The sequence below is a fragment of the Thamnophis elegans genome, chromosome 12, assembly GCF_009769535.1.
Source record: "Thamnophis elegans isolate rThaEle1 chromosome 12, rThaEle1.pri, whole genome shotgun sequence".
In the NCBI taxonomy this organism is placed as follows: Eukaryota; Metazoa; Chordata; class Lepidosauria; order Squamata; family Colubridae; genus Thamnophis; species Thamnophis elegans.
Genome location: NC_045552.1, coordinates 11,253,553 through 11,713,410, shown reverse-complemented (window position 1 = coordinate 11,713,410; position 459,858 = coordinate 11,253,553). Strand labels below are relative to the sequence as shown.

At 45.8% G+C, this 459,858-nt stretch overlaps 9 protein-coding genes and 1 long non-coding RNA gene across 16 annotated transcripts in view; 5 read left to right on the top strand and 5 right to left on the bottom strand.

Annotated features, from left to right (window-relative positions):
* The first annotated feature begins 4,150 nt into the window (after positions 1 to 4,150).
* HSPB6 (heat shock protein family B (small) member 6) lies at positions 4,151 to 8,405 on the top strand. Its single transcript, XM_032227992.1, has 3 exons — positions 4,151 to 4,420; positions 6,598 to 6,720; positions 7,862 to 8,405. Exons 1-3 carry the CDS (start codon positions 4,226 to 4,228, stop codon positions 8,051 to 8,053), a joined length of 510 nt encoding a protein of 169 aa, XP_032083883.1. The 5' UTR covers positions 4,151 to 4,225; the 3' UTR covers positions 8,054 to 8,405.
* A 7,019-nt stretch (positions 8,406 to 15,424) lies between these two features.
* LIN37 (lin-37 DREAM MuvB core complex component) lies at positions 15,425 to 28,885 on the bottom strand. 3 transcript variants are annotated; one of them, XM_032228646.1, is made up of 10 exons: positions 28,852 to 28,885; positions 26,700 to 26,753; positions 25,243 to 25,318; positions 24,565 to 24,615; positions 23,855 to 23,884; positions 20,322 to 20,407; positions 19,538 to 19,704; positions 17,355 to 17,504; positions 15,761 to 15,834; positions 15,425 to 15,605 (listed from the first exon to the last, which is right to left on the bottom strand). In XM_032228646.1, the coding sequence occupies exons 2-10, from the start codon at positions 26,731 to 26,733 to the stop codon at positions 15,524 to 15,526; spliced, it is 750 nt and encodes a 249-aa protein (XP_032084537.1). In that variant the 5' UTR covers positions 26,734 to 26,753; positions 28,852 to 28,885; the 3' UTR covers positions 15,425 to 15,523. The 3 variants fall into 3 exon arrangements, with proteins under 3 accessions (XP_032084537.1, XP_032084536.1, XP_032084538.1); XM_032228645.1 differs by having other exon boundaries at positions 28,652 to 28,854; XM_032228647.1 differs by lacking the exons at positions 23,855 to 23,884; positions 28,852 to 28,885 and adding an exon at positions 28,652 to 28,845.
* Positions 28,886 to 32,169: 3,284 nt separating this feature from the next.
* On the top strand, positions 32,170 to 52,233 carry PROSER3 (proline and serine rich 3). Of its 2 annotated transcripts, none has more exons than XM_032227096.1 (13): positions 32,170 to 32,349; positions 41,018 to 41,131; positions 42,105 to 42,213; positions 42,779 to 43,059; positions 43,696 to 43,841; positions 44,679 to 44,740; positions 45,573 to 45,652; positions 45,804 to 45,928; positions 47,168 to 47,355; positions 48,060 to 48,563; positions 49,291 to 49,462; positions 50,317 to 50,398; positions 51,118 to 52,233. In XM_032227096.1, the coding sequence occupies exons 2-13, from the start codon at positions 41,121 to 41,123 to the stop codon at positions 51,182 to 51,184; spliced, it is 1,827 nt and encodes a 608-aa protein (XP_032082987.1). In that variant the 5' UTR covers positions 32,170 to 32,349; positions 41,018 to 41,120; the 3' UTR covers positions 51,185 to 52,233. The 2 variants fall into 2 exon arrangements, with proteins under 2 accessions (XP_032082987.1, XP_032082988.1); XM_032227097.1 differs by having other exon boundaries at positions 41,018 to 41,178; positions 42,105 to 42,297.
* A 3,150-nt stretch (positions 52,234 to 55,383) lies between these two features.
* ARHGAP33 (Rho GTPase activating protein 33) lies at positions 55,384 to 100,207 on the top strand. Of its 3 annotated transcripts, XM_032228435.1 has the most exons (22): positions 55,384 to 55,697; positions 68,602 to 68,696; positions 70,028 to 70,112; positions 70,422 to 70,505; positions 71,256 to 71,393; positions 72,663 to 72,755; positions 74,082 to 74,204; positions 75,711 to 75,788; positions 77,419 to 77,485; positions 78,431 to 78,490; positions 78,626 to 78,775; positions 79,966 to 80,068; positions 81,103 to 81,247; positions 83,776 to 83,858; positions 84,011 to 84,118; positions 85,903 to 86,048; positions 87,635 to 87,824; positions 90,341 to 90,486; positions 91,294 to 91,368; positions 92,365 to 92,916; positions 96,879 to 97,237; positions 97,619 to 100,207. In XM_032228435.1, the coding sequence occupies exons 1-22, from the start codon at positions 55,692 to 55,694 to the stop codon at positions 98,729 to 98,731; spliced, it is 3,999 nt and encodes a 1,332-aa protein (XP_032084326.1). In that variant the 5' UTR covers positions 55,384 to 55,691; the 3' UTR covers positions 98,732 to 100,207. The 3 variants fall into 3 exon arrangements, with proteins under 3 accessions (XP_032084326.1, XP_032084327.1, XP_032084328.1); XM_032228436.1 differs by lacking the exon at positions 84,011 to 84,118; XM_032228437.1 differs by lacking the exons at positions 55,384 to 55,697; positions 68,602 to 68,696; positions 70,028 to 70,112 and adding an exon at positions 70,205 to 70,267.
* Positions 100,208 to 105,375: 5,168 nt separating this feature from the next.
* On the bottom strand, positions 105,376 to 122,822 carry UPK1A (uroplakin 1A). The gene is made up of 8 exons (XM_032228306.1): positions 122,352 to 122,822; positions 113,802 to 113,905; positions 112,352 to 112,552; positions 110,803 to 110,877; positions 109,561 to 109,668; positions 107,893 to 108,072; positions 106,966 to 107,049; positions 105,376 to 105,684 (listed from the first exon to the last, which is right to left on the bottom strand). The coding sequence occupies exons 1-8, from the start codon at positions 122,533 to 122,535 to the stop codon at positions 105,640 to 105,642; spliced, it is 981 nt and encodes a 326-aa protein (XP_032084197.1). The 5' UTR covers positions 122,536 to 122,822; the 3' UTR covers positions 105,376 to 105,639.
* Positions 122,823 to 129,626: 6,804 nt separating this feature from the next.
* On the bottom strand, positions 129,627 to 188,256 carry APLP1 (amyloid beta precursor like protein 1). Of its 2 annotated transcripts, XM_032228214.1 has the most exons (17): positions 187,890 to 188,256; positions 177,688 to 177,855; positions 173,395 to 173,524; positions 171,642 to 171,754; positions 170,534 to 170,712; positions 168,989 to 169,281; positions 165,146 to 165,276; positions 163,112 to 163,186; positions 159,726 to 159,884; positions 155,794 to 155,922; positions 155,520 to 155,619; positions 154,346 to 154,480; positions 150,008 to 150,031; positions 149,797 to 149,864; positions 146,042 to 146,110; positions 133,646 to 133,789; positions 129,627 to 132,470 (listed from the first exon to the last, which is right to left on the bottom strand). In XM_032228214.1, exons 1-17 carry the CDS (start codon positions 188,004 to 188,006, stop codon positions 132,372 to 132,374), a joined length of 2,133 nt encoding a protein of 710 aa, XP_032084105.1. In that variant the 5' UTR covers positions 188,007 to 188,256; the 3' UTR covers positions 129,627 to 132,371. The 2 variants fall into 2 exon arrangements, with proteins under 2 accessions (XP_032084105.1, XP_032084106.1); XM_032228215.1 differs by lacking the exon at positions 150,008 to 150,031.
* An 18,342-nt stretch (positions 188,257 to 206,598) lies between these two features.
* KIRREL2 (kirre like nephrin family adhesion molecule 2) lies at positions 206,599 to 237,982 on the bottom strand. Its single transcript, XM_032228517.1, has 15 exons — positions 237,963 to 237,982; positions 235,541 to 235,725; positions 234,343 to 234,492; positions 233,246 to 233,403; positions 231,128 to 231,278; positions 227,998 to 228,103; positions 226,824 to 226,972; positions 225,892 to 226,019; positions 224,394 to 224,520; positions 222,002 to 222,102; positions 214,722 to 214,920; positions 212,871 to 212,981; positions 211,152 to 211,261; positions 207,978 to 208,076; positions 206,599 to 207,096 (listed from the first exon to the last, which is right to left on the bottom strand). Exons 1-15 carry the CDS (start codon positions 237,980 to 237,982, stop codon positions 206,599 to 206,601), a joined length of 2,292 nt encoding a protein of 763 aa, XP_032084408.1.
* A 98,961-nt stretch (positions 237,983 to 336,943) lies between these two features.
* NPHS1 (NPHS1 adhesion molecule, nephrin) lies at positions 336,944 to 390,611 on the top strand. Its single transcript, XM_032227730.1, has 30 exons — positions 336,944 to 337,004; positions 339,285 to 339,488; positions 341,504 to 341,626; positions 345,795 to 345,926; positions 349,106 to 349,187; positions 351,511 to 351,614; positions 352,504 to 352,622; positions 356,395 to 356,566; positions 357,083 to 357,240; positions 358,074 to 358,215; positions 358,318 to 358,442; positions 360,170 to 360,256; positions 361,386 to 361,557; positions 363,653 to 363,782; positions 364,962 to 365,134; positions 367,764 to 367,904; positions 370,803 to 370,943; positions 372,159 to 372,274; positions 373,375 to 373,546; positions 374,446 to 374,602; positions 377,764 to 377,915; positions 378,024 to 378,135; positions 379,970 to 380,151; positions 382,508 to 382,591; positions 385,422 to 385,544; positions 385,724 to 385,748; positions 385,972 to 386,062; positions 389,407 to 389,467; positions 389,596 to 389,738; positions 390,340 to 390,611. The coding sequence occupies exons 1-30, from the start codon at positions 336,944 to 336,946 to the stop codon at positions 390,466 to 390,468; spliced, it is 3,813 nt and encodes a 1,270-aa protein (XP_032083621.1). The 3' UTR covers positions 390,469 to 390,611.
* A 4,304-nt stretch (positions 390,612 to 394,915) lies between these two features.
* NFKBID (NFKB inhibitor delta) lies at positions 394,916 to 410,285 on the bottom strand. Its single transcript, XM_032227729.1, has 11 exons — positions 410,232 to 410,285; positions 409,876 to 409,909; positions 408,058 to 408,356; positions 406,747 to 406,952; positions 404,555 to 404,660; positions 402,164 to 402,310; positions 400,516 to 400,567; positions 398,195 to 398,340; positions 397,102 to 397,218; positions 395,228 to 395,392; positions 394,916 to 395,124 (listed from the first exon to the last, which is right to left on the bottom strand). Exons 1-11 carry the CDS (start codon positions 410,283 to 410,285, stop codon positions 395,059 to 395,061), a joined length of 1,392 nt encoding a protein of 463 aa, XP_032083620.1. The 3' UTR covers positions 394,916 to 395,058.
* A 49,050-nt stretch (positions 410,286 to 459,335) lies between these two features.
* Positions 459,336 to 459,858, top strand: part of LOC116516182 — a 21,198-nt gene continuing 20,675 nt past the window's right edge. Inside the window, exon 1 of the long non-coding RNA XR_004256315.1 lies at positions 459,336 to 459,444. This is a non-coding gene — a long non-coding RNA (uncharacterized LOC116516182). The remainder of the gene's footprint in view (positions 459,445 to 459,858) is intronic.

Here is a 459,858-nt window from a genome sequence, read left to right as displayed (position 1 = left end):
TAGGTCACATTATTAGAAGTGAGGTATAATAGAAAGAAAATGTTTTTTTAACGAAGGATGACATGATTAAAAGTTAGAATGAAAGAAAAAAGAGAAATATTAGTGTACAGACTTTTATATAATAAAGTAAGAGCAATAAAACATGAAATAATCAAATAATGACAGATTGCAACTTTATATCAATATGTATTAGAAATATATATACGTTGGTGGAAAGTAATAGCTGTGACTAACGCTATTAGTTTTATTTGTATAAGAACGTATGACGCCCAGGTGCCACACTGTTCACCCATTAATATGTTTGTAAAAAAAATTAAAATAAATACACTTTTTTTTTTACAAAAAGAGGCAACTGAGCTTTCTGGTTTTTCTTTGAAGATATTTCATTTCTCATCCAAAGAAGCTTGAGAAGCAAAATGTCTTTAAAGAAAAAAACCAGAAAGCCCAGTTGCCTCTTGAAAAAGCACCTTTGGGACAACCATGATCTGGATGACTGAGACTATCCATAGACATATGGCAAACATGCTTACAACATGTTTCCAGCAAGCCTCCCCAGATTCATCTCCCAGGTGGCCCCTGGCAGGGCCGGTTTTCCGATCCTACCTCCAAGGGTGTCTACATCACCACCCTCCACACAGAAACTGCTGAAGTTGCTAATCACACGGGGCTGTGAGATCTCTTTGATCAAGCAAAAAGATGTGTAAGCAAGTATCTTCCCTTGCTAGCGAAACACACTTTGTATAGTTTGGGCTTCATCTTAACCTAGCACAATTATTCTTATTTTGATCCTCCGGTCCTACCATCCAGGATCAAGGGTCACTCTGACTGGGGCAAGGGGACAACACGTCTGGAACACATCAAGTTTGGGAGTGAGTGTACTCCCTGACAGCCATCTGGTTCTTGTATTTTTGATGGAGGAGTTAGGTTTTGGGAAAATGTGACCTTCTTATCATTACGCTGTGTTTTCTAAAGTAAATGCAAACTCTTATATTTTGGGGGGCAATTTGTTTTTATTTTTAAACATAAAAAAACAACATAAAAAAATTCTCATCCATTACATACAGCATGTTGTTCGGTTACAAGTGTTTTTGCATCCATATTCTCAATTACATTTACAATCATAGATTTTTCACCTAATGTAACTAAATACCTCACTTTCATTGTACAATGTATATTCAATTACAATTAATATTTTTTTTCAATAAACCTAATTCCCTTACATTCTTGATTGTTTAATAACGATATACCTTTATATAATCACATATCCTGATATATAATCCCACCAATCAACTATCGAGTATGCTTATGTTCATCAAACTCTCATGTTTTAAGGAGGAATCTTTCCGTGGTGACTTTGTTTCTTAATTTAATTTAATTTAATTTATTAGATTTATAGGCCGCCCAATCCCGAAGGACTCCGGGCGGCTTACACAGAACAATGTTTGTCAGTGTGGATCAAGCTGTTACTTAGTTGTAGGAAGCACACTTTTTTTTGGTAACAGAATAACAGATGGAAGGGACCTTGGAGGTCTTCTAGTCCAACCCCCTGCTCAAGCAAGTCTTGAACATGTTCCTGTTTTGTTCCCTTTTGTGGTTTGTGTTGTTATACAAAGCTTAATCTGTAGCAGGGATGTCCAACCTTGGCTACTTTTAAGATTTGTGGATGTCAACTCCCAGATTTCCCCAACTGCCAAGGTTGGATAATTCTGCTGTAAAATGTTTCATCAGTAAAAACCTAGAATAAAAACACATCCCATACCAAAATAATTTATTACACAACTCTAGCCTTTTTGCATTACAAGTGCTGGTTGGGTACACATAATACTCTTAACCTAGTCCTGTTCCAGAATTACCCACTGTATTGGGACATGCTAAACCTGGCCAATGTTAACCATGGTTAGTTTGGGTGTGGATGAATATGCCACATGAACCAAGACCTCTGGGGCTAGTTTAATTATGAGGTTTATAATTTAGACATGTGACTCTGGGTGGTGCACACAGTTAATAACAAAAAACCAAACAATCAAAATAATTGAAAAACAAAACCATAAAAAATGCAATTAGGAACTATAAATAGAAGGGGGGGAAAAAAACACAGGATTCGCAGGAAAATTCCAAAACTTATGAACAATGGTATCACTTGGCAACCTCTACTGTACAGTCCATGGGAACGCTGGCTTGATGACAAAAATGTATTTTAGGGACTTTCTGGAAGGTCAGTCAATCCGGCCAATTGGAGGGGGGGGGGAGGGAATGATGTTCCACAGGGAAAGTACCACAGCATAAAAACTTCTCTTTTCTAGAATTGCCAGATGCCAGATTGCCTTAGTCCCGTTATGCAAACCCCAGAAAGTCTTAGGAGATACTTCACTAGAGGAGTACTCTACTCCTCTACTCACAATAGAGTAGAGGTCATGCCTGCAGACTTGAAATTTTGAGCTTGGACAATCTGGAACTGTGCGGCCTGCGGTATGATCTAAGCACAGTACACAAAATTGTCTCCTATAACGTCTTACCTGTAGATCAGTGGTTCCCAAACTTGGCAACTTTAAGACATGTGGATTTCAACTCCCAGAACAGAGCTGGCTGGAGAATTCTGGGAGTTGAAGTCCACAAGTCTTAAAGTTGCCAAGTTTGGGAACCACTGCTGTAGATGACTACTTCAGCTTCAACCACAATAATACACAGGCAAACAATTGATACAAACTCAAGGTTAACCACTTCAAACTTGATTGCGGGAAATACAACTTTAACAACAGAGTGGTCAACTCCTAGAATGCTCTACCCGATTCTCTGGTTACATCCTCAAACCTCCATAAGCTTCAACCTTAAACTGTCTACTGGGAACTTCATCCCATTCCTAAGAGGTCCGTAAGGGGGCGTGCATAAGCACACCAGCGTGCCTACCGTCCCTGTCCTACTGTCCCCCTTTATTTGTACTCATTTCCTTTGTTCATGTCCATACTTATACCTGCTATCTTGCACATGTTTGACAAACTAATAAATACAAATACAAGTAGCCAGAGCTGGCCATCTGCAGATGCTCTCCTGCCTTCTGAGATAGACCCTTTCAGAAAAGCTGTTTTAAAGAAACGATGAAATCACCATGCCAAAAAAAAAAGGCTGTCACTTGTGGAAGAGCAACTTAGTACAATAGATCAAATTACGGCTGCTACAACTATTATCGAATTTGTGTTGCAATACCCCGGATGGCTTCATAACCCCCTGCTGCCCTCTAGTGGCCGTCCCGTCCTCGCAATCTGGAACATTAACAGTCCTCGCGCTTCCCTTTCATATCTATCTAAAAGGGCGGGGCTCGCTCTTTTTCGCGCGTGTTTAGTTCCCCTACCCGTGTACAAAGCAAAGTCTGAAATTTGCTCGCTCTTTTTCGCGCGTGTTTAGTTCCCCTACCCGTGTACAAAGCAAAGTCTGAAATAAGCTCGCTCTTTTTCACGCGTTTAGTTCCCTACCCATGTATAAAGTAACGTCTGAAATAAGCTCGCTCTTTTTCGCGCGTGTTTAGTTCCCCTACCCGTGTATAAAGCAACGTCTGAAATAAGCTCGCTCTTTTTCGCGCGTGTTTAGTTCCCCTACACGTGTATAAAGCAACGTCTGAAATTAGCTCGCTCTTTTTCACGCGTTTAGTTCCCCTACCCGTGTATAAAGCAAAGTCTGAAATTAGCTCGCTCTTTTTCGCGCGTGTTTAGTTCCCCTACCCGTGTATAAAGTAACGTCTGAAATAAGCTCGCTCTTTTTCGCGCGTTTAGTTCCCCTACCCGTGTATAAAGTAACGTCTGAAATTAGCTGGGGGGGGGAAGAACGACCCCTTTTCCTGACTCAAATCCAGGCTGGCAAACAGCAGCACCCCCCATGGATCGACCAATTTCCCCCGGGACCACTTGCGATCCCCCGACCCAACTCTCAAAGGCAAGGAAACAGCTGGAACAGCTGCCCCCCCCCCCCACTCTCCTTTTTAAAGACTTCCAGTGTCCCCGCTGCCGCTTCCAGACGAGCGGCTGTCCCGAGGAGGCGTGCTAACCTCCAGGGACCGAAGCGACGTGCTGGGTCGGGAAGAGCCGAAAAGCTTCTAGCGGGTTCCAGAGCCGGAGTGGGCGGACCGGCGGCGGCTCTAGCTATAAAAGGGACCGCCCAGGCCCGGCGCTCCGTCTGCGTCTCCGCTGTGCAGTGGGAACTTTGCAGAGCCGCCGCCTTCCCTTCCTGCGCCATGGACATCGCTATCCAGCACCCCTGGTTCCGCCGCCCCATGGGCTTCCCTTCGCTCTTCCCGCCTCGCCTCTTCGACCAGCGGTTCGGAGAGGGGCTGATGGAGAGCGACCTGCTGTCGGGCTCCCTCTGCCCCTATTACATGCGCTTCCCCCCCATGCATATGCCCAGCATGCCGGAGACGGGGCTGTCTGAGGTAGGCGCAGCGCCCGAGTGGAGAGGGCAACTTTAGGGGGGTCTTTCCCTGACCTCCCTCTCCCCCCTCTCTTTCTCCCTCTCTCTTCCCCTCCTCTCTCTTCCCTCTCTCTCTCTCTCTTTCCCCTCCTCTCTTCCCCCCTTCCCTCTCCTTCCCTCTCTTTTCCCCGTCTTTTCCTCCCTCTCTCTTCCCTCTCTCTCTCTCCCCCCCCATCTCTCTATTCGGGGCTGGGAGGGTCTTGGGGAACCGGCTGTCCATTTGGCCGCCCTGGGAAAGGACTTGCGTCGGATCTTGGGTGGGTTTGTTCTGGGCTTTCCCCCTCCTCCGCCGTGGACTCGCGTGCTGAGGGCGCCGTGGGAACGGGGCTGCGCGCATCTAGCGGGCAAAGGGGTGAAAAGGGCCGGGGCCGTGAGTGAAAGGAAGCGGGGCAGGCACGGAAGGGGGTGCCAGGCGGAATGACAGAGCCCGCTGCCTATTATGGTAACGTTCTTTCTCCCTGGCCGAGCCGAAAGGACAATGCCAACCGAATTGCCCTCCAGGCCGGCGGACTGGCACAGGGCAGTCCTAAAGGCGTAGAAGTAACACTATCTGTTGGATGGCTGCCTGTCCTTCCCCTTGGCTCCCTTGACTAGAAAGCCAGCAACAGAAGAAGCTGCTCCTTGGCCGGATTGCAACTTGGCTTGTGAAGGCAGTAAGGAGCTACTTTGGCTCCTGTTAAGTAAACCCACCTATGAAGGCTTGTCAATCATTGCTTAAGCTTGATGGATCACATGAACTTGGCCAGCTGCAGTTTCTTCTGTAGATTGTGGCTTAGGGGACTCTCCGAACTCACCTGTTAATTAAATTCACAATACTTTTCTCTGGAGCAGGATAGATGATGTTCCTGTTAAACTACTATCTCTCCCCCTCCCCTGCCAAAAAATCCTACCCTGGGGAGCTTTTGGGGTGCAGAGCACCTCGTCTTTCCCTGGATTTTGACTTCTTGCCTTCTTTCCATTATTGAACATGAAGATTTGGGCAGTGAGGAGGCTGTTAGTTTAGTTGCAAGCAACTAAACTTTTAAACCCAGAAAGCAACAGAGGAAACCATTCAAATAACATGGTTCCTTGTTTCTGCAGGTTGAATTAACAAATACGTGCTCCAATTTATGCAGACAAACGGGGTGCTCCGATTTATGCAGATCTTACAAAGAGTCCGTTTGCAAATCATTTTCTAAATACAAAGACTTGGAACTTAACATCTGGATTGTAGCAAGAGAGGCTGGGCATTGGACCAATAGTTTTTTGATGGATGACTGTTGCCTGGTAACATAGGCAATGGTCCCATCCTATGTAACTTAGCGGATGGTTTCTGATGGGTTGTTATAGAAACACAGATGCCCTACAGCTATGGCACGCTTGTAATCTGTGTGCCTATGAGATACTTGCACGCTCAGTTCTATTGCTGGATTTCCTTGAGAGATGGGTGGTGGGGTGGTGGTGGAAATCTTGCATTCTACCTGCTGCCGAGGATAATAGCACTTAGACTTATATACCGCTTTGCAGTGCTTTTATAACCCTCTCAAAGTAGTTTACAGAATCTGCATATTGGCCCCCAACTGTTTGGGTCCTCATTTTACCTACCTTCAAGGGCTGAGTCAATCTTGAACCTGGTGAGATTTGAACTCCCAAATTGCCGGCAGGCAGCAGAAGTAGCCTCCAGTACTGCACCCTAAGCCCTGCGGCATTGTGGCTCAATGAGAAAGGTGTTCAAAGATGATTTATGGAAGTCTGAGCTCAAACCAGTCCTGGTAACCTCCAGGTGTTAAAGAGCCATGGATTTAAAAATATGAAAACATGGGCTATGTGTGCATTGTATAGACATAAAGCTGTTTCTGGTCGGGGATTAAATTACGGGTGGAATCTGTTTCCAGTGGGAATGGCTTAAACCAGGGGTATCCAAACTTGGCAACTTTAAGACCTATGGACTACAACTTCCAGAATTCCCCAGCCAGCCATGAGGAATTCTGGGAGTTGAAGTCCACAGGTCTTAACGTTGCCAAGGTTGAACACCTATGGCTTAAAAACCAATACAGTTGATGTGTGTGTGTCTGCAGAACTACCCAAGCAAATGTTCTCTGCTAGATTCAGAAAGGCCGGCAGTTTCTCACCCACTTTTTTCCCCATCCTTGTTTCCAGATGAAGCTGGACAAAGATAAGTTCTCTGTCTTGCTGGATGTGAAGCACTTTTCACCCGAAGAGATAAATGTGAAGGTGGTAGGCGACTACATCGAAGTACACGCTAAACACGAGGAACGTCCGGTATGTAGCTTGATACACCTTCTGCTGTTTTACCTTGTAAAAACACCAGACAGGCGTGGGTGAAACCGTATTTTAAAGCCGCATTTTTAAACCTGTGTTTAGCTTGGAACGCAAGTTGAATTTGCACTCCTCAGCATTTTCACACAAAGATGCATTTCGAGTGTGATATGAAAAGGTTGATCTTACACAAAGTGCTTAATCCTACCCTTGGGTTAATATGCTACAATTATAGGTTCACCGACAAATGCGCGCACGACAAAAGCACGCCGAGAAAACCGCTACGTCGAAATCACGCCCACAACAGCGCGCCGACAAAAGTGCGCCTTCAACAAACAACACTAAAACAACGTACTATACCTAAACCTAACCCTGAACCTAACCCTTACCTTAACCCTAATCGCGCTTTTGTTGGTGCGCTGATGTTGGCGCGCTGTTGTGGGCGCGATTTTGATGTAGCGGTTTTCTCGCTGCCATTTTGTCGGCACGCTTTTGTCATGCGCGCATTTGTCTGGTCACACAATTTATATACTAGTAGTCTTCAACATGAGGGGACATGGTGGTTCAGTGGCTAAGACGCTGAGCTTGCTGATCAGAAAGGTCAGCAGTTGGGCCATTCGAATCCCTAGCACCGCGTAACAAAGTGAGCTCCCGTAACTTGTCCCAGCTTCTGCCAACCTAGCAGTTCGAAAGCATGTAAAAAGGCAAGTAGAAAAAATTCTCTGAACCAAGAGTGAACGAACGCAGATAGTCCTTGACTTACAAGTTTGTTTAGTGACCATAATGACCATTGCAGCATCCCCATGGTCACATGATCAAAATTTGGATGCTTGGCAACTGCTTCGTATTCATGATGGTTACTGTGTCCCAGGCTCATGTGTTCACCTTTTGTGACCGTCGGATCAGGAAAGTGAATGGGGAAGCCAGGTTCTCTTTAACAACCAACATGTTACTAACTTAACAACTGCAATGATTCACTTAACAACCGTGACGAGGAAGCTGGCAAAATTCATTTAATGGTCTCACGTAGCAAACTTAAAATTTGGGCTCAGTTGTGGTGTAAGGCGAGGACTACCTGTAGTATCGGGTGACATCGCTTCCCTATTTCGCCATTCATTCCTCTTGTCCCATTCTGTTCTTCCAGGACGAACACGGCTACGTCTCCAGGGAGTTCCACCGTCGCTACATGATCCCCAAGGGGGTTGATCCGGCAGCTATCACCTCCGCCTTGTCTCCCGAGGGAGTGCTCTCCATCACTGCCCCCACTAAAACCCCCGCACTGGAACGGAGCATTCCCATCACTTGCCAAGAAAAGCCGGCTGTCACTGGAAAATAAAGAGAAGAGCAGCCTGGCCCAGAATTTTTCATATTTTGCCCCCTATTAGATACCGTGAGATATTGTGAGCTTGGACTCCCCTTGCTTGTTAGGTACAAGGTTTGTTCACTCTTAAGCCTTTAAGGAAGTGACGTTCCTTTCCTACCCTGCTAATGGCTGCTGGGATGCTGACAGCGAAGATATTGTTGGCTTAAAAATTTCAGTCCATCTACTGGAGAAGAAGGTGTTGTTTTTCTGCCTCTGGCTAGAAACCTCTCTCTTCCTTTGCAGGCTTACTCTGTACCACATTTCATATTGAACTGACTTCCTTGTATAAATGCCCATTTGCAATAAAGTGCTTTTTTGCTTAAGAGCCAAATGTTGCCCGTGGGATACTTGCTCATAAACCTGAAGTTATTATCCTTGCTTTAGGGGAATGGGAAGGATGCAATTAGCTTGAAGGGAAGGAGCTGTGGGGGGTGGACATGGTTGGATCTTCTAGAAATGTGTGGGATATTACAGAGAAAGTAAATTTTCTGAAGGGCTGGGGACGTTTGCTTCCTTGTTGCTAGAAATTGAGCTGTGCAATGAGTTGCCCCTTGATTAAATTAGTTTTGCCTCGACTTCAAGTTAGTGTGAGAAATGAACTGCGTTGCTATACAGTTTGTTTGGATCAAACATATAATCTCTCTCTATATATAAAAACGGCTGTGTGTGTGTGTATGTTCCAGCATAACTCTGGAATGCCTTGAGCAGTTTCAACCAAACTTGGTACACAGATGACTTACTCTCTGGAAACAAACACTGTGGGGGTAAGACACCTCTAACACCCCTCAGTGGATGTGTTCTGTTAAGATTTAAGATACAGCCTGTTGTGCCTTAAAATGGCTTCTACTGTACAGCACAGTGAAGTTGCCATGGTAATGACTTCACGGTACTCCACAAGGGGGCTCCCTCTGGTAAGGGGGAACATCCAACATTAGAAATTACATTTGATCTGGACATTTTCCCCCTATACATAAATACCCGGACAATGCCAGGTTATCGGCTAGTTGCCAATAAAGGTCTCTTGACACTAAAACGGTAGATCCTAAATGTTGGTGTTTATCAGCTGTTTCAATACCTAAGGCTGGTTGATGCATCTGTTGTCATTAGCTTGGCCTTGATGTTTAATCTGTCCAAGTTTTCCATGTGCTCCTTGGTTTTTATTTTTACAATATCTGGCATATCATTTGCATTTTCGTCGATCGTGCCCATGTTGCAAAGTTGGGGAGGGCGAAATGAAATCTGTGCTTTGTGAAAACAGCTGAAATTTCTAAAGAATGGGGACAGATGCGCAAAACAAATCTCGTGAATGATCAACTAGAGCATCACATAAAAGGTTTCCCTGCTAATGAACTTAAGGAGAAGGAATTAAGTTATGGGCTCTTCTGCAGAAAGGGGGCAGGAGCAGGGAATGGGATAGGTGTACATCAATAACCATCCTTTAGAGGCAATAATTCCTAGCTCCCAGGTTGAAAGAAAAAGAAAATGCTTTTAGTTAACGAGATGGAGAATAAAAGACTTTTGAATTGTGCCAAGGAGAATCTTGCAGCCAGGTTGGATGCACATCATACAACCAGATACACAATGTCCATGAAAGGAATTGCTTCTCAAATCTGTTGCTACTTGCCTATATTACGTTTAATGAGGACATTAAAAAAAAAGGCTAATCTCCACCCAGAATTAGGAGTAGAGATGGCTTTCAACTGCATTCTTCCCTGAATGGATTGTGAAGGAGGTGGGTGGCATTGACGCAAGATACCTTAGGTGTGGCAAATCCAATGGAAAGCTACCAAAGTTATTTTAAACATTTAGCCAACAGTGAAAGCATATATTTTCAAGATGCAGTTCTGGAGCAACTGTTGGGTTGATGCCACACAGCTTTAAAAAAAGCCTGCCCTTTGCAAAGATTTAACATGCAATTTGGGATATTGTTTTCCTGGGAGTTGGACACATTGCCTTTTCTACATTTGGCTTTGCTCTAAATGTGATTTCCCCTCCTCTTTACAACTATTCCTATTTGGCTTTTGGTGTATAGATATAGCACTGCCCTATATATTTATAGATTCTATATTGAATCTCTAGATCGGGATGTCTATAACCTTGGCAACATTAAGACTTGTGGATTTTAACCCCCGGAATTCTGGCTGGGGAATTCTGGGAGTTGAAGTCCACAACTCTTAACATTGCCAAGGTTCGACACCCCTGATCTAGATTCTTCTATAGGTTTTAGGTTCTTCTGTATTCTAGTTATCTATAGCTATCTATAACATCTTAAATCATACCTCTGTCCAAATTACTTCCTAAACATTTAAATGGAGATTTTGCAGTATCCTTTTCCCAGGAGCAGGGAGAGAATGGGGATCGGCTGGGTCTTCTTTTGTTGCCCTGCACAGGAGAACTGAGCTGGAAAGCAGGTTAGTGGGGTGGGGTGGGAATGGGGATTTTGCAGTATCCTTCCCCTGGAGTGGGGAGGGAATGGAGATTTTACAGTATCCTTCCCCTGGAGTGGGGTGGGAATGGAGATTTTACAGTATCCTTCCCCTGGAGTGGGGTGGGAATGGGGATTTTGCAGTATCCTTCCCCTGGAGTGGGGTGGGAATGGGGATTTTGCAGTATCCTTCCCCTGGAGTGGGGAGGGAATGGGGATTTTGCAGTATCCTTCCCCTGTAGTAGTGAGGTATGGGGATTTTGCAGTTTCCTTCCCCTGGAGTTGGGAGGGAATGGGGATTTTGTAATATCCCTCCCCTGCCATGCCCACCAAGCCATGCCCACAGAACCGGTAGTAAATTTTTTTGAATCCCACCACTGAACACAACTGTCTAGCATAAGGATTAAAACACAACCAAAATGTCCCTTTTCAGCCTTGCGGTCTCCAAATTCATTTCAACATATCACACCATATTTTTAACATTGCATATTATCTAACATTGCACTGGGATCGTAAACCCTGTTTTATAGCTTGTCTACCTATGATTTGTCAGTATGATGTTTTAGGAGTTCAACCACAGCAGAAGAACAGAACATTCAGATGCAGCCACAATTGAAAGCTGATGTCACGGAAGGATTTTTAGATGTTGGCTCTTCACCTTGTACCTTAGGGAACAACTGAGTCATGTGTGCACGCGTGATTGATGTACCAGCTGCACAGGATCATCTTAAACCAGGCTGCTCCTTAGAGTTGAAGCATATGCCATCTTAACAATGATTCTCCCCTTAAAATGCATCTCTGAATGGCTAGAAAACCTGCCTACTTAGCAGGACTCCCAAGAATTATTGACGGGTGCTGAAGCATCGTATTCCTTTGCATGTGAGGGGGGAGGCAGGAATAACAAAATTTCCAATATTTGCCGAGTCACAATGATCCTTGGCTCTCAGCCCAGCTGCAAAGAGTAAGTTGAGAATGCTCTCTGGAACCTATCATGAACTTTGTGGAGGAAAATACATGTTTGCATAATAGGCTATAGATAGGCCTACGTCACCGCACTATAAAAAAAGACGTGGAGACTTTAGGAAAAGTGCAGGGATGAGTAACCAAGATGATGAGGCGACTAAAAGCTAAAACATACAATGAAGGGTTGCAGGAGCTGGGTGTGGCTAGTCTAGTGAAAAGAAGGACCAGGGGAGACGGGATAGCAGTCTTCCAATATTTGGGTGGTTGCCACAGAGGGGAGGGGGAATAAAACTATTTTCCAAAGCACCCGAAGGCCAGGCAAGGAATAATGGATGGAAACTGAACAAGAAGAGATTCAACCTAGAAATAAGGAGGAACCTTCTGACAGTGAGAACAGTCAACCACTGGAACAGACGTTGCCTTTGGAAATTGTGGGAGCTTCGTCACCGGAAGCTTTCAAGAAGAGATTGGACTACCATCTGTCGGAAATGGTGTAGGGTCTCCTGCTTGAGCGGGAGGTTGGACTAGATGACCTATAAGGTCCCTTCCGACTCTGTTAATCTGTTACATGAAGTTGCTTCCTTGGCTCTTACGCATTCTCTAAACCCAGGATGGCTTAGCATACGTGAAGCCAGATAGCTTATAATAGGTAAATCCAACTCATCTAAGGCAAAAGAAATGTTAGGAGGAGGTTTTGTTTCTCTTCTTCCCAGTAAGGCCGGAGGTACGTGTAGTCCCTTATCAAAATGGGGAGCGGAATTTCTATTGCTAAGCGAGGCAGCTGCTAAGTGAGTCACAACCAACTTTACAACTTTTGCCCTGGTTGTTAAATGAATCATTGCAGTTAAGTCAAGGGTGTCAAACTCAATTTCATTGAAGGCTGCATCAGGGTTGTGTTTGACGGTTCCACCACAAAACCGCGCTCGACTAAAGGGCGCTTGACGAAACCGCGTAGCTGACATCATCACAGGGCGACAACAGCGCGGAGACAGAAGTACGCTGTAAACGCTAAACCTAAAATTAACCCCTAAACCTAAACCTAACCCTAAACCTAATCCTAAACCTAACCCTTAACCTAACCCTAAACCTAATCCTAACCCTTAACCTGACCCTAAACCTAAACCTAACCCTTATCCTAACCCTAACCCTTAACCTAACCCTAAACCTAACCCTAAACCTAACCCTTACCTTAACTTGAATCGGCTTGCTTTCAAAGCGCTATTTAAAGCGCCCTTTCTCCACGCTCGCTGTTGTCGCCCTGTTGATGACATCAGCGACACGGTTTAATCGGGCGCGCTTTAGTCGAGCGCGGTTTTGTCGTGCCACGGTGTTTGACCTCAGGGGCCCAGGGTGGATGTGGTCAGAGGGGCCGTGGCCTGCTCAATGTTGGCCTGTGGTGGCCCAAGTGCTCTGCCAGCAAGTCGAGATGTCCACCTTTCCTGGTAAAATACACGAGAAAATCCCATTGGGGGGAAAACCCACTTAGGGTTATGGTTCCGACTGACACACCCAATCCAGCAAGCATTGATGAGACGATCCAATCTCTTTATGCAAAACTTTATTGAGTACATCTTTTTGGCACAGAATGAAAGCAAAACCAGATTTAATTAATCCCATGCAGACGGACATAGTTAAAGTTCAAGTTCTCTGTCCCCTTATTAGACTAGGCCACATTGTTTCTTGGTATTAGAATAGAATAGAATAACTGTGTTGGAAGGGACCTTGGAGGTCTTCTAGTCCAACCCCCTGCTTAGGCAGGAAACCCTACATCATTTCAGACAAATGGTTATCCAGTCTCTTATTTAAAACATCCGATGTTGGAGCATTCACAACTTCTGGAGGCAAGTTGTTCCACTGATAATGGTTCTCACTGTCAGGAAATTTCTCCTTAGTTCTAGGTTGCTTCTCTCCTTGATTAGTTTCCACCCATTGCTTCTTGTTCCGTCTTCAAATGCTTTGGAGAATAGCTTGACTCTCTCTTTTTTGTGGCAGCCTCTGAGATATTGGAACACTGCTATCATGTCTCCCCCAGTCCTTCTTTTCGTCAAACCAGACATACCCAGTTACAGCAACTGTTGTTTGCAAGTTTGAGCCTCCAGTCCCCTAATCATCTTAGTTGCTCTTCTCTGCACTCTTTCTAGAGTCTCCACATCTTTTCTATATCGTGGCAACCAAAACAATGCTGTATTCCAAGTGTAGCTTTACCAAGACATTATAAAGTGGTATTAACACTTCCCGTGATCTTGATTCTATCCCTCTGTTGATGCAGCCTAGAATTGTGTTGGCTTTTTTGGCAGCTGTAGCACACAGTATTGTTATGAGAACGTCTGGTGACATCCTGGTAAACACCTGGTGAAGTGTCCTTGGTTCCCACAGCTGGCATCTTGATGTCTGGAACTTGTTTACTTTCTATCTACCCTTTCGAGGGATAGGTAGATAGAAAGTAAACAATGAAACATGGTTTCATTGGCAAGCTGAATTGCAATAGAAAAATAGTCTTTTGAAGCTTGACACGAGGATTACTTGTATTCAACCAACTGAGCTTTCATCTCCTTTACTTCCTCCTTTAAGAATACCTACTATACAAAGCACATTATCAAGGTGCATTGTGGGAAACGTTAGGCTTGCTAACAAGTTCTAACTGTTCCTAATAGGGGAGAACTTTTTGTCCCACAATACGATCTCGGTTCCTATTTGGGCAATCTAGGTAGGTCCAGAAAGTCTTTACCACGGCCCATTGAGTCAGCAGCTGCTATGCCTCAGCTGGTTAATTAATGTATTCCAATGCCAAGCTAATTTACACAGATGATTTATTATAATACGTGGCAATTTACAAGATCGATTTATTACACTGAAACCTCTACGGGGAGGAGGAGAGGAAAAGCATGGATGTCACAGACTGTTCCCTTGAGGAAGATGCCTACGTCCTCAAGGATGGCAATACTGAATTTGAAACCATATTGGGTGAGGTCCAAGCTGCATAGTTGTTCAGAAGTTCTATGACCATGTCTGCATAATATATTTCCTTATGGCTAGCCCAAAGAACTAGGTAAATTTCCTAGGACTGGACAACACACTGAACCATTAACTAACCATATGAATTGTACATGGAGATTCTCAGTCATCCAGGTCATGGTTGTGCCAAAGGTGCTTTTTTCAAGAGGCAACTGGACTTTCTGGTTTTTTTCTTTGAAGACATTTTGCTTCTCATCCAAGAAGCTTCTTCAGCTCTGACTGGATGCTGGGGGATGGAAAGATTTATACTCCTTGCAGACAGCTGGTCATTTGCATTCTTTTTAGAGAGTCGTTGAGGCCACTTGGAGGTTTATCTGTGTTCTCAGGGTCACCTGAGTGGTGCAAATGGATCTGGAGCCTTCTTGGAACTGTTGAAAGGACTGTATTGTAGACTGGAGATAGATGATGTTGTATCCCCCCTCTCTGTTGAGAGAGGGCTGTTCAATTTTGACATTGCAGTTATAGCAGTTAGACTTATATACCGCTTCATAGGGCTTTCAGCCCTCTCTAAGCGGTTTACAGAGTCAGCATATCGCCCCCACAGTCTGGGTCCTCATTTCACCCACCTCGGAAGGATGGAAGGCTGAGTCAACCTTGAGCCGGTGAGATTAGAACCGCTGAACTGCAGATAACAGTCAGCTGAAGTGGCCTGCAGTACTGCACCCTAACCACTGCGCCACCTCGGCTCATAAACATATGAATCGTATTTGCACAATATACAGGTTGAAGTCAGCTGGTGGCCAATGTGGCAGGAACCTAGCCAGTGTCATTAACCTATGGTTGAGCATGTTGTGTGAACCAAGGCCACAGCTCAGCTAATCATGGATAACTAGGTTGGGAAAGGCATGGATCACAGCATGCACGATGCATGCATTTATAGGGCTCCTGGTATGTCTTCTGGTGAAGTCCCAACCTCACAAAATCTACAGACTCACAACATCTGCAAACAAAAGCCGCATTTATTGATAGACAAACTCAGGAGCAGTCACGTCAGCTGAGAAGACAAGGGATCCCAGGACGACATGGGCCGCCCTCCCTCTTCATTGCCGTTCATACATCTCCTTAAGGATCTTCATGCTCTCGGCATAGCGCAACTGGTTCTTCTGCGAAGCTTCTTTCCACCTGGAAACAGGCTGCACGTCAACCACTGCACATGGATTTTTGCACTACCCTTTCCACAAACTGTTTCCCGCTACACGGCGATTCACGCACGGGGCCAATAGCTGGAACGCCCCGCCTCTGGCCCACAGTTTGGCTTTCTCTTACACAAACCCTACCTTTGTCGGATCTTCTTCCATCTCTCCATGTTCTTGTAGATGAGGGTGGACATTGAAGGGGCCGCTTCAGAGGTCTGGGAGGGTTTATGGGAGAGGAGAAAGATAAGACAAGACCACTTATTTGCTATGAAGCTAAGATACTGTACAAATGTCGTAACAAGCATCTTCAATTGAACAAGACTATCTGATACGGTTGCTAAATTAATAGGAAACTTATCTGTCTGTGAAACATGCAATCCTATTTTCCTTTTTGGTTTATTTTTACTTATGTTGATTTAGTGGGTGGCACATCTTCAGTTTTTAGCTGCATTTTTAAGTTTATACTTACTGTACACTAGCTGATAAAATGGCGCTGCCCAGATATTTATTTATCCCAACCCTCCTTCCATGAATGTCGCCACAGTTTCTAATGATGAATTTTCCCCCTTACCAGAGGGAGCCCCCTTGTGGAGTATTGTGAAGCCGTTACCATGGAAACTCCACATGCTGTACAGTAGAAGCCATTTTAAGGCAGTACGGTAGAAGCCGTTTTAAGACAGAACAGACTCTTAACAGAACACCAAGGGGTATTAGGTGTGTCTTACCCACACAATATTTGTTTCCAGAGGGTAAGTAATCTGTGTACCAAGTTTGGTTGAAATTACTCGAGGTGTTCCAGAGTTATGCTAGACACACACAACCATTTATATACATTAAGATTATTCTGACTCATTCAGCTTCCTGTTTTCTGTTCCTCCCGTTCTTTTAAATCAAAACTTCTTCTAAGTATTCTTTCCTCATTTGAACTGAGACAAGCGTTCCAAAATAATCCTCCCCTCCAACATCTTGACACAAAAGCTACTCTGTCCACACAACACAATCAGATCAGTTGAAAATACGGTGGCTTGATTCATGCCACAAACCAAGCTTTGGTTGGTGGGATTGTTATTCTGTTATTGTGCTTGTATACGGCTGCATAATTTATTGCATTACCTGAATCCAGGATGTTTAGTTTATGGCATTGTGAAAACCCAGAAAAAGGGGAGATAATTTAGCAAAATTATTTCGTATGTGATATAGCAACATACAGTTTGTTTGTTTTTAGCTTCGATTTAGGTTTTGACATGTTGTGTGAATCTAGGAGTGGTGCGGTGGCCTAGAGTTGGAGCTCTTGCCTCACAATCAGGAGGCTGTGAGTTCGATCCTGGGTAGAGGCAGAGATTTATCTCTCTAGGTACACAGAGAATATATCTGCTGAACAAAACTCCACATTGGCGACAGGAAGGGCATCTGGCCATTAAAACACTCTGCTAGCTCCATTCAGTGGCCTAGACTCCGCCCCGCAAGGGATTATGGGGTCAAGAAGATGATGGTGTGTGAATCCAGCCAGACAATTGAAAATACATTTCAAATTCAAAATGCTAGTGTTCTCTTAAGAGTTTGATGCACACTGGCCCATGTCGTGCTGATAGTGAGAGGGGATTCAGATGAGGAAAGGTCATTAAAATCCCTACCGTTTGCTATTTTACCATCCAACCTGTTTATTCTCATCCCCATTACCCCCCCTCCACCTCCCCCCCCCCCCCCCAATCCTTAATTTTCAGGATGCTCTGACCGTTTCAGCAGCCACTTTTGTTTCCTCTTCGGATGCTGGTGGGAAGGGGATACGCAGGTTAACGGGTTCCCCCGCAGGATTCGTCTGGCAAGGGAGAGGCGACGGTAGCTTGTAGACATCCTGGATCTTCCCATTTAAGACTTCGACACCCTGGGATCCCAGAGTTCAAGAGAGAGGAGAGGAAGATGAGTTGAGGACCGAACAATAAACAAATAAATAATGGCTTCAACTTTCGCAGCCTTCATCAGACTTGTTCTTGAAATACAGGGTTCCACCACAAAACCGCGCTCGACGAAACCGCGTAGCTGACGTCATCAACAGCGCGACAACAGCGTGGAGACAGAAGCACGCTGTAAACGCTAAACCTAAAATTAACACCTACACCTAAACCTAACCCCCCTAAACCTAATCATAAACCTAACCCTAACCCTAAACCTAACCCTAACCCTTAACCTAAACCTAATCCTAATCCTAACCCTTAACCTAACCCTAAACCTAACCCTAAACCTAACCCTTATCTTAAGTTGAATCGCTTGCTTTCAAAGCGCTATTTAAAGCGCCCTTCTTTCTCCGCACTCGCTGTTGTCGCCCTGTTGATGACGTCAGTGACGCGGTTTAATCGGGCGCGGCTTAGTCGAGCGCGGTTTTGTCGTGCCACGGAAATACAGTACAAAAGTTGATTTTATTTTAGTTTACTTCATTGTCATTGCACCTCGTGCAACAAAATTAAAGGCCATCTTCAGTGTGCATTATACATAAAAAAATAAATAAAACACAAACAAACATCCTTCACATTCTATACAACTGAACTGAAAACCCCTAATACTGCATTAACATTGCACTATATAGCAGAATTCAATACAGTTACTGCTCTGGGATAGAGGCTGTTTTTCAGCCTATTTGTCCTTGTTTTTGTTGTTCTGTACCGTCTGCCAGATGGTAATATGGCTGCGAAAGTTGGACCCATAAGAAAGGCTGAATGGAGACCTTTAAACTATATTGCTGGAGAAGACTCCTGCGAGTCCCTTGGACTGCAAGGCGATCAAACCGGTCAGTCCTAGAGGAGATCAGTCCTGACTGCTCTTCTGAAGGCCAGATTCTGAAGAGGAAACTCAAATGCTTTGGCCACCTAATGAGAAGGAAGGACTCCCCGGAGAAGAGCCTCGTGCTGGGAAAGATTGAGGGGAAAAGAAGAATGGGACACTCTTAAAAAGTGCCCTCTATAGGAGGAGGCGGGAGAACGATGTACCTCATCTAGTCTGGTGTTTTAGGGTTACTCGAGCAGAGTTAAGCAAGAGTTAAAAGCCGAAAAATTCCTGACATAGATGGGGCACGTCGTTCTCCTGCCTCCTCCGGTAGAGGGTGCTTTTTTAGAGGCTTTTTTAAACAGTTAAGCAGAGTCATCCACACGGTGACTCTGGCAGCAACTAGCTCAGCCTGATCTCAGCTCTTGCCTTTTTCCTTTTACATTTTTTTTTCTTTTCATGATGGCAGGCAAGAGCAGAGTTGAAATCCTCTCTGAAACAGCTGGAAAAGGTACGTGTGTGGGTCGGAGGGAGGGGGAGGAATTCAAACTTCATCCTCAAGTGTAGATCCCTCCCCAAGTGTAGTTTGATTGCATGCAGAGCTACGTTGCCTTCTCTCTCTCCCCCCTCTCTCTCTCTCTCACACACACACACCTGGTTAAATGTATATAAGCCCAGCTTCACTTATTACAAGTTTGAAAAGGCAATGTGGCTCCACCTGCAATCAAAGGCTCAGATTGGAAGGCAGCAGGGGAATGGGGGGGTATGGCAGAGGAGCTGCTTTCAAGGCATTGGAAAATATATCCAATCCAACTTCTGTGTTTGTGTTTGTTTGAGATTGAGTGAGTGAGAGAGGGATGTTTGTGTCTGTTTGAGAGGGGGGGGGGAGGGAGAGAGGGAGGAAGGAGGGGGAGGGAGAAGAAAAAGAATGAAGGAAAACTTTTTCGCAAAGAAGAAAAACAAATGCTGTCGCTTTAAATCGGAACTGAGCATGCCTGGCTGTGGAATTCTGGGAGTTGAAGTCCACAAGTCTAAAAAAAATTGAAACCCCTGTGTCAGTGCCTCACCAGCCATAAACCTCACCACCTCAGCTATTGTTTGACTGGTGAGAAAAGACTTTTCCCACTAGAAACTGGATTAGAGAATCCTGCTCTATACCTCTTCATCCTCGATCAGGGTAGGGAGATTGGGACTGGGAGATCGCTCTTGTTCCCGCACCATGGGACTATTCCGCATCCAGGCTCGGCAGATAGGGTACAGTGGAGTGTTCTCGGAGAACTGGGCCAGGTCTACACTTCGATCAAACAGCTTAATGATGTAGGTGTCTGCAAGGATAAAGATGCATTAAAAAAAAAAGAGAGACAAAAATTAAGAGACAGATCTTAAATCAGAGCTGGATGATGCCTTCCTCCCTCCAGAAATCGAGTTTTTATGAGATAACTAGCCAAAAACCTTGCGTTACCCATATATTTATTTATAGGGGGGAAATGTCCGGACCAAACATAATTTCTAATGTTGGATTTTCCCCCTTAGCAGAGGGAGACCCCTTGTGGAGTACTGTGAAGCCATTACCATGGCAACTCCACTGCACCATTTTATGGCAGTACAGTAGAAGCCATTTTAAGGCACAACAGGCTGTATCCTAACAGAACACACACCCTGAGGGGTGTCTTACCCCCATAGTATTTGTTTCTAGAGAGTAACTCATCTGTATACCAAGTTTGGTTGAAATTACTCGAGGCGTTCCAGAGTTATGCCGGAACATACACACCCACTGGCCTTTATATATGTATGTATATAGATTTTATGAAAAATTGTGGCTCGAGTCATAATTCAGCAGCAAAACCTAAGCTTTGCCTCCCTAAGGTCAGCGATTTATCTCTCCCCAGAATCAATGACTTGGCTCAGGAGTCACCAAGGTAGCTCTGATGTTTCCACTCACTCTGCTTTTGTGGACCTCCTTCAGTGAGTCCGTCGTCCATCTCTTTCCTCTTCTTTCGACGGTGATGGGAGAATCGGGTGGAAGGCCTGAGAACACAAAAGCATTAGAGGGTGATGCAAGTAACCGGATATTTTGCACTGAGCAGAGGGGACAGTGAGACTTCTGAGAATGTCTTCCAATTCTGTTATGACTCGTTCCATGGGCTCTGAAGAACCTGATCTCATAGGTGTTCTGGGACAAGATACCTGGAACACCCAGAATGAATGGAGAAGACATTCCAGCTTTTTAAATTTTATTTTAAGAAGGCTAGGTAGCCTTTTGTGAAGGAGGCTTAATTGGGATTCCTGCACTGGGCAGGACGTTGGACTTAACCGTCCCTTCCTGCACTAGGATTCCATGAATCTGAACACTGGCAGATGTAAAAGTAGTACGTAGCACATAAACTAATATACCACTTCACAATGCTTTCCAGCCCTCTCTAAGCGGTTTACAGGGTCAGCCTATTGCCCCCAACAATCTGGGTCCTCATTTTACCCACCTCGGAAGGATGGAAGGCTGAGTTCAACCTTGAGCCTGTCTAGACTCGAACTGCCAGCAGTCAACAGTATTAGCTGCAGTACTTCATTCTAACCACTGGGAGGGAGGGAGGGAAGGAAGGGCAATAGCACTAGCACAGACTTATCTACCGCTTCACAGTGCTTTTACAGCCCTCTCTATGCAGTTTACAGAGTATCAGACTCTTGCCCCCAACAATCTGGGTCCTCATTTTACCCACCTCGGAAGGATGGAAGGCTGAGTCAACCTTGAGCTGGTTAGGATCAAACTCCTGGCAGTGGGCAGAATTAGAAATAGCAGTAGCACTTAGATTTATATATTGCTTCACAGTGCTTTATAACCCTCTCTAAGAGATTCACAGAGTCAGCCTCTTGCTCCCAACAATCTGGGTCCTCATTTTACCCACCTCGGAAGGATGGAAGGCTGAGTCAACCTTGAGCTGGTTAGGATCAAACTCCTGGCAGTGGGCAGAATTAGAAATAGCAGTAGCACTTAGATTTATATATTGCTTCACAGTGCTTTATAACCCTCTCTAAGAGATTTACAGTCAGCCTCTTGCTCCCAACAATCTGGGTCCTCATTTTACCCACCTTGGAAGGATGGAAGGCTGAGTCAACCTTGAGCCTGTCTAGAATCGAACTGCCAAGTTGCAGGCAGCCGGCAGAAGTAGCTTGCAGTACTAAATTCTAAGCACTGCACCTCCGTGGCTATCATATATGATGATTGGAAACAACAAGCAGTCATATACGATGATTGGAAACCAAGTCATAGTGTATCCACAAAGTGTACAAATGTGAAACTTCTTAGTTTTTTTTGCGTGCTGTTCTCTTCAGCTTGGCTCTGAAGAAAAAATGGTTTTCTTTACACCAGCCATGTCCAACCTTTTGGCTTACCTCGGTCTTATATACACTAAATATTTTAGTTAATGTATATCAACACATATTATATTAAAAATTTACAATTTTGTGGGGCCACGTTACTAGCTGCCCAGGGCTGCATGTGGGCTGTGCGCTATGGGTTGGACACACCTGTTTTAGACAGGTGGTGGAATTTGCACTCCAATGGGAAAAGCAAACATACTAGGGTAATTGATGGGAAGTGCGGATCCAGCGCAGATCATAGCAGGGCAGTGGTGGGTTTCAAAAATTTTTAGAACCTCTTCTGTAGGTGTTGCCTGCTTTGTGGGAGTGGCTTGCCGGCCGTGTGACCGGGTGGGCATGGCTTGTCAGCCATGTGACTGGGTGGGCATGGCCAACTTAACTCACTTAACAATGCTCCTGCTTAGCAACCAAAATGTTGGCTCAGAAACTCTGGCATTTGAAGCACGCAAGTCTTAAAGCTGTCAAGTTACAAGACCCTTGCATCCCTAACCCTTTAGAAACACACCCCCCCCAGGGATGTTCAAACTTGACAGCTTTAAGACTTGTGGACTTCAACTCCCAGAATTCCTCCTCTCGCTCTTCATCTTGATGATGTGCAGACAGGTGGGGGGAGGGAGCTGGAACCGGTTCTAAACGGCACTGTAGATTTGTGGAACCTCTTCTATAGAAGAGGTTAGAACAGGCAGGAACCCATCCCGGTAGCAGGGGCAAAAGTTTAAAGCTAGTTTCTGTCCTGCCATCATTCTGGGCTGGCTTGATGTCCACCTACCAATATGCCTTAATCGTGCAAGGGCAATTATACAATAGGCCTTGGGCCTATTTTGCTCCAGCCTATTTATTACTTCATCTCGCTATATTAAAATGGATATGTGTTTGTGTATGTTTCTGCATAACTCTGGAACTCCTCAAGCAATTTCAACCAAACTTGGTACACAGATGACTTACTCTCTTGAGACAAATACTAATGGGGTAAGGCACCCCTAACACCTCTCGGGGTGTGTTCTGTTAAGATACAGCCTGTTGTACCTTAAAATGGCTTCTGCTGTACTGCCATAAAATGGCTTCTGCTGTACAGCGTGCGGTGGAGTTGCCATAGTAATGGCTTCACAGTACTCTACAAGGGGTCTCCCTCTGGTAAGGTGGAAAATCCAACATTAGAAATTACATTTGGTCCGGACATTTTCCCCCTATAAATAAATACCCAGGCAACACTGGGTTATCGGCTAGTAGAGTATAAAACAGGGGTCTCCAACCTTGGCAACTTTAAGACTTGTGGACTTCAACTCCCAGAGTTCCTCTGGCTGAGGGATTCTGGGAGATGAAGTCCACAAGTTGCCAAGGTTGGAGATCCCTGGTATAAAACATCTACATTTTGAATAAATAACACAATCAACCTAAGGGGCCACAGGGAAATGGATCATTGACCATCCAAATTGCTCTCCTTCCTGTCGATTTTGCGATCAGCTTTTCAAAACCCAGCCGCAGCAAGAACGACAAGTCATTGGCCTGGTTTGCATAGGAATTAACAGTATTTCTAGGCCACGGCCATTCCAAACTATTCCGGGCTGCAAAGAGCAAAACTGAAAATCCAGGAAACGGATAGTACGAAATGATAAAACTTTTTTTTTAGGGGGGGGTGGTAGTGTCTCCCATCACAGTTGCAACTGGAGATGCCTTGAAATTGAGAAAAGACGGGGTGTTGCTTTTGAGAAGGCCGTTCTCAAGAAAGCACTGCATCCGAAATGCTGTTGCAAGGAAGGGAGCAGGATGCATTGGCTGCCCTCATTCCCACAACTGAACAAGCAAGTCACCCCTTTGCTTGTCTCTCTGGCTGCGAGACCCTGCCAGGGAGCAATCCCAAAACAAAACCCGCAGGCCAAGTTCACACCCAGCATTGGAAACAACGTTGAGAACCGGACCCTGATGGCATTTGACACAATGGCGTGTGAACCAGGCTGCAGAATTCTGTGCCCCACATGGTGTGATTTTTTTGTTTTTGTTTTCCTTTAGATCTTCAGTTGAACTCAGTAAGAAAACTTTCTAGTCTCCCACTCTGTGGTCATCAGTAGGCAAGAAGGACAGGGCTAAGAACCATACCTCTTTCCTGTAGCAATAGGAGAAGGGTCCCTGCAACCGCAAAGCAAGAGAGGTTAGGAAATACCTAGCAGGCAACAGCCCCACCAGAAAGAAAATTGCTTTTCTAGGAAGTTGGTTCTTAGCAGGGTTAGCAAGTCTATAGACTGGAGCAGGGATGGAAAGCTGTAGCTTCCAGATATTGCTGGACTATGACTCCCAGAAGCCATAGTCAGCATGGCCAACAGTGAATTCTGGGAGTTGTAGTCCAGTTACACCCGGAAGGATATAAATTCCTCAGCTCTTTGGGGCCTGCTGTCCCAGACCACTAGTAAACTTTTTGAAAGTTTGGTAATCATGAATATTATAAATATCTGTAAAAATATTGTAAATACTTTTTTAACGCATCATTTTTGAAAAAGCTTTTCAAAAAGCAAGCAAGCAGAAAGAAGGATAATTAGGTAGATAAATTGCTGGTTGTTTGTACGGGATATTCTAAAAATTGGAGGTTGCTTGGGGAAGAGAAAAGATTTGGGGACCCATTCCTCAAATTCCTCTTGGGTACTTCTGAAAGAAGAGCGAAGCAAAGGATTTCAAAGATGCTGCAGGAGACACAAGCCAATCATCTCAATGCCTGACTGCCAACTGAACCTCTCTAAAAAAATCCTTTCTCTGCCTGAATTCAGCTAATGGCTTGAGGCAGGAGAAAGCTGAACATTATGGCTGCTCCTTACTTGCTAAGCGCATCTGATGATGTCTTTCCAGGGTCCTCTTCCATTTGATCCCTGAGATGAATCAGGAAAAAAAAAGAAAAGGGGAAAATGTAAACGGCTTTGTCCAAAACATGAATGCTCCCTTCAAGGTTCTCCCTGACAACCACTGTATTTTTCGGAGTATAAGACGCACCCCCCCCAAAAGAGGGTCAAAATTTAGATGCGTCTTATACACTGAATGTCGCCCCGCCCACCCGCCGGCCCCCACACTTTGGCCTCTGCCTCCCAGCAATTTGCCTCCTTGCAGCAAAGAGTCAACAGCCTATTTCAGCTTCAGCCCAGCCTGATTAGCACAAGGACAAACAGCTGATTGTTGGTTGGATCGGCCTCCCGACCATCAGCTGTTTCAGGCTGCAGGGATTGCCATTGGCTATTGCCGCCTCCACGCACCCCATTTTCGGCCTCCGCATCCCATTTTTGGCTTCTTGTGCCCCATTTTCTACCCATTCCGATCCCTGCCGCCCAGAACGAGCAGAAAATGGGGCATGCGGAGGCTGAAAATGGGATGCAGAGGCCGAAAGTAGGGCGCCTGGAACGTCAAAGGCGCATGGAATGCTGTTACCTTCCCGCCAAAGGTGGTCCCTATTTTTCTACTTGCATTTTTAGGTGTTTTCCAACTGCTGACTTGCTGATTCTTACCTGTCAGCATCCGTTTTCTCCAGCAGACACTGTAGGACGGCATCAAGACGGTTTCGAGCATTGGCCGTCTCAAGATCTGAGGATGGATTGGCGAGAGATTGTTACTCCAGCATAAAGTAATGAGAGGAATTCATGGTTTATCTTTTTTAAGCTAACAATTCTATAATATATGTGGCTATAGACATAATTTTGTATTTATTTATTTAGTCATGTTTATATAGTGTATATTGGAGTGGGTGAACCTTTGAGAGCTGAATGCAACAAAATTTCATTTTAATGTATGTCGATTAGTGTACATTCAAATTGTCAATAAAGTTATTCTATCTATCATCTATCTATCTATCTATCTATCATCTATCTATCTATCTATCTATCTATCTATCTATCTATCTTTCCTCCCTCTGCTACCTCCCCTTCCTTCCTTCCTTCCTTCCTCCCTCCCTCCCTCCCTCCCTTCAATATATGTTGGTATACAGCATAATTTTGTATTATAAATTTTCTATTTATTTATTTATTTTGTCATGTTTATGTAGTGTATATTGGAACCTGTGAGAGCTGAATGCAACGAAATTTCATTTTAATATATGCCAATTAGTGTACATTCAAAGGGACAATAGTTATTCATTCATTCCATTCATTCCATTCATTCCATTCTATCTATCTATCATCTATCTATCTATCTATCTATCTATCTATCTATCTATCTATCTATCATCTATCTATCTATCTATCTATCTATCTATCTATCTATCTATCTTCTTCCCTCTGCTACCTTCCACTCCTTCCTTCCATCCCTCCTTCAATATATGTGAGTACACAGCATAATTTTGTATTATAAATTTTGTATTTATTTATTTAGTCATGTTTATAAAGTGTATATTGGAGCGGGTCAACCTGAGAGCTGAATGCAACAAAATTTCATTTTAATGTATGCCAATTAGTGTACATTCAAAGGGACAATAAAGTCATTCTATCTAACTATCTATCTATCTATCTATCTATCTATCTATCTATCCATCCATCCATCCATCCATCCATCCATCCATCCATCCATCTTCCCTCTGCTACTTCCTTCCTTCCATCCCTCCTTCAATATATGTGGGTATACAGCATAATTTTGTATTATAAATTTTGTATTTATTTATTTATTTAATCGTGTTTATACTGTGTATATTGGAGGGGGTGAACCTTTGAGAGCTGCATGCAATGACATTTCATTTCAATGTATCCCAATTAGTGTACATTCAAAGGGACAATAAAGTTATTCTAAGTCTAAGGTGCCTGGTTTTTTTTCAGGTTTCGGGAAAACCCCAAAGGCCTGTGGATTGCTCTCTTAAAAAGCTAAAAAAGTTTACTTTTAATGCAGTCCAAGCTGAAGAATAGGAATGGGAGAGAAGAGGTTGGATAACATTCAAAGCCTTGGATTTTTACCACAGACCGTTCCTGAGGCATCTTACCTGGTTTTTCGGTTTTGACTTTGGTATGTAACATGTTGGTTGAGAAGCAATTCCCTGCAGGAGTAAGAGAGTGAGGGGAAAAAAATATCTCAAACTCACTTTTTGACTTTGGGGAGGGCATCACGCAGCCACAAAAGATGATAAGAGTTCAAAAATAAAGGAAAGAAAGACAAAGAAACTGAATCCAACTTTGATATTGCTTAATATAAGAAGGAACCGACTTGGACCAGTTTTCAAGATCCTGTTTTTACAGGTAGTCTTTGACTTACGACCAAATTGAGACCAAAGATTGTAGTTATTAAATGAGTTTTGCCCAATTTTTCAACTTTTTTGCCTCAGTTGTTAAGCAAATCACTGCAGTTGTTAAGTGAATCATATGGTCATTAAGCGAATCTGACTCCCCCATTGACTTTGCTTGTGAGAAGCCAGCTTTGAAGGTTACAACATGGGGATCACATGGCCCCTGGATAATGCAACCATCTTATATAACATGCCAGTTGCCAAGCACCAAGCACAAATTTTGATTACCTGACCATGGGGATGCTGCAATGGTCGTAAGTGTGAATAATGGGCATAAGTTACTTTTTCCAGTGCTGTTCTAACGTCACATGGTCTCTAAGGGAACAAGTTGTAAGTTGCGGACTACCTGTATACTTTACTAACAGTGTATCTTAACCTCGGCAATTGCTGGATGTGTGGACTTCAATTCCCAGAATTCCCCAGCCAGCATGGAAAGTCTGGCTGAGATATTCTGGGAGTTGAAGTCCAGACATCTGAAAAGGCCAAAGTTGAAAAAAAATTGCTATATAAGAGGAAGGGGAGGAAAAGCACAATCAGCCTTGCAAAATGATTGTAATCTATCTCAATAAAATACTACTGTATATACTAGTGTCCCTGTAAAATTAGTATACTGGTCTGATTTACCTTAAAGGGCTGAGACATATGAGAAAAATAGTACGGAAAATTAAACCTAATGGATTCAAGAAAGGACAAAATCAACCCCCTAAATGTGTTAGATTACAAGCCCCTGCTTCAACAAGAATGGAATATGCCATCAAATTCACTTGGAGAATGTCAGCTTGGAAGCAATTTCCTTAAAGTAACAACAACAACAACAACAACAACAACGAGATGGAATTCCTTCAGTCTATTGCTGAAACAGAGGCATAGGAAATGTCAAAGCAGAGAAACTGTAAAGTTTTGGAGTTTTTTTCTTTTCTTTTCCTAAAGTTGGGACTCTTAAAGGCAGCTCCGGGTCAGATTTGCAGGTGGTTTGAGCTCAGGATTGTTTCGGGAAGTCTTACATAATAACAGAGTGGGAAGGGACCTTGGAAGGTCATCTAGGCCAACCCTCTGCCCAAGCAGGAGACCCTACGCCATTTCTGACAGATGGCAGCCCAGTCTCTTCTTGAAAGCCTCCAGGGATGAAGCTCCCACAACTTCCGAAGGCAACTTTTTCCCCGTCGGTTAATGGTTCTCACGGTCAGAAAGTTCCTCCTTATTTCTAGGTTGAATCTCTCCTTGGCCAGTTTCATCCGTCAGTCCTGCCCTCCCTGCTTTTAGTCTGAATCAAAGCCATCCCGTCCCTCCACCTTTATGGACTCTTTGCATTACGAGATCTCAAAGCCACGGCGATCTCTGGATGGAGGTTTAGCGTGTTGTGTGAATCCAGCTGGTGGAAGACTTAAAGAACTCTGGGCATAGACAAGACTGAGCTCGTATAACCCTCCATGCAATCGGAATTGATTGCATCCCGATCAATTCTCCACCCTCCAATATTTTCACCGCCCTCCTCCCTTTTTTTTTGGGGGGGGGGATGTCTTCTTCGCTGCTCGGATTAAGCAGCGGGGATCGGTTGCACCTCTACAGCAGACCCCGATCTCCCTCCTGCCCGATCCCGCAATCACAGCCCACGAGCGGGCAACAAACCCCCGCCCCCTGCACCCTCTTACTTTTGGTGGAAAGGAGCGATTCCAGCTCTTCCAAAGGATCAGATCCAAGGCAAAACCTTTCGGGAGGGGGAGATCGCTGTTGCTAGCCTTGCTGGCTGGCTCGGTTCCTTTTCTTAGCTTTGCACCCCCGCTCGCGCGCAACTCCACAGATCCCCACCTCCCCACCTCCAACGAAAATCTGCTTCTTCTGGATCGCTTACCCGTTCGCACGAATGCAGAAAAACCGCCTCTGGTGCATTGCATGCTGGGAATTGTAGGCAGGGCGATTCCACCCAGGCTTGGTTTTCCTCCCCCTCCCCTTCTCCCCTTCCCCCCACTCCTTTGCGAATAGAAACAGCGCCTCTTGTGCAAGGATGGCGCTCATCTGAGCCAGAGACAACCGCTATTATTATTTTTTTTAATTTTGTTTCAGGAAGTTGTCGTCTGGACAGAATAGCAGAATAGCAGAGTTGGAAGGGACCTTGGAGGTCTTCGAGTGCAGGGGTCTCCAACCTTGGCAACTTTAAGCCTGGAGGACTTCAACTCCCAGAAGTCCTCCCGGCTTAAAGTTGCCAAGGTTGGAGACCCCTGTTCTAGTGCAAGCCCCCTGCTCAAGCAGTCGCCTTTATATCATTTCAGACAAGTAGTTGTCCAAACTTTTCTTAAAAACCTCCAGTGTTGGAGCAGCACCCACAATTCTGGAGGCAAGGCGTTCCACTGATTAGTTGTTCTAACAGGCAAGAAATAAGTCCTCCTTAGTTCTCGGTTGCTTCTCTCCTTGATTGGTTTCCATCCATTGCTTCTTTTCCTGCCTTCAGAGGCTTTGGAGAATTGGTTGAGCCCCTCTTCTTTGTGGCAGCTCCTTAGTCTCAAAGGGTTTTTTCCCCCCAGAGGCAACTGGACTTTCTGGTTGTTCTTTGAAGACGAAAAGAAAAGCTTCTTCAGCTCTGGCTGGGTCCTTCCATTCCCTTCCATCCGATCAGAGTTGAAGAGGCTCCTTGGATGAGAAGCGAAACATCTTCAAAGAAAAACCAGCAAGTCCAGTTGCCTCTTGAAAAAGCAACTTTGGGACAACTGTGGGAAGTTATCATCCAGCCCTCTCCCAGAAAAAATGAAATATCCTAGGAAATATTGAAAAGGCAGAATATTTCTCTGGATGTGAAAAGAAATAAACATGTTTTAAGAGACAGAATAGTTGCCTGTAGCTTCCTGCCCATCCTCACTTTGTCAATGGGCCATTGAGAAGGCCAGGCTAGTCACTTTACATAATAAAGACTTCTTCACTGCAGCCCCAGGGGGGATGGGAGTAAAGGCATGATAATGTTGGAACTTTACTCAACTGGCCACATGGCATCTGAGAATTCATCCATGCCTGGATTCAGAACACAGCCTAGAGAGTAGCCTCTGCATGGCCCCATGGGAGTCTGACAATGAATCACAATACATTTCTTACACAGGAACAGGAAACAGAAAGGTGGGACTAAACAGGGTATAAAAAGCCTAGCAAGCCCCTCCCTCAGCCCTTCTCTTCTTCTCCACCAACATTGAAACATGTGATCACCTTTTCTGTTCAGGGCTCAAGCCATGTGGCCCTGTCCAACAATAAACCATCTTTCCAAGCAGCCTCCATGTCTCCAGTGTCTTTTTCCCCACTTGGAGCTGAACCCAGAAGGACATTTCTTTCAACACAACCATGACTTGGATGACTGAAAATCTCTATAGACAGGCTGATGGGCTGGCTGCTAAAGCAAGATCATGGCACACACTTGAAAGTAAATCAAGAAGACTGTAATTGGGGTGCGTGGGTCTGCCTGTCTCACAAGAACTAAGAATGCTTATCAACAGGAAATATGCATGTGTAAAGCTTGTAGCAATTGTGGGTAGTTAGAAAGCTGATAAAAATAACAAGGATTAGGCAACTTGCAGACCTCAGCCAAAAGTTAGCAATGGAGATGGTCTGCAGCAAATGAAATATCTATTAGATAACTCCTGGAGCATTCATTAGCCAAGGCTTAGGAATGGGACAGCTATAGACCAATAGAACACATTGTAGAATTATTGCTAAAATGTTTATTAGAGGATATTTCTTATTATTTCACCTTATCCCACCTTCTCCTTTAGTGAAAATGTATAAAGCTTTCTTAATCGTTTGTTCTTGGTTCTTGGCCTTTAGACCAGGAACCCTTTTTCTTGCAGTACTCCAATAAAAACCAATCAGAAAATCTGCACCTCGTGTCTGGCGTCCATCATTGGCTTCGGCCCCAGGCTCAGACCCGAATTGGGGACAACAGGGCAGCCCCTTAGATTCCCCGCTTCTCCTTCCCCTGGTGTTGTTACACGTGGTGCTGAATCAAACTCTTGCAGAAGTTGGTCATATTGCATTGAGAACCCTTCAGAGTCCAACTACAGATTGGGCTTTGTGCTGTTGGAAGAAATGTCCATCTGGGTTCAGTTCCAAGTGGGAAGAAAGACACTGGAAACATGGAGACTGCTTGGAAATATGGCTTTTAATGGTGGATAGGACCACATGGTTTGAGACCTGCATATATATATGCAGGTCTTGGCTTATTCGGGTCTTTTCCCATGTAAAATTGAGAGTATCCTGGTGACGTTTTGACGAGGTCTCACTCTCCATCTTCAGGCTGATGTCTTTGACTTCGTGCTTGTGTGAGCAAAGCGTGATCGGAGCTGCTGTCTTTCTATAAATATTGGTGGGGGATGTGTGGAGTGCTGGCTTTGTTGCTGTAGATGCTGTTACATCTAATCAAGATGTAACAACACAGCCAACCAACCCTCTTACAGCAACAAGGCCAGCACTCCATAGCCCTCCACCAATATTTATAGAAAGACGGCAGCTCTGATCACGCTTTGCTCGCACAAGCATGAAGCCGAAGACACCAGCCTGAAGATGGCGAGTGGGACCTCGTCGAAACGTCGCCAAGATACTCTCAATCTTACACAGGAAAAGACCCGAATACGCCAAGACCTGCATACCTCTACCCGTGAAAATCTATGAAAACATACACTCTCTATTGAGCTTTGAATTTGAGCTTGTATTCTGATCGGTTGTCAGACTCCTATGGGGCCATGCAGGGGCAACTCTGTAGGCTGTCCTGAGTCCCAAGCTTGGTTGATTCTTGCTGGGTGATGATGTAATGAAAGGGCTTTGGGCAATTCCTATTATGGCTCTGCCTGAAGGAGATAGATCTTTGTTATGTAGAATAGACTGACCCAGGCCTTAATCGTCCATTGACAAAGGGGGTGGCTGATTTTCTGCCTCCCTTTTAAGGGAAATATTCTGCCCTTTTAATATTTACTAAAGTATTATCTCATTTTCCTTGGAGAGGGGCGGGTGCTGACTTCCTACAGTGCATTTTTAAAACCACCCAGTATGAACAACAACTTCTTCAAAACTTTGATTCAGCATCACGATAACAACATGGGGAGGGGAAGGGACAACTTCCTCAAACCCCCACCCTAGCCTTTAGCTCACACAAGCGTCATCCTTGCACAAGAGGCGCTGTTTCCATTTGCAAAAGTCCCTTTGTCCTGCAGCTGATTCGGAAAACTTTTCTTTTGTTTAAACCGAAAATCATCCGGAAGACGTTAGTCACAGCTTCTGCACTAAAACTCGAACCTCAGTTGGTTTTTGCTCGCTTAGATCTCAACTCGGATCAAATGTTCCTTCGGGTCCCTCTCACCACACAAGCGGTGCCAAGGTAAAACGTTCACACAAGATCGGTAACCCAAAAAGGGCTGTAGTGTGTTTGCAAAAAAAAGAAAGAAAAAAAAAAAGAAAGAGAAAAGTCTAATGGTCACTTGCAATGTTTTAATATTTTGTAGTCTTTGAACTTCACTCCTTGTCACTTAAAAATAAAAAAAATAAAAAAAATACCCGACGAGGATGCACAGGTTGGATTTGGAATGCCCGTGTAGTTTTGTAGAATTGTTCAGCCCCGGTGAAAACATGCGGTTTTTTTTCATGCCTCTATTTTATTCACTTTAATAATTGCTCCGATCTACTCTCGTACTTCCTTAGTACACTCAACGCTTTTAAAAGGCTGGCCCAGAGCATGGCGGGATGTGTAGTTCGTACGCCAGGAGAGGTCTCCTACCGTAGCTCCTACCGCACGGCACGCAATGCTTTCTGGGAATTGTAGTCCTGGAACCTGCCCTGTAATGGGGGGGGCGGGAAATGAGGCGCTGTTTTACACTACATCCTTTGCGCGCAGGGACCGCCTTTTCCCTCCTGTTGCTAAGCGACCGGAAAGGCGGTAAGTTTATTCTGTGGTGAGCGGGAAGAACTTCGGGGAGGGGGGGTCGAACGTGAAAGTTGTGGGGATTTGAGTCTGGGGCGAGAAGGGTTGGGGAGGTGTGTTACTGCACCGAAGGTTGGCAGTTCGAATCCCTAGCGCTGCATAACGGAGTGAGCTCCCGTTACTTGTCCCAGCTTCTGCCAACCTAGCAGTTTGAAAGCATGTAAAAATGCAAGTGGAAAAATAGGAACCACCTTTGGTGGGAAGGTATCAGCATTCTGTGCGCCTTTGGCATTTAGTCATGCCGGCCACATGACTACGGAGACGTCTTCGGAGAGCGCTGGCTCTTTGGCTTTGAAACAGATGAGCAGCGCCCCCTAGAGTCAGGAACGACTAGCACATATATGCAAGGGGGGCCTTTTCCTTTACTCTTTACTCCAAACGCTACCTACACCTTTTAAGTGTTCACTGGGATGATGCTAGATTGGACCACTTATCTCTTCTTTGCCTCTCTTAATTCCTTTCCTTGGTATTTTGAATGATTTGTTGGTTTTTGTATCTCAGCCAATGTTTGAAAGCTAAGCAGGATTGGAGCTGACTGGTACTACTTGGATGGGAAACCTCCAACAAATACTAGGGCCATAAATGGAGACATAGGGGAAACATACTGGAGGTAGCAATAGCTTCCATCTTATTGTCTATATGAATGTGCCTATGAAGCTTTCTTGGGCTTCTTGAAAAGTTTCATCTATTAGACATAAGTATTTTGATTTTGTTTTAATATGGAGAAAACATTCACCTGTAATCTTCGTAGATAAAAGTTGCTATGAAAATAAGCCAAGCACTGGGGTTTGTGGGGTTTTTTGGTCAATCTTGTCTCAAGTTGGGACTTGCTAACCCCAACTCTTAACACCCTGTCTAGGAATATTGTAAAAATCTTGATTAAGCCTGTTGCTGGCCTGAAGAATTTAAATATTAGAAGAATTTAAAATGATGGCATGTTTAGTCTTCTTTAACTTGATCTGAATTTTAAAACTGGTAAAACATTAGACTAATGGTGGTATGTTGAATTTATTGTAAAATTTATTGGCCACCCATCTTACCCCGAAGTAGCTCTGGATATTACTTTTAACAAGGTCCATATAAAGTTTTCTTTGTATTTAAAGTTTTGAATTCCTCACAGCAGGAACTCTGAACTATATAGATTAAATTTGCAACAAGCTGATTTCTCTCGGGTTGCTACCCCCCCTTTTTTTGGGGGTGGTGGTGGTGGAGGGGAGGAGAGCATTTGTTTTAGTAAGTTTAGATCGTATTCAACTCTGAGAATAATATAATTGAGCAGCTTGTTGTGACTTTCCCAGTTATTCAGAAATCATAAATGAAATAACATGGAGATGCAGTGATTAAATTTTTTTCACTGGATGATTTTTTTTAAAAAATAACCCTGATAATAACATCCAAGATCAAGTTATTTGACAAAAGAATCTAAGTCTGTTCCCTTTGCTAAGGATTACTAGCTTTTCTGTGTGTAAGAAGTACAGGTAGCCGCTAATTCACAACCACATTTGAGCCCAACATTTCTGTTGTGAAATGAGCTTTGCCCCTACTACAACTTTTTTTTTGCCACAGTTGTTAAGTGAATCACTGCTGTTGATACGTTAGTAACCTGTTAAAGTGAGTCCAGCTTCCCCATTGACTTTGCTTGTTGAAAGGTTGCAAAAGGGGATCATGTGACCCCAAGACACAGTAACGGTCATAAATATGAACCAGTTGCCAAGCGTCTGAATTTTGATGATCTGACCGTGGGGATGCTGCAAAAGTCATAACTATGAAAGATGGTCATAAGTCACATTTTTCACTGCCGTTGTAAGTTAAGGACTACCTATGTTTATACACACAAGCAGTGCAGATTTCAGTTGCTTTGGAGTTCAGCTTGGACTAGAGATGACCTCTGAACTGGGCATCCAGTAGAAGGTATTCTGATGTTACATGCATAATACAAATTATATAAAGTTTGCTCATTCCCATCGTGGCTCAAATGCCATGCAGTATGTGCATATGATGTCTTGCCCTTTGCTTCCCCTTGCAGATGCTCTGAAATCACATTGTGCTAATTACAATGTTGTTTATATTCTCACTAGCCTGTATAGGACAACTGTCTTCAAGCTTTTTTGCAACAGTAGTTCATTTTTGCATTCAGAATAGCTGTCACTTGAACATTTAGTAATAATTCTGAACCTTTGTGGACATTTGGCCTTTTAAAAGGTCAGGTAGATGAAGTGGAAATTCTGTTCTTGGGTACAAATTGCTAATTGAAGCCATCTTGGAAGTACTGTAGTCATATTCTATTGGTAAATTGGAGTTGTTTCCTTTCAGGATATTTTATTTACAAATATATGGCCCAAGAAAGCTACTTTTGAGACCTTACTTGCTAGGTTGAGCTAACCCCCCCTTCTCCTCCCTTGTCAATCCTTCTCATCATTTTTGGGAATACACAAATGCCTCTTTCTCTCATCAATGCAGCCGCTTTAAATGAGCCTAGCGGATGTAGATTTTATATGATGCCCTATATAACTGCTTTTGTATCTGCTGCATCATTAATGCTAATTTACTAGGCTGAATTCTTTGGACTATAGTAAACAACTCTTGGATTTATTGAAATGGAAATACAGCTTGTATGTCTTTGAAGCATCCAACTAACCATGTGGCTTTCAAGTGGAAGAAAGCAGCATAGCATTATCTCCCTGATTCATTAAGCTTGTCTATAAAATTGAAAAATTCAAGCCGATTTAGTGCTGCTCGTACATTTAATTGTCAAGGAAATTTTAAAATTCTGACCGCACTATTTTTTTGTTCCTCTTTCCCCAATTTGTTTAATATAATTTCATGTTACTGTTGAGGTGATTATAAATTGTGCTTATACTTAAGGACTAAAACCAGAGGTGGTATTCAGCAGGTTGTGGCCAGTTCTGAGAACCGGTAGAGGAAATTTTGAGTAGTTTGAAGAACCTGTAAATACCACCTCTGAGTGGCCCCATCTATTCGCTGTCTCCTGAGTCCCAGCTGATCAGGAGGGAATGGAGATTTTACAGTATCCTTCCTCTGCCACGCCCACCAAGCCACGCCCACCGAACCGGTAGTAAAAAAAATTGAATCCCACCACTGGCTAAAATACTTAAATACTCATAATACAGCTCATAATACAGCTATGGAGGTGCTTCAGAAATAAAATGTTTAGGTAATCTTCCCTAAATCTGCATCCCATTAATGTAACCACTAGAAATGAACATTCTAGAAATTAAAAGTAATTGTCTGGCTAAAAGGAACAATGATCTGTACAGAGCACTTGAAAAAAGCAAGTTAGTTATTACCTAGGTCTTGCATAAAGTGACAGTAGGGTAGTTAATCTGGAAGATTTCCCATATCTTACCATCACTGGTGAAATACGATTAATTTAAGGAAAAGATTGGTCTAGATTAGATTTCACACAATGGAGTATTGAATTTGGCTACTGGCTTGAATAGTGTGTGATGTACTGCTGCGTTTATAAGCCTTTACCTAGAATGATCATACAAGAGGAGAAAGCAGATCTAAGGATTTTTTTCCTTTTCTGTTCCATAAATGCTGATAATTGGAATTTCTGGCACCAAAAAGGAGAAGCCAAAAAAGAAAGAAAAAAAATGAAACAGATGACCCTGTCAAGCGAAGGGTTGTTCTAGCCTGAGCAGGTGCCATGAAATAAACCACAAGCTATTACTTGAAGGCCCATCTGGATTGAAGAGTTTTTCTTCTTTGTGCCACCATATTAAAATGCAAAGCCAGTCTGCTTTGAGTGCCAAGGCACAGAGGAATTCTTTAAACCTGCCAACCTAAAGGCACCACTTTGAAACCCAGTGTAAAAACCCTGAGGCAGCCCAAACTCTTTAGCAACACATGACAAGGCCCACGTTTTCCTACAATTCTGTCGGTTGGGTGAAAATAATAGGCAGCTCTCAAGAAATGCAAGATGAGTGATAGGTTTGGAAAGGAACTGAGGCTGCCATCCTTAGTTCATCAGGCCTGTAACTTATAAAATGCCAGTATTCCCTGTGCAAATGATGGATTTTCCATTTCCATCTTGTAGAGTTGGAGGGGGCAGGTCAGTGGCCTGTTTTTCAAAGAACGTGTCATACTTATCGGCTCTGCTTTTTTCACACTGAAAAAGCCTATGGGAATTCCTGCCCTCATGCTGTGCTTAATATTGTGCTTGCTTTTATTCTCCAGCTTTGATGTGCAGTAGCACCGTGCAGATGCCCTTGTACCTGGTCCGTTCATCAGTATTTGATCAGACACCGCTGGTGGCAAGAACTGGCACTAAACAGGAGCGGTGGGAGGAATGATGCAAGAAAATGCGTGTGTTTTGTAGAGTGATCTCCGAGGAGTTTGTAGCTTGGGAATTGTGTAATTCCTGCTGTCTGCATGGATGTTAATCTTGCTGAATTCACACGTCTGGCACATTTAAAAAAAAAATGTACTGAGAATGTATTGAAAATCCGATTGCATTTCTCCCCAGCATTTTAGGAGAAAACATTCTGGAGCTTAGAAAGGTTTGTGTTCTGCTCTCCTCTAAGCTGGGAGAAAGGGGGCAATGCCTTTATCTAGCAATCGGAATAAGGAGAAACTTCCTAACAGTGAGGACAATTAACCAGCGGAACAGCTTGCCTTTAGAAGTTGTGGTTTGCGTCATCACTGGAGGTTTTCAAGAAGAGACTGGAGAGACACTTATCTGAAATAGTATAGGGTCTCTTGCTTGAACAGGCGGTTGGATTAGAAGACCTCCAAGGTCCTTTCCAGTTTTGTTCTGAATTAAGTTGCTTGCTTCTCTTCTTTTAAAAATGTAGAGAAAGAGGAGAACAAAGGCATTGGCTGGATTGGATTGGATTTATTTCATTTATATGCCGCCCTTTTCCCCGAAGGGGACTCAGGGCGGCTCACAATTCAGTCAGGGAAGGGGTACAGACAGGGGGATAAAAGACGAACATAACAGTACACAATTTAAAAACACATAACAACCATACCATTCGAGGAGGGGGGCAGAAGCTCTTTAGCCCCAGGCCTGTCGGAATAGCCAGGTTTTAAGGGCTTTGCGGAAGGCCTGGAGGGTGGTGAGGGTTCGAATCTCCACGGGGAGCTCGTTCCAGAGGGTCGGAGCAGCCACAGAGAAGGCTCTCCTCCGGGTAGTCGCCAGTCGGCATTGGCTGGTGGATGGAATTCGGAGGAGGCCTAATCTGTGGGATCTGATCGGTCTATTGGAGGTAATTGGCAGCAGGCGGTCTCTCAAGTACCCAGGTCCAATACCATGAAGGGCTTTATAAGTGACGACTAGCGCCTTGAAGCGTATCCGAAGACCAATAGGCAGCCAGTGCAGCTCGTGGAGGATAGGGCAGCCCTTTTACCTCTTCCTCTAAGACACTGTGTGAGGCAGGATATGGTCTCAGAAGCACAAATCACTCCAAAGGATCCAAGAATTGCTGCAGCATGAGAACCATATTGCTCCAGCCATGACTTGGTTTCCCAAACAGCGGGCAATCTCTACCCACCCCTAGGATCACAGGCTGCTGTAGGTAGAACTGGCGTCTCAGATGCAAGAAACAGCCTCCTAATCAGTAAACGTCAGCTGCTGTGACAAACCATCTTGGAACAATTGGTGCATAAAGGTTGGGTTAGGAAAGAGCTGGATCCCGCTGGTAGCTTCATTAGAAGGGGAATTCCTCTCTTCCATGCTGAGATTGTAGGAACTAAGCTTTCCTGTCGGTATGCAGCATATATGGGTAATTAGGAACTACAGTTAGCTCCTGGCATGCCCTGAATTCTTGCAACGCGGTTTCATTTCTGCAGTCAACAGAACAGCCTATTCCTCTGAGCCCTGGGGGGGAGGGGGTATTTCCTGCCCTGACTCTGGACCATTCTCCTCCCTCATGATTCTTAAGCCATATTAGGGATCCTGACTAGCAAAGCAGTGGCTTGCATTACCCTGTCAAAAGCTGCTGCTTTTCAGTCTCTAGGACCAGGAGTGGAGCTTAAAAACACACACACACACACATATTGGGATGCTACACTAGGAACTACGCCACCTTTGATCACTTGGGCTCATACAGTTTTCCTCCAGAGCAAAGGATTCTGTGCTGTTTGTTGCATCATGCTGTTCACTGCGCCGGGCTATAGTAGGGTCAGTGAATGAGGCGCATTCACGGGAGATGGAGGGGGGGGGGGAAAAGGACAAAAACCTGTTGCCTTGGCAACTGCATATGAGGGGGGGGGTGCCACAGCACCATGGAAATTTCCTTCCCAACTGCCCAAGAGGTGGCTGCAAAGAATTCCTTGCTTGGAAGCCCAGAGACCGGAAAGACCATTGAGCAGCAAGACAGCTGATGGGAACAAGCTGGGATTATTCCCATAGTTTTGGAATTGCATTGGATTTCAAGTATGGGTTGAGCTAACCAGGAAATTCCTTTGGATGTGGATCAGTCTCTGGACCACCTGTGGTTGACCTGCGTGCTGAATACTCAGGTGCAGCTCCAGAGCACTCGAGTGGGCATCAAAAAAGGCTATGTCATGGCAATTCTGGAGGGGATTTTTAACATTTTGCAAGAGTGGGGGAGCTTGAAAGCAAAATACCTCAAGCATGACTTATATATTTTACCCACTGATGATGGTATCTGTTCAATTGTATCTGATTCTCAGTGGCTCTATGGGCCAGGCTCTAGGTCTGATTGTTTGTTTATTTTGTGTTTACTATTTATTCCACTTACAGCCACCTATATTTACAGGCTGTGGACAATAAATCATAATTTATTAACTGCTTTCACCAAGGGATGGTACAAATGAGAATGGCACACAGCAATTACAATGAATTCAATAAAGTTTAGTCATGACTTAATACTAAAAGTCAAGTCAGTAAGCAGCTATTAACCAATAAAACAAAACAGACACAACTATGCATAATTGCATATTGGGATTCAGGATGGCATTGGTGAGATTCCTAGGAAACTCCTTATGGGGCAAACCTATCAAATGTCCTTAATTTGAACAAGGCTGCTGCATCATTTGCTGCTTAGCAAATTTGTAGCCTTGGGATATTTGTGCTGGCATAATTTAAAGGTTGGCTTTGAAAGGATTATTAATTTGCTATACAGGGGAGTGTTTCTGTTTACTTGTCCCCCACCCCCACCGTACCCCGTTTGTAATGATTAAAGGACTTGTTTCTTGGCACTTTCTTTTACTGATTTCACATGTGGCAAATTTGTATTTTAAACAGAGTTTGATGAATAAGTGGTCACGGCCAGGTTCCCATATAATGCTAAGCCATAAATTAACCAGTCATGTTGAGGCTTCCTTTGATATATGAATTCATCATCTGTGCTTTCCAATTTATTTAGGTTAGATTTTAACCTGTTCATATGTATTCTTCAGATTATGGGGTTGGCCTGAGGAACATGTTTTTTTTAAATAATGTTCATTGTTGAGCAGAAACTCCAACTGCCAAGATGGTGGTTTGGAGGGAGCACTGAAAGCAGAAACTTTGTGGCAGGTAACCCTTGTTCCCCCCCCCCCCCCCCTTATAACAATGGTAAGAATCCTGCAGGAGAGACTGCTAGACCTGGGTCAGCCTTGCAGGACAAACCAGCAGTGAGCCACAGTGGCACAGTGGTTAAAGTGCAGTACTGCAGGCTACTTCTGCTGACTGCTGACTATCTGCAATTTGGTAGTTCAAATCTCACCAGGCTCAAGATTGACTCAGCCTTCCATCCTTCCGAGGTGGGTAAAATGAGAAGCCAAATTGTTAGGGGCAATAGGCTGACCCTGTAAACCACTTAGAGAGGGCTGTAAAGCACTGTAAAGCGGTATATAAATCTAAGAGGGGTGTGGGTGTTCACACACACCATATTTCCTCTATAGTGGATAGTCTTTAGCAGAACAAAAGAGTCTGCATCTTTGCATTAAGCATCATCGTTACCAAGACCTAACTAAAGAGAAATTGAAAATCCACAAAAGGCAAGACTAGGCAAAAGAATTAAATTGTCTTATGCCCCAAGTATTTATTATTATTTATTATTATTTACTGGGTCCTCTTCTGTTTGTTTGCTCATAGAACACACATTGGAAAACCTCACATCATTTTCATGAGGACAGCAGGCAATTATATTTCCAGCATGGTTTAAACCAGCTCTCTGCAAATATCGTCGTGGAAAACAATGGATTCTAGGTACAAGAGTGGGCACCTACTTTTTGTCTTGGAATACTGTGGCAAAGGTGAACAGAATAAATACCTGTATAATAAGTTCAGTTAGCTGCATCTAAGAAACGAGGTGATGCCGTAATATGACTTTCTCTGTAAATCCAACTACTGTACACAGATTGAAGTTAATAGAGCTCTGAGTATACCAAAGGAATATAATTTTAAGGTTCCTGCTGTTAAAATTTTTTTGTATATTGGAAACAAGAAGGAGAAGACATTTCTAAATCTTTCTCTGCATGCCATGTTGCTAAATGCACCGAGGACAGGAACAACTTTGAATTATATCACTTTATTCTTGGCAGCCTCATTTCCCATAGTGTGTAAAGTACAGCTATAGATATGCTGGAGTTTACCCACAATCCATCTAATCCAGTCAAAACCCTATGAAAAGCTGGGCACAGATGTGCTTGGATCCACTCATTCAGCTTTCCCAGAGATTGTCACTGAGTGGCACACTATGATGCTATTGCTTCCATTGACACATTTATTTTTGGCAATATTGTCTAGTCTCCTTTGGGAGAAGCTTAGTGTCTTTTCAGTTAACTGAGAAAGACACAAAAGTTAGGGATTAAAAATGGAAATTTGGATGCTCTTAGAAACCTAAACAACAGTATATAAAACCTGTCTATTTGATAGCACATCCCAGAGAGAAAGGTTTAGAGACATCCTTCTCCTGATGTTCTGGTTTTCTAGACGTGTGTGTTTTCTAACACTCTGGACCCTGTCAATTTCATTTGTCTGGTGCACCCACAGTTCTACCATTTCAGTCTGCGCAATATGTAATTCAGTCTCACCAAAAGGTCCATATTATCATGTCCACGCCATTTTTTTCCCTCCTAGATTCCAAAAAATTAGATTCCTCCCCCGCCCACTCCCCCAGAGTTGTGGTTAATGGTAAATGTAGAAACTTGTCTAATTGACATTTCTTGTTTACTCACAGTCTAGCTGTATTCTCCACTCTTGGGAGCCCCTTTTCGGAGGCATCCAGTTCCCGAAGCCATTATCATCCCTCCCAGGCCCAGCCGTTGAGGCAGAAGAAGCAACAGACGGTGAGAAGAGGATAAAGTCATGCCATGTGGTCTCTAAGGAAAAGCAAACAGCAACTGAAATCGGACTGTTCTTTTGGATATCCGGTGATCCATCCTTATGGAATTAGATGATAAGAATTGGGAATCTAGCTAATAGGAATAAAGACTTTTCTCCCCTTTTTTGCTCTGATCTGGAGGCTGAAACAGAATAGCCACCTTCCTGCAGGAGGTAGACATTCAAAGAGCTGATGGGTATAGCCAAATCATTAGCCTTTTCCTAGAGAGAGCAGGTTGAAATCAACTCAGCAACAAAGATCTTTTTGAGGCAGCAAAGCTGGCTGGGGAATTCTGGGAGTTGAAGTCCTCCAGGCTTAAATTTGCCAAGGTTGGAGACCCCTGCTCTAGCCTTCTTTCCAGAAATGTAAAGATAAAGCAGGTGTCTTAAAGCACAAGGCTCTGGTGGATAATTCTAAAGATGTCATCTACAGGAATCTGGGACGTATAAAGTCTCATGGAATGAAGCTATGGTCTCTGAAGTTTGGATCAGAGGGGGAATCATGTCTTCTTTATTTTGTTTACTTCTTAGGTTCTGAGCCCGTCTCGTTTGCAACATAAGAATTGCTCTGTCCTTTCTGGGCAGCCAGAAAGTGCTTCATACCCTCTTTTACTGCCTGACTCCACCTCCCATGAGGGAAGGCCCTCTAAATCGAATTCTACAAGCCCTTTCAATGAGTCATGGCCCTCAACTGAACGCAGTTCTTCCTCCCTGACTCCAGAAGGAAAAAAGGATCTTCCAGCAGAGACTAAGACCCTGGATGCACAAAGGCTCCCGGATTCTGCCTCAGACGGTGAATCCATTGTTGCCAAGTGAGTACAATTGTAAGAGTCACCTTTGAAATGGCAGATGAAGTTGAGGGACACATGAATGGGCTTTGTAGTTGAACATTGAATGGGTTCCACCACAAAACCGCGCTCGACTAAACCGCGCTCGACTAAACCGCGTAGCTGACGTCATCAACAGTGCGACAATAGCGTGGAGACAGAAGCACGCTGTAAACGCTAAACCTAAAATTAACCCCTAAACCTAAACCTAACCCCCCTAAACCTAATCCTAAACCTAACCTAAACCTAACCCTTAACCTAACCCTAAACCTAACCCTTAACCTAACCCTAATCCTAACCCTAAACCTAACCCTAACCCTTAACCTAACCCTAAAGCTAACCCTAAAGCTAACCCTTACCTTAAGTTGAATCGGCTTGCTTTCAAAGCGCTATTTAAAGCGCCCTTCTTTCTCTGCGCTTGCTGTTGTCGCCCTGTTGATGACGTCAGCGACGCGGTTTAATCGGGCGCGGCTTAGTCAAGCGCGGTTTTGTCGTGCCACGCATTGAATGATGGCCTTGGTTGCTTTTCTATTTACCCTTTTTCCTTAGAGTCCTGATTTCAGGTCCACCTGAAGGTGATGATTGCCTACCAGCCAAACTTCCTTTTCTTTCCTTTGGCAGGTATATTGAACGGTTCCGCCACGGGAAGCCCACTGATCGTAAAGAGCGCTCGGCGTCTAGTGGCGGTTCAACTGAGTTTTGGTGGCTTAGCCACTCATTTCTCCCAGATGTAGAAAGCTCTAAGAAGGCGGCATCGCCATCTTCAGGTACTTAAATCCAAAAGAATAGAAATCTGGCTAGGTTCATGCATTGTACTGAGTCATCGTTTGTCTTATCATGTTTTATTTGGTGCAGTGGCTGAGTTCGTAACACTTTGCTATGCCAAAATAACCAAACCACATTGTGACTTTAACATGTGAATATAGTTCTTGGAGGCACAGAGCTTTTGTCAGACCAAGACAAAGCCCGAGTTCTCTTGTGGGAATAAAGCTGCATTAGGTACAGGTAAAATGGAAAATAGATGGGAAGAACTTTTCATTTGGAAGTTTGTAAATATGGCGGTAGGCACCCACGGGGGTCATGTTATCCTTGGGCAACCTCTACTTTCCTGTTCCCAGTTGGGAGACATGAAGTGTTGTTAGCAATTCGTAGCAAGTGTGGATAATGAACAGCCTTGTCAAGAGGACAACAAGTATTGCATTGTCTTCATCCGCTTTGTAACTATTGGGCACGTAGTATACGTTTGTTTGTTTTAAAATAAAAGTAATAGTGAAGGGATCCTGAGAATGGCAGAGACTTAGATAATCTCCTTGGCTCCTAAATGCTTTGTGCATCCCTAGCATTTCCTGCAAGTGGTCCATTCATAGAGTTTTTGTTGACTTGCTGGAAAGGCATTTAGGGGATAACGGGGGTTCAGAAGGCAACTCAGCAGCTCCATGGAGATACGTTTGATGCAAATATCAAGGATTTCCTAACCCATTGAAGCATCCTGTGATTTGTTTTCTTCTTCTTTGTATGTAAAATATTTTGAAAAGCTATTCCTTTAGAAAGATGATTGCTTTATATAAACCCTTCACTTTTAATGGAGACCCCTCTCTCTGCAGATAACAGCCAAAGTGAAGTGGGGTTATCTCTTTTCAGTCCCATCCTGGCTCAAACTGCCTTGGTGAGTAACAAGATATTGTCCTAGACAAGAGGCAGAAAGTAAAATCTCGGCTGGCTTCTTTCTTTTCCAGCTCACAGATAGTCTCGGGCCCATCGAGTTGAGAAACCTGTATTTGACAGTGGGGATCAATCCTTATCCGCCACAGAAGCTCAGCCTGCATGAATGACCTTGAGTTGAGGGGGCTTCCGAGCTTTGCCTCCTTCAGACTGTGAGAATAAAAGAGAATGTGCCCATCTTTGTGGCCCTGAGCTGCTTTCAGGGAGGCCAGAATAGAACTGCAGTAGATACATAGGAAGGTCATCTGATGAAATGTGGCTGCATAGGCTTTGTCAAATACATACTCGGAGTAATTGCTCTGGCTCTAGGTAGAGAAAAATGTAAGATGTGTTACACTGTTTCAGTAGATTTCTTGAGTTTGGTTCCCCCGGTCACTTCCTTGTTGTTTTATCAAGGACTTAACGTTTAGAAATTCCGAATTTCCAGAGGAGGGAAATCTTGCTTTTAAAATGTTCACCTAAAATGAGCAGCAGACAACTTTTCATTGCTTCCATCTCTGGAGCTTTCTGTTACTGAAGACCTTATCTCCTCCCCACACTCCCCCTTTCTGCCTTTAGCTTTCGCCTTCATGAGAGTTACTTTCCATGGACACATTGCATAGTACTGACTTCACCATCAAGAACCCCCCCCCCCTTTCCATAACTTACATATTTTGCATTGGTGTGCATTTCCAGAGGTGTCGAAAATTCCACTCTTCTCCAGCTGGCAGAATCTTGGCACGCTTTTCCCCCATAGAGCTTTCCCGCTTCACACTTTCTTTACGTGCTCTTTGCAGGGAGAAATGCAAGCTGCTTCTGCATTTGATGCTGAGACCGTGAGCCTGCAGGAAAGAGCAGCTAGGATCATAAGCAGAAGGTACTGGCCTGACTTACATTTTGTCCTTCACCCGATAGACCAATGCCATTTTTTAGTGATGTGCCTCTGTTTGGGGGGTCTCAGGAAACTGATATCCCCCCCCCTTTCCTTTCTAACAAGATGCCTTTCTCAATCTGTCTTCTGCTTATAGCGTCTCACCACCAAATAGTTTCCGGTCCGGGGGGCTTGATTCTACTGCTACATCCACCAACCCAAATAGCACCCCAGACTTGCCTCAACATGCTCTACGACACCCTGCAGCACACCAAGTGAAAGGTAGGGCAAGATCTGTGATCTAGAATGATTCCACCCTCCATCCCCCCTCGGTATTTATAAATTTGGTCTAAGTGAAAGAAATGGCTACTGAGAGTGAAAGGGGAATTGGAGAACCTGTTGTAGCTCGCCAGCGGCCAGCAGAGCTGACAGCAGATTCAGACAGTGAAGAGGTTGGGGAGGAACATGGGCCAGTCCTGGAGTCTGGGGAAGGCTCTGATGAGTGCTCTGCATCGGAGGCAGCGAGGGTGGCCAGAGCCGTCTGACAATTATCAGCTGCCTTCAGAGTCAGACATCAGTGAGACAGACAAACAGCTGAAGCCTGTTCTCAGTGTGCGCATGCACAGAGTTGCCAGATGAAGGGAACAGCTAAAGAACAAGGGCCAACTTGGGAGTAAGGCCACAGAGGGGCGATGGATGGCCCCTCCCAGAGGGAATAAAAGAGGAGCGAAAAGGAAGTGGAGTTTGCAGGAGACAATTAGTTTGCTTAATTGGTTCGTGACTCTCTGAGACTCCTTGCCAAGTTTGGGAGATATGGGCTTGTCAGCTCCCCAAGCCAGATAAGGTCTGTGAAATCCTCCCTTGAAAGACTTTGCTGGATGTGAACGAGCAGAATTCAGAGTAAATTAATAAAAGGGTTTTTTGTTGGGACAAGGAGTTTGCTTCATGCTCTTGGGAAGCCTCGGTCAGAACAGAACCCATGTTCAGTCAGAAAAGATAATCTATGTAAGTTTATTTATGAAAATTAATCTGTTGCGGAGAAAAAAATGCAGGACACAGATAAAAGATGGGGGATTCAGGGCCTGGAAATCTTTAATTTGAGAAGGATTTGAATGTGGTCATTGGTAAGTTGAACTTGAAACAGCTGCTAGAAGAGGTATTGCATTTCTGGGCTGCATTAGAAACAGCATGAAACCTGAGATCTCCGAATAATTATTCCTTTCTACTTGGCATTGATGAAACTACACCTGGAGTTGTATCTAGTTCTGGGTCCACCTTTCCAGGAGATGTTGCCTGATTAAGCAGAGTTCACAAGAGGCAAGTGACATGTCTTGGTAAAGATAGGCTGAAGGAACTTGGCATGTTCAATCCCAAGGGGAAATATAACCTTGTAGAGGATAGACTAGATGGATCTATTGCCACCTTTTAACGCTACAATTTTATGAGACGTTAATGAATCACTTATATATCTCTTTTGCACTGATGAGTTCCAATTCATAACAATGTCTTTTTGTTTTCCAGAAAGCTTAGTTCTTCCTTATCATACCAGTCCAAGTTCTAATGTAGCCCACTCTTTAAAACCAGAAGATGACATCCTATTCCAGTGGCGCCTGCGCCGGAAGATGGAGGAAGCAAGCAAAGCCGCTGCTGCAATGCCTCCTGAGGTTTGGAGGAATCCGTGCTTCCAACCAACCTGCGCCTCTGGAAAAGTAAGGATTTGAAATCAATTAGTGGAATACGTGTAGATTTGGAACTGAGATGATGGAATGAAGAGATGCTTTCTTTCCAGTGGCCGTTTCATTCCATTGAATTGAAGACTTTGAATTGACTGCTGTACAAGCATTTGCAAAAAAGAAACAACTTTGTAAAATACCTATTTTTGCAAACCACACATAAGCATCCACCTCCACATATACTCTCCAGCTCAAGAACGCTTCATTTTCATGAATGTTTTAGCAAGCAGCCTAAGTTATTTTTTTATCTGAAAGTCAGCAGCAGAATTTAGCCCTGTGTTGCATGTCAAGAAAATTGACAGGGTAAATACAGAATGCCCCATTAAGGGAAAGAACATCGTGTTATGGCTCCTGATAACTTGTGGACTGCTTTCTTTCATTTTTGTGTAACTTCGTGGCAAAAGAGGCATATAAGATATCTGTGGCTTTGGTTCAAAATTAACCAGATGTTTATTTCAAGTAATGCATACGTTGGTAAAATGACTTCTGTATGAGCCAGCGAAGACATTTATTAGTTAAAATGGCTTACGGCTATTACATCACAGTAGTATTTAGCTTTCTTGTGTAGTAAAATTCAGTATCAATGTAACGTAGGAGACAACAGCTGTGCTGCTTCTTCATTTCGTGCTAGGAACAGAAGGCCAGAAATGCTCTTAAATATTTTTTATTCCTCCTTGCAGATGGAAAGAGAAGTTCTGAAGTCAGCTGAGCCAACCCCTCGGAGGGACGAAGACCAAAAAGTGTTGTCAACTTCCGAGCCCCACTTAGATATTAAATGTACCCAGAGTCAGTGCCATCCTTGCTCCTGTGCAGGCATGCCGAGGACTGGAGTCACTTCTGGGCAGCTTATTTTAACTATTCCCTCCGGGAATGGGATAGTGGTAACTAGAGGCCCTGAATGCAGAGATGAGCCCATTGTGAAGGATCCAACCCCACAAAAAGATCGCCTTCCTGATTACCTGGAAACTTCTCCTTCAAGACCTGCAAAAGCTAATGAGTCTTTGGGCCAAACAACTTCACGTCATGTTCAACAGGCAGCTCCATCTGACCAGGGAAGGCACCTGGAACTCAGCAGCAGACCAGGGCTGTGCAGAGTCAAGCAGAGACAAGCAAAACCAATTCCCGACCCCAGACAGCCAACACGCAGCCCCACAAAGCATCCAGTTCAACACGTACTATCAGAGGTACAAGCGCTAATCCATCCATCTGCCTGACAGTTCAGTGTCATTAACAAGAGCAATAGCGTTTAGATTTACCGGTATATCTCGCCCCATAGTGCTTCATAGCACTCTCTGTGTGGTTTACAATGTCAGCCTCTTGCCCCCAACAATCTGGGTCCTCATTTTACTCACCTCGGAAGGATGGAAGGCTGAGTCAACCTTGAGCCAGTTAGGATCGAACTCCTGGCTGTAGGCCGAGTTTCCCTGCAACACTGCATTCTAACCACTGTGCCACCTCCTAAATAGAACTATAGTGCTTCAATTTCAAAAGATATTTTGGAATCCACAGGCCTTCGTGATGCACTATTTTTAAAGTAGCCGGGTCTTCTTGGGATCATCAGGATGGCCAACTGAACAATACTGAATTGTAAAGATCCCATGTCATTGGATTTTCTTTTGGGAACAATGACTTAAAATTATATTCCGAGGAAAGAAGTTAACTTCCCCTCTTCTCCAATCTTGGGGCCTTAAATTCATTAGATTCATTAGACACAAGAGCACTGGACTCATCTAGCTGGTCTCTTGGCCTGATCCCGCAGAAACACAGTTGTTTACCTTTGAGAGGAAGGCACAGGATTCATAAGAGCATTAAGCAGGTCGGCTTTAGCCTCTTGCGTGTCTACTTTCCTACTAAGGTCCTGAGAACAGAAGGCAGTTTGAATGGCCTTTCTTTTTTCCTGTCTTTGCCCAGGTAGTTGCCGAAAGGCTTTTCTCCCCACCTGACTCTCCAGCTGTTCCTCAGGACAAACCAAAGAGAAGCTCAAGGACTTTGGGTCCAGAGGAGGCTATTCCAAAGAACGTTGTCACCCCCTCCCATCCCCAACTCCTGAACATGGCTGCTCAACTGCTGGAGCAGGCTGAAGGTAGTAGAATCCACGGGGACAAGACAGGTGGCTTGAATATCATGGGGATCTTCATCACAGCAGCAATTTTGAGAAGGGGGATCACACTGCATTTTGCTGTGCATTTCTTAGTGCAAAGTTATTCTTCCCACTTGGGGAGTTTTTTTCCATGAAGCTGGGATGTGGGTCAATGTTCTGATTGTTGGTTGTCCCCGAGCATGGGACTAGTGTGTGATCCCTCTGCAGTGCTTCTCTTGGGCAAGGGGTGAATTTAATTTGAATTCCACAACTTTAAGTTCATCATACTTGGAAAGAAATAAGAATCTAGTTGGAGATGAGATGATGAACACATGAAAGAGACATGATACAAACGAACTGTGTCATGTTGTATAGCTGTAGCATGTAAGTTTTATTTTGCTGGCTTGCTCTGCAACCTGACTGCATTACTAGTTGGCATAGGCCTGATCCAAGCGGGAAGCACTTGAAAGCTCCAATCGTAGTGGCTGGATGCTGCTCCATGGTTATTTTAATAGGAACCCTTTCAGCATGTGTCATTCCCTTGCTTTCCAGCGCAGATGGGAACAGAGCCAAAGGCACCGGTCAAGTTCAATTAAGAAAGGTTTCTGAGATCTGGACAGAGGGAGGGGAGGGGGAGAAGGAAGTCAAGACGAAGGCTACATCAGTTGAAGAGTTCTGTATTTGTGAGCGAGTGAAAAAAAGATCCTAAGAAATTGGGTGTAAAGGATACAATGGGAGTCCTAGGAATAGAAATATGGCTTGGCTTTAATTGGGACAATGAGTGGTGGAATTTAACAGAAGTGGCTTAAAATAAAAGAGATGGTTAAATAACGGAGATGCTATTTTTCTTTTTGTAGACTCAGATGGCTTGGAATTTGAAGACGACCCTCTGTTACAAGTGTTGAGAAGTCAGAGGGAATCATTGCGCAATGAGCTTCGGTAAGTAGCCATCCTTCCCCAAATGCTTGGAGGTCCTCTCTTTGGGACGGTGATTTCTTCAGATGTGGTTCTTGCAACTGTTTAGTCATTAAATTGAATCTGCCTCTCCTTAGTTTGATCAGACCTTCTAATATTGTAACACACAGTGATCATTATCCATTCCTCTTAAGTGCATTTCTGGGTATAAACAGGAAGGTGTGTATTTAGTCCTGAAAAATCTGCAAGAAGAATGTAGAATTCAGCTTGATCATCTGACTGTAGGGTGGGGTTTTTTGTTTTTTGGTAGTGCTGTTTAAGATTCAAATTCCTAGGGCTCCTGTATAAAATGGAAACCATGCGCTTGAGTGCCAGAGTACAGTATTTAAAAATTCAGAGTTTTAGGTTCCAGCTTATTTTTAAAATGTTCAGTAAAGTTTGTCACCTTGCTTGTTCTGGAAAAGCAGAACAAATTTTTGCAAAGCATGTAAATTTGTCTAGTGTACATCCATCTCTTGCTTAAATATCTGTTGGTTTTTCTCCAGAACCCAGGGTGGGAATGCTCATTGCTTTCTTGTGGGTTCAGTTGCATTGCTCCCTGCTTCTCAACCGTGGCTCCATTCAAGATCTATCAGATTCTGCTGGCCATTGTTTTCGCTGTTAACTCTGGTTTCATGTTTTATGTTGCTCTGGTGCCCTCTGGCCCTGAAAGTGGCGTGCATTTACGTTTCATTTTCTTGCAGAGCTGTGGATTTCCAGATCATTCAGCTGGAAAGTAACTCCTTTGATCAGGGCGTCTCTCACCAGTGACTACCTCCTGTGCTCGCTTTGTTGAACCTTGGGTGGTTTAAGGTCCCTCCCTCAAGGCATTGCTTGAGTCCAGCTTTATCAGGCACTTCAGGATGAATTCAGTCGAAGGGTTTTGAAGGTGCTTTTTTATTTATTTTTTTATTAACCGTAGTGGTTTTCCGATGTCTGCCTGCCTTTAGCAGGCCAGCCTTTTCCTAGAAGATAGCTGGGATTGCAGAATAGCCAAGCGATGATGTGTAGGGATGCCTCCACTTTATATCTGGTGTGCTGTTTCCATGGTTTCGGTGTATATTTTGTGTTGCATTTAAAATAAATGTGTATTTTTGGATCAAAACAAATTGTGGTAATTTGCAGTGTACACTCTATCCAGATACATCGCGTCTAATGAAAAGTGGATCAATGGAGTCCAAACTCATCTGTCTTGGAGAAATGGGAATGAATATTTCCCTGTGCAAAGAACAAAGGGAACCTTTTGGGGAAGGGGGGGAAAAAGAGTATTTCTTTTGGAACATAAAAGAAGGCTAAAGATCTCACCCTCCAACCCAAATTAAGTTTAGCTTGTTCCTTTTTTTTATTCCACCTTTTCAGTTGATAGTCCAAACATCAAAATGTTTTCAAAAATCCACAAAACCCGTTAATGACATTTTTTAGCAAAACAATTAGATCTGCTGGGAAACCCATACGAGATCAAAAACAGGACCAGAATTCAAGCTGGAGAAGACAGGAAAATAAACAGATGAACAGAGCCTACAAAAGAAAATAAACACAGGCCAGCTTTAGTCTGAGAAGGATGTCTCACAGTGATGGGTCTTTTAGTGAGGGGGTCATGATTCTTGCCTGCCTAACTTATTTATATGTAAAGAAATTGTTAATTGTCTTGAGCGTTGGGTGGGAAACGAAGTTCCAAAGTGCAGGTTCAAAATTCTTTTGCAACTACTGATTTACTGAACATACCTTACCCAACAGCATGTAAATTAACTTCAGTTGCATTCAAGTGTGAACTGCTTGCATTGTTTTTCTAGGCTTTCTCCTTTTTTTAGCTCACCCAACTGTCCTCATATGATTGTTTTTTTAAATTGTTTTATTGCAAATAAACCCATTTTAAACAGTTGGATCCGTGTTTGGAGATTATGTCGGCAGCCGAAAAGTGACTTACAACTGTAACAGTACTTCTCCCCAGTACAGGTAGACCTCCGCTTACAAACAGTTCACTTAATGACCTTTTGAAGTTGTAACAGCAACAAAATAACGCTTTTCACGCTTGCGACCAACATCATCCATTTGATTTTGTATTCAAATGAGGACTTGAAGTTAGATCTCTCAATGCCTCCTGGACTATGTTGCATTCTTGCAAAAGGATCCCGTCAGTATCAAGCAGATTTGGAAAGGAAGGAAGAAACGTGCTGAAAGATGAGTTCCAGTTGTGCCCTGTTTCACTTTTGTGTGTGTGTGCAAAGTTCAGGCCACTCCCTTCATTCATCATCTTCCCTTCTGTTCAATCGTGTCTGATTTTCGAGGACTGCCTGGATAAGTCCCTGCAATTTTCTTGGCAAGGTTTTTCAGAAGTGGTTGGCCATTGTTTCCTTCCTAGGACTGAGAGAAAGTGCCTGGCTCAAGGTCACACCAGATGGCTTCATGCCCAATCACCCACAATATGCCAAATTCCAATTTATAGAATCTACCGCTACAGGATGATTTATAGACCAGAACCTTCGGAAAGTAACATTCTTGGTACTCTTGTTGAGAGTAAATGACAACATTGTCCTTTTTGCAAACCAAGCACTTTGTCACTGGATACAGAGAATCTGGAAAATAGCTTTGATAGGAAAAATTGATTGACCATAGAAGAGCATTAAAAGAACCCAGAGAGGCTAAGATGGTTCCAGTGCATTAGCCACAGCAACAGAAAGTCGCTCATGTGTATCCCACAGATGAAATTCTGGGAGAGCGTTTTTGATGATCTTAGAGAACATAACAGGATAAGACAGACCTTCTGAGACAGCAAGAAATTCTGTTTGGTTCCTTGGGATGGAGGGTGGGGCCATTTCTGAGCAGAACTTGGACGTTGATCATTTCCTGAGTGTAATGCTGCGATATGAATGAAGCCTAATTTTGTTGGAATAAAAAGGTAGAAAAAACAGTGTAGGAGAGACAGGTGAATGGGGATTCTAGGATGGTACAGGTGGGTCCTTGGCTTCTAACCATTCATTTAGTGACTGAAGTGACAACTGTGCTGAAAAAAGTGACTTATGACAATTTTTCACACTTATGACCCCATGATCATGTGATCAAAATTCAGGCAGTTGGCAAATTGACTCATATTTATGACGGTTGCAATGTTCCGGGCTCATATGATCACATTTTCTGCTCTCCGGACAAGCAAAGTCAACGAGGAAGCCCAATTCATTTACTAATTTAACAAATGCAGTGATTCCCTTAACCACTGTGGCGAGAAAGGTCGTAAAATGGGGCAAAACTCGCTTAACTGTCTAGCTTAGCCACAGAAGTGTGCTCTATTGTGGTTGTTAAATCGAGGACTTTACCTGTACCAATATCTATAGCTCAAGATTAATCTGGGGGGGGGGGGATCTCTGGTGCTCTCTGAGCTTGGTGGTTTTCTTGCAGACATTTCATTTTCAATGTAGGTATTATCAGTGCTAGTAGTGATGCTCCCTTCTAGCACTGATGCTGATACTTGTTATTTTGCACTGACTACATCAGAAACAGTGGGAGAGGTGACGGCTGATTAATTGGACTCCCTCAGTGCATTCCTGAATTGTCAGCACGAATCTCAACTGACCTCCCTGTGAGCTACCTGGGGGGATCCACGCTTCAGACGATACAGCTGGGACCTGTATTGAGAAATAATTTAATTCCGTTAGGTACTGGAATCTCACTATATCATTCTACCTTGGCTTGACCCACTTGTGATGACAGAGCCATGTCAGCTTGCGTTAAGGCAGGATTACACCAATGCACAAAAACATTCATTCATGGATATTAAAGATTTGGAAAACAATGAGCATCTGTACGAACTATGGTCCTTCTTCTGGCCTTTGTAGGATATTTTTTGGTGTGTACGAAAGAAGACAGGGGAGAAGGGCCTTTGGGTTCAAATCAGCAGCTTGATCCCAGTTAGCATGTTCCTCTCCAGTTCCTTCAATAGTTAGCAAGGAAAGTTTTTCAATCCCTCCCTTCCTGAATTCCAGACTTTGTTCCCCATAATCCTCAACTAGCTATGAGGCTTTTGGGAGTTCCTGCCCATCACATCTGGAGAGTGACCTTTGGGCGTGAGAGGGGTGAGGGCTTCTGTGCCTCTTCAATACCTCTGAATTGTTTTGTCTTATCCCTGGGCAATCATCCAGGCTTGGTTTTTTTTTTTTTTGACGTTTTGCCTCCCAAATGAAGATTTTGGAGGCAGGGGTGGGTTTGGATAAGGGGGCCTGCCTCCATCCAGGTGACAACCCATCTGGGGAGCAACCCAAGTGCTTTCAGCCCTTTCCTAACACAGCCACTACCAGCCCTAGAAAAGGGAGGTGGCTGATTTACACAAGGACCGGGGAATGTGGGAGAAAGAATAAATAATATTTTTTTATGTAGTAAAAAGGAGGAGGAAAGTGAGTTCTCCCCAAACGCTGGGGTTTCTACGGGGCGGGGTGGTGGTGGTGGCGGCGAATGAACTGGACCGAGGACCTGGCAGATATCGGTGTCTCGGGGGCTGGAGGGGGGGGGGCAAGAGAGAAAGTATCCATATAACGAAGGCTTGGAAGGAGGGAAAGTGTTCAAGGTTGCTTCTGGGAGCGGCGGAGGTGGAGGGGGGGGGGGAGATACAGAGTTGCCGGCTGCGCTAACAGAAGCTCCTTTGTGCAGCGCCTTCCAGCTGCTTCGCCGGGCGCCCCTTTTGTTTTTTACATTTTATGTATACATCTATCGATCCATAGATTTATATCGATACTTTGCAAAAAAAAAAAAAAAAAACCCTTCCCCCTCCCCCGATTGCACTAAGAAAGAGCCCGTGAGAGAAGGAACGATCTGCTTCTCCACTACCGCCGCCTTTCCCGGCCGCGCTTTCTCGTGGCCTCGGCTCGCATCCCCTTTTGTTGCAAGCGACCGATCGATCCCCGCTACTCCTACTCCTCCGCCTCCGCTCCTTCTCCAAAGGCTGAGCCCGCCCCCGCAGCCAGCCAGCCAGCGAGGAAGCGAAGGCAACGAGCGAGCGAAGCAGGCGCGAGTGCGCCATCCCACGCCACCTCGCCTCCGCTCGCCCCGGCTGCTGCCTCGCCTCCAGGGCCGGCTGGAGACCAGGAAGGAGGAGGAGGAGGAGGAGGAGGAGGACGGACCGGCAGCAGCGGCAGCAGCAGCAGCCGAGGGGCCGGGCCGGAGCGGGTCGGCTGGTGGCGTCGTCGGAGTCGGGCGGCTGCGCTGCGCCCTCCCCTATTGTCTCCGCTCCGGCTCGGGACTGGCTCGGGCGGCCGTCGGCGCGGCAGCACAGCGGGCTCGCGGCGCCATGGTGGTGAGTGAAGGCTCGGGGTGGGCAGGGCAGGAGGGGTCTCTCGTCTGTCCGTCTGTCTGTCTGGCTCGGGCGGGGGGAGGGAGAGGGGGCGTCGGCGGAGGGTGGGCATTGGGCAAGCCCTGCTCTCCGGCTGCCGCGACATGCACCTGTTACCATCGAAACCCAGAAGGGGCGCCCCGCGCGACCCAGCCCCGCCGCCGCGCTGGTTCGGCTCCCCACGCCGCGCGCGTGGTTGCATAAGCGGCCAGAGATGAAAGTCTCCGCGAACCTCCTCGACCTCAGCCCCGGCCTCCTCCGGACCCCCCCTCAGGTCAGGAGTCCCGGGAGGGGCATTGGGGGGGGGAGGAAGGACTCATCCCGAGGGGATTCCCCCTACCCCCTCCCCGCATCGCCCCTTTTCCCCGATGCTTTCCCTCTCCCCAGCTCCAGAGAACCAGGCGTGAGGAAAAGTCTTTGAACTCAGGGCAGTGAACGGTTTGGATGTCCTCAGCAGACCCCCAACCCCCACAAGGCTAAAATGCCTCTGCCCAGATCTTCATTATCATTATCATATTTGGTGAAAATCAGATTATTATTAATAATAATTTTATTGTTATTATTATTCAATTATTTTATTATTAGCAATTTTTAAAAATTATTTCTGTGTTTCCCTGAAAATAAGCCAGGGTCTTATTTTCTTTTGACCCCGAAATAAGCACTTGGCACTTATTATTTGGGGGGAGGTCTTATTATTTTTGAGGTGCAAGTGGCCAGCACCTCATGGCTGCTGCTGTGTTGCAATATTTTTTGGGGAGGCCTTATTTTCAGGGGAGGGCTTATTTTAGGACACGCACTCAAAAGCCCCATTGGGCTTATTATCTGGGTAGGTCTTATTTTGGGGGAAACGGGGTATTTTTTAAAAAAGGATCCCTCAGGGACATCTCCAAGCCTTCCTTACCCTGGCTATGGTCCATATTAGATCGGATCTACATATGGTAAAATATTAGATACTATCCTCACTCCCCCATTATTACCTTTCTCCACTTTACATAAGCTCAGTTCTTGGGAAGCTGTTGAGATGAGTTCCCAGGCCTAGTCAGCTGGATTGCACTCTTAAGAAGCAAGAAAGGCAGAAGTAGGCCATTAAGAGGAGGAATAGAAATGTCAGTGATGCCAAGTAGAATATTATCCTCTTTCCTGGCTCCAGACTTTCTTCCAGTGTGTTATTTTCATAACCAACAGGCAAATTTTCCTGATATTTGGGGTTGAAAGAAACACCTAATATAAAAAAGGCAGTTCCTTCCATCATCCTTAACCCAATCAGGTCCAAAGGCCATGTTTTTGTGGCCTCCCATTCTGGTGCATCACCTCCCATCGTCCACAGCTGAGTGGTAATGGCTTATGAGAGTTGGAATCTAATACTTAAAAGAAATCCGACATAATGCACATCCTATTGAGTGCTATTTTGCTTTAGTTATGGTTGTTGAATAAGCCTCAGTATCTTCAACATATGGGCTAAAGTTAAAGCCATAAACCATGGTTTGTAAATATCAGTAGCTGGATAGATGTAGCCTACGTTAAACCGGTCATATAATGGTTTTAGAGTGATGGATGAATCTATTCATATCTCGTCCTATGTATACTTTGGCTGAGTGGACAGGAATAATAGTTTTTTTTTTAATCTGTCCAAAAAGAAAGTAAAACATGGATTAAGATGGGCTTGGTTTCACAAGCTGTCCTCCTGCTATTCAACCAATCAAACAGGTTTTTCAGGTTTTTTTTTTTGAAACAGATCCAAAAATCTGTAAAGCTTCCCCTCCCCCCCAGCTATGATGCATGTATATACCATAAGGAAGGGTCATTTTCTTGATTTTTTTTCCAGAACTGTCCACCCTCGTAACTACTTCACGTTATTCTTTTGAGCAAAATAATATTCTCAGCTATCCTTAACGATTGTTCCTATGCTTGCTCAATCCCCTTAGAGATAATGGTTTCCTTCCACACTGCACAACTGTGAAACCACATAAAAGTAAATAAGTCATGTTTCATATTTATTCTAAAGCAGGAACAACATCCTCTATTCCTACGTATATATGCACAGTAAAAATGCAAATGTTGTAAAATGAACACAAACAAATCCTCGCTTAAGATCTAGGTCAGTGTTTCTCAATCTTGACAACTTGAAAATGTGAGAACTTCAATTCCCAGAATTCCCTAGCCAGCATAGCGAGAATTCTGGGTGTTGAAATCCACACATCTTCAAATTATTGAGTGTTTGGTGTTAAGAGACACTGGTCTAGGCGCAGAAGACAATGGCAATGAGGTTCAATGATAACTGGGATTATTCTTAAGGTAAAGGTAAAGGTTCCCCTCACACATATATGCTAGTCGTTCCCAACTCTAGGGGGTGGTGCTCATCTCCGTTTCTAAGCTCCGGCCCTTTGGAATGAGCTCCCCGTGGAGATTCGGACCCTCACCTCCCTTCAGGCTTTCCGTAAGGCCATTAAAACCTGGCTGTTCCGACAGGCCTGGGGTTGACGAGTTCCCTTCCCCACTCGAATTGTGTGACTGTTGATGGTTTTAATTTAATTTTAAATTAAATTTTAATTTAATTTTCTCTGTATTTCCCCCCCCCCCCCTTGTCTGTATTACTCCCCTCCTGGGTTTGTTAGCCGCCCTGAGTCCCTCCGGGAATAGGGCGGCATATAAATGCAATAAACCTATAAACCTAAGCTGAAGAGTCAGCACTGTCCAAAGATATCTTCATGGTCATGTGGCCGGCATGACTAAATGCCGAAGGCACACGGAACGCTGTTCCCTTCCCACCAAAGGTGGTTCCTATTTTTCTACTTGCATTTTTACATGCTTTTGAAGTGTCGGGTTTGCAGAAGCTGGGACACGTAACGAGAGCTCACTCTGTTACTCTGTGCTAGGAATTCAAACCACTGAACTCCCGATCTTTCTGATCAACAAGCTCAGCATCTTAACCACCGAGCCACCACGTCCCTTGGGATTATTCCTAGGAGACCCTTATCATGGGGTAGATTGAGTGGCTTGGATAGCAGCTCATCCCCAACTCATTATATGTGGATACATCTGTACTCCTTATGTTGGAGCCAAGCAACCAAACCTACGTTCATTAAGTTAACATTAATCTTCCCCTCCACCACCACCCCAAACGTAATGGACAATTCTGGCCTACTTCCATTAAAGTAAGAGCCATTGGCCAGTAAAGTCAGTATGAAACATAGGCCTATGAGCCACTTCTAGTGAGATGGGCACTATGTAAATGTAATAAATAAACAAATAAACTTGGCTAAAAGATAAACAAGCTCTTATACTCGGAGGAGAGGAGGGAAGAAAGGCCGAGGAAAGAGGAGAAGGAAGGAGACAAGAAGAGGGAAGGAGGGAAGGAAGTGGAGGGGAGGAATAGGAGGAAGTGAAGGAGAGGGAAGAAGAGAAGGAGAGAAAAAGGGAAGAGAGGGAAGGAGGGAAGTGGAGAAGAGGAGAGGGGAGAGAAAGAGAGAAAGAGGGAAGAGAGGGAAGGAGAGGAAAGGAGAGGAAGAGGAAGAGAGGGAAGCAGAGGGGAGAAGAGAAGGGAGGGAAAGAGAAGGAAAGAGACGGACTGTCATTGTAAAATTGAAAATGTGATGTATTGTAAAGGAAAATGTATAATAAAAACATTTTAAAAAAAGATAAGCAAGCTCTTATACGTGGAGAGGAGGAGAGAAAGGCTGAGGGAAGAGGAGAAGGAAGGAAACAGAAGAAGAGGGAAGGAGAGAGGGAAGTGGTGGGGAGGAATAGGAGAAAGTGAAGGAGAGGGAAGTGGAGAAGAGGAGAGGGGAGAGAAGGAGAGGAAAGTAGAGAGGGGAGAGGAGAAGGAGAGAGGGAAGGAGAAGGAAAGAGACAGAAAGAGATGGATTGTTGTAAAATTGAAAATGTGATGTATTAGAAAGGAAAATGTATAATAAAAACATTTTTAAAAGATAGCAAGCTCTTCTTGGTTAACCTTGGCTGTTGTAGTTACATGTTGAAGGCCAACAACCAGTGCTGCTCAAATCTTAGACCATCAGGAAGGTGCAAAGAAGAAATGGAAGTCCTGGCCTGAACAATTAGGATAGGAAAAAAAAAAACGGTGCCCCTTCTTTTATCATTGCACAGTGTCCCATTTTGCCAGCTTTCCTAGAAAGCTGCACCTGATAGTTACATTTATTTGAAATGACAGGGTTTTTTAGATAGTGTAGAAAGACCATAAATACTTTCTTTCCCAACTGTGAGAAACGGAGAAAGATGTTCAAGTGATAAATCTTGCTCTGCTTTTTAGAAATCAGAAATGTCTTGGTTGAAAAATTCAGCTTCTTAGTTTGGGTGGAAAGGATGATGATCATATCAGAAAATCATTGTCTCTTGCCCACTTGAGAGAAAGTTAACCTAGTACTAATGACAGAAGAGAATATTTGTAGCTCAGGGTTGAATTATGGAGTTCTTCGTGTTCTCTGAGCTGGTTTTTTTTTTCTTGCAGACATTTCATTACCAAACTAGGTAATGTCATCAGTCCAACGTTACTTACTACTCTTCACTCCTTATTGTTTTGGTTAGTTCATCATTGACTTGTGCAGCATCTAATGGGCATTTATTTTCAACATAATGGATGCTTTGGTTTGTGGTGTCCTTTGGGTTATGTTGCGCCAAATAAACCTAATAATTCTGCTATCTTTTGGATGGTGAGCTTTTTATTAAGTGTTGTGAATGCTAATGACAGCACAAGTGGGAGCCGCAATAAAATCTTCTAGTGCTCGGTATACTAGCCAGGTAGCCAATTAAGTGTGATCTTTTTGTTGTGGTGTTATTACTTCCTATATTCCTTGGTTTTCTATTCCATTGTCGGAAACATTATTCTGTGGTCACCAAAAACAATGCTTCAACTGGATTGAATTGTTCTGTTGGGTTCTCTCTCAATCTCTCTCTCTCTCTCTCTTCCCACAATTGTTACCATTCTCCACACCTATGTTAAGCTCTATTATAGCAGAGTACTTTTTATTTTGCTTTCATACAGATTGATCCTTTGGGAATTAAGTAGAATTGGGCAACTTCCAGATTTCCAGATTTGAGGACAGCTTAACCATTCACTCTACCGATTGACTTAGATGGAGAACTAAAATTTACCTGCCAAAATATGTTCTAAATAAATGCAGAGTTTGGAAAAAGAAAGGAGCCCTGGATGGTTTAAATGGTTTAAAGAGGAGCCGAGGTGGCGCAGTGGTTAGAGTGCAAGCACTGCAGGCTACTTCAGCTGACTGCAGTTCAGCAGTTCGGCTGTTCAAATCTCACCGGCTCAGGGTTGACTCAGCTTTCCATCCTTCCGAGGTGGGTAAAATGAGGACCTGGATTGTTGTTGGGGGCAATATGCTGACTCTGTAAACCGCTTAGAGAGGGCTGAAAGCCCTATGAAGCGGTATATAAGTCTAACTGCTATTGCTATTGAAATGATTTCAAAGACATCATTGAGTGTAGAGTGAATATTTGCAATGACTTTATATAATGCTTTAAAAAAAAAGAAAATTACACCTGTTATGGAGAGTATCCAGAACGTGATGAATGTTGACAGCCCCAGTTGGTTCTTCTACATACGGTAAATACTCGCAGCCTCAGCTATATATGTCACATGTGAGCATTGACAGCCGGAGGTGGTATTCAGCCAGTTCGGACTGGTTTGCCCAAATCAGTAGTGGAAATCGCGGGTGGCTCTATGCTGTTCCATTTAGACACGTTTTTGAGGCCGGGCGCATGCACTGAAGGGGCATATGCGCCTGTGAAGCGAGTGTGCACGTGTGCGGCGAACCAGTGGTAACAAAACATAAAAAACCACCTCTGTTGACAGTCCTCTATAGCTTTCCAGATAACAATTTTTATTGCCAGCTTCAACTAAGACTTGACTTACTTCAACCTGATTTCTAGTTGAAGGGAGAAACCAGGTGTTGATGTTAGGTGCAATCAGTTTTTTAGCTTTTCACGCTCTGTAATGAAAAGCTCCATGTGGGTTTGAGATATTGCTTTCGAAAATTGATGATGGAGCAAGATTAGATATTAAATGCAGAACAAGCCAGAGAGGTACTTTCTGTGAAAACGCACACAGTAGGGAAAAACAATTTTTGGAAGAAAAGATTGCTTTTTTGAAGATCGATAGTGGCCTCGCTTATCAGTTTGGGGCATAATTTTATGGGTAGCAGCAAATAAAGGGAAGTTGCCACATGATACGCAACTGTGGCATTTAAGAGGCAGTTCCTTTTTCAATATCCACACCAGATTTCCAAATAGTACACAACATTTGTTGCAATGCCTGAGGAAATCAGCTAATTGTTGAGGAGTTTTCTTGTAACAACATGGCTTGCGAAGAATTGAGCCAAAGAAACTCAAGAATTTTGATCAGTGGTGGGATTCATTTTTTTTTTACTACCGGCTTTGTGGGCGTGGCTTTGTGGGCGTGGCAAGGGAAGGATACTGCAAAATCCCCATTCCCTCCCCACCCCACTAACCTGCTTTCAAGCTCTGTTCTCCTGTTCAGGGCAATAAAAGAAGATCAGCTGGGAGGCAGCGGGGGCGGGGCCAGCCTGTTTGCCGGTTCTCCAAACTACTCAAAATTTCCGCTACAGATTCTCCAGAACCTGTCAGAACTGGCTGAATACCGCCTCCTGAGAGACTGCCTCCTGCCGATCACCTCCCATAGACCGATTAGATCACACAGGTTAGGTCTTCTCCGGATTCCATCTGCCAGCCAATGTCGGCTGGCGACTCCCTGGGGGAGAGCCTTCTCTGTCGCAGCTCCAGCCCTCTGGAACGATCTCCCCGTGGAGATCCGGACCCTTACTACCCTCCCGGCCTTCCGCAAAGCCGTTAAGTCCTGGCTGCTCCAGTAGGACGGGGGGGCTTTCGAAATATCCAGCCCCTCGGAAATTGTGACTGTTGTGTATTTTAATATGTTGTTTTGTGTATTATCCCCTTCCCTTGTTTTATTGTAAGCCGCCCGGAGTCCTTCGGGAGTGGGCGGCATACAAGATCAATAAAACTAAACTAAAACTAAACTAAACTAAGCCTCTGGTTTTGATGAATGGTATTTGTTAGCAAAAAAGTTGAGAATATAACTCAAGAATTCCAGCAAGAATTCTTATTTTCAGATGAAAAATCTGTATCTAGATAGTCCTCAACTTACAATGATTCATTTAGTTGTTCCGTTCAAAGTTACAATAGCCCTGAAAAAAGTGATTTATGACCATTTTTCACACTTATGACCATTGTAGTGTCCCTGTGATTATGGGGGTCAAAATTCAGATGCTTGGCAACTCGTTCATACTTATGACCATTGCTGTGTTCCAAAGCTGCATGATCACCTTTTGCAACTTTTTGACAAAACAAAATCAATGGGAAGCCAGATTCACTTAACAACTGTGTTACTAACAATAACTGCAGTGATTCACTTAACAAATAAGCAAATAAGGCCGCAAAATAGGACAAAACTCACTTAGCAAATGTCTCACTTAATGACAAATTTTGGGCTCAATTGTGGTTGTAAATCGAGGACTACCTGTACAGGCAATTTAAAGTGGCAAGATTCTGGTTCTTTTTCTGAAATTTTTTTTGGGATGTGTAAGGGTTGAATCCTTAGGAAAGATGGTAAAAGATATCAAGCATCTTGTTTTATATTTACTAGATATTTTAACAATTTGCATTTTACGCTTATGAACCAATGTAGACTTCTAAGTGCAAATCAGGTTTTTGTAAATGGAAACTCTCAGGGATTTATTTAAAATCCTTGAATGAATTGCATTGCATTAATGCATTGATTTGACTAAGTTTACAGAGATTTGGGCTCGATTGCTCATTAGTTATAGTAGGGGTGGGCTGCTGGCGGTCCGGAGGGGTTCGGGAGAACCTCTAGCTAAGATTCTGTGCAGTTCAGAGAACCCGCAAATCCCACTCCTGGCTGGCCCCACCCACCCCTCCCAGGAGTCCCCACGCAGCCCGTTTTGCATGCAGGTAAATGCAGGGCACACGCGGACGCTCGGGGAGGGCAACCCCCCCCCCATGGTGCAGGAGGCCGACTGGGCCACACCCACCATGACCATGCTCACCGGGCAGAGAACTGCTTGCTAAAATTTTTGAAGACCATCTCAGGAACGTATAGCACTTATTGGTTGATCTTGGCCAGACAGCCAAGATCTCAGCGTATTTCCATGCTCTGTCAATGTATTTGTTTATTTTCTGTTTAATATCTTGCAAACGTGTGTGAGCAAGATACCAACATTCTCCAGTTCTATTTTCAGCAGCTCCTATGGAAACCTGATTGCTATTTAAAAGTCTTCTCCTCAAATATTTTAGCTTGCTCTTCGGTCCCAATGGATTCTTAGCATGGCTTATGAGGCAAATTAAATTAGTGTAAACATTTTTTTAAAAAATTACTGTTACGAAGTAATTAGCTGACTTGAACAAATCCAATTTTTACCTGTTGCTCCAAAGATGTCAAACACCATCAGATGGATTTGAGGATAGAATTCCAGACCGGGCTATTTCCTTCCAAACAATCCTAAAGATACACTAAATTCATGCATTCATACTAAATGATAATGTGCATTTTGTAGTTCTGACTTCAGGTAGATATTTAACATGTAGTGTGTCTTATAAACGATGGGGATTATAAACCAATTGCAGTTGTTCAATAAACTATGTATAGCAACACCCTTCCCCTTTTTTTCTCTTGTGGGGGAGATGAACTTTTGCCTGCTTGATTGGAAACTGGGATGATGTGGAGGGATTTGATGGTTCTTTTCTTTCCAAGTTCCATTCTCTTTGTCAGCTAACAGGGCCCTGTAGACACATCTGCCTAAGACAGGGAGCACCAACCTTAAACACTCAAAGAGCCACAAAGGTCCTAACTGGAAGCCCCCTGTTCAGTTCTGGAGCTGACCGGAAGTCCGGTTCCTCCACCATAGAGTCTCTCCTCCTAGCGCGGCATCCTTTTTCCTCTACCTGTCCTAACTGAAAGCTCTATCAATTGTGGAGCTGATCGGCGACAGGGAGCCGCAGCAGAGAGGATGAAAGAGCCACATGCGGCTCCAGAGCCGCAGGTTGCCAACCCCTGGCCTAGGGTTTGAAGGCCAAGTTGGAGGATGGCTTTTGTTCTCCAACCATGCTCCCAGGAAAGGAAAATTAGAGGGAGAAGGAAAAAAAAAATTATTCCATTACATTGCAGGTTCTTTTTCATAACAATAACGTCGAGCAGCTTAATTAATTGTGACCCACTGAAAATTTCAAAGCCACTTTGAGTCAGAAACCCTACATCATCCAACAGGTCTGCTGGCTCATGTCATGGCCTCCGGGGTGGTGGATATTTTGCCCTACTTTTGGAGAAGGTTTCCACCCAAACACAATTCCTTGTGCTCCCTCTTCGCTCAGGTGCTTCTCTCCAACAGAAGTCAATGTGCAGTTCCATAGGATAGATAGTAATTCTTCATCTTTTCTAGTCCTGGCCTTTTACAGCAGTATTCTTCAGCTTTATCCTATCAGGTGTCTTGAGTCACAATTCCTATGGATTACCCCTAGCGGTGGGTTTCATTTATTTCTCCCACTGGTTAGCACCTTCCGTAAATGCACCTGCCTTCTACACATGTGCCCAGCCTAAAAATGTCACTAAATAGGACCGCATAGCGCCGGGACGGGTGGGCGGTCCCACCCACGATCTCCACTACCGGTTTGCCCAAACCAGCTAAATACCACTTCTGATCACCTGCCCAAATTGGGCATGATATGAGTTGTAACTCAATATGTCCTAAGAATGCTCAGGAGCAGGAAACCAGTTTAAGGTTGTAAGATCAAAAGCGGCTCCTGAAGCACCGCGTGGCTTGAAGATGACATAGATTTGGGGTCTGTGGCTTAAACATCCTAAAATGTTTAGGAGCCAGATGGTGGCTTCGGAAAGCGTTCTTTTTCTCCAGAAATGCGTAGTAAATACAACACAGGAGATGACATCACCGCACTCCACCACAGACCAACTAACAGCCTGGAAGGAGGAGCTGGGGAATGGCAATACCAATAGACCTCTGATTTTGCAACCTATGATTTTGAAAGAAAAAAGGAAGTGTTGGTTTGAAGTTTGCACAGTGATGCACAGTGTCCGGTTATGTTGTGGTTTTAGATTAACAGCAACATAGTTTTTGTATCGTGAAAGGAATGGCTGTGCTCTGCTTCGATCGCACTTTAAACGGCGGGCTTTCTTCAGTTATTAATACTTTAGCAGTTCATCAGATTTCGCAAAGTGGGAGGAGATGGCGAGAAACTTGGAGACAAGCTGTGCACGGAGGAATTGGAGGATAGAGTTAAGCATCAATGTGATAGATGATTTCAGCCATATGTTGGTTACCATCATTCATTGTATTCGGTTTTACTTCAGGATAAGCATGGTTTTAAGATAGCGTGTTTTGATTTAAGATGTAGTGCAGTTTATGGATTATGCAATGTATTTGATTGTAGAGCAAAATATTTCACAGCATTGTTTCTCAACCTTGGCAACTTGTAAGATATGTGGACTTCAACTCCCAGAATTCCCCAGCCAGTATGGAATTCTGGGTGTGTGGAATTCTGGGAGTATTTTAAAGTTGTCAAGGTCGAGAAACACTGTTTTACAAGGTAGTAGACTAATAGAATGACAGGAGGACAGTTGGAAGGGACCTTGGAGGTCTTCTTGCCCAACCTCCCCCCACTCTGCTTAAGCAGGAATCCCTAGACGATTTCAGACAAACAGTTATCCAATCTCTTCTTAAAAACCTCCAGTGTTGGAGCACCCACAACTTCTGGAGGCAAGACTCACCACAAGAATCTCAAAGCAGGAATTGCAAAAGTTGGATTTTAAAGGAGTCGATCTCCTGCAGTTCAAGATCACCTTCCAACTCTTATGCTTCCGTCCAAGGCAAATTGTGAGCTCATCCATTGGAATCCAAATGATACTGTTGTAGCATTGTATTTCTCTTGCTGGTTCTCTTCCATTTATAGTTTATTGGAGGATACCTATATATTTTCTTTTATGCTATGCAGAAGTCAACAAGGAAATCAGCTACTATCGGTATAATTATGGGCACAGTGGTTAGACTGCAGTACTGCAGGCTACTTCTGCTGACTGCCGACTGCCTCCAATTTGGCAGTTCGAATCTCTCCAGGCTCAAGGTCGACTCGGCCTCCCATCCTTCCGAGGTGGGTAAAAGGAGGACCCAAATATTGGGGGCAAGAGGCTGACTGTGTAAACCTCTTAGAGCTGTGAAGCACTGTAAAGCGGTAAATAAGTGCTGTTGCTACACTGGGAAAAAGTACCAGCATTAGAAACCATCCTTGGGTTGCAAAACTCACTGCATTTTGAGCCACCCACTTTCCTTCAACCTCACCTACCTCACAGAGTTCTTCCAGGGACAAAAGGAGGGCTATCCCTATTTTTCATGCCATCGAGTTCTTTGGAGGATGGTTGAGATAACAGAGATGATAGTAATTTTAGTAGTTAGCTTTCGATGGAGGTATATTCTCTTTAATTAAATATACATTCTTGAAACACTTGAATTGGACGCTGCGCCACACAGCGTAAACATTTTTTTGCTGTAACGCACGGACTCTTCAAGGGGTTAAAATAACTTTTTTCCTATTTGCAGCAGTTTGTGACCAGATATATCTTTTCCTTGATCTTCCCTGAAGCAGATTTTTGACATTAAAAAAAAAATCCCAATAATATATGATCTACTTGTTTTTGATGCAGGATGGCAAAATTGGATTAATATATTTTTTGTTTTTGTTTTTATTTATTTATACAAACATATCGTGGTGTGGACAATGTGGCACCTTGGGGTCATGCATTTTAATGCTAATAAAACTAATAGCATTAGTCCTAGTTATTACTTTCAACCAACTTATATATTTCTAATAGTAATACATATTTATATAAAGTTGCAATCTGTCACCATTCGATTATTCCATGTTTTCTCTTATTATTGCGCTTATTTTATTATATAAAACGTACGCGCCAATTTCCCCCCTTTCTCTTATTTCTTTCTCTTATTCCAACTTTTAATCATATCATATCCTTTGTTAAAAAACATTTTCTTTCTATCCTACCTCACTTCTTATCATGTCACCTACCCACAAAAAGAAAAAAGAAAAGAAAGGAGAGAGAGAGAGAGAGAGAGGAAAAGAGAAGCAAATCAAAACAACACCAAAAATGAAAAATCATCTATCCATCATCTCTTGCCTGCTTCAATACTTTAATTGCTATGCTTTTTTTTTCTTTTTTGACCTGTCTCCGATATTCCTCTCTAAGATCATTATCTCCTTCTACATCTGCTTCTTGGCTGTTCAATCTGAGTATTTTTCATACCTCTACTCTCTCTGCTGCCTAGTTTCCAGGATTTCTGCCCGTGCCCCTATCTCCTTTTCAAAGGTATCTTCCAGTATTTCCAATTCTCTTTTTGACTCTCTAAATACATTTTTGGAGGCTGTTTGGAAGAGAGAGAGAGAGGGAGGGAGGGAGGGAGGGAGGGAGGGAGGGAGGGGGGAGAGGATGTGTCAGATAAATCTATTTCTTCCTGTGCAGCCACTCAAGACTTTCTGGAACATATTTGAGGAGTGGAGCAGGGGAAAGAGGGGGAAGGGAAGAAGGGGAAATTCTGTTGCATAAGCGGAAGTCTACTCATACCACATCTGATAACAATCCCTGGGATTAGCTTCTTGAGCCCCCATGAAATTTCTCTGACAGCTATTTCTTCTCTTGGTTGGTGTGTGGAAATAGAGCACAACAATTGAGTGAAGACAAGTGACCTCCGGAGAACCTTTCTGAACTACACAGCATGTGATAAGTTAAATTTGTGCATACTTTGCTTGTTTTTAAACCATGCAGGCTCGGAGCACAGACAGCATTGATGCAACAGGCGAGGGACAAGTCCGTACTTTGGGAAATGCCACCAGTAACCTCAAGGGAAAACCAATCAAGAGGTAACTCAGCGGCAGAGGAAGTGTTGGGGAGCATGGGCTTGTGTTGTGCGGGCAAACCTGAGTTTTGTCAGCTCCTCCCAGCTGGAGGGCCTTTAACATCTCACTCCAAAGATAATCTGCAGTTATTTTCTCTTTCTGTTCTTAATGGATTTGCCACAGTAGGAAGAAAAATAGAAGTGTTAGCAAAATATAGAAGGGACCCAAATTTACTTTACTTTACTTTATTGTCATGTCACCTTGTACAATGAAATTAAATGCCATCTTCAGTGTACATTATACATAAAAATAAAAATAAAACAAAAAACACATCCTTCACATTCTATACAATTGAATTGAAAAACCCCTGATATTGCATTAATTACATTATTACAGTAGAATTCAGTATAGTTTCTGCTCTGGGATAAAAGCTGTTTTTCAGCCTATTTCTCCTTGTTTTTATTGCCCTGTACCGTCTGCCAGATGGTAATGGTTCAAAAAAAGGGTGCTCAGGATGAGATGGGTCTTTAAGAATGTTTTGAAGTTTCTTAAGGCAGCGGAAGCTAAAAAAGCTCTTCCAAAGAGGGGAGAGGGCAACCAATGATCCTCTGGGCAATAATGTTAACCCACTGGAGGGCTGCCCTATCTGCCAGTGTGCAATTGGCAAACCAAACACAGGTACAGTAAGTTAAAATACTCTCTATGGTACAGAGGTAGAAGGTCACCAGCAGTTCTTCATTCAGTTGTTGTTTCCTGAGAAGTCTCGGGTAGTATAATCTCCAGTATAATAAATGAAGGGTGCAATCTTGCTTCTATTTAGTACAAGATATGAATGTGTCTTTGTGACCACAAAGTAAAGTCTGAAAGCATTTTGATGCTGAAGAAGGCTTCTCCGGGCATCCAGCATTCTCAAACTTGGGGGCTTCCAGATGTCTTGGGACTTCTTTAGAATTCCAGATGTCTTGGGACTTCTTTCAGAATTCCTAGCCAGCAAGTTAGGACTTCTGGGTCTTGCAGCCTCATCTGGAGGTTTCAGGGGGCAGAAGTCTGGTCCACATCAAGCAGTGGAATTAAAATGGAGACAAACACAAAGCAATTAAGGAGAGAGAGAGGCTCAAAAGCTCACAGTAAGAGTGATTACTTTTAATATTTCCCCCTAAGATAGAGATGAAGAGGTCATGCTTTCCAGAACCCTAACCAGCATGGTCAGTGATGAAGGATGCTGATAGTTGCACAATTTCACAGTTTCTTCACCTTGGCCACAGATCACAATGCTTTGGCTTCCTGATAAGATCGAAAACTTGGAATTTTCAATTTCCTTGATTCACTCCCAGCATCTTTTTCTTGCCCCGCAGGCTTTCCATCACACGTGGCCATTTTCCCAAGCTGACCGAATGTGCCCATTTCCACTATGAGGCCGTGGACTTCGGACACATCCAGGTGTGAATGCATTCTCCCCCCTTACTTTTCCAAGGACATGAATATTCCTTGGCTCTTGGATGTCTTTTACAAAAAGGTAATTTAGCGGCCATTTTCCCAAGCTGACCGAATGTGCCCATTTCCACTATGAGGCCGTGGACTTTGGACACATCCAGGTGTGAATGCATTCTCCCCCCTTCCTTTTCCAAGGACATGAATATTCCTTGGCTCTTGGATGTCTTTGACAAAAAGGTAATTTAGCGGATAGGTGTAATGATGTTCAAATTGAAATATATCCTATAACTGTTTTTTTTTTTTTGCTCTTTCCAGCTTCAGTTTGCCCCTGATCAAAATGAAAACCTCAACAATTTGGAAGAGGGCAGCCTTTTATTCCCTGTTCAGGTTACCTGTCAGGTGAGAGACAAAAACGGTAGGCAAAACCTGTTGAGTTAGTTTCTTAAGAGTTACACTCTCCTCATCTAATGCAGGGCTTTCGACTGATTAGTCGAAACTAAACTTAGTTTAGAAACTTACTAATCCAAGAAGGAAAGATTACACATATAATTAACCACTCTGCAAATTACCGAAACTCTGCTATAGATATAAGGGCCTTGTCCAGTGTAAGGCTATTTATTTATTTGTGAGGTTACTATGCCACTGTTTCTGTAGAAGATCAAAGCTGCTTACAAAGGGCTCCTCCCTCTTATTTCCTTCAGCCATTTGTTCACCATAAGATATCTGCGAGATACGTTGGGCTGAGAGAGAATGGCTAACTCAAAAGGCAACTGAGACTTTGTTTTTTCTTGAAGACGTTTCGCTTCGCATCCAAGAAGCTTCCTCAGTTCTGACTGACAGAACTGAAGAAGCTTCTTGGATGCGAAGCGAAACGTCTTCAAGGAAAAACAAAGTCTCGTTGCCTTTTGAAAAGCAATCTTTGGGACAGCCATGACCCAGATGACTGAGAATCTCCATAGACATTTGACTAACTCAAAGCTTTCCTGGCTGAAGCTGGACTCAAACCTCGGTCTCATGATCTGTAATCACCTACCCCACGTTGTTCTCATAAGAACTAAATACATTTATGACATACAAATAGGCGTGGTGTTGATGGGCTTCCGTCTCACTGATAAAGCCACTTAACGACGTTTCCTTATTTTGGTCCAGGGGAAAAGCTGGCAGGTGCATCGCAGCTATGAGGAATTCCGCACCTTGGATGCTCACCTGCATTGCTGTATCTTTGACCGGCGTTTCTCTCAGCTCCCTGAATTGCCACCCCTCAGTCAGGTGCAAGCTCATCCCGAGGTGACTGTCTGGTTTGTGTGTGTAAGGGAGCACTTTTTGTGTTGCCAGCTAATACTTCCCAATCATTGGGTTGACCTTTTAAGTTCGGCAAAGATGAAGGTTGCTCAACATCTTCAAGTTTCTTGTTTGGGAGCAACCTGTTCTGACCCAAAACAAGAAGCTAAGTCTTGGTCCTGGCAAACCCCCTTTTATTTACACGTCTGTGAATTCCTTTCATTCACAGTCAGCAAGGCTTAGCAAACAGCCTTTCAGAGGAATGTTTATCCACACGAACCTTATCTCGCTTGGAGCGCTGCCAAATAACTAGTTTCCAAATGCAGGGCAAGGCAAAACCTGGCACAGAGTCTCTTATAGTCACAAACAGAACTTTCCAGTCTTGAAACGACTGAATGAACAAATTGCTTCCTGTAAAAACCCACTCCCCGTTCACTCCTCTTTTGTTTCCTATGGGAGGGGCCAATCACCTCAAGATGTGGCTTTATTCCCAAGTCGACCCCGCTTTCTTAGTTATTCTTGTCTTCTGGCAGTTCTGAGCACGGGCACACTAGGAACAGGCTCCAACTGTTCCTCTGCCTCACTGCTGTCTAGTTTCCTCTCTGCCTCCAACGTAGAGTCCTCGTCTGAGTTTTCCTCAGCTCCCAGGACTGGCCCATGTTCCTCCCCAACCTCCTCACTGTCCGACTCTGCTGCCAGCTCCGCTGGCCACCGGCAGGCTACAGCACAACCATAATATGCCACGTTGTATGATGAATAATGGAAGAATAATCAGAGGGGTCTCCTGTTACACAAGAGCATCAAATTTTCAAATTTTGGAGGAGCAAAAACCTCACCTGAAATACAGGAATGGGTTGTAGCTTAGAAGTTGCATAAATTGCAGCCAGGAGCTTCTTGATATTGTCATTTGAGAGGTTCAAATGGAAGGTCAATTGAAAGCCATCTAGAAGATTCTAGACTGTTATTTCTCAGCTTCAGGAATATTAAGATGTATGGATTTCAATTCCCAGAACCCCTTGCACTTCATGCTCTCTGAGGAATTCTGGGAATTGAAGTCCTCACTTCTTAAAGTTTGTGATCTTGAGAAATAACTGCTCTAGAAAACAATTGCTGTTCAGAATAAACATTCCTGGATAAGATGAACTGCTGTGAAGATTTTTTTTTCCAAATGTGGAAGTTTCCCAACCTCTCTCTCAAACTGTTGTTGGTTCTTCTTGAGGCTTGAATTTGGAAAAGACTATCGCTATTTATATTGTTTATTTCTCTCCCTTGCAGCTCCTGGTTCCCATGCTTTCCCAGTACCTCGAGAAGCTCTCTGCTATCGTGGATAGCAATATCAATTGCAGCCCAGTTCTCACCTGGATGGAGGTGAGACTCCCGAGCATGTTTTGCGGACCGGAAGCCATCAAATTAAAGACATGGGGAGGAGGGGTGGGAGATAGAAAACACGGTAACGTTTATTTTACTAAATTTATACGGCTACCCAATTCTATCGCAACTGTGGTGGTAACACCATCTAAGTCAGGGGTGTCAAAACTCAATTTCATTGAGGGCTGCATCAGGGTTGTGTTTGAACTTGGGAAGGGCGATCAGGGGCATGGCCAGGGTGGGTGTGGCCAGTTTGACGTCACTCATGTTGGGGGCGCCTGTGGCGGCTCAAGTACTCGGCCAGCGAAAACAGGCTCCCGAGCTCTGTTTTCGGCTACAACGGCCTCCTGTAACCCCTTTGCCAACAAAAATGGAGTTCTGGCTAGTTGTTGAGCATCGCTATTGCTCCATACCTAATGCTGCCTTTCAGTTTCACTCCAATCTTTTCCCTATCGTCAAAGTTCCCAATCACTAAATGTCTATGGAGATTCTCAGTCATCCAGGTCCTTGTTATTCCCAAAGGTGCTTTTTTCAAGAAGCAACTGGACTTCCTTGTTTTTTCTTGAAAGACGTTTCACTTCTCATCCAAGGAGCTTCTTCAGCTCTGACTGGATGGTAGTGGGGAATGAAAGGATTTTATTATACTCTTTGCAGACGGCTGGTCATTTTCATCCTTTTAGCGAGTCATTAAGGCCACTTGGAAGTTTATCTACGTCATCTGAGTTGGGTACCAATGGGTATGGAGCAGGGGTGGGTTCCTGCCAGTTCTAGCCTCTTCTATAAAAGAGGTTCCACAAATCTACAGTGCCGTTTAGAACCAGTTCCAGCTCCCTCCCCCTGCCCGTCTGCACATCATCAAGATGAAGAGCGAGAGGAGGAATTCTGGGAGTTGAAGTCCACAAGTCTTAAAGCTGTCAAGTTTGAACACCCCTGGGTTTTTTTTTTCTAAAGGGTTAGGGGTACAAGGGTCTTGTAATTTGACAGCTTTAAGACTTGCGTGCTTCAAATGCCAGAGTTTCTGAGCGAACATTTTGGTTGCTAAGCAAGAGCGTTGTTAAGTGAGTTTCATCACATTTTACAAGTTGGCCATGCCCACCCAGTCACATGATTGACAAGCCACTCCCACCCAGTCACATGGCCGGCAAGCCACTCCCACACAGTCACATGGCTGGCAAGCCACTCCTACCCGGTCACATGGCCGGCAAGCCATTCCCGCAAAGCAGGCCACCCCTACAGAAGAGGTTTTAAAAAATTTTGAAACCCACCACTGGTGTGGAGAATCTCCACAGACATTTAAGTTGCCCGCTTCTGGTTGTTTCATTTCAGATTGACAATCATGGCAACCGACTCTTGGTCAATGAAGAAGCTTCCATCAATGTTCCTGCCATTGCAGCTGCTCATGTGGTTAAACGTTACACGGCACAGGCCTGTGATGAGCTCTCTTTCGAGGTGAGCCCTGCCAGCAACGCACATTACTTTTACCAACTTATCTTTGTCGGTTCATGGCTCTCTAAGCTTGTTAGGCAAACTACAGTTCCATCTCTAACGTAAGGGTAAAGGTTCCCCTCGCACCTATGTGTTAGTCATTCCCGATTTTGGGGTGCGGTGCTCATCTCTGTCTCCGAGGTGGGGTGTGGGAGGAGTTACTGAATGGGGTATTGTTACGGCCCAATTGCCTGGAGACTGAGGTAAACCTGAGGACACTCCCTCTGTTCCTCCTTCTGACTCCCAGATTAACCTCAGTCTTCGGCCTAACAGGAGCTATTCAGTGACACTCCGGATTTTTTGTTTTCTTTTTCTTTTTTATTGCGAATTTTGCCTTTTATTTTTACCTTCGTCGTTACCTCCTGCCTCCTTCTGCTGTGCCCCTTTCCTGCCGAAGCACGAGCTACGCTCGCTGCTGCCTTGCGGGCCACGGGCCACCGGCACCCCGTGGAGGGGGTGGTGGTGTCATCCAGACCTCGTGCGCCGCAGCCATTCGAACCTCAGGGAGAGATGGTTCCAGGAGGACCTTGCAGCATCGCGGGGATGACTAAACACCGAAGGAACACGGAACGCTGTTTCCTTCCCACCAATGGCGGTTCCTATTTTTCTACTTGCATTTTTACATGCTTTCGAGCTGCTAGGTTGGCATCAGCTGGGATAAGTAACAGGAGCTCACTCCGTTACGTGGTGTAGGGATTCAAACCGTCCAACTGCTGAGCTTTCTGATCGACAAGCTCAGAGTCTTAGCCACCAAGTCCATTCCTATTCCTAGATAAAAGAACTATTTTTAAATTTGTTTTCTGTTCTTTAGCAAAAAGAAAGCAACACCCTAGGGCAGTGTCTCTCGACCTTAGCAGTTTTAAGACATGTGAACTTCAACTCCCAGAATTCTAGGAGTTGAAGCCCACATATCGTATCTTAAAATTGCTAGGAATGAGAAACTGCTCGCGTGCATTGCACTTTTCAAAAGATGCATCGGTAGTCCTCAACCTAAGACCATAATTGACCACATAATCGGACCTGATTTTATTACCTTTTTTTTTGCAGTGGTTTTTAATTGAATGGTGTGGTTTTTAAGCCAATCCATCTTACTGAATGGGTGTTTTTGCTGGAAACTGGAAGTAAATAACCAGAAACTGGCAAAAAATGTCAAAAAAATACATGACTGTGGAAACTGCAAAATGGCCATAAAGGTGAGCCGGTTTTCAAGTGCCCCAAAATGCAATCATGTAACCACAGTGAATCTGTGGCTGTCGTCACTTCAAAATCAGGCCTGCGAGTAGCTTTTGGCAGATCCTTTGTAACTTCAAATGGCCACTAAGTGACCAGTTGTAAAACAAGGTCTATCTGTAAATGATTTTCCTTTTCTTGATGTGTTGGCAATCAACTGGCTTCCATCCATGTGATGTTGAATCTCTCAGCATGGTATCTATAATCTTTTTTTTTTTTTTTTAAATCTGTTTATCACAGGTTGGAGACATCATTTCCGTGATTGACATGCCCCCCAAAGAGGACAGGAGCTGGTGGCGTGGGAAGCATGCGTTCCAGGTTAGACTTGATGAACAATGCATTTCACAGCCACTTGGGCTTAAATCATGGTTCCCAACATGGTTAATTTCCAGGGGTGTCGATTTCGGATACTGAATTCTGCAACCAGTGTGGTTATATTGGAAAACATTGGACAAGAACTGTTGTGTTCACATTTTATCTGAAAAATGGACAAGGCCACACATAGGGCAATTGTATGTATGCATGTATGTATGTATGTATGTTCCAGCATAATTCTGGAATGCCTTGAACAATTTCAACCAAACTTGGTACACAGATTACTTACTCTCTGGAAACAAGTACTGTGGGGGGTAAGATACAATCTCTTGGGCTTCAACCGTACTGCTGTAAAATGGCTTCTACTGTACAGCGTTGTGGAGTTGCCATGGTAACGGCTTCACTCTATTCCACAAGAGGGCTCCCTCTGGTAAAGGGGAAAATACAACATTAGAAATTGGGGCAACATTCATGGAATGAGGGTTGGGATAAATAAATATCTGGACAGCTAGTGACATATAATCAACAGATTCTGAGCCTTTTCTCCTACCCATCGCTTCCCCTTGGAGCTTTCTCCTGCTTGCTGTTATATGAATTCCTTTGGAAGGAAGGAATCAGTGGGGAACAATTGATAACTGTTGTCTAAAATATTTCAGCACAAATGAAACAGATTTTTTTTTGAAAGTGCAATTGGCTCCCTTTCCAGTTTAGCACTCTGCTATTTTCCCAGTCTTTTAATTAATGCTGAACCTGTTTTAGTCTCCAGTCTCTTAGTTAACGTGAAACATGTTTTAGTCTCCTTTAAAAACATCATCATTTAACGAGCCCATAATCCCTCGGGGTTGGAATTTGGGCAACTGAATGGAGCTAGCAGAGTGTTTTAATGGCCGGATGCCCGTCCTGTCACCAATGCGGAGTTTTGTTCAGCAGATATATTCTCATTGCGCCCAGAGAGAGAAATACGTGCCGCTACCTAGAATCGAACTCACAATCTTTTGATTGTGAGGCAAGAGCTCCACCTCTAGGCCATTGCAATGTTTTTCTCATTTAAAAAAAACAATGATTAAATTAATTGTTAAGCAATTGTGAAGGTGTGGAAAAAAGTATTGATCAGTGCATAATCAATACAATCGATGTTTAAAATCTGTCTGGATTTACCCCTTCTGAAAACTCTTCCTTATTCACAAAGAATGAGTTTAAATAGGGGCAGAGTGAGTTAATTCCCACATAGGTAATCCTCAACTTATGGCCGCAGTTGTGACCAGAGCGCCCATTGCTAAGAGGTGCTGTTGTTAAGTGAATCCTGCCCAATTTTACAACCTTTTTTTAAAAACCATGGGTTGTTAAGCAAATCTGGCTTCACCCATTGACATTGTTTGGACAATGTCCAAACATTGTTAGGACATTGCGACTATCATAAATACATGCCAGTTGCCAAGCACTTGAATTGTGATTGTGTGACTGTGGGTACACTGCAGCAGTGGTCATAAGTATGAGAACTGATCGTCAGTCGCAGCTTATTCGGCAGTTGTAAGTTTGTTAACAGCTGTTAAGCGAATGGTTAAAGGTTGAGGACTTCCTGTAACGGTGGGGCTTTGTACCTAGAGGGATTTTGTATTTTTTTCCCCCCCAGGTGGGTTTCTTTCCCAGCGAATGTGTGGAACTGTTCTCAGAACGCCCTAGTCCAGGAGTCAAACCAGGTGAGTGCCTCATTGTGCTCGGGACCTCCTGCATCAATCTAAGGCAAGGGTGTCCAACTCAATTTCATTGGGGGCTGGAAACTGGAAGAGCTGGTCTCTGATTTCTGGGGTGAGCATGGGCGCCGGCCAGCTGATCATCATGCGTGCATGTGCGCCAGTTAGCAGAAGACTTAGCTGGAATCCAGAAGTTCATTTTCCGGCGCTCACATGTCCCCTCCTCTTCTGAATGGCAACACTGATGAGCACGCATGCACACTCCCTTTTCGGCGCTCAGTGCCGAAAAGGTTTGCCATTACTGAACTAGGTGGGCGTTGCCAGCTTGACGCCACTCACTGGGCATGGCCGACTGGGTGGGCGTGGCCAACTGGACGCCACTCCCTAAACTACTGGCATGTTTCCTCTTCGCACTGGTAGACTGGGCCAAAGCCATGCTGGTTTGATGTTTCCTCTTCACGTTGGGTAGACTGGGCCGAAGCAAACGCGGGCCGATGGGCCAGATCCAACCACATTACGGGCTGCCTGCAGGCTCCAGGCCTTGTGTTTGACACCCCCGATCTAAGGGAATGAACTAAATGGTCTACAGTCCCTTTTCATCCCCCCTATCTAGCAATGGGGTGATTTGTAGCTGGCCCTTGATAAAGCAAATGAACGTATGGAGAACACTACATAAAGCAGTTGCCATTGTGGAAAAGTTCTCCCCTAGTTTGAGGTGGTGGAAAGATCTGCAGAAGAACATAGGATCAAGGAATTCAAGAGTCCATAAGTGGTCATTGAGATCTACCCTCTGATTAGTGTCTCTGGAGATTCTCAGTCATCCAGGTCATGGTTGTCCCCAAAGGTGCTTTTTTTTGGTTTTCTTATCCTCTTTCCCCCACAACCTGGTCCATGTGGATTTTTGTCTTCTCTCTGAATTTTTTGCAACTTTCTTCGTGTCTCCCTGTGTAGATGCAGAGGGGACAAGCTGTGTCCTCCCCAGGACTCCCGGCCTCCTGTCCCCAACCTCAGGTAAAGTATAACCTCAATGGAATAAGGGAAGACAGGAGCTAATGGTCAGCTGGGAGGAAAGCTGATTGAAAAGTTTGTCTCCCTGGTCCAAAGGTCAGTTCCACTCCATCCTCCCTGTTTTTCCTTCTCTTCCAGTGTCTAAGAAACATGGCAAGCTCATTGGGTTCCTTCGTACGTTTATGAAGTCTAGGCCCAGCAAACAGCGCCTGAAGCAGCGGGGGATCCTCAGGGAGAGGGTTTTTGGCTGTGATTTAGGAGAACACCTCAAAAACTCAGGCAGTGATGGTAAGTTGGCTCTTCTGTAGTACATGGAAGAGTGGCTGGTCTGCTATTCAATTTTATTTTTCATTGCCTGCTTCCAAGAAGATGTAGTTTCCTGCCTCACCCCACCCCACCTCATCCCCATTCCTAATCGCAAAATTATGGCAGTGTTCACCCTACACCAGTGACCCCCAACCTTTTTGTAATTATGGACCAGTTCAGTGGAGAGGGGTTTTTCTGTGGACCATGTTTGTGTGTGGGGGCGGGCGGGGGGCATCGTTTCATGCACTGCCTGAATCCTGTGCATGTGAAAATAGGCTTTGCTTGCTTACGTGGCCCGGTTCCTGGCAGGCCGCTGACCGATGCTGGTCCATGGACCAGGTGTTGGAGATCCCTGCCCAGAGGTGGGTTTGGACCTTTTCGGCCAAGTACATAGTAACTTGGCTGGCCATGCCCCCGAACCTGTTCTATCGCGTCCCTGAGCAAACCGGCAGTAACAGAAGCCGGAATTCACTTCTAGCCCTACAGGATGAGTACAACTCTAGAGGGGACACCAGCCTTAACTAGGATGATTACAAATCTAGAGGCTGCATCCATACCCCATGCATGGCTACTTTTAACCATTGGTTCATGTTATTTTGTGACTTAGCATATGTTGCATGAATCCAGTCTGTTGATAGTTAGTTAATGGCTATTAATGGTGTATTGTGAAAATCCAGGGGATCAACTAATCATCAAGAACATGTGTGTTGTTTCTGTTTCTGTTTCTGTTTCTTCTTCTTCTTCTTCTTCTTCTTCTTCTTCTTCTTCTCCTTCTCCTTCTCCTTCTCCTTCTCCTTCTCCTTCTCCTTCTCCTTCTCCTTCTCCTTCTCCTTCTCCTTCTCCTTCTCCTTCTCCTTCTCCTTCTCCTCCTCCTCCTCCTCCTCCTCCTCCTCCTCCTCCTCCTCCTCCTCCTCCTCCTCCTCAATGTCATCATCAATCATCACCCTGAGTCAATCCATTGCAGGATGAAACCCTCTTCACAGAAGGTTAGTTAGAAGTGTGTGGGCGTATGATTAAACATTTTGAAAGGTAGCCATATGTTTGTGCACGTACTCTCCCTCTCAACCCCCTGCCATATTCCTAAATGATGTAATGTCAGCAGGAAACATTACTCTTCTGTTGTCTGTTTTTTTCTAAGAATTATGAAGACATGACATTTTTTATTATGTCAGTCCCCCAGGTATTACGTTCTTGTTCTGATTTCATTGAAAAACATGGCATCGTGGATGGCATTTACCGCCTCTCCGGAGTCTCCTCCAACATCCAGCGTTTGCGGTGAGTGTAGACCATGGGAGGAACAATAGATAACATGTAAAAAGTAAGGCAAAGAATAAGTAATAATGCAAATATCGGGGTTCCAAGTAACACCCCTAACGAAATAAGGCTCTGAAGCTTGAGTTTCCTCAAAGTTCCATTCTAATAGAGATGTCATATTGGTACGTCTGGGAAAACCCGAATCTGAAAGTTTCCAGGTTTTTCCCCACCCAAGTGAAAATTCAAGTCCCTGCCCAGCACCCACATGTGCATCCCATGGTCCAATCAGGCACCGTCCCAACTGGAGATGCCTCCCAGTCACACCATTCCAGGTGCAGGGCAAGATGTCCTTGACTCTCTGAGAAAAGAAAGTTATTTAGACTACATATCTCCGGAATACAGTGAGTTCTGGTTCCCCCCTTCGGCCTGAAAGCTGGTTGGATAACTTTGGGCCAGTCATTCTCTCTCAACCCAAATCATCTCACAGGATTGTTGTTAATGGGGAAAATAGGAGGAGGAAGGAATAATAGGTATATCCACCGCCTTGAGTTATTCATAAAACAATAATAAAGGCAGGATAAAAAACAAATAAATAAAAACTAGGAAAATCCTAATAGCATAGACCATGAGTGTCAAACTCGATTTCATTCAGGGTTGTGTTTGACCGTGAGTGGGTGTGGCCAGGGTGGGCATGGCCAGCTCGACGTCACTCATATCGGGGGTGCCTGTGATTGCCCAAGCATTCTCCCAGCAAAAACAGAACACAGGATGGCCGCCTGCTTTGCTGGCAGAGGCACCATGGGCTGGTCCTTTGCTGTATTTAGGGCGGCCCCGCGGCCCAGATCTAAGCACCCGGCGGGCCAGATTTGGCCCCCGGGCCGTGAGTTTGACACCCCTGGCACAAACGATAGTCCCACCTGCTTTGCATTCTTGAGCTGTCTGCTGTTGTCTTTCTACCAGACAAGTTTCTCCACTGGAGGCCTCACTGAACGTGACAATGAACTCCTGCAATCTATCCTGCCCCCTGATGAATTCTCTTTTGTCTCTGTCCCCAGGCATGAATTTGATAGCGAGCGGGTACCTGAGCTCTCCAAAGATGTTTACTTGCAAGACATCCATTCGGTCAGCTCTCTCTGCAAGCTCTACTTCCGGGAATTACCAAACCCTCTGCTCACCTATCAGCTCTACAACAAATTTGCGGTAGGTTTAAAAAAAAAACCATTAGAGAAGATTCCCTTTCTTGCAACTCTCGTCTCCAGTGTGCTGTACCTTAGCAGCTCACCTTCCTGTGCGTCCAGTTGAGGGGAAGCTGCTTCCTCATTGCTTTGAGTTTCATGAGCCTTCTGTTGAGGGTTCAGTTGTGTGAAAATATGTCTTTTTTAAAAAAATACAGGAACATTTTGCATGTGCCTTTGAGTTTACTTACTCAGTTTAGACTTTAGAACATCTTATTTATTCTAATTGTTGATTTTCCTCTTTCTTCTTTCTTTCTTTCTTTCTTTCTTTCTTTCTTTCTTTCTTTCTTTCTTTCTTTCTTTCTTTCTTTCTTTCTTTCCTCCCTTCCTTCCTTCCTTCCTTCCTTCCTTCCCTTCCTTCCTTCCTTCCTTCTTTTTCTCTCTTTCTTTTTTCTTTCTTTTTTCTTCCTGTTTTCTTTCTCCTCCCCCTCCCCCTCCTCCTCCGCCTCCTTCCCCCCTCCCCTCTCCTCGTTCCCATCCATCCATCCATCCATCCATCCATCCATCCATCCATCCATCCATCCATCCATCCATCCTATATTACTCTGAAAGAATTGGTAACAATAGAGACCTTTCTTAAAAACTACCCAAATGATAACAAGAAATGCAAGATGGGTCCTTTAGGAGTCGTGACATAATCTTGGTGCCACAAACTGAAAAGATACATTCCTTTCTCAATAAGGGAACCCGGAACAAAGCGCAAATTAAATTGGTTAACAACACCTTAATATTATGCCGCATTTAACGTTAATAAGAAGATTCCCCCCCCCTCCACTACTCATGTGACTTTTATTACCTATCTTGAGGATCCTGTCATTTCTTCACACCTTCTAGTGACTCCTGGGTGCGCCTGCTGGAGATGCACGTGATGAAGGGAGCGTTGGCACCACACACTCCACAGCCTTCTGAGCTGCACACCCTTTTCCTTGGTAGAACAGTGGAATTGGGGGTTGTAGAACAAAGAGAGGGAGGAGGTGGGAAGGCAGGAGTACAGTTACATTGCCCTCCCACATAATAAGCAGCAATTTCTCCTGCTGTATTATTCTTTTGTGTTACCTGTTCTTTGTGTGGTGCTATTTTAAGCTGAGTTAACTCCCAACTGCCCTCCCCTTTTCCTCCCCCCCCCACCCCCGGCATTCCTTTCCATTCTCTTTGAACTGTTATTTGTTTTAGCTTGGTGGCATTTCTTATTCATAAGAGGCCATCTTGCAAAACCCAGAAGTTCAACTTTATTGCTCAAGGATAGACTTCGGACCTTCTCCTTCTCGTCATGCTTCAGAGCCCTTTTCTGAACTTCCACTTTTATTGATACAAAGCCGTTATTCCCCTTCATGGCGCCATTAAACATAGCAGCTGGAAGTTACAGGCGGGAAGAACCTTAGTTAGGCTTTAGGGCAGTGTTTCTCAACCTTGGTGACTTGAAGTCCTGTGGACTTCAACTCCCAGAATCCCCCAGCCAGCTATGGGATTCTGGGAGTTGAAGTCTACAGGACTTCAAGTCACCAAGGTTGAGAAACACTGCTTTAGGGAAAAGTGAAGACTCTGTTGAGTTGGCCTCAATTCTTTGTGAGTCCATGGATGTGTCCATATTGATTTCTTTTTAACTGTAATTAGAGTTGGAAAAGTGTTGCCATTTTGTTCTTCTGGATAGTTTTTGACTGCCCCATCCAGGTTTTAATCCTAGTAATTTTTGGTAGCCTCCTAGCCAACTTTGCTTAGCGTTGAGGGATCCACCATGGTTTGCTAACTACTGCCACCTACTGTTGACAATCAGGCTTTCATCCTATTGATGTCAACAGGACAAATAGTACAATACTGGTAGTCCTCAACATATGACCACAATTGAGCTCAAAATTTATGTTGCTAAGTGAGGTATTTTTTAGTGAGTTTTGCCGCATTTTGTGACTTTTCTTGCCACATTTTTAAGCAAATCACTGCAGTTGTTACATTAGCAACCTGGCTGTTAAGTGAAACTGAAAGCTGAAACTCAGGAAAAAAAACTAGTTTTTTTAGTCTCGTGGTAAAGGTGTTGGCCTAAGAACCAGGAGACGGTGACTTCTAGTCCCACATTAGGTATGAGAGCTGGCAGGTTGACTTGGCTCAATCACCAGGAGACACTGATGTTTAGTCCTGCCTTAGTCATGAAAGCTGGTTGGATGACCTTGGGCCAGTCACTAGCAATAGCAGTTAGCAGTTAGATTTATATACTGCTTCATAGGGCTTTCAGCCCTCTCTAAGCGGTTTACAGAGTCAGCATATTGCCCCCAACAATCCGGGTCCTCATTTTACCCACCTCGGAAGGATGGAAGGCTGAGTCAACCTTGAGCCGGTGAGATTTGAACAGCCGAACTGCAGAACTGCAGTCAGCTGAAGTAGCCTGCAGTGCTGCACTCTAACCACTGCGCCACCTCGGCTCTGTCTCACTGGGATACAGTGAGTTCTAGTCCCCCTCCTTCAATTCTCTTTTTCTTTTTTTCCCTCCCCTTCTTACAGGAGGCTGTCTCAGTTTCTGGCAGCGAAGAGCGCTTAGTGAGAGTACATGATGTGATCCAGCAATTGCCCCCACCGCACTACCGGTAGGTATTGTTGGGGACATGGATAAATGCACAGAGAACGGGGTGAAATGATTCGGGGAGGCGTTGGATGGGGAGAAAGCCACTGAAGGGGAAGAGGGCTCAGTGTGTTGAAACAGATTCTCCCTGTAGCAGCTTCTGCTCTATCCCAACAGGACTCTGGAATTCCTGCTACGGCATCTGGCACGCATGGCTATGCACAGTCAAAACACCAGCATGCACATCCGCAACTTAGCCATCGTTTGGGCACCCAACCTGCTGCGGTGAGACGCCCAGACCAATGGCCTTCCCCTGGCACTCCCTGTTCTGACCTAGGCTTCCCAAGATCATGAAGCAGACTCTTCGTCCCGATAAAACCTCTTTTATTTAGGTTAAAGGGAATTCCTCTCCAGCAAAGTCCCGGCCAACAGTCTTTCAAGAGATTTCACAACTACAGACCTTTATCAGGCTTGGAGAGTTGCCAGGCCGATATCTTCCAAACACCACGCTGTAGCAGCCATTACTTGGCAAGAAGTCAGGAGCAGGTCTTCACCCTAATGAATTGAACTAATTATCTCCTGCAAACTCCACTCCCCTTTCGCTCCTCTTTATTCCCTATGGGAGGGGCCATTCACTGTCCACCTGTGCCTTTACTCCCTAGTCTGCCATTGTTCCTTAGCTGTTCCCTTCTCCTGTCAGCTCCGTGCATGTGCACATTGGGAACAGGCTCCAACTCTTCTTCTGCTCCACTGATGTCCGACTCCGAAGGCAACTGATAACTGTCGGACGGCCCTGGCTCCATCTCTGCCTCTGACACAGAGCACTCATCAGAGCCTTCCCCAGACTCCAGGACTGGCCCATGTTCCTCCCCAACCTTCTCACTGTCTGAGTCTGCCACCAGCTCCACTCCCTCTGCAACTCTGCCTTGCATCATCTCCACTGGCTTCTGCACCGCTCTCCAAATAGTTTTGGAGTCACTGGCCATTCTTCCCTATGCTAACCCTTACCGTCAGTGCTAACGCGGTAATGTGTAACTCGGCCTTTCTGCTGGAGAGATGAATGTCTTGAGTGTCCCTTGGGTGTCCCTCTGCTTTGTTCCCACCATCTGGTGGTACTTTGAGCTGAAGGGATGGCGGAGGGCTTTGCTTCCCCCATTGCAATTTTGCCAGCCAGCCATTTTGGAAGAGACCTTTTAGCAGGCGTCAAAGGATTGTTTTGCAACTCTCTCCAGCATCCAAATGGTTGAAAATCAGTGGAGTGGTTTCCTGCCATTTTTAGAATGTGTTTGATTTATAATAAGCTTAGGGTGACTTAACCCCCCCCCCCCCCCCAGTATTCCCCCCCCCAAAAAAAAACCTTGAAAAATGTTTCAGAAAACCTTGGTTCCTCTGATTTTTATAATGTGATAATAGCCACATTATTATCATTTGCTGCTTCCCCTGTAACATCGATCACTCTCCCCGAAAGTTGTCTGTTTTAACGAATCTTGAAACGCTGCTCTGGCTTTTACTAGCATTTTATTTTCCCCATCTGCCTGTCTTATTCTGCCCCTACTATTTTTTACCCATAATTTCCCTTCATCCTCATTTTCTCATAATCCCCCATGGTGTACTGCTCTGTCTGCGCACATGAAGTTATTCCGTCATGATGCTTTTTGGATATGGGCTGCCCCAGGGGTGAAATCCAGCAAGTTCTGAGGTTCTGGAGAAGCAGTAGCGGAAATTTTGAGTAGTTCGGAGAACCGGTAGCGGAAATTTTGAGTAGTTCAGAGAGCTGGCAAATGCCACCTCTGGCTGGCCCCAGAGTGGGGTGGGAATCGAGATTTTGCAGTATCTTTCCCTTGCCATGCCCACCCAGCCACAACATGCCCACTAAGCCACACCCATAGAACCGGTAGTAAAAAATGTTGAATTTCACCACTGGGCTGCCCTTCCCGCTGTCATGGGGCTACGTTGTGTCTCCATTATGGCATTAACATGGCTTCCTGAGCCTTGGCTATCGTATTTTTCCTATCTGGGTCTTTCTGTTGTTGGATGGGGCTAATCATCCGTTCCCCTTTTAATGCCAGGTCGATGGCTCTGGAGTCCGTCGCCCAGTGTGGAGCCGATGCCTTTCAGGAAGTCCGAGTTCAGTCCCTTGTGGTTGAATTCCTCCTCACCAACGTTCAGGTTCTCTTCAGTGACACCTTCACCTCCATCGGCAAGGACAGCACAGGTACCTCAAGACATGGCGAATTCTTCCAAGGTTGCTCAGAGGTCTCATAGCAACCCCATTGCGCAGTTTTTCCTCAACCTTGGCAAAGGTGGACTTCCCTTCCCAGAGTTCCCCACTGCCAGCATGCTGCTCAGGGGATTCTGGGAATTGAAGTCCACACATCTCAATATCGCTAAGGTGGAGAAACGCTCTTCCGGAGTTTTGCGAAAGCCTTTCAAACGATCCTCCACTTAAACCTTTCAAACGACAATACTAAGGATATTCTGGTTGCAATTCATGCAGCTTCTAAGCTGCAACCTACGATTAAACAAATGCATCTGGCCCGGTGTGGGGTCAGGAGTGAAAGCAGGAGTGAAATTCAGCAGGTTCTGACCAGTTCTGGAGAACCGGTAGCGGATATTTTGAGTAGTTCGGAGAACCGGCAAATATCACCTCTGGCTGGCCCCAGAGTGGGGAGGGAATGGAGATTTTGCAGTATCCTTCCCCCAGGAGTGGGGAGGGAATGGGGATTTTGCAATATCCTTTCCCTGCCATACCCACCACGCCCACCAAGCTACGCCCACAGAACCAATAGTAAAAAATAAATAAATTTCACCACTAGTTTTCATTCTCCTCTTAGGAAACAAGACAGGTTCTCTTTTAAATCAGGAAGATGCATACTCATTTCTGTGGGTTTCACTTTTCTGTTTTTAAACCCATGAAACTTTTAAGAAATACTTGGCAAATGATTCAATATTTTTTTTAAGGGAGAGGGGGTTATGTGTTAGTGACAGCATATGAATCAGCCAATTATTTCACAAGTAGTCTTTCCATCACCCCAATTAGCACTGTGACTTATATGCCGCTTCACAGTGCTTTACAACCCCCTTTAACCGGTTTACAGAGTTAGCCTCTTGCCCCCAACAATCTGGGTCCTCATTTGACCCACCACGGAAGGATGGAAGGCTGAGTCAACCTTGAGCCTGCTGAGATTCGAACTGCCAAATTGAAGGCAGCCAGCAGGCAGCAGAAGTAGCCTGCAGTACTGCACTCTAACCACTGCGCCACCATGGCTCAATTAAAACAGGATACAGGCAGTCCTCGACTTATAATCACACTTGAGCCCCAAATTTCTATAGTTAAGCGAGACCTTGGTTAAGTGAGCTGTTGTGCCCCATTTTACAACCTTTCTTGCCACAGTTGTTAAGGGAACCACTGCCGTTGATAAGTTGTTAAGTGAATCTGGCTCCCCTCATTGGCTTTACCTGTCAGGAGGTCGCAAAAGGGGATTACATGACCTTGGGACACAGCAACGGTCATAAGTATGAACCAGTTTGCCAAGCATCTGAATTTTAATCCTATGATCATGGGGATGCTACAAAGGTTGTAACGGTGAAAAATGGGCATAAGTCTCTTCAGTGTCATTGTAACGTGGAACTATTACGAGTCGAGGACTATTTGAGCCAAACTGCAGAGCTTGAGGAATCCCTGCCTCTGAAATAAAATCAATAAGCATCGCCTGATGTCTCTTTGGAGACTTCCTCCCAATCCTGATGGTGCAACATGATTTTTAACATCGTTATATTATCCCCTGTCTCCTCTAACAGGGCGGTGCTTCCTTTCTCGGCCCAAATCCCAGTTGGTCAGCTGCCCTTCCACCCGCTTGTTATCTCTCGAAGAAGCACAAGCACGCACCCAGGCCCTCTGTAAGATCACCAAGCTGGAAGCCAGACGTGGATCTCCAGATCCACAGGATCAAGGGAAGCTCTCTGCTGTTTTGGGATCACCTAATACCAGGTAAGTGTGGTATGACCCTTGTATGCCTTGTGGACTTCAACTCCCAGAATTCCTGAGGCAGCCATTTTTAATATGTAAGACTCGGGTTCTAAGGCAGAGGTGTGGAGCTATATCCCCTGTATGACTTATGGACTTCAACTCCCATGCTGGCTCAGGAATTCTGGGAGTTGAAGTCCACAAGTCATACAGGGGCCATAGTTCCCCATAGAGAAGGTTTTAAAGATTAAAGTACAATTGAAACCAGAGATGCTTCTTTGGAGACTAATGAATAGGCAGTTAGAAAAATAAATGGAACTTTGTTCTTGTCCATGACAACTGCAGTGAGATTATTGTATCCTCCAAAGTGGGGAAGTTTGACCACAATAGAGGAATGGTTGGTGAAGATGATAGAGCTTGCAGAGATGGCTCAATGGATGTCTTTGTTTAGAGCAAGAACAATATCTACATTTATGGCTGACTGGAAACCCTTCATAGACTTTTTTGCATGAAGGGGAAAAATGCACTTATGATTTGTGGTTTTGAACTTTTGATGATTAGAAAAAATATATGTAACAGAAAAAGTGAGTTAAGAATAAGAGATAATTTTATAATCAGAACTTACTGCATATTTGCTGTAAAGAAAACCAGAAGCCTTTTTCTAGTGTTATCTTTTCTTTCTTTTTCTTCCTTTCTTTTCCTCATGTCCTCATTAGTTTTTAATGTAACTTGTAATAAAATTTATTACTAAAAAGTAGAAACCAGCTCCCAGGAACTAATTGCAGTTCATTGTTTATTAATATTTGCTGTTGAAAGATTATGGTGATTTAGGGACCCAATCCTCATGTTTTCATGAAAGACTATTATCGGATTGTTATATACAATGAATTTGTAATACAGAGAGTCCTCAACCTACAACAATTCATTTAGTGACTGTTTGAAGTTACTACAGCACTGAAAAAAGCAATTTATGACCATTTTTCATGCTTAACGACCATTGCAACATCCCGTTGATTACATCATCAAAATTCAGATGCTTGGCAACTGACTCATATTTATGATGGTATCGTGCAGTATCCTGGGGTCATGTGATCCCCTTTGTTGACTTTCTAACGAACAAACTCAATGGGGAATTCATTTAACAACTATATTATTAATTTAACAGCTGCAGTGATTTGCTTAACTGTGTCAAGAAAGATTGTAAAATGGAGTAAAAATCCATTTCTCACTTAACAATGGAAATCTGGAGCTCAATTGTGTTTGTAAATCGAGGACTACCTGTGGTGGGGGATCCCTCCCTTCCTCCCTCACCTAGAATCATAGGGAAAAATTTCAGCCCCTTCTGAGAATTAGACTTGATTGATTTTATTTGATTTTATTATATTTCTATGCCGCCCTATTCCCAGAGGGACTCAGGGCGGCTCACAAACCAAGTAAGGGGGGGGGGGGGATACAAACAGGAAGAAAGACAACGGACAAACAACAACTACAATTTAAAAACAATCAACAGCCACACAATTCGAGCGGGGATGGGAACTCATCAGCCCCAGGCCTGTCGGAACAGCCAGGTTTTAAGGGCTTTGCGGAAAGCCTGAAGGGTGGTGAGGGTCCGAATCTCCACGGGGAGCTCGTTCCAGAGGGCCGGAGCAGCCACAGAGAAGGCCCTCCTCCGGGTGGTAGCCAATCGGCATTGGCCGGTGGATGGAATTCGGAGGAGGCCTAATCTGTGGGATCTAATCGGTCTGTTGGAGGTAATTGGCAGCAGGCGGTCTCTCAAGTACACGTCAGTTGTCCGATTCGGAACAGGATCTGAGCCGCTTAGTGGTTGGTGCTGATTGCTCTAAGACACGGGTGTCAACCAGAGGTGGTATTCAGCCGGTTCTGATCAGTTCTGGCAAACTGGTAGTGGAAATTTTGAGTAGTTCAGAGAACCAGCAAATACCACCTGTGGCTGGCCCTGCCCCATCTATTTTCTGCCTCTCACAGCTGATTGGCTGGGTCTTCTTCTGTTGTCCTGCACAGGAAAACAGAGCTGGAAAGCAGGTTGGTGGGGTGGTGAGGGAATGGGGATTTTGCAATATCCTTCCCCTGCCACGCCCACCAAGCCATGCCACGCCCACACAACCAATAGTAAAAATTTTGAATCCCACCACTGGTGTCGACTCAAGGCCTGGAGGACAGATCTGGCCTGCAGTGTGCTTAGATCTGGCCCACAGGGCTGCCCTGGAAACAGCGAAGGACCGGCCTGCAGTGCCTCTGCCAGTGAAAAGTAAGCTCAGGAGGGTTGCCGGCAGCCCTCACGAGCCCTATTTCCGCTGGCAGAGGGTTGCAGGAGGCCGACGCAGCCGAAAACGGAGCTCGGAGCCCGTTTTCCCCGGTGGAGAGCTTGGGCTACCACTGGCGCCCCTGACACAAGTGATGTTGAGCTGGCCATGCCCACCCTGGCCATGCGCACTGCAGCCCCCTAAGGTCAAACACAACCCTGATGCGGCCCTCAATGAAATCGTATTTTACACCCCTGCTCCAAAATGACTTTGTAGGCAAAAGACAGAAAACAATGGGAAGCTGCGGAAAACATCTGGACCAAGTTGGAAGACGTTCTTTGCCATCGGCAAGGCCCCCGTCCCGTTCCGCAAAAAATCACATCGTTTGGGAGAGCTTTTTGGACTTGGAGAATCTTTACCAGGTAGGAAAACTACACATCATTTATTTTATCACTCTTAACCTCACAAGCACATACGTACTTCCAAGTTTCTCATAAGCTGGAGCAAATATGGGAATTTATGGCTTACTAAGTGTGGCTGGACTACGACTCTCAGCTTCCCTGTCAATAGCTATTGGTATTGGTTTTTTTTAAACCTATGGGTTTTACATGTCGTGTCAATTTGCTCATTGTGACAGAATTTTGATATGAGCAGAATGCGTTGGAACCAGATAAGGCAGTATATCCCGTTATCTTTTTCCATATATTAAATGGGCAAAACTTGAGTTCCATAGATTCAAGGCCAAGGAGAGATTGCTAATGTTTAAGAGGGCTGACGCTCAGTGGTGGCCTTCAAAAATTTCAGCAATGGGTTCTCTGCTCAGTTGCTGGGTGGGCGTGGCCTAGTCCGCCCCCTGCACCACACAGAGGGGAGGGGGCTGTTTCCGCCTTCCTTAGGCTCTGGAGGCTTTCTTTGAGCCTCCGGGAAGGCGAAAACTGCCTCACCTGGGCTCCAGAGGCCTTCCAGAGGCCTGTTTTTCCCCCTCCTCGAGGCTCCGCATAGGCCCTGCATTTACTTCGCATCCAAAATGGGCTGCGTGGAGACTCCTGGGAGGTGTGTGGTGGGGTGGCAGCGGAGTGGTAGGGTGGGCGAGGCCAGCCAGGGGTGGGATTTGGAGGGTCTCCAAACCGGCTATAATGTTAGCTATGGGTTCTCCTGAACCTGGGCAAAGCCGTAGCAGTCCACCCCCTGATAACGCTCATCTGTTCCTTGGTCCTCTTTCTCTGCAGGGACCCGTGGTGAGACGGTCACCTTGAGATCCGCCAAAAGTGAAGAATCTCTAACCTCTCAGGCTAGTCTAACAGGTAATAATGGCCCCTCTGTCTGCTGAAACCCCCGTGATTTTGCTCCATCAAAATGGACTGCATGAACTGAAGGTGACCCTCCCAAATATTTCTTCAAAGCGCTTTTTTCCCCAAGTGTAGCAACTTCTAGACAAGCAGGACTTCGATTCCCACCATTTCATAGCCAGCAAGGTCATTGCTGACAGTTCCAGGAGTTGATGTCCAGCTAGCTGGAACTTGCCAAGGCTTTAGCACAACTGCAGCTTTTCTGAATCAGGAGCTGGTTTCATCCCTCAAGCAAATGTGACTATCGATCTGTAGGACATTTTCTTACTGCTCTCAATTACCTGGGTTTGGCATGAAAGCAGATGTGTAAAGTAGCGCCAGATGTTAGGAGTGTTTGGTCTGTTGAGTGTCCCAGAGGGACCTTCACCTGCTGTCCAAACCAGGGGCTGATCATCTTCTGATTTGATTGGCAGCTGCTCTCCATGTTTTGGCAAAGGCTTTTTCATCACATGTTACCTGATCATGTTAGGCATTAACCTTAAGACCCTCTGAATGTGAAGGATGTTCTTCATTGAGTTATAACTCCTGCAGTGGGAATGCAGATACTACCATCTTTTATTGAAGCTCCTGTAGGATAGGATAGGATAATAGAGTAGAGTAGAGTAGTGTAGAGTAGAGTAGAGTAGGGTAGAAAATAGAAGAGAAGAGAAAATAGAATAGAATAGAATAGAATAGAGCTGGAAGAGACCTTGGAGGTCTTTTAGTCCAGCCCCCTGCTCAAGCAGGAGAACCTATACCATTTCAGATAAGTGAATGCATGCAGTTAGGTGAGAATCTGCTAAGCATCGACTGCCTTCTACCAAAATCTGTGTCCATGCAAGCAACCTGTTCTTCAGAGATAGAACTATTCTTCTTCACAATGTTGACTCTTGGACATCTAGCCTGTTGAATAAACAGATTGGAGAGCTTTGATCCATGTCGTTTCTTTCTTTTTGGGGTCTTGGCCCTTAGGTCTCCCCAAGTTGCCTTCCCTGAGACGTCCACATTCCAGCAGTGATGCTTTCCCTACCCTCAAACAATGCCATTCGTGTTCTTCTCTGGGTTCTTCTGTGTCCGGCCATGGTGAAGGCTTGGTCACTGGGGCAGACGACGTGGCCTCCCGTCGGCGTTCCTCTTGGCTGGAAGGTGACTCGGAGCTGGACTCGGAGTTGGAATTAAGTCCTCCTGGACTTCGTGGGCTGGACTTTGATCCGCTAACGTACCAGTGTAGCCCGCCTGTGCAGCAGCCCTCCCTCTCGGACGACTCCGGCTCAGCGAGTCCCGTTGCAGCGCTCTCCCCCTGTTCACATCCCAACGTCAGCCAAGATGCATCAGAAACGTTGTCTGTTTCCTTGCCCGACAAAGTGCTGGAAATGTTTGCTGGTGGGGAATCCAGAGGGCTGAGCTCCCCTCCTCATATGATCTCCATGCTCCTGAGCACAGCAAGTGGACAACTCAGCAGCTCTTGTGAACGGGAAGTCCGTGGCAAGATTGCTCAAGCCCAAGATCGTTTGTCTCCTCCCAGTAAGTACTTTTTGACGTTCTTCACTCTTATTACCGCCATTGCTATGCTTAACACAAAGAGTGAGTAGAATAATAGCAATAGCACTTAGACTTATATACTGCTTCACAGTGCTTTACAGCCCTCTCCTAGCGGTGTACAGAGTCAGCCTATGGCCCCCAACAGTCTGGGTCCTCATTTTACCCACCTTGGAAGGATGGAAGGCTGAGTCAAGCTTGAGCTGCTCAGGATCAAGCTCCTGGCAGTGGGCACAGTTAGAAATAGCAGTAGCACTTAGATTTATATACCGCTTCCCAGTGCTTTATAACTCTCTCTAAGCAGTTTACAGAGTCAGCCTATCACCCCCAACAATCTGGGTCCTCATTTTACCCACCTCGGAAGGATGGAGGGCTGAGCCATCCTTGAGCTGGTCAGAATCAAACTCCTGGCAGTGGGCACAGTTAGAAATAGCAGTAGCACTTAGACTTATATACCGCTTCCCAGTGCTTTATAACTCTCTCTAAGCAGCTTACAGAGTCAGCGTATCACCCCCAACAATCTGGATCCTCATTTTACCCATCTCGGAAGAAGGGAAGGCTGAGTCAACCTTGAGCCTGGTGAGATTCAAACTGCCAAATTGCAGGCAGCCAGCAGGCAGCAGAAGTAACCTGCAGTACTGCACTCTAACCACTGTGCCACCGGGACTCCATAAAACATAACCTCTGCCTATAGGCAGACTGCACTTCCCAAAAGTTTGTTTCCCGTCCCGATTTCCAGATGTCGTAAAATTTTCACTCAGGAAAAAAAATCTTTTGAAATGATGTGGCCAGGGTGGGCGTGGCCAGCTCAACATCACTCATGTCGGGGGCACCTGTGGTTGACCGAGCACACTCCCAGCAAAAACGGAGCTCAGGAGGGCCGTCTGCTTTGCTGGCAGAGGGACCGCGGGCTGCTGCTTATAGGGCGGCCCCATGGGCCAGATTTAAACACCCGGCGGCATGGATCTGGCCTCTAGGCTTTAAGTTTGACACCCCTACAGCACATAATCCCTTTTCCCCTGTCATCAATATCTTCCCAAATTTTAGTTTGCTATTTTCAGGATGCCCTGTAGAATCGGGGGATTCTATGGCCTCAAGATTTTGCTGGACTAATAGAAAATGATAGAAAAACATATTGACTTTAAACCAGAAACATTTTTATTGGGGATTTTACCGGAAACATATAATGGAGAATTGAAATATTTGATTGCGAATGTGTTGACAGCGGCTAGAATTGTGTTTGCTAAAAACTGGAAAAATGAGAAAATACCAACGCAGGAGGAAGTTATTCATAAAAAATAATGGAATGTGCTGAAATGAGTAAATTGACAATTGAAATTAGAGAACAAGAAGATAAACAATTTTAGAAGATATGGGATTTATTTTACCAATAGTTAGACAAAAAAAATATGGAAATGAAATATGACCGAGAATTTTACAATACAAGGACAATGGAACGACACAGAATATAATATAAAGATGTACTATTATTGGATGGATTTAGGAGGATGTAATGAATTGTTATAATATAAATTAATTCCAAATTTAGACTATCTCGTATAAAATGAAGGAATAATAGTTATAGTCAAATAAAAGATTAATAATGATAATAATGTATACATATATATTAGATTGATAATATGAGACTTTATATAAACTGTAAATGAGGACTATGGAGAGGATACCCAAAGGTTTTGTAACCAATCGACACGCTAGATGTAACTGGAAAATGTTTTTATGTTTTCTGTTTTGTTTGTGTAAGTTTATAGCAATAGCAATAACAATAGCAGTTAGACTTATATACCGCTTCATAGGGCTTTCAGCCCTCTCTAAGCGGTTTACAGAGTCAGCATATCGCCCCCACAGTCTGGGTCCTCATTTTACCCACCTCGGAAGGATGGAAGGCTGAGTCAACCTTGAGCCGGTGAGATTAGAACCGCTGAACTGCAGATAACAGTCAGCTGAAGTGGCCTGCAGTACTGCACCCTAATCACTGCGCCACCTCGGCTCTTATCATTAAAAAATAAACATTCCTTATATATATATAAAAGATTTTGCTGAACTGAAACATCCACCAGTGTGTTGGGGAGGGCTGCTGGGAATTTAACATCTGGAGCCTCATCCATTCCCCAACTCAATGAAGTTCCCAGCATTCCAGCCCTCATTAATACTTTATTAAGTAATTAAAAAAAACCTTTATTATTACTTTATGAAGTAATAAAAAAGTGTGACATCTGGAGAGCTGTCGTTTTCCTGACTGTGATAATGCTCCCGGCCTTCCAATCTAGATTAACAATATTTATTAAGTAATGATAATTAAAAAAAAACCCACTAGATTAAGCTTGCACTGAGTTCTCCTTCCTGCAAAGCTGGTGTTCTCTTTTCCTAATGCAAGGGGTGGGGTTGGGGGCACGATTGCTCAGCAGTTGAAGATGCTGAGCTTGTCAGCTGGAATGCTTGTAGCTGGAAAGCTGACAGCCAGGTTCAAGACCTGAGCGCCACGTGAAGGGTGAGTCCCCGTTGTTGCTCTTGCCCACCTACCAGTTGGAAAACATGCAAATTAATGTGCCAACAGCAGCGAGAATTTTTTTTGGCACAACAGTGAAAAAATGAAGAGATCCCTAAAGGAGAAAGTTTACTAAAAAAAAAAAAAATTAGAATGCGCAGAGATGGATAGACTAATACTCAGAATAAAGGAGAAGGAAGAAACAGAATCCTTTTTAACATGGGACTTGTTTTACCAATGGTTAGTTAACAGAAACAGAACTTAGAAACTTAAAAATGTAAAAGAATGATTAACTATACAATGAAGGTTTATTAGTATGGACAAGCAAATATTCTTATTACCATGTGATTATTATCAATGATATGAATATTATTATTACTACTATTATTTTCAAAACGGACTGTACTCAGATAACACACTGTTCATGTAGATCAGTGGGTCTCAACCTTCCTAATGCCGTGACCCTTTAATACAGTTCCTCATGTTGTGGTGACCCCCAACCATAAAATTATTATTATATGTTTTCCGTATTTTTTCAAAAATATGTGTTTTCCGATGGTCTTAGGCGACCCCTGTGAAAGAGATCACGACCTACAGGTTGAGAACCACTGATGTAGATATTGAGTTTTTATGTTTACTAAAGAAAAATGTGCAAATGTATACATATGTGTGTATATATATGTGTGTGTGTTTGTGTGTTTGTGTGTGTGTGTATGTGTGTGTGTGTGTATATCAGTGGTGGGTTTCAAATATTTTTAGAACCTCTTCTGTAGGTGTGGCCTGCTTTGTGGGAGTGGCCTGCCGGTCATATGACCGGGTGGGAGTGGCTTGCCAGCCATATGACCAGATGGGAGTGGCTTGCCAGTGACTGGGTGGCCATGGCCAACTTGTAAAATGTGGTGAAACTCACTTAACAACGCTCTTGCTTAGCAACCAAAATGTTGGCTCAGGAACTCTGGCATTTGAAGCACGTAAGTCTTAAAGCTGTCAAGTTAGAAGACCCTTGCACCCCTAATCCTTTAGAAAAAAAAACCCAGGGGTATTCACACTTGACAGCTTTAAGACTTGTGGACTTCAACTCCCAGAATTCCTCCTCTCGCTCTTCATCTTGATGATGTGCGGACGGATGGGGGGAGGGAGCTGGAACCGGTTCCAAATGGAACTGTAGATTTGTGGAACCTCTTCTATAGAAGAGGTTAGAACTGGCAGGAACCCACCCCTGATTAGGTACCACTTTGGTTGGAAACTAACAGTGTTCATTGTGCCTCGGCATATAGTCCTGCTGGCCACATGACCACAGAAGGGTGTTCGGACAATGCTGGCTGAGAAACAGAGTTGAGCACCGCCCCCTAGAGTGGGAGACAACTGAACAGGGGAAACCTTTGCCTTTCTTTTTCCCTAATGCAATCCTTACGCTGCCCTCTTTCTTTTCCCAATTCAGGTCCGAAGTCTGAAGCCGCTCCCGTGTCTCCCGGTGCATTGTCCCTGCTGCGGCATATCCCGCCTCCTCCTCCACCCAAGAACCCGGCTCGCCTGATGGCGCTGGCGCTGGCTGAGAGTGCGCACCAGGCAGCCTTGCAGCAAAAGCGACAGGCCAGCCTGAAGCAGCGGGAACCCCGGACGCATTTCCGGCGCTCTCTGTCGCTGGAGTGCAAGGCAGGGGAGCTGACGAGCGGCGCACAAGCGCTCTACTCCATGGTGCGCCCGAGCCCCAAGGCGCCTGGCCTCTCCCCTCTCCAGGCGCAGGCCAGGGGCAGGAGCATCGGCAGTCAAAGCCGCAACTTGAAGGGAGGCAGCCAGGTGAGGGATCAGCTCACAAAGGGCTGGGACCGAGCTGGGATAACTTTGCCATTAGGCAGGGTGCAGATTTTGGAATATTTCTAGAAGGATATATTTTTTTTCCTCCTGGTTATTTCTTGCTGCAATTTTCCCACCATGTTGCAATCTGGGCGAAAAGATAGAGAGTATGGTAAAGAGCCCCCGCTTGTCCTGAGCTTCCTCGTGATCCGGAGGAAACCCGTGCTGGCTTTTCTGGCCAACGTGATGGAGATTTTAGCTCCAGGAGGAGGATGGGGTGGAGTAGAAGAGGAAGAGGGCGAAGGAAGGGGCGAGGGTGGGGAGGTGTTTGCCTGCTTGAAATGCCTTCTTGCTGCTCATTCAGTTTGCCTTGTTTCTCTGCAGGTGCCTCTCAGCCAATCTTCTCCCTTGTGTAGCTCGGATTCCTTTTCCTCTTACAGGAGGGTCCTCGCTGAGCTAGACCAGAGGGACCCTCAGGCACTTCCTTTCTCGGACCCCTACTATCTGTCCTCCCCGTCTCCCGCCTACGGTTTACATCCCCCACCCCTGTCGGTCCCCTATCCAGCTTTCCACCAGCTTCAAGACGCCTTCCCTTCGTCCAGCCCCTCGGCTGCCCCGCCTAAACCTCCGCCCCCTCCCCACTTTCCCCTAATGACCAGTCATTTGCCCCTCAAAACGAGGTCCTCCACTTTTCAGCCCTGCCCCACGGACCACCCTCTCCGGCATCACAGCCACTTCTCGGCCTCCTCTCGACTGGGGGTCAATGGGAGCCCCCCTTCTCAGTTGGAGCACGAGAACCTCTATTACGAGATTGTGGGGGAGCCTCCTGCCTATCCCGGCCTGGCACGCCCCTGGCCCTCTTGTCCGCCCCCCGAGTATCTGGCCACTTTCAACGCCTCCTACGGGGTCTTTGAGAGGCCCTGGCGCCAGACCCATCTCCCCCCGGCTGCCTCCTCTCTTCAGCCCATCTTAAAGAATTCCCAGCTGCAGATCCAGTCGATGCCGCCCGCGGTCACACGCCAGGAGCCCATCTACGTCAACGTGCCCTTCCCCGAGCCCTCGTTGGCCAGCCCCACGCCGTCCCCTCCCCCTGAAGCATCCCATTCCCGTAGCCATTCTGACCCGGGCGCTCCTCAGGCTTTGCTCCAGCCCAGCAGACCTCCCCTGCCTCAGAAGCAGAAGCTGGCCTGGGGTTACACGCCCTCGGGGCAACACCGCCAACTGATGGACGTTTTGCCTTGCAGTCGCGCCTTGTGGCAGTTCTACCGCCCGCCCTCTGCGTGTTGGGGTCATCCCTCTTACGGTCCGGAACCCATTATTACCTACGACGGGCCCACCCCCCGCGTGGGGAGCCAGGCCTCTGCACCTTTGCAGAAGCTGGATGAATCTTCCCCACAGTACGGCAATGTGGAAAGGAGAGAGGGCTCTCCATCCGGGTGCTACCTCGGACCCAGCTGGACAGTGTATGCTGAGGGCCAGACGCACAGCTACTGCTGAAGGACAGGCGGTGTGACCAGATGCACAGTGTGGATCCTCGGGGCTGGGCTCCAGGTTTCTGTCCTCTCCTCTTCCTTGCCAGTATTCATGGAATTACACGGTACGGATTGCTGTGAACAAAAAATTAAAGATTTCAGAAGGATCTATCCTACTAGGTTAATGCAGAGGTCGCATCTTCGGCTCCCGCGTCGGGCAATTTTTGCCTGCCTCATTTGGAGGACCTCTGCAAGGTTTGGAGAGCACACGAATCTTTCAAGGCAGGTCCTATCCCTGCAGGAGGTTTTCTCCAGAAAATCAGCATGGACATCACACCGAAGAACATTCGACAGCGTCATTTCAGCCTTTGGGGCTCCGTAACACTCCTGCCAGTTCCATTTGTGTGTCTCATCTTCCTGTTTCGGGTCCGCCCTGTGTTGCTTTGTTCCACCTTGCCCTCTTTCCATCCAGGGACATCTAACCTCAGAGGAAAGTGTTTGCTTCCAATGGGATGACTGCAGCTGATTCCTTCCAGGTGACATCATCTCGACCGTTTTGGCAACGTGAATCACACAATAGGATGCTTGGAAATCCAGCCAGGGTTGCTAACCGTGCACCGAACTGACACAAGGAGGCGCTGTTGACCGTGTTTTGCTCACCGCTGGGGAAGACTGCAGGCGTTGGAGGGGAGAGAGAGAGAGAGAGTCAGCCGTTAACAGCTACCCGAGCCCGTCTTCCTCTTCTCTTCCAGCATTCAAACCAAAATAGTCCTAACTTGTAATAAGCATCCCCTTTAACTCAATTAAAATATTAACCACTTTCCCCTGCTGGTTTTCCCAGAGATTAAGCCAATTCCCGGAAGAAAGCCATCCCCTTCGCTGGGACATTGATGTCCAAGGATATGTCTAAGATGCCACCAAGGAAGGCAGTTGGGCACGCTCGCCACCTCCTCTTGCAAGAGCCTACGCCCCTTGGGAGTTTGCAGCTTAGGCAGAGTGGCAGGTTGAGAAAAAAGCCAGGGGGAGCATGTTGGTCTCGTGCGTTTCTGTATTTATTTAGGATTTCGGAATGGGTGTGTGTGTGTGTGTTTTACAAAAGGACCAGGGAGGGGCGGGTTGGTGGGGAAGAAAGAAGATGCATACAGTACGTGCCTAGCATGGGAGGGCTCTGTGTGACTGAGCTGCAGGCTTTGAGGTGTGCTTGAGAGCGGGATTCACGTCTAGTTGATATGTACATTCATGTCTGGAGTTGGCGCATGTGTGAGTGTGTCTGTGAAAGTGGTTATGCATGTTCCACAAGACAGTATTTTAGATATAAGGGGAAGGAGGAAGGGAGAGGGGCCTTTATGCCTTTCTTCCTCTGAAGCAGTTGTTGGGGACCAGATGGGGTGGAGTTTCTCAACTTTGATGATTTTAAGATAGGAGCAATAGCCCTTAGGCTTATATACCGCTTCACAGTGCTTTACAACCCTCTCTAAGTGGTTTACAGAGTCAGCCTATTCTCCCCCCCCCCCAACTATTTGGGTCCTCATTTTACCCATCTTGGAAGGAGAGAAGGCTGACTCAACCTTGAGCCGGGTGAGATTTGAACTGCCAAATTGCAGGCAGCCGGCAGTCAGCAGAAGCAGCCTGCAGTACTGCACTCTAACCACTGTGCCACCATGGCTCATGATGTTAGAGTCTTCCATTCTAACAATGGCTCATGTTTAAGATCCATCTGTTGGTTGGGGGAATTCATGAGAGTTGAAGTCCACACCTTTTAAAAGTTGCCTAAGGCTGAGAAACATTGGACTGGGGAGAAAAAAGAAAATCCTTCCCCCCCACTTCCCCAAAGCATTTTCCTAGGCTCCTTTTCAAATTATTATATTGTCAGATTTCATTTGGGAAAAATAAAAGGAGGAAGCAAAATAAGCAACAATGGGAATGCATCACGGAGATATATATATATATATCGGGTCTTTTCCCATGTAAGACTGAGATTGTCTTGGCAACGTTTCGGCGAGGTCTCACTCACCATCCTCAGGCTGGTGTTTTCGGCTTAAAGCAGCTCCCACCACGCTTAAAGCCCAAAACCCAGCCTCAAGATGGCAAGTGAGACCTCGCCGAAACGTTATATATAGATAAATTATAGACATATTTCAAGCTATTTAGCTCTCATCAGCTAGCCATATCCTGAGTGACATCTCTCACACACACAAACACATATAATCAGCTAGCCATACTCTTAGTGACATAATACACACACACACATATATACAATCATATGCATATATACATACTACACACACACACATTCTTGAATGCACTCCAAATTTTAATTCAAGCACTTTGGGATCCTATTGCTTTCAGAGAGAGCCAAGCACAAGTTCTAAGTCTCCTTCCCCCTGAAATCCATCGCCTGCTCCTGGGCACGCTCGCTTGGAAGTCAACCCCACAGAGGAATGCAAGACTGATGCCCAGGTTTATGCACAACAGGACAACAGCCTTAATTGCGTTATTTTGAAGCCACCCGTTGGGATCTTTTTTTCGGGTGGGTGGGTGGGATGGGTAAAGGGGGCTGAGTTCCTCCAGAGTTTGGGATCTTGGCCACCCCAGCTGGCTGGCACTCTTGTGTGGCAAGATCTGGAGGATCTCACTGCAGACGTTCCCCGCTGATCCACAACTTCATTCGTCTCTACGTTCAGAAGGATATGCAATTGAATCCGACATCTTCAACTAAACAGCTTTTGGCGTAGGATGTCTCGGACCTGCGCTAAGAGTTTTAGATCTGGGATTGATTCCCTCCTCCAGTTCCACATCTGGGTTTAACACAGAAATTGCACTAGCTTTACCACTTTTTTGTAATGAAACGAAACACCCCCCCCCCCCGGTAAAAAAAAAAAACACTTCCTGGTTGTCCCACATTCTCCATGGCTTCTATTCCTTGTTTTTCCAGGAACTTGAAAAACATTGGAAGCTGTTTCTCTTGTAGTTTTGCAAAGACACGGGGGCGGGGAGGGAAAGGGGCTTAATGATCCATGAAAGAAGATAATGTTGGAACTTAATCCACGTGGTGGGTTGTATCGGGCTGGGGAGACGGAGCAACCTTGGGGATGGTTTTAACTATTGTTAGTTCTACCTAAGGTTGAATGTCCCAAGATCTCGAGAGTATCCAGGTTCAGAAATAAATCCTGGCCAGGTTAAACGAAACCTTGAAATGTCCTGAAAATGAAAATAGATGTAAGGGTCTACAATCTTCTATGGTGCAATGTAATGATTATGGGTGTGCTAAAGTGATTGCCAAGCACTTTTTCTTTCAATTCCATGAATTTCTGGCACTTGGCTGGGTGGGCAGTGACTATTTCCACCTGAATATCACTAAACGTTGGATAGTTGCAAAATCGTTCTATCAATACTTATTTGGTCAGAGAGCTTCAGATACATATTGCAGTTCCGAAATGACGCTTAAATTTGAAGCTTAAATGCAGCTTAAATGGGAGGATCTTTTAATGCCTTTACCTACAGAGGCTAGTCTTCGAGTTACAACCACAATTGGAACCAGAGTTTTGGCCGCTAATGATGATTAAGTGAATCATCATGCGACTGGACCCAAATTGACAACCATTTTTTTTGCTATGGTGGTTAAGCAAATCAGAAAGTTGTTAATGTGAATCATACAAGCCAGGAGCTAGCTGGGAAGGTAAAGGTTAAAATTGCAATCATATGACTACAGGATGCTGTAACCATTGTAAATGTGAGCTGGTTGCCAAGCAACCAGATCACAATCATAATGTTACCCTTGCAGGGATGATGTACAAGTAGTCCTCCACTTACAGCAGTTCATTTAGTGACTGTCCAAAGTTACAACAGCACTGAAAAGAAGTGACGTAGGACCATTTTTTCACTCTTAACGACCGTGGCGCCGTGACTCATATGTATGACAGTTGCAGTGTCTCCAATGTCGATGTGGGAAGCCTGATTCACTTAACAACCCCTGTGACTAAATTAACCACAGACGCGATTCGCTTAACAAACGAGGCAAGAAAGGTCACGAAATGGGGCAAGATTCACTTAAGCGCGTGTCTCGCTGAGCAACAGAAACTTGCTTTGCTCATTTGTGGCAGTAAGTCAAGGTATATAACAAGGACTACTGATCATTGATGGAATGGTCGTAACTTTGAGGATGGGTCGTCAATTACCTTGATCATGTCGATTGTAACTTTCAAACCATCGTTAAACGGATGGCTGTAAGCCGAGGACTACGTGTAAAACACGGTGCAGACTCTGACCTGGGAATCTGCAGGGAATTGGTTCCATGGCTGATCATCCCCCCCGCCCCCCCTGGCAGGTTGGCTCTGTCTCTACCCTTTGCACAAAATTGGGTGTTAGATTTCTGAGATGGAAGATGGGGTCCTCCTTGCAGCCTGCGGTTGATTTTTGAATCCTTGACGTGTGCAGATTGCGATGCTTTGTTCTTAACCCGGTTTGTTGTCCCATCTTGCAATGTATGCAGGAGCACCAAAGCATCCTAGTTGCAGCTGTAGTTAAGTGGCCACGGCTGCCCTCCCTCTCCCACCGTGGCTTTCCTGCCACCTTATTCCGCTGCATGTGGGCCAGCCACGGCTTGACGGTCCCAAGGAAATGGCTCCCTGCTCTTTCCTCTGTACGATGCCTCCGTGAGCGAGGCAGCACTTCGAACGGGAAGCAGACGACGTGACCGTCCCCTGTTCCCCCCCGATACTGTGAAGCGACCACTGCCATACTGGCCTGTCTATATGTGCCTGTGTTTTTAACAGCCCATGTTTCCTTGTTGCCTCTGATGTGCTGCAGTTCTTCTTTTTTTTGGATATAAGTTGACTTCCCTTTTTTTCTGGGATTCTTGTACTAAATGGCTTAATTCAAACCAATTAACAAATAAAGGCAAACTGGTAAGCTTGGTCTCACTGTGGTCTCACTGTCTGCAGAGGTGAAACAGGATGAAAATGTATGCATGTATACATCATATTTGGGATGTGGTGGCTCAGTGGCTAAGACGCTGAGCTTGTCGATCGAAAGGTCGGCAGTTTGGCGGTTCAAATCCCTAGCGCTGCGTAACGGAGTGAGCTCCCGTTACTTGTCCCAGCTTCTGCCAACCTAGCAGTTCGAAAGCATGTAAAAATGCAAGTAGAAAAATAGGAACCCACTTTGGTGGGAAGGTAACAGCGCTCCGTGCGCCTTCGGTGGTTAGTCATGCCGGCCACATGACCACGGAGATGTCTTTGGACAGCGCTGGCTCTTCGGCTTTGAAATGGAGATGAGCATCGCCCCCCTAGAGTCAGGAATGACTAGCACATATGTGTGAGGGGAACCTTTACTGTTACATCATATTTAAAAAAGGTCAATGGGCCACTTGGTTCTTCGTTTAGTATCTGCAGCGAGAAATTCTTGGATCTCTCATCTGTTTAGGAGTTGAGCCAAATGGCCTTTATAGCGGAGATTAGTTGCTGTCCTGGAGTAGGCACACCAGCAAGGAAGGTAAACTGGTTTTCTTGCTAGCAAGTGCTAAGAAACTGCTGTACTAGTTATAAATTCCTTATGTGTCCAATCACACTTGGCCAATAAAGAATCTCTTCCTATTCCATCTCCATCCCAACCCATCACGTCCCTTCTTTATTTCTATTCCATTCTATTCTATTTTTACTCTGTGCAAGTCATTGATCCATTGGAGACTAAATGCTTTAATGAGACTTCTCTACACGGTTGGCTACGTGATCGGTAACACCCATGAGTTTTAGCCATGGTTAAAAAGATAGGTGGACAGACCAATAGATGGACAGACAGGACAGAAAGATGGATGAATAAACAGGACAGAAAGATGGATGGATAGATGCAGTGACGGGATTCAAATATTTTACCAACCAGTTCTCTGCCCTAATGACCAGCTGGGTAGGCGGGGCTCGGTGGTCATGTGATCATGTGGGCGTGACCAAGTCAATGTCACTCAGGTTAATGGGCACTTTGCCTTAGTTGTTACAATGGTAATAAGGGTTAAATGGATAGGCAGTTTCTGTAAGCAGGGCAATAAAGATTAGGCTAGAAACCACCCCAGAATGTTTCCTTCCTGCCTTCTTTACAGGATCAGCCCTGTAAAGTGGGGAAAAACAAAAGATTTCTTCCAACAACCAGTTCTCTGAACTGCTTAGAAAGTTACCTACCGGTTCTCCCGAATAGTGCGAACTGGCTGAATCCCACCACTGGATAGATGGATAGGACAGAATGATAGATGGATGGACTGATCCACCTTGAGCACCAGCCCGACCTCTCCTTGCCAATCCATTCCAATCTGTTTTGACTGGGAGTGGGACTATTCCCAGTACAGTATTGGGAGTTATCTAGCTTATGACAAATGTTCCATGTCTGAATAATTTTCTAGGTCAATGCAGGGTGAGTTTTCATGCCATTTAAAAGCTTTGTAAATCCCACTGGCTTAGTTATATACATAGAGAGAGGGGAGGAGAAAGGAGAAAAAGAGAGAGGGAGATTATAGGATTTTGCTTTTTATCACTGTGATCCTATTTTTAGAAACCCAAATTGAATTGTCAGATCAAGTTGATTTGAATTCCTGGGGCGTTCTCTGTGAATACGCATAGCTCAGTTGCACATCAAGTTCCTTACAGAATTTCCCAAAGCATTTTTTTTTAATCTCTTCACACCTACCAAAGAACATTTATTATACATATTCTTATTTTTAAAAAAGGCTTTACTAAAGTAGTTGGGATGATTTTTCCAGAGATGCTCAATAACCTTTACACCCAAAGTGATCTTAGGGAGTAGTCAGGCCTTGGAGAACATGTTATAGTACAGAGGGAATCCATGGAGATTCCCCCCCCCCCCCCCACTCAAGGAAGGGCTTCATCCCTTTGTTCATCATCTTCCTCTTCTTAGGAAAAATTCCGTTTACTCAGCTGGAATTGTTCACATTGTGGTGTAATGGTATATAGCCAGAAGAACGACAGGACACTGTGGGAAAAACAACAATAATACTCATTTACTGCAAGCCCCTTGTCAACACGCAAAGCATCCCTGGCCTGTTCTCGAATTGCCATAGGCAAGGGGGATGGGAAACTGCCGAAGCAGCTTGGCAGCCACAAACAGAAGCATATTACAGGCATATCTTTCTCAAGGCTGTCTCCCCAGTTACCCACAGCAGCCTGATGGAAGTGATCTCTACAGCCCACGAAAGTGCTCCATTGGAAAATGTGATTTATGACATACCCTGCGGGGAGGGGGGAAACAGGGTCATAATTGGGCTGTAAATTACATGGGGTCAGAGTTGGCTTCACTTGGGTATGTGCTGACATGTTGCTCCTAATAGTTAACTGGATTTCTTTTGAAGCTTGGCTTGAGGCTCTTGATTTGATTAGGGCATCCGTAGGAACCCTGACACCCCTATTTAATTTTTTGTAATGGTGTGGTCCCTTTTCTCATCCTGAGTACCTCAAGCTGAATTTTATGTCCCATCCCACCACCACCTCTTCTTCAATTTTATCCTCACACACTCATGCAGCAGAAGGACTCGAAGGAACCTCAGAGATCAACCAAGCCAATCCCTTGCCAAGCAACCACAATCTAAATTAAATTGGTTTTGAAATGGAAAACACCAATTGTGGGAAAGACTACTAGAAGCATTGCTTATTTGATGGCCTACAGATGAATTGGGATGATATTCTATCAATTTGTAGGCACCATGAAGAATTGTAGGCCAAATATGTCTAAGGAGCACTAGGTTGAGAAAGCTTGGCTCGAAGGCACGTCAACTAGATGTTATCTAAAAGCAGAAATATGTGCTACATATCAGTTCTTGAGGTTCTGCATCATCAGACATACTGATAATGCTACTGAGTTGGGTAATGAAATGTCGGCAAGCAAATAACCAAGCTCGGAGAGCATCAAGGACTCCACAATTCAATCTCAAAACTACATATATTGTCTTCTATTGAAGTTCTTGAAGAGTAGCACGAGGAAAGGACTATTGTCCTCTAGCACTGCTGGTGAGTTTCCTTGGCTGGTCCTTGTGAAAACTGTAGTGCTGTAGATGTTTTTGAGGACAGATAGAGTGGAGTACATTCAGGATAAGCTTCATGGATAAGCAGAACTTCAGAAAAGTGGCCTCTCAATTCTCAAGTTATAACTTTTCCTCAATCTCTTGAGTTCTTAAGCCATCGCTCCTATAGTTCCCACCAGAGAATTTTGGAATTGCAACCCCAACACATCAAAATAAGCATTTCTGCTAGGACTTACCGTGAACATAAGAATGGCAAAACCAAACCAGGAGGCGCCCCAGGCATAGCTCTGTACTGCGTGCTTAATGTGTTCAAAGCAGCCCTGAGAAGGGAAAGACAAACCAGTGAGATTGCTTTGAAGAGGAGCTGCCGACAGTACCAATATCCCCAAGAATCAGAGATGGTTATTCAACCAGTTCTGATTGGTTCTAGCTAACCGGTAGCGGAAAATTTGAGTAGTTTGGAGAACCAGAAAATACCACCTTTGATTGGCCCCACCCCCCATCTCTTCCCTGCCTCCCGAGTCCCAGCTAATCAGAGTCCCAGTTGATTGGCTGGGTCTTCTTTTGTTGCCTTGCACAGGAGAATGGAGCAGGTCGGGTGGAAAGGGAGATTTTGCAGTATCTTTCCCCCGGAAGTGGGATGGAAATGGGGATTTTACAGTATCCTTCCCCCTGGAGTGGGATGGAAAGGGAGATGTTGCAGTATCCTTCCCCCAGAAGTATTTATTGTATTGTATTTATTTGTCTTGTATGCCGCCCACTCCCGAAGGACTCCGGGCGGCTCACAATAGACAAGGGAAGGGGAAATAACTAGACAAAGACAACACTTTAAAAAAAAACACAACATTCACAGTTTCCGTGGGGCTGGATGTTTCACAAGCCCCCCGGCCTGCTGGAGCAGCCAGGACTTGGTGGCTTTGCGGAAGGCTGGGAGGGTAGTAAGGGTCCGGATCTCCACGGGGAGGTCATTCCAGAGGGCTGGAGCTGCAACAGAGAAGGCTCTCCCCCGGGGGAGGGAATGGGGATTTTGCAGTATCATTCCCCTACCATGCCCACCAAGCCACGCCCACAGAACCGTTAGTAAAAAAAATTGAATCACCACCACTGCCAAGAATGCCAAAATGATAGGTAAACATCAGGACGAAGATGGAAGACCTTGGTACCTCAGTGTTGATATAATCAGTGTGGCCCAATCTGCAGCCCTCCTCATTGACCATGATAAAGTTCCGATCACGTTTGCAGCAGTAGAATGGCCAAGGTGCCACGGCTTCAGGGAATCTACTTCGAAAGACGGAGGTATAGTTTACCCAATCCAATGGATCATTGGCACCACAGCACTGTTGCTAAAAGTGAACCGGTGAAAAGAAAGATCATATACATATATTTATTGCAAAGAGCCACATTATAAAGGACATTTTGCTGCCTTTGGCGGGGTGCGGGTGGGGTAATTTCTCTTGACTAGACTTTCTGCCATCCAACTTTTCTCTTAGAAAGTTAAGACTGTTTTGAGTTGTTTTGAATTTTGCAGCTTTATCCATTTTTGCAAAGAACGGAGAGCTGATGAGAACTATTTTCTTTTCCTGGCTAGTTGTTGAGCATAGCTATTGCTCCATACCTAATGCTGCCTTTCAGTTTCACTCCAATCTTTTCCCTATCTTCAAAGTTCCCAATCACTAAATCTCTATGGAGATTCTCAGTCATCCAAGTCCTGGTTGTCCCAAAGGTGCTTTTTCAAGACGCAACTGGATTTCCTTGTTTTTTCTTTGAAGATGTTTCACTTCTCATCCAAGAAGCTTCTTCAGCTTTGACATTATTATTATAATTCCTTCCATAAAAATATAAATACATCTTCTTATATACTGAATTATAATAAGCTTAAGCTGTCTACCGTGGGCCTTATGCATTTCTTAAGAGCTCCCTAAGGGGGCATGCATCAGCGCACCAGCGTGCCTACTGTCCAGTGGTGGGTTTCAAAATTTTTTAGAACCTCTTCTGTAGGTGTGGCCTGCTTTGTGGGAGTGGCTTGTCGGCCATGTGACTGGGTGGGAGTGGCTTGTTGGCCATGTGACCGGGTGGGAGTGGCTTGCCAGACATGTGATTGGATGGGCATGGCCAACTTGTAAAATGTGGTGAAACTCACTTAACAACACTCTTGCTTAGCAACCAAAATGTTGGCTCAGGAACTCTGGCATTGAAGTGTGCAAGTCTTAAAGCTGTCAAGTTACAAGACCCTTGTACCCCTAGCCCTTTAGAAAAAAACCCCAGGGGTGTTCAAACTTGACAGCTTTAAGACTTGTGGACTTCAACTCCCAGAATTCCTCCTCTTGCTCTTCATCTTGATGATGTGCGGACGGGCAGAGGGAGGGAGCTGGAACCGGTTCTAAACGGCAGTGTAGATTTGTTGATTTCTATAGAAGTGGTTAGAACTGGCAGGAACCCACCCCTGCTACCGTCCCTATCCTACTGTCTCATTTATATGTACTCTTTTTATGTGTTTATGGCTATGTTTTGCTTATTTATATCCATTTATTTGTGCCATTTTTCATGTGTTTTCATACTTGTTTCCTTGTACTTGTTGACAAATAAAAAATGAATGAATAAATTAAAGGCTGGTGGTGGGCTATGGAAGTCAGAGCTGAAGAAGCTTCTTGGATGAGAAGCGTAACATCTTCAAAGAAAAAAACAAGAAAGTCCAGTTTCCAATCCCTAGCATTTTGACCCAGCCTGCCAGCAAAGTTGCATTGCTTTCACAGTCCCTCCATGTATGCATTCTGGATCTACACCTGGATGAAGGACGCGATTCTCACAGGCTGGACAATGATGGTATGTACCTCCATCATGAAACGGTCCCACATCCGGGTGAGTTCCCGCCCTTGGTCTGTGTCAGATCCGTAGAAGCCCAGCATCTGTTTGGTTACCAGTCTGGAATTTGATACTACCTGGGGTGAGGAAGAAGGAGAGAATGTTGGTCAACTACATTCCCCAAGCCCAGGTACACAAACATTTCACTTCCAAAGTTTCAGTTTACATAAAGTATATGCAAACAGATTTCTACATTTCCAAATGCATTTCTCTTTGCACTGCAATTCTGGTTTTTCTTTTTTAATCTGCAATCTATGAGAAAAAATAGTATTCAAAAAAGAGAAGAAAAACCCCAAATGTTTCTAGATTGTCTTGGTCTTTTAGAATGAGACAAAATGATTTTTGTCCCCCTTCAGAAATGATTTTAGTACCATCTTATGCCAATTCTGCAAGAGATGCCGAGCTTGTTGATCAGAAAGTTCGGCAGCTCGGCAGTTTGAATCCCTATCGCCGTGTAACGGAGTGAACTCCTGTTATTTGTCCCAGCTTCTGCCAAACTACCAGTTTGAAAGCGCGTAAAAAATGCAAGTAGAAAAATAGGAACCACCTTTGGTGGGAAGGAAAAAGCATTCCGTGCACCTTTGGTGCTTAGTCTTGCCAGCCACATCACCCTGAAGAAGTCTTTGGACAGTGCTGGCTCTTCAGCTTTGAAACAGAGATGAGCACCATCCCCTAGAGTCAGGAATGACTAGTTTAGTTTAGTTGAGTTTAGTTTAATGAAATTTGTATGCTGCCCACTCCCATTGGGACTCTGGGTGGCTCACAGGCAATAAAAAAGCATTTTTTTAAATTTTAAAATAAGAAATACAATAATAAAACTAGCACATATGTGCGAGGGGAACCTTAATTTTACCTTTATAGGATCAAAGGATCCATATCCTCATACAATAAGCAATCATGGCCTTTCTTGTCTATTTGTGGACAAAAATGTACAAGCTTTCTCCAAGCTTTGGTTCTCATGAAAGTTTTTGAAGAGCCAACAGTTCAAAGAAATTCACCAACATCCCCATATTATGTACTATACAAGACAGTCATAAAGTTGATCGGAGTAATGGGGCTGACAAAGGAAGGAAAAGGAAGCTTCATTAAAATTCCCAGACTGAATTATGTTTTGGGTGGCTCATTCACCACGATAAAAGCAGACATTGGGAAAGAGTGAGCCAAAATCTTTTAGAAGACCAAGTTGAGAAGAATTTGCACCCTGTACTTACAAAATCACGATGTGTGTAGGAGGTGATGCAAGAGGCACATTCAAACAAGTAGACAACCAGGATCAGGACCAGGTACTGAAAAGTAAGAAAATAGAGATTAAAGTTCAATGTCAAAGGAAAAAAAAATCACACCGGGAAACATTTCCTCCCCAGGATATTCACTATGGATTAGAGATAATTATTGTATCCCTTGATCTGTAGATGATGCAGATTGGTTGCTATTGTCGTTGTTCTCCCATACTTTAGTTGGACATGATGATGGCTTGACTTTCAAAAAGGGATAAGCAAATCCATATAGAAGAGATTTTGATGAATGTTCATTATTTACACCATTTTTGAACTGATCTGGTGACAGTATGTTGATTCCATATGCTGGAGAGGAACAGCTGAGACGGAAATGTCTTGTCTTTAACGCTGGATTACAAGCTAAATTTCTAATGAGCTTTCAGTGTTTTTGCTCTGATCAGGTAGATTCTTAGAAAAATACAAGTACTTTTTTGACCAGAGACAACAATGGAATTGCATTCCAGGAACTATTAACAGAGTTGGAGGGGACCTTGTAGGTCATCTAGTCTAAACCCCCACCCCGCCCAAGCAGACCCTGCCTACACCATATTTGACAGATGGCAGTCCAGTCTCTTCTTGAAAGCTTCTGGTGATGAAGCTCCCACAACTTCTGAAGGCAACTTTTATTCCATTGGTTGATTATTCTCTCTGTCAGAAAAAGTCTCCTTATTTCAAGATTGAATCTCTCCTTGTCCAGTTTCCATCCATTATTCCTTGTCTGGCCTTCGGGTGCTTTGGAAAATAGCTTGACCTCCTTCTCTCTGTGGCAGCCCCTCAAATATTGGAACACTGCTCTCCTGTCTCCCCTGATCCTTCTCATCACTAGACTAGCCATGCCCGGTTCCTGCAACCGTTCTTTGTAAGTTTTAGCCTCCATTCCCCTAATCATCTTTGTTGCTCTTCTCTGCACTCTTTCTAGAGTCTCAACATCTTTTTTTTATAGCGTGCGGACCAAAACTGGATGCAGTACTCTAAGTGTGATCTTACTAAGGCTATAGAGTGGTATTAGTACCTCCCTTGATCTTGATTGTATCCCTCCCTCCCTCCCTCCCTCCCTCCCTCCCTTCCTTCCTTCTTTCCTTCCTTCTTTCTTTCTTACCTACCTACCTACCTACCTACCGCCTGCCTGCCTGCCTGCCTGCCTGCCTGCCTGCCTGCCTGCCTGCCTGCCTACCTACCTACCTACCTACCTACCTACCTACCTACCTATCTATCTATCTATCTATCTATCTATCTATCTATCTATCTATCTATCTATCTATCTATTTATCTATCATCCCTCTGTCATCTATCAGCTATCTATCTGTCTGTCTGTCTGTTGGTGTCTGTCTGTCTGTCTGTCCACCCGTCCATCCGTCCATCCATCCATCCATCCATCCATCCATCCATCCATCCATCTATCTATCTATCTATCTATCTATCTTCCACAGTTACGTTGAGAAAATGTAGAGTATAGAGAAGTCCGATTCTTGTTGTTACTCACCAACAGCACCATGAAGCGGTTGCCATTCACAAGGCTGATGATGCCGAAGACGCAAACGCAGAAGAAGCAAAACCCAGTGAAAATGGAGATCCAGGCGCCTGCATAGACATCGTCTTTGCCGGTGACTCCCAGGATGGGATAGACTTTATAGGGATCAGCTGTTACCCAAATAGACTCAGCACAAAGTGCCAGCCCTGAAAGCTGTAGAAACAGAGGAAGGTTGTTAGCCACCAAACTACCAGAAATCAAACCAGGTTCTTTGTCATCTAGCATGTCCAGGTGTGTGTGTGTGTGTGTGATGCAGTGGGTTGTTTAGTTTAGTTCAGCTTCCTTTTGTAATCTCCTGGTGTTACACCCACACCGGTAGAGGGTCCTGTGTAATTCTGGGAGGCCCTCAAATTGTGCATTTGTATTCCATGTGTTATAGGAACCCCACCATGGTGGTTTATGGGAATGTGGCCAATGATGATTCATTCAACAAAATATAGGGAATAATGTTTAAGTCAGGGGTATCAAACGCAAAGCCCAGGGCCCGGATTCGGTCTGTTGGGTGCTTAGATCTGGCCTGCAGGGCTGCCCTGGAAACAGCGAAGGACCGGCCCGCAGTGCTTCTGTCAGCGAAAATGGAGTTCGGGAGGGCCCCATGCACACCCTTGAGCTCTGTTTTCACTGGAAGAAGGTTGCAGGAGGCTGTCGCAGCTGGAAACAGAGCTCGTGAAGACTATGTGTGGCCATGCTGAGCTCCATTTTTGCAGGCAGAGAGTTGCAGGAGGCTGTCGCAGCTGAAAATGGAGCTCAGGAGCCTGTTCTCGCCGGCAGAGTGATCGGGCCACCACAGGTGCCCCCAACACGAGTGACGTTGAGTTGGCCACGCCCACCCTGGCCACACTTACCACGGCCTCCAAAGTCAAACACAACCCTGATGCGGCCCTCAATGAAATCAAGTTTGACACCCCTGGATTAAGACAATTCCGTCCACCAGCCAATGCCATCTGGCTACTACCCGGGGGAGGGCCTTCTCTGTAGCAGCTCCAGCCCTTTGGAATGAACTCCCCGCGGAGATCCGGACCCTCACCTCTCTCCAGGCCTTCCGGAAAGCCGTGAAACCTGGCTGTGCCGGCAGGCCTGGGGTTGATGCGTTCCCCTCCCCTCTCGACTGGTATGGCTGTGTGATTTTTGTGTATTTTAATTATGTGTACTGTTGTTTATGTTCCCTCTCCCCCCTGAGTTGTTTGCCGCCCTGAGTCCCTCCTGGAGAAGGGCGGCATACAAATAAACCAAATACAATACAATACAATACAATACAACATTTCAAAACATTTTTTTAAAAAAAATCAAAAACACGAGCTAGGTCATTCTATCCCCATCTCATTTGTCAGATACCAGAGTCAATACTCAGGAATTTTCCCATTGCTGAGATACAGCACTGCATTGCTTGTAGGTCTCTTACCATAATAATAACATTGCCCATCACTAATAGCCCCACAACAAGGGGAGATCTCTTTTCTTCCATGTTTTTCCAGAAAAGGTTCCTTGGATACCAGTCCTCAAATTCTGCAGAAGGGAGACAAACAAACAAAAAAAAACAATTCGCTAAGTGAAAGAAAAATTAGGTTCATTGCTTTTCTCAATTCTTTAGAGTAAAGGGCATTTGCACAAGTTAGCTTCTTTCGTACCTTCCACATCTGCACTTCATAAAATGTTAATATGTTCTGGTTTGCCAGTTAGCTAACAAGCTGGTTATTTGTGGGCCAGGTGCTCCATGGCATGAACATTTGTATCAACATATACATTTTTGTGTTTTCTATGGTACACCAGGTAGCCCTGTTGATATGCTTAACTACTTTTTTGAAAACATGTATTTGAACCCGGCAACTTCCTAAATACTCCCAGTCTTTTTACTCCATTGCTTTAAATGCTTCAAAGTTTGCACAAGTGAGAAGTGTAAGGTGGAGGCATCAGCATACAAATGAAAAAGAATGTATTTTGAAAATGCATTTGGTTCCCAGGCCAACAGATGCATTGACATAACTAGCCCTTCAGATAGTCCCTCACGCCCTCGTCACCTCAAGACTGGATTACTGTAACGCAATCTACATGGGGCTGCCCTTGAAGAGTGTTCAAAGACTTCAGCTAGTCCAGAATGCAGCCGCGCGAGCGATTGTGGGTGCACTTAGGTACACCCACGTTACACCTATCCTCCGCGAGTTGCACTGGCTTCCCATTGGTCTCCGGATACGCTTCAAGGTGCTAGTCGTTACTTTTAAAGCCCTACATGGTATCGGACCTGGCTACCTGAGAGACCGCCTCCTGCCAATTACCTCCCAGAGACCTATTAGATCGCACAGACTAGGCCTCCTCCGGATTCCATCTGCCAGTCAATGTCGGCTGGCGACTCCCCGGGGGAGGGCCTTCTCTGCTCCGGCCCTATGGAATTATCTCCCCGTTGAGATCTGGACCCTTACTACCCTTCCGGCTTTCCGCAAAGCGACCAAGACCTGGCTGTTCCGGCAGGCCTGGGGCTGTTGATTTATCCAGCCCCATCCTAAGTCATGAATGTTGTTGAATTTTTTAATTGTTGTTTTTTATTGTTTGTATCCCCCCTTCCCTTTTTTTATTTTATTTTTTTCTAGATGTCTTACTGATTGAGGAATGATGAAACTTTAATCAGTAAGACATCGAAGTACAAATGTTTGTATGTCAAAATAATTCTAGTTTACCACCAAATTCTTGTCTAGCTTAATATATACCCCTCCCTCCCTCCACCCTCCCCCCAACCCCCTCCTCCTTCCCCCCCCCGACTTCCCAGAACCCGTACACGGTATAGATTTCTAACAAACACAGTCTAAAATCTATTGAGAAAAAAAGAAATAAAGAAATTAATAACATTCTACATTGACCTTAGCTTCTTCTTGCTGAACTAACTTTAAACAATTTAAATCATTTCTGATTTTTATTTGTAAGCCGGCCTGAGTCTTCCGAGAGTGGGCGGCATACAAACTAACTAACTAACTAACTAACTAACTAACTAACTAACTAACTAACTAACTAACTAACTAACTAACTAATAAATAAATAATAACTACTGCTTTTGACCTCTCCAAAACATTCCTGAAAGATAGAAGGAATTTAATACTGAATCCTTGGGAAAAATAGAGATGCAACAATATATTGTTTATCATGTATCTTATCTGACCTGCAGAAGGAATCCGCAAGCAATTTAGGTAATCCCATTACCTCTTTTCCAATCCCCAGATTTTCAAGGAAAGTTCTGCTTGCCGTTTCTGAAGTTTAGAGGAAAATGTTCCATGTGGTCCAAAGGTGGACAAAGCTCAGTGGTGGGATTCAAATAATTTAACAACCGGTTCTCTGCCCTAATGACCAGCTGGGTAGGTGTGACTCAGTGGTCATGTGACCACTGATGGGCGCTTCTCCTTAGCTGTTACAATGTAACCGGAGAGGCAGTTTCTGTAAGCAGGGCAATAAAGATTAGGCTAGAAACAACACCAGAATGTTTCCTTCCTGCCTTCCTTACAGGATTAGCCCTGTAAAGTGGAACAAAACAAAATGAGATTTCTTCCAACAACCAGTTCTCCCGAATAGGTGCGAACTGGTTGAATCCCACCATTGATAAAGCGGATGTTGACATTCAGGTGTCAGAAGTCCTTGCTACTGACTGAGTTAGCTGACTATGGTGAAGTACCATCTGGAATGCCAGAGGTATTTATGGTCTGAAATCATTCATGATAAGGAGCAATCAACATATTTATTGTTAAGTGAGTTGAGAGAAGGAGAAGGAACAGTAAAAGCAGAAGGGAGAAGAGAAGAAAGAAGAGGAGGAGGAGGAGATGGAAGAGAAGGAGGAAAAGGAAAAAAAGAAGGAGGAGGAGGGGGAGAAAGAAGCTTCAGAAAAGATTGAATTCAGAACAAGAAATAGTCTGCACCATGGACGTCCAACCTTTTGGCTTGCCTGGGCCGCACGGAGTGAAGAGGAATTGCCTTGGGCCATATATAAAATGTATAATGTAGTTAATATATGTATATCCCACAATGTTAAAAATTTTACGATCTTGTGAGGCCACATTACTAGCTACCCAGGGCCTCAAGCAGCCCATGGACTGTGTTTTGGACACGCTTGGCCTTCACTGTGCCTGACAAACACATCCAGCCATTTGATTCCGTCTTTTTTGCTTTCCAAACTGGACATGGAATGGTTGAATTAAAACATTTTGCAATGTCTTTGTGCCTCGGAACAGAGCAAGGGACAGATGGAAAGAATCAAACAACTGAAACTCTACTGGGGAAGTATCTCTGATCAGGGAGTGGCTGCCCCTGAGTCCTGTTTCTTGCCCTGTTGAATCCACAAAGGGCAGGTTTAACTTGTCAGGTTGGACATAAGGCTGAAGAAGCAGCATAGCAGAGATTCCTGGATGCCCCGCATTGCTCCATCCAGGATAGCTCTGCGAGGAGAAGGAAAGGAAAACAAGAGCCAGTTTTCTACACCTTAAACCAGTCCTGCCTGGTATGCTTTGCCCCGCCTTTCTGAGAAAATACCAAGTTTTCTTCCAGGAGGTGAGCACCTGCCTATCTACTGATCAGAGTCTTAGAGAAATGAATGTGGATTTAGAAATTCAACTCGCTTCCTTACTAGCGTTTTCCCAAACGGGAATTGGCCTTTGAAGCCAATTAGCAAAGAACCTTGGGTATAGCTGCAATTGCTTTATAGCAGGGGTGTCAAACTCGGGGGGGGGGCGGATCCGGCCCATGGGGTGCTTAGATCTGATCTGTGGGGCCACCCTGGAAACAGTGAAGGAATGGCTCGCGGTGCTTCTGCCAGTGAAAACAGAACTTCGGAGTGCCGTGGCAGAGGGTTGTAGGAGGATATTGCAGCCAAAAATGGAGCTCGGGAGCCCATTTTCGTTGGCAGAGGCACCAATAGAACTAGTAGTGGTGGCGGTGTGAGGGTCCACCCACCCACCCTGACATCATCACGTGCATCAACAGAAACACCCCTCCACATACTGCTGGCAAGATATGAATTTTATTGGGTAAACACACCACCCATCCCACTCCAAAGATTTCTACCTTGCTTTTTCAATGCACGTGCTTCGTTCAAGAGCAATGACAACATTTAAAAAGATGATTGAAAAGAAAAGTCTCCTTTAAGTTAAATGATCCTTGCTTTAAGATGGGATCCATCCTCTGTACAATGGTTTTTCCTTTTTCTTTTCTTTTTTTCTTTGGCAATGGTACAAAAGGGGCTTTCTTCTGTCTTCTTCCAGGATGTTTTGATTTCCTGACCTAGTTTATCTCTCCAGGAATTTTGCAATGCCTGACTCTGTTTCATTTCAGAGTTCAGGGACAATTAATCAAGCATATCCAGTTGCCAAAGCTAGAAAATGGTACTGAGTTTTAAAATACTTAAAAGACAAAGAGCTCCCCCCCCCCACAAAACACATTTCTAAAAATGCAAAGGAGAGTTCCAAAAACATCTTTAAACAGGCAAAAGAGAACAAAGGTTCCTTCTAAAAGATTTTTTATTGTCTATGGCAGGGGTGTCAAACTCAAGGTCCGTGGGATGGATGTGGCCAGCAGGGTGGCCGTAAGTAGCCCTCCAGAGCTTCAGGAAGCCGTGGCAGCTGAAAACGGAGCTTGGGACCCTGTTATCCCTGGCAGAGTGCTAGGGCCATCACAGGAATAGCAATAGCAATAGCAGTTAGACTTATATACCGCTTCATAGGGCTTTCCGCCCTCTCTAAGCGGTTTACAGTGTCAGCATATCACCCCCACAGTCTGGGTCCTCATTTCACCCACCTCGGAAGGATGGAAGGCTGAGTCAACCTTTGAGCCGGTGAGATTTGAACAGCCGAACTGCAGAACTGCAGTCAGCTGAAGTAGCCTGCAGTGCTGCATTTAACCACTGCGCCACCTCGGCTCTGACACGAGTGACATTGAGCTGGCCATGCCCACCCTGGCCATGCCCATTCCGTCCCTGCGTGGTCAAACACAACCCTGATGTGATCCTCAATGAAATTGAGTTTGACACCCCTGGTTTACTGCATGAACGGTGCCTTAAAAAGGCATGTCTCAAGCCACAGAATCAACAGAGAGTACATCAACTTGGCCTTCTGAATTAAAGTGTAGGTGAAGCGACCAAGAAGGCCCCTATCACCGCTAGCTATCTTGTATATTATATATTGGAAAGGTAAGAGGATAAAGTTGGGGAATAAGCTAACAACGCATATCTTGGCTAAATCAAGATATTTTGTTGCTTGAAGCAAAGGGCACCGCCCCATCCTGATTCTGATTTAAAAGCCGCAAAGGAGCTCAAACATCAATGTCTTTCCCTGGGGCACCACCTTATTCTGATGGGAGGGCCATCCCTCCAGAGAGAGATGGGTGTGGAGGAGTGAAACAGTTCACAATTCTGGCAGCGTCTCCTGGTTTGAACAGCTGCCAGACTAGACAAGGAACCTTGTTCTGTGGTGATGTTGCTCTTGTCTCAGGAATTAGCAAGAAAGTAAGACCACACTTAGAATAATGCATCGAGTTTTGGTCATAACAAAAAAGATGTTGCGACTTTGGAAAAAGTGTAGAGAAGAGCAACTAAGATAATTAAAGGTCTGAAGACTACAAAGACTACTTGAGAGACCGCCTGCTGCCAATTACCTCCCAAAGACCCATTAGATCACACAGATTAGGCCTCCTCCGGGTTCCGTCTACTAGCCAATGCCATCTGGCTACTACCTGGGGGAGGGCCTTCTCTGTGGCGGCTCCGGCCCTTTGGAACGAGCTCCCTGCAGAGATTCGGACCCTCACCTCTCTCCAGGCCTTCCGAAAAGCCGTTAAAACCTGGCTGTGTCGGCAGGCCTGGGGTCGATGAGTTCCCTTCCCCTCTCGAATCGTGTGGCTGTTGGTTGTTTTAAATGCCCTGGACTTTTTGTTGTAGTTCTTGTGTTTCCCTTCCCCTCCTTTGGGTTTGTGCGCCGCCCTGAGTCCCACTGGGAATAGGCCGGCATATAAATAAAATGAACCTCGAACCTCGAAATGAACCAAAGTATGAAGAATGGTTGCAGGATTTGGGTATGGCTAGTATACAGAAAAGAAGGACTAGGACATGACACCAGTGTTCCAGTATTTGAGGGGCTGTCCAGGGGTGGTTTTCACAAATGTGAGCATGTGACCACCCACGATTTCCACTACTGGTTCAGGCGAACCGGTCTGAACCGTCTCCGTTTTTACTGGCAGAGGGTTGCATGAGACTGTGGCAGCCAAAAACAGAGCTCAGGAGCCCGTTTTCACTGGCAGAGCACTTGGGACACCACAGGCGCCTCTGGCACGAGTGATGTTGAGCTGGCCATGCCCATTTTGGCCCCACCCACCCCGCCCCCCAGAGGTCAAACACAACCCTGATGTGGCCCTCAATGCAATCAAGTTTGACACTCCTGCTATAAGCCTTCTAACTGTGATAGCCACGGCATAGGAGACAATCTGCCCTTCCACTAGATTACAGGGTTAAATGGATCATAGCACCCGGCCTTCCGATATTTGATATAAATGCATGCATATCTGCACTTGGATATATCCAGGTTGCTGCAAGGAATGATTCATTTATTTTTATGCATTTGCATTTCAATAATGTATTCTGGATGCTCAAGGCTCTTTTAATTTAATAAACAGAAGCTATTCGTTGACATACATTTTGCTAAGAGAGTGAACAAGTAGGGACTTGAACATGTATTGCTTTCTAGTCCCAATATTTTAATCACTGTTTCATATTGGTTTGCATATTGTTTCACAGGAAGCAGTGGATAATCGATTCTGCATCCCAGTTAAACTTGGGAGGCGCCAAGATTTTAGTACCCATCCTCCACTCAGATTTCTGGAAACCTAAAACCTTCTTTTCTCTTCACAAATATCCACGATTCAATCCACCCAACAAAGTTTCTTGGATATACTGAACTATACGGGTTAGATCTGTTTAAAGTGCTAAGCTTGTTGAGGATCTAACAATTCAACACAAAGTCATATTTTCCAGCTATCCATGCTATTAATACATTATTAATCAACATAGGTTGTAAACATCCCCTGTGGGAACTGGTAGAACATCCAAGGCACAACCCATCGCCATAATAAGTCAGGGGTTTATAAGTGCACTAAAAGATGACGATGAGATCCTTTTTATCACAAGCATCTGAAGTCCCCAAAGCTTTCACTGCAATGGACTCATTAGACTGTGAGATGGCATTAAGGCTCCAGTTGGCTTTTGCTACAGCTGATTATTCTGGTTATGGAAGAATATCACCATTAAGAACTTTGATGAAGTACAGCTCCGATTCTACTATTCTAATCTAGCATTTATTAGAGTAAGATTTGGAGCAATGGGTTTGAAGGACAACAATTGCTCCCTCAACTTTCTTGAAGGAGATCCCACCTTACAAGCCCCACTTACCTGTTGTGTGCCAGGCAACTCTTAACCTGTTCTGCAAGATACAATCGTCTCAGCATTGGCCTTTATACATTTGTGAAGGGGGTGGGAGCAAAAGGGTCAGGGACCTGGACTGGATTTTCCGGCTGAGAAGCTGGATGGACCAGCAACCAAGTTTGGTGTCCTGTTTCTGCCTTTTCAGTTATTCCTGCCCCACCCAGGAATAGCTGTTTGATTGACTGTCCACTATCATTTCCAGAAAAAAGAATGGAGGCCTTTGAACTATGGTGCTGGAGAAGACTCCTGTCTTGGACTGCCAGGCGATCAAACTGGTCAGTCCTGGAGGAGATCAACCCTGACTGCTCTTTAGAAGGCCAGATCCTGAAGATGAAACTCAATACTTTGGCCACCTAATGAGAAGGAAGGACTCACTGGAGAAGAGCCTAATGCTGGGAATGATTAAGGGCAGAAGAAGAAGGGACGACAGAGAATTAGGTGGCTGGATGGAGTCACTGAAGCAGTCAGCATGAGGTTAAATGGACTCGATGGTAGAGGACAGGAAGTCCTTGAGGAACGTTGTCCATGGGGTTGCGATGGGTTGGATGTGATTTTGCAACTAACAGCAACACCACCATTTCCAGCAAAGGGAGATTCAATAGAAGAGAAAGAATGATCCCTTAAAGATTTTTTTTGGATGTCTACAAGGCAGATAGATGAGGAAACGGGGGCTCATTTCGTACATTGTGTTAAGAATTTGCATGATTTGTGGTGTTGCAAACTAGCTAACTACAGTTTAATCTAGTGTATTATGCAAAACCATTGTGTGAAATTATGATTTGGTTTGCGGTGGAACTTTCCAAATGGGTTAATTAAAACATAATTCAGTTAACCAAGGGTAAATGAGTGGCACTAAAATAGTCTTTTTCTTTGATTTAAAGGCAAATTTTGAGCCAGGTTATTGTGGTTTGTGAAGCACCGCTATAATTAATGGTTTAGCACATGTTTCAGCAATCTTAAACACTCAAAAAGCCACAAAGATCCTAACTGGAGCCCCCCACTCTCCAGTTCAATTCTGGAGCTGACCAGAAGTCCTGTTCCCCCACCATAGAGTCTCCTCCTAGTGCGGCATCCTTTTTCCTTTGCTGATTGGAAGTCCAGTTCCCCCACCATAGAGTCTCCTCCTAGCGTGGCATCCTTTTTCCTCTACCTGTCCTAACCGAAAGCCCTATCAATTGTAGAGCCAACCAGCAACAGGGAGCCGCAGCAGAGGGATGAAAGAGCCACATGCGGCTCCAGAGCTGTGGGTTGCTGACCCCTGGTTTATGTGTAAACCTAGTTTCTATGGTTGCTTGAAAATGGGATTAAACAATAGCTTGGCACAATGTGTGAACCCAGAAACTTCCTGGGAAAGAATTCTAAGAGATAATTAATAGCTGAGATAGAAAATGGTTGACAAGAAATGCAACACGTTAAATTTGCCAGCATTTGCTAACATTTCCTTATCTTTCTCTAGTTTGCATTATTAGCTTTCATACTGTCAAAGGAAAAGTTCTCAAAAAGAAATTTTATTACCTGTTTTCCATTCCCAGAAATCTTTGCTAGCATTTCTGTTAGGAAGAGAGGCTGTGAGTTGTAGACCAGCAACATCTGTACAGCTGTTGGTTTCCTTCCTTAAAAAGTGAGGCAGTTCATTATTTTTAATCAATAGATATTTGTCCATTTCAGTTTTTGAATATGTGAGAATGATAGATAACATGTTAATTTTCCCCTGTATTTGTTATCTCAAGTTATTTTTTTTTAATGTGGAAAGACAGCTAAACACATGCTATTAAAAATTCAAATGCATAGTTTTATTATGTATTAACAGTATTTTTATACTGTATCATCAACTTCTGGGCAACATACAAGAATGAGTTCTCTATATAATAAAATATCATAAACTCTCTACCAGCACCAAGTAAATTAACTCTCCCCCCCACTACACTAGTGACTGCATAGTGACATTATCCTATTGTTCTTTTGTAAGGCAATTTAAGAAATATTTTAAAAAAGAACTTTGGAGGGGGTGTGCTGAGAGTGGGGATTTTTCAAACATAATTTAATATTCATCAACTCAAAATTCTTTCCAGGTTTTTTGGCGAACAGCTAAATTTTTACATTTAGTTGGAACAATATATTGAGATTTTGTGAACATATTTCATGGCCAAATAACATGCTCCCCTCAAGAGATTAACATTTAATTTATTTACAGTATTTGTTTCCTGTCTTTTTGAAAGTGAAAATCAAAATAATAAAGCGCAGACTCACTTTAAAGTGAATAGATTTATTGGAGGAAAAAAAAATAAGGGTCTCATGTGTAAGAGGCGGAAATATAGTCAATAACCTCAGACAAGACTCTTTTCCTTTCCTTTAATTTATTCAAGAATTAGAACTAGTAAAATATAAGGAGTAGACCTATAGGAATCAAGATTTTAAAGCAGGTGTATCCATCCTTGGCAACTTTAAGACCTGTGAACTTCAACTCCCAGAATTCCCCATACTAACTAGGGAATTCTGGGAGTTGAAGTCCAGAAGACTTAAAGTTGCCTTGGCCCCATTGAGGTGAACTTCCCACATGTCCCAACAATTTGGAAAACAGCAGGATGGAAAATACTGTCTTGGAGAAGCAGATCTTTCATAATTTTATGTAATAGACGAGTATTTTTCAATTTGACTTGAAGATGTGTGGACTTTAACTCTCAGATTTGAAGTCCATGTATCTTCAAGCCACCAAGATTGAGAACACTGTAATAGACCATCTTGGTTCCTCAGAATACTGAATGTTTGTCCTCTGCAAACACATATAGAGTTTTGCCAGCCTTGTTGTTAGTTGCGAAGTCATGTCTGACCCATTGCGACCCCAAGGACAATGTTCCTTCAGGCCTTCCTGTCCTCTATCATCCTCTGGAGTCCATTTAAACTCTAAAACCAGCCTTAGTGTGACATGTTTGTTCAGACATTCATTTCTCCGCAAACAGGCTTTTCTTGCCTATGGATGAATCATGAAGCATATGATGCAAAGGTTTGTATGTTTCCTTTCATTTAGGAAAATCCGTTTTTACAAATATTGGCAGGAATGATCTGTATAATTTGATACCTTGATGTTATGATCAAGTTAGTAGACTGCCTTGGAGAATCCCAGGTACAATCCACTCATTCACAAATTATATATACAATCTCAATCTTACATGGGAAAAGACCCGAATACAACAAGACCAGCATACCTACACCCGTGAAAATCTCATCTACACACACACACACACACACACACACACACACACACACACACACACACACACATATATACATACATACATACATACATACATACATACATACATACATACATACATACACCGTATATACTCGAGTATAGGCCGACCCGAATATAAGCCGAGGCACCTAATTTTACCACAAAAAAACTGGAAAAGTTATTGACTCGAGTATAAGCCTAGGGTGGGAAATGCAGCAGCTACCGGTAAATTTCAAAAATAAAAATAGATACCAATAATGTTTTTGAATATTTATTTCAAAGAAAAACAGTAAACTAGCGGTGTATTCAATGAAATACTTCACTCACCTCATGATGCTGATGTCCCGCTGTGATGATGATGTCCCGTGCAGCCGCGGGAGCGATGTCCCGCCTCCTATGACACACGGCACAGTGATTCCTATCATTGGATCACTGTACCAGAGGAGGTGGGACATCGCTATGTGGCTGCTTGCCATAACAAGGAGGAGGTGGGACATCGTTGCAGAGCGGCAGGAGGGGGAGGAAGGGGAATCGTAAGACAGCCCTGCATTACATTAGAACGTGAGGAGGGGGGATGGTGCGGTGCGCGCTGCGCGGCAAACTGACACAGAGGGAGGGGAAACTCACAGGGGCACTGGGCCATTCACGAGTGTCACCCAGCGGCATGGCCCCGCCCCTTTTTCTCCTCCATTTTGGGCAAATTTTTCACTGACTCGAGTATAAGCCGAGGCGGCTTTTTTCAGCCCAAAAAGTGGGCTGAAAAACTAGGCTTATACTCGAGTATATACAGTATATATATATATATATATATATATATATATATATATATATATATATATATATATATATATATATATATATATATATATATATATATATATATATATATATATTTGTGTAACAAAAAATGGCTTTCTGCCTGGATGGCTCCCAGAGTGAATCGATAGACAGAAAAGGGAAGCAGTATGCTCCCTCCCATATTTGGGCATACCAGGGGTTGTGACACAATACCTACCTACCTACCTACCTACCTACCTACCTACCTACATAGAGAGAGAGAGAGAGAGAGATATGTACATACATATACATACATATACATACATACATACATACATACATACATACACACACACACACACACATACACATACATACATATATAGTACACACACACAGACAGACACACACACAGAGAGTCACACATATTAGCTAAATTGTCTGAAATTATAACGGAAGATCAAGCCAATGTTGGAAATATGAAAAGAAGGGATTTATTTTCATACGTTTATCCTGCTTTTATTATTTATACAAATAACTCAAGGTGGAGAACCTATCCAACTTACCTCCTTCCTCCTGTTTTTTCACATAACAACAACCCTGTGAAGTGGGTTGGGCTGAGAGAGAGTGACTGGCCCAAAGTTATCCAGATGTTTTTCATGGCTGAGGTGCGATTTGAACTCATGGTCTCTTGTTTTTTTAGCCTGGAGCCTTAACCACTAGACCAAATTGGCTTAAAAAAAAAATCACACATGGTTTCTACCAGTTCGGACTGGTTCAGCTGAACCGGTAGTGGTTTGGCGGCCTGGGTCAATGGAACCAGCAGCGACCCAGGCCTGCCACACTCCCAAACCGGTTCTCCAGGTGGCGCCGTAACTGCCGCCATCTTGTTTTTTGCTTCTGAGCATGCACAAAACAATTTTTATTGCACTGTGCATGCCCGCACAGTGCGCATCAAGCGCACAGTGCGCATCAAGCACACACACATGAAGCACACATGAGCGAATCAGCAGTGGTGCCTGCCGCAACCCTCCCCTGATATTGACCCCAACAATCTGGGTCACGGTGGCTCTTGAGGAAATTAGAAACGAAATACAGGAAATTAATAGTGTATTTGATAATTCCTTTGGTAGCCTATCCCAAAATCTGTTCTAAACAGTGGGAGCGGCAGGAATGGAGAAATAATTCCTATTGGGCAAAGTTGAATTTCGTTCCATGGACTGATGGCTGTTTAGGTGGTAATGGGTACTTACTTCAAATGCATCAAGCTTTTAGGTCGTCTCTATTTCCGAGGTCTGAATGGGTCCCTAGGCACCTTTTCTCTGTTCCTATCCTTCTGGTGCCACTAATAATCCTGATTCTTTCAACTATCTCCTATCTCTAGCACCCTAAGGAATATTGCACTCAGCTGGAATACAAGTCCTTCACACAACATGTGGAGGTCAAGCCAACCAAACTAGTTTAGAGATCTGGTTTCCAGGCTAGGGTACTGTGTGAAGGACAGTCCAGATGAGTTAATTTAGACAATCATGATTTCACCAACTCCAGTTTAGCTTTTGGGTGGAGTCTGGTGGTGGGATTCAGCCAGTTCGCACCTATTCGGAATAACCGGTTGTTAACTTTCTAAGCAGTTTGTAGAACTGGTTGTTGGAAGAAATTTCCCTATGTTTTTTTCCACTTTAGCAATAGCAATAGCAGTTAAGACTTATATACCGCTTCATAGGGCTTTCAGCCCTCTCTAAGCGGTTTACAGAGTTAGCATATTGCCCCCAACAACAATCCGGGTCCTCATTTTACCCACCTCGGAAGGATGGAAGGCTGAGTCAACCCTGAGCTGGTGAGATTTGAACAGCTGAACTGCAGAACTGCAGTCAGCTGAAGTAGCCTGCAGTCAGGGGTGGGTTTCTCGCCCCATTCCAACCAGTTCGGTTGGAATGAGGCCGGCGGTGTCCTCGTGCACGCGCGCGGCGCGCACATGCGTACTAGCATCTGTGCGATGTTCCAGCTGCTCCTGGAGGATCGCGCAGGCGCTGTATGCATCCTGCGCATGCGTGGAAGCGCAGAATTCGGTAAAACCGGGTAAGGAGCGGGCGCGGGCGCGCGCGGGCGCGCAGGCGCAGGAGGGGGCCTTCGCCGTTCCCGGAAGTTACTTACTTCCGGGTTCGGCGACCAACCGGATCGCAGGGACCGCCGCGAACCGGTTGAAACCCACCCCTGCCTGCAGTGCTGCATTTAACCACTGCGCCACCTTGGCTCTACAGGGCTAATCCTGTAAGGAAGGCAGGAAGGAAACATTCTGGTGTTGTTTCTAGCCTAATCTTTATTGCCCTGCTTACAGAAACTGCCTCTCCGGTTAACCTTTATTACATTGTAACAGCTAAGGAGAAGTGCCCATCGACATGCGTGATGGTGAATTGGCCACACCTACCCAATCACATGATCACCAAGCCCGCCTACCCAGCTGGTCATTAAGGCAGAGAACTGGTTGTTAAATTATTTGAATCCCACCACTGGTGGAGTCAGTCGTGTCTTTGGCTTTAAGTGTTCAAACTTGGTCCATATATTTCAGAAGCAGTGATTCAGATTTGATTTTCGGCTGTGGGAAAGTGGTAGGTTTACGTATTATGTTTAGAACTGAACAACTGTAATTGCATTTGTGAGCAATCGTTTTGAAGTGCAATTTATGTTTAACCATAAGGTCCATTATTGGCTCCTGAGGGGGCGGGGAAGGACATTGCAAAATCTCCATTCCCAACTCACTCTGGAGCCAGCCAGAGGTGGTATTTGCCGGTTCTCTGAACTACTCAAAATGTCTGCTACCGGTTTTCCAGAACCTGCTGAATTTCACCCCTGCTTAGAATCCTCTGAGAGCTTGCCTAGGTGTGCCATACAGCTAGACTATAATCTATTGGGCATCACTTTCCTTGGCAGGAACATGCCTCTGGTGTCCCTTTTGAAAAATGCAAGGATTTGCTATTTTTCAAATGTCCAGCATTTGGATTTGAACATATGACCTACCTTCACCAATTAGCATGTCCCCCTTGATTTTGAAAGCACTAATTGCTTGGTGCTTGATAAGGATGGGTGTATCATATACATCATGACTGGATGGTAATAATTCCAAAGCTTAAAGGTTGCTTATGATGATGTCCAGAATATAATTTAACCGAAATATGCTGATTTCAATTTCAAGACTTTTAAGTCATCTGTTTAGATGGCCAAACCATAAATTGCCATGGGTTCCAAATTAGGTTTACACAAGCTCTGGTTATGGCAATCACAGTTTATACTAACGAATAAGTGTGAAAGGAAAACCAGAGAACTATCAATCATGCTAAGGAAATAGGAATTAAATGTCTAAAGAATAGGGGGTGGCAAAACAATTTTCTTAGTTTTTCTTGGTGCTGGTGACGTATTTCTATTAAAAACTCTTGCAAATATGGCACTCAATCAGTGAAAAGTGTGCTGTTTCATGTCTTTTCTCCAGATAAGGGTTAAAGTAAAAGTTCCCCTCACACATATGTGCTAGTTGTTCCCAACTCTAGGGGGCAGTGCTCATCTCCATTTCAAAGCCGAAGAGCCAGTGCTGTCCGAAGACGTCTCCATGGTCATGTGGCCGGCATGACTAAACGGCGAAGGGGCATGGAACACTGTAACCTTCCCATCAAAGATGGTTCCTATTTTTCTACTTGCATTTTTATGTGCTTTCGAACTGCTAGGTTGGTAGAAGCTGGGAGAAGTAATGGGAGCTCACTCAGTTACGCTGCGCTAAGGATTCGAACTGTTGAACTGCTGACCTTTCTGATTGACAAGCTCAGTGTCTTAGTTACTGAGCCACTGTGCCCCTTTCTCCAGATACACTCATTTTAAACCATTTTCCCCCCAAACCTCCACGCTTTTTGCTGCAAAATCATCCAAACCATTTTTTCCCTTAATAATGTATTCAGGTTTTTCTCAATGAAGGGATCATTACATCTATATATAGGAAAGCGAAATTGTGTAGGTGCAAAAGCTGTAGATGGCTCAGGTTTCCTTGAAGCAGGGGTCAACAAACTGCGGCTCTGGAGCCACATGTGGCTCTTTTCTCCCTCTGCTGCAGCTCCGTCACTGGTCAGCGCCACAATTTTAGCAATAGCAATAGCAGTTAGACTTATATACCGCTTCATAGGGCTTTCAGCCCTCTCTAAGCGGTTTACAGAGTCAGCATATTGCCCCCAACAACAATCCGGGTCCTCATTTTACCCACCTCGGAAGGATGGAAGGCTGAGTCAACCCTGAGCCGGTGAGATTTGAACAGCTGAACTGCAGAACTGCAATTTTGAGATGGGGTGGGGGGCAAAGAAGCACAGTGCGCTAGGAGAAGACTCTATGGCAAGGGGAGGATTTTCCAGTTGTCTCCACAATTGATAGGGCTTTCAGTTATGACAGATAGAGGAAAAAGTACGCCGCACTAGGAAGAGACTCTCTGGTGGGGGAACTGAACTTTCAGTCAGCTCCAGAATTGAACAGGGGGCTTCCGGTTAGGACCTTTGTGGCTCCCGGTGTTTTCTTTTCTATGGGAAACGGATCCAAAAGTCGTGACAGAAACATACTGTTTAGGTAGAAAGAGATCTCACGTATTTGTGAGTTGGTCTTTTAAAGTTTTCCTTCAAACTTCTTCTGCATCCTTCTAGCAAATAGGCAAATATCTCTCCCCTCCACAATTTATTTCCAATTCCCAGCCACCTCCAGCCCCCCAATATTCTCATTTCACTGAAAAGTCCAGGTCCAGTACCATGCTTAGAGAAGTGACAATATTTTATTAGTTTGGTGGGAGGGCTGGCAATTGAATTCCATCTCCTGCCTTGTCTCTCTGATGTTGCCTTTTGATTTTCGAAAAACCTCAGCTTAAAAACGAACAAGATTTAAATGGTGAACAGGACAGGGCATGACAAGGGAACTATGAAACACAGAAGGAGACATTCAAGGCAGAAATCCTGACATTCTTCCCCCCTCCCCCCTTCAAAGATGGGGTAGGCCGGTTGTGAGGGGGTGAGGTCCTTCCCACACCTGCAGATTTTTGAGTCTGGAAATAACTTTGAACGTGGAAGAAAAAAAAGAATGGATCCCTTTTATCTCTCCAATGTGGTTCTTAGCCCAAGTGATTTCTATGCCTGTCCAAACTAATTACCCCGGCTTCACCAAATAGGTGCTATGTTCGCACCTGTTGGATGTAGTTAAGCATAGGTTTTATCATCATCATCATCATCATCATCATCATCATCATCATCATCATCATCTGTTAGGGATGCTTCGGTGTGAGTGTTTTGCCCACAGCAAAGTTTGGAATGGTCCTTTCTAAATTTTGATGGTTCTCCAATTTGGTCATCCTCTAGATGTGTGGATTTCAACTCCCAGAGTTCTTGGCTAGGGGATTCTGGGGCACCCAGATTGGAGAAGGCTGAATTATGGCTTAAGGGGAACCAAGATAAAAACATCTCCAAGTTTACCTCTTCTAAGTGATCTCAGGAGCTTAATGATAAAGGTATCTTCCTTGGTCCAACTCCCTTGCCTCTCAAAAACAGCAAAATGGTTCGGTCCAAAGGCAGCAATAGGACTATTACTCCACACACCATTCTGTCTAGTACAGAGGTCTTCAAACTTAAGACACTTTAAGATTTGTGGACTTCAACTCCCAGAATTCTCCAGCCAGCTATGCCCAAATTTGGGGACTAGTAGTTGCTAGGAATTACAGATCATTCGGCAGAGATTGCACCAGAGATGATCCAATTGGCCCCCTACCTTCCCCCATTTGGGATTGCTGAGATGGTTGGTCTCAGAAGATACTTCTGCAAAGTGATCAAGACATGTGGCAAAAATTGCTACTGGAAGAAAAACTTCCCAATGTAAGAAACAAAACAACAACAAATAAGCATATATGCTTATGAGCTTAGCCCTACAAAGGAACTTAATTTCCCAGCTTCAGAATTTCTGGGCCGCGGGAGAAGGATCAGCCTTATGGGCTGTGCTCACTCGAGAAGCTTAATTTTGTTCCTGAATTAACCTAGGGTTATTGGGGGGAGGGGGCTTGCGCAAATCACCAAACCGTAAAGCCATGAGTCACACAACTTGTTAAGCTACCCAAAAGAAATATAAAGCCACAACTTAAATTCAGCTTAGCGTATTGTGTGAATTCAGCTGCTGTTAGGTTTGTAACTGGACTGGTTAACTGAAGGTGTGAACGTAGCCAAAATCTGTTTCAGCAAACCTGTTTTTTATACTCTACGTAGTGCGAGGGGGCGGGGGGGGGGAGAGTGGAAGGAACAGATGTGTCTGTGTAGAAAAAAGAGCCTCAATCTTTGAATCTCCCCTCTCCAAACTAGTCAAGTAAAGTGCTGATGGATGCTATCTTATCCCAATCTACTCAGCCTTTAGCTGGCTTTCCAATAAATTAGGTGCAAGGAGTGAAGAGTTCAGTGTAGTAAAGAAGCAGAAGACAAACAGAGATAGAAAAAGGCAAGCAAGTGAAGGTGGAATCAGGTTTCTATGCCAGAGGCAAGCTAGGTTAGCAATGGGCAATTCTAGCGATGGTAACCCTTGTCTGACAGGTATGCTGGAAGTGTTCCATTTTTCAACAGAATCCTGCAAAGCGGAGTCACAAATGTGTGCCGTGGAATATGTAGGGTCTGGTGCTTTGTGGAAAACCACGTGATGAGTGTCTCTAAGGGGCTTGGTGGTGATGTGTTTTTTTTGTGGGGATACTGAGTTATGGGCTGTCATTTTAACATGAGATTTGGCCCCAGGTGAGTTAGGAAGATGCACAATGAGCATTGGTTACTGATTGGAACATAGAGGTTTTAAGGGTGCACGGTGTGACATTTGGTGGCCCCATAACTGCATGATAGATTCTGTAGATTCAACTGTTTCTCTCCACAACGTGCAGTTTACCCATTGAGATGAGTTGGCTTAAAATACAAGAGTTGAAACCTGATGCTGGCAGCTTGGTGGGAATGCCTCGGTTCACACAACATGCTGAACTAGACGGCGGGATTAACCAACGCGGGTGGTTTCCCACAGGACATCCCATCTGAAAACGAACCAAATCGGATCTGTTTGCCCAACATGCTAAGCCATAAAAAAAAATAACACAACACAAGATTAAGATGAATCAAGCCGAGTGCTTCAGCAAAGGCAGGTTTGTAAGAAAGCTGGTTAAGCATGTTGTGTGAACGCGACCATGGTGCGCGTGTCGATACAGGCATTTAGACCTTGAGAAGTTGAAATGGAAGAAGTGGGATAAATGGCAAGGAGTCGGCTAGTAGCAGTAGCTAGAAAGCCCAGGAAGTATGAAGCAGGAATGGCAAATGGAAGAACAAAATAGAAGGCGGATGAGGTGGTAAGAGCGAAGCTCAGACGGGGCACAGAAAAAGAGAAGGGCTCTTGGGTGGAAAAACACCCTTCTCCCGTTCTACATGCCAACCCCTCCATCCACATGGTCATGCCCACCACCCCCGGTCATGCCACAAGCCCCAGCCCCAAGGAACTCAGTTCATCTCTTCAAAGAATTTGTACGTGGGGTTTTCGTAGCCGTGGTTTTGCATTTTGTTCAACTGCCGCTCCTCGGGGCTAACCATGGGATCCACCTGCCAGGAAGGGGAACAAAAGGGGAAAAAAAAGAAAAAGAAAAGAGAGTTAATTAAAATCAAGCAATGAGGCTCCATCGAGCTTCTACCAACATGCCTGGAGCTCGGAATGTTGATCAGTAGATTTCTTAAGGATATGAATTGAATTGAGTATTTTCTTTGGCCATGGAATTTGTCTCCCATGCAAAAGCTCTCATTGTATATGCAAAGCAATGGAATAATGATCATCATCATCATCATCATCATCATCATCATCATCATCATCATCATCATCTCCTCCTCTTCCTCTTCCTCCTCCTCCTCCTGCTGCTGCTGCTGCTGAGTGGTGCAGTGGCCTAGAGGTGGCGCTCTCACCTCACAATCAGAAGGCTGTAAGTTCGATCCTAGGTAGAGGCAGATATTGCACTCTCTGGGCATACTGAGAATACATCTGCTACACAAAACTCCGCATTGGTGACAGGAAGGGCATCTGGCCATTAAAACACTGCTAGTTCCATTCAGTTGCCCAGACTCCACCCCACTCGGGACTATTGTGTTATTAAAAGATGATGATAATCATCATCATCATCATATGCCAATACTATTTGCCAGGCACAAACAACCAGACCCACATGCATAGGCTTCAAGCTAACTACTTTATTATACTCTGCCTATAATACAGGAATTTCCCCAGACTGCCAGCCTTTGCCTTAAGGGGAAGTCAGTTCTGGATCTCTTACACCTGTGTGAGGATTGAAGGCTAATTCCTTGCTTGAGACCTCCTTGCTGCCTGGCTAGGTGTTCCCCAAAACCATCCCAGACAATTTCCCCGATTCTCAGAAATGCTTTTCATAGGGTCCTATCTAAGCTTGTGTTCCTTTCTCGTTGATATTACTTAATGGAATCTCTTCTCCTGTGTGTCTGCAGAACAATGCACCAAGAAGGAAGCTACCATAGCCACAGCTCTTAAGGAAGCCACCATGTGCTTTCTATCGCCGCAATGCATCAGAACAGCAGGCAATGCTCTCCTCCACATGACGCTGCCCCCTCGCGATAGATAAACAGAGTGGAGAAAACCTGGTGTGAGCGAAAGCTTTCAAAAACTTTTATGAAGTCTCGAATACTTCTCAAAACCTGCAATCCCTAAAATTTGTCCAGACCCCCAAAAGCAGAGAGCTTATTTTTCCCAAAGGTACCTCAACAATGCCGTGACTGATGGTCCCATATGGCTTTCGGCGAACCATCAGGAGGCTGATGATAATCACCATGGCAACCGCCACTGCTACGATGAGGAGACCAATCAGGGCCCCTCGGTTGATGGTTACCAAGGTGTCAGGTTCCTGTGGAAAAACAGAGTGAATGTGATTTCAGGACAATCTTCATGTGTGCTAAAGAAGACACCTTGTATATATCTACAATGGGGAAGGATGATGGAAGAAAAGGCTACCTTAAAAGAACAGACTTTTGAGAAAAGATGCATATGCGGTAACGGATGCTCCCCCTGTTTGATATAGCTGACTGCACCAGAGATATTAAAACTTGAGCTCAAACCCCAATGCAGAGGTTGAAAGAATTCTGTCCAATGTTATCATACAGGTTGTCTAAATTAGGGGTGTCAGGCATGCTGGCTGGGGAATTCTGGGAGTTGAAGTCCACACGCCTTAACGTTGCCAAGGTTGGACACCTCTAGCCTAAACCATGACCATCGTTGGTCCCTCTAGAATGTCTAAACACCTGCAACTAAATACATTTGGCAGATAATCCAGTTTTCCCCCCCCTAACATTTGCCTTGGTAACAAAATATTGCTTTTGGAGCACAGGATGGGAAGGGGTGCAATGGGATGGGGTGACCTGGTCTTGTAATATGATGGGAAGATGTCTGAATCCCTTGAAAGAAATAAAAGAACAGATGTGTGCTTCTGGCTAGAGTGTTCAATCGACCACAAAGGACCCACAAAGGCTGATTTAGTGACAAAGTGGACTATCTGAAGCTGGAAGTGGGACACAAAATGATATTGAAGTGAAAAGTTAGGTAAAGAAAATATTTTTTTCTTCTGGATGAAGACCAACTGTTATGTATAAGTTGGGTTGATAAAGTCAGAAATGAGGACAGAATAAGCCGCCTAGGAAAGCCGAGGGAAATCCTCAAAATCATAAAAAAAGGAAAAGTAAGAATATTTTGGACATGTGACGCAGGGGTGGGTTTCTCGTCCCGTTCCAACCGGTTCGGTTGGAATGGGGCCGGCGGCGTCCTCGTGCACGCGGGCAGTGCACGCATGCATACTAGTGCCTGTGCGATGCTCCAGCTGCTCCTGGAGGATCGCGCAGGCGCTGTATGCATTCTGCGCATGCGTGGAAGCGCAGAACTCGTCAAAACCAGGTAAGAAACGCGGGCGGGCGGGTGGATCCTTCGGCGTTCCCGGAAGTTACTTACTTCCGGGTTCGCTGACCAACTGGTTCACGGGGACCGCCGCGAACCGCCTGAAACCCACCCCTGATGTGACGCGACATCCTTCACTTAATCCTCCAGGGAAAAATTGAAGGCAAATGAGGTCCAGGCAGAAGAAGAACATCATGGCTTCAAAATCTGGTTTGGGCAAAACTCAACAGTACTATTTGTGTGTGACTGTGGATAAAAATAGGATCCGATGACCAATATGGCACAAGAAGAAGACCAAGTGCATTCCAATGGCTCTACCTTAATTTTTCTGCTTAAACCCAGAGATTAGAAGCAGAATATCAAGTCAGAACCATCTTTCTCCCATACCAATTTATTAACAACTGATGGAGGGAATTATTCATCATACCTTGCCAGGAACACAGGTGATCCTTGATTTTTAACTGTTCATTCAGTGACTTCTACAGTTACAACTGCACTGAAAAAATTTTGACTTATGGCCACTTTCACACTTACAACCACTGCAGCATCCTCCACAGTCCTGTGATCAAAATTCAGACGCTTGGCCACTGGCATGTACTTATGACAGTTGCAGTGTCCCGGGGTCATGTGATCACCTTTTGCAAATCCCTGACATGTAGGAAAGCCAGATTCACTTAACAACAAACTCACTTTACATCTGTTAGCAATGGAAGTTTTGGGCTCAGCTGGCCATAAGTCACCTGTACCACATGTGGTTTAGGGACAATGCTCCTTGTTGCTGTGCCTATTGAATATCTTAGAGCAGCCGTCACCAACTGGTGGTCCACAAGAAAAGTTTGATGATCCACAGAAAAATTATTTGCATTTTTTATATTGCACTAAATTGGGGGCCCTCAAACTACGCCCCCTGGGATGGATGCATGCAATGAACACTTGTGTTGCTGCAGAGAGTTTCCCCCTTGGGGGTCTTTTTGTGCGGGTTGGAGGGCGGAAGAAATTCTGACTTGGGGTCTGCTTCAGATTCCTGGTGCGAAACTTTGGGGGAAGGCTGGAGGGAAGGGTCGTTGGTGGCGAAGAGCAGGAGAGCCTCATTCCAGTGGGATTGCACCATAGCCTGGAACTGGCTGACCATCTCAGCCCACAGGCCGGCACCTGGCCTTGCACTCCCATAGGTCTTCCCTCTGTTTGGAAAGCCTATGCGTGTAGTCCTCAGTGAGGTGCTTCTGCTGAGCCTCCTTCTCGGTCAGATACAATTTGAACTGAACTGTTTTGTCAACTCTTTCTCCGGATGGCTACTTAGCTCCAACAACTGCTTCCTGTTGGGGCCCTAAGGAGCCCCGGGGGGGGCAGGCGAAGAGTGGCTGGGAGGGGAGGATGTCGAGGCGCCCTTCGATGTGAGTGACATTGAGTTGGCAACACCCACCCAGTCACATGACCACCCAGCCACGACCCCCAGCTGGCCATTAGGCAGATCGTATTAGTGGTACGTGGAATTCAAAATTATGAATTTAGTGGTCCCTGAGATCCAAAGGATTGGTGACTCCTATCTTAGAGCATCTCTATTTTGCTTGCTAAGTCACACACACGAAAAATGTCACTGGGTCAGTGGTGGGATTCAAATAATTTAACAACCGGTTCTCTGTCCTAATGACCAAGTGGATAAGCGGGACTTAATGGTCATGTGACCATGTGGGCGAGGCCAACTCAACATTACTCAGGTCGATGGGCGCTTCGCCTTAGCTGTTACAACGTAATAAGGGTTAACCGGAGAGGCAGTTTCTGTAAGCAGGGCAATAAAGATTAAGCTAGAAACAACACCAGAATGTTTCCTTCCTGCCTTCCTTACAGGATTAGCCCTGTAAAGCGGAAAAAAACCAAAAGAAGATTTCTTCCAACAACTGGTTCTCTGAACCTCTTAGAAAGTTAAGAACCGGTTCTCCCAAATAGGTACGAAGTAGCTGAATCCCACCACTGCACTGGGCAGAGGTCCGTCCAAGCACAACCACACAACATTTGAAAGGCGCTATCTTGTCAGATTTTACCTGCTTGCTCCTGAAATTTTTTCCCCAATTTTTTTTTTTTTTAATCGCATGCAGTTGAATTGTTATTACAAACTGCCTGGGGGAACTGAATGCAACTGTAGACCTGTGCTAAAATGAAAAAAAACAAACAAAACAAACCAGAAACTGGTTTTATATTGGGTGGAGGCCCCATGCTGAGCTTGCATTTAATCTTTGGGGAGACGGGATGTGGGGAATTTCTTTCAACTGCCACGTCAAACTCCCAGGAGTTCTACAATTTTACTTTCGGGTGGTCTTGATTTGCCTCGAAACTTGGCATGGCTCAACCACTATCAAGGCTAGAGAAGAAGGGAGGAAAGGTTACAAATGGGATTTCTTCAATCTGGTAACTTCCATATATTCCAACCTCAGTCCCAAAAGTGCTTTTTCTTTCAGGAGGCAACTGGACTTTCTTGTTTTACTTTAGAAGACGTTTCGCTTCTCATCCAAGAAGCTTCTTCAGATGAGAAGCGAAACATCTTCGAAAGAAAAAAAAATCAAAGCAAGTCCAGTTGCCTCCTGAAAAAGCACCTTCGGGACAACCATGGCTTGGATGACTGAGAATCTTTACAGACTCAAAACCTCAGTCAACATGGTCACTGCCTGCGAGGACCAGGAGTCCTGTCCAAAAGTATGAAATACAGAATGCTTTGGAGGCTTTGGAGAATTCATACAGATTAATCACCAGGGAATGGAGTAAGTTACACTAAACCATTGTTTCCCAACCTTGGCAAGGGAATTCTTACTATGCTGGCTGGGGAATTCCACACATCTTCAAACTGCCAAGATTGGGAAGCCCTGCTCTAAAATATAGAATGTCTTTTGTCTATAGCAGTGGTTCCCAAACTTGGCAACTTTAAGAATTGTGGACTTCAACTCCCAGAATTCTCCAGCCAGCTCTTCAACTCCCGCTCTGGCTGGAGAATTCTGGGGGTTGAAGTCCACAAGTCTTAAAGTTGCCAAGTTTGGGAACCACTGGTCTATAGCAGTGTTCCTCAACTTTAAGGTGTGTGGACCAACTCCCAGAATTGAATTCTAGGATCTGAAGTCCACACAATCTTAAAGCTGCTGAAGTTGAGAACTATTGATCTATAGCAAAGGTAGATAGCGTTTTTTTCGCCCAGGGCTGCCTGGCCTGTGGGAACCAAGCATCCATTACCCATTCCTGTCGAAATAATTAACTCCATTTGGAGTCCCCCCTCCAAAAAAAGTGGTTCTAGGGATGCTTTAAGGTTCTCCAAGACCCAAATCACTTATTTTGCTCTGAAAATCCCAATCCTACAATGAATTATAAACAGAAATGCGACATTTCAGTGTTACTGCATCCTGCTTGATAGTTTCAGCTGGCTTTAATCTATAATACTTGGTAGTTACAGTTCAATGTTGAATATTGAATTCATCAACATTGAACCACTTTATAAAACCCTAGTAAGACCACACCTGGAATACTGCAACCAATTTTGATCACCATACTACAAAGAAGATAGTGAGACTTTGGAAAAAGTGCAGAGAAGAGCAACTAATAGGATCAAAGGCTTGGAGGCTAAAATATATGAAGAACAGTTGCAGGATTTGGGGTTTGGCTAGTCTAGAGAAAAGAAGAATTAGGGGTGAAATGATGACAGTATTCCAGTATTTGAGGAGCTGCCACAAGGAATAGAGGGTCAAATTATTCTCCAAAGCACCAGAGGGCAGGACAAGAAACAATGGTTGGAAACTAATCAAAGACAGAAGCAAACTGGAATTAAGGAGAAATTTCCTAACAGTGAGAACAATTAACCAGCGGAACAGCTTGCCTTCAGAAATCGTGAGCGCTCCACCACTGGAGGTTTTTAAGAAAAGACTAGAAAGTCACATCTGAAAATGGTATAGGTTTCCTTGCTTAAGCTGGGGGCTGGACTAGAAGACCTCCAAGATCCCTTCCAGCTGTATTCTATTCTTCTATTGCTGTTTTACAAACATTTACACTGGTATGTTTCCATCAATATGGAGAAATTGCTACTTTACAGGAGCAGCTTGGCTCACATTTAAATCTGCTCCTTAACCATTTATGAATTCTGAAATGACTACTAAGGGTTGCTTTGTTACATCAGTTCTCACCTGTGACAAGAACTTATGATTTATTCATAAAGCTGTGGTCGGGATAAAGCCCAAGGAATCTGCGCACAAAAGGCACTGCTTATTTTTAAGGAGTAAGGGATTAGCAACTATTACGACAAGCATTGCCAAGTTCAGGAGTAATTGAAGTAAGCTTTTGATCCCTGCAGCATTTGTTAAATATTCACAGCAGATAGAGAATGGGTTTCTTCTTACGCCCCAGGACACTGTTACAAACAATCTGCCTTCATCTTCTCAGTTGTGTACAATTTTCAGAGACTTTAGAGATTACAAATAATGCTTACGTTAATATTTCCACTTGAGGCATCTGTAATTCAGATGTAAAATGCTGCGTGGGTCTGAAGGCCTATTGGAGTTCTAAAAACACTGTTTTTCATGCCAATTTGTTGTGTTTGGCATTTTAGCTTGTTGAAAGCAACCGCCAGATCTCACAAGCACTCACCAAAGTAGCAAAGCTTGGAGTTTGTTGTTGTCTCTCTGGATTTTGCAGAGAACAAAGCTGTGATTACGAGCTTCTAATGTTTGTTTTTCATAGAGACAAGTGGTTTCTAGCTCTTATTTCTTCTCCCAATTCCCTATCGTCCTTTACAGGTCGACAAATCAGAAGAATTACTTATTCTTCTGACACAATTAAAAGAAAATCATAAGCAATGAAGTGGAATGGGATATGAAGCAGAGATGATCTCAGGCAGAGAAAGAATAATGGTTTGGTTTTTTTTTTTTTTTTTAAAAGATGAAATCTCCCTAGGATAAATTTCCTTGTGCAGGGAATTTTAAGATGCAAACCAGTTTTCTCTCCTTCCGGTTGAATAATCCAATGCCAGTAATTATTGGGGGGGGGGGGGAGATGAATTAACCACCAGAAGACCAAGTAGAGACAGTTTTATGTTACAACAGATGTACGCAGGGCACAAAATCAACTGACACTAATGGGGATCTGGAATTAAGCATGCAACCGAGGGAATAGTAAAGATATTAGACAAAGCACACATAACAATTTGATGAGGCAAAGATCTCTTTTCTTTTCCACGATTTTTAAACCCAGATGAAGGAAAGATGATCTGTTCAGAACATGATTTCAAGAATCAGTCCCTGGTAAATAAGAGGCAATTATGAAAAGGCTAATGGGTAGCAGGATGTACTTAATTCCTTGCGTTCAAATGAATAACTCCCTTGACATCTATGGAAGAGGCCCATGGCTTTCTATAGGGATGAGGCATATTTTGTCACTACTGCCTGGTATGTATGTATGTATGTGTGTGTGTGTGTGTATGTGTGTGTGTGTGTGTGTGTGTGTGTGTGTGTGTGTATCCCCTGTTTCCCTGAAAATAAAACCTCCCCAGATAATAAGCCCAATCAGGCTTTTGAGCGCATGCGCTAAAATAAGCCCTCCTTGAAAATATTGCAACACAGCAGCAGCCATGAGGTGACCACGCTTAATGCCTCCTGCACCTCAAAAATAATAAGACCTCCCCAAAAATAAGACCAAGTGTTTATTTCAGAGATCAAAAGAAAATAAGACCCTATCTTATTTTCAGGGAAATATGGTATATAGTATGTCTAGTCTAGAGAAAAGAAGGACTAGGGGTGACATGATAGCAATGTTCAAATATTAGAGGCTGCCTCAATGCAGAGGAGGTCAAGTTATTCTCCAAAGCACCAGAAGGCCAGACAAGAAACAATGGATGGAAATTAATCAAGAAGAGAACTAGCTTAGAACTGAGGAGAAATTTGAACCGGTGGAACAGGTTGCCTTCAGAAGTTGTGAATGTTCCCTCACTGAAGGCTTTTAAGAAGAGATGGACGGCCACTTGTCTGGAATGATATAGTGTCCCCTGCTCAAATGGGGCTGGATTAGAAGACCTCCAAGGTCCCTTCCAACTCTGTTATTCTATTTACTCTACGTTTTCAGTATCATAAGTTGGAGGGCCACCCACAACTACTGATGGAAATCAAGACATCCTTGACAAGATAAGATACAACTACTACTGATTGAAGGGATGTGGTGGCTCAGTGGCTAAGATACTGAGCTTGTCAGTCAGAAAGGTTGTCAGTTCAGCGGTTTGAATCCCTAGTGCTGCGTAACAAAGTGACCTCCCATTACTTGTCCCAGCTTCTGCCAACCTAGCAGTTCGAAAGCATGTCAAAATGCAAGTAGAAAAATAGGAACGACCTTTGGTGGGAAGGTTACAGCGTTCCGTGCGCCTTCGGTGTTGAGTCATGGCAGCCACATGATCACAGAGACGTCTTCGGACAGCACTGGCTCTTCGGCTTTGAAACAGAGATGAGCACCGCCCCCCTAGAGCCAGAAAGGACTAGCACGAATGTGCGGGGGGAAACTTTACCTTTACTACTGATCGTATATTTACTCTGGTTTTAGAAAGAGTATCTTTTTCAATTTCAGTTGATGAGAACAAAACACAGCCATGCTTATATCTTTACTGGGTGACTTTCTTCTGCCATGAGCAGAACAAGGATGGGATGTTAAGTAAGCATTTGATCGTATCCATCTGGCTTTTCCTTTATTCTCAGGTTTTCCCCGAAGCTGCTCCTGCCTTTTCTGCTCCTGTAATTAATTCTCCGTTTAAAACCGACTTTGTCACTTGATTGATTACAACCTCTCCAAATCTCATGCCCTCCAGACATATGGGTCTTCAGCTTCACAAAACAAAGCCAACTGGGAATTTCTAGGCTCTGGATGTTCAACATTGCTGGAGGGCACCAAAGCCGGGGAAGCCTGATTTAATATATTTGCGAGCTGTTTTGAGAAAACTCCAAATGTGCATATGGATATGAAAACCTATTTTCTCTGCATTTTGCAACTCAGCTTTGAATAGCCTTGAAGCTTTTCCTTTATCCTGGAGCTATTAACTCCCCAGTTCTACTCTAGCTATGCTTTCTATAATGGCTGAGCAAGCTAGATTTTGAAGCCTTATATATTTACTAGATTTAAGCATCGCCTTTCTACTGTAAGCACTCAAGATAATTAAAACTGATGGCTCCAAACTGCTCCTGTTTACTTCCAATTCAGTCAAGTGTACTGTAGAGCTTGACATGAAAGTCACAAATATTTGTAGCTCCCAACACCTACAATTGTTGTTTAGATGTAAGAACCCCTGCAAACTGTGTGAGTTCTGCGAGTCCCTTGGACTGCAAGGCGATCAAACTGGTCAGTCCTAGAGGAGATCAACCCTAATTGCTCTTTAGAAGGCCAAATCCTGAAGATGCAACTCAAATACTTTGGCCACCTAATGAGAAGGAAGGACTCCCTGGAGAAGAGCCTCATGCTGGGAAAGATTGAGGGCAAAAGAAGAAGGGGACGACAGAGAATGAGTGGCTGGATGGTGTCACCGAAGATGTAGGCATGATCTTAAATGGACTCCAGAGGATGGTAGAGGACAGGAAGGCCTGGAGGAATGTTTTCCAAGGCATTACCATGGATCGGACACGACTTCGCAACTAACAACAAGATGTAAGAACAATTATAAATCGTTCCATTAGGATATATGTAAGAAAAACCCTGTGAATGAATGTAGCCACAACTTGACAAATTTCAGCTTGCATGACTTCTTCAAAGACAGTTTTAAAGAGAACATTGGAGCGACTAAATAGAATTTTAAAAAATGTGTCCCTTGGGGGAAAAAAATTAAAGCTATTGCCCGTGTGGGGAAAAAATCCTCAAAGAATTGAAATACTAACAGTTGAAACATAATAAAATGCCTAATAAGGTTAGGCCAAGAAAGAAAAAAAAGAAAATATAATCTAGATAAGAGGTATATAAGACAAGGAGAAGAATGTTAAAAGGATTGCATTAGAAGCAGGAAGTTTGCCAGACATAATGGTTTGGGGCATTAGCCCATCAAGATGTAAAAAGAGCACTTAGGGAAGGCAGAAATATTATTGAGAAGTTAAATGACTGCTTTGCATCTGCCCAAGACAAAGGCAAGGTTGGCAAAATAGATCCAAATTGTTCTCCACCAAGGCAATAAATCTGAAGAAGTGACACAAACGGAATCATCTTTAGAGGACACTTTAGAACAAACAGATAGATTAAACTCATAAATCACCGGCAGCAGATGGAATTCTCCCAAGAGTCCCGAAGTAACAGATAATATGAGCTCGCTGTAACAATAACACCCAATTCAAGAAAAGTGGTTGTGCTTTGCTGTCTGAGAAAAGGAAGACGCAAAAAACATAAAATAACCAACAACACTACACCTCAGAATTATTACACAGTTGAATGGGGATCACACAAGAACCTACCAAAGAGATGCAAGACACTGGCATTCGGTGGTGGGATTCAGCCAGTTCGCACCTATTCGGGAGAACCGGTTGTTAACTTTCTAAGCAGAGAACTGGTTGTTGAAAGAAATCTCCTTTTGGTTTTTTTCCACTTTACAGGGCTAATCCTGTAAGGAAGGCAGGAAGGAAACATTCTGGTGTTGTTTCTAGCCTAATCTTTATTGCCCTGCTTATAGAAACTGCCTCTCCAGTTAACCCTTATCACATTAGATCATCTAAGGCGAAGCGCCCATCGATGTGAGTGACATTGAGTTGGCCACGCCCACACAGTCACATGACCACCAAGCCACGCCTACCCAGATGGTCATTAGGGCAGAGAACCGCTTGTTAAATTATTTGAATCCTACCACTGTTGCCGTTCAATCTATTTTCAGAGAGAGAGGGAGGGAGGGAGGGAGGGAGGGAAGAGAAGAAGAAGAAGAAGAAGAAGAAGAAGAAGAAGAAGAAGAAGAAGAAGAAGAAGAAGAAGAAGAAGAAGAAGAAGAAGAAGAAGATATGAAATAAACCGAAGTAGCAAATTCTCAGCCAAAAGCTGGTCAAATATCTGTTTTCATTTTGTCATTTTATTAAAGCTTATAGGCCGCCCTTTTCCCTGAGGGGACTCAGGGCGGCTTACAAATCATGGGAAGGGGAGTGCAAGACAAAAAAACATAAAACTGTGCGTGAGTAATAAAAAAGAAAATAACAATAAAACACAACTTTCATTCAACATTCGGGTGGGGCGGATTAGAATCTTATCCCCAGGCCTGACGGGATAGCCAGATCTTAAGGGCTGTGCGGAAGGTCTGGACGGTGGTGAGGGTACGAATCTCCACGGGGAGATCGTTCCAAATGGTCGGAGCTGCTACTGAGAAGGCTCTCCTCCGCGTAGTCGCCAGTCGGCACTGACTGGCGGATGGAACTCGGAGGAGGCCTAATCTGTGCGATCTGATAGGTCGAAGGGAGGTAATCGGCAGGAGGCAGTCTCTCAAGTACGCAGATCCACTACCATGGAGAGACATTTGGCCTGTAACTCTGCACAGATCCTTTTGGCATTTTCCAGATGCTACAAGCTCGCTTAAATCCACTTTGCCACCCACCTTCTAATTGGTGTGCTTTCGAAAACCCCAGGCACCTGAAGCCAATGTCATTGATGAAGACTGGCAGCAGTGGGATTTACTACGTGATCTCTCTCATCTGTATAGGATACTACTATGAACACTGACGCAGCAACAAACACAAAGGAAATGATGCGTGGGGCTAGTGGCCAAAAGGGACTAAGTTGGGGCCTGGTTATTTAAAATATACAGCTGTAAGCAAAGCAGTTCCTTCAAGCCACCACCTATGGGTACAGCAAGTTGTAGCCAAGTCTTTTTCAAGGCAAGCTGGATTCCTGGAGAATTCATGGATGTGTCTGTATAGTTCTGTATAGTTCATCAACAGCACTGATGATGTTACCTAGTTTGGTAATGGAATATGTGCAAGAAAGCCACCAAGCTCAGAGCGCATCAAGAATCCCACAGTTCAATCCTGAGTTACAAATATTCTCTTCTATCTGTACAGTTCTCTTGACAATAATATAGAAGAGGCTGGCACTGCCTTTTTCTAGGATGTTTTCTCAATCCTCAGGTTAGTCCTCAGGGATGGTGTTTTCTCGTGGCCTCCACCCAAGCATGAACCAGATCCCATTCCGAGTAGTTTCCAAGATCAGCTAGGACTGCTTAGATTAGTAGTAGTCAACCTAGTCCCTACCGCCCATTAGCGGGCGTTCCAGCTTTCATGGTGGGTGGTAGGGGTTTGCTATAACTCTGCTTTATAAATTTTATAAAGTGAAGTTACTTCCCTACTTTATAAATCACCATTAATATGGAACCGGTGGGCGGTTAGAAAATTTTACTACTAACAGAGATACAAAAGTGGGCGGTAGGTATAAAAAGGTTGACTACCCCTGGTTTAGACACTGCAGTCAAACGACTATTTGCAGGTTTTGTTTTGAAGTCTAAACAGATATGAATGAATGTGTGAGATATGTCTCCATGCAGAATGATTCCCGGGATGGAGGTTCTGAATCTAAACATCCTCTTTTTCCTCCATAATGTGAGGATACTGCTTATGTAAATCAGCCAATTATGTTGACTGGGGAATTTTGAGAATTTATTTATTTATTTATTTATTTATTTATTTATTTATTTATTTATTTATTTATTTATTTATTTATTTATTTATTTATTAGACTTATATACCGCTTCATAGGGCTTTCAGCCCTCTCTAAGCGGTTTACAGATTTTTTTTAGCAAATTGAGCAGCAAGTTGCCCCCACAGTCTGGGTCCTCATTTCACCCACCTCGGAAGGTTGGAAGGCTGAGTCGACCTTGAGCCGGTGAGATTTGAACCGCTGAACTGCAGATCACAGTCAGCTGAAGTGGCCTGCAGTACTGTACCCTAACCACTGCGCCACCTCAGATTTGAAGTCCTCAGATCTTAAAGTTTGGGAAACCTTAGCGTAGACCAGGGGGTCGTCAACCTTAAACACTCAAAGAGCCATTTGGACACATTTCCCACGGAAAAAGAAAACACCGGGAGCCACAAAACTATGTCCTGACCGGCCACAGAACTAGCATATGTAGTTGAGTTCAATGCAGCCTAGAACTGTGTTGGCTTTTTCGGCAGGGCAGACATGAGTCACAAGGAAAGTTAGGGGAGTTGAAGCCTGCTTGATAGGTGGAAGGGAAGGTGCCTTGAAAGCTACTTACCAGTTCATCCCGTTGAATTTCTTGGGACTTGTAGACCATGCCTTTGACATCGGAGGCAGACACATTGACCTATGGGATGGATGGGGAGGATGGTTTTCGATTTAAGTTATACAGTCCGGGGGAATGCAAAGCTGGATGGGTAATCTAGCAACATTATCTTCCCTCTTAGTGCAAAATCTTTCCAGCCACATGAGACAATTGCAATCTCATCCTTTACCGAATGCATATAGCTCCTTTACTCCGATATATATATATATAACCTAAATAGAGATGCATTTTCTCTCCTTCAAGGTGGAACACAGGGAAACATGCCCTGGTCCTCCACATAATGGGATAATGGCAATGCATCAACCTTCACAAGATAGCAATTATTCATTTGAAAGCACACGCATCTCAAACGTCTCCTCGGGCATAGCAAAGTTAATACATGGAAAAGAGATGGGCTCGGCACATATCACTGCATATTTTTAAAAAATGTGCCAGGCTTTGAACTACCACATCAACAATGGACAATCCTGAAGAGGAGTCACACCTCACACGGCAACTATCAGGACCCCATGTATAAATGGGGCATAATGTCCTCCCCTCAGTTTGACTGCGGGGTCCCACGTCAAACTGTAGATCGCGCTGTGATCAGCTGTGGACATTTATTAACCCAGTAGCTGCACTTCAAATGGTTAGCTGGCCTAGACGTTGGCATTTGAAGAGTGATCTTTTAAACCAGTGTTTCTCAACCTTGGCCACTTGAAGATGTCCGGACTTCAGCTCCCAGAATTCCCCAGCCAGCAAATGCTGGCTGGGGAATTCTGGGAGTTGAAGTCCAGACATCTTCAAGTGGCCAAGGTTGAGAAACACTGGTTTAAACATTTATATTTTACTAGCTGATAACCCAGAGTTGCCCGGATATTTATTTTTCCTAATCTTGTATTAGACAGGAAAAGGAATGAATATCTATAGTGTTGCGCCTCCTGCTCCTGTGCTCCCCCCCCCATCCCCGGGTGTGTGGACATGACACCACCACTCCCGCGGCCTGTTTTGGGCCTAATAGGCCTCCCTGCAGCCTCCTCAGAGCAAAAATGGGCCACGGGGGGGGGGATCATGCTGTACTCCCCTGTGCTTCTCTCCCCCTCCTCTGCATGCATGGCAGAGACCTGAAAATAAGCTGGCTGGTGGGAGGTGCGCGCGCATGCACGGTGGAGCTTAGCTGGGCTGTGCATGCTACACACACACACACACCGAGGAGGTGTTAGGAGTGTCTTACCCCCACAGTATTTCTTTCCAGAGAGTAAGTCATCTGTGTACCAAATTTGGTTGAAATTGCTCGAGGCATTGCAGAGTTATGCTGGAACACACCCACACCCACACAGAGGAGGTGTTAGGGGTGTCTTACCCCCACAGTATTTCTTTCCAGAGAGTAAGTCATCTGTGTACCAAATTTGGTGGAAATTGCTCGAGGCATTGCAGAGTTATGCTGGAACACACACACACACACACACACACACACACACACACACAAACCTACTAATCCAAATGAAATGTTAATATGTATTGCTAATCCATGTATGATATGCCATATGCTAAATAAATAAGTGAACTACATATAAGAAGCCTGTTGCCATTTTTCCATGTTGAATCAATGACCTAAAACATTATTCCACCCCCCACCCCATCCCCCCTGCCACCTAAATGGCTTTAAGATGTGTGAGAATTCCCCAGCCAGCACATTTCAGCCAGTTGGAGTCCATCCATCTTAAAGCCACCAAAGGTTGAAAAACACTGATCCAGAACACCAAATGATAAAGAGAGTTGGTACAGGCTTTGGCCGCCAATCTCAAGCAACGTTGATGGCGCCTTCTTCTAATCTGACCTCATTCTGAGCGATGTTATGAGATTAACCCTCAATATTAAGTAATCAGCTTAAAAGCAAAAACCTCCATTATGCAACAAATAATTTGAGGTTACAGAAACATTGCTGCCTTTGAATAATGTACCACATCAGGATTCGTAAGAACGTAATAAAAAGGAGGGTGGGGAAAACACCACATATATTGCTCTGAATTCCTTAGGGCAAGGTAAGATTAAGAGATGGCTCCATCAATTTTGCTTGATACCAATGACCAAAGTCTATATAATATATGTGGGTATATGCATATTTGTTTGTTTGTTTGTTCATTTATTTATATTTTTGTCATGTTTATATAGTGTAGAGTGGAGGTGGTGACCCTTTGAGAGCTGCATGCAACGAAATTCCATTTTAACGCGTGCTGATTAGTGTACATTCAAAGTGACAATAAAGTTATTCTCAGTCTAAGCCTGACCTTGAAAGACCATTCTTAAATTTTACTTCACCCAACGTTATAGCAATCGCAGTTAGACTTGTATACCACTTCATAGGGCTTTCAGCCCTCTCTAAGCGGTTTATTTTTTTATTTTTTTATTTAATTTGTATGCCGCCCACTCTCAAAGAGACTCAGGGCGGTTTACAATAAAAAATGGGGAGGGAGAGACATACAAAAATGAGACAACATTAAAAGAACACAACATTCACAACTGAAGGTGGGGCTGGACAATTCAACAGCCCCAGGCCTGCCGGAACAGCCAGGTCTTGGTCGCTTTGCAGAAGGCCAGAAGGGTAGTGAGGGTCCAGATCTCAACCGGGAGATCGTTCCAGAGGGCCGGAACAGCAACAGAGAAGGCCCTCCCCCAGGAAGTTGCCAGCCGACATTGACCGGCAGATGGAATCCGGAGGAGGCCTAATCTGTGCGATCTTATAGGCCTTAGGGAGGTAATTGGCCGGAGGCGGTCTCTCAAGTAGCCAGGTCCGATACCATGTAGGGCTTTAAAAGTAACGACTAGCACTTTGAAGCATGTCCGGAGACCAATGGGAAGCCAGTGCAGCTCGCGGAGGATAGGTGTGACGTGGGTGTACCTAGGTACACCCGCAATCGCTCGCGCGGCTGCATTCTGGACTAACCTTGAGCCAGTGAGATTTGAACTGCTGAACTGCAGATAACAGTCAGCTGAAGTGACCTGAAGTACTGCATCCTAACCATTGCGCCACCTCGGCTCTCAAACGTTGTGTTTGAGCATTTAAGGAGAGTGACATACAATAAGGAAAAACTTACTTTAGGTCTCTCATATAATAACCCCATGTGTCAAGGATTACACGATACAATTCAGAGACTTTGCTGAAGGTTGAAGAAATGTTTTGCCTGAAGAACACAGATTCTACGATGGGTTATATTTCTGAACAGCGCGAAAGCAGGAGTGTCAAACTGGTGGACCACGGGCCAGGTGTGTCACTCACACACACACACACACCCAGAGGCCACACCCACCCCAGCTCTACGAAGGGGGAAGACGTCGTAAAACATCACGTGACGGCAACATGACACCGTGAGTTTGACACACCCGTGATTTAAAGCGACAATAAAGTTATGCTAAGTCTACACTGACTCTCTTTATCATCCAGATGTTGCTGAACTCTAAGTCTAAATTGCCATTAGCCCAAGGATTGTGGAAACTGTAGTGCTTCTCAACCTTGGAAACTTGAAGATACGTGGACTTCAAGAACTTTCCAGCTAGCTAGGGAATGGTGGCTAGGGAATTCTGGGAGCTGAAGTCCATGTATCTTCAAAGATCCACGGTTGAGAAGCAATGTCCTACAGGGCCTCATATAATTCTCTCTCCATTTTGGAAGAAATTGTAATAAACAGCCATAAAAACAAAGGCCAGAAGACCTCCTCTGCACCTACCTTATGTTCATACTCATACAGCAGGGCTTTGTCACTAGTTGGATAGTCATATTCTGCCAGCCCTGAAGCTGAAGAGAAGAGAATCAGGTGAGGGGAGAATTAGAGAGGCCTTGGTTGGTAACAATCCACACGCCCATTTCCTTTGGTCCCAGTCATTGCTACTAAAGCCTACAGAGAAGGACTCCATGAAGAATTAGAGCTAAGAACTTACCTTTCTTGTCGGCCGCTTCAGAATCTGCCCATTCCCCACACAGCATCAGAAGCAGAGGAGGAGAGCATGGCAGAAAGGAAAAAAGAGAACAGAAAAAGAAAGATAATTTTGAGAAGAAGAGGCGAGAGACACGCAAAACGATGCTGAGACAAGGGAGACAAAGTCCCAGGAGCAGGAAGAAGGGTCCTCGCTCCTCCAACAACAAGAGATAATAAGTTGGGTGGCGAAAGAAGGCTTGCTTAAAGCATTTCCCTTAACTACTTACTGAATGAACTCCTTTTCTAACTTCATACAATACAGGGAACCAAAATCTAATATGGGAAGTCCTCAGGTTGTGATGGAATTTGGGATCGGAATTTCCATTGGTAAATAATGCTGTCATAAAGCAGGACGCAAGGCACGCACAACGCTTAGAGACAGCAATCCTGGCAGTTCCAGTTGTAACCCGTGACCCATCAAATGCGCGCCCGACAAAAGCGCGCCGACAAAACCATGGCGAGAAACCCATGATGTCGAAAGCGCTCCCACAAAAGAGCGCCGACAAAACTGCGCCCACAAAAGCACAATTAGGGTTAGGTAAGGGTTAGGGTTAGGGTTAGGTTTAAGTTTAGGGTTAGGGTTATTACGTTGTTTTCGTTGTTTTTTGATGGTGCGCTTTCGTCGGCGCGCATTTGTCAGAGCGCCTCTGTGCGCTTCTGCGTGCATTCGTCAGCACGATTTTGACCTCGCGGTTTTCTCACCGCGCTTTTGTCAGCGTGCTTTTGTCGAGCGAGCATTTGTGAACCGTTGTAACCCAGGGGCAGGGGTCATTAAAAGAGGACCTCATATGACTGAGTCCTGAGTGGTGTGGTGGAACTCTCGCCTGACAATCAGGAGATTGTGAGTTTGATCCTAGGTAGAGGCAGGTATTTCTCTCTCTGGGCACGTTAAGATTATGTCTGCTGAATAGAACTCCGCATTGGCAACAGGAGGGGCAACCAGCCAGTAAATACTTAGTTCCATTCAGCCGTGGCGCAGGAGGCTGACTAGATCTCACCCACCATGGCCACGCTCACCCAGCAACGGGGCAGTGAACCCATTGCTGCAATTTTTGAAGCCCATCCTGGTCATAAGTCTTTTTTTTAGTGCCGTTGTAGTGCCGTTGTATCTTCGAACTGTCACTAAACAAGCTATTGTAAGTCATTTACTCCTTCTACTTCTTTTGTACTTCTGTACTTCTTTTGATTAAACCAGCAAGGCAGTGCTTATGGGCTCTTAAGCTGCCAATTCCACAGACTACTAAATCTTTCCAATCATGGCCCTGTGGATTTGATTTTTTTAAAAAATGGATCTCATTATTTCATTCCATCAGAGCAAAAAAAGAAAAAGAAAGAAAGAAAGAAAAGAGTTTACCAGCCACATTTACGAGCATATTATTTTTTTGTTCTCCGCCAGGGACCAAGATCAAAACCGGCAATGAGTTTCAGAGCACGGCTTCGCCTTGAATTCTGCTGACTATTTTTCTACTTGTGCCGGAGGCAAAACTGTGGCCGTTACTCTTTGCCATATCTTTGTGCTAAGGGGAAGCTATTGCTAGTGTAACTTTGACATCAGCAGGATGGTAAAAAAACTGGGAAATGGGGGAGGCAGAACGGAAACTGGACTTTTGGAATGCTTAGACCTGCATTTTTCTAATAGCCAGTTTATCAAGGCAAAAGATGTCGGGCAGATTATCTTTGGAAATAGTATCTTGCTGGGCCCTGTATATCTAGAACACTTTGCCCTATATGAGGACAATCAGATCCCATTCCTAATAGCGTTTTCAAAACCTGAAACGTTTGTTCTAAACTTTAATTGTTCCCCATATTTTTTTAACACTTGTGGTATAGCAATAGCAATAGCAATAGCAGTTAGACTTATATACCGCTTCATAGGGCTTTCAGCCCTCTCTAAGCGGTTTACAGAGTCAGCATATCGCCCCCACAGTCTGGGTCCTCATTTCACCCACCTCGGAAGGATGGAAGGCTGAGTCAACCTTGAGCCGGTGAGATTAGAACCGCTAACAGTCAGCTAAAGTGGCCTGCAGTACTGCACCCTAACCACTGCGCCACCTCGGCTCATACCCTAATAGCAATAGCACTTAGACTTATATACCGCTTCACAGTGCTTTTACAGCCCTCTCTAAGCGGTTTACAGAGTCAGCCTATTGGCCCCAACAATCTGGGTCCTCTTTTGACTCACCTCGGAAGGATGGAAGGCTGAGTCAACCTTGAGCCTGGCGAGATTCTAATTGCCAAATTGCAGCTATCTGGCAGCCAGCAAAAGTAGCCTGCAGTACTGCACTCTAACCACTGCGCCACCGAGGCTTTTCATGCTGATTTCATAGGATTATTTTGTTATTTCTGCCTACTGAAAGAAAGGATATCGCTTGTATTGTTTAGATCTATATTTCTCAACTTTGGCAGATTTGAGATGGGCTTCAGAATTCCCCAGCCAGCATCAAGGAAAGCATGCTCTTCTAATGCTGAGTTTATAGTCCTCTCCTTCCCTATCACGTTACAGAATTTCTACATTTTTTCCCCTGCATCTTTGGCTTTAGATAATTTCGCTACCTGTCCTTCTCAACCTGCTTGTATGCTCATTATTATTTTCCTTTAGCGGACACAATCTATCACCTGAACCCAGCCATTTTTACAACAGGAATATGTTTTTTCTATGTTATGGATATCGTTGATACTTTTGGCCTCTTTGAGTGGTTTGAACTGTTTTTCAATTGCAATTCAATTCAATTCAATTCAATCAATTGCAAGCAGAAACTGCCCATCCTTAACATTGTTTGAGGTTACATTGTTCAACTGTTCTCTAGATATAACAACAACAACCACAGTGTAGGCATCTTGGGTGCAGTTCCAAAACAACTGGCGCTTCAACTGAACACCCTCGGCATTGACAAACTCACTACCAGTCAATTGCACAAAGCACTTTTGCTTGGAATAGCTTACATCCTGTGACAGCTAGCTTAACACCATCTAACACCACCATCTGCTCAACCTAGGTCCTTGGGAAGGACTCGATAGGTGGATAAAAAACTCTGGCTGACTACGCAAAGAACCACAATCAGACCCCAAAGGCAGACACCCAGACGGCAGTGAGTTCCAGAAACAAAAATGAATCAACAGACCGTTTTCCTTCTGCTGATTTTAAAAACCTTCCTTCAGTGTCATTTCCCAAAGATTCTGATTATTTCCTGTTTCAAACTGGGAATATACTTTGCACGTACTGCAAACTAAGACCTAGTGAGATGTTTCAGAACTAGGTGGCTTTCTCCTTCTACCTTTCTGACCTTTGGCAAGGACCAGGCATGAAATCCTCTCACCTTCACTACCGGTTTGGAACCGGGAGCTCCAGGGATAAAATTCAGCAGGTTCTGGAGAGCCAGAAGTGGAAATTTTGAGTAGTTTGGAGAACCAGCAAATGCTACCCCTGGTGGCCCCAGTGGGCGGAGAATGGAGATTTTGCAATACCATTTCCCCAGGAGTGGGGAGGGAATGGGGATTTTGCAGTATCCTTCCCTCAGGAGTGGGGAGGGAATGGAGATTTTGCAGTATCCTTCCCTCAGGAGTAGGGAGGGAATGGAGATTTTACAGTATCCTTCCCTCAGGAGTGGGGAGGGAATGGGGATTTTGCAGTATCCTTCCCTCAGGAGTGGGGAGGGAATGGAGATTTTGCAGTATCCTTCCCTCAGGAGTAGGGAGGGAATGGAGATTTTGCAGTATCCTTCCCCCAGGAGTGGGGAGGGAATGGGGATTTTGCAGTATCCTTCCCTCAGGAGTGGGGAGGGAATGCAGATTTTGCAGTATCCTTCCCCCAGGAGTGGGGAGGGAATGGGGATTTTGCAGTATCCTTCCCTCAGGAGTGGGGAGAGAATGGGGATTTTGCAGTATCCTTCCCTCAGGAGTGGGGAGGGAATGGGGATTTTGCAGTATCCTTCCCCAGAAGTGGGGAGGGAATAGAGATATTGCAGTGTCCTTCCCCCGGAGTGGAAATGGAGATTTTGCAGTATCCTTCTCCTGGAGTGGGGGTGGGAATGGAGATATTGCAATATCCTTCCCCCAGGAGTGAGGAGGGTATAGAGATTTTGCAGTATCCTTCCCCTGCCACGTCCACAGAATCGGTTGTAAACAAAATTGATTTTCACCACTGGGGAGCTCGTGCGTGGTGCTTCTGCGCATCCGCAGAGCGCCCATGATGACATCTCACCGCCATTACCATCCGTTCTCCCGAACTGGGGCAAACTGGCAGAACACTACCTCTGGCAAGGACTCAAGAAAGCAGTGAGGAGCAACTCATCTGACCCACCTTCTCCATCACGGCTCTCAGCAGCTAGATCCTCGCCACTGTCCATGGGTAAGAACTCTTCTGTGGTGCGGGTCTCGGAGATGGAGGTAGTAAGAAGGTCATTGGTGGACACCCGTTCAGTTCGCAGGAGCTCCTCTGGAAGGTAGAGAAACGGGAAGTAAGTTATTTGGAGCCCTCTCTTGGAGATTTGAGGGTCTACTTTGTGCGCTACAACAGATCCCATTTTTTTTTTGCAAAGGTTTTTTTTTTATTTCAAGAGATGCTCAGATTAGGGAGCTGAGGTGGCGCAGTGGTTAAAGGCAGCACTGCAGGCTACTTCAGCTGACTGCAGTTCTGCAGTTCGGCTGTTCAAATCTCACCGGCTCAGGGTTGACTCAGCCTTCCATCCTTCCGAGGTGGGTAAAATGAGGACCCGGATTGTTGTTGGGGGCAATATGCTGACTCTGTAAACCGCTTAGAGAGGGCTGAAAGCCCTATGAAGCGGTATATAAGTCTAACTGCTATTGCTATTGCTATAGATTCATTCATTCTTTATAGGAGGACTTTCCTTCTGATAAAAGTCTAGCCCTTCATCCAGTAGGACCGATGCACTTTGCAGATGGACATCTGGCTAGACCAAGGTATTTTACAATTTAAGAAGAAATAATAATTCCAGGTCCTTGGGAAGAACTCAATAGGTGGATACAAATGCCAAATTCAGCCTAAACATCTGGCTGAGTGTGTGACCCACCTATAGGTTCCCTTTACACTGACACTTTTTCTCCTAGTAGGACATTCTACAAAGTCTATGGAGGTTCTCCATCATCCAGATCAAAAGGCAGCTGAACTTCCTTGTTTTTTTTTCCCCTTGAAAACATTTTGCTTTTCCTCCAAGAAGCTTCTTCAGTTCTTCAGAACTGTAAAATTTGGGGCATTCTACAGTGCCTCTTCCTTCCTCTGGATACATATAAAAGTATCTTGAAAATTACTTCCCTTGGGCTGTAGAAATGATACTATGAGAAAATCAATTTAAGTAACCAATCAAACTAACTACTGAACTAACCACTGTATAGTACTTAAGAGCAGGCTGACCTAATTGGGAAGACATCTTAGTCTACAAGCAACAGGGTGAGTGGCAAATGGAAGACTTAATTTAAGAGTTGAGGAGGGATGATATCTGGGATATGAAGGGTACCTATGTCTCCTCGGAGCTCCTGGGTTAGCTGGGGATTCTTGTACAGCAACGCAAGACTTTGGTTCATCCGTTCCTCAATGACATGGAGATGAGTATACACCTGGGAAAAGACACAATAATGGAAAATGGTTTCTTCTAGAGCAGTGCTTCTCAACCGTGGCCATTTGAAGAGGTGTGGACTTCAACCCCCAGAATTCCACAGCCAGCATGAAACGCTCTTCTACAGTCATTGCAAAGGCGCAAGATGGCAGCAATAGGCCGAAGAAAACCATACCTGGAACTTCATTTGTTCAGCCTTTTCAGGATCAGCTGCTGCCACGTGCTGGTAATGGCGGAGAGTGTGGCGCTGATCTTTCTGTTCAGCCCGTACGTATCTCTTCAGAGCGGTCAGGATGCGGTCAGGCTGTGTCAAAAGAGGAGTGTGACATAAATTAGTTGAATCTTGGCTGATTGTCTGCCGTTCCTTCCCCGATTCCCAATAGTTGGTCTTTGATCTGATGGGATCCTCTTACTTGCCTCTCTTGGTTCCAGAGGTGGGTTGCTATCGGTTTGCACCAGTTCGATCGAACTGGTAGTGGAAATTGGGATGCAGTTACCGAACCAGTAGGGGCAGCAGGCTGGCCACATCCCCGAACTGGTCCCCCGGTCCCCCATATCCTTGCCGGCATGTTTTTTAGTCATTTTATAATGTTCTGCACATGTGCAGAACAATCTACAGCAGAGGTGGGTTCCTACCAGTTCGCACCTATTTGGTAGAACCGGTTCGTCAAATCTACCGAACCAGTTAGAAGAGGTTCCATCAGTGGACCCGGAAAGCAGGCCACACCTACAGAAGAGGTTCCAAAATTTTTTGAAACCCACCACTGGCAAGAATCTTGTAACCTGACAGCTTTAAGAATTGCATGCTTCAAGGCCAGAGTTTCTGAATAGCTACTTGGACCAACCTAAGTACTAATTCATAATTTCATATCTGGTCACATGGGCAGCAAGCCACTCCCATCTGGTCACATGGGTGGCAAGCCACTCCCACAAAGGAGGCCACACCCACAGAGTAGGTTCCAACAATTTTTGAAACCCACCACTGATCTACAGGCACCTGCGCCTGCAGAAGCAACGTGCGGTGGGCGCAAGTGAAGGGCATACGAAGAGAACCAGTAGTTACGCTGGCAGCAACCCACCCCTGCTTCGTGTCTTCCATTTTCAGCACAGATAAATACAGGTGGAAGCACAACCAAAAACCAATCAAAGCTAAACAGAATGAGACTTGGAAGGACTGTGCACTAGAATGGAAAGCTGAAAAAGACTGGGGAAGCCAGGCAGTGGTAACCTTCTGTGGTATTGCCACCCTGGAGACAACATGGATCATGGACATCTACGTGGCCATCAGGAGCTGAGCAAAAGTGAGGGGAGACTTGGCTTTGCACGATGTTTACAGGGGCCGTAAGAAAAATAAAAATTGTGAGTGGTTTCCCTACGGACCCTGGCATATTTAACATGCTAAGATCCCCATTTTGGCATACTGTACCATTAGGAAGTAACAGCACTTAGACTTATATACTGCTTCATGATGCTTTATAGTCCCCTCTAAGGGGTTTGCAGAGTCAGCCTCTTGCCCCCAACAATCTGGCTTCTCATTTTACCCACCATGGAAGGATGGAAGGCTGAGTCAACCTTGAGCCCGATGAGATTTGAACTGCCAAATTGCAGGCAGCCAGCAGGCAGCAGAATTAGCCTGCAGTACTGCACTCTCACCACTGCGCCACCATGGCTCAAGGACAAGAAAATGAATATTCAAATCAATAAATGTTAATAAATTATTTTTTAGTAAATATTAATAAAATTAATGTTAACAATTTAAATGCAATAATTTAAATAGTAAAGGAGACTATTTGTAGCTCAGTCTGGAAATGAGAGGTCCTTGGTGCTCTCATCGCTTGATTGTTTTCTTGCAGAAATTTCATTACCCAATCTAGGTAACATCATCAGAGCTAGCACAGATGATGTTACCTCGTTTGCGTAATGAACCGTCTGCAAGAAAACAACCAGACTCAGAGAGGACAAGAAAACTGTATTTTACCCAAGAGAATTTCGCTGAAAAATTCTTTGGAAAAAAAGAAAGAAAGAAAGAAATCAAACTGAGCGAGAAAAGGAAAGAAAAAACACAGACAATTTTTTTGGCAGAGCGCTTGAAAAAAAACCCCCGACATTATCCTACCCCCCAATTTAGAGTTAGGAACACAGCACAGAAGAAAGAAAGTGGGAGGAATCAAACTCTGCTTTATTTCTGGATGTCATTGCCTAGATGTGACTTCTGGGATTTTAGCCGGAAACCAGTACAGAGAACGATGGCTGAGGGGGGAGGAGTAAATGAAGCTCCCCACTTGCCATTCTGCAGTTACCTTGTCTGCATCAGCGTTCTTCAATGCTGCTTTCCAGATGTGCTGGATGACCTAAATCCTCATCTAGATATGGCCTGCGGCTATTCTGGCTGAGGATTTCAGGAGCTGGAGTATATAGCATACCCGGAAAGCAAAGAGACTTCGGAAAGTTGTTCATACAAGGCAGGGTTGGGTCCCTGCCAGTTCTAACCTTTTCTATAGAAGAGGTTCCACAAATCTACCGTGCTGTTTAGAACCGGTTCCAGCTCTCTCCCCCTGCCCGTTCGCACATCATCAAGATGAAGAGGGAGAGGAGGAATTCTGGGAGTTGAAGTCCACAAGTCTTAAAGCTGTCAAGTTTGAACACCCCTGGGGTTTTTTTTCCTAAAGGGTTAGGGGTGCAAGGGTCTTGTAACTTGACAGCTTTAAGACTTGCATGCTTCAAATGCCAGAGTTTCTGAGCCAACATTTTGGTTGCTAAGCAAGAGCGTTGTTAAGTGAGTTTCACCACATTTTACAAGTTGGCCACGCCCACCCAGTCACATGGCTGCCAAGCCACTCTCACCTGGTCACATGGCCGGCAAGCCACTCCCAAAAAGCAGGCCACATCTACAGAAGAGGTTCTAAATTTTTTTGAAACCCACTATTGATACAAGGGAGCTGATAATTCCTAACTTCATTTATTAAGAGCACGACTAAATGCCACATGCAGGATGAATTTTGCCTCACTTTCCTGCCCCATAATTCTGTTCTTTGCCAGTTTCAGGGCATCCTATGGTGATGACATCACTAACTGCTTCTTCACTGCATGACTACACTTCATGTCAGGGGTCCCTAACGCCCGGTCCGTGGCCTGGTATTGGTCTGTGGCCCATTGGGGACTGTCTGTGCAAGCAGCGGGCAAGTGTGCAAACATGCAAAGCTGTATTTGTGTGAACAGTGTGTGCAGTGGTGGGATTCCAAATCTTTTCCTACCGCAAAGGTGGTATTCAACAGGTTCTGACCGGTTCTGGAGGACTGATAGTGGAAATTTTGAGTAGTTCGGAGAACCGGTAAATACCACCTCTGGCTGGCCCCGCCCCCATCTATTCTCTGGCTCCCGAGTCCCAGCTGATTGGGAGGGAATGGAGATTTTGCAGTATCCTTCCCCTGCCACGCCCACCAAGCCACGCCCACAGAATTGGTAGTAAAAAAGTTTTGAATCCCACCACTGTCCTACTGGTTCTATGACAGCATGCTTCATACAGGCACATAGCACTCAAAGACCACACTCGGTATCAGCGCTGGTGAACTGAGCTGTTTTTTATCTCAGCTGAGGCGCAGCAATTTGCTTTGTTGCGCGGATCAGCTGAGGTAAAAAACAAGGGAATATAGGACAGGGAACGATGGGATGGGGTGGGGTGAGAGGGCGGGGCCAACCAGAGGTGGTTTTTGCCGGTTCTCTGAACTACTCAAAATTTCCCCTATCGGTTCACTTGAACCGGTCTGAACCAGCTGAGTACCACCTCTGGGTGTGTGTGTACAAAACCATCTCCTCCCCCTCCCTGTTGCCGCTGCTGATCCGCATAGCTGGGAAGGTTGGAGAACACTGCTTTACATGGTCTTGAACTCTATTGCTTAAATAATGTCTCTCTTGCATACAAGAAACAAAAAGCTAGGGAAAAGCATCTTTCGCTTTGGTGAATAGGTGCTATTCCAAGCTCACGGTTTAACTTTGTTTGCGGTCCACATGCAGAGTCTGTTTCTCGCTCCCCCAGCTTAGCTTATGTACAAATCTCAGGTTCTGTTCTCCAGGCTAACATTTGTCTTCCTCTACCCTTTGACCTACCTGGGCGTGGTCATTCTGTACCGCAGTCAAGTAGTTCTCCAGTGCCGCACGGCGGTTATCATTCAGCAGTGCTACTACACGGGCCAGGTGGGTCTCCACCAGCCGCTGGCGCTCTCCAGCCACCTGCTCTTCCAGTGTCTGGAGGACAGATTGGAAGTGCTAGAAAGCAAGAAGAAGAGAGAAGCCATTCAGGGTATTTCAGAATAAGAGTTAGGAGGGACCTTGGAGGTCTTCTAGTCCAACCCTTGACTCAAGCAGGAGACCTTATATCATTTCAGACAAATGGATGTCTGATCTCTTCTTTAAAACCTCCAGTGTTGGCGTACCCACAACCTTCAAAGACAACCTGTTCCAGTGATTAATAGATCTAACTGTCAGCAAATTTCTCCTTAGTTCTAGGTTGCTTCTCTCCTTGATTAGCTTCCATCCATTCCTTCTTGTTCTGCCTTCAAATGCTTTGGAGAATAAGTTGACTCCCTCTTCTTTGTGGCAGCCCCTCAAATATCGGAATACTGCTATCATATTATCAACCCTAGTCCTTCTTTTCACTAGATTAGACATATTCAATTCCCACAGTCATTCTTCATATATTTTAGAAGCCCCCTAATCATTTTAGTTGCTCTTCTCTGTACTCTTTCCAGAATCTCAACATCTTTTTTATATCGTGGTGACCAAAACTGGATGCAGTATTCTAAGTGTGGTCTTACCAAGGCATTATGAAATGGTACTAACACTTCACATGATTTTGATGCACTAATACTGTATCAGGGGTCAGCTTTGAAAATTTCAGCAACGGGTTCTCTGCCTGGTTGCTTGGTAGGCGTGGCCATGGTGGGAGTGGCCTAGTCAGTCTCCTGCACTATGGTAGGGGGGTGTTTTCACCTTCCCCAGGCTCCGGAGGCTTTCCTTGAGCCTCTGGGAGAGCGAAAACTTCCTCTCCTGGGCTCCAGAGGCCTTCTGGGATGCCTGTCCCCTGAGCCTCTGCATGGGCCCTGCACTTACTTTGCATTCAAAATGGGCCGTGTGGAGACTCCTGGGAGGGGAGGGATGGGATGGGCGAGGCCAGCCAGGGGTAGGATTTGGAAGTTCTCTGAATCAGCCATAACATTGGCTACGAGTTCTCCTGAACCTGTAGCAGCCCACCCCTGATTAAAAGGCAGGTGAATATGGACCTGGCAAAAAACTTGGGTGAAAGCCCTTCATGGTATTGGACCTGGGTACTTGAGAGACCGCCTGCTGCCAATCACCTCCACTAGACCGATTAGATCCCACAGATTAGGCCTCCTCCGAATTCCATCCGCCGGCCAGTGCCGGCTGGCGACTACTTGGAGGAGAGCCTTCTCTGTGGCTGCTCCGACCCTCTGGAACGAACTCCCCGTGGAGATTCGAACCCTCACCACCCTCCAGGCCTTCCGCAAAGCCCTTAAAACCTGGCTGTTCCGACAGGCCTGGGGCTAAAGAGCTGTTGCCCCCGTCTCGAATGGTATGACTGTTGTGTGTTTTTAAATTATGTATTGTTATGTTTTGTCTTTATTTTCTGTCTGTACCCCCCTTCCCTGATTTGAATTGTGAGCCGCCCTGAGTCCCCTTCGGGGGAAAAGGGCGGCATATAAATATAATAAAATCAATCAAATCAATCAATCAATCAAAGACCCTGGGAACTTTATTACAGCAAAATGTAAAATTATATTCCTGAACATGCGTGCAGACATAGTTTTTCCTCCCGAAGGCTCAGGATAGATCAATAGCAAAGTGACAACATCCAATTCCTTGAAACCCAATAAAATTATCATTAAAAAGCTTAAGATTACTCAAGCCACCTACAGAGACAATGACACTCAAACACAACAAAGCCTTCCATGCAGAGCTTATTCTCCTAGAAGCAGGTGTTTAATTAATTACCTGAATGTGTTTCGGGAGTTTATATCGTGGCTGTCAAATAAAAACCCAGGATGGCTTAAAACACTTTGTCAAAAAAGACAATTAATCGATTGCCACACATTTTAACACCTCTTCTGTATGAAAAATGGTAGATTCTAAAATTTTTGAAAAAGAGCAACACGAGCAGCTTTTAAAGACCCCTAACTTTAAGGTTTTCAAGGAGAGAACCCAAAAAAATCATTGGGGGAGTTGACAAGACTTATTTATTTATTTATTTATTTATTTATTTATTTATTTATTTATTTACTTACTTACTTACTTACTTACTTACTTACTTACTTATTTATTTATTTATTTATTTATTAGACTTATATACTGCTTCATAGGGCTTTCAGCCCTCTCTAAGCGGTTTACAGAGTCAGCATATTGCCCCCAACAATCCGGGTCCTCATTTTACCCACCTCGGAAGGATGGAAGGCTGAGTCAACCTTGAGCCGGTGAGATTTGAACAGCCGAACTGCAGAACTGCAGTCAGCTGAAGTAGACTGCAGTGCTGCATTTAACCACTGCGCCACCTTGGCTCTCACCATGCCGGGGACAGAGGTGTTTTTGCCTTCCCCAGGCTCCAGAGACCGTAAATGGGCCTATTTCTGGCCTTCCGGAACTCCAGGACCGGGAGGCCCATTTTTCACCCTCCCCGAGCCTCCACATGGGCCCTGCACTCACCTCGCATTCAAAACAGGCCACGTGGAGACATAGGGAGGGGTGGGGAGGGTGGGAGGGAGGGACCCACCAAATGTGGGATTTGTAGATTCTCTGAACTGGCTGTAACGTTAGCTACAGATTCTCCCAAACTGGGAGAACCGTAGCAGCCCAGCCCTGGAGGTTAGTCTACAATATTTGAAGATTTATTACAAATTACTTTAAAAAAAAACCAATGTTTGGAAACTGTCAGCTATCAATGGATATGCGCTAAGGACAAACGACAACATCCGCTCACGGATAGGCTAAAAGAAACAGATAGGAGGCCATTGGGTGGATTTAACTTTTGTTTTGTTTTTGGTAAAACCATGTTTGGGCTTTCTCTCAGAGTAGGAACCCATTCAAGTTGTTTTCCAATAGCGAAGAAGAGAAAGAATGCCACTATTATGCACACAGAATAGAATCAAGCAACAGATAGAGACGACAGAGGGGCATTGTAATTCCAGCTCAGCTAAACTGTTTATAACAATTTCCTGAAACTAAGTTGAACTTGTAAATCACACGGAACCCAAAATGTCAGGCATGGAAATCAAAAGATAATGCCAACAGCTGAATGGAATGGAAAGGACAATGGTGTTGCCCTGGGTCAAGAAACCCACCAGTGAGGAGTCTCTTGGTTAATCTACTAGTTCACCTAATCTTGACATGGATTTATCGCTGTTAAAATATCTTTATTAAATTTCCCCAAACAAACATTAAAATACAAAGGGAAGGGAGTTCCATGGATGGTTGGCCAACCTCACCTCATTCAGTGCTTGCCGGTCTGTTTTAGGCAGGTTTTTGGCTTCGTTGTCAGCTTCAGCCCATTCCTTCATCACCTGTGAAATCATAACAGGAGAACAGTGGTGTTTGTTATGTTATCATAACAAAAGGACAGGGAGGGGTTTCTGCTGTAGAAATTGCTTCCGGAAAAGCAGTTTCTGTTGTCTGGGGAGATTCTCAATCATCCAGGTCATAGTTGTCTCAAAGGTGCTTTTCTTCCTTGAGGAAGAAAACGTTTCGCTTCTCATCCAAGAAGCTTCATTAGTTCTGATGGTCATACTAACCAAGGGGTGGGTTCCTGTACAGGTTGGTACCGCTTCGCTTCGCTCACGTGTGCAGCCTCCGTGCGTTGCTTGTGCATGCTCAGTGGACTGAAAATTGTTCTGTGCATGCACAGAAACATGCCGGCAACAGCAGAAAGACCGGGGAACCAGTTCGGGGGCATGGCCAGCCTGAATCACTGCTGGTTCTGCGACCCAGGCCAGATAAATCACCACTACTGGTTCGGCCGAACCAGGAGCAACCCACCTCTAGTACTGACTATCCTTCCATCCCCCTGCCATTGAGCCATTGTCTCTAACCTAGGTCATGGTTGTCCTAAAAGTGCTTTTTTCAACAGGCAACTGGACTTTCTAGTTCTTCTTTGAAGACGTTTCACTTCTCATCCAAGAAGCATCTTCAGCTCTGACTGGATGGTGGGAGCTGAAGATGCTTCTTGGATGAGAAGCAAAACGTCTTCAAAGAAGAACCAGAAAGTCCAGTTGCCTGTTGAAAAAGCACCTTTGGGACATTAAGCATGGTCTTCTCCTTGTTGCACATTGATTACTGCTCTGCATAGTGACCCAACTTTACTAAGCCATCAGAGCCTGACTCCCAATCTCTCAAAGCTAGAGAGAACTATCTGCCTGAACAAGGAAGAGGAAGCTGTTTTCATGGACTTATAGAACTGTGGAGCTGATCATTTGTTCAACTATTTATGATATGCAGGAAACTATCAACTATGATGTGTAGGAAAACCAAATAAGCTATCCATGGGAGGCGGTCGCTCCACTCCCTTCTTAGAAACCTCCAGAGTAGAAAAATACCAATTTCACTGCTGACACTGTTAACTTGTAATAGTGGTTCAACGTTGATCTCTTTTGATATGAACTTTAAGTTAAAAAATAACAACTGATCCCTGATCTGCAAAACATGGAAACTATTTCCCCATGGAATAATTCTTTAGGAAGCAACAAAAAAGTAAAAGAGAGAAAGAAAGAAAGAAAGAAAGAAAGAAAGAAAGAAAGAAAGAGGGAAAGAGAGAAAGAAAAGAAAAAGAAAGAAGGAAGGAAGGAAGGAAAGAGGAAAGGAAAGAAGAAAATAAAAAAGAGAAAAAAACAAGGAAAAAAGGAAGGAAAGAAAAAGGGAAGGAAAGAAGAAAATAAAAAAGAGACAAAAACAAGGAAAAAAGAAGGAAAGAAAAGAAAGAAGGAAGGAAAGAAAGAAGGAATGAAGGAAAGAAAAGAAATAGAGAAGGAAGGAAGGAAAGAAAAGAAAGAAAGAAAGAGAAGGAAGGGAGGAGGGAAGGAAGGAAATAAATTAAGAAAGAAAAAAAGGAAAAAAGGAAGGAAAGAAAGAAAGAAGGAATGAAGGAAAGAAAAGAAATAGAGAAAGAAGGAAGGAAGGAAGGAAAGAAAGAAAAAAGAAAGAAAGAGAAGAAAGGAAGGAGGAAAGGAAGGAAAGAAAGAAATTAAAAAAGAGAAAAAAACAAGGAAAAAAGGAAAGAAAGAAAGAAGGAAAGAAGGAAGGAAGGAAGACTTAGACATGGCTCCTACAAATCAATATGATTTATATTGCACATCCATCATTTCTAAAGGAAATAGATCGTCCCCATCATTGTAAGGGTGCAATCTGTCGAGAGAGATTCTTTGATGGCCCCGTGAGTGTGGTCTGAAGTCATCCAACTGAACCATACAAGGAAAGCTTGTGTATCTGCAAGCTGAGCAAATCCTCCTTCCTGTCTGTCCAGCCATTACCTCATTAATCTGTTTCATGCGCCGCTCCTCCAGGTCCATCTTGGCTCGCAGGAAGTTGGCATGTTCATTCCCATCTCCAGGCATTTCGAAATAAACATCCACCCCATCCGTTGGGCGAGGGGTTGGGGTCACTGTATAGACAGCAGCAGACATGTTACACAAGGCCATGCCTTATCGGTCTTAAAGCAGAGATAACATAATCTGCTGCCTTTAAAATGTTTTGGACAACAACAACAAATGGAAAGGATTATATAAGAGCCATGACGGCACAGTGGTTAGAGTGCAGCATTGCAGGCTAATTCTGCCGACTGCCAGCAGTTCGATTCTCACTGGCTCGGGATTGACTCAGCCTTCCGTCCTTCCAAGGTCAGCAAACTGAGAACCCAGATTATTGGGGACAATAGGCTGACTATAAACCGCTTAGAGAGGGCTGTAAAACAATGCCCCCCAACCTTTTGGGCCCCAGGGACTGATTCGGTGGAGAGAGACCGGCGGGATGTGGTTTTGCATGCTGCTTGCATCCCGTGGATGGGGCTTCGCTTGTTTGTGTGGCCTGGTTTCTGGTATGCTGTGGTCTGATGCTAGTCCACGGATGGGTGGGTAGGTTGGAGACTCCTGCTATAAAGCACTATGACGCAGTGTAGCAATAGCAGTTAGACTTATATACCACTTCACTGTGCTTTACAGCCCCTCTAAGCGGTTTACAGAGTCAGCCTCTTGCCCCCAACAATCTGGATCCTCATTTTACTGACCTCAGAAGGATGGAAGGCTGAGTCAACCTTGATATAAGTCTAAGTGCTACTGCTATATACCAGGGCTCAGTTAGTGGGTGAATCCAGCCTAAAAAAACCATGGACTTATCTAAAAAGGGAGCCTAGGAATGCAGAGAATGTAAACACTCATCCATTATTGACGGACACGATGAGGGCTCGGTATAAGAGACAATCCAATTTCTCCTTGAGAGAGGACAGAACTGCAAGCATTTGCGAAAGGTTTGAGATCTGGCTCAGTGTAATTACGAACAGGATTCTCCCTTGCTCAGAAATTCAACTGCAATCCCTACTCTTCCTGGAATATAATTAAGATTCAATTACTCTCCTCGGTGGGTCCCCAATTTCTGCAGCAGCCTGACATCCGATGGATTTGCATTCCGGAGCACGCAAAGCACACTCAATCTGCTTCCTCTGTTTAAAATACTCCTGACCCTGCAGAAGTCACCTATCTCGAATATTTAAAACCGTCCAGGCGTGCAAATCTATTTGGGCACAGCATCCCGCAGTGATTAGTTTCAGGATGGAAGGAAAGCACGCGAGCCCCCTCATTTCCCCCTCTGAACGAGGCTTTGATTCTAAGCATCATCTACCCCTTAGTGTCAGGGAGAGCCAGGTTCAGTGCTCTCTGCAAAACAGACTTCCCATTGTGAAGAGGAGGAGGTGATGGGCACTCAGAGAAGCAGCTGAACAGCTTAGCATTTCCTTCTTTCTCAACCTAGTCGTAGCTGGCATCCTGCCTCTCTACTTTCTGTGCCCCAGAGGTCCTTATTTTTCAGGATCTGTATTCCTCTCTCTTTTGATCTGTCTTTGATTTTGCCCTGGCTGCCATTGTCTCAAAGTTCCGAGAAGGCCTTGAGAAAAATGCCAAAGGTCTTCTTTCATCATTAATAGTCTTCATAGGGTGGTCTTTTTTCTTCTTCTAGATCAGAGGTGTCAAACTCAAGGCCTGGGGTCCAGAACTGGCCGATGGGGTGCTTAGATATGGCCTGCGGGGCTGCCCTGGAAATAGTGAAGGACCTGATCGCAGTGCCTCTGCCAGTGAAAACGGAGCTCGTGAGGGCCACGTGAGACCCTCCCTAGCTCTGTTTTTGCTGGCAGAAGGTTGCAGGAGGCTGTCCCAGCCAAAAACGGAGCTCATGAGGACCACGTGTGGTTCCCCCCTAGCTCCATTTTCAGTGGCAGAGGATTGCAGGAGGCCGTCCCAGCTGAAAACGGAGCTCGGGAGCCTGTTTTCACTGGCAGAGTGCTCAGGCCACTACAGCTGCCCTCCCAAGTGATGTCATGATGCCATGCCCCTCCCCAGGTCAAACACAACCCTAAAGCGGCCCTCAATGAAATCAAGTTTCTGGATGCACAGGTAGTGCTCTACTTACAGCCACAAGTAAGCCTGAAATTTCTGTTGCTAAGCAAGACAGTAAGTGAGTTTCACCCCGTGTTATGACACTTCTTGCCACAGTTGTTAAGTGAATCACCGCAGTTGTTAAGTTAGCAACAGGGTTGTTGCTGCCCCCATTGACTAAAGTTGTCAGAAGGTCACAAAAGATGATCCCATGATCTTGGCACATTACTTTCTATCATGAATACATAGCAGTTCTCAATGTCTGAATTTTCACCGCATGACCATGGGAATGCTGTTATGGTCATAAGCATGAAAAACGGACATAAATCCCTTTTTTTCCAGTGCTGTTGTAACTTCAAATGGCCACTAAATAAATGGTTGTAAATCAAGGACTGCCTGTAATCCACAGATTTGTAACCGTTGCCTATGGCAGGGATGTTAAACTTGACTTCATTGAGGGCTGCATCAGGGTTGTGTTTGACTTGCGGACAGGCAGAGTGGGCGTGGCCAGCTTGACGTCACTCGTGTCGGGGGCACCTGTGGTAGCCCGAGTGCTCTGCCAGAGAAAACAGGCTCCTGACCTCTGTTTTCAGCTGCGACGGCCTCCTGCAACCCTCTACTAGCGAAAATAGAGCTCGGGAGGGCCGTCCATCTGCAAGCTTCGTTTTCATTGGCAGAGCAGTGGTGGGATTCAGCCAGTTCGCACCACTTCAGGAGAACCGGTTGTTAACTTTCTGAGCACTTTGGTGAACTGGCTGTTGGAAAAAATCATTAGGGCAGAGAACCGGTTGTTCAATTATTTGAATCCCAGAGGCACCACGGGCTAGTCCAGGGTGGCCCCATGAGCCAGATCTAAGCACCCTGTGGGCCAGATCCAGTCCCCAGCCCTTGAGTTTGATACTGTCAGCCTCCGCTTTGCTACTGCTTCAGCTGCCATTGAAATGGGGGGGGGCATGGTATTTGGGAGGGGAATCGTTGTGCTGGAGGAAGATTCTAGATTTTGAACTGACCACCTTACTGCGCATGTGGAGGAGGAGTGTTTCCCGCCAAGGCCAACGGCCCAGCATTCCATCTTGGTGATGCCTTTCGATGTTATCTCACACCTGACACTTGGGAGAATTATAATTGGACTGTATACGGGATGCCAAGGGGAGGGGAATGAATTATACAATATATTATTCGCTTTCGCGCCTAAATAATCAGATTTAGCTTAGCTTCGCTTCTTTTCATTTATAATTAGTAAAAGTACACTTGATTTCAACAAATGGAGTCCGGTGGTTTTCTTTCCTGATTTGTGAATGAAGAAGGGCTGACAAATACCCCTGTCCTATGGCCTTCAGATACTCTGCCCTCCTCTTTTGAAGTCCCAGAGCATACAGGTTTTTTTTTAGTTTAGGGAGACATTTGAGGATAACCTAACGTCAAATCCATCAAAACAAAACAAACCTTTTTTTTTGGTTGCTTCTGGGGACCATGAAATCACCAGCAACACCCTCTGCGGCTCTCAAGAGGCCAAAACGGTTTTAGAAAATGATGTTTCCCCTGTTTACCCATTTAATCTAACCATGTGGTCCTCCAGAGAAGCATTAGAGGCTGCCCTTCTCTCTCTGTGTTGATACGGTCTCTCCCTTGGGAGGTTGAGACGGTAATGAAGAGCAAGAAAGGACATGGACCTTGGAAGGTGCTCTGTGAGGTTGACTCTAAAGATGGATCTTTCCCTCCACTGCTTACCTTTGACATCTTCTTCTGTGGTCTGAGTTGTAGTGGTGATGGTGGTTTGAGTGATGCTGTCATCGTAGTATCCTGGCTCCACGTAATAGTCATCCCAGGCAGTACGGAAACGGTTAGAGTCAGGAGCACTCTCTCCAGGAATCTCTTCTTCTTCCTCCTCTTCCTCCTCCTCCTCCTCCTCCTCCTCCTCTTCTTCCTCCACTTCCTCTTCCTCTTCTTCATCCACATTCCTGTCTTCCTCCAATTCCAAGCTTTCTTCCTCTGTTGGAATACGCCCTGTCGGGACTTTGTTGCTGAAGAAAAGATCCATCGAGTTTAAGATTGCAAACAAGTCCATCAAGCAAGAAGATGCATTTGAGGAACAGGGGAAAGGGACCAGAGAGACTTTTCCCCCCTGGGAAAAGGAAAATATTCCTATTCAACTATATATTCCTGTAGGAGCAGTGTCGTCAATTGTGCGCTATTATTTTGTCTTTTAATGATCCCGTAATCCCTTACATTGGGGTGGAGTCGGAACAACTAAAAGGGAGCTGAGTGTTTACTCGCTGGATGCCCTTCCTGATGCCAATGCAGAGTTCTCAGCAGATAATTTCTCATTGTGCCCAGAGAGAGAAACATCTGCCGCTACCTAGGATCGAATTCACAGCCTCCTGATCATGAGGCGAGAGCTCCACCGCTAGGTCCCAACACCACTCTTCAATTTTGTGCTAATTAAGTGATAAACCGTATGCGTACACACCAGTGGTGGGTTACGACCGGTATGCCCCAGTATGGGCATACCAGTGCCTGCCGGGAGCATTAGGTACCGTTCTGGTACAGTGCTCTGGAGGGGCCATCTGCCCACCCACGCTCTTTACCAGTATTTGAGCTGTTTGGGGCTTCCGCGCACCCGCATGGAGTGTACGACGCATGCACAACGCTCCGCCGAGCAGCTGGAGCATCATGGGCGGTAAGTAGGCATGCATGCTTTGCACGTGTGCGCCAGGGGTGGGTTTCTCGCCCTGTTCCAACCGGTTCGGTTGAAACGGGGCCGGCGGCGTCCTCGTGCACGCGCGCAGTGCACACATGCATACTAGCGTCTGTGCAATGCTCCAGCTGCTCCTGGAGGATCGCGCAGGCACTGTATGTGTCCTGCGCATGCGTGGAAGTGCAGAACTCGTCAAAACCGTGTAAGGAGCACGGGCAGGCGGGTGGGCCCTTCGCCGTTCCCGGAAGTTACTTACTTCCGGGTTCACCGACCAACCGGTTTGCGGGGACCGCCGCTAACCGGTTGAAACCCACCCCTGGTGTGCGCCCACGCATTCATGTGATGGCTGCCTGGCCCCGTTGCACCGTACCGTTTGCACCGGTATCCGGGAACCCACCACTCATACATACATATATGCACACATATGTATCTAAACATTTCCTTGCAGATTTCCCCTTTAAGATCCAGGTCCAGGAACATTCTCTATTAAATACGCTTTGCAAGGGGTAAGATTTGGCCTCGGTGTAATCTTAACCACCTTCCTAGGCAGCTGGATCTGCTCAAACTCATCCGCTCACCTGCGCAGGGCTTCCTCCCTTAAATGGGCAAGCACCGGGGGACTCTCTGTAGTTTGCTCCACCCTGATGGCTGGCGGGCGTGAGGGGCAGCACACATACTCCACACCTCGGAAACGGTCGGCTCCACAAGGCAGTAGCATGCCGTAGCTGTGTAGCTCAAGATGTTCACCACTGCAGGCCTGGAAGTGGGGGGGATATGAACAAGGTTAAAATGTGCTGCAGTGCAACACCCAGAGACTGTTTCACACGACTCGGTGAACTTGCCCAGAGTGCCATGTAAACCTAGGCCATACGTTTGAGTTTTATCATTTGAACTTGGGTAACCGACGTGAGAGTAAAGTGTTGTTCACTTAACACAGTTGCATGCTGTGAAAACTTGTCAAGTCTACCTAGGTAGACCAGACTGGAGACCTGACCAGATGATCTAATTCTACTTTACTATAAAGCTATATTAACAGCATCTTTCATGTCTGAAAATTCTACCCCTGTCTCCTTGCCTCCCCCACCCTTTTCATGAACCTGTAATCTCTTGCATCGGGGTGGAGTCAGGATGACTGGATGGAGCTGAGTGTTTACTGGCCCGATGCCCTTCCTGATGCCTACATGGAGTTTGCAGCAGATATTTTCTCTTGGAGCCCACAAATATAAATATCTGCCACTGCCTAGGATGGATCTCACAGCCTCCTGATTATGAGACAAGGGCTCCACCTCTAGGCCACCACACCACTCCTACCCCCATCTCCATCTCCAGGTGCCCCTGGCATGAGTGGTGTCAGGCTGGCCACGCCCACCCCGGCCGTACCCCCTTCCCCATTGAGACTGCCCTCAATGAAATCGAGTTTGACACCCCTGTTCTGTGGTTCCTCCTAGACTGTGGCATGATCACCAAACTTGCTTATCTCACGGTGATACCTTCTTAAGATCTTTAATAAGAAGGCAACGAAGCAACCCGTTATCAACCCATGCTTGAAAGAAGGGCTCAACAATTCAGAACGATCTTGATAAATAATCTCCTTATCCCTTTGGATTTCTTGCCAGCCCTTTTAACTTCCATGGGCTCAAGTAGAAATGCTGGAATGCGGTTGATAAGGAGTCCATAGTTACTCACCTCTTTAGCCACACTATGCCAATACAAGTAGGTCTCGCAGGAGTCCATTTTCTCTTGGTGTAGGAATTTGCACTTGTCTGGTACAAGAAGTGCTTCGCTCACAAACTCGCCCACTGGGGGAAGAGAAGAGCAAGTAGGTACTGGTGTCAAGGGTTTATTACTTTGTCCTATCAAGGAGCTATTTATTGTAGCTACGCCTGGCAATAGAGGCTACAACTGTTAAGATTATAATGATTCCTCTGTTCTCCCATGTTTTGTGTCACTAATGGAGGGTCTGAACCAGAGATGGTATTCAGCTGGTTCTCTCCGGTTTGGGTGAACCGGTAGCGGTGGCTAGGCTCCGCCCACCCATCCTGACATAATGCGTGAGCATTGCACATGCCTAGAAGGCGGTGTGCATGCCCAGATTGTCTTCTATGCAGGCCGCCTTCTATGCATGCAAGAATGCGCTCATATTTGCGAACCGAGAGTGAAGGTAAGTGAATCCCAACTCTTGGGATTCTTTAGATTTTTATTGACCACAACTCTCAGCACCCTTGACCATGCTAACCAGCAATGATCCAGGATCTAGGATCCAGTAGTTTTTAAGTTTGGAAAGCTGCAAGTTCCTCTACTTGATCACTCTGATTCTTCCCAGAGAGACATGAGTAGCTTAGCACCAGTTTTGAAGGCAGGAGGTTTTGTAGATCAGATTTGGTCTGATCATGACTATAATACCATAATGCCCAGTCAAAATGGCCAGGAATTATGGGACCCAACGCCTGACAAGCATGGAAAGTATTAATTTGCCAAAGGTTCATCGGGATGGACGAAAGTTTAATTTGACAAAAGGCAAAATTCCCTTCAAAGCATGTGTAAAGTAGGCAAGACCAAAATATCTATAGCAACAAGCTTCACTCTAAAATCTCTGCCTGGAAAATTGGTAAGTTAAAGAATTATCTGCAACCCCAAATTGGAAAAACTCCAAGAACTGCAAGATAATGTTAATGACAGAGATAAACAATTTGGGGTTTTCTGCGCCAAAGTTTGGATTGCAACTCCTAATTCCTTGTCACTGGTCATTTTGCCTTGCCCCCCACCCCCGCCCCCCGATACTGAGACCCTAAACTATTGAAGGATTTCAAGTGGCTTCCTTTCTAATTGTAATGCAATAAGCATTTAGTGGGGAAAGTGCCACCATAGCAATTTTTCCTGGAAAAGAATGACACAGACGCCTTGTCCATAACCAATTTCTGCACCAATAGCCGCTTCTTCATTTCTGCTCAAAAATAAAGTCCCACTGAATTGGACTAAATGCATATAACTTTGATTTCTACTGAATCAGAGTTAAGTGTACATAACACTGTAGCATGGACCAACACCAGCGTTTCTCAACTTAGCAGCTGTAGGATGGGTGGACTCCAATTTCAGCATGCTGGCTGGGGAATTCTGGGAGTTGAAGTCCGTCTATCCTAAGCCTGCTGAGGGCGAGAAACACTGGCCTACACTACACATTTTTAATCTTTCTTGAGCCCCCATCTGCCAAAAGGTTCCCGAGGGAGACAGGAGGGGGGCTTGCAATTATCAGTAGCAAGACCTTCCTTGCGTTCAAGCTGGTGCTTTCAAATGCACAACCCCCCACCCCACCCCCAAAGCAACAGAAGGAACAAGGAAAATGACAACGGCACGTGATTTCATTCCCAATTTTAAAGTCAGTCCTTATCATCCCTAACTGGAGATGCAAACAAGTCAGGCGGCTGGACAATGCGCTTACCAAGACACTGGTAGGGTACCACGATGTGCATTTGGCTTTTGCATGATGAACGTCCTTTCTTGCACCATTTGTCTATGGTAACTGGCTGCGTGCCTTCCACCGCATTTGTGATCTGCAGCTCTGGATATACCTGCAGGGCAAATGGCCGTTAGTAGGGCATCAAATAGAGGGCAGAGAGAAACAGATGTGGAAGACTTGAAAGTCATCTTTTACCTGTGGGATTTCAGGCCTGCCACATTTGCTACTGTGGGAAACTGGGAGGTGGGGGGCATTATACAGAGCATGGATCAGAGGCGGGTTCCTGCCAGCATTAACTGATGGTTTGGTGTGCGTGCGATTTTGCACCAAACTGGTGCGAACCGGTAGGAACCCACCTCTGGTGTGGATGATATGTAGCCCTGCCAAAAGGTTAAGGCATTCTGGATAAAAATATGGTGGGTTATGCAAAATATTTTTAAAAGAAGAATAAAGTTTATTCCTCAGTTATTTTTACTAGGTATATGTACTGACTTTACAGTGGTAGAGACTAACTTGATTCTGCACCTAATAACTGCAGCAAGACTGTTGGTGGCACAATACTGGAAGAAGGAAGACTTGCCTACAACTCAAGAATGGACATTGAAAGTCACAAACTTAGCCGAGATGGCTAAAATATCGGCATATCTTAAAGATCACTCAAATGAGAGATATAAACGAGACTGGAAAAAATGGATTGACTATATACAAAATAAATACGGGACCAAGAAATTCCAGTTAGCCTATGCTTAAGATCAGAAATGATTTAAACTGTTAAAAGTTAGTTCAGAAGCTAAGGTCAATGTAGAATGTCATTAATCTCTTTGTTTCTTTTTTCTGAATAGATTTTAGACTGTGTTAGTTAAAAATCCATACCGTGTACGGGTTCTGGGAAGTCGGGGGGGAGGGAAGGAGGAGGGGGGCTGGGGGGGTGGAGGGAGGGAGTGGCATACAAAAAAAATTGTACTTCAATGTTTTAATGATTGACGAATGATGAAATATTTGTGTTTTTTTAAAAGAAATAAAACCTTTTTTTCAGATATGTAGCCATAATAACATTCTTTCTTTGAAAGTCAAGGCTGTGTTGCCCAGCAGCTGCGATGAGGTGACTGGGAGGCATCTCCAGTTTGGATGGTGCCTGATTGGATCATGTGATGGACATGTGGGTGCCGGGCAGGGACTTGGACTTTCATTTGGGTGGGGAAACCCTGGAAGCTTTCAGATTTGGGTTTTCCCAGATGTGCCAATATGACATCTCTAATAAAATGGAACTTTGAGGAAACTCAACCCTAGGACTCTTCTTTTGTTAGGGGTGTTACTTGGAATCCTGACATTAGGAAGCCATTCTCCCTTGAGACACTTCAAAGGGTGATGGATAGATACACGCTATATTGCTCCTCTGAATGGCAAACCTGGAGTTCCTGACTCCCCCTTTCCTAACAAGGAAGTCCTTGGAAAAAGCACTCCGATTCTACGAGATGTGTAAACCTAACCTGAAGATCAGAGCTATGCAAGCAATAGTTTTGACACTCTAGTCTGGTCTATGCAAGCAAGAGTCGGACTCTGAAGAAGCAGGATGGAAAGAGTATCAACGCTTCTGAATTTTGGTGCTGGAGCATACTCCCAAGAATACCATAAATAGCCAGGAAAGCAAACAAAGGGATCATGGGATGTATTAATCCAGAGCTCTTACCTAAGGTATTAATTATCAGTTACAAATATTCATATTTTGGATAAATCATGCAAGGTAGAAGGACCGAGAAGACGTAGTAAGGTGGGTGGACCTTAGACGTAGTAAGGTGGGTGAGAAGAGCCAAGGTGGCGCAGTGGTTCAATGCAGCACTGCAGGCTACTTCAACTGACTGCAGTTCAGTAGTTTGGCTGTTCAAATCCCACCAGGCTCAAGGTTGACTCAGCCTTCCATCCTTCCGAGGTGGGTAAAATGAGGACCCGGATTGTTGTTGGGGGCAATATGCTGACTCTGTAAACCGCTTAGAGAGGGCTGAAAGCCCTATGAAGCGGTATATAAGTCTAACTATTGCTAATGTGGACTTGATTATAGTGGTGGTGGGTGGGCTGTTGAAGGACTTGAAGGACCAGTTTTGTCAAAGTTCATCCTAGAAGGTCTATCCATGTATAAGGTTTTGCCAACGTTGGCATCTGTAAGATGCGCGGACTTCAACTTCCAGAATTTCCCAACTTTAAGACGCGCGGACTTCAATTCTTGAAGTTGAAGTCCCCACGTCTTAAAGTTGCCAACGTTGGCAAATCGTGACCTATATGATTGCTTAGAGTCAACCCCAGCTGGATAATAATTGTCAAATATGTAGCTCAGTTCTTGTTGGGTCTTTCTTTGCACTGAGCAATAAGTGTGAGATGTCACAATCAGTGTCGTTGAGGGCACAATACTTGGCCTCTTCAGGACAGGAGTCCAGGTAGTTCTTTGAATGCAACCATTCGAAGTCTGACGTGGTTTTGAAGTTACGAAGGGTGGGCCATCCCCACAGTGGTTGGTGCTTGGATTCAAATAATTTAACAACGGTTCTCTGCCCTAATGACCGGCTGGGTAGGTGTGTCTGGGTGGTCATGTGACTGGGTGGGCATGGCCAACTCAACGTCACTCACGTTGAGGGGCACCTCTCCTCGCCATGCCTGGCTATGCCTGATCCCTCCTTTCCTAGCGACTCCTTGTCCCCACCCCAGCTACTGGTCCTGCCTCCCAGCCGGGTGAGTAGCTGGGTAGCTGGGTGAGGGGCCTGGGTAGGAAGGTGAGGAGTGGCTGGGAGAGGAAGGGCAAGGTGGGGCCAGGCCAGAGATGGGTTGCTAATTTTTTTACTACTTGTTTGGGCACGCTCCCACGTGTGCTTGCATGTGTTCACAATGTTCTGCGCATGCGCAGAGGCGTCCGGGCGGGAAGGCGGAGCCTTCTGCCACCACTACTATTGGTTCAGCTGATCTGGGTCAAACCGGCAGCAACCCACCTCAGGCCAGGCGTGGGAAGGAACGCTATTCGCCGAACTGTACAAAAAGTTAGTTACCGGTTCTACCAAACCTACTCGAACCGTCTGAATCTCACCACTGCATGTGACCATATTTTCACTCACCGGGCCACATTTATGACTATTTGCAGCATCTCACAATTATGGGTGACATTTTACAGCCATTTCATTGAAAATCAACAATTTTGGGGGTTTTGGGGGCAAAACTACCGTCCGCCACAAAAGAACAATCATAAAATCAGGTCAGCCATAGGACCGCTTTATGACCCTCACGGCTTACAACATGGAGCCCATTGTGGTTGTAACTCAAGGACTACCTACAGAACATGTGAATTTTCTTTCCCTCAGTTCATCCCAGTTGGAGATACTGTCAGAGAGTTTGAGTAGAAATGAAGATGAACTGTTTCCTGAGTCCCTGGGACTGTCAACGGGAGAGGTGTTGGTTGATTAGGCAAGAACAGGCCTGGTGGAAGCACTAACGAAGAGGAGGCTGATTTTTTTTTAAAAAATGGGTTAGATGCAGTGGTGGGATTCAGCCAGTTCGCACCTATTCGGGAGAACCGGTTGTTAACTTTCTAAGCAGTTCGGAGAACCGGTTGTTGGAACCCCCCCCCAAAAAGAGGCTTCCGACTGTTTTGTACACTTACGATCATTGCAATCACGTGATCAAAATTCAGATGCTTGGCAACTGGCATGTACTTACGACAGTGGCAGTATCCTGGCGTCCTTTGCGACCTTCCCAGCTGACTTCCAACGAGCAAGGTCAACCGAGGAGGCAGGGAGGGGGGAGGAGGGGTAAGGCAGATTCTCTGAACAAACTGCCATACCAACTTGACAACCGCAGGGATGACTTTAACAGGAAGGTTGCAAAATGGGACAAAGTGCACTTAACAGCTATCTCGCTTAGCCACGGGGAGATTTTTGTCCCGCTCAATTGTCGAGAACGTACTTAGCAATAGCAGTTAGACTTATATACCGCTTCATAGGGCTTTCAGCCCTCTCTAAGCGGTTTATAGAGTCAGCATATCGCCCCCCACAGTCTGGGTCCTCATTTCACCCACCTCGGAAGGATGGAAGGCTGAGTCAACCTTGAGCCGGTGAGATTAGAACCGCTGAACTGCAGATAACAGTCAGCTGAAGTGGCCTGCAGTACTAACCACTGAGCCACCTCGGCTCTATAGAGGACCAGAAAAATGATCTTTGGAAGGAGATGGGAGGAAGATGAGAGAGGACATGCTTATGACTGTGTGTGTGTGTGTGTGTGTGTGTGTGTGTGTACCTCCTGGCAGTAGCTCCTGATCTCCTCAGTGGTACGAAAGCAGGTGTGAGTGCCGATGGCATCAGGCTCCCAGCGGCCTGTCTGGACGTTGAGATGGAGGACCAGTCTCCCACAAAACATGGCCACTTGTGGGGTCCCGAGGGTGGGCCCAAGGGCTGCTCCCATCCCCTGAAAGCACAAAGAGAGAGAGAGAGAGAGGGATAGGGGGGGGAAAGATTAATCAACAGGTCCGGCCAAAAGCGCCAAGCGGAAGCGCCAGTCACGCCTGGTGGCTGCGATGATGATCGGACTGCAGCCAAGGTGACATCCGAAGGGCATCGTCTGTCACGCGAGACTCTTCCACTTCAGCAAATTCCCTCCCGCTCCTTTCTTTAATTTTTTTTTTCCACCTCGACCTGCTCTTTCGCTCCTGGCGGCCTTTCTCCCCCCCCACCCCTCCCATCTGTGTTTGCACCATCTTTCTTTCTGGCTTCTCCTCCTCCAGTAACCACCAGGATGTTGTTGCTGTGGCAACCGCTCCCAATGGAGTTCCCAGATCTTCTCTGTTGCCATGGAGACCAGCTCCCAGATGGAAATGAATACTGCATCAACCAGCCCCTTCCCTCTACTGTTTCTCTTCACAGGGTCCACCCCCACTTGCCGGCCCTTCCTTCTCCACCTCCTCTCCTCCTTTCTTCCTCACCTCACCTTCCACCCTCTTCCTCTCTCTCCTCCTCCTTCCGCAAGGCTCCCACTCCTCTTATTTGCCCCTCCAGCAAGAGCTGCTTGCAGCATCTCAGCCCCGATGCTGGCAATGACCTGTGGTTGGATTTGGTTAGGACCTTTGATCCTGGTACCTGAGCTGGCAAAACGCAAGGGCTGCATTCCCACAACATCGGATTCCCAGGCAGGTAGCATTCTAAGCTATGGAAGACTAGTGAAGGTAAAAAGTAAAGGTTCCACTCACACATACGTGCTAATCGTTCCCGACTCTAGAGGGCAGTGCTCATCTCCTTTTCAAAACCGAAGAGCCAGCGATGTCCGAAGACATCTCCGTGGTCATGTGGCCGGCATGACTAGATGCCGAAGGTCCACGAACGCTGTTCCCTTCCCATCAAATTGTGGTCCCTATTTTTCTACTTGCATTTTTACGTGCTTTCGAACTGCTAGGTTGGCAGAAGCTGGGAGAAGTAACAGGAGCTCACTCCATTATGCGGCACTGGGGATTCGAACCACAGAACTGCCAACCTTTATGATCGACAAGCTCGGCACCTTAGCCACTGAGCCACCACATCCCTCTTTATGGCAGACTATTGAAACCTGATTTAGCCTATTATCATGGGTTGTGCAAAATCATGTGCAGCAGAAGCCGTTGGGGTCCTTGTCTTCTCAGCTCTATCTGCTCCTCCTTCTCACAGGAGCCTGAACTTGAGCATCAGAGCTGTTTCTTCCATAACTGCACCCTACTTTCCAAAGCAAGAAACAAGCCATTCCATGCCAATCAAGGAGAACATTTGTAGCTCCAGGTTGACATGAGGGCTCCTTGGTGCCCTCTGAGGTTGGTTGTTTCCCTGCAGACGTTTCATTACCCAAACTAGGTAACATGATCAGTGCTAGGAGGGAATGGGGATTGTGGAGTGGAGGAGGAGGAGAGAAGGAGAGGAGGGAGAGGAGGACTGTGTGGGTCTTTGGTGCCCTCTGAGTTTGCTTGTTTTCTTGCAGACGTTTCATTATCCCAACTAGTTAGTATCATCAGTGTTAGAAGAGAACGGGGATTGTGGAGTGGCTAAGGAGGACGGGAAATGGGAGAAGAGAACTGTGGGGTCTTTGGTGCCCAGAGTTTGTTTGTTGGGAGGAGGAGGAGGAGGGAGGAAGAGGAGGGGAGAGGAGGAGGGGAGAGGAGGAGGGGAGCAGGGGAAGAGGATTGTGGTGCCCTCTGAGTTTGCTTGTTTTCTTACAGATGTTTCATTATTCCAACTAGGTAGTATCATCAGTGCTAGAAGAGAATGGGGATTGTGGAGTGGAGAAGGAGGAGGGGGGGAGGAAGAGGAGGAGGAAGGGGAGGAGGAGGAAGGGGAGGAGGGTGGAGGAAGAGGAGGGGAGGGGAAGGGGGGAGGAGGGGAGTGGGGGAAGAGTACTGTGGGGTCTTTGGTGCCCTCTGAGCTTGCTTGATTTCTTGCAGACGTTTCATTACCCAAACAAGGTAACATCCTCAGTGCTAGTAAGGAAGGGCCGTTGGACAACGACTGACAAGGACTTCCCAAGCATCCATTTCACACAACCTCAACCAGCCAGCTAGCCAAATCTAGGAAAAGCTTCCGGCTGAAATCCTGGATGCAGTAAAAGAGATCCTGGCTATGGGTTGGAAAAGGCCGTCAATTGCAGAGTCTTTGAAGATGCAGGGGGGAAGATGCATCCTTTGTTTTTAAGGATGGATGCTTGGAGAACCCTTGGGAAGAACCTGGAGGTCGGTCCCCACGGAAAGGGGATTTTGAGGGCTGCCGGTGACCCAGAAAGAAGCAGTGATGTAGCTGGCCGATTTCTCTTTCCCGCGCCCTGCCACTCCCACCTCTGGGCTGAATTCCACCCAGGACATCCATTTCTTTTTTTTCTGGAAAGCGACAATTTAGTTTAAAAATCAGTAAATCCCCCTCCCCTCCCCTCCTCGGTTCCTCATCCTTAAAAGAGAAGTGGGAAGCATCCAAGGGAGAATTGGTGGGCTGCATCCAGGTTACGAGAATAGTCTAACCTGGCTTTTTTTCCCCCCTGGGGAGGGGCAGGAAGGATGGAGGAGAAAAGAGGGCGGGGCCCACCACCTAATGGAAGTCTTTTTTTTTTTAAACGGAGGGGCAAAGGAGAAATCAGGCCTGGATTAAACTGGATCTCAGGGCTAAGCCGATGCTTTAAGTGATTAAGCAGCTGCTGTGGTTTGATGGAAAACTGACCACTGGACCCTACATCAAATGCAGGGCTGGGGAAGGGAGGGAGGGAGAGAAAGAGAAAGGGAAGAGAAAAGAAAAGAGCGGAGTGGATTTCCAATCGAGGGTCGGGTTGTCTGCCTGGCTCTGAAAATCACCCAGGGATGGCAGGAAGGTGGGAGTTGGACTTGGGTAGGAAGTAGTTAATGGAGATAGGATTAATAAATGAGCTTTAATCCCTGCTTCTGTTTCTCACTCCCCCATTCCCCATCCCCTCCCCCCCCAACCTGGCATTTGGTGAGCTGGGAAGGGAGGAAGGATCAACCCTGCTTTCTCCCAATCTTTCTCCCAATCTTTTACAACAGGGCCCAACGTGGACTCTTCCAAAGTGGGGGGTGGGGGTGGGAGAAAGAGGAAGCTTTCCAAAAGCATAAAAGCCTCTAAGAAGGCTTCTCTCATCCTTCCCCGCCCTCCACTCCACGTGCCACTGGGAACTGTTTTCTCTCGCTCTCCCACCCCTCTCTTCCCTTCTCCAAAGGGTGGAAGTTCCCAGGTGCTGCTTCCAGAAGACCAGTTAAGATGGCGAAGGCTGGGCTTCCGGCCAACCCAGCGGCAGGGCAGGCGTGCCAGGGTGGGGGGGATGAGATCAAAGGAAGAGACAGCCCTCCCGTGCGGGGCCTGAAGGATTGGAAAGGGGCGAGCGGGTGGCGAGGGAGGTTGAGGGTCTCTTGGCACACAGAAGGAGCCGGGTGGGGAAACAAGGGTCATTGCGGTTGAATGACGTCCCTTTTGGCAGTGGGAGAATTTTCCCAACCTTTCCCAGGGCTAGGGTCTCCCATTGAGGACCTGTACACTGCACAAGTCAAAAAGAGGACTGTGAAAATATCTACAGACTCCTCGCATCCTGGACATAAATTGTTTCAACTCCTACCCTCAAAACGATGCTATAAAGCACTGCACACCAGAACAACTAGACACAAGTTGTTTTCCCCCTGAAGGCCATCATTCTGCTAAACAACTAATGCCCCAAACCCTGTCAAATTATCTACTAAGTCTGTACTACTATTATTTTTCTCTTCCTTCCTAGTATCGACCTCTTGCCACTTATGACTATAACCATGTTGCTTGTATCTTTAAGATTTCTATTGCTTTATTTGTTTCCTACTATGATTTGATTGCTTATTAATAACCTTTGACTATCACTAAGTGTTGCATCTTATGATTCTTGATGAATGTATTATATATTTTTATGTACACTGAAAGCATATGCACCAAAGACAAATTCCTTGTGTGTCCAATCACACTTGGGCAATAAAGAATTCTATTCTATTCTATTCCATTCCTTATTCTAAATTCTATGTTTATTCTATTCCTTATTAGATATTCTATTCTATTCTATTCTATTCCTTATTCTAAATTCTATATTTATTCTATTCCTTATTAGATATTCTATTCTATTCCTTATTCTAAATTCTATATATATGCTATTCCTTATTAGATATTCTATTCTATTCTATTCTATTCTATTCTATTCTATTCTATTCTATTCTATTCTATTCCTTATTCTAAATTCTATATTTATTCTATTCCTTATTAGATATTCTATTCCTTATTCTAAATTCTATGTATATGCTATTCCTTATTAGATATTCTATTCTATTCTATTCTATTCCTTATTCTAAATTATATATTTATTCTATTCCTTATTAGATATTCTATTCTATTCTATTCTTTTCTATTCTATTCCTTATTCTAAATTCTATATTTATTCTATTCCTTATTAGATATTCTATTCTATTCTATTCTATTCTATTCTATTCTATTCTATTCTATTCTATTCTACTTAAGGGAGCTCCCCTTCCCTCTCAGTTGGAAGCTGGGATGGAAAAATGGTCTGGGATGAAGGCTGGGGATGAAGTGACCACAAGGTGGACACTCCCTTTGAACTTCTATGTAGCAGGACCCTCCCCGGCCTCTTTTTGGATAAGAACGAGAGAAATTCCTCCCACTCTGTTAAGGCAGATATGGGGAATGTTAGCATTCATCAAGCTAGAAGATGCTTCAAAGGTTCCTCCAGAGGCTTTAAAGGTCATCTAGTCTCACCCCATTGCTGCTGCACTAAAAATTCTCTCTCCTCCCGGCCTTTAAATGTTCTTCCAGCTATATTCCAATCATGAAGGTAAAATCACATGATTGCACTTAATACAGATACATATTAATAGAGTCATCTAGTCCAACCCCCCCACCCACCCACGCAGGAGACCCTACACCATTTCTGACAGATGGCAATCCAATCTCTTCTTGAAAGCCTCCCATTGATGAAGCTCTCACAACTTCCAAAGGCAACTTCTGTTCCATTGGTTGATTGTTCTCACTGTCAGAAAATTTCTCCTTATTTCCAGGTTGAATCTCTCCTTGTTCAGTTTCCATTCATTATTCCTTGTCTGGCCCTTGGGTGCTTTGGAAAATAGCTTGACCCCCTTCCTCTCTGGGGCAGCACCTCAAATATTGCAACTCTACTGCCATATCTCTCCAGTCCTTCTCTTCACTAGACTAGCCATGCCCAGTTCCTGCAAATGTTCTTCATATGTTTTAGCCTCCAGTCTCTTCATCATCCTGGTTGCTCTTCTCTGCACGCTTTCTAGAATCTCAACATCTTTTTTATAGTGTGGTGACCAAAACTGGATGCAGTACTCAGGGTGTGGTCTTACTAGGGCTTTATAGAGTGGTATTAGTACCTCCCTTGATCTTAAAGTTCCTTTACTTACAACAGTTATTGTCCCTTTTTAAAAAGGATTGAATGGGCCTGAGGTTCCAGCTGTTGTTTGTAACCCCCCTAAGGGAAACAAAGGTGAAGTCACACAGGCTTCCCAAACACTAGTAAAAGTCAAGCAGAGACACGTAAGGGCGGCATCGTGGGTGTAGGTACAACCTCGGTTGACTTTGTCTCCTACAAGAGGAAAAGGTTGGGTTGGGATCTTCTTGGATATCTGCCCAATAAAAAGATGACTAGAATTGCGTGGTTGAATACAGTTCGAGGTCTTTGAACTTCGCGCCTGCATTCACAGCCCTGGGCCTTTGATGCTCAGGCACACGAAGGCCAGAGCCCTTTTGCTAACAGGGTGCATGGATGCATTGGGGTTCAACTAAGCTTTCCCCAAAGCAATGTTTTATTCAACCAAGCTGCAACTGCCTGGGTTCACACACATACCACGGAACCAGAAAGCACAGCTTTCAAACGACAAAGGTGGAGTTCCTGTGGCATACAGTATGACACCAAAATGAAGCAAACCACCTGATGGCTAATCGCGGCATATACTAAACCTAGTCTTAGGGTCCCTCCCCATCCTCTAGAACTTTTGACTCCACTGATGAAGAGACAGAAGGTGCTAACATTAAATGTTCTTCTTTAGGATTCTGTTCAGCTATGCCCTCTTCCAGCATGCTTCTCTCTAGACAGGCATTTTCTGGCCATCCATCAAACCTCTTCACTGAGTATTTCAGCAGTTTCCCTCCCTCCCTTCCTTCCCCCTTCCTTCCTTCCTTCCTTCCTTCCTTCCTTCCTTCCTTCCTTCCTTCCTTCCTTCCTTCCTCCCTTCCCCTTTCCTTTCTTCCTTTTCTCCCTCCCCCTTTCTTTTTCCTCACTCTCACTTTTCCTTCATTCCTTCCCCCTCCCTCCCTCCCCCTTTCCTTTCTTCCTTTTCTCCCTCCTTCCCTTCCTTTATCCTCACTCCCTCTTTTTCTTCCTTCCTTCCTTCCCTCCTTCCCCCCTTTCCTTCCTTCCTTTTCTCCCTCCCACCTTCCTCCCCCTTTCTTTCTTTTCTCCCTCCCTCACTTTATTCTCCCTCCCTCTTTTTCTTCCTTCCTTCCTTCCCTCCTTCCTCCCACCACCCTCCCTTTCCTTTCTTCCTTTTCTCCCTCCCTTCCTTTTCCTCACTCCCTCTTTTCCTTCCTTCCTTCCACTTTTTCTTCCTTCTTTTCTTCCTTCCTTTCTCCCTCCTACCTCCCTCCCCTTTTCCTTTCTTTCTTTTCTCCCTCCCTCACTTTATTCTCCCTCCCTCTTTTTCTTCCTTCCTTCCTTCCCTCCTTCCTCCCACCTCCCTCCCCTTTCCTTTCTTCCTTTTCTCCCTCCCTTCCTTTTTCCTCACTCCCTCTTTTCCTTCCTTCCTTCCTTCCTTCCATCCATTCTTCCACCTCCCCTTTCCTTTCTTCCTTTTCTCCCTCCCTTCCTTTATCCTCACTCCCTCTTTTCCTTCCTTCCTTCCTTCCTTCCTTCCTTCCTTCCTTCCTCCCACCTCCCTCCCCCTTTCCTTCCTTTTCTCCCTTCCCTCTTTCCTTTCCCCCCACTTCCTCTTTTTTCTTCCTCCCTCTGGCTTCCTTCCTCCTTTCCTTCCAGCCTCCTTGCCTTCCTGCCAACCCGTTCAGATCTCCTGGGAGTGGACCGCATCTCTTTGGATCCCTGAGAGCAAGCCCAGGTGCAGCCACTCACCTCGTGGCTTTCCCTATCGGCGGAATGTGCTGGCATTCAACCGGCCTCCTTGTGCGGTTGAAAGGAAGAAACGGTGCAGGTGTTGCCAACCACAAAGGAAGCAGCCTTTAGTTCCAGAACACTGAGCCATCAGCGGTGGGTGGGGGAGGCTCCCTTACGCCCAGCTCAAGAAACACGTTGCCTACTGGGTTATTGTTCAAGCCAGATTTTCTACCGTCCCATCTAGGGAGACTGCAGGAGAAATTCCACCCAGCAGCCAGGTTTCTCCCCACCCCATCCCCTTGGATGCCGACATAGTTTTGCAAGGGAGCAAAGCCCCCTTCCTCACAAAAGAGGATGGGGGAGAAAAACACCCTCTCCCCATCGATAAAATTCGAATGTACAAAACCAAAGGAGTTAACTCTTTGGTGCAGACTTTGATCATAACCTGTGAGATGGAGAGAGAGAAAGAGGCCTTCGTATCATGGGCCAGCGTGGGATTTTTCTAAAGAGAGAGTCAGCCTTGAAAGACAGGCAGCTCCCGTCTTGCTTAATGTTCTTGCTTAACATTTCTGAAGGAGGCCTTTTAATGACCCCGGCTGGAGGAGGGGATTGACTGGTCCTATCACACAGGGCTTGGGGAAGAGGAGAGAAGGGGTGTGTGTGTGTGTGTGTGCAACTATGACCAGCGTCACACGCAGCCTGGGATATTTGTGAATGAGAACCGCCGATGCCCATTTGCCTCCTATTCCAACTGTAGTACGTATACGAGGTCTCCAGATTTTGGAGCAGAAGGGCTAAAAATGAGATATGTTCCAAGTGGATTCTGCTTCAGAAGGTTCAAAATGCTGACGGAAGGACTCAACGATGGCTACGGGAGACCCTATACAAGCCCATTTATGTCCCTGCAAATGTCGAGACCGGATTTTCTGGGTTGTTCCCCAATGAGAGTGGCAGGCTGTGAGCACATTTGACAGGAGTTGGCTACAGAGTACCCACCAAACCAGTGTTTCCCAACCTTGGCAACTGGAAGATATCCGGACTTCAACTCCCAGAATTCCCCAGCCAGCATTCGCTGCTTGGGGAATTCTGGGAGTTGAAGTACGGACATCTTCTAGTTGCCAAGGTTGGAAAGCACTGCACTAGACTGTTGGACAATTGAGACCAATCCTGTGGCTCGAGGTCATCTAGCCTTACCTCGAACCCATCTGCTGGCTATTTCCCCCCCCTACAAGTAGGACAGCATCTCCTTCCCTCTACAACAGAGGTCACCAACTGATGGTCCGTGGACCACTGGTGGAGTGGTCCACGAGAACATTTTGGTGGTTGGCCCAAAAACTATCTGCATTTTTTTCTATTGCACTAAATACTATTGATCTTTTTTTTTTTAAATCATCTTAGTGGTCCATGAGATTTAAAATTATGAATTTAGTGGTCCCTGAAGTCCGAAAGGTTGGCGGCTCCCTGCTCTACAAGGCCTGCAGAAGACGTGGGTCTCTCTGACCATCTCGGCTGAGGACATCCCGTTCCAGAAAGCAGGAGAGAGTAAGATGGTCAAATAGGATTCTCCACGTTAAAATAAAATAAAATTAAAAGTAGGGGCGTGCATAAGCGCACCAGCGTGTCTACCGTCCCTGTGCTACTGTCCCCATTTATTTGTACCCATTACCTGTGTTCTTATTCTTGTTATCTCATACATGAGTGACAAACTAGCTGATAAAGGAGGAGAGCCTGTGTGGCTTAATGGCTAACACAATTGCCTAATATGTAATACAGCCCAGGTTCAAATCCCAGTAAGGGTATGGCTAGCTGATGAGAGCTAAATAGCTTGAAATAGATCTATACTAGTCTCCCTTTATTTATTTATCAGCACAAATGCAACACACACACACACACACACACACACACACACACACACACATATGCATGCCAATCTGGGCTTCCCGCACTGATCCCTACGTGAAGACGGAGGGAATTTGCAAAAGATTGTGGGTTTCCTCGCAACCGCCTACCCAGCCAAGAGTAAGTCCATGGGGCTCATTTGTAGCAATAAGCCTCCAGCGGATGTGACTTGGAAATCTGCCACCACCAGCTTACGAAATGAGAGGATGGCCATCGGCTCCAAAATGTTAATCACCGTCACCCAGTCTTGAGGAGAAGGTTGCAATGGTTTGGGGAGGTGGGTGGGAGGAAAGGAAGGGATTTGAACGAGGACAGGGCACCAGCCAGCGCCAGATCACTTCCCACTCCGAAGCATCTGGTTGGATGGGTGGAGTGGATCTCCTTCTCATAAACCAGAGGGGGGGAAAAAACCACACAAAGCAAATGGCAGCTTTTCCTTAAGGTTGGGCGCTGGGCCAAAGGCAAGTCCAAGAACGCAACGATTCAGCACCTTTTGGCCATGAAGTCCCTGGTCTATGGGTGGCCTTCCTCCCCCCCCCCCAACCAGGCGCACATCAAGATTCGAAGGCTGGGGATGATAGAAAGTGGAGTCCCACCGAGCTGGAGGGCAGCGGGGTGTGGAAGGCAGATGGGCGCTTTCCTGTCTCTTCCCCCCACCCCAAACCCCATTTTCCCCCCTTCTTGGGATTTCCCGGCAACGCGCTTCCTTTCTCGCCTTCCCTTGGAAGGAAACCCAGAACGGGAAGCGTCTCCGCCGGGCAGCTCCCTTCTGCTCGGTGACCTTGGGCAGCTGCCTTCTCCTCCTTCTCCTTCCAACCCAACCTTGCGCACCGATTGCCACCCACCCGCCGCTCCCACGCGCGACCTCCGGAGGACGCGGTCCAGTTCAAGCCGCCCCACCTCCGCCCCCGGGGAGGGGGAGGAAGGGGTCTCACCTGGGTGTTGGCTGCGCCTCCGGGTCCGGGGAAAGAGCCCAGCAAGAGCAGGGGCGCCAGGAGCCATCGCGCCGCAGCAGCCCAGCCCGCCGGGGCGCATCCCGTCGAGCCAGCCATGAGCTCGCCCCGTCCGCCGAGGGCTCGGTTCTTCGTCCCTGTTGTACGGCGTTCGATCGCTCGATCCCTCGGGGCGGGGATCCTCCTGAAGCGGGAGAGGCGGCCAAGTCAAGAGGCTGCTGCAAATGGAGTCGGCTGCCGGGGCTGGGATGGGGCTGCGCTAAGCCTGGAGCGCTGCTGCCGCTGCCTCTGCTCCCAGCTGGGTTGTGACAGGAGGAGCTGGCCCCGCCGCCGCCGCTGCCGATCGCCTTCCCCGCTGCTGCGGCTGCAGGCTCTGGCCGGCCCCGCCCCACTTCGCCTGCCTGGCCCCGCCCGTCCGCTCTGCCTGCAGCCGCGGAACGCCCAGGAGGGAGGAGGGGACGCCGGAGCCGCCGCCGCCACCGGGAGGCGGAGCGCGATGGAGGGCAGAGCGCGGCTGGAGATGCAGAGACGGGGATGCTGCTGCTGCTGCTGCTCCCGGGTCTATAGAGGAGACGGCGGGGAGCCCCTTTCGGACGTCCCGCCCCCGCCCCAGGCGGCGACGCGGGGACTCCGCCAACGGGGAAGGCGCCGTCTCTCTGCGGGCGAAGCCGTCCGGTCCTCGGGGAACCTGAAGTCGGACCGCGCGGGGCTGGGAAGAGCCGAAGGGCGGATTTTGCGCGTTTCGGTTGAGCAAGTCAAAGGAGGGGGGGGGGTCGATAGATCAGCCGCCCATCCTGGGACTGGATATGGCCAGCCGAAGAGAGAAAACTGGCTTTCCAGTTTTCCTCCCCCCCCCCCCACACCCCGTATAACACTATTAAGGTTTTAATAAATAAAGATTTTAAAAATGTCAGCAACTAAGACTTAGAGTAATGAAAGAAGAAAAGTGAAGGGCAAGGCCAAAAATACAAAAGAAATGGGAGAAAATGGAAAGAAGGCGATTTCCTATTTTCTTTACAAATTGTAGGATAGGATAGGATAGAATAGAATAATAGAATAGGATAGGATAGGATAGGAAGAATAGAATAGAATAAACAGAATAGAATAGAATAAATAGAATAGAATAGAAAGAATAGAATAGAATTATAGAATAGAATAATAGAATAGAAAGAATAGAATAGAAAGAATAGAATAGAATAATAGAATAGAATAGAAAGTATAGAATAGAATAATAGAATAGAATAGAAAGAATAGAATAATAGAATAGAATAGAGAGAATAGAATAGAAGAGAGAGAATAGAATAGCATAGAATAGAATAATAGAATAGAATAGAAAGAATAGAATAATAGAATAGAATAGAATAGAATATACAATATAATACAGTGTATATACACACCATACAGTGTATAAATCTACTCTAGATACAGTATGACGTTCATTTTTTCCTGTAATCCGGTTTTTTATCAGTATCAAAACCATATATCAAAAGTTCAATCCCCCCCACCCCTTGTTTCATGCAAAAAGTCTACAAGGGGATTTCCAGTCAGCCATAAAGTTAGACAACGTCTGTTCTTTGATCAAAGATGTCAATTTTGGCCAAAACTAATGCAGAGTAATAAAAGAGGTGAGGGGGAAAGGGGATTGTTATGTTGAAGGGGGGGGGGGAACAGCCTCCCATCAAAAGTATTGCCTCCTTTGAATTCATGTCTGGGGGGGGGGCAAGGAAAAACTACTTCAATCGCTAGTAAGTGGAAGTGATTGCAAGGCTTAATCTTGTTTTTCCTCTGCTTTAAAGTGGATTATTTGTCAGGTGTGAAAACCAGAATGGAATATTTTCTAATGGGTCTTCTGATGGGATCTGGGCTGATCTCCCCTCTTCCTGGTTTTCTGATGGATTTTCTGCCCATTGGTGTAGATTGGCAATCTCTTCCTTCTAAGTGAGGCACAATATTAAAAAAAAACTTCCAACTTAAAAAAAGGGGGGCAACCAAGATTCTGGTCCCAGCATGGGTAACCTTTGACTTATAACTGTTCATTTTGTGACCGTTCCAAGTTACAACGGCATTGAAAAAAGTGACTTGCAACTGGTCCTCACACTTACAACCATCATAGCACCCTCAGGTTGCAGGATTCAAAATTGCAGCCTGTATATTGCACCATCCCAGATTCATGTGTAGTCATAGCTGAGTATTTGACTGCTTCAAAACCTGTCGAATTTGGTACTCAAAGTCTTTTGAAGCAAAAAACCCAAAAACTACTCTTGTCCCAGTATTCATCTCTCTCCTGGTACTCATTGTAGAATTTCATCTTCTTTTATTGACCCCATAATCCCTTGCAGGGTGGGGTCTGGGCAACTGAATGGAGCCGAGTGTTTACTGGCTGGATGCCCTTCTTGTCACCAATGCAGAATTTTGTTCAGGAGATCTACTCTCATTGTGCCCAGAGAGAGAAATATCTGCCTCTCCTTAGGATCGAACTCGCAGCCTCCAGAAGATTCTGTTCCTTAACCCTCTAAGAAAAATAGTTTTAGTAGTTATAACTTTGGCATTCAACTTCTGCAGGGATGGCAAGTGTGAGTTACAACCCAGGCTTCCTTTAATTTTCAGAAGACAGGTGTTTCCTAATTATCTCCTGCATTATTGGTCAAAAATAATAAAGGCAGGATACAAATAATAAATAAATACACAAATACATGCATACATAAAATGTAAACATCTTTATTGTTTTTTCCTCTATTCTCATACACGACTAGGCAAAAAGATTTTCTTGGGATTTGCTAAGCCAAAACTGTGTGTTATGGGTGACTGCAGTAAATTATATATGCATTTCTTTTTGGAATGGATCCAGAAGGTTCAGCTGGTGGAACAGGATAGCAAAATTAGGGGATCACATAATGCAGCAGGATTTTCCCATCTGTCTTGGCTTCCAAACTGCCTCCATCTTTATTTCGAAGTTTCTCTATCTGTTGAAACCTTGAGATTGTTTTTCTTGAGTGCCATTGCTAGTGGAGGCCTGTGCATTTTGAGGGTGGCTAGGGAGAAATACTTTCCCCCATATTCTATTCTATTCTATTCTATTCTATTAATTATATTATATTATATTATATTATAAAAATATTATATTATATTATATTATACAAATATTATTTTTATATAATATTTCTGGTAAGACCCAACTTGGTATAGTGGTTAAGGCAATAGTAGAAAAACCAGGAGGGTGTGAGTTCTAGTACTGCTTTAGCCACAAAGCCAGCAAGGCAGTGGTGGGATTCAATTTTTTTTACTACTGGTTCTGTGAGCGTGGCTTGATAGGTGTGGCATGGTTTGGTGGGTGTGGCATGGTTTGGTGGGTGTGGTTTGGTGGGCATGGCAGGGGAAGGATACTGCAAAATCTCTATTCCCTCCCCATTCCAGGGGAAGGATACTGCAAAATCCCCATTCCCTCCCCACTCCAGGGGAAGGATACTGCAAAATCCCCATTCCCACCCCACTCCAGGGGAAGGATACTGCAAAATCCCCATTCCCTCCCCACTCCAGGGGAAGGATACTGCAAAATCCCCATTCCCTCCCCACTCCAGGGGAAGGATACTGCAAAATCTCCATTCCCTCCCCACCCCAGTGGAAGATTACTGCAAAATCTCCCTCCCCATTCCAGGGGAAGGTTTACTGCAAAGTCTCCATTTTGCATGGTTTGGTGGGTGTGGTTTGGTGGGCATGGCAGGGGAAGGATACTGCAAAATCTCCATTCCCTCCCCATTCCAGGGGAAGGATATTGCAAAATCCCCATTCCCTCCCCACTCCAGGGGAAGGATACTGCAAAATCTCCATTCCCTCCCCACTCCAGGGGAAGGTTACTGCAAAGTCTCCATTTTCTTCCCACCCCAGGGGAAGGTTACTGCAAAATCTCCATTTCCTTCCCACTCCAGGGGAAGGTTACTGCAAAATCTCCCTTCCCATTCCAGGTGAAGGTTTACTGCAAAATCTCCATTCCCTTCCCACTCCAGGGGAAGGTTACTGCAAAATTCCATTCCCTCATGATCAGCTGGGACTCAGGAGGCAGAGAAAAGATGGGGGTGGTATTTACTGGTTCTCCGAACTACTCAAAATTTCCGCTACCAGTTCTCCAGAACTGGTCAGAACCTGCTGAATACCACCTCTGCAGCTGGGTGATCTTGAATCTGTCACCTTCTCTCAGCTCTAGGAAGAAGGCAATGGTAAACTACTTCTGAAAACTCTTGCTAGGAAAACTGCAGAGACTTGTCAATCTCCAAAAATCAGACAAGTTTTAATGGGGGGGGGGGGGGAATAACTTTTAACCTTCTGGAAGGCTGTGAAGACCTGGCTGTTTTCCAGGCATTGAGACTGGTGGGAAATTGAAACCAATATGCGTGTATTATTATGTGTAGATTATTATGGTGCCTTGGCTGAGTTGATGGTTCTAATTCGGGGTGGTAGTGGTGTTGCTTAATTCTTCAAATATGTTTATAAAAGGTGATGCTCAATATATTAGCACCCGTGAGCTGCTCAAGGTGATGCACAGTCATACAAACTTTCTAAATAAAGGAAGACAAGAAGCAATGGGTGGAAACTAACCAAGGAGAGAAGCAACCTAGAACTAAGGAGAAATTTCCTGACAGTTAAAACAATTAATCAGTGGAACAACTTGCCTCCAGAACTTGTGAATGCACCAACATTGGCAGTTTTTAAGAAGATGTTGGATAACCATTTGTCTGAAGTGGTGTACGGTTTCCTGTCTAAGCAGGAGGTTGGACTAGAACACTTCCAGGGTCCCTTCCATATAAATCGAATAAACCTAAACCTAATTATTCCATTCCATTCCATCCCATCCCATCCCATCCCATCCTACCCTACCCTATCCTATCCTATGAAATTTGGTTTTTGGCATTCAAGATCATTGGATATGATTATTCTACACTATCATGCTCATATTTATAAAACTCAGTGCCTCTGTGAAAGGTAAGGATGACTGCTGCGTTTGTGGTGCAATCAGAACATTGCATGTGTTGAAGTTGTTTTAACGCAAACCAAAGATGCCTTTTAAAAAACAAGTTTACATCATATTCTTATGCATGCCAGTGCTGTGTGTGAGATAATTTAAGGTGGTTCTGACAAGTGTCGTCGGCATCTTCATATCCGGTCACATGGGCGGCAAGCCACTCCCATCCGGTCACATGGGCGGCAAGCCACTCCCATCCGGTCACATGGGCGGCAAGCCACTCCCACAAAGGAGGCCACACCCACAGAGTAGGTTCGAACAATTTTTGAAACCCACCGCTAAAGATCAAGATTAAGAAGGCTTCAGATGGATTGCTGGGGATTGTATAGTTGGTTTCCTGCCTATCTCCCATTGAGAGAAAAATGCAATTTTAATGCACTAGACTTTGGGCATTGCTGCCTGCTTGTTTTATCTTGGCTCTTGAACTCATTTAGCATGTTGGGCTCACTTTGTGTTTGCGTGTGTTTATTGTGTTTTTGTTTGCTGCAGAGGCCTCCGAGCAGAGAGTGTGTTGTCAGTCGGGCTGTTAACAAACAAAAACAAACAAACAATAAATGGTGGTGTGATGCGTTTTGCAAATAAGGACGTGAAAACCAACAGTTGACCCAGAATACAAACCCCTTATACAACAAAATTATCCAGCTTGTGGATTAAATATCAACAGCTCAGGAAATGCATACTCAACAGCCAACTAGCTTTATCCCTGCACTTTGTTGCTTTAGTGCACTGCTAATGCGCTATATGAACAAACTCATGGCACGACAAAACCGCGGTCCACTAAAGCGCGCTCGACGAAAGCGCGTACGTGACATCATCAGCAGCGCGACAAATACGAGTGCGGAGAAAAAAGGGCGCTTTAAAAAGCACTTTTAAAGCAAGCCGATTCATGTAAAGGTAAGGGTTAGGTTTAGGGTTAGGGTTAGGGTTAGGTTAAGGGTTAGGGTTAGGGTTAGGGTTAGGGTTAGGGTTAGGTTAAGGGTTAGGGTTAGGGTTAGGTTTAGGGTTACGTTAAGCGTTAGGGTTAGGTTTAGGGTTAGGTTAAGGGTTACCGTTAGGTTTAGCATTAGGTTAAGGGTTAGGGTTAGGGTTAGGTTTAGGGTTAGGTTAAGGGTTAGGTTTGGGGGGGTTAGGTTTAGATTTACGCGTTAATTTTAACTTTACCGCTCACAGCGTGCTGTTTTCGTCACGCTGTGATGACGTCACGTACGCGCTTTCGTCGAGCGCGCTTTAGTCTACCGCGGTTTTGTGGTGGAACCGAACAAACTATCATAAAGCCAGGATGCAGCTGATGGAAGATGGAAGCAGAAGATGGTGCCTGGCTGTTCTCCTAGCAGAAGCTAGGATTTTCTTCCTTGCTAGGCTAGAGCTCCAGTGAGAGTTTCTGGGAGCAGGGATCCCCCAACTCCCAAGCAACATACCAGTACTGGCTTTTGGCCTGCTAGGACAGTGGTCACCAACTGGTGGTCCATGAGAAAATTTTGATGGTCCGCAGAAAAATTATTTACATTTTTTATATTGCACTAAATCAGGGGTCCTCAAACTACGACCCCTGGGATGGATACGTGCAATGAACGCTTGTGTTGCTGCAGAGAGTCTCCCCCTTCGGGGTCTTTTTGTGTGTTGGAGGGGGGCAGAAATTCTGACTTGGGGTCTGCTTCAGCCTCCTGGTGTGGGGCTTTGGGCAAAGACTGGAGGGAAGTGCCACTGGTGGCAAAGAGCCAGAGGGCCTCGTTCCAGTGGGACGGCATCATGGCCTAGAACTGGCTGACCATCTCAGCCCACTGAGCCTCCAGGTGCCGGCACCTGGCTTTGCACTCCTGCAGGTCTTCCCTCTGCTTGGAAAGCCTCTGCTCGTAGTCCTCAGTGAGCTGCTTCTGCTGAGCCTCCTTCTCAGTCAGATCCAATTTGAACTGAGCCAGCTGTTTTGAAACAAAATTGGCTGGGTTGGATTCCCACAACACTTTATTTTAAACCAGGTTAAAAAAACACACTCAGGTTCACATCCATGAAGCCCAAACAAGCCATTCATCAACTTCATTTAAGGATCCCATAACCCCTTGCAGAGTGGAGTCTGGGCAACTAAATGGAGCGGAGTGTTTACTGGCCCAGATGCCCTTCCTGTTGCCAATGCAGAGTTATATTCAGCGGACCCATTCTCATCGTGCCCATAGAGAGAGAAATATCTTCCTCTACCTAGGATCTAACTCACGGCCCCCCGAATGTGAGGTGAAAGCTCTACCTCTAGGCCACTGCACCGCTCCAAGCACAAACATCAGTTCGATCCTGACTGGCTCAAGGTTGACTCAGCCTTCCATCCTTTTGAGGTGGGTAAAATGAGAACCCAGATTGTTGGGGGCAAGAGGCTGATTCTGTAAACTGCTTAGAGAGGGCTGTAAAAGCACTGTGAAGCGATATATAAGTCTAGGTGCTATTGCTATTGCTATTGCAGTCTGACTCTGCCCACTGCTAGGAGTTTGATCCTGATCAGCTCAAGGTTGACTCAGCCTTCCATCCTTCCCGAGGTTGGTAAAACGAGGACCCAGACTGTTGGGGGCAGGAGGCTGACTCTGTAAACTGCTTAGAGAGGGCTGTAAAAGCACTGTGAAGCGGTATATAAGTCTAAGTTAGATTATAGCTTTATTGGTTAGCCTATAGGCCACATCAAAGCACAAGGTTCAAACGCAATAAAGCTATAAGTAAGTGCTGTTGCTATTAGCAAGGGAAATACTGACCCCGATTGTAGTTGCAAGGGAAGGATGCCTGTTTTTGACCCCAAGAAGATTTAATTTGTGTTTTAAAAGAGCACAACCACCTGGATGATGGGCTCAAGACCTATTTCAGGGTTTGAAACCCCGGATCGCTTTTCTAGCATTTTCCTCGGAGTGTGCGAGCATGTTGCCCTCCCTCTCTTAGCTGGAGATATAACTCTGCCTGTCTCTTGGCTCCCTCATCCCAAAATCTACATACGTTCCCGGGTTTCAGGCAAGTTACCAAGCAGATGGTGAGATGCTTCCGTTGAAACGAGGAGTATTGATCGTCTTTGGGAAGGGGGAAGGGGCCGAGGATGTTACAACAGAATCCAGGCAATTTATTCTCCCCTTAAAAGAGGCAATCCTGGTGACTCAAGCAATTTTTCTGCCTGCAAGAGTCTTAACCATCCACGGAGGACGCCGCCGAGGTCACAGAATCTGCTTACTGCAAATATAAGGTCTGCTATCTGGTGCTGGCATATCTGTGCTGCAAAACTGCAGACAGCCACTAGATGCCAGCAAAGAGAAGCCTGCATGGCTTATATTGGCTGCTTTACTGTATGTGTGGACTGCAACTTTCCAAGAATTCCCCAATAAGGTGGCATGGAGTTGAAATCCACACATCTTAAAAGTTGCCAAGAAACGGTGCTGTACAAAATATGCCAATTGTATTGTTCGGACTGGGGAAGGGGAAAGGCTCCAAACAGTTGGATCAGGGGTGCGGCATGCAGGGAACACACAAGACCCACAATTTGCTCATCCTAACTTTGCCCCAAGGGACACCCTCCGAATTGCAAGTTGTGGTTGCTCTTAGTTTTGCACACTCCAAAGAGAGAAGGCAGGGAAAACCGTCCTTCTATGCACATGGACTCCTGATCTCTAGATCTCTGAGGAACCTTGATCTCTAGATCTCTGTTGATTCATGCTCTTTAGATCTATGGAGTCCTGTTCTCTAGATCTCTGGTGACTCCTGTTCTCTAGAACTCTGTGGACCCCTGATCTCTAGATCTCTATGCACCCATGATCTCTAGATCTCTGTTGATTCATGCTCTTTAGATCTGGGGACTCCTGTTCTCTAGATCTCTGGGGACCCCTGATCTCTAGATCTCTGTGCACCCCTGATCTCTAGATTTCGGTGGACCCTTGATCTCTAGATCTCTGTTGATTCATGCTCTGTAGATCTGTGGACCCCTGTTCTCTAGATCTCTGGTGACTCCTGTTCTCTAGAACTCTGTGGACCCCTGATCTCTAGATCTCTATGCACCCCTGATCTCTAGATCTCTGTTGATTCATGCTCTTTAGATCTGGGGAATCCTGTTCTCTAGATCTCTGGGGACTCCTGATCTCTAGATCTCTGTGGACCCCTGATCTCTAGATCTCTGTGCACCCCTGATCTCTAGATCTCTGTGCACCCTTGATCTCTAGATCTCTGTTGATCCATGCTCTTTAGATCTGTGGAGTCCTGTTCTCTAGATCTCTGGTGACTCCTGTTCTCTAGATCTCAGTGGACCCTTGATCTCTAGATCTCTGTTGATTCATGCTCTTTAGATCTCTGTTGATTCGTGCTCTTTAGATCTGGGGAATCCTGTTCTCTAGATCTCTGTGCACCCCTGATCTCTAGATCTCTGGGGACCCCTGATCTCTAGATCTCTGTGGTCTTATTGTAAGCACTGGGCTGCTTCAAATGCTTAATCCAGTCTTTAAATCCAATGAAAACCTGATCCAACGACTGACCTCATTCTCCTGCAGCCCTGGTGATAGATTGATCTTTTTATCAATCCCCCTCGTGGGTGATTCCCTATTGGCAATGACTTAATCGTGCATGACGTTGCCCCACTCGGCTGAATTAAGTCACCGTCTGCAGCTGTTGGGGGGGGGGAGAAGTCCTGCAGGGCTGGAATTATTCAATCCGCCATGCAGCATTTGCGGCTGCCTGGAGCAGGAAAACTATTGTTTCCATTGCGTGGATTCAAGTCCCGGGAAGGGAGCAAAGGCACCCAAAGAGAGAAAGAATGAAAATGGGGCTTGCGTTGAAGGAAGGGAATGTGGGGCTCTTCACGGATTCCTCCCCTGTGGAAATTTAGGAATCTCTCTCCCCCCCCACCCCCAGCCCAGTTTGGAGATATGAAAGAAAGGAAAGGCTAAAGAAAGCCCTTGGGACATAGGACCACTACGGAGCCCAGAATGTAAGTTGCTAAGTGAGAAATTTGTGAAGTGAGATTCGTCCCATTTTACGACTTTGCTTTGCCGCATTTGTTAAGCGAATCACTGCGATTGTTAAATTAATAACACCGTTGTCAAGAGGAATCTCACTTCGCCATTGACTTTGCTGATCAGAAAAAGAGGATCCTGTGACCCCGGGACACCGCGACCGTCATAAATATGAACCAGTTGTCAAGCATCTGAATGTAAGTCATATGGCCACGGAGATGCAGCAACGGTGATAAGTGTGAAAAATGGTCATCAGTCCTGTGCCGTTGTAACTTCGAACAGTCACTAAATGAACTGTTGCAAATTCAGGACTACCTGTAGTCAAATCTGGATGTTGATGCTTCCACTTGGGGCGGGGGGGGGGAACCTGGGAAACCATCAGTGGATAGGTAGGAGGAGAAACAGCGGCAGTTTCAAAGAAATAAATAAGTAAGTTAAAAACAACAACACTCAAAGAACTATCCACAAATGGGAAAAGGCTTCTGCTACTTTCAGGGGATGCGGTGGCTCAGTGGCTAAGATGCTGGGTTTGTCGATCAGAAAGGTGGGCCGTTCAGCAGTTCTAATCCCTAGCGCCATGTAACAGAGGGAGCTCCCGTTGCTTGCCCCAGCTTCTGCCAACCTAGCAGTTTGAAAGGATGTAAAAATGCAAGTAGAAAAATAGGAACCACCTTTGGTGGGAAGGTAACAGCATTCTGTGCTCCTTCAGCATTTAGTCATGCCGGGCACATGACCACGGAGATGTCTTCGGACAGCGCTGGCTTTTCGGCTTTGAAACGGAGATGGGTACCGGCCTCTAGATCTGGGAACAACTAGCACGTATGCGCGAAACAGTGGTGGGATTCAGCCAGCTTGCACCTATTCGGGAAAACCGGTTGTTAACTTTCTAAGCAGTTCGGAGAACTGGTTGTTAGAAGAAATTTCCTTTTGTTTTTTCCCCCACTTTACAGGGCTAATCCTGTAAGGAAGGCAGGAAGGAAACATTCTGGTGTTGTTTCTAGCCTAATCTTTATTGCCCTGCTTACAGAAACTGCCTCTCCGGTTAACCTTTATGACATTGTAACAGCTAAGGCGAAGCGCCCATTGACCTGAGTGACATTGAGTTGGCCATGCCCACACGTCACATGACCACTGAGCCCCACCTACCCAGCTGGTTATTAGGGCAGAGAACCGGTTGTTAAATTATTTGAATCCCACCACTGGCGCGAAAGGAACCTTGACCTTGATCTTATACTTGAACAATGTGGCACAATATACATTGCTTCTCAAAGCATGTAAATAAAGAATAAAGTGGAGCTCTCAACTGATGGTTACGCATGGACACATACAGGTGTAAAAGTTGAAGCTGGCACACCAAGAACCAATCTTCTCAAGACAGAATCCCCTGAACAAGGGGTTGGGTTAGGTGATTTCTAAAGTCCCTTTCAACTTTATTGTTTTCAAGTTTCATATATTCTACGCGGATATATCTGAATTTCACTTGCCCCTCAAACCTGGTCGAAAGCTTTATGAATCTAGGGGAAAAAGCTCTGAATCCATATTTGCAAGGCCAGGCTGTAGTCAAGTCATTGGTTGCCAAGGAAAAATAGTACTGAATATTTGACTTTCTTGATAGCTATCATAAGGCAACTTCTCCAATTGTCTCAGTCTGTGAAGCTTCTGCCTTATTGGATTCAAGACTGCGTTTCCAGGGATTAGAGAGTTATTGCTTTATCTGGTGAAGCATAACATCACATAGTTTTCTTGAAAACAATATAAAGATTGGTTTACCACTATCTTGTCGCCACCCCCACCCCCCAAAACTAACCAGTCTGGACTACAAGCCTAGAGTTTCTTAGTGGTCTCCCATTCAACAACTAACCATGTTGGAGCCTGTTTAGCTCTGTCAAGACCAGTCAATGCCATCTGGGTCGGGGCAGTGGTGGGTTTCAAAAATTGTTCAAACCTACTCTGTGGGTGTGGCCTCCTTTGTGGGAGTGGCTTGCTGCCCATGTGACCGGATGGGAGTGGCTTGCCACCCATGTGACCGGATATGAAGATGCCGACGACACTTGTCAGAACCACCTTAAATTACCTCACACACAGCACTGGCATGCATAAGAATATGATGTAAACTTGTTTTTTAAAAGGCATCTTTGGTTTGCGTTAAAAAAACTTCAACACACGCAATGTTCTGATTGCACCACAAACACAGTAGTCATCCTTACCTTTCACAGAGGCACTGAGTTTTATAAATATGAGCATGATAGTGTAGAATAATCACATCCAAGGACCAGTGGTGGGTTTCAAAAAATTTTGGAACCTCTTCTGTAGGCCTGCTTTCTGGGTCCACTGGTGGAACCTCTTCTAACCGGTTCGGTAGATTTGACGAACCGGTTCTACCGAATAGGTGCAAACTGGTAGGAACCCACCTCTGGTCAGGGGTGAAATCTACTTTGCGACCGCACTCACGCACCACCTACATGCATGCGAGTGATCAAAAACGGACATGATGATGTCCGCATGGGTGGGCGGAGCGTGCTATCGAGCGTGCCTGCAAAGGTAAGTAGAACAGCAAGGGGTGTGTGGGGAAATCCATTGTGGCACATGATTTAGATTAGCTAGAAAGCATGAAATCCTGCTTCCTAGCTAATATAAATTGCGTGTCATAGCTGATCGTTGAAAATACTGGTTCGTCCGAACCGGTAGCATTTCACCCCTGATCTGGGTCCTCGAAACTTAATTCACAATCCAACCTCAAGCATGGAAGAATAATCTGATATGGATCAATGACGCATCTCCAAATTTAAAACAAAGCAGGCTGTGAGTCCATTGTTATTGGAAAGTCCTTTGTCCTGTCCTGTCCTTTATAAAGCATATATAAAAATGTGTAAACTGCCACTTTTAGCCAAGTAGATTTCTTCATGCTGTGCATTTTGTTTTCCTAGTGTTGCACTGATATATGCAAGGAAGATAATCTAGTTCTAATTTTCTGGATTTATATTACCTGTTCACTTTCAGTTCCATCTGGGATATTTCTCTTGGCAGTTTAAACTTAAACAGGGTTATTTTTTTTATTTTCACTAGAATATAAAACTCTACATACATATTTGAGACCCACACTTTATGATAGTAATGGATGGAGTTTGAAGCAAAAGTGGGCAGAGACAATTATTTCTTCTCTTCTCCCTTTTCTTTCTTTTTCTTTCTTTCTTTCTTTCTTTCTTTCCTTCCTTCCTTCCTTCTTTCTATCTTTCTGTACTTCCCTTTTCCTTCCTTCCTCCCCTTTTCCTTTCCTTCTTCCCTTCCCTTCCTCCTTTTCTCTCCTTTCTCCTACTCTCTCCTTCCTCCCTTCTCCATTTGATTCTCTTTCTTCTGCCCTTCAACCCACATCCCAGGGACAACTTGCTTTCCGAGTTGAGGCTTTGCAGAGATTTGAAATGAGGCTGAAAATCAACTGCCCCTTTGTCTGTGGTAATCCATTGTCATTTATATCTTTGTCTCCAAACCCATCATGGGAAGCATTCACAAGCTCTTGGTATGCAGCCGTGATGAAAAAAAATATATTTGGCTAACAACAACAATAACAAGATCACAATGAAGCCATTTAGATCATTTAAGCATGGCCGATTATGCTGGTGAGAAGCAGAGAGAGTCAGCAATATCTCATTCTCTCTTCTATTCCCCCACCCCGCGGCATTAAGATAGTGTGACATCAGCCCCATCTGCTATTAAAAGCAGTGGCACATCAGAGTTGTTGTGAAATACGTGCACATGTACATATGTGCTGAGAAGTCCTAAGAAGAATACAAACCATGTAGCAATGTGTATATTGCTGAATGATATAATTTATTTTGATTTCCTGCTATATAATAGAAAAACCATTGTCTGCCTCATATATTAAGGGTGCTCTCCAGATGCATTAGGACTTCACTTCCCAGAATTCTTAGGCCAGGTTGGCTTGGCATGTTGGGGACTGAAGTGCTAAAACATCTAAAAACATCACAAAGCTCTACCTTTCTCCAAAAATGATGAAACTCAGTAATGACATAGCTTTTAAATGAGATTAGATAACCCATGCCCCAATGGATCGTTGTTTCAGAGGTACCGTACTCCCTTATTTAAACAGAGAAAGAGAATGTACAAGGACAGGCAAAGAAGCAGCGGGAGCAGAACTGACTTCCAACTTCCTGCCAGCTTCACCACTGAGCTTACTTGTAGGAATTTGGCAGGGAGCCTTGGAAAATTTCCTTCCTTCCTTCCTTCCTTCCTTCCTTCCTTCCTTCCTTCCTTCCTTCCTTCCTTCCTTCCTTCCTTCCTTCCTTCCTTCCTCCCTCCCCTTCCCAGCAGGAAGGTAAATGGCTGCTGTTGGGTAGGGAGGCAGCAAGGGATTGCTAGAGTGGCTGGGAAACTGTCACAGAACGTTGAAAATTAAGATCATGTGAATGCCGCAGCAGTCCAGCAGCGCACTTGGCAGTACTAGTACTGAGGCAACCACAACTTTCTCAAATGTCACATTGTGAGTCCTGGATTTTGGAGACATTCTTTATGTTAGCCCTTTAAAAGTACATTGCTACAAAAATGGTTGAGTTTTGACCAGTTAAAGGTTATGACAATGAGAATTTTAGTAGTACAGTGGTACCTCGGTACTCGACTGCTTCAAAACAAATTTGATACTCGATGCATTTTGATATGAAGAAGCTGTTCCAGTACTCGGCATTTGTTTAGTACTTGAGCTGCGATAGGAAGGAGATGGCTGCAGAAAACGGACAGGACGTCAGCCATATTGGGAAGGTAAACGTGTACTGAAGTACGACTTGTGCATGCTTCCTACCTTTGGAAGCTACTTGGGCGATGTGGAAAAACACAGCTTTTATAAGTGGCAAGTTTGGAGGTGATACCCTGTTTCCCTGAAAATAAGACCTCCCTGGATAATAAGCCCAATTGGCTTTTGAGTGCATGCACTAAAATAAGCCCTCCTCCGAAAATAACCCCTCCCCACAAATATTGCAACATAGCAGCAGCCATGAGATGACCATACTCACTGCCTCCTGCACCTCAAAAATAATAAGACCTCCCCGAAAATAAGGCCAAGTGCTTATTTGGGGAGGTCAAAAGAAAATAAGACCCTGTCTTATTTTTGGGGAAAGGTGGGAGGAGTTTCTCTGAAATGGCACACTTTCAGAATCAGGATTTGGGTGGAAGACATTTTAAGGGAAGACCATGGATTCCCTCGACCTCCGTTGCCAGATATGCTTCCTAACAAATCACGTACTCAACCTTTGGTTCGCTGAACAAACCACAGCGCCCTGCAGCTTCCCAACGAGGAGCCATCAATGTAATTGAGACACTGCGGTGGTCGCACATCATGCTGAGCAATATGCAAATGCATTACATTGGGATTCATCCGGGTCTATCACAACCTGCCAGTGAGATTTTAAGGTGCAGATGTTATCTCTACTCTGCGATTTTTAAACGGACAGGGTTTGAAGCTGAAACCTTAAGGCACGCAAAGCCCATGTGATCCCACGGCTGGAGGAAATTCCTGCCACTCAGCAGGAGAGCTCAGTTTATGCCCAAAGGGAAGGAAGGTCAAAGGTGTGAATTTTTACGAAAGGAAAACATACAAGTTAGAAGTAATATTTTTTGTTCTAAGAAAAATATCAAGCGGCATAAGGCTGCCCTCTTGTGGAAGACCATGGATATAACGTGAATAGTTCAGGGTTGCGGTAGGGTTTGAGAATGCAAAACAGGGCAATGTATACAGTAGTATCCAAAGAGGATCTGCCTTTCATTGTCTAAAGTTAAAGATTCTAGTCCTCATGCATTGCCAAGACAATTCTGAAAGGTACAGGTAGATTTTGACTTACAACCATTTGCTTCGGAGATACGATGGTCTACGAAAAAGTGATTTATAACCCATGTGTAAAGTTATGACTGTTGCATTTATCGATGGTTGCAGCCTCTGTAGTCACATGATCGCGATCTGTAACCTTCCTAGCTGGCTTCGGACAAGCAAAGTCCGAAGCCAGCTAGGATTTGTTTAATGACTGTGTGATTCACTTAAGGACCCTGGTGAAAAATGATTGTAAAATTGGGTGTGGTCTCAAAATGACCCGTTTAAAACAACCACATCACTTAGCAAGCCAAATTCCGCTACCAATTGTGGCCGTTAAGCCGAGGCCTACCCGTAATGGATAATAGACCATCAGAAATACCAAAAGCCGAAGATGGCAAAGCAGAAGCTACCAGTAAATACAAGTGCTTTGTCCTTTAGAAGAGGACTCAGTGAGTGGCGCAGTGGTTAGAATGCAGTACTGCAGGCTATTTCTGCTGCCTGCTGGCTGCCTGCAATTTGACAGTACTAATCTCACCAGGATCAAGGTTGACTCAGCCTTCCATCCTCCTGAGGTGGGTAAAATGAGGACTTAGATTACTGGGGACAATAGGCTGACTCTGTAATCCGCTTAGAGAGGGCTGTAAAGCACTGTGAAGCGGCATATAAGTCTAAGCGCTATTGCTGCATCAGAAATGGCTGGGGGAAAAAATGTAAAATGGTCTCCATAATTCATATGATCTAAACCTATTTAAGAATTCAGATTCTTGGCGAAGAATCCTAATGTGTTTTCTTTTTTCTCTTTCTCTTGTAGCAGCACAGAGTACCTGTTAGCTTTTTTAAGGGCATCTAGGCTACAATGGGGGGACATTGGGTGATACCTGTGTAAAACATTGCACGGGAGAAGTGGAGAACAAACAGCATCGGACCAGATCATCTCCAGGAGTGGGCTGCTGGGAGTTCGGGAGAACCTCTAACTAAGATTCTGTGCACTTCGGAGAACCTCCAAATCCCACTCCTGGCTTGCTCAGCCCGCCCCTCCCAGGAGTCCCCACGCGGCCCGTTTTGGCTGCAGGTAAGTGCAAGGTGCGCGTGGAGGCTGGGGGAGGATGGAAAACCTGCCTACTGGCGGCCATTTCCAGCCGCCAGAGGGCCTTTGGAGCATGGGGAGGCCATTTTTGCCCTCCTGAAGGCTGAAGGAAACCCTCCGGAGCCTGGGGAGGATAAAAACAACCCCCCTGCTGTGGTGACGGAGGCTGACTAGGCCACGCCCACCATGGCCACGCCCACCGAGCAGTCGGGGAGAGAACCCCTTGCTAAAACTTTTGAAGCCCAGCCCTGGATCGGTCATTGCGAAAAGGCAGTTTTCAATTTCCTAAAATGACCCCTTTGAACGGTGGTGTCTGCCGTTCCCTTTGCTGCTGCCGAATGAACAGAGAGAAAAACAATCCAGCCTCGCTCTTTGTCTCATGTTTTTAAAAATTAAATATAAATATTTCAAGTGTCCGTACATTTCTCCCTCTTTTGTCTCTGGAGCAACCACGGGGTTCAAGCAGGCACGGCCCCAAACGGCCTCTTGAGAGATCTTGCTTGAAAAAGGCGGGGAAAAGAAAGAAAAAAGGAACCAAAAAAAATTGAACCAAAACTTTGTTGGTTCCGAAGACACGAAAGCAACCATGTCCTCCCCTTGTAAATGCCCTACGGGAGCATAGAAATACACTTAAGGCATAAAAAAAAAGAATAAAAAGGAAAAGGAACGGGAGGAATAACTTAACTCGAAAGAAAACCGACAGCTTTATCCATTCCCCCACAGATGCACAAACAAGATCAATAGACCTTGCTCGTTTTTGGCTTCTTGCTCTCTTCCATGCTCTGCTTTTCTTTTCTTGCCCTCCCTTAAATTAGATTTTATTCATTTCAACCTTATTGTCCGTTCAAGTTTTTCTTTTGGCGTTGGGATTAAACACCACTGCCACCTGCTGGCACGTCTCAGGTGCTGCAAGTGCTTGGAAATAGCGCACCTTTTCCCCCCATTAAAACATGGCACTGCCATTACCTAAGGAAGGGGAAGGAATTCCGTTGCCTTTATATATCCATCCAGGGTGCCCACCCTCTGCTTGCTAAAGAGAGGGAAGATGGGAGTTATTTAAACCAGTGTTTCTCAACCTCAGCCACTTCTAAGGGCATGGTGGACTTCGACTCCTCCGGTTCCTCCAGCCAGCCATGCTGTTGGGAGAATTCTGGGAGTTGAAGTCAACACACACACAAACACACCCTCTTCAACTCGCTGAGGTTTGAGAAACACGGGTGTAAACCACAGCATCGAACCAGGAAAATGAAAATACAAGCACTAGTGCCCATGCGTAAAGATTTCCCAGAATCATGCGACTGCAGGGACGGGGGAAGGGGGAGCCAAGGTGGCGCATCAGTCAGTCCCACTGCTGAGGCAGCTCGATCATCAATGGATTTGTAAGCTACACTTATGGCTGATCTCCCATGAAAGCTTGGCCACCATGTGAAATCTGGATTCTTACAGACTGAGTCACCCCCCTGTAAGTCAGGTCCAGACCCAAAAGGGGGAAACACGTTGCATCCTGGGTCCATTTTCTTGTCCTGACCCCCAAAAGAGTCTGTTTATTGATTGCTTCACAGTTCTAGGTTCCGGTCGGTAGAAGGCAAGCAGGATGGCGGCCATCTTGGTTGCCGGAGTAGCCTCCCTAGGCCAGTCCCCTGTTGAGGTGCCATCCCTCCAGAGGGTGAGGCTAGTTTGGGGCCCTCGGGAAGAAATGTGAGGTCCTCAAGAGTGTCCCCTCTGGAACCGTTTTCCCCCGAAGCGAGTGTCCACTTCCGTTTCTTTCTCACGGAAGATGGGAGGAGTCCGGAAGGGGTGGGGTTCTGTCATACGTGGGTCTGCATGCGCTGTTGAGCAGGGCGCCCGTAGTCAGACTGCTGAGACAAGGAAGTGTAGGAGAAACGGGAGCAGCCCGAAGCTTTGCTGGCTTGGTCGGACTGCTCATAACCGCTCTCGGCTTTCTCATAGCTACTCGGCTTGACGTAGCTGGTGAAAGCCCGGCTGTAGGGAGCTGTGAGGTAAGTCGCACCACTGTATATGTTCTCTGGAGGGAAAAGCCGCTCCTGGGTGGTGTCGTAGGCTGAGCGGGAACTGGGAGTGCCCAAGGTGTAGCGGTGGGTGTAGTCAAAGAGTTTGGGTTGCACCGGCCCCGCGGAGGGGTACAAGGACGTCGGCCCGAACAAAGGTCGGGGGGCCGGCGTGTATTCTGAAAAGCTGCTCCCCAAGCAGGGCTCCTCGTGGGCACGCACCTTGTAGTAGCCATTGGTGGGGTCCTGCGGAGAAAAAGATGGCCATGAGGTTAGAGGTGGACTCACTGCTTGGTTCTAAGTCACCAGCTAGGAGCTGTGCCATTTTATAGGATACGGTGCTGCAGAACAGTTTTCCATGTTTAGGAATGATCGTATTTTTCAGAGTGTAAGATGTACCTTTCCCCCCTCAAAATAGAGGGCGACAGTCTGGGTGCATCTTATACACCGAATACAGAATTTTTGACCTCCCGAAACCCCGCCCCTTTTGCAAAAAATGGACGTGCAGAGGGTTTGGGAGGCTTGCAAAGTGCTCCTGGGGAGGGCAAAAAAAGAGCAAAAAACAGGCCGTTTTTGCCCCCCAGCCCCCAGTTGCACTCTACAAGCATCCAAAGTCTCTGCATGCCTTTTTTTTTTTTGCAAAAAACAGCCCATTTTTTGCTCATTTTTACCCCCCCCCGTCCCAGCCCATAAGAGCACTTTAAGAGCCTCCCAAAGCTCATCATGCCCCCCCTTTTTTTTGCAAAAAATGCGGCGTGCAAAGGGTTCGGGAGGCCTGCATAATGCAAAACCTTTTTCCCCCAAAAAATACCTCTTCAAAATCATGCTGCGCCTTATACTCCGGTGCATCTTATACTCCAAAAATACGGTATCGGTCGCAGGTAAACCTAAATCTCATCTATCATAGGAATCTTCTCCCCCCACAACTTCCTTTCCCCTCATTTGGTTATTCATTGGAGACATCTCCATCCCACCTAAGAGCTGGAGCCTCCTGGTGAAGGTCTTCTCCCGTTCATCTCCACCAACACATCTTGGGAAAGGTGGCGGCTTGAAAGACAGCGAGTGGTCTACAATTCCCCAGGCAGACCCAGAACCAAAAGGGAGGGGGAACCTGAATGCAAATTCCTCTGCAACTGCACTGGCTGGGTTAGATATGTGGGAAAATCCTGCACAGCAGCGGCTGCCGAGCTCACCTTTAGCTCCTGACTCCCTTCGTCATCCTCCAGGATTTCACTGTGTTCAGTGTGCGACGTGGCTGGAGACTCGCTGCTTGTAGCCTGGAGGCAGAGGAAGGGGGAAAGGTGAGCATTGCTATCCAAGAGGGCTTGGCATAGCTTGGGGCCCAGAATTGAAACTGCCCACCTGGCTTAGGACCTTAAAATAGAGCAATAATGGCAGTGTATGGGAGGAGGAGGAGGCAGAGGAGAATGGAAGGAGAAGGAGAAGGGGAGGAGGAGGAGAAGGACAAGAAGAAAACAAGAAGAAGAGGAGGAGGAGGAGGAGAAGAAGGGGAATGGAAGGAGAAGGGGAAGAGGAGGAGGAGGGACAAGACGAAAAGAAGAAGAGGAGGAGGAGAAGAGGAGGAGGAGGAGGAGAAGGAGGAGGAGGAGGAGGAGAAAAGAAGAAGAGGAGGAGGAGAAGAAAAGAAGATGAAGAAGAGGAGGAAGAAAAGAAGAGGAAGAGGAGGAAGAGAAGGAGGAGGAGGAGAAGAGGAGGAGGAGGAGAAGGAGGAGGAGGAGGAGGAGAAAAGAAGAAGAAGAGGAGGAGGAGGAGAAGAAGAAAAGAAGATGAAGAAGAGGAGGAAGAAAAGAAGAGGAAGAGGAGGAAGAGAAGAAGAAGAGGAAGAGGAGGAGGTGAAGAAGAGGAAGGGGAATGGAAGGAGACGGGGAAGGGGAGGAGGAGGATAAGGAAAAGAAGAAGAAAAGAAGACAAAGAAAAAGAGGAGGAGGAGGAGAAGAGGAGGAGGAGAAAAAGAAGAAAAGAAGAGGAAGAGGAGAAGGAGGAGAAGACGAAGAAGAAGAGAATAAAGGCAAATTTAAAACAATAACACATCACTTGGTGGCTGCCAGACCATTGGGAGCTGCCTCTCAAAACTGTAGGCCCAAATATGAGCCAATCATGGACAGGGACATTGAAATGTCACCAAACAAGAACTTGGAGGCCATGTGGACCTCCCTGGTGGCCCATTCTATGTTCTAGGGGTGTCAGGTTCCCTCAGGGTCCCAAAGCAATAGGGCAGCCACCAAGGGCTGAGCAGGGACAGCCAAAGGGCCGGATGTGGCCCCTGGGCCATAGAATGCCAGGGCCTGACCTACACACAGTACTCTAGTGAGCCACTTTCTTAACTAACTTCCTCCCAACCACATTTTCCATGCTTTGCTGCCCCTTTGGCCTCTGGAATGCAGCCCCTTCCTCCTGGGAATCCAGATTACATTCCACCACAGAGGCCAAGTGCGATATGTGTTTATGCCATACCCTCAAATGGAGTGACTGCATTTCTTTTTTTTTTTTTAAATTTTTAAAAAAGATTTTATTGGTAAAAAGAAAATACAACATCCATAACTTGTAAAAAACAATACAACTACATTTCGAGATATTCCCATACTATCAAATCATTATAAACATCAAAGGTTAGGTATCTTATTCCTTCCCTCCCTCTTCTCTTCCCTCATTTCTTCTTTTCCATACCCTTTTCTTCCCTCCCCCCCTTACTTCCTTCTCCCCTGCCTTCCCTCCTTTCTTTTCTCCTTTCCTCCTTTCCTTCCTCCTCCTTTCCCTCCCCCGGTCCCCCCCTCCTTCTCACATACCTTCCCTCCTTCCCTTCCTCTTTCCCTCCTCCTTCCTTTTCTCTTAATCTCCCTCCTTTCCTCCCTCCTTCCTTCCTTCCTTTCAACTCTCCTTCTCTCTTTCTTTCCCTCCCTCTTTCCCTCTTTACTACCCTCTCCTCTTCCCTCCCTCCTTCCTCCCCCAGTTTCTTTTCCTTCTTCTCTCCTTCTTTCTTCCCACCTTCTTTCCCTTTTCTTCTTTCTCTTCCTCCTCTTTATCCTTCCCCCCTTCTTCTGCCTTTCCTGTTCCTCTCCTTTCTCCTCTCCATCCTGACTTCCCTACTGGGAGTGACTGCATTTCTATGACATGCTAGACTTGATTAGTTTTAATCTGAATTATTTTGGGGGAGAGGGGGGGAAGGTAGTGTGTTGTGTGAACGATATCCATTTAATCAGGTAGAGTGCAAAGAATTGAAACAAGATTTATTCACTAACCAGACTGAATGGGCTGCATGAACATAGCCAATAAAGATTTAGCATTAGATGGTTTGTGTTCAATAGCAACTCACTCCTTTCATTTCAAACATTCATGTGACAGGATTAGGGCTAAAAGAATGGCTGAAATAGTGCCCTCTATGGCCGTGAAGGTGCATCTATGGCACGCAGAGCCCACTATGTGGGCAACGCGAGCCGTTGCCCCAGCTCAGCTCCACTGCGCATGCGCACGCGTCTCCTGCTGGCCATCTGGTTTTCGGGTCTCTGATGTGCATGTGAAGGGGGCACATGTGGGAGCATGCATGCATTTGTGGGGTGGGGTACACGGGGCCCACACTATTCTACAACATTTAGCTGCAGCTCCTTCTCTGCCCCTCACCAGGGGTGGGCTACGATGGGTTTGGAAGAATCTGTAGCTAATGTTATGGCTGGTTCGGAGAACCTCCAAATCCCAACTCTGGCTGGCCACGCCCCTCCCTCCCTTCCCCTCCCAGGAGTCTCCACGCGGCCCGTTTTGAATGCCAGGTAAGTTTAGGGCCCACACAGAGGCTCGAGGAAGGGGAAACACAGGCCTACTGCAAATTCCGGGCCACGGGGCCTCCGGAGCCCAGGGGAGCAATTTTCCCCTTCCCAGAAGCTCAAGGAAAGCCTCTGGAGCCTGCGGAGGGTGAAAGTGAGCCCCTCACCATGGTGCAGGAGGCCGACTAGGCCACACCCACCCAGCAACTGAGCAGAGAACCCTTTGCTGAAATTTTTGAAGCCCACGCCTGCAAAGCACCCACACACAGTGTGCAATTTTGAATTCTACCTGTGCCTCATTTGCTTGTGGCTACAATGATAAAAGGAGAAGTACTTTCTCTCTCTCCCCTCCCTCTTTCCCTCTCTTCCTCCTCCCTCTTCCCTCTCCCTCCCTCTGTCTCTCTTCCTCTTCCTTCTCTCCCTCCCCCCTCTCCCTCTTCCCTCTCTTCCTCCCTCTCTCCCTCTCCCTCCCTCTCCTCCAAAGCAGGCAGGCTTGGCTAGCTGGGACTGGATGCTGCAGAAAGAGGGGCTTCAGAGAAACAGGGGCTCCCGTGTGCGCCCATCTTGGCTTACCATGGGTTCCTTGGCGTCATCTTCCACCTCGCTGGGCCTGCTGGGGCTGCTCTCGCTTGTGGTGATCTGCACGAGGATATCGGCCTTAGACAGCTGCGTTCCCCGCTTGGCTGTGGAAAAGACAGATAGCGAGAGTTTGCAGAGTGCAAAACCTTTTTTTAAAATTTGCCTCTTCAAAAATCTTGGTGCGTCTTATACTCCGAAAAATACAGTAGCTATAGATTCAACCATAGTTTCAGCTGAGAAACTGGCCGTGCCAGACCAAATCTAGTCCAAAAATGCTAAGGAATTCATGGAAGCTTGGCATTCATGATGGCACAGTGGTTAGACTGCAGTACTGCAGGCTGCTTCTGCTGACTGCCGGCTGCCTGCAATTTGGCAGTTCGACTCTCACCAGGCTCAAGGTTGACTCAGCCTTCCCTCCTTCTGAGGTGGGTCAAATGAGGACCCAGATTGTTGGGGGCAAGAGGCTGACTCTGTAAACTGCTTAGAGAGGGCTGTGAGGCACTGTGAGGTGGTATATAAGTCTAAGTGCTATTGCCATTGCTAACTCTGCCCACTGCCAGGAGTTTGATCCTGACTGGCTCAAGGTTGACTCAGCCTTCCATCTTTCCGAGGTCGGTAAATATGAGGACCCAGATTGTTGAGGGGAAATAGGCTGGCTCTATAATCTGCTCAGAGTGTTGTAAAACACTATGGGGAGGGGGCATATAAGTCTAAGTGTGATTGCTAGGTATGTGTGTCTAAAAGAAGGGAATGACAAGTTCATTATTCCAAAGTGCCCATTAAACTGGAGCGTGTTTCATCCCAATCATTTACATTGTCTGCATGATGATGCTACTATGCAAAGCAAGCCCATTATGTCAGCTGCGTAATGAGATCACTGCCCCAATAATGGAAATGAGATCATTGGCTCAATGGCATCAGCAGAGCAATGACAGAGATGTTGTCATTATGCAGAGAACCACAAATGCATTCCTTGGACACAAGATGAAGCTGTATCAAGGACTGATCAACTGAGATTGTTTTTCCCCTTCTTCGGTGAAGCCAGAAAGGGCCCTACTTGGGGTTCCACCCCTTGCCTAACTATCCCACTGGGCTACTCAAAGTGGCCCGACAACCACTGTTGAATGCCATTGTGTTTCTGCCAAGGATTTTGCTTAGCTCTGTGTTTCTCCGCGCTCCTAAGTTGCTAAGTTTAAGAAACATTGGCTTTGCTTTAGGGAATTTCACTCAAGAAAGTGCCATCTTTTCTTTTGGATCTTTGGCCTGCCACACTTTCTATTATTCCACTATGCATTTTCTGTGGTGGGAAAATGGGAGGGGGGATTGTACGGAGTTAGATGACATGTAGCCATAACAACATTCTTTCTAGAAAGCCAAGGTCATCCTTTGTCTTTGCACCTCTGCACCGGACCGGATCTGGATGGGTGGAACTGCCAGTGTGGCAGTGGGAGATTGGACCGTGTGATGGACTTGTGGGTGTGGGGGCAAGATCTTGAACTTTCAACTGGGTGGGGAAAACCAGGAAGCTTTCAGATTCAGGTTTTCCCAGATGTGCCAACATGTCTCTCTTAATACATTGGAACTTTGAGCAATTCTTTGCCTTGGATTCTGATTTACTTCTGGATGCTTCTTTGGGACCCTGACAGAAAGGACTGCAAAGCCCAGGGAGAGACGAAGAGGAAGGGAGTGAGAGAAAGTTGCAGAAATCCTCACCTTTTCCGCAGCGTTTGCGTCGATAGCAGAGGGAGACAAAGACCACCAAGAGCAAGAGAGCCACGACGCCCGAGGCAGCCAAAGCCCCCAGCATCAGGACCGACAGGACCTCTTGGTAGAAAAAAAAGGAGATTCAAATTAGAAAGGGGTGACCAGCTGCATCTGATGAAGAGAACCACTGTTCCCACTCAGCTCCCTTTTAATAAGAATCTAGGAGTCTCAAAAAGGTGCTTGCAAGCAGACTCTTACTGAAATTTGATTACGCGCTAAGTGATATTTTAATGTATTGGTCTAATGTCTATAGTTTCTAAAACACACTGAACTGCAAATGATCCCTTCCTCCCTCGGTTCCTCCCTCCCACTCCCTCATTTTATTTCCTTCTCCCTCCCTCCCTCATTTCACTTTCCTTCTTTCCTACCTTTTCCTCCATCCCTCCCTCCTTTTATTTCCTTCTCGTTCCCTCCCTCATCTTACCTTCCTTCCTTTTCCTCCCTCCCTTTATTTCCTTCTCCCTCCCTCCCTCTCTCCCTCATCTTCCCTTCCTTCCTTCCTTTTCCTTCTTCCCTTCCTTCTTCCCTCCCTTCCTCCTTTTATTTCCTTCTCCTTCCCTCCATCTTACCTTCCTTCTTTCCTTCCTTTTCCTCCATCCTTTCCTCCTTTTATTTCCTTCTCCCTCCCCCATCTTACCTTCTTTCCTTTTCCTCCCTCCCTTTATTTCCTTCTCCCTTCCTCATCTTCCCTTCCTTTCTTCCTTTTCCTTCTTCCCTCCCTCCCTCCTTTTATTTCCTCCCCCTCCTTCATCTTACCTTCCTTCCTTTTCCTCCCTCCTTTTATTTCCTGCTCCCTCCCTCTCTCCCTCATCTTCCCTTCCTTCTTTTCCTTCTTCCCTTCCTTCTTCCCTCCCTCTTTTTATTTCCTTCTCCCTCCCTCCATCTTACCTTCCTTCTTTCCTTTCTTTTACTCCATCCCTCCCTCCTTTTATTTCCTTCCCCCTCCCTCATCTTACCTTCCTTCCTTTTACTCCCTCCCTTTATTTCCTTCTCCCTCCCTCCCCCATCTTTCCTTCCTTTTCCTTCTTCCCTCCCTCCCTCCTTTTATTTCCTTCCCCTCCCTCATCTTACCTTCCTTCCTTTTACTCCCTCCTTTTATTTCCTTCTCCCTCCCTCCTTCATCTTACCTTCCTTCTTTCCTTCCTTTCCTCCCTCCTTTTATTTCCTTCTCCTTCCCTCCCGCCCTCATCTTCCCTTCCTTCCTTTTCCTTCTTCCCTTCTTCCCTCCTTTTATTTCATTCTCCCTCCATCATATTACCTTCCTCCCTTCCTTTTCCTTCCTTCCTTCCTTCCTTCCTTCCTTCCTTCCTTCCATCCATCCACCCAACCAAGTCTCAATTTGCAACTCTGGTTGGCTAACATCAAGGTAAAACAAATAGCATCCAATACCCTCCAATTGAACACACAACAACAATCCAAGTACATGCAAGGCCAAACACAACCGTAATCCTTTCAGAAGGGGCTCATCTCTAACATCCTGTCTGAAGGTCTGGGGGGGGGGGGGAAGCCAGGTTTTCACAGCTTTACAAAAGACCGAGAAAGAACCTCAGCAGGAATGCTGATCCACGCAGCCCCAAGGAAGGCATCCTCCCTGTGTCCCACCAAGTATCATGTTCTACAAAAGGATCTCGGAAAATTGCCATCCTTTGACTGATTGGCGATAAGCGGTCCTGCCCATAACCAGGTTCTGTGCCGCGAAGATGGATTGTGTGTTGCGCGAACCCAGCCGATGAGCTACAACAGGCTACAGAATCCAGGCAGCCATGGCCAAGCTTAGTCCAGCAAAAGGAGGAGACGCACCTTGGCGGCGTAAGCTGACTGCCACGGAGCGCGCCCCAAAGCGGTTCCAGGCCGTGCAGTTGTAGGGAAGCGCGAAGTCATCGTCGTGAGTTGGGTCGATCAGCAGAGCTGAGAGCATCCCTTGCTCAGTCACTACGGTGTCCACCGTGAAGCGATCCAGGGAGCCTGTATCCAGAATCCGTTCGCCCCACACCCAGGCCTAGCGCAGAAGAGAAAGGTGAGACAATACAATACAATACAATAGCAGAGTTGGAAGGGACCTTGGAGGTCTTCTAGTCCAACCCCCTGCCCAGGCAGGAAACCCTATATCGTTTCAGACAAATGGTTACCCAACATCTTCTTAAAGACTTCCAGTGTTGGGGCACTCAAAACTTCTGGAGGCAACTTCTGTTCCACTGATTCATTGTTCTAACTGTCAGGAAATTTCTCCTCAGTTCTAAGTTGCTTCTCTCCTTGATTAGTTTCCACCCATTGCTTCTTGTCCTGCCCTCAGGTGCCTTGGAGAATAGTTTGACTCCCTCTTCTTTGTGGCAACCCCTGAGAAATTGGAACACTGCTATCATGTCTCCCCTAGTCCTTCTTTCTATTAAACTAGACATATCCAGTTCCTGCAACCGTTCTTCATATGTTTTAGCCTCCAGTCCCCTAATCATCTTTGTTGCTCTTCTCTGCACTCTTTCTAGAGTCTCCACATCTTTTCTACATTGTGGCGACCAAAACTGAATGCAATATTCCAAGTGTGGCCTTACCAAGGTATTATAAAATGGTATTAACAGTTCACGTGATCTTGATTCTATCCCTCTGTTTATGCAGCCTAGAACTGTGTTGGCTTTTTTGGCAGCTGCTGCACACGGCTGGCTCATATTTAAATGGTTGTCCACTGGGACTCCAAGATCCCTTTCACAGTTACTGTTATTGAGCAAGGTACCACCTATGCTGTACCTGTGCATTTCGTTTTTGTTGCCTAAATGTAGAACCTTACTCTTTTCACCATTGAATTTCATTTTATTAGATAGTGCCCAATGTTCAAGTTTGTCAAGATCCTTCTGTATCTTAAGCCTGCCTTCTGGAGTGTTGGCTATTCCTGCCAGCTTGGTGTCATCTGCAAATTTGATGAGTTCCCCATTTATTCCCTCATTCAAATCATTGATGAAGATGTTGAAGAGTACTAGACCTAAACCAAGACCTAGACCAAGGAGCAACAGGCAAAAACTACAGGTAGTCCTTGACTTACGACCACAATGCTCAAAATTTCTGTTGTTAAGGGAGACATTTGTTGAGTAGGTTTTGCCCCATTTTACGACCTTTCTTGCCTCGGTTTTAAGTGAATCACTGCAGTTGATAAATTAATAACCCGGTTGTTAAGTGAATCTGGCTTCCCCCATGCACTTTGCCCATCAAAAGGTTGCAAAAGGGGATCACATAACCTTTGGGACACAGCAAAGGTCATAAATATGAGTCAGTTGCCAAGCGGTCGAATTATGACCCCATGACCATGGGAATGCTGTAAAGGTCATAACTTTGAAAATCGGTCATAAGTCACTAAGAGTTGCATCTTTTTATTCTTGATGAAAGTATTTTTATTCTCCTTAGGTACGCGGAGAGCATTTGCACCAGAGACAAATTCCTTGTGTGCCCAATCACAGTTGCCCAATTAAGAATGCTATTCCATTTTTATTTAATTTATTTCTACATTTCGGACTCAATTGTGGTCGTTCAGCCACGGACTCCCTGTGTACAGAGAGAGCATCTAGGTAGCAGCTACCCTCTGGAAGTCCTTTTCGCAAAAATAAACCTCTTGGCTGACTTTTTTCACTCGTGGCTCATACCATAATTGGGCATCAGCAGCTCTGTTGTGGGAAAATGGGAGTGGGGATTGTACGGAGTTAGATGCTATGTAGCCATAACAACATTCCTTCTAGAAAGTCAAGGTCATCCTTTGTCTTTGCACCTCTGCACCTGACCGGATCTGGATGGGTGGAACTGCCAGCATGGCAGCGGAATATTGGACCATGTGGTGGACTTGTGGATGTGGGGACAAGATCTTGAACTTTCAACTGGGTGGGGGAAACCGGGAAGCTTTCAGATTCGAGTTTTCCCAGATGTGCCAACATGTCTCTCTTAATACATTGGAACTTTGAGCAATTCCTTGCCTTGGACTCTGATTTACTTCTGGATGCTGTTTGGAACCCTGACAGAAAGGACTGCAAAGCCCAGGGAGAGAGGAAAAGGAAGGGAGTGAGAGAAAGCGGGCATAATTGGGCATCACCAGCTCAGAAAAGCTATTTATTACCTGCCTACATTTGCAAATCTCATTTGTCTTGCTTGTTTGCAGACTCATTGGAGGGGGAAAAAAACCAACCTCTCACCAGGGTTTGAAAACGAAGCTCCCTGGGAAAGTGGAGTTACAAACTCTGTGTTTATTTGTTCTTGGCTATTTACAGATTAACAGAGTTGGAAGGGACCTTATAGGTCATCTAGTCCAACCCCCCCTTGCCCAAGCAGGAGACCCTACACCACTCCTGACAAATGGCAGTCCAATCTCTTCTTGAACGCCTCCAGTGATGAAGCTCCCACAACTTCCGAAGTCAACTTCTGTTCCATGGGTTGATTGTCCTCATTGTCAGGAAATTTCTCCTAATTTTTAATTTGAATCTCTCCTTAATCAGTTTCCATCCATTATTCCTTGTCTGGTCTTTGGGTGCCTTGGAAAATAGCTTGACCCCCTCCTCTCTGTGGCAGCCCCTCAAATATTGAAACACAGCTATTATGTCTCCCCTAGTCCTTCTTTCTATTAAACTAGACATACCCAGTTCCTGCAACCGTTCTTCATATATTTTAGCCTCCAGTCCCCTAATCATCTTGGTTGCTCTTCTCTGCACTTTTTCTAGAGTCTCAACATCTTTTTAATAGTGTGGTGACCAAAACTGGATGCAGTACTCTAGGTGTGGTCTTATTAGGGCTTTATAGAGTGGTATTAGTACCTCCCTTGATCTTGATTGTATCCCTCTGTTAATGCAACTTAGGATTGCATTGCATCTAAGTCATTTATTTGGTAGGGTGGAAGCAAAGCTTGCTCCCTTCCCTCTCCCCTTCCTCCCCTCCCCAGGGATTCTACTTCTATTTTTAAAAAAATCTTTTTAGCCTAACATTGTATTAGTGGCTGGCTGGTGATACAGCTTTCCTTTTTTACAGGAGAGAAAGAAAGAAAGAAAGAAAGAAAGAAAGAAAGAAAGAAAGAAAGAAAGAAAGAAAGAAAATGCACAGAGAGAAAAATGTGAATTGCGGAGAGCAGCACTGTGGCGAGCTGCATCGGGGACTTCTGGTTGCATCGGCTACTTGGAAAACTGAGCACATGAGGCAGGCGCAACAGCCAGCAATGTGCTGTCTCATCTCCTTGTTCAGGGAGAAATCAAAGGCAGAAAAAAACCCCTCTGTATTCCCTGCAGTTGAGAGCATCGGCGTTCCAGGCCGTAGGAATCTGGATTCGGTGACCTGTATGTGATCTGCAAATAAAGCAGCTATACCCAGACAGCTGGCTTTCGATTTTGCAAAATTCATCCTGCTTTAGCTTGGCAGTGCAAGAAAATGCTGACGGTTGAGATCATGCACTCAGACTGTTCACTCCCTAAACGTTGGGGGAGATTCTCAGCCATCCAGGATGTGGTTATTAAAGGTGCTATTTTCCCTCCGCAAGAAGCAACTGGACTTTCTGTTTTTTTTTCTTTGAAGACATTTTGCTTCTCATCCAAGAAGCTTCTTCAGTTCTGACTGTATGGTGGTGGGGAATGGAAGGATTTATATTCCTTGCGGACGGGTGGTCATTTGCATTCTTTTAAACCAGGGGTGTCAAACTCAAAGCCCGCGGGCCGGATACAGCCCACGGGGTGCTTAGATCTGGACTGTGGGGCTGCCCTGGAAACTGAGAAGGACTGGCCTGGGATGCCTCTGCCAGCAAAAACGGAGCTCAAAAGGAATGCGTAAGGCTCTCCCGAGCTCCGTTTTTGGTGTCAGAGGGTTGCAGGAGGCCGTCGCAGCCAAAAACAGAGCTGGCGAGTCTGTTTTCGCTGGCAGAGCGCTCAGGCTCTCTCGACACGAGTGACGTTGAGCTGGCCACACCCTCAGCTCCCCTGAGGTCAAACAGAACCCTGATGTGGCCCTCAATGAAATTGAGTTTGACACCCCTGTTTTAGACAGTCGTTGAGGCCACTTGGAGGTTTATCTGTGTCCTCAGGGTTGCAGTGCAAGTGGGTGTGGAGAATGGGTTGTCACTACTCACTACTCTGAGGACTCAGATAAACCTTCCAGTGGCCTCAACGACTCTCTAAAAGGATGCAAATGACCAGCTGTCTGCAAGTAATATAAATCCTTCCATTCCCCACCACTATCCAGTCAGAGCTGAAGGAGCTTCTTGGATGAGAAGCGAAATGTGTCTTCAAAGAGTGCTGTTATTTTCCCGCCAAAGTGGTACCTATTTATCTACTCTCATTCGCATGCTTCCCTAGTTCTCTTTCAGCTAAAGGGAAGGAGGATGGGAGGAGGCCCATTCAGACTTGCAAGATTCTGTTCCTTAACTTTCAAATAAAAAGAGTTTTAGTAGCTATAACTTTGATATTCAACTTCTGCAGAGCTGGCAAATTCTAGACAGGAAACACAATACTGGAACCCATTTATTTGGCTTATAAAAGAGGTCCCTGATGTGATGCAGTTGGATACCCTGGGCTCCCTCTCTCTGGTTGGACAATGCTGGTGTCAGGTCTTCAGCCATCTTTTCTTGGAGATCTTTGGCCTGCCACACTTTCTATTATTCTACTATGCATTTTCTATTGTGGGAAAATGGGAGGAGGGGATTGCACGGAGTTAGATGATATGTAGCCATAACAAAATTCTTTCTAGAAAGCCAAGGTCATCCTTTGTCTTTCCACCTCTACACCTGACACCAGAGACAAATTCCTTGTGTGTCCAATCACAGTTGGCCAGTAAAGAATGCTATTCTATTTTTATTTAATTTATTTTTACATTTCGGACTCAATTGGAGTCATTCAGCCGTGGACTCCCTGTGTACAGAGAGAGCATCTAGGTAGCAGCTTCCCTCTGGAAGTCCTTTTCGCAAAACTAAACCTCTTGGCTGACTTTTTTCACTCGTGGCTCATACCATAATTGGGCATCAGCAGCTCTGTTGTGGGAAAATGGGAGTGGGGATTGTACGGAGTTAGATGCTATGTAGCCATAACAACATTCTTTCTAGAAAGTCAAGGTCATCCTTTATCTTATCAAAGGATTACTTACTTATCACCTATAAAGCCCTTCATGGTAGTGGGCCTGGGTATTTGAGAGACCGCCTACTGCCAATTACCTCCACTAGACCGATACGATCACATCGATTAGGCCTCCTCCGAATTCCATCTACTAGCCAGTGCAAACTGGCAACTACCCGGAGGAGAGCCTTCTCGGTGGCTGCTCCGACCCTCTGGAACGAACTCCCCGTGGAGATTCGGACCCTCACCACCCTTCAATCCTTCCGCGCCGCTTTAAAGATCTGGCTGTCCCGGCTGGCCTGGGGTTAAGATTTCAACCCCACTCGAATTGTGTGACTGTTGTGCTCTCTTTTAATATGTTGTATTGTTTCCATATTGGAATACTGTTTGTCTTTCCCCCCCTCCCTTTTTGAATTGTGAGCCGCCCTGAGTCCCCCCAGGGAAAAGGGCGGCATACAAATAAAGGAAATTCAATTCAATTCTTTGCACCTCTGCACCTGACTGGATCTGGATGGGTGGAACTGCCAGCATGGCAGTGGAATATTGGACCATGTGGTGGACTTGTGGATGTGCGGGCAAGATCTTGAACTTTCAACTGGGTGGAGAAAACCGGGAAGCTTTCAGATTCGGGTTTTCCCAAATGTGCCAACATGGCTCTCTTAATAAATTGGAACTTTGAGCAATACTTTGCCTTGGACTCTGATTTAATTTTGGATGCTATTTGGAACCTTGACAGCTGGTTTGCATCCTCAAATGAAGCCTTGCTCTGTGCAAATTATGGTCTGCAGCTTTTTCTGGGGTTGATTTAACAGTCTTGCATAGCTTTGATTTTTTGGAGAAGAGCGATAACAGGACCGCGCATCTCTGCACATCTACACTGAAAGAAGTCTCCACGGAGACAAGCAGGTAAGCCCGAGTATTTTAGCAACCTAAGCCTGCTGAGCTTTGGGGGAAGATGAGAAATTGGATTTTAGACTTATTGTTTCATTAATAATTCCACTCCAGCCTTCTTGCTGTTTTTAACTGTTTGTACACCCATCAATTACACTTCTTCTTTTTTTTTTTTAAAGGTAGCACTTCATTGTTTGCTAGTGGCCTGGAGCCTCTCTGAAGCACACATGACAAAGATATGAATGGGCAGAAAATAAAACAGTTGCCATAGTTTTCCTGCTCAGCAAGGCAGTTAACTGGAGCAGCAGCCATGCAAATGAACTCACTGCCTATATGTAATAGACCCTCCTCTTCTAAATCCCTGGGGGCTAAAAAATGTCCTTTCATCTAGCTTAGTGGAAGATTTGCCCATGTTATCTGAATCTACCGGGTTCAGACTGGTACGATACGAAGATGTGAATCAACACTGGCCTCAGTGTCAGGGTCTTTTTGGTGTTGGCCCCTCACCTTCTGCAGAAATGTACTATGTTGATGATCCAAAGGGTTTTGATGAAGGCAAAATACAGGTAGTTCTTTAACACAAGTGAACAGAGTGGGAAGAGACCTTGTAGGTCATCTAGTCCAACCCCTCTTCCCAAGCAGGAGACCCTACACCATTTCTGACAGATGGCTGTCCAGTCTCTTCTTGAAGGCTTCCAGTGATGAAGCTCCCACAACTTCTGAAGGCAACTTCAGAGAGTGATTGTTCTCACTGTCAGAAAATTTCTCCTTATTTCCAGGTTGAACCTCTCCTCGTTCAGTTTCCATCCATTGTTCCTTGTCTGGCACACAGGTGCTTTGGAAAATAGCTTGACCTCCTCCTCTCTGTGGCAGACCCTCAAATATTGGAAGACTGCTATCCTGTCTCCCCTGGTCCTTCTCTTCACTAGACTAGCCATGCCCAGTTCCTGCAACCGTTCTTCATATATTTTAGCTTCCAGTCCCCTAATCATCCTGGCTGCTCTTCTCTGTACTTTTTTCTAGAGTCTCAACATCTTTTTTTATAGTGTGGGGATCAAAACTGGATGCTGTACTCTGGGTGTGATCGAACGTCAGGCCAATGGAAGCTCACTAAAAGATTGAAATACTTACGATCCTGTCCGGCCGCGGCACGCTTTCCACCAAGCATTCCAGACGGGCCTTAGCCCCCACTGCTGTCTGCTGGCTCGATTCAGCGCTGATAATGGGTGGACCTGGAAACGAAGGCCCAACCTGAGCAAATTAGAGGTTTTGGGAGTTCTCGGCGTTTTCTGAGCTTGGTTGCTTAGTTGCAGACATTTCATTATGAAACTACCGTCGGCAACATCATCAGTAGCTTGTGAGTGTGGGGTTTTGCTCCCTGTTTATATACAGTAGCTCGCCCTGCCAATGTTGCTGGCGGGGTGTGTGTGTGTGTGACTTTATTCTTGGGAGTTCCTTGATTAGGCATTGTTTTCTGCTTGATTGTTTGCATGGTGTTAATCTCTGCTTATCTGGTGTTAGCCGCTGGGGGGAAAAAAACTGGTCTTTTCCCTTTAATTGGCAGCTTTTTTATTGTCTTCTTTGAATGCCGTTTAAATGTGCTTTATCTCTATGTGTATACTGATAGCTGATTTGCCTGAACAGCAATAGCACTTAGACTTATATACCGCTTTACAGTCCTTCACAGCCCTCTCTAAGCGGCTTTACAGAGTCAACCTATATGTTTACAGCATATTTCCCCCAACAATCTGGCTCCTCATTTGACCCATCTCAGAAGGATGGAAGGCTGAGTCAACCTTGAGCCTGGTGAGATTCGAACTGCCAAATTGCAGGCAGCCGGCAATCAGCAGAAATAGCCTGCAGTACTGCACTCTAACCACTGTGGGCACCATGAATGCCAAGCTTCCACGAATTCCTTAGCATTTTTGGACTAGATTTGGTCTAGCACGCTCAGTTTCTCAGCTGAAACTATGGTTGAATCTATAGCTACCGCATTTTTCGGAGTATAAGACGCACCAAGGTTTTGAAGAGGCAAATTAAAAAAAAAGTTTTGCATTCTGCAAACCTCCCCAAAACGGCCCTTTTTTTTGCAAAAACGGGCCTGTTTTTTTTCTTCTTCAAAAAAGGGAGTATGAATAGCCCTTAGGAGGCTTGTAGAGTGTTCCGGGGGGGGAGGGGGGAAAAACAAGCAAAACATGGGCCGTTTTTCAAAAAACAGGGGCGTTTTTTGGTCAAAGAAGGTCATTAGGAAGCTTATAGAGTGCTCCTGGAGGCTGGGGGGGGGGAATTGAGCAAAAACCAGGCTGTTTTTCGCTCATTTCTGCCCTCCCCAGCCCCCAGGAGCTCTCTGAAAGCCTCCTACAAGCTATGCATGGCCATTTTGGTGAAGAGGGCGGGGTTTCAGGAGGCAAAAATTGCTGTATTCAGTGTATAAGACACGCCCAGATTTTCAGCCTCTTTTTTGAGGGGAAAAAGGTGCGTCTTCTACTCCAGAAAATATGCTATGTGTTGTGAGATTTAGAAGTTGTCATTGTATCTTCTAACTACTAGTTGGTGTGCATGAATGCGCTCTGCTAGGCTTTTGCCTGCCTTGCCCTACATGGTGGCTCATTAACACTATTTAACACCGTATCTTGTACATACAATGCTTAACGTTGTAGATGTATTTTTTCGAGTATAAGATGCACCCCCCCCCAAAAGTGGATGGAAATATCTGTGCGTCTTAGACTCCGAATATGGAGGAGGGAGGGGGTTGGTGTGGCACCAAACAGCTGTTCTAAAATGGGTGGTGGCGGCTGTGCCGAATGGTCGGCGACTGGGAGGCAGAGGCATTCTTCCCCTTGTTTTCCTCCCCAAAAGCTAGGTGCGTCTTATAGTCTGAAAAATACAGTCTGCTACAGATATACATACGAATGTTGTGGATGAATATGCATATATTGCAGATGCACAGTGCATTTACAATACTGTAGATTGTTGCATGTTGCAGACACAAGTTCAAAGATCACCAAGGAGAGAGCTCCATATATTCTTTTCTATTGGAAATTAGACCTCTTAGCTCCTCATTCAGAAGCTCCTGAAGACCCAGATATGGTCTTAGGCCCGGAGCTGCCCAGGCAACTGGAGACTAGCTTAGATGGCTTCATCAACAAGGTTGCCATTTTTATCCCCTCTCACCTGGGGGTTTGCATTTCTAGATTTTATGATGTTTTGTGATATGCATTCATACTTTAAATTTTTGCTTGATTTGCTGCTTATAATCTGACTGCTGTTCATTGCCAAGCCATCTACACTGAGATGAAGCCCATATAAACTTGAACGAACGAACGAATGAATTGAACTTGATAGAGAATCGTGATTTGACTACAATGGGATGGCTGATGAATAAATGAGGATGGGAAAGTCATAACTCTCCTCTTTCCTCACAGCAATTCCCCCCTCTCCCTCCATTTGGGAAATGGTTTGAACCATCTACCCCCTCCACCCCACTTTGGCAGATTCGCCCTTCCGAGCCTTGAACCCTCACCATTCACAGCCAGGGTCACTTCTTTCTCGGCCACTCCAATGCGCGGCACGATGGCTTTGCACACGTACACCCCGGCGTCCTCTTGGGTCACTGCCTTGAGATGCAGTGTGTTGCCGTTACTCAGCACCTGTGAATACAAGTTGGCTCAGTTGACCGTGTCTTCCTTAATCAACAAGCAGGGATGGGCTTCAAAATTTTTAGCCAGGGGTTCTCTGCCCAGTTGCTGGGTGGGCGTGGCCATGGTGGGCGTGGCCATGTCAGCCTCCTGCACCATGGGGGGGGGGCGTTTTTGTCCTCCCCAGGTTCTGGAGGCTTTTCTTGAGCCTCCGGGAGAACGGAAACGGCTTCCTGAATTTCCAGTAGGCCCGTTTTTCACCCTGCCCAAGCCTTCACGCATGCCCTGCACTTACCTGCATCCAAAACGGGCTGCGTGGGGACTCCTGGGAGGGGACGTGTGGGCATGGCCAGCCAGGAGTGGGATTTGGGGGCTCTCCAAATTGCACAGAGTCTTAGCTAGAGGTTCTCCCGAACCCCTGCAAACTCTCAGCAGCTCACCCCTACAGAGAGGCCACGTGTTGCCCATCCCCATTTGAAAGGGATGAGTTGGAAGGAGCCTGATAGCATCTCCCCCCCACCCTGTTGGTATTCCCCCCCTTACTTTGGTTTGTAAGCCGCCCTGAGTCCCTCTGGGAATAGGGCGGCATAGAAATGCAATAAATCAAATCAAATCAAACCCTCCACTTTTTACTAAAAGGCGTAAGTTTTCCTGAGTTGCAGCCTCCCTTCATCAATTGCGCGGCATCTTTTGATTAAATTGATAAGTTACCACACCTCTCTCAGTTTGGGGCTACTGCTGATTAACATGGCATTTCTCCTACAATGTCCCTTTATGAAGGCAGTGAGGGATTGGTGGGAAGAGACCTTTTTGTTAGTGGTGGGCCCAGTTTGGGTATTGTTTACCAGTTGCAAAGATAGAAATCAGAAAGATAGAAATCAGAGCCAACTTGGGGAGGCCCTAATATATGGGAAGAGGCATCACAGATCTGTTATACTTCCTCTACAACTCTCGCCAAGTTCAACTGTTCCACAGCCTCCTTCTTTGTTAGCACTTGCCAAATATTTCTCTACATCAGTGTTTCACAATCTTGGCCACTTTAAAGATGCATGGGCTTCAACTCCCAGAATTACAGGGGGTTCTGGGAATTGAAGTCTATGCCTCTTAAAGTGGCTAAATTATTGGCTAGTCAAGTATATTTGTCAGAAAAGATGCTACCGGACTCTTCCTATTGAAGTTGTAACTGTAATAAATGAAAAACCATCTGAAATTTGGAGAGGCCCCTTTAGGCTGTGGAACTCGGAACTAATGCCAGCGTTAGGCTCTATGGTTCAAACTTTGGCGCGAGTCTCTCATTTCTCTCCTCTACCTTCTGATGTTGAGCTTGTGCTCGCTATCAAAACAGTAGAGAAAACGGAAATGGACTGTCAAAGCTCAACTCACCACAGTGGATCCTTTCTTTGTCCAGGCCAAGGTAAGAGGTGGGTTGCCTGTCCAGGTGCAGGTAAAAGAGGCATCTGAGCCGATGTCCACTGTCAGGGGCTTGGGCTGGGAGACAAGGTGAGGCCCAACTACAGGAGCAAAAAAAGAGAGAGGAAAGAGTTGGTTGAGCATCAATGAGCCAATAAGTTGGTAGAGGCCTCAGGACCCAACTTCATAGTCAACCTCTTATCTCTTTGTCTGAGTGTCGATGGAGATTCTCCATCATCCAGGTCATGGTTGTCCCAAAGGGGCTTTTTCAAGAGGCAACTGGACTTTCTTGTTTTTCCTTGAAAAACGTTTCGCTTCTCATCCAAGAGGTTTCTTCCGTTCTGACTGATGTTCTTCAGTTCAGCCCAGAACTGAAGAGGTTTCTTGGATGAGAAGTGAAATGTCTTCAAGGAAAAAAACCAAGGAAGTCCAGTCGCCTCTTGAAAAAGCACCTTCGGGTCTATCTCGGAGTGTTTCACAACCTCAGCAACTTTAAAGGTGTGTTGACTTCAACCTCCCCAAATGGGCCATCCATTCATTGTTTCTGTATCCCTGGTTTACCTATAGAAATTACACGTTCAGTCTCCAGGGAAATAGCAATAACACTTAAGACTTATATACCGCTCCACAGTGCTTTTACAGCCCTCTCTAAGCGGTTTACAGAGTCAGCCTCTTGCCCGCAACAATCTGGGTCCTCATTTGACCCACCTCGGAAGGATGGAAGGCTGTCAACCTTGAGCCTGCTGAGATTCGAACTGCCAAATTGCAGGCAGCCGGCAGTGAGCAGAAGTAGCCTGCAGTACTCCACTCTAGCCACTGCGCCACCGTGGCTCATAAATGCTAGAAAAAAAATGCTTGCTGAAACCCCCAACCTTCTTAATTCCTTCTTGAAAGTTTCGACTCACAATGGACGTCCACCAGAGTGCTAACATTGGTGCTGCCCACAGCATTGGACACTTCGCAGGACACAGGCTCTGTGAAGAAAGACTGGTCAACTGTGGCTTCGTAGCTGTCACCGTTGGCCTCTGGGATGGGGACACCTCCTTTAGCCCACCTGTCAAGGGAAATACAGTCTTAGGAGACTTTGACTCAACATGTTATACTCTTAAGACTGGGTTGGGGTCATGGGCACTGCAACGGGCTGTGAGAATAACTTGGGAGTAGGAGGAAGAGCCACAGATTAGACAAGGGTCTGACAATCAATGTCTCAGTCCACAAAGGAATGGAGGTCAAGAAAGCATCGGTTGTGGCCCCGCCAGCAGCAGAGTTAGACAGTGAGGAGGTTGGGGAGGTCAAAAGAAAATAAGACCCTGTCTTATTTTTGGAGAAACACGGTCATGTCACTTTTGAACTGATCCATGATAGCTAATTCTTACATGGCTAATTTTTACATATCAGCCAGTCAGTAGAAAGAGTCCTCACTTATCAACTGTTAGTTCAGTGATTTCGGTGCTCGGCAACCAGCACACATTTATTAGTTACACCAGAGGTGGTATTCAGCCGGTTCGGACCGGTTCACCTGAGCCAGTAGTGGAACTTGTGGGTGGGCTTTCCCCCCCTGCCCCGGATCTATGTTGTCTTCTTTAGGCACATTTTCAAGCTGCATGCATGAATGCAAGCCACACATGTGAGCAAAGCGCATGTGCGGACGGCCATACACTTGTGTCGAGGGGCGCATGCACTCACTTTTGTGAATACCACCCGAGTTACACCATCCCATGATGATCATTTGTGCCCTTCACAGCCAGCTTCTGACAAATTCAATGGGGAAGCCAGTAGGAAGTCAGGAGTCACAATCACATGACATCATGCTAAACAACTGGGGGGGGGGTTGGTTGCTGACTGGAGTGCTGGAACTGACGATTCTAAGTCTGGTGAAGTCACCTGATGTTTCATTTTACAACTATGTCGCTTAGCGATAAAAGAGGTGCAGACCCCAATTGCGGTCAGTAAGCAAGGACTTCATCTGTATATAACTGAGCATGCAATCCTCCACGTGACCATTAGGAGGCACCGCCACCACACAATTGCTCTATTTGAACTCTAGCGTCTGCAGCTTTATCGTATTCTAATTCTTACCGGTAACCTGTCACTTCAGGATTGGACGTTGCGGTGCAGAGGAAACCCACTTTGCCACCCTCAGGCACAGTTTGTGGCTGGACTGCCAGGATCACGACGGGTGGATCTGTAAGGTGGAGAAGAGGGACGGGGAAAAAAAAAATCCCAATTGTTTTATTTTTCCATTGTACAGTTTTTCATAGGACAATGCTATTGTCGGCGTTCCAAACATCATCCAGAATTAAATCAGAGTTCAAGGCGTAGTTTTCATCAAAGTTCCAATTTAATAAGAGAGACACATTGGTACATCTGTAGAATAAGGTGACGAAGGGTCTTACCAATGGGGAGGCCTCGGAGGAGGAAAATGCTGAAGATGACCCAATGGTGAGTGTACCCATCTGTCCCTTCGCCTTCCAAGCCAAGCTCCAAGTACCCGAAACGGGGGTGGAAGGGGAAGCTGAAGCAGTTGTGGACACCGGTTGCACTCGATGCTTAATCAGCATGTTGATTGTAAAGCAACTAGGTATACACACCAGACCTCTAGCTTGTCCCATTCGGGTTGAGCAGGTAGATACCTAGCTATATACCTAGTTTTGTACATAATACAATACGGTGACCCCCGCCCCCCAAAGATCATTAGCATCACAATTCTCTCATGCCCTAATCTTCATCAAACAAGTTTTGGAAACCAATTCTGCAAACTATTATGGGATGTGCTGCCTAGCTCTGCCAGCAGCGACGTGGCTCCCTCACTGCCTCTTTGCAGATCTAATTGGATCCCTTGCTCTCTGTCTTGAGTGTTAGCTGCTCCATCTAAGTCAGGGGTGTCAAACTCGATTTCATTAAGGGCCGCATCAGGGTTGTGTTTGAGGGCCAGGGTGGACATGGCCAGCTCGATGTCACAGGTGTCAGGGATGCATGTGGTGGCCCAAGCGCTCTGCCAGCGAAAACGGGCTCCCGAGCTCCATTTTCAGCTGCAATGGCCTCTTGCAACCCCGTCAGCGAAACAGAACTTGGGAGGGCCATGGGCGGCCCTCCAGAGCTCCACTTTCATTGGCAGAGGCACCGCAGGCCGGTCCTTTGCCCGTTTCCAGGGTGGCCCCTTAGGCCAGATCTAAGCACCCTGTGGGCCAGATCTGGTCCCCGAGCCTAGAGTTTGACACCCCTGATCTAAGTAGAATTAGATCTTCTTGGAGGCTACTCCAAAACCAGGGAGCTACAATCCCAATTCATCGCTGCTTTAGGTTTCCTGGCCTTCTCTCAAGGATCAGCTATCTGGTTTTCCGGACCTGCTGCATTAAATATTTGTCTCCAACTTAATTGTTTGCCGGTGTTCCTTTGTGCTCAGGGCTTCTAATAAAGAGAATGCTGAGGTCAGCTCCTATAGGCAAACTCATATGTATAAAATTGTACAGAATCCTAAAATTGGAAGAAATTACTTTTAACCTTCAGGTCCAACCCAGGGGTGAAATGCTCTGAAGTTCGTGACCCGTCAAAAGCGCGAAGGACAAAATTGCGCTCGACGAAAGCGCGCATGTGACGTCATCACAGCGCGACGAAAAAAAATTAAAAATTGAAATAAAATTAAAATTAAAGCAAGCCGATTGACATAAAGGTAAGGGTTAGGTTTAGGTTTAGGGTTAGGGTTAGGTTAAGGGTTAGGGTTAGGTTTAGAGCGTTAGCATTAGGTTTAGCGTTAGGTTAAGGGTTAGCGTTAGGTTTAGCGTTACGTTAACGGTTAGGTTTAGGGTTAGATTTAGGGTTAGGTTAAGGGTTAGGTTTAGGGTTAGGTTTACGGTTAGGTTTGGGGGGTTAGGGTAAGGTTTTAGCTTTATTTTTTCATTTTTCAATAACAGCGCGATGTTTTCGTCGTGCTGTGATGACGTCAAATGCGCACTTTCGTCGAGCGCGATTTTGTCCTCTGCGATTTTGTGGTGGAACCCTGAAGTTTGCTACTGGTTCGCTTTGCTACTGGTTTGCTTCATGTGGCCATTGTGCCGATCGCCCAAACCAGTAGTAAAAAAATGCTACCGGTTCAAGCAAACCGGTAGTTCTGACAATCAGCTGTGCTGTGCGATTTCTAATTGCGTGGCACAGCTGAATGTTGCACAGCTGATCGTCGAAGCTACCAGTTTGCCTGAACCGGTAGCAATTTTTTTTACTACTGGTTCGGGTGAACCGGTCCGAACCAGTAGCATTTCACCCCTGGTCCAACCCCACAGTTCAGTAGAGGAATCCAAATTAAAGCATTCAGACAGGCTGTCCTTCTCTCCTTGTACCACTTCCGATGAAGATCAACCTACTCCGCCCCCAGATCACTGGCTCCATTACTAAACGGCTCTTGCACCTCGGAAGCTTTTCCTAACATTCAGACAGAGAATCTGCGCATCCCATAATTCAAGTTATTATTTTTTCCTGTCCTGCACTTTAGAAATGAGAGACAACATCTCGGGCATTCTTTCTGGTATCCGAAGAATGCTATTGTATTTGTGTGTGTCTTCTCAAAGTTAAGCATTCTCAACGCCTTCTTCACTTAAGAGTTTCCAGGTCACTTGTGGTAAAAGAATGTTCCCCCTTCACAAAGAAAATTATAATCTGGGAATTCATTTGACCTTAGTCCACATCTTGGATTGACACTCTTGATCTTTGGTTAGCGATAGGGAGAACGATACTCCGCGAAGGTTTCCTGCAATTACTGGGGGGGGGAGAAAGGGGCAGGACACAAATGTAATAAATACATCTGTGGCTCGGGATTAGCTCAGTTGTCTTCAGCGAATCATTACATTATGAGCCACGGTGGCACAGTGGCTAGAGTGCAGTACTGCAGCCTTCTCAGCACTTCTGCTGAGTGCCGGCTGCCTGCAATTTGGCAGTTCGAATCTCACCAGGCTCAAGGTTGACTCAGCCTTCCATCCTTCTCAGGTCGGTCAAATGAGAAGCCAGATTGTTGGGGACAAGAGGCTGACTCTGTAAACTCCTTAGAGAGGGCTGTACAGCACCGTGAAGCGGTGTACAAGTCTAAGTGCTATTGCTATTAAGAATCCTTCCAAACTCAGTGGTGTACCTGGGCCATTCCTTGGCCACAAATCCAAGCACAGGTATCTCTAACTCATCCCACCCTTCATCCCTCCCTCCTGTCTGGGATACTCACACTGAACATTAAGGGTGACCGAAGTCTGTTTGCCAGCCGGGGCTGCCGGGTTGCTGACACGACAGGTGAAGGTGCTGCTCATGTCTCGGCTGCTTGGAATTAAGAGGAAGGTGCTGACAGCCACTTCCCGCTTGCCATCATCCATCAGGGACTGGAGGAGAATAAAGAAGAAGCATTTTTTTCATAGCCAAACTTCTAGCAACTCTAGGAAGACAGGGCCAGAGGTTATAGATCTAGAATGCCATAGACTGCTCACAATTGTTTGGAGATGGGCCTCCTCTCTTTCTTACACACAGGCCCACATCATGTATTTTGAGACTTCATCTAAACTTTCCCATTGGTCATAGAATTGTAGAGTTGGGAGGGACCTTGGAGGCCACCAACTGGTGGTCCGTGAGAAAATTTTAGTGATCTGCAGAAAAATTATTTGCATTTGCATGGCTGCTTAGCTCCAGCAACTGCTTCCTGTTGAGGCCCTAAGGAGCCCGGGTAAGCAGGTGAGGAGTGGCGAGGAGAGGCTGGCAAGGCGCCCCTCGACATGAGTGACATCACATTGGCCATGCCCAACCAGGCACATGACCACCTTGCCACGTCCATCCAGATGGTCATTAGGCAGGTCGTATTAGTGGTCTGCGGGATTTAAAATTATGAATTTATTGGTCCCTGAGGTCCGAAAGGTTGTGACCCCTGTTCTGATCCATGCCCCTGTACAATTAAGGGTCCATAAATCATCCCCCCAAAATAGTTGCTTTTGTGGCCCAGCAGGATCTGTTGGAGCTGCCACCAGACTCCAATAGCGAGGGGTCCTATGAGTTGGCTCTGGAGGATGTGGAGGACCCTGAACAGCGTTCCGACTCTGAGCAGGGCACAGAGAGGCTGGTTGGCCACCAGGAGGTTCCAGAGCCTTGGACCAGTGGGGTGGAGACAAGGGAGAGTGAGCCGGACGCCAGCAGTGAGTTGTTCCTGGATGCCCGGCACTGAAGAGCTAATAGGTGTCAGGAACAGTTGCGCAAGTACAGGAGGTAATTGCACTCAGCTGGTGGTCATCTCCAGACTATAAAAAGGACTGCTTGTGCACATGCCCCTCTTGCAGAAGTCAATGCAGGAATTAATGTCGGAGAATATTATTGTGAGCTTGGTAGGCTGGATTGCTGCCAAGCCTTATCTGTGCTGGATTGCTGCCCAAGCTTGTCTGTGCCGGTTTGCTGCCAAGGACCTGTCTGTCTGTTAATTAAATGCCGTAACTTATCTTTGGCTCGGAGTGTGTGTTGGTGTGGGACGAGGGGGGTCAGAACAGTTGTCCTAACTTTTCTTGAAAACCTCCAGTGAAGAAGCATCCACAATTCCAGGAGGAGAGCTCTTCCACTGCTTGTCTATGAAGATTCTCAATCATCCAGGTCATGGCTTGCCCCACAGTGTTTTTTCCCCGAAAGGCAGCTGGACTTCCTTGTTTTTCTTGTTTAAAAACATTTTGCTTCTCATCCAAGAAGCTTCTTCAGAACTCCAAATGAGATGATGAGAAAAGTAAAAGGTTTTCAAAGGGAAAAAAAAAACATGACAAGTCCAGTGGCCTTTTCGAAAAAGCACTTTTGAGTCTTCCACTGTTTCTCATTTCTATGTAAGGTAAAGGTTCCCCTCACCCATATGTGCCAGTCGTTCCCGACTCTAGGGGGCGGTGCTCATCTCTGTTTCAAAGCCAAAGAGACAGTGCTGTCTGAAGACCTCTCCATGGTCACGTGGCCATCATGACTCAATCCCCAAGATGCACGGAATGCTGTTACCTTCCCACCAAAAGTGGTTCCTATTTTTCTACTTGCATTTTTATGTGCTTTCAAACAGCTAGGTTGGCAGAAGCTGGGAAAAGGAACATGAGCTCACTTCATTACGCAGCGTTAGGGTTTCGAACCACTGACCTTTCTGATCGACAAGCTCAGCATCTTTGCCCCTGAGCCACCGCATCCCAGTTCTACATAATCCCTACTTGTTTCCATACTGGGTCTCCCTTTGATGTTGCCCAATGGGCAATTCTGACAACTAGTGATTGAAAACGGTCAGGCTTACAATTCCCAGGTTGCTCCCACACTCTGTGGGAACCGGAGCTCAACCTCACCAACTCACCTTGGAGTAAACAGTTGACTCTTGTCGCTGCCCATCACGATACCAGGTGATTTCAGCTGCTGGCTTGGCTCCAGCTGCGCGGCAGGAAAGGTTGTAAGGGATGTTGGAGATGACATGGACAATGGGACCGCTGTGAATCTCAGGGTCATTGGGGGGGACTGCAAGAACAGAGGCAGAGAGTTAGGGTTGGTTACCTTGTCTTGGAAAGAGGCTATAGACCAGCAAGCCAGGGAATGACCACCTGTTGAGACTACAATTCATTCACTAATAGAAGAAAATATTTGTAGCTCGGGGTTGAACTATGGTGATCTTACGCGCCGAGCCATATCCCTTTCCTCGTAGCGCAATTTAGGCTTTCACGATACTCTCATGGAAAAATCCACCAGAACAGGGATGTCAAACTAGATTTCATTGAGGTCCACATAAGGGTTCTGTTTGACCTCGGGTGTCAGACCTGCAAGCCATCTTTTCTTTTTTAGGTTTCAGGTCTGCCACACTTTCTAGTGTGGGAATATGGGAGGGGGGATGATATGGAGTTTGGTGATGTGTAGCCATAACAACATTCTTCTTAGAAAGTTAAGGTCTGGTTTGCACACCTGACATTGGGGGGGGGGGGAGGGCAGGGTCAGCGTGGCCAGGGTGGTCATGGCAGAAGGTTGCAGGAGGCTGTCCCAACCGAAAATGGAGCTCACAGGGGGTGCCTGTAGTGCCCCAAGTGCTCTACCAGTGAAAATAGGTTCCTAAGTTCCATTTTTGGCTGGAACGGCCTCCTGCAATCCTCTGCCAGCGAAAACAAAGCTTGGGAGGGCCACGAGCAGCCCCTGCAAGCTCCATTTCCTCTGGCAGAGGCACTGTGGGCCAGTCCTCTGTTGTTTCCAGGGCAGCCCCCACAGGCCAGATCTAAGCACCCTGCGGGTCCGGTCATTGAGTTTGATACCCCTGAACCAGAAGAATCAACAAGAGACCTTGGCAGACAATATTAGATGTTTGACTTTCTCTTGGTGTATATTAATTGGGGTAGCTTTTCAGGAGACCCAAATTGAGATTTTGAAACACTGGGATCGTCTGATCAACACAAAAACAGGACAGGAACTCACTAAGTACAGTAAGTTTGGCTCGCTGGGAGCGCAGGGCCGCTTGTGTGGCTTGGCACTCGTAAACAGCATCGTCGTCTAGTTCAGCATAGTCGATGCGTAAGTTGTGTTGACCGGCAGACGCATCTCCTACAATAGAGTAGCGGGACCAACCTGTGGAGAAAGCCATAGGATAATATGTCAGCTGTTACCGGGTAGACCAGATTGGAAACTATGACCAGATAAACTAACTCTACTTATTCTAAAGTTAGATTAATAGAATCTTGCAAGTCTGAAAATAAGACACCTCCCGCCATTATTTTTGGCAGCCAAGAATTTAGGGATGGTCTCTTCTTAGTCTCTTGCTATGCCTGCTATACAGCTGTAGGCTACGTTCCCTCTTATCCGATCATTCTCTAGGCAGCATCTCTTTTTTTCCCTGGTCTCCCAAGGTCTTTCCCGCACATCATTACAAGGATGAAACTGGGATTGAAAAATCCAGTTCTGTGTTGCTCAGGATGAGATTGACTTATGAACAACACCTATTGCAGTTTGTGGTAAGCCACTATTTCTCCCAATAAGGTTCTATGAGTGTCCTTTCCCCAATCAACTACCATGTCACTCTTCTGCCCTAGGCTTCCTTAACAAGCATGAAGCAGAGTCTTGGTCCCGGCAAAACCTCTTTTATTAACACGACTGTGTATTCCTTTCATTCACAGTCAACAAGGCATGGCAAAAACAAAGTCAAGTCTTTCAGAGGAATATTTATCAACACGAACCTTATCTTGCTTGGAGAGCTGCCAGATAACTACTTTCCAAAGGCAGGGCAAGGCAACACTTGGCACAGAGTCTCTTATAATCACAAACAGAACTTTCCACTCTTGAAACGACTGAAGGAATGAATTGTTTCCTGCAAAAGCCCCCTCCCCATTCGCTCCTCTTTTGTTTCCTATGGGAGGGGCCAATCACCTGCAAGATGTGGCTTTACTCCCAAATCGACCCCACTTTCTTAGTTCTTCCTGTTTTCTGGCAGCTCTGCGCATGCGCACACTGGGAACAGGCTCCAGCTGTTCCTCTGCCTCACTGCTGTTTAGCTCCCTCTTTGCCTCCAATGCAGAGCCCTCGTCTGAGCTTTCCTCAACCCCAGGACTGGCCCATGTTCCTCCCGAACCTCCTCACTGTCTGTCTCCAGGCCACAACAATACAGTCATGATAGACCTACCGGGTAAGTCTCTCTCTCCCCCTAAGGCTAGTCCATCTTTGGTCCATTGAACCATGCCACGGTAGCCCATGATCACACATGCTAATGTCACCGACTGACCGGACACAATCACTTGATCCATAGGCTGTTGAAAGAAATAGGCGGCCAACCCTGTGAAAACAAAACAAAGATTTAAAGTCAGACTGCTTAGTGATCCTAATAGAGAAATCAGGACTTCTTGGCTGGAGCTTCAGAGGAGATATGCTTGAACCGATTTGCTGAATTCAGACTGATCGTCTGCCAAGACCAGCATTTCGCTTCTGCCAGTGGCCCATTTATCTTGGAAAGTTTACAGGAAGGGAGAAAACACAGGCTTATCCAATATTGTCTTCAGAGCCTGCTACTACTGTGTTTTCCCAAAAATAAGACAGGGTCTTATTTTCTTTTGATCCACAAAATAAACACTTGGCCTTATTTTTGGGGAGGTCTTATTATTTTTGAGGTGCAGGAGGCAGTGAGCATGGTCACCTCATGGCTGCTTCTGTGTTGCAATATTTTCGGGGAGGGCTTAATTTGTGGGGGAGGGCTTATTTTAGAGCATGAGCTCAAAAGCCCGATTCTGCTTATTATCCAGGGAGGTCTTATTTTTGGGGAAATAGCGTAGTGGCACACCACTTTTCTATACACGGAGGATCGACATCGTTATTTTATCTAAAAGCAGTCCCCCCCACCCGGCCTCACACACGTAAGGTGTTTTTTGTGATTAGCGGTTCTGAATTAGTACATCTTATTTTTTTAGGTAAAATTATGCCACCTGTAAGCCAATCCACCCATTTTCTGAAAAGCTGCAGTGTTGATGGCAGACAACAATATGGGGAAAATTTTCGATGCTCCTATCAATATGCTAATGGGATATTTGCTTTGCATGCAAAACATTTCAGGTTTCAGAAAGACTAAGAGAGATCTTCGTTTGAAATTTAACTAGAGGCATTGCAGGACATGAGAGTGGTGCCTGATATAGGCCACTGCCAAGGATCTGCCAGGCGACATTTGGAATTTCTCTCAAGTGGGTCCTGGAGATCTTGCACTTTGCTTTGTTGTGAAGAGACCAGGGGAGGTGCTGAGTGAGTGGGGATTATCCATTGCACTATCGACTTCTCAGCACTCTGGTGCCACCCTGGTTTTCCATTACAGTCCAAGCGAAGGTGCCAAAAGAGAATTCCACCAGTGGGCCTTTTTGCGATGGGGAGGTAGAGCAGGAAAGTACAGCCACAGCTCCCCATCCCTCGCATTGCAATTCGGAGTAACACTCTCAAATCCTGCCCGGATAGCCAGTAAGAAAGGCCAAGCGTTAGGCGTAAGGTAATAACATGGAAAGCCCTTTTTCACTCTTTATAGAAACAATAAAATAAATATTCTTCCAATTTGCAGGTTCTGTGTTTTGCCACCACCAACACACGCTAATAATCAGAATGTGTTTCTTGCATTTTCCCAGTGTAATTTTTCTTCCAGTGGCCAAGCCATTTCCCACTTCAATTCAAAGCTTGCTTACTCAGAAACAATTCCTACTGAATTAATTCAACGGGGCTTACTCTAGAGTAAGGGCTGCATTCTCCCTCTCTTTTGTGAGAGCTGAAAAAGGCAAAAATGTGGAGGCGAAGAAAAGGGAGATAGAGCGTGCCTTGTTTTATTACTTTTAAAGATGACACCGTTGCCCTCAGGTCCCTGCCGTAGCCTTATCTCTCCACACAGATGCTCAGGTGCAGCCTGGTGCGCTGTGAGTTTGCTCTTCACCAAGGAAACTTCTGCCTGGCTCCACAGTACTCCTACAAAACTACTTTCTTTCCTGCCTTCCTGCTTCGCTCTTGGCGAATGCATTTAAAGGTAGCTCAGAGTTGGCAGGCATCCAGGACTGTACACAGACAGGTGTGCGCATACCAATGTACCATTGGAGGACTAGATTCCTAGACCTCAGACTTTGCTTTCTACTAAATGTATTTTTCGGAGTATAAGACGCACCTTTTTCCCTCAAAAAAGAGGGTGAAAATCTGGGTGCGTCTTATACACTGAATACAGCATTTTTGGCCTCCCAAAGTTCTACCCCCTTTGCAAAAATGGCTGTGCATAGCCTTTAGGAGCCTTCCAGAGTGCTCCTGGGGGCTGGAGAGGGCAAAAATGAGCGAAAAAGGGGGCATTTTGTGCTCGTTTTTGCCCCCTCAGCCCCCAGGAGCACTCCAGAAGCCTCCTAAAGGCTATGCATGCCCCCTTTTTTGACAAAAAACAGGCCCATTTTCACAAAAAACAGGTCGTTTTTGGAAGGTCTGCAGAGTGCAAAAATCTTTTTTAAAAAATTTGCCTCTTCAAAATCTTGGTGCATCTTATACTCCGGTGCATCTTATACTCTGAAAAACATGGTAAATCAAAGCAGGAGCAGACAGTCAACATGATCACAGTGACACGCATGTGAACAGATCAGCAGATCCTGTAACATCGATCTTATTCCATCTGTTTATGGACGGCTTTAAACTTTTGAATTCCATTCTTTAACGAAAGAGTGAAATAGATTTATAAAGGAACAAAAAAAGAGGCTTTAGAAAGAGCGCAGAGAAGAGCAGCAAAGATAATTAGGGTGATGGAGGCTAAAACATAGGAACTGGGTATGGCTAGGAGTCTAATGAAGAGTAGGATCGGGGTGATGTGGTAACAGTCATAGTCAATATTTCAGGGGTTGACACCAAGAAGAAGGGGACAACCTATTCTCCAAAGCACCTGTGGGCAGGGAGAAGACGTAACGGATGGAAAAAGACAGATCCAACCTACAACTAGGGGGAAGTTGCCTGACAGTGAGAATGGCTTGCCTTCAAAAGTTGGAGGTGCTCCATCACTGGAGGTTTTTAAGAAAGAGACTGGACATCGATTTCTCCAGAATGGCACAAGGTCTCCTGCTTGAGCAGAGGGCTGTACTAGAAGACCTTCAAAGTCCCTTCTAACCTTGTTATAGCAATAGCACTTAAGACTTATATACAGCTTTACAGTGTTCTACAGCCCTCTCTAAGCAGTTTACAGCATATTTCCCCCAACAATCTGTGTCCTCATTTCACCCACCTCAGAAGGATGGAAGGCTGAGTCAACCTTGAGCCCGGTGAGATTTGAACTGCCAAATTGCAGGCAGCTGGCAGGCAGGCAGAAGTAGCCTGCAGTACCGCACTCTAACCACTGCGCCACCCTGGCTCCTTTGATACCTTGATTTTGTTAACTGATGCTTCTCATGTAGGCAGACTCTTGAAATGAGCGCTGTTGCTATTCAAGAGGTGTCTTACACACACGAATGTCATAGTTGCTCCATATTGATTGCTGATTGGACCCAGCATAGTCCAATCACAACTACATAAATGTTCGTAAATGATAATACAGATCCATATCCTTCAAATATGGGTTCCTTGGCACCTTGAGGGTAAACAGTGGTTCCACGCAGGTGTCCTCCAGGTATCTGTAGGTCTTCCAAATCCCATTAGGTTGACTTATGTTAGGGAAAATGGGAATTGTAGTTCAATGCACCCAGAAGATTTAAGTTAGGGTATTGTTTCCCAGCTGAAATAAACCCAGTTACCCATGAAAAGCTGTTTGCCCTTGACGGATCTACTCCTTGGTCTTTTGACCACCAGGAAGCTCTTAAGATTCAAGGAGCTGAACAGAGCCTGTTTTGCTGCACAGATTCCTCCAACGTAAAGCCTGCTTAACTGCAATCCAATAAGGGCTGGCCTTTTGTTCTATTGTTGAGAAGTTTACTCACTCCATCAGGATCTGAATAGTGGGATAATCCCTTCAAGAGGGTCAAGAAGATTGCGGCACAGAATCAGCTAAAGACAAAGGCCTCAATGGCAGTCAAGAAAGGCATTTTTTCTTGACCTAAGCACAGTACACAAAATTGTCTGCTACAACGTCCTACCTGTCAACGACTTCTTCAGCTTCAACCTCAATAGTACACGGGAAAATCATCAATACAAATTAGCAATAGCAATAGCAGTTAGACTTATATACCGCTTCATAGGGCTTTCAGCCCTCTCTAAGCAGTTTACAGAGTCAGCATATTGCCCCCAACAACAATCCGGGTCCTCATTTTACCCACCACGGAAGGATGGAAGGCTGAGTCAACCCTGAGCCGGTGAGATTTGAACAGCCGAACTGCAGAACTGCAGTCAGCTGAAGTAGCCTGCAGTGCTGCATTTAACCACTGTGCCACCTCGGCTCAAGGTAAACTGCTCCAAACTTGATGGCAGAAAATACGACTTCAGCAAGAGGGTGATCAACCCCTGGAATGCTCTACCCAACTCTGTTATTACATCCTCAAACCCTCACAGCTTCAATCTCAAACTGTCTACAGTGAACCTCGCCCCATTCCTAAGAGGTCCATAAAGGGGGTGTGCATAAGCGCACCAGCGTGCCTACCATCCCTGTCCGACTGTCCCCCTTTATTTGTACTCATTTCGTTTGTTCATGTCCATGTCCATACTTATACCTGCTATCTTGCACATGTTTGACAAACTAATAAACAAAATAAATAAAATAGAATAAGCCACTTCTCTTGGGCTTTAGATACTCCAGAGAAGCAGGACCAAGTTCAGCTGACCAATCTTCTGAGAAAGGTTGAAGTGAACCCTGCTTGCGACTGGTATGAATTCTTAAGCCTATCATCGTGAGCATCAAGAAATGGGTCAAAATGGCTTTTAAGGTTGGTGACTCCTGTCCTAGGTAATTTGTCTACATTTCTATCATTTACAAATACGCCCACAGACACACTCTTATGACCAACCAAACACCATCTGGGGGTTTCCTCTGGAGACTTTCAAGAGCATTCTACCACTCACAAGAGCACCACACACTGCAGTGTTACTTAAAAGCTGTAAGTCAGCTCACCACCTATGACCCCGGAAGCCATTCTTGGCTCTAGGAAATTCATGCTGGTTGCTTTAGAGAAGTTACTGTCTTCCAATTCTGGCCAATGCAACTCCGATGTAAGAGACCACAGACAGCTGTGCCAGCAAGAGCCTCTACAAATAGCAGAAGACAAATGGAAGAGGCATGGCCATGCAAAGGGATTGAACTAGGAACTCTGGAAGAGTAGGGGTGCAGTGGCTGAAAGTCCAGGCAGCAGGGCGGGGTAGAAATGATTGAGAGATGATTGAGCTCTTTCTTTCTAACCACAGTACATTTGTTTCTCTCTTCTTCATAGCTGAAATGGACAAGGAAAAGTGGAGTCTTTCAAGTGACTCCAAGCCTTTGAGAAACACGCCACTGTTCCATCTCAAAAATAATGATGACAGCCTGTCACTCACAGAATGAATAGCTGAGTAATTATGTGAACTTGGGATGGGCGTGCATGCGTGTCACATTCTCCAAAGTGGCGTCTGCTCGATTTGGTGAATTGAGGAGAGAGAGAGAGAGAGGTTTTGATGTTTCAATTATTGTTATGTTTCACCTTCTCCTAGGAACCATTAGGAACACATCTGACGGGTGTTTAGTTTTAAATTGTGGAGTGAACATCCCACGAAGGACCTCCAGTCTGGAGCACAAAGCCATATTTGGGCCTACATTTCTGAGGCTGGTGAAAAGTTAGCAGATCTGGCTTCTGTTGACAGCTTGGGAGGGCAGGACTCACAAGAAGTGTCTGAACATAATGACTTATCGGTAGAACAGGAATAGACTGTGAGAAGAGGCAGAAGCAGTTATCATCTATCTGGAGCAAGTTCTTTTGGTATGAGAACCAGCCGTCTGCGCAAGACAAGTTAAGATTAGAAACAAAGGAATCTAGATTAGCTCAAGGAGGTGGGCAGTCCCCACACATCTGAAGTAGACGAATGACTTTCAACGAACTCAGATCAACAGGAGGCACCAGGAATGCAGATATCAAAATAGACATTAAGAGGCAGCCAGGATCTCCAAGGTTGTATTCCTATAACAAAAACTTAAAAAGTCTTTGAATTAACTTTACTTTGAATTAACTTTTTCTTTTACTGATTTGTAGAGTTATACAAATTGGGTGTTTTGCAGGGGCTCAGTGGCTAAGATACTGAGCTTGCCGATCAGAAAGGTTGGCAGATCGGCGGTTCGAATCCCTAGCGCTGCCTAACGGAGTGAGCTCCCGTTACTTGTCCCAGCTTCTGCCAACCTAGCAGTTCGCTTGCACATAAAAATGCAAATAGAAAAAATAGGAGCCACCTTTGGTGGGAAGTAACAGCGCTCCGGGTGCCTTCGGTGTTTAGTCATGCCGGCCACATGACCACGGAGACGTCTTCGGACAGCGCTGGCTCTTCGGCTTTGAAACGGAGATGAGCAACGCCCCCTAGAGTCGGCAACGACTAGCACATATATGCGAGGGGAACCTTTACCTTTAGCTTTTTACAGTTGTATTGGCTTGTAAATTAACGGTCTGGGCTCAGGCAACATGGGAAGCCATAAAAAAAACCTAACCAAGATTGCAACCAATCTGAATTAGCATCTGGGGTGAATGGAGCCACCAGATACGGAAGTGGGTAAACCACATTGTGCGAAAATCCCCTAGAGTGACAATGGGCCCCCTCCTCTTTACATACTTTGGTGCAAGAGCTGTTGTGTTAAACCGCAACAGGCAGAGTTTCTTGCCACTGGCCAGGCTGCCTGGAGTTGATATGGATATATAAACCCAAAAACATCTGGAAGGCATTTGGTGGTTTTGCCAAGAAAGAAGCAACGGCCCAATGGTTACTGCAAGGGAGGCCTGCTGAGAACCAAGTATTCCCCTTTCCAAAACACTTACACTCCCTCCTCCCTCCACTGGTTCTCTCCCACTCTCCCACCCTACATCCCTCAGGCTCCAGGACGCCCTTGCCTCATATTTCCATGCTTCACAGCAAATCCCTTTTGAAGCGGCACAGAGGCTAAACTGAACTGCTGAATTTCTTCCTGGTAATAGGCGTGAAATCTGCAGCCCATTGTGCCAAAACTGCAGGGGAAAAAAAAAAGGGGGGGGACACGAAAGCACACATAACTCTTGTCCACCCCACATAACTAGAGCGGGTATTGGAAGGGGAGATGGGCCGATCCTCCACCTAGGCAAAAGTTAGCCCAGAGGGTTCAGGAAGAAATTCACCTTTGGGAATTAATTAGAATCGTGAGCGCGAGATATTGTGGCCTGCCAAAGGCAGTGAATTCTCTACCTCAGCCATTTCTGGATAATCCCTTGTTCCTCAGCTCTGGAAAAAAAAAGAGCAGGACATCTACTTCTTCTCCCCGATGGTAAAAGTGTGAATGTGCCCCCCCCCCCAAAAGTCCACCCGGATCTTTTAAGTTGTCGGTATACACGTTTCTCTATCCCTCCTGCCCATTTCTCTCCCTCCCTCCATCTCTGCTATGGCTCTGCAGTCACAAAACTGATTCCCTGCCAGGCAACCTAATTAAGGAAAAAAATTCCTATGATGAAGATCGGAGGGGAAAAAAAAAAGGGGTTGAGGCTGAGACACATTTTGTTAAAAAGTGGCTATCAAAAAGAGAAAACGAAAGGAGGAACAATAGGAGCAGTCCATCAATGGCAAAAAAAGCATGTGTGTGTGGGGGGAAGTGGGTGTGGATGCAAATGGTATGTCGCGGACAAATAAATCCATGGATGCTTCTCACCAGATCTCAAATCTTCTTGAACGGTTACGAGACCGATAGAAATATCAGAATAAAGTTGCTTCTCACATTCATTCAAGACAAATTTTATTTATTTATTTATTTTGCCCAGCATGAATTAGACAACAGATAAAAGTATAAACATGATTATGAATACATGAAATGAATAAGAATACAAAGGAACATTAGGACAAGGATGGTAGGCACGCTGGTGCGCTTATACACGCCCCTTACGGACCTCTTAGGGATGGGGTGAGGTTGACAGTAGACAGTCTAAGGTTAAAGTTGTGGGGGTTTGAGGATGCAACAACAGAATCAGGTAGAGCATTCCAGGCATTGACCACTCTGTTGTTGAAGTCGTATTTTCTGCAATCGAGTTTGGAGCAGTTTACCGTAAGCTTGTATTTATTGTGTGCTCGGGGGTTGTTGTGGTTGAAGCTGAAGTATTCATTGACAGGTAGGACATTGTAGTAGATAGTTGTATGTACTACGCATAGGTCGGATCGAAGATGGTGAAGTTCTAAGTTGTCTAAGCCCAAAATTTCAAGTCTATTTCAAGATATTCTGTTGCGAGCAGAGGAGTGGAGGACTCTTCTCGTGAAATATCCCTGGACTCGTTCGATTGTCTTAATGTCTGATATGCGGGGTTCCAGACAGATGAGTTGTATTCAAGAATTGGCCTAGCAAAAGTTTTGTATCCCCTAGTTTGCAGTTCAATATTACTGGAGAAGAATGTCCATAATAAAGTAATAATCCGAGGCAAGAGGTTCCTCAAAATTCCAATTTATTAAAAGAGACATGTTGGCACATCTGGGAAAACCCGAATTTGAAAGCTTCCAGGTTTTCCCACCCAGTTGAAAGTTCAAGATCCTGCCCCAACACCCACAATCCATTGCATGGTCCAATCTTTCACTGCCACGAAGGCAGGTTCCTCCCATCCACATCTAGCCAGGCGCAGGAACAAAAGTGACCTTGACTTTCAAGAAAGAATGTGATTATGGCTACGCATCACCCAACTCCATATAATCCCCCCTCCCATTCTCTCACGGTAGATAGTGTGGCAGGCCTGAAATCCAAAAGGCAAAAGATAAGCTTCCAGGCCTGATAAAGAAGCTTTTCCAGGTGTTTCTGAACATCTTTCTGGACTCTTGCTTACTCAGATGGAGCACCTCTTCCAGCATGGACAAGCAGGGTATAGATCTCAGCTTCCATTCAAACATACCATCCGTTTCAGTGATTCTCGGAAAAGCCATCCCTTGACTTGGTGTTGGACAGTGTCTTTTCTCTGCTGGACACCAAAAACGCCTCAATATGTGACCTTCGGGGCTTCGTAGAACCGAGGTGTGGCTCAATCTCCAAACTGATTCTCTTTGGCCCAGAAAATCTTCCAGAAGTGAGCCAGGAAAGAGAGAAAGATGACAAGGGAGCCATGAGAAAAAGACACAGAGAGAGTGAGAGAGTGGCCATATTGTCACTTTGTAAGCTGGGAGGGAGAATTGCCAGAGCTGGCAGCTTGAGAAGGCCCGAGTTGGGGGCTGGACAATAGACCCCTTTGTATCCAGGGCTCATTCAATTGCCATCAGTTCCGCCTGCCCTCCTGTCTGGTTGACATACCTCTCCCACTCAGTGCCTCTGCCACTGCTTCTGACCCACACATGCCCCTCGCCTGGGCAACCACCCCACCGAATCCTTTGTTTTCACCCATAAGTTGGAAACGTTCCACCAAGCTGCAGAGGAGGGAATCTGGGGTTCGAAGAATATTCTGGGGGAACTCATGGGGGGCCCTTTTCAACTCCCACTCCCACTTTTGCAGATAATAGTTTACAGTGAAAAAGCCCCATAAAAAATGCTGTATATAAGATTCAGAATACATACATGAAGATAGTCGTTGACGTACAACCAGTTGGGATGAGAACTTCCATCATTAAGAAATGTGGTCAGTGAGCCATACTTGATTTTGCAGCAGTATTTTTTTTCTGCTGTGGTCATTAATAGCAGTGGCACTTAGACTTATATATCACTTTACAGTGCCTTACAGTCCTCTCTAAGTAGTTTACAGAGTCAGCCTCCTGCCCTCAACAATCTGGCTCCCCATTTTACAGACCTGGGAAGGATGGAAGGCTGAGTCAACCTTGAGGCTGGTGAGATTTGAACTGCCAAGTTGCAGGCAGCCGGCAGTCAGCAGAAGTAGCCTGCAGTACTGGACTCTAACCACTGCGCCACCGTGGCTCATCGTAGGATGCTAGTCTATTATTGAGTAATGATTCACTCTGTAGGTTTGGCCCTATAAAGGTATCTTCCGTAAGTGCAGGTAGTCCTCGACCTAGGACCAAAAACTGAGCCCCAAAGTTCTATTGCTAAGCGAGATCTTTGTTAAGTGAAATTTTTTTCACCTTTCTTGCCAGTGGTTAAGTGAATCACTGCAGTTGTTAAGTGAACCTTGGCTTCCCCATTGACTTTGCTTGTTAAGATGGTCGCAAAAGGTGCTCACATGACCCTGGGACACTGCAACCGTCATAAATACGAGTCAGTTGCCAAGCCTCTGAATTTTGATCACATGACCACAGGGGATGCTGCAATGGTCGTAAGTGTGAAAACTGGCCATAACTCACTTTTCCCCCCGGTGCTGTTGTCATTCGGAATGGTCATTAAATGAATAGTTGTAAGTCGAGGACCACTTCTCTATTCAAAATTGAGAGGAGGGATAAAGGCATACTGACCAACCCGGGTGTGGCAAAAATGTTAAGACAGATCCCCCCCTTCTTCCCAATCTCCTTTCTGCTCTTATGGGAGATCAACTGGATCTCCTCCAAGTCCTTCACCACCTGATTTGGCAACAAAAACCAACATGGCCTTTGCGTCATTGCCCTGATACGCACCAATCCTGGCCACAAGGACCCACCTTTGCTATTTATGAGTCCTTTGTACTCACAGGCTTTGCAGACCCCTGCAGTATATGTTGCCATAGCTTCCTGGCATCAGCCCAGACCTGAAATTAGGTCATTCCCAGAAGCCAACAGATGTTAATTTTGTGCATTTGTCCCCCGTAAAGCTGGCTACTCCTTCCCCTCTGCCCTGAATTACATGGCCTATGAAAATCCTCTAAGCACTTATGCCCAGCCCCTTTGTCCAGCTGTTAGACAAAGCGTGGTTTCTGTCAAAATACCAACGATATATTAGTTTATGCCTCCGAAAACGGAGTGAAGCAGATATCTATGGTATATCCTGGCGCACTTCTAGATGGGCTGGTACTGCAACTCCAGCAGAGGTGATATTCAGCAGGTTCTGACTGGTTCTGGAGAACCGGTAGTGGAATTTTTGAGTAGTTCTGAGAACTGGTGAATATCACCTTTGGCTGGCCCCGCCCCCATCTATTCTCAGTCTCCCGAGTCCCAGCTGATCAGGAGGGAATGAGGATTTTGAAGTAACCTTCCCCTGGAATGTGGTGGAAATGGAGATTTTGCAGTAACTTTGCCCTGAAGTGTGGTGGGAATGGAGATTTTGCAGTAACCTTTCCCTGGAGTGGAATGGGAATGGAGATTTTGCAGTAACTTTCCCCTGAAGTGTGGTGGGAATGGAGATTTTGCAGTAACCTTTCCCTGGAGTGGAATGGGAATGGAGATTTTGCAGTAACTTACCCCTGGAGTATGGCGGGAATGGAGATTTTGCAGTGACCTTCCCCTGGAGTGGGGTGGGAATGGAGATTTTACAGTATCTTTCCCCTGTCATGGCCACCAAGTCATGCCCACCAAGCCACACCACGCCCACCACGCCATGCCCACAGAACTGGTAGTAAAAATGTTTGAATTCCACCACTGAACTCCAGATGCTTCAGCCAACACGATGTTGGGATTGCGGAAGGGAAAATCAAAAATTTAGAGCAGCAACCGAAAAGGCAAATGAGTGGAGGGATTACAGATTCCTTTTATGGTCTCCTTGAAGCTTAGGTTCCTCACGAACTCATGAGGATAATGGCTTGTTTTATTTTAATGTCACCTTCGATACAACTAAAAGCGATCTTCAATTTGAAAGGCTAACCATGTCTAGTTGAATCATAGAGAATCCTCAGGATGGAGAACAGCAAGTAGGCAGGCACTGACCATCAAGCTGTTGGTAACCAGGTAGTGGAATTAACAATTACAACTCCCTTGTTCTCCATGGTAGCAATGTATATTGGATATTTCTATTGAAACACTAGCATTATCTTAAGGGGATATATGCATATATATGCTGGTTGTCACTTTTAAAGTCCTTGGCGCAGTGGTTAAATGCAGCACTGCAGGCTACTTCAGCTGACTGCAGTTCTGCAGTTCGGCTGTTCAAATCTTACCGGCTCAGGGTTGACTTAGCCTTCCATCCTTCTGAGGTGGGTAAAATGAGGACCCAGACTGTGGGGGCGCTATGCTGACTCTGTAAACTGCTTAGAGAGGGCTGAAAGCCCTATGAAGCGGTATATAAGTCTAACTGCTATTGCTATTGCTATTCAGGTTATCCTGCTGGTCACATCTACCCAACTCATCAGAGCAGGGAGGCAGGGAATGTGGCAGATCCCATTCCCAAGGGAGATACACCTGGTGAGACACAGAAGAAGGGCCTTCTCCGTGGTGGCTCCCTCTTTCTGAAAACATCATCCCCGCAGAGATTAGAATGCCCCCCCCCCCTAACACCTTTCCGGAAGGCGCCAAAGACCTGGTTCTGCCAGTGGGCCTGGGGAACCCAGAGTGGGATATGGCTCATGTGATCTGCTGTCGCCGGGCAGGGGGTTGATTCTGTTATATTGTACTATATTAATTTATTTGATTCTTTTTGTTAGTTTTAAACGTTTTAAATGTCATTTTATATTCTGTAAATCGCCTTGAGTCGCCATGGGCGAATAGATGGCAATATAAAATGAATGAATGAATAAATAAATGAACAAATAAATGAATGAGTGAATAAATATGCAAGTTACATTAAAATCCCACGCAGATTTGAAAACGTTTTAGGAATGAGATGTAAAAAGTCTATCTTCTTGGCATTGTTAGGGTTAAAGTTTAAACCTACATTAATGGAGCCCGCTGTTACCCCTTCAGACGTAAAGCATAACTCTCAGCATCCTCCTCTGTTCTCCAGCAGCTGTGTTTGAATGTTGCTCTAGGATGGTGTTTTTCAACCAAAGCAACTTTCAGATGTTAATGTATTTCAACTCCCAGAATTCCCCATGCTGGCTGGGGGATTCTGGGAGTTGCAGTCCACGCCTCTGAAAGGTGCTGCGGTTGAGAAATGCTGACCTAGCATTCATAGCATTTCCTACAAAGCTTACATCGTGCTCTGAAAAAAAAAAAATAGAATACGGCAGAATTTCCCCTCTCCTCAAATCTTCCCCAAATATCCAGGTCAGAGAATGAAAATTCACCCCGAATGAAATAACTGTTAAGAAATGCCAAGGCGGATGGTTAGTTTCCCATCTTTCATTTTGCTTTCATTTATTCCAAATTCATATTCTTGGTTCCTGCCCAAACTACCAGTTCTGCCTTTTAAGTACATTAGGACACTGATTGATTGATGTCCCAATTCATAACATGTAGCAATAGCACTTAGACTTATATACCGCTTCACAGAGCTTTACAGCCCTCTCTAGAGTCAACCTCTTGACCCCCAACAATCTGGGTCCTCATTTTAACCCCCTTGGAAGGATGAAAAGCTGAGTCAATCTTGAGCCTCTCAGGATCAAACTCCTGGCTGTGGGCAGAGTTAACCTGCAGTACTGCATTCTAATCACTGCGCCACCACGGTTCTTATATCCATGCGTTCTACTCAACAAGCCTCAAATTCCAGTGTCCGAGACATAACAAGCTTAACATTGAGTAATGGGGACTGGGGGACCATTTTTCCTTTGAAAAGTGATTTCTTAGATCCTCACAAGTCCTATGCCATCCATAGGCAGAGCCAAAACCAATAGTAGGTAAGGCCATTTCAGTCTCCCGCCTTTATACCTCTGTAATTAGCAAAGAAATCAAGCCACAGGTAGAGGAAGCATACATAACCACCGATCTCTCCACCTTCTGCTTGCTCTTTCTATTGTACAGTGTTCCATTCATTAAGATAAATGTAAAGGTTCCCCTCGCACATATGTGCTAGTCGTTCTCGACTCTAGGGGGCGATGCTCCTCTCCGTTTCAAAGCCGAAATGCCAGCACTGTCCAAAGACCTCTCCGTGGTCATGTGGCCGGCATGACTAAACGCCAAAGGTGCACGGAACACTGTTACCTTCCACAAAAAGGCGCTTTCTATTTTTTCTACTTGCATTTTTACGTGCTTTCGAACTGCTAGGTCGGCAGAAGCTGGGACAAGTAACGGGAGCTCACTCCTTTACGCGGCGCTAGAGATTCGAACCACTGAACTGCCGACCTTCTGATTGATAAGCTCAGTGTCTTAGCCACTGAGTTCCTGCGTCCCACTAACCATGTTCATTCATTCCCGAATGCAATTTCTGGTCATCTAAGGCTACCGGGATATGTAACGCTATTGTAAGATTCTGCAAAAATTCTGATTTGCCAATAGAGCTATATTCCCAATCTGAACTCCTGCCAAGACATCAAACCCATCCTTTGTGGAGCGGTACCAAAGGTCTGGAACCATCTGTGCCAGAGGTGGGTTCCTACCAGTTTGCATCACTTCGGTAGAACCGGTTCATCAAATCTACCGAACTGTTTAGAAGAGGTTCCACCAGTGGACCCGGAAAGCAGGCCACACCTACAGAAGTTCCAAAATTTTTTGAAACCCACCACTGACACAGACAGACAGACAGACAGAGAGAGAGAGAGAGAGATAGATAGAAAGAAAGAGAAAGAAAGGAAGAAAGAAAGAAATAAAAAAAGAAAAAAGAAAGAAAAAATGAGAGAGAAAAAGAAAGAAAGAAAAAAAAGGAAAAAGAGACAGAGAGACAAAAGGAAGGAAAGAGAGAGAGAGAAAACACATGGCCGGCAAGCCACTCCCACCAGGTCACATGGCTGGCAAGCCACTCCCACAAAGGAGGCCACACCCACAGAGTAGTGGGTGTTGTAGTAGTAGTAGTTCGAAATTTTTTTGAAACCCACCACTGATCTGTGCCATGCACAAGGCGACAACTATCGTGCCCTAACAACATGACCTATCTTTAAAAACGACATTACAACCATTTGGTTAGTGATCGTTCAAGACACTGAAAAAGTGACTTACGACAGGTCCTCACACTTACAACTGTTATAGCGTCTCTAGAGTTGCGTGATCAAAATCCAGGCTCATGAAACGGACATGTATTTATGCTAGCTGCAGTGTTCCAGGGGTCACCTCATCCCAATTTTACGACCTCCCCAGCTGACTTTCAACGAGCAAAGTTGAAGCCAGCTTCACTTAACGACTCCGTGATTCATTCAACTGCAGTGATTCGCTTAACATGTATGGCGAAAAAAGGTGATAAAACCACTTAAAATCACTGTCTGGTTTAGGAACGGAAATTCTGGCTTCTATTGTGGTCATAAGTTGAGGACTACCTAGAAATGCCACTGTCCTAATAATATGATCCACTGGTGGGATTGAGCCACTTCGCATGTATTCGGGAGAACCGGTTGGTAACTTTCTAAGCAGTTCGGAGAACCGGTTGTTGGAATAAATCTCCTTTTGTTTTTTCCCACTTTACAGGGCTAATCCTGTAAGGAAGGCAGGAAGGAGACATTCTGGTGTTGTTTCTAGCCTGATCTTTATTGCCCTGCTTACAGAAACTGCCTCTCCGGTTAACCCTTATTACATTGTCGCAGCTAGGGCGAAGCGCCCATCAACCTGAGTGACGTTGAGTTGGCCACGCCCACCCGGTCACATGACCAACGAGCCTCACCCACCCAGCTGGTCATTAGGGCAGAGAACCGGTTGTTAAATTATTTGAATCCCACCACTGGTAAATCCCTTTCTTTGTCCTGGATCTGCCTATTTTTTCAACTCAATGTTTCTCAACCTTGACAACTTTCAGATGCTGCTAACTCCCAGAATTCCCCAGCCAGCTCTGGGAGTTGGTCCACGCATCTTAAAGTGGGCAAGGTTGTGAAACATTGCTCTAATAATGGTTTGCCCCGGGATAAACCATGTTTTGGGAGCAAGAGCCTCCCCTTATGTCAAATGCTGTCATTAATCCAGTTTGTGTTATTGGGCAGAGCTGGGCTGGGCTTTTGGCCATTAAACAGGTTTGGAGGCTTCTATTGGTTTGTCTAACCAAGGATTTGGAAAAAGGGGGTACTCTGAGGCGCGACCCAACCTTTTGAATCCTTCACTCCCTGTAAAATTATGCTCAGCAATCATCCCATCTTTTGGGCTCCTGCCCATCGATCTAGCGGCCATTAAGCATATAATAACTGCAGTTTTTGAAGTCTTCGGTATCTCCCTCCCCCCCCTCTTGGGAAAATTCAATCTTTCTGTTTCCTGCAACAATTTTACTTGGTAATAATCAATGGCTATCTTAAAGCATCTCACCAGACGTGTTTAAAAATCAATCCAAATGTTTACCGCCGCAGGAAATTAAGGGGGCAGGCAATTACTTTGTGACAGAGAAGGAGGCTTGGAAAACACACACTTCACACAACATGTGAAATAAAGGCTTTATTTGATCCAGCAGCAACATCTGCTTTATGGAGTGTAAATGGACTTAGAAGAGCTCCGGGAGAGGAGACAGGTGCTCTATATTTTCACCCCAAGACTTAAGAGTTCATTAGCTTGGGCATCGGCTCCTCTCTGCTGTATTGCTGCCCTTCCTGTGCCAGCTGTGGTGAAGGAACAAGATCTGAGGATGCAAACACCCAGTTCTACAACCCGTCACATAAGAAAATGTTTGAGGAGGACACGGCAGCCAAATCTTGGGCTGAGTGGGAGAAACTCCAATCAGCTCCCCTTTTGCCTCCATCCTAAGATGACCAAGGTCAGCTTCTATAGCCCATTGCCTTCTATAGCCACTGCAAACTGTATTCTCAGATTAACACATTTATATAGGGACAGATTCTATAGCGTTCCCTCTCCAAAGCACTTATATACCAATGTGGAAAGAATGATAGATTTGTTTTCCGTTTGAAAAAGCCAGGGATCATGTTGTATTATCATCATGGCTTCAACATCTAAGGGACCGGTTTGGACAAAACTCAGCAGCACTTTTTCGTGCGGCTGTTGACAAAAATAGGATTGCCAACATGATTTCCAATGTCCGATGAGGGTTATAGGAGGAAAAGGAGGAGGAGAAGGAGAAGAAAGAAGAAGAAGAAAGAAGAAAGAAGAAGAAGATGACCAATAGCACTTAGACTTACATCCCGCTTCATAGTGCTTTTACAGCCCTCTCTAACCAGTTTACAGAGTCAGCTTCTTGCCACAAACAATCTGGATCCTCCTTTTAGCCACCTTGGAAGGATGGAAGGCTGAGTCAACCTTGAGCCTGGTGGGATTCGAACTGCTGAACAGCAGCTAGCAGTCAGCTGAAGTAGCCAGCAGTACTGCACTCTAACCACCTTGGCTCAAAGAAGGAGGAGGAGGAGGGGAAGAAGAAGAAAGGGAAGAAGGAGAAGGAGAAGGAGAAGGAGAAGGAGAAGAAGAAGAAGAAGAAGAAGAAGAAGAAGAAGAAGAAGAAGAAGAAGAAGAGGAGGAGGAGGAGGAGGGGGAGGAGGAGCAGGAGGAGGAGAAGAAGAAGAAGAAGAAGGAGGAGGAGGAGAAGAAGAAGAAGGAGGAGGAGGAGGAGCAGGAGGAGGAGGAGAAGAAGAAGGAGGAGGAGGAGGAGAAGAAGAAGAAGGAGGAGGAGGAGGAGGAGGAGGAGGAGGGATTATAGGTAGTCCTCAACTTAAAACTGTTCATTTAATAACCGTTCAAAATTAGAGTAGCACTAAAATAAACCCAATCCTCACATTTACAACTGCTGTAGCATCCCCACAGCCACACAATCAAAATTCAGGCAGTTGGCCTGTATTTATGATGGTTGTAGAGTCTTGGGGTCATGTGATCATCATTTGCGACCTTGCAAATGATTTCTGTTGATTTCTTGTTGATTTCCAACAAGCAAAGTCGACGGGCAAAGCTAGATTTATTTAAGGACTGCATGACTTAGTTAGCTGCAGAGATTCACTTAAAGATCAATCATAAAATCACATGTGACACACTTAACGACTGCCTTGCTTAGCCTGGCCTTAATTATGGTTGTAAGCCGAGAACCTCCTGCATTCCAATTCATGTGTAGAAGTCAGAGCTTTAACTTTTGAACCTCAGGTAAGAAGCAGTAGGGTGGTTTCTAGTTTACGTCATAAGAAACAAATGGTGGCTGCTTTCAGGTATAGTTTGATTTGTTTGGATATAGTATGTTATATGAATATAGTAGTTATACAATCTTAGTTCAGATTTAGGGTTAAGCATGCTCTACAGCAGGGGTCACCAACTTTTCGGACCTCAGGGACCACTAAATTCATAATTTTAAATCCCGTGGACCACTAATATGATCTGCCTAATGACCAGCTGGATGGGCGTGGCTAAGTGGTCATGTGCCTGGATGGGTGTGGCCAACTCAATGTCACTCACGCCAAGGGGTGTCTCACTAGCCTCTCCTGTGCCAGGCACTCCTCCCCTGCCTGCCTGGGCTTCTTAGGGCCCCAACAGGAAGCAGTTGTTGGAGTTAAGCAGCCACCCGGAGAAAGAGTTGGCAAAGCAGCTCAGTTCAAATTGGATCTGACCGAGAAGGGGGCTCAGCAGAAGCACCTCAATGAGGACCACGAACATAGGCTTTCCAAGCAGAGAAAAGACCTGCGGGAGTCCAAGGCCAGGTACTGGCGCCTGGAGGCTCAGTGGGCTGAGATGGTCAGCCAATTCCAGGCCGTGATGCCGTCCCACTGGAACGAGGCCCTCTTGCTCTTTGCTACCAGTGGCAAAGTCTTTGCCCAAAGCCCCCCACCAGGAGGCTGAAGTAGATCCCAGGTTGGAATTTCTGCCCCCCACCGACCCACCCAAAAAGACCCCGAAGGGGGAGACTCTCTGCAGCAACACAAACGTTCATTGCATGAACGATCCCAGGGGTCGTAGTTTGAGGACCCCCGATATAAAAACTGCAAATAATTTTTCTGCAGAGCACCAAAATTTAGTTGGTGACCACTGCTCTAACGTCTACCTGTACTGCCAAATCCTGAATGACTATTGTAGAAAGTCATCGTTGTAATTTTTTTTTGCTGACATCTAATGACTATTTGGATGTTTCCATCCTAGCTTTAATAGGAAATAATTCCTATGTCTTACTTCACAAGTTTGCCAATAACAGAGGGAAGACAAACCTGTAGGCTCTCCTTTGGACAACTATTATCCTGGAGCCCCTGACCAGAGCTAGTTTAAAAGAAGGCCTTGGCACCGGCAGGAACACAAATACAAAAGGGAAGAAGGTTATCTCAGAGGACATCCTTAATTCAAGAAGTTGCTTTGAGTGCAAGAATTGAAAGTCAGTGCAATGCAATGGCTAGAGTATATCAAGGTAATCTTTACCCTACAGATTTAAAGCATTTCCCCCCCCCCCCAAATTTCCCTATCATTACTCTGCCAAACTTAGCAGTAATGTGGACAGCTTCTCTATCGCTTCAACAATGCTTGGGTGATGCAACGGAGATGCTCTAAATCAGTACTGCAGAAGCAGGGGTGAAATCCAGCAAGTTCTGGAGAAGCGGTAGCGGAAATTTTGAGTAGTTCAGAGAACTGGCAAATAATACCTCTGGTTGGCCCCAGAGTGGGGAGGGAATGGGGATTTTGCAGTATCCTTCCCCTGGAGTGGGGAGGGAATGGGGATTTTGCAGTATCCTTCCCCTGGAGTGGGAAGGGAATGGAGATTTTGAAGTAACCTTCCCCTGGAGTGGGAAGGGAATGGGGATTTTACAGTATCCTTCCCCTAGAGTGGAGAGGGAATGGAGATTTTGCAGTAACCTTCCCCTGGAGTGGGGAGGGAATGGAGATTTTGAAGTAACCTTCCCTTGGAGTGGGAAGGGAATGGGGATTTTACAGTATCCTTCCCTTGGAGTGGGGAGGGAATGGGGATTTTGCAGTATCCTTCCCCTGGAGTGGGGAGGGAATGGGGATTTTGCAGTAACCTTCCCCTGGAGTGGGAAGGTAATGGAGATTTTGCAGTAACCTTCCCCTGGAGTGGGGAGGGAATGGGGATTTTGCAGTAACCTTCCCCTGCCACAGCCACCAAGCCACACCCACAGAACCGGCAGTAAAAAAAATTGAATTTTACCACTGTGCAGAAGTGATCTAGGACTGGGGGACAACGAGGAAATGTTAATTTAGCCTAGGGAACATTGAATCGGCCACCATCTTTCTGTCCTCACCAGTTTGCAGTGACCATAAAAGAGAGGTGGGTGAGAGGAACCACATCTAGGTGGATAAAAGATAAAGATTCCCCTCGCTAGTTGTTCCCGACTCTAAGTGGCGGTGCTCATCTCCGTTTCAAAGCGAAAGAGCCAGCGCTGTCCGAAGACATCTCTGTGGTCATGTGGCCGGTATGACTAAACACCAAAGGCGCACGGAGCGCTGTTATCTTCCCACCAAAGGTGGCTCCTATTTTTCTACTTGCATTTTTACCTGCTTTCAAAATGCTACGTTGGCAGAAGCTGGGACAAGTAACGGGAGCTCACTCCATTACGCGGTGCTAGGGATTCGAACCGCCGACCTGCCGATCTTTCTGATTGACAAGCTCAGGGTCTTAGCCACTGAGCCACCACGTCTCTGACGGAGAAAAGATGGGGCCCCAAATTTAGAGATAAATAAACCAATCCACTCTTGGACCTCTATTCTTTCTTTCTTTCTTTCTTTCTTTCTTTCTTTCTTTCTTTCTTTCTTTCTTTCTTTCTTTCTTTCTCTCTCTCTCTCTCTCTCTCTCTCTCTCTCTCTTTCTAGTTTAGTTTCATCTCCGCAGCCTAATTTGAGAGGGGAGGGGGGTGCACGCTCAGTGTTGTGAAGTTGTTAAACACTTGGGAGTAAAATTCCTCCAATGATCTGCTCTGCATGTCACATGGAGATCTAACAATAGAGCTTGATCAACCTTCTGGCCATCCCTGGCGAACACATATCTTGGAACTCCCTGGAGAAAGGCAAGGACATAAAATGTAATTAATAAGTACTCTGGTTTCAGGAAAAAAACAACAGGATAAGATGAAGCTAATTTGTTCTGATCCAGCAGGGGCTTCTCTGAGGTTTGTCCATTGATTTCCAACTTGATTCATTAGAAACATCTCTTGTAACAGGATTCCAATACTTCTGGCAGGGTAATATAAGGGCGATCTATGGATTACCCTCTCACTAAATCTTCCACCAGATATCTGGAGATCCCAACTCCCAGAGAAGGTTAGGGTTAGTGCTCATCTCCGTTTCAAAGCCGAAGGGCCAGCGCTGTCCGAAGACGTCTCTGTGGTCATGTGGCCGGCATGACTAAATGTCGAAGGCGCACGGAATGCTGTTACCTTCCCACCAAAGTGGTTCCTATTTTTCTACTTGCATTTTTAATGTGCTTTCGACTGCTAGGTTGGCACAAGCTGGAACAAGTCACGGGAGCTCACCCTGTTACGCGGCGCTAGGGATTTGAACCGACGAACTGCCGACTTTTCGATCGACAAGCCACTGCGTCCCTTTGCCATCCCCTTAGTGGACGTCAAAGGGACCCAGGGTCCTTGTGGCAACCCTCCCTCAACCTCCCTCCGCGAGGGCTGTGCCAGCTTAGGAGGCTGGTAATTGTGTGCAGTGCCACATCCGGAAAGCATGAATTTCTCATTCTCAAAAAAGCTGAGGTGGGCCAAGTTGGTGAATAGTTTCTCTCTGCCACTCAATAATTTGTTGTTTGTTTCAGATGAAATGATGTACGTGTGTGTGTGTGTGTGTGTGTGTGTGTGTGTGTGTGTGTGAGAGAGAGAGAGAGAGAGAGAACGGGGAAATGACGCACCCATCATCCCAACATAAGCTTCCAGACAGGGGTTCAAAAGATCACCTTGAGTTACGGCAATGCTTATGGCTTATTTTTACTTCACCGGTGCACCGATGATCATTTTTGTCCACTTCCTACAAGGAGCCTTTTGCTGGGGGGTGGAGGTGGGGGTGAAGGAACGGGGAGGGCCCTCCCCTCCCCTTTCTCCATCATCCCTGGTGTTGCTGTGGCCGACTCTCCCCTCTCCTCCCCCTTCCCCCTCCCAAGCCTGTGTCAGCGATAGGCAATGGGGAGAGTCATTTGCATAGCTTAATACAGGCAAGGCAGGGCATTAGTATTCAGATAAATGCACTCCTTGCAACTTTGCCAACTTGAGATCACTGCAAATTTGAGTGGATTTCCACCGAGACAACAGAAGGCACATCCCTTAGGCCAGCTTTTGCTCCTGCCAAATTTCAGTCACACAGCTTCTCAATGAGATGGCTGCATTTAAAATTATTTTTATATATGTGGAGAGAGAAAGAGAGAAAGAGAGAGAGAGAGAGAGACAGAGAGAAAGGAAAATAATCCTTTTTTTTTATCATTTGTAGAGCCAGTTGGATTTTGCCGGGAAAAGTGGAGGGGGTGGGTGGGAAGAGGTTGCTCTGCTTTATTTATCTCTCTATCTATCATGGTCTGCACTGAGCAAACTGAAGCAAAGGGGGAGGGCAGCCTCCTAGAGGATGGGAAGGTGGGGGGGAATGGTAATGGTTCGACAACAAAACGCTCAGTGTATCTGTTTTGTATTTATACCGCATGAACAGATTGGGGGGAATTGTAGGCACAAACTTAGGGGTATCCGTGGGGAGAAGGAAAAATGCCAAGATGGCAAGGCCCAATCCATGCTTACCAAAGGACCATTCCTTTCCCCCCACCCACCCTCTTTCATGTGTACCGTAACACATGGTAACAAGGGATAAAGCTTATATCACATGGCTGTGTGGTTGCCATTTGGCTTGGCCCCCTTCCTGCGACAGCTTTGCACAAGATCTTTTGCAGTTGAGGAGAACTTGATGATATGGGGGTGAGGTGGGGGTGGGGGGGAGGCGTATGGGGAAAATAAAACACAAGAGGGGAGGAACCAACGTGCCTTATTCTAGGTTTACCCAAAGAGCCCAGTTTTGTGAAATAGCTTTTGTGTCCATGTTGCCATTTCGTTCGGTTCAGGTGAAAATCCACCAGATGCAATTATACAACAGCTGGATTAGGGCTTAACTTGATCTGTTGGGTGGTCGTGGCTTATGTGACAACCCAACCCCACTGCTTTCCTCGCCGTCTATTTTATGGTAAAGGTTCCCCTCGCACATATATGCTAGCTGTTCCTGACTCTAGAGGGTGGTGCTCATCTCTGTTTCAAAGCTGAAGAGCCAGCGCTGTCCGAAGACGTCTCCGTGGTCATGTGGCCGGCATGATTCAACGCCGAAGGCGCTTCCCACCAAAGGTGGTTCCTATTTTTCTACTTGCATTTTTTAACGTGCTTTCGAACTGCTAGGTTGGCAGAAGCTGGGACAAGTCACGGGAGCTCACTCTGTTACGCGGCGCTAGGGATTCGAACCGCCGACCTTCTGATCGACAAGCTCAGTGTCTTGGCCACTGAGCCACTGCATCCTTTTTTTTAAAATTGTGGGTGAACCCAAATAACTCTGCGTACACCAGAGCAGCCATTCATGTTTTCAGGGTATCTTGCAAAAAACTCCACAGCTGCATCATAATAGTGGATGGGTGGGTTTTGCTCCGCTCAGAGGAAATGTGTCCTCTGTTATAGGTCTCCCCCGAAAAGCATGCAGATGTCCTACGTCATTATTCTCTGTCTTGGCACCATGACAGATACCTTGACCTACAATTCTGACCCTCTCCGATTCAGTGGCCAAAGTAACCGGAAGCCCGCAGTTCCGCAGATCAACCTTTCCTAACCTGGTTTCTCCAAGCCCTGATGATATTGTCAAGACTAGAGTTATGAGAATTCCCAAGCATTGGAATGGCAAACCCCGGCACTTCTGAAGGGCAGCAGAGAAATGCTGGGACACGCCCCATCACCGAGTAAGCCTTATTGTGAAACCTATTCAAACTTCTGAGTAAACAAGCATAATAAAATATATCGGGTGAGATAGGGAAAATACAGCCGACAATGTGGCTAAATTAAAACCATTACGCTAAATTATAGATCATTTTAATCAAGGCTTTTTTCCCCCAGACAAATCTGGCTGAGCCTACCTTTAACGCATTAAGTTATGAACTGTGGCTCGATTCACACCACATGCTAAGACAAGACCAAGCAAATGAACTAATTACTGGTTGATGAGATCTTCTTAGGTTGAATGTAGGCATATCCCTCTACATATGTGGATCTAAGAAGATCATTATAGCTACTTCAAGAAATCCACCAAGGCGAACCAAGAATAACCTACTAGGCTTCCTTTGACCAATCCCTGCTCCAGAATATTTTTCTGAATCTTTGCCGAACAGAAAAATTCAGAGACCCAAATATACCAGTGCCACGTTCACACCATAGACGTTAAAAATGGGGGTGCTCTGTTTGCACAGCGCCCCAAACTTTAGATTTGTTTGCGCGTTGGTGTTGATTGGCTTAGTGTGATACACGAACACAGCCCGTTTAGGGCGATGATGGCCGTTCAACTTATTGTGCAAATTCAGAAAACGGATTAGAGTTTAGAGTTTAGAGTTTATTAACATTTATAGGCCGCCCTTTTCCCTGAGGGGACTCAGGGCGGCTCACATAAAATCAGGAAGGGGAATACAAACAATAACGTAGACACACATAAGTAAAAATAATAGGCAACATTCATTCATCATTCGGGAGGGGCGGCTATCTTTGTCCCCAGGCCTGACGGGCTAGCCAGGTCTTAAGGGCTATGCGGAAGGCCTGGACGGTGGTGAGAGTACGAATCTCCACGGGGAGCTCGTTCCAAAGGGTCGGAGCTACTACTGAAAAGGCCCTCCTCCTTGTAGTTGCCAGCCGGCACTGGCTGGCAGATGGAATTCGGAGGAGGCCCAATCTATGAGATCTAATTGGTCGCAGGGAGGTAATTGGCAGAAGGTGGTCTCTCAAGTACGCAGATCCACTACCATGAAGGGCTTTATGGGTGACTAATAGTACCTTGAAGCGCACCCGGAGATCGACAGGTATCAACGCAGCGCAGGAATTAGATTTAATGTATTATGGGAACACAGTACGGCGGCTGTGTGTGTGTGTCTGTGTGTGTGTCATGCTGGCAAGAAGTCTGAAGAATCGCCACTAGAGAAGAACCAGAGTGACAAAGTGGATCTTGCGGCACAGATCCAACTGGCAGGTGATCCCAGCCACCAAAGCAGACCACCCCATTCATTCGTGGCCTTTTTCGGGCTCCTGACAAACCTGAAGTTAATTCTGGGAAAGCGGGTACGGCAAACACATCAACAGCATCGTGTTTAACAACGAAGTTAACGTAGGCAAGCTTTTGGATGACACAGAGCTCTTCATGGGTCCAAAAAAGCACACCTCCAACTGCAAAAATAATCCACTTGGCAACCGCGGGACTCCGAAGAGGTGACATCCTTTGGAAATCCAACTTCTCTCCCTCCCCTTGTCCTCCCCCTCCCCACCGGTGCCCCGTTAGGCTCCCATATTCCGGATGCTGCCTCTAGCTGTTGCTCAAGAGATATGATCATTGAAGAATCGCGCCCTCCCCCCCTTTTGCTGCTTCTCCCCCTCCCTCTCTCCCCCTTGTTCCAGCGAGGCGCAGGCACTCCAGGATAAGAGCACCACGGCCACTCAGCAACCATTAGTGTTACTGAAAAGGAACTTGTAGCCATAGGGCAGCCAGAGGAAGCCAGGCATGTAAGTGTGAACTCTGTCCTCCTCTCCCCACACATCCTGACCCCCTTAACTCTTCCCCCGGGGGCCATTTTTTCTACGCTCCCATCTCTCCTGTCACTAAGGCATCTGACAGCAAGAGTTGCCGGGATGCCCAGTCTAGGGAACAGGAAAAAAACAACGCTCGGCTTTCTCTCTCTCCCTCCCTCCCCGCCCCCGCCTCTCCATTCTGCTGCTTTCTCTGTCCCGCTTAAAAGGGCCGCTGCGCCTTTAAGAGTTGCAGTCCGCATGACAGGGATAAGTTTAGCAGGTGCACCTTTGGTGGTGGCTGCACTGCGACTGGACAAGCCCCTTTTGGAGGTCTCTTGTTCTTAGGTGAGGCATCTTCGTCCACCCACCCCGGCGCCTCCCTGTGCTCCTCTGCCAGGCTGACCCTGCCCAGGGGCAGCCTTGGCATTCTGGCTGCGGGCAAGGGGAGAAGGCAGCCTTGTCTGCATAGGAGGAAGAAGGCAGCTCTCTGACCCCCACACCCACCCATCCGCCGGGGCCCCTCCGGCTGCAGTTCAAGAGTCACTATTGTTCTCTCTTTAACCCAGTTGCAATTCTCCCCATCGAGAGGAGAGGGAGAGCTTTCCCCAAAGGAGCCCATTGTGAGTCCGTAGCCAAAAAAAGGGCTGGACCGATTTGCATTCTCCTCTACCGCCGCCGGGAGAGCAACTCAGGCAAGATCTATTCCTAGGTTGCATCCAGCCCATCTACGGGACTCACTCATCCCGAGTCAAGGCACACTAATTACCGGGAATTGGCATACCGAGGGAGGCTGTCCGTCCCCTCCCCTTCCTCCCCATGGGTCTGGTTTGGCTCAGCGGAAGAGTATATAAAAAAGTATGGCATCTGGGCATGTGCAGAGTGCACTTCACCTAGGGGTGGTGCAATGGCAAACAAAGGGCTAATTTCCCCCCCCCCAAGGGTCGGAAGGGGAGGCTGACCAATGGCTAAGAACATTGTTTGGCCCCCTAGGGAGACCCGGGGACTCCCAGGCTGAAGGCAACGTGGACAGGGAGGTTGTGGTGTGTGTGTGTGTGTGTGTGTGTATCCCAACACATCTAGAGGGAACTAGGTAGGTTGCTCCACATCTTTATGCCTTGGATTTCAAATTGGTGTGTGTGTGTTTGTGTGTGTGTGTGTTTAAGGCCTTTTAAGCAGAGTGGTGGGGAGGGGAGGAGGAGGAAAGAGTTATGGGACACTGTCCTCCAATGTCAAAATCTCCCCTCAAAAGAAAGAGGAAGGTCTCACCGGCTGTTTCAGCAGAGCCCCCCCCTCCTCCACGCCCCCCCTCCACATTTCTAAGGGGAGGGGGAAAGCCCCAGGCAAACGCTTTCAAACGGCCCCGGAATGCCAACGCGGTGGGAAAACTACAGATGGGGTGGGGGCTGGCAGAGGCGGCTGGGGAAGGGCGCGCCGGAGCTGCGACTGCCTTGGAGGGGAGCGTCTCAAGGTTAACCGCGAGGGGGAGTCCGTCCGAGAAGGAGGGAGGCCACGAGCTCAACCCTGACCCATGCACGCCCCCTCCCCAACACTCTTCTTTAACGGCGACCTGAGTTGGACCCCCCGCCTCTCCTCTCACCTGCAGGAGGCTAATTCTGCGCCCCCCCTCCGTTACCCCAAGACCCTCTTCTGTGGAGATCCTGAAACTCCCATCTATGGGGAGATGGGTGGATGGAGGGTGGGTGGGTGGGAGAAGGGAGGAGAAGACCCCCTTTCTCCGGGATGCGGGAGAAAAGCTCCTCTCTCTCTCTCTCTCTCTCTCTTGCAGTGGCTTGCGCGGAAAGCCCACCGCGTCCTCCCTCCCCTCCACGCTTCGCGAGGGAGGGAGGCACGCCGTACCTCGAGCGAGTTTTCCTCAAGGTCATACGTACAGTACATGCATACTCCTCAAGGCTGGCAGGCGTAATTCGGATGAAACCCCCCACCCACTCACTCTTCCATCCGATCCCCACCCTCGGTCGGTCCATCCTTCCCCCCTCCCCAAAAAGGCAGGATGCCAGATTCTCCTGCCTCCCCGATGCCTCCTTTGGCTCTAACCACTGAACCGCACCGTTCTGAAGCCTTAGACAGCGTTTCCCTCCCCTTTGGGAGGCTCTTGCGCCCCCCTCCCCCATCTCCCATGCAGCGGACCCTCCCCTGCGATCCTCCCTCCTTCCCTCCCTCTCTCCTTTAAAGTCCTTGCAACCTAGCCATAAAAAAAACACCCTACCAACTATTCCTTTCCTAGAATAAGTTGCACAGTGCTGGATACTTTCAGGTAACCAGCAAAACCCAGGGAGGAGGAAGGAGGAGGAGGAGGAGGAAGGGGTGTGTGGGGTCTCCTCCATGGCTTCTTCTAACCCACCGAATTGGGGGGGGGTGTCACCCCACCCACTCTTCCCGGCTGCCTGCCTGCCTCCCCCCCACATCCAACTTCTCCGATCGCCCCCCAAAGCCACAAGAAGCCATGCAAACAGCCCCGTACAGTACCTGCGTGCGCAAAGTAGCTCAGGGCAATGGTCCAAGGGAGCCAGGTCGCCGGCTTCATGGTGGGGAGGAAAGGAGGGCGAGTGAAAAGGCGCCGGTCGGAGAGGGCGTGCGCTCGGGCTGGGACGGGGCTCGCTGCGGGAGCCTCCGCTTCCACCGGGCCGCCTCGCCCTTCTCCTTCCCAAAGGCTGGCTTCCCGAATTCCACTGCCCGGCGGCAGGCTGGCTGGCTGGGTGGGTGGCTGTGCTGAGTGGATTGATTCCAGCGATCCTTGCAGTTCCCAACGCGGGGCCGAGATCCCGCTTCGGTCTTGACCTTGATTCCTTATGGGTGGGCAAAGCGAAAAAGTGAACCGAGGCAGCAGCAGCAGCAGAAAAAAAAGGGGGGGGGGAAGACAGCCCGGCAAAAAAAAAAGGGGGCTAAAAGCGGCCCGGAGGCCAAGAACTAATCCCGGGCTTGGCACCTTCTCTCTCTTCCCACCCCCCCTTCCCCTCACTTCGATGCCCGGGACCCTCCAAGCGGCTCCCCAGCTACTTGGCACACTGTCGCCGTCCACCTCCAGGGAGCTCGTGCTCATTCAGCAGGGCAGAGGCTGACCACGCCCATCCCGGCTCCGGATTGGCTGCCGGGGAGGCTGCACTCATTGCGGGCTGCGGGAGGCGGCGGGAGAGGGGCGGGGGCCAGGGGTGGTGGTGGTGGAAGGGATGGGATGGCATCGCACGCTCGCCGCCGCCGAAAGCCGCCGGTGGCTGGCCGGCAGGCAGGGCGACCCCGCTGGCTGCCGCGGACGGAGCGGGATCATCCGCTTCGCCGGAGCCGGGGATCGCGGGAGTCCGTGATCCGTGGAGGGGTGGGGGCGTGGAAGGGGGATGTTAGGAGAAAGCAGTACTCGTTGCTTGCCTAAGAGCGTGCGTGGCGGCCTGGGTCTGCGCTTGCAAGGCTGTTGGGGAGGAAGATAGAGTAGAGTAGAGTAGAGTAGAGTAGAGTAGAGTAGAGTAGAGTAGAGTAGAGTTAGAGTAGACCCCCGGCGGGCATGTGAGCTGGGGTACTTGCCGTATAATCCCCTCGCCCGGATCCGCTTCCTAAAAAAAAAAAACCCGGTCCGATTTGCAAAACGCACAAACTTGCTTGAGCAGGGGGTTGGACTAGATGACCCTTCCAACTCCGTTAATCTATTAACTAAAATCCCGGGCCGGCCCATCCCCCTAACAAGCACGAGATTGCAACTTTGGGTGTGTGTGTGCTCTGGGTCGCGAAAAGGCAGCGAACGATTGCATTGAATGCATTGGGGAGGGGGGGGGGAGAGAAAAAAATCAGAAAAGGTGGCATGTATAGGATTTGCAACCATTAGTGGCTTAAGCGCCCTTGGGGGAACTCTTATTAATGGGGGAAGGAGGGGGGGGTTTGCTGCTTGCCCTCAGCCTTGCCGGATCTCTTGGAGGGAGGAGGGGGAATAGAATATATCTTTATTGGTCATAGACCAGCAATAGGCATCACTTTTTACAATATATATATATATATATATATATAAACCAGTACTGAGATTAATAGTGGCTAATAACATCCCTGTTAAGAAAATGCATGTTCTCAAACTGTTAGGGTCACTCCCTAGTTTAGGTGGGTGAGAAGCCGATTAAGTATGTGAATAAATATAATGTTCCAAAAATGGTTAGAGATAACTCCAAAAAATGGGTATAAGTTGACAGCTATAATTCTCGAACCATTTTTTTTCTTGTGGATATTGCAGCAACACAGTGGAGGGAGGGGGGGGTGTTTGGCCCAAATCTTAATACCCCGTTGAGCGGAGAATCCACCCTTCCACCTCACTACCTTTTTTGACTTGCTTCCGCCTCAACGGCTCTTTTGTTGAAATCCGCTGTGTGTCGTCCCCCCCCCCCCGCCGCCGCCCCCCAGCCGCCAGGCTTCCGCTCCCTACGGTAGTTCCTAGCGCCGGACTCTGTGCGCTGCAAAGTGTGGAAGTTGCATTATTTATTTGGGGCACTGGAGCTGGGAGACTCTTCTCTGACCCGCTTCGCTGGGAAAGGAGAGCAAGAAAAAAAAAAAGAAAGAATAGATTCCCTATGAGAATCGGATTCACAACAACCTGATGCAACAACTGCCTGGCTCAGCAGGGCGATTTCCTGACCCTGGGAGGGGTTGCTTGCTTCCCCTCCATTTGCATGCATCTGCATTTCGCCCCCTCCTTTACTACACAGGTATCCTGTGTGAGAAAGCAGAGACTCAATTACCTGCAAAGCCAGTTCGAGTTGCTACTTTGCTTGCCTAATTAATACAACTATAGGCACATCTCTGTGAATCGCCTAAGGATGGAGAAGTCCATGCCCCAGATGAAATGCTGCTACGTCCTTCTGGTGGAATGCATTAGGACTCCTCTGTTTAATGGGCAGCTGCTGGATCTCCTGGTGGCTCCCCTTTGAAGTATTAGGTTTGATTTTCCTTAACTTTCCAAGATCAGTCAAGGTCAAGGCCAGGGGTGGGCAATCTTAAACACTCAAAGAGCCACAAAGGTCCTAACCAGAACACCCCCCCCCCCCGGTTCAATTCTGGAGCCGACCAGAAGTAGGGTTCCTCCAGCATAGAGTCTCCTGCAGAGGTGGGTCCCTACCAGTTCGCACCAGTTTGGTAGAACCGCTTTGTCAAATCTACCGAACCGGTTAGAAGAGGTTTCACCAGTGGACCCGGAAAGCAGGCCACACCTACAGAAGAGGTTCCAAATTTTTTGGAAACCCACCACTGACACACACACACACACACACACGCACACACACACACACAGAGAGACAGACAGACAGACAGACAAACAGACTCACACAGAGAGAGAAAGAGAAAGGAAGGAAGAAAGAAAAAGAAAAAAAGAAAAAAGTGAGAGAGATGAAAGGAAAAAAGGAAAAAGGGACAGAGAGACAAAAGGAAGGAGAGAGAGAGAGAGAGAGAGAGAGAGAGAGAGAACACATGGCCGGCAAGCCACTCCCACAAAGGAGGCCACACCCACAGTAGATTTGAAAATTTTTTGAAATCCACCACTGGTCTCCTGGCATGCCATGCTTCCCCCTCCTCTCAACCAGAAGCTCCTCTCAAAATTGTGGCGCCGACCAGCGACAGGGAGCCGCAGTAGAGAGATGAAAAGAGCCACATGCAGCTCCGGAGCCATGGGTTGCCTACCCCAGGTGAAGGCTGAGATTTAACTCAAGTCATCTCTTCCACCTGTGGTTCTATTTATCCTTATGTACCAAGTGAATTTAGCCAGCAACTGCAATCTATCCCTGATCTCGGGGGATTTGAGAAAAGGAGCATTCTGGGAAGGGAAGCACATGCTCTCTAAACCGGATTTATTTAGGGCTTACCTAAGGGCTTTAAAGTGTTCACAGCAGCACATACACCTTGTTCTAGCCATCCTTGGGGATACTATTAAGTTTATACCCATACTACAGGCAGGGATGATGAAAAACTGAGGCCGGGAAATTCCCTTTGTAGGTGGAATTACAGATGCGCTCAGGTGATGAAAGGATTCTATTATTATTCCTGGGCTCCATCTGAGATTGGACATTGGGGGTTGACTGCTGATTCCTGGTAAGCCGTACGAAATATTTTCTATAATGAAAATGCAACAAAGCGAACAGTGGCTCGGAAAGAGGAGAAAGTCATCCTTTCTTCCCCCCCCCCCCCGTTTCCTTTTTTTTTTTTTAAAATGACAGTTACCCTTTTTTTTTGCATTTCCTGTGCCTGGAATTTGAACGGAGAGCCTATCTGATGATCATCTTTCTTCGATCTTAAAATAGCTCTCTTTCTGCCTTTTCTTTTTTTGCCTGCGCTAGCAAGCGTTCGCACATGCGAAGCAAACCACGTGGGGCATTTTCCAGGCCTTGCTCCTGTGGAGAATGAATGGACCTACCTCTGCGGAGGGTTTGCGCTGATGTGTGGGAGCGTTTTGTTTGGGATGGGGGGGGGAACCCAGGCACACACCCTACCGCTGCCAACAGGAGTTTTTGTAGGGGCGTGCATAAGCGCAGCAGCGTGCCTAACGTCCCTGTCATACTGTCCCCATTTATTTGTACCCATTTCCTGTGTTTTTATTCATGTTTATTCTTATTCCTGTTTCCTTGTACATGAGTGACAAACTAAAGAAAGAAATAAAATAAAAATAAAGGGAGCAGGCCGTTCCCTTTAGCCCAGAGAGATGCTTTGCAAAGCCAGTCCTGTGGCTCTGGGTCCAAAGCAGTAGTGGGTTTCAAAATTTTTTGGAAGCTCTTCTGTAGGTGTGGCCTGCTTTCTGGGTCCACTGGTGGAACCTCTTCTAACCTGTTCGGTAGATTTGACGAACCGGTTCTACCGAATAGGTGCGAACTAGTAGGAACCCACCTCTGGTCCAAACTGACAACTTCCTTCAACAATTTCCTTCTTTGGGAAGGCAGGTTAATATACTCCTTGCTGTCTGCTCCCTGGTCCTATTTCCTTAACTCCCTCAGTTGCTTTCTCGGTTAGGCACAGCCCTTTAGGTGATTGGCATGCAGGAATGTGGGAAGTACAATTAGCATCCTGCATACATCCCTGATTCTATATTAGATTCACTGCTGTGTCTGGAATTGGATCTACCAGATTTCTCTCCCCCCCCCCAAAACGACTACTTGCATTCCAGGAAAGCTGGAAGGGGGCTGCAGAAAGGGGTCTGTGGGGATCTCTGGAGTGTTTTAGGCCAGGGCTGCCCCCTCCCCACTTGTCCTCCCCTTTCTGTCTTCAATCCTTTTCTGTTTAACAGCACCAAATCGAGGCTGCCCCTGAGCTGACCTCCTTCCTGGTTCCCGGGTGGCATAACCTTCTGAAACACCCAGCCGAAATGCTGTTGGGCTTCAGAGTCCCCAGCCCCCTTTTCTTACCATACGCCGATCCCACTAGCATCTGTTCCCAATTATCTCTTGGAAGTGTGTGCAATAAGCAGCTGAGGGGTGTGTCTGTGTGTATATGTGTGTGTGTGTGTGTGTAGTGTAGGGAGACTCTTCCCAGTCTCAATGGGTGGAAACTAATCAAGGAGAGAAGCAATTTAGAACTGAGGAGAAATTTCCTGACGGAACAATGAATCAGTGGAACAGAAGTTGCCTCCAGAAGTTGTGAATGCCCCAACACTGGAAGTCTTTAAGAAGATGTTGGATAGTCATTTGTCTGAAATGGTATAGGGTTTCCTGCCTAGGCAGGGGGTTGGACTAGAAGACCTCCAAGGTCCCTTCCAACTCTGCTATTGTATTGTATTGTATTGTATTGTATTGTATTGTAAGAAGCAATGGATGGGAATTAATCATGGAGAGAAGCAACTTAGAACTGAGGAGAAATTTCCTGACAGAACAATTAATCAGTCGAACAGAAGTTGCCTCCAGAAGTTGTGAATGCCCCAACACCAGAGATTTCACCGTCTTAACATCTTGCATAAATGGGACCCAGATCATCATTATCATCATCTTGTTTCATATCCATCATTGGACGTTGGCAATCATGTTGGCGATCCTATTTTGATCAACAGCCATACACATAAAAAAAAGTGCTGTTGAGTTTTGTCCAAACCAGATCTTCCACCTAGTAGTCCATAATCAAAACGACTGAGTCTCCAGCCTGGTCTTTCTCAACCTTGGCTACTTGAAGACGTGTGGACTTCAACTCCCAGCATTCTCCAGCCAGCATGGCCTTAAGTCCTAGCTTCTCAGAATGCAGAAGAGTTTTTAATCTCCTCGCTGAGAAATGCAGTTGTGTTAGAAAGGACCAATTTGGTGTAGTGATTAAAGTACTGGTCTAGGAACCAGGAGACAGTGAGTTCTAGTCCTGTCTTAGGGATGAAAGCCAGTTGGGTGACTGGACAAATCACCAGGAGACAATGAGTTCTAGTCCTGTCTTAGGGATGAAAGCCAGTTAGGCGACTGGACCAATCACCAGGAGACAGTGAGTTCTAGTCCTGTTTTAGGAATGAAAGCCAATTGGGCGACTGGACCAATCACCAGGAGACAGTGAGTTCTAGTCCTGTCTTAGGGATGAAAGCCAATTGGGCGACTGGACCAATCACCAGGAGACAGTGAGTTCTAGTCCTGTTTTAGGAATGAAAGCCAATTGGGCGACTGGACCAATCACCAGGAGACAGTGAGTTCTAGTCCTGTCTTAGGGATGAAAGCCAATTGGGCGACTGGACCAATCACCAGGAGACAGTGAGTTCTAGTCCTGTCTTAGGGATGAAAGCCAGTTGGGTGACTGGACCAATCACCAGGAGACAGTGAGTTCTAGTCCTGTCTTAGGGATGAAAGCCAATTGGGCGACTGGACCAATCACCAGGAGACAGTGAGTTCTAGTCCTGTTTTAGGAATGAAAGCCAATTGGGCGACTGGACCAATCACCAGGAGACAGTGAGTTCTAGTCCTGTCTTAGGGATGAAAGCCAATTGGGCGACTGGACCAATCACCAGGAGACAGTGAGTTCTAGTCCTGTCTTAGGGATGAAAGCCAGTTGGGTGACTGGACAAATCACCAGGAGACAGTAAGTTCTAGTCCTGTCTTAGGGATGAAAGCCAGTTGGGCGACTGGACCAATCACCAGGAGACAGTGAGTTCTAGTCGTGGCTTAGGCATGAAGCCTAGTTGGGTGACCTTGGGCCATCCCTCTTTCTCAGTTCAACCCACCTCTCAGGGTTGTTGTTTTGGGGTGGGTGGGAAGAAGAGGATGAAGGAGTACCATGTACGTTCACCACCTTGAGTTACCCATGAAGAAATAAAGGCAGAATAAAAAATAAATAAATAACACTTATTCTTACCAAGGGCCACTGGGAACCCGACACCGTGGGAATTAGGTCCACGGCACAAGCCCTCTAAATAGATTGCAGATTGCCGATGAAAGGGTGGGAGGAAGACATTTAAAGAGATTGCTGGCACTTTTGTTTTCCTTTTGTGCGATGGGAGATTAAGCTGACCAGGAATATTGGCTGAAAGCTTCAACATCTTTACCTCTTAAATCGCCCACATGTGTTAGTAAAGCCTTCCTCTGACTGAGCAGCATTTACATTTGCCATTGGCAGATGGCAGGTAAAGCAGGCTGCACGCACACCTGCAGGTCCTATATTTATAAATGTGTGCATGTGTGTGTTTGCAAACGCAGGGATCTTTTTTTTAAAAAAACGTATGTAAGTAAGAATTCAAAGTGTGCATTGCATCTGGCAGTGGGGAGTGGCAGTAGTGAGGAAGCGTCAAGACATGAAACAAAACAGACACCAGATCCAGCCCAAGAGGATTTGAAAAGAATATCCTGAAGATTTAGAGATTAAAGTATGTGTGTGTGTGCAAAAGGACACTAGCGTGTGCACTGAGCAGTCAGGGTTATCCTCTGCCAGACCCGGAGCATGAATACAGGCAAGGAATGAAATCCTGAATTCAAGCCTTTGTTGAAGAAGGTATTTCTGTGAGTTTGATCCTAGGTAGAGGCAGATATTTCTCCCTCTGGGCACACCGAGAATATATCTGCTGAACAAAAATCCGCATTGGGGACAGGAAGGGCATCTGGCCATTAAAACCCTCTGCTAACTCCCATTCAGTTGCCCAGACTCTGCCCCGCAAGGGATTAAGAGCCGAGGTGGCGCAGTGGTTAGGGTGCAGTACTGCAGGCCACTTCAGCTGACTGTTATCTGCAGTTCAGCGGTTCTAATCTCCCCAGCTCAAGGTTGACTCAGCCTTCCATGAAATGTGAACCCAGACTGTGAGGGCCATATGCTGACTCTGTAAACCGCTTAGAGAGGGCTGAAAGCCCTATGAAGCGGTATATAAGTCTAACTGCTATTGCTATTGCTATTGCTATTATGGGGTCATTTAATGATGATTGAAGACGGTACTTCCAAGTAGGAGGACTTCCGCTCCCAGAATTCTCAGCAATAGCCAGGCTGGTTGGTAAATACCAATGCGTCTGGAAGTTATCAAGGTTGGGAAACATGGGCTTATAGCCGTGATGGCAAACCTATGGCAGACCTGCCAGAGATGGCGCAAAGAGTCGTCTCTGTGGGCAGGCACGCCGCCGCTAGCTGCTCTTCTGATTTTTGGTGCTAGTCTTCATGGGTGCTGGAGCACCAGAAAATTGCCAGAAAACCACTGGAAAACCGCCCCCAAAACCGGCTGTTTTTCAGGCCATTTTCAAGCCATTTTCGGGTTGTTTGGGGGGCCACAAATGACCTGAAAAAAGGCCTTTAAGCGGCCCAAAAAGTAGCCTGAAACAGCCAAAAAGAATGTTGCAGTCATTTGGCCCTGAGTTGCTGCAAATAGCCAAAAAGATGAGCCAGTTGCCCAAAATGCAACCACGTGATTGTGGATGGGTGTATGCGCAGCCACCATAACTTTGAAAATAGGTAGTGAGTAACTTTTGGGGGTCCATTATAACTTGAGGGATTGGTGGGAAGTCAAGGATTGATTACTTGTAATATAAATATGAACAAGAAGACTTTGCTTCTGGATCTAGTTTGACAAAGATTAGAGTCCTGTATGTGTTCAGTTCAAATCCTGGCTATTTTAAGGACATAAAGGTAAAGGTTCCCCTTGCACACACATGTGCTAGTCGTTGCCGACTCTAGGGGGCGTTGCTCATCTCCATTTAAAAGCCGAAGACCCAGCGCTGTCCGAAGACGTCTCCATGGTCATGTGGCTGGCATGACTAAATGCCAAAGGCGCACGGAACGCTGTAACCTTCCCACCAAAGGTGGTTCCTATTTTTCTACTTGCATTTTTACTCGCTTTTGAACTGTTAGGTTGGCAGAAGCTGGGACAAGTAACGGGAGCTCACCCCGTTACTCGGTGCTAGGGATTCGAGCTACCAAACTTTCTGACCAACAAGCTCAGCATCTTAGCCACTGAGCCACCACGTCTCATCTATTTTCTTGGTTTACAGTATGGAAAAAAAACCCCAACAATTATATTTGCCTTTTCTACTGAGATTAGTTTCAAGCTGAGCATCAGATTGACCTTTCATCTTCCCCTTTCTTCGTATTGATTGCATGTTGCATTTATTTAAATCGGGGTTTCTCTAAAACGTGGCAATTCTAAGCTGTGTGGACTTCAGTTCCCAGGGATCCCCAGCCAGCACGAGGGCTGGGGAATTCTGGGGGTTGAAGTCCTCACACCTTAAAAATAGCCAGGTTTGAGAAACGCAGATTTTAAGTACTCTGTAAGTGGTTCCCACGTTGCCTTTGGAGGCAGTGTGCATTCATAAATGTATTTGCTTCCCTTGAAAAGAAAGCCAGCCATAGAAGGGTTTCTTCCAGAGTCTGTAACAAGCAATTCTATTCACACAGTGCACTTTACCAGGTCAGTTACTAATCTGGCAGCTGCATTTATGCACGATGTCAAGTTTAGTCTCATAATAGATGTGGGTATATTTATAGTGACAGCCAGAGCCATGCATCAATGTTCAGCTTCTGGAGAGGTAGCTGTGTGCATAGCTGTGTGCACCCAAGCAAGGTGTATTTGCAGGTGCCCATCCACCGAAGGGCAGAAACCAAAGCCAGAAATGTAATCTCTATAAACTTCCCCAAAGGCAGGACCGAATCCAAATGAACGGCAGTGCACCTGGGTACATATTGATGTTTCAGGAAAGCATTGCCCACTTTGTTTTCCCAGGGCTCTGCTGCTTGCAAGGCCAAGTCATTCGATTCCCTTCCCTTTTGATCTCTGACTTGTGGCGTAAGGTGCTGAGAAGCACAGCAGCTGTGCAAATCCCTGCCGCGGTTCTCCTTTAGCAGGGACAAAACCCTTGGCTCATCCTTTCGCTCGGCTCTAAAGAGAACTCTTGAGTTGTTACCCCCTCCTGCTTCTCCCCCATCTCCCCAATATAGGACCATAAGGGAAGATCTTGCACCTGGTCAGCGGGGACAGTTTTGGGCCTCCCTTCCCCAGGTGCTGGGATTCTCAAACCTCCCCCAGAACCTTCTGCCTACGCAGGACCAGCTCCCACCTCCCTACGCCTTTGATGTCCCAACTCCAGCCACCATGTCGGATGGCTGTAGCGGCTGTTTGACGGCAGCTGGACTGCGGAGCATTCAGCCTGGGTTCTGGTGGGAGAAAAGCCACATGTTTCCAAGGCTGGCTGGTGGCAGGACGCAGCTCTCAGCTTCCTCTTCTCCTCCTCTGACGGGTTGCAAAAAGAGATGCCTTCAAACAAAGTTGGCAGGGAGGGTGGAGTTTGGGCCTTTTTTCACGCATCCCTTTCTGGTTTTGTCTCCTTTTCTCCCCCTCCTCCTCTCCCCCCACCCCATTCTGTATTCTCTCAATAGAAGCCCAGCAGGAGAGAGCAGGCTTGGGCCCAGCAGTTTGCAACGGCTGGCCTGGGAATTCCAACAGATTTTTCAGATGGGTTTTTTAAAATTGCTGGGCTGGATCCCTTCTTACCAAATGGTGTGACGAGAGCAGAATGGGGTGTAGGGGGTGGTTTTGGGGATGGTTTTTTTTTGTTTTTATTTGTCAAGATCAAGGTTGCTGGGAGCAGGGATGGATGGATTGGAAATCCAGCTCTAGTTCCACTAGAAACACCTGGACTTAACTGTATTTTTCAGAGTATAAGACGCACCAAGATTTTGAAGAGGCAAATTAAAAAAAAAGTTTTTGTACTCTGCAGATCTCCCCAAAATGGCCTTTTTTTTTTTTTTTTTTGCAAAAACAGCTTTGTTTTTTTATCACAAAAAGGACATGCATAGCCTTTAGGAAGCTTGTAGAGTGCTCCTGGGAGCTGGGGGGGAGGGAAATGAGCAAAAAACAGCCCATTTTCTATTCATTTTTGCCCTCCACAGCCCCCCAGAGCACTCTGGAAGCCTCCTAAAGGCTATGCATGGCCATTTTTATAAAGGGAGCAGGGTTTCAGGACACACCCAGATTTTCACCCTCTTTTTTGAGGGAAAAAGGTGCGTCTTATACTTGGAAAAATACGGTAAGTCAGATTGATGCCCTGGTCTTGGCACCTGGCAGCCTGCCTGCACCTCGACACTCCCAATTCGGCATTTCCAAATCACCCTGTAGTGAGAAAAGAGTGGAGGGAGGCACGGTCTGGGAAAACGGAACAGCCTTTTTGACGATTCCCCCGGGAACGGAGAAGAATGTGTGGTCTGCAGAGGAGCGAGCTCAGAATATTATTATGAATACGATTAATTATTTATTTCCCGGGGACTCGTCCTTCCCGCAAAGCCCCGGAGGGGTTTATAAGCGAACAAGAAAAACTTCTAGAAATCAAGAGATTTATGATCCGGGGAAGATTGTTCTCAAATTCTCCTGTGTCAACAAGTTGCTGTGTTTGTCCCCAAAGGATGCATCAAACCCTGTCCAGCCAGCCGAGTGTTTTTTTTTAGTTTCGTATAGCAGCTTGATGGTTTTTAAAGATGGGATAGTGAAAGGCTAGGCTGGACGTGGCATATGGTTGTGTCTTTCTCTCTTCTGCCAATTCCATCTGGCCAAGAAACCTACCTGAGAGGACTCATCTTCTGGGCTTAAGCTTAAATGCCATGAGACCGATGCCATACGACGAACGGTTGCAGGAACTGGGCATGGCTAGTCTAGTGAAGAGAAGGACCAAGGGAGACATGATAGCAGTCTTCCAATATTTGAGGGTCTGCCCCAAGAGAGGTCAAGCTATTTTCCAAGGCACTCAAAGGTCAGACAAGGAATAATGGATGGAAACTGATCAAGGAGAGATTCAACCTAGAAATAAGGAGAAATTTTCTGTCAGTGAGAACAATCAACCACCTTGCAGATGAACAGAAGCTGGTTGTAGTTGCTCAAGATAGAAATAGACACCCGTGGATGTGTGTTACATCAGGAATAAGTATCCTGATGTGCTGGACATTAGCCCATCCCATGTGCATCATTGCGAGGGAGTTTAGTTCAAAACATCTGGAGATGATCAAGGCAACTAGCTTTCTATATATATGGTGAATTATATTTTCAAAGCCATATGCTAAATAAATAAATTGGATTGGATTGGATTGGATTGGACTGGATTGGATTGGACTGGAATGGATTGGACTGGATTGGACTGGAATGGATTGGACTGGATTGGAGTGGATCCCGCAATAAATATATTTTAAGGTATCTCAGTAATGACAAAGCTTTTGATCTTGGCATGTTACAAGTTGAGGAAAATGTCTAACTTGATCCTATTCTCATGTCAACCCACCCAAGCAATGAAGAATTATTGGTCTCCTCCACATCTGGAAAGCTGCACTTGGTGGCAGTGCCAAGGCTGCCTGAAGGAGAGGTCCAGGCCTTGCCTTCAACCCTAATGTTACTGCTGCCACTCAAAAAGGCTACCTCATGCCGTTCCCCAAGGTGCATGAGCCTTGGGGAACGGCATGATTGCATTTAAAAACTTTGGGAGATTCACACAACACATTGAACCATTACTTAACCAAACGGGCTGATTTTTCTCATCCACTAAGCTTCAAACTAAAGCACCTTAATCGAGATTAAAATAAATGAAGCTATGCATTGTTAGGCTACTGTGTGTGTCTGGCCACAAATCTCTTCTTCGTATCATCATAATAACTTGCTGGGCTAAGTTAAGATAGACTGCTAGTAGTTGGCCTATCATAAACCAGAGAGCTTCTTGGTTGTGTAGGGATAGAAACCTAAGTCTTGCTATGTTGAGTCTAATGCTCAATTGTCATAGCACAAAAATAATATCGCAATCTGGTTTGAGCCTTCATAAAAAAAATTTCTGAGGTTTTAAGCCATGCTGAATCTTGGCACATGTACCAATGATCTTCCTAAATTGGATTTGAAGCCTCTCTAGCCATCATTACACACACAATCACTCTCTTTCTTTTTTAAAAGAAACTGGTGCATTTAAAAGAAATTGAAATGCATGCACAACCCTTTTGGAATCACACTTTAAGAGTCAAAAACAGGGAGGCAGGGAGGAAGATGTGTCCTGGGGAAAGGACCAGAGGTGGGTTCCGACCGGTTCAGCCGAACTGGTAGTGGTTTGGCAGCCTAGATTGCTGGAACCGGTAGCGACCCAGGCCTGTCACCCCCACCCCAAACTGGTTCTCCTATGGGACTGCCATTTTGATTTTCAGTTCTGCGTATGCACACAACAATTGTAATTTCACAAATGTATTCCCCCCACCCTTTTAAAAACATTTTGCACATGCACAGACCTAACTTTGTGCAAATTCACTCTGCGTGTGTCTGGCATGTGTGTGTGTGAGAAGCATGCGGGTGTGAAATTTTTGTGTGTGCACCGAACTGGCAGTAATGCCGAGAGCAACCCACCCCTGGAAAGGACGTCATGTTTCATGCCAATAGCCAAAAACTACATGTATTACTTAATAAAAAATAGTTGTATCTTGTCCATTTAGGGGTCAGACTTAGTTTTCTTGGTATTCTATAGGTCAGGGGTGTCAAACTCAAGGCCCGGGGGCTGGATCCGGCCTGTGGGGGCCCAGGGGAAGGATACTGCAAAATCTCCATTTCCTCCCCACTCCAGGGGAAGGATACTGCAAATCTCCATTTCCTCCCCGCTCCAGGGGAAGGATATTGCAAAATCCCCATTCCCTCCCCACTCCAGGGGAAGGATATTGCAAAATCCATTCCCTCCCCACTCCAGGGGAAGGATACTGCAAAATCTCCATTCCATCCCCACTCCAGGCGAAGGATACTGCAAAATCTCCATTCCCTCCCCACTCCAGGGGAAGGATACTGCAAAATCTCCAGTCCGTCCCCACTCCAAGGAAAGGGTACTGCAAAATCCATTCCCTCCCCACTCCAGGGGAAGGATACTGCAAATCTCCATTTCCTCCCCACTCCAAGGAAAGGGTACTGCAAAATCCATTCCCTCCCCACTCCAGGCGAAGGATACTGCAAAATCTCCAGTCCGTCCCCACTCCTTGGGGAAGGATACTGCAAAATCTCCATTCCCACCCCACTCCAGGGGAAGGATACTGCAAAATCTCCATTCCCTCCCCACTCCAGGCGAAGGATACTGCAAAATCTCCATTCCCTCTCCACTCCAGGGGAAGGATACTGCAAAATCTCCATTCCCTCTCCACTCCAGGGGAAGGATACTGCAAAATCTCCAGTCCGTCCCCACTCCTCGGGGAAGGATACTGAAAAATCTCCATTCCCACCCCACTCCAGGGGGCAAGCCAGAGGTGGCATTTGCCGGTTCTCCGAACTATTCAAAATCCCCGCTACCGGTTCTCCAGAACCTGTCAGACCCTGCTGGATTTCACCCCTGAAGCAGTCCCCAGGTTCTCCTTAACAAACCCTGAGAGTTTCTGACCTATGTCTCATCTCCTGGGCAATGTTCGCAATCACATCAAACATGACACGGCGGCGGTTGTGTTTAACTGTTAAAAGAAAACAGGAGCCCAGCTGGTTTTGCAAGCCAGAGCTATCCCAGGTTTTGAGAAACCAGCCCCTGTTTCTGAGTGAAACTAATCTTGTTTGCTTTTTCTTTGAGCCTGGAAATTCCAACCCACCTCTGACCTTTATCGCTCGCCTCTCACTTCTCACAAGCCCATGACACAGACTCATTCTGGTAAATCAATTGTTTGAAGTTTGATAATCCCGCCCTGATCTTCAAAATGTGTCAAAACGTTTGCAACATTTGTAGAATTCTTCCCCTGCTTTCCTTCAGTTTTTTTTTGATCCCAGGGAGAGGGAATCTGCTGCGGAGGAGACCCATTTTAGTTCATCTTGTTGACCTTGAGAAAACTCAAGGCAATCATTTCAAAAGGCAATACCTTCATTTATTTTAATTTTAATTTTTTTTAAAAAAGGATGAACGTTTGGGGACTTAGAAAAAGTGCGTCGGGCCCCATGGCTGAAAACCGAAAAGAAGGCGAAGAGGAGGGGTTCGATTTTGTAGCGTTTTCGTGCTGCTTGCCGTGTTGCGTGCAGCGATAGAGATCCTAAGGCATCTTTTTTTCTCCTTCGCCAAATCTTTGAAGCTGGAACTCTCTGTACACTTATTAAAAAGAAGCCCCCTTGAAGAGGAGAGTGACAAACGCTGCACTTCCACCGAAGCGAAGCCTGTCCCATCCGCTGCCCCCAGCCAACCGCCTCGCTATTTTTTTTTTTTTCCAGGCCAATTCAAAGTAGGTGAATGTCAGCCATGGAGTGGAAGCAACACAACGGTAAAACCAGTGTAAGAGGGTAATTATACACCGTGCATATATTTAGCAGGGAAAGCATGCAAAGTGACAGCATGAATAGGGGAATTCACACATTGCCAAATTAATATGCACAGCTTTCGCTTTTTAAGTGATGTTGGAATCGGCACAAGCAAATAATGACAATGTCAATCACGGATTTTGTAAGCTGACTGGTCTACATGCTCTTCCTTTCGGAGAAGTGGGTCTTTGGCCTGGTAACTCATGAAATGTACGTGTCAGCAAGCAAGAACACAGCATGTGCGCCAGATAAAACTGTAGAGAACATCCAATTATATTCTGGAATGTCATCGAGTGATTGTCCAAATTTACTGGGTGGAATTATCATCATCATCATCATCATTTATTACTGTTAATTGGTTAGGGTTGCACCATCTGTTTTCATGCTTTTATTCTAGATTTTTACTCTGCCGTGTTAAATTGTTGATGGCATATGTTTGATTATTGAAGATTATTGCAAACTGGTGGTGAGATTGCATTTTGGCTAAGTGCTAAAGACAAAAGAAGGAATGGGGGGAGGGAAAGGGAAGGGGAGTGGCTGGGAGGGGAGGAAGGAAGGGAAGAAGGGAAGAAGGAATGAAGGGAAGGCAGGGAGGAGAGAGAGGGAGGGAGGGAGGAGAAGGGAAGGAGGAAGGAAGGGAGAAGAAATGAAGGAAAGGCAGGGAGGAGAGAGGGAACGAGGAGGAAAAAGGAAGGAGGAAGGCAGGGAGGGATGAAGGGAAGGCAGGGAGGGATGGAGTGAAAGGGAGGAAGAAAGGAAGGGAGGGAGGAGGGAGGAAGGGAGGGAGGGAGGAAGGGAAGGGGAGGGAGGAAGGAAGGAAGGGAGGGAGGGAAGAAGGAAAGGAGGAATGAAGGGAAGGCAGAAAGAGAGAGGGAGAGAGGGTGGGAGGAAGGAAGGGGAAGGGAAGGAGGAAGGAAGGAAAGAAGGGATGAAGGGGAGGGAGGGAAGGAGGGAAAGATGGAGGGACAGAACAATGAATAAATGAAATAATGAATGAATGAATAAAGGAAGGAAGGAAGGAAGGAAAAGAAAGGGCAGGGGGGGGACATCAGTTTTATCCTAAATTCCTGGTAATTTTGACACATCTGTCACATTTTGGTGTGAAAGTCAACGTTTATTTTTCACAACACAAAAGCAACATAGTTCAGAAAGTGCTCATCTGGAGTGCAATGCGCTAGTGATAATTTGCCTTGCATGAAAACAAACCACTGGACAACAGCATTATCCAAAGTTTGAACATTGGGCAGGAAAATCACTGGATCTGGATGATGTACAGACCGAGTCAAGGAGCTGATGAGCCAACGGGGTGCTCTGTGACTTCAGTGGCGTGCAGGTGTTCCATTGCGACTGCCCACCTTCACTTGCCAGCTTTGTACAAAGCTCAGGGGAATTGTAGGGTGAGCTCATGGAAGGAAGCAGGTAAAGCCAAAGCCCTAATTATCTCCGGTGGGATATAATCTTAGTGCCATGAATGAAGTTGAAGTTCTGGGCCGGACGGCAGCTGTAGAAGGAAGAGAGAAGCACGAGCAATGGAAAAATAAACAGCACGTTAACGATTTGCTAATTAAAGCTCAATTTTCCAGACAATAATAACTTGCGCATCTCACGGGAGAGAAGATTTTTCCATTGCAAAGGATGCTATTGTGCTTCTTGCATGCGTGTTGAACAGACTGGCTGCTCAAACACACACAACTAAAGGGGTAGTCCTCCACTTACGACCACAGTGGAGCCCCAAAATTTCTGTTGCTAAACGGAACCTTTTTGTTTGGTAAATTTGGCCTCATTTTACGACATTTTCTTGCTTAAGTGAATCTGACCTCCTCATTGACTCTGCAGGTCAGAAGGTCACAAAATATGATCCTGGGACACTACAACCATTATGAATATGAGCCAGTGGCCAAGCGACTGAATTTTGATCAGGTGGCCACGAGGAGGCTGCAACAGTCATAAGCGCCAAAAATGGCTGTAAGTCACTTTCTCACTTCGAATGGTCACTAAATGAAACTGTTGTAAATTGAGGACTACCTCTAGTTTGGCCGTTGATACTTTTTAAGTAGCCAAGGCACTAGCAGCAGGTTCTGAGCAGTTCTGGAGAACCGGTAGCAGGAATTTTGAGTACCATATTTTTCGGAGTATAAGACGCACTAACGTTTTGAAGAGGCAAATTTTAAAAAAAGTTTTTGCACTCTGCAGACCTCCCCAAAACGGCCCATTTTTTTGTCCAAAAAATTGCATGCATAGCCTTTACGAGGCTTGTAGAGCGCTCCTGGAAGCGGGGGGGGGGGGGGAATTGAGCAAAAAAGGCCTGATTTTCGCTCATTTCTGCCCTCCCCAGCCCACAGGAGCACTCTGGAAACCTCCTAAAGGCTATGCATGGCCATTTTGGTGAAGGGGTTTCAGGAGGCAAAAAATGCCGCATTCAGTGTATAAGACGCACCCAGATTTTCAGCCTCTTGTTTGAGGGAAAAAGATGCATTCTTATACTCCGAAAATGCCCCCATCTATTCTCTGCCTCCCAAGTCCCAGTTGATCGGGAAGGAATGGGGATTTTGCAGTAACCTTCCCCTGCCATGCCCACCAAGCCACGCCCACAGAACTGGTAGTAAAAAAAATTTGAATCCCACCACTGCCTCTAAGACACCCAAATCTTCCAGTGTCATTTGTTCATCCATTTCTTTAATCTTTTAATTAGGAGGAATGTTGATTGAGGATTTGAAAAGATATCAAGAGAAGAGAAAGGGGTAGCCAGTCTAATTAAACAAGGATAAAGAACAGACCACATGGCAAGCTGTTTCATTGACAGATGCACACGTGTTAAACGGCTAAAAAAGTGGTAAGGGACATTCATCAAAGGCGCTGCGGTGATTGAACGATCATAAATGTTTTATGTTGTCAAATGCTTGACATCTCCCATAGTTTCTGGCATGGGTAAAGATCATTCGGCATGTGCTGAGGATTTAAACGACAGCAAGGAAATCAGCGGTAGGATTCAATTTTTTTTTTTACTGCAGCCTCTGTGGGCGTAGCTTGGTGGGCGTGGCATGACTTGGTGGGCATGGTTTGATGGGCATGGCACGGTTACTACAAAATCCCCATTTCTTCCTGATCAGCGGGGACTCGGGAGGCAGGGAATAGATGGGGGCGGGGCCAGCCAGAGGTGGTATTTACCGGTTCTCCGAACTACTCAAATTTTCCGCTACCGGTTCTCCAGAACCTGCTGAATACCAACGTCTGGAGCAAATCTGCAGCAATGGCAATGGGAACAATAAAGTTTTGCAGCAACATGACGGGTTTTTAAAAAAATTTCAGCAGCATGATTTTGGGTTAGTTTTGCCAAAATAAGTTTGGAATGGAAATGAGAGACAAATGGTTGTCAGCCCTCAAATTTCACAGTGTCCCTCCCCAGGAGTGTGATGAAATCATGTCAGTGGAATGTGCCCACTTCGTTTCTAGATTTTGGTGGGGTGTGATTTTAACCATCTGGGCATTGGTGAACAATCTTCCTACAACCTTTCCCAGTCTTTAAAAAACCCCCACCATATTTATATATTTATTTGAATAAAATAACACCGCACACAAAAGGTCTAAAAATGATCTGGCCTCAACTTGTATAGGTAGTCCTCGACTTACAACAGTTTGTTTAGTGACCGATCCAAGTTATAACGGCATTGAAAAAAATCGAGTTTGACACCCCTGCTATAGGTAGTCCTTGACTTACAATAGTTCATTTAGTGACTGTTCAAGGCTACAACAGCACTGACAAAAGTGACTCGGGACCCTTTTTCACCCTCCAAATTTAGACGCTTGGCAACTGGCTCACATTTCTGACGGTGGCGGTGTCCCCGGGGTGTGTGTGTGTGGGTCATGTGATCCCCTTCGGCAACCTTCTGAAAGCAAAAGTCCACGGGGAGGTCAGATTCACTTAACAACGGTGCTACTAACTTAACGACGGCAGCAAGGAAAGTTGTCAAACGGGGGCGAAATTCAACTGAACAACCGTCTTGATTAGCCACAGAGTAATTTGGTGTTCGATTGGGGTTGTCAGTCCAGGACTACCTGTATGGATGTCACTGATGATATTGTGGATGTCACTGATGATATTGTGCACTTGAGAGACCGCCTGCTGCCAATTACCTCCCAAAGACCCGTTAGATCACACAGGGTTGGCCTCCTCCGGGTTCCGTCCACCAGCCAATGCCACCTGGCTACTACCCGGGGGGAGGGCCTTCTCTGTGGCAGCTCCGGCCCTTTGGAACGAACTCCCCGTGGAGATTCGGACCCTCACCTCTCTCCAGGCCTTCCAGAAAGCCGTCAAAACCTGGCTGTGCCGGCAGGCCTGGGGTTGATGAGTTCCCCTCCCCTCTCAACTTGTATGGTTGTATGATTCTTGTTTATTTTAATCACATGTATTGTGTTTTATGTTCCCTTTTTCCCCCTTTGACTTGTTCGCCGCCCTGAGTCCCTCCCGGAGAAGGGCGGCATACAAATAAACTAAATCTTAATCTTAATCAAGTGTCGCCCGTCAGTCCTGCAGCCAACAAACCAAGCAGTTCAGTGAAAAAAGTGATTTGTGACCATTTTTCACACTTACAACTGTTGCAGCATTCCCACGGTCAGGTGATCAAAATTCAGACGCATGGCCACTGACTCATATTCATGACAGTTGCAGTATCCCGGTCGACCCCTGTTCTTTAGCTGTTCCCTTCGACTGGCAACTCTGTGCATGCGCACACTGGGAACAGGCTCCAGCTGTTCATCTGTCGCACTGATGTCTGGCTCTGAAGGCAGCTGATAATTGGCATATGGCTCTGGCCCCCTCTCTGCCTCCAATGCAGAGCCCTCGTCATAGCCTTCCCCAGACTTCAGGACTGGCCCATTTTCCTCCCCAACCTCCTCACTGTTTGAATCTGCTGCCAATTCTGCTGGCCACTGGCGGGCCACATCTCTTTTGGGTGACCCAAGTGGCTTGCTAATTACAACATCTCATCCAAGATGCAAAAACTGCCAAATTGGGCAAGATATTGTGGAATATGACACCCACCCGCCCACCCACACACACCCTATCAGGATTTTTCTAATGCTTCCCAACCTGCAATAACGACCACAAATAACCAGCATAGCTGGCCTACTGGTAGGACTTTTTCCTACTCACACACGGGAGGACATTTTTAAAAGTGGAGAAAGGGCGCAGGCATATGAGTTCAATTCAATGCAGGCCACTCTGTTGCCAGATTCATTCTTGAAAGGATTGTCGGGGCAGAAAAACCTGTGTGTGACACAGATTTGGACAAGGCCACTTATTTTATATGTCTCAGCATGCTTTCCATTCATGCCAGGTGGAATTCATTCTCTTGCATTTTCCTTCCCCCCTTGAATGTTCTCATGTGAAGAAAGCAAATTGCTTTCCAAAAATGTCTTTGGTAGGAGGGGGATGGAGTGCGGTGCTTACATACTAAGCAGGTGGCTCAAGGGTGTGTGGGAATGTCCTGCTTTTTCACGGCGGCCTTTATTTTCTTCCTACGCTTCTCTTAGATCACAGAAGAAGACATCCCGAGGGATCTTTTCTTTGGAGACTTTTTCTGATCACAAACGGTGAGCAACTCAGGAGGCTCAGATCAGCATTCCTCAACATCGGCGACTTTTTAAGGGGTACGGATTTCAGCTCCCAGAGTTCTTCACTCAGCGGTACTGACTGGGGAATTCTGGGAGATGAAGTCAGTGGTGGGATTCTAATTTTTTTTACTACCAATTCTGTGGGCGTGGCTTGGTGGGCATGGCTTGGTGGGCGTGGCTGTAAAATCTCCATTCCCTCCTGATCAGCTGGGACTCGGGAGGCAGAGCATAGATGGGGGCGCGGCCAGTCAGAGATGGTATTTATTCGTTCTCTGACCTACTTAAAATTTCCACTAACGGTTCTCCAGAACTGGTCAGAACCTGTTGAATACCACCTCTGGTTGAAATCCATACCTCTTAAAGTTGCCAAAATTGAGGAACAGTTGTTCTAGATCAGGGATTCAAACTCAAGGCCCAGGGAGTGCTTAGATCTGGCTGGCAAGGCTGCCCTGGAAACAGCGAAGGACCGGCCCACTGTGCCTCTGTCAACAAAAATGGATCTCCATTTTTTCTAGCAGAGGGTTGAAGCAACCCCGAAGCTGACCTGGCTGTGGCCATTTTGGGTCTTCAGTGCTGCCACAGCTGGAGCTATGGGAGAGGAAAGAGGGAAGTAGAGATAGCTGGGGTGCTGTAGCCAAAATAAAATACTTTCTCTTGGGAACCAAGGACATTTCCTCCAGCTGTCCAGAAGGAGAGGACTGGAGTCATCTAGCAACTGGACTGTATCCTGATTGGACCGTGCGACTGATTGTTTGGAGAAAGTGAAAGAACTTTTACTTTTAACTGGTGAAAACTGCGGGAATATTTAGAGATGGTTTTTACCAGGTCGTGCCAGTATGACATCCAATAAATCTATTCTTTGTGGAATCCACCTGCTTTGGAGTTTTGATTGCTATGGGTGTGTTATTTGGAACCCTGACAGCAGGAGGCTATCCCAGCCAAAAACAGAGCTCGCTAGGGCCCCCACCCCCAAGCTCCATTTTTGCTGGAAGAGGGTTGCAGGAGGCCATCACAACCAAAAATGGAGCCCAGGAGCCCATTTTCGCTGGCAGAGTGCTTGGGCCATTATAGATGCCCCCCCAACACAAGTGATGTCATGCTGGCCATGCCCACCCCATTCATGCCCATCCTGGCCCTCCAAGGTCAAACATAACCCTGATGAAATTGAGTTTGACACCCCTGTTCTAGATTGTGAAAGTTAGGGAAAGGTGTTGAGGATAATGACTTACTCATGAATTTGCTCTGGGTCTCATGACCAGAACATGGGAAATATACATAGGATTGAGTTGTGAGCATCATTTTGGATGCTTGTGCACTGTAGGGATGCACTGGGAGGATTTGGGCCATGTGAATTCTGGTCCATTTTCCAACGTCTGTAGTTGTTTTGCTGCCTTCTCCCTGCACACCACATTGGGCCATGTTCTGCTCGGTCTGAAGAATGCTAGCCTTCTGATGGACAAGTGGGCCAACAGGGAAATGGACAGGCCTTGCTCCTTCAAGATCGCTTCATTCTGAGTTTCAATGGACTTAAGTAAAAAAAAAAAGGAGGAGTCATAGAAAGAGAAGAAGGAGGAAAAAAAGGAGAAGAAAGGAGTACACTAGAAGGGGAATAAGAAAGAGAACCAGAAGGAAAGGAAGGAGGAGGAGAAGGAGGAGTGGAGGAGGAAGAAACATAAATGTTACGATAATGCCTTGATCCTTCAATATGACTTCATTCCAAGTTTCGATTGACAAGTAAATAAAGGAGTCTTAGAAAGAGAAGAAAGAGGAAAAAAGGAGAAGAAAGGAGCACTGTAGAAGTATAAGAGAAGCAGAAGGAGAAGGAGGAAGAGGAAAAGGGAGGAGGAAGAGACATAAATGCTGCAATAATGCCTTGATCCTTCAATATGACTTCATTCCAAGTTTCAATTGACTTAAGTAAAAAGGGAGGAGTCATAGAAAGAGAAGAAGGAGAAAAAAAGGAGCAGACAGGAGTACAGTAGAAGGAGAATAAGAAAGAGAAGCAGAAGGAGAGGAAGGAGGAGGAGAAGGAGGAGGGAGAGGAGGGAGAGCCATAAATGTGACGATAAAGCCGAATCTGAATTTCACCTCACTTGCTTTAAACTTATTAATTATGTATCACCAAGGCATAATTACTGTCTCCTAACCAGTTCCAGGTTCTTAGATAATTCAATTAAACAAGATTACATGTAATAAAAAAAAAATGGAATCTGCTCGCTTTCAGATAAAGGAGGATCAAAAAACACCGCTCAGAGAAAAGAGGAAAAGAAATCCTCAATCCTTCGGAGAAGAATAGACAAAGGAATGCTTTTCTGGAAGAGAAAGAAACTCCCGGAGAAACTGTAGGGCACACACCCCAGGCTCCCCTTGTCTTCCCTCCTTTGGCTCTGCTCTGGCATTCAGGTGGTTTATTCCCTCCCTCGTCCGCTTTGCTGGTGGCCTGCTCCCTGTCGAATGCCTCCATAGACGGATGACAGCAGGCGTGATGGACGGTGTGTGCCCGCCTGGTCCCCCATCTGCTTCCCATGCTGGAGCAGCATGGCCGAGAACTGTCCTCGCTGTGGGGAAGACAGGGAACAGGACTGCTCCAGATGGGGTGTCCCCTCCTCCACGGGCCTCGCAGCCATCGCTGCTGGCGATACATGCGGTGGGGAGGAGGGGGAGGAGAAACAGGAAAAATTAAAAAGAAAAAGAAGGAATCCTGATTTGTATGTGTACGTCAGAGGTGGGTTCCTACCGGTTTGGCCCAGTTCGGATGAGTAGGTAGTAATTCGGCTGGCCACGCTCCCGAACCGATTCTATCGGCACCGCTGTAGGAACCGCCATCTTGTTTTTTGCTTCTGTGCGTGCAGAAGCTTTTTTTTATACTACTTTTTAGTCAATTATTTTACTACTGCACATGCGGACATAGCGTGCATCAAGCGTGCACGAAGCATGTCCTTGAGCGCACCGGCAGTAACAGAAGCTGGAACCCACCCCTGTTGTGCGTGTGTGCGTGCATGCGTGTGTGTGCGAGAGAATGGGGCTACTGTATGGAACGTGCCTTTCTTGAGAAACATTACAGGTCGGCCTCCACTTACAACGGTTCAAGAAGTGACCATTCAAAGCAATGGTGGGTTTCAAAATTTTTTGGAACCTCTTCTGTAGGTGTGGCCTACTTTCCAGGTCCACTGGTGGAACCTCTTCCAACCGGTTTGGTAAATTTGATGAACTGGTTCTACCCAATAGGTGCGAACTGGTAGGAACCCACCTCTGGTTCAAAGTTATGACGGCACCGAAAGAAAAGTGACGTAAGGCAGTTTTTCCACGCTCTTCACCGTCGCAGCATCCCCACAGCCACGTTATTGACATTCAGATGCTTTGACAACTGACTCACATTTATGTTCATTTCATTGTCCCGGAGTCACCTGATCATCTTTTGTGACGTTCTGACAATTGGGAAACCAGACTCGCTTAAGAACCATGTTACTAATATAACAACAGCAGGCAGACACTTAACAATGGTGGCAAGAAAGGTACAGATACCAATTAGCAGAGTTGGAAGGGAGATTGTAAGCCATCGAATCCAGCCCCCACCCAAGCAGACCCTACACTGTTTCTGACAGGTGGCAGCCCAGTCTCTTCTTGAAAGCTTCCAGGGATGAAACTCTCACAACTTCCGAAGGCAACTTCTGTTCCTTTAGTTGATTGCTCTCACTGTCAAAACTTTTCTCCTTATTTCCAGGTTGAATCTCTCCTTGTTCAGTTTCCATCCATTGTTCCTTGTCTGGCACACAGGTATTTTGGAAAAGGGCTCGACTCCTTCCTCTCTGTGGCAGCCCCTCAAATATTGGAAGACTGCTATCATGTCTCCCCTAGTTCTTCTTTTCATTAAACTAGACATATCCAGTTCCTGCAACCGTTCATCGTATGTTATAGCTTCCAGTCCCTGAATCATCCTGGTTGCTCTTCTCTGCATTCTTTCTAGAGTCTCAACATCTTTTTTTAGAGTGTGGTGACCAAAAATGAATGCAGTACTCTAGGTGTGGCCTTTAAGTTAGTCAGTTACTTGAGAAGTTGGGTGCGACCCATTGCAACCCCATGGACAACGTTCCTCCAGGCCTTCCTCTCCTCTACCATCCTCTGGAGTTCATTTAAGCTCATGCCGACTGATTTGGTGACTCCATCCAGCCACCTCATTCTCTGCTGTCCCCTTCTTCTTTTGCCCTCAATTCTTTTCCAGCATGAGGCTCTTCTCCAGGGAGTCCTTCCTCCTTCTCATTATTAGTTGGCCAAAGTATTTGAGTTTCATCTTCAGGATCTGGCCTTTTAGAGAGCAGCCAGGGTTGATCTTCTCTAGAACTGACCATGTGGTCTCACTATAAGTGCAGTCCTACCATAGGTCATAAAATGGGGGCAAATCTCTCACTTAGTGACAGAAATGTTGGGCTCAATTGTGGCTGTAAATTGAGGGCTACGTGCAGTAGAGGGCTGCGACCAAGAATGGGACGAGGGTGCAGATTGGTGTTGGTGGGGCAAAAACTTTGAGGTTGGTTCTGAGCTTCATCCCTGGAGGGTTTCAAGAAGAGACTGGACTGCCATCTGTCAGAAATGGTGTAGGATCTCCTGCTTGGGCAGCGGGTTGGACTAGATGACCTACAAGGTCCCTTCCAACTCTGTTAATCTGTATCTTTCTCTCATGGAAGGCCAAGAAGAGAAATCTAGGGAAAAGTTTCTGACATGTGTGCAAAAAGTCACTCCGTCCAGTGACGGATGGCTCTCCTGCTGAATCAACCCTGCTCTGGGTCAGTTAAGGGAGTGAGCCAGGATGATTTTTTTTTAAAAAAAATATCTTCCCCCAACTTTCCTTTTCTTTTCAATTTACAACCCAACCTTTTGGTTCAAGTGGGCCCTGAGGGTAGCTTTGCAATCATCTTTATGGTTATTGTTATAGCTGCACATAATGCGGTGCAGGACGCTGTGGGATACGAAAGTGACAGGCGCTTGCTTATGGTTTACCATCCGGAGAGAAGGCAAGACTGCCCCCTCTCTCCCCCCCAGCCACTCACACCCAATCGAGACGGTGCTGTCTATCGTAAAAACGATGTAAAAATAACGGTAATATATTGCCAGGTGTTAAAGCGAGGAGGGTTAGGAGAAAAATGGATATTGCAGGAGAGGGCGGGCAAGAGTGAAGCGAAGGTCTCCTGGCAGGGTTCTAGTCCTCGTGACACTTTGACTGCGTGCTCCACCTAGCAGGCTCTTTCTCTGCACGAAACTTCATCATGCCTCGTTTTACTGATGTTTCCAGGGGTTCACAGCTTTGCATGCTGACCTGCTCGCTTGATGGATTCTCTGGCCAATGTGGATTAAGGGGTTGGGGTTGGTGGGGGAGAGGGAAAGTAATCGAGGCGAGAGGAGTGGGATCGGTTCAGAGCATTTCTAGATCTCATCTGGTGTTTAGAATGGACTCCAAACATTCTCAGCAGAATTGAGCCAGTTTGTTCTAGCACAATGGTTCTCTACCCAAAAACCTTAGGGCAGGACAAGAAGGAATGGGTGGAAACTAGGAGAGAAGCAACTTAGAACTAAGGAGAAATTTCCTGACAGAATAATTAATCAGTGGAACAGAAGTTGCCTCCAGAAGTTGTGAATGCTCCAACACTTGAAGTTTTTAAGAAGAGATTGGATAACCATTTGTCTGAAGTGGTGTAGGGTTTCCTGCCTGAGCATGGGGTTGGACTAGAAGATCTCTGAGGTCTCTTCCAACTATTCTATTCTATTCTATTCTATTCTATTCTATTCTATTCTATTCTATTCTATTCTATTCTATTCTATTCTACTCTACCCTACCCTACTCTACTCTTCTCCTATTCCTATTCCTATTCCTATTCCTATTCCTATTCCTATTCCTATTCCTATTCCTATTCCTATTCCTATTCCTATTCCTATTCCTATTCCATTCTATTCTCCTTGGTAAATTTAAAATGTGTGGATTCAACTCCCTCGTCCTCAAATTGCCATGGTTGAGAAACACGGGTGTAATGATTAAAGAACTGGACTAGAAACCAGTAAACTGTGAACCCCAATCCTTCTCTAGGCATGGAAACTGGCTGGGTGATTCTGGCCCAATCCTTCCATCTCAGTGAGCCCACCTGTTGTTGTTGTTGTTGTTGTTGTTGTTGTTGTTGAGAAAATACGAGGCAGGAACTACCTGAGGTTGTATAAAGGGAAGTTGGGATAATAATAAACGAAATAAACTAAGTTACTTTGGGAATGAGTCAAGTGGCTGATAGTTTGTTGTTCATAACATGTTTCACCAGGACTCTTATAAATCTGGGGATTGTGTGTGTTCACACAATGTCCTACACTTGGTTAGTTTTAACTTTGGGATTTTTAAAAGATCGTATATATGCTGGCCATGCAATTAGCAGAAAGTACCATGTCAACCCAGAAAAAGGAGAGCCACAGGTTAAGGGTATTAAGGGAGAAACATGACTGAGTGACTGACTGTCACTCAAAAGGTGACATTCGGTGCGCTCTGAAGAATCTTTGGATCCCCCTTTTTAAAACTAAAATTAGGTGATGGCATAAAAAGTGAAAGTAAATATTTTCTCTTGCACCCTTTTTTTCTATCTAAAAAAATCCCTCCCCCTTAACAAAATTTTCTGTTTTCCTCTGAAATTACAATTTATTTCAGTAAGAATTTTTAAAAAATGCTCTTAGAATTTGAGGACAAAATTTAACCACGGAATACCTTGCCTTCCTTTTGATGGGGTAACTTGACAATTTCACTATGTTTTTCATTTTTAAGAAGACGCCAGATCCAATTTGTCAAACCTGAGTATTTTTTTTTTAGAGGTTTACATTGAAACGTGCATGTATTTTGCTGCCCATTGCAAAATTTGCTTGCACCTTTGCGGAACATTCGTTTTTTTTTGCAAACAGTTCTTTCTAATATGACAAACATTACATTATTTTCATGAATATATGCATTTCTGTACAGATCTTTTCCTATTAATATTTCCAAGAAATTCTTGGCGAGCTGCATTGTAACATTTGGAAAAGTATGAATTTCAAACAATAGCTAGGTTTTGATTCATGTATCAAATGGGAAATGAACTTTGCAGTCAAACTCCTCTGGCCTTTGTATAAATTAACTACTAGTCCTGATGCTGAGTAGTGTTGATCCAAAGAGGAAGGCAGGGCTTCATAAGATTAGTACAGAAGAAGCAAGGTCCAATTCACTGTTGTTTAGTGAAGTCTGTCTTTCTTTCTTTCTTTCTTTCTTTCTTTCTTTCTTTCTTTCTTTCTTTCTCTTTCCTCCCTTCCTCTCTCACTCCTTCCTCCATCCCCCTCACTCCCTCTCCTTCTCTCTTCCTTTTCCTCCCTCCCTTCTTCTCTCCCATTTCTTCATTCCTGCTTTCATTTTCTCTCCCTTTCTTTTCCTTCCTCCCTCCCACTCTCTTTCTTTTCCTTCCTTTCTTCCCTCTCTTTCTTTTACTTTCTTGCTTCCCTCTCTTTCTTTTCCTTCCTTTTCCCCCTCTCTTTTCCTTCCATCTCTCTCTCTCTCTCTTTTCCTTCCTTCCTTCCCTCTCTTTCTTTTCCTTCCTTGCTTCCCCCCTTTTTCTTTTCCTTGCTTCCCCCCTCTCTTTTCCTTCCATCTCTCTCTTTCTTTTCCTCCCTCCCTTCTCTCCCATTTCTCCATTCCTGCCTTCATTCTCTCTCTCTTTCTTTTCCTTCCTTCTTTCCCTCCCTTTCTTTTCCTTCCTTGCTTCCCCCTTTCTCTTTCTTTTCCTTGCTTCCCCCCTCTCTTTTCCTTCCATCTCTCTCTCTTTCTTTTCCTTCCTTCCCTCTCTTTCTTTTCCTTTCTTCCACTCTCTCTTTCTCTTCCTTCCCTCTCTTTCTTTTCCTTTCTTCCCCTCTCTCTTTCTTTTCCTTCCTTCCCCTCTCTCTTTCTCTTCCTCCCCTCTCTTTCTTTTCCTTCCTCCCCCCCTCTTTCTTATCCTTGCTTCCCCCTCTCTTTCTTTTCCTTCCTCCCCTCTCCCTCTCTCTTTCTTTTCCTTCCTCCCTTCTCTCTCTCTCTTTCTTTTCCTTCCTTCCTTCCTCTTTCCCACTCTCACCTTCTCTCTCTCTGTCTCTCTCTCTCTCTCTGTCTTTTTCTTTCCCCTCCCTCCCTCCCTCCCTCCACTTTTGGACTGTAGCCCTACATCAGCCTTGTAGGGTGCTGCATGTAACTGGGACAGCTTGAGAGAAGGTGAGCTTTGAAGATGCTTTACACCCTAGAAAATGCACAGCTGGAAAAGAGAAGCAGAGGAGAATGGGCAGATTCAATTTAGAAAGGCAAATGGAAAGGAGGAGGAAGGTTGGCTGGCAGTTTTGCAATATTTTAAAGGAATGTCTGAAAGAAAGGAGAGAAATAGCTACTTTTATTTAGGACAGGTCCCCATTTCTGGCTAGGGATGTACAGAACTAAGCACATACAGCATTTTTGAGTGGTTGCTGGGGATGGGGTGGGAGGTGCTCACCAAAATGAGTAGGTGCTGGATGAAGAAGTTGGCAGGGTCAAGGCGAAAGCAGATCTGGGTTTTAGTTGAGCTTTAATTAAATCCAACCATATGGATGAAGAAAGAGAACAGGACGAACCTTCGTATATTTAATCTCCGCTCCTCCTTTTTTTTTTAAAAAAACAACAACCTGCAATTTGATGGTAAGTTTTGAGTGCTATAGAAAGCTTCGGTGGTCCCCATGGCCTCAGATTGCGAAAGCCTGATTGAAACTACAGAAAGGTTTAGAAATCAGAAGTATGGATCTGCTTTGTTTTTGACTGATGTCAGCTTGAGTCAAGGATAGGGGAGGCAGCCCATGGTTGACCTTTGGTGGCTTTGCAAAGAGATAGTCAAGGATATCCAATTCACAAGTACATAGCAACAGCAGCAAAACCATGAGTGAGCCCCCACTCTTTACTGAAACAATAGAAACTCGTGATCATCAGGAATGACATTTTAGTTCCTATGATCAGGATGAGCTTCTGGTCCGTCCATGCATCCATCCATCCATCCATCCATCCATCCATCCATCCATCCATCCATCTATCTATCAATCATCCAATCAATCAATCTACCATCTATCTATCTATCTATCTATCTATCTATCTATCTATCTATCTATCTATCTATCTATCTATCTATCTATCATCTATCTATCATCTATCAATCCATCCATCTATCATCTAATCAATTTATCTTCTGTCTGTCTGTCTGTCTGTCTCTATCTACCTACCTACCTACCTACCTACCTACCTACCTACCTACCTACCTACCTACCTACCTACCTATCTATCTATCTATCTATCTATCTATCTATCTATCTATCTATCTATTGTATGTATATTCCAGAATAACTTTGGAGCGCCTCAAGCAATTTCAACCAAACTTGGTACACAGATGACTTAACCTCTGGAAACAAATACTGGGCCGAGGGGGGAAGACACCCCTGGTGTGTGTGTGTGTGTGTGTTCCAGCATAACTCTGTAACGCCTGGCCTGTTAAAGAGAGCAAGTGGGGCATCCTAGAGTGGCAATTGTTTGTGATGTCAGTTCCTTCACAGCTTCCCTTGAAAAGCCAGTCGTGACATTTGTCCTCCAGTGGACCTATGCGGAAGTGCCTGATGGATTTGGGACAAAGTACCAGGATCGTAGACAGAGCAGGAAAGAGAAGCGCATGGGAGGGGGAAGGGGGAGGCCAGGGATGATGCCCCCCTGGAGTAGGGGAAAGAAAGGCCCCTCTCAATGGTTCCCTGTCAGACAAACGCTTCAACGTCTATAGATACTGGGGCAACACCAGGTTATCGGCTAGTATATATTAAAAAAACTAAACACGTGACTTGAGAATTCTCTAATCATATGTCCTTTTGCGTCAATCTTTGCAAGATTGAGAGGAGGGAGGGGGGAAGAGGAAGACAACAAGGAATGCATTTTGGAGGCGCAGTCGGAGATTACTGGAATGTCCTTGGAAATCTTCCAAGTTATTAGCAGAGATAGCTCGAGATGAATCTTTTCCCAAGCAGTTACAAGGAGTAGTTGAGCCTGGCTTGATGTCACTTAACCAAATAACCAGCTTATGAAGCTTGCAATTTTACTAATGACTGATTGAATGAAAAAAAAAGTCTAAAGAAGGACCATTTGTGGGACAAGAGAGTTACCCTGAGGGATAGATATTTCCAGCACAGGTGCTTTCCAGATGTGGAATTCCACAGGCAAAATTCCCTAGTTGGCAACTGCTGAGGATTCAGAGAACTGAAATTCACATTATCTAGAGGACACATGCATTTGGGGAAGAGGCAGAGTGCCCAAGGGTGATAGAAGAGTCGAAGGGACTGGGATTGTAAACTAGGTTGCGGAGACGCAAGAGAGAAAATATTACTTACTGCTGTGAAATATTTGTGCAGAATTCGTTATGAACATTCTTGATGCTTGTGAGGGAAGGGGGGAAAATCAATTGGAGTCTTAAATAGAGAATAATTGGAGATATACGCATTATAGGGTGTATTGATTATGGCTAGAATAAATTTCAGGAAAGGAAGGAAGGAAGGAAGAAAAAGAAGAAAATGAAAAAAACAAAAGAAAGAAGGGAAACACACCATTTATATTGTTGACTCTAATCTATCTCTCTTTCATTGTCATCCAAAGGATTGTTGTGAAGATAAAATGGATTGTAAGAATCTTCTGCCACCATACGGAGGCATGCATATTTAATAACGTTTAATAGCTAATGAGCAAAGGGAGGTTATGGAACTTCAAACAAGGAATAATATATGGTGGTCGAAGGAGAAACATTTGTTTACTTTCCCCTCCATTACATCCTTCACGATTCAAATGACTCTCCCCTCCAATTTTGAAATATATTTCTAAAATTAGATCTCTAGTCCATATTTCCTCCAGTATTTAAGACCACGTTCTAAAGTTTCCCCCTTTTTACCCCTTTCGTGAAAAACAGGACCGAGGCGCTTTCCCCCCCTAAAGGACTCAGTCTGGGGATTAAGGTCACAGCCACTGACATGTTTTTACCAGGGCATTTCCACTGGTTTAGAATGGTTTATAAAGTAATATTCGACATCTACTTGTTAAGGAATTGTTTAGAAGGAGGGCTTTGAAAGCCAGGTTTTCCTTTGTGCATTGTGATAACTGGTTTGGCTCTTCAACCCAACAAGACAGACACAGACTTCAACGGATAATTAGAAGTGCAGAAAAAAACAATTGCTACCTACCTGCCTTCCATTGAGGACCTGTATATTGCACAAGTCAAAAAGAGGGCTGTGGAAATATCTACACACCCCTCACATCCTGGACATAAATTGTTTTAACTTCTGCCCTCAAAACGACGTTATAGGGCACTACAGACCAGAACAACTAGACACAAGGACAGCCCCCCCCCCCCGAATGCCATCAGTCTGCTAAACAACTAATTCCCACAACACTATCAAATTATCTACTAAGATTGTATTACTATTGCTCTTCTCTTCCTTCCTAGTACCTATCTCTTTCCACTTATGACTATAACCATGTTGCTTGTATCTTTACAATTTCTATTGTTTTATTTAGTCTCCTAGTATGATTTGATTGCACTATCACTAAGTGTTGTATCTTTTTATTCTTGATGAATTTATTTTATTCTCCTTATGTACACTGAGAGCCTATGCACCAAAGACAAATTCATTGTGTGTCCAATCACACTTAGCCAATAAACTGCATAACAGCAGAATCTTGCAAGTCTGATTCAGCTAGATCTCCTCCCTCTTCTTTATAATGTTGTGAATTAGGGAAGTGTCTGTCTGAACAACTAGACACAACTACACAAGAATAGTTTTTCCCCAAATGCCATCACTCTGCTTCACAACTAATTCCCACAACACTGCTAATAATTTACCAAGAATGTATTACTATTATTCTTCTCTTCCTTCCCAGTATCTATCTCTCCCCACTTATGACTATAACCATGTTGCTTGTATCTTTACAATTTATATTGTTTTTATTGTTTCCTAGTATGATTTGATAGCTTATTAGTAATTGTGACTAAGTGTTGTATCTTTTTATTCTTGACGAATGTCCAATTACACTTGGTCAATAAAGAATTCTATTCTATTCTATTCTACTCTACTCTACTCTACTCTACTCTACTCTACTCTACTCTACTCTATTCTATTCTATTCTATTGTTCTTGATGAATGTATTTTATTCTCCTTATGTCCACTGAGAGCATAAGCACCAAAGACACTCCTTGTGTGTCCAATTACACTTGGTCAATAAAGAATTCTATTCTATTCTATTCTATTCCATTCCATTCCATTCCATTCCATTCCATTCTATTCCATTCCATTCCATTCTATAAGACTGCCACTGAAATCCCATCTTTTTCACCCCAATTGAAGAGCGAGGAAGGCCTCCGTTGCATTGTCTCTCATTCTTTACATCTGCACACAACCTTGACCTGACTGAATCTTTGTTTCTTTCAGGTGCTTATGCTCTACTTGTTCAGAATAGCCTCAATACCTTAGGGATGTTCCTCCCCCCCCCCCCGCTTGCTCAGGAGACTGTGAAGCAAGAGAAAACCGGGGCTTCCGTAGGGAGAAGATTTATGTTTTCGGTTTTTTTTTCCCCCCAGCCTGCTTTGAAATGCATCTGTTAAAAAAAAAAACAACCCTTTGCTTTCCACAGATATGCACATTGTTGGCATTTTACGCATGAAAATTTAGTTTCATGATGGTGAACCTATGGCACGGGTGCCAGAGGTGGCATGCAGAGCGCTCTCTGTGGGCACACGGGCCATCGCCAGCTGCTCAAGCTGGTCTTCGTGGCTGCCGGACTGCCAGAAAACAGCTGGAAAATTCCCTGAAAAATGGCCAAAAAAGCCTGGCTGTTTTCTGGGCTGTTTCTGGGTCATTTTTGGCCTGGAAATGGCCTGAACACACCCTTGAAAACAGCCAAAAAACCCGCCCCTAAAACAGGCATGTGAGTGCCAGCCAGCTGGTCTTCAGATTTCCAGTGCTTTGGCATGTGCAAAGACCAGCTGGCTGATGCACAAGCTTGTGCTGGAAGCCCAAAGACCAGCTGAATGGCACCCACATGAACTCCAGCCAGCTGGTCTTCGGCTATCCGATGCTCCAGTGTTGCAGAAAATGACAGGCGTTAGACTTCTCAGGATACAGGAAAAGTTTATTTGGCAGCCAGGTTCAGAAAGCTAGCCCATGGCTAGCAATGCAAGTTCTGAACAACCTTAATTATCGAAGCACGCATTCTTATACATTCTCAAAAGCATTGCAACACGGAAATACTCAACACATTTCTTAGTGGTTACCTTGAGGAGAAAGCCTTATAAGGAGATGAGGGTCTTACTTCTCCTTTTGTTTCAGGTATGGCTTACATGTTATTAATGAACTTTAATTGAACTTTGTGGTTTGGACTTTTAACACAAGTTTTGACATAGGGATGTTGGTGAGAACATCCTGTGGTTACTGAATGGGGACACTTCCTTTATGTAACTTCTAACCGTGGCACGACAAAACTGCACTCGACTAAGCCGCGCCCGATTAAACCGCGTCGCTGACATCATCAACAGGGCGACAACAGCGAGGGTTAGGTTAAGGGTTAGGATTAGGTTTAGGGTTAGGTTAAGGGTTAGGTTTAGGTTTAGGTTTCCAACTCTTGTCTATGTGACTTTTAATATAGAAGTAAAGGGGTTCTAAGAGGCTGTCCAGCCTGACCCAGTAGATTTCACACTTAATGTCCAAATCTCACTTTACGGCTGCTTTACCAGCATGCATGCACGCACGCACATTCCAGTTTGGGCACTCGATGCCGAAAAGGTCCAACATCAGTACTTTAGTTGCTTCTTGTGCCCAAATGTTAGAGGAGAGCAGGACCCCTCTGGAATATTGATTGTGGTCTGGCTCAAATCCCTGCCAACCAAGTTTTCAAATAAACTCATGTTTGGCTATGGACAATACCCTGAACCACAAACAAGCCAACTAATGCTTAGTGAGCCCTGGGCAAACCTGCTAACTTGGACATGGGTGGAGAAGGAAACCACTGGCTCTGAATGCTGAAGAGCAGCTTACTCATTACAAATGCAGGTTTCCTGAGATCTGGTAAAATGCAGCTTTGGGTGTTGCTAGCCTGGGAAGCTGTAATGTTGACCGGGAGAAGCTGTAAATTGCCTGAAGGATGGTTCCAGGTTCCATTCGCTGGCATACATGAATCTGAGATTAGAAAGGAGCAGGAAGAGGGAGGAGTAAAATGCAAATGTAAAAATTAAGCTGGCCTCTGGTGACCCCCACAGCCCCATCGTACTGTTTGTTATTTATACAGTTAGTCCTGGACTTACAATCATTCATTCAGCAACCATTTGAAGTTGCCATGGTGCTGAAAAAGTGACTTACAACCAGTCCTTGCACGTAAGATTATTGCAGCATTTCCAGGGTCAAAATTTAGGCATAGATTTACGATGTGGCAGCATCCTGCAGTTATGTGGTGGCACAGTGGTTAGAATGCAGTATTGCGGGCTAATTCTGCCGACTGCCAGCAGTTCGATTTTCACCAGCTCAAGGTAGACTCAGCCTTCCATCCTTCTGAGGTGGGTAAAATGAGGACCCCGATTGTTGGGGGCAATAGGCTGACTCCATAAACCGCTTAGAGATGGCTGTAAGAGCCCTCTGAAGCCGTATATGTCTTAAGTGCTGTTGTGATGTGATTGCCATTTGCGTTCTTCCCAGCTGGTTTCTGATAAGCAAAGTCAATGGGATAAGCCAGGTTCGCTTAATCGCTGTGTGATTCGCTTAACAACAGTGGCAAAAAAGACTGAGAAATCAGATCCAATTCATTCAACAGCCTCCTTGCTTAGCAACAGGAATTCTGTTCCCAGGTGTGGTTGCAAATCAAGGATGACCTGCAGAACAGATTTGTTTTTTACTTTGTTTTCTTTCAGGGTTTTTTCTTTTTCAGTTTCTCAATCCAACCTCCTGTCCTGAGATTAGTGATTTCCCATTCCAGCACTAACCTGGCCCAACCTTATTTATCTCTTTTCCAGAGCAGCAAAGGTTCCGAGCGTTACTTCCAGTGGTGGGTTTCAAAAATTGTTCGAACCTACTCTGTGGGTGTGGCCTCCTTTGTGGGAGTGGCTTGCTGCCCATGTGACTGGATGGGAGTGGCTTGCCGCCCATGTGACCGGATATGAAGATGCCGACGACACTTGTCAGAACCACCTTAAAGCACCATCTTTGGTTTGCGTTAAAACAACTTCAACACACGCAATGTTCTGATTGCACCACAAATGCAGTAGTCATCCTTACCTTTCACAGAAGCACTGAGTTTTATAAATATGAGCTTGATAGTGTAGAATAATCATATCCAAGGACCAGTGGTGGGTTTCAAAATTTTTTGGAACCTCTTCTGTAGGTGTGGCCTGCTTTCCGTGTCCACTGGTGGAACCTCTTCTAACCGGTTTGGTAGATTTGACAAACCGGTTCTACCGAATAGGTGCAAACTGGTAGGAACCCACCTCTGGTTACTTCCCTCATTCTGCCAACTAAAATCTCCCCTTGAGCTGAACTCTACGCTATTCTGACCAAGGCTTCCCAAGAGCATGAAGTAAACTCCTTGTCCCGACAAAAACCCCTTTTATTAATTTACTGTGAATTCTGCTCATTCATATCCAGCAAAGTCTTTCAAGGGAGGATTTACAGTCACAGACCTTATCTGGCTTGGAGAGCTGCCAGGCCAATATCTGCAAAACTTGGCTAGGAATCTTGGAGAGTCACAAACAAATTAAGTGAACTAATTGTCTCCTGCAAACTCCACTCCCCTTTCGCTCCTCTTTTATTTCCTCTGGGATGGGCCATTCATCATCCACCTGTGGTCTTACTCCCAAGTTGACCCCTATTCTTTAGCTGTTCCCTTCGTCTGGCAACTCTGCGCATGCGCACACTGGGAACAGGCTCCAGCTGTTTGTCTGCCTCACTGATGTCTGAAGGCAGCTGATAACTGGCATATGGCTCTGCCCCCCTCTCTGCCTCCGACATAGAGCCCTCATCAGAGCCTTCCCCAGACTCCAGGACTGGCCCATGTTCCTCCCCAACCTTCTCACTGTCCGAATCTGCGGCCTCTGGCTGCTGGCAGGCCACAATAGACTCTCAGTGACCAAGTCAACACATCAATGTAGTTTTCTGTGTGGTAGGATGATTTATCGCTGCCTTGTCACAGAATGTGGTTTTGAGTTCTCAGTCTTGCTTACAGCTCTTGCCAGATTGGATCCCACTTTGCTGTTTGAGGCCGAGGGATCTATTAATAAGAGACTCAAACTGTGGCAGCCGAAAGCGGAACGGGAGCCATGGTTTTCTACAAAAACGAGTGGTGTTTTTAAACACAAACCGCTAGGCCTGGCTGCATTTTGACATCTCCAGGGAAGGGAAGTTGCTGTCACACGTATGCGAGGCAGATGCATATTTTCTCACATGTAAATTTGAGTTTGTTGAAAGAGGCTTATCCCCAGGTAAGTGACTGCAGAAGGAGTTAATCAATGCAGAATAACTGACACTATCTGCCAATTCCACATGTACAGCTCCTGATGCAAATGAGCGTCCCAAGTGATTTCCCCCCCCCTCCTACATATGCCTCCACCGGGCAAGACAGAAATATCACTGGTTGCTTCAGCCAGATCCTCATTCCAAATCCTAAGGATAAAGAGGTGAATTCACAGCAGGTAGGTTTAAATCCGTGACCTTCCGTAGTTTCCTCTCCGAAACACAGTTTTCCCTAAGCGAATGCGCCCGCTGCTGAGTTATGTAGCACTTTTCAGTCAGGTCATGAGGGAAAAAAAATATCAAGACATAGTTTTGATAGCTTTAAAAATGGAATATGGATCATTCCTGTTATCCGATGGGACTCTGCAGGGATTCATCCTGGTCCAACAGATAATGCTGAAATCAGTTTGGATTATGCCCCGATTTAACTATTCCATTCTTCTTCTTCTTCTTCTTCTTCTTCTTCTTCTTCTTCTTCTTCTTCTTCTTCTTCTTCTTCTTCTTCTTCTTCTTCTTCTTCTTCTTCTTCTTCTTCTTCTCCTCCTCCTCCTCCTCCTCCTCCTCCTCCTCCTCCTCCTCCTCCTCCTCCTCCTCCTCCTCTCTGGCTCTCTGGCTCTGTCTGTCTGTCTGTCTGTCTCTCCTTTCATAAACGACTAAAAAGGATGACAACTAAGGACCATTTTTAACTATTTCTTTCTCTCAACAGTATTTGAGAGCCATTTTCTTCCACACGCAACCCCTCCTCCCCCTTTCCTCTCCAAATCTCTGGCAGTTGGTTTAATCTATAACCAAGTATGGGGCCTTCCCTTCGGGCTTTGTGTATCTCTACTGAGGCGGGAGGGTGCGCCTTTCTCCATAGAGACCCGGTTCCCCCCCACTTGAGGTCAGGGACCCATATTGTCGCTCTGTGTTTTGCTTCATTAAATCTTTATCGGAGTTCATTAAAAGTGTGGTTTGGACATTCCTGCATAGTCTATTAATCCTGCCTGATGCTCTTCCCCTCCCCCGCTCTCCCAGTGGCCCCCACTGTGGGCACAAAAGAACCATCTGTTTCTGCTGTGTTTATTCCCTCCTGACATGCTGGCAGGGCAGGGGGAAGCGATGGCAGCCCCCCCCCCTTCCTTCCCCCTCGGTCTCCATCAGGCTTTACCTCTCCGGGAAAGTCGGTTCTCATTCACTGGAAACATCCCCTCATGGAAAAATAACAAAAATGCTATGCAGGAATGTGCTCATCTGTTAGGCCCTTCCATTATTTTGCTTCTTCAGTTCTAGCTCCTTGTTTCTCCCTCTGGCCTGAAGGGAGCTTATGGCTGTAGAAAGTTAGCACTAGGGGTGAAATTCAACAGGTTCTGGAGAACCGGTAGCGGAGATTTTGAGTAGTTCAGAGAACCAGCAAATACCAATGGCCCCCAGAGTGTGAATAGGGATTTTGCAATATCCTTCCCCCTGAAATGGGGAGGGAATGGAGATTTTACAGTATCCTTCTCCTGGAGTGGGGAGGGAATGGAGATTTTGCAGTATCCTACCCCTGGAGTGGGGTGGGAATGGAGATTTTGCAGTATCCTCCCCCTGGAGTGGGTGGGAATGGAGATTTTGCAGTATCCTTCCCCTGGAGTGGGTGGGAATGGAGATTTTGCAGTATCCTTCCCCTGGAGTGGGGAGGAAATGGAGATTCTGCTGTATCCTTTCCCTGGAGTGGGGTGGGAATGGAGATTTTGCAGTATCCTTCCCCTGGAGTGGGGTGGGAATGGAGATTTTGCAGTATCCTTCCCCTAGAGTGGGCAGGAAATGGAGATTTTGCAGTAACCTTCCCCTGGAGTGGGGAGGGAATGGAGATTTTGCAGTATCCTTCCCCTGGAGTGGGGTGGGAATGGAGATTTTGCAGTATCCTTCCCCTAGAGTGGGGAGGAAATGGAGATTTTGCAGTAACCTTCCCCTGGAGTGGGGAGGGAATGGAGATTTTGCAGTATCCTTCCCCTGGAGTGGGGAGGGAATGGAGATTTTGCAGTATCCTTCACCTGGAGTGGGGTGGGAATGGAGATTTTGCAGTATCCTTCCCCCAGGAGTGAGGAGGGAATGGAGATTTTGCAATATCCTTCCCCTGGAGTGGGGTGGGAATGGAGATTTTGCAATATCCTTTCCCTGGATTGGGGAGGAAATGGAGATTTTGCAGTATCCTTCCCCTGAAGTCGGGAGGGAATGGGGATTTCAGAGTATCCTTCCCCTGGAGTGGAGAGGGAATGGAGATTTTGCAGGATCCTTCCCCTGCCACGCCCACCAAACCATGTCCACATAACTGGTATTAAAAATGTTTGAACTACACCACTGACCTGTTGTCCTGTTTAGTGGTACAGCTGACCTCTGTCATGGTACAGTGGTCTAGATAGCCTGACAAAAAGAATTGTTTAGGTCATCTATAGGCAATATTTCATTTATTGCCCTCTATTTTTCTCCCACCCCCCCTCAATTTTCCCCAACCATTGCTTGTGAAGCTAGCGTTTTCAAATTTGTTTCTTTTTTATTCTTTCATTCTGCCTAGAAAAAGCATTAAGTGTCGTCAACTTGTTATGATATTGTGATTTAAAACTGGTTTCTGTTTTATACATGCCGTCAAGAAATCACAGCTACATAAATATTGCTTTGATTCTATTCCAGTAAATTACTTCCCACTGAAATCAATGAGGCTTAAATTAAGTCATGATTGCCTTAGTTTCAGCGAGATCTTAGTTCAGCTGACGTAGTTTGGATCGGACTGGAAGTAAATAAATACAAGAATGCAATTTGTATTAGTATCATTATACGTTTCTCTCCCCCCGCCATCCCGGTTCTGGTTTGTTTCGACTGCATCATTTCTAGTTGGCATTGATTAGATGGTGAGATTAGCTTCTTCAGGATATATGTAAAAATAAGAGAGAGAGTCTCTATTTGGGACATGAGGAAAAACACTTAAATTACGTGGGGTCTGAAAAATGGGCAAGGACCATGGGTGAAAATTCTCTTCATGTGGTGCCTGCAAACTGAATTTGGAAGGCTGGAGACCCAGAACAATGTAGAGATTATGGGGTCAGATAAAAAGTAGGGTAACATGGGTTCAAATTCTGCTCCCAGCCATGAAACCTCAAGTAAATGACTTTGGGCCATTTCTCTCTCAGCCCATCCTATACCACAAGGTTCTGAGGAGAAAATGGAGGAGAAAGTGCTGTGTATACAGGTAGTACACCGAGGGCTGATGCACCAGAGACAAACTCCTTGCGTGTCTAATCACACTTGGCCAATAAAGAATTCTAATAATTTTAAGCGAAACTGGTTTCTCCATTGACTTTGCTTGTCAGAAAGTCACAGAAGGGGATCACATGAACTTCTGAACATGGCAACCGTCATAAATATGAGACAGTTGTCAAGAATCCAAATCAGAGGTGGTATTCAGCAGGTTCTGACCAGTTCTGGAGAACCGGTAGCGGAAATTTTGAGTAGTTTGGAGAACCAGTAAATACCACCTCCAGCTGGCCCTGCCCACATCTATTCTCTGCCTCCCAAGTCCCAGCTGATCGGGAGGGAATGGGGATTTTGCAGTATCCTTTCCTTGGAGTGGGGAGGGAATGGAGATTTTGCAGTATCCTTCCCCTGGAGTGGGGAGGAAATAGAGATTTCGCAGTATCCTTCCCCTGCCATGCCTACCAAGCCACGCCCTCCAAGCCACGCCCACAGAACCGATAGTAAATTTTTTTGAATCCCACCACTAATCCAAATGTAAATTCTGTGAACATGGGGAGGCCGCAATGGTCATAAGTGTGAAAAATGGTTATAAGTCACTATTTTCAGTGCCGTTGCAACGTTGAATCGTCAGTAAATGAACTGTTGTAAGCCGAGGACTATTTGTATATAAAAACTGAACAGAATCAACATGAGCAGGCCTGCCATGAATGATTTGACAAAGAAGCTAGGATTTGCTAGCAGAGAACATTCATTTTCTGGGCCAAAATGCCAGTTTTCTTCCCTGCTGTCTCCCCCCTCAAAACAGCGGGATACTCCTTAGAGTCCCCCCAGAGCTCCTCTCTATTTCACTCCCCCCCAAAAGCTTTAGGAGAGATGCAAAACCCCTTCCTGAAACAGTTGCAGTTTTAATGTGACAGAAGGAGAAACGATTAAATATATCCATATGCAATTAATTTAATTCTAATTAAATTTAAATGAAAAGAAATCAAATTAGATCCTTACCCAGGCCCTTCAGCTCCAGTCGAAAGTGGGTCTTTGCGCTAAGCCATACGCAGCAAATTGTGCAAACTCAGCTGTTGGGCTTTCAAACCATAGCTTACGACTTTGCATAATTTACACACCCAGCAGGGGGTGGCTTCTTCAACAAACCGTGATTTAACATGTTGTGGGAATCCAACGGTAATCTTGAGCCTGGCATCCTTGCTTGTTTCTCCTCAATGTAAAAAACTGACTTTGCCCCATTTCCTTATTTCCCAATCCTAATATTCATTTCAGGGTGGCTCAGTGGCTAAGACGTTGAGCTTGTCGATCAGAAAGGTCGACAGTTTGGCAGTTCGAATCCCTAGCGCTGCATAACGGAGTGAGCTCCCGTTACTTGTCCCAGCTTCCGCCAACCTAGCAGTTTGAAAGCACGTAAAAATGCAAATAGAAAAAATAGGGACCACCTTTGGTGGGAAGGGAACAGCATTCTGTGCGCCTTTGGTGTTGAGCCATGCCGGCCACATGACCACGGAGACGACTTCGGAGTGCGCTGGCTCTTCGGCTTTGAAACAGAGATGAGCACTGCCCCCTAGAGTTGGGAACGACTAGCACATATGTGCAAGGGAAACCTTTACCTTTACCTTATATTCATTTCAGCCTGTTTTATGGTAGCAATTTGTTTTTTTTTTTTAAATCCAAAATATGCCTTACTTCATGCAAACAGGTTGGGTATGCCTCCATAGACAGGTAGTCCTCAATTTACGACTACAATGGAGTCCAATTGCTTCTGTTGCTAAGCAAGACATGTGTTAACTGAGTTTTGCCCCACTTTACAACCTTTCTTGCCACGCTTGTTAAGCGAATCACTGCAGCTGTTAAGTCCGTAACTCGGTTGTTAAGCGAATCTGGCTTCCACGTTGACTTTGCTTGTCAGAAAGTCACAAAAAGGGATGAACATGAACCCTGGGATGCTGTGGCTGTCATAAATACGAGTCAGTGGCCAAGCCTCTAAATTAGGATCAGTGACCATGGGGTTGCTGCAATGTCGTGACTTGAACAACGGCCACAAGTCGCTTTCTTTTCAGGGCCGTTGTAACTTTGAACTGTCACTAAATGAACTGTTGTTAAGCCGAGGAATATCTGCAGAAAGAGAAAATAATTCTTCCGCTTGGCTAATTTTGCCAAATTTGTTGTTGTTAGTAGCAAAGTCGTGTGCGACCCATTGTGACCCCATGGACAATGTTCCTCCAGGCCTTCCTGCCTTCTACCGTCCTCTGGAGTCCATTGAAGCTCACGCCGACCGACTGCTTCGGTGACTCCATCCAACCACCTCATTCTCTGTCGTCCCCTCCTTCTTTTGCCCTCCATCGTTCCCAGCATGAGGCTCTTCTCCAGGGAGTCCTTCCTTCTCATTAGGTGGCCAAAGTCTTTGAGTTTCCTCTTCAGGATCTGGCCTTCTAAAGAGCAGTCAGGGTTGATCTCCTCTAGGACTGACTGGTTGGATCACCTTGTAGTCCAAGCGACTCGCAGGAGTCGTCTCCAGCACCAGAGTTCAAAAGCCTCCATTCTTTGGTGCTCAGCCTTTCTTATGGTCCAACTTTCACAGCCATGCATTGCAACTGGGAAAACCTATAGATGTGACTATAGGCACTTTTGTTGGCAGGGTGATGTCTCTGCGTTTTAGTATGCTGTCTAGATTTGCCATAGCTTTCCTCCTCAGGAGCAAGTGTCTTTTCATTTCTTGGCTGCCATCCCCATCTGCGGTGATCTTGGAGCCCAGGAAAATAAAGTCTGCCACTACCTCAAAGAATTTGTGCCAATGTTTTGGTCTCAAAAAGTTTTAAGGCAGCAGGTACTAACTGACCTCCACCTGTATAAAAGAAATGTTTGATTGCATTTGAGGACCTAATGGCTACTTGCAATGTGTGATCCAGGTGTGGCTTCCATGTCCCTAGCGAGTGGAAAACCACACCAAGGTATCTAAATGTTCTAACCTGTTCCAAACTATATCCTTCCAATTTCCATGAGTATTGGCTTGGTCTTTTAGCAAAAACTAAATTTTTTGATTTATCGAAGTTAAGGACCAGCTTGTTTTGCCTGCAATAGCCGAGTGTTGCCCTAATTGCTCTCTTCAATCCTATGGGGGTTTGTGAAATGATAGCCGCGTCATCAACGTATAAGAGAATTGGCACTTTGCGTTGTGCCACTACCTCCGTTTCTTCCCCATCCATTTGCCAGGAATTGAGAGGGCTGGATGCCATGACTGAGAGGGCTGGATGCCATGCCAAAGTTAGAACCCTACAAAATGGCATGGGGAATCTTAACCAACACTGTGTGGTCTGTGATTTCCTCCTTGTTCCATGACCCTGAGGTAGGATTTGCAAAACATGGCCAGTGGCTTTCCTGAGCTATGAGTCCTTTTGCAGAGCCAACATTTTTGGCACTGTCTCTCTTGCCTAGATGGGGCCAGCTTCTTGAATTCAGACAATGCTCAAGGGCTCCTTCAGCCATTCACTGCCTGTGTCCTGAATCCAGGAAGTCTTTAATGCTGATCCTAGGGAATAGCTAATCCCCTAGAATTGACTGCAAGTAAAAGACAACACATTTTATTGCTCGTTACATAAGCCTGGCTCTTTGGAGAGATTTTTCTGGCTCAAATAACACCTCAATTTCTCCTCAGGAGAGAAGTGAGGGGGGGGAACAGCCTTGAATGGTGGGACTCCCCCTGAATACGTTCATCTAGGGATTATCTAGGGCAGTGTTTCTCAAAGTCAGCAATTTTAAGATGGGTGGACTCTTAACTCCCAGAATTCCCCAGCATGCTGACTAGGGAATTCTGGGAGTTGGAGTCCACCCATCTTAAAATTGCTGAGTTTAAGCCACTCTGATCTAGAGCTTCAGGGCACTGTTGATTCATATAAAGTTGGCTGTCACCATGTTTCTCAACCTTGGCAATTTTAAGATGTATAGACTTCAACTCCCAGGATTCACCAGCCAGCATGCTGGCTAGGAAATTGTGGGCATTGGAGTCTACAAATCTTAAACTTGCCAAGATTAAGAAATGCTGGGCCAGATGAAAATGTTGTTATCTATCTTCACCCATTAGTTGTAGCATAAGGGGAAAAATATTCTGAAAGATGAAATAAGTCAAAATGTTTGTCTATTCTTGCATAGGAAAATCAAGCTCAGGGCAGCGGATCACTCAATGTGAGAAATTGTAATGCCAGCTTTGATGAGACAGGTAATGAGTTCAGAACAGAGGTGGGTTCCTACTAGTTTGCACCTATTCGATAGAACTGGTTCGTCAAATCTACCAACTGGTTAGAAGAGGTTCCACCAGTAGACCCGGAAAGCAGGCCACACCTACAGAGAGGTTCCAAAATTTTTTGAAACCCACCACTGGTCCTTGGATATGATTATTCTCCACTATCATGCTCATATTTATAAAACTCAGTGCCTCTATGAAAGGTGAGGATAACTACTGCATTTGTGGTGCAATCAGAACATTGTGTGTGTTGAAGTTGTTTTAATGCAAACCAAAGATGCCTTTTAAAAAACAAGTTTACATCATATTCTTATGCATGCCAGTGCTGTGTGTGAGGTAATTTAAGGTGGTTCTGACAAGTGTCGTCGGCATCTTCATATCCGGTCACATGGGTGGCAAGCCACTCCCACAATGGAGGCCACACCCACAGAGTAGGTTCGAACAATTTTTGAAACCCACCACTGGTTCAGAAGTACAGCAGCTTTCCATCCATTAAAAAGTAAAAATCTGGAAAAACGTAATGAATAAAATCTGGCTATATCTCAGATTCAACTCTATGCATTATTCCTCTTCCTCCTTTGCTACTCTTGCTCCAATTTTTGGCTTAAAGTGCTCAGGACAAACTGTATGGAGTTTCTTTCTCCCAGCTCCCACATTCCTACCAGTATCCCAAAGGTGCTTGGGATTTCTACAGATTTCTACCAGTAGTTTCAAAGCAGTAATTGAAGTTGGTTATTGCTTTCAAAAGAAACATATGATCCATTTTATAGCTCAAAACAGATTAGTCCTTTATATATGAAAACAAGTCCAGTCTTTGCATGGATGCCAAAAATCTAAACATAAAACTCAAAGGATACAGTTGAAAAGACAGCACCACCAACAAAAAAACCCCCCTAAATTAATTCAGAAGAAATCCCATTTTCCTCGGTGTTCTAGATTAGGTACGTCCACCAGATGTTCAAGATTATGGATTGCATCACCCCTAGCCAGTGCAGGAAGTGAGAGCTGTAGACCAACATATCTGAAAATGGTTGAAGGTTTCTTTACTGGAGATACACTTGGGCAGGATTGGTTCACAGATCTCATTTTGTTTTAACCATGGTTTCATTAAGCAAATAACAATCGACTGGTTCATCTATCCAAAGCACCGGAAGACTAGACAAGGAATAATGGATGGAAACTGACCAAGGAGAGATTCAACATAGAAATAAGGAGAAGTTTTCTGACAGGGAGAGCAATCAACCCATGGAACAGAAGTTGCCTTCAGAAGTTGTGGGAGCTTCTCATCACTTGAGATTTTCAAGAAGAGATTGGACTGCCATTTGTCAGAAATGGTATAGGGTCCCTTGCTTGAGTGGGGGGTTGGACTAGATGACCTATAAGTCCCTTCCAACTCTGTTAATCTGCTTCTCATTCAGCCTGGATGTTTTCATGACATGCCATTGTAGATAACTGTGGAGAACTTAATCACTTCTCCCTAAAGCTTTTCTTAACGAAACAGGAGGGCAGAAACTTCTACCCGCCCTAATGTTTTTCAAGTACTTAGTGCAGTTATTTCAATTGACTTCGATTCCCACAATTCTTAGCCGGCTCAGAATCTTGTAGGTTCACTGCTTGTTAGCAAGTCTACATACCACTGGGAATAATCCTGCTGCTTTGAGAATGTACAATTAACAACTTTCCACAACACTCTGGATTAATCTCTGGAGTATTGTGGGAAATTAAGAGGGCAGTGAGACTCAGCTTCTTCTACTGCAGGTATGGTTGGGGAAGTGGGCAATTAAAAGGAATCTCCATGTAGGTCAGATGTGTCCAACCTGCGCTCCACAGGCCATATGCAGCCCAGGACATCTAGCAATGCAGCTCCACAAAATCATATACTTTTAACATTATTTATCCACAAGAGTTCGCTGTAGCGCAGTGGTTAGAATGCAGTCCTGCAGTTCATTCTGCTGATTGCCAGCTGTCAGTAGTTTGGCAGTTCGAGTCTCACCGGCTCAAGGTTGACTCAGCCTTCCATCCTTCCAGATTGTTGGGGGCAAGAGGCTGACTCTGTCGGCTCCGGTGGTATGGACAGATCTTTTGGTATGGACATGTCCTGAGAGCAGCACCTGCCAAGACTGGCAGGTCTTGGCAACTAGAAGTCAATGGCTGGCGATCTCGCGGGGAATCCAAAACAGAGATGCCAAGAGACACCATCAACAAAGACATGGAAGCCATTGATCTGCACCCCAGAGATGCTGCTGGCCAGAGGTGGGTTCCCACCAGTTTGCACCTATTCGGTAGAACTGGTTCGTCAAATCTACCGAACCGGTTAGAAGAGGTTCCCCCAGTGGACCCGGAAAGCAGGCCACACCTACAGAAGAGGTTCCAAATTTTTTTGAAACCCACCACTGGTCCTTGGATATGATTATTCTACACTATCATGCTCATATTTATAAAACTCAGGGCCTCTGTGAAAGGTAAGGATGACTACTGCGTTTGTGGTGCAATCAGAACATTGCGTGTGTTGAAGTTGTTTTAACACAAACCAAAGATGCCTTTTAAAAAACAAGTTTACATCATAATCTTATGCATGCCAGTGCTGTGCGTGAGGTAATTTAAGGTGGTTCTGACAAGTGTCATCGGCATCTTCATATCCGGTCACATGGGCAGCAAGCCACTCCCATCCGGTCACATGGGTGGCAAGCCACTCCCACAAAGGAGGCCACACCCACAGAGTAGGTTCAAACAATTTTTGAAACCCACCACTGCTGCTGACCTTGCAAAGTGGCGTTCAATGATCCGAAAATGTAACCTTGCACTTGCGGATATACGCTAGGAAGAAGATGCTGGGTCTGTAAACCACTTAGAGACGGCTACAGAATACTGTGAAGTGGTATGTAAGTCCAAGCGCTCATTTTGACTTAGGCTTCCTGAGAAAGCATAAATCACAATCTTTGTCCCCAACAACCCTCTTTTATTTAAACAGCTGTGAATTATGGTCATTCACAGCCCATAATGATTCACAAACGGTCTGTGCATTGCCCCCAACAATCTGGCTCCTCGTTGTACCCACCACGGAAGGATGGATGGTTGAGTCAACCTGGATCCGGTGAGAATTGAACTACTGGCAGCCGGCAATCAGCAGAAGTAGCCTGCAGTCCTGCATTCTAACCATTGCGCCGCCACGGCTCTTATCGTCATAAATCTAGAACTGCTTGTCGTGTGAAACCTTTTCTTTGGCAGCGTCCTATGCTATAGAGTTCCACCCTTCCTGAATGCTTGTCTGCTTTGTCTGGGTTGAAGAGGACCATCAATGGAAAGGTCTCATCTTCAAAGGGACCTGCCTCGTATGATCACTGAAACGATACGCTGGCTGGATGAAAACCTAAAGGGTCCTTATTAAAAGCAGGTCCAGGAATGTGAGATTGAAATCTTCAGGAGCTCTGGTCTTCATTAACTCTGGGATGGGGAGCCTGAGGGTCTTATGAAGCCCCTTAGAGCAGAAGTGCCCAAACTTGGAAACTTTTAGACTTGTGGACTTCAACTCCCAGAATTCCCCAGCCAGCATGGACACCCCTGCCTTAGAGCTTTCAATTGGTCCCCAGAGCATCTCCTAACTCGCTGCTCACCTTTTTTAGGGGGTGATGGTGGATTTGCTGTTTAGCACAAGCTGCACTGTCCGTCTCGTCACTGCAAGATTTCTCATAAGCTTTACACTTATTCCTGTTTCCCCCGAAAATAAGACCTCACTGGATAATAAGCACAACTGGGCTTTTGAGGGCATGCGCTAAAATAAGCCAACCCCCCAAAATAAACCCTCCCCTAAAATATCTAACCGCATGCGCAGCCAGTCTCCACCATTTCCTGGGGGGGGGAAGGGAGAGGAACTTGCCCCACTTGCCCTGCATGCACCTGGCATACAGGAGGAACAGCCTCACAGAGGCTGCTCCTGCAAACTCTAGCTCCCGTGCCCCTTCACTTAGTCGCGGCCGCAAAAAAGGGCAATGGGCCCAGCAACGTTAGGGCTGGCAAGAGTGCGCCAGAAACAGAGACAGAACTTCCAGCCCTCTGTGGCTCAGCTGATCAGTGGGCCGAGGTTAAGGGGCTTCTTGCACCTGAAAAATAATAAGACCTCCCCAAAAATAAGGCCAAGCATTTATTTCGGGGTAGTGGTTAAAAGAAAATAAGACCCTGTCTTATTTTGGGGGAAACACGGTACTAATTCCCCACTGTAAATTAAAAAAAAAATTGTTCACAACCCAGCAGAAAGAGCACCATGGGGGATCATGTGTGCGTGGGAAGGCTGATCGTTTGCTCCCGTAGCCTCATCTTGGCCAAGATCCCAGCGGATTTGAAGCTGGAACCCTTTTGCTGGTTTCTTTTCTTTTCTTTCTTTTTTTTTTTTGCCCCGATCTTGGCAGATGCAAACCCTTGGCCCGGTTTTTGCCAAGGGTGGCTGAGGAGAGGGTATGTTCTTCCGCAGTTAATCCTGTTATCTCATTAAGAGCCCTTTAATGGACCAACTCCCCTTCCGTTAATTCGGAAAGGAGACGAGGAACAGGAGCAGCGTGTGCGAAAGAAGAAAGGGACAATGTTAAGTCAACATAGACTGAAGCATTGTTTCAAGAGCCTGTCGGTGAGGGAGGGAGAGAGGGAATTGGGGATAGTGGAAAGGACCAAGCAGAATAAACACAGGGCAGCTCTTGAGTAGCTGAACCTTTTGAGCATCGATTGGAAAAAAAAATCACACGTTTTTTTAAAAAGCTTTTTGTTTATTTTTGTTACATAATAAAACTTCTTTTGCAAACAGAGTGTTGTCTGAATTCCTCCTTTAACATCCCCACCAAAAAGCATAATTCATTTGACATTATATTTCCATTATTTCCAATTTTAGCCGTATTTTCTTCTCATATTTTCCAGTTTCTAGTTTTTAACATGCACAAGCAGTATACTTTTTCTTTCTCTTTAAAAATAAACAATTTATCATTTCTTTTCCATCTATTTTCCATTAACCATATGAATCTTCAAATTTCAACATAACATTAAGTTGTACATAATCAACATAACATAATTATTTAACAGCTTTAAGGTTCTTAATATAATCCCTACACGTTCTAATTAGACCATATTTTTACCTTGTTTACAATATTTCTCTCTACTGGATCATGTCATTCTACTCTTCTCCTATTTCTAAATTTTCTTTCCTCTTTTTCTTCTTTTTATGTGTCTTTTCTTCTGCATTTTCCCTCTCACTTTTCGATAGATTTGAAAAAAAAAATCGCATATGTTTTTGTGTGTATTCGAAACATCCCCAAACAATTAGCACCCTATTCCTGAGAGAAGGATTTATGGCTATGTGAATACAGTTCAGCTATTGATCCGGTTTCCCTTTAAGGCAAAACAGATGTTTTATTGCTGCTTTTATAGACGTGGCTTTGACTATTGAAGGGGGAGAGAGAGAGAGAGAGGGAGAGGAAGAGAGAGAGAGAGGGAGGGAGGGATGAACAGGAGTTGAGACTGGTTGCAACCTTAGTGGTGCAACCTTAGTGGAATGTGACCTCCTGGTGCAACACGGATGCACTGGCTGCCTTCACCGCGATGCCCATCTGTGGCTGAGTGGGATTTTCACACAGTCGGAAGGTTTAAACTGGCAAGGCTTTAAACCTTTCTCTCTTTGCGGATTAGACCCTCCGCGGCTTGCGAGGGCATATGCCACTCCATTATGCTCAGCGGGGCACGCGCACACAGCTGCCAGCAGGTTGGGCAGCCTGTTGCTCGCTTGCTACCCTCTGCCGGGTGGTGCCTGGCACAGCGCAACATCCACTGTGCAAGCAAGAGGCAGGATTTGTTTTCTCAGGCTGAGACTAGGAGGACGGTGGGCTCTGGGGTAATGTGTATCTCCACTCCAGATGCACAAATCTTGGAAGTTCTGGTCCTCTTCAAATACACACACACACACGCACACACACATGCACACGCACACACACACACGCACACACACACGCACACACACACAAACACCATGAACCAAAGGACAATAATGACTGGATGGAGACCTTCCAAGTGAGGAAGAAGGTGACTATTAAGAGAGATGAGCCTGTGAGTTTCCCCCCCCATCCAGAACATAGAACAATAGAATTGGAAGGGACCATTGAGGTCATCTAGACTAACACCCTCCCCGCAACCATCCAGAACATAGAACCACAGAGTTGGAAGTGATCTTGGAGGTCATCTAATCTAACCCCCCGCACAACCATCCAGAACACCAAGTAACAGAATTGGAAGGGATCTTTGAGGTCATCTAGTCTAACCCCCTGCACAACCATCCAGAACACCAAGTAACAGAATTGGAAGGGATCTTCGAGGTCATCTAGTCTAACCTCCTGCACAACCGTCCAGAATACAGAACAGCAGAATTGGAAGGTACCTTGGAGGTCATCTAGCCTAACCCCCTGCACAAGCAGGAGAGTCTACACCCTTTCTGACAAGTGGCCGTCTAGAAGGATGGGAGTATGAAATGTTTCTCTGGCCAGAGACAGGAGACAGCCTCTGTGTCTTAAAATTCAGCTTCTACCAGTTTGCAGAGGTTATACTGATATGGTGATGCACGTGGAGCAATGGATTTGCAAGTTTAGATCCTTTCTTGAGGTGGGGGTTGGTTGGAGGTGGAGACTGGGGGAGATTTAAGTAAAAGGATCACCTAAATCGGATTGGAGAGTTAACACTCCCAGGCTGAGTTTACAACTCCTGTTTGAGTCAATTAAGTCAGTCAGATATATAACAACTGCTTTTGTAATGCATATAGTTCATTTTAAAATCACACTTGGACTACTGCATCCAGTTTTGGTCACCACGATGTAGAAAAGATGTGGAGACTCTAGAAAGAGTGCAGACAAGAGCAACAAAGATGATTAGGGGACTGGGGTCTAAAACATATGAAGAACTGGGTATGTCTACTCCTGTGATGGCAAACCTATTGGCACGCATGCCACAGGTGGAACGTGGAGCCATATTTGGTGGCACGCCAGCTGTAAGCTCCGGCACTCATATGTGTGCTGGCCAGCTGATTTTTTGCCCTCCCAGAGGTCCAGGGGATGCTGTTTTCGCCCTCCCCAGGCTTCAGGAAAGCCTCAGGAGGCTGGAGAGGGCAAAAAACAGCCTCAGCGGGCCAACTGGAAGCTGAAACTTCCAGTTGGCCCATTGAGGCCATTTTTCACCCTCCCCAGCCTCCGGAGGTTCTCCTGAAGCCTGGGGAGGGCAAAAACGGCTTCCCCCAGCCTCCCTAGAAGGTCTCCTGAAGCTGGAAACATTTTTTGCCTCCCCTGTACCTGTGGAAGGGCGAAAAATCAGCTGGCTGGTGTGCGGATGTGGTTCAGCTGAACTGGTAGGAACTCACCTCTGCTGGCAGGGGAGGGGTGAGCAGAGGCTGGCGAGGCGCCTCTTGACGTGAGTGACATCGAGTTGGCCATGCCCACCCAGTCACATGATCATCTAGCCACGCCCACCCAGCTGGTCATTAGGCAGATCATATTAGCGGTCCGCGGAATTTAAAATTATGAATCTAGTGATCCTTGAGGTCCAAAAGTTTGGTGACCCCTGGGCTAGAAACACTTCCAAGGTCCCCTCCAACTCTGTCATTCTATTATTTTAATCTTGGTTACCCTACTGGTCTGAGACCATAAAGAAAAGCCTACAAGCCTGAACTGACCAGTTTAATTTGATTAGTATGGTTTAGTTAGTCTGATTTGCAAACCAAGGCTGTTTGGTTACTTTAGCACCCAATGAGTGTTTTCATACAACCAGGGGTGGGTTTCAACCGGATCGCGGCGGTCCCTGCGAACCGGTTGGTCGCCAAACCTGGAAGTAAGTAACTTCCGGGAACGGCGAAGGGCCCGCCCGCCCGCCCGCGGTCCTTACCCGGTTTTGACGAGTTCTGCGCTTCCACGCATGCGCAGGACGCATACAGCGCCTGCACGATCGTCCAGGAGCAGCTGGAGCGTCGCGCAGATGCTAGTACGCATGCGTGCACCGCACGGGTGCACGAGGACGCCGCCGGCCCCGTTCCAACCGAACCGGTTGGAACGGGGTGAGAAACCCACCCCTGCATACAACGTTCGTAACGAGGTCAGTTAGATTCCACAGCAGATGCATTTCACTCAACTTGCTAACATCGTAAAACTTCATGCAGGCATTTTGCAGCCTTAGAATATTGTGCACAATCAGCTTGTTTACTTCCTTTAACACTCAGTTTCTTGTGAACCCAGAAAGTAGCCTAATTCAAAGTAAGCCTGTCACCCAGACCAGCTCCGTGATGCTTCTTATTGCTGTCACAAGGAAAGAAAGAAAATCTGCCAGAAATGTCCTGCCAAATTTCAGTGATGCATTTGAAACCAGAGGGTGAATGTGGCTTGCGGTTACCCAAGTTTGCAATAGGGTGTTGCAACATGCATTTGGCAACAATTGGATAAAGCAAAGCTCCTTTATCTGTTGATCTTAGCAAGCCACAGAGGGTTGTCTATTGTAGAAAGTTAGCACCCACCCGTCTCCTAGGAAAATGATATATTTTGAGAAATATTAAAAAGGCAGAATATTATATTTCCCTGGATGAGAAATGGAGAAACATGCTCTTGAAAGGCAGCCCCCCATCTTTCTTAATAGCCCCCAGCAGATATTTGGTGCCCATTGAGAAAGATTGGACCAGCCTATCTACAAAACGAAAGACCTCCAGCTCCAGGATGGTGGGATTAAGACATGACCCTTCAGGACATAATAGGATTAACTCTCTAGCATCTAACTCACCACATTGCACAAACTGGGGACATTGCATCACTTTCTAGGCTTCAACCAAACTTAGCTCAGACAACCTACAGAGCCAGCTATGACCCCCTACAACAGCCAATAGAATACATGTTCTTGCACAGGAACAGGAAGCTCAAGTGTCTTTCTCCCGGCTTGGAACTGAACCAGATGGATATTTCTTCCCACACTAGATTAGCCAACAACCAGTTTTAAAGATGATTTATCAACTCTTTCCCACTCACTCTCTTTTCCACCTCCAGTTCCAAGGTCTGAAGACTTGCTGTAGTTCTTATTGTATCACCTTCCCTCAATTCCACAGTTTGCTACTGTATGTACATCCCCTCCCTCCATAACTCCATAGAAGTACAATTCCTCCAACTCATACAGTAGCCTGGTATCTCACTGTCTTGAAAAAGTAGATTAAGCCAGGATTGCAATGTTCTGGTTGATTTGAGCGAACGTATATTGGCATCAGAGGTGGGATGCAGCCGGTTCTCTCTGGTTCAAGCAAATTGGTAGTGGCAGCTGCAGGAGGCTCTGCCCACCCACCCTGACATAATGCATGAGCACTGCACATGTGCAGAAGCCGGTGCACATGCGCAGATGAGGCGCATGTGCTTACATTTGCAAACCAGTAGGGAAGGTAAGAGAATCCCACTTCTAATGGACATGGTTGCCAAATCTGCCATGATATTTTTCAGGAAGAAGCTGGAGAAGAGAAGAATTCACCATGGCCCTAACGGATGAGCAGAGAGGGTTCAAATCAAAGGCAGACCCAGAGATGGGCATATGTTCTAGGCAGTGGTGGGTTTCAAAAATTGTTCGAACCTACTCTGTGGGTGTGGCCTCCTTTGTGGGAGTGGCTTGCCGCCCATGTGACCGGATGGGAGTGGCTTGCCGCCCATGTGACTGGATATGAAGATGCCGACGACACTTGTCAGAACCACCTTAAATTACCTCACACACAGCACTGGCCTGCATAAGAATAGGATGTAAACTTTTTTTTTTAAAAGGCATCTTTGGTTTGCGTTAAAACAACTTCAACACACGTAATGTTCTGATTGCACCACAAATGCAGTAGTCATCCTTACCTTCCACAGAGGCACTGAGTTTTATAAATAGGAGCATGATAGTGTAGAATAATCATATCCAAGGACCAGTGGTGGGTTTCAAAAAATTTTGGAGCCTCTTCTGTAGGTGTGGCCTGCTTTCCGGGTCCACTGGTGTAACCTCTTCTAACCGGTTTGGTAGATTTGATGAACTGGTTCTACTGAATAGGTGCGAACTGGTAGGAACCCACCTCTGGTTCTAGGGCAGTATTTCTCAACTGTAGCAACTTTTAAGGTGTTTGGAGTTCAACTCACCCCAAATTCCCCAGCCAGCTATTCAGGGAGTTGATTCACACATCTTTAAAAACTGACAAAGTTGAGAAACATTGTTCTATGGCAGGGGTGTCAAACTTGATTTCATTGAGGGCCACATCAGGGTTGTGTTTGACCTTGGGGCCCCCAAGGTGGGCATGGACAGCTTGCCGTCACTTGTGTCGGGGCGCCTGTGGTGACCCGAGCACTCTGTCAGCGAAAACATGCTCCTGAGCTCCGTTTTCGGCTGCGACAGCCTCCTGCAACCCTCTGCCAGCAAAAAAGGAGCTTGGGAGGGCCCCGTGCAGCGGTGTTGGGATTCAAACATTTTTACTACTGATTCTGTGGGCATGGCTTGGTGGGTGTAACATGGCTTGGTGGGGGTGGCTTGGTGGGCTAGGTTACTGCAAAATCCCCATTTCCTCCCCATCAGCTGGGACTCAGGAGACAGAGAATAGATAGGGGCGGGGCCAGCCAGAGGTGGTATTTGCCAGTTCTCCAAACTACTCAAAATTTCTGCTACTGGTTCTCCAGAACTGGTTAGAACCTGCCAAATGCCATCTCTGATGTGCAGCCCTCTCAAGCTCTGTTTTTGTTGGCAGAGGCACTGTGGGCCAGTTGAGGGCAGCCCCATGGGCCAGATCTAAGCACCCCAAAGGCCGGATCTGGCCCCTGGGCTTTGAGTGATGCCCCTGTCCTATGGGATTGGTGAAAGTGTGTTTTCCCTCTAGTTGAATCCACATGGCATACTTAATCTGGTTACTGAATTAACCTATTTTCTGAATTCATGTACTAAATCAACTTGTGAGCTAACCAACTGGGTTTGATTTGCAAGACATACCAAGCCACCAAAAAGAAAAAAAATGCACACAAGGTTAGGTCTAGCTAAAGTTGGTAAGCCTAACAGACTCAATTAAATGTGTTGTATAAACACAGCTTCTCTCTTATTTCTCTCTCCCAGGCTCCCCGGGCAGTTCTCAGAACAGAGATGAGAGGCAAATGGTTTAGAAGTAGAAATAGAAGACATATAGAAGTGCAAGAAATTAATAATCACCCATTAATTCTGTGAAGAAACACCTGCTGTGGTCTACATTTTCTTTCATTGCATCCACTCGAGAAAATGAACAAATAATCTGGATTTTTCCATCAAAAGTTTTCTTTTTGAGTGACAGGAAGGAGCCATTTCTGCTCTACAATCACATCTCTGTAAATCAATCTCCCCCCCCTCATCTCTCTCTCTCTCTCCCTCTCCCTCTGTGCTTTGTTTTAAGCAGAACGCAGCTTACCAACCATGACAATGGCTCACTTGAGGTTAATAAACTGCTGAGTTTTGGTGCTTGGTGGGACTGCAAAAACTGCAGCAGGGGATGGGGAGTAATTGCCACGCATCTGGCAGACCACAAAAAACAATTAAAAGCTTGGGTGTATCTTGATGGGTCAGAAATCCTTCCGAAAGAGGTGGTATTCAGCAGGTTCTGACCAGTTCTGGAGAACCGGTAGTAATTTGGACGGGCTTCTACCTGCACTGATCACCAAACAGAAGGTGACATCAGCATGCATGGAAACTGATCAAGGAGACATTCAACCTGGAAATAAGGAGACATTTTCTGACAGTGAGGACAATCAACCAATGGAACAGAAGTTGCTTTCAGAAGGTGTTGGAACTTCATTACCGGAGGCTTTCAAGAAGAGACTGTACTGCCATCTGTCAAAAATGGCGTAGGGTCTCCTGCTTGGGGCAGGGGGTTGGACTAGATGACCTGCAAGGTACCTTCCAACTTCCAAAAAAGAGAGTGGTAAACACATCCAAGCTTGCAAGATTCTGTTACTATAGCTTTAAAATAAAAGTAATCCTGGCCTAAAAGATTAACAGATCTGTTAATCTGTTAGGTGAGGATTACTTTTATTGTAAAGCTACAGTAACAGAATCTTGGAAGCATGGGCGTGTTTACCACTCTCTTATTTTATCTTCGGGAGAACTAAGGGGAGGATTGTTTACTCACATTACATTCTTGGCCTGGGCTCAGATCCCTCTTATCTGCCCCTTGCAGATAATGTAGTAGCTCTTTTCCTGTCCTTCAAGGCCATTCCCTCTGTCCTCTTCTTTCTGTGGATTGACCAACCCGTCTTCCAACTTCTGCTCACTCCCAAAGATAATTATCTGTTCAGCTCCTCCAGCCAAGACTTGGCAGAATTCGCAAGTGGACTCTCAGCTAGTTAGGAATTTGGATTGCAAATTTGATCAAAGGCCAATCTGTGAAGGAAGGCGTATCAAAAGAACCCCACCAAATAAAAAAAACCAAGAAGGTTACTGGGACCATGCGATTGAAGCTCAACTATCTTTAAACAGTTTGCCTTGAAGTCAAGAGGTTGTTAAACATACTTATAATTGCTATTTCTGACCTGGCAGTGGGGAGGGAATGGGGATTTTGCAGTATCCTTCCCCCAGGACTGGGGTGGAAATGGAGATTTTGCAGTATCCTTGCCTTGGAGTGGGGAGGGAATGGGGATTTGGCAGTATCCTTCCCCTGTCACGCCCACCAAGCTACGCCACCCCCACAGAACCTGTAGTAAACATTTTTTGAATCCCATCACTGAAATACAACCTTGGTATAAAGCAGAGGCAGGTCACATTTGGGTAGCTGGTCCCGTCACATGGACCTTACACATTTTGGGGAAAGCCAGGGCCCGGATGAGTAAGATTAGATTATGAGCTTGAGCAAAGCTCAGGATTTTCTGACATTGTTTCCCCCTGGAATATCTGGATAGGATGGGATTCTGGGTTTGGTGGGGTTTTTTTTAATGTCCTCTTTCTCTGAAGCGATAACCATCAATAGCAGGGAAGTGGTTTAGCTTCTATTTGCTAAATATCCCAGGGCGCACCACTTGAATTTCTCCCATATGATCTGTGAAGGGCTGTTGTTTCGTTGCACATATTGGAAGGTGGAGTAAATCACGTCCCCTTTGCTTGGGAGACTGGAGTGGGAATAAAACTTTCCCCTTTGCTTGACACTGAGAGAGCCTCTGGGTTCTTGCAATAATAGATTGGCACTCTCCTACCGTCCTTCCGCGTCACAGTGACGGACAATTTGCCAGAGAGCTGCATACAGATCCATCTTGCAAGCCAGCAAGTGATTTGAACAGAGTGGAATAGCTGGCGCACGCGGCTAAGGAGCATTAAAACGGGACATCGAGCCAGCTCTTCTCCTGTGTAGGATTCGCATGCGCTACCAGGTCATCTTGGGTTGGGAACTGGCAGCCTCACAAGCCTCTTGTGGCTCTTGCGGCTCCATTAAGCACCCTGCCCTGCCAACCGCGCTCTGGCTTGGCTTGAAAATAAAGCCTCCGACCAGCGGGAGCCATTCTGCGAACGGGAACGATAGCCTTGAGTGTCGTGATTATTTTAATTCTTTTCTCCATGATTGTATTTTGAACGATTGAATGCCACCCACGGTCCAAATGAATTGGGGCGGCTTATAAATATGGTTAAATAACAAACCAATAAATAGCTAGCCGGCAAGCAGCCAGCCTGGGTGAAAAATGGGCATCCCAATTCTATTTTCACAGCACACACACACACACACACACACACACAAACACACCACCCCTACATAAAAAGAGAGGCTGAGTTCACACCTTATTCTAAACAAGTGATGATGAACCCATGAGACACATGCCAAATAGGACAAGCCACATTTTGGGTGACACTCCAGCATTCACCAACACCCAACTCTTCTCAAAAGCCCGCTCCGTTCTCATGTAATTTTAGCAAGCCGTGCGAGAATGGGGTATGTTCTAACACGGGCTTTGGAGCCTCTGAAAATCCCACAAGGTCCTGCTTTTGCTGGTTTTGGAGGACTGCAGAAGGGCAATCGCTGAGCTCACTTCGAGAACGAAGGCCTCGTGCAGCCTGGAGCACCTCAGGTGGGCTGCAAGGGCCTTTCAACAAGGAGAGAACATTGCCTGAAGGTAAGTGGAGTGTGGTAGATCTTGTGGAAGGGGCGCAATGGCTCAGTGGTTAAGGATACTGAGCTTGTCAGCTGGAGAGCTGGCAGCCTGGGTTCAAAACCCGAGCTCCGTTCGATGGGGTGAGCTCCCGTTACTTGCTGCAGCTCCTGCCAATCTAGCAGTCTGAAAGCATGCAAATGTGAGTAGATAAATAGGTACCACTTCAGTGGGAAGGTAACAGCATTCCGTGGGCTCCATGGTGACTCCATGACCACAGAAACTGTTGTCGGATACCGCTGGTTCCCTCGACCAAGAAACGGAAATGAACACTGTGCCCTAGAGTTGGACATGACTGGCAGGGAAATATTTACCTTTATCTTAGATCAGTGATGGCGAACCTTTTCAGCACCGAGTGCCCAAACTGGAATGTGTGTGCATGTGCATGTGCTGGAGTGCCAGAAGCCCGAAGACCAGATGGCCAGTGTGAGCATGTCTGTTTTTTGGCTGGGTTTTGGGGCAGGCTGTTTTGGGGGGCTGAAAAACAGCCTGAAAACAGTCTGGAAAATGGCCTGAAAAACAGCCCATTTTGGGGCTGTTCTTGGCTCCAGCAGCCATGAAGACCAGCTGGCCACCACGAATATGATCCAGAGGAGCAGCTGGTGATGGTGTGTGTGCCCACAGAGAGGGCTCTGCATGCCACCTCTGGCATAGCAATAGCAGTTAGACTTATATACCGCTTCATAGGGCTTTCAGCCCTCTCTAAGCGGTTTACAGAGTCAGCATATTGCCCCCAACAATCCGGATCCTCATTTCATCCACCTCGGAAGGATGGAAGGCTGAGTCAACCCTGAGCCGGTGAGATTTGAACAGCCGAACTGCAGAACTGCAGTCAGCTGAAGTAGCCTGCAGTGCTGCACTCTAACCACTGCGCCACCTCGGCTCTATACTCGGCTCTATACTCGGCTGTGTGCCATAGGTTCACAATCAGGGTAATAGATCCTGGAGAGTCCTGGGCTCTGGGGGCAAAAGCCCTCTTCCTCAAAGCTCGCCGGCTTTGGAGAACAACGTGAGGCAACGTTTTTGAGTAGCAGTGGTGGCACTAAGGCTGAATTCAAGGCCTAAGCCTCTACCTCAGGCCCAGCCTCGGAGCTGATGTTCAGGAATGCCTAGGTAGAAAATTGTTTATTTGTGTCTCGTTGTGTGTGCCTCTGTGTGTGTGTTGTGTGTGTACAACATGCCAGCAGAGTCAAATTAGGCATTATCTGAATTTTTGACATGCCGAGCCCAAAGGCTTTGCCCTCACTGTTCTAAGCCTTTCCGTCAATTATTTTGTTTTCCTGGATTAAAATGTCTGCTGGTGTTTCAGTAGGGTTTTGGAGGCTCAGATTCAGGCATCAGAGTCTACTGGGTGACTTTGAGTCAATCCCTTTCATTTGACCCAGCCTAACTCATTATTTTGTGCAAAAAAATAAAAATAAATAGAAGGGACCTTACAGGTAGTCCTGGCTTAAGGGCCATTCATTTAACGATGGTTCAAAGTTACAATGACGCTGAAAAAAGAGACTGATGGCTGGTCCTTACATTCACAACAGTTGCAACAGCCTCATGGTCACCCAATCAAGATTTGGGTGTTGGCAACCAGCTTGTAATTAGGATGGTTGTCTTGTGGTATGTAACCTCCATCTGCAGTCTTTGGAGTCAGCTTCCAACAAGCGAAGTTAATGGAGAAGCGATCAGGGAGTCACAACGTTTGGTCACAATGATGTTTCGTTTAACAGCCATGGCTGAGAGAGATGAGTGGTTCAAAAATGTGAAAAACAAACAAGTGAGGTTGTAAAAATCAGGCACTGTCATTTGACACCTCACTTAACTCTTCTCCAAGGCACCTGAGTGTAGAACAAGAAGCAATGGGTGGAAACTAATCAAGGAGGGAAGCAACTTAGAACTGAGGAGAAATTTCCTGACAATTAGAACAGTTAATCAGTGGAACAGAAGTTGCCTCCAGAAGTTGTGAATGCCCCAACATTGGAAGTCTTTAAGAAGATGTTGGATAGCCATTTGTCTGAAATGGTATAGGGTTTCCTGCCTAGGCAGGGGGTTGGACTAGAAGACCTCCAAGGTCCCTTCCAACTCTGCTACTGTATTGTATTAATGACTGCCCCCCTGAATGAATTTTATTGATAACAATGCTGAAGATACGCAGGATCTATTTCCTAGTCAAAAGGGGACGAAACATGTCTGCATTTCAGAGCAGTGAAATAATATTTGGAAATATCACAGAATAGACTAGACTAGACTAGACTAGACTAGACTAGAATAGAATAGAATAGAATTCTTTCTTGACCAAGTATAATTGGACACACAAGGAATTTGTTGTTGGTGTATATGCTCTCAGTATACATAAGGAGACTAAGAATACATTCATCAAGAATAAAAAGATACAACACTTAGTGATAGTCATGATTACTACTAAGCTATCATATTGTACTAGGAAACAATAAAAAAATATAAATTAAAAGATACAAGCAACATGGTTATAGTCATAAGTGGGGAGAGATAGATACTAGGAAGGAAGAGAAGAATATGATTGATAAATTATTGACAGTTGTGGGGAATTAGTTGTTAAGCAGAGTGATGGCATTCGGGAAAAAAACTGTTCTTGTGAAGTTGTTTCTAGTTGTTCAGACAGACGCTTCCCTAATTCACCAAGTTTTAAAGAAGGGGGAGGAGATCTAGGACAATCAGACTTGGAAGATTCAGCTATTATGCAGTTTAGTCCACCTCAATAGATGTCCTGTTAGCCCTCCTGTGGAATTGATTTCCTGGTCTGGTCTTCTTAAGGAGGCTGAGCTACAGGCACTTCGAATACGTCATCTGAGAACTGGGTGAAAGAACTTGAGATGTTCCATCCAAAAGAAAGAAAACTTTAGGGAGACACGCTCGCTCTACCCAGACACAGGGAGAGAAAAAAAAAAAAGCTGCAGACCAGAGTATTTTGATGTGCTTCAGAGACACATCATTTGTACTGCCTTGTGAGCAGCTATTTGTTTGGCTGAGAACATGTCCTGGGGTTGAATCCACTGCTGGAGGCCACCCGTCAAGATTAATGTACCTTCAGCAGGGTGCTAAATCTGTTGTATCGGGAGATACTTGGCTGAGTATTCCAAGATGACAAGCCAAAGGCCACGCTGTTACTCGTGTCCTCCAGGTCTGAAATGAAAGGTAGGACGAGCAGAAGGATGGCCCCACATATTAATGAGATGCACTGCAGGATGACCTGGCGCGCTGGCTGTTTCCTGCAATCCATCCAGATCGCGATTATGCCGGTGATTATTTCTGTGCTGCAATGCAGATCCACTTACATCAGTGGCGAAGCAGACCCACATCTTGTAGCAGGGGAAAACTGATTGTGCAGGCAGGCTGCATTCGGCGTGGCGTTCAAGCGACACGGGCGAAGAAGCGGCTGTTTAAAGAGGCTGCAGGTTGCTCCAAGGAAAAGAGGAGGGTTTGCTCTCAACAAGCCCCTGGGATGCGATTGTTGTTATGGCGAAGTCTAGATCGAAGCGCCTTGTTTTCACTTTGCCGTTGAGGTCAGCGGTGGCGAGACCTCGGAAAGAGATTCATAGCTGCCTTTGTCGTTTCAGTGTTGAGAAATATTGGCAGGACCGGCCTTGCCCCTAAGTGGTCACACTTTTCACTTTGCCCCTGGCCAGAGAGAGTTTTCTAGAGTCCCCTTCCTGGTGCTTAGTGTGTGTGTGTGTGTGTGTGTGTGTGTGTGTGTGTGTGTGTGTATGTGATGCTGCTGCCCTCTGCTGTTTACAACCTGCTTGCCTTGCTGGGGTCTCTGTGCATGAGGGTGTGTTTCCTGACAACTTCACTAGTTTTACATCTTGGAGCGAAGGGAAGGACGCGACAAGAAGTATGAGGAAAGTGACTTTTATTCAGCTCATAGTGGAAACGATTCAACGAGGCGTATTTCGCGCCCTACATTTATACCCCCAGGTTTGAGCGAGGGACCAATGGGGCGTCGAGTAGCTCGACCAATCAGGGCGAGGATTGGACCGGCTCTGCCCGGGAACCAATCAGGACGAGTCCTTTGTAGCTCGACCAATCAGGGCGAGGATTGGACCGGCTCTGCCCGGGAACCAATCAGGAGGAGTCCTTTGTAGCTCGACCAATCAGGGCGAGGATTGAGCCGGCTCTGCCCGGGAGCCAATCAGGAAGAGTCCTTGTTCGCGCGCTTGTATTTCCCGCGCTAGTATTCAACACCCCTCCCCCCCCCAGTCATAGAGTTCCTTTAGGAGGGGCAAACATAGTCTTGTAGGTAGGCGGGACGGTGGCGTTCTCGTCCCGATCTCCGTGGTTCCCCGGCGGTCGTCGACGGGGGGGGAACCGCTGGCGGAGGCGTGTCCGTGGTGGGGGCTTGAGCCGACGGCGCGGCCCCGCGAGAGGGCATTGGCTCCGGGTCCCGTGCCCGATGTCCGTCCGCCTGGGGTGGCGTCTCTGTGGCCAACGGGGTGTCTGGTAGGGGCCCCGTGCAGTCCGGTTGGGGTGTAGGTTCAGAGTCTCGAGAAGGGCTCCGCGGAAAGGAGTAGCCAGCTGGGGTGCGCCTGCCCGGAAGGTTCGCGACGGCTTGACCCCCGTTCGCCGGGTGGAAACGGTCCGTGGGGAAAGGAGTCAATGGGGGTGGCTCCTGTTGAGAGCAGATTTCTGGGGAGCTGGGGCCGTCTCTTTCCGCAGGAAGGCGACGCCTTAACTGGTCCACGTGTCGCCTCCATTGTGTCCCGTCGGCCAGGCCGACCCTGAAGGAACAGGGGCCGGTCAGAGCTGTGATGGTTGCGGGAACCCACCGTGGATCCCCGGAAAAGGAACGGGCCCATACAGGATTCCCTAACTTAAACGCGTGGGACGGAAGGGCCCCCAGGTTGCTTGGCGGATCTCCTGCGTAAAGTGGATGGAGCCTGTCTAGGGGGGTTCGCAATCTCCTACCCATCAAGAGCTCCGCGGGACTTTTGTTGGTCGTTGGGCAGGGTATGGAGTGCTGGCTCAAGAGATAGGCCGCTACTCTTTCTTGCCAGTCGCCCTGGTCCATGCGGCCCAAGGCTTCTTTTGCTGAGCGAACTGCGCGCTCCGCCCGGCCGTTGCTAGCTGGGTGATAGGGGGCTGTGGCCGCGTGTCTGATCCCCTGTTCGGCCAGGAATTCTTGGAACGTGGTGGAGGTAAACTGGGGCCCGTTATCGGAGACTATCACATCCGGTAACCCATGGGTAGCGAACATCTTACGGAGGGCCCTTACTGTACTCTCTGCTGTGGTGGAGGTCATGATTACTAGCTCCACCCACTTGGAGTAAGCATCGACCACTATCATGAAGTTCCGGCCGTGGAAGGGGCCGGCAAAGTCGATGTGTAAACGGGACCATGGGCCTCTAGGGATCTCCCACTCTCGAGGGGCGGCTACGGGGGGATTCGGCCTAGAGTTTTGGCAGATCCTGCATCGGCCTACGTAGTCTGCGATTTCTGTGTCTAACAAGGGCCACCATACGTAGCTACGGGCTAAGGCTTTCATTCGTGCTATGCCTGGGTGGTTTTTGTGGAGTGCGGGCAGGATTCGTGCTCGTAGGGCTGTAGGGATCACTACCCTATCCCCCCAGACAAGGCAACCCCCGTGAAGGGCGAGTTCGGCCTGTCGCACTTTGAATGGGCGGAAGTGTTCCGCTACCTTTTCCGTGGGCCACCCCCTCAAAACCCATGAAGCGACCTGAGATAGGACGGGGTCAGCCTTTGTGCAGGCTGCCACGTCCGTGGCAGAAACGGGGAGGTCGGATTCGGCAATGGACAGAATAGAGAGCGCGGGCACGTGGGCTGTGTCCGTCTCTGGCAGGGGGCAGCGGCTCAGGGCGTCTGCGTGTCCTAGCTGTTTGCCCGGACGGTATAACAGCGTATACGAGTACGCCGTTAGGAACTCTGTCCAGCGTGTCATGCGGGGGGACAAGATGGGGGGAGTCGGCTTGTCACCCGCCAGTAGCCCCAGGAGGGGCTTGTGATCCGTGACTAGGGTGAACTTTCTACCATAAAGGTAGTCATGGAAACGCTTAATGCCGGACACTGCAGCCAGGGCTTCTTTATCGATTTGGCTGTAGTTCCGCTCCGTGGAGGAGAGTGTCCGGGAATAGAAGGCTATGGGGGCTTCTGAGCCGTTTGGGAGGACGTGGCTCAGCACCGCCCCTACGCCATAGGGGGAGGCATCGCAAGTCAGAATTAGAGGCATCCTATCGCTGTACTGGATTAGGACTGCCGATGAAGTTAAAATATCCTTTATAGCCGCGAACGCGTGCGCTTCACGGCTACCCCATTTCCAGGCTGCTGACCGGTCAAGTAGACGGTGTAGCGGCTCAGCTAGTGACGCCTTGTGGGGGATAAAAGGGGCGTAGAAGTTTAAGAGCCCCAGGAATGCTTGTAACTCCGCCCTAGAGGTGGGTGCGGGTGCGTTTTTGATGGCGGCAACTTTGGAAGGAGTGGGGTGGATGCCTTGGGCATCAATGAGGAACCCCAGGAATTCAACTTTGGGAACTGCAATTTCGCATTTGCTGCGCTTTAATTTCAGTCCCGCCTCCCTGAAACGTGTGAGGACCTCCCGCAGCGTTTTCAGGAGCTCCGAGTGGCTGGGGGCTGCGACCAGGACGTCGTCGAAGTAGGGAACGACGCCTGGGAGCCCGTGGAGCAACCGCTCCATGAGGCTCTGGAAAATCCCAGGGGCGACCGAGACGCCGAATTGCAGACGGCGGCAACGGAAAGCTCCGCGGTGGGTGACGATAGTCTGGGCTGTAGCCGCATCGTCGTCTACGGGAAGCTGCTGGTAGGCCTGTGCCATGTCTAGCTTAGCGAAAATGCGGCCCTGTCCTAAGGAGTGGAGTAGGTGCTGTACTACGGGAACCGGATACGGGTTTGCCTGTAGGGCCAAATTGATGGTCGACTTGTAGTCGGCACATATTCTCACCGATCCGTCGGGTTTGACCGGGAGGACTATGGGGGTTTCCCAGCGGGCGTGATCTACGGGCTCGAGTACCCCTTGTTCAATTAACTTATCGAGTTCCGCATCTACCTTTGCTCTCAATGCGAAAGGGACCCTGCGTGCCTTTAGCCTAACGGGGGCGACCTGAGGATCGAGGCAGAGAGAAATGGGGGTACCCTTGTAACAACCCAATTTCCCGTCGAACACATCTGAGAACTCGTCTAGGACGCTATCTACGGGGAGGGAAACTACCCTGTGTACCCCTTCTATGGTGAGGCCCAAAGCGGAGAACCATTCTAACCCCAGGAGGGTGGGCAGGTTGTTCCTTACGACTAAAACTGGGAGTTTCCCTTTAAAATTTCCATATTCCACCCGGATGTGGTATAACCCAGCTGTGGGAATCCCATTTCCCTGGTAATCTAGGAGGGAGACCCTGGCGGGGCGCAGCTTTCTCTGGGGGACCCCGGGGCAAAGGCGGGAGAACAAAGCCCAAGATAGGAGAGAACGGGATGAACCGGAGTCCACCTCCATTTGGCAAAGCTGACCTTCGAGACGGACGGCGGTGCTTATTTTCCGGTGGCCGGCGGGAACGGGGGATGCCTGGTAGACCACGCAGTCGGCGCTGGGGGGCTGGTAGGTTGAGTGGCAGTCCTCAGTGCGCCTCGCGGGACGTGGCTGCTGGCGGCGTGGTGGTGCCGGGCGCTGGTCGCTGGGCTGCATAAACGACGGGGCTGGCAGGGGAGCCCGGCATACTCTGGCGAGGTGTCCTTCTCCTTGGCAACGGCGGCAGACGGCAGAACGGTACGGGCAGGCTGTGCGGCTGTGGCGGCCGCCGCATCCGCGGCAAGGTGCGTTTGAGGCCGGCTGAACGGGTGCCGGTGGTTGCTGGGGTGGCCTCCGTTTGGGCTGCAGCCTCATCTGGCCGACGATTTCCTCCTCCTCCTCCTCCTCGTTTTCGGCAGGGGAGAGATCGTCGACGAGGTTCGTCTGGGCGAGCAGCCCCGCGACGGTTTGTGCGGGGGGGTTTAGCTGGAGGCGTTCCATGTCGGCCGTGGATTGCTCGGAGAGTTCGGCGGCTCGCGCTATTTCCACGGCTTGCATCAGGGTAATCTTGTGATTCCGGAGCAATCGGCCGCGTAAGTGTGCGTCGCGGACCCCGCACACAAACTGCTCCGCAAGGTTTTCCTCCAGGTCTGCAAAATCGCACTGGGCGGCCACAGTGCGCAAGGCCTCCAGAAAATGGCTAATGGATTCATTAGCCCTTTGTACTCGGCGGCGGAAAGCGAAACGGCGTGCAAATAAAGAGGGTGAGGGAGCGTAGTGGTTCCTCAGCCTGGACATCAGCTCGGCCCACCCAAGTTTGTATGCTGGCCTCGGGGCGGCCAGGGCTCTCGCAGAGGCGAACATGGACGGCTCACAGCAGGACAGGAAGAAGCTGCATTTCTCCTCATCGGTCTGAGCCTGGTTTTTCGAAGCGATCAGGTAACACTCGAACCGCTCCATGAATCCGTCCCATGATTCTCCGGTGGCTCCGCCGAATGGCGCGAAAGGAGGAAGCGATGACGCCATCGTGGTGTGGGGCCGGAGAGGGGAGAGGCAGGACGAAGAAAAATTCGCGTTCGCTGCCGGAGTTCTCGGTCTGACGATAGCGTTCTGGCTGGTTCAGACGCGGTGGCAGCTGGCTGTTCTTCTTCGTGGTCGCGGGAATCGGAATCCCACCTTCGTCGCCAGTTTTACATCTTGGAGCGAAGGGAAGGACGCGACAAGAAGTATGAGGAAAGTGACTTTTATTCAGCTCATAGTGGAAACGATTCAACGAGGCGTATTTCGCGCCCTACATTTATACCCCCAGGTTTGAGCGAGGGACCAATGGGGCGTCGAGTAGCTCGACCAATCAGGGCGAGGATTGGACCGGCTCTGCCCGGGAACCAATCAGGACGAGTCCTTTGTAGCTCGACCAATCAGGGCGAGGATTGGACCGGCTCTGCCCGGGAACCAATCAGGAGGAGTCCTTTGTAGCTCGACCAATCAGGGCGAGGATTGAGCCGGCTCTGCCCGGGAGCCAATCAGGAAGAGTCCTTGTTCGCGCGCTTGTATTTCCCGCGCTAGTATTCAACAACTAGGTATTAATTAATGCAACAAGGACTCCCTCTCCCTCCCTCTCTCCAAGTTTCTGCTAACACCTCCCATCTTGCACATCCGAGGACATTCCTTTTAGTCTTACTTACCAGAGATAACAATCGGGCTGAAAAACAGCCACAAAAGAGCTCTGGGTGATTCAGAAGGTTTTAAAGATTAATATACAATTGAGACCAAAGCTTTTTTTTTTTTTTAATGTTCCTGGGGACAAACCGTTGGGGGAAAAAACCCCGCACAGATCTTTGTTTTTGTACATAGAACCTGCAGTGAGGTTATTTATTGCATGCACAAAGATGGAAACATATGTGCGTTACCCACAATGGAAGAAGGGCTGAGTGAAGGCAATGGAATTTGCTGAAGTGGCTAAATTGACTTGTTTGGTTAGCAAAGAGACGCTATCTATGGTTATTGCTGACTGGAAACCCCTTGTGGATTTTTTTTTGGGTGTGAAACAGAAAAAAAAAAGAATATGATTTATGGCTTTGATGACTAGATAGGGTAGATTATAGAAAGAAGAGAGTTGTAACCATAAAGTAAGGGCTAATTTTATAATTGTACTTATAACTCCTCTAGACAAGAGGGGAAGTTACTTTCTATCTCGTTTCTTTCTTATTTTTCTTCCCCCCCCCCCCATTTTCTTGAACTTTAGCTTTCTCTTGTATTGCATTTCCTTATTTTACATTGATTTGTATTAGTTTTGATCTCACTTTTAAAAACAGCTTTAATTTATATTGTATAGAAAAATAGATAGCTACACATACAGACACGCACAGAGACACAAAACCTATTTCTCTCTCTCTCTCTCTCAACAAGAAGAGTCACTTTGGTTTAGTATTTAAGGCACCAGGCTACAGACTAGGAGACTGTGAGTTTTAGGTCTGCCTTAGGCATGAAAGCTGGCTGGGTGATCTTGAGCCATTCACCAGGAGATTGTGAGTTACAGTCCTGCCTTAGCCATGAAATGGGTCTATGGCCATGGTTGACTTTGAGTCAGTCTCTCTCTCTCTCTCTCTCTCTCTCTCTCTCTCTCTCTCTCTCTCCCTCCCTCCCTCCCTCCCTCCCTCCCTCCCTCCCTCCCTCTCTTACACACACACACACACACACACACACACACACACACACACACGAGCTTTGGGTGCATGACCAGGAATTTCTATTAAAAGTTCACCAAAACAAACTAGCAACTGCTTAGTGGGAAAATAACAGTGTGATTAGGTGTATACATCATGCTTAGTCATGATCTGTTAGACCTTGGCTTCCTAATTACTTCACAATTATCTAGTATCATGCATCACGCTGAGCTTAGCACCGGGTTTGGCTAAACCCAAACAGAGCATCTTATCATTTACTGAGATTTTAATTTGTTTATGTACCTTCTATCCTATATTTTTTTCCCTACTGCATGGAAAAACTGGGAAATGGTGTCTCCGTGTTTTGATGAGTTCATTCTGAATGCAAAGCAAATGGAGAAGGACTTTTTGCAGAGCTGATCGTTCCCATTGAAGGATGCCTCCAAGGACACTCAAAAGGAAACAAAATAAAAATAATGTTGACAGTGACGACGACGATGATGATGCAGGAGGAAGAGGAAATGCAGGTAAAAAGAATCGGTTGACAGTTAGTCTATGCGAAAGAGTTGCTACGATCAATTCAACATCTCCAGCCAAGATAAAGTTTCTATCATGGTACAGGTGGACCTCTTATTAGTATTATTTTTTTAAGTTTTTCCTTACATTCTTGGAAGGCCTAGAAGTGGGCAGGTCATATAGCACAGTTATGTGGAGGAGGGACAGAACTGGAATGCCAGCCATCTCACTGACTTGGCAGTCTCACTTCTGGAGAGGCTGTGGACAATCACTTGCGGCATCTAACACACTGGAGAAGGTAAGAATGAGAAGGGAAGGATGGGCTGGTGCTTCCAAAGAACATCCAAAAAGTCAACAGAACTCTTCAATTTCTGAAGAGAGTAACATTAAGAAGCCAGTGCTAGTTTTATTGGTTTGAAGTCAACGGGAGTTGACTTGAGCTGAAGAAACTTCTTAATGGCAGAGAAAATTTGGAAATGACTCTAATGTCAAGGGATCTTCAGGAGATACCAACCTTCTTACCTTGCTGGGGTCTTTAAGGAGAAACAGAAGCCAGGAAGGGGATGTTCTACCTTTGGATTTCTTGCATCAAGAAAGCTGCCCTGTTGATTTATTTTCATTTATTTATTTGTTTTGTCAAGTGTGTATAGGATAATAGATATAAGTATATATAAGATTATGAATACATGAAATGAATACAACTAAATGGGGATGTTAGGACAGGGATGGTAGGCACATTGATGTGCTTATGCATGATCCTTACAGACCTCTTAGGAAAGGGGTGAGGTCAACAGTAGACAGTCTCAGGTTAAAGTTGTGGGGGTTTGGGGAGGAAACCCTGAGTCAGGTAACACATTCCAGGCATTGACCACTCTGCTGGGTAAAGTCATATTTTCTGCAATCGAGTTTGGTATAATTTACCTTAAATTTGTATCTATTGTGTACTAGTGTATTATACATCCCCTTGATGTATAAATTTAGGCTTCCTACCTTTGCAGTGTGGGACGCGGTGGCTCAGTGACTAAGATGCTGAGCTTGTCCATCAGAAAGGTCAGCAGTTTGGCAGTTCGGATCCCTAGCGCTGCGTAACAGACTGAGCTCCTGTTACTTGTCCCAGCTTCTGCCAACCTACCCTGTTTCCCTGAAAACAAGACCTCCCCAGATAATAAGTCCAATCGGGCTTTTGAGCACATGAGCTAAAATAAGCCCTCCCCTGAAAATAAGCCCTCCCTGAAAATATTGCAACATAGCAGCAGCCATGAAGTGACCATGCTCACCGCCTCCTGCACCTCAAAAATAATACCTCCCCCAAAATAAGGCCAAGTGCTTATTTTGGGGCTCAAAAGAAAATAAGACCCTGTCTTATTTTCAGGGAAACATGGCAGCAGTTCAAAAGCATGTAAAAAATGCAAGTAGAAAAAGAGGGACCACCTTTGGTGGGAAGGTAACAGCGTTCCATGCACCTTCAGTGTTTAGTCATGCCAGCCACATGACCACGGAGACATCTTCGGACAGCGCTGGCTCTTTGGCTTTGAAATGGAGATGAACACCGTCCCCTAGAGTCAGGAATGACTAGCACATATGTGCGAGGGGAACCTTGACCTTACCTTTACCTTTGCAGAAGCTTCATTCTTCCGTGCTTTCTTCACCTGGAAAGACTACGAAGAAACAAAGTTGAGATCTAAGAAGAATCAGAAAGATTGGACTCAGACCCCTGACAGTTCCATGCTTAAAAAACAGATTTCTCCTTTAATACCCATCGTGGGAGGGTAGGACCGTATTAAAATCTCCCCTGTTCATAAGATTCCAGATGGCCATTCATTCATGGAAAGATTAAAAAACGCCCCCAATTTCTTCCTCACTTTAGTTCAGTGTTTCTCAACCTTGGTGACTTTAAGTCCTGTGGACTTCAACTTCCAGAATCCCCCAGCCAGCTCTTCTCTGCTGGCTGGGAGATTCTGGGAGTTGAAGTCCACAGGACTTAAAGTCGCCAAGGTTGAGAAACACTGCTTTAGTTGCTCTCCAGATAAGTTTGCCTAGTGGTGAAGAATTTTCAGCTGACGTAGCCAAATTTCCATGGGTTGGTAAGGCAGACATTTGGGGAAAGCCAAACTATGTTATATATCATTCTTTTCAGCTGATATTTTCCTCTTTTGAATTGGGTGTAGTCTCCTCCTCCGAGCTGTAACTCTAGTTCTATCCGCTGAATTGGAGGCTGCGTTGTAACGCAACCCCCTTAACCAGGTCACCTATTCAAACCTTGCAAATGCATTCTTTCCCTCCCTAGCTCGAGGCTAAACGAAAGCCTACTGCACAGTTTTAAATACAGAGAGTTCAAGGGCAATAGTAGACAGAGCTGACTTTCTCTTTCTCACCAGCCTGTCGTCTGCTTCTGATCAAGAATTACCCGGAGGAAATTAGCAGGTGAAGGGTTTTACCCCTCCTTCCAGAATCAAAATAAGTAACAACCTACTGCACGGTTTTGAATAGATGTAGCAACCCGAAGTTAGCTCCATTGTGCTCAATAGGGCTTATTTTTTTTTTTGACATTGCAGCTTGACTAACCAAGTCTCTGTGGATGAGATGGTTGTTTAAGACTCAAGAGCAGAGTGTGGGGAAAAAAAGAGCTGACAATACAGTTCTTAAAACAGTGTAAAGATTCATTTGCTCTCTCCACCGGACAACGGGACCTTATAATAGATTTTAACCTTCTACATTCCTTCTGGTTTACCTTCTTCCCATTGCTCGGTGCACTTGTCATTTCTGAAAGAAACAAAGGAATAATTTGAGAATTGCAGCTCCGGAAACTTGCAGTGGAAGGGTCTGTCAATTTATTCAGATTTAATCAGGTGCTTTTAACGTGAAAGAAAGACAGACAGACTCACTCCGGGATGCCTATTTGCTTGCAGTCTCAGAAATGCCTGATCTTATTATTAGTCACAATTACATCAGGAATAAGTGGTGCAGAATGAATGATTTCGGTGGGATAATTACAAGGTGTTTTTATACAACAAACTTTGCGGTGTTAGTTAAAACAGGGGTCCCCAACGCCCGGGCCGTGGATTATCGACACTGGTCCGTGGCATACCAGAAACTGGGCTGCACAAGCAAGCGAAGCCCCATCCGTGGGTTGCAGGCAGCACACAAAACCACACCCCTTCTGGACTGCGGAAAAACCTCACCCCACATAACTGGTCCCTGGTACCCAAAAGGTCGGGGGCCACTGAGTTAAAGACTTAGCACAGTGGTGTCAAACTCAAGGCCCATGGGCTGGATGCGGCCCGTGGGGTGCTTAAATCTGGCCCTGGAAACAGTGAAGGACTGGCCCGCAGTGCCTCTGCCAGTGAAAATGGAGGTTGGGAGGGCTGCGTGGGGCCCTCCTAAGCTCCATTTTTGGCTGTGATGGCCTCCTGCAGCCCTTCGCCAGCAGACAGCTGCAGGAGGCCATTGTAGCCGAAAACGGATGTTGAGCTGGCCACGCCCACCCTGGCCACATCCTTGACCCCCAGATTTCAAACACTATCCTGATGTGGCCCCCAATGAAATCGAGTTTGACACCCCTGACTTAGCAGCTGCATTCCCAGAAAAGGCTGAGCTTAGGGTGAACTTTGAGGATCTCCCGATGTCTCCTTCTGCATCTCACAATTCCAGCTAATTGTCCCCCCCCCCCCAATATATTGCATGTATCTTGAAAAGTATTTTCGGTGAACACAGAATGTGGCAACTGCTTTCGTGTGCACCGTTTGTTAAGTCAATTCTTGCCTGACAACCTTTTGCAGGATTGTAACACCTGGAAACCCTGGTTTCTTAACCTCCAGATCATCGGCAAGTAGGAATGTCATATTGTGGCTTGCTTGTTCCCCTGATCGTCTACTTTATCCTGGAGGTGAACAAAGGTGAGAACATTCAGCGAAAAGAACCCAGCAGAAGGATGGGGCACTATTCTATCTTTCGGTCCCAATAAGAGACGTAGAGGAAGCCTTTGTACCTGGCTATAACATTCAAGGGGAACAGAAAATGCAGTACAGCTTGTTTCAATTGATTGATATTTTGTATGTGAAAACACTGCATGGAGGAGTCCTGGGTGCTCTCTGAACTTGGTTGTTTTCTTGAAGACATTTCATTGCCCAAATTAGGTAACATCATCAGACGCGGTGGCTCAGTGGTTTAGACGCTGAGCTTGTCGATCAGAAAGGTCGGCAGTTCGGCGGTTTGAATCCCTAGTGCTGAGTAATGGAGTGAGCTCCCGTTACTTGTCCCTGCTTCTGCCAACCTAGCAGTTCGAAAGCATGTAAAAATACAAGTAGAAAAATAGGGCCCTCCTTTGGTGGGAAGGTAACAGCATCCCATGCGCCTTCAGTGTTTAGTCATGCCGGCCACATGACCATGGAGACGTCTTCGGACAGCGCTGGCTTTTCAGCTTTGAATAGCAATAGCAATAGCAGTAGACTTATATACCGCTTCATAGGGCTTTCAGCCCTCTCTAAGCGGTTTACAGAGAGTCAGCATATTGCCCCCAACAATCTGGGTCCTCATTTTACCCACCTCGGAAGGATGGAAGGCTGAGTCAACCCTGAGCCGGTGAGATTTGAACCGCTGAACTGCTGATCTAGCAGTAGCCTGCAGTGCTGCATTTAACCACTGCGCCACCTTGGCGCAGTGATGAACACCCCCCTCTAGAGTTGGGAAAAACTAGCACATATGTGAGAGGGGAACTTTTACCTTTACATATAACTATACAGATGTGGTAAATCCATGCAGTTTATTCTGTGATATTTTCAGGTGGTTTGCTTTCTAGGATTGATAGAGAGCGACTGGCCCAAGGTCACTCAGCTGGCCTAATGTGGAACTAGAACTCATTGTCTCCCACTTAATCTAGTCCATTTCCTTTAATCACTACGTCAAACTGACTACCAGAGTGAGTGCCTATGGCAGATAATATTACTTAAAAGGATAAGCAAAGGAGCAAAATGTAAATCTGCATCGGGCAGGCGTGCTTTGCCTGTCTCCAATTTTTTGATCTTTCTCCAGCAGATCAGATAGCAGTAGGTAGAAGTGTGACACAGCTGACAGAGCAAAAGAATAATGTTTGAATGTAGGCTTTTACCCCTCTCCTCCAATCTTCTCCTTCTTTCTCTCTAAGCAGACTTTCTCAGCTTTTCCAAATTAAACATCCTTACACAGTTTGTGTTGAGCTCGGAACAGAATTGGCTGACTTTGAACAAGCAACTCAACTGCTGGGATTTTTTTAAAATAAATTTTATTAATTATTTTTATCGTTTACAGTTGCGAGGGCCTAATAAACATTGTTTAAGCAGTACTTTTTCATGTGGCTGTTGATAAAAATAGGATTGCCAACATGATCGCCAACATCCCATGACGAATATGGCACAAGAAGAAGAATAAACATTGTGTTGTCTGGATAGTTAATTTACTTAACAATATAGATTATATTCTTAATTTCCACCCCCTTTCCCCACAACCACTGGTAAAATAAGCTCCATGTTTGATAATATTCTGTGTCTTCTTTCTGTTTAATTTTCAATGTATGTCTATCCATTCCTGCACAATCTAGTATCTTCCTAATTATCTCTTCATCTCATGGTGTTTCTTCATTTTTCCAATATTGTGCGAATATAATCCTTGCTGCTGTTAGGACATGTAATATTAAATATATATTTTACTGATCATGTTTTTCTGATATTACCTCTATATAAAAATGGCTGTGTGTATGTGTTTGCGTGTGTGTGTTCCAGCATAACTCTGGAACGCCTTGAGCAATTTCAACCAAACTTAGTACATAGATTATTTATTCTCTGGAGAAAAATGCTGTGGGGTGTAAGACATCCCTGACACACCTCGAGGTGTGTGTTCTGTTAAGGTGCAGTCTGTTGTGCCTTTAAATGGCTTCTACTGTACAGCGCAGTGGAGTTGCCATGGTAACAGCTTCACAGTATTCTACGAGGGGGCTCCTTCTGGTAACAGGGAAAATCCAACATTAGAAATTAAGTTTGGTCCGGACATTTCCCCCTATAAATAAATACCCGGGCAATGCCAGGTTATCGGCTAGTGCCTAATAAAAACAGTTCAGGTTTAAAATCTATTTGTTTCCCCATCATCTTCAACTGCTGATATCCCTCCATGTTTTGGGCCTGTTTTGGCCCATGTTTTCGTAGGTTGCCAAGCAGAGATGCTTCAACAGGTTTTCCGTGTGGAGCCAGAGAATGTCACCATTCCCGAAGGGGAGACAGCCATGCTGAAGTGTGAGGTGGAGAACCCCTCTGGCACCGTGCAATGGGTGAAGGATGGGCTTTTACTGGGCCCCAACTGGAACATCCCTCGGTTCCCCCGTTACAGCATGACAGGTGACACAAGCAAAGGTGAGATCTTTGGAGAAATACGAACTGGCTTCAAACAGAAGTTCCCACTAGGCTGGAAAGTTCCTGTACTGTGCTGGAGGCTGAGAGGGCCAAAGTGGGACAGCATTGCCTTTCCAGGGTAAATCAGCTTGGAATCACCATCAGATGTGCCATTTGTACTTCATTGTAAAGCTACATTGAGAGAATCTTGGAAGTCTGAAAGAACAAATCTCCTCCCCCCTTGTTGTGGCCCACCAGTGGCCAGCAGATTCATACAGTGAGGAGTTTGGGGAGGAACATGGGCCAGTCCTGGAGTTTGGGGAAGGCTTTGACGAGGGCTCTGCATCGGAGGCAGAGATGGGGCCAGAGCCATCTGACAATTATCAGCTGCCTTCAGAGTCAGACATCAGTGAGGCAGATGAACAGCTGGAGCCTGTTCCCGATGTGCACATGCACAGAGTTGCCAGATGAAGGGAACAGCTAGGGAACAAGGGTCGACTTGGGAATAAGGCCACAGCAAAACACCCTCTCAGTGAACCGGTAGCAAATCAGTTAGGAACCCACCACTGGGTTTATTATTATTTTTGGCTGCTGTATCCTTCTATATTTTGTGTTTCGTTTTTTTTAAAGTTCACTTTAGTGTACATTTTTAAATGTATTTTAAACCTGTGAACCTTTGAGCATGGATCATAGGCAATACACACTTGAGAGATTTTTTACTTGACAAGGGTGTACAACCTTAATCCTGGAGGCCGATTGTGACTTATCCAAAGCTTTGCTGAACCCCTCAGAGTCCTCTTAATCATTGCTTAATTGGGCCACCGACTGTGGCAGCAGTCATGAGTAACTAGGTTCTGGTGGGGGCACCCCAATGCCATTAATCAAGGCAACCTAACAAAAAATGAAAGCCATTCTGACTTTGTGCTTACAGCCCAACTGGAAGCTGAACTCTCTCTCTCTAAGCAACATTCAAAACCATTTGGGGATCCTCAGCTGGTCCTAAGCCAGAATGTAAACTCCGTTCAGAAGTGCTGTTCTCAAGTCCTACTCACTGGGCTTTGATCAAGCCATCGCAGCCCTTCTCTTGACTTCCTTGACTCTCCCTGCAGATCAGTGCTGGGTTTCAAAAATTGTTTGAACCTACTCTGTGGGTGTGGCCTCCTTTGTGGGAGTGGCTTGCCACCCATGTGACCGGATATGAAGTTGCCGACGACACTTGTCAGAACCACCTTAAATTACCTCACACACAGCACTGGCCTGCATAAGAATATGATGTAAACTTGTTTTTTAAAAGGCATCTTTGATTTGCGTTAAAACAACTTCAACACACGCAATGTTCTGATTGCACCACAAACGCAGTAGTCATCCTTACCTTTCACAGAGGCACTGAGTTTTATAAATATGAGCATGATAGTGTAGAATAATCATATCCAAGGACCAGTGGTGGGTTTCAAAAATTTTTGGAACCTCTTCTGTAGGTGTGGCCTGCTTTCCGGGTCCACTGATAGAACCTCTTCTAACCGGTTCGGTAGATTTGACGAACCGGTTCTACCGAATAGGTGCAAACTGGTAGGTACCCACCTCTGCTGCAGATAGCCTCAACTTGAAAGCCCTTGTAAAGCAAACTTTGCCCAGTTTCCCACTACTTTGGTGAAAAAGAATTTCAAAGAAGACAGATGGGGGAAGTGAGAAAAGGTTGGGAAGACTTTCCTAAGCTTTACTTCAGAAGTTATGAACATGGGAAAATAATTGGCCGATTTGCTTTTGAACTGAGCAAATGAGTCCCAGTATTGCAATCCATTATTTCGGAGACACGACTAATGTTCTTAGGCCCCATACCTCCCGTTCGAGATACGTTTTGCCTCACTTACTTCACAGGAGGATGGGTTAGAAGTAAGATGCCCCGTTGTGATTGGAGAGAAATCTGCCCCAAGGTTATGTGGGCAGAGTTAGGCTAGGATGTAACTCATGAATAGAATTAATATGAACCAAATGCAGCTATCTTTTATTTTTTTGCTTGTGTCTTGTTGCTTTAGGGATATACAACCTGCAAGTCATAAAGAGCCAATTGGAAGATGATGCCTTCTATGAATGCCAGGTTGGGCCCACAGAAAAAAGCACTGGCATAATTTCCCATAGAGTGCAACTGACAGTGCTTGGTAAGTATAGCTGGAGTCATGCTGCCTTAGGAAGATCTCTGGAACTCAACTTTGATTATAGCAGTGCTGCCAAACTGGATTTCTTCGAGAGCCGGATCAGCATTGTAGTTCTCCTCTGTGGGCCAGCGGGGGTAAGGGGGTGGGGAGGAAGGAAGATGGGATGGTTGCCTCCTGCAGCACCCCGCTGGTCAAAAGAGCCAAGGTGGAGCAGTGGTTAGGATGCAGGCCACTTCAGCTGACTGTTATCTGCAGTTCAGCAGTTCTAATCTCACCGGCTCAAGGTTGACTCAGCCTTCCATCCTTCCGAGGTGGGTGAAATGAGGACCCAAACTGTGGGGGCGATATGCTGACTCTGTAAACCGCTTAGAGAGGGCTGAAAGCCCTATGAAGCGGTATATAAGTCTAACTGCTATTGCTAACTGCTATTGCTAAAATGGAACATGTGGTGGCTCCCTCCCCACTCCGTTTTTGGCCTGGATGACCTCCTGCAGCAAAGGCCTCCACACGGCCCATTTTTGGCTGGCAGAGTGCTGCTGGAGGTTGGGGAGATTGAAAATGGGCCACGCAGGGGCCCATTTTGGCCAGCAGAGGCACCGAAGGCCAGTCCTCTGATATTTCCAGCCGAGCCCCGCAGGCCAAATTTCAGCACCTCTTGGGCTGGATTCGGCCTGTGGGCCTTGAGTTTGACATCCCTGGATGATAGGAACCATTGTTAATATGAGAAATAAAGAGAAACCACAGTCACTTCTACTCAGAACAATGGGTTTAACCAGATCAATCACGAATCACATGCTATGCTATGGTTTGTTTCAACTGAGGTTAGTTTTTGCAACTTGGTTTGTTGTGCAGGACATCCGTCTAATTTATGGATCATTCAATGTCACGAAAAGGTTGGTTAATTCAGTGAGTGGGTACATTTGTGGGGCATCTTCAGAGGGCATCTAAGGAACTTTGGTATCTCTGCTGTCCTATTTCAATGAGTATTACAGTGTCCTCTGTAACAGAAATCATTTCAGCACAACGGACAGTTCAATATATCACCTTCTCCTTCTCAATCTCCTCCAGAAAATATTCAAATCTTATGCATCATTAATTGGAGGGATATTTTTAGATGAGCAGAGGAGGTGGAGCTGAAAAGCCCTACTCAGAATGAGCAGTCAATAGTCTGCAGGAAAACTTTTTTTGAAAGAAAAAAAAAACAAATTGCCTCGGACTCCACTTAGGATGACATCACACACTCCTTTTGGGTAGGAGACAAATGAAGTAGACATGTGAAATTCCTGACGGGCTTAGCACACCTTCTTCACATTACGCTCACCTACCCTTTAGTTGGAATCAATCCAAACATGACCTCATGGTTGGGCCTTTGCTGCCAAAAGAAATGATTTAAAATGCGCAACCGCCACTGCCAAAAGGTTGCGTGTCTCTCCTTTAATCTAATCGACCCTAACCTAATTTAACCTTTATTAACTCTTCTGGGTTTCTCCAGGAATGTGATTTGTAGGAATGCCCCATGAAATAGGGCAGAAAACCCCTTTCTTCTTCGACCCAATGCAGCTAGAAACTCACAAGCTATGTTAGAAAAACTGTAGCTTCAAAGATAGCAGAGGTCAAAAACGGCTAACCGTTTTTGAGCGACCCCCACCTGCGCATGCACGAGTGACCCTCACCATGCATGCACGAGAGACCCCCATACAGGTTGTGGGTGTGAGAATTTTCACTCTCCCCAGCAGTGGTGGGTTTCAAAAATTGTTCGCACCTACTCTGTGGGTGTGGCCTCCTTTGTGGGAGTGGCTTGCCACCCATGTGACCAGATGGGAGTGGCTTGCCGCCCATGTGACCGGATATGAAGATGCCGACGACACTTGTCAGAACCACCTTAAATTACCTCACACACAACACTGGCACGCATAAGAATATGATGTAAACTTGTTTTTTAAAAGGCATCTTTGGTTTGCGTTAAAACAACTTCAACACACGCAATGTTCTGATTGCACCACAAACGCAGTAGTCATCCTTACCTTTCACAGAGGCCCTGAGTTTTATAAATATGAGCATGATAGTGTAGAATAATCACATCCAAGGACCAGTGGTGGGTTTCAAAATTTTTTGGAACCTCTTCTGTAGGTGTGGCCTGCTTTCCGGGTCCACTGGTGGAACCTCTTCTAACCGGTTTGGTAGATTTGACAAACTGGTTCTACCGAATAGGTGCGAACTGGTAGGAACCCACCTCTGCTCCCCAGGCTCCGGAGGCTTTCCTGAAGCCTGGGGAGGGCGAAAACAGCCCTCTGGAAGTTTGGGAATAAACTTCTGGTTGCGCCGTTGGGCTTGTTTTTCACCCTCTCTAGGCTCCGGAGGCTTTCCTGAAGCCTGGGGAGGGCGAAAACAGCCTCCCCCAACCCTCCGGAAGGCCAAAAATTAGCTGGCTGGTACACTCATGCTGAGCGCTGCCAAGGGCTGCCATGTTGGCATATATGGCTCTGCGTGACACGTGGCATGCGTGCCATAGGTTTGCCATCACGGGCAGAGGAGGTAGTCTTTAGCACGCAACCATTCATTTAGCAACTGTTCTTTTTTTAAAAAAAACATTTTTTATTAGATTATAGAATAAAATATAAAAATATGAAAGCAAGTAATAGGACACAGTAGGGAGGAAAAGGGGGAGGAAAAGTCATGGGGGAGAGGAAGAAAAGGAAAAAAAAGACATCGACTTCCGACTCTCTCTGTTGCAGTAGAATAAAATACTAACATGGAACCTCGACTTTTTACTGTTCCAAAACAATATAAACCAGCCATTTCTATAACATCAATCGGTAAAACTCAAAATCAACGTTTCGGTTTTTTGTCCACCTCAAGCACAAAGTCCAGACGTGGTTTCCATGCAGTGGTGGGATTCAAATAATTGAACAACCGGTTTTCTGTCCTAATGACCAGCTGGGTAGGCGGGGCTTGGTGGTCATGTGTCTGGGTGGGTGTGGCCAACTCAATGTCACTCACGTCAATGGGCGCTTCACCTTAGCTGTTGCAATGTAATAAGGGTTAACCGGAGAGGCAGTTTCTGTAAGCAGGGCAATAAAGATTAGGCTAGAAAGAACAGCAGAATGTTTCCTTCCTGCCTTCCTTACAGGATTAGCCCTGTAAAGTGGAAAAAACCAAAATAAGATTTCTTCCAACAACCGGTTCTCCGAACTGCTTAGAAAGTTAACAATTGGTTCTCCCAAGTAGGTGCGAACTGGCTGAATCCCACCACTGTTTCCATGTAGCAATAAAAGTACTTGCATTCTTTTCTTTAACCAAAACAGTCGATTTAGCCATCACTCCCATCCCCTTCAACTTCTGTAGTCTTGCTGCCATCAACATATATAAGATCCAGGTGCCATTTTTTTTTTCTAATTCTCTTTCCATTAAATCCAGAAGAAAAGTTTCTGATTTCATCTTTATCTTCATTTTAAGGATTTTCTGTATTAGAATATGACTTACTCCAAAGTGTAGCTACTGTTCAAAGCTATAATGCTACTGGAAAAAATGACTTATGAACTGTCTTCGCACTTATAACGGACATAGCATCTCCATGGTCGTGTGATCAAAATTTAAGTGCATGCATTTATGACAGATGTAGCATCTTAACATCATAAGATCACCATTTCTAACCTTCATGGCCCGCTTCGGACAAGCAAAATCAATTGGAGGAAGCCAGATTTGCTTAGTGACCGCATGATTCATTTAACAACTGTGGCAAAAAGGTTGTATAATTGGGTATGACTTACTTAACAGCCATCTTACTAAGAGCTATGGTTGTGCAGTGGTTAGAATGCAGTATTGCAGGCTATTTCTGCTGATTGCCGGCTACCAAAAATTTGGCAGTTCGAATCTCACCAGGCTCAAGGTTGACTCAGCCTTCCACCCTTCCGAGGTGGGTAGAATGAGGACCCAGATTGTTGGAGGGCAATAAGCTGATTCTGTAAAACGCTTAGAGAGGGCTGGAAAAAGCACTATGAAGTGGTATATAAGTCTAAGTGCTATTGCTATTACTTAGCAATGGAAATTCTCATCTCAATTATGCTCATAAGTCAAGGACTACCTGTACAATTAAAAAAAAGAGGAAATTAAAAACAGATTTTTAAAACAATCATACACCAACCCTTCACTTTGCTTCTTTTCCTCACAGTTCCCGTCAAAAGCCCCCTTTTTGTAGAGTACGAGGCTAACAGCGTGGTGACTTGGATTGCTGGCATGGAATACACCCTGCACTGCCAAGTGAAGGATGCCCGACCACCAGCTGAGATTTCCTTCTGCAAAGGTGAGCCCATTGCTTGAGCATCCCAGCGACCGTTTCCTTCCCTCTCCTTGCTTTTTTTTTAAAATCCATGTCAGCGGCTATATACATTCTTTCATAGTCAGTAGGAATTGCAGAAATTGCAGAAGTTACCGAGCATCGGTAAATTTTTCATGGGCTTTTTGTGCAAAACACAAGGGAAACGGCTGTGTCTGTGAGGGGTGAGAAGTTCAAGACAGATACAGCAATTCATGGTTACTTTGCAGAAACTGTTACTGGGGAAAGTCACCCTGCAAGCCGTCATTTGTGGATTCAAAGCCTGAGATAACAATTTATACCAGGGGTGTCAAACTCAAGGCCCGCAGGCCGCATCCAACCCACGGGGTGCTTAGTTCTGGCCCACAGGAGCTGCCCTGAAAACAGTGAAAGACTGGTCCACGGCCCTCCCAAGTTTCTTTTCCACTGGAAGAGGGTTGCAGGAGGCTGTCGCCGCCGAAAATGGAGCTCACAAAGGCCACATGGAGTTCTCCTGAGTGCCGTTTTTGCTGGCAGAGGATTGCAGGAGGCTGTTGCAGCCGAAAATGGAGCTTGGGAGTCCATTTTTGGTGGCAGAGCGGTCCTTGGATATGATTATTCTACACTATCATGCTCCTATTTATAAAACTCAGTGCCTCTGGGAAAGGTAAGGATGACTACTGCGTTTGTGGTGCAATCAGAACATTGCGTGTGTTGAAGTTGTTTTAACGCAAACCAAAGATGCCTTTTAAAAAACAAGTTTACATCATATTCTTATGCGTGCCAGTGCTGTGTGTGAGGTAATTTAAGGTGGTTCTGACAAGTGTCGTCGGCATCTTCATATCCGGTCACATGGGCAGCAAGCCACTCCCATCCAGTCGCATGGACAGCAAGTCACTCCCACAAAGGAGGCCACACCCACAGAGTAGGTTCGAACAATTTTTGAAACCTACCACTGACTCAGGCCATCACAGGAGCCCCCGATACAAGTGACATCAAGCTGGCCATGCCCCCCTGGCCATGCCCCCCTTGAGGTCAAGCACAACCTTGATGTGACCCTCAATGAAATTGAGTTTGACACCTCTGATATACACCATGGAAAAGGCCACCAATGAACAAACTGGAGATCTAATTGCACTGAATGTTGACATGGGATCCCTTAACGTTCTCCTTAGATGTCTTAGAAGAGAACCGAGGTGGCGCAGCGGTTAAATGCAGCACTGCAGGCTACTTCAGCTGACTGCAGTTCTGCAGTTCGGCTGTTCAAATCTCACCGGCTCAGGGTTGACTCAGCCTTCCATCCTTCTGAGTTGGGTAAAATGAAGACCCAGATTGTGGGGGCAATATGCTGACTCTGTAAACCGCTTAGAGAGGGCTGAAAGCCCTATGAAGCGGTATATAAGTCTAACTGCTATTGCTATTGCTATTGCTATGTCATTGTACCTTGTGTTAGCAGAACACAAGCAGAAGATGCTTCATTCTGAGAAGGCATGCACAAAACAGCCATTTGGAAGTGGCTTTGCAAAACAATGCAACGTCTTGCTTCTACCGGTAGCAGCAATTGCGTTGCTCCTCTGACTTCCCTTTCCATTAGTTCCAGATGTTGGAGGCTGCATCCGGTCAGCTACTGGAAGCCTGGAAAGAAAGTTCTGACTCTTCCAACAATTTGGAACTGCCCGTTGAGGCTCTGAGACAACATAAATTATCTTTATAATACGAAGAGACTTGCGGGGGTGGGAGGGGTGGGGGGGGAAATGCCGCACGGAGAGGAATCACAGCTGTCTTGCCCAGGCAAAATAAACAGAGGCAAAAGAAGGATTGCGAGGCAGAAGATATCTCACAAAGCAATGCAGGCAATTTACCCATGGCTGTCTTTCCAATTTTAGCTAACTCCCATCTACAAATATTTCCAAGCCCTTCTTCTCTTTCGCTCACATTCTTGTGGCTCAGTTCATCTAATATGTGGATTAGATTAAAATGAGGTTGGAGTACTTGTGGTTCAACATCTTCAGCGAAATAATTGAATACTAGATGAAGTAAAACCCAGGGCATCACTGGATGTGTTAATAATGAAGCTGCACTTTAGATATTTTGGCCATCAAATGAGTCATTGGGGAGGACTCTGATGCTTGGAAAAAAAATCAAAGGCAATTGATAAAAGAGGCCAAACGAAAGCAAGGTGACTAATTTCTGATGATACAAGCAGGTGCTTGTAAGGACTCAACGAAACAATACTCAGTCCTGGAGAAATAATGTCCATCAGGTCATAAAAAGTTGAAAGTGACTGAGTGATTATACAACAAGTTTGGGAGCTCAATCATCGTCTTAATACGTTATAGTGACATTGGATCAGGGGAGGGCTACTATGGGTTTGTCTGCGTTCGGAAGAACCCATAGCTAATGTTATTGGCTGGTTCAGAGAACCTCCAAATCCCACCCCTGGCTGGCCTGGCCTACCCTGCCCCTCCCCTCCCCTCCATCCCCTCCCACCCCTTCCCTCCCAGGAGTCTCCACGCAGCCCATTTTGGATGCCAGGTAAGTGCAGGGCCCACGTAGAGGCTTGGGGAGGGGGGAAAATGGGCCACCTGGGAGTGATGGAAGGCCGGAAAGAGGCTCATTTCCAGTCTCCGGAGGGCCTCTGGAGCCTGTGGGAAGCAGTTTTCACCCTCCCAGAGGCTCGAGGAAAGCCTCCGGTGTCTGGGGAAGGTGAAAATGCTCCCCCCCATGGTGCAGGAGGCTGATTAGACCACACCCACCATGGCCACGCCCACCCAGCAACTGGTAGAGAACCCGTTGCTGAAATTTTTGAAGCCCACCCCTGCATTGGACGTCACGTGAAGCCGAAACATTCAATTGGGCAATGCACGTTACATGAATATAACAATTCTGTTTTTGTAGTCCAAGTTTGATATTTAATACGTTACCTGGTTTCTCTGTCCTTATTTAAAACTGGCAAAGGGTGTTTCTATGTAGAATTTTCAAACTTTTTCGGACTCTTCCTATGCAGATGAAATGACTAGTCAGGAAATGGCCTGAATGACCTTCGCATCAACTTCCTAACAATTATAGGAATTACAGTAATCCAGTACATCGGAAGGGCACTGGGCTAATAGAAGCTGTGGTTACAAATCTGTAGCCGTTAATGTGTGTAATCTGGAGTTTTATTACCTTTTTTTTAAAAAATCCAGCTGACAAAGAACTGGCAGATGTGACATCTACTATCCAACCGGGCTCTGCAGACAAACTCTTCAGCACTGAGGCCACGTTGAGGTAATAAAGAGCTGAACAAGGGTCTCAAGGAGATTGACAGCTGTTAGTTTTTCTTACCCAGTTGGTGAAATTTCAGGTTGCTAAGAACCAGAAGACATAAATTCGTATCTCGTGTTTGCCATGAATTCCTTGACGGGTCTTCACGAAAGCAATCCGCAGTTGAAGCTCACTATTCTTTTGCAAAATGGAAATAAGATGTTGAAAAGCAAAGGGTTGCCCAAAAGGTTCTAGTCCGGTGTTCGTTAACTTTTTCTGGACCGAGTGCCCAAAGCGTGCGTGTGCCCAAACCCCCCCCCCAATGCAATGCTTGCACGCCCTCGGGCATGCATGCTTCCATGTGCCTCCTGCACATGCCCCTATGGCCCTCCGCTTGCCCCCTGTGCATGCGCACAGAGACCAAAGACCAGCTGGCCGGTGGGAGGCATGCACACATGTGCAGCAGAGCTGAACTGGGGCGATGGCTCACGTGCCCACAGAGAGGGCGCTGCATGCCACCTGTAGCATGTGTGCCATAGATTTGCCATCCCGGTCCTAGTCAGACCCCACCAGTTCAGGACTCCTCTTGCAATACTAATGTTGAAAGCCTCCCCTGTGAGAAATCGTAGGTGACACCGGGACAGAATTGTAAAGGAAAGCAGAAATAAGCTATTAAAGCCATAAAAAATGAGGCCACTGGTAGTTTATCTCATTACAACTCAGTCCAGGTAGTGAGAAACCCGGGAATACAGTACAATACAATAGCAGAGTTGGAAGGGACCTTGGAGGTCTTCTAGTCCAACCCCCTGCCTAGGCAGGAAACCCTATACCGTTTCAGACAAATGGCTATCCAACATCTTCTTATAAGACTTCCAATGTTGGGGCATTCACAACTTCTGGAGGCAAGTTGTTCCACTGATTAATTGTTCTAACTGTCAGGAAATTTCTCCTTAGTTCTAAGTTGCTTCTCTCCTTGATTAGTTGCCACCCATTGCTTCTTGTTCTACCCTCAGGTGCCTTGGAGAATAGTTTGACTCCCTCTTCTTTGTGGCAACCCCTGAGATATTGGAAGACTGCTATCATGTCTTCCCTAATTCTTCTTTTCATTAAACTAGACATACCCAGTCCCTGCAACCATTCTTCATATATTTTAGTCTCCAGTCCCCTAATCATCTTTGTTGCTCTTCTCTGTACTCTTTCTAGAGTCTCCACATCTTTTCTACATCGTGGCGACCAAAATGGAATTCAGTATTCCATTCCAGGGAAGAAGCATTGCAAATCGTTCAAAACATTCTACTTTGATTAACTCACTATAAATGAGGGCGGGGACATTCCAGAACCAGTGTTGGAAGAAATATCCATTTGGTTCAGTTCCAAGCTGGGATTAAAAATGCTGGAAACAACATGGAGGATGATTGGAAAGATAGGTTATTGAACAGAACCGTAAAGGCAGTTCTGGGTCAGCTGCAATGTTTGAATGAATGGATGGATCTTTATAGGTTTCTGTGACTTTGAAGTCTGAACTGTTCTGGGGGTCGTGGTGCAATGAAGGGGATTGTGTGCTGAAAGGGTGTTGGGCAATTCCTATTGTGGCTAATGGCTTTCCATCCTGTGTTGGATCTTGGGTGAGGGGCTGCTTTCTAATCCTACCATCCTGCCTTTGTTAGCTGTCAAACTTTGCTGCACAGAGTTTTGAAATATCCTGTCTTGAATGGGCTTCTGCTGACAGGATTTGCTTTGCTTATGAATAGAGCTATCTGGACACTCATCTTCCTCTTTGAATAAGCTCTTTATCTCTCTGCTGGCATAAGGAAAGACTTGGGGGCTGCTTTCTTGTCTTTAAGAGCATGTTTCTCCATTTCTCCTTTAGGGAAATATAATATTCTGTCTTTTTAATATTTCCCAAAATATTTCATTCTTTTAGGACAGGGGTCGGCAACCTTAAACACTCAAAGAGCCACAAAGATCCTAACAGGAAGCTCACCCATTCATTTCTGAAGCCGACCGGAAGTCCGGTTCCCTCACCATAGAGTCTCTCCTCCTAGCGCGGCATCCTTTTTCCTCTACCTGTCCTAACCAAAAAGCCTATCAATTGTGGAACCAACCAGTGACAGGGAGCCACAGCAGAGGGATGAAAGAGCCACATGCGGCTCCAGAGCCGCAGGTTGCTGATCCCTGTTCTAGGAGGTGGGTGGGTGGGGGCTTCCCACACCAGTTTCCAAGATTCTGTATCTACCTCTAATCTAGCCCTAAAGATCCCTTACTGAAATCTGTGTAGGTCCTTTATCTTTCCCAGCTTCAAGGGCTTAACACCCCACAACTATTTTTTTTAAATGTTTTCTTCCAGGTTCACTCCCCAGAGTTCAGACAACAAAGAACTGCTGACCTGCAAGGCTGTGAACACAGTGACTTTAATACCAGTCATTGTCAGCTTCACCATGAATATCCTGTGTAAGTTGCTTGGAATGCTTTGTCAGGCCTTTTACCCCAGGATTAAGGAAGTGTCATCAAAATAACTGCACAAGGGCTCAAGGCAACTCTTATTACCGTGTTAATAAAAACAGACAAACACAAAAGAAAGTGGGCTGGGGAGAGAGAAAGGAGGAGGATGGAAGGAAGGAAGGAGGAGACAAGACAGGAGAGAAACCACTCCGAGTAAACGTAATGAAGAAGGGGACGGAAACCAGGAATGCCATCTAAGGAAAGTAAATGGATAAGATCAACCAAGGGAATCGTTGAGATCAGAGACAGTATTCCAGCCAGTTGTGAACAGTTCTGGAGAACCGGTTGTGGAAGTTTTGAGTAGTTTAGAGAACCGGCAAATATCACCTATGGCTGGCTCTGCCCCAATGTATTTGCTGCCTCCCAAGTCCCAGCTGAATGGGCATCCCAGCTGATCCGCTGGGTCTTCTTCTGTTGCCCTGATCAGGAGAAGGAAGCTGGAAAGCAGGTTAGTGGGGTGGGGAGGGAATGGGGATTTTGCAGCAACCTTCCCCTGCCACACCCCACCAAGCCACGCCCACCACATCACTGCCACAGAACTGATAGTAAAAAAAAAATTGAATCCCACTACTGATTGAGATCATGAACGAGACCGTTCTTAAAACAAACCAGCTGGGGAATTCTGGGAGTTGAAGTTTTTGCCAAGGCTGAGAATCAGTGTTCTAATGAATGAAAGGTTCGTCAACCTTGGAATACAGATGAAGCTTTGTGGGAGGAAATTACAAGGTGCACCATACACCAGGCAGGATGCTAAGAACTTCCAAAAGTTTAGTGCCACTTCCCCTAAGTGTCTAAAATCTGAAGTGTTTTTGATAGTGGTTCTTTTTTTTTTTGACAGTCCCACCTCAGCTGCCTGTCATCAAGGGCTACACAGGAGTAGTGGTAAAAAACAAGGAACTGAAACTGACCTGCATTTCTCCAAGTGGGAATCCTCTTGCTACACTGCAGTGGCTGAAGGTGAGCAGAAGAAATTTAATAAAGTATTTAAGTTTTGGATGAATAGGTTGCTGTATGAATAAAAACCCCAGCTTGGAATTTCTGGATTGGAACCCAGTAAGGGAGGGAATAATAATGACAGATGTGCATTTTCTTTTTTCTTGGTGCAAGAATTTTGCTTTATTGTGCTCACATCAGAGACATACTTAAATTAGAATATTTTTATTTAATAGTTGCAATTAAACTTAACAGTAATTGCATTCCTTAGTACATGGCTAGATTTGCACAAAATGCTTAACTTGGTTGCTGAGTTAACCAATATGGTTATTGTCTTGCAGCAATGGCATTCAAAGCTAGGATTAATCACCTACCTATAACTAGTTTACAAATGGTTTAAATGGTTGTTCCTTGTTTTAATAAGGTTTCCTTTATAATGCCTCCAATTTACTGCTTTTTTGACGCAATGACTGAGTGCATAAAATGTGTTTGACTTGTTTCATTGCCTTAGTTCATTTTGTTGTATTTGCATGTTGAATCCTACTAAGTTCATACAGTACATTTCTCCGGGTTCTCCCATTGTGCCAAACACTATCCAATAATAAAACTAATCTTAGCCTATTGTGAGAATGCAGCTGCAGCTAAGTCTTTAATTGATTCACTTAAATATGTCTTACCAACCTAGTTATTTGGGGCACATTTGATCTGTGAGCAAATTCACCCAAGGAAATGTAATTCATGGGGAGGGGCGTGTGCAGCTTGCTTAAGCTGCTGAATGCCAGCATGGAATGCGGGAAGTCCTTGACTTCTGACTGGTTGCTTATTTAATGTTCATTTATATCCGACCCCAAAAAGGGACTTATGATCCAGATTTGAAGCTTTTGACATCCAGCCCACCCTTCCAATCATGTGACTTCATTTTGGGCAATCAACAGTCAACCTGCCTTCATGGCTGTTTGTTTGTTTGTTTGTTTGTTTGTTTGTTTATTTTGTCAAACATGTACGAGATAACAGGTGTAAGTATAAACATGGACATGAACACAGGAAATGAGTATGAATAAATGGGGGCAATAGGACAGGGAGGGTGGGTGAACTTATGCTTGCCCCAGTGGTGGGTTTCAAAAATTGTTGGAACCTACTCTGTGGGTGTGGCCTCCTTTGTAGGAGTGGCTTGCCGCCCATGTGACCAGATGGGAGTGGCTTGCCGCCCATGTGACCGGATATGAAGATGCCGACGACACTTGTCAGAACCACCTTAAATTACCTCACACACAGCACTGGCAAGCATAAGAATATGATGTGAACTTGTTTTTTAAAAGGCATCTTTGGTTTGTGTTAAAACAACTTCAACACACGCAATGTTCTGATTGCACCACAAACGCAGCAGTCATCCTTACCTTTCACAGAGGCACTGCGTTTTATAAATATGAGCACTATAGTGTAGAATAATCATATCCAAGGACCAGTGGTGGGTTTCAAAAAAGTTTGGAACCTCTTCTGTAGGTGTGGCCTGCTTTCCGGGTCCACTGGTGGAACCTCTTCGGTTTGGTAGATTTGACGAACTGGTTGTACCGAATAGGTGCGAACTGGTAGGAACCCACCTCTGGCTTGCCCCCTTACAAACCGCTTAGGAAAGGGGTGAGGTCCATACTAGATAGTTTAAGGTTAAAGTTATGGGGGTTTGAGGATGTTTATTATCATTTATGTCTGACCCCAAAAAGGGGACTTATGATCCAGATTTGAAGTTGCTGATGTCCAGCCCATCCTTGGAATCATGTGACCTCATTTTGGGCACTCAACATCCAACTTGCCTTTATGGCTGTTTGTAGCGTCCTATGATCACGTGACTGCAATTGATGATGTTTCTTCTGGAAACTGACATTGAGCCTCCCATGCTCCATTTTCACTGGCAAAGACAGTTTCCAGGGCAGCCCCATGGGCCAGATTTAAGCACCCCATTGGCCAAATCTGGCCTCTGGACCTTGCGTTGACAGCCCTGTTATAAGGGAAGGACAAGCAAGGAAGGCAAGAGACTGATGGCTTTGAAGGGGCATTGTGGATGGTGTATGATGAACCAGCAGCTAAGAGCCACCCTGTGCCAGGGTACCGCTGCTTCCAATGGCTGCTGATCCCTCCTTTGCTCCATCTGTCTTGCTCTACAGCTCCTTCATCTGCCTTGTCTCTGCACGTAGGCAGAGATACAAGGGAGGGGAAAGAATAATGGCTTTCACTTTCCTTGTCTTCTCCTTCTGTAGTGTTGCATTTACATATCATTAAAGAAGGAAAGAATGCTCCTTTGCATAACATTTATATGTGCAAATGTACAGAGATAAATGAATGTAAATAGAAGTCAACTTAGCTCCAGGTCATGGGTGGGTGGGTGGGATCCACTCAGTGGTGGGTTTCAAAAATTGTTCGAATCTACTCTGTGGGTGTGGCCTCCTTTGTGGGAGTGGCTTGTCACCCATGTGACCGGATGGGACTGGCTTGCCGCCCATGTGACCGGCTATGAAGATGCCGACGACATTTGTCAGAACCACCTTAAATTACCTCACACACAGTACTGGCATGCATAAGAATAGGATGTAAATTTGTTTTTTAAAAGGCATATTTGGTTTGCATTAAAACAACCTCAACACACACAATGTTCTGATTGCACCACAAACGCAGTAGTCATCCTTACCTTTCACAGAGGCACTGGGTTTTATAAATATGAGCATGATAGTGTAGAATAATCATATCCAAGGACCAGTGGTGGGTTTCAAAACATTTTGGAACCTCTTCTGTAGGTGTGGCCTGCTTTCCAGGTCCATTAGTGGAATCTCTTCTAACCGGTTCGGTAGATTTGATGAACCGGTTCTACCGAATAGGTGCAAACTGATAGGAACCCACCTCTGGATCCACTGACTGTCTCAGTTTGCTGACCATGTATAAGCTACATTTGATGAGCTTGGACGAGACAGTTCTTCAAACAGAGAAGAACTGTCATATATTTCATATATTTAATGGTCCCTTGTAAAGTCAGACCCACAAACCTCTAACATGTTACTTCTAGGCCAGGGGTGTCAAACTCCAGATCTGGCCTGTGGGGTGCTTAGATCTGGCTTGCTGTATTGTGGCCCACCAGTGGCCAGCAGAGCTGGAAGCAGATTCGAATAGTGAGGAGGTTGGGAAGGAACATGGGCCAGTCCTGGAGTCTGGGGAAGGCTCTGATGAAGGCTCTGTGTCAGAGACAGAATGGGGGGCAGAGCCATATTCCAGTTATCAGCTGTCTTCAGAGTCAGAGATCAGTGAGGCAGGTGAATAGCCAGAGCTTGTTCCCAGTGTGCGCATGAGCAGAGTTGCCAGACGAAGGGAACAGCTAAAGGAAAGGGACCGACTTGGGAGTAAGGCCACAGGTAGACAATAAATGGCCCTTCCCAGAGGAAATAAGAGGAGCAAAAGGGGAGTGGAGTTTGCAGGAAACAATAAGTTCGCTTAATTGGTTTGTGACTCTCCGAGAGTCCTTGCCAAGTTTTGCAGATATCGGCCTGGCAGCTCTCCAAGCCAGATAAGGTCTGTGACCATAAATCCTCCCTTGAGCTACCACAAGTGCCCCTGACATGAGTGATGTCAAGCTGGCCATGCCCACCCTGGCCACCCCCACCCCACAAGGTCAAACACAACCCTGATGCAGCCCTCAATGAAATCAAGTTTGACACCCCTCTTCTAGGTTCTTTGATGGGACTGCCTCCATCCTTGAGGTGTCAGACTCATCGTTGGGCATCATCTCAAGAGATAGTCTTCTGCCTTTCAGAACCATGAAGTGATCTCCAGGAATTGGGAGACAGATGACACCAACCAATTGTCCCGAAGTTCCTTGAGCCTGAAAATTACACCAGAAGACAACATGGCCATAGTGAGCTGTCAGGCCCTGAACCAAGTTTTATCTCTGCCCTTGCAGTCCAACATTGTTCTGAAAGTGACATGTGAGTCCCAGCCAGTTTCTTTAGCAATGATGTCCTTCTTCTTTCTATGTCTATTTCCAGGGGTGAAATCAACTTACCTTTGCTACCTGTTCGCGAATGTGAGGGCGCGCATGTGCAGGACTTCTCACCACCGCCGCTACTGGTTCGACCGAACCAGATATCTAACCTGCTGAATAGCACCACTGCTTGTATCTAAGGCTTCTTCTTCTCTGGTTAATTTCTGTAGCTGCTGTCTCCATTTCTCCTTCTGTTTCTGTATAGAAAAGGTGGTTCCAAGATGCATTAGACAATCTGACAACTGTGATTTTTCAAACAAGGAGATAGATACACTCTAACGATGTGCCCCAGCAGCCGTGTTAAAAGCAACGGCTTTCTTCTTTTCGTAGGAGAGAAAGATATACTGTGCACTGTGAAAATGCCCGCCCTGTGATGTGGGGGGGAATTGGGGTGTCTCTTCCATAACAACGGATCACTTTCTTCCTTTCCCTCCCTCCCTCCCATATTTCTGAACGGCAGTTCCCCCTGAGCAGGTGAAAATCACAGGCTCCAGCAGCACTGAAGAAAATCAAGAAATCTTCCTGACCTGCTCCACTTCTACAAGCAACCCACCGGTGATGCTACGCTGGTGGCTGGGATGGAGAGAGCTCAATGCTACCGAAACTGCCATTTCAGAGGTAGGCAAGACCAAAAAACTGGAGGACCACGAGGCAGGTGGAATGGTTGATCTGACTCACCTGGAGACCAATTATTCCTGGACACTGAGGTTGTTCAAGGACAGTGTTGGCTTGGTCTGGGACCAAAAAATGCCCTTAAACAGTGTTCTGACCTAGGCTTTCCAAAAGCACGAAGCCGACTCCTCGTCCTGATAAACCCCCTTTTTATTTAGTTTGAAGTGAATTTCTCTCCAGCAAAGTCCCAGCCAACGGTCTTTCAAGAGATTTCACAACTACAGACCTTTATCAGGCTTGGAGAGCTGCCAGGATGATATCTTCCAAATGCCACGCTGTAGCAGACCATACTTGGCAAGAAGTCAGGAAAACAGATCTTCACGCTGTTGAATGAATGGAGTCTCCTGAAAATTTCCTTCTCCTTTCACTCTTCTTTATTCCGTATGGGAGGGGCCATTCACGGTCTACCTGTGGCTTTACTCCTCAGTCAGCCCTTGTTCCCTAACTGTTCCTTTCTCCTGGCAGCTCTGTGCATGCGCACACTGGGAACAGGCTCCAGCTGTTCTTCTGCCCCACTGATGTCTGACTCCGAAGGTAGCTGATAACTGTCAGACGGCCCTGGCCCCATCTCTGCCTCCTACGCAGAGCACTCATCAGAGCCTTCCCCAGACTCCAGGACTGGGCCATGTTCCTCCTCAACCTCCTCACTGTCCGAATCTGCTTCCAGATCCACTGGCTGCTGGCAGGCCCCAACGAACAGCAGACTGGCTACATAGATATCTTTTTTCTCCTTCTTGGCAAATAGTAGTCACTGAGTAAAGTATGCTTTCCCCTTGCAGGCAGAGTATGGAGGAATGGTCACCGTATCCAATCTGACATATATAGCATATCGAGAGGACAATGATCTTCCCCTGATCTGTGAGGCCTTCAACGAAGCCATCATGTACACCAAGAGTGCTTCGGTTACTCTTAGAGTAACATGTGAGGATGAGTATGGGAACCAGCAGGGTTATGTTGTGTGTTAAGCTTCTTTTCTTCCTGCTAATTGTTTTTTTCCCCTCCTTCCTATTTTTTTAACTCCAGATCCGCCTCAGAAAATCTGGCTTAATGTGCCACCACCAGAGACATATTTTCGAGCCGGTGTTGAAATCAAACTCATTTGTTTTGCCAGCGGTGGGAACCCTTTGCCTCGTCTTGATTGGTACAAGGTACCCCAAGCACTTGAACATCCTCTTCTTGAGACCACTGTAAGGAGTTTTAGTGAAGACTAAAAGACTCCATTAGCATTGGTCGCACAGTCAGCCGGATGTTTAAAGCCTGGATTTGGCATTTTTATGCACTTACTAGCTGATAACCCAGTGTTGCCAGGGTATTTATTTACAGGGGGAAAATGTCTGGACCAAATGTAATTTCTAATGTTGGATTTCCCCCCTTAACATGGCAACTCCACTGTGCTGTACACTAGAAGCCATTTAAAGGCACAACAGGCTGCATCTTAACAGAAAACACACCCCAAGGTGTTTTAGCATTTGTCTCCAGAGAGTAAGTCACCTGTGTACCAAGTTTAGTTGAAATTGTGTCAGGCATTCCAGAGTTATGGTGGAACACACACACACACACAGACACAGACACACACAGCCGTCTATATATAGAGAGAGATACCATGGTTATACTATCATTTTTCAGCCTTGGCAATTTTAACATATGTGGACTTCAACTCCCAGGATTCTCCAGCCAGCATTCTGGAGTTGGAATTCCACACACATCTTACAAGTTGCCAAGTTTGAAAAACACTGGTTTAGACCAATGAACGATGAGCTTCTCTGGTTCATTTAACAAGTCATGCTTGAAGCAAACCAAGGCTTAAAGTGATGTTGGTGTGCTGTTTCCATTCCAGAGTTGATTTGGTAATCCATCTCCTGTAAAGTACTCCAGATCAGACCTAGAATGACAATCATTGACCCAGTTTTTACATTTCAGGTCAGCTCTAATCAGTCTTAGGCAAAGCTGCGTGCCCGATTTGGAAAAAAAAAAGGCCAAGAATGAAAGTTGCAAACTTCCCTTTGCCTGGAGCTCATTTCCTATTATCAGCTCCTCCTGCAGGCATTTTTCTTTGAGCCAGACTTAGATTAAATGAAAAAAAAAATAGCAGAAGAAAATAGGGGAAGAGTCCTTCACTTACAACGAGAATTGAAACTGGAATTTTGTTAAGTGGCTCCTATCTGATTTTATGATTTTTTTTCTTACCCATGGTCATTAAGCGAATTCAGCTTCCTCCATTGCCTTGGCTGGTCATAAGCCCCTGGGAAGGTCGTACATGTGGATCACATGACCATGGAGTGCTGCAACGGTGGTAAATGCATACCAGTTGCCAAGTACCTAAATTTTGATCATGTGACTGTGGTGATGGCCCTCTGGAGGCTTCTGGAAGGCAGAAATTGGAAGTTTGGGAACGGACATCCAGTTTGCGCATCCGGAGGCGTCCTGAAGCCTCTGGAGGGCGAAACACGGCCCAACGAGCAACCAGGAAGTCCATTCCTGAACTTTCGGTTTGCATATTGGTCCATTTTCCGCCCTCCCCAGGCTCCTAGAAAGCCTCTGGAGCCTGGGGAGGGTGAAAAACGGACTTACCAGGTCCACCGGAAGTCAGAAAGCAGGCCGTTTCCGGCCTCCGGAGGGCCTCTGGGTAGCGGGAGCAGCCATTTTCGCCCTCCCCAGGCTCCAAGAAAGCCGTGCGCACGTGCGCAAGGCAGCAGGTGGGGCTCATGCACTAATACGCAGGAAGCACGGCACAGGGGGGCATTCAATTATGGGGGTGGGCATGCAAGCACTTGGGTATGTGCTTTTGGCACCAAGGTGAAAAAGATTGGCCATCACTGGTATAGACAAAACAAACTTAGTTTTCCTAAAACAAGCTGACTTTTATCATTTGCAGGTGACGTGCACGCTTGCTGGAGGAGTTCGAGTACAGCTACGGCAGCCTCAGGAGAGTGGAGTTTCGAAACCTTGTCCGGGGAAGCAAGTGAGTGAAACATCCAGGGCTGGAAACCAAATGTGGCTTTGAAGGCCACCCCACCTCCCAGTGTTCTGGTTGGTTAATGGGGGCAGGGGCGGGAATCAATGCTCCTCCTTGTTATGAAATCTTCTTTGATTGTTTGTTGTGACACCCACCCTACATTTGCTTTGATTCCTTTGTTACCTTCAATCATGCAAAATTGGAATTTGAGCACAGTGTTCTCAAACTATTGATGGCCTTCCAGTTCTATTCTCATGTCTCCACTGGCCAAAATATGCACAAGGACTTCAATGAGAAGCCTGTTCTGAACCAGGGCTCTTAAACTGTCAGCTCCTGGAAATGATGTGACATGATACTGGCGTGTCAAGGAATATCCCTCTCGTCCTTGTCTAGGCAGTAGGGTTGTCTCTTCTTCTTCTTCTTCTTCTTCTTCTTCTTCTTCTTCTTCTTCTTCTTCTTCTTCTTCTTCTTCTTCTTCTTCTTCTTCTTCTCCTCCTCCTCCTCCTCCTCCTCCTCCTCCTCCTCCTCCTCCTCCTCCTCCTTCTCCTCCTCCTCCTCCTTCTCCCTCCTCCTCCTCCTCCCCCTCTCTCTCTCCTTCTCCCTCCTCCTCCTCTCCCTCTCCTTCTCCTTCTTCTCCTCCTCCTTCTCCTTCCTCCTCCTCCCCCTCCCCCTCTCCCTCTCCCTCTCCCTCTCCTTCTCCTTCTTCTTCCATATCCATCATTGGACATTGGTGATCGGGTTAGCGATCCTATTTTTATCAACAGCCACACGAAAAAGTGCTGCTGAGTTTTGTCCAAACCAGTCCCTTAGATTTTGAAGCCATAATGTTCTTCTTCGGCCTGGATCTCGTTTGCCTTCAATCTTTCTCTGGGGGATTAAGTGGAGTGCGTCGTATTTTTCCAGATGTCATGTCACATGTCCAATATATTCCAACTTTCACTTTTTTATGGTTTTGATGATCTCCCAGGCGGCTTATCACCTCCTCATTTCTAATTTTGTCAATCCAACTTATATGTAACAACCGCCTCTTTTTCAGAGTTGATTTATTTGATCTGAGCCTGCTGAGAGTCAGCTTAACAGTGTCTTAACTGCTACCTTTCCATTATGCTTATTGTAATATGCATTGCTTCCACAGGACATCAAGTTAGTAAGGGAAGGAGCATCTTCAGCCTCATCTGGGAATATCATTTCCAAGGAGTTGGTCTTGATCACGACTCCCAGTGACAATATGGCAACCTACCGTTGCAATGCCACTGGTCCTCCCAGCACTCCCCCAATCACTGCATCTACTAGTTTGTTGGTCCAGTGTAAGTTAAAATTCAGCACACGGTGTGCCCGCGCACAAACACACATGTACACACACCCAGAATGGGAGTTCTAAGAGGGTGTTGTGGCCCAGCAGTGGCCAGCTGAGCTGTTGGTGGACTCTGACAGCGATGACCATTATGGGACTGCTCTGGAGGATGAAGAAGACTCTGAAGGGTGTTTGGAGTCAGAGCAGGGACTAGAGAGGCCTGTTGGCCACCAGGTGGCATCTGAGTCAGGGAACAGTGAGGAGGAACAGAGGGAGGCTCTCCCTGATTTACGTGTGCGTAGAGCTGAGAACAGAAGGGAGCAGCTGTGGAGAAGACTTCATAGAAGGAAATAGGGACAGGTGGCTACTCTTGTGGCCCCTCCCAAAGAGCTTATAGGTGGAGTGACAGGAGGGGAATCTTTGCTGGAAACAACAGTCCACTTTACTAGCCGTTGAGAAAGCATTCTGTAAGTCTAATCTTGGCTTCTTGAAGATAGCGTTCTAGGCTCCTAGCCAAGGGGTGGCTTTATCTCCGTCATTAGTCATGGTAGACAGCCAAGCCTGTGCCTGCATATTCATTAGAATCACGGGACAGAACAGAGGGTGAGTGGAGGGATGGAGAGACAGAGAAAGATGGATAGATATAGAATACCTTTTAATATGGGAATTGTCTTATTAAAGATTAGAAAAAAGAGGTAGACATTAGAAACTGGGAAAATATTATGCATACAGTCACACAATATAAGTTACTATAATTAGTATGTATACGTAAATGTTAGAAGTTGTAAGATTACTCAGAAAGTCATTAAGAGTTGAAATATGAAAAAGGGCAAGAGATGATGGATAGATATAGAATACCTTTTAATGTGGGATTTATTTCATTAGAAATGAGAAAACAGAGGTAAAAATTAGAAATTGGGGAAATATTATTATGCATATTGTTACATAGATATAAAGTACTAAAATTACTAAGTACACATAATTGTTAGAAGTTGGAAGAGTACTACTATGTATACTTAAATAGTATTATTATTGTTATAAGTATTATGTATAAAGTAAATTAACCACAAGACAATATACTGTTCACTAAGTAAACATGTTAAAGAAAAAAACATGAGAGAGAGAGAAAGAAAAAGACGGATGCACAGATTGGTACAGAATTCTTAGTGGTCTCCGAGATTGGCTGATTGCTGCAGACATTACCCAATGAGGTAACAGTGTGAATGTATGTGGGGCTTGTTGGCTGGGGAATTCTGGGAGTTGAAGTCCATGCATCTTTTAAAATTGACCAAAATTGAACTACCCTGCACTAGACGAAATTGGGGTTGGGTAACTCGTAGTACAATGTTTCAAGAAGACACATCAGGGATGCAGATCCATAGTGAGTCCAGAAGAAGTGGGCATTGAAGTGCATTGAAAACTAGTATGTTATGGAGAAAACTAAATGAGGGAATTTGTCTTTCTCTGTGCTATCTAATAAATGAGAATATTTGTAGTTCCAGGCTGGAATGAGTTACACTAGCACTGATAGGTAAAGGCTCCCCTCGCACACATGTGCTAGTTGTTCCCGACTCTAGCGGGCGTTTCAAAGCTGAAGAGCCAGCGCTGTCCGAAGATGTCTCTGTGCCCTGTGGCTGGCATGACTCAAAGCCAAAGGTGCACATAACGTTATTACCTTCCCATCAAAGGTGGCTCCTATTTTTCTACTTGCATTTTGATATGCTTTCGAACTGCTAGGTTGGCAGAAGCTGGGACAAGTAAAGGGAGCTCACTCCGTTACGTGGTGCTAGGGATTCGAACCGCTGACACTGCCATCCTTCTGATTGACAAGCTCAGCGTCTTAGCCCCTGAGCCACCTAATTTGGGTAATGAAAATGTCTGCAAGAAAACAACCAAGTTCAGAGCGCACCCGGGACTCCTCCATGCAGGGTTTTCACATACAAAACATCAATCGATTGAAACAAGCTGCACTGCATTTTCTGCTCCCCTGAACGTTATGTTCCCAAGAGTTGTGAAGTGCACTGTAAGTGAGAAAAATAGGAGCCGAATGTGAAAGATGATGGATAGGGAGTGATCGTGCAAATCTGAAGTGTTCTTTCTCTCCCTAGTTCCACCTCTGCATGCCACCATTACGGCGACAGACGAAAAGGTGAGACGTGGCCAATCGGTGACCCTGACCTGCAAATCAGGCAGCAGCAACCCTCCTGCTCGTCTCACTTGGCTCCAAGATGGGAAAAGGTGAGCAATTCTTCCAATGACCCCCTTCTTCAAGCTTCTCTTGCTGTCTTAGTAGATTTTGCCTCTTTCTGCCAAGCTTCAATAGCCCTTAGACATATACACAGCCTCACAGTGCTTTACAGCCTTCTCTAAGCGGTTTATAGAGTCAGCCTATTGGCCCCCGACAATCTGGATCCTCGTTTTAGCGACTACAGAAGGATGGAAGACTGAGTCAACCTTGGACCGATCAGGATCGAACTCCTGGCAGTCGGCAGAGTCAGCCTACAATATTGCTTTCTAACTACTGTGCCACCAGGGCTCTTAAATCACTCAGGCATAGCATATGAAGGTCATTCCTTTTGGGTTTTTCCAGTAGCATCAAGTCACTGGGTTTGGGGCTCTTTTCTGTAATTACTGGATCGCCTGTGGAGTCTCAAGATTAATTTTGCATCCGGGGTTGTTTGCGGGGTAGAGTAAAAAGAAAGTTCAGGAGGGCAGATGTATTGGTGTGATGGAAGCTGTGCCTGTTTTGCTATGTGTGTTGCAGCTGGAGCTTCAATTGCACCATCACAATTGCCTCTTGACTTTCTTGACCACACCCTGTGGACACCCTTGGTTGCATCAAATCAAGAATCTGTCCTCTCGTATTAAGAGGAAGGTTGGTGTTAGAGGGAAAGCTTTCTACATTCCCTCCAGATTAAGTTTTGAGGACCCCCTTAGATATGCCAGATGCTTTCTTCAGCATGCGTCGTGGCTGCGTACTGGAGACCCCATTTGGGTCATGTGTCTTCCCACAATGTCACACAAAACCCGCGAAGGAGAAGGAGAAGAAGATTGTCTTTGCTGTTCAGAAAACCTTCCTCAGCTGCCACTTCGTATTTCCACCATTGTTCCTCCGTCCTGACCCATCAGGCTTCCGACTTCCCCAGGCTTCGGCTGTAACATCAACAGAAGAACTGGACAGCTGAATCAGTCCCCAAACTTCACTCGGTCGCGCTTTCTGTTTCTGACAGCAGCATGATGTAGGCCTGTCAGAAAACGTGCGAGTGGGGCTATGAAGGCATCAGGTCTTGTCTCTTGCTCATCCCCGGCAGCTGAGCTATGTCAGTAGATTGTCTCTGAATGTAGAGGTTCATCTCTGGACTCTTGTCAGAAACATTAAGTTGTGCCGTGATAATCTTCATGCGTTCTCGCCTTCAGGCTGGTCGGCACCAATTTAGGGCAGAGGAAAGCAGAATACGGAGGATTCTCCGCTTCCGAAAGGGTGACTCTGGTGGTGTCATCTGCAGATCACGGGAAGAGGGTGGAATGCTATGCCTACAGCTCTGTTCTCTTCGAAGGTGTGAACACCTTCTACCAGCTTACGGTGCTATGTAAGTATGGAAACGTCCCTTCACTGCTGTTCGTTTGTTGAGCTCTGAAAATGAAGCTTTTTGTTCAACAGCTTTGTTCAGCTGGCCCAGAATGCAGGCGGTTGTGTGTGCTCCCAGAACAGCACATGTTACACCTCTGCTCCACTGCATCTGTCGCCAGCTTGCCTCTGGGTACAATCCAAACTGTTGCTGTAAATCTTTAAAGCCCTTCGTGGCATGGGAGTGGCTGCCTGAGGGCACCTCTCCCTACTTACCCATCCCATTAGGTCAGGCAGAGGAAGCCTGCTGCGTGTACCATCAACTAGGGTGTTCTGACCCAGCTCCCCAAACACGACAATCCCTCTGATGTGAACTCAAAAGATTCCTTTATTAGGAATGCCAACAGCCCAGGCAAAAAAAGTTTCTCTCTCAACGCAGGCTAACAAGTCTGTCCAGCAAGCAGATGAATAGTTGTCTGCCACACTTATTCATCTCTGCCCCCTGTCTTTTATCCCCAGAGCTAGACTGGGGCCTCATTAGCAGCAGTGGCTCTTCCTTCCCCAGGATCGGCCCATAGATTTCTACTGCTCTCCTCTCCTCTGCCTTCTTGCGCAGCTGTGCATCAGGCACTGGGCCCAGCTGTTCCTCCTCTTCCTCATCAGCCACCTCCAGACCTGGGGGCTGTTGACTCTCTATCTGAGGGTTGACGGACAGCCCAGGCTCTGTTTCTGTCTGTCTGCCAGCTCCATTCCCCCCCCCCTCCTCCTCCTCCTCCTCCTCCTCCCTTGTTTGTTCTCACTGTCGGGAAATTTCTCCTTATTTCTAGGTTGAATCTCCTCTTGATCAGTTTTTATCCATTATTCCTTGTCTAGCCTTCAGGTGCCTTGGAAAATAGCTTGACGCCAGGGGTGAAATTTAGCAGCTTCTGATAGGCTCTGGAGAACTGGTAGCGGAAATTTTAAGTAGTTTGGAGAACCAGCAAATACCACCTCTGGCTGTCCCCAGAGTGGGGTGGGAATGGAGCTTTTGCAATATCCTTCCCCTGCCATGCCCACCAAGCCACACCCACAGAACCGGTAGTAATAAAAATTGAATTTCACCACTGCTTGACCCCCTCCTCTCTGGGGCAGCCCCTCAAATATTGGAAGACTGCTATCATGTCTCTCCTGATCCTTCTCTTCATTGGACTAGCCATGCCCAGTTCCTGTAACCGCTCTTCCTATGTTTTAGCCTCCAGTCCCCTAATCATCGTGGTTGCTCTTCTCTGCCACAAGGTCCTTCTGGGTTGAAAGGATTAGCTGGTGACATCATTGTTGCCCAGGAGATGCCCAATTGAGGGTTCCTTTCATGTCTCTGGAAGGAGCTAGAGTGAAGGATGGGAACTCAACACTTCCCTAGGGCAGCACTCGGGCCTTGAACATGGGCTTGCTAAACCCCCCTCCAACCAGCATCCTACCATTCTCCTGGACACTATGCAAAATTGTTTAATTAATAAATAAATATTATCAATCCTTCCCTACAACTGATCTTAAAAGTGTCCTGTTCAGGCAGATTAATATAGTTTGTGCTTCAATAATAAAATTATAATGTGTTCCTCTGGATCATTTTATGAGCCAATTGGAATGCTAACTGGTATTTGTTATGTATATTTAAGATTCTATAACACCAATCCCTGAATAGACCTGCAGAGTTTGCGGTGGACACTGGCATTCCGCTGCCTTAAAAATGATGTTTGATTACTAGGATCATACATGGATAGAAATCTCCGAGGCAGGTAGATTCCTCAAAGAATAGCTTTATTGGAAATATCATATTGGCACAGATCTGGGGAAAACGGGCTCTGAAGGTTCCCGTGGTTTTCACCTAATTAAAAGTAAAAGTTTCCCCACTTTCTCAAAACAATAACTCACATGATCCAGTCAGGGCTCTGTCTGGTTGCCTGGTGACATCACTCCTCCTTCCTCCAACGAGGTGTGAGAATGTCCTTGGTTCCCAAGAGAAATTATCATATTTTGGCTACAGAATCCCAACGATCTCAAATCCCCCTCCCTATCCCTCAGCTCCACTGGAGCTGTCAAAAATGGCTTCAGGGTTGACACTCAATTTATGACCGTTCACTAAGCAACAATTCGAAGCTATGACAGCACTGGAATAAAGTGACTTATGCCTGGTCCTTGCACTTATGACTGCTGCTCCATCCCTGTAGTCATGCGACCATGATCCCGCTGCTTGGCAACCAGCTCACAATTGTGACCAGTTGCAGCATCCTGTGGTCTTCTGGTCACCATTTGTGACCTTCCCTGCCAGACTCTGGCAAGGAAGTCAAGGGGGAACCTGGCAGGAAGTCACAAGTTTCAGTCGTGATGTCTCGCTTCCTACCTAAACACTATTAACAACAAATTTTCTGATCTTTATTGGTCATAATTCGAGGACCACCTGTAAATCAATGAGCCAGAAAGGGGAATGTCTCTATTAGCAATTCTGAGGCTCTTTAAGTGTCTGTGGGCCTGGTTTCCAAATAGCAATAGCAATAGCAGTTAGACTTATATACCGCTTCATAGGGCTTTCAGCCCTCTCTAAGCGGTTTACAGAGTCAGCATATTGCCCCCACAGTCGGGGTCCTCATGTGCCTTCATTTCTTTCAACACAGTTCCTCCAGAGTTCTCACCTGAGCAGACCCACCTAGTGCAAGCTGTGGAGCATGGCTCTGCCCAGTTGCCCCTTTTGGTTTCTGCCAGTCCTCCTGAGATTACTTATCGCTGGAGTTTCCTTGGAGAGATGATCTTAACAGGTGGGTCTCACACCTTAGGATGAAATCCAAAGGAACGAGAACTTGGGTAAGATAAGAATTGGTGGATATCTTCTACCTGCTGCATTCTATAAAATAACCCACTGGCCCACATCCTATATTATTTATTATTTATTTATTAGTTTGCCACACATGTACAAGGTAGCTGGTATAAGTATGAACATGGACATGAACAAAGGAAATGAATTCAAATAAATGGAGACAGTAGGACAGGGACGGTAGGCACGCTGGTGCGCTTTTGCACGCTCCCATTTATGGACCTCTTATGAATGGGGTGTCAGGCCTGCATTTATATTTCTTTTAGAATTTTGGCCTGCCACACATTCTCTTATTTCATTATGCTGTTTCTTTAAGTATAGTCAATGGGAGGTGGGATTAGAAGGAGTTGGATTTTGGAATGTATTGTTTTTCATTCTTTGCTAGAAGCCAAGGTCATCCTTTGTCTCCGCACTTTCACACCTGACCGGAAGAAGCTGGGCATGGACGCCAGCATGGAAGAAGGAGATTGGACCATGTGATGGATTGTGGGTGTGGGGACAAGATCATGAACTTTTAACTGGGTGGGATTCTGATGTAACTTCCAGAGTTGGGATCCCCATAGCTATGTGCCAACATGCCTGCTTTATTAAATTGGAACTTTAAGCATAGTTTTGCCTTCGGTTCTGATTTGATTCTACATGGTATTTGGAACGCTGACATGGGGTGAGCTCCATGGTAGACAGTTTGAGATTGAAGCTGTGAGGGTATGAGGATGTAACAATGGAGTCAGGTAGAGTATTCCAGGTGTTGACCACTCTGTTGGCCAAGTCGTATTTTCTGCAAGTGCCTTACCTTGAGTTTGTATCAATTGTTTGCCCATGTATTATTGAGGTTGAAGCTGAAGTAGTCATTGACAGGTAGGATGTTGTAGCAGACAATTTTGTGTACTATGCTTAGGGCCGACCAGAAGCGGCGCAGTTCCAGATTGTCCAAGTCCAAAATTTTGAGCCTGGTGGCGTAAGGGATTCTATTGTGAGTAGAGGAGTGGAGGACTCTTCTTGTGAAATGCCTCTGGACCTGCTCGATCGTATTAATGTCCAATATACAGTGTGGATTACAGGCAGATGATCTGTATTCGAGAATAGGTCTGGCAAAGGTTTTCTATGCCTGAGTTAGCAGTACAATGTTGCGGGAGAAGAAGCTTCGAAAATAGGCCTGCTCTTTGCTTTTTAAAAATGCACATACTAATGGCTAAGCTGCGTTTAACGTCCTGTCGACTTAGACTGACTGGGAGACCACGGAGGGAGAAGGAGACAATGGGGACAGGAACAAATGAGAAGCATAAGCTTTTAGTTCTCTTTATGTCAGTCTTCTCGATTCAATTCCATCCAGGAAGGAAGATAGAAGGTTTGTGTCAAGCATTTTGAAAGGATTGGAAGGAAAAGAAAAAGAATCGGGTGTTAAGAGTGGAGCCATTAAAAAAGAGCCAGTGGGTCTTGAGACAGTCAAGATAAGTGGTGGACTGGAAGAAGGAAAGGGATCCGCAGAGATAAATCAAGATATGGAGGTAGAATATCCAGGAGGAGCCAAGATAATAGAATAGGACTGAGCCTTTGGGAACTCAAAAAAACCAGGCTGGACTGGGGGTAAACAGGAGTGGGATTCTACCGGTTCGTACCGGTTCGAGCAAACCGTTTCGCTCCGACGATCAGCTGGGCTTGCCCACCCACCCCTGAGCTTTACTGACCCATATCTTCTTAATTGAGTCACACGACAGAGTGGATTTCTGCACCTCAGCCGTTTTCCTCCCCAGCAGTAACAAAGAAGGTAAGCTTTCTCAAAACTGCACACACACGTGAAGCGAGCGATCACTGAACCGGTTGTTAAACCGGTAGGATCCCATCTCTGGGGGTAAACAACCAGATAGGATAGGGAAAAATCCAAATTCTATTACACTAATTTGATGTAAGCGTACTGTATTTAATGTTTGCTCTTCCTGGTGGACAACATTTGGAGACCTGATGGTGTCCCGGGGTGTCAATCTAGTGCATCTTTGCCATAAAGCATTGTAAATGCATTAAACTGGAAGTGTTGAATTTGTATTTACTAACAAAGAAAGGGAGACTAGTGTAGATCTATTTTAAGCTATTTAGCTCTCATCAGCTAGCGATACCCTTCTGGGATTCGAACCTAGGCTACTTGCATATTAGGTAGATGTATCAACCTCTAAGACACGGGCTCTCCTTGCTTTGTAGGCTATACCAGGAGCTTATGCAGGCAGTCACTTCCGCAACAAACTATTTTTGTTGCGAAAGTGACTGCCTGTGAAGGCTCCTGGATTGGGCTGAAATGTGAAAGCAGAAGCAGTATGCTCCGTCCCATATTTGAGTAGATCAGGTTGCCCTGGTAGATCAGTCTGGTGAGAAAAAACATTTATTAAATGGCAGGTTTCTTACTCTTGGATTTTCTTTCTGTTGTTCCTTTCGGTGTCAAAGGTCTTCACATTAATGAAATAAAAAAATGGAGATTACCAGTGTGTGAACTATGCAGGATCCTGAACCCATTGGTGTGAGAGATCAGAATCAGAATACAGCTGGAAGGGACCTTGGAGGTCTTCTAATCCAGCTTTTCTTAAAAAACTCCAGTGATGAAGCACTCATGATTTCTGAAGGCAATCTGTTCCACTGAATATTTGTTCTCACTCTCAGGAAGTTTCTCCTTAATTGCGGGATGGAATTAAGAATTAGGATGGTAGCAAACCTGATGCAGAAGAACACTTGAACATTGAATCATTGACCACGGTTGGATTGACCCATGAAATCCCCCCCCATCCTTGCCCTGGTGCTCCAAGTGCTTGTTTCTTTGTGGAGATTGACTTGTGATGGATTGTCTCTGTCATAGAGGGTTCCCCACGCTACCACCTGCGGGATGGTGGATCTCTGGAGATCTGGAATGTGACTCGAGCTGATGCTGGCAAATACAGGATCCACTGTGAGAACGAAGAAGGACAAAATGAAACTACTATCACTCTTAACGTGCATTGTAAGTAACAGGTTCAGAGGAATATATATTCCCTGTCTTCCTACATTTATATAGACTCAAGAAAGAAAGATTTGATTGAACCCATCCTTTCTGAAGCTGGTTCCATCCAGATGTGTTGGGCCAACTTATATCAGGTCCAGCCATAATGGCTAGTGGCCAGGCATTATGGGAATTTTGCCCCAACATTTCTTGAAGGACTCAGATTGAAGAAGGATGGAGTTCTTTTCCCATGTCCCACTCAATTTTACTTTTTACAGTTTCTTCTAAGATGCTTTATGTCAGGAGTGTCAAACTCAATTTCATTGAGGGCTGCATCAGGGTTGTGTTTGACCTTGGAGGACTGGGAGATGGGCATTGTCATGGTGGGTGTGACATGGGACTCATGTTGGGGGCATCGGTGGTGACCAACTGCTAAAGCAGGACTTCCATGAGACCCTCACTCACTCTCATTATAATCTTCCTTCCTTCCTTCCTTCCTTCCTTCTTTTTCCTTCCCTCTTCATTCTCCTTTCTTCCCCTCTTTCATTTTTCCTTCCTTGCTCTCTTCCCATCTTTTTCTTTTTCTTTGTCTTTCCTCTTTTCCTTCCTCCTTTCCTGTCCTTTCTTGCACTGTCAAATGCAAAAGGGGAAACATTTCTCCTTTTGTTTTGCTTTTAATTTGCTTTGATCGTCCTCTGCCAGCGAAAACAGAGCTCCATTTACACTGGCAGAGGCACAATGGGATGGTCCTTTGCTGTTTCCAGGCCAGCTCCATGGGCCAGGTCTAAGCATCCCGTGGGCCGGATACAGCCCGAAGGCCTTCAGTTTGACACCCCTGGTTTATTTAACCAACTGGCTTGCATTATGAGGATCCTTACATTGGGCAAGAGGTTGGACTAGAAACCCTCCAGGTTCATTCCAGCCCTAGGAGGCTATGATTTAGCAACATCACATGTTGAGGCCAGTGCCTAGTCACCATCTTTCTCAGGTTTCTCAGGCGCGGGTCTGATCTGTGTGACTTTGCCTAGTTAACACAACCGAATGTGTTTACTTAATCTGCATAATACATTAAGCATTATACTCACACAGGCACCTCCAGCTAAAACTAAAATTAATGGGAGAGCTTAGCATGTTGTAGAAATGCAGCTGTCAAATCATTAACGCAGCTTGAACGGACAACTGTGTGAACCGAGTTATGCTTTTTTCCTCTCTCTCTCTCTCTCTCTTTGCAAACAGATTCACCCTCCATCCGCAGCATTGCAGATCCAACCTACGTGGACCTGGGGGACGCCGCCGAAATTGTGTGCCAGGCTGATGCCAACCCTCTACCAAATTTCCAGTGGAGGTGGCTGGTAAAGTTATAGGGCTAAGCCAGGAGAAAGCAGGGGAAGGATTGGCACTGATTCTGTATGCCAACTCTATAGCGGTGAGCCAGCAGGAGAACGTTTCTAACTCCAATTAAAACAGAAAATGGATGCAAATGTGGCCATGCCAAGCGAGATGACCTTTTTTTTCCAGCCTCCTTTACAACTTGATGGCTAATAATGGTTCTTTAATGGCCGTTGACAACTAAAAAAAATACTTCCTTTAAATGCTTTGGTAATGTAGCTCCTAACAATCAGACATATTGCACGGACTAGGGTGAGCCAGACATAAAAGAGTAAGAATGAGCTTTGCGTTTAACGGGCTGGCAGGAATCTTGCATTACTCCAAGATTATGAGGCTGTTTTGCAGGAGCGGATTGCTTCTTTAGAGACTGGCATTATGTGGTTGGTGGTTTTGCTCCACTTTACTCAATACATAAAGGTAAATAAGAGTTGGGGATTATTATTTTTTTTGCAGCCCAAAAGGTTCTTGGATAATCTTCCAGGAGGGCTATGTGCCAGTAGTAAATGGTGCCAAAGACAAGCGTAGGAAAATAAAAGGAAAGCCACACACCTCTACAGGCAGATGTAAGATGTGCTCGGTGTAGAAGAAGCCAGGGGGCTGGACCGAGGGACGGGGGTGGGTGGATGTGTGGGCAATCTGCAATAAAGAGAGTTCTTAATTACAGGTGATCCTCGGTTTACAATCATTTACATACAATAAGAACCGTGGTGACGCAGTGGTTAAAATGTAGTATTGCAGGCTAATTCTGCTGACTGCCAGCAGTTCGATTCTCACTGGCTCAAGATTTGACTCGGCCTTCCACCCCTCTCTAAGCGGTTTACAGAGTCAGCCTCTTGCCCCCAACATCTGGGTCCTCACTTTACCGGCCTCAGAAGGATGGAAGGCTGAATCGACCTTGAGCCCGGTGAGATTCGAACTGCCAAATTGCAGGCAGCAGAAATAGCCTGCAGTACTGCATTCTAACCACTGCACCGCACTGCACTGCTCGATGGGAAAGGGTCTCCAGCTGCTGGTTGTATGGCTTAATAATACAATCTTCCTGTTATTCTGGCCTCTTATGTAGGGCGATTTGGAGCGCAGCCTGGAAGATTTGGGTTTTAAACTATTGTCTGAAGGGTTGTTGGCCACCCTGCAGATCCAGGCAGCCCAACGAACACATGCTGGAGTTTATGAGTGTCAAGTAGATAATGGCATCTCCCCAGCAGCCAAAAGCAGTGCTCGTCTGATTGTGCGATGTAAGTATTGACGCTAGTCAACCTCTAATATGTCCTAGACTTGAAGACTCCTTTAAAATCCAACGTTTTACTTGTCATAATTGCTTGTCGCCCACCCCTGGTGTGTTTCTCTGAGCCCCTCGATGTCATCCCTTCCTTTGCTTTTCTTCTCAGCCAGCAGCTTACACATGCAACACAAGTTTAACCCAGGGGTGGGTTGCTACAGGTTCGCCTGGGTTCGGCAGAACCCGTAGCTAAAGTTATGACTAGTTCGGAGAACCTGCAAATCCCAGCCCTGGCTGGCCTTGCCCAGCCTCTGCAGCCTTCCCACTCCCTCCTCCCCTCCCAGGAGTCCCCACGCGGCCCATTTTGGATGTGAGGTAAGTGCAGGGCCCACGCGGAGGCTCAGGGAGGGAGAAAAAATGGGCCTTCTGGAAGTTCCAGAAGGTTGGAACCAGGCCCATTTCTAGCCTCCAGAAGACCTCCGGAGTCCAGAGGAGGTAGTTTTTGCCCTATATTACAGAAGTGAGAATACCCCCTCACATTTTGTAAATATTTAAGTATATCTTGCCAGCAGTTTAGACATTAATGGCTGTATGCTCCGTTATTTTGAGGGGATAGCACACTTATATAGTGATATACATTGTATACTCACTACTTTGCATTGCAGCCAAGGTTCATTTCTTCAGTGTTGTCACATGAAAAGATATACTTAAATATTTACAAAATGTGAGGGGGTGTACTCACTTCTGTGACGTGCTGCTGGGGAAGGTGAAAACGCCCCCCCGTCCCTCCCGCTTTGGTGCAGGAGGCTGACTAGGCATCATGGCTCTGCCCACCCAGCAACCAGGCAGAGAACCCATTGCTGATATTTTGGAAGCCCACCCCTGCTTTAACCACACATCTCCCTTTCACTCTAGATCCGCCAGAAATCATCAAGGGCCCCGGGCAGAGGAAAGTGGCAGCTTCCGGTGATGGAAGAAGCCAAGCTGCGCTTCAGTGCAGTGCTCAGGGTGTGCCCACTGTGCTCTTCAGCTGGGCCAAAAATGGGGTCTCCCTCGATCTCCAAAGTCCCAGGTGAGATTCCCCATCAGGCGGTGAAGTAGTAATAATAATGAAGAGTTGACTTTGACTTTGGATGACTGCACTGACACAACCGTACAGGGGGATCGTGAACACAACGGGGACCGGAATTTCCATTGCTAAGCAAGGGCGTTGTTAAGTGAGACACACCCAATTTTACAATATATTTTTGCCATGGTTGTTAAGTGAATGGCGGCACTTGCAAAGTGAATCATGCAATGAATGAATCTGGCTCCCCCTGATGCTTTGCTTGTCGGAAGCTGGTTGGGTAGGTCGCAAATGACAATCCCGTTAACCCAGGACATTGCAACCATTGCAAATCCGTCTGAATTTTGATCATGGGACCATGGGGATACAGCAAGGATTGTAAGTATGAGGACCAGTTGCAGGCCAATCATTTTTCAGTTGCCTCATAGCTTTGAGTGGTTGCTAAGTAAATGATTATTTACTTAGAAAGAGCCGAGGTGGCACAGTGGTTAAAGGCAGCACTGCAGGCTACTTCAGCTGACTGCAGTTCTGCAGTTCTGCTGTTCAAATCTCACCGGCTCAGGGTTGACTCAGCCTTCCATCCTTCTGAGGTGGGTAAAATGAGGACCCGGATTGTTGTTGGGGGCAATATACTGACTCTGTAAACCGCTTAGAGAGGGCTGAAAGTCTAACTGTTATTGCTACTGCTATTATAAATCAAGAATTACCTCCTCGTAAATGGTTCTCCCAGTTCAGGCATGGTGCTCTGCTTTCCCACCAAGTCAAGCGTGACTCTGAGCTGAAACAACACTGGCTGAGTGCTAGATACCCGTTGAGCATCCTAAGAGCCACAGTGGCGCAGTGGTCAGAGTGCAGGCTACTTCTGCTGCCTGCCTGCTGCCTGCAATTTAGCAGTTCGAATCTCACCAGGCTCAAGGTTGACTCAGCCTTCCATTCTTCTGGGGTGGGTAAAATGAGGACCCAGATTGTTGGGGGCAAGAGGCTGACTCTGTAAACCAATTAGAGAGGGCTGTAAAAGCATTGTGAAGAGGTATCTAAGTGCTATTGCTATAGTTATTAGCATCTAAGTCAGGGGTGTCAAACTCAAGGTCTGGGGGCCGAATCTGGCCCACGGGGTGCTTAGGTCTGGCTCACGGGGCTGCCCTAGAAACAGCAAAGGACCTGCCCGCGGTGCCTCTGCCAGCAAAAATGGAGCTCGGGAAGGCCACGTGGGACCCTCCCGAGCTCCGTTTTTGCTGGCAGAGGATTGCAGGAGGCCGTTGCAGCCGAAAATGGAGCTCAGGAGCCCGTTTTCGCTGGCAGAGTGCTTTGGCCACCTCAGGCACGTCCGAAACGAGTGACATCAAGCTGGCCATGCCCACCTGGCTCCCCGAGGTCAAATACAACCCTGATGCGGCCCTCAATGAAATCGAGCTTGACACCCCTGATCTAAGCAGTGAATTTTATGGAGGTCAGCCTGCAGCACCCCAAGTCTTATCTCCTGGTCCCTTATCAGCTTCATTTTGGTTCTTGCCCATGCGGCTCTGCAGGGGACAGAACAAGAAAGCTCGAATATATTGCCGTGTCGCAATGCCAAGCACATAACTTATGGACTTGCATCCGACATTGGGACACAACTAGGAAAGCCTGTTGTGATGCATGTTTTATCATTTTTTGGGGTCATGATGGTTTCTATGAAATATCTGTGTTACTGTCCGATGGATTCTTTTTTATTGCATTTCCGCAAGTCAAATACGATTTGATTTCAGTGAGGATGTAAGGGCAGGAATTTATATGTAAGTAAGCGGCTCTGTAAATCATCTGCTGTGTCTCCCATCTCTCTTCATCAAACTAAGTTTCCCTGCCTTGGAAAAAGGGGAGTGGAAGTTAGTTGTTGCTTACAGACATTCCCAAACATTTGCACTCAGCTTGCAAAGGCTTAACTCCTTTTTGGGCAAATGGGGGGTGTGGGGTGGGGAAGGGGATTAAGCACCTCATAGGAGTTGAATGCTTATAATATTCTGCTCAGTTCTATTTGGAATTAAATTTGTAACTTAAAAGTTGTTCCAACGTGGCTGGGCTCCAACCTAAGCCAGCTGAAGTTTGATAATCAGTTTGGCACTCGTTTGGATTCAGTTTAGTTCCAGTTGAATTGGGGAAATCTTACAAATGCCTTTTTATCTGCAAGAGAAGAATGGGGAATGGAACGAATCAATATGGTGAATTTGCTATATTTAAATGTCAGAAATCACACACAAAAATAGATATGATGCTGAAAAGATTTGCCTACTTTTTCCCAATATCTGTTTCCCTCTCCCCCCTCTCCTCCCCTCTCCTCCACTCTTTCCTCTCCTCCCCTTCCCTCTTTCCTCTCCTCTCCTCTTTCCTCTCCTCCCCTCTTCCCCCCTCTCCTTCTCCTCTCCACCTATCCTCCGCGAGCTGCACTGGTTACCGATCAAGTCTCCGGATACGCTTCAAGGTGCTAGTCGTAACATATAAAGCCCTTCATGGTATTGGATCTGGGTACTTGAGAGACCGCCTGCTGCCAATTACCTCCCACAGACCCATTAGATCACACAGGGTTGGCCTCCTCCGGGTTCCACCTACTAGCCAATGCCATCTGGCTACTACCCGGGGGAAGGCCTTCTCTGTGGCAGCTCCGGCCCTCTGGAACGAACTCCCCGCAGGGATTCGGACCCTCACCTCTCTCCAGGCCTTCCGAAAAGCCATTAAAACCTGGTTTTGCCGGCAGGCCTGGGGTTGATGAGTTCCCTCCCCTCTCGACTTGTATGGTTGCGTGACTCTTGCTTATTTTAATTATCTGTATTTCGTTGTATGTTCCCCCTTTTCCCCTTTTTGAATTGTTCGCCGCCCTGAGTCCTTCCCGGAGAAAGGCGGCATACAAATAATAAAATTCAATTCAATTCAATTCACTTCTTCTCCTTCTCTTCCTGTCCTTGTCCCCTCGCCTCACCCTCTCCCTCCTCTCCTTGCTTCCTCTCCTTCTCCTCCCCTCCCCTCCTTGCTCCCTCTCCTCTCTCCTCCTCTCTTCCCATATCCTTCTCTCCCCTCCCGCCTGGATTTCTCTTGTTTCTCAGTTTGTCACCGCATTTTTATTTATCAAATATTTAAGGACGACTGAGCCGCACCACATTTATGACACAATTCATGATATTATCTTTCCCCAGGTATAGTGTGGTCACAAGCTACGAGGATTCTTTACACACCAGCACCTTAACCATTGCCAATGTGAGCGCAATGCTTGACTATGCCATCTTCACCTGCACGGCCAACAATGATCTGGGCACAGATGCCTTTGACATCCAGCTACTTAGCACAAGTAAGGAGCAGCTGGAAACCTGGATGTCCATCTGGTGAAGTTTGAAGATCAAAAAAAATCCTTGTACCATTTGAATTAACTTGAGCTACTTTGATCATTTCTTGCCAGGTCGTCCTGACCCACCAACAGGGTTCAAAGTTGTCAGTGTAGCTCATAATTGGTTGGCTTTGGAGTGGATCCCAGGTTTTGATGGAGGCCTGCAGCAAAGCTTTCGTGTCAGGTAGGGCTCATGGAGATAAAAGTCCCATCTGTCAACACAGGTGCTTTAAATCCACTGTACCTCTTATGCAGTGGTGGGTTTCAAATTTTTTTAGAACCTCTTCTGTAGGTTTGGCTTGTTTTGTGGGAGTGGCTTGCCAGCCATGTGACTGGGTGGGTGTGGCCAACTTGTAAAATGTGGTAAAACTCACTTAACAACGCTCTTGCTTAGCAACCAAAATGTTGGCTCAGAAACTCTGGCATTGGAAGCACACAAGTCTTAAAGCCGTCAAGTTACAAGACCCTTGCACCCCTAACCCTTTAGAAAAAAAAACCCAGGGGTGTTCAAACTTGACAGCTTTAAGACTTGTGGACTTCAACTCCCAGAATTTCTCCCCTCACTTTTCATCTTGATGATGTGTGGACGGGCGGGGGGAGGGAGCTGGAACCGGTTCTAAATGGCACTGTAGATTTGTGGAACCTCTTCTACAGGTGTGGAAACAATAAAGAATTTAGCTTGGAAGAATTATCACATGTCATTCTTGGTTTTCGACCTGACCCTTTGCCAGTTCTAAACAGGAACCCAACCTGCTCTCATGGTTCCATATAGGAATTCTTGGGAACTGCTATTGCTTGGTTAAATTGTTGTTCTTAGGAACTCTGACAAAGGGTCAGGCCCAAAACCAAGAATGACATGTGATAATTCTTCCAAGCTAAATTCTTTATTGTTTCCACACCTGTAGACAGAATCTTGCCGGACTAAGCACTCTGCTATCCTCATTTACCATATTCTCTGTGAACTGTTAGGATGGGAATGTCTTTGCCCTCTTTCTCACACATATCAAAACATCAGACTGAGTTTTCTCTTATTCCTGTACAATGCACTCCCTCCCTCCTGGGAATCCAGCCTACTTACATTCCGTCACACTCGGCAACTTTTAAGAAGTGTGATCTTGAATTTTCAGAATTCTGGGAATTGAACTCCACACACCTTAAAGATACCGAGGTTGAGAAACACTTGTCCTAGTGAACAAGCTTTGCTTTATATTGTGCATGAAATAAGTATATTCATATAATAACTCTGGAATGATTCCCCCACCCACCCCGAGAGTTGTGTGATAGCAATAGAAACAGCACTTAGGCTTAGATACTGCTTTACAGTGCTTTACAGCCCTCTCTAAGCGGTTTACAAAGCCAGCCAGTTGCCCCCAACAATCTGGGTCCTCATTTTACCCACCTCGGAAAGACGGAAGGCGGAATCCACCTGGAGCCTGGCAAGATTTGAACTGACAAATTGCAGGCAGCCGGCAGGCAGCAGAAGTAGCCTGCAGTACTGCACTCTAACCATTGTGCCACTGTGGCTCATCCCATCCTTGTACTGCTCTAGAAGTCATTGAAGGTCCTGGCTTTAGGGTCCCCATGACCACAAAACCCCTTTCTGTTTTGTTCTATTTTGTTTTGATCCGTTTTGGTTTAGTTTTGATATCTTGGTCTTCCTATCCATCATATATGCATGTTTCTTTTAGTTGCAATGCTACCCAGAGTTGCTTTGGAGCTGGATGGCCTACGGTGAAATATATAAAGACGTACTGAAATGTCCTTGCCATCAAGTGACACACGTAGACTTGACATTTAGGCAAAACAATTAGGGAAAATACAGTTAGAAAAAGAGACAATGTCAGCGCAGAAACAGATGGAATTTATTAATTTGAATAATCCACATTCAGAAATTATCCATGCTTCCGAGATGTAGACGGATTAGGCAGTGTGGGCCCGATGCCCCTTCATGTCACACATTACGTGTTTAATGAATTTGTTCTTCTCAGCAGCTTTTATCTCCACTTCCTTTCACTCAGATATCATTGGCCTGGGGCTCCCAGCTTCCTCTACATTGACGTCTTTCCACCGCAATCTCCAACTTTTACACTGACTGGCCTGCAGCCAAACACCCCCTATAATGTCTCTGTCAATGCACGCAATGCTCTTGGGGAGAGTGATTTCGCAGATGGGGGTGCGGGGCTGAGCATCACCACAGAAGGTAGGGGACTTCAAGGTAATCCAGATCAGAAACGCGACAATGAATCCTAGCTCTATCTTTGTTGCAAATTTATATTGATAAGGTAAAGGTTCTCCCGCACACCCGCGCTAGTCGTTTCCAGCTCTAGGGGGCAGTGCACATCTCCGTTTCTAAGCCGAAGAGCCAGCGCTGTCCAAAGACATCTCCGTGGTCATGTGGCCGGCATGACTAAACGCCGAAGGCGCATGGAACGCTGTTACCTTCTCACCAAAATGGTCCCTATTTTTCTACGTGCTTTCAAACGGCTAGTTTGGCAGAAGCTGGGACAAGTAACCGGAGCTCACTCCATTACGCGGTGCTAGGGATTCGAACTGCTGAACTGCTGACCTTTCTGATAAACAAGCTCAGCGTCTTAGCCACTGAGTCACCGCATCCCTATATTGATAGATCCTTGCAAATCTGAAAAAGGAGGGGAAAGTCCCTTTTGAAACACTTTCCACACCCTCCCTCCTCCTGTGGGCTTAGACATCTCTTGCATGACAGTTGTCTAGTCTGCAGCTCTTCTTCCTGTCTTCCAAGGTCATCCACCTGTACCATTACAGGAACAAGAGCAGAGCCCAGCAGAGGAGCATGTGGGGCATACTTATATTTTAAGGAGCAAAAAAAAGGCAGCGATTGTATAATAGATATAGTGCTGGATATGGACTCTAGAGATCCAGCTCTGAAGCAGAATTGGGTTGAACATTTCATTCGGCTGAGTATGATTTAGGCACACAAGGAATTTATCTCCGGTACAGAAGCACTCGGTGCACTAGCAAGGCAACAAAGAAAACAATAACACCAATAAAAAGGGGGAATGTAAAAATACTAATAAAAGGAATAAATAATAAGATTACAGCCACATTCTATGGGTTGCTATATACATACACATTAGACCAGTGTTTCTCAACCTTAGCAACTTGAAGATGTCCGGACTTCAACTCCCAGAATTCCCCAGCCAGCGAATGCGTGCAGTGCACGCGTGGATGAGCATGGACGCGCACAGTGCACGCATGCGTACTAGCGTCTGTGCGATGCTCCAGCTGCTCCTGGAGGATCGCGCAGGCGCTGTATGCATCCTGCGCATGCGTGGAAGTGCAGAACTCGTCAAAACTGGGTAAGGAGCGCGGGCGCGCGGGTGGACCCTTCGCCGTTCCCGGAAGTTACTTACTTCCGGGTTCGCCGACCAACCGGTTCGCAGGGACCGCCGCGAACCGGTTGAAACCCACCCCTGATATGGTGCCTGCGCGACACTCCACCGAGAAGCTGGAGCGTCACAGAGGCTTGTGGAAGTGTCGCAGGCAAGTATGACGCATGCGCGCACCTAGTACCTCCATGTGGGTGACACCAGGGCTGTTCCATCCAGAACCCACCACTGAACACAATGCGGAGATAAGACAATCAGTCAGGTGGAGTGATGGAAGTGTTGTTGAATTGGCAATAGAGAGGCCCAGTTTCTAGACTGTTCTCATCAACATAAGCTCCCTGGGTGATTTGGAACCAGGCTGTCCCTCTCAGCCCAACTCCCCTCACAGGGTTGTTATTGTGGGAAAAATAGGAGAAAGAAAGAGCCAGTTTGGTCTAGTGGTTAAGGCTCCAAGGAGGAGGCAGTGAGTTCTAGTCCTCCCTTAGCCCTCCCTTAGCCTCCCTTAGCCTCCCTTAGAAAACTAAGTGGGCAAATTGTTTTCTCTCAGTCTCAGTGTATTTCTCCTCATAGGATTGTTGTGAGGAAAATAGGAGGACGATTGTGTGTTGCGGGATACAAACACACAAACAAATTAGATATGTTCTCTTCCTTGAGTCGTTTATAAAAAAAATAAAATGAAGGCAGGATATAAATAAATTAATTTTAAAAAACCAAGAGCACATGTGGTGTAAAGGTGAAATCCTGACCAGAAGTAGGGGAGACGTAGCTCTAGTTTACACTCAGTCATGGAAACTCACTGAGTAACTTGGTCCATGGGCCAAAATCATTCTTCTCAGCTCTACTTATTTCACGGGGTTATTCTTGTAGGGAAAAGCAGGAGGGAGGAACCACATGGTCACACGGAGGAGGTGGTTATATAAACTTGTTTTCACAATACTGAAAACTTCAGGGGCGAAAAAAAAAATCCACATTGTTTGAGTAATTGGTGAATGTTCCTTGCACTTTCTGTTCATTTCCCCTAAAGGCACAAGATTCTGTTTATGCTTTCTGAGCCTTCCTATAAGGAAGTAAAAAAAGGGAAGTGAAACTAAAAAAAAAAAAGTGTACCAAGAAGCATAGCACAGTGAGCCCAATCTTTTTATCAGCCAACTTGTCTGCTAACCGATGCTGTTAGAATTTGAATAATACCCTGTCATAATTTTCCATATTTCTTTCCAGAGAGAATAGAAATACCAGTTGACAAGGAGCCGGAGATTCCCTTCTCATCCGAACCAGGTGATCTATTCTCTTTAAATCCTGCTGTCTTTTATGATAAATATGGCCATGGTATTTTGGTTAACATAGCCGCTATTTTTATTAGTCCCTGCTATTAGATTAGAAGGTAGATGTGGGAGCCGTTGATGCTTCTTCTTACGCTGTAAATACTTGCTGATTTCGTATTGTCAAAAAATACCAAAGCTGTCCATGCTACTCCATTTGATAAGCTGGGGGCATTATTTATAGATGCCCACAATATTTGTGAGTGATGCAATAGGTTGCAAGTAATACCCCCGTAGCAAAGTAAGCCTACCTTTTACATTCCTGTTCTCTTTTTCTCTACTTGTGACACTCTGGAATGACAAGGCTGGATGGATAGGAAAAAAATGGGTGAAATCGAGGAGTCCATCATCACCTATTTAACTATATCTCGTCTAATTAAAAGAAGGACCAGGGGTGACATGGTAGCAGTCTTCCAATATCTGGGGGGGGGGCACAGAGAAGAGGGGGTCAAGCTATTCTCCAAAGCACCTCAAGGCACGACAAGAAGCAAAGGACGGAAACTCATCAAGGAGTGAAGCAACCTGGAATTAAGGAGAAATTTCCTGACAGTGAGAAGAATTAATCAGTGGAGCAAATTGCCTTCAGAATAGCAATAGCAATAGCAGTTAGACTTATATACCGCTTTATAGGGCTTTCAGCCCTCTCTAAGCGGTTTACAGAGTCAGCATATCGCCCCCACAATCTGGGTCCTCATTTTACCCACCTCGGAAGGATGGAAGGCTGAGTCAACCTTGAGCCGGTGAGATTTGAACAGCCGAACTGCAGAACTGCAGTCAGCTGAAGTAGCCTGCAGTGCTGCATTTAACCACTGCGCCACCTCGGCTCTCTTGGAAAGCCATTGGTCTGAAATGGTATAGGGTTTCCTGCCTGAGCAGGGGGTTGGACTAAAAGACCTCCAAGGTCCCTTCCCTTATTCTGTACTCTGTATGAACTCCGAGGCAGGTAAATTCCTCAAAGAACAATTTTATTGGAGATAAGGTATTGGCACAGACCGGTGAAAAATGACTCTGAATGTTCCTGCAGTTTTCACCTAATTAAAAGTAAAAGTCTTTCCCCCTTTCCCAAAGTCACATGGTCCAATCAAGGCCTGGTGCCTGGTAACTTGACTCCTCCTCTCTCCGACCACCTGTGGGAATGGCCTTGGTTCCCAGGAGAAAGTATTTTGTTTTGGCTACAAAACCCCAGCTATCCTCATTTCCCACCCCTCCCTATTCCTCAGCTCCAGTGTGGCAACACTGAAGCCTCAAAATGGCCTTGATTAGGTCAGCTTCAGGGTTGACATTAAGTTAAATTTGTGTATGGACTGTTAAGTCTATCCCCGTTAGGAGACTAGAGTTGTGCAGCAGAAGTTAGTAACAAATGTGTCGCTGAACAGTCACTCACAGCCACCGAAGGTAAAACAAAGAATAGCTTTACTTGCGTAACAAAAATAGGATAAATAGTCTCCAAAACAGACTATAAGTAGTCTTGTAGTATATAAACAGTCTATTTACAATACGTTGAAGTTACAGTTGCTCAACTCAAAATTCACCATGTAGACAGGTAACTACTATACAGACTAGCCACCATCCAATACACGATCTTCTCCCCAAATACTAAGCACATACAGTAACAGTCAGTAACTATCAGGAACAACAGTAGAACCAGTAGAATCAGTAAAACTCAGGAAACATCAAGAACATCAAGGAGCATCAGGGAGAACTCCCTACTAGTTCCTACTTCCTTATATGGCTGCTTAAAGCCATAGCATCCAATTCCCTCTCTCTAGCATTTAAAGTAACACATACATTTGTTACAATCATGGCTTATGCTTATACATATACATTGTCGAGCCAAGACTAGGGTTACATCCCTAACATTCTCCCCTCTTGGGTTGTCAATGTATTTAGGCAAAACTTCACATTCCTAATACATAGTCATCACGTCATTATAACACAACACTATAACACACTAGTGGAATCCTGTCCTGAACAGAAAGTTGGACTAGGTGATCTCCAAAGTCTCTTCCCGTGCTGACATCAGAGGTGGTATTCTACTGGTTCGGTCCAGTTTGCCCAAACTGGTAGTGAAAATTGCAGGTGGCACCTGTCAGCCTCTACTTTGCTTGCTTGTAATCGGCTGCCATAGTAATGGGGAGGGCAGGAGCTTATGGTATTTGGGGGAGGGGGGAATTGCTAGGTGCTGGAGGAGTTATCATGAAGGGAGTTTTGTTCTCACCATCTTCTGCGTATGCTGATGGCTCCTGTTTGGGCTTGGTCAAGGTCAACTGTCTCTGCATACCAACTGAATGAGGCCACTTGAAGATGCACCCCACATGACACCTTTGGGAGTTGCAGATTGGACATTGGGTTGGGGTAACTGGTGGGGGGAGGAGGGTTCTAGGCAAATGTTTGATATGTGCACGTTCGCGCCTTTTTGCTCCAGATCTCGCTTCACTTTAGCTGTTTTCATTTCATCTCCAGTAAAAGTACCTTTATCTCTATTCAAATGGAGTTGGGGTTTTTTCTTTCTTGGATACTGAATGAGGTACACCTGACATGGCCCCACCCACCTGCTCCGGCTCTATGGCATCTCATTTAGGCCCCCCTCCCCCCCAAAAAGGGTGCTCACTCACATTTGCGAACCGATAGGGAACGTAAGTGAATACCACCCTTAGCTGACACATTGCAATTCTATGAGAATAAGGGGGTTGATGCTGGGTTCTTTTCTTATTTGTGGCAAAAATGATAAGAGGGAAGAAAGCTCATTTTATCGGCTTTGACTTTTCAAATCTTTCTTCCCCTAGAAAGTTCCATCTTGCCACTTCCCGTTGTTGTGCTCCTCGGTGGTCTAGGAGGATTTCTGCTCGTTTCCAACTTGTTTTTGCTTGGCTGCCTCGTCTTCAGAAAGAGAACTCAGACTCCCAAAGGTAAGCATAGATCATCACTTATAACTAGGTCACCGGTCAGGGGAAATTCCAATAATCTGCTCTGCTTTTTCTCTCTCACCAGAAAAAAAAAAAAAGATCGTTCTATGCAGATAAAGAAATCCTTTCGTCTCTTCTGTTTTGCTATAATTGTCTTTTTTGCTTGTTTTTCCTTCTAACAGGAGACGGGATTGAAGGATCAGCCAGGTGAGCCTAACTGGACAAGAGGGCAAGACACCGTGGGATTAAGTGTATAACTTGGGGATGCTTCCTTTTCTCTTCCTTTCTCATATTGATGCATCTAATGTTGAATAATTTGAAAAACTGACATTGTCAGTCATACAGAGATGCGGGTCAATTTCCTTGGTAACTGAGAGACGCTTCCTAAATTCATCACTGTGCTATAACCCAGCCTGGTGGTTCATTGCAGGGGGAAAGTGAGGTTTGGGAACAGCTACACGGTGAGCAAATGGCTGAAGGTTGGTGGACAACCAGCACAGCTGGAGGGGTCCAGTTCAGAGGTAAGTGCATCTATCTGGTCAAGGGGACGGTGGGTGCAACACCTGAGGGATCACAATAGTTGCCAAGCAAGGTGGCAGAACAACAACTGTTTATTTGTTAAGCAGCAGAGAAGCTAATACTGTTTTCAGAATGCAGAGAAATTGGATGCTGATAGTCCTCAACATACAACCATTTGTTTAGTGACTGTTTGAAGTTACAGCAGCACTGAAGAAAGGGATTTACAACCAGTCCGTGCACTTAACAACCAACACAGTCATATGATCCAGGCAACTGGCATGGATTTACGACAGTTGCAAAATCCCAGGATCATGTGATCAGTGATGGGTTTCACTTATTTTTGCCACCGGTTCGCAGCGCATGTGCATGCTCGCTTTATGCATATGTGCCTTCCGTGCATGAACCCGTCCTTCCACCCATGTGCTTTGCTCACACGTGCGCCTTCCGGGCATGCACCCAGCCTCAAAAACGTGGCTAAATAGGACGGCATAGAGCCAAGGTGGGCCCACCCGCGATCTCCGCTACCGGTTCGCCTGAACTGGTCCAAACCGGTTGAATGCCACATGATCACCATTTGTGATCTTCCCAGCCAGCATCCAACAAAAAAAAAAACAAAAAAAACCCCAAAACATCAATGGGAAAAGCCTGATTCACTTAATGACTGCAGTTATTATATATGTAAAATCAAGGGACGCGGTGGGTCAGTTGCTAAGACGCTGAGCTTGTCGATCAGAAAGGTCAGCAATTTGGCAGTTCGAATCTCTAATGCCGCATAACGGAGTGAGCTCCCGTTACTTGTCCCTGCTTCTGCCAACCTAGCAGTTCAAAAGCATGTAAAAAAATGCAAGTAGAAAAATAGGAACCCACTTTGGTGGGAAGGTAACAGTGTTCCATGTGTATTTAATCATGCTGGCCACATGAACATGGAGCCGTCTTCGGACAGCGCTGGCTCTTCGGCTTTGAAACGGAGATGAGCACCGCCCCCTACAGTCGGGAATGACTAGCACACATGTGCAAGGGGAACCTTTACCTTTTATATGTAAAATTGGGCACCATTCATTCAGCCTTGCTTAGCAATGGGAATGTTGGTCCCAACTGTACTCATAAGTTGAGGACGACCTGTAAGTGTGCGGGAAGCATAAAACTTACTTAGTAGAGAAAAAAAAATTCCCTGTCTCATTTTTTTATTCCCCAAAGCTTTTTGAAACTTGCTTTTTCCTCCCAAGGAAACTTAAGTCAAAGCAGCTGGTTTTACTCAGTTGCTTCCTCTACTCAACGTCAAGATTGCATCCTTTGGAAATGAGGGTACATTTTGCTGTGCCTTTGGGTTCAGTCCATCTCACAGAGTCCCAGCGTTCTCTTTACTGTATCAGTGAATCCAATTTCAGCAAGAGAGAGAAATTATGTCAGCTGGAGAAGATTAGTCGAACTGACTCACTCAGCCTCCATCATAATGCGACTTAAGAGTGTATTGTTACAATTTTGGAGAGTGGGTGGGATTGGGGGTTGCTATGGAGCAAAAAAAAAAAAAAAAAAAAAAAAAACTTGGGGAAACTATAGGGAAGTCCCCAGGAGCACTTAAGAGAATCTTTTGCCTCTGTCTGGAAAACTTTATGCAGCTCTGCTTCTGTTTCTTATTAGCTGAAAAGGGTTGGGTCTAATGAGAAGTCCTAGACATCTGATCCTTTTTTCAAAAATAGAGAGCATGATTCTGACATTTTGAGAGAATCAGCCTATTTGAAAGCATCTCATTTATCAATCATTTTAGGCGGAGGGGATGAGAGTTTCTCTAGCAGAAGGCGAAGGGCTGGAAATTGTAGTTCACTTCTCCTGGAAGAGATTGGGGGGGGGGGCAGACTTAGATATACACATGTTGGTTGGTTGGTGAGATGGTTGGATGGTTAGTTGGTTGATTGGGTGGCAGTGGTGGGTTCCGGATCCTGTTGCAACCGGTACGGTGTAATAGGGCCCAGCATCCGCCACATGAACGCGTGCAGTGTGTGCATGCGTGCTTACCTCCTCCGAACACTCCGCAACATCTCCATGGGGCTCCAGCTGCTCGGTGGAGCATTGCACAGGTACTGTACACTCCATGCGCATCAGTGGTGGGATTCAGCCAGTTCGCACCTATTCGGGAGAACCAGTTGGTAACTTTCTAAGCAGTTTGGAGAACCGGTTGTTGGAAGAAATCTCCTTTTGTTTTTTTTCCACTTTACAGGGCTAATCCTGTAAGGAAGGCAGGAAGGAAACATTCTAGTGTTGTTTCTAGCCTAATCTTTATTGCCCTGCTTACAGAAATTGCTTCTTGGTTAACCCTTATTACATTGTAACAGCTAAGGCGAAGTGCCCATCAATATGAGTGACGTTGAGTTGCCATACCCACCCAGTCACATGACCATTGAGTCTCGCCTATCCAGCTGGTCATTAGGGCAGAGAACCAGTCGTTAAATTATTTGAATCCCACCACTAATGCGCATGTGCAGAAGCGCCAAAGAGCTCAAATATAGATAAGGATGGTGGGCAGGTGGGCAGGCCCTCCGGAGCACCATTCTGGAATGGTACTCGGTGCTCCCGGCAGGCACCGGTACGCCTGTACTGGGGCATACCTCCTGAGCCGAGGTGGCGCAGTGGTTAGGGTGCAGTACTGCAGGCCACTTCAGCTGACTGTTATCTGCAGTTCAGCGGTTCTAATCTCACTGGCTCAAGGTTGACTCAGCCTTCCATCCTTCCGAGGTGGGTGAAATGAGGACCCAGACTGTGTGGGCGATATGCTGACTCTGTAAACCGCTTAGAGAGGGCTGAAAGCCCTATGAAGCGGTATATAAGTCTACCTGCTATTGCTATTGCTATTGCAACCCACCCCTGGTGGTGGGTGGATGAGTGGATGGATGGGTGTGTGGGAGGATGGATGCCATAAATAGGGGGCACATCCAAGGCCTGCGGGAAAGTATTTTAAAAAGATTTAAGTAAGATAGGGTTTGTAAACGTCACAAAGGGAAGGGGGATACTGTTCCAAAGGGTAGGATCACCTCCTGGGTCCTGCTAGTAGTACTGTTTAATCAGAATTCATGGGATATGCTGGTACTGAAGGAGACAGAGAGATCCTCCAAAAGCTAATCCCAATGTTAATATAAGTCCTTATAAATAATAACTAATGCATTGAATTGCATCCAGAAGTTGACTGGTAATCAGTGCAGGTCATACATGATATTATATAGGCTTAGGGACACTTCTCCATTACTGCTCACATTGTCCCATTCTGGACTAAAGGTAGTGTCTGAATGGTTTTCAAGGCCAGATTTTTCCCCTTTGTTGTTGACATTGTTGGCTGGCTCTCTCTCTCCAGGGCAGTTCTACTAAGACATCAGCCGCTGTCTCTACAGCCACCACTGAGTCTAGTGTTACAGGTAGGTAAGAGCTGAGAACATTTCCCTCCTCCTCTTCGTTCCAGCCCCAATCCCACATTCAGGCTCATCCTTTGAATGTTTTGAGGGCAAAACTGTTGTCCGAAGGGAAACTTGTGCTTTCTTTGCAGATCCCAACATCTCACTTCCTTGGATGGGCCCTCAAGAGCATCATGAATACGAGGAGGTAGGAGGTCCTAGGAGATTGGAGGACATGGGACCCCTGTATGATGAATGGAACCCCAACGATGAACCATGGATTAATGAATATTCAGTGAGTACCTTGAGAGGAAGGGGGATTCTGAGATAGTCCTGTTGTGTTGCACTCTGTGGTCCCTGATCAAAGGTATGGTAGGTTGCCTTATCAATGGAGTTTTGTGGATGGATACTTTAGCGGAAGTATTTAATCACTGGAACAGCTTGTCTCCAGAAGTTGTGAATGCTCCAACACTGTAAGTTTTTAAGGAGATATTGAACATCCATTTGTCTGAAATGGTATAGGGCTTCCTGCCTAGGCACGGGGTTGGACTAGAAGACCTCCAAGGTCCCTTCCAACTTTGTCATTCTATTCTATTCTATTCTATTCTATTCTATTCTATTCTATTCTATTCTATTCCATTCCATTCCATTCAATTCTCCTCTCCATTCCATTCTCCTCTCCATTCCATTCCATTCCATTCTCCTCTCCATTCCATTCTCCATTCCATTCCATTCTCCTCGCCATTCCATTCTCTATTCCATTATCCTCTCCATTCCATTCCAGTCCATTCCAGTCCATATTCCATTCCATTCCATATTCATCTCCTTCCCTCCCCTCTACCTTAATCCTTTTAAAATAACATGGAATCTTATCAGATCTTATTCTTTGTGTTTAGCATGTCTACCAAGGATTTGGAAGATGGCCAGCTGCCTCCACAAAGACAGCACCAATCTATGACTCGGTAGCAAACTATCTCCCCCTGGATACAGAGCTGCCTTTTGAACAACAAGGGGAGCTGGTCTAAGTAACCTGCTCGATGCTTCTCTGACCCACCATCCAAGATTGCGTTGTCTCCTGGTAACTCTTAATTCCTTCTTTTTATGCTACATTCCTTATCCATGTAGAGATGCTAAGTCCAGTGGTGTGGTCTTTGGATGGGTTCACACAATATCAATAACACTTAAGACTTACATACCGCTTCACAGTGCTTTTACAGCCCTCTCTAAGTGGTTTACAGAGTCAGCCTATTGCCCCCACAATCTGGGTCCTCATTTTAACCACCTCGGAAGGATGGAAGGCTGAGTCAAAGTTCAGCTTGGTGAGATTTGAACTGCCAAATTGCAGGCAGCCGGCAGAAGTATCCTGCAGTACTGCACTCTGTACACCACAGCGCACCACTCACAATATAACTAAGCCTGGATTAGCGAGATACAATTCCTGAGGTTGCCAAAAAATGCTGTGCTCAACATACAAAGATAATGTGACACCTTTGTTTTGACTGATGGTCGGATTCTTGCAAATCAAGTGTAAAACGTTTGGCAAAACAGCCGAGAGCTAGCGTTCTCTTTTTTTCCTACTGGAATCCGATGCCTTGGTTCTTCCCCAGCTGTTACTTTGCGTAGTTAATTCAACTGTTTTCATCTCAACTGGGTTTAATAAAACCTGCAACTTTAAGAATTGCTACCTGAGCTTGAGGGTTTTTTCTTCTTCTTTCCCTTCCCCAATCTTCCTCTCCCTTCGCTTGTGTGTGTGTGTGTGTGTGTGTGTGTTGTTTTTTCTAGCTAAACCTCAGGGCAAGGACTGTTGCACCACTCAGCTGCTCCGAGTTTCCTTTTGGCTTACAACGCTAGGTTCAAAATGCAAGAAATCCATAAAATATAAATAAGCCGAAGGCAGACCACACATGGCTCGCTGGGGATGGAAAGGATACCATAAACCAGAGACAAGTGAAGAGTTGTTTTTTTTTTTTTTTAAGGAGGTTTATTACACTTCTGCTCCAATAGCATATGTTCCATTGTAAAGCCTGTTTGATCTTTCCTCCGGTCAAGTTATCTACCCTTGCAAGCTTTCATCATGTCGAACACAGAGGGATGCATAGGAGTGTAGCAGACCCCAAACAGACGGGGTGAAAGCACAAGACATCTATTCCCAACCACGACAAGGTTAAAATGATGAAGCAAGCATCTTGATGTAATGCCCTGCCCTCTTGAAACCTGCATTGTGGGATCGCATCCGAGGGCAGAGTTTGCAACGCAACGTGGCTTCATCCCTTGCCCAGCTCCCCCTCCGTCAGATGCTGCTGGGTGGAAAATACCTCGTCTGCATTGGTGGGAGATGATCACACAGCAGGCTTAATTAAGGTGGCCACTAAATGAATCCACATTGTGGGTAGGCCTTCCTCATCCGAGGTTCCTACGGTACACTTTAGATGTAAAGAACTAACCCCAGGTAAAAACTAACCAAGCATTGTAGGTTTACAAAGGCAGGTAGTCCTCAACTGACAAGAGTTCGCTTAGTGACCATTCAAAGTTGCCACGGCACTGAAAAATGTGACTTACGGAACATTTTTCACAGTTCCTGCCAACCCTGACCTGAGCGAAACAAATTTTACAGCTTCAGCGTAGCCACACCGGAGCTAAGGGATAGGGAGGTGGGATTTGAGATAGAGGGGATTCTGTAGCCAAAACAAAACATTTTCTCTTGGGAACCAAGGACATTCTCCCATCTGGTCAGAGGAAGGTGGAGCGATGCTACACAGCTGCCAGTCCACACCATGATTGGGCCATGTGACTGATTGTTTGGAGAAAGTAGAAAAACTTTTACTTTTCATTAGGTGGAAAACCGCGGGAGGCTTCAGAGTCGGTTTTCAACAAATATGTGCCAATATGATATTTCAAATAAAGCTATTCTTTGAGGAATCAACCTGCCTCGGAGTTTTGCTTGCTATGGATCTATTACTTGGAACCCTAACAGTTACGGCCTTTGCAGCTTTCCCACGATCATGTGATCAAAATCCAGATGCTGGGCCACTGGTTCCTATTTATGACAGTTGCGGTGTCCAAAGGTCATGGGACCCCTTTTGCAACCTTGCGACAAGCAAACTCCATGGGAAAACCCTATTCACGTAACAGCCACGTGACTTAACTTATCAACTGCAGCAATTCATTTAGTTGTGGCAAGAAAAGTCACAAAACGGAGCAAAACTCACTTAACAAAACCAGATGGGAAGGTAAACAAATTGGCAGTCATGTGACCCCGGGATGCTGCAATTGTTCTAAATGCACGTTGGCCACCGAGCATCCAAATTTTGATCACATGACCATGGGGAATGCTGCCGTGGCCATGAGTGTGAGGAATGCTTGTAAGCAGTGGTGGGATTCAGGCAGTTTGCACCTATCCGGGGAACCGGTTGTTATCTTTCTAAGCAGCTCGGAGAACCGGTTGTTGAAATAAATCTCCTTTTGTTTTTTCCCACTTTACAGGGCTAATCCTGTAAGGAAGGCAGGAAGGAAACATGCTGGTGTTGTTTCTAGCCTCATCTTTATTGCCCTGTTTACAGAAACTGCCTCTCAGGTTAACCCTTATCACATTGCAACAGTTAAGGTGAAGCGCCCATTGACATGAGTGACATTGAGTTGGCCACGCCCACCCAGTCACATGACCACTGAGCCCCGCCTACCCAACCAGTCATTAGGGCAGAGAATCGGTTGTTAAATTATTTGAATCCCACCACCGGGCGTAAGTCACTTTTTAAAGAGCCGTGGTAGCTTTAAATGGTTGCTAAATGAACATCGAGGACTAACCGTAATTCCTACCAGATACTTGGAGAACAGGAAGTGAGTTGGGGATTGGAGAAGAGCGCAAAGGAGAAAGGGAAATGGTTTTCCCACTTTGTGGAGATTACAGCTTTCCGAAATGGAAGGAAGATAATGCAGTCTTGGAGAAGAACTCAAGACTAGCTCTTTGGCCCATGTAGGGTTCTTTTTTTAAAAAAAAGCAAGCCAGAGATCTGGCTACAGCTGTCTGGACACAGATGCTGTGACAGGGTTCAACGCAGGCCAAAGCCTAAATAATAATCACAATCAAAAGTAACACCCAAAGATACCTTGGCAGTTCTGAACACGCCCACATTCCTTGAGCGTCCTTCAGGATGCTTCTGAACTACCAAGGATCCACAGTGCAACTGCCTTTGCTCGCCTCTGGCTAATCCGAGGCGCAATGAACAGCAGTAACAGCAATTTCCTCTGCAAGAGGATTCTTTCTGCCGTAAAAGGCTAAACTTGTCATTAACACGAACTTAACAACAATGACATCCCCATCCCTGGGAGAAATCCTGGAAATTTCAATTTGCTGGGCGTGCCAAGACTTCTATTAGAAGTCCCAAATCTGCTCACAGGATAATGCTTCCTTGGATTCTCCAGGTTACATGAAACTGGACTCAACCCAATTTCATGTTGAATGAAATACATAGGCAATGCCTTCTACAAATGTGTGCGGTGAAAAGAGATTTTTCCCAGCAGTCGTTTAGCCCAAGGGTCTCCAACCTAGGCAAATTTAAGACTTGTGGACTTCAACTCCCAGAGTTCTTCAGCTGGCTGAGGAACTCTGGGAGTTGAAGTCCACAAGTCATAAAGTCGGCAAGGTTGGAGATCCCTGCTTTAGACAGTGACATGCTTGAGTGATTCTTAAGAAACCCCACAAACCCCCTCTTAGGGATCCATCGGTGACTGGATTCAATGGGGGTGTTAGTCTAAAATGGGTTCCATCTTAGATCTACTTCTAAGCCCAATTGAATACAACAGGCCTCCCCCCGCTCAAATACTCATATGTAGAACTGCATTGTCAGTTTTGCCATAAGTAATCTCTCAAGCTGGATCTCCTACAATACGATCCAAGTCATCAATGAACCAATGTGGTTCAAGTCAAAAAAGGTTCAACAAACCAATATGATTCAAGAATAATAGCGACGATAAAAGATTCAAGTGTTCTACGAACCAATATGGTTCGAGTTAAAAATCCATTTCATGGAAATGATTAAAGCGTAGTGGATAAGGAATATGGAGGGCTCCTAATGGTACAGAATGTCAAGAGGACCAAGTGAGGGATGCAGAATTCAGATCAACTTTCCTTCAAATATGTGATGGATTCCAACCTGAAACGACCCAGAGGGTGCCAGGTGGCAGAAGATTGACCCAGATGCTCAGATCACCATTCTTGCTGGTGACATGGAACCTCATGGAATTGTGTGGTGTGGGTTTGCATCTGGGATGCCATTGGCCTGTGGTGGAAGCAGTGGTGGTGGTGGAGATAAATCCAGCCTCTCCACTGATGGTTTATGGTTACAGTGGGTCATCTCTGCCACTGACTCACGGCACCAGCTTCTACTAGGAGAAGAAGATGCTTTTGTGTGTGTTTAAAGCTTTGAGGTTCAACTTGGTGTCCCAACCCTTATCCAATAACTTAATTAAATATAGCAAGCAGAAGACAACACAGTCCATCGGGGGTGGGGAGAACAGAGAAGGAGAAGAAAGAAACAAAGACATTCACGCTTCCACACTCTTCGAGGTAGAGAAAGAGACAGGTTGGTCATCTCCTTCTCTCCAGGATGGCTGGGTCAGGTGAAGGATGGGGGATACACCAACCCAGGGCCTGAGCGACGGCTTCGTAGCAGAAGACGCAGCTAGAGAGAAGAGGAGACAAGAGTTCATCAAAGCTTGCAACATTGCTCTTCAACCTTTGGCCTGTTCCCAGCCCTACCTGGATCATTCCAAAGCCCAACTCACCTGCTCGGCTGCTGGTCCTGAAGTCAACAGGTGAACGGGCTGCTCGTTCTCTGGGTTCCGGGCGGTGGGATCGGCCCAGTGGTCTAGAAGGAGGCGGACAATCTGTTCTTGATAAGGATGGCCATGTAGACCAGCTGCCATGTGCAGAGCGGTGTTGCCATGGGCCTGAGGATAGAGAAAGGCCCTTGATGGTAAGGCTACGCTCAGCTTATTGTCTTCTTATCAAGAGAGGCATTCACTGGAAAGGCCAATGCACGGAGGTTCTCGGGGGGATGAACCTGAAATCTGCATACCACACCTTCTTTAGGTAGAAAAGGCTCTCCAACCCCGTCTCAGTTCCATATACAAAATTAATGTTGTGGCTCTTAAGGTACAGCAAGATGAGAAATTCATTCATGCATCTCCAATACGACTGCCAAGCCACCCACTCAGTTCTCATCTGTTTGACTTCTGCACCACATGTTGTTGAGATAGGCTTCCCCCCCTCTTGCAGCTGAGCAGGAAAATGGTTTTTAAAAGAAGAAGTACCTTGTCTAAGACACCATGCCTCAGCAGTCATTCTCTCTCTCTCTCTCTCTCTCTCTCTCTTCCGCCCTCCCCCTCTCGCTCTCCTCCTCCTCCCTCTCCCTCTTCTCTCAGTTTCTCTTTTCCCAAATGCCTTCCAGATATTCCTTGCCTGCTGCTTCCAAGATCTGCAGCATTGACAGTTGCTAACTGTAACCAACGGCAGTTATACGGGCAACCCTCAATTTACAAGCATTCATCAGCATCTGTTCAAAGTTTCAACACTGGGGGGGGGGAGAAGGACTTACAATGTGTACAACGTGTTGCTTACCTGTGTTTACAATGGTTGCAGTGTCCCGGGGTCATGTGTGATCACCATTTGTGACTTCCCACAAACTTAACGGGGGGAAGCCAGATTTGCTTAACAACTACATGATTTACTTGGTTCCACCACAAATCCGCGAAGCCCTTATCCGCGGAGACATAAGCGCGAAGACTAATTCATGCCGTTCGAAGTGCTAAGGAAAAACGCGACTCTACCGCGATGACATAATTGCGGAGGGCAAATCCGCGCATTCCCAAGCACTCAGCATCCTAAACCTAACCCTAACCCCTAACCCTAACCCTAAACCTAAACCTAACCCTACACCTAACCCTAAACCTAACCCTAACCCTAACCCTAACCCTAACCCTAACCCTAAACCTAACTCTAAACCTAAACCTAACCCTAACCCTAAAACAAACCCCTAACCCTAATCCTAACCCTTACCTTAATATAAATCCGCTTTCTGCCCCCGCGCTGTTGTAAAGCGCCCTTCTGTCGCCGCGCTGTTGTCGCGGCGGTGATGATGCGCGGTGATGACATCGCGGCTTTAGCGACGCGATTTTATCACCGCTATTTTGACGAGCGCGGTTTTGTCGTGCCACGGATTTACTTAACAACCATGGCAAAAGCAAAGTTATAAAGTTGCGTGCAACTCATCGAACAACTGCCTTGCTCGGTAACAGAAATTCTGGTCCCAAGTGTGGCCGTTAACCGAGGACTACCTGTAGTCCAAGGGACAGGCTGGACGCTGTAAGACAACACCCCTCCCCACCCCCTCTTCACTGTAGGCAAGGGTTGCGAATGGGGGAATCCTAATTGCTATTAACAATTTTCTTGGTTTATAATGTAGCATGCAAAGAAAATGCAAAAGTAAATAAAAGGAAAGATAGGGAAGGAAAAGGGGAAGAGAAAAGTGGGGGAAAGAAAAGGGCAAAGCGAAAGAGAAGGCCTCGACTTCCGACTGCAGTAGAACAAGGCATTACCTAAAGCTATTATGCCACAGTAAAAAGTTGAGGTTGGATGTTAATGCCTAGTTAATGCGTACCTTAATGTTTACAAAATTCTGACGTTCTTGTCCAGGCAGTTTGAGGAGGAACTGGACCAAAGGCAGGTTTGCAGCCTGAACAGCTAAATGCAGGATGGTTTTACTGCTCTTCAAGTCCTAGCCAAAGTCAAAGAAAGGCAAAGGTTAGTCAGCCAGGCATTGGTGGGTCTAGGGCAGGGGTCAGCAACCTGTGGCTCTGGAGCCACATGTGGCTTTTTCATCCCTCTGCTGTGGCTCCCAGTCACTCAAAATATGCGACGCAACCGTCAATGTGCCGGCATGCGATTTATTGAGCTTTTTGACCCCTGGTAGGCCAACCATGGATAAATCCAAGAAATGTTTTAGAAGAAAAGAGAACATTTAATTCAACTACATGTGCTAGTTTTGTGGCCACTCAGGAAATAGTCAGGGACTGGAAGGGTTTTGTGGCTCCCGGTGTTTTTTCTGTGGGAAACGAGTCCAAATGGCTCTTTGAGTGTTTAACGTTCCCCGGTCTAGGGAATTTTCCAGTTTGGTCTAAGGCAGGGGTCTCCAACCTTGGCAACTGGCAGGCTTCAACTCCCAGAATCCCCCAGCCAGCAAAGCCAAGGTTGACGTTTGCCAGATTTAAAGTTGCCAAGGTTGGAGACCCCTGGCCCAAAGGGGTCCCTTCTTTACATGGAACTGTGTATTACTTCCAAGTCAGAACGAAGTCAGCTCTGTCACACTGATGCCCACCTTTGGATGGGGGTGGTGGTGGTCTTTTGCCTTCCCATCTTTCCTTGTGGCGCTATTGCAGGGGTGTCAAACTGAGGGCCCGGGGTCTGGATCTGGCCTGTGGGGCCACCCTGGAAACAGCGAAGGACTGGCCCGCAGTGCCTCTGCCAGCAAAAACAGCGCTTGGGAGGGATTCACGCCCTCGATGTGAGTGACATTGAGCTGGCCACACCCACCCTGGCCACACCTACTCTGTGTCTCCGAGGTCAAACATAACCCTGATGCGGCCCTCAATGAAATCGCATTCGACACCCCTGTGCTATTGTAACTGCTCTTCCCGGGGAAGTCAGGAATCCTCCTACTTTGCCACGATAGGAATCCTTACCTAACCACTTACCTGGCTCTTGTAATCAGCACCAAGTTGCAAAAGCTGCTGAATACACAGCAGTAAGTTCTGCAGGAGGTGTTGGGACAAGGGCTCCATGTTTTGTGTCTGGAAGGCAGCATTGTGAGCCATGACAGCACAGTGCAAAGGAGTGAGACCTGTACAAACACCGTAGAAAAGGAGTCAGACCAGGGGTGGGTTTCAAAATTTTTACAACCTATTCTGTAGGTGTGGCCTGTTTTGTGGGAGTGGCTTGGTGGTCATGTGACTGGGTGGGTGTGGCTTGGTGGGCGTGTGACCGGGTGGGCGTGGCCAACTTGGAAAATGTCGTGAAACTCACTTAACAATGCTCTTGCTTAGCAACCAAAATTTTGGCCTCAGTTGTAGTCATAAGTTCTCTTTCTTTCTTTTTCTTTCTTTCTTTCTTTCTTTCTTTCTTTCTTTCTTTCTTTCTTTCTTTCTTTCTTTCTTTCTTTCTTTCTCTCTTTCTTTCTCTCTCTCTCTCTCTCTCTCTCTCACATACACACACTCTTTCTTTCCTTCCTTCCTTTTGTCTCTCCTCTTTCTTTCTTTCTTTCTTTCTTTCTTCCTTCCTTTCTTTCTTTCTTTCTTTCTTTCTTCTCTCTCTCCCACTTCCTTTTTCTTTCTTTTTTCTTTCTCTTTCCATCTTTGTCTCTCTCTTTTTTCTCTCACTCTCCCTCCATTCCTTCCTTCCTTCTTTCTTTTCTTGTGTGTATCTCTTCCTTTCCTGTGTGTATCTCTCCCCCTTCCTTCCTTCCTTCCTTCCTTCCTTCCTTCCTTCTGGAACAGGTTCCAAAAGGTACGCTAAATTTCACGAACCGGTTCTGGCGTACTAGTGCGAACTGGGAGAAACCCACCCCTGAGTCAGACGGTGTGTCTGCATTTTGTGTGTGTGTGTGTGTGTGTGTTGACTCCTGATATCTTGATTTGGGACTAGCCCCTGCAGTTTTCTTGGCAAGATTTTGGAAATGGCCTCGTTCCTAGGGCTGGGAGAAAGGGTCTGGGCCAATGTGGGACTAGAATTCACAGTCTCCTGGTGAGTGGCCTAAAATCATCCAGCTAGTGTTCATGCCTATTGCCTATGGTAGGACTAGAATTCACTCTCTCCTGGTGATTGGCTTAGTCACCTGGCTGGTGTTCATGCCTATTGCCTAAGGTGGGGCTAGAACTCACAGTCTCCTGGTGATCAGTCTAAAGTCATCCAGTTGGTATTCATGCCTACTGCCTAGGGCGGGACTAGAACTCAAAATCTCCTGGTGATTGGCCCAAAGGTATCTAGCCATCTTTCATGCCTAAGGCAGAACTAGAACACACGTTCTGCTGGTTTCTAGTACCTTAACTACTACACCAACGTGACTCTTAAATATACTCCAGATGAAGATGGTTGTGAGAAAAATCAAAAACTTTTATCATCTTGTTGTTATGGTTGGTTCCCAGAGAGCTACTGTTCTGACGGAAGCTTCCCGAGAGCATGAAGCAAACTCCTGGTCCCGACAAAACCCACTTATATTAATTTACTGTGAATTCTGCTCATTCACATCTAGCAAAGTCTTTCGAGGGAGGATTTACAGTCACAGACCTTATCTGGCTTGGAGAGCTGCCAGCCCAATATCTGCAAAACCTGGCAAGGAGTCTCGGAGAGTCAGGAACCAATTAAGCGAACTAATGGTCTCCTGTAAACTCCACTCCCCTTTCGCTCCTGTTTTAATTCCTCTGGAAGAGTCCATTCATCGTCCACCTGTGGCCTTACTCCCAAGTCAACCCCTGTTGTTTAGCTGTTCCCTTCGTCTGGCAACTCTGTGCATGCGAACCCAGGGAACAGGCTCCAGCTGTTTGTCTGCCTCACTGATGTCTGACTCTGAAGGCAGCTGAAAACTGACCTGTGGCTCTGGCCCCCTCTCTGCCTCCGACACAGAGCCCTCCTCAGAGCCTTCCCCAGACTCCAGGACTGGCCCATCTTCCTCCCCAACCTCCTCACTGTCTGAATCTGCTTCCAGCTCTGCTGGCGGGCCACAACAGCTGTGGATTCAGGCAGCTGTTATGTACACAGCCAATTGCAAGCATCTGTATTATCTGTGAAGAGATTTGTGCCCTCCCTGGATCAGAAGGACAATCAGAAAGCTCTCTGCCCTAACATCCAGGAGGGGAGAGGATGGCTTTAAACTGTGAAATGGTTCAGTGGCTGGAAGTTTTGTAACCCTGACTTCTTCTCAATGAATCTTGCTAACGGAAAAATAAAATAGTGTGAATGCTTGGAGGGGAAAAAAAAATCACTTTTGGTTCAGGCAGTTGCCCAAGAACCTGACACTTACCTTCAAAATTTCTGGCTTCCACGTTGACAGGAGCCCCAGTCATCATGACAGCCTAGAAAAGAAGCCGGGGGTGGGGGAAATAATAAAGCCGATGTGTGTTTTGGAAAAGATTTGTTTGAGTCATGAGATTTTCCACGCTGGCTCAGGATATCTAGGAAACGTAGTTCCAGTACATCAGGAGCTCCTGGAGGTCAAGCTATGCAAAGCTTTCATGGGGTCACTTTGAAGGAGATTCAACCCAGTCATCACGTCAAAAGAGATGTGCCAAATCAAGCAGGAGGGCATTTTCACTAGCCAGGTTAGAACTGCCCTGCCAGTTTAACAGGTAAGCTAAAGGTTCCCCTCGCACATCTGTGCTAGTCGTTCCCAACTCTAGGGGGCGGTGCTCATCTCCGTTTCAAAGCCGAAGAGCCAGCGGTGTCCGAAGACATCTCCGTGGTTATGTGGCCGGCATGACTAAACACCAAAAGTGCATGGAACGCTGTTACCTTCCCATCAAAGGTGGTTGGTATTTTTCTACTTGCATTTTTTACGTGCTTTCGAACTGCTAGGTTGGCAGAAGCTGAGACAAGTAACGGGAGCTCACTCCATTACACGGTGCTAGGGATTCAAACCGCTGAACTGCCGACCTTTCTGATTGACAAGCTCAGCGTCTTAGCCACTGAGCCACCTCAGATAGTTCTTGACTTATAACCATTTGCTTAGCAAGCAGAAGTCACAATAGCACTGAATTTTTTTGGGACTTAGGACCAGTTCTTGCATTTATGACCAATGCAGCATCCATCCAGTCCCATGATCAAAATGTAGATGCTTGGCCACCAACATACATTTGTGGTGGCAATGTCCCCGGATCTGGTGGTTGTCATTTATGGTGGCTTTCCCAGCCAGTTTCCAACAAGCAAAATTCAACTGGATTTGCTTAATGGCCACGTGATTCACTTAATGATGGCATCGGATTTGCTTAACAACATGGTCAAAAAGATCGTAAAACGGGGCATGACTCACTTAGCAACCACCTTGCTTAACTATGGAAATTAGCAATAGCAATAGCAGTTAGCAGTTAGACTTATATACCGCTTCATAGGGCTTTCAGCCCTCTCTAAGCGGTTTACAGAGTCAGCCTATTGCCCCCAACAACAATCTGGGTCCTCATTTTACCCACCTCGGAAGGATGGAAGGCTGAGTCAACCTTGAGCCCGTGAGATTTGAACAGCCGAACTGCAGAACTGCAGTCAGCTGAAGTAGCCTGCAGTGCTGCATTTAACCACTGTGCCACCTCGGCTCTTTTAAATTCTAGTCCCTGTTGTCGTAATTCAAAGGCTACCTATACTTTTGCTGGCTTATCAGTGGCTTTCTAAGCATATCCCCAAACTGCATGGATTAGCAATCTAACCCTACTTTCGTGCTTCTCTGATGCTTTGCTCGGGGCATTGAGACAGGTAGTTTTCATCTCTGCTAAAGAAGTACAGGTAGTCCTCATCGAGTGACCGTTCAAAGTTACAACGGGACTGAAAAAAGTGACGTCGCGACCATTTTTCACAGTTATGACCTTTGCAGCATCCCCCATGATCATGTGATCACAACTCAGGCGCTACTTTTCACAAGGCTGTTCGGGGGTGGGGGTGGGTGGGGAATAGGCCAGTCTCACCTCAATGACACTGGGCAGCCCGTAGGTGGCACCAAGGTGCAACACAGTCTGCCCCTTTTGGTCCATGGCATTGACGTCTGCTCCCAGCAAAATCAGGTCCTTCACGATGTTAGGTTGATTGGCTGCAGCCGCCACTAATAATGGAGTCTGGGTGCAAAGGGGGAAAAAAAATTGAACCGAAGAAGCTTCTTGGATGAGAAGCGAAACGTTTTCAAAGGGAAGGGGAAAAAAAAGCAAGAAAGTCCAGTTGCCTTTTGGAAAAGCATCCTTGGGACAACCTTGACCTGGATGGCTGAGAATCTGGCTCTTTAGAGAATTGATTGAGGGCACAATTTTAATAGATGGTTCGTATAAGGCAGCCAGTTCATTAGGGAGGCAGGAATGGATGGGAGGAATGACACACTATCATAAGCTTTTGTCACTCAGCATCAGTCCAGCTCAGGGATTCTCAATTTGAAGATGTATGGAATTGGAATTGGAATTGGAATTTTATTATTTATATGCCGCCCTTCTCCGGGAGGACTCAGGGCGGCGAACAATTCAAAAGGGGAAAAAGGGGAACATAGAAGACGAAATACAAATAATAAAAATAAGCAACAGTCGCACAACCATACATGTCGAGAGGGGAGGGAACTCATCACCTCCAGGCCTGCCGGCAAAGCCAGGTTTTGACGGCTTTTCGGAAGGCCTGGAGAGAGGTGAGGGTCCGAATCCCTGCAGGGAGTTCATTCCATAGGGCCGGAGCTGCCACAGAGAAGGCCCTCCCCCGGGTAGTAGCCAGATGGCATTGGCTGGTAGATGGAACCCGGAGGAGGCCAACCCTGTGAGATCTAATGGGTCTGTGGGAGGTAATTGGCAGCAGGTGGTCTCTCAAGTACCCAGATCCAATACCATGAAGGACTTTATGTATGGACTTCAAGTGGACTTCAAAAGTTTCAGTAACGGGTTCTCTGCCCGGTGGCTGGGTGGGTGTGGCCAGGTCGGTATGGCCTAGTCAGCCTCCTGCACCATGGCGATGTGTGTGTTTGTGTGTGTGTGTTTTCTTGCCTTCCCCAGGCTCCGGAGGCTTTGCTCGAGCCTCCCTCCGGCTCTGGAGGCCTTCCAGAGGCTGGAAATGGGCCCATTTCCTGCCTTCCTGAGCTTCTGGGAGGCATGTTTTCCCCCCTCTCTGAGCCTCTGTGTGCGCCCTGCACTTACCTCACATCTTCACGCGGGCCGCGTGAAGACTCCTGGGAGGGGAGGGGTGGGCATGGCCAGCCAGGGATGGCATTTTGGGGGGTTCGCTGAACTGGGCAGAATCCTAGCTAGAGGATTCTAGAGCAGCCCACCCCTGCTTCAGCTCCCCAAATTCAACTCCCCTCAGCCTCCTCAACTCCCCCCAAAATAAATTCTGGAGAATTCTGAGAATTGAAGTCAGCACATCTTAGAGCTTCCGAAGTAGAGAAACGTGGGTTGCTACCTTGTACAGCTGATAGTTGGAAGGGAGCTCTAGGCACAGTGTCATTTGGGAGGATGACCATTGCTTCTGGCTGCTGCCCTGATCTGCCTATTCTAGATCCAAAACTGTGATTGTTGTAAGAAAAATAAAATAAAAATAGGCCCAACTCTAATATTTGCATCTAGTGGGAACATGTGTCCAAATCTGCTTCCGAGTGGCATTTTTGTTTATATTGTAATATCAGATTCTTGAAGGACAGATGCTGATGCTTTCCCATTCCAGTATAACATAGAGCAGCAGATGATGCAGGACAAGCCACAGGGGTGATGGGAAGAGACTGCTTTCAGGCAAGATACCTGTAGCAGGGAGAGAACCTCCAGCTAATCCATGGACCAGGGACCTTCAAACTTGGCAACTTTAAGACTTGTGGACTTCAACTCCCAGAATTCCCCAGCCAGCATGGGAACTTTAAGACTTGTGGACTTCAACTCCCAGAATTCCCCAGCCAGCATGAGAACTTTAAGACTTGTGGACTTCAACTCCCAGAATTCCCCAGCCAGCATGGGAACGTTAAGACTTGTGGACTTCAACTCCCAGAATTCCCCAGCCAGCATGGGAACTTTAAGACTTGTGGACTTCAACTCCCAGAATTCCCCAGCCAGCATGGGAACTTTAAGACTTGTGGACTTCAACTCCCAGAATTCCCCAGCCAGCATGGGAACTTTAAGACTTGTGGACTTCAACTCCCAGAATTCCCCAGCCAGCATGAGAACTTTAAGACTTGTGGACTTCAACTCCCAGAATTCCCCAGCCACCAGAGGAACTTCAAGACTTGTAGACTTCAGCTCCCAGAATTCCTCAGCCAGCATGGCTAGTTGGGGGATTCTGGAAGTTTATGTCCAGAAATCTAAAAGTTGCCATGTTTGGAGACCCCTGTCACAGAACACACTCACCTTCCCCCTGTGTTCTTTGATATCCAACTGTCCACAATCTCGGAGCATTTCAGCGGCAGCATACGAAAATGGGCGGAGTCCTTGAGCCACAAAGAGATGGAGCAACCTAGAGGGGAAAAAAAGGGCTCAGAATGATCCAAAGTCCACCATACTGTTTGGCTAGCCACTTCCCATGTCAACATCCTTACCCACACTTTTTTTTTAAAGCACTTCAGAAACTTTTGTGAGTTTACAACTAGCACTGAGGATTCTCCCTTCGCCTCCCCCCCACCTTTTAAGCAACTTGTTCTCCCATTTGCAAACTCGCTGGCTGCATGTCTTATTTTATAATTTGAATTTTGAAGGGTGGCCAAGTTTCAGTCTATTTCCAGATAAAGGATCCCAGGAAGGAAAACCAAGGTCGCTCTTGAATTCATAAAGCCAATTGTGTAGGGGAGGACATCGCTTACCTGATCCTAGCTTTCTCAGACATAGTAAGGTGTTGTGGCCCAGCAGGAGCCGTTGGAGCTGCCACCAGACTCCGACAGCGAGGGGCCCTATGAGTCGGCCCTGGAGGATGTGGAGGACCCTGGACAGGGTTCCGACTTCGAGCAGGGCGCAGAGAGACTGGTTGGCCACCAGGTGGCGCCTGAGCCTTGGATCAGTGGGGAGGAGACAAGGAGAGTGATCCAGAAACCAACAGTGAGTTGTTCTGGGATGCACGCCGTCGAAGAACTACTCGGCGTCAAGAACAACTACGTAATTACAGGAGGTAATTACGCTCAACTGATGGTCATTAGGCTCCTCTCCAGACTATAAAAAAGACTGCTTGTGCCATGCCCTTCTTGCAGAAGTCAACGCTTTGACTAAAGAGAAACAAACTTGGCAGGCTGGATTGCTGCCAGAGTTTGTCTGAATTGCTGCCAAGGTCCTTATCTGTTTGTTTACTTGGCTTTCAGCCACCGAGAGTCTGGTCTTGTTATTAAAGGACATTCTCATTAAGCGTCTCAGCTTTCATTACTGGACGGAGGAGGGGGTCAGAACAGTAAGGTATCTACTACATTTTCATTTATAATATCCTAATCGGTACCTTGTGCAATACCTATAGTGGTGTCTAAAGGTGAAGGAAGCAAGGATGACTTGCGAAGACAGAAAGCTATAGATTCTAATGAACAGTATCGGCATACATTGGACTTAGTTATGTATCTTTTCCCCCCTTTTTTCTCATGTCATTCACTGACAGAATTTTGCTTGCTGCTCCTTCTGTGTTTCCTTGACCTTGGCAACTTGACGATGTGGCCTTCAACTCCCCGAATCCCCCCCCACAGCATGAACTCCACCCATCTTCAAGTTGTCAAGGTTGAGCAATACTGCCTTTTGCCTTTTCTCGGTGGGTATAACATTACTTACCTAAAATGGAATAGCGTGTGGGATATGATTATCTATTATTAGGGATTAGCACAGTGGATATGCATACGGCTGCAAAGGAATGATCACAAGGGCATCTACACAGATTTAACATATAAAAATGCAAACTGTAAATCTACTGGTTGCCTTTGTTGCGTGGCAATACTTTGTGGGCCATCCAATTGCCATGCTTTCCCCCTCTATCTGATTGACTCTAAGTGGCAAGAAGACGACACAGCTGCCACCGTTTAATCCTGTTTTACGCTGCAGCCATGGATGTTTTCCCAGTGTGATGCATTCCAGATGTGATACGACTATACAACACTTGGCATTTCTAGCCAGTAAGGTCTTTGGCTTTCCAAGCTGGAAATTGTAGGCTTCACCTTTCTGGAAAGCAGCAAATTGGGAACAGATTCCAGTCCTTTTCCCAGTTGGTTCCTATGTAGCCTGCTTGTTATCATCGTCATTTTACGACCCCATAAATCCTTTGCTGGGTGGAGTCTGGGCAACTGAACAGAGCTAGCAGTTGAATGGCCAGATGCCCTTCCTGGTCACCAGTGTGGAGTTTTGTTCAGCAGATATATTCTCATTGGGCCCAGAGAGAGAGAAATATCTGCCTCTACCTGGGATCGAACTCACAGCCTGCTGATTGTGTGGTGAGAGCTCCACTTCTGGGCCACTGCACCATTCTATGTAGCCTTCTTGTTATCTGCTTCCCAAAACCTTTCATTCGTTTCCCACCTCCGTCCCAAAGAAGAACACGGAATGAGTTTCTCAGTGGGATGGTGCCCCAGGTGTACACTTACGTGTCGCCATCTTCATCCTGCTGCAAAAGGCGAGAGAGAGCTACATTCTGGATCTGTGCCCGAGCTTGAGTCAGTTCCCCCGGATCTACATCCACAGATAAGTCTACATAACTCCCAGGAAGGAGGAGGCAAGCGTTGTTTTGTTCCTGTCCCAGCCAGGAGGTCTCTGAGCTTGGATAAAGATGGACAGCTTCGGTGGCAACCTTCTGGATGGAAATTAAAAAAAAAATAGGTAAACAGGTGTTGGAGTGAAGCTGATCTAAAGACAGATGTTTCCGCCTTCTGCACCTCTGCCCATGGTCCTTGCTAACCTTTCATGCCTAAGACAGGATTAGAACTCAGGAATGAAGGTGAATATACCTGTCCCTGGATAATGTTGCGGGATCAGAGGTGGGATTCAGCCGGTTCTCTCCAGTTCTAGCAAATCAGTAGCGGTGGCGGCTGCGGGAAGCTCCACTCATCCGCCCTGACGTAACGAGGGAGTCCTGTGCATGCACAGATGTGGCACGGTGCGCTCACATTTGCGAACCAGTAGAGAAGGTAAGTGAATCCCACCACTGTGCAGGATCCAAGCTACGTCGGTCATTGAGACCAGAGGTTTTGTCTTCTGAGATGTTGGAATCGTGCTGGGGCCCATCTTCAGAAAACTTCTCTCCGGCACGAGTCTGAAAGCTCGAAAGACAAAACCTCTGGTCCCAATGACCGACCCAGATTGGATCCTTCAGGATTAGAACTCACAATCTCCTGTTTTCTAGGCCAGCATCTTAACCACTACACCAAACTGTTTCTTAAGGATGTGTTGTTCGCGCCATCATGGTTCTAGTCTTATCAGCCTCCCTTTGCCTGTTAAATATTTCACGACTGATTCTATAGGGTATGTTTTTTCCCCCCTCAAGTTCCCGGGTGAGCATTCAGGAAAGGGAATGAATGGATGCCTGGCTCAATTTTTACAGTTCCAAACCGGCACCACATTTCCTCCTACAGACAGTAGTTCAGCTCATCTGGATAGCACCTGGATAGGGAAAATGAGCCCAGAGTTCTCTACTTTGCAAATATATCTGGGCACTTTAAAAAAAAAGAAATATATAACATACTGCTTTCTCATTGTCCTTTCCAAAGAAAAGATGTGAATTGCACTTTGGAAAGGCTCCCGGCACGCGTTGAGAGATCACATCTGCACACAATTCTCAGGATACTCTTTTTGAGAAGCAAGTGGCTTTTTTACAGCCAGCTTGAGACATTGATATGGATCCCCTGCTAAATACCCCCAGGGAGCTCATTCTATCCCACTTCCATCCCCCTTCATCTCACCTCGTAATTTACCGCTGATGTTATCTTGGAAGGATAGGCTTCCTTGGGACCTCCAGGATCTGCTGCTCCATAAATATTGGTTTCTAAGGGAGGGCAGGGGCTCATCACATCGTACTGGCTCCCTGGAGGCTGGAGATGGAAATCGTTGCCAGGGTCCACACACGGGTAGTGAAAATCTGGAGAGAAAGCTCCTTGGCTGGAGGCATCTGGTTGCCAGGCGGGAAAGGCTGCAATTGGATACTGAGGAACGGTAGACTGTTCTAGAGGAGAAACCCCTTTTTCTATTGTTCCATGGGGCTCTAAGGAAAGAAATTTGGGGAAGTTCCAATCAGTGTATAAAGTTGATTTCTTTGGAGAAGCAGAAAATGCTTAGATCGCTGTATTCAGGCCTACACTGATGACCTTAGTTATCTACTGCAGCTGTCTAAGGGTGAAGAATTGTCATACATACAAACCCAACATGCTAGGCCCAACGTTTGGGAAGCCAGGCTCTGCCTGTCACAAGCCAGGACAAAGGGTGAGTGATGGAGGAGTAACACCTCCTTGAAAAACCTTGGTCCAGCTGGCCCGGCTGGTAGCACCTCGTAAGGGCTCCTTTCCAGGGTTACAGGAGAAGACGGTCAACGGTTTTGAAGGCAGACGAGAACTCTACGCCCCAACGGCAGATAAAGTTGAAGATCCATCTTCTAGGACTGGGATGGCGAATCTTTGGCACACATGCCACTGGTGGCACACGGAGCCATTTGTCAGGGCACGCAAGGCCAGCTGAGTTCAGCCTTTTTAAAGCCATTTTTCACCCTCCCCAGGCTCCAGAGGCTTTATAGGAGCCTGAGGAGGGCGAAAACAGGCCCTCCAGAGGCTTCAGGAGCCTCCGGAGCACAAAACCCCCCCCGGCCCTACGGGAAAACCAGAAATTCAGGAATAGACCCAGGGGGATGTGATTTTCAGTGCTGTTTCACTGTCGGGCCTGCAACCATATTTTCTTTTGTATCCTTGGCCTGTCACACTTTCTATTATTCTACTATGCATTTTCTATTGTGGGAAAATGGGAGGGGGGATTGTACGGAGTTAGATGCTATGTAGCCATAACAACATTCTTTTTAGAAAGCCAAGGTCATCCTTTGTCTTTGCACCTCTGCACCTGACTGGAACTGGATGGGTGGAACTGTCAACCTGGCAGTGGAAGATTGGACTGTGTGATGGACTGGTGGGTGTGGAGGCAAGATCCTGAACTTTAACTGGGTGGGGAAAACCGGGAATCTTTCAGATTTGGGTTTTCCCAGATGTGCCAATATGGCTCTCTTAATAAATTGGAACCTTGAGGAATGCTTTGCCTGGGACTCTGATTTAATTTTGGATGCTATTTGGAACCCTGAAAGGAACAGTCACTGAATGAATGGTTGTAAGTTGGGAACCACCTGTAGTTGGCAGTGCCATTTTGAGAATGGAGCAATAATTCTGTAACGGTAAGAACTAGGAAATGGATTAGATGGATTAAATAGATCGAGATTGAGAGATAAAGAGATAGATAATGAGTTCAATCTGAAACTGCTTGGAAGTTTATTAAGTGATCTAAGCCCAAAATAAATTAGTGTTGCTGCAATTTAAGTGGAAAACCCTTAAGTACCTCAAATGCTTTGCATAATCTGTTAACCTCCAGATGCACTGGGAAATCTCTGCTCCGTTAGAATTGCTGGAGTTGTTAAGATGCCAGCTGGAGGGCACCATGTTTAGAGAAGCTGATGGAAAGCTAAATTCACAAGAGCATTTGTGACAGAGATAAAGCAATTACATCCCCAGATGTCTGAGTCGACTCACCTGGCCAGCTGGCTTCTAAAGCTCCTGGAGGGATCTGAAATGGGAATAGAAAGAGAGAGAAAATAATCAATCCGAGAAAGGCAATAAGACCAGGTTGGATCAACCCTCTCTGTTCAAATGCATTTCAGGAAGAAGACAAATGAAGGCCCAAAATAGTTCAGTGATTCCACAAAGAGCCTAGAAAGAAACTGAGTTGTGTTGGTGAAGAATCTCACTCATCCAGGCAAGGGTGCCTTAAAGGTGGAATGAACAACTCACTGCAGCCAACGTACCATGGCCAATTCACTACAACCAACTTGCCATGGCCAACTTGCCATGGCCAATGTACCATGGCCAATTCACTACAACCAACTTACTATGGCCAACTTGCCATGGCCAACGTACAATGGCCAATTCACTACAACCAACATGCTATGGCCAACTTGCCATGGCCAATTCACTACAACCAACTTGCCATGGCCAACTTGCCATGGCCAATGTACAATGGCCAATTCACTACAACCAACATGCTATGGCCAACTTGCCATGGCCAATTCACTACAACCAACTTGCTACGGCCAACTTGCCATGGCCAACGTACCATGGCCAATTCACTACAACCAACTTGCTATGGCCAACTTGCCATGGCCAACGTACAATGACCAATTCACTACAACCAACTTGCTAAGGCCAACTTGCCATGGCCAACGTACAATGGCCAATTCACTACAACCAACTTGCTATGGCCAACTTGCCATGGCCAACGTACAATGGCCAATTCACTACAACCAACTTGCTATGGCCAACTTGCCATGGCCAACGTACAATGGCCAATTCACTACAACCAACTTGCTATGGCCAACTTGCCATGGCCAACGTACAATGGCCAATTCACTACAACCAACTTGCCACGGTCAACTTGCCATGACCAACTTGCCACAGAACAACCTTGCTGTGGGACAATTACAAGAATTCAATTCAATTATTTAAAATAGTTTAAAACATATTTTGATTTTCGTCATGCGCATTTCACTTTGTCCCTCAATTCAGCATCCTTTCTTTAATGATTCTATTCCATTATTTCTTTGATATTAGTATAACTCTTATCCTGCGGTGAATTGGCCATGGCGAATTGTCCCCGTGGTGAGTTGGCTGCAGAGAGTTGGCCATGTTGAGTTGGCAGGCAAAGGCGCCTGAAGGTTGAATCATGGCAATGGGACAAAATTGGTCCAGTTGCCATGATTCAACCTTCAAATTGAGTTGTGCTTCAGAGAAGGGTGTGGCTATCTGCATGTAATATGGGTGTCCAGGTGCATTCAGCAGGTGACTCACCAGGGGTGCAGGGCTGTGGGTCAGAGCAGCTTGTTGTTGTCTTCGTTGCTCCAGTAACTTCCGCACAGTCTGAGGTGGTGGCCCTTTGCAGCCTGTAAGTAGACAGAGAGTTGGGATATTAGAACTGGGGTATATGTGGGGATCATCCTTAACTTCCCTTTGAGATATATAGTCTTCAGGACAATTGCCCCAATATCAGACTATTAGCCATACAATTTGGGATGAACACTCTTTGAATGGTGTGGGAGTAGGAATGGATTTCCAGAGAGAAAATAATTGCAGCTGACTGGAACCAGGAGTACCATTCAGGTGACTCTGAGGACACACCTCCAAGTGCTACAAAGACCCTCTAAAATGATGTAAATGACCAGCTGTCTGCAAGAATATGCCGTATTTTTCGGAATATAAGATGCGGCGAAGTATTAGGCGCACCTAGATTTTGGGGAGGAAAACAAGGGAAAAATATCTTCCTCTGCCTCTCAGCAATTTGCCTCCTTGCAACAAACAGTACAGATAATATACACTGTTTGTAATGTTATATTTCGGACTACACTTGTGCAGATGCTGTTAAAATTGATGTGCTTTCTGGAAGTATAGTTACTCTCTGCTATTTAAAAGAATAGCACTTTTTAAAACAATAGCAGGGGGCCTCTTCAGATCAAGCATCTATTTTCAGATCAAGCATCTATTCTTCATTTTGTTAAGCTGTCTAGAACAATAATAAAGCAGTCTTTAAAAAATAAGTGAAATAGTTTGAACTTTCTATTGGCATTTATAGTTGTTGACTTACCTCCTTGCAGCAAACAGCCTGATTAGCACAAGGGAAAAAAATCTGCCTCCCAGCAATTTGCCAGTGGAGCAAACAGCAAGTTTCACTTTCAATTTCTCCCGATCATCAGCTGTTTAAGGCTGCAGGGATTGATATAGCTTACTGAAGCCTCAGCAAGCCCCCGTTTGCTGCAAAGAGGTAAATTTCTGGGAGGCAAAGGCCAAAGAGTGGGTGGGGCCAATGGGTGGGTGGGACTACATTCAGTGTATAAGACGCACCCAAATTTTCACCCTCTTTTAGGAGGGAAAAAGGAGCATCTTATACTCCAAAAATACAGTAAATCCTGCCATTCCCCACTACCTGTCACAGCTGAAGAAGCTTCTTGGATGAGTTACTCTATAAGTAACTCAAGACAGCAAACATACATAGTACCTCTTCCTCTTTCCCACACTCTCCTCTGTGAGATTGGGCTCAGAGAGAGTGATTGGCCCCAAATCACCCAGCCGTCTCTCTGAAGCAAGACTAGAATTCACAGTCTCTTGGTGATTGGTCCAAAGTTACCCAGGTGGCCTTTATGCCTCAAGTGGGACTAGAACTCCCATCTCCTGGTTTCCAGGCCAGCGCCTTAACCCTTACTTTTATTGAGCATTTTAACAACAATAGTAAGAACTAGTACAAACTAAAATAGAATGAAAAAGAATAAAGGATGGAAGAAAAGAAAAATCTAAAGGTGCAGAAAGAAAATAGGTAGCAGTTGAGAAAAAGTAAAAAGATATTCAGAAGACGGCAGTCTTTTTCACAGCAATTCTAGGTACAATTATGTTTTAACTTCTCTCTAAAGTTACATCATAACACTCGCCTTTCTATAATCTATAACCTCATCTACAATGCATCCTGTCTAATCATCAGAGTCATAAAAATACATGTTCACATTTTTCTTTCTTGCGCACAAAAAGCCCATAAGGGGTTTCCAATCACGGATAAACGTTATCTTTTCTCTGAACACGCCAGTCGATTTAGCCATTTCAGCAAGTTTTGTCATCTTCTTCACCAACCATGCCCTCTGCTGTAGCCGTTGCCAAATCTTTCCATCTTTATGTGTTACCATAATCTTGCTTGCAGGTATCGTATCTTAAAAAAAAAAACCAGCGTTCCGCATCTCTTCTCTAGCTGTTTCAATCCCAGGAGGAAAAGTTATGGTTTCAATTGAATGTTAAGCTTTAAAATCCTCTGAATCACTGTATGTGTTTAAGCCTTCAGCAAAAGATGCTTTAAGACTTCCGTGCTTCCAGCCCCTGAAAAGTGGTATCATCAGCATGTTTGAGGTTGCTCCTAGCAATTTCAATTCCGTTCCGATCGCTTCCATTCCAACTCTTTCTCATGATATATTCTGCAGATTAGTAAAAACAAGCAGCGTGACCATGTACAATGTTAGGTAATACTCCATTCCCGATTTAGTACCACTTAATTGCTCCACATTCTGTTCTAACTGCTCCTCCGCGGGGTCGTCCTACCAATTCTTCAACAGACAGATTAGATAGCCTGGCACTCCCCGTGTTTTCGAGGGCCATTCAGCATTCGTTCTGGTGTACACAATCAAAAGCCTTAATATATTCAATGAAGCATGAAAAGAAATTTTGATATTTTGTTTTTGGCCTTTCCCAGCAGCCATCAAATGAGAGCAACGTGCTTTTAATGGACCCAACCTCTTTGAGATCCACATGTACAGCTAATGATATTCTCCTTCCAAATATAAGAACTTCGAATAACTTTATTGCTACTTTGAATGCACACTAATTGGCATACATTAAAATGAAATTTTCTGGCATACAGCTCTCAAAGGGTTATCCCTTGCAGTATACACTACATACACATGACAAATAAAGAAATAAGCAAGCAAGCAAATAAATAAATAAATGCAAATTTATGCATATAGGTAAAAGTAAAGGTTCCTCTTGCACATATGTGCTAGTTGTTCCCGACTTTAGGGGGCAGTGCTTATCTCTGTTTTAAAGCCAAAGAGCCAGCGCTGTCCAAAGACGTTTTCGTAGTCATGTGGCCGGCATGACTAAATGCCAAAGGTGCATGGAACGCTGTTCCCTTCCCACCAAAGCGGTCCCTATTTTTCTACTTGCATTTTTACATGCTTTCGAACTGCTAGGTTGGCAGAAGCTGGGATAAAAAACAGGATTCGAACCGCCGAACTGCCGACCTTTCTGATAGACAAGCTCATAATCTTAGCCACTGAGCCACCGTACGATGTTGATCCAAAAAGAAGGAACACGATAGGATCTGGAACTCAACTCCATTTGAGGTTAATGACATTAAGGGAATTAACACGGATGCATTTGTTTGCCCAGGCAGGATCTGAGATATTAGAAGTTCAATTCCTTCTTGGCTTGTCTGAACTGCTAATTGCATTTCAGGAAAGTTGATTCTGGTGCTCTTGGGTGCCTTCTTTGCTGTGCAAACAGCATTTTTCTATGTCTTACTTGGCAGGCAGTACTTTCTAGAGGGAGTTTTGTTTGAAGCTATGTAGAAAGAAGACACAGCAAGGAAAGAGATAATGGTGATTTGGCTTCTTCACACCCTTCTGTCAGTGGCCGCATCAAGGATGGGCTTTCGCTAACAGAACAACAGAGTTAGAAGGGACCTTAAAGGCAAAGGTTCCCCTCGCACATATGTGCTAGTCGTTCCTGACTCTAAGGGGCGATGCTCATCTTTGTTTCAAAGGCAAAGAGGCAGCGCTGTCCAAAGACGTCTTCGTGGTCATGTGGCTGGCATGACTAAATGCCAAAGGCACATGGAACGCTGTTACCTTCCCACCAAAGTTGGTTCCTATTTTTTTACTTGAATTTTTACATGCTTTCGAACTGCTAGGTTGGCAGAAGCTGGGACAAGTAACAGGAGCTCACTCCGTTACGAGATTGTAGGGATTTGAACCACTGAACTGCCGACCTTTCAATCGACAAGCTCAGCATCTTAGCCACTGAGCCGTCCCTTTTTAGAAGGGGGTCTTCTAATCCAACCCCCTGCTCCAGCAGAAAACCTTATACCATTGGTATACAAATGGCCATCCAATCTCTTCTTAAAAACCTCCAGTGTTGAGGCACCCATAACTTCTGGAGGCAAGTCGTTCCACTGTTTGATTCTTCTCACAATCAGGAAATTTCTCCTTAGTTCTGGGTGGATTCTCTCCTTGATCAGTTTTCATCCATTGCTTCTTCTCCTGCCTTCCAGTGGTTTAGAAAACAGGTTGACCCTCCTGCCACTCTCCTCTTTGGGGCAGCCCCTTCGACATTAGAAGACTGCTATCATGTCACCTCCTCGTTCTTCTTTTCATTAAACTAGACCAGGGGTGGGTTTCTCGCCCCGTTCCAACCGGATCGGTTGGAACGAGGCCGGCGGCGTCCTCGCGCACGCATGCGGTGTCCTCGCGCACGCACGTCGTGCGCATGCATACTAGGGTCTGCGCGATGCTCCAGCTGCTCCTGGAGGATCGCGCAGGCGCTGTATGCGTTCTGCGCATGCGTGGAAAGCGCAGAATTCGGAAAAACCGGGTAAGGAGCGGGCGCGGGTGTGCGGGCGTGCGCGGGGGGGGGGGGCGCTTCGCCGTTCCCGGAAGTTACTTACTTCCGGGTTCGGCGACCAACCGGATCGCAGGGACTGGTGCGAACCGGTCGAAACCCACCCCTGAACTAGACATACCTGACAGAGGTGGTATTCAGCAGGTTCTGACCAGTTCTGGAGAACCGGTAGCGGAAATTTTGAGTAGTTTGGAGAATTGGTAAATACCACCTTTGACTGGCCCTGCCCCCATCTATTCTCTGCCTCCTGAGTCCCAGTTGATTGGAAGGAAATGGGGATTTTGCAGTAACCTCCCCCTGCCACGCCCACCAAGCCACGCCCTCCAAGCCACAGAACCAGTAGTAAACAATTTTGAATCTCACAATTGATACCCAATTCCTGAAACTCTTCTTCATTTCTTTTAGCCTCCAACCCTCTAATCATCTTTGTCGCTCTTTTCTGCACTCCTTCTAGAGTCTCAAGTTCTTTTTTTATATTGTGGTGACCAAAACTAGATGCCATATTCCAAGTGTGGCCAAGTGTGGTCAAGCTAACCAATCTTCCCACCCTCTCTTTATAGTGAGGGCTATACAGGTAGCCATAGAAGCAGAGAAAATTGGCAGCAGAAAGAAACCTGGTGGTCCATCAAATGTGTCCTTTCAGTTTGTGTTTCTTTTCTTCTGTCAGTTCTCTTTTTCATTCATGCATTTATTATTATTATTATTTATCATTATTATTTATTCTTGTCGGATGAAAGGTGGATCCTTGATCAATGAGCGTGATCGAGACCACAAAATTTCCATGGCTAAACCTGGCAGTTGTTAAGTGAGTTTTGCCCCATTTTAGGTCACCTTTCTTGCCACCGTTGCTAAGTGAATCATTGCAGTTAAGTTAGTAAAAGGGTTGTTAAGTGAATCTGGCTTCCCCCTGGACTTTGCTTGTCAGAAGGTCGCAAAGGATGATCACATGACTTCGGGATGCTGCATCCATTGTAAATATGGACCGTGACCCGACAAAAGCGCGAACGTCATAAGCGCCCCGACAAAACCGCGGCGCTAAAACCGCAATGTCAAAAGCGCGCCGACAACAGCGCGCCGACAGAAGCGCGATTTAAGTTAAGGTAAGGTTTAGGTTTAGGTTTAGGTTTAGGTTTAGGTTTAGGTTTAGGTTTAGGTTTAGGGTTAGGGTTAGGGTTAGGGTTAGGGTTAGGGTTAGGTTTAGGGTTAGGGTTAGGGTTAGGGTTAGGTTTAGGGTTAGGGTTAAGGTTAGGTTTAGGGTTAGGTTTAGGGTTAGGTTTAGGATTACGTTACAGCGCGCTTCTGTCGGAGCACTTTTGTCGGCGCGCTTTAGGGCTAATTCGTCGCTCATTCGTCGCGCGGTTTTGTTGGCGCGGTTTTGTCACCGCGGTTTAGTCAGGCGCGCTTTTGTTGTTCGTGCATTTGTGGTGGAACCAATATGGACCAGTTGCCAAGCACCTGAATTTTGATCATGTGATTGCGGGGAGGCTGCAAAAGCCATAAGTGTGAAAAATAGTGATGTCACTATTGAACTGTCACTAAACGAATGGTTTTAAGATGAGGACTACTTGTATTTGGTCTATGCATGCCAACCTTGGAATTGCAAAGACCAGGGCAAAGGAAAAAAAAAAAGGCAATGGGATTTTATGCACAACTAATTTGAAAGTATATTAAATTAATCAGATCTGGTAATGATGATATTAAATTTATCTTTATGCACTTTAAATGTTCATTCCATATTAAATCCTAATTTCCCCATTATTACTAATTCCATCTTTATGATTGTATCATTGCCCTCTGGTGTCCCATGATAAATTGCATTTTGGCAGCTGGGGCCATCTCCCAGGTTTTTCAGGATGTGTAGGACCTCAAAAGGTACACTTCATATCGAGAGGAAAGATTTAGGGCAGTGATCTGGGAGCATTCTGGGAGCGGAAGTCCACACATCTTAAAACTGCCAAGTTTGGAAAAACACTGATTTAGGATAACAGTTGACAGGAGGAGAAGAAGGACTTCTGATTGAGCAAGACTGACTTGCCATAGTTTGAAGGGAGTGAATAATAGGTTTTAGTGTAGGGTGCAAAAACCGTGACTTAAGAGACCAAAATGGCCCACCTGCATATGTGCTGTCCTAGCAATTCTCTCTTTAAATATATATATATATATATATATATATATATATATATATATATATATATATATATATATATATATATATATATATTTCTACGTTTTTCTTTAACATATGTAAGCATTTAGTAAACAGTGTATTGCCTGGGTCCATTTACATATACATAATAATAGTAATAATAATACTCTTTAATTGTACTTATTATAATATTCTTCCAACTTCTACTTTCTACATTTACTATCTAACTATTGATAAAACAATAAGGAATATGGTGGCTCAGTAGTTAAGACGCTGAGCTTGTCATTCAGAAAGTCAACAGTTCGGCGGTTCGAATCCCTAGTGCTGCGTAACGGAGTGAGCTCCCATTTCTTGTCCCAGCTTCTTCCAACCTAACAGTTGGAAAGCATGTAAAAATGCAACTAGAAAAATAAGGGCCATTTTGGTGAGAAGGTAACAGCGTTCCGTGCGCCTTCGGTGTTTAGTCATGCCGGCCACATGACCACGGAGACATCTTCGGACAGCTCCGGCTTTTCAGCTTTGAAACAGAGATGAGCACCTCCCCCTAGAGTTGGGAACAACTAGCACATATGTGCAAAGGGAACATTGATAAAACAAATCCCAAGTTAAAAAACATTCTGCGTCTTCTTTGTCCTTTATCTTTAATATTAACCTATCCATTTCCGCAACCATCTAATATTTTTAAAATTATATTTTCATCTGTAGGAGTTTCCTCGTTTTTCCAGTGTTGAGCAAATACAATTCTTGCTGCCATCAGAACATGTAGCATTAAATATACATTCCCTTTGTCATATTTTTTCTGCCCACATACCTAATAAAAGTAGGCTTTAAACCTATGTGTTGCTTTATCATTTTCTCCAACCATGTATGTATTTTCATGCAATTTTTTTTTTGCCTTTGGACATGTCCACCACATATCCCAGTAGGTCCTAGCAATTCTCAAAGCCTCCTCCAAAAATGGAGACAGGCACAGACCCTGCAGTCCTTTTGTTTGCATTTCTAGAGTTTTGAGATCAGATTCTTAAAAGGTCAAGCAGTTGCTTTCGATTCTTGCCGTGGCTTACAGCAGAATTTGAAACCGCTCCAGCCTCCCCTCCCATTAACCCCGAGGTCCTGACACCACCCACTTTGGGGACTGCTGTGGCTATTTGATGTGCAAAGTCTGGCCTTTGAGCTGATAGGAATTGCGCACTTCTTTTACTCTTTCAATAGGAAATCATTCTGCATCCAATTTCTTCACTTCTTCATTCAGTCCACTGGGGTTGGGGTTCATATTTACATAGAGTTTATGGTGGTTTATGGTGTCTTTAAAACATGAGCTTTAAGGACAATTCCAGCAGCAGAGAAGAAATGGTGGGGAACTCCAAAATATGTTGGTGAAAAATATTTTGACCGGGGGAGACAGGAGAGCAGTCTTCCAATATCTCAGGGGCTGCCACAAAGAAGAGGGAGTCAAGCTATTCTCCAAATCATCTGAAGGGTAGGACAAGAAGCAACGGGTGGGAACTAATCAAGGAGAGAAGCAAACCTTGGGAGTAGAAAACAAGAGTGGTAGACACGGATCTGGTCTAGAATTTTCTCCCAATATGGAAGGAAACTAATCAAGGAGAGAAGCAACCTAGAACTAAGGAGAAATTTCCAGACAGTGAGATCAATTACTCAGTGGAACAACTTGCTTCCAGTTGTGAATGCTCCAACACTGGAAGTTTTAAAGAAGAGATTGGATAACCATTTGTCTGAAGGGGTGTAGGGTTTCTTGCCTAAGCAGGGGGTTGGACTAGAAGACCTCCAAGGTCCCTTCCAACTCTGATTGCCTTGCCTTGCCTTGCCTTGCCTTGCCTTGCCTTGCCTTGCCTTGCCTTGCCTTGCCTTCTATTCTATTCTATCCTATTCTATTCCTGCAAGAACAAGTTGGGTATCTCAGCCCCAAACAATCTGTTTACACCTTGAAACTATTGATTGATGCCCTTTTGAGGCCCTTGCATGCGTGCGCGCACGCACACGCACACACAGAGAGAGAGAGAGAGAGAGAGAGAGAGAGAGAGAGAGAGAGAGAGAGAGAGAAACAGCTGGTTTCCAGTTCTCATACCGGCACCCGACTCTGCAGCTGGAGGCTCCACCTTCTCCCAAAGCCCCTGGTTTTCTCCTCCCCATGTGGTCTCATCATCTCCCTCTGATAGAGCCATGAATCCACGCCTCCGCTCCCCCCTCCATGCAAACGGCCCGGCTAAGAATGGATTAGGGCAGCACCTTCCGCAAGACCTCCTGGATCGAGTCTTAACAGCCACGGAAAGCCCTGAACCAGCGTTTTATCCTCCCCTCCCTCTCCGCCCCCCCATTTTTCCTTGCTGCCCTTGTCAGAGTTCAGTTCTGTTGGCGAAGGAGAAAAATCACCTTGCTCTTCATTTCTGCCCGTGAATCATGGTTGCCCTCTGGATGGCCTTTAGCCTCATCCCCTGTAATGTTCCATCTCAGCAGGAAAAATAAAAAGATGTTTTCCAAAGCAGGTGATAACAGTCCATCTCCACCCCCCCCCTCCCTCTTTCTTTTTCCTAAAAGCAGACCAGCAAGCGCTAATAGGGAAAGGAGGGCAGATCAAGAATAGCAAACCAGTTCACAGGTCCCTGCTGTGGTTCCCAGGCTGACTTTGCTAAATAAACCCAAAGCATTGCTTCCGTGATGGAAGACATGACAGCTTTGGGAGGAAGTGAAGTAGAAGAGACGTTCAAGCGGTTGTCAGGTTTATTTCTCCACTAAAGCAAACATTTCCGAAGCCACAAGTTCAGGTTATTTCCGATTGCTAGTATGTGGTACGTAAGTCATTTCAAGAACTAAGTGAGCTTCGCGCAGAAGGAAATAGCATCACCGACTCAGCCAGGTCCTCATGCTAGCAAGGGGATTGGATGCAATGCAGAGGTGGGTTCCTACCAGTTTGCACCTATTTGATAGAACCGGTTTGTCAAATCTATGGAACCAGTTAGAAGAGGTTCCACCAGTGGACCAGGAAAGCAGGCCACACCTACAGAAGAGGTTCCAAAATTTTTTGAAACCCACCACTGGTCCTTGGATATTATTATTCTACACTATCATGCTCATATTTATAAAAATCAGTGCCTCTGTGAAAGGTGAGGATGACTACTGCGTTTGTGGTGCAATCATAACATTGCGTGTGTTGAAGTTGTTTTAACGCAAACCAAAGATGCCTTTTAAAAAACAAGTTTACATCCTATTCTTATGCATGCCAGTGCTGTGTGTGAGGTAATTTAAGGTGGTTCTGACAAGTGTCGCCGGCATCTTCATATCCGGTCACATGGGTGGCAAGCCACTCCCATCCAGTCACATGGGCGGCAAGCCATTCCCACAAAGGAGGCCACACCCACAGAGTGGGTTTGAACAATTTTTGAAACCCACCACTGACGCAATGGGAAGGAAGGGATAACCCTGAGGAACGGGAAGAAGTATTCCAACCAAGACAAGGATCAGATGGAAGAAATAGGAGTCCAGAGCAGAAATGTAGTTTAAGGGGCTGCCCCAAAGAAGAGGGAGTCAAGCTATTCTGCAAAGCACCTGAGGGTAGAACAAGAAGCAATGGGTGGAAACTAATCAAGGAGAGAAGCAACTTAGAACTAAGGAGAAATTTCCTGACAGTGAGAACAATTAATCAGTAGAACAACTTGCCTCTAGAAGTTGTGAATACACCAACACTGGAGGTTTTTAAGAAGATGTTGGATATCCATTTGTCTGAAGTAGTGCAGGGTTTCCTGCCTAAGCAGGGGGTTGGACTAGAAGACCTTCAAAGTCCCTTCCAACTCGGTTATTCTATATATATCTATATATATAAAAGAATGAATCAGTTTGCACAGGCAAAATGAGAACACTATCAGAAGTGCCTCCTCCCTTTGTCTTTCAACGTCCCAGCGGACACTTGTCATAGTGAAACAGTTCTGATGCAGATAAAATATATATGATTAATAGGAACTGGTATATTTAGCTTTTGCCTGAACCGAATCCCAAGAAAAGGACTTGTTTTATTTATGTAGGGTTGCACAAATTCAGTGAGAACAATTAATCCGTGGACCGACTTGCCTCCAGAAGTTGTGAATGCTCCAACACTGGAAGTTTTTAAGAAGAGATTGGCCAACCATTTCTTGTTTGAGGAGTGGGTTGGACTAGAAGACCCTCAAGGTCCCTTCCAACTCAGCTACTCTGTTAAGAAAATATCACTGTCCTTAGAACTCATGAAGCTAAAGGGACAGAGGGGGAAGCATACTCAGACTTATAAAAGTCTATTATTATAACCTTATAAGTAAAAGCATTAGCTTACCTGTCTCTGCTTTCCAGGTTTAACCCACCTGACAGTTACATCCATCCCATAAGAACCTGTGGTCTCAACAGAGCTTGCAATTTTTGGCTTAAATGCAAAGCTCAATGGCAGCTGGGATCTTTCCATCCCTTAACTGCTCAGAAGACAGGGAAGTAGAAATTGGATGGTAAAGCAGAGAAAGAGAGGAGAAGGGGCAGCAAGGGAAGCCACAGCTGTAAATGTTATAAATGAATAGACAGACAAGCAGAAAAGGATGAAATGGCAGTAGAAAGAGACAGTCCAGAGGTGGGTTCCTACCAGTTCGCACCTATTCGGTAGAACCGGTTCGTCAAATCTACCAAACCGGTTAGAAGAGGTTCCACCAGTGGACCCGGAAAGCAGGCCACACCTACAGAAGAGGTTCCAAACATTTTGAAACCCACCACTGGTCCTTGGATATGATTATTCTACACTATCATGCTCATATTTATAAAACTCAGTGCCTCTGTGAAAGGTAAGGATGACTGCTGCGTTTGTGGTGCAGTCAGAACATTGCGTGTGTTGAAGTTGTTTTAACGCAAACCAAAGATGCCTTTTAAAAAACAAGTTTACATCATAATCTTATGCAGGCCAGTGCTGTGTGTGTGGTAATTTAAGGTGGTTCTGACAAGTGTCGTCGGCATCTTCATATCCGGTCACATGGGTGGCAAGCCACTCCCACAAAGGAGGCCACACCCACAGAGTAGGTTCGAACAATTTTTGAAACCCACCACTGAGGCAGTCCTATTACATTCCCCATTGCTTTGACAGAAACAAGAGGAGAAGGAGAAGAACATGTAGAGATGAGTTTGGAGAGGAGAGCTGCTAAGGGAAGTGAAACAAGAACTTAGTCCCGGGAAAGTGGAAAATGTGAGAGAGACATTCAAAGTAGCCTTGCCTTGATGCTCTTTGGTGTAAAATGCGGTGAAAGAAATGCTGACCAGTTTTCAAGGTTCTCCTATTATTTCCCAGAACAATACAGTAACATTTCTGGAGTCTTGTGGTGTCTCTTTCCTGACCGGGTCTACAAAAAAAATAACATTTCCCCATCTTGGCACCTTCCTGGGACACCAAGGCTTTCCCTAGAATGGGCAACAATCCTGGGAATTAGGCAATGAAGGAGAGTAGAGGTGGGAAAAATACTCAGATTGAACAGCCAAGAAGCAGATGTAGAAAGAGAGAAAGATTTTAGAGAGGAATATGGGGGATAAGTCAAAAAGAAAAAAAAAGCATAGCAGTTAAAGTATTGAAGTGAACAAGAGATGATGGATAGATGATTTTTTGTTTTGAGGGGTTGTTTTGATTGGCTTCGCCTTTCCTCTCTCTTTCCTTTCTTTTTTTTATAGGTAGCTCACATGATTAGAAGTTAGGTAGGATAGAAAAAAATGGTTTTTAGCAAAGGATGACACGATTGAAAGTTAGAACAAGAGGCAGAAATAAGAGAAAAGGGGAATATTAGTGTAGACACTTTTATATAATAAAATAAGAGCAATAATAAGAGAAAACATGGAATAATCGAATAAGGACAGATTGCAACTTTATATCAATATGCATTACTATTAGATATATATAAGTTGATGGAAAGTAATAACTATGACTAATGCTATTAGTTTTATTTGTATTAGAATGTATGACACCCGGGTGCCACACTGTTCACGCATTGATAAGTTTATAAAAAAATAATAAATAAAATGGGCAACAATTTTCTGTAACATTTGCTTGAAATCTTGCAGAGCTACTGCTGGTGGTTGCAAGCCAGCAAGCCTTGATCATAGTTAGGCTTGTTCATAAGACAGTATATTCCATATGACCTTGGGGAGAGAGTAGCTTGCGGTAAAATCCCCCCTGATCATTATTAGTGTGAAAGCAATGAACAGGCATCTAATCATCACGTAGACATCAGCGTTTTAAGACAGACACGTGCCTCTCCACACAGGTGTAACTTTCACACCCTTGACAGTGTCCCCCTTTTCACTAAATCTGTCTGCAAATTTCACACAAATAGAGAAGACACAGTATATAGATCCCTCCCGACCAAGGGTGGGTTCCTGCCAGTTCTAACCTCTTCTATAGAAGAGGTTCCACAAATCTACAGTGCTGTTTAGAACCGGTTCCAGCTCCCTCTCCCCGCCCATCTGCACATCATCAAGATGAAGAGCGAGAGGAGGAATTCTGGGAGTTGAAGTCCACAAGTCTTAAAGCTGTCAAGTTTGAACACCTCTGGGGTTTTTTTTCTTGTAACTTGACAGCTGTAAGACTTGAGTGCTTCAAATGCTAGAGTTTCTGAGCCAACATTTTGGTTGCTAAGCAAGAGCGTTGTTAAATGAGTTTCACCACATTTTACAAGTTGGCCATGCCCACCCAGTCACATGACTGACAAGCCACTCCCACTCAGTCACATGGCTGGCAAGCTAGTCCCACCCAGTCACATGGCCGGCAAGCCACTCCCACAAAGCAGGCCACACCTACAGAAGAGGTTCTAAAAAAATTTGAAACCCACCACTGCTCCCGACCTACCAACACCGAAGCATGTAATAGGTTTCATTAGGTATTTCATTTCTTTTTTAAACTCCTACCTCCCTTAAAAAGCCAAGAAGCTGGCATACAACCCAGAATTATTACCTAACAGATCAACAGATTTGAAAGGGACCTTTTAGGTCATCTAGTCCAAAGCCTCCCCCCGCCCAAGCAGGAGACTCTACACCATTTCTGACAGATGGCAGCCCAGTCTCTTCTTGAAAGCCTCCAGTGATGAAGCTCCCACAACTTCCCAAGGCAACTTCTGATCCATTGGTTGATTGTTCTCACTGTCAGAAAATGTCTCCTTATTTCCAGGTTGAATGTCTCCTTGATCAGTTTCCATCCATTCTTCCTTGTCTGGCCTTTGGGTGCTTTGGAAAGCAGCTTGACCCCCTTCCTCTCTGGGGCAGCCCCTCAAATATTGGAAACAACAATACCTAGAAAACGACAGTGTAGGTAGTCCTTCACTTACAATCATTCTTTTAGTAACCAAGTTACAACGGCACTGGAAGAAAAGTGACTTAGGGCCATTTTTCACACTCGCAACCGTAGCAGCATCCCCAGGGTTGTGTGATCAAAATTCAGACGCCTGGCAACTGGCTCATATTTATGACAGCTGCAGCGTCCCATGGTCACACCATCTCCCTTCTCCAGTGAAGTGAATGGAGAAGCCAGATCCATTTAACGGCCGTGTTACGAGTTGAACAGCTGCAGCAATTCGCTTAATGCCCATGGCAAGAAAGGTCGTGAAATGGGACAAATTCACTTAACTGCCTCACTGAGCAACGTAAATTTTGGGCTCAATTGTGGTCGTAAGTAGAGGATGGCTTGTAATCATTAACAAAGGTGTAATAGAGAAAGAAATGTTAAAGCCACTTGAAGTCGAAGGAATGCCCCTTTGCAGTGTTGCTCTACCTTGACAGCTAGAAGAGGTGTGGACTTCAACTCCCAGAATTCCCCAGCCAGCTTGGCTTCTGGGAGTTGAAGTCCACACCTCTTCAAGCTGTCAAGGTTGGGAAATGCTGCCCTTTTGGATTTTCCCTTGCCTGCATAAAACAAAACCATCGAGCAAGGAGAAAATGTTATCCTTGTCTCCTTGCAAGCAGAAGATCATCCTTTGCAGAAGGAGGTGTAGAGAGTCAGCACCCACCCCTCTCCTAGAAGAATGGAATATTCCAGGAAATATTAAAAAGGCAGAATATTATACCTCCCTGGAAGAGAAAAGGAGAGACATGGTCTTAGAAAGCAGCTCCCACCTTGTTCTGACCGAGGCTTCCCCAGAGCTTGAAGCAAACTCCTGGTCCCGTCAAAAACCCCTTTTATTAATTGACTGAATTCTGCTTATTCACATCCAGCAAAGTCTTTTGATGGAGGATTTACAGTCACAGACCTTATCTGGTTTGGAGAGCTGCCAGGCTGATATCTGCAAAACTTGGCAAGGAGTCTTAGAGAGTCACAAGCCAATTAAGGGAACTAATTGTCTCCTGCAAACTCCACTCCCCTTTTGCTCCTCTTTTATTTCCTCTGGGAGGGGCCATTCATCGTCCACCTGTGGCCTTACTCCCAAGTCGACCCCGGTTCTTTAATTGTTCCCTTCGTCTGGCAATTCTGCACATGCGCGCACTGGGAACAGACTCCAGTTGTTCCTCTGCCTCATTGATATCTGACTCTGAAGGCAGCTGATAACTGTCAGATGGCTCTGGCCCCCTCTCTGCTTCCAACACAGAGCTCTCATTAGAGCCTTCCCCAGACTCCAGGACTGGCCCATGTTCCTCCCCAACCTCCTCACTGTCCGAATCTGCTGCCAGTTCTGCTGGCTGCTGGTGAGCCACAACACACCTTTGTTAATAGCCCCAGGAAGGGAGGGGCTGGGCCAAACAAAAGACATGGCCCTCAGGACATGATAGAATTAGCCCTTGCTCAAGATCTAAACCAGGAAGAAACCATTCAGCCACAATAGGAAATTGCCCTTCATTGAATCACCCAGCAAGATTCAACCAAGCCTAGGACACAGACAACTTCAGCTATGAGTGCATAGCCCCATGGGAGTCTGACTGCAACCAATAGGATAAGCCCAAATTCAAAGTTTAAGAGAGGGTCCTGTCCACCATTAAACCATCTTTCCAAGCAGCCTCCATGTTTCCAGTGTCTTTCTCCCCACTTGGAACTGAACCCAGATGGACATTTCTTCCAACAGAGGATTAGAGTTCAGCATTAGGGTCATCCAAACCTGCAGATCAACACGTTTATATCCCACTCCCCATTTCTTTAATCCCTGTTTTTGTTTGCCAGGCCCATCCTTCCCCTCTCCTAGGCTGCATCCTTACCCCTTTCTGGTGTTCGCTGCGTGCCGGGAGCCGTTGAGGGATAAATAAATAACCAAATGGCAAGAAATCAAAGTGACATCTGAGCTAGAGTTACATTCCCGGTAATAACTTGCTGTAAATCACGCTGGGAGTGGAGGGCCATCAGTCTTTTCGGCTAATGTCTTCCGCTGCGATACTAGAATTCGGATTCATGGAGGAAATAGATTGGAAAGGTCCAGATAGATACTCCGGAATATCTCATACAGTGAGGATGAACACAAGGAAGAAAGGAAAGGAATAGTCTTCTGCAGACCCTGCCTTTAGGGACCCAGGGTTGTAGGAAAGCCTCAGTTGGAGAGGTAGTTTTATAGGTAGTCCCTGAATTACAACGGTTCATTTAGTGGCTGTTCAAAGTTACGAGGGCACTGCAAAAGTAACTTATGATTGCAGCATCCCCATGGTCATGCGGTCAAAATTCAAACATTTGGCAACTGACTCGTTATGTATGACGGTCCCAGTGTCCCGGGGTCATATGATCCCTTTTTGTGAGCTTCTGACAAATAGTCAGTGGGGAAGCCACTGAACGACCAGGTGACTAACTTAACAACTGCCGTGATTCACTTAACAACCAGGCTGCCAAATGGGGCAAAAGCTCACTGCACAAATGTTTCGCTTAGTCACAGAATTTTCATTCTTACAATGCATCCTTCAAACCGTGCCCAGGTTCCAATGCGGGGCGGATGGTCTGGCTCTGCTCAGAAGCTAAAGGTTTTAGCAAATTAACTGAGTTGGAAGGGATCTTGTAGGTCATCTAGTCCAACCCACTCCCTTGCCCAAGCAGGAAACCCTACACATTTCTGACAGATGACAGTCCAGTCTCTTCTTGAAAGCCTCCAGTGATGAAGCTCCCACAACTTCTGAAGGCAACTTCAGTTCCATTTGGTTGATTGTTCTCACTGTTAGAAAGTTCTTCCTTATTTCCAGGTTGAATCTTTCCTTGATCAGTTTCCAACCATTATGCCTTGCCTGGCCTTCGGGTGCTTTGGAAAACAACTTGACCCCCTTCCTCTCTGTGGCAGCCCCTCAAATATTGGAAGACTGCTATTATGCCTCCCCTGGTCTTTCCCGTCACTAGACTAGCCTTGCCCAGTTCCTGCAACCGTTCATCGTATGTTTTAGGCTCGCCAATCATCCTGGTTGCTCTTCTATGCACTCTTTCTAGAGTCCCAATATCTTTTTTATAGTATGGGGACCAAAACTGGATCCAGTACGTTCCTCAAGGACTTTAGGAATCTGGATTTGTTGGCATTCTAAATTGGACAGGGGAGGGGAAGGGGAACCCCTGGCCCTGCTAGCTGAGAGCGATGGGGACGGCAGTCCGATTTAACCAAGAAGACACCTGGAGGGAGAACGGCCGCATCCGAAAGACATTTGTTTGCTTCTGTTTTCAGCAGGGGGTTAAAATATTTCTGTCTGAAAAAGAGCTCAGCTGCAGAAACCAGAGGGACTTTTTAGCACTTTAAATGTCACGATGCTAAGTAAAAATAAAGCCGTCCTGCGGCTCCTAAAAGACCAGATCATTTTAAGACTCCTTAAAGCAGTGTTTCTCAACTGTGACAACTCGAAAATGTATGGACTTCAATTCCCAGAATTCCCCAGCCAGCATATGCTGGCTGGGGAATTCTGGGAGCTGAAGTCCACCCCTTTTTTTTGAGTTGCCAAGGTTCAGACCATTGCCTTAAAGCTTATTTCCAAATTTCCTGTTGTTGTTTTTTTTTCTTCTTCTTTTTTTGCTGAATAAAGTCAAGGGATAAAGAAAGGGTTACTACATCCCAAATCTCTCTTGGGACACTCATTTAACTGATGAGTTTTGGTGCCTGGCATAGAAAGTAGCCATTTCTGTGACCACCACACTTTCCATGGATAGAGTCCGAGGCAACAGTCCCCACTATCCTCTAAGGCACACTAAAAGATCGGTCAATTATAAATAAATATATTATTATTATTATTATTATTATTATTATTATTATTATTATTATTTTAAAAAAGTTATAATTTTACAGAGGGTGGTTTGTGGCCCATGGAAAGACATTTTACCCACAGGTGGTATTCAGCAGGTTCTGACCAGTTCTGGAGAACCAGTAGCGGAAACTTTGAGTAGTTAGGAGAAGCGGCAAATGCCACCTCTGGCTGGCCCCGCCCCCATCTATTTTCTGCCTCCCAAGTCCCAGCTAAATCGGGAGGGAATGGGGATTTTGCAGTATCCTTCCCCTGCCACACCCATCAAGCCACACCCACACAACCGGTAGTAACAGTTTTTGAATCCCACCACTGGTTTTACCTAAACGACAGGGATGGCATAACGGAAGACCCTCCTCGTTCAGAGACTGAGTAGCTAAGTGAGCTCTAGGTCAGTGATGGGCAACCTTTTTGGCGTGGTGTGTCAAAAATCGGCAAAAAATCGAGCATAACTCACGTTGTGTGTCACTTCGACAAAAACATAATTTTGCGCAATTTATAGTTTAAACTACAAAAATTTAGGGGTTAACTAGCCTAACAAGCTAACACAACCTCCCCCTCACTTATCTCAGTTATTGTGGGCAATTACAAGTCCATGGCACCCCAATAGTTGCTGCTAATGGCGCTCACAGTTCCCGTTGGCACTCCACTGTTCCCTGCTGTGGTGCGGTCGTAACCGACAGTCCCAGGAGTAGACTCTCTGTGCCGGCCTGACTGGAGAGAGGCGCGGACTGTTCCCGCGCTCCTCTCCTGCGGGTCCTCCCTCGCCGCGCTGATGACGTGTGTGCGCATGGCACGCACGCCTTACCAGCAGCCCCTGCGCTCAGAAAGGGGCGGCGGCGATACAGTAAGTGAGTGTGGGCGGGGGAGATCACACGTCCCGCCCCCCCCCGTTCCTCCAGCACAGATTCTTTCATCCTCGGCGGCCGTGCAGGAGCCGAGGATGAATCGCATGAAATCCTGTGCGTGTCACCCCAAATGGCTACGCGTGTCAGCACTGACACGCGTGTCATAGGTTCGCCATCACTGCTCTAGGTAGTCCTTGGCTTACAACCATTTGTTTAGTGGCCAATTGAAATTACAACAGAACTGAAAAAAAAAAAGACAGAATAGGACAGGATAGGATAGAATTCTTTATTGGCCAAGTGTGATTGGACACACAAGGAATTTGTCTTTGGTGCAGATGCTCTCTGTGTACATAAGGAGAATAAAAATACATTCATCAAGAATAGAAAGATATAACAGTGATAGTCAAGGTTCCTAATAAGCTATCAAATCGTACTAGGAAAGAAATAAAAGCAATATAAATGGAAAGATACAAGCGATGTGATTATAGTCATAAGTGGAAAGAGATACTAGGAAGGGAGAGAATAATAATAGCAATAGTCTTAGTAAATTAAGACTTATGCCTGTGTTTACACCTCTGACCTCTGCATCATCCACCCTGAAATGGTATAGGGTTCCCTGCCTAAGCAGGGGGTTGGGCTAGAAGACCTCCAAGCTCCCTTCCAACTCTGTTATTCTATATTCTATTCACCCCGTTACGTGATCAAAATTCAGGCACTTGGCAAAAGGCCCCATATCTTACAATGGTGGTTGTATCCCAGAGTTACGGGAATCACCCTTTGTGTGACCTTCCCAGCTGGCTTCCCACTGGCAAAGTCGAGGGGGGAAGCGGTTTTCCCTTAACCACCGTGTGATTCACTGAACAACCAGGGCAAGAAAGGCGCGACTCGGTTAACAACGACCGTGCTTAAGCCAGGGACATTAGAGAGGGTGAGAGAAAGGATTGGAGGGAGGGTGAGAAGGAAGGGAGGGAGTGTATGGGGAGAGAGGAGTGATAGAGGGCAAAGGGAAGTAGGATAGAGGGGAAAGTTGGAGGGAAGAACGAAAGTTGGAGGGGGGTGAAAGAAAGGGTGTATGGTGGGTCGAAATGGTGTATGGTGGGTCGAAGTGGTGTATTGGGTTTGTATTTTGGGGGGTATTGTTGACAAGAGGGTGGACTGTGTTTATTGTTCAATGTTATATGCCCCGGTTATGCACAGTATATATGTGATTCTACGAAATGAAATGAAATAAAACATATTTACAAGGAAGCCAGGGATATTCTGATTCCAATCTGGTACACAGGGGTCCCATAACACCAGGTTTTTTTTTAAAAAAAAAATTAAACAAATAATGGATCGTTTTGGAAGTAGCGTAGAACCGTCTCCCCGCCCTTGAGCAGATTTCATCATGAAAGAGCATCGCAAGTGTATTAATCTTCCAGGCTGGGGGTGGGAGGATTGGGGGGGGGGGGGAGGCAGAGTGTGCCACGCAGCACATCAAATTAGATCTCCTAAAAGAGGATTCAGTGACTTAAGAAGGATAAGAAAAGCTGAGCCCAGGACGTAAAATCCCTCCCAGCTGGCGGGGGGAGGGGGGGCAGTAAGCTGAATCTTCTAAAAATGATGGTAGTTTGCTTTAAGCGGCTGCTGGGGGGAGACTTGCTTTAGGAATCCCACGGAAAGCCCCTCTTGCGTGGGCCGCGACACAACCGTCCCTCGAGACTTAGGGTTGTCCCCCTTAAAGAGCAACACGGGGCATTCCTGGGCAAGCCGTCTGGGGAGCGGGGGTGGGTGGGTTGCGGCCGGTGGGGATTCCGGTTAGCCAGCGGGGCGCGACCGGCAGGGGAACGCCGATCGGCCCTTCGGCTCTCGCCCGACACGGGTGGTGCACATGGACACACACACCCTTCCGCGATGCGAGCCAAGCCAAGCGTGGCCCGCCCCCGCCCGCGCGCAGCATGGAATCCCCAATGACGCGTCAGTGGGAAACTCCCCCTCCCCTCGGATCTTCTTCCTTGGTTGAAGGGAGAAGCAGCCGGGCGATTGCCAAACTTTGGACTTGGCCAGAGTTAGGATGTTGGGGGGGGGGTGCGCGTTGAGGATAGCCCCCTCCTTCTCTCTCTGCCCCCCCCCCCCCAGCCCTTTGCCATTACTGGTTGCCCTACAGCGGGGATCCCCAAACTTGGCAACTTTAAGACTTAAGCTCTGCTGGCTGGAGAATTCTGGGGGTTGAAGTCCACAAGTCTTAAAAGTTGCTGAGTTTGGGGACCCCTACCCTAAGAGGTAACGGATGGGATGGCTTTAGTTTGGCAAGAAAAATCTACGGACAACAGCATAACAGAGCTGGAAGGGATCCTGGAGGTCATCTATTCCATCCCCCTGCCCAAGCGGAAGAACTTACACCAGAGGTCTTCAAACATGGCAACTTTAAGACTTGTGGACTTCATAGCTGGCTGGAGAATTCTGGGAGTTGAAGTCCACAAGCCTTAAAGCTGCCAAGTTTGGAGGCTTAGGGCAAGTCCTGCCCTAAGAGGTAAGAGATGAAATGACTTTAGTGTAGCAAGAAAGATCTATGGACAACAGAATAACAGAGCTGGAAGGGACCTTGGAGGTCTTCTAGTCCAACCCCCTGCTCAGGCAGGAAGCGCTAAGCAATTTCAGACAAGTGCTTGTCCAATTTCTTCTTAAAAACTTCCAGTGTTGGAAGTTCTCAGTCATCCAGGTCATGGTTGTCCCAAAGGTGTTTGTGTGTGTGTGTGTGTTTGTGTGTGTGTATGTGTATGTGTGTGTGTGTGCAAAAGGCAGCTGGACTTACTTTATTTTTCCTTGGAAGGACTTTCTCTTCTCATCCAAGAAGCTGCTTCATCTGTATCTGACTATAAGAACTGAATTTTGACTTATTGGACTGTCAAAGAACTGAAGAAGCCTCTTGGATGAGAAGCGGAAGATCTTCAAGCAAAAAAGAAAAAAACACCCAAAAAACAAAGTCCAGCTGCCTTTTGAAAAAGCACCCTTGGTTTCCCCTAACAACTGAACCTCAGGACGAAAGTCTGTGGACATTCTCAGTCATCCAGGCAATCCGTGATTGCCTCAATGGTGCTTTTTTCAAAAGGCAAAAGGTTTCAAAAGGTGGTTTTTTTAAAAAAAAAAAAGGGAAAAAAATTATAGTCCAGTTGCCTTTTGAAAAAAAGCATCTTTGAATGAACCTCGGGACAATCTCTGTTTTCACCTCTCCTTCCCTTCCCAGGTCTTTTTTTTCTGTATCTCGTTCAGTTTCAGTTCAATTTATTAAATTTCTATGCCGCCCTTTTCCCCCGAAGGGGACTCAGGGCGGCTCACAACTCGAATCGGGGAGGGGGATACAGACAAAAGATTTAAAAACAACAACATAACAATATATAATTTAAAACTCCCAACAGTCATACCATTCGAGACGGGGGCAATGGCTCTTTAGCCCCAGGCCTGTCGGAACAACCAGGTTTTAAGGGCTTTGCGGAAGGCCTGGAGGGTGGTGAGGGTTCGAATCTCCACGGGGAGTTCGTTCCAGAGGGTCGGAGCAGCCACAGAGAAGGCTCTCCTCCGGGTAGTCGCCAGTCGACACTGGCCGGCAGATGGGATTCGGAGGAGGCCTAGTCTGTGGGATCTAATCGGTCTCGTTCTGTCCTCAAAGTTTTGATCAAGCAATAAAAAGGAGGAAATGCTCCTGTGCTTTGAGGGTCTTTTCTGATGCTACTAGCAACACTTCACCCATAGATTCCTGGGTGGGCAGCTTTTTCCATCCCCCCCAGCAGGACATGGCTAAATTCTCACGTTAAGAACCAAAGGGTGAAATATGCAGCTGGGTTATTACTACCGAAAAGGGTCCAATTTGCTCCATTTCCCAACTTCTACCGAGACAAATTAAGTGCCCCCTCCTCACATAAACCTTACAGAGGCCCTAGGAAAAGAATGGGATACATTAATAACTTCGGCTTTCAGATGGGAAGGGAAACAACAAGAAGCATATAAATATGATTAATCATAATTTGAGCCTGGCAGGACAATGGAAGCTTTGCTTCAGGTTCCAATCAAAAACTGGGCAGCTATGACCAACTAATCATTTGAGGCAACGATCACTTAGATGGTGCACTTAGGAGGGAGCATTTAAATTGCCCAGCACACAAGTGTTCTCTCCTGGCATTTTTAAAAATTCTCTAGCAGCATGACATCAACAAAAAAATAAAAATACAAAGGCTGGATCTAAATAACCCTTTCTCCTGCTTCTGGATTTCTGGAGAGCGGTGGGCTGGGCTTCCCAAATTATTTCTTTCTTTCCTTGGGGAGCGGGGGGGGGGGGCTAACAAGTGTTGCGGGCCCAGCGGTTAATGATGGGCATTGAGAGGAGCGCATGTTGGGAGGCGCGCAGAAGACTAGAATCCAAGCTAAGCAACAGCTGGCAGTGGAGGAAAAAAAAAATTCGACATTCCTTTTGCCCAAAGCAAAAATCAATGAACCTCTCTCTGCAGATTGGAGAACTCTATTGCCAGTGGGTTTTTTTTCTTCTCCCGGCTGGTGTTTTGATTTTAAAACAATATTCTCATTCGCAGAAGGTTACCCTTTTCAAATTGCAATGTTCAATGCATTTACGGATAATTAAACCCAACTGGAATAAAATGGGATCTATCTATCTATCTATCTATCTATCTATCTATCTATCTATCTATCTATCTATCTATCTATCTATCTATCTATCTATCTATCATCTATCTATCTATCTATCTATCTATCTATCTATCTATCATTTCTATCTATCTATCATATCTATCTATTTGTCTGTCTGTCGATCTCTCTCTCTCTCATCTATATCTATCTATCTATCTATCTATCTATCTATCTATCTATCTATCTATCTATCTATCTATCATCTATCTATCTATCTATCTATCTATCTATCTATCTATCATTTCTATCTATCTATCATATCTATCTGTCTGTCTGTCTCTCTCTCTCTCATCTATCTATCTATCTGTCTGTCTGTCTATCTATCTATCTATCTATCTATCTATCTATCTATCTATCTATCTATCATCTATCTATCTATCTATCATCTATCTATCTATCATCTATCTATCTATCTATCTATCTATCTATCTATCTATCTATCTATCTATCTACACACACACACATAAACACACACATACACTCACTCACTCACTCACTCACATGTTTGACACTGTGCAGTAGAGTTTGACTATCTCCAGGTCAGAGAGAGTGGGAAGGAGAAAAAAGCAACCCCTTTTCACCAGATGATTAATATTTGATAGGCTGATATTAAAGGCAGAGGCCTGAATCCATTAAAAAGAGATTTCAGCCCTGGATGAAATTCCTTCAGACCCATCTCGGGAGGCCAAGAGTCGCTTTAGGAAAAATAAGATTGGAATATCACACAAAGCCCCCAAAGGCGTCGGACTAAGATGTATATTTAGCGAACCCTCTCCTCTGCTCTCCGTCACAATTTTCTGAAAGCATTCCGTGTCAGACTTCTTCCAATCTTGCCTCTAGACCCAACATCCACTAGTGCTGTGTTTTTCAAACTGGGCAACTTTTAAAATATGAGGAGGACTTCAAACTCCCAGAATTCTCCAGCCAGCAATACTGCCTGGGTAGTTTGGGGAGTTGAAGTCTGCACGTCTTTTAAAAGTTGCCAGGTTTGAAAAAAAAAACAAGCAAAAACACTGCCTTAGCAATTCAAAACCGAATAGCAATAGCACTTAGACTTATATACCGCTTCACAGGGCTTCACAGCCCAGCTCTAAGCGGTTTAGAGAGTCAGCGTGTTGCCTCGCCCCCCCCCCCCCGCCCAACAATTTGGGTCCTCAAATGCTGACGATAATGACTTTTGCTTCTTCAAACAGGCCCAAAGTTCAGCGAAAAGGGCTCTTGGCTGAGACTAGAGAAATCTGCTTGTATTGTAGCTGCACTCAGACAAGAAATGCCACCAGGAAGCCAAACAACTACTTCACAACTACAGCGAGAACTTCAGCTGCAGCTTCTGAGCGAGGTTGAATTCTTTCTCAGCTCTATTCCTAACCGGAGAACCAGAGATCTCCATCTCTTAGGGCAGCCAAAGAGTTGTATCCAAATCTAGGCAGGCGCTTTGGGGGGGGGGGGGGGGACAACCAAAATCTTTTCACCTACCTTTCGGAAATCTCATTCCCATCTCTAGCCCTCGTGGGGCACCAGTGTGGTTGCCGTCCTCCGCCACCTTCCTCCACCGGCGTCTTAAGTCAATGCGCTGCTCTGAGAAAAGCACGCTCGAATTTTATCTGGAGGAAGCTGAGCTGTCGTTTATACCAGGGAGAGGAAGTGCTTGTACAACCCATTGAGAAGACCCATGCCCCTCCCTCCCACTACTAGTAAGCTGCTTGGAACTGTTAGCCTGCAGGTGACTCACCGAAGCATCTTTGGCACAGATAACAATGCTGTGGATGAATGGGCCGGTGGTGGGGGGAATTAAAAGTTCAATTTCCAGAATTTCCAAACCAAAGGGGCATCATTTCTGTTTGTAGTTTTGGAGTTCGTAATGTCAAGGTTTGTAATCAAGACCAAGTGAGGTAGTAATGCCGCTCTATAAAGCCCTAGTAAGACCACACCTAGAGTAGTGCGCCCAGTTTTGGTCACCACACTATAAAAAAAAGATGTGGGGGACTCTAGAAAAAGGGCAGAGGAGAGCAGCCAGGATGATGAGGGGACTGGAGGCTAAAACATATGAAGAACAGTTGCAGGAACTGGGTAGATCTAGTTTAATGAAAAGAAGGACTAAGGGAGACATGATAGCAATCTTCCAATAGCTGCCAGAAAGAAGAGGGAGTCAAGCTATTCTCCAAAGCACCTGAGGGCAGGACAAGAAGCAATGGGTGGAAACTAATCAAGGAGAGAAGCAACTTAGAACTGAGGAGAAATCTCCTGGCAGTGAGAACAATTAATCAGTGGAACAGCTTGCCTCCAGGAGTTGTGAATGCTCCAACACTGGAGGTTTTTAAGAAGAGATTTGATAACTCTTTGTCTGAAGTGGTGTAGGGTTTCTTGCCCAAGCAGGGGGTTGGACTAGAAGACCTCCAAGGTCCCTTCGGACTTTGTTAATCTGCTATCTGTTATCTTCTCACCTGCATGGACTCTACTGGTTAGAGGTGATGATGGCAATTAGTCAGAACGTAACTGGAGGACATTGTGTGGAGGCCGAATGGGTAGCAATGAGAAACTGTGATTAAAGCAGGAGATCGGCTTCTCCTTATGGGGATGCTACACCAGAACGTCTCTCTTGCTTCCAAATTGCTCTATTAAATATTTCCCCGTGCACAGAGATCTTCAACCATCTCCTAACTTAACAGTTTCCAAACTTTTTCCCCCTCTTCCGTGAGGAAAATAGACATAAGGCCTCATTGCACTCTTCTCTTCCAAATGTCTTTGTTGGATATATTTCATTCACACACACACAGGAGATTTTAAACCATTTCCCCATTCAATGGCTTTCACATGTTTTTCCTCTTGGGAGGAAAATAAATTGGGTGTCTCTTTAGCCTCTTTTCCAAATAGCCCTGTTGGATATTTTGTTTGCGTGGGCTTGATGAAAGAAATGTCCTTCTGGGTTCGGCTCCAAGTGGGGGAAAAGACACTGGAGACATGGAGGCTGCTTGGAAAGATGGTTTATTGGTGGACAGGACCACATGGCTTGAGCCCTGAACAGAAAAGGTGATCACATGCTTCAGTGTTGGTGGAGAAGAAGAGAAGGGCTGAGGGAGGGGCTTGCTAGGCTTTTTTATAACCTGTTCAGTCCCACCTCTCTGTTTCCTGTTCCTGTGTAAGAAATGTATTCTGATTGGTTGTCAGACTCCCATGGGGCCATGCAGGGACAACTCTCTAGGCTGTGTTTTGAATCCAGGTTTGGTTGAGTTCTCAGATGCTATGTGGTCAGTTGGGGCCAATATTATCATGCTTTAATCCCATCCCCCTGTAGCTGAAGTGGAGAAGTTTTTATTATGTAAAGGGACTAGCTTGGCCTTCTTAATGGCCATTAACAAAAGGGGGATGGGTAGGAAGCTACAGGAGCTATTCTGTCTTTTAAAACATGTTTCTTTCTTTTCACATCCAGAGAAATATTCTGCCTTTTCAAAACATTTCTTAGGATATTTCATTTTTCTGGGAGAGGGCTGGGTGATAACTTCCTACAGGCTAAACATTCCCAGCTCTGTTCTACTTTAACAACTGTGAAACTTTCTTCTACCAAAGGGGAAGAAAATGAACCAAGGGTCTCGTTGGAATATTCAATCCGCTTCTTTGCTAGTCCATAAACGATGGTGGGAGTAATACCATATGCTTAAACAATAGCTGGATCTCACAGGCTTTTCTTACATTAAGAATGGCCGGGAGACTCACTAGACCTAAATCTTTATGTTTAGACTACAGGCAGTCCTCAACTTACAACCATTCATTTACTGGCCCAGCAGGAGCTGTTGGAGCTGCCACCAGACTCTGACAGCGAGGGGCCCTATGAGTCGGCTCTGGAGGATGTGGAGGACCCTGGATAGGGTTCCGACTCCAAGCAGGGTGCAGAGAGGCTGGTTGGTCATCAGGAGGCACCTGAGCCTTGGAGCAGTGGGGAGGAGACAAGGGAGTGTGATCCTGACATCATGCATTGGAGCAGTGGGGAGGAGACAAGGGAGTTGGTCCTGGATGCCCGGCAACGGAGTGCTAATAGGCGTAAAGAACAGTTACGCAGTTACAGGAGATAATTGAACTCAGCTGGTGGTAATTAGGCTCCTCTCAAGACTGTAAAAGGAATGACTTTCCACACGCTCGTCGCGGGAATCAACATATTTACTAGAGTTGGAGAACTCTCGTGGCTAGCTTGGCAGGCTGGATTGCTGCCAAGGTTAGTCTGTGCTGGATTGCTGCCAACATCTAGTCTGTGCTGGATTGCTGCCAAGGTCTAGTCTCTGTGTTAATAAATCCTTGAAGTATCTTTGTCTCGGCGTGCTTTGGTGTAGGACGAAGGGGGTCAGAACACTGACCATTCAAAGTTAAAATGGCACTGTAAAAAGTGACGTATGACTCTTTTTCAAAAGGCAAAAGGTTTTAAAAGGTTTCTTTTTTTAAAGGAAAAAAAGTATAGGCCAGTTGCCTTTTGAAAAAAAGCATCGTTGAATAAACCTCGGGACAATCTCTGTTTTCACCTCCCCTTCTCCCCCCCCCCCCAATTCCCAGGTCCTTTTTCTGCATCTCGTCCAGAGGTGGGTTCCTACCAGTTCGCACCTATTCGGTAGAACCGGTTCGTCAAATCTACCGAACCGGTTAGAAGAGGTTCCACCAGTGGACCCGGAAAGCAGGCCACACCTACAGAAGAGGTTCCAAAAATTTTTGAAACCCACCACTGGTCCTTGGATATGATTATTCTACACTATCATGCTCATATTTATAAAACTCAGTGCCTCTGTGAAAGGTAAGGATGACTGCTGCGTTTGTGGTGCAATCAGAACATGGCGTGTGTTGAAGTTGTTTTAACGCAAACCAAAGATGCCTTTTAAAAAACAAGTTGACATCATATTCTTATGCATGCCAGTGCTGTGTGTGAGGTAATTTAAGGTGGTTCTGACAAGTGTCGTCGGCATCTTCATATCCGGTCACATGGGCGGCAAGCCACTCCCATCCAGTCACACGGGCGGCAAGCCACTTCCATAAAGGAGGCCACACCCACAGAGTAAGTTCAAACAATTTTTGAAACCCACCACTGATCTCGTCCTGTCCTAAAAGTTGCCGACTGATTAGGAGCCAATGGAGAACGGGTGTGTGCAAAGTTACAGGACACAAAGCCACTCTTGCTAAATTAACTCTCGGCTCCCTTTTTGAACGTTTGTATTCCTTAAGACGCCCGGGCTAAATCAGAGGGCGGATATTTTGACAAAGTGTAAAAATCTACAGATGGGTTCATGAACGAGTTGACGAAACACATTTGCTGAGCTCGCATAGCATGTAATCTCAACAAAGAGAACCTGCAATGGCTTATCTTAGAAGGTCTTAGTTTAGTCATGCTTTGATGATGGCTGAAATCTCAGAACGCACTCCAATGATAAATCCCTCAAACCCCATTGTAGCCTAGCCTGGGCAGGTGGTAGAAACCCAGCCGAATGCATTTCATTTTAATAATATTTATTTCCTGCCCTTGAGTGGAGAATTTGGCTAGAAACGTAGAGCTGTGTTTTGAAATGGCTTTTCTTCTCAGAAGAACAAGTGAAACACAGGCATTTCCAACTATCCCCTACCATTTAATGTGTACTCCTAAAAATGGAAGCGATGAATTAACAGTTTGGGCAAATCTAATTTTATTTTAGGCTGCAAGAGCTAAGCTGCAAAACTTTTAGATGTTCAACGGGGAAGGGGAAGCGTTCTGACGTAGGCTTCACAAAATCACGAAGCAGACTCCTTGTCCTGACAAAACCCCTTTTTATTAAGCTAATGTGAATTCCTCTCATTCTGATCCAGCAAAGTCCCCAGTCTGTCAAGGGTGAATTTACAACCACAGACCTTATAAGGCTTGGAGAGCTGCCAGGCCGATATCTTCCAAAGGCAGTGCTGTACAAGAAAATACTTGGCGAGGAGTCTCTGAGAGTCAGGAACAAATCTTCACACTAATTAAGTGAACAAATCGTCTCCTGCAAACTCCACTCCCCTTTCGCTCCTCTTTATTCCCTATGGGAGGGGCCATTCACTGTCCACCGTGCCTTTATTCCCGAGTCGACCCTTGGTTCCTTAACTGTTCCCTTCTCCTGGCAACTCTGTGCATGTGGACATCGGGAAGAGGCTCCAGCTGTTCTTCAGCCCCACTTAACTCCGACTCCGAAGGCAGCTGATAACTGTCAGATGGCCCTGGTCCCATCCCTGCCTCCAATGCAGAGCCCTCATCAGAGCCTTCCCCAGACTCCAGGACTGGCCCATGTTCCTCCCCAACCTCCTCACTGTCCAAATCTGTTGTCAGCTCTGCTGGCGAACCACAACAATAAGTGATATTTGGTGTCCTCTGCCAATCTACCTGGAGTTTTGTAGCCCTGATCAAATTCTGGTGTCCTATTTATTTGGAGCAGCAGCTCTGGACCTCACTGAGAGGATGACCAATATCCTTGGGAATATTCAGCTTCCGGTGAATGGATGCTTACGACTGGACTATATTAGGAAAGCCTTCCAAAGTCCTCTGACAAGGAGAAGGAGGAGGAGGAGACGGGAGGAAGAAATGACCCCTAACCCTAACCCAAGATTAAGACCTATGGGAAGGCAAAAGACTATCAGTCACCTGATGCAGAGGATCTGAAGATAGAAGCAGGCAGAGAAGAACAGGTGTATGATCTGAGCCTCCCGGGGCTTAAGGAAGTATAGCTATTAAGGCCCAAGAAACTACATCACAGCAAATTGTCCAAAGGAAGAGTTGGAAGGAGCAGAATTCCATTGAGTTCTGTTCTGACCCAGCCTTAACAGAAACAAGAAACAGTCTCCTTATCCCGAAAAAACCCTCTTTATTTATCTCCTGTGAATTATTGGCATTTACACACCGAAAAGTCCAGGTAATAGTCCTTCAAAAAGTTAACAGACCTTATCAGTTCCTTGCGATAAGGCCGTGAGCCCCCAGCCGCAAAGCTGCACATTAAGTTCTGGCAGGCAGTCTCTGAGGCATGAAACACGGTGAGCCAAATCTTCAGAAATCCAAACTGTTGTCTCCTACGACCACCACTCCCCTTTCCTTCTATTTACTCCCCAGCCAGGGAGGGGCCATTCAGCGTCCAAGTGTGCCTTGCTTCCCGAGATGACTCCTTGTCCTCCCTTGTTCTCCTTTCCTAACAGCTCTCCACATACGCTCATCTGGAACAGGCCCCGGCTGTTTTTCCTGCCCACTTATCTCAGCCTCCAAAGGCAGCTGCCTCTCTGGTGGCTGGGAAATGTCGGATGGCAGGAGGACTTCCTCAGACTCCAGAACTGGCCTAGGTTCCTCCCCAGCCTCCTCCTCATTCTGCCGCCAGTTCCGCTAGCAACTGGCAGGTCACAACAGGTTCTTCCAACTTTGCAAGACCCAATCTGAGTTGGTCACGAGGACCAGAGTTTTACTCTTCGGAACTTTTGGACTCGTGCTGGAACCCATCTTCAGGGAACTTCCCACTCTCTTGGCCTTCTGAAAAGCCACTAAAATCTGGCTATTCCGGCAGGCCTGGGGCTGTTGACTTCATGAACGAGGTCCAGCCCCATCTAGAGGGAATGTATGGTGTGTTGTTTTTAAATTTGTTTCTCTTTGCTATTTTTAACTTTTAATTTTTATCTTGCTTCTGTAAGCCGCCCGGAGTCCTACAAATTTGTTAAATTACTAATTACTAATTAATTATTAAATTACTAACTTCTCACTAGTGCTTTGGACTATTCTATGAGTCATATTTATGTGGTCTCTTCCGACTGGTTGTTTGGAGGTGTGGATTGGCTGTCGGCTCCTAAGTACAGGTAGTCCTCAACTTACAACAGTTCATTTAGTGGACCGTTCAAAGTTACACCGGAAAATGTGACTTATGACCATGTTTCAAGTTACGATTAGGAGCAATTGACTCATATTTAGGATGGTTGCCGTGTCTCAGGGTGATGGGATCCAGTGGTGGGTTTCAAAAATTGTTCGAACCTACTCTGTGGGTGTGGCCTCCTTTGTGGGAGTGGCTTGCCACCCATGTGACTGGATGGGAGTGGCTTTGCCGCCCATGTGACCGGATATGAAGATTCCGACAACACTTGTCAGAACCACCTTAAATTACCTCACACACAGCACTGGCATGCATAAGAATAGGATGTCAACTTGTTTTTTAAAAGGCATCTTTGGTTTGCGTTAAAACAACTTCAACACACGCAATGTTCTGATTGCACCACAAACGCAGTAGTCATCCTTACCTTTCACAGAGGCACTGAGTTTTATAAATATGAGCATGATAGTGTAGAATAATCATATCCAAGGACCAGTGGTGGGTTTCAAAAATTTTTGGAACCTCTTCTGTAGGTGTGGCCTGCTTTCCGGGTCCACTGGTGGAACCTCTTCTAACCGGTTCGGTAGATTTGACGAACCGGTTCTACCGAATAGGTGCAAACTGGTAGGAACCCACCTCTGATGGGATCCCCTGTTGCGACCTTCTGACGCGCAAAGTCACAGGGAAGCCTGATTCACTTAACAACCGTGTCACTGACTTAACAACTGCAGCGATTCCCTTAACAACTATGGCAAGAAATGGAGCAAAATTCACTTAACTGTCTCGCTTAGCGAGAGAAATTTCAGACTCCACGGTGGCCGTAAAAGGAGGACTACCTGTAAGGATTATTATTCTTTGTTTCCTCTTTGCATTGAATATTTTCACAAGTGATCGGAGAATTATACGGCGTCAGAATCAGGCAGATCCTGAAATCCCGTTAGCATTTTAAGGTCAACCAGATGGCGATAAAAAGCTGCCATCGCCGTATTAATGGCTTCGGTGGAAATGAAAGCTTTGCTTAATCCAGGCTTCACCTTTGCCACATATTGAGGGTCCACCCAAAAATGCTTTTCACGCAGGCTTCCCAACGCGTTGCATCTCAGAAGGAGAACAGCTTCCCTTTTTTTCTGCCCCAGAGAACAGCTTAGCAAATGTCACAAGTGGAGTCTGGAAGAAAAACACAGTCATTTGAAAAAAAAAAACACTGCAGGGATATTCTGGGGGCAGCCGGGATGAATAAATACTACAAAGCCCCCTCTTGAAGTTGGCACTCCGTGAAGTTAGTGGGAGCTGACAGACCCTGCCCCCAATGGGGCCAGAACGTTTATTTACAGTATTTGGGTTTTTTAAAAAAAAATAAATCCTGCCTTTGTTGTATACAAATAATTCAAAGCAGCAAATGTATCTTTTCTCTCTCTCTCCCTCTCTCTCCCCTCTCTCCCTCCTTCTTTCTCTCCCTCCTTTTCTCTCTCTATCCCTCTTCTTAATATTTTGCCCACAAAAACCACCCTGTGAGGTGAGTTGGGAAGTGAGAGGGAGGGAGAGGCAGAAGGAGAGAGGGAGAGAGAGAGGGAGGGAGAGAAAGAGGGAGGGAGAGAGAGGGAGGGAGGTGAAGAGGGAGGTAGAGAAAGAGGGAAAGAGAGAGGGGAAAGGAGGGAGAGAAAGAGGGAGGGAGAGGGAGGGAGAGAAAGAGGGAAGGAGAGAAGGAGGGAGAGAAAGAGGGAGGGAGAGAGGGGGAGAGGGAGGGAGAGAAAGAGGGAGGGAGAGAAGGAGAGAGAGGGAGGGAGGTGAAGAGGGAGGTAGAGAAAGAGGGAGAGAGAGAGAGGAAAGGAGGGAGAGAAAGAGGGAGGGAGGGAGAGAGAGGGGGAGAGAGGGAGAGAGAGAGGAAAGGAGGGAGAGAAAGAGGGAAGGAGAGAAGGAGGGAGAGAGAGGGACAGAGAGAGAAAAGGGGAGGGAGTGAGAGGGGAGGGAGAGAGAGGGGAGGGAGAGAGAGGGACAGGGAGAGAAAGAGGGAGGGAGAAAGAGGGAGGGAGAGAGAGGGAGGGAGGTGAAGAGGGAGGTAGAGAAAGAGGGAGAGAGAGAGAGCAAAGAAGGGAGAGAAAGAAGGAAGGAGAGAGGGGGAAGAGAGAGGGAGGGAGAGACAGACAAAGGTTCAAATTCACCCAAAGTCTTTCTTCTTGTTAGGGTTGAACCTATGCTTTTGTTTTCTTTCACTTTGTTCATTTTTTTACGGTTTTATATTTTATTTTCTATGATAAAACAATAATATATATATATATATATATATATATATATATATATATATATATATATATATATATATATATATATATATATATATACATACACATACATACATACATACATACATACATACATACATACATACATACATACATACATACATATATATATATATATATATATATATATATATATATGCTTAGAGTCACAACCCCTGGTATGCCCAAGTATGGGAGGAAGGTCACACTTCCACTCTCTGTCATTAGGCTCGTCACAAGAGACCATCCAGACAGAAACCCAATATTTTTTTACTGTTGCCTTTTTGTTACATTTGCTATATTTATGCTGATAAATAAATAAAGGGAGACTAGTATAGATCTATTTCAAGCTATTTAGCTCTCATCAGCTAGCCATACCCAAGTTTTTGGGAATCGAACCTGTGCTCTATTGCCTCCCAGGCAGGGAGTTAACCATTTGAGCTACAGAGAACGACTCCTTATCAGCCAGCCAGGGTGGGAGGTATATACTTAAAGTCACAACCCCTGGTATGCCCAAGTATGGGAGGAAGGTCACACTTCCACTCTCTGTCATTAGGCTCGTCACAAGATATATATATATATATATATATATATATATATATATATATATATATATATATATATATATATATATATATATATATATATATATATATATATATATATATATATATATATATATATTTAAAAAGTCACCCTGCCAGCCTCTGTGCTGATGGGAGGATTAGAACCCAGGGCCTAGCGCAACCCCTTCCTGGCTCACAGATCTCATGGTGGATGGAGATGAATTCCGTTTACGCCCCTCATTTCCTCAGTCTCCCTTCTTAGGTTTTAGCCAGGCCTGATCCTGCCTGGCCACCAAAATCAGCAAGGACCTGCTTACTTTAAGGGGAAAAAAATGAATCAAAACCCCAAGACCTCCCCTGGAGTCCAGCAGTGCCCAATACTGCCTCCCTGTGGACATGGATGTGAACTTTCAACACAGTTCAAATCAGTAAGGTATTAATGTTCTGCCAGAATCTTCTCTGCGGTGTTTCAAACAGGCTTCTGTTTTTCTACTTTACTTTTAGGGTGCCTGCAAATCTCTTCGACGTTTCTCTTGGGGATCCTTCTGGAAGTGGTGAAAAGAGGCTGTTGATGTTAGCATGGCTGCCTTCTGTTACCCTCGACAACCGTAGAGGTAGTCCTCGACTTATGACCACAATTTATGTTGTAAGCAAGACATTGTTAAGTGAATTTTGCCCCACGTTATGACCTTTTTCTTTGCCTGATTGTGAAGGGAATCACTGCAGTTCTTGAGTTGTTCACACTGTTGCTACATGCATCTGGCTTCCACATTGACTTTGCTCCCCCAAAGGTCAGAAATGGAGGATCACATGACCCCGGGGACACTGTCCCCGTCATAAATAGGAACCTGTTGTCGAGCATCTGAATGTACATTATGTGACCCTGGGGATGCCGCAAAGGTCACAAGTGTTGAACAATGGTCATAAGTCACTTTTTTCAGTGCTGTCACTATGTAGAATAGAAGAACAGACTTGGAAGGGACCTTGGAGGTCTTCTAGTCCAGCCCCCTGCTTAGGCAGGAAACCCTACACCACTTCAGACAAAGGATTATCCAACATCTTCTTAAAAACCTCCAGTGTGGGAGCATTCACAACTTCTGGAGGCAAGTTGTTCCATTGATTAATTGTTCTCGCTGTCAAGAAATTTCTCCTTAGTTCTAAGTTGCTTCTCTCCTTGATTAGTTTCCACCCATTGCTTCTTGTCCTGCCCTCAGGTGCTCTGGGGAATAGCTTGAGTCCAGTGGGGAAACTCAAACATTTCTGTGGGCGTGGCTTTGTGGGTGTGGCAGGGGAAGGGTACTGCAAAATCTCCATTTCCTCCGCACTCCAGGGGAAGGATACTGTAAAATCTCAATTCTCTCCCTACTCCAGGGGAAGGATACTGCCAAATCTCCATTCCCTCTCCACTCCAGGGGAAGGATACTGCAAAATCTCCATTCCCACCCCACGCCAGGGGAAGGATACTGCAAAATCTCCATTCTCTCCCCACTCCAGGGGAAGGATACTGCAAAATCTCCATTCTCTCCCCACTCCAGGGGAAGGATACTGCAAAATCTCCATTCCCTCCCTGTTCTTGGGGGAAGGATATTGCAAAACCTCCATTCCCACCCCAGTCTGGGGCCACCCAGAGGTGGTATTTGTCGGTTCTCTAAACTACTCAGAATTTCTGCTACCGGTTCTCCAGGAACCGTCAGAACCTGCTGGATTTCACCCTCGCTTGAGTCTCTCTTCTTTGTGGCAGCCCCTGTGAAAATGAAGTCAAGGACTACCCATATAGATGACAAGAAGATAATATATGCTGCCCGTCTTGCTGTCAAGCATATGCAAGCAGGGAGTGGACCACAGCAAGAGCTGGGGAGGGCGGAGGAGAGGAAGGAGGAGCAGCAGATGGTGAGGGAGCAGGCATGAGAAAGAGACAGTCGCCGCTGGGATCGTCGTGCCAGGCCTTTCCTTGCTGGCACTGCCGGCCTTTTTGAAGATGCAGCAGCCGGCCCGGGTACCAGTGGCAACAGGAGCCACTCACACAAGGGCAGGTTGGGGAAAGGAGGCAGGAGAAAGGGGAAAGCTTCATTGCTTATTTTTAGTTTAAGAATGCTGTCCATGCATGCGCGCAGGCCTTACAAGCGAAGCAAACACAATAATTTTGCAGCTTTTGGCCCATTTTTGAAAGGGCTCCCCGAGGCCTGGGAAAAAAAACATTTTAAATGGTTCCTCCAGGTTCAAAATATGGAGACAGGCTGGTCTGGTCCTCTGAGGGCAACCCAAGACGCCTCTAAGGCTGTGATGGTGAACCCATGGCCCACATGTCACAGGTTGGCACATGGATAAGGTGACCAGACGTCCCGATTTCAGCGTGACAATCACGCTTTATAACAATTTCTCCCGTTTCCCGCCGCGTTTTTAAAAAGTCACGATTTTTTTCTGGCTTCATGTTGAAAGCCCAGTGGATTTGCTTAAGAAATCCTAACCAGGGCAAGACAAAAGACACCCTGTCTAATCCCTCTCTCTGTCTCAGTACTTTCATTGAAGATATTAAAATGTTAAAGCAACAAAACGGACCTCCCCCCCCCGCGCCGCTTTTACTCACTTTTATAAGAAAAAAATGATCTAGTACCATAGAGCTGCAGGAAATGGCTAGAGAGGTTACTTCCTGGATTTTCCGGAGGGGAGGGGCATGGAGGTTGGAGTTCTGCTCTGAAAAATGGTGGCATTTTTCCCTGACTAATTTCACCATTTCAATTTGCTCAGTTTTTTGTATTAACATCTACAATGGAACCCTCTGTGGAGGCATGTGAGCCGTCTCCCCAGCGTGTAAGCCTCCCACCCGGCCAGCTGTTTTTGGGGCGGGGGCCTTACTTTCCAGGACACCCTTGCAGGTTGTATCCGACCACATCGCAGGCCATATCTACCTTGTCTTTTGACACTCCTGTCCAAAGGAATCTTCTTGGAATTGCTGAAAGAACCGTGTTGTAGATAGGAGATAAGCAGTGTCATATGTTGTGGTCTGCCGATGGCCTGCGGGGCTGGCCGCAGAGTTGGACAGTGAGGAGGTTGGGGAGGAATATGGGGCAGTCCTGGAGTCTGGGGAAGGCTCAGATGAAGGCTCTGCGTTGGAGGCAGAGAGGGGGCCAGGGCCGCCTGGTAGTTATGTGCTGTTTCCAGAGCCTCCAGAGTCTGTCCTCGGTGAGGCAGAAGAACAGTGTGAGCCTGTTCCCAGTGTGTGCATATGCAGAGCTGCCAGAAGGCAATAACGGTTAAGACAAAAAGGGCGACTCGGGAGTGAGGCTTGGAGATTTGGCCCCTCTCATAAGACATAAAAGAGACACGAGCCTTTGCAGGAAGGAATTAGTTCATCTAGTCGGTTCAAGCTCTGAGAAGTCCTGTTTAACTCTATGCTAAGTTGGGCCTTGCAAAACTAATCAGAGATTATGCCTCTGGCAGTGTTTCAAGGGAGACAAAGGTGGTTACTTACCACCATTACCCTGAAAGACTTTGGCAACTGGAGCAGACGTCTGCCGGACTCTTTACAGACTGTTTGTGAGTCATTATGGGCTGTGAATGAACACAATTCACAGCCATTTAAATAAAAAGAGGGCTTGGGAGACTAAGTTTGTGATTTATGCTTTGTCAGGTCTAAACATGATATTCCTTCCCCCTCTGTTGAAGGAGGGCTATTCAATTCTAATTTAACTTATATACCTGCATTGCAGTGGTGGGTTTCAAATTTTTTTAGAACCTCTTCTGTAGGTGTGGCCTGCTTTGTGGGAGTGGCTTGCTGGCCATGTGACTGAGAGGGAGTGGCTTGCCAGCCATGTGACTGGGTGGGAGTGGCTGGCTGGCCATGTGACTGAGTGGGAGTGGCTTTTCAGTCGTGTGACTGGGTGGGCATGGCCAACTTGTAAAATGTGGTGAAACTCACTTAACAACGCTCTTGCTTAGCAACCAAAATGTTGGCTCAGGAACTCTGGCAATTGAAGCACGCAAGTCTTAAAGCTGTCAAGTTACAAGACCCTTGCACCCCTAACCCTTTAGAAAAAAAACCCCCAGGGGTGTTCAAACTTGACAGCTTTAAGACTTGTGGACTTCAACTCCCAGGATTCCTCCTCTCGCTCTTCATCTTGATGATGTGCGGACGGGCGGGGGAGGGAGCTGGAACCGGTTCTAAACAGCATTGTAGATTTGTGGAACCTCTTCTATAGAGGAGGTTAGAACTGGCAGGAACCCACCCCTGTTGCATTGGCTGGCTGTCCTAATGTACTTCTGTGCAGTTTTTGACCAGCTTGCTACAACCAACTTTCCCCTAGCCATGCCATGCATCCACCTCCTCACTCACTATGTACAAATTAAAGCACCCCGCTCCATGTCCATACAATTGTTTCCCCAAAGCTTTCTGCTCCTTTGAAATAAACGTGGAAAGGAAATGCTTTCAGCAAATGAACTGAGGACTTGTAGAGAAGGGGGGGGGGAAGGGGGAGGATTTATCTTCGTGGTATTCCTATGAATACATGCAGCATTGATTAAAGTGATGACACATTCAACGCTACAGTGAAAGCATGTTCTGCTTTTAATTTCTAATAAACAATATCATTTGGAGTTTTTCTTCCCCCCCTGGCAATAACAAGTGGCCTAAATGAGGGTGTATATTCAAATTTACAAATGGGCCTCCGCCTTTACCAAGAATCCAGTGGCCTAAGCCATTATGTTTCATGCTCATTAATTTCCTTTCTTATCACAAACATGTAGGGTTTCTCTAGAATCAGAGAAATGTAGAGATCAAATAAAGGGGAAATATTTTGGCCTGCAGATCCAAGCCAGTCTAAAAAAAAAGAAAAAGAGAGAGACTAATGGTTAGGTGTAGTTGGTTATATCTCACATTAGCTGGATACCCATGCTTCGCAACGAAACTATGTGATTGGGCTATGCAGGAGAAATTTGGATCACAATCCATTGGCTCAGTGGTGGCCAGAGACTGAAACACATAAGGGAATATCGCTCCCACCGCCTTGAGTCGGAAAGCAGTTCCATAGGTGAAAGGTGTAGACATTTTGGTGAGATACCAATGTTTATTACTGCAAGGAGCCCCAGACCGCTCCTGAGTGAAGGAGTGGAACGCCTGCCAGTTTGAACTGAGGTAACGGAATGTGAGGCAACTGGTAGTTGGAACAGAGTTCTTTTCAGGTGAGGAGGGGGAGTAGAACTCCTTAGCATCAGAGCATGTTAATTATTGTATAAGAAATACTAATGATCTGATGGTCATTTTGAAAAATCCTTTCTTAGTGAGCACCTAGAAGCCAACAGGAACATACATGCCAAATTTCAAGATTTCAAGTGTGTAGGCTTCACAGTTCTGGAGATTTTGTGATGAGTGAGTGGTACTTGCCATATATATATATATATATATATATATATATATATATATATATATATATATATATATATGTGTGTGTGTGTGTGTGTGTGTGTGTGTGTGTGTGTGTCTGTGTGTGTCTGTGTCTGTGTGTGTGTCTGTGTGTGTGTCTGTGTGTGTGTGTGTGTCTGTGTCTGTGTGTCTGTGTGTGTCTGTGTGTCTCTGTGTGTCTGTGTGTGTCTGTGTGTGTCTGTGTCTGTGTGTCTGTGTCTGTGTGTGTGTCTGTGTGTGTCTGTGTGTGTCTGTGTGTGTGTCTGTGTGTGTGTGTCTGTGTGTGTGTATGATAGATAGATGGAGGGAGAGAGAGAGAGAGAGAGAGAGAGAGAGAGAGAGAGAGAGATTGATTCAAGGACAAGGAAAATGTTTGATTCTCCAGTGAGCATCCCTAACCCCAAACACAATTAGGATTTCTATGTAAACATGTAGATTGAAAGCTCTTGGACTCCAACCCCTTTAAAGTGTGTGGACTTAGCCAGCCATGGCTGGGGAATTCTGGGAGTTGAAGTCCACACACAGCGTAAAGTGGCTGAGGTTAAGTAAGACTGCCTTAGAGACTAGAAAAGTGCTACTTGTGCTATTTCTAAAACTTTTAATGTCACCGCTGATGTTATTCATGTGTAAGAATTTACGATGCTGTTTGAGCGTGCGATAAGGGAAAAAAAGGACTCGCCTTCTCAGTTTCTTGAAAAGCTGGGACTTTTCCTATGCATTATTTTGCACCAGGGAAAGTAACTTCTGAAGGGCTGCATTATCATATCAAGAAAGACTGAATGATCTCCAGTGACTGCTGGGGAGAATTAATCATTCTTGTTTTCTTGAACAATTTTGGTTTGTACATAACCATCTGAGAGTTTACCATTGTTTTTCATGACCTTTAAATAAGAATATTCTTCAGAACTACCACACGTACAAATCTTCAGATGTACCAAGGAGATGTAAATATTGTACCACCTTCCCCATGTATAAAGGCACGTGTGAACACATGTGCATCTGGCAATCAAAAGGTTCTGATCTTAAAAAGCACAATATGAATCTGTAAGTTTTTTTTTAAAAAAATAGTTTTTATTAAACATTATTACCTTTAAAAACAGAAAGAAAAACACAACAGCATAAGAAAAGACAAAACATACATAACAATATAAAGTAAATATACAGCCTTTTGTATCGGCATTCATTAGTTATACATTTTTTTAAGAGTAAAACATACAGATACAAATACAATTTTAAACATACAACCCCCCCCCCCCTGATGACAGTCATTCACAGCCCAACTTTTTTCTTTCCTTCCTCATTATTAGGTCTCTAAACCACATCTTCTCATTACAAAGTTCAGGGATCTATTACAATACCCATGTTCACTTTTAACTTTCCCCATTTTAAGTCCCTGCTGTTCTCCTTGTCGCCCACATATACCATAAGTTCCAGCTAAGATAATGTTCCATTTCTCCTTTGTCCCTCAGCCAACCCGTCATTCTGTCCATTTCTGCATCTGAATCTGTAAGTTTGAGGTTGTCTTTATTAAAAAAAAAATCTCTACTCTATTCTGGAGTTTTTCTTCCTTTCCCCTAAACTGTTGCTCCCCTCTCCCATAATTTCCCCATCTCCTAAATCTCCAGCTATGATTTTAATATGGCTGGTTGCTTTTTTTAATTTTTATTTTTACAATGAAAACACCACGTCTTTACTTATAAACTTTCCCCTCTGGAGATTGCCCTAATTCCGCATGAAGAAAACCATATATTTGGTGTCGCAGGCAAAAAATGAAACAGATCCTGGGTTGCACTTAAAATCTTGATTTATTTTATGCCCCCCCCCCTCACTTGTAAACAAGGCTTCTGGATCAAACAAAGCCAATATAGCAGCTTCTGATAATACGGGCTTTCCCAACCTTTTGGGAGGGGGGATCGTAAGGAGTGAGATGCTATGTAGCCATAACAACATTCTTTCTAGAAAGCCAAGGTCATCCTTTGCCTTTGCACCTCTGCACCTGACTGGAACTGGATGGGTGGAACTGCCAGCATGACAGTGGAAGATTGGACCATGTGATGGACTTGTGAGTGTGAGGGGCAAGATCTTGAACTTTCAACTAGGTGGGGAAAACTGGGAAGCTTTCAGATTTGGGTTTTCCCAGCTGTGCCAACATGGCTCTCTTAATAAATTGGAACTTTGAGCAATATTTTGCCTTGGAAACTGATTTACTTTTGGATGCTATTTGGAACCCTGACACCTTTGCAACTGGAAGAAATGTGGACCTCAACTCTTGGAATTCCCTGTTGGCTGGGGAATGCTGGGAGTTGAAGTCCACATATCTTCCAGTTGCCAAGGTTGGGAAACCCTGTGCTAGGGAAAAGCTGAACATCCAAGTTGAAGTAGATAAGCCTCATTCCTCGGCGAGAGGAAAAAGACACATCTACCAAAGCAAAGAACCTCATCGAGACAGATTGCAGTCTGCACAGCTCTCCCGATTCCTGATGGATTCCTGGTGGATTTCTCTAGAACATGCAGGCACAACTTTTTGATATTTTTTTCTGGGATGAGAGCCATATTTGGCCTCCACAAAGAGGGCCAGAAACTCTGCCCTCCATTTAAAAAAAATAGTGAGCGAGACAAGGACAAAAGCTTGACTTCGATCGGATTCATTTCAATAATGTTGGCAGTTGAGCCGAGGTTGCGCAGCGGTTAAATGCAGCACTGCAGGCTACTTCAGCTGACTGCAGTTCTGCAGTTCGGCTGTTCAAATCTCACCGGCTCAGGGTTGACTCAGCCTTCCATCCTTCCGAGGTGGGTAAAATGAGGACCCAGATTGTTGGGGGGGATATGCTGACTCTGTAAACCGCTTAGAGAGGGCTGAAAGCCCTATGAAGCGGTATATAAGTCTAACTGCTATTGCTATTGCTATAGTTAATTGAAATTAAATATATGAACCTGAGCCCTCTCTGGTTGTGCCCCGAAGAATTTTTCCTCCACTGTCACGTTTGACATTTCAGTTTGGTAACTACTACGAGAGATCTCTGGTGGCCACGTTCAAAAAGGTTGGAGACCACTATTTGTTGAAGGTGTTCTGACCTAGGCTTCCTGAGAAAGCATACATCACCATCTCAGTCCCGCAAAAACCCTCTTGAATTTACACGGCTGTGAATTATGGTCATTCACAGCCCGTCCGGCTTCACAAACGGTCTATGAAGATTCCTACAGATGTCTGCTCGAGTTGCCACAGTCTTTCAGGGGAATGTTGATAAGCACCCACTTTATCTCCCTGGAAATACTGCCAGAGCCCTAATTGCCCATTTGTTTTGCAAGGCCAAACTTAGCACAGAGTCAAACAGGACTTCTCAAAGCTTGAACCGACCAGATGAACTAATTGCTTCCTGCAAAAGCTCACGTCCCGTTCACTCCTCTTTTATGTCTTATGGGAGGGGCCAATCATCTCCAAGCCTCACTCCCAAGTTGACCCCGTTTTCTTAATCGATCTTGCCTTCTGGCAGCTCTGCGCATGTGAATACTGGGAACAGGCTCCCACTGTTCTTCTGCCTCATTGATGTCAGACTCGAGAGACTCTGGAGCAGGGGTGGGTTTCAACCGGCTCACGGCGGTCCCTGCGAACTGGTTGGTCGGCGAACCCGGAAGTAAGTAACTTCCGGGAACGGAGACTGGCCCACCCGCCGGCCCACGCTCCTTACCCGGTTTTGACGAGTTCTGCGCTTCCACACATGTGCAGGACGCATACAGTGCCTGCGCGATCCTCCAGGAGCAGCTGGAGCATCGCACAGACGCCAGTACGCATGCGTGCGCCGCGCGCGTGCACGAGGACGCCGCCGGCCCCGTTCCAACCAAACCGGTTGGAATGGGGCGAGAAACCCACCCCTGCTCTGGAGGCAGCACATAACTACCAGATGGCCCTGGCCCCCTCTCTGCCTCCGATGCAGAGCCTTCATCCAAGCCTTCCCCAGACTCCAGGACTGACCCATATTTCCCCCCAACCTCCTCACTGTCCGGCTCTGCTGTCAGCTCTGCAGGCCACCGGCGGACCACAACAGAAGGTTGAAGAAGAAGAAGACTCTTGCCACAGTATTCTCTCTTGGCAAGGGTGGAAAACAGCCGTGCTGTTATATATGCTGGGGAATGGTGAGCTTCATGCCATTTTAATTAACCATAAATGTCTCTGCATATGTATGGCCTGAGGTGTTTGCAGAAAGCCCAAGCGGAGACAGTAGCGCTAACTTCTACTCAGTTTTGGAAACCCGATTTGGCTACTGAGTTGCGTGGGGGCTGACGGTTCACGCTGGCACTGATTCTCCTCGATCTGGGGTTTTTAACAATGGCCAATTGGACAGGCACGGATTTTTCTTTAATGGCTGCCCATACTGTGAGGCGGGATGCGGCGTTATCTCATGCAGGGGAGGTTGAGCACAGCAAATGGAAATTATTTCATGATTCCGGGAGATGCATTTTCACAGAGGGGGGAAGAGGCACCAGTCCGATTGCTTAACTTGGTTCCAAGGAAATGCGATTAGCCTTAAAAGAGCATGCATTTTCGCAAGGAGGGGAAGCCGTAGAGTTCGTCTCTCTGCCTCAACACAGCAAAAGTGCCCTGGATGATCATCGCCTGCTGTGCGAACAGCTTTGGACCGAGCGCCTGCCCCCACCCCACTAACTAGATCAGCCAAATTTCATACGAGGGATAATTATAGCCCATGCAGAAAAGAGAGGGAAGTTATGTGTCAGTGGCGAGATGAATAGGAAATGGGAGTGGTGAGTGCATCTGGTGGTCTCACACATTGTGACTGTGGGGGCGCAGAGCGGGAGGGAGGGGGGGAGGGGAATGACGCAATGTCAAACGTAGGAAGAGCTGCACAGTCACCAAAGTGTTGCAAAAAGATTGGGCAGAGGGAACACAAAAGCAGGAATGGGGCAATTCGATTTGGAAACAGAAAATAGCTAGGGGTTAGGGGTTTTTTGGGGGGGGGGCAACCTCCTTGACCTCCCAAATTCAGGGAAGAAGTGATTCTTTTCTTTTCAGTGAATCTTGGTCTGGGCGACGAATGCATCATCTGAGTGGACTTTCCTGGCCTCCAGAATCTTTCACGCAGAGAAGTGAATAGATCTACCCCATCGGTGCCTCGAACCAAAAGAGGTACCATCCCATGGACACTTTTTCCACATAGTGAATTGGCCCATGAACCTCCTCTGGCTTGTACCTATTTTAAGGTAGCTTGCTTGGGTTGGAAAGGAAGTGAATGACAGAACGACAGAGGGTCCTTGGAGGTCTTCTAGTCCAGGGGTCTTCAACTTTGGCAACTTTAAGACTTGTGGACTTCAACTTGCTGGCTGAGGAATTCTGGGAGTTGAAGTTCACAAGTCTTAAAGTTGCCAAGGTTGGAGACTCTTGTTAGGGCCGGATTTAGATGAAAAGAGGCCCTAGGCTATTCCACTTATGAGGCCCTTTCACCTCCCGTTTTTAAGTTTGTAAATTACATGAGAGACAATAAAATACATCATTACTGTGATATATATCAATATATATCAATATATATAGCTGGCCTCCCGACGGAGGGCGGCTCTGCTCTGCGGCAAAGGCAGCGAGGCCAGCCACCTCCCCTGCTGCGCTCAGCTGCCCGGCCGCTGGTAGGCTCCGCGTCGACGGGGCGGCTACTGGGAGTGCCCGCGCCTCTCGCCCGACCGCCGATGCCGGGAACGTGGGCGGGCTCCCCAATTGCCGCGGCACTGGAACGATCTTAACCAATACATTTTTATGTTTGTTTATTAGTCATATGCGTAGAATTTCTCCTTATTTTCGGTTCAGTGTTTTAGTGTTCATTGTTTTTAGAATAGTGTAATTTTAATTTTGCTAACAATTTGAATGTAGGCCCCTCTTGATCTTGAGGCCCTAGGCTGAAGCCTAGTTAGCCTATAGGAAAATCCGGCCCTGACTCTTGTTCTAGTCCAATCCCCTGCTCAGGCAGGAAACCCTATATTATTTCAGACAAGGGGTTGTCCAATCTTTTCTTGAAAGCCTCCAGGGATGGGGCAAGTCATTCCACCGGTTAATTGTTCTCACTGCTAGCACACGTTGCGACTGTGGGGACACAGAGCGGTTGCTTCTCTCCTTCATTAGTTTCCCCCCATTGCTTCTTGTGCTTTGGAGAATAGGTTGACCCTTCTCTTCGTGACAGCCCCTCAAATATTGGAAGACTGCTATCAGGTCTGCCCTGGTCCTCCTTTTCATTAGACTAGGCAACACCAATTCCTCCAACCATTTTTTTCATACGTTTCAGCCTCCAGTCCCCCTAATCATCTTTGTGGCTCTTTTCTGCATTCTTTCCAGAGCCTCAACATCTCTTTTTAAAAAAGTAACACGTTGGCCAAAATTGGCTGCAGTATTCAAAGCAGAGGTGGGTTCCTACCAGTTCGCACCTATTCGGTAGAACCGGTTCGTCAAATCTACTGAACCAGTTAGAAGAGGTTCCATCAGTGGACCCGGAAAGCAGGCCACACCTACAGAAGAGGTTCCAAAAAATTTTGAAACCCACCACTGCCACACACACACACACACACACACACACACAGAGAGAGAGAGAGACAGACAGACAGACAGACAGACTGACACAGAAAGAGAGAAAGAAAGGAAGAAGAAAGAAAGAAAGAAAGAAAGAAAGAAAGAAAAAAAGAAAGAAAAAGAGAGAGATGAAGAAAAAGAGAAAAAAGTGACAGAGACAAAAGGAAGGGGAGAGGGAGAGAGAGAGAGAGAGAGAGAGAGAGAGAGAGAGAAAACACATGGCCAGCAAGCCACTCCCACCAGGTCACATGGCTGGCAAGCCACTCCCACAAAGGAGGCCACACCCACAGAGTAGGTTCCAAAAAATTTTGAAACCCACCACTGATTCAAAGCATCGTGTAACTCTCTGGGGCTGGTCAGTTGAACTGAAGTTTCGAGTTGGCATGAACAATAAACCTCGCCTGTTTACTTCAACTTCTGTGAACCATTTCATGGATAATGTGTGAGCAGTTCTCTAGAGCCCTGCTGAGATAAATTTGTTCACCCTCTTTTGCACTCTTATTGATCGTGACTCTTTTACAGTTTGAGTTTCTGATTTGTTTTTTTTTCTGTCTCTAATCAGTGAACTACATGTTGCATCTGGCTCAGGAGTGGTTGCTCTTAATTAAACCAGCTTCAGAGCTCATCGTAGATACTTTTTTTGGGGGTGGTGGTGGTAGGAATCCTCAGTTTAGAATCTCTGGACCAAAACTCCAGTTCTGTCCTATTAAGTGGAAGATGGTGCAGTTACCCAAGACAGTCCTTGACTACTAATACGTCTTCTTTATTTGCAGGCAGGGCTGCCAGTTGACCAGAAATAAAATCCGCTTGCCTTGCTTCTTTGCCTTCTCCAGCAACTTAAAAAAAAACACACACAAAGCAGAAGGCAAACTCCTCTGCAGCACGGAATAAGTAACACAACTTGCTGACGTGTGCAAATCTAGCTGCAGCGGAAAAAAACACAGGCCCTGAGTTGGTGGGACCCACTGGCAAGCACAGCCTCCTTCACAATGTTTTAGAATAGAATAGAATAGAATAACAGAGTTGGAAGGGACCTTGGAGGTCTTCTAGTCCAATCCCCTGTTTAAGCAGGAAATCCTATACCAGACAAATGGTTATCCAATCTCTTATTAAAAACTTCCAGTGTTGTTGCATTCACAACTTCTGGAGTTAAGTTGTTCCACTGATCAATTCTTCTAAATGTCAAGAAATTTCTCCTTAGTTCTAAGTTGCTTCTCTCCTTGATGAGTTCCACCCATTGCTTCTTGTTTTACCCTCAGGTGTCTTGGAGAATAGTTTGACTCCCTCTTCTTTGTGGCAGACCCTGAGATATTGGAAGACTGCTATCATGTCTCCCCTGGTCCTTCTTTTCATTAAATAAGCCATGCCAACTTCCTGCAACCGGTCCTCATATGTTTTAGTTTCCAGTCCCCTAATCATCTTTGTTGCTCTTCTCTGCCCTCTTTCTAGAGTCTCAACATCTTACACCGTGGCAACCAAAACTGTGTAGGAAGCTACCATCCAGCCCTCTCCCAGAAAAATGAAATATCCTAGGAAATATTGAAAAGGCAGAATATTTCTCTGGATGTGAAACGAAAGAAACATGTTTTAAAAGACAGAATAGCTGCCTGCAGCTTCCTGCCCATCCCTGCTTTGTTAATGGGTCGTTAAGAAGGCCGAGCTAGTCCACTTTACATAATAAAGACTTCTCCACTTCAGCTACAGGAAAGCATGATAATATTGGCCCCAACTGACCACATGGCATCTGAGAACTCAACCAAACCTGGATTCAAAACACAGCCCAGAGAGTTGCCCCTGCATGGCCCTATGGGAGTCTGACAACCAATCAGAATACATTTCTTACACAGGAACAGGAAACAGAGAGGTGGGACTGAACAGGTTATAAAAAGCCTAGCGAGCCCCTCCCTCACCCCTTCTTTTCTTCTCCACCAACATTGAAGTATGTGATCACCTTTTCTGTTCAGGACTCAAGCCATGTGGTCCTGTCCACCAATAAACCATCTTTCCAAGCAGCCTCCATGACTCCAGTGTCTTTTTCCCCACTTGGAGCTGAACCCAGAGGGACATTTCTTTCATCAACTGAATGCTGTATTCCAAGTATTTTCTGAGTCTACTGTAGAGCAGACATCGTTCTTCATCTGAACTACCGTTCAAATGCATGGAAACTAGCAGGAAGTAGAGCTCCAGGGTTTTGGGGAAGTCAATGGGATGCAGCTTCGGAGATTATAGCCTTCTCAGTTTGATCCAGATGACACATGACTCCAGATACCACCCCACATCCTGCTGAGGGAGTGGGAGGACACAAGTTTTTTTTTTTTAAGGTTCTTATATTAGTTTGCTTCATTTGAGAAGCCTGGCTACGGATAAACCATGTGGAGATTTGCTGTGCCCATAGTCTGCCTCTTGACTGGTGAGTGTATTCTTAATTGTTTTCTCTAGAGCTGGGGAGTAAATCTGGAGATTCTGATCTTTTGGATTTAGATATTCAGCTCTAGATTTTTAGAGCTAATCCAGGAGGAGCAAATAGCTAATATTCCTTCCTCCTCCTGTTGTCCCCAGGATGACAATGCCTGTGAGGTGGGTTTGGCTGAGAGAGAATGACTGGTCTAAAGTCATCCAATTGGCTTCCATGCCTAGGGTGGGATTAAACTCAGTTTCCTGGTGATTGGCCTAAAGTCACCCAACTGGCTTTCAGGTCTAAGGTGGGACTAGAACTCACGGTCCCTTGGTGATGGATCCAGTCACCCAGCCAGCTTCCATGCATAAGATGGGACTAAAACTCTCAAACTCTTGGTTTCTAGTTTGGTGTCTACTCTACTAGACC

What these genes read in the sequence shown, in the direction of transcription:
- HSPB6 (XM_032227992.1), top strand. Translation starts at nt 4,226, where the DNA reads ATGGACATCGCTATCCAGCACCCCTGGTTCCGCCGCCCCATGGGCTTC. An exon ending in CGGAGACGGGGCTGTCTGAG is followed by an intron (nt 4,421 to 6,597) that starts GTAGGCGCAGCG and finishes CCTTGTTTCCAG; the next exon opens with ATGAAGCTGGACAAAGATAA. An exon ending in CTAAACACGAGGAACGTCCG is followed by an intron (nt 6,721 to 7,861) that starts GTATGTAGCTTG and finishes CTGTTCTTCCAG; the next exon opens with GACGAACACGGCTACGTCTC.
- LIN37 (XM_032228646.1), bottom strand. Translation starts at nt 26,733, where the DNA reads ATGTTACATACCAAAGTCAAAACCGAAAAACCAG. An exon ending in CCCTGATCGAGGATGAAGAG is followed by an intron (nt 17,505 to 19,537) that starts GTATAGAGCAGG and finishes CTGGGATCCCAG; the next exon opens with GGTGTCGAAGTCTTAAATGG. An exon ending in CAAAAGTGGCTGCTGAAACG is followed by an intron (nt 15,835 to 17,354) that starts GTCAGAGCATCC and finishes AAACCCTCCCAG; the next exon opens with ACCTCTGAAGCGGCCCCTTC.
- PROSER3 (XM_032227096.1), top strand. An exon ending in TTCAACACGTACTATCAGAG is followed by an intron (nt 48,564 to 49,290) that starts GTACAAGCGCTA and finishes GTCTTTGCCCAG; the next exon opens with GTAGTTGCCGAAAGGCTTTT. An exon ending in ACTGCTGGAGCAGGCTGAAG is followed by an intron (nt 49,463 to 50,316) that starts GTAGTAGAATCC and finishes TTCTTTTTGTAG; the next exon opens with ACTCAGATGGCTTGGAATTT.
- ARHGAP33 (XM_032228435.1), top strand. An exon ending in CAAAAACTCAGGCAGTGATG is followed by an intron (nt 78,776 to 79,965) that starts GTAAGTTGGCTC and finishes TTATTATGTCAG; the next exon opens with TCCCCCAGGTATTACGTTCT. An exon ending in TTGCCCCCACCGCACTACCG is followed by an intron (nt 83,859 to 84,010) that starts GTAGGTATTGTT and finishes CTATCCCAACAG; the next exon opens with GACTCTGGAATTCCTGCTAC.
- UPK1A (XM_032228306.1), bottom strand. Translation starts at nt 122,535, where the DNA reads ATGTTATCTATCATTCTCACATATTCAAAAACTGAAATGGACAAATAT. An exon ending in TGGGCAATGTTATTATTATG is followed by an intron (nt 112,553 to 113,801) that starts GTAAGAGACCTA and finishes CTGTTTCTACAG; the next exon opens with CTTTCAGGGCTGGCACTTTG. An exon ending in TTGCCATTCTTATGTTCACG is followed by an intron (nt 105,685 to 106,965) that starts GTAAGTCCTAGC and finishes TTTTTCCCACAG; the next exon opens with TGTCCTGTCGTTCTTCTGGC.
- APLP1 (XM_032228214.1), bottom strand. Translation starts at nt 188,006, where the DNA reads ATGGCTGGCTCGACGGGATGCGCCCCGGCGGGCTGGGCTGCTGCGGCG. An exon ending in TCAGGAGCTACTGCCAGGAG is followed by an intron (nt 173,525 to 177,687) that starts GTACACACACAC and finishes TTTGCCCTGCAG; the next exon opens with GTATATCCAGAGCTGCAGAT. An exon ending in GCATGAAACAGATTAATGAG is followed by an intron (nt 163,187 to 165,145) that starts GTAATGGCTGGA and finishes ATGATTTCACAG; the next exon opens with GTGATGAAGGAATGGGCTGA.
- KIRREL2 (XM_032228517.1), bottom strand. Translation starts at nt 237,982, where the DNA reads ATGCGTGTCACTGTGATCAT. An exon ending in CACTCTGGTGGACGTCCATT is followed by an intron (nt 226,020 to 226,823) that starts GTGAGTCGAAAC and finishes TTGCTCCTGTAG; the next exon opens with TTGGGCCTCACCTTGTCTCC. An exon ending in CAAAGAAAGGATCCACTGTG is followed by an intron (nt 224,521 to 225,891) that starts GTGAGTTGAGCT and finishes TTGTATTCACAG; the next exon opens with GTGCTGAGTAACGGCAACAC.
- NPHS1 (XM_032227730.1), top strand. Translation starts at nt 336,944, where the DNA reads ATGTCATATTGTGGCTTGCTTGTTCCCCTGATCGTCTACTTTATCCTG. An exon ending in AGTGCAACTGACAGTGCTTG is followed by an intron (nt 341,627 to 345,794) that starts GTAAGTATAGCT and finishes TTTTCCTCACAG; the next exon opens with TTCCCGTCAAAAGCCCCCTT. An exon ending in TACTAGTTTGTTGGTCCAGT is followed by an intron (nt 361,558 to 363,652) that starts GTAAGTTAAAAT and finishes TTCTCTCCCTAG; the next exon opens with TTCCACCTCTGCATGCCACC.
- NFKBID (XM_032227729.1), bottom strand. Translation starts at nt 410,285, where the DNA reads ATGTTGGTTGTAGTGAATTGGCCATTGTACGTTGGCCATGGCAAGTTG. An exon ending in CATCAGCGGTAAATTACGAG is followed by an intron (nt 406,953 to 408,057) that starts GTGAGATGAAGG and finishes ATTTCCATCCAG; the next exon opens with AAGGTTGCCACCGAAGCTGT. An exon ending in GTGCTGATTACAAGAGCCAG is followed by an intron (nt 397,219 to 398,194) that starts GTAAGTGGTTAG and finishes GACTTTGGCTAG; the next exon opens with GACTTGAAGAGCAGTAAAAC.